General features: G+C 54.3%; 25 protein-coding genes and 3 non-coding genes across 37 annotated transcripts; 11 read left to right on the forward strand and 17 right to left on the reverse strand.

The window, feature by feature from the left end:
* The first annotated feature begins 475 nt into the window (after positions 1-475).
* On the forward strand, positions 476-9,064 carry ZBTB8A (zinc finger and BTB domain containing 8A). The gene is made up of 4 exons (XM_058819960.1): positions 476-620; positions 1,662-2,641; positions 3,218-3,387; positions 5,343-9,064. Exons 2-4 carry the CDS (start codon positions 1,690-1,692, stop codon positions 5,673-5,675), a joined length of 1,455 nt encoding a protein of 484 aa, XP_058675943.1. The 5' UTR covers positions 476-620; positions 1,662-1,689; the 3' UTR covers positions 5,676-9,064.
* A 1,477-nt stretch (positions 9,065-10,541) lies between these two features.
* LOC131568080 (zinc finger and BTB domain-containing protein 8A-like) lies at positions 10,542-18,052 on the forward strand. Of its 2 annotated transcripts, none has more exons than XM_058819963.1 (4): positions 10,542-10,736; positions 11,758-12,728; positions 15,389-15,558; positions 17,038-18,052. In XM_058819963.1, the coding sequence occupies exons 2-4, from the start codon at positions 11,786-11,788 to the stop codon at positions 17,368-17,370; spliced, it is 1,446 nt and encodes a 481-aa protein (XP_058675946.1). In that variant the 5' UTR covers positions 10,542-10,736; positions 11,758-11,785; the 3' UTR covers positions 17,371-18,052. The 2 variants fall into 2 exon arrangements, with proteins under 2 accessions (XP_058675946.1, XP_058675945.1); XM_058819962.1 differs by lacking the exon at positions 10,542-10,736 and adding an exon at positions 11,469-11,597.
* Positions 18,053-20,887: 2,835 nt separating this feature from the next.
* Positions 20,888-27,107, reverse strand: ZBTB8OS (zinc finger and BTB domain containing 8 opposite strand). 2 transcript variants are annotated; one of them, XM_058819997.1, is made up of 8 exons: positions 26,837-27,107; positions 25,670-25,839; positions 24,341-24,365; positions 22,920-23,041; positions 22,651-22,733; positions 22,389-22,441; positions 22,187-22,223; positions 20,888-21,569 (listed from the first exon to the last, which is right to left on the reverse strand). In XM_058819997.1, exons 2-8 carry the CDS (start codon positions 25,755-25,757, stop codon positions 21,483-21,485), a joined length of 495 nt encoding a protein of 164 aa, XP_058675980.1. In that variant the 5' UTR covers positions 25,758-25,839; positions 26,837-27,107; the 3' UTR covers positions 20,888-21,482. The 2 variants fall into 2 exon arrangements, with proteins under 2 accessions (XP_058675980.1, XP_058675981.1); XM_058819998.1 differs by having other exon boundaries at positions 26,955-27,080.
* Positions 27,108-27,252: 145 nt separating this feature from the next.
* RBBP4 (RB binding protein 4, chromatin remodeling factor) lies at positions 27,253-36,375 on the forward strand. 2 transcript variants are annotated; one of them, XM_058819967.1, is made up of 12 exons: positions 27,253-27,420; positions 28,550-28,697; positions 28,960-29,105; positions 30,107-30,280; positions 31,272-31,387; positions 32,064-32,224; positions 32,497-32,623; positions 32,718-32,795; positions 33,847-33,923; positions 34,042-34,099; positions 34,194-34,304; positions 35,383-36,375. In XM_058819967.1, the coding sequence occupies exons 1-12, from the start codon at positions 27,405-27,407 to the stop codon at positions 35,446-35,448; spliced, it is 1,278 nt and encodes a 425-aa protein (XP_058675950.1). In that variant the 5' UTR covers positions 27,253-27,404; the 3' UTR covers positions 35,449-36,375. The 2 variants fall into 2 exon arrangements, with proteins under 2 accessions (XP_058675950.1, XP_058675951.1); XM_058819968.1 differs by having other exon boundaries at positions 27,304-27,420; positions 28,553-28,697.
* A 450-nt stretch (positions 36,376-36,825) lies between these two features.
* On the reverse strand, positions 36,826-45,010 carry SYNC (syncoilin, intermediate filament protein). The gene is made up of 5 exons (XM_058819629.1): positions 44,931-45,010; positions 43,342-43,554; positions 40,377-41,859; positions 38,929-39,053; positions 36,826-37,354 (listed from the first exon to the last, which is right to left on the reverse strand). The coding sequence occupies exons 1-5, from the start codon at positions 45,008-45,010 to the stop codon at positions 37,291-37,293; spliced, it is 1,965 nt and encodes a 654-aa protein (XP_058675612.1). The 3' UTR covers positions 36,826-37,290.
* A 6,153-nt stretch (positions 45,011-51,163) lies between these two features.
* KIAA1522 (KIAA1522 ortholog) lies at positions 51,164-74,145 on the forward strand. The gene is made up of 7 exons (XM_058819630.1): positions 51,164-51,371; positions 68,044-68,199; positions 68,403-68,458; positions 69,586-69,703; positions 70,047-70,163; positions 70,251-73,109; positions 73,324-74,145. The coding sequence occupies exons 1-7, from the start codon at positions 51,164-51,166 to the stop codon at positions 73,344-73,346; spliced, it is 3,537 nt and encodes a 1,178-aa protein (XP_058675613.1). The 3' UTR covers positions 73,347-74,145.
* A 187-nt stretch (positions 74,146-74,332) lies between these two features.
* YARS1 (tyrosyl-tRNA synthetase 1) lies at positions 74,333-80,984 on the reverse strand. Its single transcript, XM_058819947.1, has 14 exons — positions 80,966-80,984; positions 80,802-80,866; positions 80,005-80,151; positions 79,751-79,926; positions 77,712-77,841; positions 77,382-77,462; positions 77,020-77,112; positions 76,695-76,830; positions 76,436-76,521; positions 75,941-76,076; positions 75,556-75,650; positions 75,255-75,448; positions 75,019-75,160; positions 74,333-74,914 (listed from the first exon to the last, which is right to left on the reverse strand). The coding sequence occupies exons 1-14, from the start codon at positions 80,979-80,981 to the stop codon at positions 74,804-74,806; spliced, it is 1,608 nt and encodes a 535-aa protein (XP_058675930.1). The 5' UTR covers positions 80,982-80,984; the 3' UTR covers positions 74,333-74,803.
* A 14,390-nt stretch (positions 80,985-95,374) lies between these two features.
* FNDC5 (fibronectin type III domain containing 5) lies at positions 95,375-110,995 on the reverse strand. Its single transcript, XM_058819991.1, has 6 exons — positions 110,867-110,995; positions 101,625-101,740; positions 101,138-101,336; positions 99,412-99,504; positions 96,859-96,992; positions 95,375-96,249 (listed from the first exon to the last, which is right to left on the reverse strand). Exons 1-6 carry the CDS (start codon positions 110,943-110,945, stop codon positions 96,208-96,210), a joined length of 663 nt encoding a protein of 220 aa, XP_058675974.1. The 5' UTR covers positions 110,946-110,995; the 3' UTR covers positions 95,375-96,207.
* Positions 110,996-121,750: 10,755 nt separating this feature from the next.
* On the forward strand, positions 121,751-123,437 carry HPCA (hippocalcin). Its single transcript, XM_058819743.1, has 3 exons — positions 121,751-122,128; positions 123,030-123,135; positions 123,340-123,437. The coding sequence occupies exons 1-3, from the start codon at positions 121,751-121,753 to the stop codon at positions 123,435-123,437; spliced, it is 582 nt and encodes a 193-aa protein (XP_058675726.1).
* A 182-nt stretch (positions 123,438-123,619) lies between these two features.
* On the reverse strand, positions 123,620-127,209 carry TMEM54 (transmembrane protein 54). The gene is made up of 6 exons (XM_058819901.1): positions 127,122-127,209; positions 126,266-126,459; positions 125,233-125,292; positions 124,922-125,110; positions 124,708-124,845; positions 123,620-124,218 (listed from the first exon to the last, which is right to left on the reverse strand). Exons 1-6 carry the CDS (start codon positions 127,132-127,134, stop codon positions 124,126-124,128), a joined length of 687 nt encoding a protein of 228 aa, XP_058675884.1. The 5' UTR covers positions 127,135-127,209; the 3' UTR covers positions 123,620-124,125.
* A 940-nt stretch (positions 127,210-128,149) lies between these two features.
* On the reverse strand, positions 128,150-154,729 carry RNF19B (ring finger protein 19B). The gene is made up of 10 exons (XM_058819777.1): positions 154,667-154,729; positions 141,080-141,753; positions 135,706-135,911; positions 133,287-133,431; positions 132,471-132,633; positions 131,959-132,073; positions 131,393-131,533; positions 131,042-131,249; positions 129,375-129,506; positions 128,150-128,794 (listed from the first exon to the last, which is right to left on the reverse strand). Exons 2-10 carry the CDS (start codon positions 141,640-141,642, stop codon positions 128,314-128,316), a joined length of 2,154 nt encoding a protein of 717 aa, XP_058675760.1. The 5' UTR covers positions 141,643-141,753; positions 154,667-154,729; the 3' UTR covers positions 128,150-128,313.
* Positions 154,730-156,849: 2,120 nt separating this feature from the next.
* On the reverse strand, positions 156,850-163,693 carry AK2 (adenylate kinase 2). Of its 3 annotated transcripts, none has more exons than XM_058819647.1 (7): positions 163,540-163,693; positions 163,027-163,152; positions 161,125-161,235; positions 160,928-161,022; positions 160,290-160,362; positions 159,600-159,795; positions 156,850-157,248 (listed from the first exon to the last, which is right to left on the reverse strand). In XM_058819647.1, exons 1-7 carry the CDS (start codon positions 163,651-163,653, stop codon positions 157,124-157,126), a joined length of 840 nt encoding a protein of 279 aa, XP_058675630.1. In that variant the 5' UTR covers positions 163,654-163,693; the 3' UTR covers positions 156,850-157,123. The 3 variants fall into 3 exon arrangements, with proteins under 3 accessions (XP_058675630.1, XP_058675629.1, XP_058675628.1); XM_058819646.1 differs by having other exon boundaries at positions 156,850-157,669; XM_058819645.1 differs by lacking the exon at positions 156,850-157,248 and having other exon boundaries at positions 159,574-159,795.
* Positions 163,694-165,313: 1,620 nt separating this feature from the next.
* On the forward strand, positions 165,314-173,399 carry AZIN2 (antizyme inhibitor 2). The gene is made up of 12 exons (XM_058819631.1): positions 165,314-165,374; positions 165,525-165,638; positions 165,802-165,905; positions 166,896-167,070; positions 167,142-167,318; positions 167,877-168,049; positions 169,100-169,231; positions 170,206-170,371; positions 170,492-170,654; positions 171,102-171,214; positions 172,009-172,229; positions 173,258-173,399. The coding sequence occupies exons 4-12, from the start codon at positions 166,972-166,974 to the stop codon at positions 173,397-173,399; spliced, it is 1,386 nt and encodes a 461-aa protein (XP_058675614.1). The 5' UTR covers positions 165,314-165,374; positions 165,525-165,638; positions 165,802-165,905; positions 166,896-166,971.
* Positions 173,400-176,644: 3,245 nt separating this feature from the next.
* Positions 176,645-177,792, forward strand: NDUFS5 (NADH:ubiquinone oxidoreductase subunit S5). Its single transcript, XM_058819858.1, has 2 exons — positions 176,645-176,958; positions 177,519-177,792. The coding sequence occupies exons 1-2, from the start codon at positions 176,743-176,745 to the stop codon at positions 177,621-177,623; spliced, it is 321 nt and encodes a 106-aa protein (XP_058675841.1). The 5' UTR covers positions 176,645-176,742; the 3' UTR covers positions 177,624-177,792.
* Positions 177,793-184,338: 6,546 nt separating this feature from the next.
* On the forward strand, positions 184,339-330,414 carry MACF1 (microtubule actin crosslinking factor 1). The gene is made up of 99 exons (XM_058819643.1): positions 184,339-184,558; positions 218,413-218,474; positions 219,610-219,699; positions 223,328-223,405; positions 224,710-224,802; positions 231,508-231,674; positions 232,376-232,488; positions 232,580-232,686; positions 233,042-233,161; positions 233,255-233,350; positions 233,558-233,685; positions 233,768-233,861; positions 235,125-235,279; positions 236,608-236,884; positions 237,403-237,531; positions 237,769-237,846; positions 237,933-238,094; positions 238,639-238,743; positions 239,228-239,323; positions 239,641-239,766; positions 242,004-242,156; positions 242,628-242,782; positions 243,079-243,205; positions 243,629-243,812; positions 244,834-245,003; positions 245,906-246,084; positions 246,238-246,376; positions 246,836-247,029; positions 247,155-247,317; positions 247,778-247,861; positions 247,956-248,063; positions 248,728-248,826; positions 248,979-249,131; positions 249,232-249,320; positions 249,708-249,843; positions 252,440-258,256; positions 258,747-258,896; positions 259,215-259,430; positions 259,511-259,660; positions 261,175-261,402; positions 262,685-262,828; positions 262,914-263,147; positions 263,650-263,865; positions 264,477-264,992; positions 265,271-265,447; positions 265,877-266,000; positions 266,302-266,510; positions 267,268-267,585; positions 268,787-268,953; positions 269,832-269,988; positions 270,585-270,702; positions 271,912-271,974; positions 272,686-272,927; positions 273,662-273,791; positions 274,549-274,748; positions 275,522-276,017; positions 276,588-278,059; positions 298,005-298,166; positions 298,300-298,470; positions 299,492-299,658; positions 300,623-300,782; positions 301,181-301,507; positions 302,202-302,286; positions 303,174-303,415; positions 303,496-303,702; positions 304,631-304,750; positions 305,782-305,889; positions 306,216-306,434; positions 307,050-307,253; positions 309,043-309,274; positions 310,051-310,277; positions 311,515-311,637; positions 311,727-311,828; positions 312,420-312,521; positions 312,623-312,796; positions 312,896-313,051; positions 313,197-313,394; positions 313,723-313,851; positions 314,179-314,352; positions 315,439-315,594; positions 315,715-315,921; positions 316,034-316,153; positions 316,299-316,468; positions 316,585-316,744; positions 317,105-317,299; positions 317,873-318,001; positions 318,084-318,227; positions 318,330-318,518; positions 318,828-318,945; positions 319,385-319,548; positions 320,596-320,758; positions 320,842-320,996; positions 321,230-321,304; positions 322,004-322,021; positions 323,885-324,002; positions 325,397-325,608; positions 326,092-326,202; positions 327,875-327,998; positions 329,833-330,414. The coding sequence occupies exons 1-99, from the start codon at positions 184,339-184,341 to the stop codon at positions 330,087-330,089; spliced, it is 22,947 nt and encodes a 7,648-aa protein (XP_058675626.1). The 3' UTR covers positions 330,090-330,414.
* Positions 291,137-295,377, forward strand: LOC131567882 (microtubule-actin cross-linking factor 1, isoforms 6/7-like). The gene has a single exon (XM_058819644.1). The coding sequence runs from the start codon at positions 292,142-292,144 to the stop codon at positions 295,265-295,267; it is 3,126 nt and encodes a 1,041-aa protein (XP_058675627.1). The 5' UTR covers positions 291,137-292,141; the 3' UTR covers positions 295,268-295,377.
* Positions 330,415-332,659: 2,245 nt separating the features above from the next.
* Positions 332,660-346,534, forward strand: LOC131567870 (bone morphogenetic protein 8B-like). The gene is made up of 7 exons (XM_058819632.1): positions 332,660-333,056; positions 339,855-340,050; positions 341,538-341,686; positions 342,210-342,404; positions 342,954-343,033; positions 343,338-343,448; positions 345,104-346,534. Exons 1-7 carry the CDS (start codon positions 332,660-332,662, stop codon positions 345,251-345,253), a joined length of 1,278 nt encoding a protein of 425 aa, XP_058675615.1. The 3' UTR covers positions 345,254-346,534.
* Positions 346,535-348,115: 1,581 nt separating this feature from the next.
* Positions 348,116-351,908, reverse strand: PPIE (peptidylprolyl isomerase E). The gene is made up of 10 exons (XM_058819730.1): positions 351,868-351,908; positions 351,692-351,790; positions 351,473-351,516; positions 350,902-350,928; positions 350,648-350,729; positions 350,436-350,536; positions 350,206-350,329; positions 349,900-350,085; positions 348,490-348,632; positions 348,116-348,395 (listed from the first exon to the last, which is right to left on the reverse strand). Exons 1-10 carry the CDS (start codon positions 351,896-351,898, stop codon positions 348,327-348,329), a joined length of 906 nt encoding a protein of 301 aa, XP_058675713.1. The 5' UTR covers positions 351,899-351,908; the 3' UTR covers positions 348,116-348,326.
* Positions 351,909-353,162: 1,254 nt separating this feature from the next.
* On the reverse strand, positions 353,163-367,166 carry PABPC4 (poly(A) binding protein cytoplasmic 4). Its single transcript, XM_058819677.1, has 16 exons — positions 367,068-367,166; positions 366,258-366,810; positions 360,884-361,077; positions 360,010-360,125; positions 359,411-359,550; positions 359,142-359,236; positions 358,416-358,553; positions 357,752-357,847; positions 357,022-357,294; positions 356,697-356,784; positions 355,849-355,965; positions 355,260-355,387; positions 354,605-354,698; positions 354,381-354,511; positions 354,204-354,303; positions 353,163-353,485 (listed from the first exon to the last, which is right to left on the reverse strand). The coding sequence occupies exons 2-15, from the start codon at positions 366,448-366,450 to the stop codon at positions 354,217-354,219; spliced, it is 1,890 nt and encodes a 629-aa protein (XP_058675660.1). The 5' UTR covers positions 366,451-366,810; positions 367,068-367,166; the 3' UTR covers positions 353,163-353,485; positions 354,204-354,216.
* LOC131568121 (small nucleolar RNA SNORA55) lies at positions 355,618-355,750 on the reverse strand. Its single transcript, XR_009275701.1, has one exon. It is a non-coding gene; the product is annotated as a small nucleolar RNA SNORA55 (small nucleolar RNA).
* Positions 357,380-357,507, reverse strand: LOC131568120 (small nucleolar RNA SNORA55). Its single transcript, XR_009275700.1, has one exon. It is a non-coding gene; the product is annotated as a small nucleolar RNA SNORA55 (small nucleolar RNA).
* LOC131568122 (small nucleolar RNA SNORA55) lies at positions 358,000-358,135 on the reverse strand. Its single transcript, XR_009275702.1, has one exon. It is a non-coding gene; the product is annotated as a small nucleolar RNA SNORA55 (small nucleolar RNA).
* Positions 367,167-370,759: 3,593 nt separating the features above from the next.
* Positions 370,760-379,108, reverse strand: HEYL (hes related family bHLH transcription factor with YRPW motif like). The gene is made up of 5 exons (XM_058819832.1): positions 378,916-379,108; positions 375,467-375,533; positions 375,047-375,130; positions 374,523-374,604; positions 370,760-373,210 (listed from the first exon to the last, which is right to left on the reverse strand). The coding sequence occupies exons 1-5, from the start codon at positions 378,993-378,995 to the stop codon at positions 372,540-372,542; spliced, it is 984 nt and encodes a 327-aa protein (XP_058675815.1). The 5' UTR covers positions 378,996-379,108; the 3' UTR covers positions 370,760-372,539.
* Positions 379,109-391,648: 12,540 nt separating this feature from the next.
* Positions 391,649-403,587, reverse strand: NT5C1A (5'-nucleotidase, cytosolic IA). Its single transcript, XM_058819770.1, has 6 exons — positions 403,434-403,587; positions 397,208-397,375; positions 396,164-396,293; positions 395,801-395,923; positions 395,207-395,391; positions 391,649-394,640 (listed from the first exon to the last, which is right to left on the reverse strand). Exons 1-6 carry the CDS (start codon positions 403,527-403,529, stop codon positions 394,272-394,274), a joined length of 1,071 nt encoding a protein of 356 aa, XP_058675753.1. The 5' UTR covers positions 403,530-403,587; the 3' UTR covers positions 391,649-394,271.
* A 1,825-nt stretch (positions 403,588-405,412) lies between these two features.
* On the reverse strand, positions 405,413-409,771 carry HPCAL4 (hippocalcin like 4). The gene is made up of 4 exons (XM_058819760.1): positions 409,706-409,771; positions 407,436-407,605; positions 407,124-407,339; positions 405,413-406,478 (listed from the first exon to the last, which is right to left on the reverse strand). The coding sequence occupies exons 2-4, from the start codon at positions 407,595-407,597 to the stop codon at positions 406,281-406,283; spliced, it is 576 nt and encodes a 191-aa protein (XP_058675743.1). The 5' UTR covers positions 407,598-407,605; positions 409,706-409,771; the 3' UTR covers positions 405,413-406,280.
* Positions 409,772-415,049: 5,278 nt separating this feature from the next.
* Positions 415,050-421,490, forward strand: LOC131567967 (CYFIP-related Rac1 interactor A-like). 2 transcript variants are annotated; one of them, XM_058819796.1, is made up of 11 exons: positions 415,050-415,109; positions 415,657-415,737; positions 417,627-417,748; positions 418,607-418,712; positions 419,030-419,166; positions 419,259-419,336; positions 419,444-419,560; positions 419,655-419,734; positions 419,830-419,956; positions 420,773-420,843; positions 420,930-421,490. In XM_058819796.1, the coding sequence occupies exons 2-11, from the start codon at positions 415,668-415,670 to the stop codon at positions 420,991-420,993; spliced, it is 972 nt and encodes a 323-aa protein (XP_058675779.1). In that variant the 5' UTR covers positions 415,050-415,109; positions 415,657-415,667; the 3' UTR covers positions 420,994-421,490. The 2 variants fall into 2 exon arrangements, with proteins under 2 accessions (XP_058675779.1, XP_058675780.1); XM_058819797.1 differs by lacking the exons at positions 415,050-415,109; positions 415,657-415,737 and adding an exon at positions 417,082-417,154.
* A 4,064-nt stretch (positions 421,491-425,554) lies between these two features.
* TRIT1 (tRNA isopentenyltransferase 1) lies at positions 425,555-440,132 on the reverse strand. Of its 4 annotated transcripts, XR_009275681.1 has the most exons (13): positions 439,966-440,132; positions 434,107-434,249; positions 433,646-433,742; positions 433,327-433,475; positions 432,391-432,533; positions 431,999-432,110; positions 431,811-431,923; positions 430,794-430,871; positions 429,229-429,338; positions 428,804-428,918; positions 428,576-428,688; positions 428,214-428,335; positions 425,555-426,133 (listed from the first exon to the last, which is right to left on the reverse strand). XR_009275681.1 is itself a non-coding variant. In XM_058819757.1 (11 exons), exons 1-11 carry the CDS (start codon positions 440,119-440,121, stop codon positions 426,003-426,005), a joined length of 1,347 nt encoding a protein of 448 aa, XP_058675740.1. In that variant the 5' UTR covers positions 440,122-440,132; the 3' UTR covers positions 425,555-426,002. The 4 variants fall into 4 exon arrangements, 2 of the variants coding, with proteins under 2 accessions (XP_058675740.1, XP_058675742.1); XR_009275682.1 differs by lacking the exon at positions 428,576-428,688 and having other exon boundaries at positions 426,012-426,133; XM_058819757.1 differs by lacking the exons at positions 428,214-428,335; positions 428,576-428,688.
* Positions 440,133-442,356: 2,224 nt separating this feature from the next.
* Positions 442,357-446,764, reverse strand: MYCL (MYCL proto-oncogene, bHLH transcription factor). Its single transcript, XM_058819715.1, has 2 exons — positions 446,260-446,764; positions 442,357-444,044 (listed from the first exon to the last, which is right to left on the reverse strand). Exons 1-2 carry the CDS (start codon positions 446,762-446,764, stop codon positions 443,479-443,481), a joined length of 1,071 nt encoding a protein of 356 aa, XP_058675698.1. The 3' UTR covers positions 442,357-443,478.
* Between the last annotated feature and the right edge of the window lie 5,214 nt (positions 446,765-451,978).

A 451,978-nucleotide genomic window follows, 5' to 3' on the forward strand; every position in this document is an offset into this window, starting at 1 on the left:
TCTGAAGTTAGAGAAGGGAAGGCCAAAAATGCCACAAAGGCCTGGGTTAAGGAAGAACGGTTTCCATGGGAAAATAAATATTTATGAAAAATAACTAGGGCGTCAAAATCACAGAAAAAACCCTGGTGGTAAGAAGAGGAAGGAGAAAGATACTAAACTTCGAGGGAGAGAAGGTGAGAGGTTCAGGTTTCGCTTTCAGCCATGCTTTCTTCAGAAGATAACAGATCCCAACAGAGAAAAGAAGATGTCACATCTCCTTTGGAGGATGCTGCAAGAGAAAGGAGAAGGATTTGGGTCATCGAGGCCCCTGCTATAGATAAAGGTGTGAAAAGGAGGCATCCAGGGCATCTCATCCCCGCTGCTGGGGCCGGGGCAGGCGCGGGGCTGCGGCTGCGATCGCTGCGTTGCCCCTTTAATTGTGTCCCCAGCCCTCGGGCGTCTCTGTCCAACGCCCACGTCAGCAAATACCTTTTGTTTCTGTGCCGCTCGGGCTCGCAGGGCTGCGGGAGCGGCGGCGCGGCGCCTGCAGGCACGGCGAGCCCCGAGGCGGGGCCGGGGATCCCGCAGCCACCGCCCGCCCGTTCCCCCGGCTCGGCGGCAGCGCCCGCAGCTCCCCGCCGGTGAGTGGCGGCTCCCGCACGCCGGTAGGCCGGGCAGGGCGCTGGGAGTGGGGCGGAACGGGCCGCCCGGAGCCAGCCGGGCTGTGAGGGGCGGTGAGGAGGGCGCGGGGCTCCGCAGCGGCCACGGGCGCTTTGGTGCCGCTCGGTGCCGCCCGGAGCCGCTCGGTGCCGCCCGGAGCCGCCCGGAGCCGCTCGGTGCCGGCGCTGCCGCGTCCCCGGCGGGCGCCATTTGCAGCCCCGGGCGCGGACACAAAGGGGCTGCGCGGGGCGGGCGGCGGCAGCGGGGGCGCTGCAGGCGGAGGGGGCTGCGGGCGGCGGGCCGGGAGCGGCACCGGGCGCTGGGCACCGGGCACCGGGCGGGGGGGACACACACGGGGGGCTCCGGCGGAGCCGCGGCTCCGTTCCCGCGGGCGGCGCGCCCGGCTCGGGGCGGTCCGTGAGGGCGGAAGGCAGCGCAGCCCGGCCGGGGCTGGCGGGCGCTGCGGTCCCCGAGGTGGGAGCGGGACCGGGCGGCTCCGGCAGCGTCGGGCGTCCCGGGGACCGGGTGGGTGAGTGACGGCGGCCGCGGCCAATGCCGGGGGGGCCGGGCGCTGCCCCCGGAGCTGTCGGCAGCGGGGCCCGGGCGGAGCGGGGCGAGGCGGAAGCGCCGGTTCGAGGCTCGGCCGCGGTCGCAGCCGCAGCTGCTCTTGGCTCCTGGTTCTCCCGGAGCTGCCGGAAGGCTGCGCAGCCCCAGCGGGCGGCACGGCTCCAGCCCCGCATCCAGCCCCGCAGCCTGGGCACGGGGATGCTCCCGGCTGGAGCTCACCCGTCTGTGCCAAACAACGCGGGCTTGGCTTTGTCATCCCTCTTGTCCTGTTGGAAAATGAATCCGTGGTTGAGCATATCGTAGTTTACAAATATATTTGTAGATTTAAAGGAATGCTATTATTTGGAATAAATAAAGAAATGGTATTATTATAGCTTTTAAATTGGGTCTGACATTTTTGGCTGAGTTACACGGCATTGAAGTCAAGAATGTAATAATTTTCTTCATTTTTTCAGAGCAACGTTTCATTTCACCTTTTCTGGGATGGAGATTTCTTCTCATCAGTTTCACCTCTTGCAGCAACTAAATGAGCAGCGCAGGCAGGACTTGTTCTGTGACTGCAACATCCTGGTGGAGGGCAAGGTCTTCAAAGCCCATCGCAATGTGCTGTTTGCCAGCAGTGGCTACTTCAAAATGCTCCTTTCGCAGAGCTCGAAGGAGACCAGTCAGTCCACCACAGCCACTTTCCAGGCCTTTTCTCCTGACACCTTCACAGTTATCCTGGATTTTGTGTATTCAGGCAAACTGTCCCTCACTGGTCAGAATGTGATCGAGGTCATGTCAGCCGCCAGCTATCTGCAGATGACCGATGTGATCAGCGTGTGTAAAACCTTCATCAAGTCCTCGCTGGACATCAGCGAGAAGGAGAAGGATCGCTACTTCAGCCTGTCAGACAAAGATGTGAGCTCCAACGGCGTGGAGAGATCCTGTGTGTACAGCGGAGGGTGGAGGGCAGAGAGCAGCCCCCCACATCCCCACTCCAGCCCAGACCCTGGGACTTGCATGATGGGCGGCAACGCTTGGAGCAATTTCAACTATTACCCCAGCTCTCAGAGAAATGCCCAGCAGCAGCAGCAGCAGCAGCTGTCCAAACACGAGCAGCGGCAGGATTCCATCAAGAAATCCCGGCACCTGGGGCTGCAGCAGCCTGCAGACATCCCCCACTATAAATCAAGCAAGCTGGAGGACAGGGCTGCCGAGCCCGCCGGCCACGCCGCGCCGCCCGAGGAGCAGGTTCACATTGACACCGAGGTGGAAGCTCCTCACGTGGGTTACCAGTTCAGCCAGGGGGCTGAGGTGATGCCCAGGGGCTTGGCTGTGTCCCAGCAGGAGCACGAATCACCTCGCTCCTCCAGTAAATCCAAGTCCTCCAAAGCTGAGGAGCAGTACGGGAGCATGCCCTCCATCCTGGGAGTCATGGGCAACTGGGCTGAAGGTGAGTGGGGTTGAGACACCTGAGAATCCTCTCTTCTGGCTCTGAGAAAATAGGTCTTGCTCAATAGGAAAGCACAGCTGCCAAAAAACCAGATGTATTGTCCAGAAATGTGTGTATGGAAAGTTGAACTCATGATCTTGAAATAATTTTGAGTTCTTGGAGTAGCTGGGGTATTAAATTTAAAAATAAATGTAAGTTGGGATATTCTTAAGCTCATTTTCATGAAATCACAGAGTGGTTTTGGTTGGAAAGGATCTTAAAGCTCATTTTGCTCCACTCCTTGCCATGGGCAGGGACACCTCCCACTGTCCCAGGTTGCTCCAAGCCCTGTCCATGCTGGCTTTACCAGGTCTGTGTTAATACAGCCAATGGTCCTCTCCTCCTCTGTTGCACTCCTGTGTGTTCTACAGGCACACACAAAACCTTTGTGCCCCAAACAACCCATGAATATTATTTTAATAAAAGCGATGTGCTGTTCTTCTCATAACACACTTTGTCCTACGGCATTACGTGACGTGATTTTGATAAAAATGATTTGATGATTTTTTTTTTTTTAATCCCATTATTTTCTGACAGATGACCTGGCCAGGATGAGGTTCAAGTGTCCATTCTGCAGCCACGTGGTGAAGAGAAAAGCTGACCTGAAGCGTCACCTCCGCTGCCACACGGGAGAGCGGCCGTACCCCTGCGAGGCCTGTGGCAAGAGATTCAGCAGGCTGGATCACCTCAGCAGCCATTTCCGAACTGTGAGTATTTTTAGCAGCTGCATGATTTATTTAACGTGTAAATCTAGCTAATTAAACACAGTGTGAGTGTATCTGGTTGATCTAATGACTCCCGTAAAGAAGAGGGGAATAGAAAATTCATTTGGTTTGGTTGCAGTGGAATTGAAGGATAATTTGCAGGAAAGGGGAGGAATTTGTTGGCTAATTGATGGCTTGCAGAGGTTCTGCTCTCTGCAGCCTGTGAGAGCTCCAGTGGGCAATTACTGTGCCTGGGCTGGTGCAGTTCAGTGTTTGATGTCTTTCAAATTGAGGCAATGCTGTGTGTGGTATTTTCTCAGTCCCCCCTAGTAGGGAGGAAATGGTGAATCTGACTCCATGTTCTTAGAAGGCTAATTTATTATTTTATGTTACTATATTATATTAAAGAATACTATACTAAGGAATAGAGAGAGGATACAGACAGAAGGCATAACAAGATAATAATGAAAAACTCATTACTCTCTCCTCAGAGTTTGACACAACTGGACAGTGATTGGTCATTAAGGCAAAACAATTCACATTAAACCAATCAAACCATGTCCAAACCACATTCCAAAGCAGCAAAACACAGGAGAAGCTGATCAGATAATTATTGTTTTCATTTTTCTCTGAGGCTTCTCAGCTTCCCAGGAGAAGAAATCCTGGTGAAGGGATTTTTCAGGAAATGTGACAGTGACAGTCTGTCCCTATAGAGTGCAACACAGTGTAAAGCACCAAAACTCCATCAGAAGGGCGCATAATAGAGATTTATTATAGCAACATGTTGGCTTTATAGTTTTTCAAGATATTTACATTTATTTAGCAGACACATTCACTGCCCATTGGTCATAAGAAAGAAACGAAGTTCTCAATAGGTGAACAAGGAGCCACGTCATATCTTTTAACTTTCTCTCTTCCATCACCTTGTCATGGGGATAGCTTTGGTGTCTTCCTTGAGAGAGATATGGGGCTTTCCTTATCTTCAGGAAGCCTTTGCTGGCTCACAAAAACAGCACAAAATGCCTTTCCTACAGCAGTCATCTCCCAAAAACCCCATATGTGGATGCTTAACAACTCCATCCTGCGAGATGGAGCTTCCCCCACAACAAGGGCTGCTCCTCAGGTTTCCCTCTGTGGAGAAGCTTTAAGGTGATGGTGAAGGAAAGGAGTCAGTTCTGATGGAGTTTTGATCCAGAGCTTCATTCTGGCCCACAAAACAAAGCAACAGCTCCAACAGAACTTCCCAAACCCTGTGGTTGCTTGGTTGCTGTTCCTTTGAACCCCAGTGTGACCGTGTTCACAGGGGTCTGAGGATGTGGGAAGAGATGAGGATCTGACTCCATGTTTCAGAAGGCTTGATTTATTGTTTTATGATATATATTATATTAAAACTATACTAAAAGAATAGAAGAAAGGATTTTATCAGAAGGCTAGTTAAGAATAGAAAAAGAAGGAATGATAACAGAGGCTTGTGGCTCGGACAGAGAGTCTGAGCCAGCTGACTGTGATTGGCCATTAATTAGAAACAACTCTGAGATCAATCCCAGATTTACCTGTTGCATTCCACAGCAGCAGATAACCATTGTTTACATTTTGTTCCTGAGGCCTCTCAGCTTCTCAGAAGAAAAAATCCTAAGGAAAGGCTTTTTCCATAAAAGATGTGTGCGACACCCCGGGAGAGGTGGGGAGGGAAGGGGTAGGAAGCCACCAACCAGGTACATGAGAGGAGGTCTCAAGGGACAAAGAACACCTGCATGGCAGGTGTTTCTTCTTCCAGGGGTAGAGGGCATCCTTTGAATCTGCCAATCACTCGAGCACCTTTTGGAATGCCAGGATTGACAGACAGTGCTCAGCAAGGGGCAAGGGAGGGGAAAGGAGAGGTGATTTATGGGAGGAAGCAGGTTTCTGAGGTAAATCTTGACCTCACAGCCCAACTCCATCCCTTGTGCCTTCCCCAGATCCACCAGGCGTGCAAGCCCATCTGCAGGAAGTGCAAGCGGCACGTGACGGAGCTGACGGGCCAGGTGGTGCAGGAGGGCACGCGGCGCTACAGACTGTGCAACGAGTGCCTGGCAGAGGCTGGCATCGACAGCATCCGCATTGACTTGGAGGCTGAGGCGCCCCTGGAGTTCCCCCAGGACGGGGACAAGGATTCCAGGTGGCACTACGGAGAGGACAACAGGTCTGACGTGGAAATCGTCGAGGACGGCTCCAACGACTTGGTCATCCAGCAGGTGGATGACAGCGAGGATGAAGCGGAGGAGAAGGAAGTGAAACCAAACATTAGGTAGTTGGAAGACAAGGATTGGGAATTTTGTGGAAGAGGGAGGATGTACTGTGAGCAAATGCCCTCTGCCAGCTGATCCTACAGAGACATGTGGTTGAACAGGTCCAGACTTGCATGTATTTATGGACACGTCATTGAGGCCATGCTGGTTTGTTAGCAGAACCCCCATGTGTTGTTTGGTTAGAAAATCCATCCTGAAATTATGGCTAAACAAGGAAACTGCAGAATTACATGGATAATTTTTATAGCAGAACCCCCATGTGTTGTTTGGTCAAAAAGATCCATCCTGAAATTATGGATAAACAAGGAAACTGTAGTATTACATGGATAATTTTTATAGCAGAACCCCATGTGTTGTTTGGTTAAAAAGATCCATCCTGAAATTATGGATAAATAAGGAAACTGCATTATTATCTGGATAACTTTTATAGCAAAATCCCCATGTGTTGTTTGGTCAAAAAGATCCATCCTGAAATTATGGATAAACAAGGAAACTGTAGTATTACATGGATAATTTTTATAGCAGAACCCCATGTGTTGTTTGGTTAAAAAGATCCATCCTGAAATTATGGAGAAATAAGGAAACTGCATTATTATCTGGGTAATTTTTATAGCAGGCAATGGGGCACATCTCAAAGCCTCTTGCAAGGAGGTTTAAATACTTTTTAAAAAGTCACAGATTATTGTAAATTGCCCGTTTTTTACACCTGTAGAGAGGTGGGGTTTATATAAACAAAGTATAAAACCCCCCAGACCAGACAACCTCTCTTGAGTGTTCAGAAGTGAATTATCCATCAAATTTCATTAAATCTTCATGTTATAATAAGGAAAACAGCAGCTAATTAAGACAGAGCATTTAAATGTTTTGGCACTTTTGTCTGGAAAAGGATTTCTGTAAAATTTATTAGTATGAGATGAATCTTTAGTAGATCATATGTTCAAGATTTATTTCTTTCAAAGAAAATAAGCACATAAATGCTTAACATATCAAACTGATTTAAATTTGGATCATTAATTGATGGCAGTAGAAGTCTTTGTCTCAAAATTAGGATCTCAGACTGGGTTGGTTTAATAAGGACTATTAAAATACTCTTTTTTTATATTTTGAAACCTCTCAAAAGTGCCCAGACATGGTGGGATTGTTGGGGTGCAGGGCCAGGAGCTGGATTTGGGTGATCCTTGTGGGTCCCCTCCAGCTCAGGACATTGAATTCTGTGCACCTTTTCCAATTTGTACCAGTAAAACCAAGATGTACTGGAAGTTCTAGACACCATATTTGTGTCATTTCACCCACAGTTAGGCTACAGAGATGGGTAATGATGAAGAAATTTTATTTCTCTAACAAAATAAGCTTGGTTTTGCTGCTTGGGAGGTTTTTCTTACCCAGCACTGTCAGAGGAGAGGAGCAGGAGATGCTCCTGGTGTCCCTTGCTCTGCATTCCTTGGACACACCTGAGTGTTATTGCAGCTCTTGGGATCATGGAACTCAATGGCTGTAGATTTAGAAAATTCTATCTATTTTTTTTTCTTTTTTACAGCTTTGTAAGCATGTTTGGCTGAACCCTGGGCTTTCTTACACAACAATCCCACATACATATATAAAAATATAAATATATATGTATATGTACTATATAACCCTTCCCAGGGTCAGCTAAAAAGTCACTATTTTATTTTTAGTTGTGTAAAAACTGTATAACTTTTCTTGTATCATCATGACCAGAGAGTGCAGAATTTTCATTCCAGGCTGCAGGTGACCAACAAATGACAACTTGAGAACTTCATGTTAAATTCAGTGTAAGGATTATGCACCCTCCTCTTCATGGGAAGCATCCCAAGGACACAAGAAATGGTGTTTTGCTGTTCCTACAAAAATTATAATTTATTGGCTTAGGTTTGGGGAGGGAGTAACTTAAAAATCTTTGTGATTACTCAGATGAAAAGATCTTAAACAAGACTTACACTTGATTTTATGGGACACTTGGCTAGCAGCCCAAAAATGGACTTGATGTGAAAACAGACATTTAATTTCTTGGAGCTTTTCAACTCCTAAAATGCCTGTTATTAAATGGCTTAGAAATATTCCTGAGCAACCTGGACTAAATCAAATACACAGAACAAGAAAGATTTCAAAGGATATGGAGTAACTTTGCTCAAATTTCATAGATGTTTCCCTTTGCCTTTCCATTAAACAGTTTGACAACAAATCCCAGGTATCAGTGCCTGCTGTCCCAGGGGAAAAACGTGGCTGGAATTGGGCTGGCTTTGTTTGGGGATGGATAAAGGGGAGGGGAAAATGAAAATAAAGTGTTCTCTCCAGACCTGACATCTTAACTGCCAACTGCAAAGGTCAGGCTATTAAGTGTTTCTTAATAGTGGGGGTGTTTTTAGAAGCAAAGGGATTTTTGGATCAATACTCAATTTAATTAGAGATCATAAATCTAACAATACTGAGGAGCAGATGCTTCAGAACGAGATCTGAAGTGGCTCTAAACGGGCAAATGGAGCAATCTATCCACAGGAAGACTTTTACTTTTTAAACACAGATTAATTGTTGATTTGCTGGGCAAATAAGGGCTTTTTTCTGGATTTATATGTTGTTATTCTCATTAGTAGAACTAGGTATCTGTAGTCATTTTTAAAGTATCATATTAAGCTTGGAGGTTTAGCTCAAGGCTGATTCCCACAGTCAATGATGTTTTTCTGGTTTTTAAAAGTTACCATTTTTACATTTGTTGTCTTAATTTTGGTCATTGTTTCCTTCCTTTTGTATTGCAATTCAAGATAAATGTTAAGTGCCTTCTGTTTTCCACGTCCTTCATTTTACACTCATGTATTTTCCGTGTTGTTTTTTTTCTCTAAATGAAAGTATTTTTCTTTTTGTCTCCTTCCATTGCCTCTGATTGTCTTCTTCATATTTCTGTGAGCATCACTTGCCCCTCATCAGCTCAAGGAACATTTCAAGGAGGAAAGTAAAGACCACACAGGGATGTTCCCATTTCATTTATTTATTTCCTTGTGTTTCTTTCATCTTTATGTCTCTTAGGGACAGGGTTTAGTGCTGGATTTGATCTTAGGGGTTCTTTTCCAAGAATTCTGTGATTATTTTTGCTTGGTTTGTGTTTATTTTGTAATCACAAAACCACAGTCAAGAGTGAAGACCAAGTTCATCATCCTCTGATCAATGTCTCTTAACTCTCCTTATTTTCTGACAATATCTTCCCATCCTTTCAAAGGCTGAAATGCTGAATTAAAAAATTCCCTCTCTTCCTTTTCAGGTGTTTCTTACAGAATTATTTCAGCCCCAAAAAATCTATGACTTGTGTGATGCTTGATTAGTTCTTCCACATAATTTCCCATCTTTTTTTTTTTTTTGATTGCCATTAAATTACTTAAAGATCTGTATGTGCTATCCAAAAAATGTCATTTGTCCTTCTCTTAAACAGTTGGGTAGCCTCACTTTACAAAAAAAAAAATTCCAAAGACTGAGTTAAGAATTAATCTCCCTTTCCAACTTTTTGTAATTTGGACTCTATTCCAGTTCTAAAGAACTGACATAAGGAAAAAAACCCAAAAAATATCGATTTAGGGCCCTTTGAAAATACTGAAAGCCCACAGATCTCACAGAGGGCTGACTCTGACTGCTGCAGGTATCCTTGCCTCACTCCTGGCTCTGCAGAATGTTTCATCCTCCAGGATTTTGGGATCCATCTCAAGTTTTCAGTGATGACTTCAGAAAAAAAAAACCCACAAAATTCTGTTGAATATAAAATAATGCAATATACATTTCTTCCCTGAAGCATCTGGTCACTGTCAGAGTCATGCCATGCCAATGTCTGCCTTTCTTCTATTTTAGTTACTTTTGGTCGGAGGCAACAAGTACAAAAATGAAATAGAAGAAAAAAAATCTCCAATTCTGCCCAAAAGATTGAGTTTTGAAGAAAAGAATGTTCTAATCCTCCAGCCCTTGCCTTGCAGAATTTTTCCATTAGGTGCAAATCGTGCCAACACTGTTGAGTGATGGGTTTAAGTTGATAAGCCACTAAGAAAAGCTTATAATATCATTTAGTTAAATATTTTCTATACTGTTTAACTTAAAACCTTTCTACTTTGGAGGCGTAACCCTTCATCCTATTTAACTCATGAAATGCAAAGAGGAGGCTTATTTGGTGCATCAAGAAATTTAAACAGAGCAAGAGCACAGAACAAGAGATTTTGTAAGGAAAATTGGGAGGAGTGGCTGGAAAGAGCCTTCCCTATCTTGGCTTAGCTGCTGGAATAAATTAAACACTATTGAAGATCTCACCCGACGCTCGCTGTGGGAATGGGAACTGTTCTTTGCCAGGTTCTTGCAGCCTGCTCTGAGGAGGGGACTGGACCGATGACTGCAGAGCTTCCTGCTCAAAATCATTCCATGATCTCCAGGAATAAGACTGAAAAGACTGAAAGAGTGAAAGAATCTCATCTAACAGGCACGAATTTGGAAGTGTCTTGTCTTCTAACAAGCATCCTGATTCCATTTTCCACCTAGAAGGGAAAACAGGACAATCTGTGCATTACACTCCTACAGCGCAGCGCTTTGCTTTGGGATTATCCTCATTGTTTGACTACAAAAATCCCGTTATAAAAATGCTGCGATATCGAGTTAATATCATTAATCCTACACCGCGGAGCTCCGGATTTCTGCCGTTTACCATTCAGGTGGCGCCTTCCCTTTGCGAACACACAAAGGTGGCAACAACAAAGCCCGGTGTGAGCGGGGCAGCGGCTCGGAGCAGCATGTGGGTGTGGGGAACGGGGAACGGGGCGCTGGGGCCGGGGCAGGCGCGGGGCTGCGGCTGCGATCGCTGCGTTGCCCCTTTAATTGTGTCCCCAGCCCTCGGGCGTCTCTGTCCAACGCCCACGTCAGCAAATACCTTTTGTTTCTGTGCCGCTCGGGCTCGCAGGGCTGCGGGAGCGGCGGCGCGGCGCCTGCAGGCACGGCGAGCCCCGAGGCGGGGCCGGGGATCCCGCAGCCACCGCCCGCCCGTTCCCCCGGCTCGGCGGCAGCGCCCGCAGCTCCCCGCCGGTGAGTGGCCGTTGTGCTTCGCGCTGATGGGAAGGACCGGGCGGGCGGCGGGGCGGACGGGTGGCGGCGAGGAGGGCGCGGGGCTCCGCGGTGTCCGGGGGTGCCCGGAGCCGCTCGGTGCCGCCCGGAGCCGCTCGGTGCCGGCGCTGCCGCGTCCCCGCCGGGCGCCATTTGCAGCCCCGGGCGCGGACACAAAGGGGCTGCGCGGGGAGGGCGGCGGCGAGAGGGGGCGGCGGAGCGGGAGCGCTGCCGGCGGAGGCGAGAGGGAGCGGCGGGAGGGAAGGGGACCGGCACCGGCCGGGGTAACCACGGGCGCCCGGCAGCGGGCGGGACAAGGGGGGCTCTGGCGGAGCGGGACCGGGCGGCTCCGTTCCCGCGGGCGGCTGCGGGAGGCACACCCGGCCCGGGGCGGTCCGTGCGGGCGGAGGGCAGCGCGCAGCCGGCCGGGGCTGGCGGGCGCTGCGATCCCCGAGGCGGGAGCGGGACTGGGACTGAGACCGGGAGGCGCCTCCGCGCTGGCGGAGCGGCTCCGGCGCCGTCGGGCGCCCCGGGCTGCCCGGGAGCGAGCGGCCAATTCGGCCGGGCGGGCGGGTGAGTGACGGCGGCCGCGACCAATGCCGGGGGCTCGGGACGGGAGGGCGGCGACCCCCGGGCGCTGCCGCCGCATTCGAGCGGTCCCGGTGCGCCGGGGCGGAGGCTGCGCCCGCCGTGCGCCCGCCCGCCTCAGCCGCGGCTCTGCCCGGGGCGGGTGGGCCAAGTTCTCTTGCGGAGTCTGAGAACCATCATGGCTTGGTCGATATCATTTTCCTTCTTTTGGGATACGGAGTAATCCCGCTGGGACATCTTTTCACCTCTTTTGGAGTTAAGTTTCTTCTCTCTTGTTATGCAGAGTAGCGGCCGCAGGGAGATTGGAGATACTTTAGGAATGTGATAGCGCTTTTTAAAAGAGAGCTCATCTCTTTGAATTAGGATTCAGCATCATTGATTTAGATGATCACGATGATGTTTTTTTCCTTTACAGCAAACCTTCCCGTTACTCCCCGCCTGGAATGGAGATTTCTTCCCACCAGTCTCACCTCCTGGAGCAGCTGAACGAGCAGCGGAAGCAGGACTTGTTCTGTGACTGCAACATCCTGGTGGAGGGCAAGGTCTTCAAAGCCCATCGCAATGTGCTGTTTGCCAGCAGCGGCTACTTCAAAATGCTCCTTTCGCAGAGCTCGAAGGAGACGAGTCAGCCAACAATAGCCACGTTTGAGGTCTTCTCTCCAGAGACGTTCATGGTCATCCTGGACTTTGTGTATTCAGGGATATTGTCTTTAACGGGTCAGAATGTGATCGAAGTCATGTCAGCCGCCAGCTATCTGCAGATGACGGATATCCTCAATGTCTGCAAGACCTTCATTAAGTCCTCATTGGATATTAATGAAAAGGAAAAGGATCATTACCTCAGCCTCTCGGCCAAAAGTGCGAGCACTGAGCCCACCCCTGCCCGCCCGGCTCTTTACCGCTCCAGAAGGAAAGCAAAGAGCAACCCCCGGCGCTCCTACTCCATCCCGGATGAAAAACCCAACGGGAACGAGAACTCCTGGAGCAGCTACAGCAGCTACCTGTCCTCGCAGGTGATCCTGCAGCGGGCAGAGACGCAGCTGTCCAAAAGAGGCAGGAAACAGAGCTCCACGAGGAAGCGCCGCAAGCACCGGGAGCTGGCAGGGGGCAAAGCGGACAGAGCCGAGCGAGCCGGAGCCTCGGATCCCGCCCACAGCTCCCGGGGCAGCGGGGAGGAGGAGGAGGAGGCCGAGTTTGATGCCGAGAACGAGGTGGATCAGGATGAGTTTGGATATCACCCCGCAGCAGAGGCCGCAGCCAAGAGGTGGTCGGTGGCTCAGCTAGAGCAAGAACTTTCCAGAACTCCTGAGTTCATGGAGTTAAAGGCAGAAGAACTGTACACCTCAATGCCCACGATTTTAGGGGTAATGAGTAGCTGGAATGAAGGTAAACAATAGAAACAGCTTGGAAAAGTTTGGGTTTGTTTAGGAGAATTCAGGTGGTGATTTGGTGTGGCTGCATGGAAACCAAAACCTGCCTGGAATTATAGGTGAAGGTAAACAATAGGAACAGCTTGGAAAAGTTTGGGTTTGTTTAGGAGAATTCAGGTGGTGATTTGGAAGGAATTGGTGTGGCTGCATGGAAACCAAAAACCTGCCTGGAATTATAGGTGAAGGTAAACAATAGGAACAGCTTGGAAAAGTTTGGGTTTATTTAGGAGAATTCAGGTGGTTATTTGGAAGGAATTGGTGTGGCTGCATGGAAACCAGAAACCTGCCTGGAATTATAGGGGATTTTATCTGATCCATTTTAGTGCTAACACTGAGATTTTGAAGCCAGAACAGGGCATGGGAGTTGGAATGGGACTGACCCAGGTATTCTGTACATTTCAACCCAAACATGCCTGATTCTTTGGGCCCAAGTGGAGTTTAATGAAGCCTTGAGGGCTGTAATTGGCTTGGGGACCCGAAGGACTGAGTCTCTCCAATATCTGGCAATCACAGAGAAGTTTAACCTCAGCCCAATCCAAGTCCTTCACGTGAGAGGCACTGGCATTGCTGGGATGTTGCATTTTGGGGTCCAACCAGCCCAAACTTCTGCCAACACCTGCCTGAGAGGGTGGAACCCAGCTCACAGGTTTATTCCCATGTGCATTCCTTTGGAAATGAACACATCTGTAGATCATAACTGCATATTCTAAAGACATCTTTATATATCACCCAGAGATTATAAATGTCAAAGCTATGAACCATTAGCTGGTGGAAGGGTCAGATATGATGGCTATGTATAAACAGCTGCATATTTATGATAACCTTATATCTAAAAAATGTTGTCAGGAGGAAAACACTATCAAGTGGTCAATTAACATGTTAAATAAGAATAAAAATGCAAGTTGGGGGATATACAAGATACAAGAGACATATTTAACAAATTTATATACCCCTTATTTATAAAACAATTTTCTAAAACTTAGTTTAGTTCAATTTCTCTCTCAACAATATCTTACTCCATAACATTTCTAAATCAACATTTCTTATCTCGAAGTTTACATTAAATACATACTATGTAAACCTTCTGTCAAACTTTGAAAATTTTCTATAAATCCATTTCCCACATCTTCCAAAGCCTGGATTTTATGTATCATTGTATACTATATATCATACATACTTATATATAAGCATCCAAATATCCCAAATATTGGAGATTTTTCCTATTCAAAGAAAATTTGAGCTCTCGTGTATTTTAAAGTGAGAACTGATGGAAGTACAGGATTAAGCTGTGCTGTGTGCCCTGTCCCTGGTAGGTGACCTGCCCTGGATGCATTTCAAGTGCCCATTCTGCACCCACATAATATAATTGTAATATATTAGCATCTAAATATTGGGGATTTTTCCTATTTAAAGAAAATTTGAGCTGTGATGATTTTTATGCTGAAAACTGATGAAAGTTCAGGACTAAAGCTGTGCTGTGTGCCCCGTCCCTGCCAAGTGACTTGCCCTGGATGTGGTTCAAGTGCCCGTTCTGCACCCATATAATATAATTATAATATATAAGCATCCAACTATCCCAAATATTGGGGATTTTTCCTATTTAAAGAAAGGACTGAAGCTGTGCTGTGTGCCCTGTCCCTGCAGGTGACCTGCCCCGCATGCGGTTCAAGTGCCCGTTCTGCACTCACATGATATGATTATAATATAATATAATATAATATAATATAATATAATATAATATAATATAATATAATATAATATAATATAATATAATATAATATATATATATATATTGGGAATTTTTCCTATTTAAAGAAAGCACTGAAGCTGTGCCGTGTGCCCTGTCCCTGCAGGTGACCTGCCCCGCATGCGGTTCAAGTGCCCGTTCTGCACGCATATGATATGATATGATATGATATGATATGATATGATATGATTATATTATATTATATTATATTATATTATATTATATTATATTATATATATTGAGGATTTTTCCTATTTAAAGAAAGCACTGAAGCTGTGCTGTGTGTCCTCTCCCTGCAGGTGACCTGCCCCGCATGCGGTTCAAGTGCCCGTTCTGCACTCACATGATATGATTATAATATAATATAATATAATATAATATAATATAATATAATATAATATAATATAATATAATATAATATAATATAATATATATATTGGGAATTTTTCCTATTTAAAGAAAGCACTGAAGCTGTGCCGTGTGCCTTGTCCCTGCAGGTGACCTGCCCCGCATGCGGTTCAAGTGCCCGTTCTGCACGCACATGATATGATATGATATGATATGATATGATATGATTATATTATATTATATTATATTATATTATATTATATTATATTATATTATATATATTGAGGATTTTTCCTATTTAAAGAAAGCACTGAAGCTGTGCTGTGTGTCCTCTCCCTGCAGGTGACCTGCCCCGCATGCGGTTCAAGTGCCCATTCTGCACTCACATGATATGATTATAATATAATATAATATAATATAATATAATATAATATAATATAATATAATATAATATAATATATTGAGGATTTTTTCTATTTAAAGAAAGCACTGAAGCTGTGCCGCGTGCCCTGTCCCTGCAGGTGACCTGCCCCGCATGCGGTTCAAGTGCCCGTTCTGCACGCACACGGTGAAGCGGCGGGCGGACCTGAAGCGCCACCTGCGGTGTCACACCGGGGAGCGGCCGTACCCCTGCGAGGCGTGCGGGAAGCGCTTCACCCGCCTGGAGCACCTCCGCAACCACTTCCAGACGGTAGGAAACCCCCCCAAAACCTTTTTTACAGCACAATTTCCCTCCGAGGTTAAGCGTTTAGGAGGATTGGTTTGTAGGTGTTCAGCAAAGACTCGGCTCGTTGTGAAAGTGTGAATTAATTCACTGGTAGGCATCTCAAACTCAACACCAGCAAAGCAGCACATCAGCTTGAATTATTCATTATTACTATTTAATTATTTCATTATTCATGATTTTATGTGGCAATTTGTATTTAAAATTTAATTTTTCAGCACGTTTTCTGTCAGCCCAACAAGCCACGACCATAATTGACATAGACTCCATGCATTTACAGAAGGCTCATAATAATCTTTATTATAAACCTATGGTTTTATACCCGAGTTTGCTGCAGGTGGACCTAATTGGTTCTCTAATTAAAACATCATCACTGTTGGCTAATCAAGAAATCACCCTTTGGTAAACAAATCTCCATAACACATTCCACAGGTGCAGCAAGTTAAGAATTGTTTCTCATTCTTTTCTCTGAGCTTCTCACAGCCTTGCCCAGAATGACACCTGGGAAAGTTGTGTTGCTCTCTGTGACAATTTTATGGTCTAAAATAAAAGGATGAAGGCTGAATGTGTCAGAACCAGGACATCCCTCTGGCTGTACTGAACAGCCAAGACCCCTGCCAGGGTCTCAGAGCCCAAAATGCCCCTTTGGGTTTGATTATGACCCATGGAGCAAATTACCAACCTTAGATGAAGATCAGCAAGCCACAACAGTCCAGGTAGAATAATAGTGAAGTAATCACAGGGTGGAAAAGTAGATTTTGGGGTTTTGGTATGGGGGTTCAGGAGGGATGGAGGAACTGGCAGTGTCCAGCCTTTCTCCTTCTTGGCCTCCGTCTTCTGTTGTGATGGTGGTACTTACAGATTGGTTTAGAACAGAAGCTCACTGTCTAACACAGGTGATAGGTGCATTGCTCTGTAAATCGTCCTTTCTTAGCAGAGTTTGGTTGGGTATTATAAAAGTGTTTATATCTCAGCTTCAAAGTCAGCCCTTGCTGATGCAACTAACTAATCTACAGCTCTCAAAGCTGAAGCTAGCTGTTCATTTTTAGGCAGAGCTACTTTTCATCTAAAAGTGATAGACTTATCAAAATTGGAATGCTTTGTGGGAAGATGTTTGAGCAAAAATTGAATGAGGAGGTATGAGGAGAATCTGCCAGCTTGATGGAGCAAGGGGCAATGGCAAGTTGAGAACTCGTATTGGGAAGTAATTGTAAATATTGTAGATGTAGGTTTTAGTATGAAAAGGGGGCAGGCAGAGTGCTTAGAACTGTCTTGGTGAGCAAATCTTGGCAAGGCAGGAGAACGAATTTTATAGATAAGATACAATAAACAAACTTGAGAGCGAGAAATGAAGAGTTGGCTCATTCTTCAAGCACTGGGCCGGGAAAAGAGACTTTTAACTTTTCTCTGACACTCTGACAAGCTAAAGAATGTGAAATCTTTCAGATCCACCAGGCTGGCAAGCTGATCTGCAGGAAGTGCAAGCGGCAGGTGACGGAGCTGACGGGCTGCGTGGTGCAGCAGGGCACGCGGCGCTACAGGCTGTGCCACAAGTGCCTGGCACAGGCCAATTTCGACAGCATCCCCGAGGATTTCAGTCCTGCTGGACACTCTCCTGCCTCCTCCACGGGAAATAAACGGCCCAAATGGGATTTGGAGGAGGAGCAGAAGTCAGGGGAAGAGACAGGGGAGGAGGAGCCCTATAATTTGGTTGTCCGGCACAATAGCGATGAAATTCCAGAGGAGGTGAAGGAAAAGGTGAAGCCAAACCTGAGGTAGAGCTTTGTGGATTTGTTCTTGTTGTTTTCAAGATGAAATGACAATGCTGGTATTTTACTTTTAATAAAATGAAGTGTTGTTAAAATTCTGTCCTGAGAAGCAGCATTTGGACTGAAAGAAGTTGTTTTGCAGATGTGGAAGAGTGTAATTGCTTCTAAATGTCATCCAGAAATGAGGATCACTAAATAACCTGAGTTGAAAGGAACATTGAAGTCCAGCTGCTCACTTATTATCTGGAAATTATTTAGAAGAATTGTTTTATATTTCATCAAAGACTTGCCCAGAGCTCTTGCTGTGAACCAATTTACAGTTCTACGAAGGTTCTCTATGATACAGATTTTTAAAAACCAAATATTGCTAATTTGCTTTGGAAAAACTCTTGATGAGGTGAGCAGCTGAGAAATATTAAACCACTTTTATTTGCTGTAATTAATTTGTACATAACACATCAGAAAGCTCCTAAGAAAGGAGTGAAGGAAACAAGGGGAGTTCTTCCTGTTGAAGAACCTTTTTATTTTTGTTTTCTCAGTGAACTTTACAGCTTCTTCTAGTTGAGAAAAGCATGATTTAGGAACTCCCACAGCAGAGTAGAGTAGGTGACCAGAGCAGCTGTAGTGCACTTGCATAGTATGAATTTGCCTTTTTTTTTGTACTGTGAATTTTATAGAAAGATACACCAACGTGGTTCCAAGGAAATAAAAGTGCAATCACTGCAAGTGCAGTTGTCAGGTTTTTTCCATTTTTTTCACTGATGCAAGATTTGCTTAAACCCATCTCTCTTACTCTAGGAATAAAAAGGCCAAGTCCCTTGAATTTCAGTGGGACATTTGTGACTTAAGATCATGGAGCTACTTTGGAAAGGTTCTCCTGCTTGTGTAATTTTAGGGTGCTTGACAGCATAAAAACATTTTTACAGCACAATTTCCCTCAGAGGTTAAGCAACTCTTGTAATTCTGGACTATCTTAAACTTTTGTAGTCATATTTATTTCCCCAGCCACTTGGATCAGAGAACCTGCATTTGGTAGAGAAACTAAAAATGCTCACTATTAAATTATTTAAAAAGAAAAGCTCAAGGAGTGCACAGAGGAAACCTTCTGCCTGAGAGCAGAGAATGGCATTCCCAGTGGGTACTCCTGCTAAAGAGCCACTGTTTGGTCTCATGTCTCATTTGATGCTGGGTTTCCTTTCCTGTTAGCAGCATCTGTAGCCTGAGGTTCCTGCCAAGAAAGCAGAAATTCCCCACAGAGAATTTGAGAGCAGCCACATTGATGCACATGCAGGTTCTGCCTTCAGCAGCTGCCATTAACCTTGGCAAAAGTGAGAATGGGGCAAGCTTCTGTAATAATTCCCTAAAGCTCTCCCAATCTGCAGCCTTTTTCAGTTCTCCTTGAGATTTGTAAATTTAGTAACCACCAATGCAGGTCTTTTCCAAGCAGTTCACCACTCTTATTCGTGAATTTCCTATATCTGCAGGATCCTCTGGCACCCCCAGAAGGGTTTGCAGTCTAAGGGTGTTTTTTAATGACCCACTTTCAGTAGAGCAGCACTGTGAGCTGAAACTTGCCCCTGCCACAGCTGTGCAAATGGAACAAGGTGAATTTAAGGCCTGTTTTATAGTAAGTACTTAATAAATATTGAAAAAAAATAGATGAATAACACTTACTTAGTTAATTCCAAATGTTTTCCTAGCAAGCTCCTGTCAGCATTTCAGTGAGTACTTCAGTGTGTTATTATAGCCTGAGACTGATCTTGGGCACCTCAGCGTTTGCTGCAAAGTTAAAATTGAACCACATAAATTTCTCATGTTTTAGAGCTGGGCTAAAAGAAGGTTGCCCTTAGCTCCTATATCCACCTTCCCTCAGTTCCTTGCCCAGCTCAGGTCCTTGTCCTCAGTCACTCACCTACTGACCCTCAGCCAGTGTCCATCTCCTCACACCACTCACCCTCAGTCTGTGTCCATCTTCCCACACCACTCACCGTCAGTCTGTGTCCATCTCTCCACAGCTGCTGACTCTCAGTCCGTGTCCATCTTGTCACACCACAGTCCCTCAGTCCGTGTCCATCTCCCCACAACCTCAGTCCCTCAATCTGTGTCCATCTCCCCACACCACTGACCCTCAGCCCCAGCTCAGCCTCTCAGTGTCCATCTCCCCACAACCTCAGTCCCTCGGTCCGTGTCCATCTCCCCACACCACCGACCCTCCGTCAGCGTCCATCTCCCCACACCACTGACCCTCAGTCCGTGTCCATCTCCCCACACCACCGGCCCTCAGTCTGTGTCCATCTCCCCACACCACCGACCCTCAGTCCGTGTCCATCTCCCCACACCACCGACCCTCAGTCCGTGTCCATCTCCCCACACCACCGGCCCTCAGTCTGTGTCCATCTCCCCACACCACTGACCCTCAGTCCGTGTCCATCTCCCCACACCACCGACCCTCAGTCCGTGTCCATCTCCCCACACCACCGGCCCTCAGTCTGTGTCCATCTCCCCACACCACTGACCCTCGGTCCGTGTCCGTCTCTCCTCACACCCACTGACCCTCGGTCTGTGTCCATTTCCCCACCCTCACTGACCCTCAGCCCCTCAGTGTCCATGTCCCCACACCACTGACCCTCAGCCCCTCAGTGTCCATGTCCCCACACCACTGACCCTCGGTCTGTGTCCATCTCCCCTCAGCCCCCTCATGGAGAACACAAGCTGCCTCAACTTGACGCCCGATTGGCCGAGCACAGTCACATGACCCACCCAGCCAATGATGTTCCAGCACAGCCCCTGAGGGGCCGCAATGGCGGCCGTGCCCTCACTGCCCTTGGGGCTTGGCGTGAGGAGAACGAAACACCAAGCTGTCAAAAATCACATTTATTTTGTACCATTACACTGGCATGTTGCCATTCTTACTGATAAAAAAGTCTGCTCACCTTAACAAGGAACAACGCACAAATATAATTAATTTGTGTCTGAATTGACCCATCAAGATCACTCACAAAGCCATTAATGTTTCAGTCCAAGTTTTATTTTGGCATTGAGGCTTGCTTAAAAAATGAGAGAGGTTTTATCCCTCAGTCTGTACAGCATGGAAATAAAACCAGAACTATTTAATAGGATTTTACAAAATGAGACACCACAAGGGAGGCACTTGAAGCATTTATGGTAACAGAGCAGGCCAGGCCCATGCTCCTCACATTTAAATTAAATTAAAACAGCAGGCAATGCACATTTGCCATCCTGTCATTTAAAATAAAAACAACACACTTTTGATAATTTTGATTAATTTTCATTCAGTCAAGTCCATAATCCTTTGACATTTAAGGATTGTCTGTATTATTCTTTTTAAAAGACAATTAGGCTGATCCAAACCATGCTTTTTAAAAAAGACTTGGTTATCAGAATTTGAGAGTGAACCCAAGGAGAACCTGGGACATCCTTTTCCATTCCCTTCCAGCATAGCAGCAAAGCTGCTAACTTTTTAGAGTTATCACAGGTGATAAAAGGATTTCAGGTACACAGTCACATGTTTTAAGAGTTCACATGGCAATTTATTTACAGCAATTCAGCACCACCTGCTGGCATGACTTCTTTTTAAAGTACCTTAAAAGATGTGGTGGTTTGTTTGTTTAATTGGCATCATTTTTTAAGTGTCTAATTTTAAACACTCAGATATTTTTCCCCCACATTACATCTGAGCCACTGCAGCTATTCTGGATTTATGTAATATGGAGGAGGGATGTTCAGCTCAGAATTAGAATATGAAATATGCAAATGAAATCAATCTAGATGAACATTATCTCCTGCCAGGCTGCAAAAAGGGAGTATTTTAGTTATCAGCTCCACCAATTTCTGTATTTCATACAGCCCTTAGCACATGTACCAGCTTGAAAAGCTGCCAGCATTCCTGGGACTCCTTCAACCTGTACAAACCTCTCCTTCTCCATCCCCCCAAACCTCAAATAATTCTTATTTTCTGTCTCAGTGAAAACACTCTGACATTCCCTGCCTTCAATTTCTGATTTAACTGGCCAATTCCTGAGTTTTTCCCACAGGGATTACAGTTTTAGGGAGCTTTTGCCAGCTGATGACCAATATCCACTCAACCAAACTTTTCTTCCTTTAAATATCAATGATGACAAAGACTTCTGGCTTTTCATCCTCACAGATCTGCATTGCTGAGTAAGTTATGGCTTTGACCTCTGTGCCCTAGAAAAGAGACACAAAACATAATTTAGAAATGAATTTTATCACTTTTACCAGTTCAGAACCCCCAGTTCTCATGGTATCAATTCATTTTTCCCCAAAAAAAGCTATAACTATATTTGTTCTGATGAATAAGGAAGTTGCCACACTAATGGCCAGGTCAAATAGTGAAAAGGGAACTCTTCCCTTATTTTATTGCCTCTTAATATCACAAATTACTTCTTTTACCTCTGACAGACCATCAACATTTGCTCTGCTAAAAATGACACCGAGCAAGACATCAGATTTTGCTTCTAACAATTATTTAGGAAAAAAAAGAGAGAAGAAAAAAGCAAAACCAGACTAAGCAGAAATCTGTACCAGTAAATTGTGAATATAAATTGATTTTCTGTGTAATCAACATCATATAAAGGAAGCCAATTGGGTTAATTTGCTGAGTTTTGAGGAAATGTCATGCTCAGTTTCAGGGACAGTTTCACCAAACCATGCAGGAAGTGAGATCTTGAGTTCAGTGGTATTTCAGCCACATTTATATTTTGATCTCTGCAGAATTCAGATCCTGATTTAAAGGACACCACACCTCCTCCCCCTAAAATAGAAAAAGAAGAATCACTTCCTACCTGTGGGTGTTTGTCTAAAGAGAACTCTTCTCCCCACCTGTAAAAGCAAAAATTACAAGAGAGATTTTGAAATTTAGGTAATATTTACCAAATGCTAGAATTAGTTTCAGTGATGAGCACAGAAGAGTGAGATTTTCATTTAAAGCCCCAAAGGAAGCAAGAAAAGCCCACAATCCATTTCCAGCCAAGGGTTTTAGCTCACCCAATTGATCTTATTTTGAAGTGCCTTCGGTCAATGTGAAGAACTTTCACTTCCTGCAGAGAGTGGGAGAATTGTGTCAGTCACATCTTCCACCTTCAGGCAGAAATTCCCACTAAATCCCACTTACAAAGGTAATTTCCCACTGTTTAATCACCTTCCACCAGCCCAGCTTGCCCCAAGCCCCATCCAGCCTGGCCTTGTATTTTTTATGTTCCTTTTTCTCTAAAATCCCACTGCAAAAAGCTGAATCCAGAACACTCACCCTGGGTATAAAAAACTCATCAGCACTGAATTTATACAGCCACTCATCCAGGAAGTGGAAGAGAAGAGACAACAGGTCATGCCCTGTGTGAAGCAGAGATTGTCTCAGCAAAAAAAAAACATTTTTAAAGCACCTGAGATGTTCAGGAGATTCTGATAATGATGTTCAATTATATTTTCATTAACTGCACTAAGGCTATGTGTAAAGATTGAGATTTTTGGTGCTTTTCTCCCTTTTTTAGCTGTCCACAGAAGAAGTGCAGACCTCACCTTCTGCCTCTACCTCCACTGTATCCACAGGTTCCACAGTGCCTGTGTCTGTCATGTAGCCAAACATGGCCATGGCACACTGCTCAAAGGCTTCTTCCAACGTGTCCCCCCAGGCATGGAGCCTAAAAACACATGGAACAATCACTAGAATCAAAAAACCCACATGGAACAATCACTGGAATCAAAAACCCACATTGAATAATCACTGGAATCAAAAAAGCCACATGGAACAATCACTGGAATCAAAAAACCCACATTGAATAATCACTGGAATCAAAAACCCACATTGAATAATCACTGGAATCAAAAAACCCACATGGAACAATCACTGGAATCAAAAAAACACACATGGAACAAACACTGGAATCAAAAAACCCACATGGAACAATCACTGGAATCAAAAAAACACACATGGAACAAACACTGGAATAAAAAAAAACACATGGAACAATCACTGGAATCAAAAAACACACATGGAACAATCACTGGAATCAAAAAGCCACATTGAACAATCACTGGAATCAAAAAACACACATGGAACAATCACTGGAATCAAAAAACACACATGGAACAATCACTGGAATCAAAAAACACACATGGAATAATCACTGGAATCAAAAAACCCACATTGAATAATCACTGGAATCAAAAAACCCACATGAAACAATCACTGGAATCAAAAAACACACATGGAGTAATCACTGGAATAAAAAAAAATATATGGAATAATCATTGAAATCAAAAAACACATGGAATAATCACTGGAATCAAAAAACACACATGGAGTAATCACTGGAATCAAAAAATTACATGGAATAATCACTGGAGCCTAAAAAACTCATGGAATAATCATTGAAATAAAAAAAACACATGGAATAATCACTGGAATCAAAAAATCACATGGAAAAATCACTGCAATCAAAAAAACACATGGAATAATCACTACAATAAAATTCTGGAGCACACCAAAAAGAAGCAGCCCCAAATTCACATGCAGGTGAAAAATCAGAATATGGAATAAACAAAAAACCACCTCATTTTTCTAGGAAGTTAGAACCTCTAGAAGAGTTTCTTGGGAGAATATGGAAAATAAATGCTTTATCAGCCAAGAAAGTTCTCTCCTAATGTGGCTAATTGGGGTCTACAAAAGTAAACCACACAGAAGAAATTTTGTTTAAAAGGAGATTTCAAAAGACATTTTCAAATAACACAGAAGCACAACTGAGATACTAAAAAAGAAACCAAACATAATTCTATGGTGTCCCAAAAACAGGAACAGAATTGACCATGTCAAAGCAGGCAGTGAGTGAAATTTCAGAGCTCCACATCTGCAAAATGTCCTTGGCTGTTCCTCCAGGCTTCAAGCACAGTGAGAAATAATCAATTTGTCACCCTGAGAAATCCCAGCTGCCCACACTTACTGCACGTCTGCTGTGTGATCCAAATCTGGGGGGAAGCAAAAAGAAAAAGAATGATGTCACCAGAAGTATTTATAACATGAGGATTAAAAAAGAAATAACATAAATATCTGATTTTCTGACAGAGCATTTTTACATTCATCTGTAGCTGTGATAAATCTATTTTATAGTATATTAAAAAAATTTAACAGAGGTGGAATTTTGGATTATTTCTGCCAAAAGAAAAACCCTGTTTAATGGGATTATGGCTTCCACAAGTTAACTGCAATAAAAAGAAACTTTCATCAGGAGTAAAGAGTTTATGCTAAAGTTATTGAATATGAATAACTAAAAGTTATTCATGCAGAGGGTGAGATTTGCAAATATTTCCAGCTCAGTGAGGAAATCTACCTGTCCACACCCAAAAGCAGCCATTATGCAAAGAGAAGAATTTAAAACAGAATGGAATATAAAATAGAAAGCAAACTTTACTCATGGAGCATGATTAACATCTCATGAACCTTAATTATATTTATTCAGAGGAACGACAGAAATGCAAACTTGCAGCAGAAGTGAGTTGGGATGGGAAATAAATGTTCATTTCAAAAGAGAAATGATTCTGGTGCTGTTTGAAGAGATCACACACTATTAAAGGATCTCAACAACAGTCTCTAAAGCAAACAAATTCCTCTGGATGCAAAAGAGGGAGAAAACCTCCTGCAGTTATGGAAACTGCATGGCTGTTGTGGTGTGTCACAATTCCTGCAGTTCTATCAAATAAAGGCAGCCTAAAAATATAAATTATATCAGAGATAACAGAGGCTGTGCCTCCAGACAGGCACAAAAACCAGCAGGGAATTGTCCCCTGCCTTGAGCTGCCACCCACATCCTCTTAGGAGCCATTCAGGGATGGGGAAAGGGAGATAAAAATCTTTAAGTAGAGTAAAAACAGCACACGCAAAACCAGCACAATTCTGAATGTCCCTTCCTACACGAGAGACAGAAAAATTGCTAAGAGGATGAAAAGTTTTCATGGTGACACTTAAATTATTTATTTAAATTGTGATTTTTTTTTAGTGCCCTAATAAGAAAAGCACAATGAAGAAAATTGGTTTTTCATTCCTAAATTTCCTGTTATCTTCCTTGTCCTCACAACAGCACTGCCACACCCACGGTGCACATTTAAAATTATTAATTTTAATTATTCAATTTATATTTTAAATTATTTTCAAATTTATTTTCAAATAAAATTATTTTAAATTACTTTTAATTATTTTTAACTTTTAGAAAAAAATATTTTAAAAAGAAAATGTTAAATTGAAAAATTAATTAAAAAAAAAATCAAATACTCACACTCATATTTCTTGCAGAGAGGGGGGTACTTGTCCTTCACAGCCTTCTGCTCCTGGGTCAGGTTGTAGTCCCTGTCCTCAGCTGCCATGGCTGAGGCTCCACAGGAACTGGATCCCTCCCTTCTGCTGAATTCTGAATTCTCCTTCCTGCTTTCCCCAGAGTGATTCAACCTGTGGAGAACAAGGAGGGATCCTCTCAGTGCTACATTTGTGTAATTTCAGGTGGTTTGGGGCAAACTGGGAAATGAGGAAGTTGGGAGTTCAATCTGATGTTTGTTCACTCAGCAGAGCCAAGGGAAATATTCCTTATGGGAGTTGTGGACTTTGACTTTTTCTGGGGGCAATTGTGTTTCTTCTTCCTTGTGTACACTGAGAATTCCATTCATTCATAAATAATGAAATACAGCTGATGGGAACAGCTGTAAAGTGAATTAAACTTCCATGCTTTAGGTAAATTTTAATTTTCTAATTAATTTTTTAAGGCGCTCAGCCCATTGTACATCACACACCTGAAGTGTCACTGCCCCAAAATCCTTCCAGAGGATTTTTCTTAGGGAAAAAAGTTATGGTGTCTTAGGTCAAAGATTGCATTTAAACCTCCAAACCTCAAAGCATAAATCCAGCTGTCACCCAAGTGTCAGGAGTTCCTGTGTTCCTTTTCTGGCTGATTTTTAAAATAAAATAAACAAAAAGAACTGAATCAACTCACCCATTGAAAAGTCAGATTCTCACAAATTGCTGTTTTCCTCTTTTATAAATCCAACAGACAAACTATAAAACTCAATTAACTTCAGGCTAATTAATTTTCCACTCCAGATTTCCAGACATCATAACCATTGTTTAATATTTTATACATTATAAGAATCATCCACAGCTAAACCCGAACAACACAAATAATTTACAGATACCCCTTAACTTTTACAGGAGTTCCTACTCCAAGGCTTAGAAACGAGACATAGCATTTCCAATTTTTAATTTCTGCTAAAATCTAAGTGTTTTGAAGAGAGAAGTCTGAAATTGAGAAGTCGGGCAGGAATTGAGAACTTCCTTGAGGAATAAACGCAGAAATTGATTTGATATTTGATTTTAAACCTGTTAAACCTCAGCTGGGGACAGTTACCCTCAGCAGCCGAGCAGAACCAGCAAATTTGACACCTCTAAAACTCACCGCGGCACTGAATTGTGGAAAAAGGGAAAATATTCGTGATTACAGAAAATTAATAACGCCGAGGATCCGCGATGGTGTCAGGGCGGCCCTGCAAGGAGGCCTCGGCCCACACACGCACCGCTCCGGTCCAGTGCTGCCTCAGTCCGCTCTGCCCACGTCTGTGGTGACCGGAGGAGCCGCAACCGCCGGTTCTTCCAAACCGGGGACCGGGAGCGAGAACGGAACCGAACCGGGACCCCACCGCCCTCAGCGCGGGGCGCGGCCCCTTTAAGAGCGCGCTGAGGGCGCTCCGGAAAATGGCGGCTCCCGCGGGGAGCCCGCCCACGTGACCGCCGCGCGCGCTCCCGTCCCCGCCCCCTTGCCCTCCTCCGATTGGCCGGCGCCTCCCGGCGGCGGGCGCCGATTGGGCGGCGTTGGCGCGCGAAGGGGTGCGCGGCGCCGGGAGCCGCACGCAGCGGGGGCAGGAAACAATAGACGGAGCCGCGGCCGGAGGGGTCGGAGCAGGGAGCGCCGGAACCGCCCGCCCGCCGAGCCCAGCCCGCCCCGCCGAGCGCCCCGCGGCCCCGCCATGGCGGACAAGGAAGGTAAAGGCTCCGTACGGGCGGCGCGGCCTTCGCCGTGAGGCGCGCGGTGCCCCCCCCCGCGGTCGGTGCGGCGTGAGGGGAGCGGGGCGGCGCCGCCAGGGGGCGCGCGGGGGCGGGGCCTGAGGGGCCCCCCTCGGTCATGGCCGCCGCTGCCTCCCCGCGCCCGCCGCACCGAGCGGGGAGAGCGGCCCGGACCGGGAGCTTCTGCCCAGCCCTGTGCCCCTAGGAGGGCTTTGTGAGGCCGGGAGAGCCGGGCCGTGCCCTGCGGGGGGAGCGGGCGGACAAAGAGGCGGCACCGGCCCTGAGGGTGCCCCGGTTCGGGCGGTGCGCCTCCGTTCCATGGGTGAGCTCCGCTCCGCTCCCCTCCCGTGGGGTAGCTCCGTTTCCATGGAGATATCCCCCCCGTTCCATGGGGGTGCCCCCTGTTCCTTAGGAGTGTCCCCGTTTCCATAGAGGTGTCCCCCCATTCCATAGAAGTGTCCCCCGTTTCCATGGGGGTGTCCCCATTTCCATAGGTGTCCCCGTTCTGCCTGTGAGCTCCCCCAGCTCTGCCCGTCGCCTTCTCTGCACCGGAGGCTGGTGACAGATGGGCTGAGAAAGTGTTGGAGAGCGACGAGGCAGCAGAAAGAGCCTTGGGAAACTGGATTTTGGGAATAAGTAGTTCAAGGCTGCACCCAGACCGGTCTGTTAACAGCAGTTGTTGGATCTGCTGTGTTTAAACACTGGGGTTTGTCTCTCTATGCTCTGAGTCTCAGAATTTTATTGTGCTGCTCCAACATCATCATCAAAATCATCCCAGAATGGGTTGGGTTGGAAGGAACCTTAAACTCATCCCAGCCCTGCCATGGCAGGAACACCTTCCACCATCCCAGGCTCTCCAAGCCCTGTCCAGCCTGTCCTGGGACACTTCCAGGCATGAAATTTAACATAATTAATATTAATTGCTCGCCATATATGCAGGAAAAGGATTAGCACGTGCAACAGGGGATTTTTAACCATTTAGTAACTACTCCAATAGAGCAAATAGCAAACCAGGGTGTGATTGATTTACTTGACTCTGCCCACAGTGGGATTCATAAATCCATTTATAAATAATTAATTGTATGTATTTATTAAAAAACCACTTCAGCAGCCTTTGATGACGCCGTGGAGGAGCGTGTGATCAACGAGGAGTACAAGATATGGAAGAAGAACACTCCTTTCCTCTATGACCTGGTGATGACCCACGCCCTGGAGTGGCCCAGCCTGACTGCTCAGTGGCTTCCTGATGTCACAAGGTAAAGGGACCCCCTGAAAGCAGAAGAAACAGCAAACCCAGCATTGGGCTGACTGTTAGGGTGAGATCACAGAACCCCAAACTGGTGTGGGTGGGAAGGGACTTTAAAACTCACCCAGGGACACTTTTCACTGTCCCAGGTTGCTCCAAGCTTTGTCTTGGACACTTCAGTGATGTGACAGCCACAACTTCTGTGCCAGCACCTCCCCATCCTCACAGGGAGGACATTTTGTGATCCCTGTTCTGTTTCTCTTCCCCTGCAGACCTGAAGGCAAAGATTTCAGCATCCACAGGCTGGTGCTGGGCACCCACACCTCAGATGAGCAGAACCACCTGGTGATTGCCAGTGTGCAGCTGCCCAACGACGATGCCCAGTTTGATGCTTCCCACTATGACAGTGAGAAAGGAGGTGAGAGCCCAAAAAAAGGGGATTTGAACCATCCTCCCCTTCTTTTCTCAGTAGAAAATTTGTCTTTTCCTAAAGTTCAGGCAGCAAAGTTCAGATTTTACTTCTAAAAAATTTTATTTCTAAGTGGTAGCTCCTTAGTAGACAAATTCTCTGTTTCTTGAATGTGTAATCTAATATTTCTAATGATGAAAACAGAGAGTTAATTGCAAAAATATTTCTGTGTGGAAAAACCTCTCCCTTCCCTGTTTCTCAGGAGCTGACCTTGAATCCCACACAGTGCTTTTAATTGGTATTTTTATTACCCCATTTGCATTATATAAAGTCATGTAAAACATTTTTACACAAACTCATGTAAAAGAACACTTTTATTTCAGAGGGGTGTAACATTGCAAACATTCTTAATTTGTCTGTGAATTTTGCTGCCTGATTGCTGTCCAGCCCTCCTGGGGTGAAATTATGTTTTAATTCTGTTTTATTCCATGTATCAGACTTGAATTTGATGCTTTGTAATCTTTGTGGCTGCCCCAAGTCAGACATTTCTCCTGTTTGCTTGGCTGAATCAGTGTTTCCACCTGGTGAAAGTCCTTCATGATCCAATGTTTGCTCTGCTTTTTACAGCAAGGTTGGATTGTGCAATGAGTATTTTGATCTTTGGGCTTCTTAAAGTTGTTTATGCACACAGAGTTGTCTAACAAATCTATGTTTATATTTTATATCAGTATTTCTCAAAAATATTTTAAATTAATTCTAAAATAATCAATATGTCCAGATAATCCAAATGTCCATTCTTTTTACCCAAATTTTGCAGGCTTATGAATTATTAAGTTATTTTATATATAAAGACAAGGGAGCTGTAACAAATTATATCACAGTCCTAAAATTGCAATTTGTTTTTACCACAGCTTTGTCTATTCTGAGAGCTTGGTAGCAAACCTTGAACCAACTCTTTGTGCCTTGTTCTGAATCTGACTTTTATTATTCCCAACTCTGTTTTTTCCTAGAGTTTGGAGGCTTTGGCTCAGTAAGTGGAAAAATTGAGATTGAGATCAAGATCAACCACGAGGGAGAGGTGAACAGAGCCCGTTACATGCCCCAGAACCCCTGCATCATTGCCACCAAGACTCCCTCCAGTGATGTCCTGGTCTTTGATTACACCAAACACCCCTCCAAGCCAGGTCTGTGCTCACAGAGCAGCAGCTCATCCCCCAAAGGGCAAAAAAAGAGTTAAAAATGGTGTGGGTTGCACTTTATTTGGGATTTTGGGGATGTGTGGGTGTTTATTCAAGTGGTTATTTTGTATGAGGTTTAAAGAGGATCCAAATGAATCCTTGGGAAAGGAAATTTTTCCTGCACTTCCACTGTTTTTATCACCTCACTGTGAGGTGTTTCAGGTGGTAGAAGATGAATTTTTGGAAACTATGATTGCTTTGGTGGGCAGCTGAGCTGTTCCCTTGATATCCTTTAAATATATTAACAGTCCTTTACCTATGACCTCATCAAGATTGATTAAAATAACTCCTTTTGCTGCTTGTGTGGAGAATCAGAAGTGCCTTCCTCACTTTAGAAGGATCAGAAGTGCCTCCCTCACTTTAGAAAGATGGGAGGAAGAAAAATATCCCACCTTGTATTTCTGATTTTTTTGAGCATTAACAGCTGAGCTGCAGCTGGAACTCAGACCAAATCATGGAGGGTTAAAGTAAATTTAACAAACTTAATGCCAGGTATTCCAGGATGATTCCAGGCCCTGAAATCCTCATCCTCCCTTGTTTCAAATCCTTCTGGGGACTGCAGCCCTGACCTGTGTCTGTGTGGGCACTCAAAAAAGAGTTAAAAATGGTGTGGATTGCCCCTTATTTGGGATTTTAGGGATGTGTGGGTGTTTATTCAAGAGGTTGTTTTGTATTAAGTTTAAGCAGGTAAATCCAAATGCATCCTTGGGAAAGGAAACCTTTTCCTGCACTTCCACTGTTTTTGTCACCTCTGGAGATGATGGGAGGAAGAAAAATACCTCACCTTGTATTTCTGAGTTTTTTGAGCAGTAACAGCTGAGCTGCAGCTGCAACTCAGACCAAATCATGGAGGGTTAAAGTAAATTTAACAAACTTAATGCCAGGTATTCCAGGATGATTCCAGGCCCTGGAATCCTCACCCTGCTTTGTTTTCCAGATCCTTCTGGGGAGTGCAACCCCGACCTGCGGCTGCGTGGGCACCAGAAGGAGGGGTACGGGCTGTCCTGGAACCCCAACCTCAGCGGGCACCTGCTCAGTGCTTCTGATGACCACGTGAGTGCCAGGGCAGAGCTGTGCCCTGGGAAGGGCAAAAACACCCTGGGTTTGAGGGGAAGAGGGTCTAAAGATGTAATTTTTAATATTTTTTTCATGTGGGATACATCCTGGGTTTGAGGGGAAGAGGGTCCAAAGATGTAATTCTTAATATTTTTGTTCATTTTCTTGTGAGATACATCCTGGGTTTGAGGGGAAGAGGGTCCAAAGATGTAATTCTTAATATTTTTGTTCATTTTCTTGTGGGATACATCCTGGGTTTGAGGAGGAGGAAGGAAAGAGAGTCTAAAGATGTAAATTTTCACATTTTTGTGGTTTTAAAGACCATTTGTTTGTGGGATACATCCTGGGTTTGAGGGGGAAGAGAGTCTAAAATTGTAAATTTTTACACTTGTGTTGTTTTAAAGACCATTTGTTTGTGGGATGCATCCTGGGTTTGAAGGGCAGGAGGGAAAGAGAATCTGAAGGTGTAAATTTTTTACATTGTTGTTGTTTTAAAGACCATTTGCTTGTGGGATGCTCCCTGGGTTTGAGGTAGAAGAGAGTCTAAAATTGTAAATTTTTACGTTTTTTTTGTTTTAAAGACCATTTGTTTGTGGGATGCATCCTGGGTTTGAAGGGCAGGAGGGAAAGAGAATCTGAAGATGTACATTTTTACGTTTTTGTTGTTTTAAAGACCATTTGCTTGTGGGATATCAGTGCTGTTCCCAAAGAAGGCAAAGTGGTGGATGCCAAGACCATCTTCACGGGACACACAGCGGTGGTGGAAGATGTGTCCTGGCACCTGCTCCATGAATCCCTCTTTGGATCTGTTGCTGATGACCAGAAGCTCATGATGTAAGTGGGGGAAGCCCTTCACAAGTTCTTTCTGCCCCTCACCTCTGTTTTTTGCTCTGTTGTGTGTTTCTTGAGCTGTGTTTTCACATCACGTTTCTTTCCTTTCTGTGAAATTTTTTGAAACCTGGGGGAGCCCTCAAGTCACAAAAAGTGTTTGTTTGTACCAAGGGTGACCCCAGTGCCCCCATAATCAATGAAATGAGGTACAGACGATTCCATAATCAGTGAAATGAGGCACAAACCTTTGTTAATTCCATGTTTTGCCCTCCCAGCTGGGACACCAGGTCAAACAACACCTCCAAGCCCAGCCATTCCGTGGATGCTCACACAGCTGAGGTGAACTGCCTCTCCTTCAACCCCTACAGTGAGTTTATCCTGGCCACAGGATCAGCTGATAAGGTATTTCTGCATCTTGCAGCATCCTTGCTCACTTTCTGGGGTGGAAATCCACGTTGGTGACTTCAACAAAATATTTTTATGTTTTTTTCCTTAGACTGTTGCTCTATGGGACTTGAGGAACCTAAAACTGAAGCTGCACTCCTTTGAATCACATAAAGATGAAATATTTCAGGTATAAAAAAAGCATTTATTTTTTATCCTCACAGACCCAGTTCTACTCAGCAGCCTGGAAAAGGAAAGTAGTTCTTCCACAATATTTTTACATTTAAAAACTAATATTTTATTTTTTTCTGGGTGTTGTTATTGTGGACCTGCAGAGCTCCCAGAGTCCAGAAAGGGATCAGGGAAATGCTGTGGAGCTTTCACCACAGCAGGAGGATGAAATGGGAGCAGTGCAGAGTCCATTCAATAATTCATGGCAGCAGGTTGAAGCAGGAGGCCCAGGGAAATGGCTGCAGTGTTTGCATCTCCTCAGCCTGGACCTGCAGGAAGCTCTAACACCCTCTGACAAAAGAGAATTGCTGCTGGAAATAGAGAATGTTCACTCCATGGGCAGCACCTGCTTAGCAGATTCAATATTTCCATCTCCAACTCGTGCCTTAATCACAGGAAAAATATGTAGAAGGTTTTTTGGTTTTTTTTTTTTTTTTTTGCTGGAGGGATTATCAGTTCAGACTGTGTTATGTCTAAATAAAATCACAGAATCCTGAAATGCCACATTAGTGGGCAGAATTCTGTGTTCCTGCCTAATCCTGTGATCCTATTAGGAGTGGTGTGTTCTGGAGAGCTTTATCTCCAGCAGAAGCAGTAAATGGGAGCTTTTGGGCAGTTAAGCTTAATTACAGTGATTTCTTTTCATGTGAGAGCTGTGCCTGCTGCTGGAGGAGTCTGTGGCTTCTATTTGTGCAATCCTGATTGAGATAAGGAGCAGCCAATACCCTTGGGAGCTGTTTGCACTGGGAACCACGTGGGTTTTGGTGGAGGACAAGTTCCAGGTGGCACTTTGTGGTGAAATGGCTTTTTTTGTGTGTGAATATTCCCAATTCTTCCTGTGATGAATGTTATTTACACTATTTGTGTTGCTATCAAATTGAGTTCCTGTAAAGCTTTCAGGGCACAAAATGAGGTGTTATGTTACAGCTTTATAAAACTTACTTTTAAATTTAATAAATATATTATTAAATGTAATAAATTAAAAAACTTAAATTTATCCCTGTCTGCAGGTTCAGTGGTCTCCCCATAATGAAACCATCCTGGCCTCCAGTGGCACAGACCGCAGGCTAAATGTTTGGGATTTGAGGTAAATCCCAAATTCCTCAAAATATTACTGATTAATTCCATCACACCTCAAAAAACAAATTTAAAAACCCCCAACCCTCACCTTTTCCTTTGTTTCCTCTCTTTTTTTTTTTTTGCAGTAAAATTGGAGAGGAGCAATCCCCTGAGGATGCTGAGGATGGTCCCCCAGAGCTCTTGGTGAGCCTTTTCACTCTCATTAATTAATTTCACTTATTACTCACCCTGCAGTGCAAATTTCAAACCATTCCCCTTTTCGTTTCCCCAATCCCAGTTTATCCATGGTGGTCACACTGCAAAGATCTCAGATTTCTCCTGGAATCCCAATGAGCCCTGGGTCATTTGTTCTGTATCAGAAGATAATATCATGCAAGTCTGGCAAATGGTGAGTTCTTTGGGTGGGTTGAAATTCCTGGATTTCAGCATTCCTGCTTTTCTTTACAGACCTCAGAATTCCCCAGTTTGTAGCAGTGGAATCCCCTTTAGATTTGGTCAGAGAAATGGTTTCCAAATACTCAGGAGATGTTTTGTGTTAAAAATAAGGAAGTGCTGGTGCAGAAGGAAATTTTTCCCTTCTCTGTGTGAGAACCAAGGATGAAATTGAGGTTTCTGTATTACTGTCTTAAGGAATATTTGAGATTTCATTCTCCAAAGATGAAAAGGGTGCTGGTGAACAGGAACAGTTTGCTGGCCTGTTGAAGGTTTTGGAAAACAATCTTGACCTTTGACAAGACCATTTTCCTATTTTTTTTTGTTTATCTCTAAATTTTATTCTTGGCAACTTTCTGTGTAATTCTTCTAGAAAGTGCTGCTGAGTAAAACAAATACTTGAAACTCATTTGTGAGTTTTGCATGGACTCTCCTTTAGCAGATCCCTTTTTACAGGGCATTTTTTCACACCTGGATTTATGGATAAAGTTTGTGTTGCTGTTTTAATGTAAATCAGGGATGAGTGATCCATATCTACAAATTGAAACTCATTTGTGAGTTTTGCATGGACTCTCCTTTAGCAGATCCCTTTTTACAGGATATTTTTTCACTCCCAGATTTATAGATAAGGTTGTTTGTAAATCAGGGATGGATGATCCATATCTGCAAATGGAAACTCAGTTGTGATTCTTGCATGGACTCTCCTTTAGCAGATCCCTTTTTACAGGATATTTTTTCACTCCTAGATTTATAGATAAGGTTGTTTGTAAATCAGGGATGAGTGATCCATACCTGTAAATTGAAACTCATTTGTGAGTTTTGCATGGACTCTCCTTTAGCAGATCCCTTTTTACAGGATATTTTTTTCACTCCTGGATTTATGGATAAAGTTCTTTGTGTTGCTGTTTTAATGTAAATCAGGGATGAGTGATCCATACCTGCAAATTTAAAAAATAACCAGAACTTTTTGGGGGTGGAATCCTTTGCAGAGGGTTGGGAATTGCTCCCTGAGTGTCTCCATCCCTGTCCTGCAGGCAGAGAACATCTACAACGATGAAGATCCTGAAGGAAGCGTGGATCCAGAAGGTCAAGGATCCTAAATGGCAACTTCCCCCTGGTTTTAGTCTTTCTCCTTCTCTTCCCTCTCAGCCCTCAGATTGACTTAACACTGGTTTTGAGACACACAGGTTGATTTTGTGTTCAGCCATGCTCCTGTAGATCCCCTCACAGCCTTTTCCACCCACACACTGAGAACCCACCACCCAAAAAAAAGAAAAATAAAAATGCTCAGCCCCCTCAGGCAGGTCACTGCTGTGGCTCCAAAATTCCTACAGCTGCCTCCTTTATTGGTCTGGCTGTCCCTTTTTAGCTGCCTTCATGCTTGGGATTAGTTTTTTTTCCTCTCTTTTGCTTGCTGCAGCCACAGGCTTTTGCCTAATTTAAACAAAAGTTAAATTGGCAGAGCTGCCCGAGTGGGCTTGAGCCAACAGAGATGATTCAAGTGTTAATCCCCTGACAGCTCAGAAATGGTGTGGAAGGTCTTGTCCTCCTCAGAACAACTCAGAAACCTTGGAATTCCTTTAGTTATCTGTTCTTTGTGGCTTTTTCTGCCTTTGCAGATACAAGACTTGCAAGTTCTGACTTGAACTGAAATTTTTCTTTTTTTTTTTTTTGTCTCTCCTGGCAGTTCTGGGTTTTTCATTCCTTCCTTTTTCCCTTTCCTCCCTCCTGCTGGGTGCCAGCAATTTGGTTTTAGCTATTCCTGCAGAGCCTCTCTCACCTGCCATGTTTTTTGCTCTGTTGTGTGTTTCTTGAGCTGTGTTTTTCACATAATGTTTCTTTCCTTTCTGTGAAATGGTTTCCTGAAACTTGGGGGAGCCCTCAAGTCGTAAAAGGTGTTTGTCTGTACCAAGGGTGACCCCAGTGCCCTCAGCAGCCTTGGCAGCTGGTGGAAAACAAGTGAAATGTGGAGAAACTCAGCTTTTTTTAGGAGTTTAGTCCTTGCCCACAAGGTCCTGCACGTCTTCCACCAGCAGCCTGTTCTCTCCATCTCCTTGTGACTAATTGAGTGTTCTTCAGTTGGAATAAAGTTTTTCTACATAAATGCTGCCGAGTTGGAGGAGTTTTGTGTTTTTTTCTGCATTTACTGCTTTGCTGAGGGTGTTTTCAGGGTGGTCTCTGCCTATGTGTGTCCATGAGGTTGGGTGATGGGAGGGATATATTTTAATTTTTAAGACATTAAATTGGATTTTTCTCCTCTAATTTTTGCTGCTTTGTGAAATAAATTAATGAGCACTCAAATTGTTCTTCCCCTCAAGCCCTGCTGCTTTCTCTGCCTTTAGCCCTTTCCACAAAGTGTTTTTTGTTATCCTGCAGCACAGCTTTAACACAAACACCTCAGTTTGATAAATTTGGGTTTTTGAGACACAAAAAGGCTCCTTAAACTCTGACCTTTTATTTTCAGTGTGAGACTCGATATAAAGTGGAAACCTCTTCCCCACCACCTCATTTCTGTGGAGCATGTCCCAGTACAGCAGAAACTTGAAATACAAAAGAAAATCCTCTTCAAAGGAGAAAGCTTCTCTTGCATGTAAACTTTAAAAGTCAAACCCCTCCTAACACCAGCTTCCAGAACTTGAACAAGACAACATTTTCCCAAACACAGCAAAACATCAATCAGTTATTCCTCATCCATATCCTTTGTTCAGTACAAAGATTTTTTTTGTTCTGCTCCTCTGGGGAAAAGCAAAGAGCAGCAGCAGCAGCACCTGGGGAAATACCCAGGGAAAAGATTGGAAATTCAACTTCAAATTGGAAATTCAAATATTGGAATTCCAACTCCAGGCAGCTGCTGCACATCAGGCAGGGTAAAGCAGCACGAGGAGAATCCCTTGCATCCTCTGTCCATTGGTTTTTGCTACAAAGAGGAAAATTCTGTGGTTCTAAGAGTCCTGCTCTGCTTTTTCCTCCGATTTGCAGAGGTGCCCGTAGATTTCTAAGCAGCTCCTGTGAGGGCAGAAAGGAAATTCAGGCTGTGGAATATTTACATCAATGCTTTGGCTGGAAACAAGAGGGGAGAAAAAAGTTATTTTCATAATATGGAAGAAAAAGGAATTGGGAAACACTTCAAGGGGCTCAGTCCATGGTCTGGAGTGTCCTTGGCAAGCAGGATTTAACAGAAGGAAATGTCATTTTTGGGGGAGCTCATGGAAAAGGCAGCTCAGAGCTGCACTTAACTCTGAGCTCCCCAGAGCAAATTGAAACCCCATTTAAAGGTGTCATCACTTCCAGGGGTGGCAATTTGTAAATTCCAGGAGTTTAAGAGACTCCACAAATACAGATTTGGGATTAAATGTTGGGCTGTGATTTAGAAAAGCCAGGCTGTAAGGACAGGGTGGTGTTGGGATCTGGGCTGAATCCTAAACGGAGTTTGCAGGCTGAGAGCTCATCCCTGTGCTTGGATAAAAAAACCTAAAAAACCCTTGGGGTTTTTGGGAATATCCTGGGTGGAGAAGGGGAAAAGGAATGCTGAAGGAGCAGTGAGGCTGCAGAAAATGGTTAAGAGTGTGTCCAGCTGAGGCTGGAATAACACAGCAGCTCCAAACTGGGTGAGCAAAACAATCCACAAACCCATGGACATCTTCTGGAGCTTCAGAAATTCACATTGCACATCACTCATTGAGTGAAACCAGGACAGAACATCTCCAGCATCCCCAGCCCAGCTTCCCAAAGCCAAACCTCAGCTCCTGTCCACACCTTCCTGAGGAAACCACCACTTAAACTGCCACACCTGCTCCTTGGGAAGCCACTCCACTCCTCTGTGGGAGTTCCCAGCAAATCCCTCTGTGCTGCCGTGCAAAGGAGCTGGAATTGCTGCTGGGGACCAGGAGCAGGAGCCCTGAGCTGTGTGACCCCACTGTGGGCTTCTCCTCACCATCCTTCTTATCCTCCCATCCCTGTGACCCCACTGTGGGCTCCTCTCCACCTTCCTTCTCCTGTTCCCATCCCTGTGACCCCCACTGTGGGCTCCTCCCCACCATCCCTTCCCTTCTCCCAGCCCTGTGACCCCACTGTAGGTTCCTCCCCAACATCCTTCTCCTGTTCCCATCACTGTGGCCCCATTGTGGGCTCCTCTCCACCTTCCCTTTCCTCCTCCCATCCCTGTAACTCCACTGTGAGCTCCTCTCCATCCCTGTGACCCCACTGTGGGCTCCTCCCCACCATCCCTTCCCTTCTCCCAGCCCTGTGACCCCACTGTGGGCTCCTCTCCACCATCTCTCTCCTCTTCCCAGCTGTGTGACCCCATTGTAGTTCCTCCCCACCATCCTTCTCCTGTTCCCATCCTTGTGACCCCCGCTGTGGGCTCCTCCCCACCATCCCTTCCCTCTTCCCAGCCCTGTGACCCCACTGTGAGCTCCTCTCCATCCCTGTGACCCCACTGTGGGCTCCTCCCCACCATCCCTTCCCTTCTCCCAGCCCTGTGACCCCACTGTGAGCTCCTCTCCAGCCCTGTGACCCCACTGTGGATCCCTCTCCTCCTCCCAGCCCCTCTGCCCCGCAGGGACGACCCCCAAGCTCACTTGTAGATGGAGAGCTCCCGATGGAGGCTGGTCCTGAGCTCCTCCAGCTCCTGGTTCTTGCGTTGCTGGAGCTGGACCCCGTTCTTGAGCTCCTTCAGCCTGTCCTCCAGCTCCTCCACCTGCTCCTGCAGGGACAAAACGAGTTCAGAGCTGATAATTCTCCTCAGGGATCTCCCTGTGCACAGCCAGGCTGCCCCTGCCCAACCACCCTGCAAAAAAAATCTTTGTTTTAGCTCAAAGGTGGGGATTTGGGCTGGGCTGGGCCGTGCTTTGTCCTCAGGCTTCTCCTGCCTGCTTGGTTTTGTCCCCTGAACCTCTTGGTGTGTGTTTTGAGACGCTGCCAGCGCTGTATAAACGCGTGAGTCAGAAGGAGATAAATGAGGAATTTGGGAAAAGGAAAATGTGGAGGCGCAAAAGGGATCCAAAAAACCCTGAAAACCCATAGTGGGGGTTCTGGTGGCTCTGATCCCCATCCCAGCAGGGAGGAGCTGTGAGGGAAGGGCAAGGGCAGCTTCCAGAAACTGCTGGGAGGAGGCAGCGACTGCGAGCCGAGAACTGAGAGTGTTGAAAGGGGGGAGATTAATTGTGGAGCCTCTTTGCCAAATGTGCTCTTGGAGATATTGAATTGCCTTGTCCCTCAGGCCAAGGGATGCCTGGCCCGGCCAAATGGCCCTCCCAGGAGGCAGCCTGGGGCCTGGGGCTCTGGGGACATGGGTGAGACCCTTCCTGGCAGCAGGACGGGCAGAACCTGCCCCAGCAGGAAGGGGATTTGTAAGAAAAGCCACCTGTATTTAAAACTGGCTTTTCTTGGCTCAGAGGAGCTGTGGGAAGTGTCTGGTGCCTGTGCTCAGCAGCATCGCTGAGCTTTGGGAAGGAAATCCCCCATCCCTTCCACCTCAAGCCTGGAGCCATTTCTGAGAGGCCAAACCAAGTGAATATATTCAGGAAAAACCCATTTTCCAAGCTGGTGAAGCCCCACCACATCTCTGGGTTTGCCTTATGCCTGTGTTTCACCTGGCCCATGCCAGGGCGTGCGATATCTTTGATTCCAACTAGCAGGACATATTCCACATCCTCCCCATCCTCATCCACCCCGTTTCCCTGGGCCCCACAAGCAAATCCCTGGATGCCAAGCACAGCTCCCACTCTCCAAACAAAATGTGGAGCCATGCTTGGCATCCAGGGATGTCCCCCCCTCCTTAATGATATGCCTCAGCTAAACCCCAGCCCCTGATTTTTTATCATGCTCACTTTATGACTCCCTTTCTCCCTAATCATCCAACCCAAACTTCTGTCGTTGGTATCAATAAATCCCCCCTCTAACAAACCACCACCATGAATTTAAGCTTCTTTGACCAGTTTTCAAGCCCATCCCTGCTAGGAACCCCACTAATCCTCATCTCAATAACATTCCCAGGATGGAGCTGTGCCCTTTGGGGCTCTCATACCCGGTACTGCCCGACCTCCTCATCCCTCTTCTGCTTGACCAGCACGATCTGCTCCTCCAGGCTGCGGTTCTGCATCCTCAGCCGGCTGACCTCGCCCTGCAGGGGCCTCAGGGCTTCCTTCATGCCCTGGATCTCCCCCTGCATCTCCTGCAGAGCCTTGGCCCCGGCCTCACGCCGCTCCAGCAGCCGCAGCAGCTGCGGCTCGTAGTGCTCCTCCAGCCCCCGCCGGCTCTGGGCCACAAAACTCTCAAACTCCAGCGACAGCCTGCGGCTCTCCTGCAGGTACAGGTTGTCCGGGCGGCACGGAGGAGCCTCCAGGCGCTGCCTCAGAACCTCCTTCTCCTTCTCGCAGCTCTCCCTGAGCTGGGACAGCTCCCCCGAGAGCTGCCCCGCCTGGCTCTGCAGCTCGCCCTGGTAGGCGGCGTGCTGGGAGAGGTCGTGCCTCCTGCTCTCCAGCTGGTACTGGCAGGCCACGCACTCCTTGGTCACCTTGAAGAGCTTCTGCTTGATCTGGCGGATCTCGTCGCGCAGGTTGTCCCTCTCCAGCTCCACCTTGGCCAGCAGCCTGCAGGCGGCCTGGATCTCCTCGTGGGCATGGCGGATCTCCTGCAGCGCCGGCTCGCGCAGCTGCGCCAGCTCCGAGATCAGCCCGTCCCGCTCGCGCTCCAGCTGCTCCACCACCTCGATGCACTCCTGGAAGTAATTCCCCAGCTCTTCCAGGCTCAGGCACCGCTGCTCTGGGGCGTCGGCGTCCAGAGGGCCGCCTGCTCCCTCTGTGTCCATGGCCAGTGGGATTCCTGCCCCATCTGCGTCGTCTGGGATCCCTGCTCTGTCCGTGTCCATGGCCAGTGGGATCCCTGTCCCACCTTCATCCATGGCCAGTGGGATCCCTGTCCCACCTTCATCCACATCCAGAATTCCTGATGTATCCTTGTCCACTGGGATCCCTGTCCCACCTTCATCCTCATCCAGTGGGATCCCTGTCCCGCCTTCATCCACGTCCAGCAGAATTCCTGATGTGTCCTCATCCAGTGGGATTCCTGTCCCACCTTCATCCACATCTAGCAGAATTCCTGATGTGTCCTCATCCAGTGGGATCCCTGTCCCACCTTCATCCACGTCCAGTGGAACCTCTACCCCGTCTCCATCCATGTCCAGTTGGATTCCTGTCCCATCTCCATCCATGTCCAGTGGGATTCCTGTCCCGTCTCCATCCATGTCCAGCGGGATCCCAGCCCCGTCTGCCCCCTCATCCAGCTGAGTTCCCGCTGTGTTTATCTCCAAGGAGGGATCTCTGCTGACAGGCCTGGAGTCTGGGCTGCCCCCGTGCAGGGGTTTAGATCCGTCCCCTGCTGGATCCAAGGGGCTGTGAGCACGTTCTGGGTGTGGAGCAGCTCCTTCAGCTGCTCCCTGCGGGGCTGGGGATGCTCTGGCTTCATCCAGCTGCAGCTCTGGAGGGGGCTTGGGCTGTGCCATCAGGTCCCTGCGAAGGAGAGGGGATGTTTAACCAGAACAATGAATTTGAGCAACCTCAGCCTTTCCTCCCCATCCTCTGAGACCCCAGAGCCAGTGGGTCCCACCATGGCCCTGCTGCTGTGACCATCCCTGTGTCACCCACACAACGCTCTGGTGACAATAGTGATAGTCTGTGATACGTTGTGTAATTGGTTTTAATCAACCGGTGGGATGTCACCGGGGCCAAGTATGAAAAACCACACCCGATAATCTTAACAAAATTACAAATACAGAAATTGGAATTGTTTCTGCTAGGCAAAATAACATTGTTGTTATCAATTTTTACAGCAGCACAGGCAGTTCTCAGGCACACACAACCTTTATCAGTATATACGAGCACAGTTTTCTGATCAGTGACTGGATGAATTTCAAAGTGGCAAATACTCTGTTCAGCGTCCAGACACACATCTTGGGCATTATTATTATTGCTTTCACAATGCAATAGGAAAGAAAACCCCGTTAAAACCCTATTGAAGTGTCTGAGTGCCACGGAGGACGAGTGAGGGATGCAAACTCAGACCCCAAAGCCAATAATTCCTCCTGTGCCAACCTGTCAGCACCAGCCCACCCAGCAGCACCGACCTGCCCCGTGCGAGCCCTCCCCGGAGGAAAACTGGCCGGGATTTTCTCGCTGTGCCATAACCTCACGGCACGGGAATGCGCTGCTGGGAGCCCTCAGGCTCCGGGATGGCTGAGACCGAGCAAACCCCGCACTCAGAGCCCGGCAGCGCCTGCAGCAGGAGCCGCTTTGCCGAGTCATCCGATCGCGGCATTGTCCCCACCACGGCACCTGCGGCTGTCACCACCGCCAAAGCCTCTCCCTGTGCCTTCTCCCGGCTGTTTTTTGGGGTAGGATGGACCCGACAGCGCTCGGGGACGAGCTGAGGTTTTCCTGCTCGGTGGGATGGGTGGGAGGATGCTCTCACCTCTCGGCCACGCTGCTGAGCTCATGTCTCGTCACTCCCTGAGGAATGAGCGCAGGCTGGCACTCACAGGCAGCCCTGCGCTCGGAGCAGCGGCTTTGAGCAAAGATCTGATTTTCCCCGATAGTTTCTCTCCTAATAAGGCAGTTTTCGGCACTGCTGACACATCGCAGCCTCGGGCTCGGCGGCCGGGCGGCTGGAGAAGGGGCAGCCCCTGCAAAGGTGGGGGAGAAGCTCCTCTGCCCCGATTTTCCCTGTTCTTGGAGTTCTTGGAGCCGCTTGGCACGGCCAGGACGGGAGGGGAGGGCGCCGTGTCCTGCCTGCCCAGCGGGCCTGGGGGGCTCTGTCCCTCATCCCAGAGCCCCCCAAAACCCCAGAGGGATTACCTGATCATTCCTGAGGATCCATGAACGCTGAACCCCCGATCCCCCCATCCCGTCCCTGCCCAATTCGCCGAGGATCCCGCACCTAAGGGACCCCCGCCAAGACCCCGGCCCCTTTCCTGCCCAGCCCGGGTGGGCTCTTACCTTCCTCCCCGGGAGCCCAGCGCCGCCGGCTCTGCGCTGCACATGGGCTTAGCATGGGGCGGAGAGGGGTTATTAATAAACAGCGCTGGAAATCGGAGCAGCCGCTTCCCCCCGGCCACCGCCTGCAGTGCCAGCTGCGGCCGCTGCCTTCCTCCCTCCGCCCCGGGGAGGAGGAGGAGGAGGAGGGCGGGGAAGGCCCGGCTGGCTGCATCCCTGGCAGAAGCAGCCGCAGGGACGGGCTGAGGCCAGCCCGCAGCCCCCAGCCCGCCCCGGCTGTTCACGGCCCTGATTTATGGGCGAGTTTGGGTTTATGGCCCCTTATTTCTGTGTCACTGGTGGATCCGCAGGTCCCCGTCCCGCCGGGATCCTGGGCAGGGTGGGGTGGGAATAATGGGATGGGGATCATGGGATGGGATGGGATGGGATGGGATGGGATGGGATGGGATGGGATGGGGATAATGGGATGGGAATAATGGGGTGGGGATCATGGGGTGGGATGGGATGGAGATAATGGGATGGGGATCATGGGATGGGATGGGATGGGGATAATGGGATGGGAATAATGGGGTGGGGATCATGGGGTGGGATGGGATGGAGATAATGGGATGGGGATCATGGTGTGGGATGGGGATAATGGGATGGGGATCATGGGATGGGGATCATGGAGTGGGATGGGATGGGGATAATGGGATGGGGATCATGGGATGGGATGGGGATAATGAGATGGGGATCATGGGATGGGTATAATGGGATTGAGATCATGGGATGGGGATAATGGGATTGGGATGGGATGGGATGGGGATAATGGGATGGGGATCATGGGATGGGGATAATGGGGTGGGATGGGGATAATGGGGTGGGGATAATGGGGTGGAGATCATAGGGTGCCTCACTGGGGTCCCCCGGAGCTGTGGGATTTGGCTGGAATGGAGATAATGGGATGGGAATAATGGAATGGGGATCATGGGGTCCCCCACGGCTGTGGGGTTTGGCTGCAGTGGGAAGGGAAGTGCCAGAGGATGCAGCTCAGGGCCCCCAAATGCCACAGGGGGATGGAATGGGATTTGTGAGGCTGCACTGCCCAGGAATTGATCATCCATGGATTCAATCCCGATATCTCGGGGTCCTTTCCACGCCCCACAAAGCCACAAACCCCAGCGATGGCAGAGCACAGCCTCTGCTTCCTCTTCCGCCCCACAGCCGATCCCTGCCCCCCTTTTCCCTCTGTTTTGGGGGTGCAGAAGGTGACATTTCCCTCTGCAAAGGCCCCGTGGTGGCCGTGGTCACACTCCTGGGTGTCCAACAGCAACTCTGCCCTCACTCCCTTGGTTTCCCACCTCTTCCCTCCCGTGGTGCCCATCCACATTCTCCCCACTCCGTGCACCCTAAACCCACATTTATCCACCATATCACCAACAAATATTTATCTAAACCCCAAAATTTAGATATATTTTGCCAGGTGGGCGTGGGTGCCTCACCCTGGGGTCACCATTTGTCCTGGTGGTGCCCCCCGAGCCTACCTCTGCCCGCTGCCTCTCCTGCCGTGCCCAGGAAGTCAGCACTGGGTTCTCAGGAAGTTTCAGCTTTACCGTGCCCCAAAAGCCGCCCAGCAGAGCGTGTGACATCGCCGGTGCCACCCCGCCACTGCTGGCACCGCCACCTTGCCCATGGCTCGCCGGCCACGGGGCTGACATCAGATTTAAATCTGCAGAAATCAGGTTTAAAATACCAGCGCTGGTCCATCCTTCGGGAACAGAGCTTTAAAAGGAAAAGGGAGATTTGAGTGGGGATTTTTTTTTTCTCTCTTTTTTTTGGATCCCGTTCCTTTTTCCAGCGCGACACACCTTCTTTTTCTCCCTCTTTTTTTTTTTTTTTTTTTTTTTTCCATGAAGCGCCTCTATTTTTGACTCAATCGGAGAGGAATGCTGTTAATTCGCACAAGTTGGGTGTATAAATATCTATCTAAAGCTGCGAGTGCCAGGGGGAGAAACCTGCAGATCGCACAGGGCTGGGTCCAACAGCCCTTGTAGGGCCTGGAGGGGACAATGACAGCGCCGACTGCTGAGCTGCCAAGGGCAGGGTGGGGAGTGAGGAGGCTCAGCTGTTCCCAGTAAGAGGATACCCCGGCCAAAACCCCGGCACGGGGATGTTTTGTGGATATAACCAGGCAACAGGCGGCTCCGGTGTCCCCGGTGTCCCCGGCAGGGCCGGGCAGTGCAGGGAGACAACGCGAACAACGCGGACTTTGCCCCGGTAAACAGAGCTGGAGGGGTGGAACCGGCGCTGCCAGAGGTGAGGGAAAGGCAGGAGAGACTGGAGAGAGTTGTGAGGCTGCACTGCCCAGGAATTGATCATCCATGGAGTCAATCCCGATATCTCGGGGTCCTTTCCACGCCCCACAAAGCCACAAACCCCAGCGATGGCAGAGCACGGCCTCTGCTTCCTCTTCTGCCCCACAGCCGATCCCTGCCCCCCTTTTCCCTCTGTTTTGGGGGTGCAGGAGGTGACATTTCCCTCTGCACAGGCCCGTGGTCACACTCCAACAGCAACACCGCCCTCACCCCTCTTGGTTTCCCACCTCTGCCCTCCCATGGTGCCCACCCACATTCTCCCCAATCTGTGCATCCTAAACCCACATTTATCCACCATATCGCCAACAAATATTTATCTAAAACCCCAAATTTAGATATAAAGAGCAGCTGCACCCTCTCTCTGCTGCCCTGGGGCTGTCTCTCCCTTCCTGGTGGATTTTTCCTTCTCGTCATGCTTGGCAGATCTGCCCTGAGGGCAGGGACACCAGGGTGGCACCAGGGTGGCACCAGCCTGGCACTGCCACGGCAGCTTCACAGTCACTGTGAAGAAAAAGAAAATCTGCTGGATTTCAGATCCTCCTGTTGGAATTGTGTAGGAGACGAGTGTTGAAAAAACACTGAAATGTTCCAAATCAAGAGTTTCACAAGACATGCAGACACCTGGGTTCAGGTGCTTGATAAAACGGAGGGATTGGAATCATTCTGTGCTTCTGAAATGCATCAATGCTCGTAAAAAGAACATTTTGTCCCGATCTTTGCATGATCTTTAGGGACGGGCTGGAAGGGCCAGCACGACTTTGGGGCTCTGGCAGCTCTGAGGGGTGTCCCACAATGGGATTCCAGATCCCGATGGGATTCCAGTAAAGGGGATTTAGGAACAGGGCTCTGGCAGTGCTGGCAGTGCTGTGAGGTGTCCCACAATGGGATTCCAGCTCCTGGTGGGATTCCAGTAGAGAGGATTTAGGAGCAGGGCTCTGGCAGAGCTGGCAGCTCTGTGGCGTATCACACAATGGGATTCCAGCTTCCAGTGCATGGAATTTAGGAACAGGGCTCTGGCAGTGCTGTGAGGTGTCCCACAATGGGATTCCAGATCCCGATGAGATTCCAGAGTGGAAGGGATTTAGGAGCAGGGCTCTGGCAGTGCTGTGGAGTGTCCCACAATGGGATTCCAGCTCCTGGTTGGATTCCAGTAGAGAGGATTTAGGATCAGGGCTCTGGCAGCACCGGCAGATCCACGGGGTGTCCCACAATGGGATTCTAGCTCTCAGTGGAATTCCAGTAGAGAGGATTTAGGAGCGGGGCTCTGGCAGGGCTGTGAGGTGTCCCACAGTGGGATTCCAGCTCCCTTCCAGCTCCCGGTGGGATTCCAGTAGAGGGGATTTAGGATCGGGGCTCTGGCAGTGCTGGCAGCTCTATGGACTGTCCCACAATGGGATTCCAGCTCCTGGTGGGATTTCAGACTGGAAGGGGTTTAGGATTGGGGCTCTGGCAGCTCTGGCAGCCCCGTGGGGTGTCCCATAATGGGATTCCAGCTCCCAGTGGAATTCCAGCGTGGATGGGATTTAGGAGCGGGGCTCTGGCAGCGCTGGCAATGCTGTGGAGTGTCACACAATGGGATTCCAGCCCCCGGTAGAGGGGATTTCGGATCGGGGCTCTGGCAGCGCCGTGCCCTGGCTCGCTCTGTTTGCCGAGGGCGCGGGGGGTGCCAGGTCCGGCCCCTCGGGTGCGGGAGCCGCAATCCGATCGCAGGGAATGAGTGATTCATCCTGGGGCCGGGAGCGCTGCCAGGGAAGGTTCGGCCCCGGGGGCGGTGGCACCGGGTGCCCCTCCTGCCCTGCCCTGTCCGGCCGGGTGAGGGGTCCCCTGTGACTCCCTGGGGGGATTCACCCAGCTTTGAGGGGCTGGATGCCGCTGTGCCCTCGGGAACAACCCGGTTGTTTCACCCCGTGCCTCAGTTTCCCCAGTAAGAGTTGGACCCTGGAGAGGGAGGGGAGGTTGCTCACAGGGATGGAGGAGGAGGAGGAGGAAGAGGAGGAGGAGTGAAACGTGGGCGTGTGCCCAGCTGGGGCAGGGACGAGAGGAGAGCCCGGAGGCGCCGTCTGCCCCGCAGGGACCTTGGTTGGGATCTGCACGGCAGCCCCGGTGCCAGCGGCGCCAGCGGCTCCCGCTTATCTGGGTCCTGCCGGGTCCCGCCGGGTCCTGCCGGGTCCTGCTGGGTTCTACTGGGTCCTGCCGGGTCCTGTCGGGTCCTGCCGGGTCCTGCCGGGTCCTGCTGGGTTCTGCTGGGTTCTGCCGGGTCCTGCCGGGTCCTGCTGGGTTCTACTGGGTTCTGCTGGGTTCTGCTGGGTTCTACTGGGTCCTCCCAGGTTCTGCCGGGTCCTGCCGGGTCCTGCCGGGTCCTGCTGGGTCCTGCCGGGTCCCGCTGGGTCCTGCCGGGTCCCGCTGGGTCCTGCCGGGTCCTGCCGGGTCCTGCTGGGTCCTGCCGGGTCCTGCTGGGTCCTCCCAGGTTCTGCTGGGTCCTGCCGGGTCCTCCCAGGTTCTGCTGGGTCCTGCCGGATTCTGCTGGGTTCTCTTGGGTCCTGCTGGGTCCTCCCAGGTTCTGCTGGGTCCTGCTGGGTCCTGCCGGGTCCTGCCGGGTCCTGCTGGGTCCTCTGATGCGTCCCACATGGCACCCAGGCTATGCTGACATTCCCCCGGGCTTTTCCCTTCCCAGAAAGGTTCAGGATGCTCCCACAGGAGCGGGAGGTGCCTCTTGTGGCCGCCTGTCCCTGTCACCACCATGGGTGATGCTCCTGTGCTGTGCCAGAGCTGTCCCTGTCACCACGACGGATCTGGGAAGGAAAAACCCTAATTGCTGTTTATTCACCCCATTCCGTTGCCCGACCCCTGAGCAAGGACACCAGTGCCTCCCTTTGCCTGTGACATTTTTAAAACCCATTTTTACAACCGAGCTGATCCACCAGCAGCCCCAACGATCGCGGCCCGGGCTCCGCGCTGGCTTTTTCCATGCCCTGGGGCAAGGAGGGCGGAGCAGGAGGGGTTTGGGGCCGGCAGCTCCTGCTCGGGGCTCCCAGGGATGCGGGAGGACCTTGTCCCGGCGTTAATGAGTAATGAGGGAACAGCCAGGGCTCCGTGTCCCCGCCAGGGCAGGGGTGGGATGAGCCCAGCCCGGCTGCAGGAGCTGCTCGAGGGTGATGCCATCACTGCCAGCTCATTTTTTGGCTGCTTTATTCTGGGTTTCACTGCCCAGGGGTCCCCAGTTCACCTGGGGATGTGGCAGAGTCTCTGCCTCCCCTGGGACTGGTGGGAGCTGCTGTCCCCAGGAAAATCCTGTGATCATCCTGGCCCTGCAACTGGAAATGAATTACCCAGCTGGGGACCCTGCTGGAGCTTTCTGAGGCTCTCCATGAAATCCTGGAATTCCTAGGGCTGGGACAACCTTCCTCTTCACCTTCCTCTTCACCTTCACCTTCCTCTTCACCTTCCTCCTGTTCTTCCCTTGCTCTGATGGGAGCTCCCCCTGCAGAGTAACCGATCCTCTCCCCCCCTCTCACTCTGATTATTTGGACAATGCCCCATTACTCTGTGCAGAAATATTTTTTCAATATTTCTGCTGCCACGCGAAGAGGGGAAAGATGAAAAATGGGATTTTTTGAGTTTTTTTTTTTTTTTTTGGAGGTTAATGACTCGGAAATCGGAGCCAGCAGCAGAAAGTCAACACAAACACCCTAATTGGGGATTAGGATCTCCTCAGTGCAGCTCAGCTCGACGTGGGTCAGCAAAGCCCAGGGAGCAGTGGCACTGTCAGACTTCATCCTGGAAAGGAATCAACCCCTGGCACCATGGAGGGGCACAGAAATTTGTGCCCAGCTCTTTCCAGTGCTCATTTCAACCTTGAGTTTGGGTTCGGATGGGTGAAGGGGAGGGAGGATGTGAGGCAGGGACACAAAACCCCAGCAAATCCCGACCTTTCCTCCCTGGATTTGGAGCCAAATCCCCATTCCTGGTCACTGCATCCTGGAAGCAGCAGGATGCTCAGGTTTGCACAGCCCACAAGATGCAAGAGCCTGAATCCCACAGGAGATGCTGATGTGCTGGGAAGGCTGAGGGACGGAGAAGCTTCTTGCTTCAGAAACCTTTCCAGGCATTTCCAGCAGCTGGCAAACTCCTCTGGGCGCGGGGCCAGGCCCTGGGAGCGTCCGGGAAGGATGTGGCTCCAACAGAGGCGGCAGGAAACACAGAGACCCAAACCCTGGGAGCCAGGAGTGTGGAAATGCAGCAGAAACCAGCTGGGTTCTTGTTGGGATCCTTCCCTTGGCTTTGGCACGTTCCTGTCACCGAGCTGCCGCTGCTCCAGCCCGGTCCCTGCTCGTCCCGTTGTCCCCTCTCAGCTGGATCGTGGAACATGGAATGGTTTGTGCTGAGAGGGAATTTAAAATTCATCTTGTTCCAACCCCTGCCGTGGGCAGGGACACCTCCCACTGTGCCAGGCGCTCCAAGCCCTGTCCAGCCTGGCCTCGGGCACTGCCAGGGATCCAGAGGCTTCTCTGGGCACCTGTGCCAGGGCCTGCCCACCCTCACAGGGAAGGATTCATGTCCTGAAATCCAATCTAGATCAGATTGGAGTGGCCATGCTCCTGAGCAACACCAGGGCAGTGAAATCCTTCCCCAGATTCCCTTTCCCAGGAGCTCTCCCGGCCTCAGGCAGAGCCTGGAGAGCCGAACCCCCCCTCACGCTGTGCCATTCCGTTTTCAGGAGCTGATTTATTATCAGCAGCACGCAGCAGATTGGCACAGGACGGAGCACGGTGTCCCCCTGGGCGCTGCCCATGGCGGTGACGGGGCGAGTGTCACCCCCGGGCCATCAGGTCAGGAACCGGTGGCGATTGCGGGATGGGAGGGCGAGGGCAGGACAAGGCTGGGAGGGCACGGGCAGGACAGGGCTGCCAGCTCCGGCTTCCCTCCGGTACCGGGATCCAGGGCCGGGATCCATCGCCAGCCCCCCGGGATGAGTGGACGCCGCCCCGGGATGACGATGCTGGAATTCCGCGCTCCTCTCGGTGTTTCTCCGTTTTCCTGCTCTCTCCTCCCGCTGGTGCTCAGCCCCGCGGGGGCACCACAGAGGGTCCCAAGGGCCGGCACCGACCCCCGCTGTCCCCGCACGCAGAGCGAGGGGACAAAGCCGGGACGCACCGGGGGGACGGGCAGAGCACCCCGGGGAGCCCCGGTGGCACCAAGGGGAGGCTCCGCGGTCCCCACGCCCCCGGGGCCACCTGCGGGTGACGGAGGGGCGGGCGCGGGTGCGGGCGGAGCTCCCTCAGCCCGGCCCCGCCTCGCACAGAAACTTTCCGTCGGCGCCGGGCGCTCGGCGGGAGCCCGGAGCGGGGCCGGGGCTGCAGCGGGAGCCGGGCCGAGCCGGGCCGAGCCGGAGCGAGCCGAGCCGGGCGGGCCCGGCCCTATGGGCAGCGGCTGCCGGCGGTGCGGGGCGGTGCGGGGCGCTGCCCGCGGCCATGTCCGCCGGGGCTGCACCTGCGGCGGGCGGAGAGCGGGACCCGGAGCGGGGCGGCGGCGGCGGCGGAGGCTCGGAGGGGGCTCCCGGGGATCCCCCCCGGCGGAAGAAGGCCCGGGCGAACTCGCTGCGCCGGGCGTTCAGCTGGCTCCGGGGCCGGCGGCGGCCGCACAAGGACGGCGGAGGCTCGGGAGGGACGGAGGGAGCAGGTGAGGAGCGGGCGGGGAGGTGGCCACGGTGGCACCTAAGGAGGGGGCACGGTGGTGGCCACGGTGGCACCTAAGGAGGGGGCACGGTGGTGGCCACGGTGCCACTTAGGAGGGGTCACAGTGGTACTTAGCAGGGGTCAGGGTGGTGGCCTCAGTGGCACTTAGGAGGGGTCAGGGTGGTGGCCTCAGTGGCACTTAGGAGGGGTCAGGGTGGTGGCCTCAGTGGCACTTAGGAGGGGTCAGGGTGGTGGCCTCAGTGGCACTTAGGAGGGGTCAGGGTGGTGGCCTCAGTGGCACTTAGGAGGGGTCAGGGTGGTGGCCACGGTGACACCTAAGGAGGGGGCACGGGGGTGGCCATGGTTGCACTTACAGAGGGGGCACGGAGGTGGCCATGGTGGCACTTAGGAGGGGTCATGGTGGTGGCCACAGTGGCACTTAGGAGGGGTCACGGTGGTGGCCATAGTGGCACTTACAGAGGGGGCACGGTGGTGGCCATGGTGGCACTTAGGAGGGGGCACGGTGGTGGCCACGCAGAGGTGGATGAGGAGGTTTCAGGGAGCTGCTCAAAGAGGTGTTGAGGTGGTGGTGGCTAAGGAGGGTCATGGTGGTGGCCACAGTGGGTTTGGAGTGATGGCAAAGTGTTGGGTGGTGGTCAAGGAGATGTTGGGGTGGTGTTCATAGTGGTGGCCAGGACAATGGGTGAGGAGGAATGAGGTTGGTGGCCGTGGAGGGCTCAGGGTGGTGGCTGAGGCCAAGGAGGAGTCACAGCTGTGGCCATGGAGGAGCTGGTGAAGGAGAGGTCAAGGTGGTGGCCATGGAGGCCGAGGAGGTGTCACAGTGGAACCCAAGGAGGGTCGGGCTGCTGACCATGGAGGTGGCCAAAGAGGGGTCACCATGGGGGCTGGAGAGGACTTGAGGTGGTGACCACGGACGTGGCTAAAGAGGGGGCACAGGAGGGGCACAGGGGGGGCACAGGTGGGGTGGAGTTGCTGGCTGTGGTGGCAGCAGCAGAGGAAGGAGGTGGCAGTGGTGGTGGCCGTGGTGGCCATGGTGGCCGTGGTGGCTGTGGTGGCCGTGGTGGCCATGGTGGCCGTGGTGGCAGCAGGATGGATCCAGCAGTCCCTGGCACGGTCTGGCCGCGGCCCCGAGGGCTGGTGCCAGTTCACTGGGTAGGTTCTCCTGCGCTGAGTCAGAAGGTCACTGGGGCTGAGGGAATTCTGGAGGGATGCCAGCCGCTGCCACCTCCTCCTCCTCCTCCTCCTCCTCCTGGGCAGGGTGTTTGCGTGCTCCAGGTGTGGCCCTTCCTGCCCCAGATATGGCCCTCACCCGGCTCCTGGGTGGCTGCTGCCTCCACGGCCGCTCACGTCCCTGCCACCACCTCGGCCAGGACAATCCTGCAGGGAAGCTGCGCTGGGTCCCCTCATGCTGGGGCTTTTGGGGATCCAAGGGCTCTGCCAGGCAGCTTTGGCAGAGCCATGGGTGCTGGCTTGTCTGGTCATGCTCCTCTCCTCAGCGCTCTTTTGGCATGTCCCAATGAGGGAGGTATCACCCCAAAATCCTGTCCCACCCCACAGTGTTGGGGACACCGTCTGTGCCACAGCCCTGCCCTCCCTGCAGGCACCTCTGGCAGGGATGTTTTGGCTCTTTTTGCCAAGGGAGAGGCCTCTCCTGTGGCACTCAAGCACGGCAGGGTGTCAGCTGGGACTTTCTTCCTCAATTTGCTCCAGGGAGTGAATTTCCTTGCATGCTGTGTGGAGAAGCACATGGAGATCTGTGCTAGGACAGGAATGCAAAGGGAAAAGAGGCTTGGGAAGAGCTGAGCTCTCTCCTGGGCTGATCGTGAGCTCTCTCCTGGGCTGATCCTGAGCTCTCTCCTGGGCTGATCCATCAGATGCTGCTGGTGGTTCCTTCCCAGTTCTCCGTGTGTGGATGCCGCTGCCACAGCCCAGCACTGAAACCTGAGCAGAAAAAACGAGATGTGCCGGAGCATGTGATGTTCCTCTTCACGGCAGAAACGCCCCCAGCAGCTCTGCCAGCCCTTTTTTTCCATTTTTTTTTTCCCTTCCCCTGAAGTTGTACCGCTCACCAGCTAATCCTCAAAATGCCAAGTCATGGCCTGTCAGGGTCACAGCTCGGGGACCTCACTGTGGCAGCCAGGGCTGTGTCACTGCACTGTCACCCTGCTGTCCCAGCAGATACACCCAGGAGAGCTGTGCTGAGTGCCCACAGCCCGTGCTGGTGATGGAGGGGTTGTTCAGTGCCCCAGCCTGGGGGACTTTTCCCCTCTGTCTGTGCTTTTGGGAGGGGAGGTGCCCCAAATTCCCTCACATCTTCCCTGGTGTGGCGGGAGATTCAGCACGGATGTGCAGTGGTTGTAGCTTGCCCGTGTGACTGAATCAGCCTCCCTGTGTGATTCCAGCATGGAGAGCATGCCAGGAACCCCTCCCTGCTCCAGCACCTCCAGCTCTGCTCCAGCACATGCCAGGGTTACCGGCATCCATCCATCCATCCTTCCCCGGCATCCATCCATCCATCCATCCATCCATCCATCCATCCATCCATCCATCATCCATTCATCATCCATCCATTATCCATCCATCCATCCATCCATCCATCCATCCATCCATCCATCATCCATCCATCCATCATCCATCCATCCATCCATCCATCCATCCATCCATCATCCATCATCCATCCAACTATCCATCCATCATCCATCCATCCATCATCCATCCATCCATCCATCCAACTATCCATCCATCCATCATCCATCCATCCATCCATCCATCCATCCATCCATCCATCCATCATCCATCCATCCATCCATCCATCCATCCATCCATCCATCCCCAGGATGGGGACAGCGTTTCCCCGTGGGATGGGGCTCAGGATGCCTCAGGAGGATCTCTGGAGGATCCTCAAGGTGCTGGGCAGGGCTGTGGGAAGGAAGGAGTGTTAGCCCTGGGTGTTTTCTGGGGAGCAGCGCTGATATCACCAGCCGAGCCTTCCTGCAGCAGGACCGGCTGGGGATTGTTCCAAACATCAGCTGGGAGCTGTGGGATGGCGAGAGGAGAGAGTTGTGGTGAGCTCTGAGTGCCCTCAGTGTTCTCTGTGTCTGTGTGGTGCTGGGGATGCTGGATTGGGCCCGTGATCCATCACCCTGCCCTTCCCCAGGTGGGTTTAGCCATGGATTTGGGACAGGGCATGTCTGACCATCCTGGGGAGGGGGACCAGGATGGCACCAAGGGATGGGAGAGAGAATTCAGAATTCATCCCAGGGCACGTGGTTCATCCTGGGCATCCCCCCGCTGTGCTGTGGGTGCTGGTGAGGCTGGCATTGCTCAGCACTGGCACCAGGCAGAGGGAGGATGATGAGAGCATTTCCACTTTGGATCAATCCCGTGGCTCCCTGGCTATCAGCAACCCCATCTCTGGCTGCCCAAACAGCTGTGCTGGGAGGAAAAGCTCCCTAATCCCCCTCCATCAGCCGCCTTTGGGGGACACCAGCAGCTCTGGGATGGGGGGATGGCTCCATCCCAGCTGGAATTGCATCCCCTGGATGCTGGATGGCTCCATCCCAGCTGGAATTGCATCCCCTGGATGCTGGATGGCTCCATCCCAGCTGGAATTGCAGCCTCTGGGTGCTGGATGGATCCATCACAGCTGGAATTGCATCCCCTGGATGCTGGATGGCTCCATCCCAGCTGGAATTGCAGCCTCTGGGTGCTGGATGGCTCCATCACAGCTGGAATTGCATCCCCTGGGTGCTGTGCCCTGTTTGTCTGGATGGCCCTGCTGGCTGCAGGTGCTGTCCCAGCCTTCCCAGCCCTGTTTATTTCCACAATAACCTTTGGAAGAAGAGCAGTGATTGAGCTCTGGGGTGGGAGCTGAGCAGCTGGGCAGTGCCAAGGGTCAAACGGAGCAGGGATTTGGGGTGCCCGGCTGCTGGCACTGCCTGGGCTGCATTTCGGGGTGCAGAGGTGAGAAAACAGCTCTGGGATGAAGGATGAGCTGCTGCTGGGGTCCAGAGCTTTTAGTCTGTTTTTTTTTTTTTTTTTGGCTGCTGCTTTATCCAGCTTTCACAACATTCCTCTTAATTCCTTGATGAAGTAAAGGAATCGATGTTCCAGAAATATTAAATTAGGGTTGGTTTTTTTTTTTTCCTTTTTTCTTTTTTTTTTTTTTTTTTCTCTTTCTGATGCCAGCTTAGTCCAGCAAGCAATGATTTCCTGCACTGGGGTGGGGGATAAAATGTGCTGTTAAAAATAAAAGCTTTCAAGGCTCACAGCTGCTTTGTAGCAGCAGCAAGTGCTTGTTGGGACTGGGGATTTGCCATGTGCAGGGTGAGCAGAGGGCGGAGGGGCTGGGCTGTGCTGGGGATCGTGCTCAGCTCCTCCATGGAAAAGGTTTTTAAGCACTGGGAGGCGTTCAAGGAGCAGCTGGACGTGGCACTCAGTGCTCTGGGCCGGCTGACAAGGTGGGGTTTGATCACAGGTTGGCTTTGATGGTCTTGGAGGGGTTTTCCAACCTTAATAACTCTGTGATTCTGTGCTGATGGCGTTTGATGCCACGGGGTGCACGTGAGCCCTCGGGGAAATGTGGGGCTGAGCTGTGGAATCTCCCTGGACCACGATTGCCTCCATCCTCTGCTGCCAAGCAGGGTTTGGTGCAAACACAGTTGAGCCCAGAGGAGAGAGGAGAGGGATTGCTGTGTGTGTGTGTGGGAATGGGTTTGTTAATCTGCCAGAGGCACAGAGTGACACTTGAGCAAATGTGAGCAGCAGGAATCCCCTGGCCGGCCTGGCCTGGCACTGGGGAACAAAGAGAGGTGTGTCTGCAAGCACAGCCATTCCACCTGGAGACAACCGGGAGGATTTCTCCCCAGAACAACGTTCCCTGAGATCCGATAAAGCGATTTCTGCGGGGTCAGGTTTCCCCCGTGCCAGGGAGCTCTGGTTTCATAAGACAATATCATCATTGACTGCAGCCCCGGCAGCGATGGGAACAGAACCCGCTGCAAGGTGAAGAGCTGGGCAAGGATGAAGTGAAAAACCATTTCCCTGCCAAGCAGGAGCCAGAGCCTCGGGCTGGGCGTGCTGAGCATGGATAAAATCCACCTGACCCTGCAGCTCTGGGGGCTGGTGCTGGTCCTGTCATCAGCAGAGCCAGCCTGGACTCCGGCTGGAGCAGGAAATCATTTGAAACCCTTCTGGTTATGTATTTCTGTTAATGATTGGGGATCTCAAGTGGGGTTTTGGTGTTACCTTTGCCTCGCTGAGCTTTACTTCCCCATGAAGGGAACAAGGGCTGAATTCCTTTCTCGTTCAGGCAGCTCAGTGTTTGCTGGGAGATGGGGGTCAGGTTTGGAAAACTCCAGAAGGAATGGGTGAAACAGCAGGAGGGATGGACAGAACACCAGGAGGGATGGACAGAACACCAGGAGGGATGGACAGAACACCAGCAGGGACAGATCTGCCCCCTGTGACAGCACACAGGGGTCCCCATGCCTGCGCTGGCCCCTCTGACCCAGGGAATGTGTGACTTTGCGGAGATCAGATGTGCTCGGGGCAGTCACGCTGTGCTGAGCAGATCTGTATCTCAGGAACAGCTTCTCTGCTGCTCCAAGCTCTTATCAGAGCTCTCTCAGGGAATCAAACCAGGGATTTCTGGCCCGGAGAAGGGATTCTGCCTGGAATCTCTGGCCCCCAGCTCCCCATGGGAGGCTGAGGGTGCTTCCCTTCCCCTCCCCTTTGAGGTTCTAACACAGAGCAGGGAATTGGGGTGCTCAGCTGTCCCCTGAGCCACATTCCTGCTCACAGCAACATCAGCTCTGGCATGCAGGATGAGGACAATCCTGCCCTCAGCTTTCAGAGGGGTTTGTGCCCTGAATCAGCCGTGGGGTCTGTGGGGATGCTGAACCCCCCCAATGCTGCTCCAAACCCCCCAAATCGGGCAGGGACTGAACCATGAGGCCCAGGAGGAGCTGCAGCTCCTCGTGGCTGTGTTAGCCCATCTCAGAGAAGCCATGGGGTATTTTTGGCACCCGTGGGGTGCCCGGAGCTGGCTCCCAATCTCAGCTGTGCCCGGGGGCGGCGACGCCTCGGTGGCCGCGTTGGTTCCCTGAGCGAGTGCTGAGAGGGAGGGAAGGAGGGAAGGAGGGAAGGAGGGAAGGTGTCTGTTTTGGGAGTGGAGGGGGAAGTGTCTCCCTGGATCTGGGGCAGCTCCAGCCTCCCTGCTTCTCCCAGGGACAGAAATGCAGGAGCTGCGTTGGGAGATTTGCTCTGGGTGGCTCCAGAGGAGCCCCCTGAGGAGGGGTCTGAGTGGCAATGGTGGGTCCAAGTTTTGGGATGGAAATCCCAGGGGATGCTGAGAGGCACTGGGCAGTGAGAGGAAGCCTCATCCCAGCCCAGAGATGTCCCTGGCTGAGCAGAGGTGAAATCCTGTCCCCCAGTCCCTGGGCACACATCAGCCACTCTGATCTCCTCGTGTGCCCATGGCTTTGTTTGATCCCCGCTGCCCCAAGGTGGAAGGGCTGTCCTGTGAACAGGAGTGCAAAACAGGGAACATTTCCCCACTGGATGCCCTCATCTCCCACAGCAACGGGGCAGCAAACCCACGGGGGCAGTCCCTGCCCAGCTGAGCGTGCCCTGGGCACCCAACCGAGCTGCTGAGGAGCTGAACCATCAATATTTCCATTGCTGAGGAGACTGAAGTCCAAAGATTAATTCGGTGCCGATCACCTCGGGAGGTCAGGACAAAGCTGCTGGTTGATCTTTAATTTTTTTCCTTTCTTCCTTTCTTCCACCACCTCCCCGGTTCTGTGCCTTTCCCACAAAACCCTCCTTCCTATTTATCCCAGCCTTTGATGAATCACCTAAGGAACATAAACATTGCCAGCAGGAATTGCCCACCGCTGCCTGCCTGGCTGACCCCTCCCTGCCCTCGCAGCATTTAATGTTCTCATTAAAAACCAGGAGGGGAAAGTGGCCTTGGGGAAGGGGCCGTGGAGGAGCTTGGCCGGGTGGTGTGGGCAGATTTTGGGGCAGCAATTCCCGGGGGTTTTGGAGCAGCGATTCCCGGGGTTTTTCTGCCAGCAATTCCTGGGGTTTTGGGGCAGCAATTCCCGGGGGTTTTGGAGCAGCGATTCCCGGGGTTTTTCTGCCAGCAATTCCCGGGGTTTTTCTGCCAGCAATTCCCGGGGCTTTTGGGGCAGCAGTTCCCGGGGTTTTTGGGGCAGCAGTTCCCGGGGTTTTTCTGCCAGTCATGGAGCAGGGAGAGGCTGAGGTGCACGGGGGAGGGCAGGAAGGTGCCGGCAGTGTGAGCAAGGTGCTCGTGACTCTCCCCAGAGCCAGGAGGGGCCGTGGGGAGGGTGCCGGGGGTTGCCACCCACGCCAGGCTGGCATGTGGGTGCTCGCCCCGGCTTTGGGCAGCGGCACGACCCAGCCCGTGGCCTCGGGCGCTTTGCTCCGATAGCCTTGATAGTAACCCTGTCCTAACCCTGGCCGGGCTGGGGGGGTCTCCCCATCCCCAAAACCCACCCGGGGAGTGCTGTAGCAGCTGGAGCCGGGGACAGCCGGAGCGGTGGCGAACTCCAGGGAGGCGAAACCCCCGCGCTGCTCGGGGCTGTTTGGCCACCGGGGCGTCTCCCCGAGCCCGCTCGGCCTCCCTGCACCACCCCGGCATCCCCGGCGCGGGGATGGGGCTGGGAGGGTGCTGCGATCCGCCGGCTGATCCCGGCAGGCCCCTCCTCTCTGCCCGCACCATTGGCTCCGGCTCGGCCGCCTGCGAGCGAGCGCTCGGCTCCGCCGGGGCCGCGATGGGAGCCGCGGCCGGCCCCGGCTGTCCCGGCACGGCTCGGCTCGGCCCGGCCATGTAGCACCGCGGTGCCCTCCACCCGGCCGCGGTGGAGGCGGCGGCGGCCTCATGGGCAACGCGCACCGCAAGAGGAGCCCGGCGGGCACCAAGCCTGGCACCTCCTGGCCCTTCGGCCGCGCCGGGAAACCCAGGGCAGGTAGGGGACACCTGGGGACGCCTGGGGTTCCTGCTCTCGGAGCTGGAAGGGATCGCGCTGGGAAAGTGGGAAAGTTCTCCTGTTGGGCTGGGATGGGCAGGAGCAGAGGGCGAGGGGAGGTTTCGCTGTGTCCTCCCGGTGTTGGGGGGCAGGACCGGCCCCCGAGCCCGGAGTGGGGCTGGGGGAGCGCCCGTGGCTGTGCCGGGAGCAGCCGCGCTACCGGGACGGGATCAGCTGGATTAGGGAGTGATTTGTTTTCCAAGTGGGATCCCGATTTCACTGATTTGTTTTCCAAGCGGGATCCCGATCAGTGACTGATTTGTTTTCCAAGTGGGATCCCGATTTCACTGATTTGTTTTCCAAGCAGGATCCCACCGCTGCCTTCCTCCCACTCCCACCCCGTGCCTCAGTTTCCCTCTCTGTGCCGCGGAAATCTGGGAGTGCTCGCAGGGGCTGCTGCCCCCTCTCTCTGTGCGTCTGTCTGTCTGTCTGTCTGTCTGTCCACACACATTGCCCCGCTGCTTTATGCTCGGTCTCCGCGGATGCTGGGAAGCCCCGCAGGAAGCCGGGGTTGGGATCTTTTGAGATCTTTCCTGCAGGAAAAGGGTCCCACGCCAGGCTGGACCCACTCGCGGATCAGTGAACCCCGTGGGTGCCTGGAGAGCTCCCTCCGTGGTTCCCCCATCAGGGCAGGGTGTGCCAGCAGGGAAGGTCTCACAGTGACATCGAGGGAAGCTCTCTCACACTAACATCGCCCCCATCCCGGGCTTGCTGACTCTCCCATGGTGTCATTAAACTGTCCCCGTGTCCCCAGCCCTGCCCGAGGCAAGGAGGAGCCCTGGGAGATGCGTGGGCAGGATCATGGGGCAGGACAGCAGCACCCAGGGGTAACTGGGGGGTTTTCCCCACCAGCCCTGTGGGATCCTTGGCCCTGCTGTCCCTCCTGCCCTGTGTCCCTTCACAGGCAGCAGCCAGGTGTGGGTAAACAGGGCCTGGAGTCAGCTCTGCACAGGCCAGGGGACAAAACCATGGGAGCAAAACCCTCCCGGAGGTGGGGCCTGGCGTGGGGAGACCCCGCAGGTGCACAGGGAGAGGGAGCAGGAATGTGCTGGCTGAGAAATCCGCTCAGTGCTGGGGGAAACTGAGGCAGGAGGTCGCATGGGACAGCATCCCCTTCACTGCAGGCTCTCCTCATCCTCCCCGGGGTGGCTGCAGGCTCCTCTGGCCGCGCTCTCCGTGCAGGAAGGGCTGGAGCTGCCGTCCCCGGCACATCCTCACCCTCTCCACGTGCCCGACCTCCATCTCCTCTCCATCCCTGCCAGCTTTGGCTGTCCCTCGTCCGTCCCCAAGCAGGACCGTGCCTCCCCTCCCCAGGAAAGCCCCGCTCCCCCTGGGATGCCCCGGAGCGGGCGGGATGTGGCACCGGCACGGCCGGGGCAGGCAAGGGCTGCCTCTGGGGCCGAGGGCCGTGGGGTGGAAGGTGCTGAGAAAACATGGGGCGAGTTGTGTTTGTTCTCTGCCCCGGCTCCATGGCAACGGCGCGGCGGCCACAAAGCCAAAGAATTTGCATTGTGTCGCTTCAGCGTTTCGGAGGGATCACCGGCTGGGGGCTGGGTGTGCCGGCCCTGCCGCTGCCCTCTCCCCCTGCACCGCCCTGGGTCCCTCTGGATTTTGGGCTAGGGGACAGTTGCATGCGGTGGGTGGCAGGACCGGTGTCCCCAGTTCCTGCCTCTTTGGTGACTGGGAATCAATTTGGCCCTGCCGTGCCCGGTGCTGATGGTTTTGTGTTGTGCCGTGTGTGCAGAGGGGTGGGTGCTGAGGGTGCCACCCAAGCCTTTGGGTGCTGAGGGGACAGAGCGGGGTCCCCAGGGGCAGGGTGGGCACTGGGGTGGTTCTGTCGCTGAGCTCACCCAAACTCTGCCCACCGGTGCCAAACCCGCGCACCCGTGCCCACCTCCCCATGCCAGAGCGGGGCCTGGCTCGCTCCGGGGGCATCCCCAGCCTCTCGCCCATGCCGGGGAAGGTCCTTGAGACCCAGGGAGAGCGAAGTCTCTTATCGCCTCCTTATCGGGACTCCCCGGCGGGCCCTGCTGAGTCAGGGCGCAGGAACGTGGCTGCGGGCCGGGCTGCGCCCCGCGGAGTCAGCGGCGATGCGCTCTGGGTGTGGGGTCACCCCGCACCCGCCTCCCCTGGTGGCTCACAGGGAAAAAAAACCTGGAATTGTTTGATTTGGAAGGGACCTTGAAGCTCATCGCGTTCCATTCTACGGGCAGGGACATCTTCCACTACCCCAGACTGCGCCAACACTTCCAGGGATGGGGTGTCCGGATTCCTCAGGGGTTCCTGTGGCTGTGAACGCGCCCAGCAGCAGCCGTGGAGCCCCTCGGCAGTGCCGGCTCCTGCGGGGCAGCTCCGGTGTGGGCTGAGGAGCTCTGAGCTCCGTCCGTGCCAGGGCCACGCTGGGCCGGCTCCGCAAACCCCCGGGGGGCGGATGAGAGCGGGGCCCGGTCCCGGCGGGGGCACAAACCCGAGATTTACACAGGAGCTTCCTCCGGGCAGCATCCTGCTGTGCCCGGGACACCGAGCCCTTCCCGGTGCTGCCCGGGACACCGAGCCCTTCCCGGTGGTGCCCGGGCAGGCATCTCGGCTCTGACATGCCGTGCCGTGCTGCCTTGGCACGGATGGGACCTGCCCTGCGCCTCTGGGTATCCCCCACCCCGTTCGGTGGCAGCTCCTCTCCGTGTCCGTCCCCACGGGAGGGAGGATCGGCACCTCCGCAGCTTTCCCTGGAAAAGCCCCGCGGGGTTGGGAGCTGCTGCTTGCAAGGACGGGGGATCCGTGCATGGAAAAAACCTGCAACGTCTTGTCCTTAATCCGTCTGCCGGGCTGGCTCCTGCGGGGAGCCAGGTGCCTGCTGCGACAGGCAGCGCCTCTGCCGTGGCAGGAGCACCCGGTGCCCTGCAAACAACGCGGGGACAGCCAGCCCGGGGCACCGGAAAGGCTGGAGACACCGAGGGAAGGACATCAGGAGTGATAAAGCTCTGGGGAATGGAAGGAGGAGGTGTTGGTGGCCCAGGCCTGGTCGCAGTGCCACCGGTGTCACCCTGTGTGTGTCTCCCTCTCCCTCCCTGCGCTCCCCAGCTGGGATGTTCCCGCCCGGATCCGGCTCCTGGCTGTTATTTACCTTCAAACCTGTTCGGTGGCTTCTGCAGGGTGTGGGGACGTGGTGGGATGGAGGCCGTGCAGGGATGAGGCACAGCCGGGCATTGGGGTGGTCCCGCCGTGTCCCCCTCTGCTCTGCTACCCACACCTGGGATAACTCAGGGAGCAGGGGGCACTCCGTGTCCCCTCAGGGCTGGCTGTGGGACAGCAGCGAGCTCAGGGCCCCTTGCACAACCCTGAGTGCTCCTGTCACGACAGGAGCCGTGGCTGGAGGCGACTGGAGCTGCACTCTGCTCCAAGTGGGATTTCACCCTGCTCCAGCTCCTTCTCCAGGGCCTGCTGGCTCACCGAGGTGAGAGCAGGCAGCTTTCTGCGCTGAGATTTAGAGGAAGAAAAAAACAATCCAAGTTTGTTTTCCCGGCTGAAATTAATTTTAGTTCAGGCTCTGCGTGGGATCGTGTTTGAGAGCAGAGCCGGCAGCGGGGATGGGGCGGTGTTTATTTGCTTGCTGGAGATGTTTTCCTGGCTGGAGCAGCCCCCAGGTGTGGCCCAGGGCAGGCTGGCAGCAGGGGCTGTGTGGCCAGAGCCACTGTCAATATTATTGTGCTCTTACCCTGCCTGCAGTGCTCTGGGTCCCCTGGGGTGTTCCAGGGCGTGGATGCTGCGCTGAGACACGGATTTAGGGAGTGGGTTCGTCGCCTTTAGGGGCTCCCAGACACCCTAAAGAATTCAAGGTTGCAAAGGGAGCAGAGGGACAGGATGCTGGAGCAGAGTGGCTGGATAAGATCCCTTCCAAATGAGAATATTCTGTGATACTGGAGCACAGCCCTGTCAGGGTCCTGACAGCTCCATGGGGCTCTCAGGAATGGGGTCCCTGGTGCACCCCATTGATGTTGTCAAGCAGAGCAGTGCCCAGGCCTGGATGGTGCTGGGAGGGACCCCCAGAGAGGTGGGAGAGCATCAACCCCGTGAACCAGGGGGGCTTCTGGCTGCTTTGGCTGCCGAGAGCGGGACACAGATCCCCTTGGGGACCTCGCAGCCCCTTCCCGCCCGCCTGGAGCTCCCCCCCTCCCCATTTTTGGGCGGTGAGTCAGTGGCGGTGGAGGGGCGGGCAGGAGCCGCCGCAGGACCCGCGGAGCAGGCAAGTCGGGGCAGTGCCGAGCAGGCAGCGATGGATGTTTGCAGCCAGCCCGGCCAAACCTGCTGCTCGCAGGAGGCGCAGGCTGCCGAGGAGGGGGACGCGAGATGGGATTTTCTCCCCTGGCTCTCTCCAGGTGAAGAGCAGCAGAGAGAGAGAGCTGGGCCAGCACTGAGATGCGTTTGCAGCATCGGGCTGGGCGGCCCCGGCTGAGCTCCTGTGGGGTCTCAGCCCTTGTGGAGCCCACTCTGGTACCCCCAGCCTGTCTCAGGCAGGGTGTTCGGTGTTCCCTGTCCCTTCCTGTGCCTTGCTCCGGTGATGCTCTGCCCCCTCAGCAGCAGGTACCAGCCCCAAGCCCATCCTTGAGGAGTGCCTGCCTCCTTATCTGGGAGAGCTCCGCTGCCACGTGTGGCCCAGGCACGTGTGTCAGCCCAGCCCGGAGGGCACGGGGAGATCCGGGATGCACCGCAAGGAATGCGCAGGGGCCGGGACACCGGCTGCAAACCGGGCGTGTTGCTACCGGCAGCGGCTGCAGCTGCGGCGGCTTCCCCAGCCCACCGGGACCCCTGTCCCTTCTGGATTCCCCAGCCCACCGGGACCCCCGTCCCTCCTGGATTCCCCAGCCCACCGGGACCCCCGTCCCTCCTGGATTCCCCAGCCCACCGGGACCCCCGTCCCTCCTGGATTCCCCAGCCCACCGGGACCCCTGTCCCTCCTGGATTCCCCAGCCCACCGGGACCCCTGTCCCTTCTGGATTCCCCAGCCCACCGGGACCCCTGTCCCTCCTGGATTCCCCAGCCCACCGGGACCCCTGTCCCTCCTGGATTCCCCCCGTTTCCAGCAGTTTCACCGTGTGTTGACAGAGCAGGGGTGAGGCCGGCCGGGTGAGGATGATGAGGTAGCGAAGGTCACAGGGAGTGGGAGAAGTGGAGCTGCCACGAGGCTCCTCCGTGCCCTGGCTCAGCCCTGGATTTTCTTTTGGGAGGTTGCAGCTCCTCCTCAGGGGTGTCACACTGGAGAGGGACACATCTCCATCAGTGAGGGATGTTCTCCAGGTCCTGTGTGGGCAATGGGCCACAGGCAGGGAAAGGCTGGCTGCCAGCACCTGGAATGTCCTCACAGCCCTGGAAGCAGCTTCCACCTGGGCTGAAGCTCAGCTCTGCCTGGGCCCTGCCCCAGCAGCTCAGGAGGGGCTGTTTCCCTTTACTGGGGGGCTCTTGGTGCCATGGAGGGGGGTCTGTGCAGTCCCTGGTGCCATGGATGGGGTCTGTGCAGTCCATGGTGCCATGGATGGGGTCTGTGCAGTCCCTGGTGCCATGGATGGGGTCTCTGCAGTCCACGGTGCCATGGATGGGGTCTGTGCAGTCCATGGTGCCATGGATGGGGTCTGTGCAGTCCCTGGTGCCATGGATGGGGTCTGTGCAGTCCATGGTGCCATGGATGGGGTCTGTGCAGTCCCTGGTGCCATGGATGGGGTCTCTGCAGTCCATGGTGCCATGGAGGGGGGTTTGTTGCAGTCCCATCCCTATGGGCAGAGCTGGAAGGCTGGACCCTGACCCATGGAGCCAGGAGCAGTGTCCCTGCCAGCTGCCACCACCCGTGGCCCTTCCTGGGCTCAGGCTGCCCAGAGCAGAGGGCAGGGCTCGGCTCAGCACGTGGCTGCTGCTTTGTGCATCCTCAGCCCTTTAATTATGTCCCTTTTCCACTTGTGCTGTGAAAAGGGCTGGGGAGCCTCTGCCCACCCCCACCAGCACCTTCTGGGGGGTGAGTGGGCAGCAGGGCCCATCCTGGAGCAGGTGCTGGCTCAGGCACAGCCAGGGAGCTGCTGCTGTTGGGATTCCAGGGAAGAAATTCTCTCTGAGCCCAGAGCTGCCTGGCTGGGGACACAGAGATGTCCTTCACAAGGTCAAACTGTCCCTTGGGCTGCACAGGCGCTGCTGGACCCTGCGCTGGGTGAGCCCACCCTGAATTGTGCTGGAACAAATCCGTGGGGGGCTGCAGGACAGGGGCAGAGGGTTTGGCACAAGGACATGACTGCCTGCTGGGTAAACACTGGGTGCTGTTCACTTTTTGGGGTAAAATGCCTGGAAATGGGGGGAATGGAGATCCCCACTGCCCTCCATGGTGGGGACAGTGACTGGCAGTGCCACTGTGTGACCGCCTGGCATTTCTGCCCCTGCTTTCACCTGCCTCTGCAGCAGCACTGGAGCTACTGGTTAGACTGGTCCCAGGGCTGGTTTTCCCCCAGCCCTTGTGACCGTGACGTGGCCCTGTCCCTAAGGACAAACAGCCCTGGCCCTGTCCTGTGTTCCCTGCCCGGAATGGGGCTCTCCTGGCAGGGTCCTGGGGGACACTGGGGACGGGCTGGCATGGGGAATGTCACCCTGCCGCCTGTGCTGTGTCATAGCCAATGTACAAACCCTCCCAGTTCCTCCCAGTTCCTCCCAGTTGGCCGCACTGTTGTGGAAGGGAACGACTGGTTTGCGGCGCCGCTGTGCCCAGCAGGGTCCCGGGGAGTCCCAGGGGTCCAGGAGGGAGGAGCAGGGGAAGTGCTGGCCCCGAGCCTGGAAGAACAGATCCCTGTGGTCTGTGCCGTGCGTGGGAGGAGGCGGGAGGGCCGGGGGCCAGAGGAGGGGCCCCTTCTTCCCTTCTCCGAGGGAGCGGTGGGCGCAGCTGGGGCTGTCCCCTCCTGCCGGGGACTGTCCCCTCCCGCCGGGGACTGTCCCCTCCCGCCACCGCGCAGCCGTCCCCGGCTCAGGCTGCTCCCTGCTCTCGAGCAGCTGCGCCGGAGCGTCTTCGCCTGGCCGAGCATCCTCCCGCCCGTGCGGATGAGGACGGAGGGAGGGAGCCGGGGGCCGCCGGCATCCGCCCCGCCGGCACGCACCGGGTGAGAGCGGCACAACAGGCTGAGCATCCTCGGGGGGCGGCGGAGCCCCCCGTTCCCTGGGGACCGGACCCTCTCCCCGGCCACCATGGTGGTTTTCATGGGCAGGAACCTCTCCTCGCTGCTGGCTTTCTTCAAGAAGAAGGGTGAGTGAGCAGCGGGCAGGGAGGGAGCAGAGCCCTGTCCTTACACAACCCCTGCCCGCCGGGAGCCCCCGGCCCACCCCGGGCTGCTCGCCCATCGCAGCGGGCAGGGGGGCTGTGCCACCCCCGGGGGAGGGCAGGGAAGGTCACCCGGCCCTGGAGTTACCGGGATGGATAAATCACTGCGCTCCTCTCCCCAGCACATCTGGGGGGTGTCAGGCTGCCGAAACTGGGGGAGAAAAGCGGGTTAGGGGCGTGATGCTGGGGGGGCTGAGGGTGTCTCGTGCGGCCCGCAGGGCTTTTACAGCGGCACGGGGGATCGGGGTGGCAGCACCCGCCGGGCCGTGCCCCGGTGCCCGCTCGCACCGCGCCCCGGTGCTGGCGGAGGCAGAGGCCGGCATGGCGGCAGGGCGGGAGGCTCCATTGTTCCAGGCCTGCTCCTTTGTGTGCGGGAGACTCAGCACGGCTGCCTCGCTGCCTGGCCCTTGGGGGTGCAGGGACACGGGGGGCTCGGGGGATGAGGGGTGGTGGGTGCTGCTGGCAGTGTGAGCAGCAGGTGCCCCCGGGGTGCCAGCCTCGATGGTTTCCTGCGCTCGCCCTTCCCTTCTTCAAGATTGTTTTTGTTTGCAGGGAGAGTTTGAGGCTTCGCTCAGGCGTGGAGCGGGCAGGGCTGTGCCCACAGTGCTGCAGTGCCAGGGCTGGGTGATGCCAGGGCTGGGTGATGCCAGGGTAGCCCCTGGGTGCTGTGGTGGCTGTGGGGAAGGGGCTGCCAGGCTGGGAGTGGAGGTTCCGTGCTGCCCCAGACGTGGCTGATGTGGTGTTGAGCAGCCAGCAGGGATTTGGGTCCTCTGGGATCTCTGCCGCTGGATGTGCCTCAGTTTCCCTCTTCTGCGCCGTTCCCAGCCTGCCGGGGCGTGGGGGGAGTCTCTGCTCTTGGGGTGATGAGCGAGGCCTGGGAATGACGCAATGCTCTGAAGGGAAATTCATCCTCATCCTCGTTCCCTCCACATTTAATCCCCTCCCGTGCTGCCCCTTCCCTGCTCAGCTGCCCCCAGCCCCACACAATTCAGGGCTGAATAACGAGGCCCTGTTACCTCGTTAGCTCCTGATGAAGGCGCTGGGGAAGGAGGGAGGTCCCACATCCAGGGAGAAAAGCAGCAGAGACATCCTGACTCCGGAATATCGACCGGGATGGGATGGGATGGGATTTCTCTCGGTGTTCCAGCGCCGGTTTGGAGCTGAGCAGGATAACATCACCCCTGGCGCTGTCCCCTGCGGGTTGGGTGGCAGCGTGGCCGTGTCCCCCGGCCCAGCTGACCCCGATGTCCCCGCAGGTGCTGCCAAGGGCGAGGGTGAGAAGCGGCTGAGCGTGCAGTACACGGCGGGCCAGGAATGTCCCGACAACGTCTTCTTCCCCAGCACGCGGCCCCCGCACCTGGAGGAGCTGCACAACCAGGCCCAGCAGGGGCTCAAGTCTCTGCAGCACCAGGGTAGGTGTCCCCAGCCCCAGGGTGGCCTTGGGGACACGGTGGAAGGGCTGTCCCCAGCTCCTGGCTGGCCGGGCGCTGTGGGCGGCGCACGGGGCTGAGCAGAGTCCAGTGCTGGTGCTGGGCAGTGCAGGGGGCACTGCCAGCTCAGCAGCTGCTTCCTCTGGATCTCCTGGAGGGTTTTACCTTCTGTCTTCCCTCCACAGAGAAGCAGAAACAGACCAAAAGTGCCTGGGACCACGGGGACACCAGCAGCCTCCAGGTGAGCCTTGCCAAGTGGTGTTTTTGGGGTGAGGGGACACAGGGGGGCTCTTCTGTCCTCTCTGGGTGATGTTGGGGACAGACAGACAACCAACCAAGGTGGCAGGACCATGTCCAGGGGGGTTGTGGGGCTGGAACTGGCTGTGTGTGCCTTGGTGTTGTCCCCTTTGCCCCATGACGAGTTGTTTTTCCCATCCTCAGCCTTGGCACGTCCTGCTCTGCCCTGTGGGGTCCCCCTGTGCCTGCATCCCCCTGTCCCTTCCCCACTGGTGTCCCCTGGGAGCCTTGACTGAGCAGGGGTGACCTGGTGGCATATGGGGACTGTTGGCCATACCCAGCCTGGTGCCTGTGTCCCTCCCTGGCTGCTGACGAGGGGAAACTCCCCCTCCTTTGGCTGAGCTTTGGCAATCCCTGGGCTCTGACCCCGCTGCCAGTGCCTCACCCTGTTTGTGTTTGCTCAAGCTGCTGCCTCTGGTTGGCTCTCAGCCCCTTTAACCCCTTGGAAGTGGGGGACTGGGAAAACCCCTTTAACCCCTTGGAAATGGGGGACTGGGAAAACCCCTTTAACCCCTTGGAAATGGGGGACTGGGAACCCCAGGATGGACAGAGCCATGGGGGCAGTGAAGTTAACTTCAAGTTAACTCTGAAGTGTCTCATCCCAACCTGTGCCTGTCCCAGTGGGACAGGGGAAGGGATGGGGACACTGAGCCATGTCCTGCATGGGGCTGTGTCCAGGGGATCCTGCCTGTCCCTGTCCCACACCCCTCTCCCAGCCATGGCAGCCCTCCAGCCCTGCAGTTTGGGGCACAGCCAGGCTGGGAGCACCCACGGAGTCATTTTGGGCTTGGCACGGGGGAAGCTCCTTCAGGTGCTCCTTGCACACCCCAGCCCCGTCTCTCCTGCCCTCGGGGGGGCTGCAGAGCCATGAGGGGTCCCAGGGGCTGCTCCCAGCCCTGCTCCTGGTGGGAGGACTCTGGATGCCGGCGTGGCTGACTCAGCCTTTGGCCCTCGGAAGAGCTTTTGTCTCACTGCACAGTCAGTTCGCGGCAGGGAAGGGGCCTGGCCGGGGCTGGGGCGGCTCTGTCCCCTCAGCCTGGGCTCTGCTGAGCCCTCTGTGTCCCCCCACAGTCCTGTGCATCCTCGGAGGATGACAGCCTGTCCTTCCGGAGCCGGGCAGCCTCCTGTGCCACGGACAGCACCTCAGAGGATGCGCTCTCCATCCGCTCCGAGATGATCCAGCGCAAAGGTACCGGGCTGGGCTGGGGAATGGGGCTGCCAGGGGGGCTGGGGAGCAGGGCAGGGAGCTGGGCTCTGCCCAAGAGCCAGCACAAGGATTTGGGGACCCTTGGGAGAGAGGAGAGCAGCTCTGGCTGAGTCAGAGCGTTGGGGCTGGGTGAGGGGGATGGACAGACAGACAGACAGACAGACAGTGTCTCCTCCCTGCTCAGACTGTTCGGTTGGTGCCTGTTCCACTGCCTGAGCCTGGCTTATCCCAGAGCACCTCTGGCAGTGGGAAGTGTTGGGGACACTGGGGACATCCAGACCAAGGCTCCCCACTCACCTGCTGGACCCTCTCACACCTCTTGCAGGTTCCACCTTCCGACCACACGACTCCTTTCCCAAATCCTCAGAGAGGGCTGGCAAGAAGAGGAAGGAGAGGAGGACGACAGTGCTGGGCATCCCCCAGCACGTCCATAAGGAGCTGGGTAAGCTTTGGGGGAGCAAGGGGGGATTTTTAGGATCTGTTTGCCTTCCCTTGGCATCACACTGAGCTCATCTCTCCCTGCTCCCAGGTCTCAGGAACAGCCGTGTAGTTAAGGGACATCCTGAGGTGGATGGAACAGGGCCAGCAGGCCGTGGGGACAGCCAGGCAGTGCAGCCCATGCTGAACGGGGGGCAGGTGTCGGGTGATGCCATCCGCATCCCCACCATCGATGGGAACCTGCAGCCCCTGCCCGCAGTCGGCGGTGCCCGAGTCTGCCTGGGAGTGCTGGAGGAGGCAGATGCAGCCCTGCAGAAGCACATCAACAAGGTTTACTACGATGACAGCTTGCTAGGGAGGAAGACAGCGGCCAAACTGTCACCCATGATGAGGCCGAAGTCGCTGGCCGTGCCGGGCATGACCACCTACGCCAACCCCCCGGAGATGCTGGTGGGCCCCGTCATGTCCATCTCGCCCCAGGGCACCTACATGTCCAAGATCATCCCCAACGCCATCCTGCCGCCCATGGTGGACGTGGTGGCCCTGACGAGCAGCAGCGTGCGGACGCTGAGCCGCTGCAGCCTCGTGTCGTCCAGCCCGGCCTCGGTGCGCTCCCTGTCCCGCTTCTCGGAGCGCGGCCCCCGCAGCCGCGAGCCCTCCTCCTCCAGCGACAACTGGAGCCACTCGCAGTCCACGGAGACCATCGTGTCCAACAGCTCCACCATCTCCTCCCAGGGTGGCTGTGACCACCGGCAGCCCGAGGTGGGGCCGCATAGCGAGGTGGACACGGCAGCTCGCTCTGACACCGACCAAATCAGCATCTACAGCTCCGCCAGCTTCGCCAGCTCCTGCTCCAAGCCCGCTGCCGGCCTCGCTCCTGCAGCCCCCGGGCTCCTGGGCGTGGGCAGCGGCCGTGCATCCCCTGCCTACAGCACGAGCAGCCAGGCGGAGGGCTCGGACACGGCCAGCCTGGCCAGCGAGCGCTCCTCCACCCGCAGCGTGTCCCTCAGGAAGATGAAGAAGCCCCCGGCCCCTCCCCGCAGGACCTACTCGCTGCACCAGAAAGCTGACGGGGAGCCCAAGGTGCTGGGGCTGCCCCCCAGGCCCGAGCGGCGGCCCCAGCGGGAGAGCAGCGCGCCCTGGTCCCCGCGGCCCGAGCCCTTCAGCCCCACGGGCGAGGATGAGGTGTTCTCCCCAGCGCTGAGCGAGACCAGCAGCCTCCGCTCCGAGAGCCTGGCGGGCGCCAGCTCCCCCGAGGCCCCTCGGGGCCGCCCCGGGGTGACGGTGGTGCTGAGGGAGCCCCAAGCTCAGGCCAAGTGGAGCTGCCCCGATGGCTCTGACCGCACCATGTCCCCCTCCAGCGGCTACTCCAGCCAGAGTGGGACGCCCACACTGCCCACCAAGGGCTTGGGACCCCCAGCTGTGTCGCCGGGCAAGTCTCAGCCCCAGAAGCCGGACCGGGTCTGCTCCCTGCAGTCGCCCGCGCTCTCCGTGTCCTCCTCCCTCACCTCCATCTCCTCCTCGGCCTCGGACCCGACCCCTCCTGAGGTGCTGACCGCTCGCTCAGAGCGGTTCATCATCCCGCCGCACCCCAAGGTTCCTGCTCCCTTCTCCCCGCCACCCACCAAGTCCCAGCAGCCCCCGGCCCCCGCCGGCTCTCTGCAGCCCTCACAAACCTGCCCAGCGCTCAGCACTGCCGGCCGGGAGCCCTCGGCCAAACCCAGCGGCAAATCCCCACCGCCATCGCCGCCGCCTGCCTACCACCCGCCTCCCCCGCCGGCCAAGAAGGTGGAGGGGAGCCCCCAGAGCAGCAGTGAACCTTCCACCGACACCGCCTGGCCCCCGCCACCACCGCCGGCCCCCGAGGAGCACGACCTGTCCATGGCAGACTTCCCCCCTCCGGATGAATCCTATCTCGGCAGCCTGCCCGATGCCACCTCGGCCCCGGCGGGCGGGCAGACGGCGACACCGAGCCCGGGGGCTGCATCCTCACCACCTCAACAGCCAGAGCCACCCACCGGGGCTCCACAGCCTCCACACCCCGCCGAGCCCCTTCCCACGGCCCCCGTGCCCCCGCCACCGCCGCCGCCTCTCCCGCCGCCCTCGGCTCCGGCTCTGCCGCCCCAAATCAGCCTTAAGAAGGCGGCCAACGGCCCCCGGGCGGAGGCCAAGAAGGAGCCGGTGTCGCGGAGCAAGAGCGGCCCGGCGGCCAAGGAGGACGCCAGCCTGCCCATCGTCACCCCGTCGCTGCTGCAGATGGTGCGGCTGCGCTCCGTCAGCGTGGAGCCCGCGGCCGGGGCTGGAGCCGGGGCTGGAGCCGGGGCTGGAGCAGGGCCCGAGGAGCGCCCGGCCCCTCAGAAGCCCGTCCGGCGCTCCCTGTCCAACCGGCAGCCGCCCCCCGCCCAAGACGCGGTGCCTTCCAAGCAGCTCCTCCACGCCGTGCACCTCAAGGCCGCCGCCTTGGCCTCCGCAGAGGCCGCGGAGAAGCCGCCGGGAAGCCGAGCGGGCCAGCCCGGCCCTGAGGGACCCGCCGGGGATGGGCAGCTGTCCCCCCGGAGCAAATCGCCGGCCTCCACCGCCAGCTTCATCTTCGCCAAGAGCTCCAGGAAGCTGGTGATCGAGACGGCCTCGTCCCCCGAGGCACAGGCTGATCTGAAGCGGAACTTGGTGGCCGAGCTGATGAATTTCTCGGGGCAGCGCTCGGCAGCCCCGGCCGCTGCCGCCCCGCAAACCCAGAGGAAACCCGGCAAGATCCCCCCTCCAGTAGCCAAGAAGCCTTCGCTGGGCTCGGGGCCGGCTCCTTCCCCGAAGGCACCGGGGGCAGAAGCGTTGGGCTCCCCGGTGCTGGACGGGGATGCCAAGGTGGAGGAGAGCAGGACTAAGAGCGAGCTGGAGGGGACGGAAGGCAGGAACGGCGCGGAGCCGCCGGCTCAGAGCCTCCCTGCACAAGGTACGTGGGGTGGGAGCCACGGGGTGATGCTGCTGGAGGTTCAGCCTCGCTGCTGAGCATCCTGAGCTGTGCATTCCCAAGGGATGAATTCCCAGCGCGGCTCTTGGGCTGTGTTCCAGCTGGGAGGCACTGGGACAGCAGGGACAGAGGCTGGTAGGGCTGTGGGAAGCTGGGATTTCAGGTGGCTGATGGGCTCTTTCCTCCTGCTTTGCAGACAGACGGGGAGAGACGGCCTGAAGGATGACACTGCAGGACTGGAGCCCCCATGGACAGGAATCCAAATCTCTCAGGGACCTGGGCAGGTCAACGGACGAGTGTGGAACTGGCAACTAACTTAATACAGGAAGCAAACAGCCTTAGCCTCCACGGCCTTGATGATATTTATGCAAAAATGGTGTTGGTTTCACTTTCCTAAGTACTACAGCTTTATTTTGCTTTTTTTTAACTGGACTCGAGGCCCGTGCCCAGAGCCAGCACCTCCTCCCTGCCAAGCTGATGCTCGGTGTGGGTGTGTGGAGCTGAGCAGCCAACACCCAGAGGAGTTTGGGGGCCAAAGACACCGGAGCTGGGGCCGAAGACGCCCGGAGCTGGAGCCACTGCTGCTGGCCAGGCAGGCCCACGAGGAATGGAAGCACTTTGGACAAAGAATGGGAAGGCTTTGGCCACGACAGCACCTGGGGAGATGAAAACAGCAACAGGAGGGGATGGAGGTGCTGGTGGGGAGGGATCAGGGCTTTGGCTCTTGATGGAAAGGCCAGAGGGGCTTGTGGTCAGCCCTGGTTCTGGCCACTCACCACTGCCCAGCAGGAGGAAGGGCCTGGCTGCCCCTCGAGCTGGCCCTGGGCTCTGGGGTAGAGCCTTGATTCTGTTTCTGTAAACTCGGGTCACATTTTGATTTCTTTGATTGTAAAAAAAAAAAAAACAAAACAAAACCAAACAAAACAACAGACCCAACCAAACCAAACTAAACCAAACCAAAAGCACCTGACCCTCTGCTGCCGAGTAGCTGCTCAGAGCTCTGTACCTGGCTGGTAAAAATGATGACAGAAGCTTGCTGCCTCCTGTTCTTCCTGGTTTATGGTTGCAGGTCCCTCCTGGTGCTGCTGAGCTCCAGGGACACCCTTGGGCTGGTTCCCAGCACCACTGCCCAATAAAACTCTGGAGCAGGGCTGGCTGCCAGCTCCCCTGGACAGATGGGCACAGCCACGTGCAGTCAGCTCGACATTTTATTGGGTTTTATGACAGACAGATGGTTCCCGAGTCAGTGTTTAAGGCCCACACCCCTCACAGGCTCAGGACAGCCCCATGGGTGCTGCCTGGGCTGGGGGTGGAGCAGGGGACGGGGCCTGCCGGGCTGTCCCCAGCTCTGGTAGCAGCAACACAAGGTTGGAGAAGCAGCTTTTCCCTTCTGCCCTCACCATAGCAGCCACACGTGGCACCCCAGCGGGCAGGGAGTCCAGTCTGTGGCACAGCTGGGTGGCCCCAAGGCCATGGGGATGAGTCACATGAGTCCCTTGCGTGTGGTGGCCCCTCCAGTCAGTCCCCAGGGGCCCAGGGGGATGGATGATGAAGGCAGCTCTGGGTGAGAGGCTGCAGGTTCAGTCCCAGAGCCCCCAGGGCCGAGCAGTGGTGGGGAGATGACTGGGAGGAGCCTGGCTGAGCTGCAGGAGGCCCCAAAGCAGCCCTGGCACTTGTTAGCTGATGCTGCCACCCCTCAGGCTTTTACAGGAGACAGTGCCCAGCTTGGTCAGGAAGTTTCTCTGCTTCCACTGCGCGACACAATCCTCAGAGATGCAGAAATCGGCCTGGGGAGCACAAGAGGGAGCAGGGTCAGCCCTGGGAGGGTTCATCTCCACAGTAACATCTGGGGTCACCCAGAGGTGGAGCTACAGCCACTCCCAGGCCTCACCTGCAGCTTCTCAAAGACCTTTTTCTTGGGTTTGAGCTCCTCGTCGGGCTCCCCACCCTCGTAGCCCTCCACGTAGACACGCTCCCCGGCACAGCACCCGGCTGGGGGGTCCAGGGGCTCCACTTGACGGGGCTCCCCCACACTAAGGAGAGGTGTGGAGACACCAGAGTCACCCCAGGGTGCTGCCCCTGAGGCAGGAGGGCTGGTCCAGCCCCGGTGTCCCCCGTGTCCCTCACCTGGAGGCACACAGCACCATGCCCTGCGACTCCACCCCCCTCATCTTCTGGGGTTTGAGGTTGCAGAGCAGCACCACGAGCCTGTCCTGCAGCTGCTCCTTGGGGACAAAGTGCACCAGGCCGCTGACCACGGTGCGGGGCTCGGCCTCGCCCACATCGATCTTCTCCACGTACAGGCTGTCGGCATCCGGGTGCTGCCAGGGGGAGCAGGGGCGGGAATGGGGTGGCAGAGAAGGTGCCAGCCCCACCAGGCACACCCCAAATGTCACCACGTGGCAGGGTTGCTCCCCTCTCCCCATACCTTCTCCACGCTGATCACTTTGCCCACACGGATGTCCAGCCTGGATGGGATCACGTCCTCTGGCTCTGAGTTCTTGGTTCCCTTCTCTCCAGGCTCTGAAGGGTGAAGGAATGGTCACAACACTCAGCACAAACCCAGGCAGGTGCTCAGCCCCAAATGCAGGCCCTGGGGCAATTCCCTGCAGGGAATTCCATCCTTGTCCCTATACCAGAGAGCAGAGTCCCTCCTGTGCTGGCTTTCCTCACCCTTCCCAATGTTCTCCATGGCTGCTTTTGAGTCTGGAGCTTCAAAACTTTTCTCTGTCCCACTCAGCCCTGCATGGCCAGAGCCCCATTTCCTTGAGCTCCCAGGACCCCACTTCCCCTGGCTCCCAGCCCTTCCTTACTGGCTTTGGATGGGGTGGGATATGCAGCACTGCTCAGCTTCTTCAGCTCTGGGCAGTTGAATTTCTCCCTGATGGGGTCAAGCAGTTTGTTCAGGGCCACTTCCACAGAGTTCTTCAGGTCTCCAGGGTGCACAACCTGTGTCAGGACAAAGATGTTCCTGTCTGAGGCCACAGAGACCAAACAGGATGGGAAGATGAATCCCAAATCCTCGACCCGATTCCCCTTGGACATGAGAAGTTTCTGGATGCTTCTGCCTCCAGCCTCTGTTGGAAACAGCTGGGAAGGGTTAAAGTGCTGCTCTGCTGCAGGATGTGGCTGATGTGGTGCTGTCCTGACCTCACACCCTTCACTCATCCTCTCTTCCCCAGGCTCTCCTGCCTGGGAGCATCCCACACTGGCAGGCCACACTCCACACCTCCTCCAGTGCAGATTTCCATCTCCCAGACTGCTCCCAGGAACCTCAGGCAGAAGGTTCAGCCCCTCCCAGCACTCACCTGCTCAGCAAAGTCCTTCTCCAGGGCCTCGTAGGCCGTGTAGGTTTTGTTTCCTCCCCATTTCTCCTCTCGCAGGACCACAAACTCTGGGACAAAACAGGTTTTAAAGCTCAGATTAACTCAAGGCTCAGCTAAACCACCCCACCCACCCTGCCCAAGAGCAGGGGCTGGGCAGGTGGCACTCAGGGACAGCCTTGTTTCAGGGGACACACTCCTGTCCCCTCCTCTTACCCACACCCCAGCATGGTGAGCCTCTAACCTGATTTGAGGGGGAAGAGGACGTGCTTGATGAAGGAGAGGACACCATTGTTCTCCACGTTCCCTGGCTCACAGAAAGCCTTCTTCAGCTTCTTCTTCACATCCTCCTTGCGGTCCAGAAGATCAATTTTGGAGTCCTGCAGCAAGAGATTTCCTCAGCCCTACACCCAAGCTTTTACAAACTCATGCTGGAGTTGCTGCACCTTCTTAGAACTCATGTGAATGGTGAGGAAGAGCTCACCTTCCCTGGGGTGGTCCCCTCTCAGCCCCCAGCCACCAAGCTGTCCCCCCAGAGCCCCCACAGCACAGCCAGACCCAGGACCAACCTCTTCTGACGAGCTCATTTTGCTGCCTGTCAGCCCAGGAACCATGGGGTTCATCAGATGGACACGCTTGGCATAGCCCAGGGAAGGGAGGTACTGGGAAAACACAAGGAGGCAAGTTAGATCCAAGCCTGATTCAGCTTTAATTCCCAATCCCTGTTTGCTCCTGGCTCCAGGTAGCTTTGGGATCTGGGGTAACAGCACCCGGGAAGGGCAGAGTCACAGCCAGGGATGTGTGGCTGTACACAGGAGCAGCACAGAGAGCTGTGACATCAACCAAAATCCCACACACTTCTCCCAATGGATTTGGGAGTGCCCAAGCCCTCCCTCAAACCCCAGTGTGGCAGAAATCCCCAATTTCTGACCTTCTCAGCAAAGGTAAAGATCTTCCTCTGATCCACCCCTCCAAACTGTGCGTCCACCTTGAGATATTCCTCATCCAGTGCCTGTGGAGAGACACAGAGCCTGAAGGCTGGACCAGAACACTCCTGCCCTGTCCCTCAGCCCCTCCTGGGCCACTCCCAGCCAGGGAAAGTCAGGAACATTCCAGACTGTTTGCTCTGTGCTCAGGCCAGCCTTTGTGCCACCGCCAGCTGTGACACTGGGGTGAACAACAACGACATTGGCACTCTGCCCCCAACACCCCTGTGGCCCTGGCTGTGCCAGCACCTCCCTGGCCACCACCCCCGCCTCACCTGCAGGCCTGGGTAGAGCAAACCACTCAGCAAGGGATGCTCCACCTGCTTGACCACCTCTGCCCCGGCCTTCTTGGCGTCGTGCTGCGTCACCACGGAGGAGAGGCGGTACACGTCCAGGGTGTACTCCCTGTGGGGACAGCACTGTCACCAGGGGCATGGGGACAGCCCTGAGAGATGCTCCTGGGCACACTGGGCATGGGGACAGCCCTGAGAGATGCTCCTGGGCACACTGGGCATGGGGACAGCCCTGAGAGCTGCTCCTGGGCACACCGGGCATGGGGACAGCTGTGCCAGCTGCTCCTGGGCACACCACTGTCAGAGTAGGGAGACAAAACAATTCCTGCTCGAGCTGGGGACCAATGACAAATGATCCAAATCTCAGGCCCAAGAGCAGAAACAACATGGGCTGAAGAAGGATTGGGCTTCATGGGCTAAAGCTGGAATTGGACCATTAACTGCAATATGGAAATGAAGCAGAACTCATAAAAGTGAGAGGTCTTGTGACCACGTGTCCATTTTGTGATCATTTTGGTTCATATTGGGTGTAGCCCTGGCTGGACTCTTGTGCTACCCAAGGTGGATATATTGAGGCCTTCTAATAAATCCCTGCTTTTAGGGATAATAACATATTATATATAACATTATTAGATACTTCTAGATTTATATATTACATATATCTATATCTATCTATATATATAACATATATACACATATATATCTTACATATACCTATATTTATAGATATAAAATATTAGATACTTCTAATAAATGCCTACTTTTAGGGAAAATATTATATTATATATAACTGTATTGGATACATATATACATATATAAAATATATAATTAATTATTAATTATTAATAATATAATGATATATATGTATATATACACACAGTATTAGATACTTCTAATAAATCCTTACTTTTAGGGATAATACTGTATTATATATAATATTAGATATATATATATACACACAATATTAGATACTTCTAATAAATCCTTACTTTTAAGGATAATACTGTATTATATATAATATTAGATATATAGATATATATATACACAATATTAGATACTTCTAGTAAATCCTTACTTTCAAGGATAATACTGTTCTATATATAATATTAAATATATATATACACACGATTAGATACTTCGAATAAATCCTTACTTTTAAGGATAACACTGTATTATATATAATAATATTAGATATATATATTATATATATAGAGAGAGATAGATAGAATATTAGATACTTCTAATAAATCCTTACTTTTAGGGATAATACTGTATTATATATAATATTAGATATATATATATATATATACACAATATTAGATACTTCTAATAAATCCTTACTTTTAAGGATAATACTGTATTATATATAATATTAGATATATAGATATATATATACACAATATTAGATACTTCTAGTAAATCCTTACTTTCAAGGATAATACTGTTCTATATATAATATTAAATATATATATACACACGATTAGATACTTCGAATAAATCCTTACTTTTAAGGATAACACTGTATTATATATAATAATATTAGATATATATATTATATATATAGAAAGAGATAGATAGAATATTAGATACTTCTAATAAATCCTTACTTTTAGGGATAATACTGTATTATATATAATATTAGATATATATATATATATACACAATATTAGATACTTCTAATAAATCCTTACTTTTAAGGATAATACTGTATTATATATAATATTAGATATATAGATATATATATACACAATATTAGATACTTCTAGTAAATCCTTACTTTCAAGGATAATACTGTTTTATATATAATATTAGATATATATATACACACGATTAGATACTTCGAATAAATCCTTACTTTTAAGGATAACACTGTATTACATATAATAATATTAGATATATATATAATATATATATAGATAGAATATTAGATACTTCTAATAAATCCCTACTTTATTCTTTAACTCCATCCACCCCTGTCCTAGCCCAGCCCCCCAGGGCCCCCCTGGCTGCCCAGGACTCACTTGCTGAGCTGATAATCAGTGCCCCGGACAAATCTGAGTTTCTCCAGGGGCACCCCGATGCTCTCCAGCATGGCTTTGATGACCTGCTCGTAGTACCGGGTCCGCAGCTCCAGCAGCTCCCACGGAGCCTTCATGTTGTCCAGGTAGGCATGGAGGTCAGCAAAGAGGATTGTCACCTAGGACAGGGGACAGCAGGGTCAGGGGAGCCGTCCTTGCCAGCTGCAGGTGGCACCCAGCAGGGTGGCAGCGCCCACCTCGCAGCCAGCCTTGAGGAAATCGGCGATCTTGGACATGGGCACGAAATAGGCCACGTGGGGCTTGCCCGTGGTGGCCGTGCCCCAGTAGATCTTCAGCTCCCGTTCCTTCAGGATGGACATGAGCTTCTCCTCGCCCAGCACCTCCTGCCAGGGGACAGAGCACAGGGAACTGCAGGGACAAATCCCCCAGGGACACATCCCAGGGGACACATCCCAGGGAACTGCAGGGACAAATCCCCCAGGGACACATCCCAGGGAACTGCAGGGACAAATCCCCCAGGGACACATCCCAGGGGACACATCCCAGGGAACTGCAGGGACAAATCCCCCAGGGACACATCCCAGGGGACACATCCCAGGGAACTGCAGGGACAAATCCCCCAGGGACACATCCCAGGGGACACATCCCGCTGGGACAAATCCCGCATGCCGGGTCCCTGGGCTTGCCCTGCCTCAGATCGCCCCTATCCCGGTGGGATCCCCCCATCCCGGCCTCCCCACGCCCCGATCCTGCCCCGTTCCCCCTCTCGGACCCCAATCCTGCCGTATTCCCTCCGGTACCTGGACCCCATCCTGCCCCAATCGCCCCCGCTCCAGCCCAAACCAAACCGCCCAGCCCCTATTCCTCCGCTCAACCTCGATCCAGCCCCTCTCATCCCTCAGATCCAGCCCCAATTCCTTCGCCCGACCCCGGCCCATCCCCGCTCGTCCCTCAGATCCAGCCCCGACGCCGCCACTCGTCCCCCCGGCCCAGCCCCGATGCCGCCGCCCCGGCCCCATCCGCCTCCCGGTACCTGCAGGTTCCGCGTGATGAGCTGATATTTCTCCTGCGGGCCGGGCGCGGGCTCCATGGCGGCGGCTGCAGGGCAGGACACGCGGTTACCGGAGCCCCGGTTCCCCCCGGTTCCCTCCTGTTCTCCCCGTTTCCCTCCCCGGTTCCCCGCCCGGTCCCACCGACCTGCCCCGGGTTGCATCAGCCCCGCTCGGCGCTCGACTGCCGCGCCTGAGGCCCGCCGAGCGCCGAGCTGTCGATGCGGGATGGGAGAGGGGCGCGCTCCTCCAATCAGAGAGCGCCTCGCGCGGCGATGAGCCCGCGCTCCACCAATCAGAGGGTGCCTCGCGCTCGTGTGGGCGTGGCCTTGGCGCCGTTAAGATGGCGGCGGGTGAGCGCCTTTCCCGCCAGGCCCGGCCGGGCCGCGGCCGCTGTTTTGCCTCAGCGCAATTTAATTCTCCCTCGTTTATTTTGGGCGGTTTTACCCCTTTTTTCCCGGGATTCGGGGAGCTCCCTGTGTTGGGGTGGGCGGGGAGGAGGAGCCGGGGGCGGGGCGGGCTGGGCCCCGCCTTGGGGCGGTGCCGTTGAGGCGCCGGTTGGGCGGTGCCGCTGAGGGACGGGCGGGTCCCTCACGGAGGCGGTGTTGGCTTCAAAGCCTCGGTGAGGGGAGAGCGGGGCTGTGCCGCCTCCTGAGGTTTTAATCGGCACAGGGAAAGGCTCCAGGGTGAGCCGAGTGAGGGTTTTGGTGTTTAAAGGGGCTCCAAGGTGGATGTGGGACAAGGGCCTGAGGGACAGGACACAGGAATGGCTCCGACTGCCAGGGGAGAGGGGATGTTGGGGAAAATTCCCTCTCTGTGAGGGCGGTGAGGTCCTGGCACAGATGATGCCTTGTAAAGGCCTAAAACAGAGGCTAGACAAAATTAAAGAATAAAGTAGCGATTTATCAAAAGGCCTCAATGGATCCACCTTGGGCAGCACAAGAGCCCAGCCAGGGCTACACCCAAATGAAGGGTTTTGTGTGAGTGTCTCAATGACTAATCCCCTGACAGGCTTCCTCTTCCTTTGCTCAGTTTTTCCCAAGCCAAAAAAAGACTTTTTTTAAAATAATGTGCTTATTTGTATCTCTGAAGGGCGGAGGTGGGGGTTGAGACACTTGGAGGTTTTATTTCATGCCTCAGGCGTGTTCTGCAGTTTAAAGCTGTGCTTTGGGATTCCTGGGGTCTGCTGTGAGGGACTGGCAGCACTTTGGAGGAGAGGGGGTTTCTAATCATTGGGGTTTCCTGCTTGAGGGAACACTCAGAATGAAGGATTGGTTGGGACCCAAAACCGTCCAGAGCAGAGATCAAATTGTGGTGGTTTTGCTAAATTCCAGCTGAGCTCCTTTCACTGAGGCCGTTGCTTTTGCTGGCAGGTTGGAGCTGACTCCTGCTGATCCCTCCTGTGGCAGGGCTGATCAAAGACCAGCAGCAGCAGCAGATGAGCCTGTGGAGCTGGAAGCAGAGCTGCAGGAAGGCACAGAGCCATGGCAGAGAGCTGCCCTCCCTCCCCTGGGCTCCACCAGGGCCTCAGGCAGGATCCAGCCCCCGGGGCCAAGAGGCTCTCGGATTCCACGGTGCAGGTGCAGGCCCTGCAGTCAGCCAAGAAAGCCTGCGTGCTGAGCCGTGACTGCAGCACCCCAAACCCTGCAGGGAGTGCTCTGCTCCCTTCCCCAGGCTCTGGCTGCTCCCTGCTCCTGGATGAGAGTGGGCAGGACGAGCCTGGGGCCGGTTTTGCCGTGGCCAAGTACGATGATGTGGCCATTTCCCTGGACATCAGCAGGTGCTTCGACGACAGCGAGCTGGATGATTCCCTGCTGGAGCTGTCAGGCAGCGAGAAAGGCAATTCTCCCTTTGATTACACCGAGGAGGAGATCCAGGAAATCTTGGCAGATGATTCCATGGAGGCTGAGCAGCAGCAGAACCTCCATGGTGAGAGCCACGTGAGCCAAAGTGAGAGCGGGAAGAGCGACCAGGGGGTGTCACTCAGTGAGGCCACCCGGGAGGCAGAGGAGCCTCAGGAGCATCCCTCAGGCAGCTCTGGGTGTGATCCTGGAGTTTTGAGTGGCATTTCTGCTCTGGATGGAGCTCAGAGGCTGCAGCAGGAGCTGGACCTTGACCTGCAGGAGCTGCTGAGCCTGAGCCCCTTTGCTGCTGCCTGTGCTGATGAGGCTCTGGAGGAAAACAACCTGGAAAGAGAAACTCTGGATGCCATGATAGATGATTGCTTGGGATATTCCACAGCTGCTGGGAGCTGCATTGCTGAGAAATCCTCAGAAAGGGTGATGCCTAAAGGCCAGGAAAGCCTGGGGAAATCCCTGCCCTCATCCAGCCTTCCCTGTGGCCAGGGCACAGGGGATCAGAGTCCAGCATCTGGACTTGCACCCAAAAAAGAACTTCCCAAAGGAACGCTGAGCTGTTTGTCAAGGAAATCAGGCTCTCCAGAGGATGCTGAAGGGGAATCCAGAGGAGCTGAGCAGCCACCAGGCAGCACCAAAGTAAACTCCCATCTTCATTCTTGCAACTTGAATGGTTTTCATCCCATCCCTTTGGATTTGTCCATGTGCACACAAGTGCTGTGTTGATACAGGGGGAGGTTTTCCAAGTGGATTTTTATATAACTCTAAAAGCAAAATGTACATGGAAAAGTTTTATTAGATGTTAATCCCCTTTTTCCTTCCCTTTCCAGTTAAGGGACACAGCTGTAGGCCAGAGTGGGCAGGAAGAGCCACCCAGTGGCAAGAAAAGTGGCAAAGTAATTCCTGTCCCACAGGAGGAGGAAGAAAGGTAATTTCTTAGGAAATCTGCACTTTAAAAAACCATCCCAGCTGTTTCCTCCACCACTGGGTTTATTTCTAAATTAAATCGCATTGAAATAATGGGGAAATAATAAATATTTCACCCTGGAAGAGGGGAAAGAACATCGGGAAGTGGGAAAGGAGGTGGGTGAGGCAGTTTTGGTTTGCAGGCAGGAGAGGGGATGTTTGTGCCTCCCTGGCTGCTCCTCCCGGGGCTGTTCCCTGCAGGTGGCAGCAGCAGAGCGCTCGGGATGCAGCTCCTGCTCTTCCCCGCTCCTGGAGGCGCCACATCGGGGCTTTTCCCCCTCATTCTGGGCGTTGCCGTTGTGTGAAAAAGAGATTTTGCTGCTTTTGAGAGCTCCCCGTTGTGGTCAGCAGGGCAGTGACCGCCTGGGTGGCTCAGCTGCTTTGCTCTCGGCGTGGTTGATCTTTGGCAGCTTTACACAAATAAATTCTTTCATTTTTTTTCCATCCTCAAAAACAGTGCTGCAAGAATGTCACATCTGCCATAGTTCTGCAGGGCTCTTTGCCCTCTCTGTGAACTGTAGCCTAATTTAACAAATAACCTAAAATAAAATTAACACAATTTATTATTTTCAAGGCCAAAACAACGGAGCTGCATTTCAGAAGCACAGCCTGAGCAAAGGAGACGTTTCTCTCCAGGCTGTGCCAATCCAAGTGAGGAAAAGTGTGGCTATTACCTCAGGTAACCCCCAGGTGGGAGGGGATGAGGCTGGTGGGGAGGGAAAATTCAGCTCCTGGCTGGACTTGAGTTCTTTATTTGGAGTGTGTTTGTTTTCAGAGGGGAATAAAAAAATGTCTGTGATAATTTGTGCACTGCCATGCACAAAATTCCTGCACAGGAATCAACCTGGCTGGCTCAGAGGAGTTTTACAGATATCTGGGAAATGTTGTGAAGGGGTTTGGTGTGAAAAAATCAGAAAATCAGGAAAATACCAAAGCAGGTTTGTATTCCATGGGAAAAGCAGAGCTTTGCCAAACTATCCTGGAATCAACATTGGCAACACCTCCAGAACATGGAGTTCCCACCTTATCACCAGCCCAGAGCACTGAGTGCCACCTCGAGGACTGCTCCACCTCCCTGAAACTCACACTGGGGCAATCCTGAGCTCAAGTGCTGGGATTTGGGCTCAGACTGGGGGAATTGAGCTCAAATTCTGGGATTTAGACTCAGACTGGAGGAATCTTGAGTTCAAATGCTGAAATTTGGATTCAGACTGGAAGAATCTTGAGTTCAAATGCTGAAATTTGGGTTCAGACTGGAGGAATTGACTTCAAATTCTGAATTTTGGACTCAGACTGGGGGAATTGAGCTCAAATTCTGAATTTTGGACTCACACTGGGGGAATTGAACGGAAATGCTGAGATTTGGACTCAGACTGGGAGAATTGAGCTCAAGTGCTGGGATTTGGATTCAGACTGGGGGAATCTTGAGCTCAGGTACTGGGATTTAGACTGTGGGAATCTTGAGCTCAGATTCTGAAATTTGGACTCACACTGGGGGAATCATGAGCTGAAATGCTGGGATTTAGATTGGGGGAATCTTGAGCTCAAGTGCTGAAATTTAGACTCAGACTGGGGGAATTGAGCTCAAGTGCTGAGATTTGGATTCAGACTGGGGGAATTGAGCTCAAGTGCTGAGATTTGGATTCAGACTGGGGGAATCTTGAGCTCAAGTGCTGGGAGTTAGACTCAGACTGTGGGAATCTTCAGCTGGGATTTAGACTGGGGGAATCTTGAGCTCAAATTCTGAAATTTGGACTCAGACTGAGGGAGTTGAGCTCAAGAGCTGGGATTCAGACTGTGGGAATCTTGAGCTCAAGTGCTGGATTTAGACTCAGACTGGGGGAATTGAGCTGAAATGCTGAAATTTGGACTCAGACTGGGGGAATCTTGAGCTCAAATGCTGAGATTTAGATTGGGGTTTATTTTTGACACCTTCTCTGTGTTGGCTCAGGGGTGTCATCCAAGAGCCACTGACTGTGGGGGTGTGGAAGGGAAGGTGTTGGGATTGCAGAGAGGTTTGGATTTCAGCTCCTGGGGGCTGGGGGTGGTGCCAGATCTTTTCTGGGATTCTAATTAAGTTTGGATTTCAAAAACAATGACTCCCCCCTGGTAAACTCTCCCCAGTTTCTCAGTGCTAATCCCAGGGGACAATTTTAGGGATATTATTACAACAACACTCACAGGAGAATGTACACCCCAGATTTTAATGGTTGTGAGTAGAAATTAAATAAAAACAGGGAGAGAGGGAAAAGAAGAAGAGGCGAAATTCAAATTCCTGACCCTTCAAAGTCGCAGCATCAGGAGTTAACCCTTGCACCACCCCTGCTGGTGTCTCACCAATGGTTCTTAGAGAGCTTTTCCCTTCCTACCAGCAGGGGAGATGGAGAGCACTGCACCCTGCCTGGACTTGGAGTACAAAACACCCCTCACACCTAATTTAGAGGCTAAATAGAATATCCCTGCAGCTCCCAGGGTTCTTGGGCTCTGACACCTTCTGGATTACAGGAGCTGGGGGTTCCTCTGGCTCTGCTCCAGGGGGATTTTCTGGTGTTTTCTGTCCCTCTTTATGCCTGGAGAAGGCTGACCCAGAACAGAGTTAAAGAATAAATTAGGGATTTATTAAAGGCCTCAATAAATCCCTAAATTAGGGATTTATTAAAGGCCTTGGGCAGCACAAGAGCCCAGCCAGGGCTACACCCAAAATGAACCAAAATGGTCACAAAATGGACAACTGGTCATGGAGTCTCTCACTTTTATATTTGCATATTGGAATTAAGTGTTCAATTACAGCTTTAGGTTATGCAGTCCCATCCTGATTGTTTTTCTCTCTTCAGTCCACATTGTTTGTGCTCTTGGCCCTGAAATTTGGATCATTTGTCCTTGGACCCCAGCTGGAGCAGGAATTGTTTTGTCTGCTCTGTGCACAGAGCTCACCATCCCTTAATATGAATCTCAGAACTACACACTAAAGCAGCGAATCTCAAAAATACAAATACTAAAACCTGCTGCATCAGCCTGGGATATTCTGAGAGCCAAAACATTCTGGTAGCTTCCAGCCACGGCTCCCTGTGGTTATTTAGAGTGTTCATGGGTGCAATAATTGCCATTTCTTGTGAGGCACAAGGAGCTGACAGTTGTGTGTGTGGAGCCTGCACTTAGGCAGGCAGCAGGAGCAGCTGCATCGCCACAGGGCTGCTTCCAGAGGATGAATCCAGCATAAGTAATGCAGAGGGGACAGGCAGGGAAAGCTAAAATGGCCTGTTTTCCTCTTGCTTTCAAATTAAAAATGCAAGACGTATGTTGTGAGTCACAAAAAATCAGGCAAGGAGCTCTAAAGGAGCCGGGCTGACAAGTGAAACTGAGCTCTCCTTTGCTGGGGAAGAACATTGTCTGTGATGCACACAATTTGATTTTCTTATTAGTGCAAACCTTTCTTATTGCAAATAGCTGGAGGCTTGGAACTCAGCCCAGCAGGCAGCGTGGGCTGTGCCAGGCTGTGCCAGGCTGTGCCAGGTGAAAAAAGCTCCTGGGTGGGCTGGCAGTGCCCTGTGAGCTGTGCCCTGTCTGTGCCATCTGCATGGGAAATGCTGAGTGATCCCAAGGAATGCTGAGTGAATCCCAAGGAATTCATGAAGGAAAGAAAGAAAAATCAGCAGGTTTAGAGCCAGCAAGGGAATTCCTTCTGGGAAGCTGTAACTAATACATTGCTGCTACAAATCTTCAGCTGTGCTTTGAGTTGCAAATCTCCTGGCATTTGTCTCAGGGTAATGTTTGCTTTGCTATCCCATCTTTTACGTAATCTGTCTGTTCTTCCTTGGATCCTGGCTCCTGCTGCTGTGCTGTCTGAGGGAATTCCAAGCTGGCTACAGGAGAGATTTTGTCTTTTCCCTTATCTGCACGCTGCAGGAAATAGAATTTTCATACATAATACAACTTCCATATATATCAAATCCATTTTTCATATATATCTCTTTTATATCTCATACATATGTTTATGTTGGGTGATTGAGTGCTAAAAGTCACACTGACAAGTTGGAAAAAAATCCTTTTATATTCAGAATAAACTTCTGACATTGAGCCATCTCCAGTGTGTTGGGAGAGAACCCCGTGGCTCAACTTGTGCTTCCTCTCATTCTGCTTTCTAGATGCTGTTAAATCCCAATATATTCATTTATTTGCAGCTTCTCCTAGGAATTTAAATGCTGCTGAGACTGTGCTGGAGCAGATGCAAAAATGAGCTGTGATTTGAGCATCTGCTTGGCAATGGGGGGCTGATAATTGACCACACAAGATTTCTGCCAGCTGACCATTTGTCAGTGTTTGCACTTTGTTATTGCCCTTTATCCAGCAGTAAATGGAATTATTTCCTTCCTGATGAGATCCTCCTTGGCAATTCTGGGGCTGCATCAGCTACACGAATAATGAGGCTCCTAAAACTCTGTTATTTGGAGCAGGATCACAGAATGGCTCAGCTTGGAAGGGACCTTAGAATGATCCTGTTCCATGAGCAGGGAACTTTCCACAGCTCCAGGCACCTCTGGGAAGCTGAGCTGCCTCCTGTCTGACCTCCATCCATTTTTTTTTCCCAGCCAGAACTCCATCAGGAGCTCTCCTTGAGGCTTGGTGTGCTTGCTAGAGGTTTTTGATGCTTTCAGAAATTTTATCAGACTTTCTCACAACCTGGCAGAAACCTGATAAATTATTTCCTTGGATCTCCCTGGAATCAAAGGGAATGGAGGAGGAAATACCTTATAAAGAGGCACAAACCATCTGGTTTTACTGTAATAACAAAGATCAGTATCTTCAAAAACCCAGACAGTGTGTTTGAGGTGATGGAAAGGGAGAGCAGTGTCAGGGAACAGATGGAGAAACAAATCTGTGAAACACAAATGAACTCTTTGCTAGCAGACTCTGCCTTGAAAGACTCTGGTCCCTTGATTGAGGGGAAGGAAAAACCCTGAATCTTGAAGCAGTTTTTACCTGCCCAAATTAATTTTGCTTGGATGGAGAGTGGGCAGGGAAGGTGCAGGGCTGGGGCTGTGCTGGCATAAAGGAAAGAATTCCATTTAGTGGCTGAGCTCAGGAGGGAGATTTCACTTCAAAGCAAATGAAATCCACCTCCAAGCCCTACATTTCAAGAGATGTGGGATGGAGTAAGAATTGATGAAGTGGATTTCTAAGTTTATGGTGAGGAGAGTAGGAACTCTCTAGGTTCAGAATGGGAAATTTCTGGTCCAGGGAATTTTCTAATGGCAAAGCTGAAATAATCAGAGCTCCTGGTTCCTAAATGAGTGGAACCTGCCTGAAAACCTCATCATAAATCTGTAGTTTGGTCTTGGCTGCTGTGGAAGGAATGAGGATGTGCCCAAGGAGAAAAAAGTCTTTTTTAAAAGGATTTTAAGCACTGTCCCATGGCAGCTGAGTTTCTCCAGCCCCCTTTCCTCAGGCCAAAAGGTCTCAGAGCCCTGGGCTGGATGCTGAGGCACTGGGATAAATTCCTCCAAATATTTGGTGGGATTAATCTGCCCCTGGGACTTCCCCTGTTGGAGAGGAGCTCAAATCTTTTCCTGGAGTGACTCAGGGTGAGAGTTTGTCCAAGTCCTTGTCTCTCCTCAGGGTGAAAAGTGCACCCCTGGCAGCAGGAAATGTTCCCTCTGTTTTTATGACCCATGTCACCTCTGACTCAGAAGGCCAAGGGAGGGAGCTGAGATGTAGGAAGGCTCAAAATCTGTGAAATAAAGTTATGATTTCTTCTACACTTCCTGCAGACAATGGGAGCTGCTGTGTGCAGTGAGAGTTTGCCTTGGAGAACCTCCCTTCCTCCCACACAACCCGTGGATTTCTCGAGTAAAAAACTTCTAAAAATCCTTTCTAGAAGTATCAGTTTTTGGCAAGGAGTTGTTCGTTTGGGAGAGCAGGAGCTGATCCTGCAGTTCATGAAGGAGGCTGGGATTGCTGGGGAGAGGAGCTGTGATTCATATCCCTCCCATGGCTGCAGCATGGAAAATCTTGGAGTTTGGACTCTGGGAAGGGCAGAATTCCAGGGAATTGGCCTTTCCCTGAGCTCTGATGGAATCCAGGCCAAGCTGCTTTCATTGGAGCCCTTCTGGTCACTTGCTGAGCAGTGAAAATATAAAATTGTGCTGTCACAGAGGTGACAACCCAGTGCCAGGCAGCTGCTCCTGCTCCAAACCAGATTCTGGACAGTGGTTTTACAGGAGTGACCCCCATGGTTGGATTTTGCTTGAAACCCAGATGGATTTGCAGTTCAGAAATGTGAATTCCTGAGTTAGGCTCATCCCTGTGCATAAACAACATCAAAATAAGGCAGCAAAGTTGGATTTTTTCCCAAACACAGATGGGGCAAAGCTTTGTAGCACTGTGAGGCCTGCAGATAACCGAGTCCCTTGAAGTAGTTTGGGTTTTAATCTTATTTTTCTGAGGCTGCCTCAACTTGGTGGGGTTTTGTCTTGCTATTTCAGGAAGTGCAAATGAGAGGATTGAAGGTGGGTGCAGCACTTGGTGAGGAAAATTTCCTTTTTTGTTTGAAGTTGAACCTTCAGCCTTTGTGGTGGGCCAGGGAGAAGGAGCTTTGCAAAGGAGGGGATGAAGCACCAGGCAGAATTCCTGCAAGGAACTTTGATGTTCTCCCTTCTCAAGGTGCCTTCTGAGGATGTGGTTTCACTTTGAAAAGCTCCTACCAAGGAAATCAGGTACCAGCTGCCAGCACCAAGGAAATGGAGATTTATTTTCAGAGTTCTTCTCATGTTTGTTTTAATTTTTTGACTGAATTTTTTTTGCAGAAATTCCCCAAATTCCAGCCAATCCCTGTGGGTGAGCAAGGACTTGGCCAAACCACAATTTCCAGAGAATTCCTGAACGCTTCCAGTGCAACCCCACTGCTGAGGGGCTGTGCTGGTTCTTGTTCTGCATTTAGAGGTGTTAATTGGTCTGGTTTTCAGTGGTTTGAAGTTTCATTTGTGACTCCTTCTGCAGAAGCATTTCATGAGATTTGCACTCGAGTTTATAAATATTTTGCAGCTTTTAGATGTCATTTTCTTCTTTCCTGTGCTACTGAGCAACTCCAAATGAGTTGGAGGTGGATGGGTTGATCTTCCCAATGTTCTTCTCAGGGGTGCCAGCAGGGCCTTGTGACTCCTTTAGGTATTTATAAGTGGAATTTTGGAGAGCAAATTAGGTTTATTCAGGCAGCAAATCATCTCATATTTTTATCATCGCAATCTGACTATTTTTGGAGATGCTTTTGGCCCATGTGATCTTAAAGAAATCAAAATTTCAGCTCAGCACTGAAGTTTTTTAACGTTGTGGTTCATAGATTTTAATCTGTGATACCCAGAGTGGGACAGAACTTTGGAAAACAAAGTTTCTCCCTGCCCTGAATGTGCAATGATTGAGACAGGGAAATGGAAGTCATTTATCCAGAGGATCAGCAGTGAAGCTTGGCTGCAAAAATCCCAGAAATCACAGAATTCAGGCAGGAAGGAACAGCACTTTTGGGGCATGGCTGCTGTCAGGGCTTTGTGATGTGAATTTTACCTCTGTAAATTTTATTTACAGAGAGATTTGCATTGAGGGAAAAGGAGAAATCCCTTGAAAGCACATGGGAGTTGTCAGCACATTGTGGTTCATGGATTTTAAACCAATGAACCCCACAAATTAAGTTTTTTTTGGAAAAGGAATCCTTTACCTGTGCTCTGGAGACAATTTCACTGATATCCATGGAATCCCAGCATGGTTTGAGTTCAGAGGGACACAAAAATCATTCAGATCATCTCAGTCAGGGCAGGGACACCTCCCACTACCCCAGTTTGCTCCAATCCCTGTCCAGCCCAGCCTTGGACACTTCCAGGGATGGAAATTGTCAGCAAGCAGCTCCTGATGATGCCAGGGAGGTGCTCATGGTGGCTCCATCCCCTCAGGTTTGTGTTTTTGGGAGTGTAAAACTCTGCCATGAAGCAGCTCTGCCCTTTGGGAAGGATTTAGAGCTGCAAATTTCCCTCTTTGATCCACATCTGAATGGTGGAGAGAGGAGGAAGGGACTGTGATTTAAACCTCATGGAAGGACAGACAGAGTGTTTTTCTGTCTGTTTGCTCTTAGAGAGTAACCAAGAGCCCTGCTGATGATTTTTGCTGTAGTAAAACCCAGTGATACCAATAAAAACTGGAATAAAGCTGGCTTTGAGTGAGCCCTGCGTGAGCTCTGGCAAAATGCATCACAATTAAAAATTTAACAGTGTTCATCAATGCATTGCAGCTGGAAAACAATGAGGCTGAAATGAAACCCCTGTGTGGGGTTTTTTAATGCCTTCCTCTCAAAAAACAACCAGATCTTTCCTGTAAGGAGGAAAAAATTACATCCTCAAATGGGAAATAGTGGAAGCTGATAAAATTTTGGTTTGGGAAGGTATTTAGGTGCAGAACGGGTCTGGATGGTATAAATAGGTTTTATTTGGGTTTTATTTAGTTGGTTTTATTTTATTTAGTTGGTGGCATTAAAGGTGAGGGTTTTGTGAGTTCAAAGTGTCAAATGGCATCGTGGGGCTCTGTCATTATTGCCACTCAATAACTCTGCATCCAGCATGCCCAAATTCCAAGGAAAATGAAGATTTTTCTGGCTGCCAGCTTTGCTGCCTCCATCTGGGAATCTGAAATTCAAGCTGTGCCTTCCCCGGCTCTGCCACTAATAATGAAGATTCTCCATTTGGAACTTACTTCACCAAAATTGAGGCTGAAGGAGAAACCAGCTCCTTTTTTCCTCCAGACGCGTGGGCTGCAGCCCCACCAAGGGGGAGCAGCATCATTTCAATGCCTGAGGTCACCAGACAAATTCAATAGACACCAGATTTGTGGAGCAAACAGAAAATATTTTAGCATAACAAGCGCCTTGATGGGGCAGCTTTTGAACAAAAGCTGGGAAAGCTGATTGAATTTGGTCAGCCCTGCTTCCAGACGAGGCTGTAATAGCTCATTACGCGTCGTTAGGAAGCTTTTTTTTATGCTGCAAATCTGGGGGAAATTACATTTGGTGGAACATATGGTGTCATCTTCAGCCCTCTCCTCGGGAAGCTCGGGCCGTGTTCTGCTGGGCAAAATGGGTGTGCAGCTGTGCCATTGGCTTTGCAGCGATGTCACCTCTCCCATCCTTGGCAAACGCTGCCACCAGCAGCCTGTTCCTCTCCCTTGGCATCTCCATCAGCAGCTGAGATTGTGCTAACACTTTTCCTCCAGTGTAGGTGTTTCCTCCTCGCTTTTTACTGAAGTGGCAGCGGCTCAGAAGCGCCTCGTGTTGCCGTTTTCCCGGGGAGCAGGAGCTGTGCCGGTGCCTGGTGGCCCGGGGGAGGGGGTGACAAGTGGCTGGGGCTGTGTTGTGAGTTGGAAGGACACGCTGTGCAGGATTGTTTGCTCCACACTTCCTCCCGCGGCTCCTCTTTTTGCTAAACTCGTGGGGGAGGAATCTATTGGTTAAATTGTACTTTGTAGGCATAATATTGCAGTGCTGGCAAGGAGGGAGGAGAGCGGCGCTTAACTCCAAATACGCCCCGAGTGTGCTGGCAAAGGGTTTTGTTTGCAGCTCCCTTGTTTGCAGCTATTGTGCCCCAAATCTCTGCTCTGGTGGTTCTTGGAAATCCACGGGATTCATCCCCAGCCAGCTGGGAGGGTTTTGCTTTCAGAGCTCGGCAGGGAATCGGCCTCGCTGGGATCCCTGGCACAGCAGCCCACTCCCACTTGCTGCTTTTTAGTGTTTCTTGAAACCTCCCTTTTTGCAGCTCCCGCTTCCAACAATGAGTCAAAATCAGCACTCGGGGCAAAAACACGTGGGGGGAGTGGGTGGTCTGGAGGGTGGGCTGAGCTGTGGCCCAGCATGACTTCCCTCAGTGTGGATTTGGTTTATTTTTGCTTTATTGACTGTAAAACACCTCAGGAGGAGCTTTTGGCAGCTGCTGATGGGAGTGAGGTCTCTGTTCTAAAGATGGGTTTAGTGGCTGACTCTCATGGGTTACACTGGAATTTTGTACCCAGACAGCAGTTAAAGCTTTGATGTTTATGACCCTCAGAACAGCAGCGTTTTAAGTAACTTTATTCTCCTCTAACCTTTTCCTAAAGTGTGGATTTACTCCATCACTTCAGTTCAGAGTGGCTGGAAAATTTCCTTGAAGGGAATCACTTGGACCGGGTGGTTTGGAGTCCCTGTCTGAGCTGGATTCTGCCAGCCCACATTTGTTTCTCCTCACAAATAACATTTCCTTACTCTCCGAGGCTGCACTTATGGGTTATCAAATGCAGGTTATCAAAATAACCCTGGCACCTCCTGCCACGTGTGAATGTTGAACTCTGCCCCTCACTGACACTTTAAATTTAATTCTGCTCTACCAAATGAGTGATCACATCTCTGTCAGGAAAGAAATTGCTTAAATCTGTCCCTAGGGAACAACAACTGTGGAAAAAAAGGGATATATCTGAATTCCCAGGGACAAGTGGCTCTAAAACGGCCACACAACCCCCAAAGCTGCCAAATTACCAGGCTGGATTTCCTCTGGAGCAGCTCTCTGCCCCAGGATTAGGAGAGAGCATCTCCCTTATCATTTTGCACATGCTGTACCATCTGTCCCAAAATCTCCCTTTGTAGGGCTGTGCATTCCAAATGCTGTTTCTTCCTTGGGAGATAACAGACGTGGCTGAAGAATTTTGTTAGGTAGGGCTGGGGTGCTATTTTTGGTGAAAGTTTTTTTAGTCCTGCAGCCAGAACCCTCCCTGGTTTTCTCCACCCAAACACTGAGAAAATATTTAATTTTGTAGATATGTTAAAGTTTTAGGTCTGGGAAATAAAAAGTTTTAGGGTGTGTGTGTGCTGCTCAAAAGAAGTGAATATAAAATAATGAAATGCAGGCATTACAAGGACACAAGAGATGCCTTTAATCTTTTATTGTACATTACAAAATGTTTATTGCTCTGTCTGTATCAGAGGTGGTGACCTCTCCTTCTTGGTGATGGAAGAGTAATGTTCAGGCAAAGGATCCTGGAGCCACCTTTGGGGTTGGCCTGCCTGGAAGCAGGAACATCTTCAGGAGAACTTCCCAGTGCCTTTTCCCTAACCCAGCTCTTTGGGAAAAGCTGGTGACAGGGGAGGAGGAGAGATGGCAGCTCCTCACTGCCAGGCTCTTCCTGCTCAGGAACTCCCAACCCAGGCTCCTCCAAAGCTTCCTCAGGCCAACCTCTGATGTTGGCATTTGATGGAACAATTCGGATCCTACCTCATCCCCTAAGTGCGTGTGGAGTGGTCTTGTGGAGGAGTTAAATAAACACAGATACCCCATGGCACACTACAAAGAATAAATCTTTTCCATGTCATGGTCCTGCATCTCCCAGCTTTCCAGAGCACCAGCAATCCCCAGGGATCCTGTCAGCTTACAAACATCCAGCATTTCCTAAGAAAGAGGAGAAGCTCAGCCCTTTTCCCCTCCATCCTCATCCCTTTTTGGGAAGGGCTGTGTCCAGCAGGCTCCTGCCATTCCAACAGGCAGGATGTGTAAGGAGAACCAGCCCTTCCCACACACAAACTTTATTAAAAGAAGCATTTGAAGAACTTAAGCCCTCAAAAAAAAAGGCCCCTCAGGCCAGAGCCTTCCACAATAAACAGCTCTTGCCCCTGGAGACCTTGCATAGCAACCCTCAGGTATTTTGTCTTTTTCTGTATTTTTTTTTTTTTTGCTGTCTGGCTACATTTTTATGGACCTTTTATCCCATTGGTGGTGGACTCAGGCCCAGCTGAAAATACCACGAAGAAAATGGTGGAAATTATCCTGGAAGCCACAGAGCAGCTTCTGGTGTCCCCTCACGTTGGTCTGTGCCTCAGCGTTCCCCGATTTTTCTGAGGTGAAGAGCACCAGTGTGAGAGAGGAGAGACAGCAGCAGTGCAGAATGTGCTGCAGCCCAGCTGGAGAACAGCCAGGGAAGTTCTCCTGGTGGAAATGGAAACTGGGGGATGTTTTATTGTTTGAGAAACCCACCTGCAGGACGTGGTACACGACACACATCGATGAACGAAGCGAGGCCCGAGCGCGCTGCAGCCAAAATTTGGCTTCTCGGTGGTGGAGTTTGCCATGAGCTTCCCTCCATTCCTGCTCACAGAGGGATGTGCCTGATGCCTGGGAGTCCTGCCAGGGATGGAGTGACAGTGAGAAAGACACAACAGAACCTTGTGCATTCCCAAAAACCAGGAAAACTGTCCCAGAAGATGGAGCGTGAGCGTGGGAGATGTTGCTCCAATCTGATTCACAGATCACTCCAGCATCGCTGATTCTTCTCCATCTTTGTTTGGGTGTCAGGTTTGGTTTTTTTTTTTTTTTTGTTTTGTTTTGTTTTATTTTTGCAGGATTTCCCTTCCTGGCCAGATGTTTTGCAGAAACACGGATGAAGAGGTGGATGCCAGCGAGTGACAATCACGAGGTCTTGTTTTGCAAATCGCTCCGCCAATGTTTCACCTCCCCAGTCAGCACGGCTCAGAGTGGGAGTGAGGCCTGGAGTCCATCTCTCAGGTGTCAGGCTGTCATGCTTCAATGATGTTCACTGAGGGCTTGTTTTTTGGAAACTAGGAGAGGAAACAAAGGAAAAAGAAACGGATGTGTACAAGGGAAAAATCACATCAGAGCTCAGCGCAGTCTGCAGGTTGTGTTTTGTGAAAATTCTCCTTCCCACACCTTCGTGGTGATGAAAAAGGGTCAGAGTTGAGGTTTTAGGCTTGTGGGGCTCATCACTGCTTCTGAACCATCAAAAATCAGTGAACTATTTAAAATACTGAATAAATACGGTGGGAATGTGAACAGAAACACGAGGAAGTTCCATTAATTGAAATAAGTTGGGATAAATTAAAGGCTTGACCTATCTACACTTCGACATTTTGTTACCATCTTTGCTCCTGATGATTAACTCTGCAGTTAATTACAGCAGCAGCGTCCTCTTTGCCACGTGCTGCTGTGGGAGGACCCGAGGAACTCATTTTTTTCCTCCAGAGACGCTCAGATCATCCAGAAACGTGGCTTGAAATCTGATTTCTGGCGGCCACGCAGGATGCTGGAGGTGGGAGCGCAGCGCTGCCGTCCGGATCAGCAGAGCCGTGGGTGTGGAGGGTGTTCCCTTCGAGGAGAGGATTTTGAGCAGAGCTTTTTTTGGGCCGATTTAGCACAAATCGGGCACTCACCTTGCTCCGCAGCAGGCCCCCGCCCTGGTGCTCGGGTGTGCTGTTCTCCGAGGCGCTCTTGGCTTTCTCCTTGCTGTTGTTGGGCTCGTTGTCTTTGATGATGTCGTATTGTCTGCAGAACAGGGCGATCACCCCTGCCGGAGAGAGCATCAGCATCACAGGCAGGCTCAGCAGCCCGCAGAGATCACAGATCCCTCTGGCCAGCCTCGGCAGCATTCCCAGTTCCTCCCAGACCACGGCCAGGCTGCCCTCTGGCTCTTCCCTTCCCTTAATTCCATGCTAAACTAGTTAGACAGGACGACAGAAGATTAATTAGATTCCAGCCTCTCTGTTATGAAGTGTTTTAAGCTCTGCACTTGGACCTCGACCAACGCCAACCCCGTGGTTCAGTGAGCACTGGAGGAGCTGCTGGAATTTCTGCCTGCTGAAAATATGTCCTCTGCTCCCTGTCCTCTGCTCCTTGTCCTCTGTTCCCTGTCCTCCTTGTCCTCTGCTCCTTGTCCTCCTTGTCCTCGGCTCCTTGTCCTCTGTTCCTTGTCCTCTGTTCCCTGTCCCCTCCTCCCTGTCCTCTGTTCCTTGTCCTCTGCTCCCTGTCCTTTGCTCCATGTCCTCTGTTTCTGCTGTTCAGTGAGCATTGGAGGAGCTCCTGGAATTTCTGCCTGGTGAAAGTGTGTTCTCTGCTCCTTGTCCTCTCCTCCCTGTCCTCTGTTCCCTGTCCTCTCTTGTCGTCTGTTCCCTGTCCTCTCCTCCTTTTGTCCTCCTTGTCCTCTTCTCCTTGTCCTCTCCTCCTTGTCTTCTCCTCCTTTTGTCCTCTTTGTCCTCTTCTCCTTGTCCTCTGCTCCCTGTCCTCTCCTCCCTGTCCCCTGTCCCTGGAGCTGGCAGAGGAGAGGTTCTGAACCTTCCAGCACCTGCAAATGGGCACCAGCACAAGCTGCGAGTGGAAATTTCCTCCCCCACAGCCCCAGGCACGTGGAGAGGGGAGCAGGGGCAGCCGTGGCACGGAAGATGACTGCAAATGTCTGTCTGAGAAGCTTTTATGTGATGTTTCCACCAAATAACCTCTCTGCCTGCACATTCCAGACACGTAGGTAAAGTGGATCCAGGCAGATGCTGCTTTTCCCTCCTTGAAAAAATCTTCCTTAATAGCAAAATATATTTAAATCTTCCAGCATCCTGCTCTATAAAACCAGCGTGGCAGTTGCCCCCAGGCTTTACTGATAAACACGGTGGCCCAAATTCTTTCTTTGGGAATGTGGGTAAGTGGCTGATTCCAGGAGAAAAGGCATTAACATCTGCCACAGTCACTCCTTGTGTGATTTCCTTGGGTAAAACTGACACACAAAGAAGGAAAATGCCATGAAAAATTCCAGAAACACAAGAGCTGAGGCTTGGCTCAGTCCAGAGCTCTGGTTTCATTTGGATTTTCTCAAATATTGTCACACAGGACAGGTGAAAAGCTGGAAGGAGGTTTTTGTGTATTGAGACTTTTTCAAGAACTCATTTGATGTAGAGAGATTCTCCCCACACCCCTTTTGCTTTTTAAATGTAAGTAATTTGTCTGGAAGGGAAATTGTGGGATTAGCAAATTCTTTGTTCCCAGCTGATCCGAGTCTCAGATTATTCTACAGCGGGAGATGAATCAGTTGTTCAGTCACCCCATGTAATTATTCATGATTATTTTCCCTGGCAGGGTATTGAAATTGGGATGTGAACAACTAAAACATGGCATAAATGCTGAAAAAATAATGGCCTAGAGCTTCTGGAAATCTTCTAAATTCATTTCCATTTTCATGTGATTGTTTGCTTTAGGAATAATTGCTGTCCAGTTTCTGGAGATGCACATAAGGGGGGAAAAAATTATTATACATGGATCTGATTCAGTGTCACCTGGATTCCTGCATCCCTTTCTGTGATGGGGAAATTTCTGTGGACAATTTATAAATATAAATATAAAATTCATAAATATAAATATATATTAAATAAATATATACATAAAATAGATATATATGATATAGATATAGATATAGATATAGATATAGATATAGATATAGATATAGATATAGATATATAGTGGGTGTGGAGAGCAAGACTCTTAAATCTCCATTTTGCCTGAGCATTGGAGTTTTATAATATCCAGAAAATTACTGCAACCTGTAATATCTGATGGACTCAAGGCATATCTTGTTGGAATTTGGATCCCTGGAAATGTTCCAGGAGCAACCTGCTCTGGTGGAAGGTTGGGTGGAACAAAATGATCTTTATGTCCCTTCCAACCCAAACCATTCCATGTTTCTGTGGCTGAGAGCATCATAATCAGGGCAGTCTGGAAAAAAACGAGATTACAGGATTATCCATAGGGAATTGCTTCCATCAAATCCATTTTCTGCTTCCTGGTGGACCCAACTCGAGCTGCAAAACCCAACTTGAGGTGCCCTTACAGCTGGGAATTCTGTTTTTTGTGTGTGAGGAAAGGTTTCTTCCATGGTTCCACGTGCAGCCAGGCATTCCTGAAGATATCCTGTGGATATTAAATTTGAGAAAGCTGGGACTGACCTGCCCACATGAACAACACCACAACAATGATGAGAACTTCCCCTGCTCGCAGCTGTTGGTTTTTCTTCGCCATCTCCTTCATTGTCACCTCATCTGCACAAGGGCAAAGAGACACGGTGAGACACAAAGCCTGGCTTAGGAGAGCTCCTGAGCCCAGGCAGTGTGGCAGGAGCAGAGTTCTGACACTCCTTGGATTGGGATTTAGGAAGGAATTTTCCCCTCTGAGAGGGGCTGGAATGGATTTCCCAGAGAAGCTGTGGCTGCTCCATCCCTGCAAGTGTCCAAGGCCAGCTTGGAGCACCCTGGGATGGTGGAACTGTCCCTGCTCATGGCAGGGGTGGCACAGGATGAGCTTTATGTCCCTTCCAACCCAAACCAGGCTGGGATTCCAGGATTTATGCTGTCACACCCTGAGGGGATGGAACCAGGGAGGAGCAGTGGGACAGGGCAGTGTTTTCTGTCCCCATGGCTGCTCTCTCTGCTGTCCCTGTCCCTGTTAGTGCCATCTGCACCTGTCCCAAAGCCTGGCATGCTCCAGGAGTGTGGAGAGCCTGGCAGGATATTTTTCAGCAGAGCTCTGGGATTCAGAAAGGAGCAGAGCCTTTTTTGCAGGGCGTAATTCGCCTCCTTGGCTTCAAAGCATTAAGGAGATTACAGTTCAGGCCCCCAGGAAAGGAGCAGTGCTCCTCTTAGTGCTTCCAGATAAACAGCAATTCAGGATTACAGCCTCCAAATCAGTTTAATAAAGAGAGTCAAGGACTCACATCCTCAGAAGCATGGCCAAAAGCCCTGGAACAGGCTGGGCCCTCAGCAGGCAGGGGGGACCTGGGTGTCCCCACAGCCCTGTGCTTCCAGGCCCTCTTTGGAGCAGGATTTTTGCTGATAGAAAACCCTCAAGAGCCTGATTTGGCTAAAAAGGAGCAAGTGAAGGAGTTGCCAGTGAGGAAGTGCATTATTTTCTCCCTGGAGATAATGAAAACCCAGCTGGATGTGATCCTGGACCTGCTCTGCTCGACCCTGCCTGGGGGAGGTCCCTTCCAAGCTCAGCTCTCTGTGATTTGGCAGAAATATTGAAAATATAAGAAAAGTGGGAGCCTCTGGGTATTTTTTCCCCTGAAACCCAAGCCCAGGAGGTGCTGTGAGTCCCACAAGTGCCCTGTGAGCACAGTGAGATTCCACATGAGTTCCCAGGAATTCCCCCTGGCATTCTCCACTTGTAGGGAGCAGGACACAGAGCTGCAAATCTCCTCCTCCTCCTCCTCCTCACCTTGTTAAATCCCATCTGAGGTTGGAGAAGGGGTATTTTTTTCCCTGAAACCCAAGCCCAGGAAGTGCTGTGAGTCCCCCAAGTGCCCTGTGAGCACAGTGGTGTGCCCAGTGCCATCCAGGGGGGCTGGATCCACATGAGTTCACAGGCTGGCCTGGAATTCTCCACTTGTAGGGAGCTGCACAGAGCTGCAAACCTCCTCCTCTTCCTCCTCCTCACTTTGTTAAATCTCATCTGAGACAGGAGAAGGAGCAGCCACCTCCAGCAGCACCTCCCTGGCACCTTGTGCCCCCTCAGCACATCCTGAGAGGACTCTCAGCCCCATGAGTGTTTATCTCACGGGATTTATCTATTTATCACCTATTTATTCTCCCAGCTCCTCTCAGCACACAGAATCCTTGTTCCTCTCTGCAGAGCCCTGTGTCCCCAGGGGCCACGTAGGAACTCACCCACACTTGCCTTTATTTTTAGAGGCTAGTTTCTCCGCTTCCCTGGGGGTCTTGAAGAGGACTGGCTCACTGGCAGGGCTCTGGCCTTGGATGCTGATGGCCTGGACATGCACAATGTACTCAGTGTCCTCCTCTAGGTCCCAGAGGGCACAGGAGCGGGTGGTGGTGTTCACCTCCTGGATGAAGCGCAGCATCCGCACGTCCTTCTTCTGGAAGCCAAGAGAGGAGAGCACAGAGTGGTGGAGAGGCTTCTCCACGTGCATTTGTTGTCACCTAAGGCCACTGATTGCTGCCCTGCCCACCACGTGGATGTGGAGGAACCGTCAGGATCCTTCCCTCTCTGCAGCCACTGCTGCAAAGGGGATGGGGGAGCCAAATCCCCGACAGGACCACGAGGGACAGGACGAGAGGAATGGGCTTAAACTGCAGCAAGAGGATTTGGGAACCACCTGGGGGGAGATGGACATGGCTGGAAGTGGGTGATTCTAGCACGGTACCTGCTGGGAAATTGCAAATCCAATGACAACTTCGTCTTCCAGGACATCCCAGGTGACCACGGCCGAGTTGGCTTTCAGGTGTTTGACTGTGACATTCACTGGAGCCGAAGGGCTGTCTGCAAGGAGGGAGAGCAGAGCCTTGACAGGGACAGGACGCACAGCAAGGGCAAGGAAAGGAGTGGGGAAGGACCTTCCTCAGGATCTCTTTTGGATTCGTGACCTGGAAATTGCAGGAACTCCAGATCTTAATTCCCAGGGTGGAGCTGGGAGATGTCAGCTGAGCATATGAGTTAAATTCAACGCAGGTTCCAGCTGATAGAGGGGAAATTTAAGTTAAATATAGGGAATAAATCCTTCCCTGAGAGGTTGTCCAGAGAAGCTGTGGCTGCCCCTGGATCCCTGGCAGTGTCCAAGGCCAGGTTGGAGCAACCTGGGACAGTGCAAAGCATCCCTGCCCATGGCAGGGGTGGGACTGGCTGATCCTCTGTCCCTTCCAACCCAAACCGTTCCACAACTCCATGTGTGAAATACCCAACCCTTGGGAAGAATTTATTGACCACCACAGCCAAGCCCTGAGCAGCTCATTCATGCCATCCTCCCCAGGCACATTTTCCCTGTCACAGCCTGACAGTGACAGCTGGGAGCAAATTCCAGCTCTGCCATGGACGTGTGCACTCTGAATACTCCTCAAAGCATTCAGAGGTTTGAAATGCAGGAGTGGAATAACTGTGAGAGTTTTATTTTGTTTTTCCCTGGCAGAAAATGTTCCTTACAATGTTTTGTGGCTGATGTCAGAGCACATCCAGCGAGCATCCACTTGGAGCTGGTGGATATTGTAATGTGGAAAGGGCAGGCCAGGAGAGCAGGAGCCTGAGGCTCTGTGTTTATTCCCAGTTCCAGAGCACAGCTGAATTTCCAGCAGGATCCTCCCAGCCTTGCCAAGGAGAGCTGCACAACCTCCCCAGGAGCCTCTTCCCAAGGGAGCTGCCCACTCCAAAGCCTTCCCTGGCATCTCAAGGGAAGGTTTTCCCTCCTAGGCTTGGCACAGCTCTCCCAGCTGGACTCCGTCCCCACTCTGGTGAAATTTAATTCACTGCTCTGAATGCTCTGGGTAGCCCCAGGAGGTCAGTAGGGTGAGGAAGAATCATTTTATTCCAGTTTTTATGAGAAATGAATACTTTTATTTCATGATAACCACCCTTTTGTGGCTGGCACAAGAGGGGTGCACTTGTGCCCATCTCCAGTGACACTTGTTGGATTTATGGCCATTCCCAGGCGCCTGGATGGAGCTGAAAATATTCAAGCTGTGGTGTCAGTGTCTGACATCACTCCTGGTGAATGTTCCCCCCCCCCGGGAACAGAGGAGCACAGAATTCCCCAGCTGAAGGTCACTTGGCACAGTGATCCCTGTTCCTTTCACAGCCAGCAGGAAGAGCCTCAGGAATGTGAAATGTCTGGAGAAACCATTCAAGCCAGACTGATTCTCAGTGAGGAAAAAAGTCACTGAATGGCTGAATTCACACAAATTTAGGACTGATTCTCAGTAAGGAAAAAGTCACTGAATGGCTGAATTCACACAAATTTAGGACTGATTCTCAGTAAGGAAAAAAGTCACTGAATGGCTGAATTCACACAAATTTAGGACTGATTCTCAGTAAGAAAAAAGTCACTGAATGGCTGAATTCACACAAATTCAGGACTCTTTCTCAGCAAGGAAAAAGTCACTGAATGGCTGAATTCACACAAATTCAGGACTCTTTCTCAGCAAGGAAAAAGTCACTGAATGGCTGAATTCACACAAATTCAGGACTCTTTCTCAGCAAGGAAAAAGTCACTGAATGGCTGAATTCACAAAATTTAGGACTGATTCTCAGTAAGAAAAAAAGTCACTGAATGCCTGAATTCAAACAAATTTAGGACTGATTCTCAGTGAGGAAAAAAGTCACTGAATGGCTGAATTCACACAAATTTAGGACTGATTCTCAGTAAGAAAAAAGTCACTGAATGGCTGAATTCACACAAATTTAGGACTGATTCTCAGTAAGAAAAAAGTCACTGAATGGCTGAATTCACACAAATTCAGGACTGATTCTCAGTAAGGAAAAAGTCACTGAATGACTGAATTCACACAAATTTAGGACTGATTCTCAGTAAATGTCCTGGGTTGACTATTTGATGGTTTTATCCCCAATCTTCTTATTCTGTTTGTGCTGAATAATAAGTTTTGTACCTTTAGGATGTATTCCAGAGATTGAAGGAGGGGAGAAAAAAAGTCACTGAATGGCTGAATTCACACAAATTTAGGACTGATTCTCAGTAAGAAAAAAAAGTCACTGGATGGCTGAATTCACACAAATTCAGGACTGATTCTCAGTAAGGAAAAAGTCACTGAATGGCTGAATTCATATAAAATCAGGACTGATTCTCAGTAAGGAAAAAGTCACTGAATGGCTGAGTTGACACAAATTCAGGACTGATTCTCAGTAAGGAAAAAAGTCACTGAATGGCTGAATTCATACAAATTGAGGGCTGATTCTCAGGAACAAAAAAGTCGCTGGATGGCCGAATTCAAACAAATTTAGGAGGAGCAGCAAGTCTGATTCCACAGAGGGATGTCATTCCTCTCTGATCTAACAATGGAGTCGGAGTTGACCCAAAGCATTCTCATCTCTGCCCTCATGGAATGAGGCAGAATTCCCCATCCTTCCTCTTGAGGATGTGATCCCTCACCATCCTCACCCTCCCTGCAGCAGCAGTGCCAGTGAGGAGCTGAGGAAGGAGACAAATCCTCCTCCCCATGCTGGAATCAAAGTCCCCTCCAGCGCCGGCTGTGACACGAGGAAGGGACGTGGGTCTGCAGCTCTTCACCTTCCCCCGTGACTGAAGCAACAAAAGTCGAGTCTAAATTTAGGAAGGGGCGGTCAGCAGACAGGAATGTGCACGGGGAAGGTCTGTGAGTCATGCCTGATGAATTTGCTGGAACATACGGAGGACATGACGGAGTTGAGGGACACGGGAGACAAAACATTCTCCAGCTGCAGCCAAGCACTCGGCCCTTCCCGGCTTGCAGAGCTCAATCCCTCCCTGGTTGTCTTCCCTGGGTATTTTTAGGAGCTAAATTTTAATATTTTTTTTTAAGAGCTACCACTGATTTAGCCAGCTTCAGGTTGGAGGAGGGCTTTGAAAAGAGATGAATTAACCCCACAGGAACAGAGAGCAGAGATCACGGGAAAAAAAGCCGGGAAAAGGGAACAGCACTCGGAGTGTTCAGGTCCCCTTTGAAATTTGTGACCTTGAGGGAGGCACAGCATAAAATGTGTCCGAGTTTCCTGATGGCATAAGATGTGGGGGAGTTGGGAGGACCTTGAAGAGCTGGAGGAGAGCAAAAAAAACTCTCCTGGGAAGTGGTGGGAGAGGGTGGAGAGCTGTGAGGCAGGAGGGAAGCACTCAGCAAAAGCTTGAAGCCTCCAAAAATGGAATCTGCATGGAGGTGAGGGAGAAATCCCCTGGAGTGGGTGGTCAGGAACATTCCAGAACCTTTCTTTGTAGGAATACCTGAGAGAGGAATGGGGTAGTGAAGTCAGCATCTCTAAAATCCAGAAATCTGGGACAGCAGATCCCAATGTGCCTTCCCTTGCTCTGCTACACCCAAATCAGTGGTGTCAAAGCAGCATAAAAACACTAAAAAGAGAATTAAACCGTGTTTGACAGAAATATAAACCCAGGAAAATGAATTTCCTCCTCCCAGAGCTGCAGGGATAATTTGGAACCGAAATTTTCATCCATGAGGTTGCTTTTCTCCCTGTTCCCAAGAGATGGAATGATGAGATCACAACTTCCTAAGACCTAAAACACTGTTCCAAGATATTCCTCAGGACTTTTGGCTCCCTGGCCCTGTTGCAGCTCTTTGTCAGTGCCAGCCTGCCTGAGATCAGGTGGCAAAGGTGCAATTCCTGTCATTTCCCAGCTGGCTGCAGGGAGTCAGCAGCTCCGGCAGGGCCTTGAGGAGCCAAATCCCAATTTTTGTTTCCTTCTAGAGTCATGTGCAACTCCTGGAAACTTTGCTTCTGTGCCTGTGGCAGCCAGGAAAGCTGCTGGTGTTCTGGGCACAGAGGGTGGGAATGCTGCAGGGATGGCAGGGAATGGCTTGTGGATCAAGCTTTTTATTTTTGTGCCTGTTTATTCCAGAGCTGCTGAGGGCAGCACATTCCTTGTCTGCTCCATTAGGGAATGGTGCAAGATTCCTGGTTTAGCACTTTAACTTCATTCCAGTGCAGGATGCTGGAGCAAATCCCACCCTCCAAACTGGCTGAGGATATTTACCCAAATTTAGATGGAAAAAAATATTCTCATTTTCACGTCAGCAGAAAATCACCCCACCCCTCATTAAGGGAAACCCTGATGACTTCAGCTGAAATTTTGACTTTTAAACATGAATAGGAGCTTAAAAACAGAGGATTTCTAAAACCCCATCTGGTTTCCTTCCCACAGAGTGAGGAATCTGCCATGCCCCAGGCCCGTGTGTCCCAGCCCTCCCCGATTCCGCCGCACCTGGGGCCCCTTTGGCCGGAGCAGGTCGGAGCCTCCGCTGTGCACCAAGAAATCCTGAGCCCTGGAGATGATCCTGCGTCCCTCCCCCGTGCTGAGAACCCCTCCCAGCCTTCCATTAAACGTTTTCCTCGTTATTGTTGGACTTTAATTGGAGAGAGAACCCCACACATGCTCTGCAGCTCATAATGGGCACAAGTGGTATGAGGAAGAGGAGCCCCCCTGCTTTTCTGTGAGTTGGATCCCTCGTGGGAGCTTTGGGATGGGAAAAAGAGCAGGGAAAAGTTTTGTTCCATCCCACTGCTGCTGTCACCTGGCAATGGGGAGGATGCTGAATTTTGGGGTGTCCAAACCTCTGGTGGGATCAGGGAGGTACCCAGGCCACAGCAGCATCACTGAAGGAAAGGAGGAACCTGTGGGAATGTCACACCCTTGGGGTCACCTCGGGCCAGCCAAGTCCAGAATTCCACAGGTCTGGAATTAAAGTGCATTTCTGGATTTATCTCTCCAGCCAAGGGGTCCCCCAAACCCCCTGAATTCACCTCTCCCATGGAGATACTTGGAATTGCATCCTTCCCAAGGCTGTGCTATATTCCCAGCATTTCCCAATTCACTCAGCTCCTCTCCCAGGCAGCTCCTTCCCTGCTGGGAAGGGTTTGGGCTGCCTCAGAGCCCCAGGGCCATGGTGTGGTGAGCTGAGGCTCTGGAGCAGCTCATTCCCTGCTTTCCTGCTGCCCCTTCCTGCAGCAAGCAGTGAATCCCATCCTTAATCCCCAGCATCTCTTGATTCCTGCACCACAACCTTCCCTGGAGATGCAGGAGATGAAAGGACACGATCCCTAAAATCCATGTGATGTTTTCTACCCTTTCCCTGGGTGTGGATTCACGCAGAGCTGCTGTTGCTGCTTTCTCTGTGCTCTCCCAGCGTGGATCCCATGCGTGGCTGTAATTGCTTGTGGGTTTTATGGGGTGTGTAGGAAGGGCTGGCACATGGCTCAGCATTCCCAAGGGTTTTAATGAAGGGAGCCCCAGGGGGATGTGTGGGAGCAGGGATCATTCCTGCTCCCAGCCCCACAGGAAGCAGAGCTGTTTGCTAAGATCCAGAGATTTCAAAGAGCACAGAGGCCAACTGGTGGTTCTTGAGCTGGGAAAGAGGCAATTATTCCCTGCTGGCCATTCAGTTCCCTATAAAAATGGGATATTAATAGGCCCCCAGCCCCCTCCTGCCCAGCCCTTGGCTCTGGGGCTGATTCCTCAGGGAGCAGCTGCCCAAACGTGCTGGAAATGCTGCCAGGAGCGTGGAGCCTTTTCAGGGAGCACAGAGACTGTGGCCAGCCAGCCATTGGGAATTCCTTGGGGCTGAAGGAAGGAATGTTTCTACCCTGGAGAGTCTCAGAGACAGGCAGGATTCTCTCAGGTCTCCTCAGTGCCACAGTTTGGGTTTAAATGCTGCCAGCTCAGAGCAGAGTCATTCCCATCGTGGCATTTTTGCATTTTTTATCCAGGATCTAAATATCCACAGAGACCTGGGTACCACAGGCTTTTCTAGCTCCTTTTATCCCACATCTCTGAAATATCAGAGCAATCAGGGGGGTGAGGAGGCCTGGGAATTGCCTGGATGCTGACACCCGACCTCTCCCAGGATTTTGCTGCCTGCTCCCAGCCCAGCCCTGCTCCTGTTTCCCACCTTTTACTGCACACATAAAGGTTTGCAGCTTCATTGCTCCACACATTCCTGCTTTTAACTGAATTATACTCGATCCAGGCCCTAATTCAGCTTTTGGGCACTTCATAAAACCAGCAAGAGTTTGTTTGGCAATGAACATCCAAAAGGAGAGGATGGATCCAGGAGCAGCACGTGCATGGCACTGCAAGCACATCTCTCTGGGAGGAATCTCCCTTTCCCACAAGCAGAATCCCAGCAGGAAACAGCATTTGGAAGAGGATGGCTCAACCTTGGCTGCCTCTCACAGCACCATCCCTGCTGAGAGCCTGACACCAGGGTGAGAAACCTCCCCATCCCAATTAAATCCCTCCCACGCCGAGCACAGCAATCAATAAAGCTCTTACGCCATCCCCAGCCAGGCAGGGATCTCCCCGGCCTCTGGGATGGAGGGAGAGGCTGCAGTGGGCTGGATTGTTGTTTCCAAACTGCTGAGAGACCTTGTGCTGCTCTCCTGAGCCTGCTGAGCTTGTGGCTCACCCTGATCCAGGGGTGATCCCAGCTCCTTGGGGAGCACATCCAGCTCAGACAGCACCTGGAGTCAGATTGGAGCCTTTGCTTTGCTCTCCTTTCCCCCACAGGGCTGGGGGCTGCCTAGAGAGGGGTGAGGCTGGTTTGAAGTGGCTTCATAATACAGCCAGGGGGGTTTGGCACCTTTTTGGGCAGCTGTGAAGGGGCTCCCCAAACTGGAGCTTGTCCTGGTTCCAAGGGCTGGCAGAACGAGGTTTTACCTGAGCTGTGTCACCTCTGCTCTCCATCTGACAAAAATAAACCTGACCTGAGCTGCTCCACGGGCTGGCACCTCGCAGTGAGGCTGTTTGCAAGTCACAGGGGCTGTGGCCTATTTTGGGGTCTCCCATCATCACCCCCCTGCTCTTTGAGCCCTCAGCAGTGCCCCGAGCCCAGCCCAGCTCCCCTCTCTTCGTTAGCTCAGCCTAATGAGGAGGGGACAAAATGAAATCTTATTCCTGACTTTCCAACCATCCTGAGTTTCCTCAGGGACCTTCTGGAGCAGTGGGAGTGATGGGAGGGCATCACCCACCCAGGTGGGATTTGGGGTTGCCCAGGAGCATTGGTGTGAAGATCATTTCTCAGCCACCTCATCCTCCTGCTCCTGCTTCCCCTCCTCACTCACCTTGGCATCACCTTGGCAAAAACTGATCCTGCCTGGCCAAAATCTCTGAATTCAGAGCAGGGCCTGTGCTCAGTGCCACCCACCAGCCCTTGGCCTGGCATTGCCAGGGGGGAATTTGCACCAGTCCCTCCTGGGAACGGCAGCTTTAATCTCTCATGACAGGAATTATTTTAAACCCACTCACACAAGGAGGACAAACCCTGGAGCCTCCATCCCTGTCTGGGAATGATTTCCTCCCCATGGGCTTTTCCAGTGACTCTGGGCTCGTGTGCCTTGGTGGCCTTGTGGGGGCTGGGGACACGGAGCTGGCACTGTGGTGACGCTGCCACTGCCTCTGTGTGACCTTGGGAAAATCACTCAGTGCCCTCATCCCTGGGAAACAGGGACAGCACAAACCCTGTGCCTCACCTGGGTGCAGGGAGAGCCCGTCAGGACCCCTGGCACGGGTGGCACAGGAGGAGGAGGAGGCAGTGAGGGGTGCGTGGCATCACCCCAAAGTGACACAGCTCACTGTCAGCTCCTGGGGACGTGGCACTGACAGGAGAATGAGGTGTTTTGGGCACAGACACAACTCCCTGTTTGCTCTGGGATGCCAAGTGAGGTGATCCAAGGATAAGGAAGAGCAGGGAAGTGGCCTCGTTTACAGAAACCCCGAGTGCTGTCACAGCTGCAGATGCCTCCATTGTGTTTTTCATGGTGTTTTCCTCATCCCTCCCTCCCTTTGGCAATTTTCATTAATCTCCCCAGGTCTGGCAGATGTGAAACAGCAACTTCAGGAGTCAATGCCTGGCCAAGGACGGGTGGCAGAGCTGAAGGCACCCAGGGCTTGCTGCAGCCCCGTGTGTAACCCCAAATGGAACCCCAGCAACTTCCAGGGATGGCTGGAGAGAAGGAATTTCCACTCCCTGGAGCTCTGCATCCCTAATAATCACCCCCAGCCTCCTGGAATGCGAGATATCCTGGCAATCAGCAGGCTGCAAATCAAAGCAGCTGTTCCACCAACATCTCACAACCAGCCAAGCAGCCAGCCCTCAGCTGCTTTGGGCTGGGCAGCTCCCCCAGCACTGCCCACTTCACACCCACACAGGGGCTCCTGGGGCCAGCCAAGGCAGGAATGGACTTGGGTCCATCCTGGTAGCTCCAAAATTAGCTCCAGCTCAAGGGAGCACTGCCTTCAGCAAAGATCTCCCACTCCAGGTGAGCTGCTCAGCTTGGAGGGGCCTGGGATGTGCAGTGCCCGTGGAGAGGTTGCTCCTCTGGGGTCACCAGGGTGCCTTTGGGATCACTGGGGTTCCTTTGGGACCACCAGGGTTCCTCTGGGACTACCAGGGTTCCTTTGAGGGCACCGTGGTTCCTCTGGGGCCACCATGGTTCCTTTGGGACCAGCAGGGTTCCTTTGGCACCACGGCGCTCCCCCATCGTTCTCAGAGCTCCCAGCAGAGCCCGCTTGGGCCCTGGACAGCCGGGAAGGGACATGGGCAGAGCAGACCCGGCTTTGCCCCCTCCGCTCCGGCTCAGCCCCGTGACACCAACCGGGGCCGCGGCTCAGGTGCCCCAAAGCTCCCCCTGCCCCTCTCCCTCCTGGTTTCCCTCCCGCCGTTCCCACCCCTCCGTCCCCGGGGATGCTGCGAGCTCCCGGCGCTGCCCGAGCCCGGTACCGGGGGCCGCGTGTCCCGAATCGCCGCCTCTCCCGCCCCCAATTCCCGCCAAAGTCCCCCCAAACTCCGGCCCCTCTGCGCAGCCCTGCCCGCTCCCTCCGCTGCCCCCGGGGTCTCTCCCGGCACCGAACCCGCCCCGCGCAGCCCCGGAGCCGCTCCCGGGCCCGGCCGCCCGTACCTGCCTCCACCGGGCGCAGACCGGCGTAGCTGAAGCAGAGCAGGAGCGCGGCGCCGGTGCAGCCGAGGAAAGGCTCCATCCCCCGCGGCCGCTCGGGGCCGGGCCGAGCCGCTCCGGGCCGGGCCGGGCCGGGCCCCGCCGGCGGCGCGTCCTGCGGGCGCGGCGGAGCCGTTCAGCACCGCGGAGAGCGCCGGGGCCGCCGGTACCGCCGGTGCCGCCCGGTGCCGCCCGGTGCCGCCCGGTGCGGCTCCGCTCCGCCCGGCTCGCCTCGGCTTGGCTCGGCTCGGCACGGCACGGCACGGCTCGGCTCGGCACGGTACGGTACGGTACGGTACGGTACGGCACGGCTGGGCTCGACCGGGAGGCGGCCCCGCCGAGCCCCGGCTCCGCCCGCTGCAGCGCCGGGCAGCCCCGCTCCGGTCCCTCCCCCGGCCCCGGGGGCGGCGGGACGGCGGCGTCTCGGGCCCCCCGCTCCGTGCCTCAGTTTCCCCGGCCCGACCCCGCCGGGATCCCGGCACTGCCGTCCCGGGGGTGCTCGGACACCGGGAGCAGCAGTGGGGACGTGTCACCATCGGGGTGTCACACAGTCCTGGGGGGTCATGTCACCCCCGGGTGTCACACAGCCCTGAGGGAACAGTGTCACCCCGGGGTGTCACACAGCCCTGCGGGACAGCGGGCTCTGGATTCCGAGGGAAGAGGATCCAATTAGCCGTTCCTCCAGGGTAATTAACGGCACCCTCTGATTGATGCTGGCTGGCGATGGGGACAGAATCCAAGTCCCAAATCCTGTGATACAAGAGGGGGACCCTGCTGTGACCCCCCAGCAGCAATGGGGTGTCCTGGCCCTGGGTGGCTCTGGGCACAGGTGGCACATTCCAGCACCCAGGGACAGCCCTGAGTGGGGCACCCACCCATGCTGAGAGTGGCAGTGCTGGCTGTGTGTCCCTCCCTGTCTGTCTGTCTGTCCCAGGCGTCCATCTGCCACCTGCCCGGGTGTGCTGGGAACTTCCAGGAGCATCACTGGGGTCCCACATTTATGGCAATCCTGCTCCCTAAGGTTTGGTTGATGGTCTGGTGGTTTTTCCCTGCTCTGGATGGAGAGGGGAGTGAATCAGGTGTGGGGGGCTCTGGCAGAACCTTGTCACCCTGCCTTTGCCACCCTCCCCTTGCCACCCTGCCTTTGCCACCCTCCCTCCAGCCATGCACGGGCACAGTGAGAGCCCCCCCAGCTGAGGAATCCCCAAAGATCCTTCCTGGACAAGTGACAGACACCCAAGGAGAGCCAAAATCCTCTGCCAGAGCCAGGGGACAGCCAGGGGACAGCCCTGTCCTGCCAAAGCCGTGCCACTCCAGCTCTTTGCCCAGCCTGGGTGATGACAATCCCAGCCCCACAGTCCCTGCTGCATCCAGGGAAATGCCTGTGGTGCCTCCCTTTCATCTCCTGCCTGGCAGCAGATTAAAATTCCATCAATTCAGCGCTGGAGAAGGTGCAGGGGAGGAGCAGGAGCACCAGGAATGGACAAGGGGGGGTTCAGCACCTCGCTGGAGCTGCCTGCACTGAGATTGGGGAACCCCAAATCCAGGCTGGGCTGGAAGGAGCAGGATTTGGGCACAGTGCAGGGATATTTGAGCTGGAAGGAGCAGGATTTGGGTACTGCCCTGCACAGATAACTGGGCTGGAAGGATCAGGATTTGGGCACAGTGCAGGGATATTTGAGCTGGAAGGAGCAGGATTTGGGTACTGCCCTGCACAGATAACTGGGCTGGAAGGATCAGGATTTGGGCACAGTGCAGGGATATTTGAGCTGGAAGGAGCAGGATTTGGGCACAGCCCTGCAGGGATAACTGGGCTGGAAGGAGCAGGATTTGGGCACTGTCCTGGGGCTGGAAGGAGCAGGATTTGGGCACAATGCAGGGATAACTGGGCTGGAAGGGGCAGGATTTGGGCACAGCTAGACTGGGCTGGAAGGAGCAGGATTTGGGCACAATGCAGGGATGGATGGGTTGAAGGAGCAGGATTTGGGCACAATGCAGGGATAACTGGAAGGAGCAGCATTTGGGCACAATGCAGGGATATTTGGGCTGGAAGGAGCAGGATTTTGGCCCAGCCATGTAGGGAGTGGCTCCAGGCCAGGCTGCTGCTTCCCCTGGGCCTTCCTTTGGCAGAACACGAGGCTGGGCAGGAGACATTGCTGGGCTCAGGCTCCTGTGGCGCCTCCCCCGTGGGCTGCACACCTGGAGCAGCACCACAAACCCCAGATTCTGGTACCAGAGATGCCACTCAGCTCCAGGAAGGCAAAGCTGAGGTCCCAGCAGGATGTGCCTCCGTGCCAGCAGCAGCTTTCCCATTCTGCAGAGGGAAATCCAAGTCCCCCAGCAGTGGGATGCAGGGATTGGCACACAAACCAAGGATTCCCTGCCTGCCTGGACCTCATCCTGAACCAAGGCTGAGCCCCACACATGGGACAGGCAGTGTTTTGCTCCAGAGGCTCCTGGCAGATGTGACAAGGCTGGTGCCTGTCATGCCACTGCCTCCCAGACTCCCCCAGGAGGGTTTTGGATGTGTCCTGGTATTTTTCCAGAGCCTGAACACAGTAACACCACAATCCCTTGGCTTTTTCCTCTCTCCCTTTCCAAATAAAGGAGGAACATCGCTCTATTCCATCCCCACGACATCTGCCACGCCCAGCAGGTGCCCTGGGATGTCACCACCACACTGATGTCCCCTCTGAGGGCTCAGGTCCCGGGTTTCATGGCACAACCCACGCTCTGCTTGCCCTTTCCCTGTCCCCTCTCCCTTCCCACCACCTGCCAGAGCTTTTTGGGGTGTCCTGGTCCCTCTGGGCTCCCTCTGAGCCTCCTGCTCCTCCCCAGCCCATCACTATTCAAGTCACACCGCGCCCGTCACGCGTCCCCCCGGCTGCCAATTAAGTCGCAGCTCTAATTACGCACTCGGGCTCCGCAGCCGCTCCAGACGGACACCTGGGAGCCGCCAGCTGTCCCACCCCTCACAGCCAGCCCTCCTCACTGCTCCGGGCCCTGCTGGGGCCGAGCACCGAGCCCGCAGCGCGGTGACACCGAAAACTGTCCCTAAATGGGTGTGGGAGCATTGGGAGGGGATTTCTGTGCAGCCCACAGGGAAACGGGGGTGGGTGTCCCCCAAAAGGGACAGTCCCAGCTCTGTGGGGGTGTGGGGTACAGAGGGGTGTGCTGGGAGGGGCAGGGGGTCCAGGAGGTACAGGGGGTACAGAGGGTACCGGGGGTACAGGGGGTTCTGGGGGTGCAAGGAGTGAAGGGTACACAGGGGGTTCTGGGGGTTCAGGGGTTTCAGGGGGTGCAGAAAGTGCGGGATGCAGAGGGTTCAGGGTGTACAGGGGGTACACAGGGTACAAGGGCTTCAGGAGGTGCAGGAGATGCAGGGAATGAGGGGTACAGGGGGTTCTGGGGGTTCAGGGGATGCAGCAAGTGCAGGATACAGGAGGTTCAAGAGATACGGGGGTTCTGGGGGTTCAGGAGGTGCAGAGGGTGCGGGGAGTGCGGGATACAGAGGTTTGTGGGGGTTCTGGGGATGCAGAAAGTGCGGGACACAGGGGATTCAGGAGGTACCGGGGGTTCAGGGGGTACAGGAGATTCAGGGGGTTCGGGAGATGCAGGACACAGAGGGTTCAGGGGGTTCAGGAGGTGCAGGGGGTACGGGGGCTACAGGAGATTCGGGGCTTTCCGGGGATTCAGGAGGTGCGGGCAATGCTGGGAGCCCCCTTATCCCAGCCCTACCGAACGCCGCTGCTGCCATCTGCCGACCCCGCCCCGGCTGCGGCCCCGCGGAGCGCAGGGAGGGGATGGGGGGCACAGCCGGGACCCCCCGACATCCCCCGGCACCCCCGGACAGGACCCGCACCCCCTCCGGGCCCGCTGCGCCCCGCGGGTTCTGCTGCAGGGGATGGGGACAGCCGGGCTGGCCGGGAGGGGACAGGAGGGGACAGGAGGGGACAGGAGGGGACAGGACAGGGGTGTCTCCGCTCGGAGCCCCCCCGGATCGGGGACCCCCGGCCGAGCCCCCCGGCCCCGCCGCGTCCCCGCGGGTCCCTCGGTCACCCCATAGAAAGGGCCGAGAAGCCACCAGAGGGAGCCCTGGGGACAGCGGTGGCGCTGGTGGCACCGATGGTGGCGCTGGTGGCGCTGCCGATGGCGTTTAACCCCTGCGTTCCTTTCAGCGGGGGAACAAGGGACAAATCCGTGTGCAGACCCCTCCCAGCGTCACCCATGCCTGCACGATGGGACCGTGCCCTTCCCGGGGTGGCAGTGCCACCTCCACAGCCCAGGGTGGGACACCCAGGGACGAGCTGCAGCCCCCAGGCAGCCCCGGGCATGGCCTGACCCCCCCAGCAGGGCCCAAACTGGGAGAACTGGGCAGAGCTCGGGGACAGGACTGAGCCCAGACTGTCCCAAAGCACCGGGCACAGGGGTGGCACCGCTGAGGGCACCTGGCCAGGTGCCACATGGTGTCCCCAGGAGCACCGACCTTGGCTGGCAGGGAGAAGGGAGCGGGATGTGCTGCAGGGTGGCACCATGGGGATATGGGGACACGGGGATACAAGGACACAGGGACATGGGGACAGAGGGACATGGGGGACACAAGGACACGGGGACAAGGGGACACAAGGACACAGGGACACGGGACATGGGGATACGAGGACATGGGGATATGGGGGACACTTGGCGCATGGGGACACAGGGATACGGGGACATGGGACATGGGGACATGGAGGTGTGGGGGTCACGGGGATGTGGGGACATGGGGACAGAAGGACAGGGGGACATGGAGATACAGGGATATGGGGGCATGGAGACATGTGGATATGGGGGACACAGGGACACAGGGACATGGGGGATATGGGGACACAGGGGACATGGGGTCACTGGGACCTGGGGACAGGGGACATGGGGACATGGGGACACAAGAATACAGGGGACACGGGGACAGGGGGATATGGGGCACACAGGGACATGTGGATATGGGGGACACAGGAACATGGAGATATGGGGATACAGGGATATGGGGGACACGGGGTCACAGGGATACAGGGACACGGGGATACAGGGGACACGGGGAAATGGGGACACAGGGACATGGGGGACACAAGGACACAGGATGGAGCTGCCCCGTTATGAAATGTTATGAAACGTCAAGGTTTAGCGAGAGAGTGGCTCCTGATCCCGATGAGATGGGGCATCACAAAGGGCTTTGTATTCCAGGAAGCCTATTAGAGATTTAAATTATACAAATGGGCTTTTTCCCAAAGATCCTCATTATCTCCGTATTTGCCTTTAATCCCCGGCTCTTCCCGCAGCCCCTGCCCCATCCTGGCCCGCTTACCTTGGCCCTGTGTCACAGGGACAGGGACAGGGACACGCTCTGGGGACAGCATGGGCCCACGGGGAGGGGTCTGTGGGGTATTTGGGACCCCCTGGTTGTGCTCACTGGTACAACGAGGGGCTGAGCCCCTCCTGCTTTGCCCTGTCCCAGTTTGGCCCAGTATCCCAGAAGGTTTTAGGGACGGTGCCTGTTGTGTGCTGAGCACCAAACCCCCCTGGACACACCCACGGCCATCCTGGGTACACCTGCAATCCTTCAGTGCCACCTTGGCTCTGTGGGCACCCACGAGGACACTCCCGTGGGCACTGGGGGCTGACGAGGGCGGTGAGGCTGATGCTGGACCCCAAATCTTGGAGCTCTGAGCACCCTGAGCATCACTGAGCCCCATCAGCTTGGGGACAACAGCCAGGGCCAGGCTGAGGCCACCACACACTGCTGGGGGCACACAGAGGGGTGTGGGTGCCCTGAACCCCGTCCTGGGGCACAGGGACACCACAATGTCCCCTCCTGGCTGTCCCCTTCATGGGGTGTCCCTTCCCGAGGTGTCCATAACCCCACAACATTTTGGGGTGGAGGGGGTGGGAGCCGGGCAGGATGAGCTGCCCCCCATGCCAGGGACCCCATAAATCGCTGAGGGGGTTTGGTGTCCCTGCTGTGCCCCCCTCGTGGGCATTATCCTGCCCGTCCCTCCTGCAATCCCTTCCAGCTCGGGGATTATTTGGGTTTAGGGTCGGGCTGCAGTCGGAAATGGGATGCTTTCAGATCAGCCTGCGTCACTTGTGCCTCTGCCACTCGTGCCCAGGGGGATTAAAATAGATATGGAGATTATCAGAGGGGGGCTGGCACCCCCACACTGGGGCCACCACTGTCCCCCACCCTGCTGCCTGTGGGGGGCTCAGTTCCAGCCCCCCAGAATAGCAAAAACATCTCCCTTTTCCTCACCTTTCTGCCTATACCCCATCCCAACCCATCCCCAAATCTCCTACAACAGGAGAGGTGAAACCACCACTGCAGCACCTCCCCTGCCCAGCTCCCGTGTTCCCAGCACAATCCCATTCCCAAAATGCTGCACTGGGCTGGATCCCAGCACCCAAATCCCCTACCTGGAGCTCAGGGCTGGATCCCAGTGCCCAAACCCCAAATCTGGAGCTCAGGGCTGGATCCCAGTGCCCAAATCCCATACCTGGTTCTCAGAGAGAGTTCCCAGTGCCCAAACCTGGAGCTCAGGGAGGGTTCCCAGTGCCCAAATCCCTGCTTGGAGCTCAGGGCTGGATCCCAGTGCCCAAACCCCAAACCTGGAGCTCAGGGCTGGATCCCAGTGCCCAAATCTGGAGCTCAGGGCTGGATCCCAGTGCCCAAACCCCAAACCTGGAGCTCTGGGCTGGATCCCAGCACCCAAACCTGGAGCTCAGGGCTGGATCCCAGTGCCCAAATCTGGAGCTCAGGGCTGGATCCCAGTGCCCAAACCCCAAACCTGGAGCTCAGGGAGGGTTCCCAGTGCCCAAATCCCTGCTTGGAGCTCAGGGCTGGATCCCAGTGCCCAAATCCCAAACCTGGAGCTCAGGGAGGGTTCCCACGTTCATGAGTGGGAATTTTTCATTCCTGTGCTGTATCAGGGCTTGGGCTGCTCCTGTTCTCCACTGCTGTTTGGTCCAGAGCTGCCCACTGGTGTTCCAAGGCACCCTCACGGGTGCTGTGCCAGGACTGCTCCCCATCTCCTGCTCTGGCTTTGAAGGTTTGAATGGTGTAATAACAAAATAATCACAGGGTGAAAATGTAGATTTTAGGATTTTTGGTATGGGGGTTATGGGGACAAGATGGAGGAATCTGGGCATGTCCAGCCTTTCTCCTTCTTCTCCTTGTGCTTCTTCTTCTCCTTCTTGTTCTCCATTTTCTGCAGTGATGTTGGCACTTTGGGATTGGTTTAGAGTAGAAGTGCCCTGTCTAACACAGGTGATAGGTATTGGGAATTAAGTGTAAATATGTTATATAATATATATATAAATAGCATAAATATATAAATATATACTTAATAAATATATATTTAGCAAATATATATTTAGGTATTTATTTATTTAATAATGATATTGTAGTTCATATATTATTTATTTTAATAAATATCTATTTATATATATTTTACATATTATAATTATATAAATATATATTTAAATATATATTTAATAAATATATATATTTAGTAAATTTAAATTTATATATTCATTTATTTTAATAATTATATTGTAGTTTATATATTATTTATTTAAATAAAGATATAAATATTTATATATAAAAATAAAGATATAAATATTTATATATAAAATGTGTATTTATAATATTTATATAAAAATACATAAATATATATTTATAATATGTAAATATATAAAATATATATTTATATATTTATTTATTTTAATAATGATATTTCAGTTTATATATTATTTATTTTTATAAATATATAAATATGTATTTATATGTATTTTTACATATATATTTCTATATATTTTACATATTATAATTATATAAATATACATTATTATATATATTATAAATAGTATAAAAGGACAACACCGCCTCAGGGGCGGTCAGAGTGCCTGTGGCTGCCCTGCTGAGCAGACCTTGGCCGGGCAGAAAGAAAATTTTATAGAGAAGAATTAATAAAAATAAAATTTTACAGATAAGAATTAATAAACAACCTCAAGACCGAAAAGTGAAGAGTCCAGCCTCTCCTCTCTCGAAGCAGAGACACCGTGCACATCTGGGGGCAGCAATTAACAACCAAAACCCGAGGGCTGGGAGGGTCAGCCACAGTTTTTGAATGCCCAGGAGATTTTGGGGTGAATTAACCCCACGTTGGCTCCTTCCCCCAGCTGCCCACGGCGCAGCAGCCACCCCAGCACGTCCCTGCTCCCCCGTGGGGCCCTGCCTTTAATCCCCTGATGCATTTTTGTTTGTGCAATTCCAAGGAGAGTGGCTCCTGCTCCCATCTGCCCCTGCCATCTGCTGCCCAGGGCTCTGCAGAGGAGGGAGCTGCTCCTGGAGCCCAGCTGGGCACGGCAGCTCCTCGTGGGCAGCATCTGTGCCCGCTGCAGCCCTTTCCCTGGCTCCCAGAGCCACTTTGCTCCTTGCTGGGCTCACTGGGGATGCTCTGCTGCCCTCACCCGAGGCCTGGGGACAGCCAGCCCAGAATGTCCCTTTCTAGTCCCAAAATGTCCCTTTCTGGTCCCAAAATGTCCCTTTCTAGTCTCAAAAAAACTGGCCTGGCACATTCTGGGGCCAGTGGAGACTGCGTGTCCCAGTGCTCCAAGTGCTTCAAGTGTTCCTAAAGCTCCCAGTGCCCAAAGACTTTCCAGTGCTCCCAGTGTTCTCAGTCCCCCAAGATTTCTCAATGTTCCCAATGCCCAAAGACCTCCCAGTGCTTCCAGTGCTCCTTCCCAGTGTTCCCAGTGCTCTGAGCCTTCCCAATCCCCAAAACTTTCCAGTTCTCACAGTGTTCCCAGTGCCCAAAAACCTCCCAGTATTCCCAGTTCTCCCAGTGTTCCCAGTGCTCCCAGTGTCTGAAAACCACCCAGTGTTCCCAGTGCTTTGAGCCTTCCCAATCCCCAAAATTTTCCAGTTCTCACAGTGTTCCCAGTGCCCAAAAACCTCCCAATATTCCCAGTGTTCCCAGTGCTCCCAGTGCCTGAAAACCGCCCAGTGTTCCCAGTGCTCTGAGCCTTCCCATTCCCCAAGACCTTCCAGTTCTCACAGTGCTCCCAGTGCCCCAAAACCTCCCAGTGTTCCCGTTATTCCCAGTGTTCCCAGTGCTCCCAGTGCCCCAAAACCTCCCAGTGTTCCCAGTGTTTACAGTGCCCAAAACCCGCCCAGTGTTCCCAATGTTCCCGCTATTCCCAGTGCTCCCAGTGCCTGAAAACCACCCAGTATTCCCAGTGCTCCCAGTGCCCAAAATCCTTCCAGTGTCCCCAGTGTTCCCAGTGCCTGAAAACCATCCAGTATTCTCAGTATTCCCAGTATTCCCAGTATTCCCAATGTTCCCAGTGATGCTGCCGGTGGTGCCCCCGGTACCGGTGGTGCCCCCCCGTCCCCCGGCGCTGCGGCGGGCGCTCCCGGGCTGCGGTGGCGGCGGCGACGGCGGCCGTGTCCGGGCAGGTAGGAGGAGGTGGCGGGGACGAGGGGACCGGGGTTGGACACGCACACACAGGAACGGGGGGCACGGAGGAACCGCAGAGCCCCGGGCACCGGCACCGACCCAGCCCCGGGCACCGGCACCGACCAACCCCGGGCACCGGCACCGACCCAGCCCCGGGCACCGGCACCGACCCAGCCCCGGGCACCGGCACCGACCGACCCCGGGCACCGGCACCGACCCAGCCCGGGCACCGGCACCGACCCAGCCCCGGGCACCGGCACTGACCAACCCCGGGCACCGGCACCGACCAACCCCGGGCACCGGCACCGACCAGCCCCGGGCACCGGCACCGACCCAGCCCCCGCCCCGCCGCCCTCCGGGGATGTCTGATTTGGGGGGGTTCCTTGCAAAGCCCTCTCGGGGTGCAGAGCCCCCCACGGGTTCCCTCCCGGGCTTTGGGGAGGGGTCACAGACCCCCCCGGGTGTTGCGGGTGGGGGTCGTGGGGACAAAACCGGGGATCCCTGAGTGGGGTGGGGCAGGCAGATCCTTCCCCGGGGTGCTGGAGCGGGGCTGGGGTCGTGAGGGGGGTGATGGAGAGACCCTATGGGATCCCTGTGATGGAGAGACCCTGAGGGGTCCCCCCCAAAACTGGGGGGTCCTGGCTGCTCATCCTGGGGGTCGCATTTTCCCTGAGATCTGAAGGAATTTGGGGGGTTTGAGGGTGCTGGGGTCTCTCCCTGCTCTGGATAAGGCAGCTCCAGGCAGTGAAGCCCCCATTGCACCCCAGGATGGTGGCAGTGAAGCCCCCATTGCACCCCAGGATGGTGGCAGCGGGTCAAGGTCACCGCAGAGTCCCCATGGTGGGTGTTGGACACCTCCCTGTGAGCTGAACCCGCTGGGGACACCCCGGGGCAGGGACAGAGCCCCGAGCAGGTCCCTGCCGCCCCCAGCCCTTCCCGGGGCTCCGGAGGCATCAAATATGAACGGGGAGAGCGGAGGAGCTGAAAATAACCCAGCTCCAGGGGATCTGACCCAGATCCGGCCATCCCAAAGCTGGGCCGGACCCAGAACCGCCGGCACGGCTCTGTCCCCTCCTCGGGGCCGCCTGATCCCACCTAAATATCACCTATCTATTATGCAAATGAGCTCAGAGGGATAATTACGCAAACAGGAGGGGGCTGGCGCTGCCTGGTGCTCCCCGAGCGCTCAGAGCGGCCGGCGGGGATGGAGGGAGCAGCATCGGCCCCTGGCTGGGTGTGCGGGGGCTGCCAGCGAGCTCTGCCCCGTCCCTGTCCCCTCCTGTAGCGCACAGGGACCCCCCGAGCCCGGCCAGACCCTTTGTCCCCCCAATTCTCGCGTCCCCAACCCCGTCCCAGCGCGATGGGGAAGCAGAACAGCAAACTCCGCCCGGAGATGCTCCAGGACCTGCGGGAAAACACAGAATTCTCCGACCTGGAGCTGCAGGGCTGGTACAAAGGGTTCCTGAAGGACTGTCCCTCGGGCATGCTGGATGTGGAGGAGTTCAAGAAGATCTACGCCAACTTCTTCCCCTACGGCGACGCCTCCAAGTTCGCCGAGCACGTTTTCCGCACCTTCGACACCAACGGCGACGGCACCATCGACTTCAGGGAGTTCATCATCGCCCTGAGCGTCACCTCCCGCGGCAAGCTCGAGCAGAAGCTCATGTGGGCCTTCAGCATGTACGACCTGGATGGCAACGGCTACATCAGCCGGGAGGAGATGCTGGAGATCGTGCAGGTACCGACCGGGCTGCCCCGTGCAGGTACCGGGCTGTCCCGTCCCACCCGCCGTGTGCTCCGGGCGTCGCCTCCTGGGATGAGGTTGGGTTGGGGATGAGGTTGGGTTGGGGATTTCACCCCCTGGAACCCCCCAGAACAGGGTTTTGCTGGAGCAAGGATGAAGCTGTTGATGCTTGGCAGCTGTGGGTGCAGGGGTTGTTTTATCCTGGAGCATCCTGAGCCCTTCCCTGCATGGGGATGTCCCTTTGTCATCCCAGGACTCTCCCGTGCTTCCAGGTCAGGCTGCTGTTCCCCAGCACACCTGGTGGTGTTGAAAAATGGGCAGGAGATGCTCTCCTTGCCCTAATCCCAACCTGGTCATTCTCAGGGGCATCCCAGTGGCCAAATCCTCCCTGCAGGAGCAGCTCCTGGGAGCTGAAGCCCTCACAGCCCAATGCCATGGGAAGGGTGACAAACACCCGCCCCATTGCCAGGAAAACAAAGCCCAGGGGTCATTTTATGCTGGAGCATCCCCGAGTCATTCCCTGCATGGGGATGTCCCTTTGTCATCTCGTCCAGGGGCTCTCCCGTGCCCCTACGGTGGGCAGTTGTCCCCTCATCCTCCGTGATTGTGATTCCAGGGTGGGTTGTTGTCTCCCAGCACACCTGGTGGGGTTGGCAAATGGGCAGGAGATGCTCTCCTTGCCCAGATCCCAACCTGGTGGTCCTCAGGGGCGTCCCAGTGGCCAAATCCTCCCTGCAGGAGCAGCTCCTGGGAGCTGAAGCCCCGATCCCATGGCAAGGGTGACAAACACCAGCCCCATTGCCAGGAGAACAAAGGCCAGAGCTGTGTCCTTGTCCCAGGTGGGCAATACCAGGAGCCCACCCTGACCCACCCTGACCCCCTGTCCTTCCCCCAGGCCATCTACAAAATGGTCTCCTCTGTCATGAACATGCCTGAAGACGAATCCACGCCGGAGAAAAGGACGGACAAAATCTTCCGACAGATGGACACTAATAACGACGGTAAATGAGAGGAGCTGCAGGGGATTAGGGAGAGGTCTCATGGCTAAATCCAGGGTATCAGGAGGAGCTGATTAAATGGCTCATGTCCGAGGGGCTGGGGGTGCTGGGTGCTCCCCCCCCGGGGTGGGGAGGGGTCCGTGGGCTGCTCTGGGTGGTCTCTGGTGGTCGCTGGGAGGTGCCTGAGCTGTGTCCCCTTCCCCATAGGGAAGCTGTCGCTGGAGGAGTTCATCAGAGGGGCCAAGAGTGACCCGTCCATCGTGCGCCTGCTGCAGTGTGACCCCAGCGGGGCCATGCAGTTCTGAGCCCCCCGGAGCCCCCCCTGGCACCCCCCACCCTGCTGATGGTCACTGTCCCTCGCCCAGCCCCTGCTGTCCCCGCTGTGCCCCCACAGCCCCTGTGGGATGGGAGATGGAGCCTGGATGGTATTGGGGTGAGGGGGGCTGTCCCCATCCCTGGGGGTCCTGCACTGGTTTTACTGGTGGCAGGTGAAGGCAGGGAGTGCCCTGAGTGAGGACAGACCCCCTGAGGACAGACCCCCCGAGTGAGGACAGAGCCCCCAGAACCGGGGCTTGGAGCAGGGACAGCCCAGCCTGGTGGGACAATGTGGGGACACAGCCCAGGGGACAAAGCCCCGTGGTTGGGGGGTCCCCAGCACCCAGCCCCGCATGGAGACACCCCCATGGGCAAGGCTGGGTCAGCCCCTTCCCCACAGGGTGGGCTGCAGGGGATGGGGCTGTGCTTCTGGGCTTCAATTCCTGCAGAATAAAGTTTGTGTCAGCGCAGTCCGTGCTGGGAAAGGGGACACGGGGCCCCTGGGGACAGTTCCTCCCTGCAGGGTGTGGGTCCAGCCCAGTTCCATCCCTCAGTGCAGCCCCAGGATGGGCTCCTGTTCCGGGGGATCTGTCCACACATCCTGGAGGCAGCTGGGGCTGTGCTGGTGCTGGTACGGGGCAGGAACAGCCAGGACACATCCACAGGGTCATTTGCCCCTCAGAGCCGGGCAGTTTCTCCACTGTCCAGTCTCAGCAAGGCCAGGCACTGCCCAGGGCTGGGGCTTTCCACAGGAGCTTCCTGCAGAGAGACCTGGAAGCCAGAGAGAAGGATGAGAGTGGGAGCAGAGGGGTGGAAACCTCGGACCCACAGATCACCCCTGGACTGCCCCAGACCTGCAGGAGAGGGTTAGAGCTGAACCCATGGATCAGAAATCACCTCCAGCCCTACAGAGAAGGGGTTAGAGCTGAGCCCAGGAATCAGAAATCACCTCCAGCCCTACAGAGAAGGGGTTAGAGCTGAGCCCAGAATGCAGAAATCACCTTCAGCCCTTCAGGGGAGGGTTAGAGCTGAGCCCAAAAATTAGAAATCACCTTTAGCCCTGCAGGGGAGGGGTTGGGGCTGAGCTCAGGACCCAAAAATCACCTCCAGCCCTGCAGGGAAGGGGTTGAAGCTGAGCCCAGGAATCAGAAATCACCTCCAGCCCTACAGAGGAGGGGTTAGAGCTGAGCCCATGGATCAGAAATCACCTCCAGCCCTACAGAGGAGGGGTTAGAGCTGAGCCCATGGATCAGAAATCACCTCCATCCGGAGCATCCCGCGGCAGCAGCAGCAGCCCAGGCTCAGGAGCTCCAGGGTGAGCAGGAGGCAGCGGGTGCTGAAGAAGATCCCCGTGGCCTCCAGCAGGAGGGAGATGACCCAGAGGGACAGCGTGGAGCTCTGGGAGACAGGATGAGCATCACCCCCTGCACATCCTCCCCAGCCCGGCACATCCCCAGCCCCGGGGGGCACTCACGTAGACGCGGGTGGGGTCGAAGGGGCACTCGCGGCTCCCCGGGGCCAGGGTGGAGCTGCCGGCCGAGCAGGGGCCCAGCAGCAGCCGGCCCTGCGTGCCCAGGGTGAGCCCGACGGCCACGAGCAGCGCCAGCAGGCAGCACAGGCAGCACAGGCTGCTGCAGGAGCTCAGGGCCAGCAGGGCCCATTTCTGCAGGGGGACAGGAGAGGAGAGGCAGAGCGGGGATGTCCCTGCTCAGGATGGACCCGCAGAGGGGCTCTGGGGGCTGTGCAGCCTCCCTGGGTGATGGGAGAGGGGCTGGGGGTGCTTACCAGGGCAGCAGGGCCGAGGCACCGGGAGAGCAGCAGGGCACAGACCCCACAGGAGATGGGCTGTGGGGAAAAACAGGGGGGTCAGCCAGGAGCAGCCCCTGGGACACCGGGATCCTTTCCCAGCTGGGAATGGAGCAGAGATTCACCTCACACAGCAATGAGCCCCAGAGAGTTGAATTCCACAGGAAAAGTTTGTTTGATTCTCCAGGAAAGGAGGGTTGAATCCCCAGGAAAAGAGCGTTGAATTTCTCAGGAAAGGAGGGTTGAATCCCCCAGAAAAGAGCGTTGAATTTCCCAAAATAGGAGTGCTGAATTCCCCAGGAAAGGAGCATTGGATTCCCCAGGAAAGGAGCATTGGATTCCCCAGGAAAGAAGGGTTGGATTCCCCAGGAAAGAAGGGTTGAACCCTCCAGGAAAGAAGGGTTGAATTCCTCATGAAATGAGGGTTGAATCCCCCATGAAAGGAGTGTTGGATTCCCCAAGAAATGAGTGTTGGATTCTCCAGGAAAAGAGTGTTGAATCCCCCAGGAAAGGAGGGTTGAATTTCTCAAAAAAAGGAGTGCTGAATTCCCCAGGAAAGGAGGGTTGGATTCCCCAGGAAATGAGTGTAGAATTCCCCAGGAAAGGTTTGTTGAATCCCCCAGCAAAGGAGCATTGGATTCCCCAGGAAAGGAGCATTGAATTTCTCAGGAAAGGAGCATTGAACCCCCCAGCAAAGGAGGGTTGAATCCCTCATGAAATGAATGTAGAATTCCCCAGGAAAGGAGGGTTGGATTCCCCATGAAATGAATGTAGAATTCCCCAGGAAAGGAGGGTTGGATTCCCCATGAAATGAATGTAGAATTCCCCAGGAAAGGAGCATTGAACTCCCCAAGAAAGAAGTGTTGAGCCCCCCAGGAAAGGTTTATTTCAGGTGGGGAAGGGGAGACAGAGCAGCGTCCACCCTGCATCCCCTCTCCCCACCCTGCATCCCTCCCTCATCCCGACCCCTGCCCACGTCCCCCCGTGTCCCCAGCCCCGTTTTGGGCGGTACCAGCAGCGCAGCGATGACAGCGGCGCTGTTGGTGACACCGTAGTGCAGGGCGGCGGCGTCGCGGGCGCCGAGCACGAAGCGCAGCCCGGAGCCGTGCACCAGCGCCCCGCTGATGAAGATGAGGTGCCCGACGATGAGGAGGATGAGCCCCGTCTTCATCAGCACCGTTCGGTGCCTGCTGGGGTCCAGGTGGCCTGAGACAAAAGGGAGAGGAGGCTGTGGGGTGGCCAGCACCGAGCTGTCCCTACACAGGAATTTGGGGACAGCCCCAGAGGGGGATGAGGTGATGTGGAAGCCACCACTGGTCCAGCCAGCTCTGCTGGGGCTGGAGCAAAGGTGTGGGGCCAGTGGCCATGGGGACAGTGTCCCTGTGGGGCTGGGAAGGGCTGGGGCTGCTCAGGGTGATGAGGAAGCTCTGGGAGAGCAGCTGGCCCCAAATGGCAGCTCCAGGGCTGGGTCTGGCAGGCAGCGCTTGGAGGAGTGAGCGTGGGGCTGTTCCCTGTCTGGAACCCACCCTCACCCAGCCATCACCATCCTCACCCAGCCATCACCATCCTCACCCAGCCATCACCATCCTCACCCAGCCATCACCACCAGGGCTCAGCCCAGCTCCTCTCCTGACCGATCTGAGCCTCTCAGCTCTTCTCCCTCCCTCCCTGCCTCAGTTTCCCCCGCAGAGGGCAGGGATGGGGCTGTTCCCCCTCTGGAACCCCCCTCACCCAGCCATCACCACCAGGGCTCAGCCCAGCTCCTCCCCTGACTGATCCGAGCCCCTCAGCTCCTCTCCCTCCCTCCGTGCCTCAGTTTCCCCTGCAGAGGGCAGGGATGGAGCCCTCCCGTTGTGATCCGGACTCACCCACTCGGCACATCCTCACCGGGCCGGGATCAGCCCCTCAGAGCCCCTCGGATCCATCGGGTCTGGCACGGGGCAGGACCGGGACACCGGGGCCACCCGGAGCCACCCTGCTGCCGCTCCAGTTCCTGTCCGACCAGCTCCCCGGGACAAAGGGATAACTCCACCTTTTCCTGCGTGTCCCACCCTGCCCTCCCCTTGCTGCCGAGCCAGCAGCCGTGCCGTGACATGCCGTGCCGTGCCGTGCCATGCCGTGCCATTTCACCATTCCACCCTTCCTCACCTCCTCCCCATCCATCCCCATGCCCCCAGCAGCCCCCAAAGCCATGGATCCGGCCAGGACCCACGGGCTGAGGGTCTGGGAAGGGGCAGCCCTGGGGTGGGACAGTGCCAGGGACAGGGCAGCAGTGCCAGGACTGCCCTGCAGGGCCAGGGCAAAGCAGAGGGGTCGGGGCAGACGTGACTTGGCCAAAGGTGACTTAGGAGATGCTTTGGTGGCCCACAGGGAGCTTCCAGGGAAATTCCAGGCACTGGGATGGGGACGGGGCCTTGCTGGGGTGGCTGTGGGAGGGCCCACAGGGTCCAACAATTTAATTCCAGGGATAACTCTGGTTCCTGGGACTGCTCTGGGGAAAGACATTGTCCCCAGGGTCCCACCTGAGCCATTGCTCTCAGCATCCTCAGCTCCACAAGTGCTGTAAATTTGCATTTTTTTTCCCGTTCTTCCCCTCCTTTCACCTGTACCCAGCCCTGCTGCACAGGGAGAGGGGGAAGAGAGACCTCTCCTCTTCCCAAGCCTTTGGGAACAGCATTCACGTGGGCAAAGGCAGCTGGAAGATTTCCCTTTGGAAAGGACGAGCTGGACTCAGGCCCAATGACAACCAGAGTCTTTATTCCAACAGTCCCTTAGGATGGTTGCAGACATACAGACACACGTACATATTTACACTCTTACACACCTCACAGAGTTTGAACCAATAAATTAAAACAAAAAGAGGGCGAAGGGGGATTTCTTTTTTTTTTTCCTTTCCTTTTTTTTTTTTTTTTTTTTTTTTTTTTTGTTGGGTTTTTTTTCTGTAAGAAACAACTCCCCAAGGCGAGGCAGGGGGAGCCAGCTGGAGGATGGCAAACAGAAGCCAACAGGGACACAACCCCGGCCCAGAAGCTGCAGAGTGCCAGTGGGAACGTGCTCAGCTCACACTCTGGCCTCGATGCATTCCAGCTGGACCATCTCATCCAGCCTGCAGCCCTCGGCTTGGGCACAGTGGCTCAGGTGGGCACTTGGGCTCTGGGCACCTCTTGCTCGGGGGGTCTGGGGGCAGCCTGCTGCAGTCTGGCACTGGGGGGACTCGCACTCGTCCGAGGTGAGGTCGGGCACGTCGTCGGACTGGCTGTCCGAGCTCTCCAGGTCGCTGCGGATGCTCTCGGGCTGGGCCAGGGTGATGTCCCATGTCTGGCTGCCAATGCAGTCCTGCTGCTCACAGCTTTGGTGTTGGCACGTCTGCTCCTGCTTGTCCTCCTCCTCTTCCTCCTCCTCGTCCTCCTCGTCCTCCTCCTCGTTCTCTGCCATCTGGGTGTGGACGTGCAGGGAGTCCTCTGTGCTGCTGCTGCTGGTCAGCTGGTAGTGACTGGGTTTGGCTTCAATGTCCACCTGGATCTCCATGTTATTGCACTCCCTGCAGGAACAACCACCACCCTCACATTGCTGGGCTCTACTGGGAGCATCAAACCCCCCAAACATGAGCAAGATGCTGCTCATCACCCCACAACTCACTGCTCTCCTTGAATCCTCTCAACAAAGCCAAGATCATCCCAAAGCTCCAGAATCCTCTCAAAGTGCCAGAACAGCCCCTGAGGGTGCTGGGCTCTGCAGATCCCCTCCCCACACATGGAATCTGCCCCCAAGCTGTCCCCAGCCCTTCCTGTGCTAGAAGGATGGAGGATCACACCCCCAAACATGAGCAAGATGCTGCTCATCACCCCACTGCTCTCCTTGAATCCTCCCAACAAAGCCAAGATCATCCCAAAGCTGAGCCAAGGAAAGCTCCCGAGTCCCCTCAAAGTGCCAGAACAGCCCCTGAGGGTGCTGGGCTCTGCAGATCCCCTCCCCACACATGGAATCTGCCCCCAGACTGTCCCCAGCCCTTCCTGTGCTAGAAGGATGGATCCCTGTGCAAACACGGCCATCCCACAGAGCCTGCATTTTTCCAGGACAGCCTCCACCAACGCTCTCCTCAGCACTCCAGGTCCTCCTACCTGTCCTGGGGGTTGTAGGAGCTGATGATGGAACCAGCCATGGCTCGGGTGCTGGCGTTGTCGCTGATGGCCCCCAGACTGACCGAGTCTTTGGGGAAAATCTCCTTCTGCACATCTGCCTGCACTTCCAGCCTGTGGGGAAGAAGAGGGTTCCTCAGAAATGCTTTGGGAGCACCAACACATCCCTGCTCCTTATGGGAAACCACAAAACCCATCCCTGCTCCTCATGTGAAAGCAAGAATCCCATCCCTGCTCCTCAAGGGAAAGCAAGAACCCCCATGAGCTGGCCCAGCTCAGTGTGACAGCAGTTTAACCCCAGTGGCTGCTCTCATTCAGTCTCATTTTTGGCTGCATTCAGGCAGATCCATTCTGTTTTCCATGACGAAGGTGAAGCCGTGTTTACATCCATGACTCACACGATTCCTGCGAAGAGCTGATTTCCATGGATCTCACACGGCGACTGCATCCTGGCTGCCACATCAACACGTGGCTCTAATTACCCAGCAAACTGACTCACAGGCAAGTTAGGAGGAAAAACTGTGGTGTAACCTCCTGACTTTTGGAGAGCCATGGCCCTGCCTGAAGAACAGGAAGCACCAAAGCCTCCAGGCTGGGCTAACAGGGCTGGGATGGCTTTAAGCAGGGCAGGCAGGAGCTCTGTGCTGCTCCAAATTGAGCTGAAGCATCAGCTCTGTGGTCTCAAGGAGCTCAGGAGGGATCTGTCCTCCTTGCAAGAACTAGACTGGCACTGACTCCAGAAGCAGAATCATGGAATGGTTTGGGTTTGGAAAGGACCTTAAAGATCATCCAGCTCCAACCCTCACATGCAGGGACACCTTCTCCTAGACCTGAGAGCCCCATCCAACCTGGTCTTGGAATATCTGCAAGGATGGGGACCTCACAACCTCTCTGGGCAGTCTGTGCCAATGTCTCCCCACCCTGGGTGCTCTGGGTTCCAGATCATCCCAGGTGATCTCCTAGACCTGGTTATTCTACAACAGACCAACACAAAACACCACAACACAGCCCCTAGATCAAAGCAGCTTCACTCACACTCCTGGGCAGCTCCCGAGAACAAACCCACTATCCACTATCAAACACACTTTCCACTATCAAACCCACTATCCACAATCAAACACACTTTCCACCATCCCAGGCTGCTCCAAGCCCCATCCAACCTGTCCTTGGACACTTCCAGGGATCCAGGGGCAGCCACAGCTTCTCTGGGCACCCTGTGCCAGGGCCTTGCCACCCTCACAGGGGAGAATTTCTTCCTCACATATGATCTAAATTTTTTCTCTTTCACTTTAAAGCCATTTTCCCCCTTGTCCTATAGCTATCTTCCTTTGCAATTAGTTGTTCTCCAACTTTTTACTAAGACTCTTTAAGCACTGGAAGGCCACATTGAGGCCTGCCCTTATGGACATGGCTGCTTTCAAAGCTCCAGGAACTCTGCTGGGGGGAATTACTCCAGAAAGAAACGTGTCTAACCCTCGCATTGAATGGAAATAAATAAAGAGGAAAAAAAAAAAAAAGACAACTTTTCATATGCAATGAACAATTTATCTATGATTTTTAAGCTACCTGCTTCCACAGCATCACTTCAGTGAGCCTACAGAGCTGAGGGAGCCTTGGGGTCCCCTCAGCTTTTCCCAGAGCCCCCTTACCTGCTGTACTTGCCCTTGCTCCCTGAGAGGACGCCCCCGCTCAGGGTGCCCCCGGACAGGGCAGCAAAGCTGGCAGTCTCACTGTAGTTGCCCTGGATGACACTGAGCCCGTCTGTGGGGCTGCCACTGGTGCTCAGCACGCTGGTGAGCCCCTCAATGCTGCTCTCTCCAATGCTGGGGTTCTTCAGGGCCCTCCAGGCATCGGCCACTGCGGGGAAGGAGAGCACAGGCGTTGGAATTGGCAGAGGGGACGCTTGGTTTTGATGTCTCAGATTTGGGAGGCACCAGGACCTCAAAGCACTTAATTACAAGAGCATTTTGCTTCACCCCCTTCCCATCACCAGTCATTACCTGTGATGGGTCCATCATCTTCATCAAACTCGATTTTCACCCCCTTTCCATTGGCTGTGCTGACCCCGCAGCCACCGCCCCGGCACAGCGAGATGGGCACGACCCCATAGACGTAGGCCAGCATGATGGGGACCCCAATTCCTGCAGAGGAGGATGAGCTGCGTTAGGAGGAGCTTAAAGATTTTTTAGGGACTCTCTCAGTTGTGTTTTTGTTGCTTTTAAAGGCTCCAATTCACGATTATGCAGACAGACAGTGGAGGAGCACTGTGGGCTGAGTGGGGGAACCCCAAAAGCATTGAACCCCCAAGGCATCACCAAAGCATGACAGGAGACAGCTCTGTGTGACAAAGGGACTCCAGGATGGGCTGTGGTGCTGCAGACAAGCCCTGTGCTGGCTGTGGGCCAGCCTGAGCACACCAGGATGTGAGACAGCATTGTGCCCAAAGCCACAGGCAGCTGCACCCTGCAAATTGTGCCCAAAGCCACCCCCGTGGCACAGGGCTGGGCCACCCCCTGGTCTCAGTGGCTCCTGGGCCAGCAGAAGGGACAGGGCTGAGCCCACTTACCCACACTGACAGCAGCAATGACTGGGGAGGCAATGACAGACAGGGTGACCCCACCAGTGATGGCCAAGTTCCTCTTGTGCTTGGAGGTTTTCTTCCCCTCATACCTGCTGTGGATCTGATGGAAGAAAAAGCATCAGGTGAGAACAGCAGAGTCCAAGGGGACATTAAGAAGTGATTTTACAGCTTTGCCAGCTGCATGAGCCCTTGAAGAACCTCATTTTGAACACAGATCTCCTCACAGGGTCTGTGTTGAAGGAAAAGAAGCAACCACAAGTTGCTCAAAAAGAACCCCTGGGTGCTCCTGGGTCAGGGCAGAGGCACAAAAGAAATGTAAAATGCACCAGGATTATCAGCCACCACCTTCCCCTTCCCACACAAAGCCCAGGAGATAAGAGAAGCTTTAGAAGAGAAAACTGAATTTGGGTTCTGTGAGGAGATCCACCCTTCCTATCAGCTCTAAATTTCTGCTCAGCACAGAGAACACCCCAAACCCTTCTGCCCCCCACACTCACCTTCCTCCCCACATACACGGGGATGCCAATGACCATGGCAGGAATGGCAATGCCAGCAATGAGGGAAATGCCCACAGGAGCTCCAATCAACGTGCCCAGCTGCCAGAGAATCTTCTTTTTACGGCTCCATGGCTTTTTGCCCCAGAATGTACAGCCAGAGGGGCTGCATGGAAGGGGAAAAAAATGACATCAGCACTCCAGCAATTCCTATGAGCTCCTGAGAACCCCAAGTTCAATGTGCACATGAATAAAACCCAAAATTTAGGGAGCAGATAGACAACACAAATAAGTTTTCGGTCTTTTCTACCCCAAAAATTTAGGGAGCAGGTAGATAACACAAATAAGTTTTCTGTCTTTTCTACCCCAAAAATTTAGGGAGCAGGTAGATAACACAAATAAGTTTTCTGTCTTTTCTACCCCCAAAACTTAGGAAGTAGACAACACAAATAAGTTTTCTGTCTTTTCTATCCCCAAAACTTAGGAAGGAAGTAGACAACACAAATAAGTTTTCTGTCTTTTCTACCCCCAAAACTTAGGAAGGAAGTAGACAACACAAATGAGTTTTCTGTCTTTTTTACCCCCAAAAGGTGATTATCACACTGTTGGGTCTATGTTTAATACTCAGTACACCAAGAGCTCTCAAAGGCAATTGTATCAGGAGCTTTGTTTGATGTGGGAAGAGCACCTGAACGCTGTAAAGTGGGATCAGAGTTCACCTCTTTGGGTCAGAAACAATAAAAAAAGGGTGAAAGTCCAGCTGGGGCAGTGAACTCGTGCCCTGAGCCTGAGAGAGGCACGTGCTGGTGCCCTGCTCACCTGAGGTAATGCAGGTCTGAGATCTCCTTCATGCAGAGCCAGCAGAACTCGCAGCCACACACGGCACACGTCATGTGGTTGCAGCTGCCATCGTTCATCTTGATGATGTAAGCACTGCAGCGTGGGCAAGGCTTGATGTCATCAGCTGAGGGGAGAAAATACGGAATTCAGATGGCATGAAACAGGGAATTCAGATGGCATCTCTGCCCTCAGAGCCAACAATCAGCCAGGGGATCCTCGTTAAGGACTGAAATCTTTATTTGCTCCGCAGCAGAACACCTTTGCTGCTCGCAGGGGGTGGTGTGTCTTTAATTTATCTAATTTTGATGTGACAGACCCCACCAACAGCAGGGGCTGGGGAACAACAGCCACTTTTAAAAGCTTTGTTCTAATCTTGAATGGGATGTATTCCAGAATTCAGGCTTAAACACAGGGAACAAGTCATACCTGCCCAGCACAAGGAGCCATTATTGAATTGCTCCACGGAGGTGATTCACGGGCCAAGAACAACACAACAACTGGGAGAACAGGCACTGGAGAAACCCCAAACCTGGCCTAAATTCAGGGGACCAGGGGCTGCAGCCACACACAACTCTGCTGCTGGCAGAGCAGGATAAGGGGTTTTCATCCCTTCCTTAATTCAGGCATCATCTGATCGTGGTTATGCAATGGCTGTGCCGTGGTTCAGGGCTCAGCAAGATGAAATCCAGCTGTGAGCCCAGCTCACACCTTATTAATCACCAGGCTGGATCCAGCACGGCGGGCTGGGGAGAAACCACTGTCTCAAAAACCTCCCTTCCCATGGCTAAGTGCCCTTCCTGGCAGGGATCTCTTTAACAGCATAGAAAATCTGGGTTTTTCTGCTGGCTGGGGTATTTCTATGCTGTCCATTCTAAGACTTCTCTAAATCTGGGCATGTTGGACCTCAGCACACTGCTAAGCCACCTCAGAACCACCCACGACAGCTCCACACTGAGTGAATTAATATTTAAACTCCTCACACAGGAGGAAAAACAGGGTATTTTGTTTGGGGGTAGGGCAGGGCTTTAACAAACGGCCTCACTGCCCACTTCCAGAGTCAATACAGTTATTTTTAAGGAACACAAACTCAGCAGACACAGCAGCTCCTACCCGGCAGTGGAGGAGTTCTGTGGGTTGGCATTTTTTTGGTACCTGCCATCAGCAAGACCTAAGAGTGCACAGAGCAGAGCTCCCCACACTCAGCTGGCCATGAATGCTGCTCCTCACCACCAGGCAGCTTTGAGGCTGCAACAGTAAAAAAGTGACTGCTTGTTCAGGGTTTAGATCAGCAAAAAAAAACCAAGAACATCCAAGATCAAAAGAGCCACAAGCAGAGCTGGGGCGGATGAGGGGAGTTGCTGTGACACAAAAGGACCCAAAGCACATCATCACCTACTGATCTATTTGCTGCTGCTGGAAGAGATCAGATGTGTTCTAACACACAGGAGGAGGGGAAATGACTCTGAGTTTCACAGCTGCGGGAGGACTTTGAGGGGAGGAGGTTTGCACGGTGGTGCTGCTTCCTCATCACACACACACAGAGAGCCAAGCAGCCAAAAAATCAGGGTGTGACTCTTGCAGGGCAAGGAGCTGGAGCCTGGTGGGTCTCTCTGAGCTTGGGATATTGTAAGAGCCTAAATGAGGGATGTGGGCTCTTCAAAATGCAGTTTATTGTATCCAAGATGTTACAGCAGCCCAGGGTGGTGGGTGACAGCTCCAGCTGCAGGCAGCCCTGGAGACCCTTTGGTTTTGGTTAAAAATGCATTATTTACTTTTCTTTTGGTTACAATACATTATATACTTTTCTTTGGTTACAAATGCATTATATACTTTTCTTTTGCTTACAATGCATTTTATACTTTTCTTGTTGTTACATTGCATTATTTACTTTTCTTTGCTGAGCATCTTAATACAGCAGAACCAATCTATACCTTAACTTTTATCCATAGCCTGTCATAACTCCTGTAATTACCATATTCATGTTCCTGTTCTCCAATCACTAAAAGTCAGTACATTACAGTTTAAGCTAGAAGTTGTTTTTCAGTTTTCTTGCAGTGAAAAATTCAGAGACCTTTTTTCTACTTGCAACATGGGCAGGCTTGTTTTCCTGTGCTATCTTTTTGCTTAGCAAAAATATATTTTTGTTTTGAGGTGGGTTTATCCTTTGCTCTAAGCCATAAAAACCCCCTTCTAACTAACACATCCTTTGCCTCCTTGGTTATCCAGTAATGGCTCAGCAATTCTTTTCTTCTAGATCAAAACTTGCTTCCATCTCTATTCCTTCATCAAACTCTACACTTAAAAATCTTTCTGCGAAGCACACGCATCTGTGAGACTTTCTGGTCAAACTTTCATCCTTCCCAGGAGGATATTTGATGAGAAAAGGGTGGATCCATACCTGGCCCAGACTCCTGGCCGTAGCTGAGGCCCGAGGTGTGCTTGGTGCGGACGCGCAGGGTCTGTGCCCGCTGCTGCCGGGCCATGTCACACGTTTGGTTGGGGTGCCAGATCTGCTTGCAGTGGTAGCAGAACTCTGTCTGGCAGCCCTCCCTCTCACAGGTCAGCTTGGGGCAGCTGGCACAGCCGTAGGCGATCACTGCGTACCTGCGGGCAGGAATCCAAACACAAAGTCACCAAGGGAAAGTCGCTTTTATAAAGTCACCGAGTAAGAGTTGCTTTTTTAAAGTTACCAAGTGAAAGTTGCTTTTATAAAGTTACCAAGTGAGAGTTGCTTTTATAAAGTTCCCAAGTGAGAGTTGTTTTTATAGTTACCAGGGGAGAGTTGCTTTTATGAAGTTACCAAAATTGAGAATTGCTTTTATCAAGTTCCCAAGTGAGAGTTCCTTCATTCACACACCCAGAGCCACCAGCCCATCTCATTCCTGGTCATCAACCTCCACACCAGACACATTCCTGCGCTCTGCAGGGTCTGGAATTAAGCAGTGCTAATTGGGTTACTCAGGGCAGGGACCTTTCATGCAGGCAGCTTGAGATGCTGAGTTGTTCCCTGCTCAGTAACTGCTGGCAGCTCTCACTGGCAACTCACACAGGGCAGATCTGTCTGGCCCAGTGTGCCCAGCTAACTCCTTGCTGTTTCCTTAGGACAGATCTATGGATGGTCCAAAAGAGTCCAGGAAAGCTGAGCTTGTCCTGGGCACTTCTATCAACTGAATGATCCTAAAAAAGTGGAATAACAGCCCCAGAATAACAGTTCCATACATAGCTAAGTCAACAAGCGAGCTCCTCAGAGCTTCCTTTTCCAAAGAGTGGTGAAGAACAATGCCCTCCTTTTGGAACAAGCCAAAACTGGAGTGAAATAACCAACTGTGCAAGAGAGAGAGAGGCCAAGCTCAACCAGCTCAGCGTGGCACGCGCAGAAGGAAGTGTCCTGTGTACACAGAAGCCTAAGCAGCATCACCAAGCAGTGCTGCAGAAATCTGACTGACAGGCACTGAGGATGAGGCTGTTTCCATTGGCAGGGGCTGACATGAGCAACCCCAGAAGCGCCTTCCCAGTCCTGCAACACCCATACGGCAAAAAGGGTATTTTTGTTAGTGGTCAGAGGAGAACAACTCCTATTTAAGGTGTCATATTCAGAGCTTGTGTGGCTCCAGTTGTATTTTGCCTCTTCTTCTCCGAGGCAGCAGCGTGAGAACCACTGAATGTGTCATACCACAGTGATTCATATCCCGTGGGAGTTTGAGCAACTTCATCCTGCCAGGCTACGACAGCATCGCCAGAGAAACAACAGCTGAGGGCTGCCAGGCACGACTGCAGCTCTACCTGGGCATCCACACACCTGCCCTGAGCCCAGCAGGAGCAGAGATGGGAAAACTCCATCCCTGGAAGTGTCCCAGCCCATGACTGGATGAATTTTAAGGTCCATTCCAAGCCAAACCCGTTCCTTTATAATTCTGTTCCTATATAATTTTGTGATGGAAATGATCCAGAGGGTTGGGAGGGATGAATTTGATTCCTGTGCATCTTGTCTAAGGAATATCCCACTAAATTTCCTCACCCTGCCACTACTCCCTGGCCTGCCCTTGGCAATTCATGACTGCATGAATTTTAAGGTCCATTCCATCCCAAACAACTCTGTTCCTATATAATTCTGTGATGGAAATGACCCAGAGGGTTGGGAGGGATAAATTTGATTCCCATGCACCTTGTCTAAGGAATATCCCACTAAATTTCCTCACCCTGGCCTGCCCTTGGCAAAGCAGAAAGGAAAAGCTTCATGTGCCCAGCTGTGTTGTGACACTGCTATTTCAAACCATAAGAGCAGCCTAGGAGAGCTCAGTGTAATATATTAAGCACACTCTAAATTAACTCCTCACTCAAAATGTTGGGGTTTTTTTAAACACTCAAGAAATTCAAATCATCAGCATTTATATTTTATTGCTGGAGCTGAAATATCATGCACAAGGCCACAGCTGTGGGGAAAGAAGCTCCAGGAGTGTCTAGTGGGGATGGAAATAACACATCTCCATGTCAAGGTCAACTTGAAAGTGGGTTTGGAAGTGAAATGCTGAGGAATAGACATGGCAGGACCTGGATGGACAGTGGTTCTCCTCTTCCACTGGCTTAAATGGCCATTTTTAGGCTCAATCCTTTTAGATAAGAAGAGAAATTTGAGTTCTCCTCCCTGAGTTTTCCCCACAAAGCAACGTGAGTGTCTTCCTGAGACCCCAGGAATGGCACAGCTCCATTTCCAGCCCCCTCCTTGGATGGCCACGAGTTTCCTCTGCCCATTCACGGATCTCAGCCCACACACCTCCGTTTTCTTTAAAGGTTCTGTTTTTCTCCCAAGCTTTTGGGGAAGGCTGCAGTGTGACAAACACTAGACAGCGATGCCACCTGATTGTAGCAAGGGGGAAAAAAACAACAAAAAACCAGAGCTGCAAACACAGAAAATGATTTGTTTTGCCATTGATGGCGCATCAATTGACCAGGGTTTCCATGGCAACACGCACCGGTGTTGTGTTCTCCTCCTCCTCCTCCCGGGCAGCACAGCCAGGCTCTTTCATTTAGGAAATTATGCAGGAGGAAGGCACAGGATGCTTTTAGGGTCCTGTCACAGCCCTGCTGCCCCTTGATGCCACCACCTCAAGGGCGGTGACCAGAGAATGTCACCCCACCCCTTCCTCTATGGCATTGGAAATGATTTTGGCAAAATCATTTCAGCAAAAACTTCTAGCATTTTTGTTGTAACTTCACTCACGGGTTTTGTTGGCCTTTGCCCAGGGGGAGGGGAATTGAAGTTTCTCTTCAAAAGGCCGGGGGAGCTGAACATCAACAGATTGGGAGGAGGCAGGAGGAACAGAGGAAATAAAGGGACATCAACAAACATCACCCCCTGGGAGGCTGGAGACACCTGGTCTGGGGAAAGATAAGAGAACCAAAGAATGAGGGCTGAATTGGCATCGAAGGGATCAATAGCCAATAGGGGATGGAATAATATGGAATTTGAGACCAACTAACATGAATTTCTTTGAGGGCTTTAATGGGAAATGTCTGGTAAAGAACCAGGTGGGATGGAGGTATTTTCACTGCACAAGCCAGGCATGTGTGGATGAAATGATTTCTGCTGCACATCTTGGCCGGAATAAAGGAATGCCTCGATTCTCTGACACTGAAATGACGCTGCTGGCGAGTTTCAGTTGGGGTGACAGCAGCGGGTGACACCCATACCAAACATCACCCTGCCGTGCCCCCAGCCCTACACTCCGTACTACTCCCGGCACTACTACAGCGGGGAAAGCCCGCTGTAAATAATTCATACCCTGATTTTACATAAGCACAGCCACACAAGCTCTGCTGGGAAGAATGAATAGGGTGATTAATTCCTCTCCCTGCCGGAGGGCTGATTCCAACAGCCTTTGTTCGAGCTGCTACAGACACACCAGCAGCGCTGGTCCACCAGAGCCGTCTCCAACATCTCCAGCAGCCTCGGGGTCGCTTCTTGCTCTTCTGGGCAGCTGGAGGAGGATGCCAACATGTCATCCTGCTCTGTGAGGAACCAGGGAGGAGGGTTTAGCTCAGAGAAAGGGCCGAGTGTGGCACCAGCCTGCCCAAAATCCCCCAGAGGAAGGGATGGAAGTGATGGAAGGGATCAGGCTGCCTTGCTGTCACAGAGGCAACGCCCTGGAGCTGGTTCCTTCCAAGCAGCCAGCCCGGGTGACGCCGCTGTTTGTACACCTTATCCCGGGCACAGATAACATCACAACACTCAAGGAGCTGAGATTCGGTGAGCAGGAACCGGATTTTCTCCAGCCGGTCACCAGCAGAGGCATTCCCTCCGTGGCTGCTCTATGTCCCTGATCTTATCCCCAGCGCTGCTGAAATATCGAGATCTTGCACTTGATTTGGCTTCAGAAAGGAGCAAAGGTGTTTGCTGTTAACTTCACCCTCGGAAGGAACAAGCCCTCATACAGGATGCTCGAGAGGCCGTGAAATGGGTAATCTGAGCCAGGTTCACTGATTTGCATAGGATGCCTATTACAAGGCTCTGATTAAATCTTCACAACCCTCCCACCAACTTTTCCATTCCGACTACTAGGTCAGACTTTCCTTTCATGTTCTTGCTACCCAAAATTGCCCTCCAAGCTGAGTAGTAGCTCAACTTCACAGCACTTCTCTTAAGTTCCCCGACCAAGCCCTTTTCCAGGCAGCTTTGGCTCGCGCCCCAAACAGAAACCGAACAGAGCTCGTTTAAAAGAAAAGGGAAGAGAAAATGAAAGCAACACGTTCATAACTACACAGTCATCAGGCTTGGCTGGGCTGACTTCTGGACAGACAGACGTTTCCTCACTTGGGCAGCAGACAGTGAGTCAACATCACTCCTCTGTGCTGTGTATTCCTGTCCTCACTGGGAAAAAGTGACTGGTTACTGTTCCTTCTTCCCCACCGCTGGAGGCTGCAGCGTTGTCCCCATGCACTGTCCCCAGGACTGGCAGAGAAATGCACAGCTGGGAAAGTCCACACTTACCATTTGTGCAGGAAAAAAGGTTTCTGTTCTATTAGGGAAGCGATGGCTCTGCTAAAACCCCCTTCAAGTCATATCACTCCTACCCAATCTGTGTTTTCACAATCCCCAAGGTCAAATCCTGGAGCTCTTGCGAGATAATGGGGATAAGATGGAATTTTGGTACCCAAGGCCTCCCAGCTGTCCTGAACAGACTGCAGATAAGCAAAGAACCTCTGTGATGAGGGCTCTTCATGGGACACAGCAGGACCAGATGTGTTTTATCAGCAGCACCCTACTGAGGGTGAGCCACCCCTCTCTGTGCCATCCTGGGACACACGTGGGGCAGGACAGTGATCCCAGTGCCATCCCAGCCGGGATGCCATCCGCAGGACGTGCTGGGGATAGGCAGCAATATAGCGGATTCTACTTCACCCAGCTATCCCAGCATGTGTTGGGGACAGGCAGCATCCCTCCAGGGCAGGGTCTACCTCCCCAACACACCCCAGGGCAGACAGATGGGGCAGCACCCTAAGGAGACAGCAGGTTTCCCTGCCAAGCTGTCCCACCGTGGAAGCGACACGCTGTCCCAGGACAGAGAGGACAGAACCCTATGGGGACAGCAGTTCCCCACTCCCCAAGGTGTCCCAGGATGGAAGGGACACGCTGTCCCAGGACGGAGAGAACAGGAGGACAGCAGTTCCCCACTCCCCAGGCTGTCCCAGCATAGAGAGACAAGCAGGTCCCCCTTTGCCCGGGCTGTCCCAGCACGGAGCAGCATCACCCCAGCGCCACCCGCATCACTCACCCGCAGTCGGGGGCCGGACACCAGCGGCAGTCGGGGTCGGCGGCGAGGCAGCGGCGCAGCATGAACTCCTCGTACTTGGCGACGAGGTGCGGGGAGTCGCGGAGCAGGCGGCGGATGTCGGCGGGGTTGAGGCGCTCGCTGCACTCGGGGCAGCAGATGTTGACGCGGGACTCGGTGATCTCGATGCGCAGGTACTGCCGCAGGCAGGCCCCGCACGACCGGTGCGGGCACGACAGCAGCCGCGGCGCGTTCTCCGCCGGCTGCCGCACCAGGCACAGCGGGCACTCCAGCTCCTCCTCGCCCTCCGGGACCACCGGAGCCTCCTCGGGGGGCGGCGGCGGCGGCGGCGGCGGAGGGGCCGGCGGGGCGGCGGGGGGCGGCGGCGGGGCGGCCGGGGGCGGCTCGGCCTTGGCGCGGCGGCGGCCGCCCGCGGCGGAGGCGGCGGCGGCGGAGAAGACGCTCTGGAAGGAGAGGCGGCGGCGGCGGCCGGGCTTGGGGCACTTGGCGGCGGCCGAGTGGATGGATGAGGAGCGCGGCGACTCGGAGTCCCGCTCGGAGCCCATGGCGGCGATGTTAGCCCGGCGGTGTCACCGGCGGCGGGGTCCCAGGTGGAGGCAGCGGATCAGTGCGGGGGCTCCGGGCGCCGCGTCCCGCCGGGCGCTGCCTCGGCCGCGCTGTAACGAGAGCGGCGCCGGGGCCGGGTGAGCGCGGCCCCGCCTCGTCCCGCCCCGCACCGGGCGCGGCCGCCGCCGCCGCCGCCATTTCGGTTGTGGGCACCGCCCCCGGGCAGTCCCGGAGTCTACGGTGCCCGTCCCCGTCCCGCGGCTGCGTTGCCTGGAAGTGGCTTTAAAGCGTCTCAGTGAGGTAGAGCTGAGCCACTGCTCTGGTTCTGGGCTTCCCTCAGCGCCTCCATCTCCCCTCAGCGCCTGGTTCCCCTCAGCGCCATTGCTCCCCTCAGCGCCATTGCTCCCCTCAGCGCCATTGCTCCCCTCAGTGCCCAACCCTCCTCAGCTTCCCGGTTCCATCAGCACCCCCTGCTCCCCTCAGTGCCCCCATGTCTCCTAAACGCCCCTGTCTCCCTTCTATCTCCCCTCAATGCCCTTGGTTCCTCTCAATACCCAGCTCACCTCAGCCCCGGGTCCCCTCAGCATCCCCATTTTCCCGTCAGAGCCCTGATTCCCTCAGTGTTTGGGTAACACATGGTGGCATTCATAGAGTGTCCTGCATAAGGCCAGGAGTTGAATTCGATATTCCTGATGGGTCCCTTCCATCTCAGTTTGTTCTATGACTCTCCCTTCGTATTTACATCTTCTCCTCAACATCCCTCACTCAGCGCTGCCATGGCTGCCTCACCCAGGGCCTGGAATGAGGGGAATCTTGTGGCTGGATTGTGCAGAAAAAAAAAGGTTTCTATTTAAAAAAAAACCTGGGACACTTAGCTTTTTAACATCTCTCGTTGTTGAGGGGTGTCTATAACCTCAGGAATCCCCTCTAAATCCATCCATCCCTTGTCCCTCTCAGTGTGTCCCTCATTGGTAACGTTTCTGAAGATCACATAAAGATTTACTCAGCTGGGAACTCCTCCCCGAGTGCCAGGTTTAGAGGCACTGAAACTCCAACCCACATTCTCACTGCACTCATGCAGAAAGTTAAAAGCCTTCGTTTCCTTCCAGGGTTCCCCTGTGCCCAGAGGGGTCTGCCAGCCTCACATCCCATCCAAAGGCAGATAAACTAACAGGAAGGATGCTGCTTCTTATTATGCAGGGGAGCTGAAGCAGAAAGATCTGCTGTGTCTACAAAGAGCCTCTTAAATCAGCACAGAAGGAGCTGCCTTGCCTTAGACTGTCAGCTCTGACTGGACAGACTGTGGTTATTCATGTGACAAGTGTGGCTCCATCACTGTCTCCGAGCTATCACTGTTCCTGGAATCATCTCCCTCAGCAAAGCCTGTTTGCATGATTATTATTACCAGGATCCTTCCAAGAGCTGGGATGGGAACAAGGAACCAGGATTTTGGTGCTGGTGCTGCTGGATTGCTGTAGGCAAAGACCTCAGATCTGTCGGCACAGGGAGGATAATGATGACACTTCCCTGTCTGATGGGTGAATGAAGGCACAGAAGGAGTAAATCACCTGCACAAATGAAGCTTCCTCCTCTCCTAAACACCCTGCAGCAATCCTGCTTTTCCCTGTGCTCCTTCTCCATTAATTCTGTGCCTGCATACACCCTCCCTCACTGCTTATCCCAAGATGTCTGCTACACCCAAGTCCTTCCCCAGAGACTGCATTCCCCAGACATTTGTCAGCTCTTCACATTCCGGGGCTTTGGACCAGCTGGAAGTTTTGGACCACACTTAGGTTTGGCCTCAGAGTGGTAAATTCCTGCCTGGGATCAAAAAAACCCCGGTTAATTAGCAAGTTAATTTGGCAAGGGCCAAACAGCTCTGCTCCAAGAGAAGCAGGGATGCTTCCAGGGTGTCTGTGGAGCACATTTTCAATGAGCTGTGCTCCTTGGGCAGACATGAAGATCTCCCTGATACTTTGTGGTGTGGAATTCCCAGAGGAAAAGAACCATTTTCCTTGGGAAAGGAGGGAGAGATGTTATATTGGTGTAAAACGAGATTATATTGAAATTAACTACTATTTTCTTGAGACAAGCCAGGTATGAGGCATTCTCAAATGGCTGTCGCTGCCCATCTGTGGCAGAGACTGTCTTGCTTTGATGATTTCACTAGAAAAATCACACTCTTGACTGAAATAGAGAAACCTGAACAGGACTTGTGTGGGATGGATCTCCCAGACAGCGCTGTGCCAGCTCAGCCCTACGTCCTCTGCAGCGCAGAAGCAGACTCCAACTAATTGTGGGAAGGTTTCAGCTCAAAAGCTAATGTGAGACGGGCCTGAATTACCAGTAGTGCAGACATAAGAGAGCAAAACCATCTGGAGCTCCTGGGAAAGGATGGGCTGGTGGGGCAGAAATGACTCTTCACTGCCTTATATGAGGAATCACGATAGCAGCAAGGCTGGGGGAGGCCAGGGTAAATCCGAGTGACTTCAGAGCCATCTTCCCTCCTCCCAAGCTGTGCAGAGGTTATATATTTGAGGGAACTCAATGCTTTTATGGAGCTCTGAGATACAGATTTCCCTACTGTGGTTCAGAGACATCCCAGCTACTTAAAATCAAATTCTCCATGGCAAAGGTGTTTCTCCATGGCGAGTTTCCACAGCCCTTGCCAGGAGCAAAGGCTCCTGCTCAGCGTGTTCCTGACGAGCAGTTTGAACCCGGTAGTTTGTTTTGATTCAAAAAAAAAAAAAAAAAAACCCAAACCAACAAAACCACCCCAAGACAAACAGCCAGGAACTGGAAGCAGAGGGCAGGAAAGCAAGCTGCCAGGGAGGGAAAGAGGCTGATTGGGAAGTCACCGGATTGGGAGTGAGATCACATCAGCCCCTCCCCGGAGCTGCGGGGAAGCTGCCACCAGCCTGACCGTTAAACTGGGGGATATTTGAAAAGATAAACCCAAACCAAACAAACAAAAAAAAGATATACAGAAGGCGGGGGCGTGGCGGGGGGGATTCAAACGCTGCAGCGAATCGTTCTGCAAATCCCAGCTCCAATAGCAAATTGGCTTTTGCTTACGCTGGCAGAAAGCTGGAAGATTGCTGACTTCCGACCCCGCTGGATTTGGCACAGGCGGCTTTTAAAGCTGCCTGAAAGCGCTGTATCCCCCAGGAAGGCTTTGTCCAGACACCGGTTGGAGCCACCCCACACTGCCCAGTGCCGTTCCCAGCCTGGATAGAGCCACCTGGGGAGGCTGAGCTGGGCTGGACCTGCTTTTGGGAGGTATTTCTCTTTCCAGAGAAATATCCTCGTCACCCACACCCCAAAAACCCCCTGAAAGGCAGAGTGACAGCTCTGTCACTGTCGAGGAGGAAGAGCCTCTGGTGATGTAATGAAAATTCCCCTTGGTAATTCAGAGAGTGAAAGCAGAGGCTGAGCTGCTGGGAAGGGATTGTGAAAGTCACACTGCATGGAGGAACTGGGGTGTGCCTGGCCGGGAACATTGCTGTGGCAAGAGGCACATCTGTTTATGTTTGCAGCCGATAAAACTGAAATTCCAGCTCCTACCACATCCCCTTTGCCCACCTTTCCCCCCTTCCAGGTGACCCAAATATCACAGGTATGGGAAATACCTGCCTGGTGCTCTCCTCCCTGGCCTGCAGGACACAGGGGGTGTTGAAACAATTATTTCAGGACACACAAAGATCCAAGCTGCCTCAAACCTCTGGAATGCAGGCACTGAGGTGTGAACCCCTCCCTGGCACTGCCTCTTTTCTCTGGAAGTCCCTGGGTCTCCTCAGGGTTTCTCCCACTTTTCCCAGGAAGGGGTGAGTGGGTTATTCAAGGGCTGCATTGCACAGTTCAGAGAAAACCCAGCTCGTGTTGCTGCTTGCTGATGAAATGCAGGAAGGAGGGGAGCAGTTTTACACCAGGAATTCTTCCTCGTTTTTGTACAGGGAGGCCCAAGAATGACTCAGCTCTGGTTTTACTGGGCAGGCTGAGACCTTTGGCCCTATTAAGGTGGGACGGCCAGGGTTGTTCAAGTGATCCAGGTGCATCAGGATGCCAAAATGCAGATGGCAGTTTCAGGGGTCTCTCTGCTGAGGACCCACCATGAGCCCTACCTGAGATGTGCTGCACTCGCAGCATGTGGAGGAGGATGAGAGGGACAGACAGATTTAAGTAGCACAGAGAGAATTTTAAACCTTTCAGAAGTTCACTGAGAGGTGTCCCCCCAGCTCCCTGCCCTGCAGAGTTGTGCCAGGGCCATGTGGGCTTCCCTACTCCTCTTCTAGAAGTCCCAGCTCCAGGGCAGGGATGTCAATCTCGGCTTGCCCGAGGCATTCGGCGAGGTTTAACCCCAAGAGCCCGGAGCTGTGCGGGATGAACACTGAACGTTCACGGGGAGCAGCTGTGATTGCAAGAACTGAAGCTCATTGGGGTCATTTTCGCCAGGGCCCCGGGGAAGCGCTGGCTCCTCATGACAGGCACTGTGATCGTTTGTCAGATGGAGATGTCATTAAAGGCCCCTTGTGTCTCTCCAGGGAGGACACCTGAGGCTGGGGAAGGCTCTCCCCAGTGTGCACATCTCTGCCTCTATCCACTTAGTTCGTGTTCTGTTTGCCTCTCCTGGTCCCCCGAGATGTGTTCAGGGAAGGAAGGAGATGATTGTGCTTGACTTCTCTTTTCTCTGCTGGACTTAACAAGGATTGACATACTTTTAAATGAAGAGGAAGAGGCAGGAGATGAGAGCCTTGGGATCAGAAATGCAAGGCTCTTCCAAGAGGATTTGTTCTGGTTTAGTCTGTGGTTACACCTCCTCTCCCCTCCATCTCCCCATCCCACTCTGCTCCCTCCTAACACCCACACACGCACGGCAATCTTCCACTCCCTGCTGTGACTTTCTGGGGAAGAGGCTGTCATGTGAAATCCTGGGAGATAGAGAGAGAGGGAGAGTTACCACATGGAGCTCTCTGACAGCATCACAACAGGCCCTGCAGAACAGGCCGGCAGCCGGGGGAATGCTGAGCTCCCCCTCCCCGAAATCCTGGGCGCTCCTCTCACGGGTGGCAGCTGGGGGGAGCGGGGAATCGTCTTGGAAGCTTGGGAGCCGCCTACACACATGGCAAGGCTTGTCAGCAGCTGATAAAAGAGGTGGGAGGTGGGGAGATTTCGAGGGGGAACAATGTGGAGGCTCTCATGCCCACATAGCTCCCCCATCCTGTCTCCTGCAGGGCTCCCACAGCTGGGATGGCCACAGCCTGGCCCCGTTGGTGACACACGTGCAGTGAGGAGAGACCCCAAAAAGGGACTCGGATATTCCTCAGCAATGACGCAGAGGTAGGGACCATTAAGCAATTACTTATAATAGTAATCTGACATGCTTTTCCCCTCTACAAAAAGCAGCATTTCCTTTTGTAATAAAAGCACAGGCTGTTCTGCGTTCTTTATTCACCTCCACGCTCGCTGAACAGCTTTGGGGATAAAAGTGACAATGATCCCCGCTCCCAAGTCACTCTCACCACTGACCTGCTACCCTTAATGATGGGGGATTTATAGCTGAGAAGGTTTAGCACTGTAGGATGCTGCCATCAGGATAGGGCTGGCCAGATCCATGTGGCAAGAAGGAGGCAGACTCCCTCCTCACCTGAGTCATTCAATAGACAATTAAATGTTTGGTGTTGATGTAAACACAGGCAAATTAGTCACTGGAGAAAACATCAGTGCCTGTGATGGCTGGCTGTGGTTAGAAGGGTGGTGACAAACACCTGTGACAGCACAAAGCCAAGAGATATGGAGATGGCATGGCATGGCATGCTCCTGGCTCTGGAGTATCTCCCTGATGCCAGCTTCTTTTTGGGATGCTCAGCGTCTTGCTGAGCAAACCTTGCAGCGTCAGGACATGAGCAAACCTGGCCACAGCAGAAGCAGCAAGATCAAAGTGAAATCTTGAGGAGGAGCACCCATGGAGAGCTAAGGAAGAGTTTGTCCTGCCCTTCAGAGAGCAGATGAACCAGGCAGAGCTCTGGCACGGGCTTGGATTTCTGCAAGGAGAACAGAGTGAGGCACTGGCCTGGTTTCCAGGAAAGGAGAACAGTGTGTCACAGAGGAGGCATTGAAAAGACCTGAGGCTTCTGCCTCAGCTTTCAGTCTTACTCCTGCAGACACGTGGGTGCTGGGGAGTTCAAAAGGCTGAACTGGAGCTGTCCTGCAGCTGGCACAGGACAGGAAGCTGTGGGCCCCTCCTGCAGAGCTGCTGGAGCAGACACCATAGAGGGATGTCCCTGTGTTTGCTGGAGATCCCTGCTCAGCTCACATCAATCCCTGTGATTGTGGGACTGTGGAATCCAAGGTGGGCAGGGAGGCTTTGGTACAAGGCAGCATCTCCAGTGCTCAGAGCCCCCCAAAGACACTGGCAGCCCATCAGCAACATCTCAAAACCTCACAGGATCTCTGACATCCTCTCCAGCTGGTGCATCCCACAGCACAGGTAGGGCTGGGCACACCACACATTTCCTCCAGCTGACCCACCCATTTCCTATTTTCTGCAGACGTGACAACTAGTGAGTTAATCCTGCAGGCCATAAACTAAGCTGTATTAGCAGACACCATCTGTCCTTTTTCATTTGCTGATGCACGACCTATTTTGCTGTGTAGTGGAGCAGGCACTGCAGTTTTGGGGCTTGCATGTTGCAGTGTCCCTGTTGCCAGGGCATCATCCACTGCTCACAGGGACCTGCTGGTGGGAGAAAGCTCCAGTGAACTGAGCACCACTGGGACCTGCTGCCATGGGCAGGTGGTGGACGAAGCCTGTCCCTGTGGCTGCCTGGCCTCCAAGGAGGTTTGGGCTTCAATCCCACAAAGCACCTAGAAAGGGAAAGGTCTCGGTAGAACCTCCAAGGACAAGAGCACAAACTGCTCTCAGCAGGGTTTTCTGAAGCCCCTTCAGCAATGGCCACATCCACATTCCCTCACTTGTCAGGAGGTCATGGAGAGATCTGAATTCTCATCCCAAAGTGAGGTTTATGGAACAGGCTCAGCATTCCAGCCACTCTGCTCTGGCCTGGAGTAATTCCTGTGCTTTACAGAGCTGAGCGATGGCAATCACACCAGGATAGGGAAAGGCAGGAAGAGAACTCTTCCTTTATCCCTCTGCTCATGCCTTGGAGCAGTGTGGTGACCCTTGTCTGGGTACAGAAGTGCAGACATTGTGAAAGCTCATAAAACCATCAGGATTTTCCAAGCCAGTTATTATTTGACTTTACCAGCTCTCGAGGCAATTCCAAAGGTTAGTCCCTTGTCAAAAGAAGCCTCCTGAATTTACCAACTTTCAGTTTAACTCAGCGCCGGTGGCAGGAATTTTCCCTGAGTTCTGAAACAAAAAGCCAGGAAATTCTGTGGATGTGTGCTAAGGAGTCAGGAGGGAGCTGGGTGCTAACACACTCATCTGTTCCTCAGAGCCATCATGATCAGTGGTCACTGACCTCTGGACTCCCAAAACCAGCCAGAGAATTTTCAGCTTCCTGCCTCACTGCACCAAAGAGGAAAGCAGAGTGGAAGGAATTATTCAGACTGGCCTTAGCCAGACCACTCTTCTCTGACTTAGCTCACTTGCATTATTTGGGTTTTCCAAAGGACTCCCAATTTCCTGGCTAGGATGTGGCCCAAACCTACCTCCTTCTGTGCCATCAGTGTCCTCTGAGCATCCAGCACTGCCAGAAAGCTCAGAAAGCTGGCCTGGAGTCATTCCCCTTTCCTGCTAGTCCAGCTCTTTTCTCTTACAAACTGGCTTAAGCTCTGAACCCTGGGCTTTCCCACCCTGAAATCTGTTTTAGCTCCTGCACAGTCTCACTGCCTGCAGAGCTGTTTGACCCTCAGCTTCCAGCAGCACCAAGCCCTGCTGTCTCCTTCCTGCCTTCCCTAAGCTTTTCTCAGTGTTTCTTTGTGCTGTTGACACTGCACCAGGTGTGATATAACGTTCCACAAAATGCCCTGGTGTTCCTGCAAGCTCTGCCTCCCCATCCTGCACTGGGAAAAGGGGAGCTGGTGCCAGGACCTCTGTGCTAGGACAGACTGACAGTTTGGGGTGTAAATTAAATCCCAACTGTGTGAGAATGATCCCAACTTTTCTTCTGTCTCTCTCTGAGCTTTGGGAGGAGGAGGACTGGCTCAAGAATTGTATTGATCTCAGTCCAGGAACAAACATTCCCTTTCCACAGGCCACAGCCTCTCTCTCCTGTGTGTCATGTGAGGAAGAGGAGCAGGGAAGGGCAGTGCTTTGCCAAGACTAGAGCGTACCCAAAACTGTGACTGCTGTCAGGAGGTGGGAAGGGGAAGAAAGAGCCCATGTGATCAGCCCTGGAAAGGGCAGTTCCTGCTGAGAACTGCCTGGGGAACAGTCCCATTTTCATAACCAGCAACAGCTGTGAAAAGGGGAAAGAACAGCGATTCTGGGCCCTGCCAGCAGCACCTCTTGCCTGCAGCCAGGCTGGGGGAGCAGGGAGAGCTCCCAGCACAGCTCTCTGGCCCCACAGCAAGGAAAACGTTTGTCATTTTCCAGAGGGCTGAGCCAGCATTAACCAGGTGTGGGGAATGTGTGAGCCTCTCACTCTGAACATGTGCTTGCTCAGGGTTCCCTTGTCTCAGCTGAGATCTGACCCTTGGCTGCCAGGCCCCTGTCCCCAGCTCAGTCCAGGGCTGTTCCCCTGTGCTCTGTTTCTGCAGCACAAGGTGGCCAAAGGGAGAGGGGAGCTGCCCTTCGTTCCCGGGCTGCCATGGAAAGGCAAATGGGGTTTGTTCTGCTGGGTTTTGCTGCTGACCCACGCCTTCCTTCCCCCAACCTCATGCAGTGACCACAAGCCCATTCTCTCTAACTACAAGCACAACCCACCTTCACCACAACCAGGAAATTCCTCTTCTCCCTCCCTCCTCTCCCTCAGCCCTTCACCACCATGAGAAACACTCATCCCTCACTGGGGCTTGTCATCTGTGGGCTGTCTTAACCAGTGTTGGAGCAAACTGCCCCCTGTGCTGCCTCAGGCTGGCCTGTGCACTGCAGAAAATTGAGGAGGATGTTTCTGGGGTGATCAGTGTGCACTGAGACCTCAAATGCTTCTCTGAAATCAGGCCCTGCTGTTGCTCCAGAGCATCCTTCTAACAGGGAGGCAGCAGACTCTCATCTGCCCAGCCCTGCCATCCCTTTTCCCCTGAGCACCAGGAAAAGTCCAGTGCCTGACACTGAAACAGCAGTAGCTGCCAAGAGCCTCTCAGCTGCCTCTGAGCTACAGAATCCCTCCCTGCAGGCTCTCAGGAGGAGCTGTCAGCAAAAACAGCCCTATTTAACCAAAGCAGAGACAGCCTGGCTTTACATGGCCTCCCTCTGCCTTTCCCTGCTCCCCTGGAATTGGGGAAAAGCCTCTCAGGGCAGCACCAGCTCCTGTGCTTCTCCCTGGATGTGAAGCTCAGCTCAGCAGCACCCAGGGGTTCACACAGCTCTGGATGCTGCTCCAGCTATTCCCTCTCCCTTCCACGGATCTCCTGCAGGATGCACAGCCCAGCACCCAGGGGTGCTCCCCATCCCCAGGACGGTGCCCTCAGCATGGGATGAGCAGCGAAATCGCAGCTGGAAAATCTGGCAGAGGATGTGGAGCAGAGCCCTGTCCCCGGGCTGAGCACCAAGAATGCCTCTTTCCCATCCAACACGCCAAGGCTCTGAGCCCTGCCAAACCCCAGTGTTTGTTCCTGCCTTTGGCAAGCAAGGGATGGCAACAAAAGCATGTGCGAGGCAGAAGGAGTTCAGTGAAGGAGGGAAGTGGGTTTCTCTTGGGTCTCTGTGACCTTTTCTGGTTTGGAAAGAACAGAGATGTGCAGAGATGCTCACAATGCACAGCAAGGCTGTTTCCACTGGCCCAGCAGCAGAACAAACCTCGTGGCCTCCTTCAGTCACAAGAAATTGGAGCCCAGAGCCACAGCCCAGCCTTTGGCTGCCGGGGTGGAAGCAGGAATCCAGCTCCTGGGAGTTGGTGCCTTTGCCTGTTTGCAAGGAAAATTTATGTGCAGCCACGGAACCTCACTGTGTGCCTTGTCTTCCAGCCCTGCTTCTCTGGGATACAGCTCCTGCTGTGGGATGGGAACAATTTTTCTTCAGCTAAGTTGTTTTGGAGTCCATGGCCTGGGAGTTGTGTCAGCAGTGCCCTTGGCCATGAGGATCCCATTGACTCTCACCTCTCTCCTTGGAGCAGCAAGCACAGAGAAGGAGCTCTTGGGGCAAGGCCAAGAGAAGGGCTGAGACTGAATGACTCCAGTGATTTTTCCGTGTGCTTCCAGCCCTTACAGCTCAACCTCAGAGAGAAAAAGTGGTGCTGGCAGGAGGGAAGAAGAGGACTGGGGTTCTGTGCAGGTAAATCAGGAATGCACCTCCATCCTTCAACAGCTGAGAGTCAGGAGCAGGTTTATAGCAAAGATAGAAAAGCTGATTTGGCCAGAGGGATAATATTTCTGTTGGGAACCAGAGAACTATTGATTACTCAAGTAACCTCAACTATTTAACAAACAGCTACCTCAGCAGAAAGAAATTTCAGCCTGGGTTTAGGGAGAGGATTGAGGGTCTCCAGGGTAGCCAGGGTGGCAGGAATGTGAATTCCCACTCTCCTTGACTCTCCTTGCTGCACTGCTGCCCTGCCTGCTCCCAGTGGCACCAGATAAGGAGTGAAAACAAACACCAGGTAGGTGCCTGTGAGTGCCCCAACAAAGGAAGGGGAAAATGTTCACTGCAGTGGAGTGGTGGCCAAGATAGCCTGTGAAATAGGCAGGATTAAAATGTCTCACAGGACCTGGCTCAGCTCCCAGGGCCTTCTCTGGACACTGGCACAAAGGCAGCTCCTCCTGATGCTCCAGGTCTCTGCAGAGGCTCACAGATCCATAGCACTTTTCCCAAAGGGAGCACGAGTTCCCAGTTAATTATTTCTGTATTATTGAGTGCCTGGCAGTGACAGCCTGTGGTGGGGGCTGAGCACACAGGTGACAGAGCATGGCTGTGGGGACAGGGTCACACCAAGGCACCGGGAGCATGGCAGAGCTTCAGCTGCTGCAGCTGATGTGCAGATGCCAGGCTTTGTAATATTCACATGATCATCCCTTTTGCAGTGTAGGCAAGAATGGGGGAAAGCAGGGAGAGCCAGCTGAGCCACAGAGAAGGTCAAGGACTAGGAGGGGGTGACTTGGCCTTTCTGTTTGTGAGAGGTCCTGGTGCCATTCCTGCACTGAATTTTGAATAACCTTGAAAAAAAATCAAGTTGGAACATGACTTTGAGGCAGTCCTGCTGCTGGTCATGCAGAACCACAACCTGGGGAATGAAACTGCGGAAGAACAGCAGTGTTAACTCCTCCCTGCACCCTTCCCAAGCTGGCCCTGGGAGCCCAGCTCAGGCTGTGCCCAGTGAGGTCCCCCTTGGGGCACAGGGGCCCATCCCCAGCTGGCTCCCTCCCAGCACAGCTGCCCTGGGCAGAGCTGAGGGCTGGCACAGAGCAGCTGATGGGGCCTCCCCTCCCTGCCCGCCCATGCCAGAGGCTTGGGATGCAGCTGGCCCTGCAGCCAGCTGGGTGACAGCACTGCCTGTCACCCTCCCAGCGTGGGGCTGCCACCCCTTGCCCCCAGAGAAGCCCCACAGAGCAGCACAAGCTCTTGCTGTTGGCACTTTCCATCCCATAAGCAGCACTGTGGCCACATGGGCTGCTCCCAGGTGGTCCCAGTAGACCCAGCATGGGTGCCTTGGTGGGGAGGGATTGTGCCTCACACAGTAATTTCTTCCCTAATTAAAGCATATTTATGCTTCTTGTTGCAATTACACCTCAAGCATTCCTCTGTGGTCCCACTGGGTCACAGCCCCCAGCCCTTTGAATGCCTTGGGAAATGTGTTGGTTCAACAAAATGGTCGTGACAGGAGCATTGGCCTCTCCCTGTTCTTGGATTTCAAGCAAGGTTTCTACTTTGTGCCTCTTCCATCTCCACCCTCATACTGGTTTCTGACACCCACAGGGGTCACCAACACTGTGCTTTTGACCCCAGCTGTGTTTTCCTCAACTGAGAATCCTGACAGGCCACAATCAGGTCAGCACACATGAGGGGGTGCCCACAAACTCATTTTCTACTTTGCTAAGGCTGTGTAGCCTGAGTGTAGGTGTGGAGTCCCTACACCCCACTGCTGTGGGATCCCACGAGCAGCAGGGAACCAGCCCAACTCTTGGATTAAGAAAAAGATGAAATTCCCCCAGGAGCACGGGCCAGCACAGCACGCAGGTACTGCTGGGCAGAGGTGACTGTCACCCTCACTCCCTCTGCTAACAAAACAAGATCCCGTTATGCAACCCTTGTGCTAAAAGGCAACACGACACCCAGAGAGGCTTCAAGGACTTGGTTGTTTTGCCTTCCAGGTCTGCAATCCCCAGGATCCACATGCAGAGAGCTGCTGGCAGTGCCCATGCACCTGGCTGCCTTCCCCAGAGCTATGGCACAGGCAGGGAAGTGCTGAGGCTGCTGGGGATGTGCAGTTTAGGATTCCCACCACAAACGCGCTGCTGGGCTCGGTCCCAGTGTGCCGGCTCTGCTCTAAGGTAAATGCAACTCAGGGGATGGAGTCTCAAACTTCTGATTAATTTCATCAATGAGAAATTGATGAAATTCATCCCCAGGGAGAACTCTGCTCTCCTTCTCCAGCCAGGGACCAGGGCTGCTCTCCAGCCCATTTATCCTGTTCTGGAAGTGCAGGTGCTCCTGGCTGTTCCCAGTACAGCACCAGTGCCATACACGCTGCTCTCCTGGGGGGAAGCATCTGCACCAGTTCCTGCACCAGCCAGCTGGGCTCTGACCTGCCCTCACTGTCCCACAGCCAAGCCCTGCTGTGCCAGGCTGTTCAGGCATTGTATAATATTCCCATTGCCCAGCAGCCATCCCCCCGAGAGATGCCGAGGCAGGCGCTGATCCCACAGCATCTCACAGAGCCCCCCTGCCCCGCTGCCATCCCTTACCTGTCCCCGGAGCCCAGTCCGGTGCCGGCTCTCCCCTCCGCAGTCTCCCCGCTCTCCCTTTCCCACTCCCGCTCCCCCTGCGCCACCTCCCCGCGTGATGTCAGCGCAGCCCGGCCCCCGCAGCCTCCCCAGCGCTCCCTCCACGCCACGCAGCCGCCCATCGCACCCCGCTGCTGCTGCTGCTGCTGCTTCCCTGCCCAGCGTTGCCACAGCGACAGCAGGGGAATCCCATCCTCTGCTCCTCCACCTCCCAGGGCCTCGCTTGGTATCACCCACTGCAGCGGGAAGGACAGGGCGACAGCAGGGGACAGCAGGCAGTGGTGGCTTTGTGGTTCAACAAATCTGGAAGGGAACGGAGAGGGAGCAGAGGCAGCCAGGGGAAGCAGGCTCAGAGCAAACAGGCTCTCATCTTACCTGCAGCAGTTCCACCCCTGTCCCCTGAGCTCTGCCCACCTTCCCACTCCCTCCATCAGTTCTTTGTTCTCAGCCCCACGTGTTCCTCAGCTCCTTCATGGCTGTAGCACCGTGATGGCACCAAGTCCCCACAGACATCTCTGCAGCGGCTTCTCCTCGCCCCCACATCAAGGTCAGGGATCAGGTTATTGATCAGAAACTCAAGCCCAGCTCCAAACCAGACCATCAGGAGTCGGTGGGTTCATTACCACCAACCACAAACCCACAGTGAAAGGTTTTCCTGCAATCCCTGTCTCCAGTGGTTTCATTGGGAAGAGAGAAGGGCAGATACATTTTTAGGACTGCAGCACATTTTTAATGGAAAGAGATGGCCCAGGGCTTTCATCCCTCCCCCCATTCAAGATGCTGTTTCTTTTCAGCAGAAATATTGCTGCATTAGAGAACAGGTCACTTCCTCTATCAGTGAGAATTCAGTGTCCTATTTGATGCTGGTCCTTGTGCTATAAATAGGAATTTTCCCCTTTTATGGTTGCTGAATAATTGTGTGTATGCAATATGAACACAGTTTTCAAAAGAGTGCCTGATAAGCAGCTTGCTGGAACGAAATGGTTGAGCAGAAGGAATTTACAGCACCTGCAGAGCATCGTGTGCTGTGGAAAACATTCAAGGTCAGCCTGAGAGAGACAGGTCACAGCACAGATCCAGCTCCAGAGGAGCCAGGCTTGAGCTCACAGACTCCCCACTGCAGCCTCCCCACAGCTCCCCAGCAATCCATTTCATGCTCCACACTCAGGTAAGGATCAAACAGAGGCAGCCCAGCTCAGAGGAGCCAGGATTCCTCTATCCCACAGACCAGAATGCCAGGAGGAGCAGGCAGAACAGGTTTTTAAAACAACAGCAGGCAAGGAGCAGAGGACACAATCCCAGACAAGGAGGAAGAGCACAGTTTAACAGCCACCATCAAAAGGAACAAGGGAAGAACGCCACAAAGGCCAGAGAGGCACAAGAATGGTAATGGAGGTGCAGAGAGGTAATGAAAATACCTGAGCACAGAGAAAGAATGGAGGAGCAGGAGAGCCCAATTATGCTGGAAAACCAATAATTTCTGCAGGAAATGGGTACATGCAGCCCAACCCTTTCTGAACACATGCAGGGCTGCAAGAATCATGGATAAACAACAAACCTCCATCAGTCCATCGGGAACAGCCTCCTCTGGGGTACCACAGAGGGTCAGAGTCCCTGTGGAGGCAGGAGGAAGGGAAGCCAGGAAATGCTCTCATTCCCTGCATTAGGACAGAATTTTCCCAGTGAATTTAGAGAGAGGGAGGGATGCAGCAAAGTATGAAAGGCAGAACAGAAGACACAATAATGTGGCTTCCAGTTGCTGCAGGAGGAGAGAAGGAAATAACATCAGCTCCTCCACACACTGGAGATTCAAAGGGAGGAGGAAAAAAAGGGATTACATCAGTTCAAATGCTGCAAAGCTCTGGACAGAGAGGATACACAGGGACTTGGTGCTTTCAGCCTCACACAGGAAGAAACAGGAGAGAGAACCAGCAAAAAACCACCATTGCTATGGTGATCTAAAGCATTGGACACACTCAGCAAGAAGAGATAAAAGGAATTATAAGCCACATTTCCAGCTGCACAGAACATCGTTGAGATAGGATCAGGCCCCAGGATCCACCCAGCTCAATTGTTAGTTGATGCTGTCATCTGCCTCCTCATCCTCCACGCTGTCTGCAGGTCAAAGAGGACACAGCACCAGATACAAATGTAAAGGGGTTACTTTATTATTGATTCAGAGGTTAGACAAGGCACCATTTGATCTAAAAAGAAATGCAAAAAAACTCCCCCAATTAAGTGTTATTTTTGCAGGCAATTAAGAAAAGTCTCTTTTGCATTTCTTCAGCATTGTGTGAATTCCAGCTTGGTCATGATCACAGAAAAGCCACCCCATTCCCAAGTAAGGCAGGTTTGGACTAGAGCCACAGCCCCTCTGTTGAGCAGCAGAGAATCCTTGAGAAGTCTTTATGCCAGGGTTTAGGAATGCAGCAGAACAAGAAAAACAGAACTTCCAGGAAAAGACCAGGCATCTCTTTTTCCTTTCCATTTCACACATGATGATGAATCATTTGTTCCTTTTGGTCCTCGCTGATAGGAAGCAACTTTAGAAAAAAATCACAGCAAACCTTTCAGTGGCCTCAGAGTACCAAGAGCCCATGAGACAAGCCCTGAAAGTCCTGGAGAAGCCTGGAGTAACATCTAGCCCTGCCCTCCAACAGGTCAAGGACCTGCAGCTGATCACTGAGAGATGTTTCCCTCTCCACAATTGTTTTGCCTCCACAAACATGATTTCTAAGGAGAAGGCCGCCTCCTCTTCACAATGATTCTGCCAAATAAGAAATCCAACCAAAACCCAACCAAATCAGCCCCCCAACCCCTTGTTTGCCACCTCCTTCCCCCCCTCCCATCAATCATACCCCCCTCCCAGCTGCCCTCCCTGCACCCAGGGAAGGGCTGCAATGGGTGATGTAGCAGAGTGTGCAGCGTTTGGTGGTGTCTCATCTGCTTGATGGAGTCACTCAGCTGGAATAAATGGGAACAGAGAGAAAAAAAATATTTAGGGAAAAACAAACAAACAAAATTAAACATGGTTTATGGTAAAAAAAAAACAACAAAAACCAAACAAAGGCTGGTGAGTTGGATGTGAAGAGAGCACAAGGGAGGAAAGGAAAGAAGAGTGGGGGAACATCTTGCTCTTGCTGTAGAGTAAAACCTTGACCAAATCCAGGAATGCCAACTGGCTGGGAACCCTTCCCAGAGTGTAGGGAGCTGCATTTCTCCCTTTGGCTCTCAAAATAAAAGCTGCTTCCACACGACTTCTTTAGTCACCAAGATGCCAGGGCAGCTGTAACCCACACACTTTCCCACTCTCTGGGGCACGGCAGTCCTATCCTAAACACTGTCCCAACACACCAGTTCCAGGTTATCCTTCCACAGGAAACCCAGAGACAGAGCAAGGGCTGTCTGGGAGTCCCAGGGGACAACAGGCTGCTGGCAAACCCAGCCCTGTTTACTGTCAGAGCCTTTCTCCTCAGTCACGTGCTTGCTAGAGCAACAAGTCCACTGCTTTTGGTTTCCAGTTTGCTGGAAGGGAAGAGGTTCTGTCCCTGGAAAGGATGTGTGAGGACAGAGAGGGGATTGTCAGGCAAAAGAGAAGTTATCAAGGAAAAGAGCAAGGGATTCCTGAGGATTAAACATCTGCTCTGGCCACAGAGCTCACAGCAGCTCAGTGCACAGGATGGAGTGGGCCATCCCCAGAGAGAGAGAGAGGAGGATACTCAGTAACAATCAGTAAACACACATGGAATGCCAAAGGACAAAGTTTCATCTGAGCCAATCCATATTTACAGCACGGTCCTCTAGGAAGGGCTGGAATCCCTCGTGGCCAAAGGTCAGTGCCAGCCCTGCAGTGTCACCACACAGCAGCACAATGCCCTGGAAAGGCTCTGAGCACACACAGTGTCCTCAAACACAGCCTGCTGGAGCTGCTGGGTTTGCTCAAGAAACAGGAACATTTCCATGAGCTCAGTGAAGGTCGTTAGCTCAAGGGCACACGGAGCCAGTGCTTAATAACGCTGTCTCTCGAGCCTTGAGAAACCATTTGTTTTGCAATAAGGCTTTATTATATTTAGACTTTGGGATCAGGAGAAGCTCAATTCATCTTCCTCTCCTTGGTCAAAACCAAGGCAAGAGTGAAGAGTTAAAACCCAACTCCTTTTCTCATCCTCAGGACATCCCAACCTGCCACACAGTAACCGTCACTCTGACCACAGATTTCACATTAAAAAGAAGCATCTCACTAATTTGCTATAAATCCCACAGATAAATAAAGGTTGAAACCCCCCATCAAGTGCCATCAGAACAGGAACCTGCTACCCCACAGGGAATAAAACACATACAAGGAGAATCCATCATCATCCAGCCCCAAGGCTGTCCCTCAGGCTGCTCCCACATAAACAGAGCAATCCCGGGTTTCAATCCTGCAGCTTCACATCTCCTGGGAAATCCTTCCCCCACATCCCCAACCTTCTCCAAGGCCCCTGTGGGGTAGCTGGGAGGAGCTGCGAGTACAGTTCCTTTCAGAGAGGAGCATTTCTAGGATGAAACAAAGGCTTTTTCACCCAAAGGAGTGCAGAGCCCATTTTGGCAGCTGGAGCCTGGGCTCGCTGCGGCCTCTAGAGGCCAAAAATCCCAACATCTACACACAGACTGACGTTCACATATAGCCACATCGAGACCTTTAACAGCTCGTTTAATTAAATTAGAGAATTAGCACAGCCCTGCCTTGGGCTGCATCACCTCATCCCTTCCCCTTCTACTCTGCTCAGCTCTTCACCCTCCTTGGCCCCAGAGAGACAGAACAGAGAAAGACAGAGGAAAAAAAAAAAAAAAAAAAAAAAGGGAGAACCCCATCCTGGGATGGAGCTTTAAATGAACATAACCAGGTCTTTACATGTTGCTTTGGTGAAGGCTGCCAGGATGCTGGCAAACACCACGTCGGGGGACTGGGAGGCATCCACGGCCGTATGGATCCCTCTCTTGCTGTAGTAGGACACCAGGGGGGAGGTCTGGGTGTGGTAGGACTTGAGCCGCGTTTTCAGGGCCGTTTCGTTATCGTCCGAGCGCCGGATCAGGGGCTCTCCAGTGACCTGGGAGAAGCAAGGGGACATTCTCCAGCCAGCTGCAGCCTGGCATGCTCCCCCCTTCTCTCCCTGCTCCCCTCCTCCTCCAGGGTGGTGCTGCAGAGGAGATGGAGCGAACCCAGAGCAGCCAGAACAAGTCTCAGAGCAGTCACTGAAGAGAGAAGGGCTCAGCACTGTGGTTGTTTTCCCTACACACCACTCTGCTTGCTAAAAGGAGCCTCGAGAGCAGGCACCAGTTACAGCTGCTCCCCAGGATGGAAACCAGTCACAATTTGAGCTCTGCAGACTGGCCATGCCCTTCATCCAATCCATCCATCCCTCCAGGCCTCGCTCCCCGCAGTGCCGTTGGCTCAGGCTGCCCAAGCTGCTCCCCACGCTCCCCAGAAAGGCAGGACAGGAAGGTACAAGAGAAGGAAAGAAATGAGTTTTTCCAGGGAGAGACTGCAAAACATCAGCTACACCCAAAGCAAGGTAAGCTGCAGCCTTGGGAGCTCACATACATCGTCCTTCATGTGCTCTTTCGGGGGTCTGAACTCCTCGTGATACGAGCGGCCGCTCGCTGGGTGAATCAGCCTGAGACAGAAAAGAAGTGTCAGCAAAGCAGCTGGTCAGGACAAGATCTCCTGAACCCGCCACTCATCAGCACAGAAACATCTGCCACAGCACCACCATTAGCCTTTCACTTGTAAGTAAATTCTCTCCAGTTATTTCTGTACCAAGGGCCTCTTCAGTTTGGAAGAGCAGCTGTGCTGGGAGATGGAGAAGGGGAGGTTTACATCCTGCTCTGCTGGGAAAGAGGTCTGGAAAACAGGGCAAGAGAACACACTCCTGACCCTGGAGGAAGTTTACTGGTACCCAAATGTACTCAGTGTCCTGTGTAAGGGAGCAATTACAGCTTTGGAGAGGAGGAACTTGGAGTGAGCTGAGATTTTCTATAGAAATCCCTGATTTATGGGCAAGGAAGGGGCTCTGCTCAAGGCTGGCCCAGGCATAGGGCAGAAATAGAGACCAGGGAGGCATAACCAGCCTTAAGCTGGAAGGAAAGGACAACTTGGGGACAACCTAGGATCTGAAATGAGGATGCTCTTCCACAGACTAGGAAATCCCAAGCCCTGAGCACTGGGACAGGAGGATTTACCGTCCCGTGATCCTCCGGATCAGCAGCGAGTCGGGGATGCTGAACTCGATGACGGAGTCGAGCTTCTCTTTCCTCTTCTCCAGGAGTTCATCCAGCTGCAAGAGCAAACACCCACCTGAGAGGGGCTGAGGGAGCAGGGACCCCTGGGTTTGAGGGAAGGGGGTGCTGGAGCAGCCCCTGAGCAGGGGCTCCCCTACCATCTCTGCCTGTTTCACTGTGCGTGGGAAGCCGTCCAGGAGGAAGCCGTTCTTGCAGGGAGGGGAGTCCAGGTTGTTCTCAATCAGCTCCACCACCATCTCATCGCTCACCTGCAGACATGAGACAGGTATGTTGTCAGGAGGGACACCCTGAATTTACACACAGCTGTGCCCATGTGGACAGGGTGGGATTTTTTGGAGTTGTCCTGTGCAGGGCCAAGGGTTGGGCTCAATAATTCTTGTGTGTCCCTTCCAATTCTTGTGTGTCAGGATATTCTGTGATTATTCCACAATTCATGTCAATGCTCAGGCTGCCTGTTCAGACCTGCCCACATCAGGGCAGCACTCCCTGCAACACCAGGACATGGGCAATGCCACATTTCACTCCAGGGACACTCCAGCCTACGCAGGGACTTGGATCAGCACTGTAACCACACTGTTACAAAGGTTACTGTATTGCAAGGAACGCTGTCAGCTCAAACTCCTTAGATTATAAATTTTTTTAACCAATTCACAATACAAAGTATCAACACAACCTTGATTTCCTGTTACTTTGTACCTTCACCTACACATCCACCTCGGGAGGCAGGCCTGGGCAGGAAGGGCAGAGTTGCTCATTGACTCCCATAAACCTCATCCCAAGGTAAAAACCCAAGAGTTGCTGACAAGCTCTGGCCTCACTGCATAGTTTTTTCCCCATCTAACAATCTCAGCATACCACTGGGATTAGTGCCTTTTCCACACTGCAGCACTCACAGATGCTGCAGCCCCAACAATAGCTGTTTATTTGGGAGCAGTTCTGTTTCCTCCAGCACACACAGCTGGGACCCAGCAGGACTGGGGACCAGGATGTCACAACACACAAACAAACAGCTCTGCAGGCAGGAGAAGTAAGCAACAAGTCACTTCTGTGCCTTCCTGATTACACCCTTTGGAGAAAAAAAGATCCTGAGCATAAAGCCCATCCTGAAATGCTGGGGTGCTCCCAGCTGAGTTATCAGAGCTGCTGGATGTGCCCCTGGAGCAGCCTGGAGCTGCCTGCCACACACAAACACACGTGGCAGATACCACCAGCCTGGCCAGATAACGGCCCTATCTTTCATAACCAGCTGGGTATTGCAGGCTCGGTGTTGCAATGAGCTCTGAGCAGAAGTCAGATAAGGCTGCTCTCCCCATCTGGGGCCTGCAGATTCTCCCTGGGGTGTTAGGAGCCTGTGCAGCCACAGGGATGCTTTAGATCTGCCCCACACTGGGGCAAGTCACTGCAATTTGTGGCTCCTTGAGTTTCCCTGAGATATTTCAGTCGTTAGGATGAGATAATGAGATCCTCAGAAAATGAATATCAGAGATTCTAACTTGTGTCCCTTGAGAATCCAAAGTGTCTCTCTCATACAGCATAAAGCCCATCCTACCACAGCAACACCTTTAGGTCCATTTTCACCTTATAGTTACAGGTGAATTGAGCTTATGCAAGAGCTGGGATACAGATGAACCCTCTGAAGTGATACCTGGAGCTCAGGTATCAAGTGAAGAGACACAGGAGCATCAAAGCCTGGCTGTAACATCCTGCAGCTCCAAGGATACACTGTGACCTCAGTGTTCAGGAGCCAGAAAATTACCAGCCAGACTGCACCCCCTACAAGATAAAAACAACCCAGGGCCACAAGCTGCTGGTAAGCAAATATTAATTTTGAAGAGGAAGGATGTTTGTATAGGATGCTTCTCCTGCAGGGTGATAGAAGCCCCCACCCCATCCTTACCCTCACCCTGCAATCTGCCTTCACCCTGCAATCTGCATTCCAACACTAATGAAAGAATCCTAATTAGGAGATGGATATTGCCTGCTCTCATTCCAGATGCCGCCAGCCTGTATCCCCTCCCAGCGCATTCCCCAGGACCCACCAGCTTCCCCGAATCCATCGTCTCCTTGAGCCGCTTGCCCAGCTCGGAGCCCGAGGCCACCATGGCCCGCAGCATGTCGCCGGTAGCCAGGTGACACACGCAGTAGGTCTCGGCCAGCTTCGGGGCCTGTGGAAGAGGACAGAGGTGAGATCGAACCTCGGAGGCTGAGGATCCCCGGCCGGAGGGGCCTCGTCCCCCTGTCGGGACAGTCGTTGACCGGCCCGCACGTGGCCAGGCCCGGCACGGAGCCCCGGAGCTCAGCGACACCCGGTCCGATCCGGGACAAAGGGATCGGGGACAAAGAGCCGCGGCGAGCGGGGCCCTGGAGGCGGGATAGAACCGAGCCCTTCCAGAAGGGAGAGCCGGGCCCACACGGACACACCGCACACCGCCATCCCTCAGCGGGCAGCCCAAGGCCGGACACCCGCGTCCCTCCCTCCACGCGGGGGTCACACGCTGAGTGCCGGCAGCGGGGACGGTCCCGCCGGCCGCTCCCGCCCGCATCGCCCTCACCTGCGTGCCCTTGCCGGCGCCGGGCGGCCCCAGCAGCACGGCGCGGATGCCGTGGCGGATCCCCGCGGCCGGGGCCTGCCCGCGGCCCGGGCCCGCCTGAGCGCTCGGAGCCATGGCCGCCGCCGACTGCGCGCCCGGCCCGCGCCTCGTGGGCGGGGACAGCGCCGCTGGGCGGGGCCACGCAAATGAGACGTGTAATATGCAAATAACAGCGCGTTTTTACATGATGGGCGGAGTTATGAATGAAGTAGGCGGGGTTATAGGGAGGTGGGCGGGGTTATGTATGAGGTGGGCGTGGTCGTGCGGAAGTGGGCGTGGCTTTGCTCGCCACTTGCATCGCTCGGGGTCCCCGAGTTCGCCCCGAGTTGTCCCCAATTCCTGGGCTCTGTTGTCCCCAATTCCTGGGCTCCGTGTCCAGCTCTGGGTCACTCAGCTCAAGGAGGGCATTGGGCTGCTGGAATGTGTCCAGAAGAGGGAAACGGGGCTGGAGTACAAATCTGATGAGGAGCGGTTGAGGGAGCTGAGCCAGGAGAAAGGGAGGTTCAGGGCTGACCTTATCTCTCTTAAAGGAGTTTGGAGCCGGGTAGCAATAGGGTTTGCCTTCCAGGTAGCTGGTGACAGGGCAAGAGGACACAGTCTTAAGCTACACAAGGGCACAAGATTGGACATTAGGAAGAATTTCTTCATAGGAAGATTAGACATTGGAACAAGTTTCCCTGGGAAATGATGGAGTCACCACCTTTGGAAGTATTTAAGGAAAGACTTGGGGCTGTGGGCCAGTTAACACAGTGGTGTCTGGTCAGAATTGGACTTTATGATCTCAGAGATCTTTTCCAACCTAATTGATCCTGTGATCCTGAGCTGTGTTGTGTGGGATGGGCTCAGTGCCCTGCTCTGCGTGGGCTGTGCATCACAACACTGCCCAGCACATCCAGGGGGGGCTGGCACTGCAGGGCTCTGTGCTCTCTGCTCTCCCAACCTCTCTGCATGGTCCCCACACCCCACAGAGCACAGTCCAGCACTGGGGATGGGCCAGAGCACAGGCAAAACCAGCCAGGATCTCACAGCAGACAAAACCTTCCTTGGCCCTGGTTGCCAGGAGAGTCTGTGGCAAAGCCAAGACCACAGTGTTGAATACAGAAACCCAGGATAATTTGGTCCTTTTCACTCCCCCCTCAGTGGGGACAGCCACCTCTCCACAGACAGAACATTGGCTCCTCAACAGCACCAGAGAGAGATCTAAGGAGAGTTAAAAACAATTGTGGGATGGAGCAGTGGCACCGTGTCCAAGATCCAGCTCTCACAGATCACACAGAGCATCTGCACTGGTGGCAGAGCTGGATCTGCCCCTGGGGCACCCAGGACCAGCCCCTGACATCTTCCCAACTCCCTCCCCCTCTGCGGATTCCCAGCCAAACACCGCTCAGCCTTTCATCTGCAGGAAGCCTGCTTTCCCTGGCAGCGCCATTCCCGAGGTATTTCGGCCTCTCTTCCCCCCTCAGGGTCCCCGCGGGAGGCAGGGCAGGGCTGCCGGGCTGGGGATGAGCTGCGGGGACGCGGTGAGAGCCCGGCGTGGCTGCAGGGGGAGAGGAGGGGGAGCCTCCTCCAAAAGGGATGAAGGATGCTCGGAGGCGGCTCAGCCAATGGCGTGGCTGGATTTGGTTGTCATGGCTACGGTTGGGAGGCGGAGCAGGGAGGGAAGGGGTGCAGAGCCCCCCCATCCTCTGCAGGGGCTCGGGACAGACAGGGAGCTGGGGCAGGACACACAGCCGGCCCTGGGGCTGGTCCATTCTCCTGGGATACCCATGGCAGAAGCTGTTTAAATGCTTTCCGAGGTAAGGGGGCATTTGGGGGGCATTTGGGGGGGCTGCTTTGCCTGGCACAGTGAGAAGGGAGCTGTGGAGTGCCTAATTTAAGAATGGATGAAGGGCATTGTGCTGTCAGTGCCCCTCTCCCTCTCTAAGCCCTGCACTGCTCCTCCCCAGGAACCCCAGACCCAAAGGCACAGCTACAGCTCAGGCTGCTGCAGGAGCTCGGTGTTTATTGGGGAACCCCCCTGACAGCACACCAGGACACCTGGGAAGGACAACCTGACCCTGGTAAGGTTGGGGCATGAGTCCTGACAGGAGTGACCCATTTAATCCTTTCTGTGCCCAGCCAGGGTGGGCTGGTGCTGTTTGGTGATGGGGGCTGAAGGGTAAAGCTGAAGGAGTTGCTCTCCTTTCCCTCTCCCTCTCTAAACCCTGCACTGTTTCTCCCCAGAAACTCCAGACCCAAAGGCACAGCAACACCTCAGGAGCTCAGTGTTCCTTGGGGAGCCCCCCTGACAGCACACCAGGACACCTGGGAGGGACATCAGGACCGTGGTAAGGAGGGGATGTCCCAGGGGAAATGACCCATTTCATCCTTTCTGTGCCAACCAGAGTGGGCTGGTGCCATTTGGTGATGGAGACTGAAGGGTAAAGCTGAAGGAGTTGCTCTCCTTTCCTTCTTAGAGTCCTCCTTTCATTCTAAGAGTTCAAAACGTGTTTTTTCACCCCGTTCCTGTCTCTGGAATGGGCTGGTGGTGCTTGCTCAATGCATTACAACATCCTGCTGCTCTGGGGTCAGCGTGGTCTCTCTCCCAGTGCTCCTGGAATGCTGTCAGGAGGTCTCTGTGCAGCTCTGAGAGATGAAACCTCTGCCTCCCGCTCACTTCCAATCAGACCGACCATGCTCCTGGAAGAGCCCTGGAGCTACACCTGGATTATTAGGGTGGAAATGTTCCCTGCTAGCTCACCAGCTCCCTGGGTTGTGGGCCAGGCTGGATGCAGGGCAGGAGACTGTTAAAGCTCAGGGTGTGAGCTCAAAGCTAAAGGTCTGCTAGGATGAACCAGAAAACTCTGTGCTGTTTGATTGTCCCCTTGTTCCACACCCTGTGACATGGGACAGCCATGGAACTGCATCCACAGCAGGGATCCAGGCTGTGCAGAGGCTGGCTGGTGCCAGTGAGTGCCCTGTGCTGGGGCTTCCCCCTGGGAAGGTGGGTCCAGGAGGCCTCAGCTGTTTGGGATCCATCTGGGATGTTCAGGGCCCTGTCCTGGCCCAGAGAGGCATCTCTGCTCTTTGTGGTGCACTCTTGGCTTTGTTGTTGATTGTTCTGGTGCCTGCTGATGCTGCTGTGTGCCAAAACAGCTCTGAACTGCAGAGAAATGTGTCTCCTCCCCCAGGGACGATGCTGTAACCCACAGCAGGGCTCTGCTGAGCTGCTGGTTTGGAGCAGAGCAGCACAGAGCTCTACCTTGCCTGTGGGATGGGTGGTCCATGCTGATGGAGCTTCTGGACCCTTCCTCTAAATATTCCTTTCCTTTTTACAGTGTGTCTCATCCTTAGAACCCATCCCCAACTCCAGGAGGCTTTAAAGGATCATCCCCACCCCCAGAACATCCCACCATGAACGGGTTCTTGAACGAATCCGATTTCCTGGTGGTGGAGGAGGGCTTCACCACCAGAGACCTCCTGGAGAACCTGCTGGGGGAGCTGTGCCAGGAGGTGAGGGCTGATGCTCCTGCTGCTGCCAAAGGGCACTCCTGGAGCTGCTGCTCACTCTGGCTGTCCCCTAGGGCCAGCAGCAGCAAGCATTCTTCGTGGCAGACCTGGGGGACATCGTGAAGAAGCACCTGTGTTTCCTGAAGGCCCTGCCCAGGGTGAAGCCCTATTTCCCAGTGAAATGCAACGGCAGTGAGGGGGTGCTCAGGCTGCTGGCAGAGCTGGGGGCAGGATTTGCCTGTGCCAACAAGGTAGGGCTGTGGGAGGGCAGCTCCAGGGGAAACGTTTGTGGAGGAGTGGCAGAGCTCATCCTCCTTTCCTAAGTCTGTGCTCTAGGTGACATTGACAGGGGCAGGAGTGTCCCTGTGCTGTCACAGCCCAAAAATCCCTGTCCCATCTGTGTTGTCCCCATTCCTGTCCCTGGAGCACATCCCTGGGGTGTCACTGCCACATCTGTCCAGCTCTTGGTGTCCTCAGGGCTGAGCCTAAAGCTTTTTGCTCCCTCCTGCTTGTCATTTTTAACAGCCAGACTTCCAGGGAGGAGGCAAAATTAAATCACTTTTATGTAATTAAATAGGACGAGAAAGGGCAAGAGTTGTCACAGCCCCAGCCCTGCTAACCCCACTTGTTTCCTCTCCCATTCTCTGGTGTTTTCAAACCTCTCCATGCCAGCACAAGGTCCACTGTGATCCCTTGGAGCTCTGGTAGCTTTTCCCTGCAAAAGCCCAGGCTGTGACACTGCTCAGCCCTGGTGGCTGGTGCCCACCCAGCTCCTGGGACCTGCTGCACATGTCCCCTTGTCCCTGCAGGCAGAGATCAGCCGCGTCCAAGGCATTGGGGTGCCACCAGACAGGATCTTCTACAGCAGCCCCTGCAAGCAGGTGGCCCACCTCCGGTATGCAGCCAGCCACGGGGTCAGGCTGATGGCCTTTGACAACGAGGTGGAGCTGGGCAAGGTGGCCAGGAGCCACCCCCGTGCCAGGTGGGTGCCTGGCAGTGCCACGGGGGCGGGGAATGGGCAGGGGGCTCTGGGGGGCAACAGGAGGTTGGACAAGGTGGGTGTCAGTCGCTCCTCCCAAGTGATGGGACAAGAGGAACGGCCTCGAGCTGTGCCAAGTTTAGATGGGATATGGGGAAAAATTGAATCACTGAATGTGTGACCAGGCAGTGGAACAGGCTGTCCAGGGAAGGGGTGGAATCACCATGGCAGCACCAGGGGAAATATCCCATAATGGTATTGGGGTGGGAAATGTCCCATAATGGTATTGGGGTGGGAAATGTCCCATAATGGTATTGGGGTGGGAAATGTCCTATAATGATATTGGGGTGGGAAATGTCCCATAATGGTATTGGGGTGGGGAAAATCCCATAATGGTATTGGGGTGGGAAATGTCCCATAATGGTATTGGGGTGGGAAATGTCCTATAATGGTATTGGGGTGGGGAAAATCCCATCATGGTATTGGGGTGGGAAATGTCCTATAATGGTATTGGGGTGGGAAATGTCCTATAATGATATTGGGGTGGGAAATGTCCCATAATGATATTGGGGTGGGAAAAATCCCATCATGGTATTGGGTGGGAAATATCCCATAATGGTATTGGGGTGGGAAATGTCCTATAATGATATTGGGGTGGGAAATGTCCTATAATGATATTGGGGTGGGGAAAATCCCATGGCGGCAGCAGGGGAAATGTCCCATAGTCACATTGAGGTGGGAAAAATTCCACAGCACCAGGGGAAATATCCCATCATGGTATTGGGGTATGAAATATTCCATTATGGTATTGGGGTGGGAAATGTCCCATCATGGTATAGGGGTGGGAAAAATGCCATTGCAGCACCAGGGGAAACGTTAAAAAAGCTTGTAGATGTGGTGCTCAGGGACATGGTTCAGTGCTGGGCTTAATACCTGGGGTTAATATTTGGTCTCAGTGATCACTGAGGGCTTTTCCAGCCCTCAAAGGCTTTTCCTCTATGATCCTGTTATTCCAAGGCCCTTTAACCCAGCTTTAGTGGCTTTGCTGTGCAGGATGCTGCTGGGGATCACTGCTGACTCCATCCCTGCTGCCCACCCCAGCCTGAGCTTTGGCAGCACGCTGCAATCCTGTGGGCACCTGCTGCAGGCAGCCAAGGACCAGGCTGTGGAGGTTGTTGGCATCAGGTACAGCCCTGGGCTCCCTCCCTGGGGGTGCTCAGCCCCTCTGGATGGGGATCTGGAGAGCTCTGCCCTGCTGGAGCAGCAGTGCTGCAGCTGCTGTGCTTGGGAGGGAGGTGAAGGAGGGGGATTTGATCTTGGTGGGGCCAATTTGGGGCAGGTTTGACCCTAGGAAAGGCTCCGTGGGGCTCTGTGGGTCTGGCTTGGGTCATTGGGAGGGCTGTGAAGGCAGGGATTTGATTTTACTGGGACAAATTTGGGGCAGGTTTGACTCCAGGAAAGGCTCTGTGGGTCTGGCTTGGGTCAGTGCTCCAGCTGCCCTTGGGAGTGAGGTGGAGGAGGGGATTTGATTTTGTTGGGACCAATTTTGGGCAATTTTGACCCCAGGAAAGGCTCCATGGGGCTCTGTGGGTCTGGCTTGGGTCATTGGGAGTGAGTTTAAGGCAGGGATTTGACCCTGTTGGGACTAATTTGGGGCAGGTTTGACCCCAGGAAAGGCTCTGTGGGTCTGGCTTGGGTCAGTGCTCCAGCTGCCCTTGGGAGTGAGGTGAAGGCAGGAATTTGATCTTGGTGGGACTGCTTTGGGACTGACTTTGACTCTAGGAAAGGCTTAATGGGGCTCTGTGGGTCTGGCTTAGGTCATTGGGAGTGCTGTGAAGGCAGGGATTTGATCTTGTTGGGGCCAATTTGGGGCAGGTTTGACCTTAAGACAGGCTCTGTGGGGCTCTGTGGGTCTGGCTTGGGTCAGTGCTCCAGCTGCTCTTGAGAGAGAGGTTAAGGCAGGGATTTGATTTTGTTGGCACCAATTTGGGGCAGGTAGGGATTTGACCTTGTCGGGGCCAATTTGGGGCCCCAGGAAAGGCTCTGTGGGTCTGACTTGGGATGGTGTGTGGGAAACTCTGTGAGTGCCAACCCCGGGGCCGTGTCCCCTCTGCTCTGGGGGTGACCAGACCCTGCTGAGATGGGGTCTGTCCCCTCAGCTTCCACCTGGGGAGCCGTGGGCTGGAGCCCCAGGCCTGGGCGCAGGCTGTGGCCACAGCACAGCTGGTGTTTGACATGGGGACAGAGCTGGGACACCACATGCACCTCCTGGACATCGGGGGAGGCTTCCCTGCCACTGAGGACACCAGAGCCCCGCTGGAAGAGGTATAAACCTGCAACACCCACTGTCAGCAGGCAGGGAATGAGCTGGGAGCTCTCCCTGGGTTTGCTTCCATGCAGAATTCCCAGCTAACCAAAGGGAAGGTTCTTTTCCTTCCCTCACAGATTGCTGCTGGGATAAACTCTGCCTTGGATTTGTACTTCCCTGAGGGCAGCGGGGTGGAAATTATTGCCAGGCCTGGGCGTTACTTCGTCACCTCTGCCTTCACCTTGGCTGTCAGCATCACTGCCTTGGAGGAGATCCCTGTGGAGCAGCCTGGCTCTGATGGTAGGTGTGACAGCAGGGATGTCCCCTGTGTCCCTGAGTCCCCCTGAACCCTCCTCCTGCTCCCTGATGTGTCCCCTGTGTCCCTGAACCCCTCTGAACCCTTTCCCTATTTCCTGAGGTGTCCCCTCTGTCCCTGAGCCTCCCTGAACTCTCCCCTCTTCCTGATGTGTCCCCTGTGTCCCTAAGCCCCTCTGAGCCCTCTCCCTGTTCCCCAATGTGTCCCCTGTGTCCCTGAGCCCTCTCCCCACTCCTCAATGTGTCCCCTGTGACCCTGAGACCCCTTGAACCCTTTCCCTGTTCCCTGAGGTGTCCCCTGCATCCCTGAGCCCCTCCGAGCCCTCTCCTCACTCCTTGATGTGTCCCCTGTGTCCCTGAACCCTCTTCCCACTTCCTGAGGTGTCCCCTGTGTCCTTGGGCTACCTGAACTCTCTCCCCCCTCCTTTCCAGAGGAAGAGTGTGGCAGCAAGAAGAGCCTGGTCTATCACCTCAGTGACGGCATCTATGGTGCCTTCAGCTGCCTCCTGTTCGACAGCCCCTGCCCCAGGCCCCGGCTGCACAGGGTGAGTGGCTCAGTGTGGCACTGGGACACGGGGAGGGGCTCAGTGTGCCATGAGGACACGGGGAGGGGCTCAGTGTGGCACTGGGACATGGTGAGGGGCTCAGTGTGGCACTGGGACACGGGGAGGGGCTCAGTGTGGCACTGGGACACAGTGAGGGGCTCAGTGTGCCATGGGGACACGGTGAGGGGCTCAGTGTGGCACTGGGACACGGGGAGGGGCTCAGTGTGCCATGGGGACAGCTCAGGGTGTCCCTCATGTGAAGTCAGCCTCCCCCTGCCACAGGGGGCTGAATTTGGGGCTCAGTGTGTCACTGGGACATGCTCATCCCACAGAGACCCTTGGGGACAGCTCAGGATGTCCCTCAGCCGCCTTCCTGCCACAGGGAAGCTGCACCCAGTCTGTGGGGCTGAACTTGGGGGTCAGTGTGCCATGGGGACATGGTGAGGGCCTCACCTCCTTGGGGTCACGGTGAGGGACTCAGTGTGGCACTGGGACATGGTAAAGGGGCTCAGTGTGCCATGAGGACATGGTGAGGGGCTCAGTGTGCCATGAGGACACGGGGAGGGGCTCAGTGTGCCATGAGGACATGGTAAAGGGGCTCAGTGTGGCACTGGGACATGGTGAGGGGCTCAGTGTGCCATGGGGACATGGTAAAGGGGCTCAGTGTGCCATGGGGACATGGTAAAGGGGCTCAGTGTGGCACTGGGACACGGGCAGGGGCTCAGTGTGCCATGGGGACATGCTGAAGGGCTCAGGGTGCCCCTGGCACACGCTCAGCCCCGTTTCCCCTGCAGAGGCCGTGCCCAGAGCAGCCCTGGCACAGCTGCAGCCTGCGGGGCCCGCGGGGGCACGCTGAGGAGCCCAGCATCGCCGAGGGGCTGCGGCTGCCCCAGCTGCACGTGGGGGACTGGCTGATCTTCGGGGACATGGGAGCCTACAGCGTGCCAACGTCACCCCTGGGCACAGCTGGCGGCGCCCGGGCTCGGGTCACCTACGCCATGTCCCGCATGGCCTGGTAAGGGATGGGCAGGGAGGGTTCTGTGCCAGGGCATGGATTCAGTTCCTGCAGGGCACAAGGGAGAGGGGAAATCTGAGTGCCACGACTGGAAATTCAGGGTGAAATCATGGCTTCAGAGGAAAAAATCCTATTTTAAAAAATATTATTATTATATTAAATTTTAAATTAAATTAATTTTATATTAAATTATATTAATAATATAATAATAATTCTATTATTTTTATTATTATATTAAACTTGAGCCTTCTTTTCCACCTGGGAAATCTGAGTGTCAGAACCTGGAAATTCAAGGTGAAATCATGGCCCCAGAGGCAAAAATCCTGTTTTTAAAATAGGATTCTTCTTCTTCTTCTTCTTCTTCTTCTTCTTCTTCTTCTTCTTCTTCTTCTTCTTCTTCTTACTATTATTACTACTATTACTATTATTACTATTAATACTATTATTATAATAATAATATTAACATTTAAATTAAATTAATTTCATATTGAATAATATATTACATACATTATTATACTATATGATAATATAATACATATATATTATAACATATTATTATATAATAATATCTTATATAATATTCTTATTATTATATTAAACTTGAGCCTTCTCTTCTACCTGGGCCCAAGGGAGAGGGGGAAATCTGAGTCCCAGAACCTGGAAATTCAGGGTGAAATCATGGCCTCAGATGCAAAAATCCTATTTTAAAATAATAATAACAATTATTATTATTATTATTATTATTATTATTATTATTATTATTATTAATATGATGTTTGCCTTCTCTTCCACCTGGGTTCTTGGTTGAAGGGAGAGAGGGAAATCTGAGTGCCAGAACCTGGAAATCCAGGGTGAAATCCTGGCCTCAGAGGAAAAAATCCTATTTTTTTCAAATTTTATCATACTTGAGGCAGTTTTTTGGTGGAGAGAAAAGATCCAGCTCACCTCTGAGGGACAGGAGAGCCCTGGAGTGTCCCCATCCCATTCTCAAGGGGCTTCTCCTCCCCCTTGGGTGTCTCCCCTTGCAGGAAAACCATCCAGCTGTTGCAGGGAAAGCCACCCCAGACAGAAGAAGAGCGTGAGAGCCTCTGCACGCCCCTGTCCTGTGGCTGGGAGATGGCAGAGACCCTTTGTGTGCCCCCTGTCTTCGCTCCAGCTGGCATCATCTGAGCAGCTCCGGGGCAGGAGCCACGCTGGGAAAGGGCCTGTGGTGGTGCTGGCAGGAGAAATGTCCCAAAATGGTGTTGGGGTGGGAAATATCCTATAGTGCTATTGGGGAAAAATCCCATTGCAGCACCAGGGGGAAATGTCCCATCAGGGTGTTGGGGTGGGAAAAAATCCCATCATGGTATTGGGGAAAAATCCCATTGCAGCACCAGGGGGAAATGTCCCATCAGGTTGTTGGGGTGAGGAAAATCCCATCATGGTATTGGGGAAAAATCCCATTGCAGCACCAGGGGAAATGGCCCATCAGGGTGTTGGGGTGGGAAAAAATCCCATAATGGTATTGGGGTGGGAAATGTCCCATCAGGGTGTTGGGGTGGGAAATATCCTATAATGGTATTGGGGGAAAATCCCATTGCAGCACCAGGGGAAATGTCCCATCAGGGTGTTGGGGTGGGAAATATCCTATAATGGTATTGGGGGAAAATCCCATTGCAGCACCAGGGGAAATGTCCCATCAGGGTGTTGGGGTGGGAAAAAATCCCATCATGGTATTGGGGAAAAATCCCATTGCAGCACCAGGGGAAATGTCCCATAATGGTATTGGGGTGGGAAAAAATCCCATCATGGTATTGGGGAAAAATCCCATTGCAGCACCAGGGGAAATGTCCCATCAGGGTGTTGGGGTGGGGAAAATCCCATAATAGTATTGGGGAAAAATCCCATTGCAGCACCAGGGAAAATGTCCCATAATCATAATGGTATTGGGGTGGGGAAAATCCCATGGCAGCACCAGGGGAAATGTCCCATAATGATATCAGGGTGGGAAAAATCCCATAATGGTGTTGGGATGGGAAAAATCCCATAATGGTGTTGGGGTGGGAAATGTCCCATCAGGGTGTTGGGGTGGGGAAAATCCCATCATGGTATTGGGGAAAAATCCCATTGCAGCACCAGGGGAAATGTCCTATAATGACATCAGGATGGGAAAAATCCCATAATGATATTGGGATGGGAAAAATTCCATAATGGTATTGGGGTGGGAAAACTCCCATGGCAGCACCAGGGGAAATGTCCTATAATGGTATTGGGGTGGGAAATGTGCCACAATGGTGTTGGGGAGGGAAATGTCCCATGGCAGCAGCAGGGGAAATGTCCCAAAATTTGATTAGGGTGGGAAATGTCCCAGAATGGTATTGGGATGGTAAAAAACCCATAAGGGTGTTGGAGTGGGAAAAATCCCATTGCAGAACCAGGGGAAATATCCCATAATGGTACTGGGGTGAGAAATGTCCTATAATGGTATTGGGGTGGGGAAATGTCCCATAATGGAGCTGGGGTGGGAAAAATCCCATAATGGTATTGGGGAAAAATCCCATGGCAGCACCAGGGGAAATATTCTGTAATGGTATTGGGGTGGGAAAAATCCCGGAATGGTGTCGGGGTGGGAAATGTCCCATAATGGTATTAGGGACATTAGGGTGGGAAATATCCCATTGCAGCACCAGGGGAAATGTCCTAAAATAATATTGGGGCGGGGAAAATCCCGTAATGATATTGGGGTGGGGAAAATCCCATGGCAGCACCAGGGGAAAAGGTCCCACAGTGGTGCTGGAGGGATAAAAATCCTGCAGTGGGAAAAGTGGGATTTTTACATCCTCTGGCATTGCCCACTGTGCTCTCATGTGTTGCGGTGCGTTTTTACACTTTATAATATTTTGAAATAGTTTTTGTTTGTGTCCCCATAAAATATGGGGAGCAGATCCCACTGTCCCTTATTGCTTTTCACAATTCTTTAATCTCATGAGGTGGGATGGCCTCCCATGTCGTGGGACCACCGGCTTGCTGCCTGAACAGCACAGGCACGGCAAAAGGATTTAGACTTTCTTCTTTGCAAATCTGGTGTCCGACTTCATGCCAGTCTCTTAGTTGAAAATTATCAAAAGATTTTTGTGAGTTTTCTAATTTGGGATTAATGCTGGCCAATTTTCAGGGTCTAGTGTCTCTTTTTGGGTCGAGAAATCTGTCCCAAACACTAGGGGGACTCTGGAGCTATTTGGGAACAGTTCTTTTTTGAAATTCTTTTGTGTTGGGATCAAAGGGTTGGCATTTGCAGGGGTGAAATAATTCTCAGTCTGTCCTGTATTTATTAAAGCAGCTGTCATATTCCACCCTCCCCGTGAAAAACACCAATCTCCTGTTTTTAAAATTTTAAAAATTTAATAGTAATAAAATGGTTATAAAAATAGTACTACAATTAGATTAATAATAATTTGGACAATTTGAAGGCCAATATGAGACAACAAATACAAAGAGTTATAGACAGTCCAGGTATCTTTTTCTGGGCAGCATGAGCCCGAAAAAGGACACAGTTAACAAAGGATTAACCCTTAAAAACAATAACCTGTTGCATATTCATACACCTCAAACACGATGCATAAATTCCATTCAAACACAGGATTCTGTCTGTGTTGTCCTCTCCCATAAATCCTACTCCTCCAGCTCCTGTGGTGTCCCCGTGCCTTCCAAAGGGGTTTGGCAGGTTTGGGTTCTGGTTTTAGGGGTGGTGGTGATCAGTGAGAGCCCAGGGTGGCTTGAGGGGTTGGGTGAGGAAGGCCCTGGCTCTTCCTCCTGTGCCAGGAACTGGGAGAGCTGGGGAGCACTGGGAGAACTGGGAGGCACTGGGAGAACTGGCGGCACTGGGAGGAGGACAGAGGGAGGACTCTGGGGCACTGGGAGGACACTGGGAGGACACTGGGAACACTGGGAGGGCACTGGGAGGGCCCTTGGAGGGCACTGAGAAGACACTGGGAGCACTGGGAGGGCACTGGGAGCACTGGGAGGAGGACAGAGGGAGGACTCTGGAGCACTGGGAGGGCCCTGGGAGGGCACTGAGAGGACCCTGGGAGGGCACTGGGAGCACTGAGAGGACACTGGGAGCACTGGGAGGGCACTGGGAGGGCACTGGGAGGGCACTGGGAGGGCACTGGGAGAGCACTGGGAGGGCACTGGGAGGGCACTGGGAGCACTGGGGGAGCACTGGGAGAGCCCTGGGCGCACTGGGAACACTGGGAGCACTGGGAGCGCCTTGCGCACCGTGGCCGCCAGAGGGCGCCGGGGCGCGGCGCGCAGCGAGTTCTCCCCTCCGCCAGAGGGCGCTGCAGCGCAGGGCCGGGGCGCTCCTGCCGCTCCTCTCTCTGACCCCGCCCAGCCGTAGAGCGCGCCGCGGTGCCGCGCCTCGGCCGCGCTTGACGGCGGGGGCGCCGCGAAAGGCCCGTGAAGGACGGCGGCGGGCCCGTGAGGGGGGGGGGCGGCGCGACAGCGGCCGTGTCGCGACAGCAGCGCAGCCATGCCGTTCTGGGGCCTGCAGAAGCAGCTGGGCATCGATGTGGACAGCTTCCTGCTGCGGCAGAGCATGCCGCAGCCGCACGGCCAGGCCGCGGTCTGCCACGCCTTCGAGCGCGAGTGGGTGGAGTGCGGGCACGGCCTGGGCCAGACCCGCGCCCGGCGCGAGTGTCAGCTCGAGTACGAGGATTTCATGGAGTGCATGAAGCGCACCAAGCTGGTGGGTGAGCGGGGGGACCCCGCGGGGACACGGGGGGCCTGGGGGTCCCGATAAAGGGGGCAACAGGTGCGGGCTGTGGGGACTCGAGGTGTTGGGAAGGGTGCAGAGGGTCCTGGCAATGCTCTGGGGAAGGTTTGGGGGTTCCAACCCAGGGTGGGAGCGCTGCCCACCTTGAGGGGGGGGCCTGGCCCTGCAACAGCCCCTTCCCCCGGGCTGTGGGGGCTGCCCCGCTCCTGGAAGAGTTCCAGCCCAGTTTGGAGCTCCTGCCCATTGGATGGGATTTTAGTTCCCTCCCAGCCAAACCATTCCATGTTTTGGCTCCGTGTGGAGCCGACCTTTGTCCCCGTCCCCAGCGCTCCTCCAGCACCATCCACACCCAGGACAAAATCCTGGTCAGAAAACGCGGCTGGAAACCCAAATCTCATCAGTCCTGAAAGCCGCAAAATCTTTGAGAAGAGCCTCAAACCGGAGTGAGGAGCCCCAGAGCGGGGTTAGCGGGGGCTGCACATCTGGGGGGCTGCCCTGGGGACCCCCTGAGACCCCCCCTGTGTCCCTGGCAGACTCAGCGGCTCCGGACCATCCTGGAGCAGCGGGACAGGATGATCAAGCAGGGGAAGTACACACCCCCCGAGCACCACATGGGCAAGGAAGAGCCCAGGCCCTGATTGCCTCTGGAATCCCTCCTGGAAGAAAAAAAGAAAAATTCCTCTTGGAAGAAAAATTCCTCTTGGAAGAAAAAACCCCCAGAGCACGGGGCAGGGGCCCTGCTGTGGCTGGAGGGGAGCAGCCTCAGGCTGGGCATTGCTGGGGCAGTAAATATCCCTTTGGAATGTCTCCTTGCCTCTGTCTCCTCTTTTTCTGGGGGGGGGAAACACCTCGTTTACACATGGATTCAGAGCAGAAATGGATGTATTTGGGATCCCTCTGGGGTTTTCATTGTGTGGGAGGCAGATTTCCTCACTGGGGGCCGTGAAATCCCAGATTCCAGCAGGATCCATGGAGGCCCTGGCACAGCCCAAGGAGAGTTTTTCCTTCCATTCCCTCAGTTTTGGAGCAGCCCTGAAGCAGGAGAGTCCCTGGAAGTGGAGAGTGGCCAGCTCTTTGCTTTTATCCACATATTTAACACTGGTGCATCATTGCTGGGAGATCCCTGATCCCAAATTCCCCTGATGGGATGGCAAAGGCTGAGCCCAGGGTGACATCTGGGGGCAGAGAAGTGAGGCAAGGGACATTCCAGGAGGGACATTCCAGACCCCTGCTTCATGGTGGGCGCACGGATCTCTGACTCCTGGCATTGCTGAGCCCTTGGATCACAGCTGGGTGCTGTTTCAGGGGGCTCTGAGCCACCCCAGGATGTCCAGAGCAGGGAACAGCCTCTGTTATTTCCCCCTGGAACAAGGTGCACTGCAAAAATCCCTTCCCTGGATGTCACAGGAGCCATCCCAGCAGGGTTTGAGCTTTCCCTGGCGTTTCTGCTGCTCCTGTCCCTCAGCTCCCCCCAAACCAGCCCTGCCCAAGGTTTGTCCCTTCCCCCAGGCCCAGATGGATTCCCTGCTCCAGCCCAGATGGATTCCTGTGCTCTGCCTGAGTCACAGTCACCATTCTCCCTGGCAGGGCAGGCTCTGGAGAGCTCCAGATTCCCACTCTGGGCTCAAATCCTCACATCCCTGTCCCAGGCCTGGCTCTTCTTGGTTTGGCACTGCTGATCACACTCTGCCATTTGTGTTCCCTCTCATTTACAGAACTCTGGAAATAATGTCCTTTTGAAATTTTTTTTTTTATGAGTTTTTATATTTTTCTCCTGTGAATGACCCAAGACCCCATCCTGGTTGGATCCTGGCTAATTCCTGGCTGTCCTTGCAGTTACTGATGGAGAATGATAATCCTCAGGGATTCTGATTGCTGCTTTAAATGTGAAAATTCTGCTGGTGGCGAGTTTGAGAGGAAAACCAACATTAGGACATCAGTGCTCCATGGATCTCAGCTGTAAAAATGAGCAAGGAGGAGCTTTGAGGAGGGAAACCCGGGGAAAATATGGAAAAGGGAATGGCTTCAAGTGGAAATATGGAAAAAATATGGGAACCACGTGAGGAAAAGGGAATGGCTTCAGGTGGAGATAAGGAAAAAATATGGGAACCACGTGAGGAAAAGGGAATGGCTTCAGGTGGAAAAGGACTGGGGAGGCTCCAGAGCTGCCAGAACAAATAAGGGATGGATAAAGAGGGAAAATGGTGCTGGGGATGGAAATTGAGCAGTGCCATGGAGCCATTTGGAGTTATTTATCCTCATGGATTGTCCATTGGAGTTATTTATCTTCATGAATTGTCCCAGGGGGATTTGGGGAAGGGGAATGAGGGAGGGGATGGGACTGTGGCTGGGGGATTTGGGGACCCACATGGATCACCCAAAAGCTCTGAGCTATTCCAGGGGCTGATTTCTCTCCAAACCACCCTGCAACTCCCCGGGGCAATCCCTGGGTTTCAGCCATGCATGGAAATTTGGGAAGCAAAGCCAGCCAGGAGATCAAACCTTCATGAGCCTCCACACTTGCAATCGCTCATTATGGATGATGATTAATTATTATTATCAATTATCTTTCCCACTGGTGGAGGAGTGCAGAGTAGACTTTGAGGTGGAGAATTTGCCAGTGGCATCACAACTTCCTCCCAAGCTGGATGTGAGGGCTGGTGGCACCCAGAGCAGCACAGGCCAATGCTCCCAGGAATTTTGGGGAAAAAAACTCCTGTTTTGATTAGAAGTGTTGCTTTTCCAGGGAGAGGAAGGAGAAAAACCAGGCTCAGCAAAAAGCCTGGCAGTGTGGAGAGTGACTCATCCCATGCAGATGTCAGAGGAAATATTGGGATGGATCTGAACACTCCTGGCTCCCCAGGGGCTCTTTAGATCCCTTCAAAATCAAATTGCTCTGGTGATCACAGCCAGGAGGATCCATTTGCCTGAGTTAAAAGCTCTGTCAGGAATTTCACCCATAAGGGGAATAATCAAAGACCTGATGAAAACAATCAAATTTATGGAGAGATTAAAAGAAAAACACCTCCCTGCTCTGCTGGGAGGAGACTGAGGCGAGGCTCTGGCTGAGCAGCAGGGATCGAAAATGGATCCGACGCTCCTGACAGAATTCCCCTGGGCAAAGGGATTTGGAGCATCCTCAGCTCCACGCTGTGGTTCACCACCAAGCCTGAACAGGATCCACATCCAGTCTGTAGTAGTTCCAGATTTATATTTTGCTCTTTGCCTTTTTTGTCGCTGTTTTGGCAGAGGGTGATGCCACGTCCCAGCTGGGTGGGAGGCACCGGGGCTGGGATGGGGTGGGTGATCTCTCCATGGGGAGCTGCTTCTGCCTTGGCTGGGCCCCAGCCCCTCATTCCCATTTTCCTACAACTTTTTACCCCCAGGATTTGGAATTGGGGATGGGTCCCCTCCTCCTGCATCTCCCACAGCCCTGGATGTGCTGTGCATCATCTGCAGCTCCTCTCTGCCTCGAGAGGGGGAACAAACAACTCTCAGGAGATGAATAATTTATCAAAAGTCAAGGGAAAAGGCAGATTTCAGCCCTGGGCTTGGGCAGAAGGTTTTAATGAGGGAGAGGGGAGCGTTCTTGGGGCAGAGCTGGGTTCTGGCTGATTTGCACCAGGAGACGTCTTCCTGCATCCCTGTGGATGTGCACTCGGGGTCCCAGGGGTCCCCTCAATCCTGCTGAGCAGCACAGGAGCAGGGAAATGCAATGATTTAGGGAGAACCTGCCTCCCCCTTCCTCCTGAAATAACGATTCCCTGTCTCCACGCTGGCAAAACAAGGCAGGATCCTAACCCAGATTCGCAGCAGCACAAATAATCATCCGGCAGCTCCCGGCGCTGCGAGGGATCTCGGGAAGCGCACCCTGGGTGTGAGATCCACACGGGCTGGAACCGGCGCCGCCGTCTCCCATCCACCCGCCTCCTCTGGGGTTCAGCACGGCTGCAATCGGCTGCGTTTGCTCCCGGAGCACCGGTGACACACGGGGTGACAAAGGCAGGTGTCACCCCACAGCCAGCCCCGGCCCTCCGCACTGAACCCTGCGTGCTGTGCCCAGGGCGGGCGGTGCCCGGTCGCCAAGGCGGGCACCGAGGGTGACCCAGGGTGTCACGGCATCCCCCCAGCGTGTGCCCGGGGCCGGGCCGGCCGTGGCCGCGCTCTCAGCGCTGCAGACACGCGGCAGAGCCGCCCAACCCGTCCGGGAGCTTTGGGAACGGCGCTGCGGCAGCGTCTGCATCTCCAGGCACTTCCCTCCTCCCAGCGCCTCTGGGGCTGCCGGCTCTGCTGGCATTGAGCTTCCCCTGCTCCTCTCTCACGGCTTTTGGGGTCCCCCATAACGATGGGAACCACAGCCCCCCTTGAGTGTGTTTATCCATCAGTGTCCAGTACCACTGACCACACTGCACAGAAAGCAGCGTCAGGGTGGCACCAGGGTGATGGCCCTGTCACTGTCAACATCATTGGGGTGGTGGGACTGGTGCCAGCGCACAAGCACACCCATTTCCAATACATCCTTTACTCTGCCCCGAGTTCCCCAGCACCAGTCTGGCCTGGCTGCAGCCCATGAGGTTTCCCAGGTCCCAGAACTCATTCCCAGGTCCCAGAACTCATTCCCAGATCCCAGAACTCATTCCCAGCTGGATTTTGTGTCTTTAAGGCCTTGCCCCTGCCTCTGTGGGGTCACCCCGCTGGTGTATCCACACCCGGGCGGGTTTTGGCCAAGTGTTTCCTCCCCATCGCTGCGTCCCAGCGGGCAGGGCCGCAGGGCAACACGTGCTCCTCTCCAGCCACGTCCCCAGCCGCGTCCAGGTGTCACCACACCCCACGCCTTGTGTCCTGCACCTCGTCCCACCCCGTCGCTGCAAGCGCTCAGCAAAACACACACCGGGCAAGCGGCAGTGTTGGGATGAGATCTGAAAACCGGCGGGGGAGAGATGCCCACGGGGCGCTCGGGTGCGCCGAGACCCCGGGGGGACTGGGGCGCCGGGCTTGGCCGGGCCGGCTGCGGCGCCGCGGGAGCAGCCGCGCTGGCCCGGGGCCGTGGCACGGAGCTGCCTCCGCCGCCGCCGCTGCCGCTCGTTGGATGCCGCCGTCGGTGCGGGGCGGCTGGATGTGCCGTCAGCCGGAGCGGTTTAGCCTGCTTCACTCCTGCCGGGCTGCTGGGGCTGTCCTGCAGCTCCGCCACCCCTTCGGGCTGATCCTGGTGTCCCTGCCCGCGCCGCGCCTGGCGCTGGGACACGTCCGGCTGCGCCTGGGATGCGCGGCTGGCCCGCAGGTGAGGCCCTGGGCAGCTCACGGCTCTGCCAGCGCGGCCCTCCGGACCTTCCCGAGCCTGTCCCGCACCCTGCTGGTGTCCCCTGCACCTTGCTGGTGTCCCCGCACCCTGCTCTGTCCCCTCACCCTGCTGGTGTCCCCGCACCCTGCTGGTGTCCCCGCACCCTGCTCTGTCCCCTCACCCTGCTCTGTCCCCTCACCCTGCTCGTGTCCCCGCACCCTGCTGGTGTCCCCGCACCCTGCTCGTGTCCCTGCACCCTGCTGGTGTCCCCTGCACCCTGCTCGTGTCCCCGCACCCTGCTCGTGTCCCCGCACCCTGCTCGTGTCCCCCGCGCCGCGCTGCGCCTGCTGGCCCCGATCCCCGATCGATGGCTGCTCTAATTACCCTGGGCCTGGGGGGATGCGGAGGATGAGGATGGATCGGGGATGCTGGGAGGATGCCGGGGGGGCTCTGCGGGGTGCGGGGAGCTGATGGGTGGTTTGGGGGCACCCCCTGTGCAATGGAGCGCAGGGTGGGGAGGCAGCAGGCGTTGGGGGGCCCTGAGGAGCACGGGCAGGTTGGAGGGCGCAGCCCCGAGGGGGTTGCCCGGGGGTGCCCGGGCTGGCGGTGCCGGTTGTGCCGGCGCAGGGGCGGGAGGCGGCCGGGACCCCCCCGCCTCTCCCCGCCGCCCGGTGGGCAGGGCCGGGCCGGGCCGGGGGAGGCGCCGCGGCGGCGGGAGCGCACGGCGGGGCCGGGAGCGGCCGGACCGGGAGCGCACGGCGGGGCCGGGCCGGCACCGGAGCGCCGCGTCCTGCCCGGGGCCGAGTCGGTACCGGAGCGCCGGAGGGGGGTGAGCGGGGCCGGGGGGGCTGAGCACCGGGGAGGGAGCGGGGAAGGGCGGCCGATGGAGCGGGGATGGAAGCGCAGGGTCAGAGCGGGAGATGAGCGGGGGATGAAGCGGGAAGGGCAGGACACGGGGATGCAGCGGGGATGGAGCGCGGAAAGGCGGCGGGTGGCGATGGGGAAGCACCGGGAAAACCGGGCGGCAGCGGCCGCGGGGCTGGGCTGGAGCTGCGGGCACCGGAGAATGCCCGGGAGGAGGGGTAGGACCAGGTGGGAGCGGGAGCCGGGGGGGCCACACCGGCCCCGTGTGCCCCCGCAGAGCCGTGCCCGCTCCCCGCTGCCTCCTGCACCTGCCGCCCCCCGGCCGTGCCGCCCCCCGGCTCCAGCCCCCGCAGCCCCCGGCCCTGCCGCTCCCCGGGCACCGCACCCCGCCCGGCCCCGCGGCCCCCCCAGCCCCGCACCCGAGGGTCCCCCAAAACCGGGGCGCGGGCCGAGCCCCTCGGGGCTGCCGGGGGAGCCGCGGTTTGGGGCCGCGATTCATTTTTTCGCAGCTTTTCAATGGGGGGTGAATGACTCATGGAATCCTTTCTCCGTTTCTTTCAATGTTTTTTTGGGTCTCTTTGTTCCTGTTTTGCTGATTAAATGATGGGAATAAGGAAAGGCTCGGCGTGATGGAGGCGGCTCCTGCGCCGCGGCACATCGGTTGTAGGAGTCTCAGGCATTTTTCCTGGCCGTGCTAGAGGACACAATGAGATTTATTTTAAATATGTCTCATGCAAGGTGCTTGTTTGCCCAGCGTGTGTACGCGGCACAGCTCACTCCCGGCGTGCTCCAGAAAGCCCTACCATCTTCCTCTGCCATGATTAATAAGATTTTTAAATCCATGCCCGTTCTCAGAGGGGAAAAACCCGCAGGTACAAAGGGCAGAGCCGAGCTGATTCTCCTTCTTGCGCTGAGCACAAAGAAATGGAGCCCAAAAGGTTGGACTTGGCTTTGTGGCAGTGAGCTCAGGGATGCCAGTGTGAGCTTTGCTGGTAGAGGAGCAGCCTTGCCAGCATCCCCATTCCTGAGAACCCCAGCAAAGGGGGAAACTGAGGCAGCATCAGGAGGGCTGAGACACCCATGGTGGACAACCCCTTCTCCACCACCCCCAGCACCGGTGGCCCGGTGTCACACGCTGTTTGCTCCTTCTGCAGGGTGCTTCTGCCCGCGGGGACGCCGTGCCCGCCCTGCTGGCCCTGCCCTGGGCCATGTCGTCCTCCGACGAGGAGACCCTCAGCGAGCGCTCCTGCCGGAGCGAGCGATCGTGCCGGAGCGAGCGCTCCTACCGCAGCGAGCGCTCGGGCAGCCTCTCCCCCTGCCCCCCCGGGGACACCCTGCCCTGGAATTTACCCCTCCATGAGCAGAGGAAGAGGAAGAGTCAGGATTCCGTGCTGGACCCGGCCGAGAGGGCTGTCGTCAGGGTCGCAGGTAAGGCAGCGCCTTGTTGGCTCCCCCCGGGGGTTCCTGCGGTGACTGAGATGATTTTGGGGTCACCTCTGTGCCCTGCTGCTCCTCGGGGAGCCTGGGGGTGGATGGGGAGAGGAGGGGAGGGATGGATGTGGCGCTGGTGGCCGAGGAGCAGGGTGGTGGTTTGTGTCTGCCATGGCTTTGTCCTCTCCAGGCTGGCCCCGGGCGATTCATCCCATCAGCGCTGGGGTTAAGGGATCACTGGGCACCTCCAAGTGCGGGTTGGGTGACATTAAAATGCTTCATTAGGGGCTGAATGGCTCCTTGGTGGAACAATGCCCTCGGCTGAACTCCGGGGAGGAATTTGCCCAGGGAGGTTTGGGATTCCCGCCCGGCTGATGGAGCCGGGGCTGCTCCTTTGTGGTGCTCCATCTCTGCGGTCATTGGGACACGCTGGTGTCCCCGTGTGGAGGGGACAGTGGCCCGTGTGTCCCTGTGCCGGCTAAACCGGTCACAGCTCCGGGGAAGGAGCGGGGCTGGGAGGCAGAGACAAAGGCAGGGCTGGAGCCGCCTCGGCCGAGGGCTCCTGGGGGCGGTGGGACCCCGCTCCATGGGGGAATCTGCTCGGGGCGGTGGCTCCAGGCACCAGAGCTGCGGTTTGATTCGTCACCGGGGCCAAACGGCCATCGAGGGCTTTGATCTGTGTGTGCCGGCTCTGTCCACATCTCCAGGCGCCTTTGATCTGCCCCTGCCGGAGCAAACGGGGATTTGGGAATCAGGGCCGTGCTCAGGGACCCTGCTGAGCCCTGGCCAGGCTGCTCCTGGCTGTTGCTCCAAGAGAAACCCGGGGTTGGGTTTGAATCTCTCTGGTGGGAGTGGGCACAAGGGTGCCAAAGCCCTGAGGTGCCCGCTCTGCCCAGCCCATCCTGTGGGGACACAGACTGGGAGCACTGGGAGCAGGGACACACCTGGCACAGGGACAGGTGCCACCAGCTCAGGGGTGGCTGTGGGGTGCTGCTCCCTCCCTGTGTCTCTCCCTGCCTGCCCCATGGCACGGAGAGCGTGGGGATCTGGCTGTGCCTCCATGCCAGCCCGGGAATCCTGGGGCTGGAAGAACCAGTTGATTCAAATGATGGCTCTTGAGAATGCACTGTCTGGGGCTGGGACAGGCAAATGTGCAGGGTGTGGCTGGGCCTGCCCCAAATCCCAAATCCCAAATCCCTGGGGCTGGGAGATGGAGGGGTACCAGGATCCTGCTGTGTTCATTGCTTCTCATGGACCTGCTCTGCCCCAAAATCCCCATCCTCCCACAGCCCAGGGATGGATTCTGCCCAGGCCCAGCCGTTCCCCAGCTCAATTTCTGCCCGGGATGCCGAGTGTTTGTCATCACCCAGCTGGATCCAGCTTGTGATGAAAGGCAGGGGGATGTCACAAAATTCGGTCTCATGCAGATTGCCCATTAAAAATAACTCGGGAGGTGCAGCGAGACAGTGCTGAGCTGGGGAAAAAAAAGAAGAGTTCGGAGACAGTTTTGTGTCACCAAGTTTGAAAATGAGCTGAAATATTGATTCAGATCCTTGCATTATTCAGTGGGAATGTCTGCGGGGCGCTGGCTGCCCCAGTGACTCTTCTGATCCTACTGGGATCAGGTTGGGACCAGGGATGGTGCCCTGGCACATTCAGGGGAGGCCAATGGGGTCTTGGCTTTTTTGGGATCTCCAGGAAGCGGAGCAAGGCCTGGGGATGGAGCCTGGGCATCGTTTGGGGCTGGGGTGGCATTCTTGTGCCACCATGGAGCTTGCAGAGATGCCACAGAAGGAGTGACGCCTTTGTGGGTTTGGGGGACACAGAGATCTTGGGTTTGGGGTGACACAGAGATCTGGGGGGCTCTTCCTCCTTGCTATATGTGGGGTGCAGCAGTCTCTGCATCCCCTCTGGCCATGAGAGCCAAGGAAAGGAGGGCACAGCCCAGGGAGGGCTGGCCCAGGTCTCCAGGCAGCTCTGGAGCCGTTCCCTGCTTTTTTGGCACCTCCTGGGAAGGCAGCGGTGGGAGGCGAGGGGGAGCAGGACGTGGAGGGTCCGAGGGTGACCCTTGGCCCTGCCTTGCTCTGTCTCCCTCCAGGCACTTGGCAGAGGCTGAGAGAGGGCGGAGGCGGCTGCTTTTGGGGGAAAAAAGGGCTCTTTTATCCCAAATCTGCTGCTGCCAGGGCCGTGCTGGGGCGCTGCTGGGCCAGGAGGGGCCGGGACGCTCCGGGATGCCAGGGCTGAGCGGGCAGGGCTGATGGACGAGGCGTCGCTGGGGCTTTCCAAGGGCTCTTTGAAAAGGTTCCTGCGAGTCCTTTGTCACCCGGGCGCGTCACCCGCGCCGCTGGCAGAGCCGGCGCTGGCTGCGGGAGGGAGCCGGGCTCCATCCCCGGGGACACGGCAACAAACCCCCTTGTTCTCGCTGCCTTGGGAGCTGGGCGCCGGTTCCGAGCAGCGCTGCCGCTGCCCGAGGAGGAATCGCTGAGTGCCAGCTGGCCGGCACAGATTTCCCTGTGCCTGGGAACGCGTTTTTGGGTCAGAGGGATGTGGCACCTCTGCAGGGCTCCGTGCCGGGGGCGGCTCCGCCGGCAGAGCTGCGGCCCTGGGGCCGTTCCCGGGGGGATTCTCGGGCCCTTCCCGGGGGATTCTCTGGCCGTTCCCGGGGGATTCTCCGGCCGTTCCCGGGGCATTCTCAGGCCCTTCCCGGGGGGATGCTCCGGCCGTTCCCGGGGCATTCTCGGGCCGTTCCCGGGGGGATTCTCCGGCCGTTCCCGAGGGATTCTCGGGCCGTTCCCGGGGGATTCTCTGGCCGTTCCCGGGGGATTCTCCGGCCGTTCCCGGGGCATTCTCAGGCCCTTCCCGGGGGGATGCTCCGGCCGTTCCCGGGGCATTCTCGGGCCGTTCCCGGGGGGATTCTCCGGCCGTTCCCGGCGGGATGCTCCGCCGAGGATCCGTGCCTGGCACCGCCGGGCACAAAGGCCCTGCCACGAGGTCGCTGCCATCGAAACCCTCCTTCCTCCCCACGGAGGCAGCCAGGCACCGGTGCTCTGTGCCACGTTAATTACTTTTCCTAATTAAGGCGCCAAGCTGAAAGGGAGGTGCCTCCAAAATCAGGATAAGGGGGGTGATTTGTGTAACCCCACCCCAGGCCGGGGGCTGCGGGAGGAGGAGGAGGAAGATGGAGGTGCTGCCCCTGGTTCCTCTTCATTCCCTGGAGGGATTTGGGGCGCGGTCCCCCCACCCTGAGGGGGCTCGGGGGTCCCTGCGTGACGGTGGGGACGCACAGGGTGTCTGTCTGAGCGGGATGGGGCTTTTCTCGTTGCCATGGTTACCCAGCCGGGCCCTCCAGTTGCCATGGGAACGGCGCATCGGGGTGAAAAAGCAACCTCTCGAGATGGCCAAAAAAGGGCCGGGATTTGCCCCAGTGAGGGGGGCTGGGCCTGGTGGGGGTCATGGCGAGGGGGTGTCCTGTGGGTTCAGTGGGGCTGGGGGGGGACTGGGGTGTCCCCTGGCCTGGGGACAGCCGCCCTCGTGCCCTCCTGTTTCCACTGGAGGTTTTGCTCCATCAGCTCAGCTGGGATTTGAGGGGCTGAGTGGGGTTTCTGTGGGTATGGGAGTGCCAGGCAGGTTTGGGCCTGAGCCCCCATTTCCCAGTGGGGTTTGGCTCTGTCCCACTGCTCCCCTTGGTGGGGCCTTTCCATCCCCTCCAAAGTCCCCCAGCTGATTCTCAGGGCCCCCTTTTTCCTGCCCATCCCTCGCCAGGTGATGCTGAGGGGTCCCCAGGCAGTGCAAGTTGTCACCCCTGGTGTCAGCCCCGCTGCCATCCCTCTGTGTCACCCTCTGGTGCCACTGTCTGTGCCAGCCACCCTCCTGTGTTGTCCCCAGTGTCACTCCCTGGTGTCGTTCCTGGTATCACGGCCATTGTCACCCCCAGTGTCACCCCCACTATAATCCCCAGTGTCACTCTGATGTCACCTTCATGTCACCCCAGTATAATCCCCGGTGTCACCCCGATGTCACCCCAGTATAATCCCCAGTGTCACCCCCATGTTACCCCTATTATAATCCCCGGTGTCACCCCGATGTCACCCCCGGTGTCACCCTCGTTGTCCCCTCCCGGTCCTACCCCGAGTGGCCGCCAGGGGTCGCGGCGGGCCCGGGGCGGGCTCCAGGGGGCGGGGTCTATTCGGGGGTGTGGCTTCAATAGGGGTGGAGCAAATAGAATCAGATGGGCGGAGACTTTAGACGGGCGTGGTTATAATAATTTATGTCTCGGGGGCGTGCCCAGGGGCGCGTCCCCACCCGTGGCAGTGTCCCCAACCATGGCACTGTCCCCATTCACCCATCCCGGTTACCGGGCCGGTGTGGGGGGGTCCTGGGAGCCACGAGCGGGACCCACGAGGGCGTGTCCCTGTTGGTGGGCACCACCCAAGGGCGTGTCCCCCAGGTGGGCGAGTCGCGGGGTGGGGGGGTCCCGGGGCGTGTCCCGTGCCAGCGGGGGGGTCCCGGTGGCGAGGGGCGAATCCCCGGGGCTGGTCCCAGTAGCGAGGGGCGGCTCCCGGGGCGGGTCCCGGTGGCGCTGGGCGTGTCCAGGGGAGTGTCCCGGTGCCCATGGGCGGGTCCCGGTGGCGCTGGGCGTGTCCAGAGGCGTGTCCCGGTGCCCAGGGGCGGGTCCCGGTGGCGCTGGGCGTGTCCAGGGGAGTGTCCCGGTGCCCAGGGGCGGGTCCCGGTGGCTCTGGGCGTGTCCAGAGGCGTGTCCCGGTGCCCAGGGGCGGGTCCCGGTGGCGCTGGGCGTGTCCAGGGGCGTGTCCCGGTGCCCAGGGGCGGGTCCCGGTGCCGGGCGCGGCGCGGCGGAAGCGGCCCCGGCACAGACGGGCCCTGGCCGCGCCGCCGGCAGCTGCGCCCAGCGCGGGCACAAAGGCCGCCATGGCCGGCTACGTGCCGGGGCTGCTCCCGGCCAACCGCAGCCAGGAGAAGGAGTTCGTGCAGGCCTACGAGGACGTGCTGGAGCGATACAAAGGTACCGAGCCCGCCGGGCCGCGCCGCCGGGCCTGGAGCGCGCCGGGGCCGCCCCGCGGGGCTCAACCGGCGCCGTCCCGGAGCCTTCCCGGAACCTTCCCGGTGTTTTCCCTGTGTTTTCTTGTTGTTTCCCCGGTGTTTTCTCGGTTTTCCTGGCCGGATGCTCAGGGGCAGCATCCTCGGGTCGCGCTTGGGGTGTCCCCAGCTTGGGGACAGCGTCTGAGCGCCCCAGGTGTCGCCAGCGTGGGGTGTCTCGGTTCCCGTGGGTTCTGTGCCGGAGCTCCATCCCCGCGTGGGATGTCCCTCGTTCCCCCGTGGGTTCTTTGCGGGAGCTCCATCCCCGCGTGGGTCTCCCGGGTGCCGCCGCTCCTGCGTGGGCTGCCCGCGGGCTCAGCATCCCTGCGTGGGGTGCCTGAAGGATGAGCGACGCTGCCGTCGCCAGCGTGGGGCGTCCGTGGGCTCTGCGTGATCCCCCCACCTCCCTTGGGTGCATTTCGCTGAGTTTTGGGGTCCCCGTGTCCCTTCCAGCATCCCAGCCGGGCGCCCCGAGCAGCACGGCATCCTTCATCCCTGATGCCACCAGCAATGTGGGGACCCCTCGGTGTCCCTCACCCGCGGTGCCACCAGGGATTTGGGGACCCCTCGGTGTCCCCAGGGTCCCTCCCGGAGGGGGATGCGGGCCCAGGTGCTGCCGGTGCCGGTACCGGCAGTGATTGTGCAGTTTTGGTGGCAGCGCCTCGTCCCCGACAGCTGTGTGTGCGTTCCCATTCTTCTGCTTGTTATTATTATTTTCTTTTCCCTCCTCCTCCTCCTCCCCGCTGCAGCGCTCGGCTTGTCCTGGAGCCCAGATTCCAGCCCCACAGGGCTCCCAGTGCTCCGGTTTATGAGTTTAGCAGCCAAGCCTCTTTAAAATGCTGAGAGGAGCCAGTGCCTGTTTCCTTTTCCTCTTTTTTTTTTCCTGCGGAAAAAGGGGAATCATGGATTCCCTGGCTCCCTGATTCGGGGGGTGCCACTCCAGCACCCCAGAGGTGGGAGAGAGGCGCAGCCTCCGCAGGGAGCAGGGGGTGGAACCTCCTCGGGTGCCTTGGAAAGGCACTGGAAATGTGACTTGGGCTCGTCCAAGAACTTGACAAACTTTTTTTTATTAATCAAAAGATGCTTTGATGTAGTTGGGTTCAGCGTGGAGACGGCGGCGTGGAAGGAGCTGCTGTTTGCGTCGGGTTTGCTTTGTTCCAGGAAAAAAATGGAAATTCCAGGGCCTGTAATGCACTTGGTTCAGCTGGAGCACCCTTGGCACCTGGGCTCCCCTTGCCCGCTCCCTGCTCTGGCTGTTGGGTCCTTCTGGGAAGGAGTTTTTCTAGGGAATTGCTGATTTTTGCACTGGGATATGGTAGAAACCTGCATAACTTGGAAATGCCCTGCTGGGTGTTGTCAGAGCTTGTTTGTGGTGTAGGGGAAATGAGTTTGTTTATACTCCATAAAAGCTTTTCTTTGCTTTTGACCCATTTCCCAGCTCCCCACCCCTCCTGGGGCATCCCATCAGCACTGCAAGGGCCGAGTGGGAACCTCAGTTTGGGTTTGAATTGGTGGATATGTTGTCTCTTCCCTGTTATTCCCCACTGCAGCTCCTGTTTGGTTTTTCCTGTCCAGAACAAGTTTTCCACTGGCTCATCCCCTCCCCCTCTTAATCCTGCAAAAAAAAGGAGTTTTCACTGAAATGTGACTGCTGAGCGAGGAGACCTGTGGTGTTGTTGTGGTGCCACATCCAGGACCTGGCACTGGCGGCAAGGAGGGCAAGGAGGACACTTGGCACTGCCAGAGCCAGGATTGCAAATGCATTTCTCTCAGCCAGCACCACTAAACACCCTAAAAAACCCCAATTTGAGCAGCGAGGCCTCTGCTGTCGAGCGAGCTGGGACAGGTCTGGAGGGAAGCAGAGCAGCAGCACGTGAAGGATCCCAGAGCAGGCTGTGAGTCCTGAATTTCCCTGGTGAGCAGGAGTGAAGCAGCTGGCAGATCTGGCAGATCCCCGTGATTCCTTTCTTTCTAAGAACACCCACCCTCGGCAGCGGGGCGCGGGAGCTGCCGCAGCGCTGCAGCACCGGGGCTCTGCTCCCATCCCCTGGGGGAGGACATTGCCATCAGCACTGCAGGGACACCCACCCGCTGTGCCCTGCCTCTGAGGGGGTGGCTGCAAGCAGAGGATGGGGCTAAAAGTGGCCATTTTGGGGGTGGTGGTTGGTGATGTCTCAGCGTTTCGTTGCTGTCGCGTCTCCAGCGTCCCGTCTGGAGAAACCCCCGCACCTGCAGTTTGGAGGTCCCCAGTGCCACCACCTTCACCTGTGTGGCACAGCTGGAAGCCGGCAGGCCTGTTCCCTGTGGGGATCCAGCCTCTCTTGCCTCATCCCTGGATCAGAGAGCCGTGGCACATGCTGGGACCTGCTGTGGATCCCGGCGGGAATGATGGAATCGGCGCAGGGGTGACGCTGATGGTGGATCTTTGGACACCTCTCTGTCACCCTGAGCAAAGCCCAGCAGCTGAGGGCTCCTCTCCATTCCCCTGGCAGCCTCCTGTCGTATTTTGGGGGTGTTTTCCTCACTTGGAAAATCAGATGTGGAAATCACAGCCCCGTGCTGAGCAGCCCCCGGCAGCTCAAGGGTGCCGGCGGCTCTGCCAAGCTCAGAGCACAGGTCATGCTTCCCCTGCTGTAAACATTAACTAATCAATCCTGCTGAAATCCTTTCTTTCTCGTAATTCACTGGGGGTGTTTTTGGGATTGGGGGTAGAAAGCCTGGAGCTGTGGCACCTCCAAAGCTTTTCCCTGCTCCTGGTGCTGTCTCTGTCCTGCTCTGTGGTGCCCAGCACGTGGCCTGGCTTGTTTGGACTGGGACAGCACAGGGTGGCTTGTCACCTTGCTTGAGTGCACTGCCTTCAGTTAGGGAGGGAACAACCTCCCAAGGGCTGGAGGAGACCCTGGGGTGGTGGGAGAGGTGGGGAATCCTTGTATAAATCAACCAGGATTGATTCCAGGTGGGACTGGAGCCTTGCTGCTGGTGGGTGGCATTCCTGGCCTTCATGTCTGAAGAACCTCCTTTTTTCCCCACTTGTGGCTGGTGTTGTGCCACAACAAATGCACCTGGAGGTGTCTGAGGCCTTGTTCCTTGAGCCAAGCAGCTCTCCCAGCATGCAGGCACCTCCTGATGCAGGAAATTGCTGGGAGATCCATCCCACCACGACAAACCTCACTCCTGGCTGGTGCTGAGTGGGCTGCACGAGGCCTCTGTGGCCTCTGAGATCACTGCTGGGGCTGCTGGCGTGGTGGTGACTCCTCACTGGGGGAGAGGAAGCCCTTCTTCCTCTTCATCCCTGGGGAGCAGGGCTGGCCAAGTTCCACTTTTGGACTGGAGAGTCCCCAGCTGGAGCAGCGTGGGGGGAAGCTGGGCTGGGGTTTTCCATCACTGGGTGAATAACCCTGATTTTGGGAGGGTTTATTGGGAGTCATTTGACTCTCTGGCATGAGGAGAGGCAAAAAGGGGGGTCAGGAAGGTGGGGCAGCCGTGGGTGTGTGAGGTGGAGCCCCAGCACTGGGGAGCTGTGCTTGGTTTGTTTTGGCCAGCAGGGAAACGGGGCTGGTGGTGTTGCAGGTGACAGGATCCACCCCTGCTGCAGGTGACAGGCTCCACCTGGCCTGGCTGGCTCTCTGCATGGATCCACCCCCATGCCAAGGCCCAGAGGTGCCCCCCAGGCTGGCATTGCCAGGCCGTGTGTGCTGCCAGCATCCCCGGGATCAGTGAATCCGCGGCTGGCGCTGTCCTGGTGCCCTGCTGGTGACCCAGAACGGTGGCTGAGCCCTGCTCTCGCAGCTCCTGCAGCTCTTGGCTGCTTCTCCTCCTTCCCACGTGTGGGAGAAGATCCCAGGGCGGGCAGGGGGTGGCTGAGCCTCGCTGGCCTCACCCGGGATGGCACCAGGATGTGCTGCAAGGCTTTGATCTGCTCTCAGCGGCTTTGGAAGGGGCTGGGGCTGCTCCCTGCCTGCTCTGCTCAGCTCTGCATTCCCGTGGAGCCTTTTCCTTCCTGGCTCATGCTCCGGGGCGAGACTGGAGTCTTTGACCTCCGTCTGCTGGGTCTGAGCCAACCTCCTTTGCAGGCCTGTGTCAGCTAAGTTTAGACTGCTCTGGACATACCGTGGCTGATGCCAGTGGCAAGGAACCTCCCGGAGGGAAGTAAAACAAGAGGTTTTATTTAAATTTCAAGTGTCTTAACACCATTGTTTGAATACCCGGTTGATAAGTGCCTTTTTCGTGGGTCTGAAATGGATAAATCCAGGCTGAGGGTGCTGCAGGTTGCAGTTCCTCCTGTCTTTCTGCTGTGCTGGAGCTCGGGGTGGGCAAAAAGGAGCTGGTCCGTGCTGGGATCACTGCATCCAGCTCCATCCCAGAGGGAAGTAAAACAGGAGGTTTTATTTAAATTTCTTATTTATATCTTTCTTTATTTCTTATTTATACTTTTCTTTTTCTTTATTTAAATGTCTTAACGCCATTGTTTGAATACCTGGTTGATAAGTGCCTTTTTTAGGGGTCTTATATGGATAAATCCAGGCTGTGGGAGCAGCAGGGTGCTGCAGGTTCCAGTTCCTCCTGTCTTTCTGCTGTGCTGGAGCTCGGGGTGGGCAAAAAGGAGCTGGTCCGTGCTGGATTTTTTGGATGCAGCTCCATCCTGCTGCCCAGAGGGGCTGTGAGCCCTGCCTGGAGCATGTGCCTGGTTCCTGCACGGGGCAGTGTTTCTCTGCCGGCTGCAGCAGGAGGATGCTCAGAGCAGCTGGGAAGCAGCACAGAGAAGCCCTGGAAGGGACCCCACAATAATCCAGCCCTTCCTAGCATGGCTGTGGCCGGATCTTAGCAACGCCAGGTGAGTGTTGCAGGCAGGTGAGGCAATCGCTGCCCTGGGGAGAGGCACACCTGGGGACACAGCCCTGATAGCTGGGGCTGGTCAGCCCTGCCGTGCCCCCCGGCAGTGGGTGAGCCCTCGCAGGGCTATGGGCAGGAGCAGCAAACCCTGATTGCTCACACACCTTTCCCATCCCATCCCATCCCATCCCATCCCATCCCGTGGGGTGGGAACCAGCAGAGCCGGTGCTGGGAGGTGCAGGCAGGGAGCTGATCTGCCCAGCACACCCCTGATCCTGCTGGATGCTGTCCTGGAGAGCTGCCTTTCCTTCCAGACACACTTTTTTTTTTCCTCCCAGGAAATTCCAGATTTAATCTCTCAGCACTGTCCTGACTGGGAGGTTTGGGGGGGTTTTAAACGCCCTCCAGCTTGGAGAGGGAAACTGCCAAGGAAATTCCCTGCTGGTGTTAATGAGCTGGGAAGTTTCGCTTCCAAGCTCTTGTCCTGGGGTTTTGTGTGTGTGGATGGATCTCACCTGAGGGGTTTTGTGTGTCTGGATGGATCTCACCTGGCTGGGAGAGGGATCCTCCATCCTCAGCTTCCCACAGGGATGTGTGATGGGAGGCTGATTGATCAGATTTGGTGTGTGAAATTAGTGCTGGGATGTGATCTGTGTGTCCTGCTCCTGGGGCAGATAAGCCCAGGGATGCTGTCCTGGAGATGCTCTTTGTCCCAGGAGATTCCAGATTTAATCTCTCAGCTCTGTCCTGGCTGCGGGGTCTGGGGGGGTTCAAACAGCTTCCAGCTTGGAGAAGGAAACTGCCAAGGAAATTCCATGAATGGAGGATGCTGGTCTTAATGAGCTGGGAAGTTTCACTTCCAAGCTCTTGTCGTGGGGTTTTGTGTATCTGGATGGATCTCACCCGTGGGGTTTTGTGTGTCTGGATGGATCTCACCCAGCTGGGGGGCTGGGATGGGGAATCCTCCAGCCACAGGGATGTGTGATGGGGCGGGAGGCTGAGTGATCAGATTTGGTGTTTGTTTGGCCCTGGACAGGATAAAATGAGTGCTGGGATGAGATCTGTGTGTCCTGCTCCTGGGGCAGATAAGCCCAGGGATTCCTGGAACAGGGGGAAGTGGGAAGGGGGGTGTTGGGTGAGATGGTTTGGGAGATTCGGGGTGAGGAGCAGGATGCTGGTCCCAGCAGGACGGGCTGCAGCCCCTGTGGCTCTCAGAGCCCAGCCTGGTTCTGTGGCTGCCAGCAGAGGTGGGACAGGTCTGTCTGCAGGGCCTGTGCTGGTCCCTGCAGTGTCCCTTTGTCACCCAGTGTTTATCAGCGCTCTGAGCCAGCGAGCTCCGGGCACTGGGAGGCCACAATTGTGTTTATTTTGTTGTTTTCCTGTGCGTGACAAGGCTGCATTTCCATTTTTCATTTCCTGTCGAGCCCTGTTTCCCTCTGCTGAGTCCCAGCGTGCCCTGCCTGCCCTCCCCTGCTCAGATGAACATTTTTCTTTAATGATGCTGGGGAAGCTTTTCCAGCCTCCCACAGGTGATGAGTGCTGTGTTTTGCACATCTGCAGCATCTGCGTGGGCTGTGTTCTCTCCCAGCTTCTGTTTTGCCCACCTTGAGCTCTGCTGGGAGCCTTTTCCCCCTCCTCAAACCCTGCTGGGACCCCTGCCCAGGTTGGGGGTGTAATGCTGGCATGGCTGGGATTGCAAACATCTCCTCCAAATCTCTTGCTTTGCCCTTGCACCTCAATCCTGCACAGCCATGAAGCTGTGCCTTGCTCCCAGTGGGATTTTTGTGTCCTATCAGGCCTCACCAAACTCATCTTGCTTTTTATTAATCCTTATTCAGGTCCATTGTGGCCCTACAGAAATGCTTTGGCCAGCAGCTTATTTTTCCCTGCAGGAAACTGTATACAAGGCTGGGAGATTCCAGCTGACCTTGGGGCACTTTTGCTCCTGGTAAATCCTGTGGGAGCGACTCCTTTCCGTGCGGGGTGGGGTCTGGAGGGCTTCCCACCCTGGTGGTCCCCGCTAATGAGTGTTAATTAGTGCCCTCCCTGTGCTTCAGGCGTGTTCAGTGATGCTGGGGACAGCTGCTGTGGCCCTGTGACCTCACTGGGGGCTCGCCAGGGCTGTCCCTAAATAAATCCACCCCAGACATGTCCAGGATCCATTCCCTGGCTCTGGCAGCACCCTTGGCATGGCTGGAACAGCCTCATCCCCTTTCCTGGGGTGTCCCAGCATCCCCCCAGCTCTGGGGGGGGACATCCAGGGGTGGCACAGAGTGCAGGTTTCAGTGCAGGCGCCTCCAGACTCTGCTGCCTGTGGGATATTGGGTATATTCCATCCTGCTGCCTGTGGGATATTGGGGATATTTCATCCCCAGGGATATTTGGGATATTCCATCCTGGCTGGCTGTTTAGGATGTCCCATCATCCCCCCAGCTCTGGGGTGACAGTGCTGGGGACATCCAGGGGTGGCACAGAGTGCAGGTTTTAGTGCAGGTGTCTCCAGATGCTGCTGCCCGTGGGATATTGGGGATATTCCATCCTGCTGCCTGTGGGATATTGGGGATATTCCATCCTGCTGCCCGTGGGATATTGGGGATATTCCATCCTGCTGCCCGTGGGATATTTGGGATATTCCATCCCCGGGGATATTTGGGATATTCCATCCTGGCTGGCTGGCTGGCTGTTTTCTGGGATGTCCCAGCGTCCCCCCAGCTCTGGGGTGGCAGTGCTGAGGACATCCAGGGGTGGCACAGGGGGTTTCAGTGCAGGCGCCTCCAGACGCTGCTGCCTGTGGGATATTGGGGATATTCCATCCCTGGGGGATATTTGGGGTATTCCATCCTGCTGCCTGTGGGATATTGGGTGTATTCCATCCTGCTGCCCGTGGGATATTTGGGATATTCCATGCCCGGGGGATATTTGGGATATTCCATCCCGGCCCTGGCTGTTTTTCGGGATGCCTCTCGTTCCTGCAGTTGCTGTGCTGGGAGATCTGGGATTTCTGGATGTTTCGGGAGCTGGGGGGGCTCCCATGACTCTCCCCCCCTCTGGAGCCAGCTGGAGGATCCTCCCTCCTCATCCTCCCTCCTGCAGGAATTCCTGGCGTTCCTGGCTTCCCATTAACCCCTTCGGGGCTGGAGGAGGGGAGTGTCCTTCTCCCCATCAGGGCAAGGTTTGGGGGAGCTCAGTGGGTTTTGGGGTGAGTTCCCCCCATCTCCCTCCTGCTGTTGGCATTTTGGAGCAGCTGCCTGCCATCCTGGAGGAGTTTGCTCTCTCCCCTTTGCCAGGAAGGGAAAGATGGAGGTAAATAAAGTGGGATCTCACTTTCCCCATGATGGGCTCAGCTCTCCATGCCTGTTTGGGGCTGTTGGAGAGGAAGAACCTGATGTCCCCTCCTGTCCCTTCCCACCCTTCCTTCTCACAGCCCCTTTGTCAGCAAGGATCAGGATTTTTTTTTTTCCCTTTTTTTTTTTTTCTTTTCTTCCTTTAGAGGAAAATTCCATTGTGCTATTTTTAGTGGTGACAACTTGGCTTCTCCCAACAACTTTTATTCTGCTGCTGACAGGCACAGGAGGAGATGGCTGGGAATGGTCCTGAGATGCCAGGGATGCAGAGGGCACCAGGCACCTCCAGCTCCTAAATCCAGGCTCTTCATGAGGCCTGGATGAGCTCCTGGATCAGCTCCTTGCTGGGATGAATGGATGTCACCTCCATCCCCAGGGTGTTGGGGTAACCAGAGTGTGGAGGAGGCCTCTCACCAGTGCCCCCCTTCCCATCTGGGAGCTCCCAGAGGGATTTTTGGCTCCCTGGTTCCCAGCTGTCAGTGGCACAAGCAGCAACTGGCCTGCTGGGTTTGCTCTGCTCCCCATGCAAAGTGATATCCCCGGCGTGTGTCTGTCCCTGGAGAAGTCGCTGTCTGTCCTGGAGCTGTGGAGGAGGTGGATACAGGGTTGCTTCCACGAGTGTTTTGGTTTTATTTATATTTTTATGGATAATTTACTGTGGGTTGCTTGGGGGATGCATCTCAACACAGTGAAGGAGCCAGGGATTTATGTTCCTGTGGATGAGGGGAATCTTCTCACTACCCTGAGTTTCAGGGAGCTTCCCCCCTGTTTTTGGGGGGAGATTTGGCTCCTGCAGCACATCCTTGCTCCGTTTCTCTCCCCTTCCTCTGGCAAAGCTGAAATGCTGTGTGGCAGCCCAGGCAGGATGATCCTGCACCGTGTGGTGGGTCTTGCTCAATCTGCTGGGATCTGTCCAGAGAGGGAATGGGGAGAGCAGGATCTACCTCCATGACAGCACGTTTCAACACTACTGAGGATGATTATATTACTATAATTATCGTTGTCATTATTGTCTCTATTATTTGATTTAACAGAAGTCCTGGTCTGTGCCTGGTGGACACCAGTCCTGCTGAAGGGCAGCAATGAGCAGGTCCAGGCACTTGGATCCATCCCCCTTGGATGGCTCTGCTGCCAAAAATTCCTTTAAAACCAGTAAATCTCCATTTCAGCTTGGTAAGCCCCTTGCAGCCAGGGTGAGGTGAGCATGTGGCAGTGTCGGGGGGCAGAGACAGGAGGGATCTGCTCCCCATCTGCTCCTGCCTCTCACCTGGGAAATGTTGGCATTTTCCCAACATTTTATGCCACTTTTCTGATGGTTAGGTGGCTTTTCCCACCAGGATGGGAACCCATCTCCCCCTGCCTTAAATCCCATTGTTTTTTTTTTTTTTTTATTTTTCCTTCCCCTCCCAATTCCCTCGAGCACTCTCCCTGCTGGAAATATCCCCAGGACACACAATCTCGGCGACGGGTGGGAAGGGGATGCCGGGGGGGGGCCCTGCTGGTGCGGGGCAGTTGTTTGGCTCATTTGCACAAAAGGGGGGTGGCCTCAGCCCTGGGAGGCTTTCATCAAATAAGGAAACATTGCCAGTGGTCAAAGGGCAGAGGAGTCCAGCAGGAATGCTGGGCTGGGGACAGTGCCTGGAGCTGCTGCGTGCCCCCATGCCACCCAGCTGAGCAGCAGAAGATGAACTTGGAGAAGTACAAGAAGTTCCTGGATGGGCTGGGCACCCTCAGAGGTATTTGTGAGCCACGGGCAGGGGGAGGCTGAGCAGATGGGTGCCACCATCTGCCATCGATCCCTGATTGAGGCAGACCCAGGGGGAGCTGCTCCCAGGGCTCCTGCACTTCTCTCTTTTGTCCCTTTTGCCTTTGGAGCTCTGGGGCAGCTCAGGGAGCCCGGGGAAGCTGCTTGGCAAATAACTGGGGAATTTTGAGCTGAAATTGCTGCTCCAGGCTGCTGTTGCCACAGGCTGGGGGCTGATCCTGCTCCGCTGAGCGTGTTTTCACTGTTTGGCTGCAGGTAGACGGTGGCGTTTGGGTGCGGATTGCTGATTTCCCACTTCAGTTCTTTCTAAAGCTCTTTCCCAGTGCTGTGCCCTCTCAGGCTGTCCCTGGAGAGGCAGCTGGGACACCCGATCGTGCAGGGCTGGCCCCTGGCAGGTGGCTGGAGGCACGCAGCCCTTGTCCCACGGTCACCAGCCGCGAGCCCGGGCTGTGGGAGAGCAGCTCAGCTTACCTGCAGCTCTGAGAATGCTTTCTCTCCCCTTTCTTTCTCTATTTTTTTTTATCCTCCCTGCTGTCAGAGGAGCTTTTTTTTCCCTCTGGAATTCCCAGCCAGCCTCAGGAGTTCTGCTAGAGGGACAGGAGAGCAGCAGGCACCTGGAATGCCATTCCTGTCACCCAACAATGCTGTCATTGACTTGCCCCTTTTCACAGCAAGGCCTCGGCTGGGCTTTACCAGCTGATCCCATTGTATAACAAAGGTGAATCAATTCCATGTTTAATTTAGCAGGGAGCCAAGGGAGTTGTCACCAGCGGGCTGGCACTGTCCCCACCCTCCCGTGCTGCTGCTGTGAAGGGTTAATCCCTCAGCTCTGTGCTGACAGCTGCCCTGAGTTATCGAGTCTGGGAGGAATATAATTCACTTTCTTATGCTGCCCTGGTGTCCATCATGCATTTTTCCTGAGCCTCGCTGCAGCTGGCACTGGGAATCAATGTAAGAGGAGCCCCGAGTGGCCATGTGCTGCCTGGATGTGGTGGCAGCTCTGTCCCCTCCATCTCCAGCCCCTTGGCAGCCAGAGCAGGGATGGCTGCTGGGTTTGTGTACCATTGAGCCCCACTGTGTGTTTTGGGGGTGCTGCTGAAGCTCTCCCAGCCCCGTTTCCAGCTGCAGCTCGGTGAGCTCCCGTCGTGCCCGCCACAGCGAGGTGCAGGCGGCCAAGATGACATTATTAATCGTGTTTACAAGGTGACTGCTTGCTGGAGCTGAGCTGGCAGCCTTCCCCTCTCCAGGTGCTGCCCAGAGCCCTGCTGGGAGCCTTGGCTCCTGTGCTGGCTCCACATCCCAGAGCTCGTGGCACTTTCCGTCCCTTCAGCCCGGAACAAGGACATGGGTGGCACGTCCCCAGTAAGCCCAGTCTGTGGGTTTTCCTCTGTTTTGCTGCCTCTAGAGCCAGTGATGACGACTTTGTCTGTCACCAGCTGTGTTTACCACAGCCCTTTGTGGTTTCAGTTCGGTGGGGTGGAGGCTGGAAGTGTCCAACCTGGTCTGATGGAAGGTGTTCCTGCCCGTAGGGCTGAAATGGCCTTTAAGGTCCCTTCCGGCCAAACCAGGCTGGGATTCTCTGCTTGGAGGAGGCCAAATGCTGCTTGAACCAGCACAGTTTGAGCCCTTTCACGCTGCTGGGGGCTTCCCAGTGCATCCAAGCACAAAAGGGGTGCCCACAGGGAATGTTTGGCTCTGTGGCGCTCGCTGGCGAGGGGATGCTGTGCCGTGCATCCTGCTGTCACTGCTTGGCATTGCCATGGATCTAAGTGTGCTCCCAGCACTGAGAACAGCCAGCCCGGCCTGCCCATGAGCTACAGAGCTGGAGGAAAACAAGGTTTTATTGCTGGAGAGGTTTCTTTTCCCTTCTCCCCCCTCATCTCTATTCATCTCCCCGGGGAGGTGGAGGCAGCAGCGGATATTGGAGCTGGGAGTGTTTCATATGTAAATGCTCGTGTGTGTAAGTCCAGGCCCCTGACCCCCGGCTCCGTGCCAGCATCCATCCCTGTCAGCCCTCCAAGGGGCTTGGAGAGTGTCCCAGTGCCCCCAGCTGGGATGGGGCAGGGGGGCCCTGCCAGATCCCTGTCCCCATGCCGGGGACAAAGGACCCTGCCCCGGTGGGTGTGGGGTCACCCAGACTTTCCACACAGTTTCCATCTTGAGTTTCGCAGGGCAGCGTTGGTCACGGCCCTGAAGTGACCAGATCCTTTGGGCTTGGCTGAGGAAAGCCATTAGATTACAAATTTATTGCTGGGTTAATTTTACCAGCGAGCTCGGGGCTGGCTGGTTTCGCTTTCTGAGGAGTTTTGTTGTTTACTTGGTGGCCGGCTCAAACCTGGCATCTCCTGGGCCCTGGCCGTGCATTGCCAGCTAATCTGGCTCCATCTGACCTTGGAGCTGCCACGTGCTTTCCCCAGGGGAACCAAGCTCAGATTTTCCCCTGTGACCAAGGAGTGGGTCCATGTCACCTCACCGTGCCACATGTGCCCGCAGTGAGGAATTTTGCAGCTCCGCTGAGTTTCTGCTGCTAAAAAGGAGAGATTTGGGTGTTAGGTGCTGCCTGAAGGATTGTGGGTGTCAGAGCACGAGGCAGGAGCAGCATCCTGCCCTGCTGTGTGCCACAGTGGTGCCACAGCTGTCCCCTTGTCACTGTTTGCTTTCGTCCCATCGCGTGGTGGCTTCCCCGAGGAGCAGACGGGGCCGCCCAAGGTGGCCGGGTGTGATAAGAGATCCAGGGCCAACATCTTCCCTGGGTGGAGGCCCTGGTGAGTTTTGGCTCTGCCAGCCCTGTGCATGAGGAGGATGGGGCTGGTGTCTCCTGGGAAAGGGTCAGGGACACTTTTCCAGCACGGCCACCCATTGAAGTGTCCCCTGCCAGGCAGGGACACTCCCAGGCTGTGCCCTCACTGAGGATCTCTGCTGATTTACAGCTTTCCCACCACTTCTGTGTGGTGCCAGGGATGGTTTTAGCCTCAGAGAGCTCCGGCTCAGCCCTGCTGAGGGAATCTGCTGGGCCTGGGCCAGGCTGGAGGGGTCCGGCGGATCTGGGGCTTGAACGGAGCGGCCAGAGCAGTGTTAGCAACTGGATTATTTCATTTGCTTTTTAACAGGGATTAAGTTTCTCTGCAGGAGAGCAGGTCTCTAGGGAACAGAAGTTTTGGGCTCCTGCCTCCCCCTTTTTTTTTAATCCTGCATTTCTCTTGTGCTGCTGCACGCCAAGGCCAACTGGCCGTGAGCTGGCGGGAGCAGCTGGGATGAAGCATCACTTCAGGGCACAGCACAGCCATGACCTGGGGTGTGATCGAGTTTGGAAGGACCAGGACCAGGCCCTGGGTGCTGTGGGGAGGCAGCTGTGGGTTCTTTGCTCCTCAGATCCCCCTCTCCAGAGCAGGGTGCTGGGGCTGGCTGGCACAACAAGCCGCCGCCGCTTCTCCCGCCTCCCGCCCGGCGCTAATCAGGTTTCACACTGCTTAGTTTGGGACATCTAATGAGATCAGGGCTCAAGGTTGCTGCCTGCCCTCCATCTGCAGAGGAAGAGGAGGGAATCGGCTGCTTCCTTCTCTTTGACCTCCATTTCTCAGAGCAGGCTTTGCACATCTTTGGCTCCACCACCGCCGTGTTCACGGCCTGGCGAGGCTGGGGAGACCCTGAGCTGCTTTTTGGGGCTCACCTGGGGACCCACAACTTTCTCACAGCACCTTGGGCAGAAGGTGCTGTTTTGAGCTGCTTTTTTGGGGCTCACCTGGCGAGCTGCAGGCAGAAAAAAGGGGGGACCCACAACTTTTTAACAGCACCTTTATTTGTGGGGAGCAGGATGAGGCCACCATCAGAAGCCAGGGGACAGCCCAGCCCTGACCCCCCTGGCCCCATCACCCCCATTGTGTGGGGCCTGTGCAAACACAGCAGCCCCCAAACAAAGCCCAGCCAGTTCCCACTAGCCCAACATTTGCCTGTTTCCCCCGCTGCCAGGCAGCCTCTGCTTGGCGTTGGAATAACGAGAGCCTCTCTGCGGAGACACCGGCTCTTTTGTTAGCTGGCAGAAAAGGAGTTTTGATGCCGGCCATCCCTCCGCCCCCCGGCTTTCCTGCTCCCTAAGCCGCTGCTGTGGGAAGTGCAAAGCTTGGGCTTGAGCTGCTGGGGATGATCCCAGTGCTTCCACTCTGATGTGAACCCCCGAGCAGCTCCTCACCCCAAGCGGCCACAGCACAGTGGGGTCTGCCTCCTCCAAGAGAGGGGCTGGGGTCTGAGACTTCATTTGGGGGATTTTTCCAGCATTTGAGGGATATTTCCAGCATTCAGGGCATTCCTGCCGTGGGAAGTGCAAAGCTTGGACTCGAGCAGCCAGGGATGATCCTAGTGCTTCCACTCTGATCCAGCTCCCGGCTGCTTCCCTGAGCAGCTCCTCACCCTGAGCGGCCTCAGCACAACAGGGTCTGCCTCCTCCAAGAGGGGCTGGGGTCTAATTTGGGGGATTTTTCCACCATTTGTGGGATTTTCCAGCATTCAGAGCATTCCTGCTGCTTGCCTCCTTTGCAGACAGTGGCAGCGGGTGCAGGATTTGGGATTTGCTTTGCTCTCCTGTGCTTCTCCCCTCTGCTGGGCTTTCCATCTCTGGTGAGGAGGTTTTTTTGCTGATTTGTTTTCTCATGGCTTTCTCCCCTCACTGCCGGGGTGTGCTGGGAATTCCTGAGCTGCTGTTTACCCAGCCGTGGAGAGGAGACGGCGGCGGCTCTGTGGAGGTGTCCCCGTGGCCGGAGGGGCAGGGAGGGACCCGGAGATGGCATCGCCTTCCTCCTCCTCCCCCGGCCTGGGAAAGGAGCCACCTCTCGTGTCAGCACAGGCCCCTGGCAAGGCGTGCAGACCTGTGTGTCCTCTTGCACGTGGGTGTGCGAGCAAGCCTTCCTCTGCCCAGGGCTGGTGCTGCTCCCTCCCGAAAACACCACGCTGTTTTCTGCTGGAACAACTTTTGCTGTTCCTTGTGCATCCCCATCCTCTTCCCTCCCAGCATTTCCACGTGCATCCAGGATGGCTCCAATCTCTCTGTGCAGCTTTTATCTGTCCCTGTTCCCTCCTGCCCTCCCCATGCAGGACGATGCCACCGAGTCCGTGCCAGCTCCAGTGCTTTCCGTGAATTTCATGGCATCACCAGCGAGCAGGAGCTGCCAGCGTCCTCGGAGGGGTGACAAGGCAGGGGAGGCTTCCCAGAAGTGGGAAGCGATGAAATAATGCCTGAGCTGCTGCGTCAGCAGGATCCCAGCAGCCTTGGGATGGGAGGTTTGTCATGCTGGGAAAGCAGCGGTGAGATCACCCCCCTCCAGCATGACGCTCATCCCGGGCTGCAGGGAGGGTTCCAAAGGGCAGGCAGGGCTGGGAAGAGTTGGATTGAGATGTGTCCAGGCTGGATTTGTGTGCTCGTGGCTCGTGGGCAAGGGATCTGTGTTAGGGATCTGCTGGGATCTGTGTTAGGGGCACAGGGAGAGTTGGGAATGAGATCTATCCAGGCTGGATTTGTGTGCATGTGGCTCGTGGGCAAGGGTCTGTGTTAGGGGCACAGGGAGAGTTCCAAAGGCCAGGAAATGCTGGGGAGAGTTGAATTGAGATGTGTCCAGGTTGGATTTGTGTGCACGTGGCTTGTGGGCAAGTATCTGCTGGGATCTATGTCCCAGCACAGGGAGTTGGATCACTCTGGGGAATGCATGGAGTGCTGCTGGCTCTGGATGTCCCAGGAGAGCTGCTCAATCTGGGGCATCAGAATGTGAGCCCCACTGAGGAAAGGAAGGTGATGCCTTGGAAATGCCAACTGCTCTTCCTGCAGGAAACGTGGGAGCCTTTTCCTGGTCCTGCTGTGTGGGGAATGGTCTCCTCCTGAGTTATTTTTGGGGTTCTCGAGGCCCTGGGTTCTCCTGTTGGCTCTGTCCATCTCACAGAGTTGGTCTCTTTGGATGGCTCCTGTTGGGATGTCACATTCCTGTAGACCCCATAACTGCTGCTGTGCTGGAGGATTTGCCCTCCAGCCTGGCAGCAGGAGTTCATGCTGCTGGGGAATGATTAAGTCACGAGCAGGTGGCCTCCAGCTCAGCTGTTTGCCTTTGCAGGATGAAAGCCACAGGAATGATGTTTGCTTCCAGCCCTGCCTCGAACCTTCTTATCCTGCCCTCCATTTCTGTATCCCACAGCAATGGGGTCCTGGGGTGCTTTCCCATGTCCTCCCCAATTCAGCACTGCCAGCCCTGCTGTGGGAAGGGAAGTCTTGTCTTTTTTGAAAGATATTATTCTAATTTTGGTGCCCAGACGTCTGCTGGAAAAGGGAACATCTCTGTTCTTATCAGCGGAGCTTCCTTTCCCTCAGTTCTGATTTTACCACTGATGGTGCCTGGGGGGGTTCCAGGGTTTCCTCCCATTCCCTTCTCTCTCCCCTTGTTTTGCTGACCTTTAGAAGCTCCTCTGTGAGACATTTGCAGGCAAATATTGATTTGTGCTGCTCTCACGGTGCAGAGTGGGGGGAGTGGTGCAGCACAGCCCCCAGCCCTGGCTGGGATGGAGCTGCTCTGCTTAATCCAGATGAATCCTACTTCGAGCTCCACCATTACTGTGTAAATGGGGAGCAGTGGAGGGATCCTCGGAGCCAAAATCCCTGTTTGCACAAACCCCCTGTGTTTGGGACGTTGGTTTTCCAGGGCCACAAGAGCTTTGGTGCCTGTCTTTCCATAGTCGTGATTTTTGCCACACTGGGGTCGGATGGTGATGATCCAGATGAATCCCACCTCGAGCTCCCACTATTCCTGTGTAAATGGGGAGCAATGGAGGGATCCTCAGAGCCAAATTCCCTGTTTGCACAAACCCCTGTGTTTGGGACGTTGGTTTTCCAGGGCCACAAGAGCTTTGCTGTCTGTCTTTCCATATTTTTGCCGCACTGGAATTGGGTGGTGATGATCCAGATGAACCCCACGTCGAACTCCCACTATTCCTGTGTAAATAGGAATAGGTGAGGGGATGTGGAAATCCCAGTGGAGGGATTTTCAGAGCCAAAATCCCTGTTTACACAAACCCCTGAGTTTGGGACATTGGTTTTGCAGGGCCACAAGAGCTTTGCTGTGTCTTTCCATATTTTTGCCGCACTGGAATTGGGTGGTGATGCCCAGTGCTGGAGTTGGGTGTTGATGCCCAGGGGCCAGCACGGGACCCCTCAGGCTTTTCCCTGTCCCTCCCATCAGGAATGTGGCTGCGGGGGGGATGATGAAAGCCAGAAGGAAATGCTGAAGGTGGGGAATGTGCCCGCTGTGCCAGGAGCCGGCTGGCGAGGGCTCCCCGGCCGTGCCCGCACACGCTCCGGGTGATTCACCAGGAGGGCAGGGATGGGGAGCAGGAGCCCGGGAGAGCTGGGCAGCGTCGGGAGCTGTGACCTGCCCTCGTTCCACCTTGTTTTTAATAGCCCGGATCAGAAGAAACGTCATCTTTGTTCTGGCTTTCCTTTCCCAAGGCTGCTGGCGCCGCGGGCAGGGTGGAGCGGGGCGCTGCCCGTGCTTGCCAGGCACAGCGGGCACGTGCGGCAGCCAGGGATGGGCCTTGCTGAGCTGGCTGTCTGTCTGTCTGTCCGCAGCTGCCTTTGCTGTGGTTTGCCAGGAGGGTGTGATGCTGCGGAGGGGGGGAAGAATGATCTCAGATCTGGGCTATGGAGGGAGGGATGTGCTGCATCCCCTGCATGTGCTCCATCCTCTGGGTGTGCTGCATCCCCTGCATGTGCTCCATCCTCTGGGTGTGCTGCATCCCCTGCATGTGCTGCATCCCCTGCATGTGCCTCATCCCCTGCATGTGCTCCATCCCCTGGGTGTGCTCCATCCTCTGGGTGTGCTCCATCCTCTGGGTGTGCTCCATCCCCTGCATGTGCTCCATCCCCTGCATGAGCTCCATCCCCTGCATGTGCTCCATCCTCTGGGTGTGCTCCATCCCCTGGGTGTGCTCCATCCTCTGGGTGTGCTGCATCCCCTGGTTAAAGGTTAGGAGCTGTGTTTGTTCCAGCCCTGTGCCCCCAGACAGCCCCTCTGGAAGTCCAGACAGACTCCTGCCCCTGGGTGATGCTATCTCAACCCACCTGCCCCTGGGTGATGCTGTCTTTGATTTACCAGGGCACCCCTGATCCAAATCCTGGACTCTCCTTCCCCTCCTGCTGGTCGATTTTCAGCCGCTGTAATAACTGAATGAGATTTGCTCCTGAAGCTCCCAGAAAGGAGGAAAAAAAACAGCAGAAAGGGGAAAAGCTTTGCTGAGGAAGCACGGCAGGAAACCTGTCTCCTGTCCTGCAGTCACGAGTTTGTGCGTGCTCAGCACTGCTGCTGGACAGGCCCTTTACCTGCTGTGGGATCTGGGGTGCTGCTGGGCAGGGTGGGGTGACCCTTTGGGGCAGAGAAGCCCTGCAGGGCACTCCCAGCTGCTCCCATGTCCCGTTTTTCCTGCTGCAGGCAATAGAGGGGCTTTGCTGGGCTAAGCTGGGGGGCATTGGCAGCACCCCCACACACCTGGGCACAGGCAGAGCCCCAGAGCAATGCTTCACCCCAGCTCAGTGCTGCAGGGTGCCAGCTCTGTCTCTGTCACGGCCATGCCCACTCCAGCGTTTCCACAGTGCCACCTGGCTGCCACCTCCCCGGGCTGGGACACGGAGCTTCTGCTGCTTTCTGCGAGGCCACAGCAGGCAGGGCATGAAGGAGCAGCCCAGAGGCTTTGCCCACAGCCGTGCCAGGGTGCCTCCATGCCCTGAGCGGTGCCAGGGCACGGGGCTGTGCCCGGTTCCTGCCCGGCAGCTTCCCTGGTCATATAAGGAGATGCCGGAGCCGGGAGCCGAGGCGGGAGCTGATCTCTGTCGCCTGAGCATTACTCACTGGGGAGGCACATGGAGGGGGGAGGAACGGCCCGGGACACCCAGAGCTTGCCGTGACTCAGCTCCAGGCAAGGGCAGTGAGGGGATCCAAAATCTGAATCCCCTCAGCTGCCCCATGGGGGACCCTAAAGCCAGGTGGGGGCAATACCCTAAACCCAGTGCTGGGGTCCCACCATTCTGAGTGGTACAAAATGCTGCCCAGGGCACCCTGTGGAGCAAGGGGGTGCCCTGCAAGGTGCAGACCCCGCTGTGGGAGGGCAGGGCCTCTCCCCTCCCCAAATTCCTGCGTGGGCAGGAGATGTGTCCTCTCCCCACCCCTTTCCTTTTCGGGCAAGCCGCCTTGCAAGGAACTAAAAATGAGCTGTTTGTGTTTTGGGTGCTCGCGGTGGTTTCCATGGCAGGGAAGGGGGGCTGTGGGAGCTGGTGGCTGCATCTGGGGCTGGGTGGTCCCCAGAGCTTGGCAGAGTCATCCCAAAACTCAGCGTTGGTTCCTGACACCCCCTTCCTGCACTATCAGGCACCTCCTTCCTGCCCTGTCAGCTTCCTGCAGTGCAAAAAGGAAAGTGGGGTGATGGTGTTAAACTGGGGGGATTTGGGGGTCACAGGAACCTCCAGGGTGTCCTGATGCAGCAGAGGGATGTATTGATATAAATACAAATAAATATATAAATTATAAATATATAATATAAATATATTTATAGAAATATAAATAAATATATAAAAATATCAATACATTGATATTTATATATATCATACATATTGATATAAACATAAATTTATATAAATATATTCAAAAATTCAGCTTGATGATCCTTGTGGGTCTTTTCCAAGTCAGGGCCATTCTGCGATTCCATCAAATTCTATTTATATGCACAAAAAACATATATTTACATACAATTATATATATTTTAAGAATTTCTTTCACCCAAAGCCTTCTCCAGCTGCAGCAGCTGGCAGCGCTCAGTGCATTTTATCGTCCCCTCTGTGCAGGAAACACCCGGGATGCCCAAGAGCAGCTGAGCCCCCATGGTTGCAGCTGGGGTGAGGGGATGTTGGAAACCAGCTCCGGCTTCCTGCACCCTTTTCCTGTGGCACATCCCAGCTCCACCACGTCACCAGCTCCCATCTGCCTTGCAGGAGGCTCTCTGCCCCTCTCAGGCTGGGCCAGGGGCCCATTTATGGTGGCCTCGTGGTGGGTCATTCCTCCTGCAGCTTTAACAGAAAGCAGACCTCTTTGTGGGGGAAAACTATGCCAGGATATTTTTCATCCAGGCAGGGATGGAGATCTGGAGAATATATTGCAACAGCGCCGAGCACCGGGGCAATTCTGTATTTTTTATCACCCATCTCCTTGTCCCAAAAATGTGGGGGCTGCAGGAACCCCAGTGAACGATGCAATTATAGGATTATGGGATGGTTGGATGGAAGTGACCTTAAAGATCATCTCATTCCATCCCCTCTGCCATCCAGGGTACTCTTCCACCATCCCAGGTTGCTCCAAGCCCTGTCCAACCTGGCCTTGGACATTTCCAGGGATCCAGGGGCAGCCACAGCTTCTCTGGGTACCCTGTGCCAGGTTTTGGAATGTTTTAAGGCAATGTTTGGGTCCAAACCCCGTCCAGCCTGTCCTTGGACACTTCCAGGGGTCCAGGGGCAGCCACAGCTGCTCTGGGCAAACTGTGCCAAGTTTTGGAATGTTTCAGGCAGTGTTTGGGTCTATCAGGTTTTGCTTGATATGGTTTTCTTTGTGTGCCTGACTGGGTTTGGGGAACTGTAACTTACAGCTCGGGGTTGTAAATATCCTATAAATTTCTGTTTGCACCTGGATGGAACCTTGGGTCTCATGGCCTTTTCCCCAGTGTGGAGCAGAAGTTGTGGGACGGCATCTGCTGCATCTCCTAGTCAGTAACTCCTGAGCTGGGATTCCTGGCTCGCCCACCAGTAAATCCTGAGCCAGGCTGATGCTCTGCAGCTCTGCTCTGTGCCACCCTCACCTGAACAACAACCCCCTCTTGTCTGAGCCCTGGGGAGACAGAAACAGCGAAAAACGCGCCTTTAATTCCTCACAGCCTCCATCCAAGAGCCACTTTCTCCCCGTGGAGCTGCCTGCGAGGGGCTGTGAGATCAATCCAGCCTTTGTGGGAGCCTCCCCAGCCCGTTTGCCTGTGGTTACAGGGGCGGAGGGGCCGGGCAGGCACCGGCTGCTCTCGGTTTGCCCGCGCCGTCCCTGGCACCGCCGGCAGCGGAAGCGTTTCCGAACAGAACCGAAACCCTGAGTAACGCCCAACACCGCGGTGCAAACCGTTAGTAAACGGGGCTGGGCTGCACAGTGTGCCGTGCTGAGGGCAGGCAGAACACCCAGCCACGGGAAGGGTGGGGGAATGCACAGACCTCTGCTCTTAGAGCATCTTTTGGGCTGTTTTCTCACGGTGGGGTGTTCTTCCATTATTCAGAGCATCCAGGGAGGGTGATGGGGATGTGCTTGTGCTCCTCAACCCCCAGAAAGCCAAATTTTGTCACTCTCCCACCCGGCCACGGGAAGGGTGGGGGAGTGCACAAACCTTTGGTGTTAGAGCATCTTTTGGGCTGTTTTCTCACGGTGGGGTGTTCTTCCGTTATTCAGAGCATCCAGAGAGGGTGATGGGGATGTGCTTGTGCTCCTCAACCCCCAGAAAGTCAAATTTTGTCACACCGTTGCTGGGCTGAGTTTCCTGCAGACAAGCAGGGCTGGATCCAGCCCGGGATCCCCTGGAATTGCTGTCTCCATGTCCCGGCTGTGTTTGGCACCTCCGGCTGCTGCTGGCAGGGGACGCTGCTGACTGTCACCCATCCGGGGGTGTCACTGAGGATTTGTGGCTGTCCCAAACCCCCTTTGGTGAACTCAGGGGCGTTGTGGCGATGCCTCCACGGCAGCTGCTGCCGCCGATATCCCCTCGGCCGCGGCTCCTTCTCAGCGGGGCTGGGAATGGATATTGAGGAGATGACGTTCAAGCGGGGAAGGGAAGGAGGGGGGGAAACGACGGCGAAGTTTGGCCGCGAGAACTCCGAGGAAAGATGTTTGAGGCGGCCTGACGCTCGCTTTTCTCCCTTTACCCGCCCCCTCTTGGAGCTCCCAAATCTCCCAGTCCCAGCGGCGCTGGCTGTCCCAAAGCCCTGCCAAGCTCCGGGGACAGGACACGGCCAGAGGCGCACGCAGAAGTTTTGGAAGTTTCTGCTCAGCCCCCATCCATCCATCCATCCATCCATCCCCTCACCCTCCCGGCGATGCTGGGCTCCAGCAGGAGAAGGAAACTCGGAGCCAGGATTGGGTTAAGGGGCCGGGAATAGGAAGCGATGCCTCTCTCGGAGAGCTCCTATCTGCCACCCGCTGCCTTTGTCCTCAGCCACGTCCTGGGCATCGCCGGCGTCCTGTACTGGAGGAGCCGGAGCAGGGAAGGTAGGGCAGGGAAAGGGGGGTGTTTGGGGGGGCGCAGAGTGCTAAAATGGCCGGCATGACCTGGCACGGGTTGTTGTCCCTCCCCAGGAGCCGTGGCAGCGACAGGGACAGGCGTGGCTGTGGGGAGGAGGGAGGAGGACACGGCCGTGGGGAACGCTCAGTGGGCTCTGAACCCAAATGGGGCTCTGAACCCAAATGGGGAGGGCGGACAGAGTTTGGGAGCCTAAATTTGGCCTCACCACCCATTCCCGGCCTGTGTGAGGCTGAGGATGACCAGGATGAGGGGGGACGAAGCTGCTTTTTGTCTGGCACAATCCCACCACCCCGCTGGGGTTCTGCCTTCCCTGTCCGTGACAGCGGCGTCTCCGTCACCCCCCAGCACCAGCAAGAAACAACCCTGGGAGCTTCTCCCGGACCTGGCACGGCCTCTCCGAGCAGCTGGGGCTGACCCTGCCTCAGTTTCCCAAAATAGGGCCCGCACATGACTGCTCAAGGAGGGCAAGGATTCGTTTCAGGGGTGTGCGATAGCTCCAGGCTCCAGACGGGGATTTGGTGACGCCTTCTCTCCGTCCCGACCTCTTCTTCCCCCTGGGATTTGTTTGTTTTGATTCCTCGCTCTTTCTCTCCGGCCGTGCTTGTTCTCGCCGTGCCTCCGCATGGGGCCCTTTCCCCGCGTCCATGACCGATTCCCTCTTTATTCCCTCTTTTCTTTCCCTTTTTTTTTTTTCCATGCAAAGGGGCGGGACTGCGCAGCCGGGCAGCGCCTGCAGGATTTTCCCTGGATGCTGCTTTTTGAGATTCACTTTTCCTTCCTCCCTCTGAGCTACTGGGGGAGAGGGAGGTTGAGAGGGGATTGCACAAATGTCATGCAGAATGCGCCCTGTCACCCACTAAACCCAGCCTTGCTGCAATTCCTCCCGCTTAAATAATCTCCATGGCTGGGCACTGTTGTCCAGGGATGTTTTTGGGGACCTCTTAGGGGTGTTTTGGGGTTTATCTCTTCCCCATGCTGACCTGCTGCTTCATCCTACTTTGAGGGATGTTCCACCCCAAATCCACCCCTTTTTGAAGAAATCTTGGAGTCAGTGTTGCAAGCAGCAAGTATATTCAAAACCTGGTTTTTTTTCACTGCTTTTTCCCAGAAAAGTGAAGGAAAAGCCCAATCCTGGAATACCAAGATAATTTTGCAGCAGGTTTTTTGCTCTGTGACGCTCTGCCGAGCATCTGCCCTGCTCTCCTTTGCATCACCACGTCTCAGGTGTCTCCCTCATTAAATATCTGGGTGTTGGATACTTTTCCACCGCAGGTATCTCCTGTGCATTCTTCCCGGCTGAGTCAGGCTCCGTTTCCTCTCCCTGGGTGGAAGGCTCTGTAAATCCTGCCCTGTTGGCTCTGTTGTCATGATGGATTATGTCAGGTCTCGAGTTGGCAGCCAGCGTGTTTTAAATACCTTGTGCTCCTCAGCCAGCCAGATTTTTTTTTTTGCATATCCCCCCCTCTCAGAAGTGCCAGGTTCAAAAAGCCCCCTGCACATTCTCATTCTTTGCTTGTTTTGAAGGGAAACCTCTGGGTTAAAATGCTTAAAAATTTGGAAAATTTTTAGGCTTTTTAAGGTAACCAACCCCTCCTTTAGGCCATGGTTGGCTCATATTTAATCCCACTTTCACACTGGGCGTGGGCTTGGAGATATCCTTGAGATCTCAGTGATATCAGTGCCCTGTCTGATGTCTTCTGTGTTCCTTTGGATTTAATAGCAGGAGGAGGTTTGGGAATCACTTCCCAGCTTTATTCCAGGAGCTGGTGGGCAGCACAAACCCCCCGGTTCCCTCCCAAGGATGGCAAAGGGAGCACCATGGGCTGGTGGGATGGAGGATGCCACACCAGGGTTGGGATTAGGGATGGTGCCTGGTCAGAAACCTTTTATCCTGCTGGTTCCTGGGGCTGGGGCTGGGCTCTGGCAGCAGCCTGAGGCAGGAGGAGACACACAGGGATGGAATGGGACAGTGGCACAGCGTGGTGATGATGGAGGAGACATCTGGGGCCGGACGTGTTGGGAGCTGCTGGGGACAGGCAGGCTGCCAGCACAGAGGCTGCTGCAGGCAAATGGGGTGGGAATTGTCTGTGCAGGGCCTTGTGGTGGTGCTGGGGGGGTTCTCTGGCACCCAGCAGCTGTGGGAGCCATGGAAGGTGCCTGGGGATGCTGAGCTCCAGCGGGATGGAGAGTGGGAGTTTTTCTGTCTGTGGGGCAGGATGGTTTTCCCTGTTTCCTTTCACTTGGTGAAAGGAAAACCTCCCCAGGCCTCGCCTTGCCCTTGAGCAGCCACCAATGCCCCTCAAGCCTCTGTGGGGGATTTGTGCCTCAGTGCCCCTGCTCCTTTGGGTTCCTTTGGGATCCCATTTTTGGGGATGCAGTGAGCTGAGCTCTGATGAGCAGTGTTGGGAGAGGAGGTGGGGAGGGAATTAAACCACGTGTGATCCTGTTCATGGCCTCTGCTTGCTGCTGATGCTCCCTGTGAGGGACCTGAGGCTCTGCAGTCCCTTCTCCTGCCACTACCTTGTCTTTGGAGTGGGACAGATTTTCCTTTCCTTTTCCCCAAAATCTTCCCTCTCTCCCTGCCCTGCCTACCTGCCATGCCTCTGCTGACTGTCCCTGGATGGTGACAGGATGGGTTTTTGGTTTGCTGAAACCTCTGCTAGACCAGGGAGAGAACGAGCATGGAGGGGGGGATTGCAACAAGTTATTTGTCAGGGTGACTCTGGAAAAGATTAGCTGGGCAGAGATAAGCTTGCAATGCCTTAATATTGTTAGTAAGCAGTAACCAGCATTATTATTAGCTCAGCTGATAGCACGGGCCCCGGGGCTGGGGAGGTTTAATCTGGTGAGAGCCCGGGAATTAACCGGAGGAGGTGAATCAGGGCAAAAAAAGAGAGGAAAACCCCCAATTTCTGCAGGACATGGGAACGGGGCTTTCATGGAGCCGCCTTTGGGCCGTGGGCACTGCTGGGATGCAGCGTTGGAGTGACAGTGGGACCCGGTGACACCCATGGTGACACCCACGGTGACACCCACGGTGACACCCACGGTGACACCCACGGTGACATCCACCCCTCCTCTGTCCCGTGCGATGCTCGGGGGCAGCAGCGCGGCTCCTCTCGCCCTCCAGGCCGGCAGAAGGGCTGCAGGGCGATTATATTTAGAAGAAGAGGAAGAGAGGCGCTGATAAGGCGGCCCCCGTTATCTCCCCGCGTGCCGAGCTCCGGGACCGGGACATGATTTGGGCACAAGCCTCGGGCTGGCGGACGAGAACAGCCGGGCATTGTCCCTCCCGTCCCTGGTGCAATTAACTGGAAAACAAGAGGAGGAAAAACAAGCCAGGAGCCGGCCTAGCAGGCAGGGCAGTGCCCGGCTCTGCAGGACCAGCCCGCTCCCGCATCCCCGTCCCGCATCCCGCTCCCGCATCCCGGCCCCGCATCCTGATCCCGCATCCCGATCCCGCATCCCGGCCCCGCGTCCCGCTCCCGCATCCCGCTCCCGCATCCTGATCCCGCATCCTGATCCCGCATCCCCGTCCCGCATCCCGCATCCCGCTCCCGCATCCCGCTCCCGCATCCCAATCCCGCATCCCCATCCCGCATCCCAATCCCGCATCCCCATCCCGCATCCCGATCCCGCATCCCGCTCCCGCATCCCCGTCCCGCATCCTGATCCCGCATCCCCGTCCCGCATCCTGATCCCGCATCCCCGTCCCGCATCCCGATCCCGCATCCCGGTTCCGGCTGCGGGAGCCGCTCCGCGCTCGGCATCGCTTCATCCCCACGAACCGGAGGGAGCAGCAGCTCTGCCCTTCGCTGCCGGGAGCGCTCCGAGCTGCCCTGCCGGGGTTCGGGAGGGTTCTGCGGAGCCGGGAGCGGAGCGAGGTCGGTCGGCGGCGATGGCGCGGAGGAGGAACGGGCGCTGCCCGCTCTGCCGGGGGCACCGGGGGTAGGAAGTGGCTCGGTGGGAGGAGCTGTGGCCCTGAACTCATCCGTCCGCACCCGCCGGGGTCGGGCTCGGCGAGCGGGAGGTGCCGGCTGAGGACCCTTCCCCCGGGTGCTGCGGTTTGAATCGCCATCCCGGGCCGGGACCATGGAGAGGCGGCTCCTGGCCGGGGAGAAGCGGCGGCTCAGCGCCTGCCTGGTGTGCCGGATGTGCTGCATTGGTCAGTACCCCCTCCCTGCGTGCCCGGGGACACGGGCTGCATCCGTCCCCACGGGCTCCATCCATCCCCACGGGCTGCATCCGTCCCCACGGGCTGCATCCGTCCCCACGGGCTCCATCCATCCCCACGGGCTGCATCCGTCCCCGGTGGGCACCAGAGTGGGGAAGGGATGAGATACTGTGGATCTGGAGGGGTCTGGTGCAGGAAAATCCCTAAAAATAGAAGTGGGAGTGACACAGCTTCCCCTGCCCTCCATCCATCCCCAGTGGGCACTAGAGTGGGGAAGGGATGTGATACCGCTGCTTTGGAGGGGTCTGGTGCAGGAAAATCCCTAAAAACAAAAGTGGGAGTGACGCAGCTTCCCCTGCCTGAGGACACGGGCTCCATCCATCCCCACGGGCTCCGTCCATCCATCCCCAGTGGGCACTGGAATGGGGAAGGGATGAGATACTGTGGATCTGGAGGGGTCTGGTGAAGGAAAATTCCTAGAAACAAAAGTGGGAGTGACACAGCTTCCCCTGCCTGAGGTTATGGGCTTCATCCATGCCCACCAGGCACTGGAGTTGGGAAGGGATGAGATACTGTGGATCTGGAGGGGTCTGGTGCAGGAAAATCCCTAAAAACAAAAATGGGGTGACACAGCTTCTCTGGAGTTGGGGAAGGGACGTGACACCATGGGTCTGGAGGGGTCTGGTGCAGGAAAATCCCTAAAAACAGGAGTGGGGTGGCCCAGCTTCCCCGGAGTTGGGAAGGGACGCGACACCATGGATCTGGAGGGGTCTGGTGCAGGAAATTCCTTAAAAATAAAAGTGGGGTGACACAGCTTCCCCGGAGTTGGGAAGGGATGTGGTATTGCTGCTCTGGAGGGATCTGGTGCAGGAAAATCCCTAAAAACAAAAGTGGAAGTGGCACAGCTTCCTAGGCTGGCGCCGGCAGCCCCGATGCTCCTGCAGCCGTGCCAAGGCTGGAGCCTGGTGGGATGGCAAGGGAGGGTGGATGTGGCTCTGCCCACGGGTGGATTTTGGCTCCTGGTTCCGTGCCGTGGCCTGGGGACGGAGGGGGACGCAGGGAGGGGACGTTTGTGTCACCCTGTGCCACGTGTGTGGGGGAAGCCGCGGGGTGGGTGAGGAAGAGGAAGAGGAAGCACCGTTGGGTGGTGCTTTGCAGTCGGCGTGGATGGAGACACGGGGAGGTTTTCCCAGGGTCTCTGGGGCTGTGCAGGGACCCCCAGTGATCCCCCCAATCCCAGGAGGGGGTTCTGGAGCTGTCCTGGGGAGCTTGGCTTGGGAAATGCTGTTTTTTTTCTCCTTTTTCTCGATTTTTGACATAAAAACAAAGCAAGGGGTGCTGCTGCCTGGTAGATCCTGATGTCAAAGATGTGTTTGGGGTGAGCGGGGCTCATCCTTTCCCAAAAATCCATGGGCTGGAGATGCAGTGCTCAGGGCTGTGTGCTGTGGGTTGGTGCTGGGGATCTCTGTGTGCTCCATGATTATTGTGCTCCATGGTTATTGTTAAATCCTGCTGGGCACAGGGCTGCCCTGAGCCCCCCTTGCTGCCTGGGGAGCTGAGTGGGACCCTCTGCCCTGTGGGACCGTCTCCTTTAGCCTGTTTGTCTGTGTTTTTCCTCTGTTATTAGTTTTTAATGGAGCAAAAAGCCTCTCTAGAGCTCCCCCATCGCTGTTGGCATCACCACAAATGTCCCATCTTGTCCCCACTGGGGGTGGCACCCACATTGTCACCCTGTCCTGGCAGCACTCAGAGCTCCCAGTGCCCGGCCAGGGCTGAGCTGTGGGACAGAAATAAACATTAAATCCTGGCAATCCAATGAACCAAAAATACAGGGGCAGAATAAGCTGCTAATTGCATGCCGGGCCAGGACCTGTGATGGGACATCTGGGGGTTTATGTAACACCCTAAAACCTTCCACGAGTGGGCAGGGGAAGGGGGGGACACCCTCCTAAAATCGGGCAGACCCCCCTGTGCTGCCTCTGGAGGAGGTGAGGAGTCACAGAGAGGGTGAATTCTGGTTGTGCCCATCCCAGTCATCCACGCTGCTTTCCTTGAGCATCCTTATTCTCAGCAGAGAAAAATAAAAGGTGTATTTGGTTCTGGCTGTCATTTCCCTGCCCTGGGGGCATTCTGGAGCCTCCCATCCCACAGCATTCCCTGAATAAGCTGCCTCTGTTCCCCGTGCCCTGCGCTGGCACCGCCGGCGATGCCTCTGTCTCTTCCCCTCATTTCAAAACCTCATGAGTTTCTGCATGAGAACCACTGACCAAGAGCTGCCTTTGTCTCCTTTTGACAGATGAACGGGACAGAGTCCAAAAGAAAACCTTCACTAAATGGGTCAATAAACACTTGATGAAGGTAAGAGTCACGGATTTTGTTGTAAAGCCACCGAAACGACCGTCCCTCTGCCTGCTGCAGCTCAGGACTGGCAGATAAATGACTTTTTAAGGGTTTTTAAGTTTTTGTTTTTTTTTTAATGCCAGCACTGTTTGTTTTGAGTGTTCATGTGAGTCAGAGCAGAGCAGGATGTGCTGGAAATGTGCTGGAGCCTTTGGAGGGCACTGTAGCATCACCACAGATCCCTTTTATTGCCTGGGCACCTGATCCTTGATTAACATGAGGTTTGTGCATCCTGGGGGAAAGGAGGGGATCCTGAATCCCCCTTTCATCCCCTAGCAGGAAAAATGGTCATTTTTTGCCTTTTGAAGCCAGGATGGAGACAAGATCCAAAGTTTGTTAAGCAGGATTAACGTGGCACCACAAGGTGCCTCCTGCTTTCTTGGTTAATGCTGGGTGGGTTTTAATTAATTCTCAATTTAGCAAAGAAAAAGGAGGAAAAAATATGGTTTGAGCACTAGGTGTCCCAGCTGTGTTTTCCTGCCAGCTTTGCAAAGCTCTGTGCCAAGCTTTGGGCTGCTTCCTAAACCTTGCAGAGGAGGGGAAAACAGAGAGAAATGGGAAAACACAGAAAAATCTCGAGGCTGCTTGGGGGAAATATCCAGGGATTCCCAAGTGGGTGAAACCCCAGGAGAAGCTCTGGGTGTTGGGGGAAGAGAGGCTGCACGTGGTGCCCTTGGGGAGCTGCTCTGCTGCCAGGTGGGAGCTGGGTTTGGGGAGGAATGTGAGGAATGTGAGAAGTTAAATTCAGAAGTTAAAATCATGGGGTTACCCGGGGTGCAGATGGTGCCACAGTTGGATTTTGTGTGTGGAATTGGCAGCAGCTTCTGCCAGGCCATTTGGGAAGGGGGAGGCTGCTTTTCCTGGTCATGATTTTGCTTTTCCTGGTGATGATTTTGCATTTCCTGGTCATGATTTTGCTTTTCCTGGTCATGATTTTGCTTTTCCTGGTCATGATTTTGCTTTTTCTGGTGATGATTTTGCTTTCCCTGGTGATGATTTTGCTTTCCCTGCTGATAATTTTGCTTTCCCTGGTCATAATTTTGCTTTTCCTGGCCATGATTTTGGCATCACTGATGGCTTTTCCCCTCCCCAGGTGCGCAAGCACATCAATGACCTCTATGAAGACCTGAGGGATGGTCACAACCTCATCTCCCTCCTGGAAGTGCTGTCAGGAGTGAAGCTGGTGAGTCCCCAGGGCTGGGCAGGGATTCTGGAGTGCCCCTAAACCCCTCTCCATCCTCTCCCTGCTCCCCTTCAGCCTTCAGCTGTCTTTTCTCACCCCATGGTCTCATTTCAAATGTCTGTCATTGTTTATTTTATTATAATGAATTTTATTATTTAATATTATATTTATCACTGTATATTGTATTTTATATTTTATTTTATTTTATTTTATTTTTATATTTTATTTTATATTATTTTATTTTATTTTTATATTTTATTTTTTATTTTATATTATTTTATTTTATTTTGTATTATTTTATTTTATTTTATATTTTATATTTTATATTTTATATTTTATATTTTATATTTTATATTTTATATTTTATATTTTATATTTTATATTTTATTTTGTTTTATTTTATTTTATTTTTTATATTTTATTTTATTTTATTTTATTTTATTTTATTTTATTTTATTTTATTTTATTTTATTTTATTTTATTTATTTCTACTCAAACACCTGTTCCCCAGGCTGGTCTCTCACCTGATTATGGTGCCTTGGGCAAAGCCCTCTTCTTGCCAAGTTTTACACACCTTCCCCTTCCAGATGTGGCTCCATATTTAAAATCATGGAAAACAGCAGAATTTGACCAAAAACCGCTTCTGTGGCAGCGTGCCCAGCAGTTTATCTCAGATGTGACACTCGTGCTCAGCTCCTGGGTTTGTAGCATCACTGGTGCCTGGAGCATCGTGGAGTTCCCCCTCCTTCCTCCTCCTCCTCCTCCTCTTCCCTCTGTGGCTGACACTCTCCCTCAGCTCTGGGAAGATCCCCATTGCCGTAGCACAGCAGGAATTATTTTAGTTTCCCCCAAAAATAGGATCTGGGCAAAGATCTCCCACATCCCTCCGGAGACGCCGAATGCGATTTTGCGGGGGCTGCAAACTTGGATCGCTCCACTTGTGATCCAGACAGCTTTCCAAAAAATCAGGAGGAAATTCCACTCTTGGAACCCAGGGCGTGCTGGAGACCGAGCCACCTTCACCCCGTGCTGCTGCTGCTGTGTTTTATTTTTTATTTCTGGGTGTTTCTCCTGTTGGAGACTGAGCCACCTTCACCCCGTGCTGCTGCTGTGTTTTATTTTTTATTTCTGGGTGTTTCTCCTGTTGCTGTCTTTTTTTTTTTTTTTTTTTTTTTGGTTTCTCCTCGTGCCTGGGTGTCACATTTTGGTTTCCATTCTGTGTCCCTGCCCTGTGTGCCACCCTCCCCGCCCTCCTCCTCCTTAGCCCGTAGAGCCAGCAGCTCAGTGGAGCCTTCGCCTGGTGGCAGCACCAGCCTGGTGCCGTGCGAGCAGCGAGGAGGAGGAAGATGATGATGATGAAGAAGTAGGTGGAGCCTGCCCCTGGCCGCAGCAGCAGTGCCACCAGATCATCCAGTGCCACCCCAGCGGGGTTTGGGGTAAAACCCAGCTCTGGGTGCTCTGCTGGAGCAGGGATGTGCTCCTGGTCTGGATGGTCTGTGTGTGCACTGCGGGGTCAGCCTGCAGGCAGGACACGCCACCCACCTGCTGTGACAGCACGTGTGTCCCCTCCACGGGGCGGGGGGGGACAGGGACAGCTCCTGCACGCTGCTGGCACTGCATGGACAGGCTCTGGGCACGGCGGGCACCTTGTGGGATCCTGCATGGGGCCGGGGTGGGAGCGAGCACAGCACGGCCCCAGCTGAGGGACAGAGCCCAGGATGCACCCAGATGGGTTTGTCAGCCCTTGTGCTCGGGGTGACAATGCCCTTGTGCAGTGTCACCTCCCTGGAGCACCTTCCTGATGGTCCCCTGCAGCCCTGGAGGTGTCCCCCTGGCAGGGACAGCTTTTCCCTTGGCAGGGGCAGATTTTCCCCTTGCAAGGACAGCTTTTCCATTGGCAGGGACAGATTTTCCCCTTGCTAGGACAGTTTTCCCCTTGGTAGGGACAGATTTTCCCCTTGCAAGGACAGCTTTTCCCTTGACAGGGGCAGATTTTCCCCTTGCAAGGACAGCTTTTCCATTGGCAGGGACAGATTTTCCCCTTGCTAGGACAGTTTTCCCCTTGGTAGGGACAGATTTTCCCCTTGCAAGGACAGCTTTTCCCTTGACAGGGGCAGATTTTCCCCTTGCAAGGACAGCTTTTCCCTTGACAGGGGCAGATTTTCCCCTTGCAAGGACAGCTTTTCCCCTTGGCAGGGGCAGATTTTCCCCTTGCAAGGACAGTTTTCCCCTTGGCAGGGGCAGATTTTCCCCTTGCTAGGACAGTTTTCCCCTTGCAGAAACACGTTTTCCCCTTGCAGGGATAGCTTTACCCCATGCAGGGACAGTTTTCCCCCTTGCAAGGACAGTTTTCCCTTTGCAGGGACAGATTTTGCCCTTGCAGGGGCAAAATTTCCCCTGGCAAGGACAGTTTTCCCTTTGCAAAGACAGTTTTCTCCTTGGCAGGGGCAGCTTTACCTCTTGGTAGGGACAGATTTTCCCCTTGCAGGAACACCTTTCCCCTTGCAAGGACAGTTTTCCCCTTGCAGGGGCAGCTTTACCCCTTGGCAAGGACAGATTTCCCCTTGCATAGGCAGATTTTCCCCTTGCAGAAACACCTTTGCCCCTTGGCAGGGGTGGATTTTCTCCTTGCAGGGACAGATTTTCCCTTTACAGGGGCAGATTTTCCCCTTGCAAATCCAACTTTTCCTTGCTGGGACAGCTCTTCCCTTCAGGCTGGAGCAGGAAGGTGACTCAGAGCACTTGGGGTGTCCCAGCAGTTCAGAACATGGCTGTGGGCTGTGTCCCCCCACCATGGCTGGAATCAGATGGTCTTTAAGGTCCTCTCCAACCCAAACCTCCTGTGATCCCATGAAAATTCCTCATCTTGAGGCTGGGATTTGCTTTTGGGTGCTGCTCCTCCCGCACCTGCTGATTCAAAGCCTCCCATCCCCTTTCCCTGCCTGTGGCTCAGCTGATGGAAACCTCTGGAAATCCCTTAGCTTCAGCAGAGATGGGCAAGGCCCAGGGTGTCTCTTGTGCCCTTTCCTAAGGGTTTCAGAGGTGCCTGGAGCAGGAGTCCCTTCCCAAGGGGTTCAGAGGAACTGGAGCATCAGCCTCTGCCGTGTGTGGGAAGAGCTGCAGGGGCTGGTGCTGAGCTCAGGGTTCCTCTGCCCTCATGGGGACCTGCAGTCCTGAGTCCTCCTGTCCTGAGTCCCCCTGAGTCCGTCTGTCCTGCCTCTGCTTCCACCTGGACATACTGGACTCTGTTCCTGTTTGAGTTCATCTCTTTGCTGAATCCTCTTCCCAGCCTGTCTGGCTGTCCCTGAGCTGGGCAAAATCCTGCCCTGGGATCTCAGAGGTCCAACCAGGCCTGCACACAGCCCTCAGGACCTCAGCAGAGATCTGGATCTCAACATCTTCCCACCTCCATCTCCCACCAGGGCATTTTAACCTTCTTCCAGCAGGACTGTGCATAGCAATGACTTCATTTACTCCAGACCAAGGCACAGCAGGATGTGTGGGGGGCACAGGGGGTCACAGCAGCACGCTGAACAGCTCCCAGGGGGGGATCACTGTGCATGTGGGGTGCTGCCAGCCCAGCCCCAGCAGCAGCCTGACCTAAAAGTGCTGCCTTGTGTCTTTGCAGCCGCGTGAGAAGGGGCGGATGCGCTTCCACCGCCTGCAGAACGTGCAGATTGCCCTGGATTTCCTGAAGCAGCGACAGGTGAGGGCTGATAAAAGCTCATCCAGCAGAGCTGGGTGGTTTTGTGTATTCTTTGTCTTGTCTGAGGCTTTTGGGAGGAGTGCAGGAGCAGCCTGTGCTGGGGTGTGCCCGTCTCTGTGGCGCTGACGGAGGGTGGATTGCAGGGGGATTTTACTCTGTGGATTTTCTCCTGTGGGTGTTGTGCCTCTGGAAACCAGCCCTGCACACAAAAACCACTGTGAAAAAGGGACCTGACCCCAGCTCTGAGAAAGGGTTGGCAAATGTCATTTCTGCACCCCAAAAAGGCTGCCCTGGGGCTCCCTGGCAGATCCCTGCTGTGGGCATGGGTGGCTGTGGCACGTCTGTGCCTTCCCACCAATTTCTGGGGACATGTGGCAGCTGGCTCTGCCCAGCCCACACAGCCTTGACCTCGGGGCTCATGGACTTATTATCCCCCAGTTTTTGGAGGGCAGGCTCTCTCCAGCAGGTTTTTGGGAGCTGCACAGCCCTGGGCAGATCCTGCCTGGAGCAGTGGGATGCATCCTGAGACTTGTTGCCTGCACAGCCCCAGGGGTTGGGTGTCCTGTTCTGCCTGTTGGGTCAGGTCCTCCCCACCGTGATGCTCCCAGATATGCCACGGTGATGATGATGATGATGATGATGATGATAAATGGTACCAGTTCATGCTGGAGCAGAGACTCCTCTCCCTCGCTGCTGGCCCGAGGGCATGGAATAAATTTGAGCACATTCCCTACTCCAGGGAGGGTGAGCTGCTTCCAGCCCCCCTCCTCCTCCTCCTCCTCAGCTCCTTGATAGAGACATTTTGCCAACGGCTCTGGGGAACTTGTTTCTCCACTTGGATGAAACAGCTTTTCCCTTTGAAGTGTGGTGGCCTTGCTGGGATCTTACCCCAGAATGATCCATGGGGTGCTGGGGAGAGGAGACTCCCCCTGGGAGGAGTGAGGGTGTTCCTGCCTTTATTAGAGCTTGATTTTGAGTTAAAGCTGCAGTTACAGCTTGGTCATCCCCGTTTTGCCCCCTCTCTGTGCTCTGTAGCTGTTCAATTATGCAGCAGTGCTCAGGGCTTTGGGGACGCTGCTCTGTGAGCTGAACTAAAGCCATTAAGTGCTGGGAAAGCACTTCAGGATGGAGAGTGCTGGAAACATGGAAAAATCCATCTCTGCCTCTTTGGGAAGCCCTGGGATCTTCCTGTGTGCCTGCTCCTCACTGGGGTGGCCCTGGGGACAGCGTGGTGGGGACATGTCCTTGTGCTCTCCATGTGAGGCTGACGGGAAGCTTTAACCCTGTTTGCCTTTTTTTCCAAGGTGAAACTGGTGAATATCCGCAATGATGACATCACAGATGGCAACCCCAAGCTCACCCTGGGGCTCATCTGGACCATCATCCTCCACTTCCAGGTAGGACACGGGATTTTCTTGCCGTCAGGAGCTGTGGAATCCTTGTTTTTCTGCATTTTCCGTGGAGATGTCAGCACATGGATGGGCCTGGAGGTTCATGGCAGTGTCATGGAGACCACGCTGGGAGAGCAGCAGCAGCTTGCCCTCATCATTTGCATAATGAAATCATTAATGATGGGTTGTGTGGTTTGTTGGCCGTGCCTGGTTGCTCAGCTGGAGTGTCTGGAGAAGAGTAAATTTGGAAGGGGCCAGGGGTTTTATCCCAGGGCACTGCTGACCCTTTGGGTGAAGAACTTTTCACTGGCATGGAATGTGTCAGCCGGGTGACAGCACAGGCATGGCAGAAGTGCCCTGACCTGGGACTGTCTCTGTGTGCTAGAGATGCTGTTGGAAAAGCGAATTTTGGGTCTTATATGGCTTCAAATTATCCAATTGTAGCTCTGATGGCTTCAGGGGGTGACGTGACCATCAGTGAGTTGGCATTTGGGGTTTGATGGTCTCAGGGGGTATGTGCCCATCAGTGAGTTGGCATTTGGGGTTTGATGGCTTCAAGGGGTGATGTGTGCCCATCAGTGAGTTGGCATTTGGGGATGATGGCTTCAAGGGGGTGACCTGTGCCCATCAGTGACTTGGCACTTGGGGTTTCATGGCTTCAGGGGGTTGATGTGTGGCCATCAGTGAGTTGGCATTTGGGGTTTGATGGTCTCAGGGGGTGGCATGTGCCCATCAGTGAGTTGGCATTTGGGGTTTGATGGCTTCAAGGGGGTGACCTGTGCCCATCAGTGACTTGGCACTTGGGGTTTCATGGCTTCAGGGGGTTGATGTGTGGCCATCAGTGAGTTGGCATTTGGGGTTTCATGGCTTCAAGGGGTGATGTGTGCCCATCAGTGAGTTGGCATTTGGGGTTTCATGGCTTCAAGGGGTGATGTGTGCCCATCAGTGAGTTGGCATTTGGGGATGATGGCTTCAAGGGGGTGACCTGTGCCCATCAGTGACTTGGCACTTGGGGTTTCATGGCTTCAGGGGGTTGATGTGTGGCCATCAGTGAGTTGGCATTTGGGGTTTGATGGTCTCAGGGGGTGGCATGTGCCCATCAGTGAGTTGGCATTTGGGGGTTGATGGCTTCAAGGGGGTGACCTGTGCCCATCAGTGAGTTGGCACTTGGGGTTTCATGGCTTCAGGGGGTTGATGTGTGGCCATCAGTGAGTTGGCATTTGGGGTTTGGTGCTGTATGGCCTCATCTCTGTGGGATCTGCTGTATCCCAGCTCCCTGCCTTATCCCTGCTGGCATCTTCCAGGCAGGACTAGTGTGGCTGTGAGACTCGTAAGGAAGATTCCACTGGAAGATTGTATTTTTGGAGACTGGGCAGTGCCTCAGGGAGAGGCTTTTGGGGTCAGCCTGAGGCTGAGCTGGGTATGAGGCTGCTGACAGGGCTCTTCCCAGGCTTTGGCCCTGGGAGCAGCCGGGGTCAGGCTCTGCATGCTGATGAGTCACTGTCATTCTGTGGGGCCCTGGCTGTGGCATCTCGTCCCTGCTGTCCTTGTGGTCATCCTGGTGCATCCTCTCTTGCAGGAGAGGGGCATCAGGAGGTCCTGGGTGCCCTCCATGGCCGGGAGGGGACACTGCCACCCTGGTGTGGGTGACACGGGAGCAGGGCTGGTGCTGGTGAGCCTGTGCATCCTGCTCCCACTGCTGCACTAACGGGATTTTTTCTGGGGTTGTAGCTCCATTGTGAACCTCTTAATCTCCCTTAGTGTCCCAGTGCTGCTGCCTGGGGGCAGGCGGCTGGGAGAGCCCCAGAGGGGTTGGGGATGGGATGGTGCTGCTGTGGAGCTCAGGCTGTGCCAGCTCTGTCGTGGTGAAGATGAGGAGGGTGCCTTGGTGCCCTGGGGGCTTTTCCTCATGTCCTGAGAGCTCTTGTGGTCACTGTTTTCCCTTAGTCATCCTCTGGATTGCTCCCTATTGAGCGTTTCCCGTTGAGCATTTCCTCATTGAATGTTTCCCTGCTTCCTGGGGCTGAGCTCAGTCCCCCCATCTTTGTGTCCCCAGTTTTTGCCTCACCCCCCTTTTGGTGCGTGTTACCCTGCCCTGGTCCCTCTAAGCTGGCAGGCAGAGTTGGGGTGCTCATTCCCCTCAAACCCCTGCCCTGGGAGGCGTTTGGGGCAGGAACCACAGGGGAGAGGCAGAACTGGGCTGGGCAGCATCATCATCCTCCCGTTCCCGTTCCTGCCGGGACCCTCTGGCTGCAGCTCCCTGGAGCGATGCTGGGTCCCCAGGGCACTTCTGTGCCCCAAACTGGGTGAGCCTGGCAGCACATCAGTTGGGCTTTTGGGGCTCCCGGAATGAAGAATGAAGAATTAAGGAGCAAACCTTGCGAACTGGAGAGAAGCAGCCCTGCGGAGCATGCAGAGTCACTCTGACTCCTCCCTGCTTTTTTTTTTCTTTTTTTTTTTTCCCTTCCCATTTCTCTCCCACCCCTTCCTTTATTCTACCTTTGCCAACCTTCCTTTAGGTTTTGTGTTTTATCCCCGTCTTCCCCAGCCTCTCCCACTCCCCTCCTCGATTGCTGCTCCCCCCTGTTTGTGTTGGCAAGGGCCGTGCTCCAATTACCTCATATTTGGAGAGAAGGACGCCGCAGCCAATCCCCGCTCCCTCTGCTTTTAGGTCAAGTGATTTCTGAACTGCAGTGAGATGCTTTGAATTTGTCTTCTCGCAGCGCCCAGGCTGTAAGATGGCTGTCTGGAGCGGCGGCGGTGGCGGCAGGGCTGGCGGGAGGGGACGGCGACAAGGGGCGCTCGGTGGAACGCGGTGTCGGATCCGATGAAGCCCCGCTTGGGATTTATTCGGGAGCCGGCGACTCGCCCAGCTGCCTTCCTGCCGAGCAGCGGGAGATGGGGAATTCGCTGGGCTGCGTTAAAGAGCAGAAGGAAAAAGCTGCGGGGAAGAAGGCACCGCTGTCTCCCAAAAAAAGGGTGCGCTTCAAGCGGAGGCGGAGAGGGAAGAGGAGAGCGATGCCCGAGGCGGCCCCGCAGGAGGAGCCGCCGGCGCTGGAGGTGGCCGAGGATGAGGATGAGGCGCTCAAAGCAGCGAAGGCATCCCCAGGGCAGGAGGGAGGAGAGGAGGAGCCCTCCGGCAGCCGGGACGCCGATCTGGGTGCGCTGCATCCCGGCATCATCGTGCAGGTGAAGGAGCGCTTCCAGGGCGAGCTGCAGAAAGCGCGCCTGGTGCTGGAGCCGCAGCGGCCGGGTGTGGCGGGAGCTGCCCGGGAGGAAGGCACCACCGTCATCGCCCGCCTGCTGGACAACCCGGCCGACAAGGACTGCGAGAAGGCGGTGAGCCGCCTGGTCGAGCTGCAGAGGAGCGGCAGCTGCCGGGCTGTGCTGCTGCCGCTGCGCGCAGGGACCGATGGCCGTGCTGGGACACTGCTGTCCCCGGCCAGCGCCGTGCCCGGCCGGGAACCGGCACCCAGGGATGCCTGGGGGAAAGGAGGCAGCGATGAATTCACCTCCAGCGCCGTGCCCGGCCGGGAACCGGCACCCAGGGATGCTTGGAAAGGAGGCAGCGATGATCCCGTGCCCGGCCATGAACCGGCACCCAGGGATGCTTGGAAAAGAGGCAGCGATGATCCCACCTCCAGCACCGCCTGGACCTGCTCCTCCTCCTCCGCAGCAGAGCCGGGCACCGTGTCCGAGCTGTCCACGCCGTCCCCCATGGTGGATCAGCTGGAGAACCCCAGCGTGGGGAGAGGCTCGGGGTTGCCGTCGGAGGGAGATGGGGCCGGGCCGGCGGCGTCCCGCAGCCCCTCGTCCCTGAGCGGCAGCGCGGCCCGCAGCTCCTCGGGGTACGGCAGCGAGCGGCCGGCCAAGGGCACCGGAGCTGCTGGGAGCACGGTGTCACCCGCTGATGGTGGCCTCAGGCTCGCTCTGGAGGGCCGGGCTTGCAGGGGGAGCTCGGGGACAGCCGGAGCAATGGTCAGTGTGTGAGTGTGCCCCCTTTCTGGAGTGGGGTGGGAGGATCTGGCTATGGGGACCCCAAATCCTGCTGGCTCCTGGGCATGGTGATTTCAGCTCAGGGACCCCTAATCCTTCTGGCTTCTGTGCATGGTCATTTCAGCTCAGGGGATCCCGAATCCTGGTGGCTCCCGGGCATGGTGATTTCGGCTCAGGGCACCCCAAATCTTGGTGGCTCCTGGGCATGGTTGTTTCGGCAAGGACCAATCTCGTGCTGTGGCAGGATGGCAGGGGCAGAAAGCTCCTGAGGCTTTTCCCCTGCGGCATCTCCTCTGGGAAAGTATCCCTTGGGGAGTGAGCCGTCCTGGCAGGGTGGCAGGATGCTGGGGCAGAAAGCTCCTGAGGCTTTTCCCCTCCACTGGGAAAGCATCCCTTGGGGACTGAGCTGTCCTGTCCCTGCTCCTGGCACAGGCAGGCTGACAGTGACAGCTCCTGGATGCAGTGGGTGCGGCTGGTGGCTGCTGTCACCACTGCCACTTGTGCCCTCAGGGTGTGAATTTGGGGTGTCCCCTTCCTGCTGCCTGTGCAGGATGGATGGCAGCAGGATGAACATGGAGATGTGGGGGCTCTGCCTGCCCTGAGGGGTCTCCAGGAGGAACAGGAGGGGATGGTGCTGTGTTTCAGAGCCTGTTGCTGCTTGCTGGTCACTGTTTTGGGGGTGACAGCATGGGCAAAGATGTCCTTGGGTCTGGTCAAGCTGTGAATGCCCCAGGACAAGTGTGTGGTTCAAGGGGCCGTGGCCCTGATGCCTTTGCCAGGTTGGGACCACTGTCACAGCCACCATGTGGCCTTCAGCATCCTGCCACCAGCTGCTTGATGAACAGAGCTGATGCTGGAAGGGTTTGGCCCCAATTCCTGCGAGTTTCCACTCTCTTTTCTTGCTGGTGCCTCCCTAAATCTTTGTCCTGTCACAGACATGTGAAGAAAGGAGGGTGGAGCTGGTGCCGCACCCTGCACCTCCATAAGCACATCTCTGGGAGAGTTTCCACCAAGGATGCTCTCAGGGAGCAGGCCCAGTGCTTGGAGACCCCCAGTGCTGTGTCAGGGATTAAAAATAAAGGATTTCTCAGATCTGGGTGCTGTGAGTGCTCCTGGATGGGCAGCACTGCTGGAGTGGGGCACAGCTGGTGGGTGGGTTCACAGAAGGGTTAATTCTGCTCTTAATTAAGAGCCATCAGGTAATTAATAAAGAGGTGCTAAGCCAGAGGGAGCTTTGTGGGTCCTCCCTGGAGGTGCGGAGGGTCCCATCCTGCTGCTCACCCAGGACATCATCCCGTCCATCCCAGCTCTGCCACCAGGTGCCTGCTCCTGACATCCCTGGGGAGAGGGGAAAGAAAGCCCCGGGGCTGGAGGAGTTAAAGGCAGCTCCGGCAGCGTGGCAGCAGCTGACAAAGAGCAGTTCTATGTGTGATGAGCGTGTCAGGCTGGAGAGGGAGGTGAGCTGCAGCATACCAATGACACCGGCGGGGCGGGACAGACGCTGCTAATCCCCCAGGTCCCTGTCTCCTGCCTGCTCGGGGATGTCTGACAGCCCTGAGCGCTGCCAGCGCCCAGCTGAGCGTGTTTTTGGGAGGGGTTTGGGTGTTTTCAGGGCTGGGTGCTGGCGCACCTGCTCCCTGCAGTGCCGGGAGGAGGAATTTGGGGAGCAAACAGCCTGCGTTGCTTTTCTGTGGGCACCCTGGAAAATCTGCGTGGCTCCCACCCTCCCCTTTGTCCTGCCCTTAATTAAGGGGAGGTAATTGTGCCGAGTGGGGAGCTGGGGAGGGGAGGGTGAGGAGGAAGCCGTGCCAGTCAGGAATTTGCTGGCATGCGGGGACACATGCGTGGCGTCACGTGCCAGTCTGGGACTCGCAGCCAGCCCTGTCTGAGGGGTCCGTGACTGGCGCTGCCTTTGGTTGGGAACTGGGTCACAGCACCCCCTGGCACCAGCACCCCCTGGCACCAGCCAGGCACAGGGGGGATGTCACATCCTTCTCCCCATCCTTCCCTTTTCCCCCAGTGTGGAGCTGCTTTCCATGGCTGGAGGTCAGAGAGCTCCTCTCCAAGTGTTTTCCCACTTCTTAAGTTGGTGTTTTTTACAACAGCTCCAGGTGGAGCTCCCCTGCCACACCTGCAGCTCCAACAAGAGATTTTGGTGGTGGTCCCTTGTCCTTGCCCACCTTTGGTGCTGCTGGGTGGCAGTGATGACCATTCCAGGAGCCCCAGGTGTCTGAGGGTGCTGGGGTGGGAGCAGTGAGGGTGCAGGAGGGTGCACGGTGTGTTTGGAGCAGGGAGAGGCAGGAAAGGACCTGCCTGGGGCCTCCTCTCTCCAGGACGTTGTGTTCCCAGTGAGGTGTGTCCCTGGCTGTGGGGACAGGGGTGGTGCACAGGGAGTGGCTCTGGTGATGGTTGGCAGCTGGGGTTTGGAGCTGTCAGCTCGTGTCCCAGCTGGGCTGGGCTGTGTGGCCAAGCAGCCCCTGGTGGCCCTGTGAAATGGGGTTGGAAAATGTCTGGCTCTGCCTGTTTGGATCTCCAGCCTGCCCAAACAGATCCTGTGACCCCTTCCCAAATTCCTTGGCCTTCCACAGTGTCCCCTCTCCCCATGGTGACCACGAGTTGCCTCCTGCCCTTTCTGGTAGCCAGGTCTGGGGCAAGGAAATCCTGGTGGATTTCCCTGCTCCTGCATCCTCCCATGGCTGTGCTGCTTCCTTGCAGATCTCTGACATCTACATCAGCGGGGAGCTGGGGGATATGTCAGCCAAGGAGAAGCTCCTGCTGTGGACACAGAAGGTGACAGCAGGTTACATCGGGCTGAAGTGCACCAACTTCTCCTCCTGCTGGAGCGATGGCAAGATGTTCAACGCCCTCATCCACAGATACAGGTGGGCAGGGAGCAGCAATGGGAGTGTCAGGAGGGTGGGAGGAGGGATGAGGGTCTCCCAGGGGTCTCTGCCCACCACTGTGGTCAGTGATGGGCTGGAGTGCTTGGAGATGTGGCAGGGGGCAATGTCTTTTATACCTGGAATTCTCTCTTCTGCCAGTGTTTTTTCCTGCTTCTTGTTATTTTTTACAACAGGGTGCTCCAGGTGCAGCACCCCTGCCACACCTGCAGCCCCAGCAAGAGATTTTGGTGGCGGTGGTGGTAGCTGTGGTGGAGGGGATGCTTGGAATGAGCAAAAGACACATCAGGTTGCAGGAAAAAAAAATCCTAATGAGGTTGGGTAGAGAGGCAGAAATGAAAAGCTTTAAAACTCTTGAGTGCTGCAGTGCTGCCCTTTTGCTCTCCATGAACAGCAGCACTTCCATCCATGCTTTTATCCAAGCATCTTGGAGGTCTCCCAAGCAGCAGTTAATCCTCTCTTGATTCCTTCTCCCCCAGCTAGCAACAAGAGGTTTTTCTTTGCAGCCTGAACCCCCTTTCCAAAGGGGATGAGCCAGGGAAGTCCTGCAGCCCCTTGCAGAGCCCCCACGTGGGGCAGGAGCTCAGACCAACCCTGGGAGCCACCCATGGCAGTGATGCCCACCTGGGATGCTCTGCCCTGCCCACCTGGTGCTGGCTGTGACTCTGGGATGTGTCTTGCAGGCCAGATCTGGTGGACATGGAGAGGGTGCAGATCCAGAGCAACAGGGAGAACCTGGAGCAGGCCTTCGAGATCGCCGAGCGCCTGGGGGTCACTCGGCTGCTGGATGCTGAAGGTGGGTGCCCAGGGTGTGACACCACTGCAGGGACATGCCAGCCTCTCTTCCCTCTCCTTTCCTCACTGCCTTTCTGCTTCCCTCCTTCCAGATGTGGATGTTCCCTCTCCAGATGAGAAATCTGTGATAACTTACGTGTCTTCAATCTACGATGCCTTTCCCAAAGTCCCCGAGGGAGGAGAAGGGATCAGCGCCATCGTAAGCACTGCTGAGGGCTGGGAGGCTGGGACAGCCTTTTGTGGGGCAGCTGGGGGTGCTGGGCAGGGTTTGGGGAAGGGGCTGTTCCCTGTGGGAAAGGGCTGAGGAGAAGGAGGAGAACCCCATTATGGTGTCTGCCCTGTGACCTGCTGGGGTGTCTGTAAAGCCACAGCAGGAAAAAAGCTGAGCTTGGAGAGAGCAACCAGCAAGGAGAATCCTCCTCCTCTTCCTCCTCCCTGTACCTGGGGTGGCATCACAGCAGGAATGCCCTGGCACATGAATCCACCCTGCAGCACCTCAGTTCCTCTGTGATTTGCCCACCAGCAGTGCTTGCAAAGACGCTCTCGCCCCACAGGAGGTGGATTCGAGGTGGCTGGAGTACCAGACCCGTGTGGAGTCCCTCATCTCGTGGATCAAGCAGCACACGATACTCATGTCAGACAAATCCTTCCCCCAGAACCCTGTAGAGCTAAAGGTAGGTGCTGGACAAGGTCTCTCCTCAGTGTCTCCAGTGCTGAGGGATGTGGCACTCCCCAGGGTGGTTCCTGATGAGCCTTTCTCGTCCCAGGCACTTTATAACCAGTACATACACTTCAAAGAAACGGAAATCCCAGCAAAGGAGCAGGAGAAAGGACAGATAGAGGAGCTCTACAAACTGCTAGAGGTAAGGATCATCCTGGCTGCCCAGAGGCTGGTAGGTGGGAGTGCTGTGCTTTTTCAGCAGTGCTGAACTGTGCTCAGTTCAGGTTTATTTTGGAGTGGAGAAGTGGGAACACCCCTCAGGATAAATGAGCGGAGGCAGAGCGCCTCTTCCCTCGCTGGAATCTCAAAGCAGAGGTGGGAAATGCCATCCTGCTGATGTTTCCCCCAGGTTTGGATCGAGTTTGGGCGCATCAAGCTGCCCCAGGGCTACCACCCCAACGACGTGGAGGAGGAGTGGGGCAAGCTCATCATCGAGATGCTGGAGCGCGAGAAGCTCCTGCGGCCGGCGGTGGAGAGGTGGGTGCTGTGCCCCTGGCAGGGACATCCCCTGCTCCTTCCTCACCCAAAACCCCTCCCTCACCTCCCTCTGTCCTTCCAGGCTGGAACTGCTGCTACAAATCGCTAACAAAATCCAGAATGGTGCTCTGAGCTGTGAGGAAAAGCTCACCCTGGCCAAGAACACGCTGCAGGCTGTGAGTGGGGAGTGGGGTTTGCCCCTCCTGGTTTTATTGATTTGTTTGTTTTCCTGCTCTTGTTTTGTACCCGTCTCCTCTCCTCTCTTCTGCCTGGAATGTTTTCCTTTTTTTCTGCCCTTGAGCCTGTCCTAGAGGTGCTGTAGGGGTGGTGGCAGATATTTGGTGATCCATGGATCACCTTGAGGACAGAGGGATGGGGAATGGTTTTGTTTCTGAGAATACAGCAAGTGGGGCTGGACATCTGCAGAGAGGAGAACAGCACTTTTAGGAAAGCTTGTTGAGTATTTTTTTGTTGTATAATGAGGCTTAAAACCCCCAAAAATCTGTTTTATTTGCCTGGTGGAAAGGACTCAGTGGCAGACCCTGGGTGGGGAGCAGGTTTCTGAAGAGATTTTCTTTGTTATAGGAGAAAAGACATAGCAGGAGCCCCAGCATCCTCGGGCACCTGGGGCTCCTGGAATGGTCATCACTGCCACCCAGCAGCTCCCAGGGTGGGCAAGGAGAAGGGACCACTCTGGTGGTGTTCAGGATGAGGGAAGAAAAGAGAATCTTGACTCCATGTTTCAGAGGGCTGATTTATTATTTTATGATATGTATTATATTAAAAGAAAACGATTTGTTAAAACTACACTAAAGAATGGAAGAAAGGATTTCATCAGAAGGCTTGAAAGGAAAGGAATGGGATGATAATAACATTTTGTGATTGATTAGAGAGTCTGAGACAGCTAGACTGTGATTGGCCATTAATTAAAAACATTCACATGAGACCAATCAAAGATGCCCCTGTTGCATTCCACAGCAGCAGAAAATTATTGTTTCTAAGGCCTGTCAGCTTGTCAAGAGAAAAAATCCTAACAAAAAAGATTTTTCAGAAAATATGTGTGTAACAGACCACCACTAATATCTCTTGTTGGGGCTGCAGGTGTGGCAAGGGAAGCTCCACCACCAAAATCTCTTGTTGGGGCTGCAGGTGTGGCAAGGGAAGCTCCACCACCAAAATCTCTTGTTGGGGCTGCAGGTGTGGCAGGGGACCTCCACCTGGAGCATAAAAAACACCAATTTAAGAAGCAGGAAAACACTTGGAGAGGAGGTCTCTGCCCTCCAGCCATGGAGCAGCTCCACGTTGGGGGAAAAGAGAAGGATGGGGAGAAGGCTGTGCCATGGGGCAGTGGCAGGAGATGCTGTGACCCAGCACCCCGTGACTCTCGGCCCCACTCAGGGCTGAGGGGGGCTCGTCCTGAGTGTCCCCTGTCCCCTCAGGACGCTGCTCACCTGGAGGCAGGCCAGCCCGTGCAGCACGAGGCCGACGTGGTGGCGTTCCTGCAGGAGAGCGAGGGGCTCATCCGCCAGCTCCAGGTGGACGTGCAGATCCTCCGCGACGAGAACTACTACCAGCTGGAGGAGCTGGTGTTCAGGTGGGCTTGAGGGGCTTCCTCAGGGGCTGCACAGCCCCTCTGCGTGGGGCACATCCCCTCAGGGGCTGCACAGCCCCTCTGTGTGGTCACCGATTGTTGTGGTGTTTTGAGGGTCCCCAGGGTGAGGTGAGAGATGAGAATTGACTCCCAGGTTGTCAGAAGGCTGATATATTATATTATATTATATTATATTATATTATATTATATTATATTATATTATATTATATTATATTATATTATATTATATTATATTATATTATATTATATTATATTATATTATAGTATTTATAGTATATATAGTATATATATACTATAATATATATATATAGTATAGTATAATATATATAATTATATATACTATACTATATTATACTATACTATACTATATTATACTATACTATATTATACTATACTATATTATATTATATATAGTATATATATACTATACTATATATATAGTATAGTATAATATATATAATTATATATATTATATTATATTATATTATATTATATTATATTATATTATATTATATTAAAATGATAAACTAAAACTATACTAAAGGAAGAGAAAGGAGACATCAAAAGCTTAGACAAGAATGAATAATAAAAACTCCTGACTGACCAGAGAGTCTGACACAGCTGGACTAGGTTTGGTTATTAAGTTAAAACAATTCACATTAAACCAATCAAACTTGCTGGTAAGCAACCTCCAAACCACATTCCAAGCAATCGGATAATTATTGTTTACATTTTTTTTTTTTCTGAGGCTCCTCAGCTTCTCAGGAGGAAAAATCCTGGCAAAGGGATTTTTCAGAAAAAATGGTGATTCACATGTCCATCTCCTTACCTGATATATGGTCTCCTCGAGCCAGGTCTCATAAGCTCTTGGAGATTTATATTGCACCTAAGATAGCTCAGCTACCTTAGAACGTATAAAATCAGCAGGATGGCTTCTGTGGTAGTATTGGAAACAGAAAAGTTTTAATAAAAGGCAAAATAACCAAACTCTTTACAGAGAAAAACCGAGCCAGGTGCAAGGGGTTCTTGCTCTTGGTAAAACACCTCACAAAAGCCATTAGTTTCTTTGTTCTCTAAAAGCAATTAGTTTATTTGTTCTCTTTTTCTAGTAAATTGCTTAGGTGGAACCTTTTGGCTCCTGTCCAATTGTCCATCCTTAAGTCTGAGGTGAAGTCCCCCAGGTCCTATGAGGTGTCTTTACCTAATCAAGGAGAGAAACCTCTGGGTTTTTTCTTTCTTTTGGGGACCAAGGATAGTTTTGTCACTCTGTGACATTCCCATCCTTACCCACTCCTTGCTTGCTCCCCCAGGACCATGAGGCTGAAGGACGAGCTGGTGACGCTGAGGTTGGAGTGCACCAACCTGTACAGGAAGGGCCACTTCTCCACCCTGGAGCTGGTGCCCACGTCCACGCTGAGCACCACCCACCTCAAGGGCGAGTCCCTGACCAAGGGGCTCCACACCTCCTCGGCCTCCTGGTTCAGGAAGCCCATGACCAGGACGGAGCTGGTGGCCATCTCCTCCTCTGAAGATGAAGGCAGCCTTCGCTTCGTCTACGAGCTGCTGGCCTGGGTGGAGGAGATGCAGGTGAGGAGATGCTGGGCCAAACCTCCTGCCTGTGCTCAGGCTGATGGGGGAAGCTGCCCCCAGGCCTTCTCCTGCCTTTATCTGTGAATATTTGCTTTGGTGGTTTGGAATTTTTTGGAGATCTGAGGCATCTGTCTGGATCTGGGTTTTCTCTCTTGTGGTCCTGCTGGCCAGTGGGGACCAGAGGAGCCTTTCAAAGCTGGACCTGGGTTTTCTCTCTTGGGGTCCTGCTGGTCTCTGGTCACCTTTCAAAGCTGGAGGCAGATCTGTGCTGATGCACTCACTTGGTCTTACGTGGGTGGGAAGCTTGTGTAAGCTGTCCCAGAAACATTCAGAGTTGGAGCACTGGCTTAGGATCTTTTACCAGCACTGGGAGGTGTTTGTTCCCTCTGGGGTGACCTGGGAGGATTCCTGGTGATCTTCCACCAAGACTGGGAAGTGTTTCTTCCCTCTGGGATGATCCTGGTGTCCCTTTGAGAGCACAATGAGCAGTGCTGACCTGACCCCCTTGGTTTCAGATGAGGCTGGAGCGGGCAGAGTGGGGCACTGACCTGCCCAGTGTGGAATCCCAGCTGGAGACCCAGAGGCACATCCATGCCAGCGTGGAGGACCTGGGATCCAGCGTGAAGGAGGCCAGGGTGTATGAGGTATGGTGGGGGACACCAGACATGGGAAATGAGGGCATTGGGATCAGCTCTTGTGGCTCACATTCCTGGCACAGAGAGGATTTTGAAGGATGCAGCGTCTGGGTTGATGCAGTATTGTACTGAGCCATCCTCTCCACCCTCCCCTTCCCCATGCAGAGCTGTGGAGAAAGATTTGGGGATGGGATTTTGAGTGACGCTGTCCTGTGAAGGATAATAAGAACATTTCTCATCCTTCAGGGCAAAATGTCTCCGAATTTCCGCGCCAGCTACACAGAGACACTGGGCAAGCTGGAGACTCAGTACTGCAAACTGATGGTGAGCCTGGGGGCCCTCCCTGCTCCAAGACTGGGGAGAGGGGAAAAAAACATCAGGAGGAATAATAAACCATTCTTGGTGTCCAGGAAACCTCGAGCTTCAGGCTGAGGCACCTGCAGAGCCTGCACGGATTCGTGTCCAGGGCCACAGCTGAGCTGATCTGGCTGAATGAGAAGGAGGAGGAGGAACTGGCCTATGACTGGAGTGACAACAACCCCAACATTGCAGCCAAGAAGAATTATTTCTCGGTGAGTGCTGGGAGGGCAGGTGCTGCTTTTGGTCTTCTGTGGAGCCCTCAGCTCCCAACAGACCCAAAATCCTGAGGCTGGATGCTCCCTCCCAGCTCCCTGAGCTTGTTGTGCCTGAACAGAGCTGATGGAAGCTCTCTCCAGAGCAGAAAGTGAAATGAATGTGTGTGCTCAATTGAATTGCAATCAAAAAGGCATCAAAAGATGTATTTTTAGCATTATTTTAGAGCTCAAGGCGTCTTGAACTAGCGGGGGCGAGGGGAGTGAGTCTGAGCCAAAGAGGAAAATTGATTCCTCTTTACAGCAGTGTAAACAAATTCCCATCTTTCCACAATCACTGTGTGAAGCTGAAGAGGTCCCTGGGCAGGTTTCCAGTGCCTGTTTGGCACACAGGAGGCAGATTCCTGTTGGGAATGGGGCTGTGGTGCCATGCTGGATTCCCTGGCATCCACTGGTACCTCCTTTAGAACTTCCACGCTGTGTTAGTTAGACACATGGTCTGACTGATATCCCAGAGCTGAGATTTGGGCTTTCCCTCCTGCAGGAGCTGACAGCAGAGCTGGAAGAGAAGCAGGACATCTTCCGTTCCCTCCAGGACACGGCTGAGCTGCTCTCCCTGGAGAACCACCCTGCCAAGCAAACCGTGGAGGTGAGCAGGAGCTGTGGGGCTCCCAAGGGTCAGATCACCTCAGATGGAATTAAAAGACTCACTGCCTCACCCCACAGTGCCTGATGAGGTGTTTTGTGGTGGCAGGACATCAGTGCAGTGGTGGAGGTTTTTAATTTTGGGAAGTGGCCGTTCCCGAATAATCGCCACCTCAAATCAAGAGAATGAGCCTTTCCCACAGAGAGGTGATGCATGGAATGGCCTTGGCTTCCAAGGACATCGTGGTGGTGAAGCAAAGGGCTGTGGGAACCTTTTCCATGGGGTAAAAGCAAAACTGTTCCTGCCTCTGGCATTGTGGGTGACATGGGGACACTGAGACAGGGTCTGCCATCTCCTGTGTCCAAACCCTCCTGTCTGCAGCCTGATTTTGGTCATTTCTGTCCCTCCCTCAGGCTCCTGTGTCCTTGCTGTGCCCCTCCTGGCTGTGAATTCCCTATTCCAGTTCTTTTTTCTGTGTTTTCCACAGGCCTACAGTGCTGCTGTGCACACCCAGTGGCAGTGGATCAAGCAGCTGTGCCTGTGCGTGGAGCAGCACGTCAAGGAGAACGCTGCCTATTTCCAGGTATTTGGGGCCAAATTCCCTCAATCCCATCTGCTGAATCCCACTCCATGAGCTCCTCACTCTGCTGTTGTCCTTGATGGAGAGGGAAGAAGGGATTTTTTCCCTCTGGAATATCTGTTAGCTGCTCCCTGGGCATTTCTAGGGGAAAAAGGGATCAACAATTCCCTGTAGTTCTGCTCATCCAGCTGGGATGATCCTGCCCTTGCAGCCCTAAAGCCAGAGAAGTGTCAGGAGCTGCTGGCTGAGCCTTTGGGATGCTCCTTGCCTGTCTCCAGGGGATTTATCCAGGTTCCCTGTGACCCTTTTTGCCTTGGCAGTTCTTCAGCGACGCCCGGGAGTCGGAGACGTACCTGCGCAACCTGCAGGACTCCATCAAAAGGAAATATTCCTGCGACCACAACACGAGCCTGACACGGCTGGAGGACCTGCTGCAGGACTCCATGGTGGGTCCTCTGGCACCCCAGCACCCTGCTCTGCTCCACAGGGACACCTCTTTGCTCCCCAAGGAGAGCTCTTTATCCCCACAGTTTGGTGGGATGTGGTTTGTGTTCTGTGATGGGGTTCTTGGGTGAGGAAAGAGATGAGGATCTGACTCCATGTTTCAGAAGGCTTGATTTATTGTTTTGTTATATATATTACATTAAAACTGTACCAAAAGAATAGAAGAAAAGGTTCTCATCAGAAGGCTGGCTAAGAATAGGATAGGAAAGAATGATAACAAAGGTTTGTGGCTCAGGCTCTGTGTCCGAGCCAGCTGGGCTGTGATTGGCCATTAATTACAAACATCTAACATGGACTAATCCCAGATGCACCTGTTGCATTCCACAGCAGCAGATAACCATTGTTTACATTTTGTTCCTGAGGCCTCTCAGCTTCTCAGGAGGAAAAGTCTTAAGGAAAGGATTTTTCATCAAAGTTGTTTGCGACAGTGTTCCTTTGGTTTGTGTTCCACCTCAAGCAGTGATTTGCTTGCCCTTGGAGCTGCTGAATGAGCTGCAGCTGTGTGGTGTAGCTGGAGTTGGTCGCTGTCATTCAGAGGCACCATCTGCCCTCTCTGTGTCCTCAGGGTGAGGAGCAGGCTGTGCAAGATCACAGCCTGAGCTGCTCCTGCCCCAGCCATACCCATCCTGCTTGAGTCGTGCTGACAAAGGCAGGGCCTTTAGGATGCTCCTGCTTCTGCTTTGGAGCTGGTGGAGAAACGCCTGCTCTTTATCCAGCCCAAATCCTGTGCTAATCCACGCTGCTGGATGGGGGGAGAGCCAGGGCAGCCTGGCTGTGCCAGGGGCTGATCTCTGAACACGTGGCCTGGCTTAGCTGAGCAGAGCAGAGCCCAGGCCGTGGCACTGTCACCTTTTTTGCCTGATTTGGCCTGAAAAAAAAACCAACGTAAAAACAACCCCCAAGGAGCAAAGCATCAGCAGGGCCAGGGGAGGATTTGGGCTGTGGCTGAAGTGCTGAGCCGTGGTGGCAGGGCCAGGAGGTGACACTGAGGTGTGGAGGCAGGTGGTCACCAAGAAGGGCACAGCAAGGTGTCCCCAGTGGCTCTGGGGTGCCCTAACGGGGGGTGATGGATGCATCAGCACTGGGGGCTCCCCCGTCCTCTCTCAGGGTTCTCCTGGCCTGTCTCTGGTGCTGCCAGGACCTGGAGCAGCCAGGGGCTGTGTTTGGGAGCCCTGGCACATCTGGGGTGGGAGAGGCTGTTCTGGGCAGCCAGAGAGTGGCCACAAACCCAGGGCTGGGGCAGCTGCCCTGAGCTCAGCTATATTACTCTTTCTTACCTAATAAGTTAAAGTTGTATTTCTTCCAATCATGCTCCCTGGGACAGGCACAGGTAGTTTATTTAATCATTTATTCTTTTATTTAAATTTTATTTGATTTCATTTTTTTTTAACCATTAAGTTCTCCTCCACTGTCTTAGCACACTAACCAACCCCAGAGTACCAAGCATGAGGGAGAACCTTTTCTGGGATCCTTTTTTTTTGAAACCTTTGCCACAGCCAGCAGGGGCTGAGCTGTCACTACTCACACCAGCTGCCAGTGTTGTGATCTGCACATGTCCCCAGAGGCTGTTCCAGGGGAGCTTTGCCACCATTCCCCTCCTGGTTGGTGCCATCACCACACCCAGCAGGGATTTGTAGGAGTAGAATTTCCTCCATCTGGCAGATTTCTCCCCAAAGCCAGAGGCCTGTGCGATCGCTGCACCTCGAGCCCTTTCTCCTGAGATGTTTGATCCCCATAATTCATCATCTCCCATTCCAGCCATTGGTTTAAACACCTTTTCATCCTTTGCTTTAGAGAGGGAGCATGCTTCCCTGGGCTCTCCTGCAGGCAGCCAAACATCCCCAGCTTTGGGCTGGGCATTGTCCTGCTCTCAGCCCCTCTCAGCTCCTGCGACTTTGTTTTGGTGGATGTTGTGTTCTCTTATTTTCACCCTTTTGAAAGAAAACATTTCTTTGTCCTACCAGCCAGAGAGGCAGAGGCGTGCATGTGGCTTTGCAGGGCAGTGGGAGTAGCAGTGATGCCCCATCCCATCTCCTGAGCCCTCTTCCCACCCTGCCAGGGCAGCAGGATCCTCTGAGGTGTTTGCTCAGCCCTTGCAGGCCAGCACTGGGGTGGGGGGCGAGCTGAGCAGCCTGGCACAGACCCTCCTTGAGCAGCCCATGCTCCTTGTCCCTGCCAGGATGAGAAGGAGCAGCTGATCCAGTCCAAGAGCTCCGTGGCCAGCCTGGTGGGACGCTCCAAGAGCATCGTCCAGCTGCGGCCCAGGAACCCAGAGCACGCCGTGAAGAGCACCATCCCCATCAAGGCTGTCTGTGACTACAGGCAGATCGAGGTGAGGGCTGCCAGGGTGCTGCTGGCACTTGGGAAGGGAAGGCAGGGACAAGGCAGTGACACTGGGGTGGTTTGGGATGAGAGCTGTAGGATCTGTCAGTGGAAAGCAGGAGTGGGAAGGCAGGGGGAGGGAAACGGCAGGGATGTTTTCCCTGGAGCACATTTCCACGTCTCAGATTTATTCTGGGCAGGAGCTGGAGTCCTTTCCCCTTCCAAGGAGGATGGGCTTCATCGTGCTGAGCCAAACAAGCCCTTGGGTGGCAGCCAGCTCCTCCCTGTGACTCCCCTGTCCCTTCCCGTCCTGGCACGCGCGTGCCGCACTGCCTGGCACCACCCCAGGCTGCTGCTCCATTAAAACACATCCATCTGTGCATTTCTGGGGGCTGGCTCGGCCCCAGGACAGGGGCTGGCAGCAGGGACAGGCGTGCACAGCCCTGCTGCTGGTTTCTGATGGGCGCTGGCGCTGTTGCAGATCACCATCTGCAGGAACGACGAGTGTGTCCTGGAGGACAATTCCCAGAGGACCAAGTGGAAGGTGATCAGCCCCACAGGGAACGAGGCCATGGTGCCTTCTGTCTGCTTCCTGATCCCCCCACCCAACAAAGAGGCCATCGAGATGGCCAACAGGTAACTTGGGGACAGTCACAGAGAGATGGGATGGTGGGGATGGAGGTGTGAAGGTGGTTTGTGGTGAGGAAAGGAATCCTTCTGCAAACTCCACTGCAGAGGCTGCTGCTGTAGCTTGCAAAATGTAAAAATGACAGTTTGGGAGGAGGGATCCCCTCAGGGATCCCTGGCACTGAACAGCAGGAGCATCACTCCCTGACTGGGGTCACTGGGCTGTCTGCCAGAGATGGCTGGAGGATTCACAGGGTCAGGGCTGGGTTTGCTGGGCTGATGGAGCTGCTCCTTTCCCCTTGCAGGGTGGAGCAGCTGTACCAGAAGGTAATGGCTCTCTGGCACCAGCTGCACATGAACACCAAGAGCCTCATCTCCTGGAACTACCTGAGGAAGGACATAGCCCTGGTGCAGAGCTTCAGCATGGAAAAGGTACAGAGGAACTTCCCTGCCTGCTTTTTGGGGTTTGTGCTGCTCTCTTGTGTGGCCAGAGAGAGGGGGAAAACCAGGGAATGGAGAAATCAAGGGTCTTTACACCTGGAACAGTGCACACCATGAAAAGGGTGGCAGTTTACAGCAATGGGGAAAAGAGGAACAATTCACACCTTGAAAACCAAAGTTTGGGGATGCTGTGCAAAAGGACTGCAGCTTTTCCCGATAAAAGGAGCATCAGGAGTTTGCTGCTGCTGAGAGATGGTGGATTGAGCATTTCATGAGGGAGTGAGCACAGCTTGAGGGGAGGCACAAGGATTTCTCTCCCCCTCTGAAAATACCCCTTGGGCAGATGAAGGCGGCTCAGTTGGTGCTCAGGATGTTGTTCCTGATGTTTGGACGTGCCTCTTTTTCCACTCACAGCTGAGATCCTTGGCTCAGGGGGAGTGTCAGCAAGCCCTGAAGAGCCTGCAGGGCCACTACGAGGATTTCCTGCAGGACAGCCGCGACTCAGAGCTGTTCTCCGTGTCGGACCGGCTGCGCCTGCAGGAGGAAGTGGAGTCCTCCAAGGAACACATCCGGCAGCTGCTGGAGTCCATGGAGAACGGTGAGCTCCAAAGGGCCTGCTGCTTCTTGCTTCCACCAGGAGCTGTGGGAGCTCATAAACAAAGGATTAATGGCATGGCTTCGTGTTCTCCTTTTTCCTGAGCTAGCTGGTTGGTGGTGTGAGCAGCTGCTCTCATTATTCCTGCATCTATCCATGCGAGTGTTCGGCCTCTGTCCAGCGCTGCTCCTGCAGAGAGGCCTTGGCTTTGCAGCTTCAGCTGAGCTGCTGAGTTGTGACGGTGCTTGCAGGGGTCTGAGGGTGAGGGAAGAGACGAGGATCTGACTGCACGTTTCAGAAGGCTTGATTTATTATTTTATGATATGTATTATGTTAAAACTATACTAAAAGAATAGAAGAAAGGATTTCACCAGAAGGCTGGCTAAGAATAGAAAAAGAAGAAATGATAACAAAGGCTTGTGTCTCGGACAGAGAGTCTGAGACAGCTGGCTGTGATTGGCCATTAATTAGAAACAACCACATGAGACCAATCCCAGATGCACCTGTTGCATTCCACAGCAGCAGATAACCATTGTTTGCATTTTGTTCCTGAGGCCTCCCAGCTTCTCAGGAGGAAAAATCCTAAGGAAAGGATTTTCCATAAAAGATGTCTGTGACACTGAGTCCTCTTCCCCTTGCAGTGTTGGCAGAGGGGATGCATTCCAAGCAAGGAGCCCTTCCTGCAGTTAGTCTTTGGGAGAATACACGTGGTGGTGGCACTTGTGACACCATGAGTCCCATCAGGAGCGAGGACTCCGGTCCTGTGGCTGGACTCATTTCCAGAAGGGGATGATTTAGTGATGTAATTAAAGTGTCGATTTAATGATTCCACTGAGGTGTTTCCCTCAATGGAAAACATTCCAAACACCTTCCTTTCTGAGCTCAGAGACGGAGGTGTCTCGTTGAGGTGTTTTCCATCTGAGCAGAGATGCTCAGAGGCTCCAGGCATTCCAGCAGGTCCCGTTTGGGACAGCTCCTGACCAGTGGTGCTTGAGCTGCTGTTCTGTGTGTCTCTGCCTTGCAGAGGACAAGGATGAGACCGTGGCCAGGACGTACCTGTCCGAGCTGAAGAACATCCGCCTGCGGCTGGAGGAGTGCGAGCAGCGGCTCGTCAGCCGCATCCAGGCCCCGAGCAGCGCCCGGGCAGACGGTGACACCATCCAGGAGAACACCCTGCGCATTGCAGAGCAGGAGGTCAGGCCCAAAAACAGCTGTGGCTCCTCTCTGTGGGCGAGGGGATCTCGGGGTTTGAGGGGATCTCGGGGTTTGAGGGAATTTTGGGGTTTGAGGGAATCTCTGGGTCTGAGGGAGTCTCGGGGTTTGAGGGGATCTCGCCGTGCAGAAGGCATCAGGGAAGCTCAGCAGGTGGACAGCCTGCTTCATTTCCTACCAGCTGCTTTGCCAAGGGCAATCCTGCCTTTTTCCCCTGCCTTTTTTTTTTCCCTGCCTTTTTTTTTCCCCTGCCTGTTTCCCTGCCTGTTTCCCCACGGTTTTTTTCTGCTGCCTTTTCCCCCTGCCTTTTTCCCTTTTTCCCAGCCTGTTTCCCTGCCTTTTTTCCTTTTTCCCTCCCTTTTCCCTCCCTTTTCCCCATCTTTTTCCCTTCCTTTTTCCCTTCCTTTTTCCCTTCCTTTTTCCCTCCCTTTTCCCTGCCTTTTCCCCTGTCTTTTCCCCTTCCTTTCCTCTGTCTTTTCCTCTGTCTTTTCCTCTGTCTTTTCCTCTGTCTTTTCCTCTGTCTTTTCCCCTTCCTTTCCCCTTCCTTTCCCCTTCCTTTCCCCTTCCTTTCCCCTTCCTTTCCCCTTCCTTTCCCCTCCCTTTCCCCTCCCTTTCCCCTCCCTTTCCCCTCCCTTTCCCCTCCCTTTCCCCTCCCTTTCCCCTCCCTTTCCCCTCCCTTTCCCCTCCCTTTTCCCTCCCTTTTCCCTCCCTTTTCCCTCCCTTTTCCCTCCCTTTTCCCTCCCTTTTCCCTCCCTTTTCCCTCCCTTTTCCCTCCCTTTTCCCTCCCTTTTCCCTCCCTTTTTCCCTGCCTGTTTCCCTTTTCCCCTGCCTTTTCCCTGTCTGTTTGACCTCTCCTTTCACATTGTCTCTCCCTCCCCCTGCAGCGCACGCAGGAGGATCTGCAGCAGCTGCAGTCAGAGCTCAGGGTTGTGTCTGAGAGGTGCTACAGCTTCCTGGACAAAGCTCCTGCAGGGCCCAGCACGCCCCACCTGCGCTCAGAGCTGGACCTGGTGGTGAACAAGATGGAGCAGACACATGGGCTGTCTTCCATCTACCTGGAAAAGTGAGTTGGGATGTGCCTCTGCTCCTAAACACCATTTTGGGTGTTCCCTGTTCACTAAAGGTCTTATACCTTGTGGTGGGTGTAACCGAATCCATCCCCCTCCAGATCTGTGCCACGCCTGGGATCTCACTGTGTTCTCTTTGATTTCCCCAGGTTGAAGACGGTTGACATCATTATCCGCAGCAGCCAAGGAGCAGAATTCCTGGTCAAGGGCTACGAGGTGAAGCTGAGCCAGGAGGAGGCTGTTCCTGCTGACCTGGCAGCCATTCACACCCACAGGACAGCCCTGCAGGTTGGTGATGAAGAAGGTTTTGACTGTTTGTAATTGTGTTGGGGGTGTTCTTGAGGTTGTTGGATACAAGTGGAAATAGCATGGGGGTGGAGAAGGTTGTTAGGGTTAAGAATATGAATGTGTTTAGGACTAGGAGCAGTGTCTCTCCTTTATTTCTGCTAAATTTGGACCGTTTTTCTTGCCTTGGTACATTTTTAGAGGGTTTTGTGCTGCTGATGTGAGAGCCTTGATTGCTTTGTGAGTGTAGAGGAGCTGCTGTGGCTTGTGCTTTGTCTGCAGTCTGACCTGGGAGCATGTTCCCCTTCATTCTACACCTCCCCGTTCTTTGCAGCTTAAGGAGAAGGGGGAAATAAACCCATTAACCCCTTCCCAGCTGTGTCACCTCTGTCTGGGAGGACATCCCTGCCTTGGTCCCTTCTGCTTTCGGTGACACTGACCCGGTGCTGTCTCCTTGTGCAGCAATGGCTCGGCGAGGTGAAGGACAAGGGCTCCGTGTTCTCCAGGCTGGAGGAGGAGATGGCGAGGGCAAAGGAGGTGGGGGAGCAGCTGTTCAGGCTGAGGCAGGAGCGCAGCATCGACCTGGAGCGCTTCCAGGAGAAGGGCAGCCAGCTGTGGGACCGCTGGCAGCGAGTCTGTGCCCAAATTGAGACCCGGTGAGACTCCTCCTTCCTCTTCTCCCACCTCTACGCTCACCCTTGGGTCAGCCTTGGTGGAGGGGAAATTTTTCTGGCTGGGATTTCACCTCCCTCTCCTCTTACCTGTGGTGGTTTTCTCTCAGCCACACGGATCTGGAGAGCATCCAGGAGGTGCTGAGCGATTACCGGCAGTGCCACAGCGCCCTGATCCAGTGGATTGAGGAGATCACAGCCCAGCAGGAGCTGATGAAGCCCGGCCAGGCCGAGGACAGCCGGGTGCTGTCAGAGCAGCTCAGCCAGCAAACGGTGAGGCAGGAGCTCGTGATGTCTCCTTGCTGCCCTGGCCGTGTCACTTCTTGTCATTCTCTGAGCTTGGGAATATGAGAAGCAGCAGGGAAGAGGCTGCAGGCTTGAGTTGGGTGTCTGGGGAGTGGAGGAGCTCTGCTTGGCTCGAGGTGCAGATCAGGTCTTGTGTGAAAAATTGGAGAGTGTAAGGATTTTACCCAAAAGTGCAGGGATGTGAACCAGAATTCTGCTCACGTCCCCAAGGCTGCTGTCATAGAATCCCAGAAAGGCTGGGTTGGAAGGGATCTCCAAGATTGTCTTGTTTCCATCCTCCTGTTGTGAGCAGGGACACCTTCCACTATCCCAGATTGCTCCAACCTGACCCTGAACACTTCCAGGGCTGGGGCATCCACAGCTTCTCTGGGCAACAACTCAGCCAATCTATTCTGACAACCATTTTTTGCTTTGAATTCCCTTGAAGGCTTTGGCTGCAGAAATTGAGAAGAACCAAGCCAAGCTGGACCAGTGTCAGAAATTCTCCCAGCAATACTCGGCTGCTGTCAAGGTACAGCTCCTGGCTGGGATGGGCTGGGCTGGGCAGGGGCAGCCCTGGCAGAGTTTGCAGATCTCACAGGCTCCACATCTCCCCACCTTTTCAGGACTATGAGCTGCAGCTGATGACCTACAGGGCCTTCGTGGAGTCGCAGCAGAAGTCGCCCATGAAGCGCCGGCGGATGCTCTCCTCCTCAGATGCCATCACCCAGGAGGTAGGAACCCACCTCAGCTCATCAGGGGGACATTTTGGGGGCTTCTTCCACGCCCAGCAAAACCACCCAGCAGCCTCTGTGAAAATGAGCTCCCTCCTGCTGAACTCTCTTTTGTATAAATAAAGTTTCCACCCTCGCTGTTTTTTCCAATAGCCAGAGAGGATGGCTTAGTGCCCTAAGCACCAGGTATGCCATACCTTGACTCCTGGGAACCCCTGGGTCAAATCCAGCAGGGTCGGCTCAGCCCTCCAGCCTTGCTCGAGGTAAATAAACCAGAGCACCATGCAGTGTTGCTGTGTGTGCATCTTTGGGATGAGAACCTTGTAGGGAGCCGAGCTCCTGTCTGCTCTGTGTGGATACATCAGAGATCGCAGCAGCCCTCTCTGTGAGGGTCCAGCACCCGCCCCAGTGTCCATGGCAGGAGTGTCCCCTCGCTCCAGTGTCGTGCAGCATGCCTTGTGTGGCCACCACCACCACCCTCCCCAGCAGACTGGCTGCATTCCATTGGTGCCATCCCAGCTCTGCCAGAGGTGCCCTGGGGGGTTCCCGAGCCAGAGGTGCCTCATCCATGTCGTGTACTGTGAAGGGTGGCATTGGATCTGCCAGCAGGACTGATGCACCCCCTTTTCCCTCTGTTTTTCCCTCTGTGTTTTCCCATTGGCAGTTCATGGATCTGAGGACTCGTTACACAGCCCTGGTCACTCTGACCACCCAACACGTGAAGTACATCAGCGACGCTCTGCGGCGCCTGGAGGAGGAGGAGGTGAGGCCATGGGGCACACCTGGACCTGTCCCCCACATCCCCCACATCCCCAAGGGTGCTGCTCCGTGCTGCGGGAGCAGCATCTCCCCTTCCTCCCCCTCTGGAGCTCCCTTTTGACGTGGTTGTCTTCCTCCTCCCTGCTCTGTTTGCAGAAAGTGGTGGAGGAGGAGAAGCAGGAGCACGTGGACAAGGTGAAGGAGCTCCTGGGCTGGGCCCTGGGCTTGAAGCAGAGTGTGCAGGGCAGGGCAGCTGCTGCTGGCAGCAGAGAGCTGGGAGACATTGAGAAATCCATCTCAGAGCAGCAGGTAAAGCAGGGCTGACGCCAGGCCCTGAGGTTTAACTTCTGCTCTTTTTTGCACAGCTGCATTAAGCTGCTTTATTTCACTTTTCCATTTTTTTTTCCAGGCCCTGAATGAGGAGCTGACTGCGAAGAAGGAGCAGGTCTCTGAGGCCATCAAAACTTCCCAAATCTTCCTGGCAAAACACAGCCACAAGTGAGTGTGACCAGGGAGAGAAAAGGGGCTGGAATGAGATTCCTTAGAGCTGTGGATCCATGGGATCCAGTGCCTAACTCCCGTTAAAAACAATGAGCTGCACACCACAGTTGTCTTCTTTATTGTCTGCAATGAGATCTGTGAAATGTGCACTCATTTATGCTGTGGGGCAATATTAATCCTCTTTAGCTGAGATGCAGACCCATATATTTGTGATTTGATTGTTACAATGCAGGTTGTTTATCCTGGCAGGTTTTTAGCTGAGCTGGGCAGGGAGAGGAAGGGACTCATGGTGAATTTGGCCTTTTCCTGTTCTTGGAATGATGTGGCAATTCTGTGGAGCTGTTTTAGGCAGCACCCTGAGATATTTCCCCTTCCCCTTTGCAGGCTTTCCCAACCAGAAAAGGACCAGATTTCTGCTCAGATTGGTGCTCTGAAGGAAACCTACCAGGCTCTCTGCAGCAACTCCACGGAGCAGCTCCAGCAGCTCCAGAGCCAGCTGGCTCAGGAGACAGAGCACAAGGTACTGCCTGAGCTCCATGCTCAGCCCTGTCCACTCCTCAGGCTGTGGAAAAGGTTTCATTTTGTTGTGTCTCTGGCCACTCACAGCCCCTTGCACGTGGTTCTCTCCTGTTCGTGGTCACCCAAAGCATCTGGTGGTGCCTGGAGGCCGAGCAGGAGCTGTTGTGAGAGCTGTGCTTTGGTTGCCATCAGGGCTCTGCCCCCTGCACGAGGCTCACTCGTGCTTGCTGAGCAGGGTGGCAGATGGGATTCTGCCCTGGAAATGTCCCCACGAGGAAATCTGTGTCCTGTGAGCTCAGGGGGCTCAGCCCCACTGCAGGAAGGTGGGACTGACGTGGCCTCAGGGTCTGGCCAAGGGTTTTTCTCTTCCCTGTGGAAGGCAATTACATTATCCAGCCCCTCATCTGACCCGGGGGACCTTCAGGACCTGTTCCCTGTTCACACCCACCAGCCCCGTCCTTGCAGGGAGGGCTGGGAGCGCATCCTTATTGCCTCTGTTCCAGCTGTCATTCACAGATTTACGTGTGCCTGTTCTCTAAGTGTATATTCATGTGTCAATGGATATTTTTGTGTGTTTGCTTGCTGGCTCCCTGTGCCCTGAAGCAACAGCCCGCTCACATCTGGCTGTGAGATGCAGGTTTTGGCTCTCAGGTCTGTGAGTGAAGCCCTGTTCAAGCCACTCATGGGGAGAAGGTGGCAGAGCTGCTTTTTTGAGATCTTCCTGTCCAGCTTTCACCTAAAAATGTAGTGTTTTGCTCCAAACTGGACTTTACAGCACATTCCAGGTGTTTCAGAGCAGGAAATGATTTCTTTTATTCTTTAGCCCTTGTGCTGGCAGCAGAAAGGTGAACAAATCACTTTGTTAAGCCATCAGGGATTTGGTGCAGCCTCCCTGTGGAATGGGTGTTTTTTTTTTCCTTTCCCTTTTCCTCCCTTTTGATCAGGAAAATTATTTTAGAGCAAAAGCCTTCTCCAGGGCTTGTCAAGCCGTTTTGGTACAGCATGAAGGTGCTTTGGGGCTGGAACAGTTTTCACTCACAGACTCAATGAAGGCCAGGCAGCAAAACAAGAGATGGCAGCGGGGCTTCACCTCAAATCCCCGTCTGCAAAACCATCCCTGCAGCTCTGCTGCGGAGCTGTTGCTTCACTGTAGAGGGAGCATGAAGAACTCTTTAACATTTGCTTGCTGGAAACATCCAACTGTCAGAAAGAAGTTACAAAAGACCAAAAAAAAAAAAAAAATTGCAAAGCAGAGCGCGCTAAATTGAGCATGATGTGTCCCTGTATGGTTTGTGTTTCATGTCAACTGTTTTTAAGATTAACTGACATCCTTGCTTACAAGTTTAACTAACCCCCCCTGGGATTTAAACAAACAAAAACAAAACACACAGAAGGGAAAGAGGACGGACCTGTGTGTGGGGTTCTTTTTGCAAAACAAAACAGTCGCATGCTGGACGCTAACCCCAAGCTTTACACTGTGTGTGATACGGCTGAACTGCTCCATAAGGCTCTGTCTTTAACTGCTCAAGGCACACCCTGCAAGTCGGTAAGTAAAAGCCTTTTACTCCCCTCCCTCCCATCCATCTCCTTTTTTGATCTTTCTCTTTTGTTTTTCCCCCCTTTTCCCTCTTTCTCTGTCTTTCCACGTCTCTGAGTTTGCACGTCAGGGCCTGGCCATGGTGGTGGAGAGCTGAGGTTGTCCCAGAAGGTTCCTCCCGTCCCCACAGCAGGGTGTTGGGATGCAAAAGGAGTTCATTCCATAGTCCTGATTCCCTCCTTGTTATCCCCACAAAAATCTTGGAGTGCTTGGGCCAGCCTTATACCCAACCAGTGGCACTGGGAGAAACCCAAACGTCCAAAGAGCCTTTGAACAAAGACACTTTATCACTTAAATTATCACCCTCCCTGTGGGGATAGCAGCAAGAAAAGGCCCTCCAGTAGCTGGTGTGGTCCCAGTTTGTCCCTGTTCATGCTGAAACCTCCAACTTGTTCCATTTGTCCCCTGGCCCTGTCTGAGGAGCAGCTTGGAGGTGCTGCAGTGGGGAGCTGTGCTGCTCCTGCCCTGATGCATGGCTGGGAGCTGCTCCATGCCACGGGGCTCTGTGGTGTTCCCCACCCATCCTGGCACTTGGGATTTGCTTAGGAAGTGCAGGATTCTCAGCATGGCAGGGATCAGCATGGAGGCTGTGCTGGGGAAGGTTCCTCTTTGCCCCACAGTGGGTGGTTCTGGGGGGTTTTCTTCCCCAAGAGTGGGATTTGTGTTGTCTTTGCTTTTTAAAGGTGGAGTTGTTGAAGGGCTTTGTTGTGCTTGTTGGTTTCCTGGCCTCTTTTCTGTGGAGCATTAGGAATGAGTCTGAGTTTTGGTGCTTGCTGCTTTGCTGCATTGCTGCTGGTGGATATTGGAAGCATCTTGGTGCTGCCCTGGTGATGGACTAGATTGCAAACACTTTAGGACTTTCTAGCCTGTTTGGGGATTTTAATTTTCTTTTTTTTTTGTTTTGTTTTGTTTTTTAAGTGAGGCCTCCCTGAAACTCATGCAATGAATGCTGGAAATGCTGAATTTTGATCTAATTCTTTTCCTTCTCTTTCTGTTCCAGGGCAGCGAAGCCGTGGCAGGAGTGATCGATCTTGGCACGGTAGAAATATTCCCTGTGTTTGGTGCCATGCAGAGAGGTCTGATAGATCAGGACACAGGCCTGGTCCTCCTGGAGACCCAGGTGATCTCCTCTGACTTAGTTGTCCCAGAGACCAGTGAGAAACTCTCCTTGGAGGAAGCCCTGGCAAGAAACATCATTGATCCCAGGGCATTCCAGGTGCTGCAGGAACTGAAGGATGCTCTCCAGCAGGTGGAAGAGATCAGATGTGAAGGGAGGCAGCTCCTCCCCGTCGCTGCTGCCATAGAAGAGGGCAGGATCAGTGAGAGCACTGGGCTGAAGATTCTTGAGGCTGAGCTCCTCACTGGGGGCTTTAAATTCCAGCAGGGCAGAATCAGCATGGAGACAGCAGTGCAAGAGGGGCTCCTTCCCCCCCAGCTCCACTCCAGGCTCCTGTCTCACCTGGAATGTGGCAAGGACCTGATTGACCCCAACACTGCTGAGAAGATCAGCCTGCCTGAGCTCCTGGACAGGTGCATCACCCACCACGAGACCGGGCTGAGGCTGCTCCCAGTCAAGCAGCTGGCGGGTGGCATGGTGAGCCTGAGGTCAGGCAGGGAGGTCAGCATCTTCCGTGCTCTCCAGGAGGGGCTCATAGACAGGCAGGTGACCACCAGGCTGCTGGAAGCCCAGCTCTTTGCTGGTGGCGTTGTGGACCCCAGGACAGGGCACAGGCTGACCGTGGATGAGGCTGTCAGGCACCATTTGATTGAGCAGGATTTGGCCTGCACGCTCCTCGTCCGGCAGCTCCAGACTGGTGGGATCGTGGACACCACCACGGGAGAGAGGCTGAGCATGGATGAAGCCCTGAGGAGGGGTTTGGTGGCTCCAAGGACTGCACTGCTGGTGCTGGAATCCCTGTGGTCCTTCATGGGGCTGCTGTGGCCAGAGACAGGGGAGGTCATCCCCGTTGTAGATGCTTTGGAGCAGGGGATGCTCTCCACGGAGTTGATGGAGGAGGCTCTGAGCAAGAGGCAGCTCCTGCAGGCTGTTTTCGTCCCAGAAACCACAGAGGTGGTGTCCTGGCAGAGGGCAGTGGAGCAGGGCGTCCTGGACAGAGAGGTGGTGAAGGAGCTGAAAGCAACAGCCATCCCTGATGTCCTGGCCAGCGTGCAGCTCTCTGGAGCTCCAAGCAGGAGCCAGAGCTCCCCTGGAAGGAGCCCCACAGGTCAGGAGGAACCTCTGCTGAGGAGTGATGATGAAAAGCTGATGTTCCACCTGATGACCCACAGCTACATCAACATCCACGATGGCCAGAAGGTGCTCCTGGTGGATGCAGAGTTGAGCAACCTCACTAAAGCTCTCATCCAAAGCCAGGAAAATGGATCCTGTGCACAGGTGTTGGAAGGCTTTGAGGAGAGGGAGGCAGCTCTTGAAAGCAAACCTTGCAATGGTTTGGCTTTGCAGCAGCTTGAGCTTCAATCTGCTCCTTCAAAAGGTGAAAGTGAGAAGATCCTACCACCCAGAAGTGCTCTGGAGAATGGGGAGGTGGTGGTGGGACCTGAAGGTCTCCTCTTGGAGGATGCAGAGGAGTTCCTGCGTGTGGAAGAGCAGGAGCAGATTTCCACTGAGCTGGAGAGCATCAGGAGTGAAACTGATGCTGAATTTGGAAAAGAACAGGTGATTTTTACAACCAGGGATAAACATCAGGTAAAATTACTGATACCAGAACCTCCTAGTGACCTTGGTAGTGGATTAACCAGAGAAACAGAGGAAATGATGATTGAGGCAGAAGAAGAGTCCAAGCCTCCTGCAGCAGATGGAGTGGAAGGTCCCGAATATCAGAAGAGGGCATTGGAAAGTGGGGCAGTGGTTGTGAAAAGTGAAATCTGCATTACAATGGGCGTTCCAGAAAGCAGAGACAGACTGAAAATGGTGGCAGAGGGGTCTCAGGGTGTGAGGGAGCCTGAAGGAGAGGCAGGAGATGTGAGAGATGTGAGAGAGGTTTATGTGCTGAAGGAGGGGACAGTTGAAAATGGTGTGCTGGGAGGGGAGGAGGATGTGCTCCCTGCACGTGGGGAGGCAGCACCAGCAGAGAGGCAAAGCAAGGACATGGAAACCGTGCTGAAAGTGGAGGAAGGAGAGTGGGAAGAAGTGTTGGGTGATGAGGGACCATCCCTGCCACCCCATGAGGAGCAGGAAGCAGAGGACACAGGAGAGCAGGAAGAAGTGCTGGGTGATGAGGGCGTTGAGGAACCACCCTTGCCAGCCCCTGAGGAGCAGGAAGCAGAGGACACTTTGGAAAAGCTCCTGATGCAGCTCCAAAGTGGTGGCATCACCCACGAGCAGACGGGCAGGACTCTGCTGCTGGATGAGGCCGTGGCCTCTGGGGTGGTGTCTGGCCACACAGCTGTGAAACTCATGGAGAAGATGAAGATGTTCAGTGGCTTCTTTGACCCTCAGGCCTGTGAATCCTTGACCACTGAGGACGTGATTGAGGAAGGTCTGATGGATGAGGAGCTGCTCCAGAAGGTGCTCACGTCTGACAAAGCCATAAGTGGTGTCCTTGACCCGGGCAACAACTTTGTCTACTCCATCAAGGACGCTGCTGCTGTTGGCCTTCTGGACAAGGAGACAGCCATGAGGATCCTGGAGGGGCAGGTGGTCACTGGGGGCATTGTTGACTTGAAACGTGGCAAGAAGGTGTCAGTGACTTTGGCTTCAAATCTGGGCCTCATAGAGCCAACGAGCCAGGCAGAGCTGGTGAAGCTGGAGAAGGCTTCCAAGGGGAAAGGCACTGATGAGGTGACCAGGCAGAAGCTCATTAATTTGCAGGCTGAGACCAGTGGGATTGTGGATCCTGCAAGCAAGCAGCCTTTGACTGTGGCAGAGTCTGTTGAAAAAGGGCTCCTGGAGAAGGAAAAAGCTTTTCAGCTCTTGACCAAGCAGGTTGGTGATGGAGGGATCATCCACCACGTGTCTGGGATGAGGCTGTCGGTGGACAACGCCATGAAGCACGGTTTGATCAGTCCAGACCTGTGCAAGGAGCTCAGGAAAGCTGAAAGCGTGGTCCTGCAGGGCTTTGTGCACCCAGCTACCAAGGAGAAGCTGCCCTTGCCCCAGGCAGTGTCCCTGGGGCTCCTCAGCCCAGAATTCCAGAGGAAAGTGCAGGAAATCCAGGCTGAGAGTGGGAGCATCCTCGATCCAGCTTCTGGCCAGCGGCTGGCTCTGAGTGAGGCGGTGCAGGAGGGCTTGGTGCCCCAGCAGGTGGTGGAGAAAGCCCTGTCATCTTCAGCAATGAGAGAAGGCATTGTAGACCCCGAGACCTGCCACATCACCCCCTACCCAGAGCTCCTGAAGAAGTGCAAAATCGACGTCGAATCCGGCCAGCGGTACCTGGAGGTGCATCCCTTGCAGGCCATCAGGGACGCGGCGACAGGCACCAAGCTGCCGTGTGCCCGGGCAGTGAGGCTGGGCCGGGTGGACCCCCTGCCCGCCCTGAGGCTGCTGCAGGCACAGGCAGACGCTGGAGGCGTGGTGGAGGGCTCTGTGAGCAAGAGGCTGTCCCTGAGGGCGGCTGTGGAGCACGGCGTGCTGGATGAGGCCATGGCCAAAGTCATTGCCAGCAACCAGCTCAGGGCTGGGGGAATCGTGGGTGCCCCTGGTGGGAAAAGGTTGACTGTGAGGGAAGCTGTTGGGAAAGGGCTGATTAGCCAAAAACTAGCTGCTGGTCTTCGGGATGTGCAGGTGTCCGAGGAGAAAGTTGGCTCTGAGGTGTTCAAAGCGGAAAAATTGCAAGTCTCGCAGGAAAAAATAGAAAAATTATCTCCAAAAGAGGGAGGTGTCATCCTCCCTGCCAGATCTGATGGTGCTGAGCCCAAAGCTCACCCTGAAGCTGTGAGCTATGACACAGCTCAGGCTGTTGGGAAAGGGCTGATTAGCCAAAAATTAGCTGCTGGTCTTCAAGACATGCAAATATCTGAGGAGAAAGTTGGCTCTGAGGTGTTCAAAGCGGAAAAATTGCAAGTCTCGCAGGAAAAAATAGAAAAATTATCTCCAAAAGAGGGAGGTGTCATCCTCCCTGCCAGATCTGATGGTGCTGAGCCCAAAGCTCACCCTGAAGCTGTGAGCTATGACACAGCTCAGGCTGTTGGGAAAGGGCTGATTAGCCAAAAATTAGCTGCTGGTCTTCAAGACATGCAAATATCTGAGGAGAAGGTTGGCTCTGAGGTGTTCAAAGTGGAAAAAATGCAGGAAAAAATAGAAAAACTGTCTCCAAAAGAGGAAGGTGTCATCCTCCCTGCCAGGTCTGATGGTGCTGAGCCCAAAGCTCACCCTGAAGCTGTGAGCTATGACACAGCTGAGAGTGCAGCTGCTGCCACTGAGAAATCCCCCAAAGCATGGCCAGAAAGGAAATTAAAGCCCCAGGAAGCTTCAGAGGGTGGTGTCCATCCCCAAGATGAACATCATCATCATCTTCATCACCCCCAGGCAAAGGCTGTGGTGACTCCAGAGCTCCCCTCAGTGTTGGGGACAGTGTCCCTCCCTGAAGAGGCAATGGTGACAGGGGCTGTGGAAAAAGGGATCCCAAAAGGCATCTCCCAAGTGAGAGCAGCCCAGGGCAAGGAATTGAGGGAAGAAATTACAGAGAAAGTTGAGAGACAGGGCTTGGAGAAGGAGCAGTTGGGCACAGAGGTGCTTCACCAGGAGGATGATGATGAGGAGAGGAAGAGGAGGAAAGAGTTTGTAAGTGCAGAGGGAGTTGTGGCAGGTGGAGAAGGTGCAGTGGTGACTTCTGGGCATGGAGAGAGAGTGACCGGCGTGGTCCAGGAGACACCAGCAGCCCCGAGGGATTCTGTCAGTGTGGGCACAGGGAAGGGAGGGATGGGTCCTGCAGAACCCCCTGAGCTTGGTGTTCCTGTGGGAGATGAGCTTGCAGGGGAAAGAGCTGCCAAACACACAGGAGGAGAAACCCCTCGCATGGAAAGTGCAGTTGAACAGGAGAAAACCAGTGTAACTGAGCTAAAACCTACCCAGAAAAAGAAAAGCAAGAAGAAGAAAGCGAAGCAGGGCAGCATTCCAGGAGACAGCGCTCAGCCAGAGAAACCTGCAGAGAAGCAGCTCCTTCCTCCCCTGGCTCCCCAAGAAATTCCAAGGAGAAAGGGCGAGGAGCAGCACTTTGTCCCCAGGGTGCCAGAGCCAGAACATGAATCCAGCACCGAGGCTGCTGCTGGGCTGGCACGAGACACAGCCAAGCACAAGGGTGGAAAAGGGAGGAAAACAATTCCTGTGAAAGACACAGAAATGCCCAGAGAGGATCAGGTGCTCCCTGAGCACGGGGAAGCTCGAGAGGTGGTGGAAGGTGGCACCAAGGATGGGCAGGATTCCTTGGTGGCCCTGAAACGTGAGGAAAGGAGCCTGAGTCTGGAGGAAAGGATGGCTCAGGATGACACCAGGGTGGAATCCTTGGTGGTCCTGAGTCTGGAGAAAAGGATGGCACAGGAAGACACCAGGATGGAAACCACCCAGGATGTGCCCAGCACAGCCACCGTGGCACAGGAACTGCCCCATGACTTAATTATCAGAGAGGAACCCACAGAAATTCAGGAAACCTCTGCAATCCTGGAGCTTGGAGAGGAGAAGCAGCACGAGCAAAGAGCTGAGCTCAGAGGAGACCAAGGAGGAGCCTCTGCTCCCCCAAAACCCAAAGAAGAGACCCCCCAGGAGAGGAGCAAGCAGCCAGGCCCAGGTTTGCTCTTACCTGTGATCGTGGAGGGGGAGCTGCTGGAAACCTCGAGGGAGTCCACGAGGCCGGCCCAGGTCAGTGAATATTTTTGCTATTTAGGCAATTTTTCCTGAGCTATTTGTGGATGTTTGGTGCTAAATCTGTCTGAGATCCTCAGCACAGAGGGCAGCTGAAGCAGGAGGAGTGGATGTTGCAGTGGATTTGGTAAAGGAGCTGGTCATGTACAACTGGAAACACTCAGGGCTGAGTTGTGGCTCCTTTTGCTGGAGCATTACTGCTAAATGACTAACAAGTAAAACTCCTTTTTTTTTGGCACTTTTGCTGCAACACCAAGAGATCTCTTGCCATTTATAAGCTTATGTTAGAAAAAGAACCATGTGGTTTATTTCTCCTGTAGTAAATCTTGTAGATAAGGCTGGTAAGTGGCGAGTCCATGAGTGGGAATGTTATTAACAAATTTCTCCTTTGGGGAAAAAAAAAACCAAAAAAAAAAGAATTTTATATAACACTTTGTCTTCTTTTCTGCCTAAGTTTGAAGCTTTGATTTCCTGTCTGATTCTGCAGATCAAGTTCAGCAAGAAGATGTGTCTGGAGCACGACCAGAGGCTGATATCTTATCTCTCCATGCTCCGAGACATCGAGATGAGAATCAAGCGTGTGCAGCCAGCAGAGCAGAATTTGGCAGCCCTGCACGACCTGAGGCAGCAAGCAGAGGTGAGAGAGGCTGGGCCAGGCTTGGCTGGTGTCAGACAGAGCTTTTCCCCCCTCTCCCCAGCTTCCTGGGGAAAGAAACCTTTGTCTCAGGTTTAACAGGCTTTGATATCAAACCTCATCCCTCCTGCAACAGCCTGAGCTTGGCTGACAGGAATTTTACAGCCTGGAGAGAGGCAGGAGAGTGCTGGCAGCCTAGCAGGGCAGGAGGGGGGGGAATGAATTTTTCCAGGCTGAGTGTTTGGAGCTGCCTCTCCAAAAGCCCTGCTGGGTTTTGGCAGCAGGGAGGCGAAGTCACCCTGTGGTGCTGTTTTGTCTCAGGCTCTGGGCTCCGAGCTGCAGGAGCTGAGCTTCCCAGTGGGTCAGGAGCTGGATGCCGTGCAGAGGATTGTGGCCAACCCGCCTGAAGAGGTCCCTGAGCAGTTACTGAAGGCTTTGGAGAAGGATGCCAAGAACCTCCAGAAGTCTCTGAGCTCTGCAAGCGAGGTCCTGCAGTCCCGGCTGCAAAACCTTCGTGGGGCAGCAGAAGCTGAAAAGGTAGAGCTGACAGCTGCCCCGCTGCTGCCCCAAAAACTCCCTGAAATTCCTCCTTTAAACCACGAATTTCTGCTTTTCAGGCTAAAATCCTGGCCCAGCACGAGGCTCTGGAGGGCAGGCTGCAGGAGCTGCTGGGCTGGGTCTGTGGCACCACGGAGTCACTGGATGGCAGAGATTTCCAGCAGGCCACCGATGGCAGCAGCTTGAGCCACTGCCTGCAGCACTACAAGGTAACCATGGCAATGCCCCTAATCCTGCCGCCTGCTGAACCTGCTGCCCTCTGCACAGAGGAGAAGCTTTTAATCCTGCTTCCCTCCCAGGCTTTGCCCTTAGCTTGTGCTGCAGCAGGAGGTGCTGTGCTGGGTGTCCTCTCTAAAGTCATTTATTTCCATAGTACACATTATGATATATACACTTATATAAGTGTATAATTACACTTATATAATTATACACTAATATATAATATATAATATATAATATATAATATATAATATATAATATATAATATATAATATATAATATATAATATATAATATATAATATATAATATATAATATGTAAGTGTATAATTATATAAGTGTATATAACTTGTATAATTATACACTTATATATTATATTATACACTTATAAGTGTACATAACTTGTGTAATTATACACTTATATATTATATAAGTGTATAATTAAAATACATTAAAAGAGAAGCTTTTAATCCTGCTTCTCTCCCAGGGTTTGCCCTTAGCTTGTGCTGCAGCAGGAGCTGCTGTGCTGGGTGTCCTCTCTAAAGTCATTTATTTCCCTAATACACAGCCTGGTTTGGTTGTTTGAAATGCTCCTGTGCAGGGCTGTGGTGGTGGCTGAGTGACCTGGGGAGATTCCTGTCAGGCTGCATCCTCTGGGAAGCTGCTCCATCACACCTGCCCTGGTCTCCGTCACCTGTGTGTGCAGCCCAGTCTTCTTATCCATCTTCTAGCAATAAAGATTGTTTCCAAGTTTGGTGGTGGCATCTTAGGCGTGGAAATCAGGACATTGAAGGCTTTGAGAGCTGGGTGGTGGCACATGGAGTCGCTGTGGTCATGTGTGGGTCATCTTCAGACCCAAGGGCAACCCTACACAGCCAAAAAACCTCTTGGTGAGGTGCCAACAGCACCTGGTGCAGAGGGAAGTTGGAAAATCCCAGTGGTGAGATGCTCTCACCTGTGACGGTGTTCACAGGGGTCTGAGGGTGAGGGAAGAGATGGGGATCTGACTCCATGTTTCAGAAGGCTGATTTATTATTTTATCATATATATTATATTACAACTATACTAAAAGAATAGAAGAAAGGATTTCATCAGGAGGCTGGCTAAGAATAGAAAAAGAAGGAATGATAACAAAGGTTTGTGTCTCAGACAGAGAGTCCAAGCCAGCTGACTGTGATTGGCCATTAATTAGAAACAACCCCATGAGACCAATCACAGATCCACTTGTTGCATTCCACAGTAGCAGATAACCATTGTTTGCATTTTGTTCCTGAGGCCTCCCAGCTTCTCAGGAGGAAAAATCCCAAGGAAAGGATTTTCCATAAAACACATCTGTGACACTCACCTCCATGCTGAGTTCAGTTTTGGGAGAGTTTGGTGTTTTTGGAATGTATTTCATGTGACACCTGCAGATGGGAAGCAGCGCAGCACAACCCTGATCATTTTTAGGGTCATTTTAGGGTCATTTTAAGGTCATTTTGGGTGTTTTTTTCTCTCCCATTCAGGAGCTGAAGGAGCCCCTTGCTGACACCAAGGCTGAGCTGGACGCCACTGCCTTTGACATCCAGCTCCTCATCTCGGAGCACGCGCAGGATTTGACCCCCCAGCAGAGCAGGCAGCTGCTGAGGCTGCTCAATGAGCTGCAGAGAGCCTTCAGGGAGCTGTCAGAGCGCGTGGCAGCGCGGCTGGAGGTGCTGCAGCTCTGTCTCCAGCAAGCGGGGCAGACGGAGCAGGTGAAGGTTGTGAGACATCTCCTCCTCTGCTTGCTGAAGCGCTTCCCAGCCACAGGAACAGCACCTCCAATTTGGGATCTCCCCTGCATGCCACTCTCAGTTCAGGAGTTCTCACCGCACATCATGACCTTCCTCTAAAAGGCTTTCTTCTTCCTACCAGGCAGAAAGTTGCTTTGCTCCCAAAATGTGGAGCCCTGCCGAGGTCTGGGCAGCAGTTCTCTGCTAGATATGGAATTGTTTGGGGCTGGGTGGAATAAACCCTGTTATCACCCCCAAAATCCCTGTGTAGGGAGCACCCAATGTCCTATTTGCACTGCGCACATCAGGCATTGCTGTCCCAGGGAAACAGCTGGCAAGGGCAAAAACAAGCCCTCAGATCTCTGAGCAGCACCCAGCACTGCATGGATCCCCTCATCCAAGACAGGATTAATGTGTTTTTATTATTAACAATTGCTCTCTGTAACTCTTGCCTGTCCTCTCTGGAGTGTGTGTGTGTGTGTGTATTAACCAGTTTGCTTTGCCTTTTCAGATTGAGCCCATCCTAACCCAGGAAGAACTCGCTTTGCAGCTGAAGAGCTCTTAAGAAGGCTCTTTCAATTTGCTTCTGTTGTTTTATCTTATGACTGGGAGAAACAGGCACAGTGTTTGGCACAAGTTTGTACATCACCTTGCTGAAATGCCCAGTGAAAAGCTCAGAAACCTTTTATCCCCCCTGGCAGAGGGGGACAGGGGTGTCACAGGGACTCTCAGGTCACATCATGCTCAATTGCTCAAACAGGCGCTTCTGTGTTGTGCTCTGGCAGCAAAAAGAGGAGCTGGATCAGCCACAGAAACACTTTCCCTCTCCAGGGCTCCCTTTCCAACCCCAAATCATTTTAAAAAATCCCTTATTTGGGGTTGTCTGGGGCTCCACAGTGGCGCTGCCTGCCCCAGGCCGTTGTTGCCTCTCACTCAGTGAGTTTCTGCTGCAGTTTTAATGTTTGTAAAGTAGAATGGAAAAGGCACAGAAACTCATGGCTGAGTTTTGCTGGGAGAGCAGTGCAGCTCCATCTTGCAGCTCAACAGAGAGAAACCTCCAATGACAAAAGTGACAAAAGTGCCACCAGCTCGGCAGGGATGTGACACCTGCTGCCGGACAGGGAGCACCTGGAGATCCGCAAAGTTTTCTGTGCTGCATCCTCCCCTCCAGGAGCTGTAACCTGACCTTGCCTTTCAGCAGCAAGTGAGAGGAGGTGCAGGGCTGGCCCTGACTGTGCCCCTGTCCCCTTTGCTGTGCCCACAGACGCTGCAGGAGCAGCAGGCAGCCCGGGCACAGAGCCTGGCCGAGCTGAGCCGCTGGCTGGGCCAGGCTGAGGACACCCTGGCAGAGCAGCAGACAGCAGAGGGGGACCTGCCCGCCCTCCAGCAGAGGCAGAGCGATGTTAAGGTCGGTGATATTTAAATTTGGGGGGGCAGAGGTGGGGAGGTTTCACTTTAGGAGTGCCCAGAGCCTCATAAATTCACCCATCCAGGAGCTGCAGAGGAGCATGCACAGCAGAGCCGCCTCCTTCGCCAGTGTCCTGAAGAGCACAGAGCAGTTCTTGGAGGAGAACAAGGCCAAGCTGGAGCCTGGGGAGCTGGCAGCACTGCAGCAGGACCTGCAGCGTGCCAAGGAGCAGTACCAGTCCCTGCAGGAGAGGGCAGAGGTGGCCCAGAAGGAGCTGGAGAGTGCTGTGAGTGCTGCAGTGCAGCAGGAGACTGAGAAGGTAACGTGCCAGGGGCTGCAGAGCCTCCAGGCTTTGCTTGTGGGGGACTGTGAGGTCCTGGGAGCCCATCTGGGTGATGCAGCACAGAGCAACTTGTGGTTCCTTCCTGGGTGAGGTTTCCCCCAGATATTTCTGTCATTAAATGCCTTGGGAGCTGCAGCTGGTTGTGCACGGAATGGGGGAGGAAAGGTCCCTTACTCTGCCTTTGGGGTGACCCCTGATGGATGAGGATTGCCAATCACATCCCAGCCCTTTTGGGGTGTATGAGGATGAGAAATTCAATGTAGCAGTGAGGCTGAGATGTCTCACAGCTTTTCTGCACCTTCCAGAGAGCCACAAAGGGTCTGGAGGTGTCTCAGGCATTTGCTGAGGCTGGGAAACTCCTCGGGTTTGTTTTTTTTTTTTTCCTCTTTCTGCTGATTTTTGTCTCCCTCCCCCGTGCAGCAGTCTGCTGAACATGCAAGAACTGGGTCATTCTTATCTGGAGCCCTTGTGCTTTCAGGTGAAAGCTGCCAAGGAGCTGGAGGAGAACAGCAATAAGATCGATTCCCTCCTGAGCTGGGTGGCGTCGCTGGAGCAGAGGGGAGAGCTCCCAGAGTACAGACCCCACCCTGCCAGCCCAGGCACAGCAAAAAGCACTGGGGATGTCCCTGATGGCCACACTGTGGGAGCAGGCAGTGCTGCTGAGAGCCTGGATGAGCACTACGAGAGGCTGAAGGTCAGCACTGACACCTTGTCCCATCCAAAGCCTCCTGCCCCATGCCTGTCCCTGCTGTTATATGGGTATGAAATATGGGATTCTCCATGGGGGAAGCTCAGAAAGGTCCTGCAGGAGATGCAGAATGTGTAGTGGGTGTGTGCCCACCCACAAGGTGTAACCAGGGTCCAGCAGGTGCCCATGATGCCCACAGAAGGGCTCACTCTGTACTCCTGTAGCCCAACCTGGGACGTTCCCGGTTTTCCCCACCCTGCTGATGCTTTGTCGCAGAATCATGAAAATAATTGGCTTGGAAAGGACCTTAAAGATCATCCTGATCCACTCCCATCTTCCATTAGACCAGGCTGCTCCACTGCGCCCTTTAATCCTTCCAGGGCTGGCCCAGCCACAACTCCTGGGTGACGCAGAGGCAAGCAGAGCTTTGTCACAGAATCATGAAAATAATTGGCTTGGAAATGACCTTAAAAATCATCCTGTTACACTCCCACCTTCCACTAGACCAGGCTGCTCCACTCTTTGCTTTAACCCTTTCAGTGCTGGCCCAGCCACAGCTGCAGAGGCGAGCAGAGCCCCCTCAGCACCGAGCTCACCTTTCTCCCTGCACCTTCCAGGCGCAGCACCAGGAGCTGCTGTCCCAGCAGCAGGACATCATCCTGGCCACGCAGGCAGCACAGGCTTTCCTGGACAAGCAGGGGCCCAGCCTGGCTGGGCAGGAGCAGGAGAGGCTGCGGGCACAGCTGGCACAGCTGCGGGAGCGGTACCCGGCGTCGCTGGCGCGCGCCGAGGCGCAGCTGAAACGGGTGCAGCTCCTCAGGGAGGAGCTCCACAAGTTCCTGCAGGACCACGGGGAGTTCCAGGCCTGGCTGGAGCAGGCAGAGCAGGAGCTGCAGGGCATGTACAAGGGGGACAGCGACCCTGCCTCCCTGAGGCAGCTGCTGCGGCGCCAGGGCAGCTTCGCCGAGGATGTGATCTCCCACAAGGGTGACCTGCGCTTCGTCACCATGTCGGGGGAGAAGTTTCTGGATGGGGATGCTGGGGGTGATGAATCCCAGCTGGTGATGTCCAGGAGTGTGGTCAGGAGCAAGCTGGAGGACGCCACGCGGAGATACACCACGCTGCACTCCAAGGTATGGGAAGGGCTGGGAGCTGGGGGCTCTTTTCCTCCCATGTCCCAGCCATCATGGCATTTATGGATTGTAGGACAAGGATTGTCTTCTTCAGGGCTTGGGCAACACCCTTGTCTTGCTGTTGCAACATCCGTGTCACCCCTAGTAATTCAATTAGCCTGTGGCAAGATTGATTTTTTTTTTAATTGCTTTTTCTTTCTTGCTGATTCCTGTGCCTTTTCCCGTGGGCTGCTCAGCATTTACGTGCATCCGTGTCACCTCTCCTTGCTCCCTTGCAGTGCTCCAGGCTGGGCTCCCACCTGAACACCTTGCTGGATCACTACCAGCAGTTCCAGGAGGTGGCAGAGTCTCTGAGGACGTGGCTGCAGGAGAGTGAGGCTGCCCTGGGGAAGCTGCTCTCAGAAACGGTCTCCTCAGATCTGGCCGTGCTGCAGAAGCAACTCGCCAGCACCAAGGTACATTTGAAGCATTTCCTGGGAAGTGCTGGAGCCTGGATGGGAATTTGGCTGCTCTGAGCAGTCAGCAGCAGGGAGATTTGACCCACTGGGGGTTTTTTGTGCTGGTTGAGGGCAAAGATCCACCTGCAGGTGTAGCAGGTTCTGTGCTGCAGGTCAGGTGGAGCCAAACTTCTGGGAAAGGTGTTTAGGGGCTGCAGACACCCCAGAGGGGCATAGAGAGGGACATTCCTCCCCCATGAGGGTGCCAGAGCACTGGGACAGCCCAAACCCTCTGATCCAGCTCTGTGTGGGGGTAGATTTTTCCATCATTTCTTAACAATCCGGATGAAGTGCAGAGGATCCCTCAGAGGGTGTAAAAGCTCCATGAGTGTGGCAATCCTGCCTGGGACCCATCTCTGATTTTTGGCTTATCTTGTGTGGAAACAGCAACTGCAGGGAGACCTGGCTGAGCACCAGGTGCCAGTGGAGAAGCTGCAGAAAGCAGCTCGGACCCTGCTGGACATCCAAGGGGAGCCAGCCCCAGACCACGGCCACATCCAGGAGACAACAGGTACAGAGCAAAGCAGCTGCCTGTTAGCAGGGAGGGCTGGGGAGAGTGGGAACAAGCCAGAGGGAGCAAAAATAAATCACTTTTTTGAAGGAATTTGGGGGTAATCACATGGCAGTGCATCTTCAGGGTTTGCATGTGAAGAGGGATGTACCACTTGTGTTTTGTCCCCTGTCTCACTGCTGAAATTGGGGACAGGGATTTGTCATCACTGAAAATTTTGGGGAGCCAAAGGTGACCCTGGCTGCTCGCTGAGCACTTGGAGCTCTATGCCACTGAGTGTGCTCTGTGCTGAACCCTGCAGATGCCATCGTGAGCCGCTTCCAGAGCCTGTCCCAGCAGATGTCCGAGCGCTCAGACCTGCTGCAGAAATCCATTGCCCAGTCCCAGAGCGTCCAGGAGAGCCTGGAGAGCCTCCTCCAGTCCGTGGCTGAGATTGAGAAGAGCCTGGAGAAGGATCAGCCAGCTGTGCTCACCTCTGCCTCCATCCAGGACTCGCTTGCCACCAGTGTGGTAAGGCTGGGCTGGCTCCCTCACCCCAAACACCCCAGAGCAGCACCTGCACCATGCAGGGGTAACTGCTGAGTGCTGAAAGCACCAAAAAAAAAAAACCTAAAAATGAATATGAGCAGAACTATTTTATTTTATTTTATTTTATTTTATTTTAATTTTTATTTGAATTTTTATCTTAATTTTATTTTATTCTATTTTTATTTTTTAAATTTTTTAAATTTTATTTTATTTTACTTTAATTTTTATTTGAATTTTTATCTTTACTTTTATTTTATTTTTATTTTTTAAAATTTTATTTTTATTTTATTTTATTTTATTTTATTTTATTTTATTTTATTTTATTTTATTTTATTTATATAGAATCACTGAATGGTTTGGGTGGGAAGGAACCTTAAGCACCATCCTAATTCCAATGCCCTGCCATGGGCAGAGACACCTTCCCCTGGACCAGCTTGCTCAGGGCCCTGTATAATCTGGCCTTGGACATTTCCAAGGATGAGGCAGCTCCAGCATCTCTGTGCAAAGTCACAGACTTGTTGAAATTCTCCTTTTTTCTTTGCTAACAAGATTTCAGACACAGGGAAAAGCAGATCATGTTGGGCAGGTCAGAAAGGAAAGAAAAGCTGGGATACAAAACTATTTTTTCCCAACTCTCGTTGTGTCAAACCACCTGCTGCTGCTCCAGAGGAGAGCCCGGTTAGTTCTGCTGAAGAACCCTCCTTAAAAACCCCTCTCTGTCCTCGTGTGCTCCCCACAGAAGCTGAAGCAGGACATTGCCAGGCAGAGGAGCTGCCTGGAGGCCACCAGGGAGATGGTGGCGCGCTTCACCGAGGCCGCCGACAGCCCCGCGGCCTCCACGCTGCAGGACAAGCTGGCGCGGGTGACAGAGCACTTTGGGAGGCTGTGCCAGCAGCAGCAGCAGCGGGAGGACGCCCTCAAGGGCCTGCTGCCCAAGGTGGAGCAGTACGAGCAGCTGTGGGAGAAGCTGCAGCAGTTCACGGAGAGCAGGACGCGGCTGCTGGCGTCCGGGAACCAGCCGGACCACGACATCGCTCACTTCTCCCAGCACATCCAGGTGAGGCCCTGGGGAGGAGTTCTGCCTGCTCCAGGGGTCTGAGGAGGGTTCAGGCTGGTCCTGCTCTCTTCACGGAGAGCAGGATGTGAGTTTTGGCATCTGGGAATCAACCAGACCACGACATCGCTCACTTCTCCCAGCACATCCAGGTGAGGCCCTGGGGAGGAGTTCTGCCTGCTCCAGGGGTCTGAAGAAGGTCCAGGCTGGCAGGATCCAGCCGTTCCCAGCTGTGGGAAAAGTGGGGTGGTGTTCCCCCGGAGCCAGGCTGGTTTTCAGATGGGGTCTTTTAGGATCCAGTCCAAACGCAGCAGGATTTTACCAGTTAAAGACTCCATGGGGTTAATACAGCAAAATATCCCTGTGAGGGCAGTGTAAGAGTGACAGAGACCCTGGAAGTTTCAGAGCCAGAGTTCTTGGAGGTCTTGGAGCCAGAGACCCTGGAGGTTTCGGAGCCAGAGACCCTGGAGGTCTTGGAGCCAGAAACCTTGGAAGTCTTAGAGCCAGAGATCTTGGAGATTTTAGAGCCAGAGACCTTGGAGGTTTCAGAGCCAGAGATCTTGGATGTTCAGAGCCAGAAATCTTGGAGGTTTAGAGCCAGAGACCCTGGAGGTCATAGAGCCAGAGATCTTGGAAGTCTTGGAGCCATCACTCTCTGGTAGAGCTTGGGAGCTCATGGAAGTGGCTCCTGCTCTCTCCTGGTGATGTTCTTCAGCCCCCTGAGGGCTGGAGTGTTTAGTCCTAGAATGGTTTGGCTTGGAAAAGACCTTAAAGATCATCTCATTCCATGGCCCCTCTTAGGGATAGGGATATTTTCCACTAGACCAGGTTGCTCAGGGTTGCTTTGGAGACTTTCAGGGGTGCTGTGGAGCTGTGCAGGATTCCCACAAGTGTCCTGGCACAGGGGGTGCTTTGTCCACTGAGAAATGCTGGAAGATGACACAAAACCAGACACCTGTGCGGTGGCAGGGGTTGATTTGGCTTGGTCTAGGGCCCCCTGTCCCAGTCACCAGCATTGAGAAAAGTGGGGATTTGCCCCTGCAGCTGCTCCAAGTATTTGCTGAGCTGGAGGAGCAGGTGGCAGTGAGCTGTGCCCAACACTTGGCACTGGTGCCACACAGAGCTCCGCAGGCTGTGGCACTGCCCAGTCCATCCCCTCTGCTGCTGGGGAACGTGGTCAACATCCCCCCTTTGCTCTTGGCAGGAGCTGAACTCGGAGATGAGGCAGCACCAGGAGGACCTGGCCACCCTGGAGCACCTGGCTGAGGAGCTCAGCTCCTGTGGCTTCACCCCCAGCTCCTCCCAGCAGCAGGAGAAGCTGCAGAGCCTGAAGAAAGATTTCCTGCAGCTCCAAAAGGTGGCAAAAGACAGGTGAGTCCCAAGGAGGGGAGCTTGGGGGTGGCCTCATGGTCCAAGCAAGGCCCTCCCTGTGGAGATCTCCTTTCCAAGGAGGGGGGACATGAGCCAGCTCTTCCTGCCGCCCTCCTCCCACGCCAGGATCCTGAGGCAGCTCTGCTCCAGCTGACGCTTTAAAAAAAGCCTTGGCTGGGGGCGTTGTGAAAAATTCCTGGTGCTGCAGCAGGAGCAGGAGCTCTGCATTTCCCCAGCTCCAGCCCTGAGCGTCCTGCTGGCTGCTGGGAGGATGGGGAGCAGCCTGGAGTGCCCTGAAATGGGGATAAAAGGGAGCTGGAGCAGGGTCAGAGCAGCAGCATCCACACCTCTCTGGCTGTGTGTCCAGAATCACTGTGGGATGCAGGGAAGGTGGTGGGGAAAAGGAGATGAAACTCCCAATAATCCCCAGAAATTCAGGGCTGCTGTGGCCAGCAAGGATGAGCCAAAGGGGCCTGAGAGTGCCTTGTTCCCCCAGGATGGGCTGGATGGATGGAGCTGTGGCCAAGGAGGAGAGGCAGCACAGCCTGGGCTCCCCAGGGATGCAGGGGCCTGAATGAGCCCTGTCTTCCCAAAATTGTCACTTTTCCCAGGATGAAGAGCCTGGGCAGCCTGGCAATGATGGTCTCATGGCTGTTGGCACCACTGGAGTGCCCAAAAGTGCCACCAGCCAGGACTTGATGGGATCAGCAGCACTGGATGCACCCCATTTTGTGCTGTTCCCTGGCAACATCTGATAATAATAATAATAATAATAATTTTAAAAAGGGCTCCTAGGGACACAGCCGTGCCACATTCAGGAGGGGGTTATTACAAGGCAGAGCACGAGCTCTGACTCTCCAAAACCTTTTCACTCCCAGAGAAAAGGACGCCTCATCCTGCCAGGAGCAACTGGACGAGTTTCGGAACCTGGTCGGCGCCGTCAGGAAGTGGCTGAGGGAGGCTGAAGGCAAAATTCCACCTGCTGAGACCTCCCTGGGCACCCAGGAGCTGCAGCAGCACAGGCAGCAGATCCAGGTGGGAGCCTTGAAATCCTTGGGAAAGCCTTGAAATGCTGGGATGTGAAATAAATCCCATGAAGGAGAGGCCTTGCTGATGGTCTCAGCGTGCATCCCGTGCAGAGCAGGGAGCAGTGTGAGAGATTCCTTGGGTTTGCTGTCACTCCCTGTGCCTGCTCTGGTTGGGATTTAGGAGTGGGAGACCTGAACACGCTGTTTTTTTCTGTGTTTCCCATGGTGGATGTGGAAGGTGGCCTCCTGTCACCCGAGCCCCCGCTGTGCTCCAGCAGAGAGAGGGATGTGATAAATCAGGATGTGCTGGGCTTTGACTCAGCTCTGCTGAATCACCCACAGCCCTCACACCCCACAGCACCCAGGGCAGCGAGGGGGAGGAGGGATGTCCCCAGAATGGTGGGAGGGAGAAGGTTTCATTCAGCAGACCCATTAGCTGGGAAGAGCTTTTTTTGCTGTTTGATTTCCCCCCCCTGGCAAAAATAGATTTATCACAGCCACTTCCCCCAGTGCAGCCATGAGCTGCTGATGTCCCCACAGAGGGGACAGGGGGCTGTGGCCAGGCAAGTGTGGCCTCCAACCCCAAACTTGGCTTTTGAGCAGGATCTCCTGGAGGAATGGAAGGGGAAGGGCCCCCAGGTGGAGGAGATTGGCCGCAGAGGGACGCTCCTGGAGAACCTGATCGTGGAGATCACGGCCCCCAACACCCCTCCCAAGGCAGGTGAGTGGTGGCCAGCACTCCTGAGGACATCTCTGCTGTCAGCACTGCATCTTCTCCGAGCCTGCCTCCAGAGAAAAATGAGATTATTTCCTCCTTTTAACCAAATCCAGAGGGCCTGTGGTGATCTGAGTATGGTGAGGCTCGGTGGTTGAGTCACTGCCACTCGTTGCTTCAATGCATCATCCTAACTTGGCTTAATTAACTGTAGCCTAATGAATTGCCCTGTGCTTGCTGTGGGCACACACATCACACTCTGGTAGAGCTGAGGAGCTCATGGAAGTGGCTCCTGCTCTCTCCTGGTGGTGTTCTTCAGCCTCCTGAGGGCTGGAGTGTTTTAATCGACCTCCAGCAGTTTGGGTTTCGTATCTGGATGACATTTGGGGGCTGTGATAGTCAGATGTGATTTACTGGTCTCCCTTTTGGCTTCAAGTCTGTGAAGCAATGCGATTATGTCTGGTTCGTTTGGGAACCAGCTCGAAGATGTCTTCCAGCTTGTGAGAACAAGTCCCTGGACTCTCATCACTGATGGGAATTTATGGCAATTTATGGTCTGAATTTGTTTGTTAGGATTAAGTTCATGAGCAGTTCTCAGGGAAACCATCAGGAGAAGTGGGGAGAGGCTTGAGGGTGACCAAAGGTGCAGCCCCTTATGTCCATGAAAGTTTTAAAATATGGGGTTAGAAAAGAGAGACCTGCCTGAAAATGTGAATCTCCCTTTGGTTGTGACATCTGGTGTCCGAAGAAGGGACATTGGTGCATCTCTGGGCAAATGACAGCTTTGAATAGTTTCATCGCATAAAAAAGGAGGATGTGGGGGAATGAATCCCTTCAGGGAAGGCATTCAGCAGTTTTATTGGGTGTAAGTCACAAAATCATGCTCAGGGTGGCAGCTTCCCAGGACTGGCAAGATGCCTGTGGTCCCCCAGCCCATGCAGGAGCCACATTATCCCTGCTGTCTGGGTGATGGGAGAGCTGCCCAGCTCCAGAAACTCCAAAAAGGCAGGAACAGCTCCAGGAAAACGAGGGGAGCACAAGGTGGAGAGATAAAGGGGCTCCAAACCAAATTATTGCCCCGTGCTGGGCAGGCGGATGGTGGAGGCACCACGTCAGTGCTTGGTGGTCCCTGTCACGCAGCAGCCATTCCTCACTTGCTGTCTGCACCCCTAACACTTCTCTCTTGTCCCTCTTGTCCCTGTCCCCTCTGCCCAGGTGCCACTCTGCCCACTGCAGGAGGCTCAGGAGGCAGCGTGAACGGATACCACACCTGCAAAGGTGAGCTCACTGTCAACACCACCCTGTCCCATCTTCATGCTTGCATTTCCATTCCCTGGCAATGCCAACCTCAGTGTGGCACCACCAGCACCCCAGCAGAAGGGAAATGAGCTTGGCAAGGGGTTGGGAATTCTCAGCTGCTGTAATTGGAGGGTGGAGGTCGGGCTGAAGGACGGAGAGGAGCAGCCCTGGGGAGTGACAGCACCCTGACACCTGGTCAGGTGGTGTTAGGAACTGATAAATGGGAGATCATTTTAAGGCCTGCAATTAAATTTATTGGTTCTGTGGGATTATAGCAGCATCCAACCCTCCAGTTTGAAGAGCAATTTTAATTATTGCCCGTTATCTGCTGTTAGTTCTGCGGTTCAGCGAGATAATAGGTGCATAAAAATGGCTTCATATCTTGCTGCCAAATTATTTAACCTTGTATTAGCACTGCCTTTATGAAAAGGGGGCTCAGCTTGCATCAAGCTCACCGACAGAGAGCTTTGTTTGTAAACTGTCAAAGGGCACAGAGGGGGGACAAGTGGACAATCCCCCGTGGCAGGAGAGGTGAGGATGATGCGACGTCGCTCCGTAGGCAGAACGTGGCCTCTTTACTCCTCATCTCAGCTCTCTGTGGCTGCCTGGGGCTGGCTTAGAACCTGATAGTGTGAGGGGGAGGATGGTGGGCAGTGCTGCTGACCCCGGGCTGGTTTTTTTTGGGTGCAGACCTGACGGAGATCCAGTGCGACGTGTCGGACGTGAGCCGGCGGTACCAGGCGCTGGGTGCAGCCCTGCAGGAGCGCCTGCAGCAGCTCTCAGCCATGCTGGACAGCATGCAGCAGGTGCAGGAGGAGGCCAGCTCCATGCTCAAGTGGCTGGAGTCCAAGGAAAGGATGCTGTCCGAGCTGGACGCCTCCTCCTCGCCCACCAAGACGGAGACGATGAGAGCGCAGGCTGAGCACAACAAGGTGATGGCTCTTCACGACTTCCTGGGGTCATAAAATCACAAAATAGCCCTTAAAGATCATCCACTTCCACCCCTCTGCTGTGCATCTCCCAGAGGATCCCAGAGATTGGGCTTTATTGCACAGAATTGGCCACAAGCCACAAATTAGCACAATTTGCCCTGAGTTGAAGAAGGGGCATTCCCAGACACAGCCTCAAGCTGCACCAAGGGAAATTTAGGTTGGATATCAGCAAAAAGTTTCTACAGAAGTGGGGATAAAGTTCTGGAATGGCTGCCCAGGGAGGTGGTGGAGTCACCATCGCCATCCCTGGATGTGTTTTAAAAATACTGGATGTGGCATTTGGTGCCATGGTTTAGTTGAGATGTCAGGACTGGGTTGGACTCAATGATCTTGAAGGTCATTTCCAACCTGGTCATTCTGTGAATTCCAGGCAGATTCATGGAGCAGCATCACAAAATTCCCCTTTGCTTTTAGACCTGTTGATGTCAGGCTGAGGGGAAAAAGAGATGATTTGGAGCCCTTGCTGCTGAGTCACTGCAATTTCTCCTGGAAAGCAATTCCCAGCTTTTTCCCTGCCCTTGCAGCCAAGTTAGGTCACAATAGTGCTAAAAAATTGATTTAACTGAGGAGCAAAGAGCAGAAATCATCCAGCTCTAGCTTGTAGGTGCTGCTTCGTTCCTGCTCATTGATTCTCCTGCCCTGTGCCTGAGGAAGTTCAAATCATTCTTTTCCAGGCATTTCTGGCTGAGTTGGAACAGAATTCTGGGAAGATCCAGAAGGTGAAGGAAGCACTTTCTGGCCTGCTGGAGAAATATCCAGATTCCCCAGAAGCAGTGAACTGGAAGAAGATGCAGGAAGACCTGAGTAAGTGCCTGGAGCATTAATGAGGCTTCTGTCACCAAACATCACGTTAGAGGAGGTTCAGGAGTGAGGGGCAGCCCCAAAGTCACGCTAGAGCAGAGTCACTTCTAATTAAAATTCAGTAAACAGCAAACCTATCTCTGAGCTGTCTGGTGTGGAAGGTGTTCCTGAGATGAGCCCTGTCGTGATTAATGGGATCTCTGTGACGGATGTGGATTTTAAAGGATTGCCTCCTTAAAAAAAAAAAAAAGGTGAGGGGGGGAAATGTGTTGGCAGCACAGGTTGATTGTTTTGATTAAAAGCTTCACTGCTTGATATAAAATTCCAGTCATTAGTGAGGCTACCCTTGGTAATTAAGTGTTGACTAAACAAGGCTGTGTGTTCAAAAAGAAGCCCAGAGATTCCTTCTTTTGAAGTAGCAGGAATGTGTTGGCTCCATCCAGGAGTTCTGAGTGAGGATGAGTACACATGAGAGTATATTCATTTATCAGGGATGTGAGATGGCTCACCCAAGGTCATGGCAGCAGTGATTAGAGCACAGAAATCCTGCTTGCAAGGTTTTCTCCTAAGAGCTTGCAGGAGCTCCTAGCAGAAAGCCACTGGATTTGGGTGATGGCTTCTTAGATGTAGAGTGGATAGAGTTTTATTGGAAAATAGAGATTTCCCATGGAGAAAACCACAGGGAGGGGAAAACAACCTTGGTGATGGAGGGATGGGCTGGCCAGGAGCTTGGCCATGGCCAACAGAGGTGCTGCTTCAGATTGCAGGTGGGAGAGGGCCAGCCAGGCCACGGCTGCACGGCAGCAGAAGCTGGAGGAGTCAGCGACCCAGCTGGCCACGTTCCAGGCCACTGAGGCCCAGCTGAGGCCCTGGCTGATGGAGAAGGAGCTGATGATGAGCGTGCTGGGCCCCCTCTCCATCGACCCCAACATGCTGAACGCTCAGAAGCAGCAGGTGCAGGTGAGAAGGGGTTTGTGACTTGGTGGTGGGCTCAGGATGGAGGAGAACATCTCACCCAAGAGTGAAGGTTGTGCTGGTTTTGTGAGCACTCTGAGTGCTCAGAGACCTCGTGGCTCATCTTCCAAGTCCTCCAAACCCCACTGAGCCCAAAGGCTGTGTTGGTCTTGTGGATACTTTGAGGTGCAGTGAGTGCTCAGAGATCTCATGGCTTCTTTTCCAAGTCCTCCAAACCCCTCTGAGCCCAAACTGCTGTGAGTAACTTGGAAAGGGAGCAGTGCTGAGCTCCCTTCCTGCGCTGGATTGACTCAGCAGTGAATCACTTGGCCCCTCCTGGAGAGTGAAATTGCTTTAAACAAGGCCTGTGCTGACGCTCTGCAGGACTTGCTGATGCTGCCCCTCTGCCTGCCAGCCTGGCCCTTCCATTCCTCCTGCTCCCAAATCCTAACACGGCTCTAACCAGCCACGTCATGGAGCAAAAAAACAATCCCCAGTGGAGACAATTAGATTTTCATCTCATCTAAGTGGTTTGTGCTACATTATAAGACAAATAACAGAGAGAGCAAAGTCCTGGAGTCATAGACCCCTCCCAGCTTTTAAACTCCCAGGGTCACAGTAAATCCTGGGCTACCCAGGCCAACTGCTGTCCCACCCCAGGGCCTGTTCCTGCTCATTCCATGGGGTGCATAAAGCCCCTGGAGGTCTGGTTTGTTTTGACTGTGTGTACTCGGAGCCGTCAGTTTTATGCAAACATTTTTATGTTATTTCTGTTGCAGTTTATGCTGAAGGAATTCGAAGCTCGCCGGCAGCAGCACGAGCAGCTCAACCAGGCAGCCCAGAGCATCCTGACTGGGCCTGGAGATGTCTCCCCATCCACCAGCCAGGTGCAGGAGGAGCTCCAAGGGGTCAACCAGAAATGGTCCGAGCTCACCGAGCGCCTCAACTCCCGCTCCAGCCAGATTGACCAAGCCATAGTGAAGAGCACCCAGTACCAGGAGCTTCTGCAGGGCCTCTCAGAGAAGGTGAAGGCTGTTGGGCAGCGCCTGAGCAGCCAGTCTGCCATCAGCACCCAGCCTGATGCTGTCAAACAGCAGCTGGAGGAGACCAGCGAGATCCGCTCGGACCTGGAGCAGCTGGAGGAGGAGATCTCAGAGGCTCAGACCCTCTGTGATGACCTCTCCGTGCTGATTGGGGAGCAGTACCTCAAGGATGAGTTGAGGAAACGTCTGGAGACGGTGGCACTTCCCCTGAAAGGCCTGGAAGATCTGGCAGGTGAGATAGAGGAGTTGCTTGAGATGTTAGGATGTCAAACACAACCCCTGCTCTTGCCAAAGGGCTCTCCCACCACTGGGTTTATGAAAATAATAGGGGAAGCACCATTTATCACTTTTTAGGGTTCTTCTTGGGTGTTTTATGTGGCACTAAGCATGGGAGAGTTCCAACTCCAGCAATACCTGAGCTGGAGAGGGAGCAGAGGTGTTTAGCCCCACTTCACCAAGCAAGGTGGCACATGCTTAGAACAAAAACCAGGTTCCTAAATTCAGACTGGGGCATGAAGAAAGCCCAGTGGCCACCCTCTGATCTTGGGATGCATCTTCTGGTTTCTCAGAGTTTACATTTAGAGACTGGTCAGGAGAGCTGAGACTTGTGCATTACCACTGCCTCTTACTACTTAAGAAATTTATGAATCAGTTAGGGGAAAAAAAGGGCTGGTGATGCAATGGAAAGCTCCTTCCTGTTAATCAAAACACAGTTGGTGCATCTGAGATGATTTTAAATAATTGAACCTCGCTTATTTGATTTGAGCTTAATTGTCGCCTCCTAATCTCGTTGCCGCTGCAGCCGACCGGATGAACCGGCTGCAGACAGCGCTCGCCAGCTCCCAGCAGTTCCAGCACATGTTTGATGAACTCAGGACCTGGCTGGATGACAAAAGGTGCCAGCAAGCCCAGAGCCAACCCATCTCTGCTAAGCTGGAGAGGCTGCAGAGCCAAATCCAGGAGCAAGAAGAGTTCCAGAAGAGCCTCAACCAACACAGCGGCTCCTACGAGATGATTGTGGCCGAGGGAGAGGCTTTGCTGCTGTCTGTCCAGCCTGGGGAGGAGAAGACCACTCTGCAGAACCAGCTGGTGGGCCTGAAAACACACTGGGAGGAGCTCAGCAAGCAGGCTGCTGACAGGCACTCCAAGCTCAAGGACTGCTTGCAGAAAGCTCAGAAGTACCAGCGGCACGCCGACGACCTCCTGCCCTGGGTGGAGGACTGCAAGGCGAAGATGGCAGAGCTGGAGGTAACCCTGGACCCAGTGCAGCTGGAGGCCACTCTCCTGAGGTCCAAGGCCATGCTGAGTGATGTGGAGAAGCGCAGGTCCCTGCTGGAGATGCTCAACAGTGCTGCTGACATCCTGACTGACGCTTCCCAGACGGACGAGGATGACATCCGCGATGAGAAGGCCGCCATCAACCACAAGATGGATGCCATCACAGAAGAGCTGCAGACCAAGACTGGCTCCATTGAAGAGATGTCCCAGAGGCTCAAGGAGTTCCAGGAGAGCTTCAAGAACATCGAGAAGAAGCTGGAAGGGGCGAAGCACCATCTGGAGATCTACGACGCCCTGGGGCCACAAGCCTGCAGCAACAAGAATTTGGAGAAGCTCAGGGCACAGCAGGAGGTGCTGCAGGCCCTGGAGCCGCAGGTGGATTATCTGAAAAACCTCACTCAGGGCCTGGTAGAAGATGCTCCAGATGGATCTGACTGCTCCCAGCTCCTCAGCCAAGCTGAGGTGGCTCAGCAGGACTTCAAGGCCGTCAAACAGAAAATCAACGATTGCAGCGCTCTGATGGAGAACAAGCTGGAAGGGATCGGCCAGTTCAACAGCAGGGTCAGGGAGATGTTCTCGCAGCTGGCAGACCTGGATGATGAGCTGGACAGCATGGGCCCCATCGGGAGAGACTCTGACAGCCTCCAGTCCCAGGCCGAGGACGTCCGCGCCTTCCTGGGCAAGCTGCACCGGCTGAAAGGCGACATCGAGTCCTCCGAGAGCGAGTGCAAGAAAATGCTGGAGGACGAGGGCAGCCCCGACCTGCTGGGGCTGAAGAGGGAGCTGGAGACGCTGAGCAAGCAGTGCAGCAAGCTGACGGAGAGGGGCAGGAACCGGCAGGAGCAGGTGGAGACCACGCTGTCCCGCGTGGAGGACTTCTACAGCCGCCTGAAGGAGCTGAGCCTCATGACCGCGGCGGCCGAGGAGAACGAGGCCCTGCAGTGGGTGGTGGGCACAGAGGTGGAGACCATCAACCAGCAGCTGGCAGACTTCAAGGTAAGTTTGATTCCATGATGATTTGGGTTTTGTTTGGTGTTTTTTTTTTTTTTTAAAGTGTTTTTTGGCGTTGCGGGTTTTTTCTGGTGGGTTTCAAGCCGTGGCGTCTCCGTGGTTTTTGTTGCTGTGGTTTGTGAGTGGGTTTGCACTCCTTGCTTTTTGGGGGTTTTTTTGGTTTTTTTTTTAAAGTGTTTTTTTGGCATTGTGGGGTTTTTTTGGTGGGTTTCAAGCCGTGGTGTCTCCGTGGTTTTTGTTGCTGTGGTTTGTGAGTGGGTTTGCACTCCTTGCTTTTTGGGGGGTTTTTTGGGGTTTTTTTTAAAGTGTTTTTTGGCATTGTGGGGTTTTTTCTGGTGGGTTTCAAGCCGTGGCGTCTCCGTGGTTTTTGTTGCTGTGGTTTGTGAGTGGGTTTGCACTCCTTGTTTTTGGGGGGTTTTTTTTGTTTTTTTTTTTTTAAAGTGTTTTTTGGCATTGTGGGTTTTTTTTGGTGGGTTTCGAGCCGTGGCGTCTCCGTAGTTTTTGTTGCCGTGGTTTGTGAGTGGGTTTGCACTCCTTGCTTTTTTTGGGGTTTTTTGGGGGTTTTTTTTGTTTTTTTTTTAAAGTGTTTTTTGGCATTGTGGGGTTTTTTTGGTGGGTTTCGAGCCGTGGCGTCTCCGTGGTTTTTGTTGCCGTGGTTTGTGAGTGGGTTTGCACTGAAACGTCCTTGTTCTGGAGGGTGTGAAATCCTGCTGGTGGACTCGATAGTCTGTGGTGGAAAGGTGTGGAAAAATTGAGAGATTGGCAGGAAAATCCCCGTTCTCCTGGCGATGTGTGATGTTGGCGTGCCAGCAGCTCGTGGGCTGGTAGGGGTGGGTGGCATTTAGATTTTGGGGGAGGAAGGGAGGGGTTTGAGTCCACTTGAGCTGTGAATTTGCGCCTTTTGAGAGTCTAGCCCACATCAGATCATCCTGTAGGTCTGGCTCTGCCTGGCCCTCTGTTCTGTTTGTTGTTCACTCCATCTGGGTCACACATTGCATCCATTTTGGGTGCAAAAAGAGCTGCAGATATAAACTGTGAGACAAGGAAATAAAACCAAGGTGAAGTTTTATGTGGCTGTTCACATTTCCAGCAAGGAGACCATCAAGGCTTGCATGAAGCACTGAGAGAGGGAAGAGTTGGAGTGTGTTTGATATATTTCTATACAGTATCATGAAGTTGGGTCATGCTGTTACACTCCATTAATTATATTAACACGGCTTAGAAATCCTCTTGCTGTGAAACTTTTATTCCTTATGTGCTCAGGAGTTGATGATTGGGCTGATTTACATCTGGCTGCTTGTTTCCTGGTGTTAATGGGGGGGTGGGAGGGAGAGGCACTTTTACAGCCATTCACTTTTCATCTCATGGCTAATTGATCCCGTTCCACCACTCGAGCAGCTCTGTGGAACCTTCCCCAGGACAAGGTGTTTCTGGTTTGGGGTTTGCCTATCTGAAAAAAAAATAGCTGAAGTGTATTTATGGGACAAATTCAACATCATCTGATGGCATTGCTTGTGTTGGGCAGTTTGCTTTGAGCTGGTATCAGTGGTGAGGATTTAAATTCACCATTAAAAACACCACAGAGTCACTTGGAACAAATACGTCCAAAAAGGAGGTTTTAGCCCTTAAAATCAATGAACCTTTCCTGCAGAACATGGGATTATTCCCAGCTCTCATTAGGAATGATGACAAAACCCAGGCTGGGCAGGAGCAGCTTAACCCACCGTGGGCTTTGCACGTGGTCCACAGCTCGGTGACCTTGGGGATGACCCCTTAAGGCATGGGTGACCTGAGCCAGGGGGGTTTGGGGGTCTGAGGTATCCTTACCAAGAGTCATTTTCTGGATATTGAGGCCATGTGGAGCATTTGAGGCCTCTGTGGGTGGGAAAGTGAAAGTGGCAGCAGTGGTGGGAAGGATTTGCTGTGTAATGGCGGGGAGTGAAAATGGGGGAGAAGCAGGAGGGGAGGATGGAGCAATCATGGTTACAGCAGCATTCCTTCATTCCTTCATTCCTTCCTTCATTCCTCCTTTCCCTCCGTGCAAGGCTCATCCCCGGGGATTTCTGCACAAATCCCAAAGGTTGCAGAGCTGATCTTGGCAAAGCTTCACCTCCTGCTCCTACCTAAGGGGGACACAGTCCCAGATCCTGGTCTGCACATGGAAGGGCATCAGCAGGGGCTGGAGGGAGAGCTGTGCAAAAAAACCCTGGCTGGTGCTTTATGGGGAGCTCGGGGGGGGCTCCTCGTGCTTTTATTTCCCAACAAATTCTAAGACAACATCACAACTCTTGCCCTGCTTGGATTGCAAACCAGGGGCGTGCCCGGAGTATCCTGGTGGAGCAGAGGAGCTGCTCATGCTGGCAGGGCTCTGTGGGGAGGGATGGGGTGAGGGATGGGGTGACCGCGAGCGGTCGCGCTCTGTCTGTCCAGAAGGGCTCGAATGCAGGCAGATATTATGTCTTAAGGCATTAATTTTAATGAACATCTGTGTAAATGAGATGCAAATCAGGCATGGCCCCGGGGGCTCCAGGCAAGTTGCCAACAGAGCCCTGACAAAGGTGGGCACTTCTGGACTCATTGTGTCCACATTTTAATAAAGAAGAAACGTTGAAGGCTCTGGTGGAGGCTGGGAACGGACGGCTTTGGAAGCAGCTCACATTTGAAGCTTCCCATGTATTTTTCTTTTCCCTTTTTCTTTCCCCAAAAGGCCACAACCCCCTTAACTTTTGGAAAACTGCCATTTGTGCATTTCCTCTGTATCCTCCCTCCCAGCCCCTTTCCCAGGTCACAGAGGGACTAATCCTGGCTTTGGGATGGATGAGCCCTCTCCTGCTGTAAGTTTTCCTCCTGGCTGGGTTCCTCCGAGGCAGGAGGCTGGGAAGCAGCTGTCAGATCATGCTCAGGGGGAAGCTTTGTTTGCAGGAGGGGTTTTTTTGCTTCAGCAAAATGTGATTTTGGGGACAGATCCTCAGCAGCTCCCACGGCCATCAGGAGCCAGGACAAGGGTCCAGGGTGTGACCAGGAAAACCAGGCAGGGAGTGGTTGGTTGTGGCAGGATTGTTAAGAAAGCCCATCTGGAGGAGACTTTAAGGGGTCATCAGATGGAGCCCTGAGTTTTCTGGTGAGATCAAGTGCAGCTGAAAGGCATTTCTGTGGTTTGGAGCCTGTGCTTATATGGACATCCCCACGGATCGCTTTGGATCCAGCTGTGCCACAGAAGAAACAACGTGGGTTTAGCTCATGGAGAGCTGTCAGAGCGAAGGAACCTCATCTTTAACTCCTCATCTCCAGCAGGAGTTTAACCCAGGTGTCTCTGGTTCCATTGCTGCCTCTCTGAGGAGCTTCTGTGTTGTGTAAAAAGGTGCTGAAAGTCAGGAGGAGCTTTGTGCTGAGCTTCACACGGCCAAGCTGGGCTCTTCAGCACGAGGGACAAGTGCCAGGCAGCACCAGGAGCTGCTCGTAGGAGTTTCCAGGCTGGGGCACTTCTGCCCCCTCCACTGTCTCTGCTGTCAGCTCAGGTTTCTCAAAGCTTACGCTGATATTAAATTTTAATGACTGGAATCGAGTGAGCTACAGTTGAGATGTTTCTAAACATAACAGCTCTGTGGATTCAGTTTGGCAAACTGCAGAATCCCCCAGGGAAATGATTCCCCAGGTACAGATGAGACAGGGGGGTCACTCACGTGAAGGCAGAGGGAGTTTCTGCATTGCTTTGTCTCCATCAGCAGCAGCCCCAGATCAGCTGGGAGACCCTAAGTGAGAACTTTTCACCCCAAAAATGGTGACACTGATGGGACGAAGCTTGTGCTGCTCAGTGCAAGTGGCTCAGACTCCTTTACGCGCTGAAGAAGTGAGGTTTTCTGGTTGGGAGCAGAGGTGCCAGAATGCCCCAGGCATGGGCTTGTCCTGTCTGGCCAAGGAGAACCCATCAGCCACTGATGGAGCTGGTGGAATCAAATTCTTGGGTGTTTTGAGGGGGAGACATCTGTGCTGGGGTAGCTTGGCCTCCTGGCTAAGCAAGCTTAAGCCTGGCTTTTGTTTATCTTTTACACAGTGGATTTTGAACTTGGGTTTCAAAGCTTGGCGTTGGCAGCTCTGAGCTGGGACCCTCTTTGATTCTCGGTGTTGTTCTTGGACAAACCCTTAACGCTGTCACATTTCACCTATGAAATTCACGGCATTGGAGCTCAGCCCTGGGTCAGCTGGGAGGGATTTTTGGGCTCTCTGCCTCACAGTGCTCAGGAGTGGAGGATCCTGGTGCCTCCCCAGTCACGGAATCGTGGAATGGTTTGGGTGGGAAGGGGCAGGGACACCTTTCCACTCTGCCAGCTTGCTCCAAACCCTGTCCTTGAACTCTTCCAGGGATAAGTGGGCATTTCCTGCAGGAAGAATCTCAGCTGTGTCATGGCCGGGGGACACTTTGTCCCCGTGAGGAAGATGAGAGCAGGATCCAACCCTGCATTCCTTCCGAGCCGTGCTCAACCGTGAAACAAGAATTTGGAGCGCTTCCCCCAAAATGAAACCCAAGGGGAAAAAAACGACATCAAACATGACCCCAACCAAAGGCTGCCATCACTTTGGGGTGGCTGCAGGTGCAGGGACACCTGGTGAGGTGTCTGTGTCACCACAGGCTGCTGCTGTCACCACAGCTGAGCTGGGTGGCGCTGGGGCAGGGCGCAGGAATGTGGCGAGCCAGGACCTGCTGCAGCTGGCACAGCCGGGCTGTTTATCCCAAATCTGCCTCCCAGGGTTAATTAAACCCCACCCCGGAGAGGAGGGAGGAGCAGGAGGGGGTCTCCAGCATCCAGCTTTCAGTGGGTGATGGCTTAGGCAAGGCAGTGGAGGGAGGAGATGGGATTTTGGGATCCTGCCGCTTCTCCTGGCACTTTTGGGGAGGTTTTTGGAAACTGAAGTTGCTCATGGAGGTGCAGGACAGGGTCCCCAGTACCCAGCCTTCAGTGGGTGATGGTTTAGGCAAGGCAGAGGAAGGAGGAGATGGGATTTTGGGATCCTGCCGCTTCTCCTGGCACTTTTGGGGAGGTTTTTGGAAATTGGAGGAGCAGGAGGGGGTCTCCAGTATTCAGCCTTCAGTGCTTAGAAAAGGCAGCAGAGGAGAAGATGAGATTTTGGGGTCCTGCCTCTTCTCCTGATGTTTTTGGGAAGGTTTTTGGAAACTGGAGTTCTCAGGGAGGAGCAGGAAAAGGTCTCCCACATCCAGCCTTCAGTGCTTAGCCAAGGCAGCAGAGGGAGGAGATGAGATTTTGGGATCCTGCCTCTTCTCCTGACGTTTTTGGGGAGGTTTTTGGAAGCTGGAGTTGCTCATGGAGGAGCAGGACAGGGTCTCCTACATCCAGCCTTCAGTGGGTGATGGCTTTGCCTAGGCAGAAGAAGGAGGAGATGAGATTTTGGGATCCTGCCGCTTCTCCTGGTGTTTTTGGGAGGTTTTTGGGAACTGGAATTGCTCAGGGAGGAGCAGGAGGGGGTCTCCAGCATCCAGCTTTCAGTGAGTAATGGCTTATCCAAGGCAGCAGAGGGAAGAGATGGGATTTTGGGATCCTGGTGTTTTTAGGGAGGTTTTTGGGAACTGGATTTCCTCAATGCAGTGAACTCTGGCAGTGCTGTGTCACACCAATAAAGGTTTAATGCTGGATGATGGAGAGGGGGAGGGAGAATCCCTAGACAGCAGTAACTGAAGCCTCAGTGCTTTATTTCAGAGTAGGTCAGGTCAGCCAGGGCCCACACAGCCGTTGTGCCTCCAGCACCCTCTTTGTCTGCTTCAATACAAAAATAAAAATCAGGAAAGAAATCCTGGGAGTGGTGATGCACTGAGCGAGGCCCAGACCAGAATTACTCATCTGGCCCTTCCAGTGGTGCTGTCTGAGAGAAAGCAGAAGCTGGCCAGGGCTGGGGAACCCACACAGGTTCCTGTGCCCCCCTTCCTGCCTGCCTGGGGGTGTCAGCTTCTCTCAGCTCTTCATTTATGACTCGTAATTCCAACCTTTCCACCTGGGAGCTGAGTCAGTGGTGATGTCAGAAATGTCCCTGGGTTTGTCCCAGGTGTCACTGCCTGAGGTTTTGGGGAGGGGGCTGCCACTGATGTGAGCTCATGAGCCATTGATGTCAGAGGCAGGGATGGGATGGGATGGGATGGGATGGGATGGGATGGGATGGGATGGGATGGGATGGGATGGGATGGGATGGGATGGGATGGGGACTGCCCAGCATCCTACATCCATCATCCTGCAGTGTGTCACTGAGGATATTTTGCAGGAGGATCAGAGTTTGGGTTTCTCCCCAGAAATTTTAGCCCATTTATTTTTGATGATTGTGGCGTTTTGTGACCTTCCTTTGTTGGGTGATCTTGAGGATCTTTTCCAAGCTCAGTGATTTTTGTGGTTCTCCCTGGGACTGTTAGCTCTGCTCCTGCCAGGGCTTCTCTTGGAGATCAGAGAATGCTTTGGGTTGGAAGGGACCTTAAAGATCACCTCATTCCAGCCCTCCTGAGGAGAGCAGAGAGGAAAAGCAGCATCCCATTTTGGATGGGACTGGAGAGCAGGGGCGACTCCATGTGCTGATGGCACGAGGTATTGACACTCAAAATCCTTGATTTCTGGAGGCAGCAGGACAAGAGTGGTCCTGAGGCAGGACAGGAGTGGTCCTCAGCCAGGACAAGTGGTGGCATCATACAGGTGATGCCCCAGCACCCAACCTAGGAGCTTCCAGACCACGTAGCCACTAGAGTTGGGTGATGGCTTCTTAGATGGAGCATGGATAAAGCCACTCTAGTTTTATTGGAAAACAGAGATTTCCCACTGGGAGAACCACAGGGAGGAGAAAACAACCTTGCTGATGGATGGGCTGGCCAGGAGCTTTTTTGAGCCCTCCCCACCCCACCAAACAGCCAAACCCCGGCAGGTGGGCGAGGGGAGGTGGCTTCCTGAGCACGGGATGTGGCAGGGAAGGGGCTCTCTGCCACTTGCTGTGCCCCGGGGTATTTTTAACCCTTGTGTGCCCCCGGAGGAATGCGTGTGGCTCCCGCCAGGCGTGGGGCTGGGAGCAGCTGGGTGGGCCTGGGCTGGCAGTGGGGACGGGCTGCGTGACGGTGTCTCCTGGCTGAACGCTTTCCAGGCCTACTTAAAGTATCTCTGGCTCGTATTTTCAGCATCAGCAGCACGGGCAGAAATGCCTCCTCCCTGACAGCTGTTAAGCTGCCTTAAAGGCACCATCTCCCCTCGTTGGGGAAGGGGGTGATAAATGGGGGTGGTAAGCGCAAGGCTGTGCTGGGTGACAGGGCTGTCACCGAGGGAGGGTGGCCCGAGCTGCAGAGCCCTGGTGGGGCTCATTTCTAGCCTGGCCCTCATTTCTAACCTGGCCCCCATTTCTAACCTGGCTCCCCTTTCTAACCTGGCCCCCATTTCTAACCTGGCCCTCATTTCTAACCTGGCCCCCATTTCTAGCCTGGCCCCCATTTCTAGCCTGGCTCCCCTTTCTAACCTGGCCCCCATTTCTAACCTGGCCCCCATTTCTAGCCTGGCTCCCCTTTCTAACCTGGCCCCCATTTCTAACCTGGCCCCCATTTCTAGCCTGGCCCCCATTTCTAGCCTGGCCCCCATTTCTAGCCTGGCCCCCATTTCTAACCTGGCCCCCATTTCTAGCCTGGCCCCCATTTCTAGCCTGGCCCCCATTTCTAACCTGGCCACCTTGTGCTGCCAGTGGCCTTGGCAGCCTCTTCTCTCCTTGGGAATAAATGTTAGCAGTGAGGGGAGAGCAAAGGTAGCCCAGGAGCTCCTCCTTGCTAAAGAGAACGCTGCTGTGTGCTGGTTCATCAGCAAACCACGGGTGGGCTTTGACCTTGACGTGTCAGCAGAGGCTTCCCCGATCCCAAGAACAAGAGTGAATTAAGCCAAGAGTTGCTGAGATCGACCAAATCGTTGCTTTTTTTTCCCCTCCTCCTTTCCTTTTCTTTCCTTGCCCGTGAAACAATCCGGGCTGTGATCAAATGGTGCCTTTCAGCAGCTCCCAAAGCCACCCACTTGCAGATGCTGTGGTGGCCCTGGCGGGTCTGAGCCGAGGGGCATGGCCAGTGGATGTCCTCTCCCCAGAGCTCTCGTTAGCTGCTGGTGATGACACTTCACAGCGCTTCCAGGAGAGACTAAAAATACCAGCTTTGCATAAGACCAGGAGAGCTGAGGATCCGAGGGAGGAGGAGGAGGAGATGGGAAGGGTTTTGTCTGAGCAGGCTCCTCTCCTGGTCCTGGCAGGATGCAGCCATGGAAGGGGGATCTTTGGGGTCATTTCCATCACCCACAGCATCCAAACCAGGCTTGGGAAGGGAGAAAATGTGGCCACTGAGTCTGGAGCAAGCAGGGAAGGACTCAGGCTTGGATTAGTCACTGCAGCCTTTTCAAGAACAATTGCCAGTTCTCCTGCTGAAGGAGTGGTTTAGATGTCTCCCATCCAGAGGATTCTCAGGATGATAACACACTTAGCTCACTTCCTAAAGAGCCTCAGAGCAGTTTGTTACTCACCCCATCTCCCTGTTGTGCCCCTTTGCTCTGGGGAGCAGATTCTGCATTTTGTGGGCAGTGGGATGCCCAGGGTGCTTCAGTTTGCAGGGAAATGCAGCAGCTGAGGACAAAAATGGGCATTTCAGCAGTTTCACCTCCTGGCACAAGGGCCCTGGGACTCTCCCAGTCCCATCTCAGGTTGCTGCCAGGGAGTTTTGGGGCGTTCTGGGGGTTCCATGGGAACGCTGAGTGCTGTGGGGCTGTGCCTGAGCTCTGCTGTAACACGTGGGCTCCAGGCTTCGTTCTGGAGAATTATTTATACCAACATCTATATTAGCTGCCTTGCAGGGAGAGCGCTGCAGCGCAGCTCCTGCAAAATAAATTTAATTTTTTTTAACTTTTTTTTTTTTTTTTTTTTTTTTTTTTGCATAGCACTCGCTGCAGCTGTGCATCCAAAGTGCAGGAGGTTTCTCTGGGAGTTTGGATTTTAACCTCTTCCTAAAACTTTCCCCGTGTGGAGGGAGGTGCAGACCCCCACAGAGGATGCTGAGGTTTCCTCCCACAGCCCTGTGCAGGAGAGCCCTGAATGAGCAGGTTCCAAATGGCTGATTTAAAGATGTGCTGGCTCCCTGCATCCCGAGCAGCTGGAGCCTTTGGAGAGGGATTGAGTGATGGCAGAGCCCTGGTGTGAGGTTGGTTTGTGAGCCAAAGGGATCAGGGAGCACCCAGGGCAGCACAGCCGGGTGGGAATGGCCCCAATGCTCCTGCCTGGGTCAGGAGCTGGAATGGCAATCACAGAGATTTGGGGAGAGGAATGAATTAGGAGAGCAAGAGGGAGAGAAAGAAATCTCTCTGACCTTGTGACAAACGCAGCAAAAGCTTTAAAAAACATGAGTCCTCTGCTAAAATATCCCAGTGCAACCTAAAGCGCCGTTTCTAAGGGAGATTTTGTGTGCGCTCGATTTGGCTTTGTGCTTCTATTGCAGCGTCTGAGGGAGGGTGGAACGCGCCCTCGGTCCTTCTGCTGGGCTGGAGGCACTGGGGGTTATCCACCCTGCCTTGCTTGGACGTGGCACAGTGTCCCAGCCCAGGGGTGGCACTTTGGGGTCACATCTGGGGACACAGTGATGACCCACACGATGGCAGACACAGGGAAGAGGTTACCCAGAAAAGCTGTGGCTGCCCCAGCCCTCAAGGCCAGGCTGGTCTAGTGGAAAGTGTCCCTGCCCAGAGCAGGGAGTGGGACAACACAACTATTCTATTTTATGACAGCTTCCAACACAAACTATTCCATTTTATGGCATGGTCAGCAAGGCCTGTAAGGACAAAGATAGGAGCTCTCCTCCATCCATCCTGCACTCCCAGGGCAGAAGGGCACCAAGGTGGACTTTAGAGAAGCTTTGAGGGTGAAGAAGACCTTAGGTTTCACTCTGATCTCATAAATGACCAATCCGTCAGAGATCTTGAGCTGCCTCTGATCTCTCTTGCTCCTCACATCTCACCTCACTTCCAGCTGCTGAGATGCTTTAAAAGAAAGCTAAAAATACATTGGTTTCCAAAGAGTGCTGTGCCCTGTAAACAGTGGTGGCAGAGGTGGCAGGGTGCAGCACAGCCATAAACAGGGTGGCATCAGCCTGTGACAGGGACAGCACGCGTCCCCACATGCCAGGGCTGGTCGCCATGTGAGGAAAGCTTGAAACCAGCAGGTTCAGGAGACAAATGGGGATGTTCCTGCTTGGAGAAGGTCTTGGAAAGCCTCTGGGTGGGTTTTAGCTGAGGGTGTTTTATCTGCAGGACCTGACCTGAGGTGGGTCCAGGTCTGGGTTAGGTGACCGGACTGGTTTGGGGACTGGTTTGGAGACTGAGCAAAAGCCAAACCAGGGGTCTTGAAGAAACTTGGAAATACCAGAAAGGACAAAAATCAGGCAGGACCTTCATGTCCTTCACATCCATCCCTTGCACCGACACAAAGCTCAGGCAAAGCCCTGACCTTGCAATTCCCAGCCCTGTTTGGCTCCTGTCCCCATCGCTGGGGTGACACTTGGAGCCTCAAAGCCGCGATTTGAGGAACCTGCAGGAGCTGTGGCCGCGATCTTTGCCTTTCCAACTGGCTTTCATCCCTGCCCAGTCTTCCCCTAACGCTTCCAGAAATTATTGGTGGGGAGGGGGGCGAATGCGTCTGAGGAAGACTCGACTCGCTCCTGGCACGGGACTCGGTGAGGAAATGGGAAAAGAATTTCTGGCTGTGAAACGGGGCAGCTCCAGAGAGAGGAGAGAGAGAGAGAGAGAGGAGAGAGAGAGAGAGCTCGTTCCTCCTTCTCAGTGGAACAAAAAAGCCTCCTCGCCCCAGCCCGGATGCCTGGGATTCCTGGCGGAGGGGCCCCGGGAGCGGTAACGGAGCAGCTCCCGGCCAAGGTGCTTGAGGAGCAGCCGATGCTGGCACGGCTCCGTTTTGTCCTCTTGTTGTTTCAGCTGCTCTGCATTAATAGCAGCCACCAGGAGCTGCGGTGTCGCCCGCCAAAGGGGGAAAAATCCCGGCGTTGGGGCGCTCTGGGCAGTGTTGGCAGCTGGGGATGGATGGATGGATGGATGGATGGATGGATGGATGGATGGATGGATGGATGGATGGATGGATGGATGGAGGCTGCAAGATGAATGTCCAGGGGGATGTGGAGGGGACATGGCCTGGATGGACAGAACAGCTCCCTGGGGGATGTTTGGGATCCCCTCCATGGCCTGGATGGACAGAACAGCTCCCTGGGGGATGTTTGGGATCTCCTATCAGATCCTCACTCCCTCCCTGCCTCCCGCTTTTTTTCCTTGGTTGTATTTGATGGTGGAAAAAAGGGGTTCCAAAGGTTTCCCACTGTGCAAAAATCTCCATCCGAGGATCACCTCGGGCCATTTAATGGGCAATTTCCCCCGACCCCTCCCCTTCCACAAAACATCCGTTCCCATCTCTCCAAAGCCAAACAAAGCTTTGGGAACGCCGTGGTTGGTGGTGGGACATGGGGATGCAGGGGCTGAGAGCTTGGGGATGTGGGAGCTGGGCTCCCACCACACCACACCATGACTTTTTTGGCAAAGCCTCGGCGTTTTCAGGATGGCAGTGCATCCAAAAATATTCAGGATTTCATCTTCCTTAGCTGTGGCTCTCCATGGCCAGGTGGGAAGGATTTTGGTGAAGCTGTGGCACAGAAGGCACAGCCCGAGCTCTGATTCTCGCAGTGTTGGTGCTTTTGGAGTGCAATGCTGCACGTTTTTCTGTATTAAACACCTTGTATTTTTATCCCGATGCCATAATTCATCCCAAAGTAGCAGGCCGGGTGGCTGGTGGGGCGGGTTGTTGCCTGGAGATGCGTGGAGGCTGTTCCCAACCCTCCTGTTTTCTCTCCCAAGTCTGTGACTTCCCTCAGCATCACTTCGCAGCGGTGATTCACGCACCCGGGCTGCCTCCCTCCCCACTTCCAACGTTCCCCATCTCCTAAACCCAAGGGTTTTGGGGGAGGAAAAGAGGGTGACAGGACTCAGGATGATGGGAGGAGCAGGATGCTACCCAAGAGCCGGGGCTATAAAAATCATGATTTTTACCAAAAGAGCCTGCAGTGGTTCAGGGGAACGGTGGCGAATCGCGGGCGGCTTTTTGGCAGAGCGATGGGGGGAGGCAAAATTGCTACTTTGGGGGTGTTCCGGGCGCGCTTCTGCGCTGAATTCGGAACTCGGCTCTTTGTGCCAGGAGCAGGGGGACACCCGATGTGTCGCCATCTCCCCGCCAGCTCCGGCTCGGGGAACGGCGGACAAAGGGCCGGAGGGGGAGCGGGCCCGGCGGCAGCGGGAGCCGGAGCCGGAGCCGCCGCCGAGCCAGGGCGTTGCTGCTCTTTGTCGGGGGCTGCCGCCGCCTCCCCCCGGAGGAGGGGCCATCCCCGGCGGGGCGGGCGGGCGCCACCCCCGCGCTGCCTCCTCCGAGCATCCCCCCCCGCTCCCCGGGGCCGGGCCGCGCTCCGGTTCCCCCATCCCGGGCCCGCCGGGCGGGGGTCGGTGCGGGGGGCGCGGGAGGCCCCGCGGGGCTCGGCGAGGGGGCGGCCCCGGCGCTGCCGCCCCGCCCCGCGGCGCCGCCCCCCGCCCGCCCCCGCGTCCCCCCGCCCTCCGCCGGGGCTGGAGCTCCGCGGGAGCCGGTGCTGGCGGCGGCGGCGGCGGGGCCGGGGCGTGCGGCGGCCTGCGCGGCTCGGCCTTTTGTTCCGCCGGCGGGAAGCAGAGCGGGAGGCGGCTGCCGGCAGCGGGAGGACGAGCAGGAACGGCAGCAGCAAGAGGAGGAGGAGGAGGAGGAGGAAGGCAGCGGCCATGCATCCCGCCGCGCCGGCCGGGGGCTGCCCGCGGGGGCGGCGCGGAGCCCCCCGCCCCCGGCCCGGCCGCTGAGCCGCGCACAAAAGGGGAGAGAGCGGCGGGGAAAGGGGAACGGGAGGGCGGCCCCGGGGTGTGGGGGTGTGTGCGTGTGTGTGTGTGCCCGCCCCGGCCCCGGCCCCGGCCCCATCCCCATCCTCCCCGGTCCGCCCCGCATCGCCGCCGGTACCGGCCCCGCCGCCCCGCCATGGCCGGGCCGCCCGGTGGCGCGGAGCCGCCGCAGCCCGACACCGGCCGCCGGGAAAGTTAGTGCGAGCGGGGCCGGAGCAGGAGGAGGAAGAGGAGGAAGAAGAAGAAGCGGCAGCAGCGGCGGCAACAGCCGCCTCCAGCCGCCGCTGCTCCCCGTCCCCCCCGTCGGCTCCCGGAGGCAACTCAGGGGATTCCATCCCGCTCCGTCCCTTTGCCATTTTTGGATGCGGTTTATAGCCAATTTTTTTTTTTTTTTCCCCTGGGGAGAAAGCAAAAAAAAAAAAAAAGCGAAGACCCAGCAGCCTTCCTCCACCTCCCGATTCCGCCGTGCCGCCACCGCCGCGCTCCCACCCGCTGGATTTTGGGGGTTCCGCCACTGCCGGTGGCACCGGGCGAGGTGACGGCAGCGACAATGCCATCATGTTTTTGAGACAGGAAACCTCCGAGTTTGCCCCGAATGAAGAACTTCCTGTGTTTAAAGTTGTACGAATATCCGCTGACAAGCCCGGTTCAAATGAAAACACGAGAGTCGGGGGGAGAGGCTAATTCGGACCAGCTGGACTCGCACGGCGCTCGGAGCTGGGCAGAAAACGCGCGGAGCCGCTCGCCCCTGCCAGCCGGCAGCGGCCGGGACAAGCAGTGCCTTTGTTAGTCAAGAAGGACGGACGGGATAATTTGAGAGCGCTTCAAACTCTTCCGCCGTTTCTGTCGCTTGGAATATTTTTACCGGAGCTGTTGGATTTTGGATGAGCCGCTGATGGATGGGGTTTTTTAGGGGTGCCGGGAGGGGGGTGAGATGAGTTGTTTCACTGCTCGGGACTGCCGCTCGGGACTTCCCATCCCCGTAGCATCACTTTGGGATTAGAGGCTGCCCCGGCGGCGGGTTTGGGACCTGCTGGCCGTGTGATGCTTCCTGCCGTGGCGGGCGAAAGGTTGCCGGGGTGTTTCCTTCATCCATAAGGACGAGAGTATGGGCAAACCACTGAGCCGGCCAGACTGTTTACGGCAGAACCGCACTTGCCTGGGCAAGGGCGAGGATGAGGATGGCTATATAGAGGATTGCTACGTGCCCCAGAGGTCGATATACGACACCATGAGAATCAACGAGCAGATCGATCAGGGATCGAAGCTCAACCAGCTCTCCAAGAGCACCCTGGGCAAGGGGGACGGCAGCACCATATCCAGCAACGGCACTCTGGGGGCTGCCAACGTCTTCGAGTCCAGGCCACCAGAACCCAAGAAGCTGGACGAGCGCGTCATCTTCGACCAGCTGAAGCTCAGCAGCGACGTCTCCAAGCCGGCGCCGGCTCCGCCAAAGCGGCGGCCGAACCCCGAGAAGAAGGAGAACGTCAACCGGCGCTCGTGGAAGTCCTTCATGCCTCCCAACTTCACCGAGTTCGCCGAAAGGATGGGGGCTTCTCTCAGCGAGGTGTCGGAGGCGGGCGCCTCCAACCCTTCCCTGCGGGACAAGCGGGATTCCAGCGCCATGCTGGCCGAGCAGCCGGGCCAGCCCGAGCACGGCGAGCCCATGTCCGAGTCCCTCACCTTGGAGCACGTCTCCAAGGCATCTGGCACGGCAGAGGCTCTGGGGGCCAAGCAGTTCAGCGTGGATGGCTATGGGGGTCCCCGGGAAGAGCGCCAGGCCCTGCTGAGCGCCGGTGACAGCCGTGCCAGGGAGCTGGCCAGGGCCCGCCGGCTGCCCAGTGCCACCTGGCCACGGGCCAGGAAGAATTTCATCAGGGGGAACTTCAACGATGGGCACCAGGAGACCCTGGAGGCCTCCGAGTCGGACTCTACGGTGGAGAACGTCAACCTCTCTCCGTGCCTTAGCGAGGAGCTGCTGGATACGGGGCTGGATATTCTCATCACCTCCAATCTCAGGGAGAAAACGGAGTCTGAGCTGAGATTTGAGGAGGACGAGCGCTGGGTGATGATGGAGGAGTGGGAGGAGGCGACGCTGTCAGAGAGAGGAAAGGCTGTTCTGGTGGCAGAGGAGAAGAGGAGCTGTTGCTTGGCAGATATTTCTGAAGAAAGGGAACAATCCACTGCTCCTGAGGACGGCTCTGCCCCCAGCCCGGGGACCTCCCTGTCCTGCACGTCCCCTGGGGATGGTGGCACCCCATGCTGCACGGAGGACGTGGCTGTGCAATGTGGGGTTGAGGACTTTGCTCCGGTTTTGGAGCGCCCAGCCAGCCCCACGGGCCCCGAGCTGTCTGACACAGACTCGGTGCAGATGTTCCTGGAGCTGGAGGAGCAGTGCCTGCATGAGGACGGGGGTGATGGAGCTGTCCCCAGCTGCCTGGACATTCAAATGTCCCCAATGGACTCAGAGGGGCTGGACCCAGATTCGGCCAAACTGGCTGGCTTGGTGGTTGAAGTGGGTCAGCACAGGGTCGCCTTGGATATCAGCGCCTCAGACTCTGCCGTTGTGTCAGATCTGGAGGACTTTGATGTCACCTGCAGCTCCCAGGTGCTGAGCACGCTGGAGCCCTTGACAGAGCCCTTCTCAGAGAGGGACACCCTGGCTGTCACCCCCACGGACTCGGACGGAGGGGCCTCCCCCAGCCCCGTGGCCATGGCAGGGCTGGGGTCCCTCCTGGAGAGCCCCCCAGTGCTGGGGGAGGCTGATCCTGATGCACTCATGGACACGGAGCTTGTGGCTGCTGGGGTGACACCCCACCCAGGGCCACATGCAGCTGCTGGGCTGGGGGGAGAGGGGTACCCCAGTGCTCCAGAGGGGTGGGGTGAAGAGAACCAAGACTTGCTTCCCGAGGGGCCCTGTCCTGGCCCAGTGTCCCCCTGCCAGCCCCCAGCCATGGAGGAGCTGGGGTCCCCCCCAGGGCACAGCCAGGCTGGCACTGAGGGCATGGATCCCTTCAGGACCCATCACCTCCTGCCTGGAAGGACTGAGGTGGCCAGCTGGGATGTCCCAGAACTGGTTTCTGAGGATGAAGCCACAGATTTGGGATCAGGGAGTGGAGCTGAGGGCTGGACTCGTCCAGCAGGGAGTGGGGATGTTTGCTGTGGTTCTCTGCTGCCTTTCCACGCTGGCTCTGCATCAGAGCCAGGCTCCCAGGCTCCGACAACATTCCCAGTGCCTGCTGAGGAGCTCCCATGGGAAATGGTTTCCCTGGGCCGTGCCCTGTCTCTGGAAGGGTCTGCCCATGCAGAGGGCATGGTCGCACATGGGGGGACACCAGCAGCCGTCCTGCAAGCAGATGTGGACTTGTTGTTTGCCCCCAGCTGGGAGGTCCCATGTCCTGCCAGCCCGGCCGCCCCTGAAGAGCTTGCTGGCACGTTGTCCATTGCAGGGCCTGCCATCCCATGGGATTTTGGGGAGCTTTCTGCTCCAGCCCACCCGCTTTCAGCAGGAGATGTGGCTGTCCTGGAGCCCCAGGGGATGCCACCAGCCACAGGGGATCCTACCATGGATGCTGAGGAACCTCCAGGAGCCACCACCACTGCCATGCCCTTGATGGTGGAGGAGCTTCTGGAAGCCCCACCACCCTTTGCTGACGTGCCTGTCGCCACCGTGCCACCACCAGCAGCTGAGCCACTCTCCTCGGGTGCCAGGGACCTCGGTGGTGCCCCCGTGCCGTTGGTGGTGTCCTTGGGGGACGCAGATGACTTTGCCATCACGCTTGTGCCGCCCATGCTGGAGCACCTGCCCGCCGCAGCGGCGGCTTTGGAGGACGACCCTGTTTCCAGCTTACCTGCAGCAGGGGTGGCAGCTTGGCAGGGTCCCCCTGGTGCCTTGTCACCCCTCCCAGAAGGTCCCAGCAGGGCGCTGGGGACGCCCTTGTCCACAGCAGCCAGGGCACAAACCCTCCCCAGGGCTGTGTTGAGGGGCTCCCCCCATCCCCGCAGCTATGGGGGTACCCCTTCCCTGTGCCCCAGTGAGGAGCAGGGGACACCGGGCACAGAGGGAGCCCTCGGTGCTGCTGCCATGGCAGAAGGGCCCCCAGCTCTCCCAGATGGATTCGTTCCAGATAACGAGGTATTTGTTGCTCAGGCTCCCACAGCCGGGGCTCCAGGCACAGAATTCGCTTTATTTTGCACTCCAGGGATGGGTGGGAGGTGGGAGCCCACTCAGTAACGCACGATCTGGGCTCCCAAACAGCCTTCTCCCTCCTGAGATCGGCTTGGATTTGGCAGGCAAAAAAATTGGGTTTTTTTTTTGGGATGGGGGGGGATTGTGTGATTGTGTAAGTAAGGGAGGCAAAAGATTCTCGCTGCTCGATGACCTGAAATGTTGACTTGCACTTTTTTGGCTTATTAAAGTACATTGTGGTCACTCAGATGGAAATCACGGACTTTAGAAAAAAAAACCTCCTCGCTGGCTCCTGGCAGGGAGTTCCCATCTTTGAAGCAGAAAATACATCAGCAAAGAGAAACCTGTAAAATGAATTAAGTGCAGGGAATTCCTGCCCCGTGCAGTCATCGCTGTCTGTAGTTTTTTTTTTCTGTGAGCATTGAGGTGCTGAGGCTCAGAAGGTGCTTGGGAAGGGGCTCAGATTCCCTCTGGTGTTTGGGGATTTTTGTTTCTCATGGCTCTTGCCTGGAGAGACTTCAATGCTGGAGTTCCCACAGCCCAGCGCTGATTTCCTGCCATCTGGAACAGGAGGAATATCACTAAGGAGACATCAGAAGTTAGTCAGCACCAAAAATCCCGATTTGGTGGCAATTACTCATCCTTTGGGCTGCACCACCCCTTTGAGATACGCACGTGGAGGGGCTTGGAGAGGTGGTTTCACATGGGGGTCCACGTGAGCATGGGCTGGGACACCCAGAGGGGACCTGGGTGAGGGAAAAACCATTGGGTCCTTGCCATGGTTGTTTCTGTTTTTTGAAATTCAGTGAGGGGGATCCTTATTTTAGGTTCAGCTCCTCTGATTGTTGACCCCACAAACCTTCCCCTTGCTCCCAGCATTGCTGGAGAGGCTCCCTGGAATTCCACAATCCAGCAGCAGAGGGGTTAAGGGAGATGAGGGAAGCAGAAAGCAAAGGGGATGCTCTGGGAAGCCTTTCTGGGAGTGAGGAGGAGGAGGAGGAGGAGGAGGAGGTGTGGTGGAGCAGATGTCCTTCTGCTGTCCCAAAATGTCTGTCCAAGGCAGGCCACCTTGCTCCACAGCAAAGGGGAGTCATTAAATATTTGTTTCCAAGCTGAGTCACAGTGAGGTTAATGAGCTAAATCACTGGAATCTTTTATGAGCAAAGGAAAACAAGTGTGTTGGACACGCTCACCCTCAGGCTGTTGCTGGGATTATTTTTGTCAGGCTCCTCAGGCTGTTCTGGGCTCTCAGGCTGGCTGATACCTGTGCTGCAGGTACCCCTGGTTGGATCACCCAGGCTTTTCCACAGGGCTCCCTCCCTGCCTGGCTCCTTTGGAGTTTGTTTTGCAGAACATGGAGAGCTCGGACCAGCCTGGCATGCCAGCCTTATCAGCCTGATCCTTTTGTGGGTTTGGCTCTTGTACCCAGCAGCTCCATATATAAACAGTAACAGGAGAACAGCCCGGGAATTGGTGATTCCAAGTCCCCATTTATTTCTTATAACCGTGGCAGAATTCTCCACGAGCAAACAGCTCTGGACAGTGTCTGCCAGCTCACCCTTCGCTCGTGTCCTGGAGGGACCTCCCTGCCCTCCGGTTCCTGAGCTCTGCTGGGAAAAAGAAGCTTTTTTTCCCTTTGGAAACGAGGCAGGGAAAGTCAAAGCAGTGCCTCTCGCTCCGGCTGGGAGCTGTGCCTGTGTGTTTTGGGGGGATTTTGGTGTTTTTAGGGGGTTTTGCTTCGTGCTCCTCCGGTTGCCGGGCGCAGAGAGCCGTGTCCTCCGCGAGCTGCTGCTCTGCTGGGGGAGATCTTGCATCCAAGTGGGAATTTTTCAGTGCAGGCAGTGCCCCAGCGTTCTTGGGCACGGGGAGCAGGTGGCTTCTTGCCATCCCCTCTGCTTCCCAACGGGAAAACGCCGTGACAGGGCCAAGGGCTGCGGGGTGACCCGTGCTCTGCATGGGCTCCTGGGCCAGGGGAGCAGAGCCAGCCAGCAGTCTGCTCCCTATTTTTGGGGTGTTTGCTGTGGGGGACAGGGCAGGCTCGTCTGAAGGACTGCACGGGCAGCGCGTGGTTCCAGCAGATCCCCAGCTCTGATAAAGAGCATTTATCTCCTCCGGAGGAACAGGATTCTCCCTGCTGCCTCTCCTGACAATGGGGAGCTTCATTTGCTCTCCTCCCCCTTCCCTATCGAATCTTTTTTGGTTTAGAAAGCTTTTCCCCACAGGATTCCCAGGCAGGACCGTGCCAAATCTGTGGTAAACGACTCGCACATTAATTGCCTATTGCCTTTGTCTTTCGAAATGCAGCGAGCTCCTCTGCTTGCCTGTAATTTCGTGGTTAACAAAACTCATATGATGTCAGGTCTCTGTTCTCAATAGCTTCACTGTGAGAATTGCTTGGGGTTTTTCCCCAGGAGCATTATTTCCCAATCTGATGGCGAGTTGGAGCCGATGCTCTCATTTCTTCCTCAGTTTTCTCTTTTTACCTCACTCCAGTGCTTTTCCCAGGAAAAATGGGATTTTCTAATTTAAAACCAGAGGTGGGTGTGGATAGACCCTGAGCTGTGCTCCAAACCAGCAGATTCCTGTGACATCTGTGTCACTAGGTCAAGGCAAGGGAGGAGTTCAGACAAACTTGCACAATTCCAATAAAATCAGTGCAAGTGGCTACTGCATCTTCCCTAGAGAGGAAAGCCTGTTGTATCCATGGAAAGACTGAGTGGCTGGAAGAACAGCTCAGACCTTATAAATTCACCTTTTCTCTCCCACCTTTTCCGCCCCACAGCAATTCCAGAAGGAGCAAGTGGATCCCCTCCAGCTAAAGCTGCAACAAGTCAATGGAGTTGGTCAGGGACTCATCCAAAGTGCCGGGAAAAACTGTGATGTCCAAGGGCTGGAGCATGACATGGAAGAAATCAACACCCGCTGGAACACCCTCAACAAGAAGGTGGGAGCGTGGGGAGGGGCTGTCCCTGGTTTTTTTGGGGTCTGGGGGAAGGATGGGATCACAGGCAGGGAGCTGAGGCTCCGGTGCCAGTGCCTGACACTGCAGTGGGGTTGTTTTTGTTTTTGGGGTGCAGGTGGCCCAGCGAGTGGCCCAGCTGCAGGAGGCCCTGTTGCACTGCGGGAAGTTCCAGGATGCCCTGGAGCCACTGCTGAGCTGGCTGGCAGACACCGAGGAGCTCATCTCCAACCAGAAACCTCCCTCTGCCGAGTACAAGGTGGTGAAAGCCCAGATCCAAGAGCAGAAGGTAAGTGAGCACTGGGAGGGGAGCTCAGGACAACCAGACAATATTTTGGGGGTTCTCTCCATTCTTCTCTCCTGGTGGATCTCAGTTCCTCACATCCCAATGTAAAGAACAGTTTGCCCACACTCAAGAATCTCCATCGCCTAAATCACCGCGTCCCTCCGTTGTCCCACTGCCTCTCGAAGTTGGTTTTGCTGGTTGGCCGTGTTTTTCCAGCCCTGAGTTTTGCTTTGTGCTGATAATTCTGCTGTGTCAGGAGCGAGCTGGTGGTGGAGCAGGGCCTGGTTGGGGTGTTTGGACAAAGGGAACGTTACAAAGTGTGAGAGCAGCCCCAAGGTGTGCCGGTGTTTGCTGAGATAACAGCCCGGGGTCGGCGCCTGCCCTCGGAGCGGGAGGAGGGGAGGTCAAGTGTGGTCATGGGGAAATATTTCAGAAATGAATTCTCAGCCAGGCTTAGTCTGACGTGTGGAGGTTGCAAGAGGAAATGGGCTTCAAGTGGAGGTTAAAAACTTGATAAGTTGGAGGGGGTTGGTGGGAAAGACTCGGAAAACTCTTCTGGCCCAGAAGTGGTTTGGGTCTTGAGTAGTGTAAGGGAGGGAAGGGGAAATAGAATGGAAAGGAGAATGGAAAGGAGAATGGAATGGAATGGAATGGAATGGAATGGAATGGAATAGAATAGAATAGAATAGAATAGAATAGAATAGAATAGAATAGAATAGAATATATGCAATGAAAGTTCACTTGAATGGGACCTACAGTGATCACCCTATCCAGCTGCCTGACCACTTCAGGGCTGCCCAAATCAAAGCATGTGATTGTTATAATGTAATATAACAATATAATATAACTCTATAATTTTTTGAGCTGGTTTTGAAGGCGGAGCCGTGCCCCTGGGCTGGGCCTGCTCTCAGCCCAGAACTGGCAGCGGTTCTGAGCCACAATTGGAGATGTGACCCCTCCAAGGGCTGGATCTGGTTCTGCTGCCCCAATCTGGTAATTTCCCCCTTCCTTTGCCTCCCCCAAGCTGCTGCAGCGCCTCCTGGACGATCGCAAGGCCACGGTGGAGATGATCCAGGCGGAGGGCGACCGCATCGCGCAGTCGGCCGAGCCCGCGGACCGCGACAAGATCGTGGGGCAGCTGGAGAGCCTGGCACGGCGCTGGGCAGGGCTGCTGGGCAGGGCAGCTGCCAGGTGAGGGGCACTGGGAGCAGCTCATCCCACGGGTCACCGCGCCCTGGAGCGTGGGGACAGCGCTCGGGAAGCTGGCGGAGATTTCGGTGCAGATACATCCTGGAAACAGCTGGAAAGCACGAGGAATCAAAGGCTGGCTGGGAGCTGGGGCTGATAGCAGTGGTTTACAATGGCAGGGAAGAGATGAGATTAAATAATTTCCCTGCAGGGGAGGGATGTTATTTTTATTCCTGTAAGCTTTAACGTTTAGCAACATCCTGTTGACACCTTTATGCTGCCAGAATCTTGTTTATGAGTTACTTATTTCTACCTAAGCTGATGTTTGAGGTTATGAAGTCACTTCTGAGGCCAGATTGGACCTTTCTCCATGTTTTTAATCATTGCCAGCAAGCTGGGCTGTCCATCCAGGACTGTCCATCCAGGACTGTCCATCCAGGATTGTCTTTAACCAGAATCTCCGAAAGACCAAGAGCCTGGTGACAAGCTGAGGGATCTCCAAGACAGTGATAGGGATAGAACAAATGGAACTAAATGATCTTCAAGGTCCTTTCCATCTCAAACTGTTTCATGAAAAACTGCACAATGGGGAAGCCCTTCTGCTGCTTTCTCAGGGCATTAAACTAAAGGCACAGCTGCAGGAAAAGCTTATTTTGCAGTTCCTCCACATTGATTTTTATCTTTGCCATTGTAGCTTGCCTGACAATGGTGTCTCACCTTGCTCTGAACAGAGCTGCTTCCTCCAAATACCTGATGCTGCTTCCCATGCCTGGCTCCAAACTGGGAGCTGCTCCTTAGTGTTTTCACTGACTCAGAGAATCACAGACTGGTTTTGGTTGGAGGGGACCTGAAAAACCATTTTGTTCCTGCGCCCTGCTGCAAGCAGGGACACCTTCCCCCAGACCGGGTCGCTCCAACCTGGCCTTGGACAATTATTCCCTTCTAATTTTGTGATTACTTTTTATAGGCAGAAGCAGCTGGAGGATATCTTGGTGCTGGCAAAGCAGTTCCACGAAACCACAGAGCCTGTGTCCGACTGGCTGTCGGTGACAGAGAAGAAATTGGCCAACTCTGAGCCCATTGGCACCCAGACTGCCAAAATCCAGCAGCAGATCAGCCGCCACAAGGTAGGACCTGTGCAGGAGCAGGATGGAGGTGGTTGGAGTCAGGTCCCGCTCCAGTGGTGTTGTTTCCACCACAACCAGAGAGGTTTTTGGCACAAACAAGGACTGCAGGAGTTACCCAGAGAAAGCTGCAAGCCCTGACCCACCAGGGTAAACATTAAACCGGTGTCCTTGCACCTCCCAGCAGATTTGGATAGAAAAAAAACCATCCCCATTCATGTGTTTCTTTTTAATTTCTCCTCAGTTTACCCATTCAGGGGTGGCTTTTACATCTCCTCCACTTTTCAGTTGCGTTCATTGTTGCGTTCCCCCTTTTAAGTTGCGTTTATTTCATTTTCCACTCATTTTTCTCCCCCCCCCCCCCCCCCTTTCTGTTGCCCATTCTCCCCACCACCATCCAGGCTCTCGAGGAGGACATAGAGAGCCACTCCACCGACGTGTCCCGGGCGCTGGGGGTCGGGCAGTCCCTGTCCTCGCTGAGCTGTGCTGCTGAGCAGAGGCTGCTGGCAGAGAGATTAGAGGCTCTGCAGAGCCGCTACGGCGAGGTCCGCGAGCGGTGCGGCCGCAAGGCAGCCCTGCTGGACCAGGCTCTGGCCAACGCCAGGATTTTTGGGGAGGAGGAGGTGGAAGTGCTCAACTGGCTGGCTGAGGTGGAGGACAAGCTGGGCTCAGTGTCCGTAAAGGATTTCAAACGGGACGTCCTGCAGAAGCAGCATGCCGACCAGCTGGTATTTCCCCTTTATTTTTGTTTAATTTTTTTTGTTTGTTTGTTTGTTTCTTCCATGTTTCTGTTGTTTGTTTTGTTGCATTTTAGCTGGTTTTGTTTATGATTCTGGGGGCCTGATTTTAATTTTGCCAAGCTGCTGGGTCTGTCTGAGGTTTGGAGAGGAGTGTAAAGAGATTTCATGTGTTATGAACAACAATTGTGGGCCCCCCCTCCACCAAAAAAAAAAAAAGTGTTTCTCAAGGCGGGGGAACTTCAAATGGTTCATTTAATTTGTGAGCAGTGTCTGAGGCAGCTTGGCCACCCTGTGCCTTCAGAAAGCTGGATGCTGTTTCCAAAACTGAGAGCTGGGAAAGTCTGCTGGGTTTTTGGAGCTGGGCTGGCCACTGAGGAAGCCTCTGCATCCGCTCCCTGGGGCTGTGCAGGCTCTTTGCAAGAGTGAGGTTCTGCTTAATGCAAGGGCAAGTCCTTTGGTAACACAGATCCAATGGGTTGGGTTGGGTTTGCTCTGAGATTTGGGCCTTTGAGTCCCAAAAATCTTAATAATTCCCATAGCAGGATAGCAGGACAGTTTTCAGATGGGTTGTCCAGCCTGCCTGTGCTCAGTAGGGAAGTTCATGTTCCCCACAGCAACTCTGGCTGGCAGGACACAGGGAGCTGTCTGCAGCAGGGTAACCCAAATTTGCCTTTTCCTTCAGGCTCTGAATGAGGAAATTGTGAACAGGAAGAAGAACGTGGACCAAGCCATTAGAAATGGACAAGCTCTCCTGAAGCAAACCACAGGTAACAGGGAGGAGATCTGGGAAATGTGGGGGGTCTGGGAATCCATCCTCCACGTGCCTTTCCTTGGGAAGTCCATGCTCTGTTGGGTGGAGGCTTTTCTCCCTCAGGTCTTCATTTCCTTTTGGAAACTCCCAGAGTGGCTGGTTTGCATCCAGATGCTGAGCCGCAAACACTCCAGCTTAGGATTTGCTTGGTCCCAAAATCCCGAACTCCCATCTTGGGGAGCGGGTGATTCCCAGTGCTGCTGTGGGGATGCTCAGTGCTGAGGGAGGCTTTTCTCACTGCAGCCAGCTGCTAAATCACATGGAAAAGAGGTTAAAAATACCCCCAGCCCTCTGCTAATGCTGCTTTCCCAGACTGAGCAGTTGTGGCTGTTGCCACGTGGGTGTGAGTTTATGTTTATGAGTGGGAAGAGAGGTCGGGGCGCTGCGTTTCCTTCAGATGTGGTCTGCTCAGAGCAGATGTACAGCCCCGTGTCCTTGTGGGAGCTGTGGAGCAGGAAGAGTGATTACAAAGGATTTGGCAGGCAGCTCTGTGTCCCCTCGGAAGCAGCAGCGAGGGGTGAAGTGACCCTTTTTTCTTGGAGCTGTGACACGTTGATGAGAACTGAGTTGGGGTGGCTTTGGTTTGGGGTGGATTGTGACAAAACCAGGCTTTGCAGCTGGTTTTATCACAAGCTCCCATCCCATCCCATCCCATCCCATCCCATCCCATCCCATCCATGTGGAAGATGTCAGAGCTTAATAAAACCCGGCTGAAGTCACGTCAATACAAAGAAAAGTTATGCTGAAATTAAAAGGGAGAGGGACAGAGAAAGTGGCTCCTGAAGCTTTCTGGGGTGGCTCCTGAGGCCCCCTGAGCCCAGCACCATTTTCCCCCTGCTGCAGGGGAGGAGGTGCTGCTGATCCAGGAGAAGCTGGACGGAATCAAGACGCGCTACTCCGACATCACCGCCGCCAGCTCCAAGGCCCTGCGCACGCTGGAGCAGGCACGGCAGCTGGCCACCAAATTCCAGTCCACCCACGAGGAGCTCACTGGGTGGATGAGCAAGGTGGAGGAGGAGCTGGCCTCCAGCGGGGCGCAATCCCCTGCTGGAGAGCAGATCCCCCAGTTCCAGCAGCGGCAAAAGGTGGGAAAACAGCAGGGATGGTTTGTTTTGTGCTTGGGGAGGAGCTGGGAAGGGCACACATGCATGGGTGGCTTCCACAGGAGCTGAAGAAGGAGGTGATGGAGCACAGGCTGGTCCTGGACACAGTGAATGAGGTGAGCAGGGCTCTGCTGGAGCTGGTTCCCTGGAGAGCCCGGGAGGGGCTGGACAAGCTGGTGTCGGACACCAACGAGCGCTACAAGCTGGTCAGTGACACCATCAGGCAGAGGGTGGAGGAGATCGATGCTGCTATCCAGAGGTCTCAGCAGGTGAGTGGAGAACCCCTGCAGGGTTTGCTTGGGACAGCAGGAGCCAGCAGCCAGGCACTGCTTGTCACACGAGGCAGTGGGAGGGATGGCAAGCATAGGCAAAGGGTAAATCCCATCAGGAATGCCAAGGGATGGACCCTAGCAGCAGCTGTGGCAGCAGAGATGGTGGCTGACCTGTTTTAGTGTGTGTTTTTGGGATGGCTGACCCCTCCTGGTGTGTGTTTTTGGGATGGCTGACCCCTCCTGGTGTGTGTTTTTGGGATAGCTGACCCCTGTTGGTGTGTTGTTTTGGAATGGCTGACCCCTCCTGGTGTGTGTTTTTGGGATGGCTGACCTGTCCTGGCGTGTGTTTTTGGGATGGCTGACCCCTCCTGGTGTGTGTTTTTGGGATGGCTGACCTGTCCTGGTGTGTGTTTTTGGGATGGGATCATTCTGGAGCAGCACTGTGTTGTCCTGCCTGAGAGCTGCTGCCTGCAGGGGTGATGTGGATGGTGTGAAACTGGTGATGGGTGACTGTCAGAGCTGGGAAAACATCATCCCCCACTGGGAGAGCACAGGGATTTGTTCCAGGCCAGCAGTCCTCCCCAAAAATGCTTGTCCTGCACAAACTGGAGGCTGTGGAGTGCTGGGAATACCTGACCTCACTCCATGGAGTCAGTTCTCCAGGGAGGAGCAAAGGAAATTCTCCTAGGTATGGGGATGTCCCTTTCCCTGCAGACAGGGAGGGTGTGGGGAGAGGTGGCTGCTCCAGCTTGCCCCAAAACCAACTGCAGGAGCCCCAGAACCCGATCCCCATCCTTCTCCTCGCACTGGGGTGAGGAGTTTGTCCCTGCTGGGTCCCTCTGTCATTCCCACCGTCCCCAGCTCCCCGAGTGCTCCATCCCTGCTGCCCAGCACTGACCACTGCCCCTCCTCTCCCCTGTGCCAGTACGAGCAGGCAGCTGATGCAGAGCTGGCCTGGGTGGCTGAGACCAAGAGGAAGCTGATGGCCCTGGGTCCCATCCGCCTGGAGCAGGACCAGACAACGGCCCAGCTGCAGGTGCAGAAGGTCTGTGTGCACTCCCTGGTGGCTTCTGGGGGTGGGCACCAAGGAGGGATGGTCCAGTTTGGGTCGTGGGATGCATTTTGGGGCAGCAGCTTTACCCTGTGCTGAGCTCAGAGCAGCAGGAGAGACGCAGCACTTCTCCTTGGGATGTGAAAGGAAAAACAAAAAAACAAAGGAAAATATTGAAATAAATCATCCAAGTGTTTGGCTTCCCAAGGAAAAAGCTTCCTGCCTGTTCACAGGAGCCACTTAGGGCTTGGTGGGTGCTTTGCTTTGGTCTCCCTTGGGAGATCTGCTCCCATTTCAGCTTTTCCTTGTGGGCACCAGAGCAAGCTCTGCCAGGGTCTCACCGGAGCTGGCAGCAGGAAGGGTTAGAGAAATGTGTGTATTGATTAATGAGGGTGGTTTCCATTTGCTGTTTGCTCATTGTTCCCTGCAGTGAGGGACTCCACAGTTCCCTCCCAGCAGCCAGACGTGGAACAAAGAGGTGCTGGAGGGGTTGGGGTTTGGTTTTTTTTTCCATGTATCTTTGAGATGAGCTCATGCCTGAAAGAACATGCACTTTAAATAAACCCTTTTCTTCCCTCTGCCTGGGCAATCAGAGCAGCACACAGGCTTATTGGATTTAAAATTAAAGGGAAAAAAAAGGAAAATAAGACAGTGTTATAAGAGAGGGGGGATTGAACCATCGAGCATTAAGTTAAATTGAGCTCAGCTTCCCGCTGTTAATCTCGTAGACCTTGGGAATGGCAAAGTTATTGGTGGATGCAGCTCTGGAGAGCATCATTTTGTGGGATAACATTCACTAACAAATGGATGATGGAGCTTTTCCTCCACTGAGGACCTTGGGTGTGGATTATACCTCATTTTTAGAGCTGTTTTCGGGTCTTTGAAAGAGAGAGGTTGGTGTAGATGAGGAAAACAGGCAGGAATCTGCATTCCCAGCCACAGGATGCTTGCACTGAGTTTTGCAGGGTCTCTTTGGCAGGAGGGTGCTGTGGATGGGCTCTGAGCTCTCCCCTCTCTCTTTCCAGGCGTTTTCCATCGACATCATCCGGCACAAGGACTCCATGGACGAGCTCTTCAGCCAGCGCCACGAGATCTTTGGCACCTGTGGAGAGGAGCAAAAAGCTGTGCTCCAGGTGAGCCCCCTCTGCTATTGACTGCAACAGAGAGGGCAGAGAGGCCAATCCCCAGCCCCTTGCACGTGCTGAAGGAGTTTAAAATCACTCCATCTTCAGTAATTCCCACCAGCGCTAGCAGAAATCTCTTTACATTTATGACTCTCCTTTATGGCCGGTTTTTATTGCAAGGTTTGGGGATGGGGAGGGGGAGATTCCCGAGGCTGCTTTAACTGGAATTACAACGTGGAAGGCCACCAAAGGCACCTCCTTCTCTTCCAGCTCTCAGCATGGAGCTGGCCCTTTTCCTGGGCCCTTTTAACTCTCCTCCCTGATTTTTTTTTTAGGAGAAAACTGAGTCCCTGGTGCAGCAGTACGAGGCTGTGAGCCAGCTCAACTCGGAGCGTTACGCCCGCTTGGAGCGTGCCCAGGTGCTGGTGAACCAGTTCTGGGAGACCTACGAGGAGCTGAACCCATGGATTGAGGAGACCCAGGCCCTCATCTCCCAGCTGCCACCCCCAGCCATCGACCATGAGCAGCTCAAGCAGCAGCAGGATGACATGAGGGTAAGGGGATGAAGAGTTTGGGGGTAAGAGGATGCAGAGCATGAGGGTAAGAGGATGCAGAGTATGAGGGTAAAAGGATGCAGAGTTTCCACCTCCTGTCCATCAACACAGGGCAACAACACCTTTTTCTTCTGAATTTTCCTCCATTTTTCCCCCTTTTCTGTCCTTTTTGGGGTGTTTGCTTGTGTTATGCAAGAGCGCCACATGAAAATCCCTCGTTGTGTTGGAGCGCTCCTTACCAAAATTCAGCTTGCTTCCAAGGAAACCTGGCTGCTTTTGGATCTCCTTCCTGCTCGTGGCAGGAGGAAAAAATCACTTTGTGCTTTTAGGGTAGAGACTGCAAAGCAAAAAATTCCCAGTGGGGTCCCCCGTGGAGCTGTGGGGAGGGTCAGAGGCTGGGGAAGGACCCGTGCCAGGCACTGTGCCATAGCCATGTTGGGAAGAGCCGAGTGCCATGTGCTTGGCAGATGCTGGGGCATGAAATCCAGGCTGTGAGTTCCTCCCAGATACCATCCCTGCTCTTGGAGTGCTGTTTGGAATAAATAGGCAGTGGCTCGCAGCAGATTTCTAAACAAATGTGTTTTATTTTTTTTCCCCCCTCCATCTATTCCCTAGCAACTGCGAGAGTCCATCGCTGAACACAAACCTCACATCGACAAGCTGCTGAAAATCGGGCCCCAGCTCAAGGACCTCAACCCCGAGGAAGGGGAGATGGTGCAGGAAAAATACTCCAGGGCTGAAGCCTTGTATGCCAAAATCAAGGAGGAGGTTTGCCTGCGGGCCCTGGCGCTGGACGAGGCGTTCTCACAGTCCACCCAGGTATGCCAGGGAGGTGAATCTGCCTCTCACAGCCCCCTGGGACAGCCACGTGCTCTGGAATGTGGTTTTATTTCCCCCTCTAAAAGCCCTTTATAAGGAATAAAGTGGTCAGGCACCTCCAGGGTAGTTTCCTGTGGCTGTGGGAGCAGAGGAGGAGAAGGCGTTTGAGGCTCCACACAGTAATGGGGTCGTAAATTTTTACGGCCTCAATAATGATGCTGGTTCAAAGGGGCTGCTCTGGCATCCACCCAAGGTTGGAAGGGCCTCTTGAAAGAGCTTGAAGAGATAATTTTCAGTTGTGATAAGCTGTGAGTGCAGTGAGCAGCCACGGGATGCTTTGTATGGGAGAGGTAATGGATGTCTCTGGGGTCTGGGCATCTCCTGAGGAGGTGGGTGAGTGCAGGAGGAGAAACAGGAAAGGAAGGGCAGAGACTGGAGGTGCTGAAGTCCAGACAGGGGGTGAAGTGCTCCTCCTGCTGCTGAGGGTTGCTGACCCCCAGCTATGTTTCATTTCACCCCCGTGTTCCCATAGCACAGTTGGTTTTTGTCACGTCCTGGGTGTTTATTTTCTTAATTCCTGTATTGTGTAGTCACTTCTCTTGGTTTGCACTTGTATTAACTCCGAGTTTTTCCCCCCCCTCCACATTCCCCTCCCCTCTCATCTCTCACTCCCATTGTGGAATGTGTTGTCTGTGTGTGTTGCTGCCTGTGCCCGTCCTCCCCACATGGTCCCATTTCATTCTTGTGTTGACTGCGCCCCACCATTGCAGATTTCGGAGGTAAGCGAGTCCCCCCTCCACAGATGTTCATTTACCCTCCCTGGCCTGATTCTATTTGACACCCAGACCTTCATTTCTGGTCCGTGCACAGCTCAGCAGAACTTGCTTCAAATTTAAAGCCGGGGTTGGGGCTGGAATCACGTTTTTTGGGATGGCTTTGGTCGCGTTGCTGCCTGGTCTCAGCTTCTGCTGGGAATGCTTCCTGCAGGGCAGAGGTTTTGCTTCTGGAAGGGTTCACACTGCTCCAGCTGGATGTGCTGGCTTGCTCCTGCTTGTTGGCTGAGCCAGCCTGTCCTGATCAACTTTGCACCGAGAGCCCCAGCCCTTCTCTGCTGGGATTTACTGGGCACCTGCATTGGTGTGTTCCCAGCAGGAACTGGGAGAGGGACAGGAGCAGCCCCAGAGCTGAGCTGTCCTGCCCACCAGCAGAGACAGTTTGGGATCTTTAAGGCCAAAGTTGACTCCTTTCTTATAAAAAACAGCAATAAACCCTGCTAGACCCCCCTCCCTCCCTCGCTCCTGGCTTTCTGGTTCTGCTTTGAGGCCGCAGCTCCTCCCCACCCGCATGCAGCTCCTGCTGATCCTAAAGAACTGGGATGGGTTTCCACTGGAGATTCCCATCAGCACCAAACACGGGCCCTTTTCCAGCAGCATTTTTTGCCTGGCTATCCCCTCAACCAGCACTGAGGTTTTGTGCCCAGCCACCAAAATAGACAGCGGCAAAAAAAGCGAATTTTCGGGGCGCTGCCGTGTTTGGGTCACAGGTGCTCTGTGAGTGTCGCTCTGTGGGCTCTGCTGGAGCAGGGCAGGTGTGATCAGGAGGCTGCAGGGGTGGCATTGCTGCTGCAGGGGTGGCATTGCTGCTGCAGGGGTGGCATTGCTGCTGTCGCAGGCGTTTGTCCGTCCCCCCTCCGAGGCGGCACGGCGCTTGGAGCTGTCGCTCATGCTGGTGGCTCTGCAGTGTCACTTTGTCCCCTCCCTCCTGCCCTAATGGCCTCGCTCCCCTCCAGTTCCACGACAAGATCGAGCCCATGCTGGAGAGCCTGGAGAGCCTCTCGTCCCGCCTGCGGCTGCCGCCCCTGATCCCCGCCGAGGTCGACAAGATCCGCGAGTGCATCAGCGAGAACAAGAACTCCACCGTGGAGCTGGAGAAGCTGCAGCCCTCCTTTGAGGCCCTCAAACGCCGTGGGGAAGAGCTCATCGCCCGCTCCCAGGGAGCAGACAAGGACCTGGCAGCCAAAGGTAGCTCTGGGTGGATTTACACATCCAATTTCTCCCCAAAGCGTGGCTCCATCGCTGCTGGCGAGGCTTTGATGTCCCAGAAGTGTGTTTGGGGGGTTCTCCTGGCTTTAGGAGGAAGGATGAGTCTTCTGGATGGATTTGGGAGGTTCTCCTAGACTTAGGACCAAGGTTGAGTCCTTTGTATGGATTTGGGAGGTTCTCCTGGCTTTAGGACCAAGGATGAGCCGGATGGATGGATGGATGGATGGATGGATGGATGGATGGATGGATGGATGGATCTGCTTCGATCTGGAGCAGACAGGCTGGCATCAATCAGAAGAGAAAAGTAGCATTTGTGGCTTCTCAGCCCAGCTGGCCTCTTGTTGGTGGCCCCTGGGACAGGACTTGTTGATGTCCCTTCGGCATCTAATGGAGGGGAGGGACATCCCCCAGCACAAAAAGCCCCATCAGCACGATTGGCACTAATTGGCACCTTCCTTGGCAGATCAACAGGCAGCTCATGCACTGAGTGAGCAGGCACTTCATGCTAGAGGTGGCCAGAACAGAGGTTTGTTGGAGGGAGAGTGTGTGGGCAAATTTGCCCCGAGCTTGCACATAAATAAAGGCTTTTCTGCAAGCTGGAGTTTCTCACGTCCCTCTGAGTTAATGCTCTGATAGCCCTGGCCATCTTTATTCCCTTCTGGATATCCTGTTGGCTGTTTCTGAGTATTTTGAAAATGCTCTTGCATTGCCAAAAGGTTTCCTTCTTCACTGAACACTTCAATTTCCTTCCCCAGTCATCCAGGACAAGCTGGATCAGATGGTTTTCTTCTGGGAAGACATCAAGGCTCGGACCGAGGAGCGCGAGATGAAGTTCCTCGATGTCCTGGAGCTTGCAGAGAAGTTCTGGTACGACATGGCAGCGCTCCTGACGACCATCAGGGACACCCAGGACATTGTCCACGACCTGGAGAGCCCAGGCATTGACCCCTCCATCATCAAGCAGCAGGTGGAAGCAGCAGAGGTGAGGCCCCATGGGGCTGCTCCTCGCTCTGGAGCTTGTCTGCTAAATTGGGAAGATCTTAGATCGTGGCTGTGGCCAGAGGTGAATCAGTTTTGTAGGCAGTCAGTCAGATTATGAGGAGTCATTTCCATTGCAGTTTGGAGCTGCGAGGAAAAAGCCAGAAGTGGATTTCACATATCCTTCACCTTAAATCACATTATCTGCTGCTGTTTTGGGAAGCACACGGAGCTCTGTGTGCCCAGAGCTCTGTGCCCACTTGCTTGGAGTGATGTGGAGGCTTGCAGGGCTCTGCTCCCAGCCCAAGCCAGAGGCTGGCTGGCTTGGGCAGAGTATATTTAGATTTTGGTCAGAGCAGAGATAAGTGCTTGGATTTGTCTGTTGCTGGTTGCTTCAAGTGGCAAAATCCACTTCAGGTGGGTTTGAGTTGACTCAGGCCTTGAGCAGCAGGGCTGTTTCTTTATACTTTGCTAAGTTTAGCCTTGCTGCTCCCTTTTCATAACCATTCAAACTCTGGTTTGTGCCTTTTGAACCTCAAAACCCTCACTCCTGTATTGACAAAACGCTTCTGCAAACACCCATCTCCTGTAAACAACATCTCCAGCCAGAACGGCTGAGGCTCACAGCTAAATACAGATGTTGTTATTTTAGTCCCAGAGGTGGGAGCAGAGCAGGGTGGTGGTGGTGGTGACAAAAGTGGCCACCTGCTCTCTGTTGTGGAAGGGCTGACAGCTGCTCTGTGAGCCAGCAAGAGTTAGCTGAAGGAGAAGCTGATAAGGTTCACATTTACCCCTGAAAGGAATTCTACCAAGGTTGTTGACATGGAAACTGAGAAGAAAAAGATAAATGAAAACCTGCAGTTGGGTGTTAGCTGAAAACAGTGGTGGAGACTGCTTTGTACCAGTGAACCCTGTGTTGATCTGTTGTGACCAATGAGTAAAGCACATACTTTGTGGGAAGCTATAAAAGACAGCATGCTGTTACAATCAAGGTTTGGGAATCTTGAAACAAAGAGAGGCAAGAGAAGCCTCCTGAAATTGCATAAATTTCAGAATTTATTATTTCCAGAATTGTTCTGTGTGACCATCTCAACACTCTGTGTCACCTGCTCTCGGGGTTTGGATTGGGCTCCTGGCCAAGGTGCAGGGCACTGGAGCAGCAAGGACCCTCCTGCTCATGGAGCAGTCTTGGAAGAGGGTTTGATCACAAAGGTTTTCCTTGTGTGGCTGTGCCTCTGCAGACTATCAAGGAGGAGACAGACGGGCTGCACGAGGAGCTGGAGTTCATCCGCCTCCTGGGGACTGATCTCATCTTTGCCTGCGGTGAGACTGAGAAGCCAGAAGTGAAGAAGAGCATTGACGAGGTAGGGAGAGCTTTCCACTCCAGGTAAAACCAGGTTGGGAGCAAGTGGGAGCTCTGGTTGTGGAGCCTGACGAGTTCTGTGTTGCTCAGATGAACAATGCGTGGGAAAACCTGAACAGGACCTGGAAGGAGAGGCTGGAGAAGCTGGAGGAAGCCATGCAGTCAGCTGTGCAGTACCAGGACACACTCCAGGTGAGGGGCAGGGCTGCTGGTGTGGAGTGGGTGGGCCTTGGGAGCAGCACTGTGAGCCCTCTCCATGGAGCTGTGCTGGGATTTGCATTTCTTAAAGCAGGAAACATCACCTGGGTGAGGGCTCTGAGGGAGCCTGAGCTCAACCAGCAGCTCTGAGGAGGAGCAGATATTTGATTGCATTGGTTTTCCCAAAGCTTGATTCAGGATGAGGGAAAGAGCTGGACAGGGCTCCCCTGACAGAGGAGTTTGATGGCTGTGGGGTGGTGGAGGGACCATCTTCACCCCCTGACCAACTGCAGAGGGCACATTGCTGTTCCCTCACATTGTCCTTGCTCCTTCCAGGCCATGTTTGACTGGCTGTACAATGCTGTGATCAAACTGTGCAACATCAAACTGTGCTTGATGCCTGCTCAGAGCAGCAGGATGAGGGGAGGCAGGAGAGGGAGCTGGACAGAGCTGCCCTGACAGAGCAGTTTCATGTCCATGGGGTGGTGGAGGGACCACCTTCATCCCCTGACCACCTTCATCCCCTGACCATCTTCGTCCCCTGACCACTTTGCCATTCCCTCACATTGTCCTTGCTCCTTCCAGGCCATGTTTGACTGGCTGGACAACGCTGTGATCAAACTGTGCAACATGTCCCCCGTGGGCACGGACTTGAGCACGGTCAAGGAGCAGATGAACGAGATGAAGGTACCTGGCAGTGGAGGGAGAGGTTCCTGTGGCGCTGCTTTGCCTCACAGAGCTCCAGTGATTCACTCTGCCTCTGGTTTTTGTCCTGCTTGTCTTGGCAGGAGTTTAAAATGGAGGTTTACCAGCAGCAGATTGAGATGGAAAAGCTTAATCACCAAGGTGAACTGATGCTAAAAAAGGCTACGGATGAGACAGACAGAGACATCATCAAGGAGCCACTGACAGAGCTCAAACATCTCTGGGAGAACTTGGGCGAGAAAATTGCTCACAGACAGGTAGAGTGAGCACCTGGGGCTGTCACAGGATGAAACTGGCTCTGGTGCTCCCCAACCAACCCTTTAAAACTCCCCTTTTCCATCCCTGTCCTTGCCCAGCACAAGCTGGAAGCCGCCCTGCTGGCCCTGGGCCAGTTCCAGCACGCCCTGGCAGAGCTGATGGCCTGGCTCACCCACACTGAGGAGCTGCTGGATGCCCAGAAACCCATCAATGGGGACCCTAAAGTCATCGAGGTGGAACTTGCAAAGCACCACGTGAGTGTTTCCCCACCCCAGATACATTTTTAGCCCATTCCCATGGCAGCACTCAATTTCTCATGAAGGATTTGAGTTGTTTTGCTCCCTGAGAGCAAGCAGGGTGTTTAGGAGAGGTTTTCCAACTTTTGCCCGCCGTGTGCAGGTGCTGAAGAATGATGTCCTGGCCCACCAAGCAACCGTGGAGACAGTGAACAAAGCAGGGAATGAGCTGCTGGAGTCGAGTGCAGGGGACGATGCCAGCAGCCTGCGGAACCGCCTGGAGAAGCTGAATTCCTGCTGGGAATCAGTGCTGCAGAAAACAGAGGAGAGGGAGCAGCAGCTGCAGTCCACCCTCCAGCAGGTCAGCAGGAGGCAGTGGGAATCACCCCTGTGCTGTGGGTGCCACTTTTCCTTTGTTTTAGGGGGAAAGGGTTGGGGCGACACTGGGATTTTCTAATGGAAGTTTTTCTGTACCTGCTGTGGTTCAGTGCCTGCCCTGAAGTGCACTGGGGACCAAGCACACCTGTGGGTTGTGGGCACACCAGTCTCACCCTCCTGAGCACGCTGGCACGTCCAGCTCTGCCTCTTTATCTGCCTTCAAAGCAAAGCCAGCTTTGCTTTACCCCTGGCACTGGATCAATGGTGGCTGATGTCATCTGATCCGGGGCCGATTCTCTGTTCCCCAACAGGCTCAGGGTTTCCATGGTGAGATTGAAGACTTCCTCCTGTGGCTAACAAGGATGGAGAGCCAATTGTCGGCCTCAAAACCCACGGGAGGTCTGCCAGAAACTGCCCGGGAACAGCTCAATGCCCACATGGTAATTTCTCAGGAGAGATCTCTTTTTTGTTATTTTTTTCTTTAAAATCCTTTTAATTCAGCAAGTTCCTGTCAAATACCACCATCAAAACTTCTCCTTTCTGTGTGTGATGGGGAGAACAGGCTGCTCTGGTCTCCTCTTAGAGATCATTTTGCATTTGATGCCTGGAACAGCCATCAGGATGCTTTAACCACCTTCCCTCAGCTCAAAGTGTCGCTCTGCTGTCACTCCCCAGCCTCCTGTTCCCATCACCTGCAGCCTTGCAGCACGGCATGTTCCCTCCCTGGGCTTTTCCCTGCCTAACCCTTGGCTGGTGGCTCTTTGCAGGAGCTCTACAGCCAGCTCAAAGCCAAGGAGGATGTCTACAGCCAGCTGCTGGCCAAGGGGAGGCTGATGCTGCTCAACCGCGATGATTCTGGCTCCAGCTCCAAGACAGAGCAGAGCGTGGCCCTGCTGGAGCAGAAATGGAGTCTGGTCAGCACCAAGATGGAGGAGAGAAAGGTAAAATTGAGGGGAAAATGCATCCACCCTTGCCCCATGGTCTGACTGTGACGGTGTTCACAGGGGTCTGAGGATGAGGGAAGAGATGAGGGTCTGACTCCGTGTTTCAGAGGGCTTGATTTATTATTTTATGATATATATTATATTATAACTATACTAAAAGAATAGAAGATAGCCTTCTGATGGAATCCTATCTAAGAATAGAATAGGAAAGAATGATAACAAAGGCTCTGTCTCTCTCTGTCTGAGCCAGCTGACTGTGATTGGCCATTAATTAGAAACAACCCCATGAGACCAATCCCAGATGCACCTGTTGCATTCCACAGCATCAGATAATCATTGTTTACATTTTGTTCCTGAGTCCTCTCAGCTTCTCAGGAGGAACAATCCTAAGGAAAGGATTTTTCGTACAAGATGTCTGTGATGGTCTGGCAGCAGCTGCTCCCTGTTTTCTCACACAAAGTTGGGATTTGGGGTTTTTTATCTGTTTTCCTTGGTTGTAAAGGTTGATTCTGTTTCTCAGGTGGTGCTGAGTGTCAGGCTGTTGGCATGTTTTTTTTTTTTTTTTTTTTTGTAGAATTGGTTAAATCACACAGAAAATGAGGGTGAACTGGCGTTTTGGGTTAATTCAGGGAGGTGGGAAGAAGCCTCCTGCAGCTCTCAAAGGCAGCCTTTGTTGGTCCAGCCAAACCCTCCTCCGAGCTGACTCCATCCTCAGCTTTTGGCCGGGGATGAGATAAAACAAGGGCCCAGAATAAATCTGCAGCTGCTGCCATCAGAACCCCATCCCCATGCAGCCAGCCCTGTCCCCACAGAGATCCCTTCCCCAGGAAGCCGAGGGTGACGCAGCTGCTCGTGTGCTGAGGAAGGGCTCCTCTTTCAGGCACCACTCTTGTTTGCAGAGAAAGCCTTGCCTTTCAGTGCAGCCCCCTCCCCTTGGCACAGCACTGGTGTTTCTGGGCTGGGGGGCTGACGAGGTTCCTGCTGCAGGGACACAAAGGCTGCCTCTGTGTGCAGATCACAGCTCTCACCCCGTCCGTGTTGTGTTTTTTCCTCTCCCTTTCTCTCCCTTCCCCGCTGCCACAGGCGAAGCTGGAGGAGGCGTTGGCCCTGGCCACGGACTTCCAGAACTCCCTGCAGGATTTCATCAACTGGCTGACCCTGGCTGAGCAGAGCCTGAACATTGCACCACCGCCCAGCCTCATCCTGGCCGCGGTGCTGGCCCAGATCGACGAGCACAAGGTACCCCAAAGGCTCCATCCCTGGGGTAGAGGGAGCCAGGGTGGCTCCTCGCCTCTCCCGTGGCTCCTGGGGGTCACACCCATCCCCTCTGACACGTGGGACACCCTTTGCTCTTGGCAGGTGTTCGCCAACGAGGTGAACGCGCACCGCGACCGCATCATCGAGCTGGACCAGACTGGCAACCAGCTGAAGTTCCTCAGCCAGAAGCAGGACGTGGTGCTGATCAAGAACCTGCTGGTCAGCGTCCAGTCCCGCTGGGAGAAGGTGGTGCAGCGCTCAGTGGAGAGGGGACGGGCTCTTGATGATGCCAGGAAGAGAGCCAAGCAGGTGAGGGGCGTGGGAAAGGTGTGGCAGACCCCAAGGAAGGGCCAGCAGGACCACAAAGGAACTGGGAACACCACCAGTGTGAAGTTTCAGGCTTGCTTGTGTTGTCTTGCAGTTCCACGAAGCCTGGAAGAAGCTGATTGATTGGCTGGAGGATGCAGAGAATCACCTGGACTCAGAGCTGGAGATCTCCAATGATCCTGACAAAATCAAGCTGCAGCTCTCCAAACACAAGGTGAGGCTCTGCCAAAGCCAGGCTGGTGCTGGATGGGGTGGAATGCTTTTCTCCTGTCCATGCCTCCCATTGCCATGGAAGTCTGGGAATCCTCACAGCATTTCTAGGCTTTCTGAAGCAATTTTGTTTTCTCTCCATTTCCCAGGAGTTCCAGAAGACCCTGGGTGGGAAGCAGCCTGTGTATGACACCACCATCAGGACAGGCAGAGCCCTCAAAGAAAAAGCCTTGCTTCCAGATGACACTCAAAAACTGGACAATTTGCTGGGAGAAGTCAGGGATAAATGGGACACAGTGTGTGGAAAATCCGTGGAAAGGTGAGCCCAGCTCCAAGCTGCACCAGCAGTGCCATAGGCAGGGTGTGGAGTCACTGGGGTGTGAGAAAAGGAGGTGAGTTTGCTCATGGATGTTCACTGGGGTGTTTGTTTTCCAGGCAGCACAAGCTGGAGGAGGCCCTTCTGTTCTCTGGGCAGTTCATGGATGCTCTGCAGGCTCTGGTGGATTGGCTCTACAAGGTGGAGCCCCAGTTAGCTGAGGACCAGCCTGTCCACGGGGACCTGGATCTGGTCATGAACCTGATGGATGCTCACAAGGTGAGAGCAGCTTTCCCTGGCTCTTCTCCCGAGTTCTGAGTGGGGCAAAAAGATGCTCCAGAAAATGCCCAAAATGAAACAAACTTGGATGTTGGAAGTGGATGACTCCTGAGAGCTCTGGCTTTAATTTAGGCAGTGATTATAGAAATGTCTTCAACAAAAAACTGAAAAATAATGAGAATTGATTCATCCTCACCAAAAGCCAGAGAGCAGACACAGAGTTGGTGCTTTGCTGCTTGTCCTGGAGCAAATAAAGAGGGGGAAAAACCAGAAAAAAAATGGGGAGAACTTCCACATTACTGAAAAGGTGATAACAGTGGAGCTTCCTGGCCTTGCTCAGCTTCTGCTGTGTCCCTGCAGGTGTTCCAGAAGGAGCTGGGGAAGCGCACGGGGACGGTGCAGGTGCTGAAGCGCTCGGGCCGCGAGCTCATCGACAGCAGCCGGGACGACACCACCTGGGTGAAGGTGCAGCTGCAGGAGCTCAGCAACCGCTGGGACACGGTGTGCAAGCTGTCTGTGTCCAAACAGACCCGCCTGGAGCAGGCCCTCAAGCAGGTGAGGAGAAAATCCCTGGCTGGAAACTCTTGGGATGCTTCGCTGGGCTCCAGGGGAAGCGGTTTTTCCTCCTCCAGGTAGGACACAGTGGTGCCTGTGAAGCAGTGGAGTGGTATCAGGCTGTTTCTGGTTGTTTTTCCCAAAAAAATGAGCAGATAAAGGCTGGTTTGCAAAAGGGAGGATGGAAAGATCTCGCTGATGTGCACAGCAGTGATCAGACAGGCCAGGCCAGTGTTTGCCGGTGTCCAGAGAGACTCGATTGGAGCTAAAAAAAAAAGAATAAAAAAAAAACAACCAAAAAGGTCAAAGGCTCTTAAGCAGCTTTTACTTCAAGTAGGCAATTTACAGAATAAACTACCCAGGTGCCAAATTGCTCAGGATACAGCACTTTTTAAAAGTGCTGTTTTTAAAAACATTTCCTTCTTCAGAGCAGCTGATGCTGAGGGGAGGGAGGCGCCAGAGTACCCGGCAGCCCCAAAAGGGGCTTTTTCCCCTTTTTGAGTATTTTTAAAGCCCTTTTCAGCCCTCCAGCTGCCAGGGGGCTGAGCAAAGCCTGTGCTGTTGTTGCTGCAGGCTGAGGAGTTCAGGACAGCCGTGCACATGCTGCTGGAGTGGCTCTCGGAGGCAGAGCAGTCCCTGCGCTTTCGGGGAGCGCTGCCCGACGACGCCGAGGCCCTGCAAGCCCTCATTGATGCCCACAAGGTAATGGGGAGCTCCAAAACACCACCCAGGGCAAGCTTAGAGGGGGGGGTATATCAGTGAATAATTCCTTTGTGGCTTGCAGGAGTTCATGAAGAAAGTGGAGGAGAAGAGGGTGGACGTGAACGCGGCGGTGGGGATGGGCGAGGTCATCCTGGGCGCCTGCCACCCCGACTGCATCACCACCATCAAGCACTGGATCACCATCATCCGGGCCAGGTTTGAGGAGGTGAGTCCTGCAGGGGTAGTTCCAGGCTGATGGTGGTCCCAGGGAGTGGTGGGTCCTGCTCCAGGTGTCCCACACTGAGTGGTCACCCCGTGTTTCCAACAGGTTCTCACATGGGCAAAGCAGCACCAGCAGAGGCTGGAGTCAGCACTTTCCGAGCTGGTGGCCAATGCAGAGCTTCTGGAGGAGCTCCTGGCTTGGATCCAGTGGGCTGAGACCACCCTGATCCAGCGGGACCAGGACCCCATCCCCCAGAATATTGATCAGGTCAAGGCGCTCATCTCTGAGCACCAGGTGAGCCCTGAGCTGAGCTTGGGACAGGGGCAAGAGTGAGAGGCTTCTCCTGGCTCCCTGGGTGGAGGAGGCACTGCCTTCTCCTGGAATTGCCTATTAAATCAGCATGGGACCCAGCTGGAGCAAAACCAGCCCAGGGATGATCTCCAGCCCTGGCAAACCCAAGCAGCAGCTCAGCCACAATCCCCAGTCGCTGGTGTTTTGTGCTCACCTCCCTCTACAGGCCTGGCATGTCCCAGTGAGGGCTGGAAAGCAAAAAAGGCTGAAATTACAAAGGGTTTTTTTTTCATCCTTTCTGTGTTTTGACAGTCCTTTATGGAGGAGATGACACGGAAACAGCCAGACGTGGACCGGGTGACAAAAACCTACAAAAGAAAAGCGACTGAGCCTCCCCACGGGCCCTTCATCGACAAATCCCGCAGCAACAGTGAGTCTGCTCTGGGTGCTAGGATGGCAGGAAATGAAATTCCTAGGAAGATAATTAGCTCTGATTATCAATTAACGAGGCATCCTGCGCTAACAGCCACCAGGAAGGCGCTGAGCCTCGTCAGGAGGGGAGAATCCAGGTGACATTTCCCAAATCTGGGTGTGCTGTTCCTGGGGGTGCTCCAGCGCTGCTCCCCTCTCTGGGACGAAGTTTTGGGGTCTTTTATTGTGGCTTCTTGAAGCCAGAGTCCAGTGTGAGTTCCTGAGTGCTGGGGGTGTGGGTGTAGAGCTGTCTGTCACCCTGTCCTCCTACCTGGGGACAGCAGCCAGCAAGGCTGTGGGAGGTTTTCCCCCTCCAAAAAAACCAAAACACATTTCACTGCTGCTCTTCAGCCTCCGAGAACAGCACCTCAAACAACTCCTCTCCCGTTTTTTGCCAGGAAAATGCCTGGGGCAGGCTGCTCCCCCCAGCATGCCCATCATCTCCCAGTCAGAAACGAAGAATCCCAGGATAAACCAGCTCTCAGCACGCTGGCAGCAGGTCTGGCTGCTGGCCCTGGAGAGGCAGAGGAAGCTCAACGATGCCCTGGACAGGCTGGAGGAGGTAACAGCCCCTGGCTGCTCCGGGCAGGGTGGGAGCTGGGATTTCATCCCCAGAGAGGTGCAGGAAGCATTTTAAATCTGTGCTGCCCCAGCTCCTACAGGCAGTTCTGCTGCCTTTTCAGAAATCAAATATTCCTAAAATATTAAGGCTAAAAAACCCTTTGGTGATTAAGTAATTAACTGCACATTAACCAGCTTTATGCCCCTGTATTTGGTATCTGTAGAGTTAATGACAGCCAGGCCCTGCTTTCCTCCTAATAATTAGCTTAACAATTACTGTCTCTACTTTATCCAACCATCTAATGCCATTTTTGTTTTTATTTATGCTTAACAAAGCAGCTATGCCCAGAAGTGAGTGTTTTTTTTTGTTTTCTGTTGCTTTTGCTGTAGGTCAGTTCAGTTCCTTCGTATCCATGTTTTTTCTTTGTTGCTTTTCACCCCAAGAATGTTCAGAGAGAGGGGAAAAAAAAACCAAAAAAAACTCTAAAATTGTTGTGTTACCTTGGTGTGAGCTGCTTGAGCCGGTGGGATCATGGGTCATGGGTGTCCTTTTTGGGGTGGGGAGATAAGAGTGTTTAAATTGGAGGGTGTTAGGCTGGGACTTGAGCAAGAAATCCCTTCTTGGCTGCTCAGAGGGAAAGGGAGAGAGGAGATCTGTGCCCAGATTGATGCTGCCAGTGGGAATTTCTCCCTGGCAAGTGCCTGGGGTGAGGAAGAGGTGTGTGTGTGTGTGTCTGTGTGTGCCTGTAGCTGACCCTCCCTGCCTGTGTGTCCCCACAGCAGCGTGGGCAGCGCTGCATCCCCAGCCCCTGGGATGCACAAAATCCACCTGCTGGCTGTTGGCTCCGCTGTGTGTCCTGTGCTGGGAATTCACTTTGGGCAAAGCCCTCGCTGGGAATTGTCTGGAAAAATCCAGACAAACCTTCCCAGGAGGGCGGGCAGGGAGCGGTGGCACTGTGAGCTCACCAAAGAGCGTTTTGGGGTGGGTCTGTGAGCGCTGCTCCTTTGGGATTTCCACCACTGACTCTCCCCTGGGTTTTCCTTCCAGCTGAAGGAGTTTGCAAACTTCGACTTTGACGTGTGGAGGAAGAAGTACATGCGCTGGATGAACCACAAGAAGTCGCGGGTGATGGATTTCTTCCGGCGCATCGACAAGGACCAGGACGGGAAAATCACGCGGCAGGAGTTCATCGACGGCATCCTGGCTTCCAGTGAGTCCCTGGGAACCAGCCCTGCAGCTCCTGCATGCCTCTCTCTGATTGAGGAGCCTCATCCTGTCCCTGTTCCCTTCCAGAATTCCCCACCACCAAGCTGGAGATGACGGCGGTGGCCGATATCTTTGACCGCGATGGTGACGGCTACATCGACTACTACGAGTTTGTGGCTGCCCTCCATCCCAACAAGGACGCCTACAGACCCACCACTGATGCTGACAAGATCGAGGATGAGGTGAGGCAGCAAAAAAAGGGGGTGCTCAGAAGGGTTTGGGGCGGTTCAGGCTGCGGGGAAGAGAAAAATTCGATTAAAAGAAGATTTTGGTGGTGCTGAGCTGAATTAATTGGTTGGAACTGAGCGTGTTGTAGAAGGAAAGGCTGCTTGGGGTTGTTTTATCAGAGCAGTGATTTGCACTGGGGGAGACTCCCAAAATGCTGGTTTCTCATCTCTCGTGTTGCTGGTGGCAGGTCACCAGGCAAGTGGCCCAGTGCAAGTGTGCCAAGAGATTCCAAGTGGAGCAGATCGGCGAGAACAAATACCGGGTAAGGCAGAGAGGGGGATGCAAACCCCCCCAGATCCTCCTCCCCCTTCCCACCGAGGGAGGGGGCATCAGCCAGGGGTGCCCAGCTTGGCACAGGGTGGGAACCTGGGGTGAGGCAGAGACCTCGTCCCCTGGCACTGGTGGAGCGGCTGGGATGTGTTTTCCCAGCTCCATCCTTGGCCCCAGGGCGTTCCCTGAGCTGGGAGAACATAAAAGTGTCCCTGTTCTGGGGCAGGCAGCCCAGGGGCCCCGTGAAACGCTGCATTCACTGGGCTGGAGCCGCCCTTGGAGTTTCCCTCCTGGATGAGTGTACCTTGTGCCTGTGTTTTTCTTAGCTCGCTCCCCAAGAAGGGAGAAGGATTTCCTGACAGAATCTCTTTGCAACCAGCTGCTGGTTGTGTTTCAAACCCTTCACCCAGGTGAAGTGGCAGCACAATTCCCACTTCCCTGCCCCAGATGGGTTTGGGGTTGATGTTCCAGCTGGGAGGAGCTGATCCCCCTCCAGCAGCACCGGCCCCAAGCTCCCAGAGCTTCTCCTTCCCCCCAAATAGCCCAAATTTCCCCCAAATTTCTAACTCCTGCAGTTAACAGATTTCATGATTGTTGCACTGTTAATCCCATAAATGTTTTTCTTGTTTTTCTTTCCCCTCCTCTTCCTCTGGACTTTCCTCCCCTGTCCCCCTCCCCTCTCCCTCCATAGTTCTTCCTCGGCAATCAGGTACAGTTTACCTCGTGGTGCTGTCTCTCACCTCTGGAATTATTTTTAACCCTCTGTGTGTGTTGTGGTGCTGCTCTCTGTCCCGTGGTGCTGTGGGAGGATGTGATCTGGGCTCTGCTCAGCAGAGCCTGGTACAGAGGAGTGCCACCCCCCAAAAAAAAAAAAAAAAAAAAAAAAAAAAAAATTGGGCAGAAAAAAAGAGAAAAAAATTGATGGAAAAAGCAGGATTTGGTAAAAGTGCAGAGATTTTTCTCTCTGGATTTATTTGGGATGTTCATGGTGGTGAATTATGGTCACTGGATGTGTTCTCCTGAGGGGCACAGCCTGCACCAGGCTCGGGGTGGGTTTGGGCTGCAATCACCATGGAATGAGAGCGCTGAGTAATCCTGTAGGACAACTAAACCCTCATCCTGCTACTCCCACTGAGTAACTCCTCACTGGGGCAAGGCTCCCCTCCCAGCACCTGCATGTATCCTGAGAGTGTCGTGACCTGAGGTGAGCCCAGCCTCCTTTAGAACAGGGCTGGGGCACCCTGTGTCCCTCTGATGTCCCCACTGCCCCTGCCCAGATAAAAATAAACTTCTTTTTCACATGCAGTGGTGGTGCCCACCCAAAAATGTGCCCCAAAAGATGCCCAGAATGAAACAAACTTGGATGTTGGAAGTGGATGACTCCTGAGAGCTCTGGCTTTCGTTTAGGCAGTGATTATAGAAATATCTTCAACAAAAACTGAAAAATAATGAGAATTGATTCATTCCTGGGGTTGGCTCTTGAAGGACACCTCATGTAGAGGTTTCCCTGCTCCCTTCCCTGCCTGTGAGCAGCTCTTTAACTGGGACAAGGACACCTTGGTAGGACCCTCAAACAGGGAGATCCACCAATGGTCCAGTCCCATATCCCTGTGGGTCAGAGATTCATCTGCTGCCCTGACCCATCCCAGACACTCTGTTCTCATTGACTCTCTAATTTTGCATCTCCACCCACAGAAACTGTTCCTGTTTGGGTTCTTTTCCCCTTTTTTTAATAATTCTGGAGAGGGTCTTGCCTCCAAAACCTGGTTCTCCTGTCTTCTCATCCCAGCAGGTGCTCTGCAGACCTGGATGCAGAGCTGCCACATCCCAGCCAGGCTCTCCATGTCCCTCCCAGGTCTGGCAGACACCCAGGAGCCTGGGCTTGGGTGCACAAGAGATTCAGGGGGAGCTTTACAAGCTTTTACATGCTTTTTTTTACATGCTTTTTTGATCTGGGGTGCACTTTTGTGATACCACAGGCATTTCAAACCACTAATGAACATGGCAATCACTAATCAACATTGCTGGGGACTCCTGCCTGGATTCCCATCACTCTGCACTCATCCAAACATCCTCACTGGGCAATTGCTAGGGCTTTGTGGCTGGTGGGGTCAAGTCTGAGGCTCAGGGGAGTCCCTGGGTTTCAGACTTGGTTGGTGGTGATCAGAGGTGTCTGGCTGGGCTTGTCCTGCTGAATCAGCCGGCTCCTTCCCACGTGGGCTGCACCAGGAGGGTCAGGGCATTGACAGCCTCTATTTCCTTCACAAAAGAGAAAAAAAAAGAGGAAAAAACTAGAATTCTGGCTGTGAAAACCCATCCAACCCCAAATTCTAAAATCTCCTTAAACAGCTTTAAAATTAAAGCATTTGGGTTGGTTGCATCATCTTCAAACCAGGCAGGAAAACTCCCCATCAGTTGGGGATTTACCTCTCACTTATTCCAGAAGAACCTGTCTGGAGAAGCCTTTAAAGTGTGGAATAGGTGGCTGAGAGCCTCTGGTGCAGCCTGGGGAGGGAAGGAGCCGTGTTCCCATGGTTGTTCCCCTTTCCCTGACCCTTTCCTTGCCCCACAGTTCGGAGACTCCCAGCAGCTGCGGCTGGTCCGGATCCTGAGGAGCACGGTCATGGTCCGTGTGGGAGGAGGATGGATGGCCCTGGACGAGTTTCTAGTGAAGAATGACCCGTGCAGAGGTAAGGCTTGGTGCAATCTGAGTCTGCCCACCCACGGAGGGGAGTTTGGATGCCGTGGCTGGGTCATTGTCCAGATGGGCAGGAGCTGGAGAAAACAGATCCAAAGCAAACCAAGAAATTGGAATCACCAGATTTGGTGATGCTGCAGCTAACCTGGCAGTGTTTATCCAGGGAAAGAGGGAAGGGTTGTGTTGTCCTTGGTTTTGAGGCCTCAGCAAGTGGAGCTGGGGTCACCTCCTCCCCAAAACCTTGAGGTGTGGCAGTGATCAGAACCCCTGGGCTGGACCAGAGCCGTGCCCAGGGGGCAGAGCGTGATTAGCCAGGGGCTGGCCAGGACTGGAGCGTGTTTTGGAGAGTGCTCCACGTTTCTCTGGGGTGCTAATTGCTTCGGCTGTGTCTTGTTCAAGCTGCTGCATTCCGCGCCCCGGCTGCCCGACGGCTGTTGCTGAAAGCAGCATGATTGATTTGCAGTGAGCCAAGCTCCCCCTCGGGCTTTTCCTGCTCCTCCTCCGCCCTTCACGCTTTGTAGCAGATGTTTTGCAGCGCTGGCATCGAGGTTGTTGCTATCCCTTGCTTATCTCAGCGTGGTGCTTCCCTCCTGATGTTGCTTTCTTGGCTTTCTGGCCCCGGAATTCCTCCGTAAGGCTCGGTGCATGCCCTCGCTCTCTGTTTGAACACCCCCGAGCATGAAGCACCCAGACCTGCTTCCAACACGTCAGCTGAAGCCCACAGACCTTCTCCCTGCTTGGTTGCCCCTTGCTTGTCAAAAGGAGACCCTCCAGCTCTTTGAGGCGTTTGGATGAAAGTTTCTTTGAAAAGTCGGTTTTCAATGGCTGGTTGGAAAAGCTGGGAAGGTGGTTTTCTCTCCTCTGCCCCCAAAAAATGAGTGGAGAGCTGTGAGAGAGCTGAATCTCTCTCAGATTCTCAAGAATCCAGTGGCTGGTTGGAAAAGTTGGGAAGGTGGTTTTTTTTCTCCTCTCTCCCCAAAAAATTCATGGAGAGCTGTTGGAGAGCAGAATCTCTCTCAGATTCTCAAGAATCTCAACCCTTCAAAGCTGCTTTTGCTATTTTTAAGCCACCTTAAAGATTACACTTTAAAGATCACACTGGACACTGTTGTGACACGGTGAGTTTAAAGGCCGTCAGGATGCTTTTCCACAAGAGAGGAACTGAGCATCCAGTGTGAATTCCTGGCCCTGGGGCAGCTTCTAATCAGCCAGTTTCTCAAAGAGCTGATCCATGGTTTTAAGGCAGAGCAGGAGAACCTCGCTGCTCTCAGAGCTGGGCTTGGGGAGATGCCCAAAGAAGCTGCTCCCAGCCCTGGAGCCTCCTGAGCCCTGATGAGGACGTTGGATCCCTCCAAAGCTGAGTTCTCCTTCCTCTCTCCCTTGCAGCACGAGGAAGGACCAACCTGGAGCTGCGGGAGAAGTTCATCCTGCCCGAGGGGGCCTCGCAGGGGATGACCCCGTTCCGCTCGCGGGGCCGCCGCTCCAAACCCTCCTCCAGAGCGGCCTCCCCGACCAGGTCCAGCTCCAGTGCCAGCCAGAGCAACCACAGCTGCGCCTCCATGCCCTCCTCTCCTGCCACCCCAGCCAGCGGAGCCAAGGTGGGGACGGGGGGGGAAGATTTCCCTTCCCTTCAGGGACTCCAAAACCCAGATGAGGAGCTGCAGGAGGAAGGTTGGGGTTTGGGGGTTTGAGGAGGGGTCTAGAAGGTGCTCCTTGGTGTCCAGGTGGGATGGGGTGGGATGCTGCAGGACAGGTTTCCAGGTTTCCAGCCCTCCACAGGAGGGTCCCCAGCGCTCGCCGTGCAGCTGAAGGCTCCCGGTGCCCGAGGCAGGGCTGTGGTGTCAGGAGGAAACCATCACTCCTCATTTCTCCTTCCCCACCATGTCATTATTTCATCGCCTTTTGGGTTTTTCCCTTTATTTTAATCTACGCAATTCCCGTTTGCTTCTCGCTCCATTTTAGTACCGTTTCCCCCCCCATTTTCCAGATTACTCTCCCATTTATCTTTTTTTTTTTTTTTTTTTTTTTTTACCACTCATCCCGCCTCTCCCCCCCCTTTCCTTGGCTTTTCCATTTCACAGACTCCACACCACTTCTCCCGATGCTATGACAAACCCTGGTTGATAAACAGTAAAGCGAGCACCCCCCTGAGGGGAATCGATTATTCCGACTTCCAGCTCCCCAGCACTGAGGTAGAGTATGGTCTGCCAGCCCCCAGGAGCTGCTGGCAGCCTGGAGTGCCCCTGGCACGGAGCCACCCCACTGCCCTGCCTGCTCCTAACGCTTTCCTCCTGGTAGAGCAGCGCTTGTAGCACCGCTAACGCTCCTCCGACTGTTGGTTTTTCATGAGTCTCCAACTCGGATTAAAATTTAAATATCGGCTTCAAAGTGAGGCACGATGCTTTCGGTTCACCCTCACCTGCTTCCAAGCAGTGTTAATCCTCTCGTGCTTTGAGAAGTGTATTCATTTTCCAAGCTTTATTGGAAAGGGGCCGCGTTTGGCTTCCCAAAAAATTGAAACCCGGCGGCCGAGTTGAGACTTGAAAATCAGCTACAGCGCATGCACCGTAAGCACAGCGCCTCAGTTTTATGGAGAGCTTGTGTTTATCACCGTGTTCAAGCACGTCTGGTGTGTCCAGCCACCGCCTTGGTGCTCCCAGGAGGATGAATTTGGGCTGAGGCTTTGGTTTTCCTCAAGTTTTCAGCCTCCTCATGGACTTTTCCTGTCCTTGTGAGTGGGTGATGAGAAGCACCGGGTAGATCCCGGTGGTTCCCTGTGTCTTGCTGCTCAGTGGTGCTTCCATGTGCAAAATGGATTAATTTGATTCACCAGGAGGTCAGGAGCACTTCCCCAATTGCCCCAAACTGATGCTTGCTGCCTATTTTAACATAGGATCAAGGATGAGAATCCAAATCTCTGATGATGACAATGGTGCCTCAAAAATCGCGTCTTAATGGATTTTGATTCCCTCAGCTGCCCCTCTCTCCCTGCAGCTCCAGTTTCATCACATCCCAACATTTCTGAGGTTCCCAAAAATGACAAAATTGCAGGGGATGGAGGAAATGCCCTCTGGGATCTGTGTATCTCTCCAGGGATGCAGCACCCCTGAAACCCCCAGGGCTGGGGACACCACAGGCAGGCGCTTTCCTGCAGCTCTGCCCCAAACCCAGAGCTTTGGATGGTGAACTGGAACTGGAGCTGCCTTTTCCAGCTGGATCCAGGTGCCCTCGCCCTGCTGGCACCTTCCCCTTGGCTTCTTGCAGCAGCAGTGGGAGCAGAGTTGCCTGTTGTGCTGCTTCACCCCACACCAGCTGCACTTCCAACATCTTAAAGGTCGGGAAAAGGCGCCGTGAAAAGAGCTGAGCTGCTGTGGTTTGTCTCCCTGTCCATCACTTTTACAATTTGGCTGCTTCTGGGCACTGGGAGTGGTGTGGACATCAGCACCAGGGTGTCCCTGCACCTCTGCCCACAATGGGTTGTGCTGTTGAAGATCCCGAGTTGGACTTGATATTCCAAAATGCTCCTGAGCTGCTTGGATGCTAAAATCCCTATTTTTCCCATATTCCACATTCCCTTTGTGGAAGTTTCCGGCCCAGCTGATGCTGCCTCTTAACAGCTTTGCTCAGAATTTTCTTTTTCAGCCTGCAGCTCACAAGCTGCCATTCCCCTCCAAATTTTCAGCATTTGGGCCTTCCCCTTCTTTTATAAACCACTGAAACAGCAGCTTGTGCCTTCCCTGACCATTGAGATGGGGGCTCCTCAAATGCCCAGATTTTTGCTGAGGATGTGATCTGGGCTGTCACCTGGGCCTGTCAGGGTGCAGGTGGCAGCTGAGGGATGTCCTGTGTGTGCTTCCTCCCAAGGTGACCCCCTCGGCGGGCAGCAAGCTGAAGCGCCCCACGTTCCACTCCAGCAGGACCTCCCTGGCTGGGGACACCAGTAACAGCTCCTCCCCAGTCTCAACAGGTGCCAAAACCACTCGGGCAGGTGAGTGAGGGGAAAAGGTGGGGAAACTCCCCCCCGGTGCAGTGGAGAAAGTACAGAATATTTGAGGGGTGGGTGGTGAGGGAGGAGAGGCTGTCACAGCTCTGCAACTTAGGGCATCAGGAGGAACAAACTCAGGGCATTGAGAGGATCAAAACTTAAGGAATCAGGAGGAACAAAGGGCATTGGGAGGAGGAGCAAGGGGCATCAGGGGGAGCAAACCTTAGGGCACCAGGAGAAACAAAACTTGAGGCATCAGGAGGAATAAAGGGCATCAGGAGAAAAACTTAGGGCATTGAGAGGAACAACACTTAAGGCATCACAAGGAGCAAACCTTAGGGTATCAGGAGGAGCAAAACTCAGGGAGGGCATTGGGAGGAACAAAACTTAGGGCATCAGGAGGAACAAAGGGCATCAGGAGGAACAAACTTAGGGCATGAGAGGATCAAAACTTAAGGCATCAGGAGGAATAAAGGGCATAGGGAGGAGCAAACCTTAGAGCATCAAGAAGAACAAAGGGCATCAGGCGGAGCAAACCTTGGGGCATCGTTAGAAACAAGGGGCATCAGGAGGAATAAACCTTTGGGTATTGGGAGGAACTAAAGGGCATCAGGAGGAGAAAAACTTAGGGCATCAGAGGGAAGAAAACTTAAGGCATCAGGAGGAGCAAAGGGCATTGTGAGGAACAAAACTTAAGGCATCAGGAGGAACAAAACTTAGGGCATCAGGAGGAGCAAGCCTTAGGGAATTGGGAGGAGCAAAGGGCATTGGGAGGAACAAAACTTAAGGCATTGGAAGGAACAAAATTTAGGGCATCGGGAGGAATCAAAGGGCATCAGTAGGAACAAAGGGCATCAGGAGAAACAAACCTTAGGGCATGAGGAGGAGCAAACCTTAGGGCATCAGGAGGGACAAAACTTAAAGCATCAGGAGGAGCAAATGGCATCAGGAGAAACAAAACTTTGGGCATCAAGAGTAAAAATTTAGGGCATCAAGAGGAGCAAAGCTTAGGGAATTGAGAGGAGTGAAGGGCATCGGGAGGAACAAAACTCAGGGAGGGCATCAGGAGGAACAGAACTTAAGGCATCAGGAAGAGCAAAGGTCATTGGGAGGAACAAAATTTAGGTCATCAGGGAGAACAAACCTTTGAGAATTGGGAGGAGCGAAGGGCATTGGGAGGAACAAAACTTGGGGCATCAAGAGGAGCAAAACTTATGGCATTGGGGGGAAGGTAGGGCATCAGGAGAAAGAAAACTTAAGGCATCAGGAGGAACAAACTAAAGGGCATTAGGAGGAGCAAAACTTAAAGCATTGGGGGAACAAACCTTAGGGCATCAGGAGGAGGAAAGGCCATCGAGAGGAGGAAAACTTAAGGCCTCAGGAGGAACAAAACTTAGGGCATTGGGAGGAAGAAAAATTTAGAGCATCAGGAGAAACAAAACTTAGAGCATCATTAGCAGCAAGAGGCAGTGGGAGAAACAAAACTTAGGGCATTGGGAGAACAAAACTTAGGGCGCCAGGGGGAAGAAGACTTAAGGCATCAGGAGGAACAAAGGGCATCGAAAGGAGCAAAACTTAAGGCATCGGGAGTAACAAAACTTAGAGCATCAGGAGTAACAAAACTTAGAGCATTGGGGGAACAAAAGGCATGAGGAGGAGCAAAACTTAGGGCAATCGGAGGAACGAAACTTAGGGCATCAGGAGGAACAAAACTTGGGGCATCGGGAGGAATAAAGGGCATCGGGGGAACGCACTTTAGGGCCTTGGGAGGAGCGAAACTTAGGGCATCAGAGGGAGCAGGCCTCCCTGCTGACGGCCCTGGGGGCTCTCCCCGCAGACCCCAAGAAGGCCGCCAGCCGCCCCACGAGCCGCGCCGGGAGCCGCACGGGCAGCAGGGCCAGCAGCCGGCGGGGCAGCGACGCCTCCGACTTCGACCTGCTGGAGACGCAGTCGGCGTGCTCGGACACCTCGGAGAGCAGCGCGGCCGGCGGGCAGGGCTCCCGCCGCGGCGCCGCCGCCAAGCCCTCCAAAATCCCCACCATGTCCAAGAAAACGCCCGCCGCCACCCCGAAAACGCCCGGCCCCAAGAGATAATACTGTACGCGCCGCCCTCCCTGGGGAGAGGAAGGAAAAGCAGACGTGCAAACAGAAAAACACACGCAGAAAAACGACAAAAAAAAAAAAAAGCGCCCAACCCGCGTCCACTTTTTAACCCTACATTGGATGTATATTTATTCTAAATGGGAGAAACTATATTGTTAAAAGTGTAAAAGAAAAGTTGTGTTATGAAGCTGCCTTATTTGGATTATTTCTTTTTTGGTTTATGGTTTTGTTTTTTGGTTTCTTTTTTGGTTTTTTTCTTTTCTCTTTTTTGTAAGTTACTATTTTCATGTGAATATTTATGTAGATATTAAAAAAAAAAAAATTGCCTCTCGGTGACCCCCCTGTTTAGAGAGGGGCCTGGAAAACTGAAATGTGGGAGAGAAAGAAAAAAAAAAATCAAGAAAAAGATTAAAAAAAAAAAAGGAAGCAAAAAAAAAAAAAGGTCAAGATGTGAAAGTGTAAAGAAAACTAAAATATAAATAGGATTTCTGCGCGGTGCAGGGTGTGAACCTGCTTTATCTTTTAGGATTGTTTCCTAAATGCATCTTTATAAACTTAACTTGCTGTCTCAGCAAGGTAAATTATATTTAAAAGCAAAGACCTGAATCCTGCAGTGTTCAAGGAACTCTCTTTTTGTAAATCACAGATACCTCAACCAGAGAAACATGAGGTGAGGGGACTTGGGGCTTATGTTTCCATTTTTTTTAAAGCTATGTGGTTTTATCTGAAGAAAGCGGAGTTTGACTTTAATAAAATTTGCACACACTACAGCAAAGGCCGTGACAATTTTGCTGTCTTGAAAATACTGTCCTGACAACTTTGTTTTTAAAGAACAAACCGAGGGTGAAGGGTTTGGGGAAGGGTTTGAGGAGGGGCTTCACATGCAGGGTAGGATTGCAGGTCTGGATCACTGGGATGCATCCCTTAGAGGTGGTGGGCCCTCCAAAATCAAGGAATCTTCTGGATTGATGGCTTAACCAGCCCGCCCCGAGGCGTTCCTTACACAATCACTGTTTTATCTGCATCTCTCTTTTGTTTTCCTATTTATTATTTAACTGGTCATTCCACTTCCAGCCAGGCTGAGATTGATGTGAACTCTGCTCCTAGGAGAAATCTGGACTTACACGCACAGTTGCTTGTCCTTGAAATGAGTCTCACCAGCACACTCGCTGCAAGTCCTGTCTCGCTTTTGTACGCTCCTTTTTCTTTGTAATAAAATCCAACTTGACCAAGTGACCAGGAGACGAGGGCTCTGCACAGCTCCTGTATTTATTAAATATTGTTCCTCTCCGGCTCTGACCGTGTTGCTGTGTGATTCTCTCAATTGGTTTCAAATTGAGGCAAAACCGAAGCTCTACCAATGAATTGTTTAAAAGAACCAGACACATTTTTGTATTAAAATTGCTTGCGGTAATAAACAATCTTGCCTCCTGCTTTATTCCCCAGTGTTAGCTTTGTAAAGAAGCTTATCCCATGTGGGGGGAAGGCAGTGGCTGTGGGATTCAGGGGGTGTTTGCACCCAGGTTTTCTTGTGGGGTGGAGCAGGGAACCGCCCAGCCCCAAAATTAAAGTGGTCCAGGTGGGTGGGTGAGGCTCAGTGGGGTGGGGAAGGGATGAAAGGGGGTGTCCAAGGGTTTGGGTGGCCTTGGGAGGATTTCTCAGGTGGGTGAGTGTCCCCAGGTGTGAGTATTTCTGGATTTGGGTGCCAGTGAAGGTGGGCACCCCTGGGTTTGGTTTCCGTCAAGGGTGAGTGTCCCCAGGTGTGTTTGTTCAGGGATTTTTGGGTGCCAATGAGGGTGGATCCACCTGGGTCTGGTTTCCCTCAAGGGTGTGTCCCCAGGTGTGGATGTTCATGGATTTGGGTGCCAGTGAGGGTGGATACCCCTGGGTTTGGTTGCCTACAAGGGGGAGCCTCCTTAGGGGTGGGTGCCCATGGGGTGAGCATCCCTAGGAATGGATCTCCATGCATTTGTGCACCCACGAGCAGGAGCATCCCTAGGGATGGCTTTGGGTGTGAGTGAGGGTGGGAACCCAGGGCTTTGGCTGCCCACGAGGATAACCATCCCCAGGGGTGGGTTCCCATGAATTTGTGTCTCCACATCTTTGGGTGTCCACCAGGATAAGCATCCCCAGGGATGGATTCCCATGAATTTGGGTCTCCACAGCTTTGGGTGCCCAGGAGGACAAGCATCCCCAGGGATGGGTTTCTATGAATTTATGTCTCCAGAGCTTTGGGTGCCCACGAGGACAAGCATCCCTAGGGATGAGTTCCTATGAATTTGGGTCTCCATGGCTTTGGCTATCCAGGAGGACAAGCATCCCCAGGGATGGATTCCCATGCATTTGGGTCTCCACAGCTTTGTGTTCCGGCCGCTTCTCATGCCCAGCGATGCTCCCCGTGCCCCGCAGCCGCCGGGCGGGGAGGGCCGGGGCGGTGCCGCTGCCGGGACCGTCCCTTTCCCTCTCCCCGCCGGGGCGGGCCGGGGCCGGGGCCGCAGCCGGGGCCGTGCCGGTGCCCGGGGCCGCTCCGCACCGGGCGGGCGGGGGGTCCCGGCGGTGCCATGGGCCGCCGCGGGGCCGTGGCGCTGCTCTGGCTGGCGGCCGTGCTGTGCCAGCTGGGCACGGGCAGCGCCCTCCGCCGCCGGCCGCACGCCGCCGGGGTCCCGCAGCGGCGGCTGAGCGGCGGCGAGCGGCGGGACGTGCAGCGGGAGATCCTGGCCGTGCTGGGGCTGCCCGGCCGGCCCCGGCCCCGCGTCCCCGCCCGCGCCCCCGCCGCCGCGCCGCTCTTCATGCTCGATCTGTACCACGCCGTGGCCGGCGAGGAGGAGGAGGAGGAGGAGGAGGAGGGTGAGGAAGCGGCCGTGTCGCGGCCGGTGCTCACCGGGCTCAGCACGCAGAGCCCCCCGCCCGGCAGCGTCGTGAGCCGCGCTGACACCGTGGTCAGCCTCGTTAATATGGGTGAGAAACGGCGCGGGGCACCGGGGGTACCGGGGGTACCGGGATGCGTGGGCAGGATCCCGGAGGTTTTGGCAGGACCGGGGGTACCGGGACGATCGGAGCGCACGGGGATGATCCGGGTGGTTTAGGCAGGACCGGGGTACCGGGATGCGCGGGGCACCGGGAGGACCGGACCGCACCGAGGGTACCGAGGGTAACGGGATGTGCGGGCGGGATCCCGGCGGGTTTGGCAGAACCGGGGGCACCGGGACGATGGGAGCACACAGGGATGATCCAGTTGGTTTAGGCAGGACCGGGGAGGACCAGAGCGCACGGAGGAACCGGGTGGACCAAAGCAGGACCGGCGAGGAGAGCCGGGAAGCACCGGGGGGACACCGGGGACAGCCCCGGCGGGACGGGCACGGGGCTGAGCCGATGCCAACCCCAGCTCCTGGTCCGTGATCGTGGTACCGACGGCTCCGAGCATCCCTCCGGGTGGTTTCTCAGCCCTTGTTCAAATAAGGAACTTTTCTTCCCAAAGTTGAGCTCAGTAATAACGGGGAGAGGGTCACGGTGGTGGTGAGGGACACGGTGGCGGGGTGAAAGTGCCCGGGATGAGTCCCAATTCCGCTTAAAAAGGAGGAAATGGAGAAGGGCAATGTCCTGCAGCGAGAAGGAGCCGAGGGAGGCTCCTCCATCCCCGCTGTCCCCGTTTCGGCGGGCACAAGGTGGGCAGAGAACGGGGCTCGGGGCAGGCGGGACAGCGGCTCTGATGCCCCTCGGTGGGACACTGAATCCCGGCTCCAAATAAATCCTCCAGGCTGCTGATTATTGCTGGAATCCCGTCCGGCTGCTTACCAGGCTCCAGCACCCCTCGTATTTCCAGGCAGCATCAGCGGGGCCACAAACACTCGGGATGGGATAAATCCTCTCCCAGGGCTGAACCCAGCGGGATTTGCAGACCAGGAGTTGGGATATGGAGATTTTCCCTGCCCCTGCTCGTTGCTTTAAGGGATGTTTGGGTCCCCCGAGAAGAAAACTCCCCACAACCTGTGAGGAAGGGGAGAATCCCCACTCGGAGATTGGAGGCAGGGAGAGGGATCTGCACCCTTGGGAGGAGGTTTAGGTGAGGCAGGGGCTGTAGAGGTGTCTCTTACTCATTCCTACATCCCCTCTACCACTTGTGAGTGTGAGGAATCCCCCTGGAACAGACGCACCCAGAGCCCTGAGGGAACTGGTGCAGTTCAGCATCCTGGGAAAGCTGAGAGTGATGGAGACAAAAACTGAATCACCAAATCCCCTCAGCGCTTGGGGCAACACCCAAGCACCAAAATGAGCTTTAAAATGGTCAGGTCTGATGGCAACCACGGTGGGATGCTCAGGGGAGCATTTAGGAGATGCACTGCTGACACAGGGACATTGCTGCCCTTCCCAGAGCTCCTGGAGTAGCCAGGAGAGTTGTGGAGCACAGCTCCAGCCTTCCATTTGAATGGCTTTGATTTCTGCGGCTTCCTCAGCCCCTTCATGTTAATTAAATAAGGAGTTTTTTTGTGGGAGAAGGCCAGCTCTCATTTGCATGCATAATTAGCTGCACAATTATCCTGATGGGGACATGCAAATGGGGTGAAGTCTGTGCCCCGTTGGGCACTTGGACCTCTTTGGACCTGTGTGAGCCGCTCCCGACGGGCACTCCTTGTTCCTGGGAAGGGAGAGTGACAAAAATCCCAGAACATGGCCGGGTTTGGGGACAGGGGCAGCCCCAGCTGCGTTTGGGTATGGTGGATCATCCCATCCCATCCCATCCCATCCCATCCCATCCCATCCCATCCCATCCCATCCCAATTTCTGCTCCTCCTGCTCTGTGCTGTTTCTGCGCCCTCCCTGCAGCAGCCCGGTGGGATTTGGGGTTTTTAAGCCCTGGGTGAGGATGGGATTTGGGATTTCTCCTCAGCTGTGAGTCGTGGATACGGGCAGGGGTAATTGTGGAGCAGGGAGATGTGGAATGGGAAGGGGGTGAGGGCTCACAGCTTCCCAGGGTACCACAGCACACACATCCCCCTTTTCCATGCTGGCTCCAGATTTATTGGAAGGTGTCCCATGGCAAGGGGTTGGAATTAAATGATCTTTAAGGTTTCCCTGTGGCTGTTTCAGATGAGCCCACAGCCAAAACATCTTCCTGGAAAATCCAGGGAGCACTGGAGAGGAACCCAAAAACAGCCACAGCACCTCAGGCACCTCAGGGCACCCTGAGTGTGGGGTGGAAGCATCCTGTGCCAAGGTGTCAGTGCTCTCTCTGGACCCTCTGTGTGGGATTTAATGGGAAAAACTTCCCAAATAAATCCTTGGAATCCTGTGCCAAGGTGTCAGTGCTCTCTCTGGACCCTCTGTGTGGGATTTAATGGGAAAAGCCTCCCAAATAAATCCTGGGATGCACCTGGGACAGGGTGCTCCTGGTTGAGCTGTGTCCTGCAGCTCCCAGCGCTCATCCCAGCAGGATGGAGGAAGCAAACTGGGAGTCTGGAAGTGTTGGGATAGCTCCTAAAATCCCTCCCCACTTCAGAAATCCTCCAGAGCTTATTTTTTTTCCCCCTGCTTGCTAGCAAAGGACAGCATCTTCCCTGCATCTCCTTTAAACCTATTTCGGGATGCAGAGCACTTGATGTGGTTGAATATCCTGGCATCTCCTTTTAATTTGGCGTCTGAAATGATCGTGGGGACCCACGGGGAGCAGCCAGGCCCGGTAATTACGAGTGGAGCACGGTTTGTAGGAGTTTATAGAAGGAAAAACGTGCAGCTAAGAATAACCTGGGCAGCAGGAGGAAGGGAAGGGTGGGAGCTGGGAATGCTCAGGGAATGGGAGACACCAGGAGGCTCAGCTGAGGTGGAGCTGGGCATCCCCTGACAGAGGAACGGCCCCAAGGCTGTTTATATTGGTTTATAATCATTTTTAGATTATTTTGGGGGGTGATGGGAGCACACAGGGGCACTCAGCTTTGGGGGAAGGTGCAGCAGCTCCTGGGGATGATGCCAAAGGAGAGCAAAGCTCTTGGGTTGGGCTTTTTTGGTGCCTCTGCTCCGCAATCCAGATCATCCACCCACAGATAATTGAGGGTTTATATTGGTTTATAATCATTTTTAGATTATTTTTTGGAGTAATGGGAGCACAGGGGGGCACTCAGCTTTGGGGGAAGGTGCAGCAACTCCTGGGGATGATACCAAAGGAGGAGGAAAGGAGAGCAAAGCTCTTGGGTTGGGCTTTTTTGGTGCCTCTGCTCTGCAATCCCGGTCATCTGCCCACAGATAATTGAGGGGTTATATTGGTTTATAATAATTTTTATATTATTTTTGGGGGGTGATAGGAGGACAGAGGGGCACTGATCTTTGGGGGAAGCTCCTGGGGATGATGCCAAAGGAAGGGGAAAGGAGAACAAAGCGCTTGGGTTGGGCTTTTTTGGTGCCTCTGCTCCGCAATCCGGATCATCCACCCACAGATAATTGAGGGTTTATATTGGTTTATAATGATTTTTTATATAATTTTTTGGGGGTAATGGGAGGACAGGGGGGGACACAGCTCTGGGGGAAGGGGCAGCAGTTCCTGGGGATGAGCCAAGCTCTTGGGCTGGGCTTTTTTGGTGCCTCTGCTCCGCAATCCGGATCATCCACCCACAGATAATTGAGGGTTGCTGGTGTGGCTGCGTCAAGCCGGAGCAGGGGCAGGTTCCCAGGCACCCTGGGCTCCCCAAACCGCCCTTTTGGGGCACCTCCAGCACACCCCCAGCGGCATCCGAGCAGCCACAGCTCTGCCGGGAGCTCGGGGGGGATTGCAGGGCTCCCGTTTCACAGCAATTTTGGTTTTAGCAGCCAGCACGGGGATGTTGAGCCCTCTCCAAAAACTCCAGACTCCCGTTTGTGGCACTCCAAGCTGCTGCTTGTGCCCCAGTGGTGGCACAGAAGGGGGAGCTTCTCCCTCAGTCCTCCCCTTACAAAGGGGTTCCCTTTTTTCCTCCCTGAAGCAGCAGAGAATCTGTTTTAGTTTTAGTGCAGTACAACAAGAATCCAGGGATTCCTCCCAGCATTTCATCCCAGACAGATCCAGCTTATTTGGTTCATCAAGGAGCTCAGCTAATTGCAGCTCAGCTAATTTTTGCATTTCTCCTGCTGCCAGGGTGTCCCTGGGCTCCCCTCCCACCAAATCTGCCTTCAACCCTGGACCCCTCCATCACCTCCACACCAACAGGAAATTTTCATTTTAAAAAAAATTTTTAGAGGCTGTCACTCTTGGGGACAAAAATCACCTTTTTGGCTTTTTTTATCTGGTGTGGGGTCTCTGTGGCCCTGACAAAAAAAAATCCTTCTGCACATCCCTGCATGAGGGTGCAGCTACAGCCAAAGATTTTGGAGCAAAATGACCAAAAACACACAAGGGGACACCTGGAGTGTCCCCTGCACTGATGTGGGACACTCACAGGGGGATTATCAGTGCTGAAAAATCAGAGGTGATTATTCTGCTCCCATTCTGGGGGGAATTGAAGGATTTTTGTGAGCACCACGAGGCCTCAAGAGTCCAGAAGAATAAAACCACGCCAGGATGGGATGGTGGAAGAAACGGAGAAGAGGGAAGGGTCTGAGGGACTGCAGAGGGTTTGGGGGGCTCCGTGTGCCCCCCGATGGGGCAGGGGTTGGGGCAGGTGCCCACAGCATCCTCCTGCCCAGCTGGCAGCCACCACCAGGGCAGGAAACGCTCTCCGCATCCGCCCGGCTCTTTTTATAACACGGCTTGTGGTGAGGCCGGGAGCTGCAGCGAATGTGGGATTTGAAAAACAAAACCAAAAAAAAAAAAAAAAAAAAAAAGGGGCAAAAAAAAAAAAAAGAGGAAAAAATAAGAAGGGAAAAAAAAAAACCAACTTGTGGGTATGTGAGTAAAATCTTGAGGTTGGGTTTGGAGGGATGCACTGCTCCCTCCAATATATGTGTATATGTATATATATTTTTAAAATATATTTTATATATTAATATATTAATATATATTGTATATTAATATATCTATATATTTATAAAAATATATTTATATATTTATATATTTATTTTAATATATTTATATATTATATTTATATGATTTATATATTTATATAAACTTATTTTGTATCATTCTATATATTTATAATTTATATTATATAGAAATATATATTAAATAATATATAAAAATATATATTATTTATATATCATATATTAAAATATATAATATATAATTATATTATTTATATATCAATATATATAATTATATTAGTTATATTTATTTATATATAATGTTACATATTTATAATTTATATTTTCTATAAGTACATATTTTATAAATATCATATAAGTATATTTTATATATTTATATATATTTATCTTTTTATATATAATATATATTTTTATATATTAGGAATGGCAAGCTTATGGTGGATTAAATTTGGAATATATCTCCCCTGGAACTGGTTAAAAAATGCATTTAAAATGTTTACTTTTTGATTTAGTTTTAGTTTTTAAAGTAAGCACCAGGTTCACCTTTATGCCTGAAGCAGGAGAAGCTTTAGTCACATTATATAAATATATAAAGTTTATGATTGAATCATATTTAAATATATATATGGGAATGGCAAACTTATAGTGGATTAAATTTAGAATATTTCCCCCCTGGAATTGGTTAAAAATGCATTTTTTTTTTTAATTTAATTATTTGGTTTAGTTTTAAAAGTAAGCACCAGGTTATGTTGCTTTTGTGCCTGAAGCAGGAGGAGCTTTAGTCACATTGAATCATATTTAATAATAAACCATATACATATATATTAATATATATATATTATATATATATATGGGAATGGCAAGCTTATGGTGTATTAAATTTGGAATATATCACCCCTGGAATTCGTTAAAAAATGCGTTATAAATGGTTTTTTGGTTTTTTTTAGTTAATTATTTAGTTTACTTTTAAAACTAAGCAGCAGGTTACATTGCTTTTTTGCCTGAAGCAGGAGAAGCTTTAGTCACATTGAATCATATTTAATCATAAACTTTAATTACACTCAGACCAGGAAGATTGGGATATTTTTAAAGAACAATTTGAAGCAAATAATTGCACATTAGCAAAACTGCGGGGGCTGCATTACCATAGAGAAAGGAAGGTTTATTCTTTACGGACGAACAAAATAAAATCAGATTTTTCCCGTCCCAGTGTGATGGAGAAATAAGGTGTTTTCAGGAAAAAAGGGAGGAGTTTCTTTACCAAGCAGTGACCTGATAATCCCTCCCAACTCCCCAAAAACACACAGGATAAAAATTTTTATTTGTGACTAAATTTTACTTATGGCCAAGTCTTTACTTGTGATATCCAGTGATGGCCCTGATGAGACCTGGGCTTGTCTGCTGCAAGAAAAGTTCGGAAAACCCCAATTTTTGCCCCAAAACCTCATTTTTTTTGGTGTGTTTTTCACCTTTTGATGAAGTACAGGAGGCTGCTAAAGCCTGGCACATTCTCTGTGCTCCTCCCACAGCCAGCGTTCGCGCTTTTAATTTGAATTTATTTTAATTGTAATTACTAATAAAGGAAGAGGGCTGGGAGGGGAAGCTGGTGGGCTTACAGCGAAATAAATTGCAGAAATAGGGGGGGGCTGATCCAGATCCAAACCCTCAGGAGATGGGAAGAAATGGGAACTTCCAACCAAGGGCGAGCACCTCAAAACCGGCGGGTTTATCCCCAAAATCCACTCGCTGGCGTTCAGCGGGGATGTTCTAGGCTTGTCCCAGCCATTCTTGAGCCCTTTTTTTCCTCCTCAGTGGAGCAGGACAGGGACCTTTTGTCACCCAAGCCCTACTGGAAGGAGTTCAGGTTCGACCTGACGCAGGTGCCGGCGGGGGAGGCCGTGACGGCCGCCGAGTTCCGAATTTACAAATCCCGGGGTACCGTCCCCAGGCACGGCAACAGCAGCCTGCACGTCAGCATCTACGAGGTGGCTGCACAGCATTCCAACAGGTCAGGGGCTGGGAAAGGCGGGGGGCGGGCAGGAAAAGGGGTGGGAATGAGGATGAGGAGGGTGGGAGTGGGGATGGAGGTGAGGGGAGTGGGGGTGGTGTGGAGAAAATGGTGCGGGGTGATGGGGATGGGAATGGGGGTGAGGATGGAGGTGATGGGGTGGGAATGAAGAAGAGGGGAAGGGAATGGGAATGGGGGTGAGAATGATGGCAATGGAGGTGAGGATGAAGGTGATGGGTGTGGAAAAGGGTGTGGGAGTGAAGGAGATGTGAAGGGAACGGGGATAGGAATGAAGATGGTGGGAATGGGAGTGAGGATGAAAGGTGATGGAGGTGGAAAAGGGTGTGGGAATGAAGGAGAGAGGAAGAAAATGGGGATAGGAGCAAAGATGATGGGAATGGGGGTGAGGATGAAAGTGGGAGGGAAGGAGATGGGAAGGGAACAGGGATAGGAATGAAGATGATGGGAATGGGATGAAGATGAAGGTGATGGGAGTGGGAATGAAGGAGAGGGGAAAGAATTAAGATGATGGGAATGAGGGTGAGGATGAAGGTGGTGGGAGTGAAGGAGAGGGGAAGGGAATGGGAATAGGAGTGAAGATGATGGGAATGGGGGTGAGGATGAAGGTGGTGGGAGTGAAGGAGATGGGAAGGGAACAGGGATAGGAATGAAGATGATGGGAATGGGGGTGAGGATGAAGGTGGGAATGAAGGAGATGGGAAGGGAACAGGGATAGGAATGAAGATGATGGGAATGGGATGAAGATGAAGGTGATGGGGGTGAGAAGGAAGGAGATGGGAAGAAAATGGGAATAGGAGTGAAGATGATGGGAATGGGATGAAGATGAAGGTGATGGGCATGGGAATGGGAGTGGGAATGAAAATGTGAATGGGTAAGGGAATGAAGAAGATGGGAATGGGAATGGAAACAAGGTTAATGGGGATAGAGACTTAAAATGGGAATGGGAAGGGGGAAAAGGTTAATGGAGATAGGGACTGAAAATGGGAATGGAAACAAGGATAATGGGGACGGGGATAGGTAGAAAAATGGGAATGAAGAAGATGGGAATGAGTGTGGGTACAGGAATGAAGATAGGAGTGGGAATGGAACTGAAGGGAGAGGGAATGGTGCTGAAGAAGAGGGGAATGGGGTTGGGAATGGGGTGATGGTGATGGAAATGAAGGGGATGGGAACTGGGATGAAGATGGGGACAGGAACGGGGACCAGCCCCAGGCTTTCCCTCCCGCCCCACCCGCAGCGGCACCGCCGTGTCCGGCTGCTCCCACACCTTCCCAGGGCAGTGCCACGCCCTGCATCTCCACCTGGGCACGGAGGGAGCTTTTCCCAGGACACCCCCGTGGTGTCCAGCACCCCAGAGCCGGGATCTGCCTGGGCACAGCTCCCAGGAGTCATCCCCATCCATTATCCCTCCTGCTGCAGCCCTTTGGGTGCTGTTACTCACCTGCTCCTTCCCCCTGTTCCCGCAGGGAATCCGACCTGTTCCTGCTGGATGTGCAGGACCTGCGCGCTGGGACAGAGGGCTGGCTGGTGTTTGATGTCACAGCTGCCAGCAGCCACTGGGCAGTGGAGCAGAAATACACCCTGGGGCTGCGGCTCTACGTGGAGACGGATGATGGTGAGCCTGCCCGACCTGCCCGCGGAGTTTGGGGACAAATTCCCCGGAATTGGGGTCCTCTCGGTGCTGTGGATGTGCTTGGGGGGGTTGATCTCAGTGCAGTTTTGAACTTCCAGCTCTGATGGGCGCCAGCAATCTGGGTTTGCAGGTTCTGATGGCGTGGACTGTAATTAAGCTCATTAATAGTTAATGAGCTCCTTACCTGGAGGGATCCTCTGTGTGTGTGGCTGAGGATTAACCCTCTTTTCCCCATGGGATTAAATCTGCTCCAGCAGTGTCTTTTCCAGGTGGGAAGGCACATAGAGAGCAGCTCCTCTTCCATGGGAGGAGGAACCACAGCCCCATCCATTCCTTGGGGTGAAGGACAAAATCACTTTTAATTCTGAATAGCCCCATGTCACCATTTCACGCTGGCATGCCAAAACCACATCTCCCGCTGCAAATTTCCTGTATTTTTCACCTCTGCTTTAACCAAACCAGTTCTATTTGAGGGCAAACCCCCAGGATGGTCCTGTCCCTGCAGGGCACAGCGTGGATCCGGGCTCTGCCGGGCTCCTGGGGCGAAGGGGACCCCGCTCCAAGCAGCCCTTCATGGTGACATTTTTCCGGGCCAGCCCCAGCCCCTCCCGTGTCACACGAGCAGCCAAACCCGCCAGGAGGAGACAGCACAAGAAATCCAACGACCTCCCGCACCCAAACAAGCTCCCAGGAATTTTTGGTAAGGTGTTTCCTGCAGGAGGAGGGATGTCCCTATGGAAAACTCGAGGCTCTGCTTGTCAGCACCGTGAAATCCCAAAATTTTTTGGCCCAAGGGAAGCAGAGCAAAAAGTTCTGAGGTTTTAGGGTTGGAGGTTTTTGTAGTTTGTAGTTTGGGAGGTGCTGAGAGGGTTTGGGTTGGATGCCCTCAAGGAAATGGTGTTTTGTGAGCGTGTCAGGATTACTGAATATTGGAATTTTTTGCCTCATTGCCCTTGGCTTTGGAGCCCTGGGAAGGTGTCACAGCTCCAGAAAGCTCAGGCAGGAGGGGAGCAGGAAGGCCTGAGTTTGGGAAACCCTCAAAGTGAGCAAAGCTGGGCTTTAGCCCTTCCAAAGCTGAACTCCTTCATCCCAATATTGGAATACCAATTTATAGGCCAGTCTGCACCTGCTTTTCCCTTTGTGCGGCAACAAAGGCTCCTCTCCTTTGGCTCTCCTGGGTTAATCCCAATCCCAGGGGGTGAATCCCACCCAATTCCACGGCTGAAATCCCTGTTCTCTTGTCCCACAGATGATGTGCACCCCACGGATGGGCGGCAGGTCTGCCGGCGCCACGAGCTCTACGTCAGCTTCCAGGACCTTGGCTGGCTGGTACTTGTCTGCTGGGAGAAGTAAATGACAAAAAAAACACCCAAAAAAAACCCCCCTATCATTGCATTCCCCCACCCTGGGCTCCCTCCCAGGAGAATCCTGCCCACGGAACCATCCCAGGAGCTGGGAAGGCAAACAGGAACAGCCACAACCCCAATCCCCACCGGTGACCCCGAACCACTCATGGCTGACCCAGAAAAACCAAAATAAACCCTTGCTGAGCTGTTTGTGCAGGTGGGAATGGATGAGGGGGCACAGAAGGGTTAAACCCTTGATGTAATCCCGATTTTTGTTATTTTTGCAGGACTGGGTGATTGCTCCACAGGGATACTCAGCCTACTACTGCGAGGGGGAGTGCGCATTCCCGCTGGACTCGTGCATGAACGCCACCAACCACGCCATCCTGCAGTCCCTGGTCAGTGCAGGGCAGCCCTGGGGGGACATCCAGGGCCCTGGGGAGCACCCAGAGCCCGAGGATGAGCTGGGATTTTGGGATGAGCAAGGCTGGGTTTGGGGTGTTCAGGTGGGAGGGCGCAGTTGGGATCCCGATTGGAATAAAGAATGATGCGTGCACATCTGGGTGGGTGAAGGCACATCTGGGTGGGTGAATGCACATCTGGGTGGGTTCATGCCCATCTAGGTGGGTGCTCACACATCTGGGTGGGTTTTTGCCCATCTGGGTGGGTTCATGGCCATCTAGGTGGATGCTTGCACATCTGGATGGGCTGCTCACACATCTGGGTGGCTGCTCACAGGCTGGCCCCCACCACAAGCTGACAGGAGGTCCCAATATGGAATTTCAAGGCATTTGTGGACATACCCAGAGTGAGAGCACAAAGCTCTGTCCCTCATCCTCAACCAGAGCAGAATTTTGTCATCCCAGAGCTCCCTCACCTCTTGATGTTCTGACTGCTCCATTTTTAACAGCAGCTGGGGCAAAACTAATTATTTCTGGCAGATTAATGATCCCTCTGCCCTGGCAGTGAAATGAGGAGCAGAGACAAGCCCAGGGCACACCAGAGCCCCCCCAAAAACCTCTCAGTGTCATCCCTGCATCCTCCTCTCCAGCTGCCCCTCAGGCTTTACCCACAGCCCCAGCACCCAAATGTTGGGCTCAGCACATTGCCAGCCAGAAAAGCTTCAATGCCTTGGGTTTGTTTTTTTCCCAAACCCACCCCACATCCCAGCCAGGGCTTTAATTTCTGGAATTTCCTGCCCTGTGAGTGTTTGGTTTCCCAATGGCAGAGCCCGCCCGGCTCCGGTGCTCGCGGTTAATTACAGGGAGCGCCGAGCCCTCGGCCCGGCCTTTGAAGGTGTTTTAATTTTGACACTAACAAAACTCCCAGGGGCTGGGAACCATCCAGGGAGGGGCTTTTTTCCCCCCCTCCTTACACCCACCCATCGCCCCCAAAGCCAGCGCTGTTCCCAAAACGGAGCTGCTGGGGCAGGATGTGAATCACCTGGAGCCGGCCCTGCTGGGAAGAGCCAGGGCAAAGGCGGCTGTGGAGCCGTGCCAGCCCCAGCCTGAGCTGCAAATAGCAGGGTTGGACAGCAAAAACACCGGACTTCCGAGCTGGGAGAGCTCGGCTGCCCCTGCTGTAAATGAGTCGCACATGTCGGGGCTCCTGTGTGCTGCCAGCCTCCTCCAGCCCCTGCAGGAAAACACTGGATAACGCCTGTCCCCAGCAGGGAAAAGCCATCCCAGAGTGGAGCCCTGCTCACAGAGGTGTTGTGGGTTTTAGGGTTTAAGTTTGGGGTGGAGAATCTCTGTTGGAACACACCGGAGCCTGACCCGTGCTGTGCTGATTTGTTTTTTTTTTATTTTAGTCATTTGTCTGTCTTTGTGAGAAAAAGGGCCCTGAAATCCCAAATTAATGAAGGGGCTGCCTGGCCCACGCAGTGCCACGAGCCCTGATCCAATGTAAACCGCAGCAGGGACTGCCTGGAGTTTAGAATAAATATTTTTGCAAAAAGATGGAAATAATCCCCCCATTCACCCGGGGTTTTTTTGGTTGGTTTGCTGCCTGGAGCCACGTTTGCTGGCACTGACGGGCTCCATCCATCCCCCAGGTCCACCTGATGAAGCCTGAGGCCGTGCCCAAGGCGTGCTGTGCCCCCACCAAGCTCAGTGCCACCTCTGTCCTCTACTACGACAGCAACAACAACGTCATCCTCAAAAAGCACAGGAACATGGTGGTGAAATCCTGCGGCTGCCACTGATGGACAGGGCCCATTCCTGTCCCTGGATGTCCCATTCCCACTCCTGAGTGTCCCATTCCCACCCCTGAGTGTCCCATTCCCACCCCTGAGTGTCTCATTCCCATTCCTGGATATTCCATTCCCACTCCTGAATGTCCCATCCCCACTCCTGAGTGTCCCATTCCCACCCCTGAGTGTCCCATTCCCATTCTTGAGTGTCTCAATCCCATTCCTGAGTGTCCCATCCCCACCCTGGATGTCCCATTCCCATCCCTGGATGTCCCATTCCCATTCTTGAGTGTCTCAATCCCATTCCTGAGTGTCCCATCCCCACCCTGGATATTCCATTCCCACTCCTGGATGTCCCATTTTCCATCCCTGAGTGTCCCTTTCCCATCTCTGAGTGTCCCATTCCCATCCCTGGATGTCCCATTGCCACCCCTGAGTGTCCCATTCCCACCCCTGAGTGTCTCATTCCCATTCCTGGATATTCCATTCCCACTCCTGGATGTCCCATTTCCATCCCTGAGTGTCCCATTGCCACTCCTGAGTGTCCCATTCCCATCTCTGGATATCCCATTCCCATCCAAGTGTCCAACTCCCATGCCTGGATGTCCCATTCCCATTCTTGAGTGTCTCAATCCCATTCCTGAGTGTCCCATCCCCACCCTGGATGTCCCATTCCCATCCCTGGATGTCCCATCCCCACCTCTGAGTGTCCCATCCCCATCCCTGGATGTCCCATTCCCATCCCTGGATGTCCCATCCCCACCTCTGAGTGTCCCATTCCCATCTCTGGATGTCCCATTCCCATCCCTGGATGTCCCATCCCCATTCCTGAGTGTCCCCTCCCATTCCCACCAGAGCAATGTGACCCCAGGTTATGCATGGAACAGGAGCATTGTGGGCTGCATCAGAGCAAAATCCATCAATAATAACAATAATTAATAATAAAATCCAAAAATAAACCCCTCCCACCCCTTTCTAGAAGTGGATGTAAATAATATAAAACTTCCTTTTTCTTGTCCTGCTTGATGACACGCAGATATATACAAACATATATATATATATATATATAGGAAAGAGAGGATTTTTGGCTGATTCTGTTTTGTCTGTGACTGATGAGTTTTCCCTGTGCTGGAGGCAGTTTTGGGGGGCAGGCAGCATCCAGGTTTCTCTGGGACTGAGCTGTTCCTAGCTGTGTATTTCTCCACTGACCCATCTCTACCCAAGTGCTTTTAATTCCCTTAATGAAAATATCATCAGCCAATTAAGCAGCTGGCTGACTAAACCCCCTCCTGTTTACCCAAAGTTCACCAAACTCAGCCAGCAGGAAAAAATAAAATATCCATATTGAGCTACAGCACTGTTATAAAATAAACGCAAAGTTTGGAAAGTAAACACGGAGTTTCTCTTGCTCTTTGTTTTTTAATGTCACAGCACAACAGGGCTCTGTTCACAGGGCCTTTTGCAATGAAAAAAAGACTCAGAATTGGCTAAAATTGTACCTATTTGCTTGAAAATGAGCCCTGATGTGAGTTTTAGGTCAGGCTGTGCCCATCCCGTGGGCTCCCAGCTGGGCTGTGACCAGTCCCAGGCAGCTTCCCCAGGTTATTTGCACAATTAAATTATTTATTTGCTCTGATTTTAAAAGGAAAAGGCCTGTCCTGGTTCTCAGCTCGGATACCTGGGGAACCTTACATCAATAAACAAGGAAAGAACCTGGAACAGCTGAGGAAAAATCCCAATAAAACCCCACCAAAATAAGGAAGATTTGCTCCCTGTGAGCACCCTGCTTCCCAAGGAAAGGTTTTGCTTGACTGGGTATTTAACTAATTAATTAATTAATAAAGAATTAGTGGGTTCATGTCCATAATATTAATTCCACACAAAATCCAGCTCAGGATGCAATCCTGGCCCTGTGGGATTTGGCGCTTCCTGCAGAGAGAACACCCAGGCCTTGCATTGACTCTGAATTCTCCCTCTCAGGTCTTGCTGAAGACTTTAAAATGTGGGATTTAAATTAAAAAAACAGGGAGCAAGGAAGGGGAAAGCTGGGCTGGTTTGTTTGTCAGGAATCACACCCCTGAATCTCACTTTGTCTGAGTTTTAGGACAATGCACAACCCCCAGCCACCCCAGGAAACCAGGCAGTGGAAAGTTGGTGTTTCTTAATGGAAAAACAACACCATGACTTGTGAGGGGCTGGGCTGGGTAAACCCAAAATCCCCAATGGCAAAGCACTTCCAAAGATCCCTAAAATCTGAACATCAGCTCTTCCTCTCCACCTCATCCCACCTGCACAAGCTCAGAACCAAACACCCCTTCCATAATTTCACAGGAAACCCAAAATCCATCAATCCTGGCCACCTCTAAGTGCAAAGCCAGCGCTGCCCACCACAGGAACTATAAATCCCTGTGGTTTATCCCACTCTGCAGGCTGGAAATCCCTTCCTACAGCCTCATCACTCTGTTTTTTTTTTTTATTTTTCACCACTCAAAGGGCTCCCTCGTTTCCTGGTGTTCTCCCAGTGAACACCCTCCTTGGGGATGGAGATGGAGCTGGACCAGCAGGACAGACACCAGCCAGGGACCTGCCTCCCTCTGCTGCTGGAAAAGGACACTACAGAGCCAAAAACACCTCCAGGAGATGCAACCAACACCAGAGGTTCAGCTCTGCTCTGCTCTCCCTGGTACAGTTACTTTCCCCTGGAGCCAGGATTTAGGCACAGGATTAATGAAGTTGAGGGCAAATACAAAAAAATAAAAATTTTAAAAAAAAAAATCTTTGCTCAAAGACCGGCCTCCCACAGAGGGAATTCAGCAGCCAGGCCCTCAGTATTTTCAAAACTAGGTTTTATTTTTACCATAAATTTTTTTCCAGAACACGGCAGCAGGACCAGCCCAGCCCAGCTCGGGCAGCGCAGGCTGGGAAGGGATTTGGGACTTATGCCAGGAAGGATAAATCCAACCCCAATAGTAGGGGAATTCCTATGGAAACTGCAGCTTGGGCAGTGCTGGGGGGTCCCTGGGGTGCCCCATCCCTGCTGGCTCCCTGTTTCTCCTCCAGGCCAGGCTCCCTCCAAGCACGGAGCTCAGGCGCACTCGCCGCAGTCGGAGATGATCACCTTCTGCTTTGGCTTCCCATCCTTGGTGCCCTGAGCCTGGGGGGAAAACAGCAGCAGCAGTTCCAGGGGTGACTCCTCATGGCAGGAAAGGGGTGGGCTCTGCCCCCAGCTGCCCCCTGCCCTCACCTACCTCGATCTCCCTGACCACATCCATGCCCTCCGTCACCTCCCCGAACACCACGTGCTTCCCGTCCAGCCAGTCTGTCTTGTCACAGGTGATGAAGAACTGGGAGCCGTTGGTGTTTGGGCCCGAGTTTGCCATGGACACCATCCCTGGGGCCAGAAAATGCAGAGTTAGGGCTGAGCCAGGAGCTGCTCCCTGAGCCCTAACCCCACATCCCACAGAACGCTGCTGGGTATCGAAATCCACAGAAACTGGAAATTAATTATGCTCAGAAACACTTGCAAGTGTGAAGGATGCTCAGCTATTTTTAGCTGCAAAGCTGTTTGTATGGAGATAAACCTATTTGCTTGCTCCTGCCTTTCACAGTCATGCTGTGACATTCCTCGTTTAAAATCAAGCAGGAAAAGCAGCTTTGAAATTGTTTTTCCTTTATGTAATACTGCAGATAAAGTGGATGGAGAGGGAATGATGCATTTGGTGAGACACAAGGGTCTGAAAAATCTGCCCAATGTAGATGACAATAATTATAACTATAATTCAAGGCTGCTTCTATCTGTGGTGGTGTTCACAGGGGTCCCAGGATGAGGGAAGAGGTGAGAATCTTGACTCCATGTTTCAGAAGGCTGATTTATTATGACATATATTATATTAAAAGAAAATGATATATTAAAATTATACTAAAAGAATAGAAGAAAAGATTTCATCAGAAAGCTAGCAAGGAAAAGGAATGGAATGATAATAAAATCTTGGGACTGCTCACAGCCTCAACACAGGTGGCTGTCATTGGTCATCAAGTAAAAACTGGGTAAACAATTCTCCAAATCACATTCCAAAACAGCAAAACATGGAGAAGGTGAAGCTTCTCAGCTTTTGGGGGGAAAAGATCCTGGCAAAAGGATTTTTCATACAATATGTCCGTGACACAAGGGTCTGAATATGGCAGAAAAATCTGGCCAATGTAGATGATAATAATTATAACATATAATCATATTATATATTCATATTATATTTACATATATTTGTATAATATATAAATATATATGCATATAATCATATACTATATTTATATAATATATAATTATATTATATAGAAATATATTATATATTATATATAATGTATATAATATTTCTATATATAATATAATATAATATAATTATATAATTATATAAAATATGCATATATAATATATAATATATAATATATTATATATTATATATTATACATTATACATTATAGATTCTATATATTGTATATTGTATATTGTATATTATATATTATATATTATATATTATATATTATATATTATATATTATATATTATATATTATATATTATAATTCAGGACTGCTGCTATCAACATGGCTAACACACCCCTATGTGATGCTGAGCCATTTTCTCTCCTGGAGATGGCTTTACCTGGCCCTGTGTGCTTGAGGATGAAGTTTTCATCATCAAACTTCTTCCCGTAGATGGATTTGCCGCCGGTGCCGTTGTGGTTGGTGAAGTCCCCGGCCTGGCACATGAACTGGGGGATGATGCGGTGGAAGCTGCTGCCCTTGAAGCCAAATCCCTTCTCATGGGTGCAGAGGCAGCGGAAATTCTCTGTGTGTGGGGGGAAAAAGGGGAGGGAGGTGAGAGCTGAGCGCCCTGGGGGTGCCCAGGAGGGAAGGCTGAGCCTCCTCCTCCTCCTCACATCACGGGTGAGGTGTGTGAATATCCCACCTGCGGTCATGGGCACCACGTCGGAGCGCAGCAGGATGCGCAGCCGCCCCGCCGGCTTGTTCCCGATCTTGATGTCCATGTAAACCTGCGGGTTCACCCGCGATTTCTTGGCAGGAGGCTCCTCCTGGGCAGGAAAAGAAAGAAAAGCAGGTTGAGGTGACGTTTCTCTGCTCTGCATTCTCATCCTTTGGGGTAATGGGGATACAGATGGCTCTGGTTGTTTTTCCTACCTCCTGTGCCTCTGCTTTAGGGGCCTCTGCTCCTCCCTCCTCCTTGTTCTCCTCCAAAGTCTTCCCTGAAAACTTCTTCAGCCACTCATCATCTGACCAGACTGTGGCCACAAAAGGAAAGGTCAGAGCACAGGAATTGACCCAAAAGGCCACAGCTCAGCTTGTGCACAGAGCTCCAAGCACGCCCAGGGATGTTCTGTTCCCCAGCTCACCAGGCCTGGATGATCCCTCCTTAATCCTCATGGGTTTGGCCAGGTTCACTCGGATTGTCCTGCCAAAGAGCTCAGACTCGTTCTGCAGAGGGGAAAAAAGCACAGCAAAGCCCCACCAAAAGGTAAAAAACCACCGTGCCCCCCAAAGCCCTGCAGAGCTCAGAGGACAGAGCTTCTGCTCTCTCTGTAGCCCACAGCACCCAGGGCAGCAAAGCCACACAAAATCCCCAAGGAACAGGGAGCAGGGTCCATACCATGTTGTCAATAGCTGCTGCTGCATCCTGCCAAAAAATAATCAAAATAAAATAATTATTAACATTTATTCTCAAGGTCCAGCATAACATCTTATTATAAAGACAACTGCCAGGTTTTCCTAAACCACATTTATCCCAGGGATGCATGAACTGATGGGTTTTGTAAAAGCCATATCCAAACCCCATGTGGGGTTTCCAAACCCCATGTGGGTCTCATCTTTGAAAAACCCACTAACCCCTTGTATTTAAGATGTTTTATTGCTGCCATGAGCATCTGGGAGAGGAGAGATTTGTGTATGAAACCCAGAACAGACAATCAGAGGACGAATATGTGACGGCCAAGAAACCCAACCAGGGACGGTGGCAGGGGAGAAGTTTGGGTTGGAAACAGGAAAAGTGGGAATTCAGCCCAAGAGAAAATACGAAAAGTGGGGACTTGGAAGAGCAGAACATCTGAATATTACAGTGGGTAACCCACACGTGATTTCACAGATTCCTCCAGCAGGAAGAGGATCCATCCCAAAACCCCAAGGGGACCAAAAACCCCAAATGGCTCAAGCTGGTTCCTCACCTCTGCCAGCTCAAACTCCACGAAGGCGAATCCTCGGTGCTTTTCTGGAGGGAAGAAAGGAAGGAAACGATGGGTCAGGGCCAGCACGGACACAGCAGTCCCACGGCGGGGCAGGAGTCCCACCCCAAACCCGCATCCAGGGATGCTCCGGCCGGTCCCTTGGGGGATGTCGCACCCCAAAGCCGCACCCAGAGATGCTCGGGCCCCCCAGGCACACACCGGTCTCGTAGTCCAGCGGGATCTGGATGTCGGTGATGTCTCCGAAGGGGATGAAGGCAGCGTGCAGCACCTTCTCGTCCACCTCCTCGGCCAGCCCGCCTGCGGGGCGCCCAAGCGGTCACCGGGCACCGCCGGCGGCCCCGGCCCCTCGGGGGTCCCCCAGCCCGGCCACTCACCCACGTACAGCACCCGCTTGGTGGCCGCCATCGTGCCCCGGTGCCCCGGAACGGCTCGGCACGGCTCGGCCCGCCCCGGAACGGCTCGGCACGGCTCCGCCCTCCGCCGGCACCGAGCGCTTCAGGGAGCAGAGAACCCGGCCCCGGGCATCCCTCTGTGAAAAAATGCGTGTTTTATTTTATTAATATTGTAAAACGTTAAAATTAATATTAGCTGTGTCGTGTTAAAAGTGATGCTGTGTTAATTCTCTTAAGTGGTGTGGTAAATATAGTTTTGGGTTGTAACAAAACGTTGAGATAGGAACTATGCTGTGTAGGATGTAATTTTTCTAAAGAAAGGACTCGCGCTGAGATAGCGGCCACAGGACACCTGAATCTTTCAGAGAAAGAGAATTTTTGTCCCATTATCAGGAGAAATGAACTTCTCCCTGCCTTGCTCAGCCAGGATGATGCTGTTAGGATTATAAGGAAGAAGTTGATAAACAGACAGAATCCTGTGTTTGAATGGAATTTACGCATCATGTATGAGCATGCAACACGCTGTTGCTTTTAAGGGTTAATCCTCTGTTAACTGTGTCCTTTTTCAAGGACCCAGACGTCCATAACTCTGTTTTTGTTGCCTCATATTGTCCTCATTCAAAGTGTCCAAAATTTTTATTATTATAATTATATTGCTATTTAATGACCATTTTATTAAACTTTTAACATTTTAAAAAGAAATGATTGGTGTTTTTCCACACCTGCATGTTCTTTCCACCCCATCCCAGGCTTTCCCAAAGCCTCCGAGCCCTTCAGCTCCAGCCTGAGTGAGGTGTTGGAGCTTTGATTGGGGATTTCTCCCAGCTTAGTGCATGCTCTGTGTTTGTCTGAGTAATGCTTTTTATCCCAAAGGATCACCCAAACTGAATTTGCTAAGGATTTTTACCCCAGTGGTAAAACTCAGCCACCTTTGGAGTGTAAAATAGCAGCAGGACCACTAAAAGTCCAGCTGAAAATGTAGAAATTATCAAAAACAGGCCAAACCCTTGTACCCTTCACTTGAAAATACCTCCCCAGCCCTTCTTAGATCACTGTTTACAGCCATCATCCCTTGAGACACAACCCCAGGCATAATTTTAAATACTCATTATCCAAAATTAGCAAGCAGAGTAAGTCAAATCCCTGTTTAACATATTCACCCCCCAATAACATCCCATCAGTTTAATTTCACAAAGCCACAGCACATTTATTCACCCAACAGACAAACAGAAATGATGACAAACACAGTGCAAGTTTATTCCTTTATTGATAAATGTTTCCCAAACTTTCCAAACTGGATTGTTCAATTAAACACAAACTCACAAAAATACTTCCAGCCTAAAATCCTCAACGTCCTCTTTAGAAGACACAAGGGGCAGCTCTGTTCTGGCAAAGGAAAAGCTTGCAAACCCCCCAGATTCTGGTTTTGGAAACCTCAAGCTTTAGAGTTGGCTTTTTAAATAAGATCTTTAAGATTAATTTACAAAATGCAATATAACTATGTGATACAATGCACGGCCTTGAGATCTGCAGGACAGTGAAGGATCTTCAAACATCTTGAGCTGATGTCTAGGAAGGGGCTATTTGGCTTCTTTGGATCCTGGAGGGGAAAAAGGGAGAGAAGTTATTCACTCCTGCTCCAGGCTAGAGAATATTCCACCATTCCAAGGAAAAAGGATTGGGAAAGTACGGAGAAGCTGCTTGTGGTGGTCAGATGATCAGAAATTGTTATTATCCACAAGAAACTCAAATTCTTTGCTAGACCACCCAGTGAAAATAAGAATTCTTTGCCAGCTTGAGTTGTGACATTTGATCATAAACAGCAGCAGAAAATGTCCTGGAGATGGCAATTCCAGACAGCCCACAGAAAATGGGTCATGGAAAACAGGAAGAGGCATTCCAAGAATCAAAATCCTCATTCATAAACTAAACAAGAGCCAACCCCAAACACAGGTGGCACCACTTGTGTGGACAGACCTGTCCAGTGAAACATTTCCAACATTTATGGTTTCCAGGATAAGGAATGGGCACTAAGAGCCTGTTTAGTCTCAAAATGTGGCTATTTCCCACATTAGCAGCTCCACAACACCTCAGGGACTTCAACATCTTTAGATCCCTTAAATAAGCATCAGAATGAATATTTCTCATAACTTCTACACAAATATTCTGCTGGGAGAAACTGCATGAGTTTTTTGTTGTTGAAGAGTGAACCACTATCAGGTAAGTGCTGCTCACAGACCCAGATGAATTGTTCACTAAACTGTTTTATTTACTGGTTCTGGAAGCTTTCCACTGAAGCTGAAGGCTGAGACACTCACCAGCCATCCTGGTTCAAGAGGTAGCAGCAACCACACCCACTTTCTGGGCAGCTTCTTTCTTGGCTTGGTGAGCCTGCAGCACTGCCACAGCCTCCTCCACCTGGGGACACAAACCCAGTGAGATTTTCTCCCTGCTCAGAGTCCCTTTCTGGACAAAAAAGGGAGCCAGCAGCTCACCTTGGAGCGGAGGGACTCTGGGGATTCCAGCATGTGCAGCAGCTCTGAGTTGTCAATCTCTAGCAGCATTCCTGTGATCTTCCCAGCCAGGCTGGGGTGCATAGCTTGGATCAGAGGGAACAAACGTTCTCCTGAGGGAGGAAAAGGAGGTCAGCTGGGTGAGTTTGGGTCTTTGAAACCTCAAGGGATGGAAAATGACGGGTGAGCAGTGGGGTTTGACTCACCCAGCATCTGTTTCTGCTCCTGGGGAGGGGCAGCAGCCAGCATGGAAGCTGTCAGGGGCTCCTGGCCCTGCACATGCACTGCAGGCTGAGGGGCCTGAAAAGGACAAACAAAGGCTCTGAAATAAGGATGAGGCTGATTGCTTCATATTTAGACAATTCTATTATGCTCCCTCCCAAAACACAACCTCTGTCAAGCCTACAGAACACCTCAGCTTCAGAAAAGGGCAGGTAAGGTGCCCTTGGTTCACAAACACTCCCTGCAAGTCTTGAGCTCAAAACTCAGGAATGCCACACAGAACACCATAAATATCTCACAAAAACTGGATCAAACATCATGAGATGTTGAGAAAGCCAGGTGTAGATGGTGCTCTTTCTTTTAATGATACCCCAGTGAGAACTTGGCAAAGAGGAGGGAGATTTAAGTGGCTGCAAAACAGGAAGAACCAAGAAAAAAAAATATCTTTACAGCCAGTCTGGCTACAAAAGGGCTTGTGAGTATAAACCAACCAGGGTGCCCCTGGCAAAGGCACAACTGCAATGCTTTTAAATTCCAAATTAACACTGTCTGGGTCATAAAAGGAGCTTGAAGTTTCTATAAAGGTACTCCAGTTGCATGTGAAACTGCAGGGACCTCCCAGCCCAGCCCTGGTGGTACCTGCAGAGGTTGGACACCTGGGTGTGGGCTGCGGACACTTGAGGCATATTTGTAAGGAGGGACAGCCCTGGGAGCAGGGGCTGCTACAGGAGGACGGGGAGCCAAATTCTGTGCTGCCGTGCCAACACCTGCAAAGGAAGGAGAACACGGTGACAAACACCTGCAGCAACATGCTAACAAGCTGGGATGTCTGGTTTTAATTCAAACTTTGCATGGCGCTACTTCTTTAGAAACCAAAGTGTAGCTGGCTACTTCAAGAAGGGGATGTTCTCCCTAGATTCCACACCTTTTGTTTACCAGCTGGGAAAAAACAAATTTGGATGCTCTCCTAAAGCAAAACCCATAAGCTACAGAGACTTTGTGTTGCAGGGGTGTAGAGACAAGTCCCAAACCAGTGGAGCAGAACCCATCTGGATTTCCACTGCTGTGCTGTAGCACCGGGTGCCCCCAGACCTGCACCGCAGAGCGAGGAACAGGAAAGCAGCAGGTGCTGGCTCTAACAACCACCTTAGGGAGAAGAAGCCAATCTCCACAGCATCCCCCTCCCTCCCAGAGAAGGGGAGAAGCCCAGGAAGAGCCCCCATCTCACCAACTCTCTGGGCAGCAGCGGGGAGGCCGCGGGAGGCCGGGGCGTTGGCAGGGGCCAGGTGGCGCAGGGCGGGCCGGGGCCCCGACTGGCGCATGGCATTGGGCATTCCCTGGAAACCTAGAGGGTGGAAAGAGGGGAAATCCTCAAAAAAGAATCAGCTGGCAAGGCAGGACTGTCAGCTACAGGGGTGGTGCACTGTAGCCATGGTATTTCCTGAAAAATCCTTTCTTACAGTCAGCTACAGGTGGTGCACTGTAGCCATGGTATCTCCTGAAAAATCCTTTTGCTAGGATCTTTTTCTCCTGAGAAGCTGGGAGGCCTCAGGAACAAAATGTAAACAATAATTATCTGCTGCTGTGGAATGCAAGAAGTGCATCTTTGATTAGTGTCAAGTGGTTGTTTTTAATTAATGGCCAATCACAGTCCAGCTGTCTGTCTGGTCAGTCACAAGGTTCTATTATCATTCCATTCCTTTCCTTGCTAGCCTGATGAAATCCTTTTCTTCTATTCTTTAGTGTAGTTTTAATATATAATTTTATTTTAATATAATATATATTATAAAATAATAAAATTATAAATAATATTAAAATGTATAAATAATTATAAAATCTGAAACACGGAGTCAGATCCTCATCTCTTCCCTCATCCTGGGACCCCTGTGGAACACCACCACAGTGCACAGGGAGAATCAGAGAATCAATGCTGAGTTGGAAGGGACACACAAGGATCAGAGTCCAGCTCCTGGCCCTGCACAGGACCACTCCCACAAAGGAAAGCATGAATTGTTCCTGTTGGGAAGTGCAGCTCCCAAAGGGTTCTACAACCAAAACAGCCTCTGGCACTCTCACCTTGAGGTCTCCCTCCTTGCTGCCATCGTGGGTTGGGTCTCATCTGTGTCATTTGGTTGGGTGCATAGTAAGTGGGTCTGCTCTGAGCCTGGAGGAAGATGAGACAAGCTCAGAGGCAACATCCAAGTGCACTACAAACATTTGTTTACAACGTGTTTTGGCAGCCGTTGCCAGGACTCAACACTCGGGTCGGATTAAGAGAACAGGCAGCTGGCAAGTCCCAGAATTAACTCCACTGCTGCACCCCTCATTAGGACTTGCTGCTCACAGGCATGAGAAAGGCTCAGTGAGATGAACACAGGTTAAAAACCCCACGGGAGCTCACCTGGGGCACAGCAGGCATGAAATAGCCGCCAGCAGCGGGCTGGAACTGGTTGATGATGGTGTTGGCAGGCAAGGCCCTCATGCCAGCGATGCGCTGCATGTACTGGTTGGTGAGATGGGCCTTCCTCTCCTCCTTCCTCTGGGCCAGAGCCACATAGAGGGGCTTGGAGCCCACGATGCGCCCGTTCATCTCTGTCACAGCCTTGGTGGCCTCCTCTGGAGAGGAAAAGCAGACAAAGCCAAAGCCTTTGCTCCGTCCATCTTCCAGCATCACCTGCAGCAAAGATCAATTGCTAATGGGGCACCAGTACAACTGAGCTGAACAATCTGTGGTTTTTTAGATTTTTAGGCAGCACATAACTTGTTGCAGAGGTGTAGAGACAGGTTCTCATGAAGAGCCACCTGTCTGGATTTGCTCTGCGTTGCTGTCAGCACCATGTGTCCCCAGGCCCACACTGCACAGTAAGGAATGGGAAAGATTTGGTGCAGTCCTAAATGCACAGAGGAAAGTGCCATTTCATGCTCACCACCTCAAGCAAGCATGTTTGCCACTTCCTGTCTCCCCTTTTAGTAAGGGAATGAAGTTTTTTACTAAAATCCTACTATTTACTAGCCAAGATGTTTTCAGAATCACAATAGCTACAGGTTAAGAACAGCCCTTTAATCCCATGTCAGACAACAATTCCTTCTTCAGGCTTTAAAATCCAAGTAACCCCCAAATCCCACAGTACCTTGGCACTCGTTATTGACCCAAAAGGTGAGAACTCCTTCCTCAGTTTTTCATCATCTATAGTGTCATCTAGGTTTTTAATGTACAGGTTAACACCCTGGAAAGGGAAAGAACAGCATGACATTCACAACATTAAAAAAAAATTTCTTCAGCACATCAACTGTTATCCATCTGCCAGAGCTGTAATTTATCTGAAAACTCTTAATTTAGCATCATGTTCCTGCCACACCACCCAAAGCTGAGGGTGATAAATGTTGCAAAGGCGTAGAGACAAGTCCCACTGTGGTGAAAGGGAGCTTGTCTGGATTTCCTCTGCCTTCCTGTGGCATCATCACATGTCCCCAGCCCAGCAGTGCACCTCAGGGAGTGGGGGAGTTGCAGATGCCACCTCTGACACAACCCAGTCCTGCCACAAATTACAGAGAGCAGCGCAGAGTTGGGCTGGCTCTTCCCATCCCTCCAGGGATCCCCATCTGAAAGTCAAGGAGACTTTCCTAAACACTTTCAGTACCAAAACTAAGCCCTGATGCCCCCTCTGCCACCAAATACCACAGAGACATCTCTGTGTTTTAACCCAGGATGTCTCACAGGACAATAACTGCTCTGGCAATTCCTACAACAGACCAGAAATAGTGCTTAAATTGAGAAAAATAAACATTATTCACCTGGTACCTGCTGAGTCTCTCCTGTTTCAGCTGCTCAAACCTTCTCTTCAGCTCTGCCTGGCGCTCAGCCTTCTTCTGTGCTCTGCCCACAAAGAGCATTTTCCCATTGATGTCCTTCCCATTCATTTCTTCCACTGCCTGCACAGAGGGTTCAAGAGGAAACTCTGAGCTGCTGCAGCAGGACAGTCCTGATCCTGTCAGAGCAGGACTGCCCAGGGCTGATGTTGTGTCCCTGCCTGTCAGCCAATAAATCAGAGTTTGCACATTACCTTTGCACTTTTCCTGTTAACAAGGATCATTAAAGACAAGCTGAAGTTACCACACAGATCAAGCTGACACACCACAGAGTGCTGAACTAACTTGGAAATTCATCCTCATTCTTTCTTGTAATTAAAGCTACATTTTAACAAGCATTCTGCTTAGAAAAGACCATTTTTGAGCAATGTTCTCACTCTAGGTGCCCTCCTCCTCCTTCAGCCATGCACTGTAGTATTTCTCCAGCAATTAACATTCTTGATTATGCCACTGTGTGGATCTAGGAAACTGGAGGGATGCCAGGTTACCCTTGAATGTCAAGCTATTAAGGTGCAAAAGGTTTCCAAGTTCCCACATCTAGAAGAGGTCATGCCCAAGGCAGAATTTTCTTCCATTTCAGAAACAGGCTCCCAATATAAACCAAGTTTTTCTTCTCTGAAGTTATCCAAGCAACATAAAAGTTGGTCCTACCTTGTTGGCCTCTTCATGCTTTTCAAAGCTTACAAAGCCAAAGCCTTTGGATTTTCCAGTGGGATCTGTCATCACTTTAACACTCAGAGTTTTACCTGTTACCAAGGGACAGGGTTAGTAAAATATCAAAAGTATGTAAAGATTATTAAATTCCATGTAATATCTCAGTTCTCAGCTTTAAAGTGACCCAGGTAGGGACTACACAGCAGCACTCAAACTACCACATTTCATTAAATTCACAGCCTCAATACAAGTATTTCTGTATTTACCATATTTGCCAAAGAGTTCTTTTAGTCTTTCATCATCCATGTCATCCCCAAAGTTTTTAATATAGACATTGGTGAATTCCTTTGCCTTGGCTCCCAGCTCAGCCTCCCTCTCTTTACGAGACTTGAATCTCCCAACAAATCTGAAAGACAAAAAAAAATGAAAATCTCAATAAACAGATCGGTTTCAAAAGCCAAAAAATAATGTGTGACTTGTGGCAAGGCAAAAAAAATGAGTGTGCAGTAGGAGCTGGGAATGGGGACAAGAAAGGGTGACAGCAGAGGACAACAAACAGGCCACAGAGCAACCAGAAAAATCACCTGTGCTGTGGCTGGCCAAGGAGTCCCAGTGGCCCTAGACAGAACCCACCCCAGCCCGCTCGCAGAGAGGTGGCAAATCAAGGCTGGGTCAGGGAAACCCACCAGTCCTGGAATGGAGGGGTAGCAGGCCATGGCTTGGGCAGGGTCACTCACCAGCCCTGGAGTGGAGAGGTAGCAGGCCAAGGCTTGGGCCAGGAGAACCAGTGCCTTGTGTGTCCCTGTTAATACCGAGATGCATCCCGGAGCATGTGAGCGCTGCTGCTGCCGCCTGTGACACTCACACTTTGCGGTCGTTGAGCAGCATGCCGTTCATCTTCTCGATGGCCCTATCTGCAGCATCCTGGGTCTCAAAGTGCACAAAGGCGTAGCCCTTAGAGCCATTCTCATCACACACCACCTGCAGGACAGGGAGAAAAGGCAGCTGTCAGTGTCCCTCCTCTGCCACGGGCCAGCGGGGGAAAATGCGTCACCGCCAAGGATCAGCACTGGCAGCTCCTGACTGTCACAGACACATTTTATGAAAAATCCTTTCCTTAGGATCTTTTTTCTCTCAGGAACAAAATGCAAACAATGACTATCTGCTGCTGTGGAATGCAGCAGGTGCATCTGTGATTGGTCTCATGTGGCTGTTTCTAATTAATGGCCAATTATAGTCCAGCTGGTTCGGACTTGCTGTCCGAGCCACAAGCCTTTGTTATCATTCCATTTTATTTCTATTCTTAGCCAGCCTTTTGATGAAATCCTTTCTTCTATTCTTTTAGTAGTTTTAATATAATATATATCATAAAACAATAAATCAAGCCTTCTGAAACATGGAGTTAGATCCTCATCTCCTCCCTCATCCTAAGACCCCTGTGAACACCATCACACCTGACAAGGGTCAGCTCCTGTGCCTCAGATTCCTTTATGACCACATCTGATGTAATTTCAGCTTTTGGTTAACTCTACCTTTCAGAGATTCTGTTATAACACCAAAGTTTGATCTCCGTAGGCACCGTTCATTTAAGGACTTGATGAGCTTTGTGTATCCCAACTCAGAATATTCTGTGATTCTGCTCCTTATACTTGAGAAAAAGTGTCCCTTCCACCACCTACACTCAAACCTCCGATCATGTCCCCACCCTAAAAGAACTGGACAATGTAACCACATCTCACCTTGCAGGACAAAATGTTTCCAAACGCTGAGAATGTGTCGTAAAGTGCCTTGTTATCTATGGATTTGTCCAGGTTCTTGATGAAGACATTGCCAACCCCTGATTTCCTCAGGGAAGGGTCCCTCTGAGACCACATGATGCGAATGGGTTTCCCTTTGATCACATCAAAGTTCATGGTATCGAGAGCTCGCTCAGCTGCAAGAGAAGCCAAGAACAGATTTTCTGTGGTTGGTTAGAAAATAAAGGTTTCCAGTGGGTGGGTGAGTCTTTTCTCTGAATTTTATTCAGCTCATCTGGGTTATTATCAGAGGTGATCAATGGCTTTTAATTCAATGTTTCAAGGGAAGTTTTTGCAGCACAGTCACTAAAGGTTTCACAGACTTTAAATTTACATTATAGCAATATATTCACCATCACAGTAAAACTGCTATTAAACTGCCTGGTTTATTAGCCATATTCTGAATTATTATAAAGATAAATTACTCCACTCAAAGAAGGAAAAGAACAGGAAACTCTGATAAAAAAAAATGAAGTAAAAGGAGTGACTCTGTGGCTGTTTTGCTTTTCATGAAGCTCACATCTCCCCATCCTCATTTCTATTCAGAGAGAAGGATCATCTCCCTGTCAGGTCAGGGAAAATGTGAACACATGGCTGGCTGTGAGGACATGAGTCAGCCTCTACATAACTTATGTGGCCAAGAAATTATTCCCAAGTTGCTCAAGCTAAAGATGACAAGGGAGTTGAGAAAATTCTGGGGGGAAAAAGGTCTGTACACCCCATCTGATTAAGAGGGAAGTGTTTATCTGAGCTCTCAAACACCAGCACTGTCATTCTAACCTGCACTGAAACCCCCCTCCACGAGGCTATTTCTGCTGCCTACTGGTGTATTAAAAGGATCATTACGTACACACATCAGGATCTTGTTCATAAAATTGAGATGCTTGCACTGTTCTGTGCCAGAAAACACTCCCAGCATGGAGCGAGCAGAGAAGAAAGAAAGAGTCTTAATTCCCAGCATGGAGCAGGCAAAGAGATGGAAAGACATGCATTAAAATCAAGGAAAATTAACAGGGCAGAACCCAAGTTTTCCACGTTTGTTTGGCTGAGCTGTCCCAGGCCACCTTCACCCTGTGGTATTTGCTGATTAGATTTCAGGAGCAGAAAATGCAAGGAAAAAAAACCAATCTGAACACCTTGCACGTGACTTGGCTCGTGCAGCCTGATTAACAACTCAGCGTGTCCCAAAAGTACCTCCAGGAATTCCAGTGGAACACTGCCCACCAAAGCCTGCACTCCCTGCCCCCAATCCAGCCTCCACCACTGCATGGAAGTTTCTCAGAATTTTCCATGTGCTTTGAAATGTGTTTTTTGCTGTTGCTGCTTTTTAAATTGAAGTGGGACCATCACTGTTCTCCCCCCACACACAAACCCAGTTGGAAACAAGCTTTGCTTGAAAAAAATATATAATTTAAGGTCTCCAACAGCTCTGCTTAGACCAAGGTGCTAAATGCAATTAACTGCCAGGCTAAAACGATTCCTCAGCTGCTGCTCCAAGTCCATGCAAGCATTAAAATCTGCAAGCCAGGTTCTCCCTGCAGTCCTTTCCTGGTGTAGGCAGCTCAGCAGGAGAGCCGGTGCAGCTCGTCAAATTTGGCAGTGTTTATTTATAGCAGGCAGAGGTCCTGCAGAAGCATGTGCTGGCAAGGGCACAAACTGGGCGGATAACACCATCTGCAGCAGGAACAGGCTGCTGCTGGAAGGTGACAGCAGATCAAGCAGCGGCTGCGATGGTTCCACAGGCAGCACCCAGCTCCAGAGCCGTCAGGAAGCTCCTCCTGGCTCTCCCCGAGCAGATACTATTGCACTGCTCTTCCAACAGGTTGCTACTGTTCCACTCTATTATTACACCCAGACACTCGCGGTGAGCTGCGAAAGCCCCACAAGGATTCCCCGAGGGATCTGTGCCGCACCCACAGGTGGAGATGCAACACCAGGACCTCAGAAAACCTGAGAAGGATCTGCAAGAGCTCTGTGAATGACTCACACCAGGCACATCTGATTCACTTCCTTCATCTGAGCAAACACCTTCTCATTTTCTTCTATTTAAGCCACAAAGCTTCAGCCATTTCAGTTCCTGTATCTGTTTCTCTCCCACCGGTTCCTGTCATCCTTCCAGCAGACTCAACTGCGGCTCATGCAGAACATAAAACACTCACAGCCCCTTTCAGGCTTGCTTTTCATTCCTTTTCTGATAAGGAGAGCACCTGAATACTCACTGCAGTTTGCCTCAGGCCTAAGAGCAATCCACCTCCCTTGCAGATGCAGAGTTAACACAATGCAGGAATTCGTGGCTGTAGTTGAGCAGCATGAAGATCAATAACCAACCTCACATCCCAAGATTCAACCAAAACTCCACACAAGGAGTTTTATTCTCCCCAAACCTCCAGGCTCTCACTTAGGTCACGCAGCAAAAAAGTCCTGACAAGGAAAGCACACAGAGCAAATTTAGACACTTAATTTTTTAAAAAAAGAGATGGTGCATATTCAAAAGAATTAAATTCCTGAATCACTGAGGTAACAACAAAATGAGAAGCCTGTGGCAGTACCAACTCTTCCCTTTCAACTTCACAATTTGCCTTTCACAGCTCCTCCTTTACACTGTCTTCAAGGAGGAGAACAAACAAGTTTATTTATACTTTCTACAGAAACACAGATCTATTTCCAGCCCTGGGATCCTCCTCAGCTTGGGAAACATTCTGTTTTTCCTGCACTTTCAGGACACCTTATCTCTGCAGCCAAACTGAAGTTTCTCTGCTTCACTGCCCCGAGCTGTCTTTTTGTGACTGTCAATGTTTGGAATTCAATTCCATGCAACACATGAAAAGAGAATTTCAGCTTGTTTGTTGAGTTTGTTTTCTTTTCCTTCTGAACAGTCAGAAAGAATAAATATTAACAACTGCTGAGCCTGAAGTAGCCAGAACTTTGAAGCGTTTCCTCACCCTGCCTATCACAGGATGACAGGCTCAGGATTCAGCATTCCCTGGTTACTACAGTAAGGAACTGCAATCAAAACCAGCAGAGCTCATTTTCCCTAAAAATAACCTCTCTGCAGCAGATTACTGCCAGTTAGACAATGCCTGTCCAGCATCACTCCAGCACCTAAAAACTGTAAAGAAAAAACATAAGTTTTGGCCCAGTTTGGACACTGGAATCTGGAATTGCAGAGCATGTTCAAGATGTGAGCTCCTTGTGACCCTGAAATGGGGATGAGTTCTGGTTGCTTGATTTACTCTGTGGACACACGGGCAGAGTCTTGCTTTAGAACACACCAAAATAAAGTTAAAACATCACTTTCTTCAGATTTACAAAGCCCTCACCCTTCCACAAAAGGTGCCAGGGAAATGCAAATTATCATTTATCAACCTTTTTAACACCTACTAGACTTCAAACCTACCACGTGTCCACAAGAAGTCTGCAGAGCACGAAAGCTCCTGATTACTGTAAGCACCTACTCTCAACCCTAAATCCCATCAGATCCTACAGTGCTCCCCACTCAGCTTTACTCAGATTTAGTGGGATGAAGCCAAGTGCATTTCTGATTATGCATTCCTGGAAGAAAACACAGAATCCCTCCTCCTCTCAGGAAGCCTCATGCAGGCAAGTGGCACCTTGAAAACAGTCCAAATTTCTGCATTTTACAACGAAAATTATGTTCTTCATAGTCAAGTTTGCTTTGCAGAGACCACAGCCCTTTTCCAAACTATCTGTCCATGTCCTGCTGCATTATATGGAGTGCAGCAGCTGGGTTTTTTTATTTATGCTGCAGTTTGACAGGAGAAATTTAAAAATTCACATTTCTTCATGAGGGCAGGAGGAGTTTGACTATTTCCCTGTCCCAATATTCACTCAATGATTAGGTTTAAACCACTTGACCTTCTAAGACCTACCAGTAACAAGACACCAGCTACCAGCTCCAAGTATCACTTCAAGCCCAGGAGCTTCCTAAAATGTCTGCTGCCTCCCCAGCAGCCCAGAATGGTGCAGCCTCCCCCTAAATTCCTGCCTATTTATTACCATAAAAGATTACCTTGGAATATATTGGGAAAGCCTCAGTTGTACAAGGTGCAGAGTGATTCTGCTAAAGCACACGGGAGCAGCCACTGATCCCTTCTGAGATCACTCTTCTCTGCTTTGAGAGAACTTTATCTACATTTCTGCAGCCCATCTCCCCAAAATTTATCTAATTCAAGCTGGAGTTCCTTCCTGGCTTTGTTTCTGCTTGCTGCTTTTATTTCTCTGACCCTGCAAAATGAGTTCAGAGCCTAAGACACTGCCCCCTCAAAAAGAAAAAAAAGCTTTTTGGTGCCATGAATGAGAAATTATGCAGTGGGGTGCAAGTCAGCTTTTAATCAGCATGACAAGGGAAAGAATTCAAAGTGCTCAGTCAGATCAGCCCAAGGAAACGGCATCACAAGGAACAGCCCTGGGAGAGGATGGAAGCTCTGCAAAAATGTAAAGCAAAGTTTACTTGTTGCTGAAATCTGTGCTGATGTAAACTGATTGTGAATTCAAGGGAAAAGATCGCTCTTATCTCTACTTGGATGCCCCTATCACACAGGGATGCTGTTAAATCCCAGCACGGAGCAATAAACTTGCAGCAGTCAGCAGGCAGAGCTCTGAAAACTGGGGCAGAAAACGCTGACCCATTTTCCTTCCAGAAAAGACGTGTTCCAAAATGACCTCTCCTGTCCCATCTTTCATGTGCTGCTTCACTCTGCAACACCTGGCTTTGAGCAGGAAACAAAGTGTGGAAAAAAGAGTCTGGCAAGAGCAAAGCAAGTGTTGCTTCTGTACATGAGACAATCTGGTTCTCAACACATTGAACAAAGTGTTTTATTTCACTTTAAAGCAAGAACTCCGCTTTCCCAACTTGAAGTATATCCAGCTGCTTGAACACAGGAGATATTAAATTTATTAAACTGGGAGTGTGTGGAGCAGCCACAGATCAGTCACTCAACTGAGCACTCAGCTACTCTGAACTTTCTCTGCTAGGACTGGCTGCACAAATCCCCACAGAAACAGCCCCAAACTACCCCAGAATGAATACCACGGGGATTATTTTCTCATGAGAGGAAAAACCACAAATCTCTGAAATTTACTATCAGTGCAAGAAACAGGCCTGTCTAAAATTAGAGATGTTAGTGAGAAGTGCATTTTGTAGACACCAAGCAGTAAAAAGTATCCCAGTTGTAATCACCAGAAAGAGACAACTCACCGTGTAACGCTGTAATGGGCAGCTAGATGAATTAGTGAGGAAAAACGAGTTAAAATAAGGGGGAAAAAAGCCAAGGATGCGGCTGCAATTGTCACTCACCATCTGCGGGCTGCTGGAAGTTGACGTAGGCGTAGCCCAGGGAGCGGCGGGTGATCATATCCCTGCAGACCCGAATGGACAGCACGGGGCCAGCGGGGCTGAACTTCTCGTAGAGCATGGCCTCGGTGATATCGGGGTGCAGGTCCCCCACGTACAGCGAGGCCATGGGGTAACTGCTGGCGGCCGTGTTCATCTTCCCCTCGGCGCTCTCAACCGCTGGGGTTTTGCACTTGGGGGGCTCAAGGCAAGCTTCTTATAAATATTAATTCTGCGGGAACACTCAGAACTCTTAATTAAAGGCTAAGCTGCGGCCGGCAGAAGCTTGGGACAAGGGGGGCTGGCACCAGGACACGGAGCAGCTGAGAGGGTTGTGCAAGCTTGAAAAAATCAGCAAAAACACCACAAAGTTAAATCTTCTGGAGAGGATAAGACGCCAAAATTCATCCGCCGGCTGCCGAGCGCTCCGAGGCAAAAATCTCCTAAAACCCCAACGTCTCTTTATCTTTCGCTTCGATTTAGCCCAGATTCTGCGGAGCGGCGGCCCGTTGATTTCCTGAGGAAATAAAAAATAAATCTATAAATAAATAAACAAAGCTCTAACACGCACTAATACAGCTATTTCTCTTAAATCTGGCTCGGATAGATAGCCTGAAGGCATTATAAATAAACCAGCGCGGCACGCGGCGGCCTGAGGGCGGGCAGGGCGCGGCCGCCGCGCTCTCCAAACGCGCCGCGCTCCCCCGAGCGCTCCCTACCCCGCGGCACCGACCCGGGGCGGGCTCGGCGGCGCCGGTCCCGACCCCGACTCACGCGGTGCGGCCGCGACGGGCGGAGAGGCGGCGGTTTCGGGCGGCGGGCGGCCCTTTATAGGCGCCGCGGCGGCGCGAGTGGGCCGCGGTGCCGCCGAGAGGAGGCGGCCGGGCCCGGGCCGGAGCGCCCCGCGCCGCACGCAGCGCCCCCAAGCGGGCGGGAGGACTCTCCTGGCTCCCTCCCGGCTTCCACCATTTCGGGGGCGCCCCAAGAGAACGGGCCGCGTTGGGAATGATTAAAGTTAATCGTTGTTGGAAATTGCGTCTCTTGCGTTGTTAGTTTTAGGGAAATAAAGGCAAGGAGATGAGGGGCGTCCGGCAGAGGTCGCAAAGATGGTTTGGGGTCTGGAACATCGCTCTCGTGAGGGGAGGCTGTGGGAGCTGGGCCTGCAGGAGGGAAGGCTGAGAGGGGATCCCATAAATCTATAAAATATCCCCAAAGGGTGTCAGAGGAATGTGCCAGACTGTTCAGTGTTCCCAACACGGAGCAACAGCCATAAGCTAAAACACAAGTTCCACTTCAACAAGATTTAGGGATGCACAATCCTCTGTGGGCAGCTGGCAGGGAGATGGATCCACAGCAGCAAACCCCAGAAGAGTTTGTGGGGTTGTTTCCCCTCCCACTCCATCCTACATGTGCAGATGTCTCACAGGGCAGCTCAGTCCCACCATAAAACACAAAAAAAATCCAGAGAAGCCTTCTGGGGAGAGCAGGGCCATGGGGCAGAGGAAGAGCGAACAATTCCTCTGGGATTTTTCTTCTCTGAGCTCTGGTTTTGGAGGTGTTGCTAGCAGCGGGATGAGGAGCTGTTCCCACAACCTCCTCCTCCTCTTCAGAGCATCATTTTTCCCCAAATTAGCGCGAATTCCTGCAGCAGCCCTGGTGCTGTGCCAGCTCCCACCATGGGCTGCCCTATCCCAATGTCTCCCCATGGAATCGAGCTGTCAGTCGCTCTTCCCAGGGTGAGGCTCAAACAGCTCCCAACAGAAAGCTGCTGGAAAGGGAGAGGGATTCTCCCCCCTCTGCTGCCGTCCCGTGGCTTCACGCTCACGAGATCAGCTCCGGGGAGATCCGTAATTATCTATTTCCAGCATCTTCAGCGGAGGGTGAGGACACAGCAGTGCAGGATTCGGTGATTCATCAGTGACCTTCAGGCTCCATGGCTGTCCTGTTAAGGGCGACTAAGATAGTCTGTAGACACTGGTTAGCTGGGCATTGTGGCTTTTCAATTGTTAAATTGCCTTTAATTTGCTTTAAAAGCAGGATAAAACATTATCATAAAAACGGGATATGGTGTCTTCCCCTTCAGTGGAATAATCTTCCACTACAGTAGAATAATGAAGAGTAGCAGAAAAAAGGTAAAAATAGCGAAGCAAATTGTAGTGATTTGCAATATTTTCTGTCCTGAAAAACACGAATGACACAAATCCTCCTCCTCCTGCTCTCATCATTCTCCCAACAGCTGAGGGTGCTGCGAGGCCGCACTGGTGGGATCACACCTGCCACTGTTTTGTGCTGGGTCCTTCACAGCTGGCACCTCCTCCGCTGGGAAACCAGGGACATGACACAGGCATGTCGCTGTGGAAGCGTTCAGCTCCTGCTTTGACAGCTAAAGTCAAAACACAGCCCAGCTCAAAGAGCGTGTTTCCACATAAAACGCCCTTTGGCTGCAGCAGCCGCTGTGGCCCTGATTTGAAACATATTCAGTGACATTTGTGCTCCCTCCCAGGGGACTCGGTGCAGACAGCCACAGTCCTGTGTCCTGCTTGATCCTTCTTACTCCCCACATGGACTGACAGGCTGGGGGTACAAAATTGCCCCAGGGACCCCCTGCTCTTGGTGCCCTCAGCACACGAGCGCAGCTGCTCCTGGTGACCTGAGATACCTGAGATCCTCCCAGCTGGCCCTCTCAGGACCTTCAGCAGCGCCTGGAGCAGCGGGGACATCTGTTAATGGCTTTATCTGGCCAATCCATGCCCATCGATGGTGCTGGTGGGTGACCCATCCATCATCCAGAGGCCTCCCAAGCTGCTGTGCCACCGTGTGTCTGAGCTGTGCCTCGGTCCTTGATGGTCACCCTGAAAGATCAGCCAATTCTCAGCACAGATGGCAGGTTTTCCACCAAATGCTGCCCCCGGTTTAGGGTTTCTCCTCCTCGGCTTTAGGATTTCACCAGCAGATGGCAGGGAGGGATTGCTCCAGGAGCAGGGAGGAGGGAGAACATCTCACCCAGGGCTGAGATAAGCAATGTTTGTCATGCAGGGGAATTTGGGAGAGCAGGGCTGGCTCCTGCAGCACCTGCTGCTCAGCAGCTCTCCCACAGCCTGGGAGTGTCCCTGTCCCCTCCAAGCTCGTTCATCAGGACCCTGTTTTGTTCCACGTTGGGTGGGAGCCTTGTTTAACACCGCTGTGCCACCGAGCTGCCCACGCCTTCCCACAGCCTTCTCCATCAGGATTTTTATTTTGCCTGAAGAACAAGGATGAAGGGAGTGCACCCAGAGTTCGGGGATTTCCCCTGCAGGGTAGATCAAAAGCTGCCAGGATGTATTAGGGTTTAGGCTAAAGAAAACCCTGGGAAAAAAACAAAATAAAATGAAGCTGCAGTCCCGAGCTACTGCTCTGTAATCACCGTGTTGCTGTGGGAAGAAAACCCCACGGGCCTGAACCGATGCCCTTCCACCCACCCTGGCTCCCGTTTGATCCGCAGAGATCAGGAAGTGGCTTTGGTTTTTATTTTCTTTTTTTTTTTCTCCACTGTCTCTGTTTTGTTTTAGCCCTGTAGCCCGCGGGGCCGGTTTGTGTGGCTGCCTCCCACGGAGGGGAATTTGGTTTTGGTTCCTCTCTCTGGCTGAGGCCAGAGCAGAGCACTGAGCTCCCACCATCACCTCCAGCCGGGTCAGGGCAGCCCGGGCACCAAGAGACCAGCCTTCATCAATGGCCCCATTATTGCTCCTGAAGTTTCTCCCCGCTCCCAGACAGATGCTGCATCACAGCTGCAGTTGCTCCCTTCCAGCAATTCCCCACACAGCACTTAAGGAAGGGATTTATGGGCGGTTTTGAAAGGCATTTTGCAGCGAGAAGGAGTTATGGGAAAGGAAGTTGAATTCCCACCATTCCCCAGTAAAATTCTCCCAAGCATCTTTCACGAAGAGGGATCATTTACTGGTCTTTTCCTCAAAGTAGAGACAGGCTCTCAGCTGTGGCTCTTTGTTTAGTCCAAAGCATTTCCCCACAGTGAGATGCCATAGGGGTTATTCTGGTCCTGGCTGCAAAGGGTCAGCAGAGCAGGGCGAGCCCTCAGTCTGGCTGCAAGGCTCTGCCAGACCCCATCTCATCCCTGACACTTTTGTAAACATTAAATGAAATTATTTCGTCTTCTCAGGGCAAGCCTTGCTGAATGCCCATCTGATTCTGACTTGTTTTCCCAAGTAAAAAGCGTTAGGGCCAGAATGACCAAGAGCTATAAAACAATCAGAGGGGATGTCACATTAAAAGCTGCATCTTACCTTTCTTTTGAAGCTTTTCAGGAATCAAAACCTGCCACAAAATTACTCACCAATGACCTTCCCAGGTCCCTTCCGTGATCCGAGCAGATTGGATTCACTTCAACACTACATTGCACAACGAGGACAGGGGTTTGAAAGACTTTATTTGACACCTTAGCTGATGTCACAGCTTGTGAATCTAAGAGCACTGCACAGTGTAAAGTGAGGCCGTGAGCTCTAGTGCACAAACCAGCTGCAGGAACAGCCAGGGCCCACCAGGATTTCCCTCCTGTGACTTTATTAAAAGGGAATATGTTGTTCCTGGCTGATTCCAGCTCTCGAGGACAAGGGTGAGAAGCAGCAGAGGCATTTCTGTGTGTTAATGGGATGACTTCCACCAAAACAGCTGGGAGGGACTCACTTCCCAAACAATGCAGGTACATACATTGACATGTACACGGCAGATACCATCTGCAGGAAGGAAAACAACAGCTCATCCACACAGCCCAACCGGCTGCACCTCTGACCTGAGGCATGGGAAGAGTTTCTCCCATTCAAAAGAGATCTTCTCCCTCTTTTTCACCTTTCTTTGCACTGACCTCTTCTCTCTTTCCACCTCGTGGGCAAGGCTTGGGCATGCAGCTGGGTCCAGAATATTCTGCACCTGTATCCCAGCAAGTCAAGGCACAAATGCTTGTTCAGGTGAGGGGGAGCACTGGGACACCCTGCCCTGCCACCATGGGACGTGGCACAGGGTGGCTTAAAAGCTTCAAGCTTCTGTTCTTTCTGCCCAAAGAGGAGAGGAGGGGAGGCCAGCTGCAGGAGCAGAGGTGTGACCTGCTGTGACAGTCATCATGGGGCACACAGGGTGAGCTCTCAGGACTCAGGACAAGTGCAGTGACACCTCAGTCGGTTTTGGTCCCGGCCCAGGGAGGGGGATGAGAGGTGTGAGACCCAAACATAGTGCTGGAGAGAGAAAACAGAGACATCGTGGGAGGGGAGGGTGAGGGATGCTGAGCTCAGGGAGAACAAGGGAGGCACTTCAAATTCAGGCTGCTCCAGCCCATTTTCCCCCTTTGCAGTCACGGCCGTTCAGCAGGGGGTGGAGGAGAGACAGCTCCAGCAGGGAGGCTGGCAGGAGGAAAGGCATTTTCTTCTCACTTTGGCAGTCAGAGCCTTCCCTTTGGTGACAGGCGTCCCTTTGAAATCCTCTGTCTCACCTCTTCACACCTCGGTGCGGGGCAGGGGCTGTGCCCAGGCAGCCTGGCTGGCTGCTCCAGCAGGAGAAACCCAGCACAGGCCCTGCAGCCACGGCGGGATCTCAGCCGGGCTGTGGGAACGAGCTCTGCTAAGCCGCTGCCTCACTCCACCTTAAGGGCACATAAGTGGGAAAAGCTGGTAATGCAGAGAGGAAAGCACGGGGATTAGCAGGCAGCCAGTTCTCTTCGGGAGCTGGGGGGGCTGGAGCCTGCCTTGAGGGTGCCAGCAGTGCTGGACATGGGCTGTGAGCTGTGTCCATCCCAGCACACCAAAATTAGGTGCTGCAGCTGGGGGATGCGTCGCAGGGGATCGGCACGAGCAAGTCTGGCTGGCAGCTCCGTGTCCCGGGGGAAATAAAGGCAGTATTTCAAGGCTGGCTGTTTTCCAGAGGACAGCAAGGCTGGGTTCTGCACAGGGGTTTGCTGGAGGAGGAACGGGGCTGGGATACGCCTGTGCCCCCTCCCTCGTATATCCAGAAGGGTCTGGAGTGTGGCCTCGTGCAGACAAGTGCGTGGAACTGGATGTGATTTACGTTTGCAGGCATCACGAGGGAGAGGACGCGTGGTGGTGAGGCGAGGAGGGCGGCGCGAGGAGGGAGGCGAGAGCAGAGAGAATTTTCTCTATGGATCCTTGGCTTCTGCAAAGCAGGAAAGACGGCTTTTCAACCGAGTTTGTCCTCAGGGTGATGAACACTGAAGAACTCCTGTCTCCAGAAGAGGAGGGAGGGTCAGAAAGCCCCGATTTCCGTCGCCCAGGAGCGGCAGATCCTGGATGTCCCAACCCTGATCCCTGGTCCCTGCGTGGCAGCGCCCAAGACGGGAGGTGCCACGTAAGCTGGCGGCACAGGGATGCCTGCAGAGGCCGGGGAGAAGAGGAATGTGGCGATCTGGCTGCTCTTGGATGACCCCTCTCTCAGCGCTCCCGCTGGCGATGCCATCCTGGGCACGGCTGGCACGGCTGTGGCCGAGCTGGCACCGCGGGCTCTCCGGCTGGAGGAGCCCATCCTGCTGGCCAGGAAGCTCCGGCGGGAGGGCAGCATCTCACCGGGGACACGGCGGAGAGGGGCCGGCCTCACTGCAGGGCTGGGGTAGGGCAGGGAAGATGCAGTCAGAACGAGTGGAGCGGCAGGAGCAGCCTCCCTCCTGGGCATCTGCACTGGTCCCGCGGCGCCGTGCAGGAAGGACCAGGGCCAGCTCTGGATGGGCAGCAGGGAGGTGGCCACGGGTGAGGGCTCCATTTCTGCCACGTAGTTATTCAGGTGGGAGAGGAGTCGCAGCCGGATGGGGTCGGCAGCGTTTTGGCCCTCGAGGATGCCCAGGTACCTGACAACCTCGGTGAGGCACTCGCGGAAGCCGATGCTCCTGTAATCCACGGCCAGAGCCCGGGCATCCAGCAAGCCTGGAGAGAAAGGACGTGGGTGGCAGTAAAACCGTGCAGAGCTCAGGAATGCGCTTGGATTTCAGTACCCTCTCTAATGCACTGTGTATCTCACTTGAGGCACTTTGCTGCCGTGTGATGTTCCTGAAGCGGGCAGCCAAGTGGGTGTCCCAAGGGACTGGGCGTTTGTGAGATGAGAGAGGCATCTGTGGTTATCTCAGAGGGATAAACCTGCCAGGGTCAGGCAGGGTTTATCCCTCTGCCTGGGTCAGGAAGGGTTTTTTCCTATTGGATTCTATCAGTGACGCTGGAGATGTGGCTGTGGGATAGATTGGGCTGCCTTTGCCAGTGGGATATTCCACTCAGGACAGCGTCTCCTCAACGCACAGCTGAGCACCACTTCCCTCTGCCTGGCTCCCTAAATCTACACTCCCTTTAAAGCAGTGTCAGAACCAAAGCAGCTCAAAGCCACAGAAATCACCAGCCAACCACTGATTTTCAGGCTTCTGCTCCCAACTTGCAGCTTTATGAGACCATAAGCAATAAAGCAGAGAATGTCACAGCACAGTGAAGTGCTGGACCACTGTGCTTGATGGGGTCTCTCGTGACAATGCAGCCCTTTGTTGCAGTGCAGTCAAACTGAATATCTAAACAAATGTTCCAGACCAAGTTACAGCCCTGAACCAAAGCCTGGACGCCAGCAATGTCCCCAGCAAGCCAAAACTGGGTAGTAAGCAAGCCAGAGGCTTCTTTACTGGAGCTGTGATCTCCATCCTGTTAACTGGAACAGGACAGAGGGTCTGTACTGAGGTCTCAGTACAAATAAGACCTTTGTTGGATTTTGCACAGGGCTCCCTCTCTCTTCTTATAACAACCAAGAGACACACAGACAAAAAAAAAAAAAAAAAAAAGAACAGAAAGGGAAAAAAAGCCTTGTTTATTTGCAGAGTCCTCATGCAGAATTCAGCCTCCGCAGGAAATGTATCCCAGGGAGGAGGTAAAGAGTTTAATATGGTTTTTCTGGAAGCAGGCTCCATTTCTGAGCAGGAATAAATGAGTCTCTGGCAAAACAGCTTTTAGCAGGGGGTGTGACACCAACAGTGCTGTCCCTGTGGGGCTGGGGGTTCAGCATCCCACATACCCCAGACTCCCAAATGGATGCATGGGGTGCTGACCCATCTGTAGGAAAATGCCATCTGCCCTCCCTCAAAAGGCATTTCCCTTGGGAAGCAGGCAGAGCTGGCTGGAGGCAGCTCCCCAAATTCCAGTGGGGAATTTTCCTTCCAGGTTTGCACCTTCACCTCACCCATGTGCTCACAAGAGCAGCTCTTACCTGCTCCTCCTGTGGCGTGAAGCATTTTTAAGTGATCCACTGTCATTTGGAGAATTTCTGCCTTCTCCAGCTTGGAAGACCCCTGTGTTGGGAGCAGAAAGGAAAAGTCATTTGTCATTTTATGGCCCAGGGCTTTGTGCCTCTCAGGAGCCAGGGTCTGACCAATGATTTCCTCCCTGAAACCCAGGAGTGCTCAGAACAACACAAGGCATCCACTAGGACTCTGCTTTTCACATCAAGTGAGCAGAAAAAAGAAGGTCCTTCATGATGCAGATTGAAAAACCCCCATTTCTGTGCTTCCTCATACCTGAAAAACACTTCCTAGATTGATTTGATCCTCCCCAGGGCTCCTGAATATTTGCTAGCATCATTTCACCACCCCATTTCCACCACCTACTTACTCCCGCGAGGGAGGAGGATAAGAAAGGCAAAGCCTTGCTCCAGACTGCCTCATTCTGGGGGCTGTACCCCAAACCCTGCACGTCCCAGGGGGCACCAGGGGCTCCCCAAACCCAAACACACACCTGCTTCTCAAAGGCCGTGGGCACCAGGCGCCGCAGCTCCGAGAGGCTGCTGTTGATGCGGTCGCGGCGTCGCTTCTCGATGATCTGTGGGAGATTCCCAAGCAGACAGAAGGAACCACAGTTACTGACAGCCACAGCTCACAGGTCTGAAACCCTCCAGGTGCTTTGGAAGGGCTGTGTGTGTCAATGTTTTGGGGTGCAGGAGTTGGGTGGAGAAACGTGGGCTGGTGTGGTAAGCCCAGGTGAAATTGCTCTCCCATTTTCTGCCAATTGGCTTTTTGGGAGAGTTCTGCAGGAGGTGGAGCAGGAGCAGTGTAAAGGTGATTTTAACAGTAAGGAATGGCCAACAGCTCCCCAGTGCATACAGGACTAGCCTGACCAGGGGACACAGCTGCCCTGATCATCATAAAGAACACTCACCCCTCTCCTCTTCTTCCTGGCTTGTATCTGAGATGTCGTGGTGGGAGACACAGACCTGGAAACGTGGCTGCAAAGGAAGGAGAGGGGATCATTTCTGGCTGGAGAGCAACCTCTGTTGCACATATGTTCTACACACGTTTGCCATCTGCAGTTTCCTCCCCCCATCCCAAAAAATGTCTCCTGTGGTTCCCATCTCATTTTTACCCACAACACAGAGCTCAGGAATTGGGGATGGGGAGCAGAGCAGACACTTGAATCCCACTCTCTCCCCTCTGAGAATCTCCCATCAGCCTGGGACAGATTTCTGCACCAAACTGTCCATCCTCTCCCAGGAACAATTCCTCCATCCCAGCCTGTGATGGCATCTCCACAGGGCTGGAAAAGCAGCGATCTGAGCTCTGGAGTCACGGCCTTTTCTCCTCCACGTGTGAACCTCCCGTCTCTCTCTCGTGTCTGAGCCTGCCCTGTCTGCAGGGCTTTGCATCTCAGAGCTGTGATAGCAGGAGGGATGTGAGCCCTGGGATCCCAGCTCCCACCCAGGGAGGGCTGGCTGCTCCTCAGGGTGAGGCCAGTGGTGGCACTGATGTGGTTTCTGAGGGCTTCCCAGAGCAGTCGCTTCCCCAGCCACGATTTTCAGGGTGGGCTGGGATGTTCTGAACTCACAGACACCCCTGAACCGTTCACAGAGGACACCTGGTGACAGAGCAGGGACCCTCCTGCTGGCTCACAGGGGATGAGGGACATCATGGGGACAATCTAAGGAGCAGGGCCCCACAAACCACCCAGCTAAAAGCACCAAAGGTCAGCACAAGACACGCAGAAAGAAGCAAAGTTCAACCCATGGAGGTGAAGTCTCCATAACCACAGATAACCAGGCGTGGGAAACACCCTGCAGCAAGAACCCTGAGGCTGAGGAGGGGGATGAGGCTGGCTGGGCCCCCTCCCACCTCCCCCAAGCAGGGTTTGTCCCTCTGCAAAGGGCAGCTGGCTCGGGGCTGTCCCTGTGCCTTACCAAACTCAGAGTAGGGATGTGAACTCAGCCCTGGCCAGCCCAGCACGCCCCAAGGAGCAGAGCTGGTGCCACACACCCAAATCTGGAAAAGGGGCACTTGGGTCCACCCCAACACAAATGTTTTTCAGCTTGACGAAGCATTTTAATAAGAGTCTATTAAAGATTTCCCTGCACAGACAGTGCTGTCTGCAGCCAGCCGACCCAGGGCAGCCTATTAAAAATAGGCCCAAGCGAGCTGCTTTCAGAAGTGGTTTTACACAATAACACGTTCTTCTACTGCCTGCTCTGCTCATCTCCATGCAGGTCCCCTATTTGAATGTCTGCTGGGTGGGCTCTCTCTGGGCAGAGGTGCTGGCTGGCTCCACAAGTACTAACACGCATTGCCAGCTACACAGATACACAGAAAATGAGCAATTTCGGTGTGAAAACAGGCTCTGTATGGACACCAGGGCGTTTCAGGTGCAGGGGGCAGGTGCTGAATCCACCTGGAAATGCAAAATAGGCATCCAAAGAGGAATAGTGATTTTTGAAACTCTTTGTAGAGCTGTCTGGATGCTTTGCTCTCAGTGAGCTCTTGGTGATGTGGACATCAACACCCATCTCACTGCAAAATGTATTTTAAGAATACATCTGGTGGATTTGAACCACATAAAAAGTAGCGTGAGCGTATTCTCCAATGATTAAAATTGCTGCATTGCTCTTTGCTTGGTTTTATCATCCACAGCACAACTCTGGCTGTGACCTGAGCAGATCTTGCACTTCTGCAGTGACCCCGCAGCCTAAACTTGCTCCACACACCGATCCAAGCCTCACACCCGGCGTGACTCATCCCCTCACTGCAGTGAAACTGGTTTGCCCAAAGCACCCAACCGATGGGTAATGGGCTGGGAACCCCAGCCAGGCAGGCAGCCTCTCTCTGCTCTAATCACTCCTCCTCCTCCTCACTCCCCACCTGGAAATGTTTGATTTTTCTGGGTGCACCAGCATCCCGTGCAGGCTGGCATTACTCAGGGTGTGCCCCCAGCAGGGCAGGAACTGCTCTTTTGGCCGTAGATTTGCGTGGCATGAGGAACAACATCCACCTATACAAATATCACCAGATCACAGCCAGCCTGGTTCCACCACTGGAAACACATTAGCAGCACCACAGAGAGATTAAAAGTTCATCATTACTGGTCATGAAAATAAAATATTGTGACAATTCCAGTGTTCTATCCCTGTGGGCTCTGTGCTGCACTGATGTGAAGAGGTGGGGTACATTTCAGCTGCAGCAGGAAAGCGGCTTAAATATTGATGCACTTGGAAATGCATAAGGGCTCAGGGAATTTCTGCAGGACATTTTGTGTAAGACGTGCCTGACTCTGCTGCGACTGTATCAGAGGCAGATTCATGAATTGAGTCCCATGAGAAGCTGAGCTTGGCACCAGCCAGGCAGTTCCTCCACTCAGGATAGCAAAGAGCAAGAGGGAACGAATTAATCCAAGGCCTCGCTGGACGCTGAGGGAGGGGAAACGCTTGGCTACTGAAACAAGAGTTCAAAAGCAGCTGATTTTTGGATGGGAACAAATAACAGAGCCTTTCCTTCATCCCCTGTGCTCTCTGCACCCTCGGGAGGGCTGACCCAGCCTGGGGTGCCCGGTGCCAGGGGAGCCTGAGGGCATCGCCAGGGGAACCACACACGGCTCCTGTCCTCGCCATTCCCTCACAAACAGCAAAGCCAAAATTGCAGCTCGGCAGCGATGGGACAGAGCCTGCATTGCCGAGGGGCATCGGGACAGCCCTTCCCTAGCACATCACAGCCCCAGCTGCTGCCTTACCGATGCACCAGCACGGCAGAAGCGTTTTTCTCATGCAAAACCCCCCTTTTCTTCCACATTCCCTGTGAGCCCTCGGGCTGCCTGAGTGCAGGGCTGTGGGTGCCTCTGCTCTGGGGGGGCTGCCCCATCTCGGGGTGCAGAGGACAGAACGGGTCCCACTGCCCTTCTGCCACCTGGCAGGAGAAGCCACCTTTGATGGGATTCTCCTGACTTTAATACTTGCATGGCCACTTGGGTTTCCTTGCTGGGTCAGCCCCATGGCCAGCACCAGCCCTGGGTGGCACTCTGGGGTCATCCTGCAGGACCCCGAGGGGTTAACCGAGGTGCGAGGGACTGTCGGTGCGGCGGTGCCAGCCCCGGTGCCCTCCCTTGCTGTGCCCGGTGCAGCGTGGCAGACCCGGAGCCCTCCCTTGCCATGCCCGGTGTAGCTGTGCCAGCCCCGGTGCCCTCCCTGGTGCCCTCCTGTGCCGTGCCCGGTGCAGCCGTGCCAGCCCCGGTGCCCTCCCTTGCCGTGCCCGGCAGGCACCGAGCGCTGCCGCCCCTCTCAGCCCGCGGGGAGCGGTCCTGGAGTTTTGGGGTTTTTTACCCCAAATCCCGCGTGGGACGGAGCCTGCCCTCACCTGTACTCCTCCTCCCGGCCCACGTCGATGGTGCCGTCAGACTCGGTGTCGGACGAGCTCTCCTCGCAGAGCCGCTTCATGCTGGCACGGCGAGAGGCCGCTGGGCTGGCCGAGGTTTCCCCACGCGTGGCCCCGGTGCCGTCCGTGCCCGCCGTGCCCGGGGCAGCGCTCCGGTGCCGTCCGTGCCCGCCGTGCTCGGGGCAGCGCTCTGCCCCTGCCCGCGCTCCGCCGCTCCGGCCCCGCACGGCTCCTCCCCTGCCCGCTGCGCCTCTCCCGCCCCCGGCTCGCCTTGCCCGGCTCCCTCCCGGCACGTCCCCACCTCCCGGCTAATGGGTTAATGAGCCACCATCTCCCGGGAGTGACGGATTACGCGGCCGCGCCGGCGCTCCCCGGTTCCCAGGGCCCCCCCTGCGAGCCCCGCCGCCTCCTCCCGCTCGCTGGTCGAAATCCCAAGTCTTCCTGTAAAAGGAACAGTCTGTGTGAACCGTCTCATGTCCCCCCCGCTCCTGCCCGCGGCCCCCCTTCCTCCCGCCGCACATTGGCCTCAGCCCCAGTTTAAAGGGACCAGTGACCTCACTGGCAACAGAAAACCGTGGGAAAGAGATGGGACTGATAAAGCCTCGAGTTGTTTCAGGGAAAAATCAACATCCAGCCCCACACGCACACGCATGTCTGCCCGGCTCTGCGGGCTCGGGGCTCGCTCGGTTCGGCTCAAGGGGCTGCCATCGATCGGCGGCCACCGGCGAGGGCCGGGTGGCAGCGGTGGCACCGAGCTCGGGCCGGCTCTGGTGCCACCGGGAGCTCGGGCCGGCTCTGGTGCCACCGGGAGCTCGGCTCCCTGCCACGCTCCCACAGCCTCGGAGCCTCCTCAAGTGCCAGCTCCCGGCGCTGCCAGGGCGTTTGACACCGACCCTGCGAGGCAAAACGGCCGAAGCCCAACTTAAGGCTTTGTAACGCTATTTCTGGTCTCTTTTCACAATGCTGGAAACTTTAACCCACAGCCCAGCACCGAGCGAGCATCTCCCTTTCCCCGCTCCTGCAGGAATCTGTTTTTCAGAGCCCTGCTGCTGCTGCTGCTGCTAAAATCCCCCAAGGCAGCAAAAACGTGTGCGTGTGGGAGAGAGACAGGGAGAGAGGAGGAGGGAGAGCGCCGAAGTGGAGGTTCCCAGTACGAAAATAATGCCTTTTATTTTGAAGAAAATAATCAGCGCTGAGATCTGGCAACACGTGGGTTTCCCAAAGCCCTTGTGCAGAGACCGCGGCGGCGATAAGAGCCCGGGCCAGCCAAGCCGCCCGTCTCCCGCGGCCTCCCGGGCTGCGCTCCCTATCTCCCTCAGCCATCTCTGCCAGCTCACCCACCGAGGTGTCTGCGATTCCCCAGCAGCTCCGGAAAAGCCAAATCCCGGCTCCTGCCTGCCCTTCGCCCACGCTGAGCACAACACAGACCCACCCCGGAGAAGATTTTGGGACTGAACCTCACCGTCCTCCCTTCTGAAGTGGAGCAGCAGGGACCTGGGCTGGAGGGGAGCGCTGAGATCTTGGCAGTGTTTGTAAACTGAAAAAAAAGGGAGTAAAACCTTTGCTTTAGGTCGCAGCGCTTTGTTGCTCTAATTCTGGTGTTTTGTTTTCACTGTGAGAAGTGGTCAAGAAGCCGAGCTGTTATTAGCTTACATTTCCGAATGAAAAGTTACTTTGAACCAGAAGAATTAGAAAAGTGTTATTTTAGCAGTTTTGAGACCCGCTCCTCCTCCCTTTCCAAAGTGATTTCAGTTAGAAACACATACATCTCCAAACCAAACTTCCCATAAACATGTGTTTTTGAGAGATTAATACTCTTTCCACCGATAAAACCATTTAAATGGGATCCTGAGATTGGTTGTTTCAGGCTCTTGCTCATATCACAGCGAGCCTGAATCAAGCCGAGCCCAGACCTGCCACAGAGGGACACTTTTCTTCTCCATCAGAAAGGAATTCACTGTCCAGACTCCATCTTTTCTGGTCCCTGTCTAAGCATCATTATCTGGGTTCAATTGAAGTGTAATTGGCAACATGTTTTTCTAGGATTACACTTCATTATGAGCAGAGCAGGGGCCCCCAAACCCACTTCTCCTGTAATCGGATCCCTTCTCCAGCCTGTGCTCCTGGAGAGTCGTTTCCAACCGACCCCAGGGATCCCGGGGGGGATTGTGAGGGACATCTGAGCCACCCCAGATGGAGCAGGGACCCCTCAAGGGGTGGTTCAGTGGAGACAACAGGGAAGGATTAAATGGGCTTAGCTGCGTAAGGGGAGCTGATTTTGGGAGTGTCACCCACGTCCCACGGGAGGGAGCAGCCAGATGTCACCCACTGCAGGCAAGGGGTGCAGAAATGGGGGTTCTGCCCTTCCTGGCCTCTCCCTGGGCATCTTTGCAGCCAATTCCCACGGCACAGTGACCCCGAGAGCAGAGCCACGAGCAGTGGGTGCCCAACCTCTGCCCAGAGCTGCTTTGCTCTTCCCTGGAGAGCTCCAGGCTTCTCCACAGCCAAGCCAGGGAATTATCAGAGGAAATCTCTCCCCAAGCCCTGAATTAACAGCACTGTCCCAGTGCTCGGGGCTGTTTCCCCTCTGCAATCACAGCTGGCGTTGCTGCAGTGCCTGTGGGACCCCTGTGAGACCCTCAGGGACTCAGGAGCTGCTGAGAGCTGTCCCCTGCTCCGGCTGGCTGTGCCTCTCCGTGGTGGGAACCGCTTCCAGAGGATGGGTGTCACGAGGACGGGGCTAAGCCATCCATCACACCCAGCACTAATTGGCTCCCCTGCTTCAGAGGCCAAGGAATAAGTGAGCTGCAAAGATTGATGTCCCTTCCCTGCAGCAGGAAAAACTCTCCGGGCCAGGGCTGAGGGTGGATCCCTGCCAGGGGTTGCCTAGGTTTGCCTGTGCCAGGCCTGTCCTGGGGGTGAGAGGCTCCAGACTGAGTGTCCCTGGAGGGGCAATGGTCAGCCCAGCCACCAACCCCCCTCCCAGGCCGGGACCACGCTGCTCCCTCCCCTCCCTGCCTTCCCAGCTCTGGGAAATGTCCCAGGAGAGCGGCCAGCTGTGAAAAGCTGCAGCAGCTGGAATGTGGGAGGGAGGGCAAGGCTTCTGGAAAGGCAGAGCAGCCGGGGAGCAGGACTTATCTGTTACCTCCCCGTGAACTGACACCTCTGGTTTAACCCCGTGCGTGCCTGGAATGCCCTGTCCTCACATCTTCAGTCAGCATCACCTCCCAGCCTCAGGTCCCACAGCTGTAATTTCCAAGGCAGAGGCCTCGCAGGGATGCTGGACAGGATTCCTGGCTGCGGACAGGCTGCCTCCCTCCGTGGCTAAGCAGATCCATCAGAGTCAGGAGAGCCAGGGCTTTCAGGAGGTGATTTGGGATGAAAGCGTGGAGGGATGAATTCGCTATCACCTCGGCGCTCTGTCAGATCTGGAGCAGGGCCAGCAGAGGATTGTTTGCCGTGGCTCTGCTCCAAGCCAGAGGCACCACAATTGCAAAGTCCCCCCCACTTCCCCGGCCCACGCAATGCCGAGCCCGCCCAGCCCGCTGCTACGGGCAGGCCAGGGGAGGGAAAAACAGCATTTTCCCACAAAGCCGTGGCCTCACCCTTCCCCAGGCAGGCACAGCGAGCTGGAATCCGGCGCTGCCCTCACCATCCTGGCAGGGCTGGCTGTGTCCTCACACCTATTGCCCCACGGCGGGTCTGGGAATGTGGCTCAGCCCTGCAATCCCATGGAATCCAGAGGCTGCACCTGCCGGGCTCACAGCTGGGACACCCTGCAGCTGCTGGTGTCCCCTTGGGTCTGTGCCACTCTGTGTCACCGGGGCAGTGGGGCAGGATCACCATCCTGATGGTTTAGCATCACACACCACCAGTGGGTTGTGCCTCAGTTTCCCCACCCACAATGGTGCTGCTGCACCGGGCACTCGCTTTACAGAGAAGCCACAACGAGTGATGATTGATATTGCACCAAACCTGCCCACAGATGGGGTCACTGCATGTCCAGGAACCCCCTGAGGTCAGGGCCATCCAGAGAGGGACTGAGGACTTGTGGCCACTGGACACTGGGCTGCTCCTCTCTGGTGTTTTGTACTCATAGAGGGCGGTGGGTACAAGGTGAGGGTGATGGGACACAGGTGAGGGTGATGGGGACAAGGTGAGGGTGGTGGGATAATATGAGGGTGGTGAAGACAAGATGAGAGTGATGAGGACAAGGTGAAGGTGATGGAGACAAGGTGAGGGTGATGGAGACAAGGTGAGGGTGATGGGACAAGGTGAGGATGGTGGGGACAAGGTGAAGGTGATGGGGACAAGGTGAGGGTGGTGGTGAAGGTGATGGGGACAAGGTGAGGGTGATTGGGACAAGGTGAGGGTGGTGGGGACAAGATGAAGGTGATGGAGACAAGGTGAGGGTGGTGGGATAATATGAGGGTGGTGAAGACAAGATGAGAGTGATGAGGACAAGGTGAAGGTGATGGGGTCAAGGTGAGGGTGGTGGGGCACAGGTGAGCTGCTGTGGCACCCCATGACCATCCTGCAGCCCTGGGTTCTGTGGCTCTCACTCTCAGGGATAGATGAGCCAGCCCTGGAGATGCCAGCCCTGCTCCACTCTGGAAAGCCTTGGATGGCCTCAGGGCTGCACTCCTGCTAGGAAACAAGAGGAGCTGGGATGGGAAAACCCATGGCTGGTGAGGCAAGGTCCTGGCCTTCCCCCGGGGCCAATCCCCAGGGCTCCGGGGAACACAATGCCTTTGTTTGGGACTTGGCCCGGGCAAGGAGCCCTTCCCTCCCTGCTCAGCCCCAAAACACCAACCCTTCAAAAGGCCGGTCCTCCCTCCCCTTCCCCCAGCAATGCTAATGTGCCAGGCCTCTTCTCATGAACCCTGGGAGAGATCGGGCTGGTAGACAGCTTCACCACTTGTTAAATGTGTGTTTAGCGATCTTGTGAGTAGACAAGAACAAATACAAACAAGCCGGGCTGGAGAGCCCCTGCCCCTCCGCCCTGCCTGGAACGCAGCAGCCCCAGAGCCTTTCTTCTCTAACCACTTCAAACTTTCATTTCTTCTGAAGCCACAACAAGGCACACTTTGTAAAGCAAATGAGTAAACAGCAACTTTCAGCTTAAAAGGAAAACAAGGGGGAGGGACTGTTTTTAATTACGGGATTTTAAAAAGGGCTTTATTCTGTTAATTGCTTTCTGTTGTAAAATGTTCTCCTGCGCGCAGCCCTGGTTCTAGCTGCGTCGCTGCTGGCCAGATGGCACTGCAGAGGCAGTGACAGCATGTGCCTGTGCTGCTTGGCTTCACAAGTGCCTTTAACATTCACAGACATCACCCCCGAGCCCTCCCAGCCCCCCGGAAGCGACACGAAACACGGAGCCTCGCCCAGACGTGGCCGCAGCCTTGGCACATCCAGCCCCCATCTCTCCCAAAGCACGGAAAAGCCTCTGCAGCTTGCAGGGCGAGCTCCCAAAAGGGGATAATTGGTGCTGATTGCCTCGGCTGCTGCAGTGTCACCGATGTTCGTGCGAGGTGCTGAGCTCAGCCCCGACCCACCCTCGGCGTGATGGAGCTGCGGGTCTGGCGTGCGTGGAGGCATCTGGGGCTCTCCGTGTGTGTGTGTGTGTGCAGATCCTGTCCTGGTGATCACAGCCAGCCTGGCAGACACCCCCAGAGCCCGGGGGAACAGAGGGATTGGGAACAGAGAGCTCAGGGGTGTGATGGTGTTCACAGGGGTCCCAGGATGAAGGAAGAGATGAGGAACTGGCTCCATGTTTCAGACGGCTTGATTTATTGTTTTATGATCTATATTATATTAAAACTATACTAAAAGAATAGAAGAAAGGAGAATAGAAGAAAGGAGAATAGAAGAAAGGGTTTCATCAGAAGGCTGGCTAAGAATAGAAAAAGAAGGAATGATAACAAAGGCTTGTGGCTCAGACAGAGTCTGGACAGCTGGACAGTGATTGGCCATTAATTAGAAACAACCACACGAGACCAATCCCAGATGCCCCTGTTGCATTCCACAGCAGCAGATAATCAAGGTTTGCATTTTGTTCCTGAGGCCTCTCAGCTTCTCAGGAGGAAAAATCCTAAGGAAAGGATTTTTCATAAAATGTGTCTGTGACACAGGGGTGCATGGGAGGATCTGGAGCAGCAACGCCACCAGTGAGGTTGTCACCGTGCTGGGGACAGATGGCACGGGGAAGGGGCAGGGAGAGGTGGCTGCAGGAAACTCTTTTCCAATTGGATCAGCGCCAGGATGGGGAGAGTGAGGGAAGGAAACAGAGCAGGGATGGCCTTGGGCTCCTGGCACGTGGAGACCCTAAAATCTCACTGCACCCTGGGTGCTGCAGGGGTTTCCGCAAGGCCATGGATGCCTCAAAAGGGACCCAGGCAGTGAGGGGAGGAGGTAGAGAGGTTTGCTCCCCATGTGGAGCTCACACTCCTCCCTCCCTTGCTGGCTTCCAGGAGGGAGCACACACATGTCTGGGGAAACAGGGACAAGGAGCTCCCAGCCAGCAGGGGAAGGGATCATTCCCTGGCAATTCCAGCACAAAGGAGGGGAAATGCACATCCAGACGGCTCCCAAAGCCACCAGCCCTCTGCCACAGAGGCCCCAGGGTCAGGGATCACGCAGAGTTCAGGGCAGGGGTGAAGCTGCAGGCCTGGGGGGAGCTGCTCCCTGCGGCACTTCCAGCTCCTGGCTTTGCTCCTGGCATGGCCTCTCCCCACTCGGAGCGTCCCCCACCACCTCACGCTGCTGTTTTCCACGCTGGCGCTTCCCACAGAGTCATTAAAGCTGCGAGAGACCCTTAAAATCGAGTTTAACCATTAACCCAGCACCGCCATGCTCTTTATTAAACCCTGTCCCCAAGTGCCACATCCATGTGGTTTTGAACTCTTCCAGGGATGGCGATTCCTCCATGCCCTGGGCAGCTCATTCCAGCGCCTGACCACCCTTTCAGTGAAGATATTTTTTTTTCTGTTATCCAATCTAAACTTCCCCTGATGCTGTCTCCTCTCATCTTGTTGAGAGCAGAGCCTGACCCCCCTCCTGTCTGTCCCCTCCTGTCAGGGAGTTGTGCAGAGCCAGGGGGTCCCCCCTGAGCCCCTTTTTCACCCAGCTACTCCTCATCCCAATTCTGCTCCACGGAGCTGCTTTGATCAGGAAATCTCCTCCTAAAAAACAAACTCAGAGGAGACAGCAGTGGCAGCCAGAGGTGCTCAGAGCCCGCTGTGCCCATGGCACCAGGCAGCTTTTCCTGCCTTTTCCTGCGCCCACCACGGCGTGGTTCTGCTCCTGCCAGCAGCCAGCAGCTGCTGCTGAATGCTCACTCTCTCTAATTGAATAGCAGGAAGCTCAGCCTCGTTCCTTCGCCTCTCGGGCTGTCAGCTGGAACAATCGCCCACCTGTGGCACCGCCCCGGGGACATAAATAAGGAACAAAACACAATCGGCTGCCCGAGGAGTGGTTCCCAGCGGATCAGCCCATAGTGGGTGCCCGCGCTGGGGAGAGGTGTCTGTGCACAGGGAGAGGGGACTGGCACACCTGGGAAAGGAACCGGGATAGCTGAAACAGGGTATTACATCACACTGCAACACAGCGCTCCCATCCCGCGCTGGGATTGTCCAGCAGCCGCCCCGTGTCTCCAGGACAGAGCCCAGACTGTGCTGGCGGCTCCCTCGCTGCTTTTTCCCCGTTTTCCCGAGCGCTGCTGCGAAGCCAAGAGGCAGCGAGAGCTCCTTGCTGGAGCTGCGCCTCCCTCGCCGCCACCCAAGGCGCTTCCCCGGCACTCACAGCATCATTTCACAGCATCAGCTCACAGCATCATTTCACAGCATCAGCTCACAGCTCACAGCCGGGCCCTGCTCCCGCCGGGATGCTCCCGAGGCCGCGGCCGGCACAGCTGGGCTGGATCTGACAGCCCTGCACAGCTGGAGGGAGCCCAGCTGGGGATGGGGATGGGGATGGAGGGAGGTGCACGGAGCCTCCGGGAGGGCAGTGGGAGCCACCAGCGCGCACACGCTCGGGCCAGCGCTGCTGCCACAAGAGGAAATTATTAATTTGCTGGGAATAAAGTCGGCAGCGAGTCAAAAACCATCCTTCTCCCCATGTGGTGGGGGAAAGGCTCTCCCAGGCTCCCCTGGCAGCAGCCCTGGTGGGGTGTGGATGGGCTGGGAACCGTCCCCAGGGTGGTGGGATGTGGATGGGGTGGGCACCGTGTCCCCATCCCGGGATGGAACGCAGCCAGGATTCACCCAGACGTGGCAGCTCTGCTCCCAGCACGGCACCTGTGCCACCCTCACCCCTGGCGCCATGCAGGGGACGCGTCCCCCTCCCTGATTTGTCCCCACCTCACAGCCCTTCCCTGTTTGTTTTCCCGCTGCTGCCTCCCTCCAGCTCCCCGAGTGGAGCCGGGGTATTCAGGGCTCACAGCCTGAATGAAGCCAGATCCCTGGACACATTCCTGTGGTTGTTGCTTTTTTTTTTTTTTCCTCTTTTTCTCTTTCTTCCCCCCTCCTCCTGCTCTCCCTCGCTTGGCACAAGCTAAAGGATTCAAAAGGAAGCCAGGCTTGGCAGACACGGGGGGAGGAGGGAGTGGGGAGATGAAAGAAGGCCTCTCTGCAGCTTTCCCTTCCAGTTCCCACACTCAGCCGGCGCAGAGAGCTCCTAATGATTCCCAGCCGCACCTGGAGGAGGAGGAGGAGGAGGAGGAGGAGGAGGAGGAGGAGGAGGAGGAGGGCTGTTTGTGCAGCCAGCAGGACAAGCCCCCATCACCCCACCCCTGCCCCACAGCCGGGTCATCCTGGGTGACAAAGTGCCTGATAAGGGTGTGTGTCCCATGCCAGAATTGGCACTGAGGAAAAAAATCTCTGCGTGCCCAGCTTGGTGGGCTTCAAGCACATTCCGGGGGCTCAGATGCCCCTTCACAGCCCCCAAACACGCACCTGAAGGGAAGGAGCGCCAGGTGGCACCGGGGAAGGCGGGGATGCCATCAGGGCACCAAGGAGGGGACGTCGGGCACCAGGTCACCTCTGGTGGCACTCGCAGCCCTCCGCGCCCTCTCGTGGCACCTGCTCAGCGCCACAACTGTCCCTGTCCCCGTCCCTGTCCCCGTCCCTGGGGCAAAGCCATCCCCATCAGGATGGACCCGAATCGCGGCAATGTCCACTCGTGCTCCAATTCCCACCAAGAATCAGCACAGCTTCCCTCATCGTGCATTAGGAGCAGATTTTCCCTCATTTATCCTCCCTGGCATCCTCAGCTTCTCTGTGCAACCAATGCCAGGGCCTGACCACCCTCGGAGGGAAGGATTTATTCCCAATATCCCATTTTAAATCGACATTTCTTCAGTTTAAACCCATTCTCCCTCACCCTATCACTCCATGCCCTTGCCCAAACCCCTCTCCAGCTCTCCTGCAGCCCCAGAGGGTCCTGAGACCCCCCTGCTCTGCTCTGCTGGGCTCCCAGGGGTGGTCATGGCACAGCCCCATCCGGCAGAGAGCTGCCAGCAGAGCTTTGAACGCAGCCCCGGTAACGGAGCCGTCCCTGCAGGAATGGGAGAGCGCAAGGACGGACAGATCTCCGCGGGCAGAGCTGGGAAAATGAAGCAGTTTTTCCTAAAAGGGGATGTCCAGGCAGGGGAGCGGGGTGGGGTTGCTCTGTGGCTCCAGCCCTGTCGGGTTTTGGTTGTTAATTGCTGCCCCCAGATGTGCAGGGTGTCTCTGCTTCGAGAGAGGAGAGGCTGGACTCTTCACTTTTCGGTCTTGAGGTTGTTTATTAATTCTTATCTGTAAAATTTTCTTTCTGCTCATCAGGGCAGCCACGGGCACTCCCTGTGTTGTCCTTTTATACTACAAACTACGTATAACATATAAACATACGTATAACGGCAGAAAATGGAGAACATTTCTCTACCTCCATCTTCTGCTGTGATGTTGGCACTTTAGGATTGGTTTGGAGTAGAAGTTCACTGTCTAACACAGGTGATAGGTATTGGAAAGTAATTGTAAATATTGTACAGGTAGTTTGTAGTATAAAGAGACAAAAGGATAAAGAGGGTGGTCACAGTGCCTCTGGCTGTCCTGCTGAGCAGACTTCGGCTGGACAGGGGAAAAATTTTTACAGATAAGATAAACAACAGTAATATATAAATAATAATATATAATTAAATACTAAATTATTAATAGTAATAATAAATATTAAGAGTAATTATTAATTAAGAAAATAAATATTAATAACAAATATTGAATAATAAATAATAAATACAAATAATAAAATAATAAATTTTATTTGTATAAATACATAATTATATAGTTTATTATTATATAATATGTAATATATAATATCGAATATATAATACTATATAAAATATAGTATACATATATATTAATATATAATATATATAATATATAATATATAATATATAATATATAATATATAATATATAATATATAATATATAATATATAATATATAATATATAATATGTAATATGTAATATATAATAGATAATATCTATATTGTTTGCATTTATATAAATATATAATTTATTTTTGGATAAACAACTCTGAGACCGAAAACTGAAGAACTCCAATTCATTCTTCGAAACAGAGACTTTTCACCTATCTCAGGGCTGAATTAACAGCAGAACTCACCAGAGAGCATCTCCGGAGGAGCTGGCCCAGCCCGGAGCTGCCTCTTGGCAGGGAGGCTCCATTGGGTCACAGCTCCCTCGGTGGCCCTGGCTGTGCTCAGAGGGGACCATTTTAGGCGCTGGTGACAGAGGTGTCAGCAAGCACGGCCAAAAATAGCAGTGTTGAAGGGACGAGATGGTCGGGCTGCTCAAACCCTGGCACGGCCCCAGCGGCGCTGATAGCGAGTGCCCTTTGCTTGTTCTCCTGCCTCCAGGTCCCCTTATCTGTCCCTCCAGCTCTGGGTGTTTCTGTCACCCTGTCACCAGCTGCCCTGCACTGACATTTTATCCTGCAGGCTCCTGCTCGGGGTTGTTGGTGCCTATTCTGCTTTCCAGGGAGGGTGTAACACTGCAGAGGAATTCCCAGCTGGGCCACAGGACAGGCCTGCATTTGTGTGACCAGGATCTGCAGGGGCTCCACTGCACTCCAGAGCACTCCTGGGTTTCTGCTTTCCCTCCCTAAGGAGCTGCAATCATCCTCTGATCATTCATCAAATTTGGATTCACCATCCTAGGAAGCGTTCAAGGCCAGGTTGGACTGGGCTTGCAGCACCCTGGGACAGTGGGAGGTGTCCCTGCCCATGGCAGGGAGTGGCACTGGGTGATCTTCAAGTTCCCTTCCCAAACCAGTCTGGGATTCCACGATCCTGCCATGCTGATGGGGGAAACTGAGGCAGGGACGTGGCACAACTCCCCCGGTGCCCACAAAGGACCAGGAGAGCAGAGCCCAGGCTCTGCCCAACCTCCCTGCCACGCTCACCAGGGCCGTCCCACTCTCTCAACACACCCCACGAGTTTCTGGGGGTTAAATCCCGAATTTGTCACGAGCAGCAGCTCAGCTATTCAGGGTGGTGATTACCTCGGGAACATCTGTGCTGACAATTGCTGAGTGGCAGCATAATTCCCACCAGCTCTGCCTCCTCCTCCTCCTCCTCCATGGGCTTCATTTCAAAGCACTGCAAAGCCCTGCTATGCCTGATCAAGGGAAAAGCTTGGAAGACAGGCAGCAGAATCAAAACCTCAGGCTTGCAGCAAATCCCAAATCCACCTGCACAAAGCTGACCCTGTCCCTCACAATCAAGAGCTTGGGGTTGTTCTTGCAGCAAATCTCAAATCCACCTGCACAAAGCTCCCCCTGTCCCTCAGCGTCTCACAACCAAGGGCTTGGGGTTGTCCTTGCAGTTTTTGGTTTTGCTGTGGGCATCCCAACCTTCCAGGGCTGCATGGACACACCTGGCTTTCCCTGGTGCATCATCTGTGCTGGAATTTGATTTATTTCTCTTTTTTTAAAATTTATTTTTCTTTTTTTTTTCCCTCCAAGCATCTGGTGGAAGAGCACAGCAGGGGTGGGGATGGGTTTGGGGGAGGCAGGAACACGCTGAGGGCCATCCATCCATCCATCCATCCATCCATCCATCCATCCATCCATCCATCCATCCATCCATCCATCCCTTAAATGAACACCCAGAGCAGGGATGCTGCCCCAGGGCCCACGGACATTCCTTGGCTATATTTGGTGATGGATGGAGAATTTGCTGCTTCCCCTCAGTCCATCTGTTCCCCTGACTGGCAGGGAGGAGCTGCAGTGGATGGAGCTGGGGCTTCAGCAGCCATAAATCTCACAAATCTCCTCTGCTGAGCCTGTGCTGCCTCCCACCTGTTGGCTGGGAGAAGATCAAGCTGACAAAAGCCTCCTGCCAAGCTGTATTTTTATCCATCACGAGCCCAGGTGCCCCACAAAGGCTGCTCACGAAGCACAGGGAGGTGTTTGGATCACAGCACATCCCACCCCTGGAATCCCACAGCCCTCCAGCCCCAAAGCAGCAGCTTGAACCACATTTTCTGAATTCCCTTAAACCCCTTTTTCCTTCTGCCCCATCACCATAAAAAACCTGGGAGGTCCCAAGCAGGGAGCCAAACACTCATTGTGGGAGCAGGGCTGGGACCAACACGGTTTATTATGGAAAAACACCCCGAGGGATCCCATTTACATGGCAAAAAACCACCGGAGGGGTGGGACAATGAAGTGAAATCCACAGCAACAACACACAGCAGGAAAAGTCCAGTTGTCAGCCAGGACAGCAGGAGAGGCAGAACCCTGTGGGAGAAGGGGGTGACCCCAGGGACACTCCCCAGCCCCAGGGAAGTGCACAAACAGCAAGTCCTTGTCTTCCAGTTGTAGTGATGGAGAAGGAAAAAATAAAAAACAAAACCAGAGGAAGCCACGTGGATAAAAGCAAAAGGGGCAGCCGTGGTGGGAATGGAAAATCCTCCCTGCTTGGGGGGATGTGGGGAGGTCTGGCTCACCTGGGATCCATTTCTGAGCCCCACATCTCCCAAAGAGCCCCCAAACTGCCCTGGCAGCACAAGAACCCAAAGCAGGGTCACTAAAACCTGTACCCAGCTTCTTGTGCACCTCAAGGAGGATTTGGGGAGGGTCTGGCTCACCTGGGGAGCATTTCCTGAGCCCCACATCTCCCAAGGAGCTCCCAAACTGCCCTGGCAGCACAAAAACCCAAAGCAGGGTCACTAAAACCTGTACCCAGCTTCTTGTGCACCTCAAGGAGGATTTGGGGAGGGTCTGGCTCACCTGGGGAGCATTTCCTGAGCCCCACATCTCCCAAAGAGCTCCCAAACTGCCCTGGCAGCAGCAGGACCCAAAGCAGGGTCACTAAAAGCCTGTCCCCAAGAATCTGCTAAAATCCAGGGTTCTACCCCAAAACCACAACCCAATGCTTCCCTGGGCATCCATCTCCTCCTGCCAGCAGCAGCATCACCTCTGGACCATCCCACAGACACATCCCCCTGTCCCCAGCCCCTCTGGCACCCTGCCCTGCTCCCCAGGGCTGGCTGGCAATCCCATTCCCCCTGCAACATCCTCTGCCCTGCACGAGCTGGGCTTGGCTGGGCTTCCACCATCTTCAGGAAACACCTTGGAAATGTTTACTGGCTGGGCTCCCCCCCCCAGCTGCCAGAAAGGGCTCCAGGATCCAGCTCAGATCCCAAAATCACATTAAAAAGGACAAGACCTCTCCATAAACCTGAGTGCTGGCGGATGTGACACTCAGAAACTCCTTTCTCCCAAGATTTTTCGTTTGTTTGTTTGGATTTCAGACCTTCCTCCGAGGTGTTTGTCACCCTGTCACCCAGATGTGACAGCTAACAGCCTGCCAAAGGATTTTTTTTGTGGGGAGGGGGGGGGGGGGGGGAAAGTGCAATTTGCTTTTCACTGCTAGAGCAGGATTTAGTGCAATGAGAAAAATCTCCCGAGCCACTGAAGGCGTCACCAGCTTGGTTATTTACATATTCCTCAAAAGGGTGATAACTCCAGCTCCAGCCTCACTGTCTGAGCTGAAACTTCCCTGGAAAGAGACAGACACACAGCTTGGAAAATTTTAGCCCGTGATATTTGTAGAAAACTGGCTGATAATATTCAGCACCCTTCCTGCTCAGCCATGGGATGTCACGCAAAAAAACCCCCCAAAAAATAGAGGAAAAGAAAAACCCACGAGGGGAAAAAAAAAATCTTTAGATTTTCCTTCCTTTCCTCCTTTGGGACAACAGGGCTTTGAGCAGAAATGTCAGTGTGATTTTCACACCACTTTCTTTCCCATTGATTTCCCATCCTGTTTTTTAATCAGAGATTTGGTTCTCTCACAGCATCGCTAACAGAGGTGTCTATTTTAGGAAACACCAGAGGTTTTAAGAAGCTGAGGAGAAAAAGATTATCAACTCATACGGGCTCAGCCTGGAAAGGGAGGGAAAAAATCCTTTAATTGAAATCCCCAGGCTGAAATTCTGTGCAGATTTACCTAAATGGACTTCAAATGATGTCCCTAATATATCAAGGCCTGCTTTTAACTTAATTCAAGCCCTGGGCGTGTGTCTGCAGCCCTTGCACAAGCTGGGCTTTGGATGCTCACTGAGATTATTAGTTTTAAGTGCTAAATCATGCAAGTGTGAAACCCAAATATAAAAACCTGGGCCAGCAATACACCAGCCCAAAGCTCCAAGCAGGAAACAGGATTTTTTTTTTTTTTTTTTTTAGTATGTTAAGTATTTGTTTCTATTTTTCCAAATTTAAGCTGGCAAAATCTTGGTGAAAGGACAGACACCGAGTATTTTCTGGTTGGGGAGCAGCAGCTGGGGCTGTGAAGGAACAATACCATGGTTTAATTCCAGTTCAAAGGGATAAAATTTTGTTTCAAAGCTGCTTGGAAGGCTTCTGAGTGCTCCCAATTTTCCAGCTCAGCCTAAACATTCGCTTGGGAAAGCCAGAAGGCTTTGGGAGTCACTAGGGGTTTTAAATAAATAGGTTAAAATAAATAGGTTAAACCTGCCTGGCACAAAGATTCCACACAAGGCAGACCCATCCTCGAGGGGTTTTTGCCCGAAGCAAGTGCAGAGTGCACAGATAAAGTGGGAAAACACCTCCTGGCACAGAGGAGCCCCCAGCCCCACGAGGAGGAGCAGCAGCAGCAAACAGAGGCACCAAGAACATTTCCCTCCTCTCTCCTGCCCCTAACCCGGGGAAAATGAGCCCCCATTCCCATAACAAACACTCCCTGCACGAGCAGGGAGCCTGGCTCAAGGGATGAGGTCCTTGCTGGGCTTTGGGGGATCCCCCCAGCCCAACCCCACTATTTGCTGTTTGGGGTCTGCTGCTTGTCCTGCGCCGGCCGCTTGTGTTTCTGCGCCACGCCGTAGGGGACGTGGGCGGCCACGGCGCCCATCTCCTGCGCCCCCTCCACGTGGAACATCTGGTCGTCGAAGAAGATGTGGGGCCTGATCTTCCTGAGCAGAGGGCCCTTGGGAGCCCCCGCCAGGAACAGAGCCTCGTCCGTCTCCAGGCCCCAGCTGCGCAGAGTCTTTAGGGCGCGGGCGCCCGAGCTGGCCGCGCTGCGCGCCGTCACCAGGTACGTGCGGATGGGGCACTCCAGCCTCAGCCCCTTGGAGTAGAACTTCTTCTGCAGCTTGCCCAGCGCCTCCAGGAAGCCCTTAAGGGGGCCCTGAAGGAGCAAGGAATCTTTGGTCAGCTTTTTAATCAGCAGGTTCCCGTCTGTGAGCCGACCCCAAACCATCCCCTGCGCCACCACCCAGTGTCGCAGACATCTCTTATGAAAAATCCTTTCCTTAGGATTTTTCCTCCTGAGAAGCTGAGAGGCTCCAGGAACAAAATGTAAACAATGGTTATCTGCTGCTGTGGAATGCAACAGGAAAATCTGGGATTGGTCTCATGGGGTTGTTTCTAATTAATGGCCAATCTCAGTCAGCTGGTTTGGACAGAGAGTCCAAGCCACAAACCTTTGTTATCATTCTTTCCTATTCTATTCTTAGCCAGCTTTCTGATGAAATCCTTTCTTCTATTCTTTCAGTATAGTTTTAACATAATATATATCATAAAATAATAAATCAAGCCTTCTGAAACATGGAGTCAGATCCTCATCTTATCCTCAGACCCCTGTGAACACAGTCACGACCTCACACCCCACTGTGGCTTGATCCCAGAGTCTGGAGCATCCCATGAGGGCTGCCTCTCTCCCAGAGCCTTTTCCAGCCCTCAGCCCAGCTGTACCTGTGCCAGGGGTTTGTTCTCGTGGGCCTTTTCGTGCTCAAAGAACATGTCCAGGCCGTGAGCCTTCACGATCTGCTCCGACTCATCCGAGAAGAGCACGGCGTCCCCGTCGAACGCCACCCTCAGCTGCTTCTCCGACACCTCCAGGTCCCTGCTGGGGCTGAAGATGGTGGCTGCAGCAATCCCTGAGGGTGAGGCAGGAGGTGGCAGTTATCCAAGGATCCGTCCTCGTGGCTCAGCCACCAGGAGCAGAGCAAAACACGACGGGCTGGGAGCAAAGCGCCGCGAGGAGACGTGAGCGGGAGCACCTGCAGCTTGGCCCCGAGAGCTTCCACAGCAAGAACAAACCCCCAGATGACAAATCACCCTTTGCATACAAGAATTAAGGAGGAAAAACACCGCCTTTGCCTCGGGAGAGCTGAAGGAAAGGCTCATTTCTATGGAAACTGGAGGCTCTTTGGAGCGTCAGCGATGTGGGGCGAGGTTAATGTTGGATTAGGGACATGGAAATTGGAGTTATCCTTCCTGGGATCAACCCCCGAGGGCTCCGGGCTCCCCCCACTGCCCTTCCCCTGAGCTGGACCCCAGACTCACCCTCTTCAATGGCCCCACTCACTTTCTCTGCATCAGAGGAGAGGTAGAGGTTGGTGTGATAGGCCTTGAGGTAACAGATGGGGCTGTTCCCTCCCGTCATGCAGAACCTCTCGATGAACAGATCTGGGGGCAAGAGGGACCCCGGGGTGAGCCTGGCTGCCCCCCAAACCCAGCCTTGGTGCTGGAAGTTAATTTTGGTTCTGCTGCCCAACAGCAGAGCCAGCACCCAGAGCTCCGCCCCACCTGCCAACACCCAGAAAATCCAGGAAAAATATAAAAACTAGGAGAAAACATCTCCTTTTCTTGGTGCCCAGCAATGCCACCACCCAAAAGCCACCAAGGCCAGCTGCGTCCCCATCTCACCGTAGTGGTTGATGCTGTTGATCAAGCGAACCCCAACCTGGGCGTGGTTGTTGGTCATGAGGACGATGTCGAAGAGCTCCTCGCTGTCGGGGTAGAGCTCACGGAGCTGAGCATTCACTGCCTCCAGAGCCTGCAGCACCACGGGGAGAGGGGCTGGGTGTCAGCCAGGCCCCCCAGGCATGGCCCTGACCCCCTTCCCACCCAGCAAAACACTCCTGGTCACCAAATCCACACATCTGGCCAGCCCCAGGTGTGGTGCTCACCCCTTTCCATCAACAGAACACTCCTGGTCACCAAATCCACACATCTGGCCAGCCCCAGGTGTGGTGCTCACCCCTTTCCATCAACAGAACACTCCTGGTCACGAAATCCACAAATCTGGCCAGCCCCAGGTGTGGTGCTCACCCCTTTCCATCAACAGAACACTCCTGGTCACCAAAATCCCCACCTCAACTACACCCCGAGCCAAGCTGACATCAGCTGGGAAAAAATAGATTCATTTTAACGGGGGGGGGGGAAAATTCCACCTAGCCACTCCTCTGTTTTTAAACACAAAAGGTTTGCAGTTATTAAACGAAGATGAATTAGCTCCAAGTTACAGACAAGTGTTTTTCAAGCAATCAGAAACAAGTCTTGTCCCACTGAGCTGATTAATCTATTTATTGGGAACAGGCTCCAGCACCCAAAACTGCAGTGCTACAGGAGTTAGAAAATAATTTTCAAGTTTGAAACGCCTCATTTCAACACGTCAAAATTAGAAATTGGCCGACTCTGGAGCAAGGCTAAACTCAGCCAATTTACAAGAATAAATAAATTGCAATAATATAATCATAATTGCCAAAAAAAAAAAAAAAGACAATTCCCTAAAGGGAAACTTTAAATGTGATCCAAGGAGATGATTTGTTCAATTCTTGGGCTCAGGATGGAAAATTCAGCCCTGGAAACAGCACACAGGTTTGTCTGCCCTGTGTTTGCTAGTGTCCATCCTGGCCTACATGAGCTCTGCCCCTTCCCCAGAATTTCTGGGGAGCTGTGGCTGCTCACCTTGACGAAGGGGAAGGCAGCCCCAGGGAGGAAGGGCTCGTTCTCGTGGTCCAGCTGGTATTTCACATAGGCCTCCACGCCCTGCTCCGTGTAGATCTTCTGCTCCTCCTCCATGCGGAACAGCGCCCGCGAGGACACGGCGATGGTGATGGCGTTCTCAGGTTTGGGCTGTGGGCACAGGGACAAATCAGGGAGAGACAAATCAGGGAGGGACAAATCAGGGAGGCAGCCCCCAGGTGGATCTCCCAGCACGAAAGGCCACGAGGTGGGTGACACCTCTGAAATGATTTGGAGAAAGACAGAGCAGCTGCATCCCAGCGCTTCAACAGATGAAGCCCTGTCACAGACGTCTTTTATGAAAAATCCTTTCCTATGGATTTTTCCTCCTGAGAAGCTGAGAGGCTCCAGGAACAAAATGTAAACAATGGTTATCTGCTGCTGTGGAATGCAACAGGAAAATCTGTGATTGGTCTCATGTGGTTGTTTCTAATTAATGGCCAATCACAGTCAGCTGGCTCGGACAGAGAGTCCAAGCCACAAACTTTTGTTATCAGTCTTTCCTATTCTATTCTTAGCCAGGCTTCTGATGAAATCCTTTCTTCTATTATTTTAGTATGGTTTTAATATAATATATATAATGAAATAATAAATCAGCCTTCTGAAACACGGAGTCAGACCCTCATCTCTTCCCTCATCCTCAGACCCCTCTGAGCACGGTCACAAAGCCCTGATGCTGCATCCCCACACATCTGGGACGCCTCAGATCCCCCTGCCAAGCCCTCCCGCTGCAAGCAGGCTCCCAGCCCCAGTGCAGAGCCCAGGAGGAGCTGCTGAGGGCCGTGCAGATGGAATTTGTGTGGCTTTTGCCACCCCCCAGGCAGGAGCGGGGCGCGCTCTGCGGCCGAGCCAGATCCGCATCCCGTGACGCCGTCCAGATGTGACAAACAGCCCGCGCCAGCTCAGCTCCTCCAAACACTTGATACAGCTATTGTGGGTGGGAACATGACAAACAGGTGGTGCAGGCAAGGATTTATGAGTCATTATTATTGATGTTTGAGGGCTCCATCCAAAAGTCAAATCCAAAACCTCCTCCAGCTGAAGCCAAGGAGGCGCCTCCAGAGGGACGCAGCGGGGACAGAGGGGACAGAGGGAAAGTCAAGCTCATCTTGACCCTCACCCATCCTCCCTCTGTCCCCTGTTAATCCCCATCACTCACTTGCAAGCACAAAAATAAGTTAATTACTAATTACAGTGAGAAATCCTGGCTGCCAGGACAGCAAATCCTACAGAAGGACAGTGGCACAGAGAGTCCTGTCCCCTATAGGGATGTCCAGCGAGCAGGACAGGGCTTGGGGGGGCTCTCTGAGAAATCCTGGCAGTGAACACTGCAGGAACACCTCACCCCTGCTCCTGGGTGCCTTCCAGGATCCTCTGTGCCGTGAGTAATCCTCCGGCAATGCCGTTTGCTTAGGGTGGAGGGTGCCTCCTCCAGGTGCTCCAAAGTTCAAGCTCCCACCCTGCCCGGGGCTGAACTTTGCCAGGGCCAGGGTGCCCCATCCACACTGGGCTGGCTCTGCCCCCAGCCCCACCCAGGAATGAGTCAGTGGGAGCCTCCAGGAGATTCCCAGCACCAGATCCATCCCAGGCACCTCTCCAGAGGCTGCATCCACTCCCAAAATCCCCCAAATCCCCAGCAAAGCGATTAAACAGCGGGCATTAGGATGAGACCCAGATTAGCTGGGGCTGAGAAGATCAGTGTGGGCGCAGGGATCCCTCTCCCACAGCATTTTCAGGCAATCAGATCCCTTTTGGAAGTGGCTCTTTTAGGAAAGCAGGGGAACAACCCCCCAGGACAGACAGGACCTGACCCATGACACCAGCACTGAACCACAGCCAGGTCCCCAAGGAGTGTCAGCTATTAACTGGTCACAGGCCAAGCCTTGGCACTTCAGCTCATTAATTAATAACCCTGGCGTCATGGGCCATTTATTAGCTGAAAATATTAATAACTCTGAAAGGTCTTGGGACATCCGGCCATTAGCTGGAGTCCTGCTGCTCCAGAGTCCCTGCAGTGCTGGGTGGGCAGCAAATCTTCCAGGTGTGTTTGCTCCCTGATCCTGGACAGGGGTCAGCCTGATTCAGATTCCCAGGACAGAAAACAGGTCAGCAGCCCAGATATAGCAGCACTGAGGTGTGTTCTGAGGGGTGAGAAGGATAATTTGGGGCCACAATCCAAGCTTGGGGTGCCCAGAGGGAATTTCCATCTCCCTCTCTCCTCAACACACACCTTGCACAACAGCCCTGGCTGCTCAAGGTCCCTTCCCCACCCCTGAAAGGCACCAGCCCTCGGGGAGGTTCATTGAAGAGGCAATAAACACAGCAATAAAAATAACCCCGAGCTCCAGGCGTGGGCAGCTGGAGCCCCAGAGGGCAGGCAGCTCTGGGAATGGGATCCTGCCAAGGAAGATTTGCACCTTGTGGAGCACCCGGGGCAGGAAAAGTCTCACCCGGGTGTGCTAAGGCAGCTCCCAGCCCTGCTGCTCCCTGGGAAATGCTGACATTTGGGAAAACGAGGCGATTCTGCACTGCGAGGAGGGAATCTGCATTTTGGCATTTCTTTGAAGTGGATTTCGTTTGGAAGCATTCCCTCCTCGAGGTTGCTTGGATGCCTCTCCGTCCCCATTAGTGCTGCAGATGGTCACTGCAACGCTCCAAAATGAGCTTTAAAAAGCCTCAGGAACCACAGCACCTCAAATCCTCCCTCTGAGTGCTGCTAACAGCCCACCCAACCCCGCTTTTCCCCAGAAATTGAGATGTTTCAAGGCAAATATTCTTTTGCAAGAGGAAATGTGTGCATGGGAGGGGGTGGGCTTGGTCCCACAGCCCCCATCCCACCACAGCCTCCTCCTCTGCCCTGCAGGCTTTGGGCTGAATCACAAACTCTGTTTTCCCCTCAAAGCATCATCCAAGGCCAGCCAAGGTCACTGAAAGCTCATCCAGCACCAGTCCAGGCTCTGCTCAGACGAATCCAACTGAATCTGGGGATTCGTGGTGAGCTCCTCTTCCTCCCCATGGGAAGGTCAGATCCAGCCCCTCCTGAACCTTGAGCAATAAATTAATGATGGGTTTAAGTGTGAACAGGGTGTGAGGAAGGTCCCATCCCAACCCTGGGTCCATCCTTAGGGTCAGCCAAACAGGAGGGACAACCAGGGATGTGTCAGAGGAACATCAGCCACTGGCACAGCTCCAGGAGCTCCACAAGGCCCAAACCCCACCTGAGAAGTGCAAAAATACCTTTCCAGCAGGCTCCAGCTCCACTGAGTGCAAAGCCCAGCCTGAACCCCCCAGTTTTGGGGTGAAGGTGTATTTCAGGAGCGACTGGGAACAGCCCAATTTTCTGCCTGCAGATCCAACAGCTGGCAGCCTTTAAATCACTGCTCTAATCACTAAATCCCCAGCAGCGCCCCAAGGATTAGAGGCACACATTTGGAAATCCCAGAGGCTCCCAGGATGTGCAGAGGGGCTGTGCTATCCCACCCATGAGAGCCAGAGGTGCCCACAGTGCCACCCAAACCCAGCAGCTCCACTGCCACATCTGGAGGAGCCGCACCGGGGACCCCATTCTGCACCCCTGGATCCTTTTGGCTGCACCCAACTCCATCCTAAAATCCTGCAGGAATTCTGGGCGCTTCCCTGAATGCCGCAGAACACCAAATCCTTGTGATTAATTCAATATTCACAGGATTTTTGGTCATGGAAAGGGAAGAGGAAGGGTCTGCTCCACGGTCAAGCATTATCCCCACTCCAGCATCCCAAAAACCACACATGGGCGAGAGGGACGGGTCCCAAAGGGTGCCCAGACGAAGGGAGCCAGCAGAACACCAGCTCCCACTGTCACCAGAGAGGCTGGGGACATTTCCAGCATTGCTGAAGGGTGACAGGTCTCATTGCTGACCTCCCTGGCAGGAGCCAGCCTGTGGCAAGAGCTGCGACCACTGCAGAGCAGGAACGCCCCGTGCACCCATTGCCCAGCCAGGAATGGCTCCCCAAAATCACCTTTTTCTCCTGCCACCTCACTGCTCTCTGCTGCTCCTGTGGGGCCAGGGGGACGGACAGACAGACAGACAGACAAGCGACACCAAACCCCATTTCCTGATGGGCACCGCCAGCCCCCTGCTCGGGGATCAGATTAAAGTTCAGGCTGGTTTGGAGATTTCCAAGAACATTATTTATACTGCAGGGAAGCGCCCTGCAGCCATCCATCAGGGGCTGGCGGCTGTGGGAGGGCAGCTGAGCTGTGCCCATCGCCCAGAGGAGAGGGGCACAGAGCCTGGCATCGCCCCCAGGGCATGGTGGCACAGCTGAGCTGGGTGCCCACAGCCACAGGGCACCCAGGAGAGGCTGGCACAGCTCCTGGCATCACCGCCAGCTCCACAGGGCACAGCTGAGCTGGGTGCCCACAGCCACAGGGCACCCAGGAAAGGCTGGCACAGAGCCTGGCATCACCCCCAGCCCCACAGGGCACAGCTGAGCTGGGTGCCCACAGCCACAGGGCACCCAGGAAAGGCTGGCACAGAGCCTGGCATCACTCCCAGCCCATAGGGCACAGCCCAGCTCCAGGATGTGAGCACCCAGATCTCGGTTTGCAAAGCACATGGCTGCCCCCCCGTGCCTCAGTTTCCCCTGGTCAGCAAGCTGGCTGCGAGGAGAGGAAGAGGAGGAGCCTGGGCTGGCATCCATGGGCAAAGCGTGGCATGAAAGACAAGGAGCTGCATCCTGCCACCATGCCACCCTGTGCCTCTGCTCCGGGAGGGCACAGGCGGCAGCAAGGTGAGCTGGCACAGGGGTGAGGGAAGGGGAAGGCACAAGGGGTGCCCCAAGTGAGGGTTTGGAGGCGTCCCCTCGTGGAGAGCTCACACCCAGAGCTTTGTCACGGAAGGTGCCAGCAAGGAGGGTGCCACAGAAGATGCCAGCATAGAAGGTGCCAGCTGTCACCAAGGCCAGCACCTCTGCCACACCTCAGTTTTGGGGGTGCCAGGGCCCTGAGGGTGGCCGTGGCTGTGTCTGGGGGGGGCTCACAGGCTGCAGGGACAGGCGGGCACAGCCCCAGCCCCATTATCCCGCTGCCATTCCGGGACACAGCCGCACTTCCAGGCACTCCCGTGGTTAAAACAGGCTCAGCCCTCGTTAGACAACACAGGCTGTCCCTCTGATCTCCGGGGGCAGCGAGGGGCACGACACCCCTGTGCCACCCCCGTGCCACCCCCTGGCTGTCCCCGGCTCTGTCAGTGCCACCCTCCTGTCCCTGGCAGCGCCTCCCGCCTTGGCACAGGGCACAGGCGGCTCATGGGGCACCGGGCCACCCTGCAAGGACAGCCTGGCCCAGGAGGGAGCCAGGAGAGCCACAGAGAGACCCCAGAAAGCGAGGGATGCCATGGAGGAGTGGGAGCACCTGGAGAGAGGAGAGCAGGGGCATCCCCAAGGAGCTGGATGGACACAGGGGGTCAGAGAAACACCAGAGACACCGTGGGGACCCCACAGAGCCCGGGGGAGATGGGGAATGTGGAGACACTCAGGGGGACCCCAAAACTCATGGGGGAAATGAGGAACCGGGAGGAATCCTGGAGGAGATGGGGAACATGGAGACACTCAGGGGGACCCCAGAACAGGTGGAGGAAATGGGGCACTGGGAGGGATCCTGGAGGAGATTGGGCACCAGGAAGGACCCCAGAGATCCTGGAGGAAATGGGGAACACGGAGAGACTCAAGGGGACCCCAAAACTCGTGGGGGAAACGGGGCACCGGGAGGGACCCCTGAAATCCTGGAGGAGATGGGGCACCGGGAGGGATCCTGGAGGAGATGGGGAATATGGAGAGACCCAAGGGGACCCCAAAACTCGTAGGGGAAATGGAGCACCGGGAGGGACCCCAGAGATCCTGGAGGAGATGGGGCACCGGGAGGGATCCTGGAGGAGATGGGGAATATGGAGAGACCCAAGGGGACCCCAAAACTCGTAGGGGAAACGGAGCACCAGGAGGGACCCCAGAGATCCTGGAGGAGATGGGGCACCGGGAGGGATCCTGGAGGAGATGGGGCACCCACAGCTACCCGTGGGGGTTCCACGGGGGGATCCAGGGAAGATGAGAGCCCGCAGGAGCTGGGACACCCGGAGGAGACACCGGCAGGGGATGGGGCAGGCAGGGAGCGCTGTGCGGGGGCTCTCACCGATTTGGGTTTCTTCTTGGGGGCCAGGTTGTCGTAGAAAGCCTTGGCTTCATCCCAGGGCCGGCCCGGCGTCCCGGCGGGGCCCGGGGGCTCCATGGCACCGGCGGCACCGGCGGCTCCGCTCCGTGCGCGGCCCCGCTCCGCGCGTCCCGGCAGCTCCCGGAGCCGGGGCCGGCGCGGCGGAACGCGCTTTATATGGCATCCCATGAAGCTCCGGGCTCTCCGTGCACCGGGACACGCGTTAACCTCTTCGGCACCGAGCGCTGCTCGCTCCGCCCGGTGATACCGGGGAAGCGGGGGGAGCCCCGCTCCGGGGCACAGAACGGCCGGGAGCGAGGGGAAGGGGACGGGGACAAAGGTGGCACCAGCAGGACGGTGGGGCAGCACTGGGGACGCCGCTCGGTGCCCGGTTCGCCGCTGGTCCTGCGGTCCCCAAGGGCGGGTGTGGGGTTGGGACATCCTTGGGAGCACAGGGAGGACACTCAGGGAGGATGGAGCAGCCAGGAGGGGACAGAGGAGCGGTGGGACCCCGCTCCGTGCCACGGTGACCTGTGGTGGTGGGACCCTGCTCCATGACCTGTGGTGGTGGGACCCTGCTCCGTGCCAGGGTGAGCTGTGCCATTCTCTGGTTCATGCAATCAGTGCCGGTGCTAATTAAGGCTCTCCTCTCTCAGGGCTGCTGGTGGGAGCAGCCACGGAGCTGCACAATTCTAAAAATCCCACCACAACCAGCAGAATGCCAGAAGCCCTTGGGGAGCAGGGGGTGCAACCCAGAGACCAAAACCCAAATGCCAGGAAGGGGCAAGGGATGGAGAAGTCACCTGGGGAGAGGTCACAGGACAGGGATTTACCCAAATCCCTGTGCTCCAGCTAAAGAAAAACCCTCCCTACAGAGAACAACCCCATGTGGTCCATGAGACCAACGCAACACCGAGGTCCAGGTGAGGAGAGCAGAGCCAGCTGTGTGTGGTGAGCAGGGCTGGCTCCAGCAATCCCAAACCCTTTGGGGATTCACCATTTCAGCCTCACAGACTTCCTTTCCCCAGGGATTTTTTGCAGCTCTCTGCTGGGGAACACCTGAGCTCTCCTCGGGGTGGAATGAGGAGCTTGGAGGGTCCCGGGATCACCAGGTTATTCCTGGAGTTCTCTCTGGAGCTTTTGAGTTGCTGCCCTTTGAGGCAGCAGCCCTGGCACGTCCCCAGCTCCTGCAGGGTGGGAGAAGCTGCCCTGTTCCCTCTTCCCCAGCACTGCTGAGCTGCAGACTCACACGTGCTCCTGGAAAGCACAAGTGCAGAGCTCCGCCATCAGCAGCTCTCCTAAAAATAAATCCCTGCCGTGCTTTTGGCACCCTCCCATCCCTGTGCTGGACACAGCAAGGGCTGGGGAGTTGCAGGGTGCAGGTGAGATGGGAGCTAGCCCTGCCAGATTGATTGCAGAGAAGGATTGAAATTTGGTGAGAGCTCCTTAGCAACAGTCACTGTCTGTGCAGGCTGCTGAGGGAGAGGCCAGAGGAAAATCTGTGCTGGGAAGATGGGGGTGGAGGAAAGAAGGACAAAGATGCACAGAGAAAGCAGGTCCCAGCTGCTGAGAGATGGAGACAAAGCCAGCAGCCCTGAGGGAAGGGCACGGCCACATTCCCAAATGAGAGCCATTTCCAGAGAGGTTCGGGGTCTGGGGCTCCCCACCCCAAAAGTGACATTCTCTTCCCCCAGAGCTGCCTGCACAACTGAAGGGTTTCAACCTTCAAGGAACCTGTGCTGTCCCCAAGGGTTTCTCCAGCCCTTGGGGTGTCACAGGCTCAGGTGAGACCCCTACAACATTCTCAGCAGTGCAGTGTTGTCACCTCACTGTCCCCCAATAAACCACCCAAAGGGGACACCACACCACAGGGGACAGTTTATTTGTCCATTAGAAAAATAAGTAAGGACTTCACCACCTCCTAACAGACACCACAGCCACCAACACCACAATGTGCAGACTAAACACCAACCTGGGGCAGGAGGGCTGGGTGCAGCAGGCTGGGAAAGGGGGGAGGAAGGAGACAGATTTGTTTCTTGTGGCCTCAGAGCCTTTCCAGGAGGGTCAGCAGGAGCAGGACCCACCCACACCTGCCCACAGCCCCCAGTGAGCAGGGCCACAGACCCAGGAGCAGCACCAGGACCTGCCTTCCACAGCCACACTCCTGAGCCTGCCTCACCTCCGTCCCCAGGAGGGTCAGAAATGCCACAGAGCACCCAGGGCAGCTGGGGACATCACCCACCTGATGGCATGGAGGGTGGCTGCTGGCGTGGGACATCCAGGGCTGGCTTTGGACACTTCTGTTCTCTGCTGGAGTGTCCTGACCAAGCCTGGCTGTTCCCAGTGTAAAAACAGAGGTGGAAGAGCTAAAGCTGGTGCCAGACCCTCTCCAGGGAATTCCCAGTGAAGGAAGGACCAGGAGCAGGATTTGGGGCTTTTCAGCCTCCCTGGAGGCATCACAAGCCAAGAAATGGGGAGAAAACAGCAGAAATGGGACAGAGCCGGGCTCAGTTAGGAACAGGGAATGGGGCAGTGGGGGAAAGCAGGGAGAAAGCAGCAGGGATGTGGGAACAGCTGGCCCTGCTCAGCCAGGACACACCAGGGGCTGCAGGGCACCCATGCCCAGGCTGGCACAGGGCTGGCAATGCTCAGAGCAGGCTCTGACCTCGGGGGTGTGGAACTGCCCAGGATGCAGCCGGAGCAGGGGCAGCAGCAGGGATGGAATGTGCCTCATGCCTGGGGCCGTATGGGGGGAAAAACAGGGATTGAAACCATCACAGGGGCAGAGTTTGGCTGCAGCCGGTCCAGCCCTGAGCGCCAGGGCTCTCTCTATTTCTGCATGTCACACTGCAGGAGCAGGACGATGGAGGGGTCGCTCTTGGCGGCCTCCTTGAACTCCTCCAGGGAGATCTGGTCATCCTTGTCCTTGTCCATCTTTGTGAAGATCTTGTCCACTCGCTGCTGGGGTGTCAGCCCGTCCTGGTTCATCCTCATCATGATCACAGTCCCCACCATCTTGTAAATGGCCTGGAGGAGGAGGAGAGTGGGAATCAGAGGGAGTGTTGGAAGAACACAGGACCCCAGGACAAGGCAGGGGATGGGCACAGGATTGCTGCTCTGTTGGGACCCTGTTCTACCAGATCCACATCAAGCACCTTTCAGGCAAGGCTACGTGTCACAGACATCTTTTATGGAAAATCCTTTCCTTAGGGTTTTTCCTCCTGAGAAGCTGGGAGGCCTCAGGAACAAAATGCAAACAATGGTTATCTGCTGCTGTGGAATGCAACAGGTGCATCTGGGATTGGTCTCATGGGGTTGTTTCTAATTAATGGCCAATCACAGTCAGCTGGCTCGGACACTGTCTGAGACACAAGCCTTTGTTATTAATTCCATTCTTTTTCTATTCTTTTTCTATTTCTGTTCTAGCCTTCTGATGAAATCCTTGCCTCTATTTTTTTAGTATAGTTTTAATATAATATATATCATAAAATAATAAATCAGCCTTCTGAAACATGGAGTCAGATCCTCATCTCTTCCCTCATCCTAAGACCTTTGTGAACACAGTCACAATTCTGGGTAGGAAAACTCATTCTTTGGCGCTAAAAGGGACCCCAATATGTGAGAAAATCCTGGGAAAAGCAACCAACCCCTGCTGGTTTGAAGCACTGGTACCTCAATGATCTCCAGCATCTCCAGGCGTGTGATCTTCCCGTCCCCGTCCAGGTCGTACATCTCGAAGGCCCAGTTGAGTTTCTGCTCGAAGGTGCCCCTGGAGGTGACAGACAGGGCACAGATGAACTCCCTGAAGTCGATGGTGCCATCCCCGTTCTTGTCGAAGGTGCGGAACGCGTGCTGGGCAAACTTGGAGGCGTCTCCATAGGGGAAAAACTGCGGGAAGGGGAGAAGAGGAGTGGGAATGAGGAGGGGGAACTCTCATTTGGAGGCCCCCAGGCAGCGCTCAGACCCCCCCAAGCTGGAGCCCACCTTGATGTAGAGCTGCTGGAACTCCTCCAGGTTGAGGATGCCGGTGGGGCAGTCCTTGAGGAAGCCCTTGTACCACTGCTTCAGCTCCTGCTCGCTGAACTCCGTGCTCCTCACCAGGTCATCCAGCATCTCCGGGGCCAGCTTGCTGCTGTGCTTGCCCATGGCTGCCCCTGGGAAGGAAAATCCACGCCAGGCTGGAGAGGGATGCTCCTCCCAGGCCCTCATCCACCCTGCATGATCCTGCATCCCCCTTCTCCCTGCTGGAGCTGATCCACCTGGCTGGACATGGAGGACAGCGGCTGTGGCAATGGAAATGTGGCTTTGGCCTTTGGGACAGCCATCAGCATCACCCCAACCCCTGGGCTCATTTTGGGCTGAAGGAAAACACTCAAAAAGCAACTGGAAATTCAGAACTCTTCCCATTGCCTTTGCCAGAGCATGGTCACAGAATGCTGGGATGGTTTGGGTTGGAAAGGACCTCATTTAGCTCCAGCCACGCTGCCATGGCAAGGAACACCTGGGACCTTTTCTAAGGGTGGGACAACAAAGAATCTGCCATTAGGGCACATAAAAGCCTCTCTGGCACCACAGGCCATGCAGCATCCAGCTGGGCACAGAGATGCCAAGGGGAAGATCTTGTCCATCTTGGGGAAGATGGGGTCTGTAAGGCTCCATTTACTGCCTAGGGTTAGGGTTACACTTAGGGTTAGGGTTTTGAAAACCACAAAGCCAGAGCTGCCAAAGGCATCCCAAGTAGAACCCAAAACTGCCACAACATGCCTTCCACCACAGCTTTTTCCTTGGATCCAGCCTTAGCCCAAGGCTGCATTTACTGCCTAGGGTTAGGGCTAGGATTTTGAAACCACAAAGCCCAGAGCTCCAGGCACACTGCAGCTAAAAAAAGGCATCCCAAAGAGGACACAAAACTGCCAAAATATGGCTTCCACCACGGCTTTTTGCTTGGATCCAGCCTTAGTCCAAGGCTGCATTTACTGCCTAGGGTTAGGGTTACACCTAGGGTTAGGGTTTTGAAAACCAGAAATCCCAGAGCTCCATGCACACTCCAGCTGCAAAAGGGGAACCCAAAATGGTCACAACATGGCTTCCACCACGGCTTTTTCCTTGGAACCAGCCTTAGCCTAAGGCACTGTTTACTGCCTAGGGTTAGGGTTAGGAAACCAGAAAGCCCAGAGCTCCAGGCACACTGAAGTGGCCGAAGAGGAACCCAAAACCGCCCCAACACGGCTTCCACCATGGCTTTTTCCTCGGAATCAGCCTGGCCCGTGGTTGCAGCAGCAGCAGGGAGCCCTGGCAGGCCCTGGCTGTGTGGGCAGCCGCTCCGAAACGCGCCGTGCCCGCTCCCACGCAGCCCCGGCTGCCAGCGCCGCTCAGCCCGAGCGGCAGATGGTTCTCCGGGAGCTCCTGGAGCTGCTCTCGCCGTGAAGTTGAGGAGAAGTTCACCTGGAGCCCAACCAAGCACGGTGTCCTCCCTGGGACTGGCTGTGTTGGCTCGGGGCACACGGGGGGACCCTGGGACGGGGGACGTGGGGTTCCTCGTGCTGCCAGCCCTGCTCCCAGCAAACCCCACAGGCAGCAGCTCCTTCCTGCCCCATCATCCCACCAGCATCTGTCACCGTCTGCCATAGCAGCGCGGAGCCCACCAGCCCTGGCAGCCCAGGGAGTGTCCAGACACCCACAGAGCCCGAGGCTTCCCCAGCGACCCCAGCTCGGCTCCACAGACCCCCCTGGCACTGTGGCCTGGCTCCTATTAGCTACCATTTATCATAAACCACGCCGGGCACTCTGCATGGGCAGACCTGCCGTGATCCAAGTCCTCCCACGGATGCAGGATGCAGTGGCCGGGACTCCAGAGCAGCATCCTGAGATCCACAGCCCTCAAACCCCTTTTCCAAGCAGCACCCAGCCATGCCAGGGCAGGGAACAGCGCCCAGCAGGGAACCACACTCACCCCAAAGCGCCAATTGTTGAACAATTGTCCGGTCCCAAAACCAGACAGAGGGGTGGCACTATGGGTGGCACTACAGGTGTCCCCCCCAGCCCGCAGCAGCACCCCCGGATGGCACCCAGGGATCCAGGACGGGGCCCGGGGCTGGGTGGGGGCTCGGGGATGCTCTCCCCACCCGCACCACGGGATAGCTCCGGACCACCGGAGCTGGAAGCGGCTCCGGGAGCATCTCCCGGCACCTGCCCCGACGGCTGAGCCGCGTCCGGGCCCCGCGGGTGCGGCTCCAGCCCCGGCATCCCCTTACCTGTGCTGCGGCGCGGGCAGGTGCGCTCGGCGGGGCGCGGAGCCGGTGCCGGTACCGGAGGGGCCGCGGTCCAGCCGCCGGCTCTGCCCGCGCCGCTCCCGCCCCTCTTGTAGCCGCGAGCCCCCCGCCCCCCCGGCGGCAGAGCTCGGCCATTGGCTGCGAGCGCTGTCAATCAGGCGGGAGGGGCCGCGGGCGGGGGTCGGGGTGGGATACTGGGGGGTACTGGGATGCTGGGAGGGGAATTGGGGCCGGGATGCTGGGACAGGGAGATGTGGGCAGTGGGATCCTGCTGGCCCCTCAACCCCTGCTCTGGGGGCACCGCGACACGCCGGGGGCTCAGCGCTTGGCACGGGCACACAGGAGAGAGGGACAAGAAAACCACTTTGATCTCCAGAACCAAACGTGGAATGTTTCCATGGAGATCGCCGAGCGCTTTTCCCGGTGACCTTGGCATCCTGCTGCGATCCCGGGGACACTGGGCCCGTCCAGAGCTGCCCCTCTGCATCTGCTGAGCCTGGATGAAGTGTTTGGCCAGCCAGGGCTGCTCCCATCCCATCCCACCCCATCCCATTCCATCCCATCCCATCCCATCCCATCCCACCCCATCCCATCCCATCCCATCCCATCCCATCCCATCCCATGGATCCCATCCCACCCCATCCCATCCCATCCCATCCCATCCCATCCCATCCCATCCCATCCCATCCCATCCCATCCCATCCCATCCCATCCCATCCCACCCCATCCCATCCCATCCCATCCCATCCCATCCCATCCCATCCCATCCCATCCCATCCCATCCCATCCCATGGATCCCATCCCACCCCATCCCATCCCATCCCATCCCATCCCATCCCACCCCATCCCATCCCATCCCATCCCATCCCATCCCATCCCATCCCCAGGGGACTCTGGGGTGCCATGGGGTGCTCAGCCCTTCCCCAAGGCACCTGCCCTCAGGTGCACCCACCTTTTCTGCAGGGGGGGGCTGCAGGAAGCAGCAGAAGCTGCCCCAGCTGCAGGTGGGACAGGGCTGGGCTACAGAAACCACAAATATTTGTGGGGTTTTTGCAGCAGTGGGGCTGAAGGGCTTCACCCACCCCCCCCCCCCCAGCCTGGGGGCATGAGGGCTGGGACCCCCCCAGGGCTGGATGTGACATTCTTGTGCCATGTCCCTGTCCAGGAATGAGGTGATTCTGGGATTTTGGGTCACCCCCACAGCCTCTGCTGGGCTCGGTGTGGCCCCAAAGCCTCTCCGTGAGCGTCCCTGAGAGCTGGGGATGGGATTTGAGCCCCGCCGGCCCCTCTGGCCGTTCTGGGATGTGGAATGGAGAAGACACCAATTACCAGCTCTGCAAAGCGCCCGTGCCCGGGGTGCTCGGGGGGACTGAAAAATGAATGAGGGTTTAATTGAAGCAGCGCAGGCTGCCAGGGCTGAGAGCTTGAGAACGGGGAGCTGGGAGAGGCAGGGGAGCCCCAGGGATGCCCTTGGGATGAGGATCAGGGTGATTGTGCGGTCCTGGGGTGTCCCTTTTGGGGTCCTGACACCCCAAGCCGTGGCGTGGGGGTCACGGAGGGCTGACCACACTGACAGAGCACCCAGCTGAGCCCAGCACCCAAATTTGGGCACCCCAAAACCTGCGTGAGCCCAGGTTTGAACGGGATATTGGCCCTGGGTTTGCAGAGGGGACAGCAGAGTGTTTGTGGGGGACACAGCTGTGCGGCTCAGCCTCAGCTTTTCCGTCCCCATTCCTGCAGCCGCATCCCCCAACACCCACCTGGGGGCTCTGAGCTGCCAGGGCGCTGCCGGGTCCTGAAAACCTCCAAAACCTCCCAAACCGCCGGATCCAGCGGCTCCGGGGGATGCAAAGGGCTGCAGCTTCCCCCAGCGGCTGCGGGCGGCAGCAGCACGGCCCGGGGGCCGGGCCCGATGGGGGAGACACCGCAGCCCCCTCCGCCTCGGGCTGTTTGTGGGGTCAGCCCCCCACAAACTGCGGAGGGGGGCTTGGGGAGCAGGAATCGCGGGTGTTCATCTCGGAATCCCGACAGTTCCTGTCCCCAGTGTCACCCGATGGTGACACGGCCACTGATCGGGGCGCTGCCAGCCCCGCTGAGACCCCTCCCAGCACAAAATCCTCTGTGAAGGAATGAGGAGCTGTTGTCACCCACCCCACGGCCCTGAGGGGCAGCTCTGGTGCCACCGGGCAAGCTGGACCCGGGGTGACCCCAACACTGGGGGTGCCTCTTGATGTCCGCACTGCCATGCCCAGCGAAAAGGGGGGAGTTGGGGTGGAAAAGCAGAAATAGCCAAATCTGGGGGCTCCTTTCCTCCTGAGGGAAACCAGCTCTGTGCTGGTTCCTGCCCCCCAACCCTTTCTGCCCCGTCCTGGGGGAGCTATGATGCACAGAAGGTGCTGCCTGCTCCAAACAGGGGCCCTGGCACGAGGGTCGGGTTTGTCCTCGCTGTGGTGGCACCAGGCGGGGTCGGTGCTTGTCCCCCTCCCCAGAGACGGAACCGGGGCACGCAGTGCCACCCATCGGCTGGGGCAGAGCAAAGGAATATTTGGAATATTTGGAATATTTGGAATATTTGGAATATTTGAATATTTTCTCTCCCTCTGCTGCGAGCTGGGGCTGGCTCCGATGTGGGGCGACCCTCTCGATGTCCCCCAAACCCAAACGGGAGCGGCACCCCGACCCCTCTCCCCGCCAGGCCGCAGCGCTCTGCCGGCCGGCACGCAGCGGGTTAAACCTCCCCGTCTCGCTCACACTTGAGACGTCACCGTCACCAGTGGCGTGGGGGGGCCGGGGGGCTATGGTGGTCTTTGTGGTGCATTCGGCGGCAGCTGGCGCAGGGCGGCTCACGCACACACGGGCGGGCGCCTCGTCCCGCACCCCGCGCTCCGCAGCATCCCCGCGCTCCCGACCGCCGCCTGCCCGCGCCGCGGGCTGCCACGGGCACGGTGAGCGCGGGGACAGGGCTGCAGCAGGCCCGGGGACGGCGCAGGGCGGGGGGATGTCCCCGGGGACCCCGCTGGCAGCGGCGCCTCTCCGCGCTGGGCGCCCCCGGCAGCGGGGATGGAGGGGTGGGCGATGCCGGGCTGGGGATGCCGGGCCGGGGTGAGGATGCCGGGCTGGGGTGGGGATGCCGGGCTGGGGTGGCGATGCCGGGGTGCGTTCGCCCCAGCCGGGGTTGCTGCAGCCCCGCGGGGTCCCCGGTGGGTGCTGCGGCTCGGTCCCGGCCGGCAGCCCTGCGGTGATTGCGCGGCTCAGCCGCAGCCGCAGCCAGCGCGGCGGAGCCCCCGCAGCCCCCGGCCCCACTCGAGGGGGGCTCGGCCCCACACATCCCTCCGGACACCGCTCCCGAAGCGGGGAGACCCCAACTCCGCCCTGCCCCGGCTGATCCTGGGGTGGGATCCGGCCCCGCACCCCGATTCCCAGGATAAGCTGTGCCCCCCCATGGAAAATCCTTCGGGCACCGCTCGCCCGAGCCTGCGGCGGTGCCGGCAGCGGCCGGGGGGCTCGGGGGGCTCGGGAGCTCGGGGGGCTGCGGGGAGCAGGGCAGAGCGAGGGGAAGGGGCAGGCAGCCCCCGGCCGGAGCTGCGGCGCTGCACCAGGCTGCGGTGCCCAGGGCGATGCTGCAAAGGGACACAGCCCCAAAGCGGTGACACGGGCTGGCCGGAGCGCGGGGACATCGCTGCCCCTCCGGCACTGCCCGCTCGGGGCAGGGATGCTCCTGCGTGCGGGATTCGGTCCTGCCTGGAGCAGGAGTGCCGGTTCACCCCATCGGCTGGGGTGTCCCCATGGAGGTGACACCGCCGTGGGTCCCCGTGGGGCGGGATGCCCGTGGGGAGCAGGGGAGGCGGCGCTGCGGGAATTGGAGCGGGGCTGGGGTGCAACGAGGCCACCGCAGGGAGGGACAGCAGCCGGGGCCGCCTCGGGTGTGGCTGGGGACAGGGAGCCGCTGTTGCCAGCCCTCCTGTGGCAGCGCGTTCCTCTCTGAGCGCTGCCGCTTTGGGGGTGACTCTCGCAGCGGATTTGGGGCGCACGGTTCCCCCAGATCAGCAGTGGGCAGCCTGCACTGGGGGGAGCCCTCGCCCTCCCCACAGCCCCCCCGGCAGGGATGTGCCGTGGCCCCCCGGGGGTTTAAGCACCTGGGACCGAGGAAAAGGGGTAAAACAGGGGCTGAACCCCGAGTGGAGCCCCCTTTACTCCAGCCCAAGGGGCTGCAGCAATCCCCAAACCAGCCCCTGGCACCAAACCCCAGCACCACAGCTCTGGGGTCACCCTGATGTGTCCCCACACCGGGTACCATCCATGCCTCTTCCCCGGGCACAGGCAGAGCTCAGCAGCGACAAATCCCAGCCCCAGGCTGCCCGTCAAGGACAAGGGTGGCATGGGCATGAGGATGCCTGCACGCTGGTCACAGCCTGTGTGCCAGTGCCAGGTGCCAATCTCCCACCCCAGGGACGCCCCTGGCACTCCAGGGACCCTCTTGGCACTCCAGGGAACCCCCAGCACCCTTTAAAAACACCCCAGTGCTCAGCAGGATGAACCTCGGGGTCACTGCACCACAACAGCCCTGGGTGTGTTTGGTGCACCCCAGTCACCCCAAAATCCAGCTGCATTCAGGCTTGTGCACCCCAGTGCAAAGCCACCGGTCAGTGGGCCTGGGAGGAGGAGGAGGAGGAGGAAGGCAGAGCCATCACTGTTGATGCCAAGGCTCTGTGCTGGGCTGGGGGGGCACAACCCCATTCCGGGCACGAGGCCACCCCATCCCTCCCCTGCTGCTCCAGCATTCCCTCTTCCCTTCCCCAGTCTCATTAATTAAACCCCAGCGCTTAATTACAGCCTGCTGAGTGCTGTGGCTGCTTCCTGGTGCCTGCTGACACCGTGGGGCCAATCCTGACCCCCCATCCCTGTAGGAAAGGTGGGGTGCGGGGAATTGTCTGCAGGATTTGGGTTGTGGCCCATCGGCGGCATAAAGGGATCTTCACACAGAGCTCAGGAAAGAGCAAAGCCAAGCACTGGAGCTGGCAAAGTCATCCCTGGGGATCTCCGAGGAGGGTTGGGGACAGATGGCTCCACTCTGGGGTTGTCCCCGAGCTGCTGGCAGGTCCCACAAGGGGTGAAGAGGGACAGGGATGCTCAGCCTGATGCCTGCTGAGCTCCTGGTAAAAAATATCCAAGGTAAATGAGGTGAAGGCCGGTGGCAGCATGAGATAGAGGGGAGATGCAGTGTCCCTCCTGGTCACACACCCACCCACAGGTCCCCAGGGCCCTGTGGGGTGCCCTGACCCTCCTGCCCTCTGCCCACAGCTCCTTGCTGGCCCATGAAGTGACCCGGGCAGGTGGCACAGCCCCTGCTCCTGCCGTAGCCACCGCTGCCACACCAGGCACTGAGGTAAGGAACCTCAGTGGGGTGGGTGGGATGCTCTGGTGCTGGCACCAGACCCCCAAACCGGGTCTGGGGGGCACAATTCCCATTGGGGTCTTCCCCTGTCCATGGGGGATGCCCAGCCCCATAACCCAGCGCAATGGCATGACACCATGGGGGTCACCTGGGGCTGCCCCCCATCCCTTGGGGGTGCCAGGGCTGGGGAACTGGGGTGTCAAAGGGGTGGCAGAATGGCCAGGGGTACCCCACAAGGCCTTCACCCCTCTCCCCTTCTCACCTCAAGAAGTGCTGGGAGAGCTGTCACATTGCAGGGAATGCTCCCAGCAGCGTGCCCAGCCAGGAGGGATCGGGGTGGGCACAGGGAGGTGCTGTGGTGGTGGCCTTTGGGGGCTCAGGGATGCCATGGTTGTGGCCCTGGGGAGCTCAGGGGTGCTGGGGTGGCCTTTGGGGGCTCAGGGGTGTCATGGTGGTGTCCCCGGGGGGCTCAGGGGTTCTGGGGTGTCCGGCTGGTGGCACCGGTGCTGTTCCACTCTGCTCTGTTTCTCTCGCTCAGGTCTGCTGGCCATGGGCAACCTGATAAAGGTACTGGGCAAAGATTTAGAAAACTGTCCTCATTTTTTCCTGGATTTTGAAAGTAAGTCCCATGGGCAGGGTGGGCATGGGGAGGGCGCCAGGGGCTGCCACCGCAGCTGCTGTGCAGAGGATGGGGACAGGCACGGTGTCCCCGAGCAGCCCTGGGTCCCCAGGTGCTTTGGGGCCCTGAAAAAGTCTCCAAAATGGGAACAGGGGACTGGGACTCCATCCCTCAGAGTGGGGCAGATGTCCTGGCACAGTGGTGGGATGCAGGATGCAGCAGGAGCTGGCCCGGGAGCGCCTCAGGCACACACCCAGTGCTGTGAGCTGATGGCACTGATGTCCCATCAGTGACAGTGCCAGGACAGGGACACCCTGCGGGCTGGGGAAGGAGGAGGGAGTGATCCAGGAGGAGAGGGTGATCCAGGAGGAGGGAATGATCCAGGAGGAGGGAGTGATCCAGGAGGAGGGAGAGATCCAGGAGGAGGGAGTGATCCAGGACGAGGGAGTGATCCAGGAGGAGAGGGTGATCCAGGAGGAGGGAGTGATCCAGGATGAGGGAGTGATCCAGGAGGAGGGAGTGATCCAGGAGGAGGGAGAGATCCAGGAGGAGGGAGTGGTGATCCGTGCCACCTGCACTGCTGGGAAGGTCAGAGCGGTGGCTGCAGCCTGCACCGAGGGATGGGGAGCAGGGCCCTGCCTCAGCCTCCCTGGATCCGGGCTAAGGGCCAGGAAAGGACAGGCTGGGCACAAGGGGGTACACAGTGGATGCCAGGCCGGGCACAGCCCCAGGGCTCCCCTGGCTCCTTCAATTCCTCCGGGACACAGCTCAGAGGAGGAGTGGGAGGGTGAAAAGATTACAGCAGCATCTGCCCTCCCCAGCCCTGTCCCCAGCTCCATCCCCAGCGGATGCACAGCTCCCCACACCTCCTCTGACTCCAGCACCCCCCAAAACACCAAGGCTGGGGTCACACAGCCCCCCACGCCCACGGCGAGGATCCTTCCTGCTCCTCCTGGCTCCTTTGAGGCAGCACAACCTTCTCCTGCCTGCAGCCCCCTCCAGAGCCCCCCGGCACAGTTCTGGGGGCTCCCCAGGACCGCTCTGCACTAGAGTAGGGGTTTGGCTGTAGCCAAACTCCGGGGACTTCAGAGTTTTCCCGGCGGCTTCTCCTCCCTTCGCTCCTCCCTCTCCATCACCCATCCACAGCGCTCATCACCATCGGGGGGGGAAGAGGCTGCACCGGGGCCGTGGGGTCACCCCCGGAGCCCCCCAAGCCCCCCGGGAGCACTGGGGGGAGGACGGGGCTCCGGCCACCGCCGCTGCCCGCAGCCCAGCACCTCTTCCCCGGGCTCCACCTCACCACCATGCTTTTGTTCCTCTTGTTTCTTCTCTTGCAGGTTTCACATGGGGAACCTTCTAAAAGTGTTGACTTATAACGAACTTGACCAAGGCCCTAATTTTTTCCTTGACTTTGAAAGTGAGATGGGATTTTTATTTTCCGGTTTTTCGTTCCGTACTTAATCCTGAGTTCCACATCCGCACCATTTTGAGTTCTTTGTCCCCATCGCATCGCGCCCATCCCAGACGTCCTCCCCAACCTTTGCCATCCGGGGGTGTCCCCGGGGAGGGGGGCCAGGCCTGTGGCAGCGGGCTGTCGCTCCTCACCTCTTTCCTGGGGCTCTTTGCAGCCTCTTGGGGCTGAGGGGACCCTTTGTGGTGAGCAGCTCCGTGGGCACAGGGCAGCCAGGACTCACCCTCACCCTATCCCCGCTCACGGCTTGGCTCGAGCCGGGGCAAGGAGAACGGAGCAGGGGCGAATCCGGCCAGGAAGGGCTGCAGGCTGGCAGGGGAGCCGCGGCCGGGGGTGCTGGCACCCCGCTCTGGCTCTGTCCTGGCCGGGCCCCGCTCAGAGCCCTCCGGGTTTCTCTCCCCGGGGCGCTGCCCTGCAGATGCGCAGCCCACGGAGGCCGAGACGGCGGTGTGGAACCAGGTGAACGCCGTGCTGGAGGAGGCGCAGACCATCCTGGCCGAGCTGCAGAGCTACACGGGCGCCGGGCAGGAGATCCGAGAGGTGGGTGCTGCTGTTTTGCAGAGATAATCAAAACTCCACAATTTCTGTGAAAGTTGTAAAGTTATTTGTGTCGCAGACATCTTTTATGAAAAGTCCTTTCCTTAGGATTTTTCCTCCTGAGAAGCTGAGAGGACTCAGGAACAAAATGCAAACAATGGTTATCTGCTGCTGTGGAATGCAACAGGTGCATCTGGGATTGGCCCATGTTTGTTGTTTGTAATTAATGGCCAATCACAGTCAGCTGGCTCGGACAGAGAGTCCCAGCCACAAACCTTTGTTATCATTCCTATTCTATTCTTAGCCAGCCTTCTGATGAAATCCTTTCTTCTATTCTTCTAGCATAGCTTTAATGTAATATATATCATAAAATAATAAATCAAGCCTTCTAAAACATAGTCAGATCCTCATCTCTTCCCTCAACCTAAGACCCCTGTGAACACCATCACAGATATGTTTATTACAGTGCTGGACGCATGTGGGAATCGTTCCCTTAAAATGACATGCGTACTTCTGGGAACTTCAGGTCCCTTTTAATGCCCCTCTCAAATACATATGCATACAATTTCACAATAGGTTCATACATATTCGTTTTTATTAATTTCATGTGACATTTGCTGCTAATTCTTCTTTATCAGAAAGAATTCTTAGGTCGGGGTTGACCTGCTCTCACAGCAGTCAGAAGGGGATTACCTTCATCTGGCCACACCACTGTTTTCCAGTTATTCAGTAACTCTGGGATCTCAAAGCTTGCTTTCATTCCAATCTCGCTTACAATTTCTATATTCTCAAAATCTTTTGGCCAGACAATCATATTTATCAGGCTTTCCTGTTTCACCTTCCCCAACGCTCCCCTCGCAGGCCATCCAGAACCCCGGGGACCTGCGGCTGCAGGAGCGCGCCTGGAGCGCCGTGTGCCCCCTGGTCGCCAAGCTGAAACGCTTCTACGAGTTCTCCCTGCGCCTGGGTGAGTGCCTGAGCCCCCCTGCATCACCCCGTGCATCCCCAGGCCTGGCCATGGAGGGTGTGCTCAGCCGGGGATGCTGCGCCGTGCCTCAGTTTCCCCTCGGCCTGTGGGGGCCTTCACCAAGACCTCCAAGATCAGCATGAGTGGTTTTGGGTCACAGCTGTGGGGTCACAGCTCTGTGGTCACAGCAGCTGTGATACCTGGCTGGAGGATGGGGATCCCAGGGATCCCAGGGTGGTGGTGCTCACTGGGGGCCTCAGGACGAGGGGAGGGACAAGGTGGAGGTGCGGAGGGGGACAGGGGTGCTCTGTCCCCAGAGAACGCCCTGCGGAGCCTGCTGGAGGCCCTCACCAGCCCGCCCTACGCCCCGACCCAGCACCTGGAGCGGGAGCAGGCCCTGGCCAAGCAGTTCGCCGAGATCCTGCACTTCACCCTCAGCTTCGACGAGCTCAAGGTGCCTCCCCGTGCGGGGTGACAGCGAGGGGGACCCCACAACGGGACCCTGCGAGTTCCTTGGGTCCCCTAACCGTGGTGTCCCCCCCTCAGATGACCAACCCCGCCATCCAGAACGACTTCAGCTACTACAGACGGACCATCAGCCGGAACCGCATCAACAACCTGCAGGTGGGAGGACTCTGCTGCTCCCCCGGCCTCCCCCAGGGGTTCACAGGGCTGGGGATGGCTTTGGGGGGGCTCAGCCACCCCAGTGACCCCCAGCACACCCCCCCCAGCTGGATGCAGAGAGCGAGGTGAACAACGAGATGGCCAACAGGATGTCCCTGTTCTACGCCGAGGCCACCCCCATGCTGAAAACCCTCAGCAACGCCACCACCAAGTTCGTGTCAGAGGTGAGGGGGGCTGGGGGGACCCTCAGGGGGGGCAGAAACCCCCTACAGCCCCCACACACGGGGCAAGCAGCAGCTGGGACCTGTTGGCTTTCAGAACAAGACGCTCCCCATCGAGGACACGACCGACTGCCTGAGCACCATGGCCTGCGTGTGCAGGGTGATGCTGGAGACGCCGTGAGTGCCCCACTTTGGGGTTTGGGGGGGACACCTCGCTCCTGGGGTCCCCGTACCACCCCTGCCAGGCTCAGGCAGCCTCTCTGCTCACCCAGGGAGTACCGGAGCCGCTTCACCAACACCGAGACGCTGCTCTTCTGCATGAGGGTGATGGTCGGCGTCATCATCCTCTACGACCACGTGCACCCCGTGGGGGCCTTCGCCAAGACCTCCAAGATTGATGTGAGTGGTTTTGGGGTCGCAGCTGGGGGGTAACAGCCACGCCACAGCAGCTGTGATCCCTGGTTTGAGGATGGGGGATCCCAGGGGTCTCAGGGTGGTGGTGTTCACTGGGGCCTCAGGACAAGGGAAGAGATGAGGATCTGACTCCATGTTTCAGGAGGGCTGATTTATTATTTTATGATATATATTATATTAGTATACATATTATATATTATATATTATATATATTATAACATAATATGAGAAATTATTATATAATAATTTATTATGATTATATATATTATTATAGTATATCGTATATCGTACATAGTATATAGTATATACTATATACTATATTATATATAATATATTATATATTATATATTATATAATATATATTATATAATATATAATATATAATATATAATATATAATATATAATATATAATATATAATATATAATATATAATATATAATATATAATATATAATATATAATATATATTAAAACTATACTAAAAGAATAGAAGAAAGGATTTCATCAGAAGGCTAGCAAGCAACAGAAAAGAATGGAATGATAATAAAATCTTGTGGCTGATCAGAGAGCCTGGACAGCTGGACAGTGATTGGCCATTAATTAGAAACAACCACATGAGACCAATCACAGATGCACCTGTTGCATTCCACAGCAGCACATAATCAATGTTTGCATTTTGTTCCTGAGGCCTCTCAGCTTCTCAGGAGAAAAAATTCTAAGGAAAGGAAAGGATTTTTCATAAAATATGTCTGTGGCATCACAGTCCCTCTCTGATGGAGCCTTGCTCTGTGCCCCCTTTAGATGAAAGGCTGCATTAAAGTCCTGAAGGACCAACCCTCAACCAGCACCGAGGGGCTCCTGAACGCTCTGAGGTGAGACGGGGGCTCGGGGACAGAGCCTGGGGAGTGGGGACAGCAGAGAGGGACCCTGCTGTGACCTGTGTCCCCTCCCCACCCAGGTACACCACTCGGCACCTCAACGACGACACCACGTCCAAACAGATCCGGGCCCTGCTGCAGTGAGGGCGGCGTGGCCACCGGGGCCGCAGTCACCGTGTCACCCATGACCATACAGCTCATTTTGTACAGAGGGAAAAGGGACAGCGAGGAACGCACAGAAACGCTGAAAACAAATCAAAACGGGCCCGGGCTCCTGCCCCCCTCCCCAACCCCTTCCCAGCCCCAAATCAGCACCTGCTCCTGGACACGAGGTGTGGGTGACACCATGGGTGGCACCGTGGGGACACGGGACAGGGGCCAGGCAGGAGAGACCCGGGCAAGGGAATGCTGGTGGGGCTGGCAGCAGGGTGCCCGTGGCACGGGGGCACCTTGGGCAGGGGGCAGCTGGTGCCCCTGTCCCCATGCTGGTCCCCAAGAGGAGGAGGAGGGAGAGGATGAAGAGGAAGAAGTATCCCTGTGGATCTCCACTGACTCTGGAGGAAACGGCTCAGTCTCACCTGGTAGATTTTTAATATGAGCAATTAAATCCACACTCACCTCTTCTTTTCTACATTTTTTTTTTTTTTGGGGTGTGAAATAAAATTACATTTAATCTGTTCGTGGCTGCAGCCGTGTCCCCTCTCCGTGACACCGTGCGGGACAAATGCCACCTCTGACAGTGACCAGGAGGGACAAGAGCCCCAGCCCCATCCTTGCCCAGTGCAGCTGCAGACTGGGAGGACTGGAGATGCTGCTGGAGGCCGGCTCTGGCTGCCAGGGCCGGTGCCTTTGCCGGCAGATGGCCCTGTGACACCGCGACACGCAGCCCGGCTGGCCCCAGCCGTGCCAAACCAGCCCTGGGGCACCTACCCGTGCCAAACCAGCCCTGGGGGCACCCACCTGTGCCAAACCAGCCCTGGGGGCACCCACCTGTGCCAAACCAGCCCTAGGGCACCTACCCGTGCCAAACCAGCCCTGGGGCACCTACCCGTGCCAAGCCAGCCCTGGGGGCACCCAACCGTGCAAAGCCAACCCCGGTGGTCTCACCCGTGCCAAGCCAGCCCCGCTGGCCCCAGCCGTGCCAAACCAGCCCTGGGGGCACCCACTGAGCCTCGCACCCGCATTACCCCGAGCTGGGGGAGACCCCGGCAGGACAGGACCCGGTGGCAGCCCCTGCCTGGGGCTGTGTCACCCCTCAGAGCGTCCTCAGGGTGGCTCGGATCGGGTGCCCCGGGGTTTGGCGCCCTGCCAGCCCGCTCCTTCCCGCCGCCTTTCCCGCCTGGCACAGGGCAGGAACGGGCACCGTGCCCCTCCCTGTCCCTGGGGATGACAATGGGCACCCCACGGGTGACACCACAGCCCCAGAGCCTCCTGCGAGGCGGCTCTGCCTCGGTTTCCCCGCTGCCCCCTGTGTGTGCTGGGCAGCATCCCTGAGATGGAATTGCTCCACCATGGGGACCCCGAACCTCCATGGACCCTTCCCCAGCCCCAGAGCTGCCCAGAGGGGACAGAGAGGAGGGGGCACAGCCCCCGTCCCTTTGGGCAGCGGCATTTCCCGGGCTCGGTGCCAGGACCCTGCCGTGCCCGGCCGGGTTTGCCGCCGAAGGCACCGAGCTCCCGCGCAGGGCGGGACGGGGACGCGGCTCTTGCACAACCACGGCCAACAGCTCCTTTTATTTTTAGCCTCTTGCAACATTTGGCTTTGCCACAGCCACCTGAAATGCTGCCAAGGCATGGATGGGCCACGGGCTCCCCAGCAGGGCCCTGCTCCCAGCTGTGCCTCAGTTTCCCTGTGAGTTCCTGTGACCCACTGTCCCTGTGGTGGCAGCAGTGCCAGCCGAGCCCTGCTGAGCCCAAAGGGACCCTGAGAGTCCCATTAAATCCCCCACAGGACAAGGATCCCACCTGGGAGCTGAGGACACGGCTCTGTGGTGCGTGTCTGCAGGAGCTGCTGTCCCCAAGTGACACCATCCCCCAGACAGTCCCAGGAGTGTCCCTGCAGTGTGGGAACGGGGCAGGACAGCGTCACCACGCAGGACTCTCCACCAGGATCCTTTAAAGCCACCAGAGGGTGAGGGCACAGACACCAGCTGGTCAGCGGCGCTGGGAGAGGTGGCAGCTGTGTCCCAGTGTCCCTGTGCCGGTCAGCTCCTGGCACAGAGCCCATAGCGTCCCCCCTTGCTTGTGAGGGGAGGGATGAGGCCAAATTCGTGCCACATCCCAGCCCTGCCTGTCGCCAAGGTGGCACTTTCAGGGCAGAGCAGGTGGCACGTGCCACCCTGGCAAAGGGCAGCGCTGCACGGGTGAGAATTTCCCTGTGGGAGCATTTCAGAGCCAAAACCGGGTGAGAAAAGGGAACCAAAAGGGATGTACAACACCTTGATCATCAGAGCTCAGAGCTCTGGGGACAGTGGCACCCGTGTGGGCAGCAATCGGGGCTGGAGCCCTGGCAGGGGCTGCTGGAGGCAGCACACAGTGGGATACACATTCAGGAGTGGAAACGAGGATTTGAGCCCTCCTGGACCCCTGGATCTGCCTCTGCTCTCCCAGCACCGTGTCCAAATGCCAGTGTCCACCGAGGGACAGGCAGCGCCACCGGGATGGTGCCCGGCCAGCAAGGACACAGAGCTGCCCCTGCTCAGGCTCTCAGCTCCGTGCTCAGCCAGACCAGGGTGCGAGGGCTTTAACTGATGGCGAGCCAAGCCACGCCGGGGCTGTTTTCTAATCCCAGTGTAATTAATGACCTTATCTTTGGCCAAAGCCATTTAGATTAAGTGGCTGGTGTGATGGGCTCGGCGGCTCCGGCTGCACAGATGGAAGAGCCGCGTTTGTCTGGGGATTAGCGCGGGGCAGATGGAGCCAAGAGCCATTCCCCATCCCCAAACCTCCCGGCACTGACAGCAGCCTGAAACCTGAGACCACAACAACTTTCTCAGCGAGCCCTGCCTGGGACTGGAGAGCGATTCCTGCATTGTTCGTCCCTTCTGCAGGGCCCAGAGCAGCAGGAACTGGTGTGACCCTGCCAGGAGCTCCATCCAGCCCCTGCCTGGAGACCTTCAAACAGCAGAGGCACAAAGCACCGAGACTGACCTCCCTGCCCTGGCTCTGCTCAAATTAACTGCTCTCCATGGCAGCCCCCAGCTCTCCAAGGAAGAAATCCCACCTGCATTGTGGTGCTGACAGGGTCAGGGCACGAGTCCTCTCTCCACTGCATGGACAAGGAAGTGTGGCACACCCTGCTCACCTGGAACACCTGGGAAACAAGGCCTGGCAGCCCCTGCCCAGCACAGCCCATCCCAAACAGGCTCCTGAAGAGAACAGGCTACTGGGGAAGAGGAATAACATGAACCTGTGGGGATAACAAAGTTCATATTAAACCGATTAAGGATATTTAATCCACCTCTAACAGCACGGACATCTGACTGCACTCGGGAGCCAGAGCAGATAATCCCAGCCCTCCTTCCCAGTGCTGCCCCAGTGATCCCAGGCTGGCCTGGGGAGATGACTCAACATCTCAGAGCTGTCTGTCACAAACCAGCTCAGCACACATGGGGCTTTATTCCCAGCTCACACTTCAGCCTGGGAGAACACAATTCCATGGGAGAACACAATTCCATAGGAGAACACAATTCCATGGGAGAACACAATTCCATAGAACACAATTCCATGGGAGGACACAATTCCATAGAACACAATTCCATGGGAGGACACAATTCCATGGGAGGACACAATTTCATGCCACGACCTCCTCGTGGCCTTGTGTTCCAGCACTGGGCTGAGCCCACATCCATGGGTTGAGTCAGCATGAATGGCAAACAAGTCTGGGCTGGAGAAGAGGCTCAGCTGGCACTGCACAGACCCAGCAGCACCGCAGTGCCCAGCATGCCAAAGCTGGTGCCCAGCTCTGCCCAGTGCCAAATTCCCAGCTTTTCCCTACCACAGCCCGAGGCAGGCACCCCATGGGGCACTACAAGAATAATTCCATGCTGAAGAACACAAACTGGAGGTTTTAATCTAATCCCCACCAAAGCAGGAATCTCCAGAGCCCGCACCAGCGAATCCACCCACGCAGCCCTTCCCTGGCAGGATGAGCCCTGGCTCTTGCCAATGGCACAGCACAAGGAAAAACTTGTGCTCTACCAACCCTCAAACCCTTCTGGCTTTCAATTTGCCAGGAGAATCCCAAAGGCTGTCCTGGTTTCACCAGAGCAGCATTCCAGGCACAAATGGCACTCACATCCTCCAGGAACAACAATGGGAGACCAACTGCCTGGCGGACACAGCACCAGGAATTTGCTGCTCAGTAGCTTTGGATTCAAATTCAGGGCTGGTTCCCAGTGCCAAACCACAGAGTAACCCCCCGGGAATTCTGCCTTAACTAGGACAGGCTCATCTGTTGCAAACTCGATGAGATCATTTCCAAGTTCCTGTTTAACAGGTGCCAGCTCCTCCTGCACCTGCTGTGTGCACAGGGCTCCCTGCCCCCACCAGGCTGGGAACATCTGCTCAGCTCCCCCAGGAGCTGTGGAAAAGGTGACTGGGAGAAGGAACCAGATCTCCTGCCCTGTGCCCAGAGCAGGGAACAGGAGCCAGGTAGAATCAGAGAGCAAGGAAACCGCGCTTGTTAACAGGGAGGGGAACCCACAATAATCCTGCAGCTTTATTTGCATGTAAAAGAACAAAAAAAAAAAATATCCTCTCCACAATAAAGGCAGGCAGAGCTGGCTCGGCTCCGGAGCTGCACCCCCGGCCAAGCTGGAGGAGTCGGGGTATTTCTGTCTCTGAGATCCACACAACCACAGAGCAGCAGCTCAGCCATTCCAAGGATGCAGCCCTGGCAGGAATTCACACTTTGCATGGGAGGAGGCTCCCAGCAGCCTTGCCCCGGGGCCCAGCCCGTTCCAGGCAGGGCTGGGGGAGCATGGGAACACAGCGGGATGAGCCCACATGAAGAGGATCCCATGCAGCCTTTGCTGTCACACACCTGCCTCACCCCCAAAAAAAAATGACTCAGCTCCTTGGTTCAAGGCTGCCCAGCACTAAGGAGCTTCCTCTCCGTGCGGGTGGATGCACAGCTGCTCCCTTTTCCAGCCCTAAGGCACGGGCAGGCTGCCATCCTCGTCCGAGGTCTCTGTGTCCCCACTGTCCCCCACGGTCCCTCCGGATGCCTCCAGCTTCCTCCTCTTCTTCAGGTGGTGCAGGTGGGATTTGGAACGCGTGTGAGCTGGAGGAAGAGGCAAACAGAGCCTTTAATCTGTGGAATTTGGAGGAGGAAGCAGCCAAACCCCCCCCACGCAGGGCAGAGCACCCTCCCTTGCCAGCACAATTCACTCCCAGAGAAAAGCAAATTCCCAAACCCTGCCCTGGACACTTCCAGGCCAAGCTATCAGGGCTCAGAAGAGGACAAAGGAAGAACTGAGAGAGGGGAAAATGCTGGTTCTGTGCAAGCAGAAGATTCCAGGCTGTCAGTGCCAGCCTCTCCAGGGAAGAGGGAATGTGCTTCCCAAGAGGTGCCACTCTGCAGGCTGCAGGTGAGGTTGTGCAACTCCCTGCTCCCCATGGAGAGCTGCCAGGATGGTTTGTAGGACTGGATCCCTGCACCACAGCACTGGCAAGATGCTGTGCATCCTACAGGACAGCCAGGGAAAAGCCTGGAGCAGAATTAAACTGAATAACTCCAGGGCAGTGCCCCAGCCATGAGAGCAGTGCAGCAGGAATCAGATGGGAACAGAGGGGTAATCCCAGGGATTCAGCTTGGAGCAGCAGGAGCTGCATTTCTCCATGAAATCACATCCTTAAGGACAGCCAAACCTCCTTATCAGCGGTTTTATCTCAGGGGAGGCTTTGTCTGACCATCTTGGCGGGGTGGTTTTGCCTTTTCCAAGAGATCAGAGCAGCAATTAAAGCACAAACTTTTCCAGCAGGGCCTTAATTAAATGAGGGTATGTGCTCTGCTGAATCAAGGCCCTCAGGTGTTTTCCAGCCATTCTTTTTCTGCCAAAGGATGAAATCACATGCAAAGCTGCTGCTTTATCACAATGCTGGAGGGTCACCCTCACCCTGAGATAAAGTCTCACCTCCTGCAATTTGTCACAAGCAACACCAAAGCTACAGTGGCTGAGGAAGTGCCAATTGCTGCTGCTGTCTGGGAGTTGTGCTCTTCAAGTCCATATAAATTGTAAAATTACAATTTTAAAATCCCCCAGAGCCAGCAGGGTGCTGGGAAAGCAGTTCCCAAAACTCGCTGTCACCTGACCTAAGCAAACAGAGCAGAGTGCAGATCCACCCAGTTCCCACCACTGTTTTCAACTTCCTTTTTTTCCATTTTGCAGGCTTTGGAGCGTTTTTCTCCCACCATCTGTGGATCTGAGCCCAGTTCAGCTGGATACAGAGAATAACAGCTGGTCTGGGCTGAGGGAGGCACTGTCACCATTTATTGGTGTCTGGGGTGACATCCCTAAGGACATGAAGGGATTTAGGGGGACCCCACTCAGTCACAGAACTTTCTAGACCTAAAGGATGCCAGAGACCCCGAGAGTTTTCAGTTCTGGACAAACAGAGCTCCTTCAAAGCACCTCCTGAGGCAGCTGAGATAAAACAACAACTGCACTTAACTGATCTCACTGCAAGGAGCCTCCCCCAAAGAGCAGCTCCAGCCTTTGCTTTCAGCACTTCCCTGCCACATCCAGGAATAAGCAACTCCTTCAAACCCAACAACCTGGGAAATTTATCTTTGGTTGTGTCTCAGCTGCTTGTTTTGGCTGGGGCAGAGTTGGTTTCCCTCCCAGCAGCCGCTCTGGGGCTGTGTTTGGATCCGTGCTGAGCGCAGGGTTGATAACTCGGGGATGTTTGGTTGTTGCTGGGAGCTGTGGAACTGAGTCAAGGCCTTTTCTGCTCCTCACAGCAACACAGAGGGGGCTGGGGGTGCACAGGGGGGTGGAGGGGACACAGCTGACCCCAGCTTACCCCAGGCCATGCAGCTCACGCATCCTGGGGGAAGGAAAGGGGGGCACATGGGGATGACGGCATTTGTCATCCCAAAGTCATGTCAGATGTGATGGAGCCCAGTTTTCCTGGGGAAGGCTGAGCATCCGCCCAACCATGGCAGGCAGTGAATTAATTCCTAGTTTTGCTTTGCTTTCTCTATTAAACTTTAACTCAACCCACCAATTTTCTCACTTTCACCCTTTTGCAATCCTCTCTCCCAGAGACAGAGAGTGGGGGAGTGGCTGTGGGGGGCTCAGATGCTGGGGTTAAACCATGACCCTGCACATCCTGTACTTGGGCAACACATGGAGATTTACCAGTTTCATTTCTGCAGCCAGTTTCTCCATGACTTTTTGTTTCTGGTTCTCAGCATGAGCCTCCCAGCACAGATAAATTCACTGACTTAATCTGATTCCAGCTGAGCTCTTTTAAAGTAGGTCTATGGAAAACAGAAAATCCCTTTCTATTACAGCTAGGAATAGTTTAAAAAGAAAAAAAAAACAACACACACACAAAAGTAGGAAATATTAGAGCTGAACTATTAGAAACATGAAATTTTCATTTACACAACAGAATTTTAGAGGAGAGAGATTTGCTCTGTGCTTTTTCAAGAAGCATCCAGAGTGTTGTGAAGGACCAGGAGCCCTGATAAACACAGCAGCTCTCAGATGCCACATACAGATCTCTGGCGTGATGCTCTCTGTGTTTTCTGGGTGCTGGGAAGGGAGGGAAGCCCAGGGCAGGAGGGAATCCTGACAGATGGTTCCTGTGGCACAGCTCCTGCAAACAACCCTTGAGAGGCCAGGATCATGAGCTGGGGGTCACCTGGCCACAGGGCAGCTGCTCCAGCAGCCCAGAGAAGCTCAGCCCTCCCAGGTGCCCCCCCTGTGCCCTGTGAGGGCCCTACCTGCCCACTCCCTGTCGCCGATGATGAGCCTGGCACAGAGCTCGCACACGCGATGGCTCCGCTTGTTCTCCTCGTCCTGCTCCATCCTCAGGGGCTCTGCCGGGGGCTCACGGCCCTGCACATCAAATAATGCCTCAGGTTGGGCTCTGACACCAAAACTTGCCTGTGTTCACTCTCATAGAGGTTGGGATGGGAGCTTGGCAGGCTCTGACACAGGTTGGCAAGGCAGAGAGCAGAGTTTTGCCATGTGCAGCACCGGGCATTAGGGAAAATGCTCAGCTGAGACAACAAATGTACCACTGCAAGGAAATGCCAAGGTTGGGCATGGGGACAGCCAGCCCTGCTCCAGAGACAGGCTGTGTGCCAAGTGAGGGGGCCTGGAGACCACAGAGAGGTCAGCCAGTCAAAGCCCAGCTCCCCAGTACCTGGATGAAGCTCTCCACGATCTCCAGGGCAGGTTTCAGCACATCCTCCTCCCAGCGCTGCACATCAGACACCTCCAAGCCATAAACTGGGGGCACGTTGGGCCCAGGACCTACAGAAACACCACAGGGCAGCTCAGCACCAGAAACCCTCAGCACCCCCTCCCAGAACCCAGGGGGAGCAGAGGGATCTGCTTTTTCCTATCAGCACTCAGAACCAACAGCACCAGGCTGTCCAGAGCCAAAATTCCCTCCTGCAAGCAGCAGGAACACCTCAGGACTCAGGGAAGCATCTTCACAGCTGGCTGCCCTTGTGAGAATGTTCTGGAACGTGAGCATGCCAGCAGCCCATCACAACAAGCAGCAGCTCAGCCCAGCCCTGGTGCACAGGAGGCTGGGAGGATGAAAGAGCTGGATCCAGGCACAAAGGCTGACAAGGAGATGCAGGCAGGGAGCCTGGACGAGGGATCTGAGCGTGCAGATCCCCGCTCAGAGCTGGAACTGACTGTGCAGGGGCTGATGCTCCTAATGACAAGGGACAGCTTCACAGCCACCCTTCTGGCCTGCCCTGGCCCAATGCCAGGACACAGGGCACTGGCTGCAGCCAGGAGAGGGTGAAACAGCTGCCAGCAGAGAGCACCTGCTCCCTGGGTGACCTGGCTGCTCTCCATGGCTCACCTGCCCTCCACGGGCACCTGGCTGTCCCTGCCTGGACAAAGCCATCAAAGGCTCCACGTGCCAGTCCCCAGCAGGTGCTGCTTTTATTGCTGTGCCCCTGCCAGGCCCATCTGAAGCACACCTGCCACCAGAAAGGTGAGCTGAGCCCACTCTGCCAAAACCCCTGCGCCTCCTTCAAAGTCCTTCTTTTCTTGACTCGAGTTTCTCCCTGCCTTCTCTTTATTTTTTTTTTTACCATTATTTATTTTATTGTTGTTTTGCCCCTACTGAGCACCTTTCAACAAGTGCCCGGCTCCCAGCTGCTGCTGCTGGCCCTGCTCCAAGGCTGGGGCTGGGCTGGGGAAGTCCTGCTGGCTCCGTGCCACCGCACAGAGCACGGCCTGGGCTGGGAGCAGCCACGGGGCTGCTGCTCCTAATCTGGAGGGCAGCTGTCAAATGGGCTTTGCTCCCTGCCAGGAGCATGTGTGGGTGCGTGGGGACCCCCTCCCTGAGCCCCTCAGGAGCATGTGGCAGGATAAGCTGCAGGGATGTTGCGACCATCATCATCGTCATCATCATCTAACAGTGCCTGACATGGGGCTGAGAATCTGCTTGGGATTTATCCCTCCTGATGGCTGGGAGGGGATGGGGTGCAGGGGTACAGGGGACAGAGTGGTTCTTGAGTGTCTGGGATGAGAGGCTGTGAGCAGGACACATCAGGAGGGGCAGGAGATCCACTCTGCAACCCAAACTAGCGGGAAGGAATTGGGGTTGGCAGAGCCCCGTCGGTGGATGGGGACACTGAGTGGCTCCTGGAGGGTCTGGTCGGGAGCAGACCCCCAAACACAGGCTGTCCCAAAGCCCCAGAGTCCCCTGTGGGGCATGAGCAGAGCTGGGAGCAGAGGACTCACGTTTCAGGAAGCGGTTCCGGACCCATTTGTTCTGCCTCCGGGCGTATCTCTTGGTCACCTGCTTCAGGGCCTGGATCCCTTTGGAACAGGGGATTAAACAGAAGAAATAAACCCCAAAGGTCAGTGACAAGAGGCTGTCAGCTCCAGGGTAAGGAAATCACACAAGAAAGAAATTTGTGCTGGGTGGCACCATGAGAATTATTTTTACTGTCTGTGCCTGCACTGAGAAGAGGCTGGACAAGGTATCCCAAATATCCCTGAATAAACAGAGGGTGCAAAGAGCCCTCCACCCTGAAGCTTTAGCAGGTAGGACATCCTGTTCAAGTGCTGCACTGCTCTCATAATGCCCAATTCCCTGCACAAATGGAGCCCAGGACTGCTCATCCCACCCAGCAGAGGATTTTACCACTCTACAACTGCTCAGTATTTAGTACCAGGCTTATCAAATCCCTCCTAATCATCTCCTGAGCAGACACAACAAGTTCCTCCTGCATCAGACTTGTTTTCAAACCTTTTATCATTTCTGTGGTTTCTTCAGTCTCTTCTTCCACACTGAACCCTCCCTGGCACGGATGGACTTTGCCTGGGCCCTCCCTGTGTGGAGAGCAGCTCCCCTCCAACATGAGCCCAGCCATTCCAGAATAACACAGCACCAAAGGGATGATCCCTGCTGACTGATCCCCACACTCCTCACCGCCACAGAGCTGCTGACATGCTGAGTTCTGCTTCATTCCTCTTCTCCAGCCCTGCTCTCCACAGCTGGGATTCCATCACCCAGGTGGACCTGCTCCAGCTCCCAAGTCACCTGTACCCTGTGCACCCTGCAAGGAGCCCTGAGGGGAGGGAAGGGCTGCTCTGGGTGTGCTCAGAGATGCTCTCCAATCACTGGAAAACGAGTCCCTGCCCCTCTGGGCTGCCAGAAGTGGGAAATGCAGAGAGAAAGGTGCACCTGGGGCTGTGACCTGGGTTTAGAGCACCTTGTGGTGTCACCTGGTGCACACAGGGTGTTCCCCTCACCTTTCTCCAGCAGCAGGGCACTGGTCTCGGGTGAGCAACTCCCTTCACTGACGAGGAACTCGTGGAATTCCTTGAAGCCAATGGACTGGAAGATGCCGTGCTGGTAATCCTGCCTGGAGAACCAAAGGCAGGGTCACGGTGGGAGACCTCCAGAGGGAGGAGCAGAGGGGATCTGGCTGCTCACCCACCGGTTCTCTGCCACCTTCTGCTGGTTGTAGCGGCGGTGGAAGTCGCGCAGCTCCTCCAGCAGCCCTGCAGCCAGCATGTCATCCACCCTCTTCTCCAGCCGTGCATCCAGAGCTGCAGGAGGAGAGCAGGACACGCTGAGCCATGGGGAGCCATGCCCTGGAGGGCTGCACAGCCTTGCCAGGACAGGAGGCAGCACTGCCAGGACAAGAGCCAGCAGTGCCAGGACAAGAGCCAGCAGTGCCAGGCTGCTGCTCCACCTGAGGAAGGCAGAGCCTGGCAGTTCTGTGTCACACCCACTGCTGCCAGAGGAATTGCTGCCTTCTCCAGGGAGGAGGCTGGGGCAGGAGCAGGGAGTGAGCCCTTCCCCAGCCAGCCAGGAGCCCGCTCTCACCTGCCTGGTCTGCGTGGAGCCACAGGATGCAGGAATGTGGGTATTTCAGGGGCCCACCTAAGGGCCCCCCACCTTCCTCCTGCTGCTGCTGGTGCAGGATTTCGCTGTGGGGGATCCCTGTCTCTTCAAACACTTGCAGGCTCCTGGAAGCAGAGGCACACAGAGCTCAGAGGCTGGGTGAGAACGAGCGCTCCCATTCCCCCAGCAGCCCCGGGGGCTCCAGCAGAGGGAACCGCAGACACTGCCGAGATCCAACCCTCCCATGTGGGGCGAGGGCAGGGCCCAGCCCCATCCCGTGCCCGGCATCCACGCACACCCAGCTCCTGGGGCTGCAGCGCTGGCACCCGAGGAGCCCAGAGCACAGCCGCCCACTCCTGCCTGGCACAGGGACAAGTCCTGCAGGGGACAGGGATCTGGCTCCAGCCCTGCCCTTTCCAGCCAGGCAGGGCTGCAGGGAAGGGAGACCAGCGCTGAGATGCTGCTGTGGAGCTGTGCCCAGCCCGGGCAGGGAGGGAGCTGTGCTGCTGCCTCACCCTCCATCCCCCTGCACCGTGCGAATGGGGTGGGCGGTGTTCTGCTCCCCGGGGCCAGGGCTCGGCTGGGACGGAGCAGCAAGCCTGGTCTTGCTGCCGTGCTGTTCCCACAGAGCTCAGCTATGTTACTCAGCCAGCAGGGCAGCTTGCTCTTTAAATAGCTCCAGACAAACCCTCTGCTGCTGGGGCACGGAGCAGGAGCAGCCCCAGAGCACAGCCCAGCACCCCAAAGGCAGCTCAGGCTGGGGCTGTGTGGCCAAAGGGCTCAGATCCCAGGGAGTGCCCAGCACCAAGAACCCAGGAGCACCCACTGGGGTGGGAATGCTCATCCTGCCGTGCTCCCAGGCACACAATTCCCTCAGGAAGGGGTGAGGGGTGCTGGGCCCTGGCACCCCAAGCTCACCTGGCCACCTTGCGCTTGTCGTGGGGGTGCAGCTTGGCCGCCATCTCTGGGTCCACCTGGCTCAGGCGCCGATGGAGTTCAGCACTGTCCAGCTGCTCCAGCTCCACTTTCCTGTCACTCTCCAGCCTGGGGGCACTGCTGGGCTTCTCCTGCGGGGCACAGGACAGCCCTGAACCAAGCAACACGATCCCCCATAGCCATGGGGTTCTCCTTGCCCCTTTAGGTTCTCCTTGCCCCTCTCCAGTTGCCAAATTGCAGAAGTCTGCCCTAAACATAGATTTAATCCTTTCCCAAAGGGATTCACAGCCCCCCACAGTACCTTGGTGTTGATAAGGACCTTCCAGAGCAGGGACTCGATGTAGTAGTTAGTTCCTCCCACAACTATGGGGATCTTGTCCCGGGCAAAGATATCTTCAATGTGCCAGAGTCAAGGAGCAGAAGCAGAGATCAGAGCAGGAGGAAGGCTGTGGGAGCAGCAGTCTGGGGCTCAGATCCCACTCTCCCAGCTCCAGGGAAGCAGTGAGGCTGCAGGACAGGGTTAGAGGTGTCCCTCATCTCTCATTACTCTCTGTCACCTCCAGAACTCAGGGACACCCCAGGACTGCCAGGGAGGACAACACTCAGCACAGGGCAAAAGAAGCCCCAAGCCCCTCTCACCAGCAGAATCCTCTGGAAAAAGAGAGTCAGCTGGGATGTGGAGAGCCCAAACATGGATCCCTCTGGCCATGGAGGGGGGAAGCCCATCCCTGCTCAGCCAGGCAGGCTGCAGCATGACAGGATATCAGAGGCACGGCTTTGTCCCTGAAATCCACCACGGTGTAGTTGGAGACAAGGGGATCCACAAAGCTGATCATGTGGTGTCTGCAGAGACACTGCTCCTGAGGGGAAACCTTGTTGGTGATGATGTCCAAGCCCTTGTACACCTGGGGAAGAGAAGAGCGTGTCCTTCACCTCTGTGTCCTGTGAGAGCTGCACTGACCCCTTCCCCATGTCCCAGCCACCCCTCCCAGCCCTGCTGGGGCAGCACAGGCAGGGCACAGCAAGGACACGTGCCACGTTCAGGCAGGGCAGCAGGAATGCTGCCAACACCTGCCAGCTCCTGCCAGGGCTGAGCTGCCTCTCTCTGCTGTTTGTTCCTGCCCACGGGAGATGAACCGTGGAGTCCAACCGCTCGTGAAGCTTTCCTGCTTTGACACAAGCCTGTAATGAGGGGTGGGAGGGCTGATTGAGCTCTTGGACAGTGCAGCCAGAGCCTTGGCAGTGTCACCAGCCTGGCACAGAGCCCCAAAATTAGGGCCTCTGAGCTGCCACCCCCTCATCTGCTGCTGCAGGTAAAAGCTCAGGTGTGCTGCTCTCCAGGCACAGCACAGATCCTCGTGGGGACAAGGATCACTGCTTCCTGCCACACAGAGCACATTCCAGGCAGGAGAAGTGAGCACAGCTCCTCACCCTGCTCCCCATGCAAACACAACCCTCCTCAGCACAGCCAGCTCACAGTGGGGCACATAAAGCCTCTGTGTCCAGCCCAGCTCTGTGCTGTGTCCAGGACTCAGCAGGAGGTGGCAAAGGAGGTGCTTTGGAAGGATGTGTTTAGTTCTCAGAGCCTTCCTGCTTAACAGAAGTCTCCCAGCATGGGATAAACCGGGATGATGGGGAAAAGGACTGGAAATGGCTGTACTCATTTCCTCCTCCATCCCACCCCAGCCAGACTACAAGAAATAAATTTCCCCTTAATCCCCTCTGAGAAGCTGCCAAGCCTCCTGCTGCAGCGTGGCCTCCACCCACTGCTCCCCTGGTCCCAGACAGGAGGACAAGGTGACACGGAGGTGACCCACGGGCAGCAGGCACAGAGGGATGAGGTTAGTGGAGCAGGGAAGCCCGAGCCCTGCCTGGAGCAGTCATGCCAGGAGCTGCTGGAGCTGCTGAACCAGCTCTGCTCCCACCTTGCTCAACTGCAGCCCTGGGAGAGCCAGGCCTGGCTCCTGCTCCCATCCCACCCCATCCCAAAAGGCTGCCCCAGGGGGCAGGAAGCGAGGGGGAGAGGGAGGGCAAGCAAAGCCTGCAGAAAGGCAGCAGCCCCAGGGCACGGTGAGCAGGCAGGACGGGCCCACAGGCAGCTCTGCCAACGTGCCCCGTGGCTGTGGGCAGCTTATTGATCCCTGGGCTGGCAGCTCCATTCAACACCGGCTCCAGCACGCACAGAAAGGCTTTGAATTCAGCGAGCTTTGGCTGCCTGCCTGCTCTCCCCATTCCCAACCCTCCAGCTCCTCCAATTCCCCCTGCCTGCCTGCAATCCCAGCAAACACAGAGGGCTGACAGGCTGCTCAGAGTCAGCCAGCAGCTCCCAGTGCCCTGCACGGGCACATCCAGGACACAGAACCCAGGACACAGAACCCAGGCTGCCATCCCTGAACACATCCAGGACACAGAACCCAGGCTGCCATCCCTGAACACATCCAGGACACAGAACCCAGGCTGCCATCCCTGGGCACATCCAGGACACAGAACCCAGGCTGCCATCCCCAAGCACATCCAGGACACAGAACCCAGGCTGCCATCCCTGGGCACATCCAGGACACAGAACCCAGGCTGTGATCCCCAAGCACATCCAGGACACAGAACCCAGGCTGCCATCCCTGGGCACATCCAGGACACAGAACCCAGGCTGCCATCCCCAGCTTCTCCTGCAGATTAAACACCCAGAGCCTCCTGGAATATCTGGCAACAAGGGGAGGAATGGAGTGTCAGTGTGTGGGCTGGCAGGAAACAAAGGCAGCCTTTTACACACAGGCAGTAAGCCCCGAGAAGGTTTCCACCAGCTGGCTGTCGGCAGGGCCTCGCACCGAGACGTCCTCCTGACACTCATTTCTATTTTCAGCCAGCGGCTCAGATAAGCCTTTGTTGCTTTCTAAGGCCCCAAAACAGATTAGCAGCAGCCTGGAGCAGCCGGGCTCCGAGACACACGGAGCACAAGGCAGCACTAAAGATGCTTAGCCTTGAGGGCATCCTCCCGCCTCTGCCTGAGCCCCTGTGCAGGGCTGTTAGGGTAGAGCTGCCCCTGTGGAAAAGGTGGGGAAACTGAGGCAGGACATAAAAACCATCATGATTTTCAGGATCTGCAGGCCTGGGAAGGGCAGGCTCTCCCAAATCTTCGTTCTGCCACTCATTCCGAACTCTGTCACCACCATCCTCACCCTGAGTGCAGCGAGTGTAAGAGGTGACATGACAGACTCAAACACATCCAGGCCATCTATGGCCAGGAAAACATCAGGATTTCACAGGGGCCATGCTGGAGAGGGGCATGGAGGACCCAAACTAAGGAGAGCACGATTGACTCCCTACCCTGATCCCCGCAAAGTCTCTGAAGATATCCAGACTCCACACATTGACTGGCAAGTGTGTGCTACAGCAACTGCATCACCATCCCAAGGGAGAAATCCAGAAGGGACAGTGGGATCTAGAAGGGACAGTGGGATCCAGAAGGGACAGTGGGATCCAGAAGGAACAGTGGGATACAGAAGGGACACTGGGATCCAGAAGGGACACTGGGATCCAGAAGGCACAGTGGGATCATGACTGGATGGGGCCCTCCTCAAGCTGGCACAGGGATCCCTGCATGTTCACTGCCAGGAATGAAGAAACACGACTGCCTTCACCCTGCCTGGCTCCCCAAGGAATTATTTACTCCTCAACCAAACTCACTGGGATGACAAACAGCAACAGAAAGGACAAAAAGAAAGATTAAGAGGCCAGCAGATTAACCAGAGCTCCTGAGCTGCAAGCAGGCAGCAGTTAAGTCTGTAATTTGAGCGCAGCGACTCAGAGCCATGACGAAAACACCCTGGAGATGGATAGAGGGGTGCCTGTGTGTGGGAACAGGTGGGCTCAGGGCTCCCCAGCCCCTTCCCCAGCCTGGCTCCCGCTCCAGCAGCTGCCCCAAAACACTGCCAGCATTTGTCAGCGCTGCTCAGAGCCCAGCAATGAATGCACAGAGGGGGCTCAGGGCGACACGGTCGCTGGCAGCTGTCAATCCCCGAGCAGCAATGGGATTTCCAAACCCCGGCAAGTCTCCTGCGAGGACAGCAGAGGCAGCCCTGCGTGGCAGGGGGACGGGGCGCGGGGAACAAAGGCAGGGAGAAAGGAGCCCCGGCTGGGGGGCACCGGGGGCCGCCCCTCCTCGGCAGCACGCTGCATTACGGGATAAAGCAGCCGAGCTGCCGGGCCCTGGCTCCACAGTCACGCTAGAATGAGATTAAAAGGAAAGCAGGACAAGAGCCACTGGAGCCTGGATGCCTTCGGGCGCCTGCAGCAGGGTCCTCCCTGCACTGCCTGCATTCCCATGGTGGGGCCTGAAAGGAGCAGGGCACAGAACACACGCTCCGAAACATCCACCAGCACATTCAGCTCCGAAACATCCACCAGTGGGGATTCAGCTCCTAAATATCCACCAGTGGGGATTCAGCTCCTGAATATCCACCAGCAGAGATACAGCTCCTAAATATCCACAAGCAAAGATTCAGCTCCTAAATATCCACCAGCAGATTCAGCTCTAAACATCCACCAGTGGGGATTCAGCTCTAAACATCCACCAGCAGAGATACAGCTCCTAAATATCCACTAGTGGAGATTCAGCTCTACACATCCACCAGTGGGAATTCAGCTCCTAAACATCCACCTGTGGGGATTCAGCTCTAAACATCCATCAGCAGAGATACAGCTCCTTAACATCTACCAGTAGAGATTCAGCTCTAAACATCCACTAGTGGGGATTCAGCTCTAAATATCCACCAGTGGGGATTCATCTCCTAAACATCCACCACTGGAAATTTAGCTCCGAAACATCCACGAGCAGATTCAGCTCCTAAACATCCACCAGCAGAGATTCAGGTCCTGAACATCCACCAGAATCTCAGCAGCAGAGATTCAGCTCCTAAACACCCACCAGCAGACATTCAGGAGGTTCCAAGCACACCTGCAGAGCTCAGGATGCAGCAGCAGCCTCGTGGCTGGCATGGGCCAAGCCAGCAGCCACTTCTGCAATATTAAAGATGGGCAAAGCTCCTGCTCTTCACGTCTTGCCCTCTCAGGATTTCAGTTCGGCTCAAACATCACTCTTTCCCCAAGAGATTAAGGGAAATATTGCATGAAATTACTTTCATGATTGCTTGCCCCAAATTCAGGAGAGTGAGGTTTTAAATTTAGCTCAGCGGCACACAAAGAGTGACCAGGAAACAGGGAGGTAAGCACAGGACAGCAGGAATTGATCTCTGAGCAGCACAAAGGGTGTTGCTGGCAGAAAACACCTTTTTATAGAATAATAAACACATTTAACATTAAACTTGATGGAAAGTTCACGCCCTATAGGAAGTGAACAGTGAAAGTGTGAATCAGTAAGGAAAATATTTTGCTAAACAACAGCAAAATTGTTTTTCTTGTGGTGGCTGAAATGTCCATCCTGTAACAAAGCTCTTGTAGCTGAACAAAATTAAGACCAAAAAAATGAATTTTGGCTCCTTGCTGTTGACTTATCCCAATGACACAACTGATATATTCCACACTGCTGCTTGCAGTGAGATAAGACCACAGACACAGTCACTGGCAAGTAAAAAATATAATTTTTAATGCTCTTCCTCAAATCTCTTTGTGTCCCTTTGCTGATGCCAGAGGACACCACCCTGTGTGTTCCTCACTACCAAGTTACTCCAGCTGCTGCCTCCCCTTACTCAACCCTTTACACCTCTCTGCAGCTTCTGGAGGGTTAAAATTCCAAAAGGTGAATTTATTGGGGATGGGGAGGTTTAAACAAACACTTTGAACAAACTCTGCAGTTTTGGTTGTGTTCAGAGCCCACAGGGCAGGGAGGGGATAGAGAGGCATTGTCACAGGAACCAAACAACTGCCCAGTAGGATGGGAACTGGGACTGGGAAACCGGGGACAGGACAGGGACACAGGGACAGGGACACTGGGACAGGGACACTGGGACAGGGACACTGGAGCTGAGAATGGGGCACCAGGATGGGTTTCAGGACAAGGACACAGGGAACAGGCCAAGGATATGGCGACAGGACAGGGATACAGGGACAGGGGCACTGGGAACAGGACAGGGATCCTGGAGCTGGCACAGGGGCAGCAAGATGGGTTCCAGGGCTGTGATGGGAGCACAGGGAAGAGGACAGGGACACTGGGGACAGGACAGGGACACTGGGAGCACATTGAACGGGCAGCCTCCATCCCGTGGGCCCTCCCTTATACGCTCCCTTATACGAGCCCGGAGGAACCGGAGGGAACCTGCCCGGAGCCTCCAGGGCTGAGCTTCTCCAGGCCCCGACCGGGCCCTGCTGCTCCTCCAGGCCCAGATCGGACTTCCTCCGGTGCAGGCCTGGAGGCCCCCGGTGCAGGCCAGACCTCCCTCGGTACAGCTCGGAGCCCTCCCGGTGCAGCTCGGAGCCCTCCCGGTGCAGCTCGGAGCCCTCCCGGTACAGCTCGGAGCCCTCCCGGTGCAGCCCAGGCCGCCCCCGGTAGAGGCCGAGCCGCCTCCCAGCACCCCGGCCCAGGCGCAGGCCCCGCCGGGCTCCGCTCGCGGCTCCTCCCGGCGCAGGCCCCGCCGCGGCCTCCCCGGTGCCCGGCGCCGGCCGTACCTGCATGGAGTCGGCGCTGACGATCTCCCCGCCGAGGCGCAGCCCGAGCTGCAGCGCCAGCGCCGATTTCCCGGTGCCGGTGGCGCCCAGGATCACCACGAGCGGCCGCGGCGGCCGCGGGGCCCGGCCCAGGCACAGCGCGGCCGCCGCCGCCATGGCCCGGCCGGGATCGGGGACGGGCGGGACGGGGGCGGGCCGGGGCCGGGGCCGCCCGCGGGGAGGACGGGGCCGGGCCCCGAGCTCCGTGCGCCGCTGCCCGCCCGGGATCCTCTCCCCAGCTTCCTCCGTGTGCCCCCGCTCCGTGCCCCGGGTCCCCACAGCCAGCCCGGTCCCCTCCCGGTGTCCCGGGTGCCCAAACCCATCCCCACTCCCGGGCCGTTTTCGGGCCCCCCGTCACCCCCCAGAGCCCCTCACGGCCTTGCCCACGCGTGGGGCTCTGCCCCGTGGTCCCTTTTTGAGGACCGGGTGGGAATGATGCTGTTGCCCTAGCAACGGGGCAAAGCATGGGGAGCGGGGCTGTTGCCATAGCAACGGGGCAGAGTAGGATGCTGCGCGGGGGCTGCTGCCATGGCAACGGAGAGGAGCGTGTTGCCGTGGCGACCGCGGCTTCCAGTGAGGCTCGTCCTTCCCATCGCCACGGCAACAGGAGGGGATGGGGAGCGGGCACTGTCCCCGTGGCAACAGCGGGGAGGAAGAAGGGGAGCCCGTTGCCATGGCACCTCCGCGGTGCTGCTCTCCCTGGCAACACGCATCCCTCGCCATGGCAACAGCGAGAGGGAGGCTGCGGGCCGGGGGGGTGCGGGCAGCCGGCCCCCCTCGGCAGGGAAGGGATTATCGCCGCCTCGGGAAACTGTCCTAAAAATTTGCCAGCCCAGGCGTGAAGGCGGCATCGTGCCCACAACAGCCCCGGGCCAGCGCAGGGATGGGAGGGAAATGTGGTGGGCAAGCAGGAGTGGTTTGGGGGGTACAGCAAAGAGCAGGGTGTTAGCAGGGCAGTGTGCATTAAAAAAAATAACAAATTCAGGCCCTGGCAGTGCAGACTTGTGATGATTGCAGCTGACACTCACGAATTGCAGTGCTGAACAAGCGAGAAGGAAAGCCCTGTGTGCTTATTTTCTTCACTTCACAGCACTGTCAGTCTCCTTCCCTCATCCTGACCGTGACAATATGAGAGGAGACACGTGCTCCAGTAACCAGGGAAGTTTCAGGTAGATGCACACGAGTGCAGGCTTTAGGCAGGGGAACTCAAAGGTGTTTACAAACTGCAGCTCAGTCCTTCAGTTTGCTTTGGGCTTTGGGGACATGTCCTGCTCAGGCTCAGGCTGTGGATGTGCTCATCTGCACTTCCAAGAAAGATAATTAATGATTTAAACTTCCTAGGTACCTTCAGCACAAAAAGAAAAAACCCAATTTGTTAAAAACCTTCTCATGAGGGTCACCTTGAGCTGAGAAAGGAGGAGAGACTGCGAGTGTGAGTGTCACAAAACCACAACAAAAATAAACCGTTTGTGGGGCTGCTGCATCTGGGCTGTGCCTCCTGCGCATGGGCGAGGTGTCAGATTTAGGTCACCCCGCTCCCTGGTTAAGCTGTGGGTCATGGGAGCACCTTTTAATGCAGCTCTGAAAGGCTGTGACACCGTGTGATGCGACACAGAGCGTGAAACGCTGCTGGAAACCAAGGGATGGGTGTTTTAAGGGCTGCTGTGTGGCACCATTGCTGTTTAAGGCTGGTTTTCCCCCGGTGATCGAGGCTCCAGCAGCAGCTCCTGGCTCCTGAGTCCTCAGCAGTAACATAATCCCACATCCCTCCTGCATTTAGAGTCAGACTTTTGCTGCCAGGACAAAGGAAACCCAAACGTGTCAGGTTTGGGGGCAGCAGGGGGAACACACGTATATATAATTTCACCCACTTGGCAGGTCTGGGATGTGGAGCTCTCTGGAAGTGAGGGGATTGCATTCCCCTCTCCCTATAGGGTTACTGCCAGACACAGCCCCAGCCCTGACCTGTGGGGCAGTGATCACCCCACACCCCCTGCCCCAAACCCCATTAGGGGGGGGTTTCAGTTACATCAAAGCCTTCTCCCAGCCCAGCCTGGGCTCTCTGCCCTTCCTTGCCACTAAAACCACTTAAAAGGAGGAAAAATAATCCAGGGGATTCATTTCCCTGGCCCCACCACCACGACCACTTCTTCTTCAAGGGCAGGGAGAAAACCAGGACAAAGAGCTCAGTCTTGGTGCAGCTGAGCCTTGGGGACAAAATAGATTAATTAATTTTTATTAATGTCCAGGACACCCCAAAAACCAGGGGCCAGAGCAGCCTCCCCCCCCAGGAGCACCAAGGTGATGCATGGAAACCCACAGCATGGAAAAAGCCAACCCAGGCTGTTGCAAACTTATTTATTTATGAAGTATGAGGTAATGAAGAAAGTGCTAAATCCAACCAGTGTTAACTCTAACAGTTCTCAGCAGGTCAGCGGGGACCCCAGGGTGCCATCCTGTGGGACCACCCCTGCCAGCACCCCTGGGAGGGGACAGGGGACTGTGCCACCCCCATACCCCCCCCAGACTGGGCAGCAGGAGGGCACAGGGAAGGCAGAGCAGCCCCCAAGGCTTTGCTGGGGATTTTAAGTGGCTGCTGGCGAAAGAGAACTCACAAAGGTGGGAAAAGGGGTCACAAGGATGCTCACAAGGGTGGGAAAGGGATAAAAATTCCCTGTTATTGCAAATGGGTGGTTTGGAGAGCTGCAAGGGGGGTGAATGGCCTCTGCGAGGACTCAGCCCCTTCCTGATCTCCCTAAAGTGCAGCAGGACTGAGCCCTCCCCCACAGCAGGAAATCCCCCTTTAAAAAAAAAAAAAAAGTTTTTATATATTTATATATATATAAAAAAGCAAACTCTTTACCAAATACTTCTCAAAAAAGTGGTACAAAAATACAGTATAAAAACACAGCCTCCAGTATAAGACTCGCAGTTACAGCAGCAGAGTTTCTAGAACGTAAAAATCCAGGACCAGCTACTGCGTGAAGTGACACAGGGAAGTGAGGTACGGTCCAGCCGAGCCAGGGGGTGCTCTGAGAGGCACATCCTGCCATCAGCATCCAGGGGATCTCTCCAGAGGTGAGCCCCGTGCTGGGCTCTGGGTCTGCCTGATTCCAGGAGCCAAGGCAGATGTGGTTGCTTGGGGTTTTTTAGGGCTGGTGGATGCCCAGGGTCAGCTCCCAGCGATGCTGTTGGTGGCAGATGGCAGAGAGGGGGAATAAATTTGAGCTCTCGAACTGGAGCAGTCACTGAGGAAGCTTCACAGCAGGGACAAGGGAAACCTTGGAACACCCAATGCCAGGAACCAACCCCAGGTAGGTGACGCTGTTGGGGTCGCTGCTGTGGACCCATTCCCACATGCTCCAGCCCCCGGGGCCAACAGTTCCACAAGCAACCAAAAAATTAAAAAAAAAATGTGCAAATTGAGAAGGAGCTGGGGGTTTGTGGGGACCAGGATGGGGGGCACACGGCGTGCTAGTGCCCCTTAAGGTGAGCAATCCGTTTGAGCAGCTGGGTCTGGCGCAGCTGCAGCTGCCGCTTCTCGGCCGCCATCCTCCTCTCGGCGCTGATGAGGGACTGCAGGTACTCGGAGGATTTGCTCAGGATCACCACTTTGGGGGTCTTGGGGCAGCTGGCCAGCCCGGGCACCTGGTCCCTGAGGGCCAGGAAGCGCGAGCGCAGGTCGTTGCGCCGCTTGCGCTCCAGGTAATTGTGGTTTTTCCTCTTGGCCACGTCCTCGCTGTCCGAGCCGGGGCTGCTGCTGGGTTTGGGCAAGCCGGGCTCGGGCAGGGGCACGGCAGGGGTCGGCTCCACGCTGCTGGGGGGTTCATCCTGCTCCTGGTGCTGCTGGGGGCACTCGGGAGGCGGGCAGGGCTCCGGGGGCGAGCGGGCGGCGTAGTTGTGCTGCTGCTGGTGCACGGAGATGTGGAAACGCTTCATGCACGGGTCCAGGGGGTCGGCACGGAGCGTGATGGTGACTGGCTTCCTCAGGCTGAGAGATTGCCTCTTGTCCACCGTCACCACGTCGATCTCTTCACCTTCTGCTCCCGTGGAAAAGAAAGAACAAATCCCTGTCAGTCACCTTTTGTCACCTTCCTACAGCTCCCTGGAAAATGTCCCCGCTAAAGTTTGGTCATGCACTGCAAACTCTGCGACCTCCAGAAGCCTTCTCCCAGCCCAGCCTGGGCTCTCTGCCCTTCCTTGCCACTTAAAAGGAGGAAAAATAGAAATCCAGCAGGGATTGAGTGATTAAAGCGCCCCTTCAATACCATCACGTAGGAAGGAGCGGAATTCCCTCCCTGTTTCATGCGCCTGGTCCCCCAAAAAGGGACTGGGGGGCTTTACTTCCACCTCACTTCAGCACCAGGAGCAACATGTGTTCATCATAAAGGATCATCAGGAAAGAAACACCCGAGGTGGGGGGAACTGGAGGAGCAGGATGCTGGGACAGCCTGGTTCCAAAGTTCATCCTGGTCGGGCGCTTTCATGGCCCATTGGAATTGTAAATGAGGGATATAAGGGCAGAAGTAGCCTTTGTTCCCCTCGGCCGCAGCTTCCCACCTCGCTGACTTGCTACTTTTCACAAGCGATAAAGCCCATTCAGCCCCGGCGTCCCGGGGACAGAGGGGACAATCCCCCACTGTGCTGGGAGGGAGCGAGAGGTGAAGAGGTCCCTACAGCAGCCTCTGAACCTCAAAGGCATCTCAAGCCCAGGAACAGGAAGACCTAAATAAGGCATAATTGGTCCCATTCTGCCTGTTGGCACTGCTGCTGTCCCATCCCAGTGGCTTTGGGGACAGCGAGGTGAGCAGGCTCCAGACACATCCGCTGGGATTGCTCTCACTTTAGGGGATGGGCCTCCAGCTTTTTTTCCTAAGTTTTGGGGGAAAACACAGCCACTTACTAAAGGTTGAGATGCTCAAACCCTCACCAGCATCGTGGGCAGAGGCCTGGCCCTACTCCCCTGTGAGAGTGCCAGTTTTGGGCTTCCTGATAGTGATCCCAGCCGATCCCCAAACCCTCCAGGCTTTGGGGTTCATCCAGGAAGCCCAAACCCCCCGATATTGGAGCTCCAGGGCTTGGGGACACTCATCAGTGTCACAACCCCCGTACACACACACGCTCATTAATAAAACTAATCCCGCCTAGCCCCGCCTCTCGCAGCCTCCCATTGGCTGTCCCAAAGGGCCGGCCGGCTGTTCTGCCATCCCATTGGTCCGCGCTCCCGTCCATCAGCGCTGTCCCTCTCATTGTTTGCAATCTGTTGCTTTTTGTTCGGCGCCCACGTGGCGCGGCCGGACCCCTCCGGGACCCCCTCGGTACCGGGACCCCCGCGGCATCCCCGCGGCCCCTGGAGGCCCCCGCATATTTGGGTTAAGCCTCTTAACGCCCGCGACCTGGCTTACAGTGTCCGGGCTACTAATGGCATTAAGCCCCGCGCCGTGACTCACCGGCGCAGGTGGCGGCCACCGAAAGATTTATTAACGGGGTCACGGCACCGCGGCCGCGCTCCCACGGCAGCTCCGGGAGCCACGGAAACAACGCGCGGGCCCCGGCGGGGCTGCGGGGCTGTGCAGAGCCGCAGGGCGTTTGTAAATAACACCGAAAATTGGGGGGAAAATAGAGAGATGCGGGGCAGCGGCACCGCACTGCCCTTGTGGCGAGTTCGGGGGTGAACCCCGTGTGAACACCGGCACGCACCCCACGCGGGACAGACAGACAGACGTGCCCCGGGGCTGGGCTGGGACACGCCACAACCGGGGCGGCTGTTCCTGCCCGTCCTACCGAGCCGCCGCCCCGGGGGACGCGCCGCTGCTCCCAGACCTGCTGTCCCCAGGGCATAGTTTGCCTTTTGTCCCGAGGGAAGCGCGTCCCGGGTGGGCCGTGGGAGGAAGAAGAGGGAGCGGCCGAATTCCCGGGCCGGGCAGAGCGCGGTGCGGCGCTCAGAGCCCCAAAGTTCGCGCGGCGAGATGCAAACTTGCCCTTCAACCTCCCCACGAGGCTCCCGTGGGGCCGGGAGCAGGGAAAGGGAGCTCCAGACCCCCACGCAAGAACCGGAGGGAGCCCCGAGAGGGACGGGGAGTTGCGGAGCAGAAACCCCGCGGGGAAGGGGAACGGCCGAGCCCGCTTTGTTCGTGGGGCCGGGACCGGGGCTCGCTCGGAGGCTCAACAAAGGCGCAGCCGGGCTGGGAGGCTCCCTGCACACACACACGTGTGCGGACACGCGTGTTCCCCACGCCGGGCTCCAGCTCTTACCGGAGTCGCTCTGGCCCTCGGAGCCCGAGGATGCGGGGATCTTGCTCTCGGCCAGCGGGCAGAGGAACACGGCGGCGGGATCCACGCACTCGCTGACGGAGCTGCCCAAGCCGAAATCCTGCGCGAAGGACGGCTTGTGCGGCGTGGCTCTCTGCGTGCCCGTGGAAAGTTTCTCTGTCATCGCCTTCTCCAGCCTCTCCCGCGCTGAGAAACCGCTCCACATGCAATCCTTGAGGATGAACGCGCTCAGGTTGCCGAAGATCTGCCCCGTGCCTATGAGATACTCCGGCTCTTCCCCGGCCAGGCAGTACCGGGAGAGCCATCCCGGCCGCTCCTCCGGCCCCGAGCATCCCCCCTTGTCCCCGGGAGTACCCAGCGGGGACAGCGGGGGCGTGGGCACCAGCTCGAACTTCTTCCAGATGTCCTCGCTGGGCGCCGTGGAGCGGTGGAAATCCTCCAGGGCGTCGTGATCGTAGAAGTAGTGCTGGTACGAGTCAAACTCCATCTCGGCTCGCTGGAAAAGGGGGCGGCCGTCGGGAGAACGGGCGCTCAGGAGAGGGGCAGCCCCAGGGATGAGGGGGGACCCCCACCCCGGCGCCAGCCCCCGAGCCGGGACCGCGGGCGCATTGTTCCCCCGCTCTTATAGCCCGGCCGCGCAGCACGGCCCCGCCCCCGCCAATCGCCGCGCGATTATTTGCATAAAGGGCGTGGTCATGCTCAGAGCCCCGCCCCCTATGGGATACCGTGAGGGGGTCGCGCTGTCCCCCCGGTGTCGCTACCGGGGATGCTCGTGGGGTTGTGGATCAGCAGCCCCCCCCGTGCGCTGGGCTGGGGGCTCCTCGCTGCTCCCGGGGGCTCCCAGCGCCGTCCTTGGCCCCCCAGGAGGGGCAGGGTTTGGGGGATCCCCCTCTGCAAGCGCTGGGGAGGGACACGCAGCTGTGCCACCCGCCCGAGGATAAGGGCAAAGCCAGCTGGGGAAGAGGCGACAAGTGACAAGGAGGCATCATCTGCTGGCCGGGACGGTTTTTGAGGGCTCTTTCTCATCTGCTTGGCTGCCACCCCCCCGCAGCTCACAGCACAGGCAGGAGAATGGCTCAGCATGGGCAGCACTGGGGTCGCTCAGTGCTCGTGTCCAGCTCAGGGTGCCACCCTGGATGCCACCTGGAGACATTCCCACTCCTCCCCAAAGCCCTTACAGGCCCAGCTGGGAGCATTTCCCCCCCTGAATGGCACCAACTGCAGCAAAAAGCTGGCTGGAACAAGGACACCAGAAAAACAGAGCTGGGGGACACAGTGCTCATGAGGAACGAGGTCTGTGCACAGAGAAAGGGCCGTGGAGGGGTTGGGAGCCCCTGGGGATGTCAGGAGCCACGGGCTGGAGGGAAGTTGGGGTGTCTGGGACACGCACAGCTCCCACCAGCAGCATTTTGGCTGTGCAGCACAGGATGCTGCATCTCTCCAATGCCAAGTTCCTCCTAGAAAGGGCAATAAATGTTGTGAAAACACAGCGGGGCTTTCCCTCCTGCACTTAATTGCTACCCACACGCACGGAGGTACAAAGTCCAGTGTGAACCAAGAGATTCCCCTCATAGAGTGTGTGAACCCACTTCAGCCCCAGCATCCTCCTTTCTCCGCCCAGATTGTGGATGAGGCCACCCGATTTACCCCAGCCGGCAGCCTTGGGGGGACTGGGAGGACTGGCAACTGGTACCCGGGGTGCAGCACCAGGCCTGGAGACAGAAAACTGTCCCAGTACAGCCCAGTATAGCCCAGGTCAGCCCAGCACTGCAATGCTCTTCATGGACCAGCACAGCCCAGGAAAGTCCGGAGCAGTCAGTTCAGTGCAGCCCGGCACAGACAAGCCAAATCCAGCCCAGTAGGGTCCGCCACAGCTCCCCTCGGTTCCCCCCGGTTCCCCCCGGTCCCGGTCCCGTCCGCCGCCACCGGCGTGCACCGGGCGCCACCTGCTGGGCCCCGGGAGCAGCGCCCGTGGGGCGGCGGGGACGGGGACGCGCGGGTGACACCGCAGCGGGCACCCCCCGCCCTGGGACAGCGCTGCCCATCACTGCGTGCCTCAGTTTCCCCATTGCCAGCGGGCACTGGGCGGGCAGAGGAGCAGGGCTGGCGGCTGTCCCGGTGTGTCCCGGTGTGTCCCGGTGTGTCCCGGTGTGTCCCGGGGCAGCTCCAGCCCTTCCCTTGCTGGCTGCGGGCTCGACGGACCCTGTAAAGCTTTGGGAAAGTGCTGGCCCAGGGCTGGGGTTTCTCAGTTCTGGGGTCCCCGCGATGGCCACAGCGCCCTAAATGCTCTCCTGGTCCTTCCAGAGCAGACCTGAGCATCCCAGGGCTGCCTCGGGATGGGGCAGGAGCTGCGGCATCGGGAATCCGCGGGATCGGGAATCCCGGTGGGATGGGGCAGGAGCTGCGGGATCGGGAATCCGCGGGATCGGGAATCCTGGTGGGATCGGGAATCCTGGTGGGATCGGGAATCCGCGGGATCGGGAATCCTGGTGGGATCGGGAATCCGCGGGATCGGGAATCCGCTGGATCGGGAATCCCGGTGGGATGGGGCAGGAGCTGCGGGATCGGGAATCCCGGTGCTCTCCGGGCTGATGTTCCCTCTGCTCTCCAATCTCAGCTCTGCCCCCAGTCCCCACGCTGGAAGCCCCGGGCATGTCCCCAAGGTGTCGCCAGCCGCAGCCCTGCCACCTCCGGGCTGCTCCTGCCCTTCTCCCTCCCTGGGAAGCGCGGGTGAAGTTTTCTCTTCTCCCTTAGGATACAAATCGCGCTGCACCGAGGGCAGGGACTGAGCTGCCGCACGGGTTTGTGCTGTGCCAGCACCTGCAGTGACAAGTGGCCATGGCTGGGGACGCAGCTGGCACTGTCCCCTGTTCCAACAGGAACACAGCCTCCTGCAGCCTATAGCGCCCGGCCACGTCTCCTTCCTCCCTCCTTTCCTTCCTCCCGTGGCCTCCGGCACGGCCCCGGCTTTTCCCAGGAGCTGGTCCGGGCTCCGAGGGGCTCTGGATGCTTTGAAGGTGCAGAAGCAGCCCTGGGAAGAGCCGGAGCCCTTTGATCCCAACCTCTCCAGCGCTGGGCAAACAGCCCCGAGAGCCGCCGGCTGTGCAAACAGGGGGTGTGTGACAGCCCCGGGGGCTGCGGGGACAGCGACAGAGGGACAGGATAACCCTGGCTGTGCCCCAGGGTGCTGGCACAGTCCCCAGCCAGCGCTGAGTGCGCGTCCCCGGTGCTGGCACAGCCCTGGAGCTGCCCTGGCCCTGCTGGCGGCTGGCACAGCTGCGCACATGATGCAAGGGCAGCTCCTGGTGGCCCTGTGCCCTTTGGATCCCCACTTCCAGCAGGGCTGGGGTTTGAAGCTGCAGACCCCAGAGGGCTCCCCCAGAGTAGGCAGCCGCCCCCAGAGCCTGGCAGGTGTTTTTGGGGTCTCCTGGGCTCTGTCTCTGAATGTCCCTGTGACCGTGTTCATAGCAGTTTTACGATGAGGGAAGAGATGAGGATCTGACTCTGTGTTTCAGAAGGCTTGATTTATTGTTTTATTATATATATTATATTAAAACTATACTAAAAGAATAGAAGAAAGGATTTCATCAGAAGGCTGGCTAAGAATAGAAAAAGAATGGAATGATAACAAAAGCTTGTGGCTCAGACTCTCTGTCCAAGCCAGCTGACTGTGATTGGCCATTAATTAGAAACAACCACATGAGACCAATCACAGATGCACCTGTTGCATTCCACAGCAGCAGATAACCATTGTTTGCATTTTGTTCCTGAGGCCTCTTAGCTTCTCAGGAGGAAAAATCCTAAAGAAAAGATTTTTCATAAAACATGTCTGTGACATGTCCCCATCCCACTGCAGCCTTCGAGCCACTCTGCCATGCCCATGGGAGCCTTGGATGCCCAGGGAGGCAGCAGAGGTTGTGCCAACACATCTTGGCCTCGTCTTGTCCCCTTGTCACACATAGCCCCGCAATGAGTCCCCTTTGTCCCCAAGAAGCTGTTGGGCAGCAGGCACAGAGTCTGGCTGGAGGTTTGCAGAACGCCATCCCAAACCCCTGTGGGCTGCAGGAACAGCACTAAAAACTGCCCAGCCTGGCAGGGAGGGGACAGTGGCCAGGGTCACACCATCCCCAGCTCCCTGGGAGTGCAGGGAAAAGGAGGAGAGAGGAAAATGCACCATTGGTTCCAGCCCTGCTGCCTCCTCATTTTGTCACTGTCACTCCCTGCCCGACAGCAGGAGGTGCCCTGAGCCCTGGGGAAGCTCTGTGCTGTCAGCAGTGCTATCCCCACTCTCAGACCCCCAAAAGCTCTGGGATCACCCTGTGCTGTCTGCCCCCAAGCCCACGCTCCCTGGCAGGGCTGGCCCAGCCTGGCAGGGCTGTCTGGTTTCGGGTGCTCTCACACTTGCTCAGATCCTGCTCCAGGCTCTGCCGGATGTGTGACAGTGTGGGTGGCAGCAGGGATGGCATCCTGCACTGGAGCCCCCACCCTTCCATGTCCCCAGGGCAATAATTTGGGTCCTATCCCCCAGGAGGCCCCAGTGGTGTCCCCAGCCAGGCTGGTGTGGTGTCACTGAAGTGGTTCTGGTGACCCTGAGTGGCCCAACCCCATCCACCTGTGGGTCCCCAGAGTCCCCAGGCATGGCAGGAGCTGCTGCAGGGACATCCCCGTTGGGGTATGCCCTTGGTGGGCCATTTATCACCATGAGGAACCCCCAGAGCATCTGCCCCGAAGGAAGGGCTCAAATCCCCCACAGGAAATTGTGCAATAGCAGATGTGGGGGAGAAAATCCTCCTAATCCAGGGAAATCCTGCTCTGTCTACTCCTCCTGTTCATATGCAAGGCTGGGCTCCCCTATCTGTGTTCTTTCTGCACAATCTCTGTCCCAAAGGCCTCTCTTTGTTCCCCCAAAGCCCTGTTTGCCCAGGAGGCAGCTCTGCTCATGGACAGGAATGCCAAAAGCATTCCCAGGAGCTGAGGAGCCCCTGGGACAGAGGAAACAGAGTAATGGGGCTGGGGTCACACATGGTGGGGAGTTTGGTCCCTAGAGCGGGGCCAGGTGCCACCACAGGAGTCCCCTCTGCTCCTGGGCAAGAGATTTTCCCTGAGGAAAAGAGAAACTTTATCCACTCCTCTGCTGTTTTCAGGGTATTTCATGTCACTGATTTGGGATGGAGGTCCATGTGGCCATCCAGCCAGGGGGACACTGAGCGTCCCCTGCATCCTTTGTAGCAGGGCCTGTCGTGACAGGACACGGGGTTTAAACTGAAAGGGTTTTAACTGATGGTTTAAACTGGAAGGGGGGAGATTTTGGTGAGATATAAAGACAGTTTTTAACGATAAGGGTGGTGGGGCACTGGCACAGGCTGCCCAGAGAGGCGGTGGATTCTCCATTCCTGGAAGTGCTCAAGGCCAGGGAGGATGGAGCTCGGAGAACCTGGCTGGGAGGTGACAGGAGATGGGCTGTAAGGCCCCTTCCAACCCAAACTGTTCTGCCTTTCTGAGGGATGAAGGGCAGGGATGGAGGGATGGGATGGAGTAGGATGGAGGGATGAATAATGAGGGGATGGAGGGCAGGGATGGAATGGGGGCCTGAGAGATGAAGAATGGGGGAATGGAGGGTTGGGGTGGAATGGGGGGCTGAGGGATGAAGGGCAGGGATGGAGTGGGGTGCTGAGGGATGAAGGGCAGGGATGGAGTGGGG

The sequence above is a fragment of the Ammospiza caudacuta genome, chromosome 25 (genome assembly GCF_027887145.1).
Source record: "Ammospiza caudacuta isolate bAmmCau1 chromosome 25, bAmmCau1.pri, whole genome shotgun sequence".
Lineage (NCBI taxonomy): Eukaryota > Metazoa > Chordata > Aves > Passeriformes > Passerellidae > Ammospiza > Ammospiza caudacuta.

Coding starts and splice junctions, on each gene's coding strand:
- MACF1 (XM_058819643.1), top strand. CDS start 184,339: ATGTCGTCCTCCGACGAGGAGACCCTCAGCGAGCGCTCCTGCCGGAGC. Junction 237,847..237,932: donor CTCAGTACTGCAAACTGATG/GTGAGCCTGGGG, acceptor CTTGGTGTCCAG/GAAACCTCGAGCTTCAGGCT. Junction 311,829..312,419: donor AGTACCAGGACACACTCCAG/GTGAGGGGCAGG, acceptor TGCTCCTTCCAG/GCCATGTTTGACTGGCTGGA.
- LOC131567870 (XM_058819632.1), top strand. CDS start 332,660: ATGGGCCGCCGCGGGGCCGTGGCGCTGCTCTGGCTGGCGGCCGTGCTG. Junction 333,057..339,854: donor GGTCAGCCTCGTTAATATGG/GTGAGAAACGGC, acceptor TTTCCTCCTCAG/TGGAGCAGGACAGGGACCTT. Junction 342,405..342,953: donor CAAGCTCCCAGGAATTTTTG/GTAAGGTGTTTC, acceptor CTTGTCCCACAG/ATGATGTGCACCCCACGGAT.
- MYCL (XM_058819715.1), bottom strand. CDS start 446,764: ATGGAGTTTGACTCGTACCAGCACTACTTCTACGATCACGACGCCCTG. Junction 444,045..446,259: donor CGAGGGCCAGAGCGACTCCG/GTAAGAGCTGGA, acceptor CCACGGGAGCAG/AAGGTGAAGAGATCGACGTG.
- TMEM54 (XM_058819901.1), bottom strand. Junction 125,111..125,232: donor GCCTCGGCCCTGCTGCCCTG/GTAAGCACCCCC, acceptor GTCCCCCTGCAG/AAATGGGCCCTGCTGGCCCT. Junction 124,846..124,921: donor TCGACCCCACCCGCGTCTAC/GTGAGTGCCCCC, acceptor CCTGTCTCCCAG/AGCTCCACGCTGTCCCTCTG.
- AZIN2 (XM_058819631.1), top strand. CDS start 166,972: ATGAACGGGTTCTTGAACGAATCCGATTTCCTGGTGGTGGAGGAGGGC. Junction 170,372..170,491: donor CCAGAGCCCCGCTGGAAGAG/GTATAAACCTGC, acceptor CTTCCCTCACAG/ATTGCTGCTGGGATAAACTC. Junction 170,655..171,101: donor GGAGCAGCCTGGCTCTGATG/GTAGGTGTGACA, acceptor CCTCCTTTCCAG/AGGAAGAGTGTGGCAGCAAG.
- PABPC4 (XM_058819677.1), bottom strand. CDS start 366,450: ATGAACACGGCCGCCAGCAGTTACCCCATGGCCTCGCTGTACGTGGGG. Junction 356,785..357,021: donor TCATGCCTGCTGTGCCCCAG/GTGAGCTCCCGT, acceptor ATCTTCCTCCAG/GCTCAGAGCAGACCCACTTA. Junction 354,699..355,259: donor CAGGTGTCCAACCTCTGCAG/GTACCACCAGGG, acceptor TGTCCTTTTCAG/GCCCCTCAGCCTGCAGTGCA.
- ZBTB8OS (XM_058819997.1), bottom strand. CDS start 25,757: ATGGCAGCTGAGGACAGGGACTACAACCTGACCCAGGAGCAGAAGGCT. Junction 24,366..25,669: donor TCTCTGCAAGAAATATGAGT/GTGAGTATTTGA, acceptor GCTTCCCCCCAG/ATTTGGATCACACAGCAGAC. Junction 23,042..24,340: donor GATCACACAGCAGACGTGCA/GTAAGTGTGGGC, acceptor ATGTGTTTTTAG/GCTCCATGCCTGGGGGGACA.
- PPIE (XM_058819730.1), bottom strand. CDS start 351,898: ATGGCGGCCACCAAGCGGGTGCTGTACGTGG. Junction 350,537..350,647: donor GGAGGGATCATCCAGGCCTG/GTGAGCTGGGGA, acceptor TTGTGGCCACAG/TCTGGTCAGATGATGAGTGG. Junction 350,086..350,205: donor CGTGGTGCCCATGACCGCAG/GTGGGATATTCA, acceptor CCCCACACACAG/AGAATTTCCGCTGCCTCTGC.
- HPCA (XM_058819743.1), top strand. CDS start 121,751: ATGGGGAAGCAGAACAGCAAACTCCGCCCGGAGATGCTCCAGGACCTG. Junction 122,129..123,029: donor AGATGCTGGAGATCGTGCAG/GTACCGACCGGG, acceptor TCCTTCCCCCAG/GCCATCTACAAAATGGTCTC. Junction 123,136..123,339: donor GATGGACACTAATAACGACG/GTAAATGAGAGG, acceptor CCTTCCCCATAG/GGAAGCTGTCGCTGGAGGAG.
- HPCAL4 (XM_058819760.1), bottom strand. CDS start 407,597: ATGGGCAAGCACAGCAGCAAGCTGGCCCCGGAGATGCTGGATGACCTG. Junction 407,340..407,435: donor TCCAGCAGCTCTACATCAAG/GTGGGCTCCAGC, acceptor CCCTTCCCGCAG/TTTTTCCCCTATGGAGACGC. Junction 406,479..407,123: donor AGATGCTGGAGATCATTGAG/GTACCAGTGCTT, acceptor CTCCTCCTCCAG/GCCATTTACAAGATGGTGGG.
- FNDC5 (XM_058819991.1), bottom strand. CDS start 110,945: ATGGAGCCTTTCCTCGGCTGCACCGGCGCCGCGCTCCTGCTCTGCTTC. Junction 99,505..101,137: donor ACTAGCCTCTAAAAATAAAG/GCAAGTGTGGGT, acceptor GCCCTTGTGCAG/ATGAGGTGACAATGAAGGAG. Junction 96,250..96,858: donor GGGGCCTGCTGCGGAGCAAG/GTGAGTGCCCGA, acceptor TTCCTCTCCTAG/TTTCCAAAAAACAAGCCCTC.
- TRIT1 (XM_058819757.1), bottom strand. CDS start 440,121: ATGGCGGCGGCGGCCGCGCTGTGCCTGGGCCGGGCCCCGCGGCCGCCG. Junction 433,476..433,645: donor AGGTCCTTATCAACACCAAG/GTACTGTGGGGG, acceptor TGTGCCCCGCAG/GAGAAGCCCAGCAGTGCCCC. Junction 430,872..431,810: donor TGCCCTGCTGCTGGAGAAAG/GTGAGGGGAACA, acceptor CCTGTTCCAAAG/GGATCCAGGCCCTGAAGCAG.
- YARS1 (XM_058819947.1), bottom strand. Junction 77,463..77,711: donor TGCTCTACCCAGGCCTGCAG/GTGAGGCGGGGG, acceptor GTCTCTCCACAG/GCACTGGATGAGGAATATCT. Junction 77,113..77,381: donor TCTTTACCTTTGCTGAGAAG/GTCAGAAATTGG, acceptor GTGTTTTCCCAG/TACCTCCCTTCCCTGGGCTA.
- LOC131567967 (XM_058819797.1), top strand. CDS start 417,082: ATGGGGAACCTTCTAAAAGTGTTGACTTATAACGAACTTGACCAAGGC. Junction 419,957..420,772: donor CCAAGACCTCCAAGATTGAT/GTGAGTGGTTTT, acceptor TGCCCCCTTTAG/ATGAAAGGCTGCATTAAAGT. Junction 420,844..420,929: donor GGGCTCCTGAACGCTCTGAG/GTGAGACGGGGG, acceptor CTCCCCACCCAG/GTACACCACTCGGCACCTCA.
- NDUFS5 (XM_058819858.1), top strand. CDS start 176,743: ATGCCGTTCTGGGGCCTGCAGAAGCAGCTGGGCATCGATGTGGACAGC. Junction 176,959..177,518: donor GCATGAAGCGCACCAAGCTG/GTGGGTGAGCGG, acceptor TGTCCCTGGCAG/ACTCAGCGGCTCCGGACCAT.
- LOC131568080 (XM_058819963.1), top strand. CDS start 11,786: ATGGAGATTTCTTCCCACCAGTCTCACCTCCTGGAGCAGCTGAACGAG. Junction 12,729..15,388: donor AATGAGTAGCTGGAATGAAG/GTAAACAATAGA, acceptor CTGTCCCTGCAG/GTGACCTGCCCCGCATGCGG. Junction 15,559..17,037: donor TCCGCAACCACTTCCAGACG/GTAGGAAACCCC, acceptor GAAATCTTTCAG/ATCCACCAGGCTGGCAAGCT.
- AK2 (XM_058819647.1), bottom strand. CDS start 163,653: ATGGCTCCGAGCGCTCAGGCGGGCCCGGGCCGCGGGCAGGCCCCGGCC. Junction 163,153..163,539: donor GCGCCGGCAAGGGCACGCAG/GTGAGGGCGATG, acceptor CCTCTTCCACAG/GCCCCGAAGCTGGCCGAGAC. Junction 157,249..159,599: donor AGCCTTCACCAAAGCAACAT/GTAAAGACCTGG, acceptor TTTTTTCTAAAG/TTGCTTCCTATCAGCGAGGA.
- HEYL (XM_058819832.1), bottom strand. CDS start 378,995: ATGAAGCGGCTCTGCGAGGAGAGCTCGTCCGACACCGAGTCTGACGGC. Junction 375,534..378,915: donor GGCCGGGAGGAGGAGTACAG/GTGAGGGCAGGC, acceptor CTTCCTTTGCAG/CCACGTTTCCAGGTCTGTGT. Junction 373,211..374,522: donor TCACGCCACAGGAGGAGCAG/GTAAGAGCTGCT, acceptor CTTTCTCTCCAG/GCTTGCTGGATGCCCGGGCT.
- RNF19B (XM_058819777.1), bottom strand. CDS start 141,642: ATGGGCTCCGAGCGGGACTCCGAGTCGCCGCGCTCCTCATCCATCCAC. Junction 129,507..131,041: donor AGCAAGGGCAAGTACAGCAG/GTAAGGGGGCTC, acceptor TCTTCCCCACAG/GCTGGAAGTGCAGGCAGATG. Junction 128,795..129,374: donor TCCTACAACCCCCAGGACAG/GTAGGAGGACCT, acceptor TTGTTCCTGCAG/GGAGTGCAATAACATGGAGA.
- NT5C1A (XM_058819770.1), bottom strand. CDS start 403,529: ATGGAGCCCCCGGGCCCCGCCGGGACGCCGGGCCGGCCCTGGGATGAA. Junction 396,294..397,207: donor CTGCCTTCCCCTTCGTCAAG/GTGAGCAGCCAC, acceptor GTGGTGCTGCAG/GCTCTGGAGGCAGTGAATGC. Junction 395,924..396,163: donor CAACAGCATCAACCACTACG/GTGAGATGGGGA, acceptor TCTTGCCCCCAG/ATCTGTTCATCGAGAGGTTC.
- ZBTB8A (XM_058819960.1), top strand. CDS start 1,690: ATGGAGATTTCTTCTCATCAGTTTCACCTCTTGCAGCAACTAAATGAG. Junction 2,642..3,217: donor CATGGGCAACTGGGCTGAAG/GTGAGTGGGGTT, acceptor ATTTTCTGACAG/ATGACCTGGCCAGGATGAGG. Junction 3,388..5,342: donor TCAGCAGCCATTTCCGAACT/GTGAGTATTTTT, acceptor TGCCTTCCCCAG/ATCCACCAGGCGTGCAAGCC.
- LOC131567882 (XM_058819644.1), top strand. CDS start 292,142: ATGGGCAAACCACTGAGCCGGCCAGACTGTTTACGGCAGAACCGCACT.
- SYNC (XM_058819629.1), bottom strand. CDS start 45,010: ATGGGCAAGGTGGCGGTGCCAGCAGTGGCGGGGTGGCACCGGCGATGT. Junction 43,555..44,930: donor TGGGCGGCTTTTGGGGCACG/GTAAAGCTGAAA, acceptor TGCTTCTGCCAG/GGATGCAGCCAGCCGGGCCT. Junction 41,860..43,341: donor CTGGGCTCCCGGGGAGGAAG/GTAAGAGCCCAC, acceptor TCTCCTTCGCAG/GGACCTGATGGCACAGCCCA.
- RBBP4 (XM_058819967.1), top strand. Junction 29,106..30,106: donor CTATGACAGTGAGAAAGGAG/GTGAGAGCCCAA, acceptor GTTTTTTCCTAG/AGTTTGGAGGCTTTGGCTCA. Junction 32,624..32,717: donor CCACAGGATCAGCTGATAAG/GTATTTCTGCAT, acceptor TTTTTTCCTTAG/ACTGTTGCTCTATGGGACTT.
- KIAA1522 (XM_058819630.1), top strand. CDS start 51,164: ATGTCCGCCGGGGCTGCACCTGCGGCGGGCGGAGAGCGGGACCCGGAG. Junction 51,372..68,043: donor GGGAGGGACGGAGGGAGCAG/GTGAGGAGCGGG, acceptor ATGTCCCCGCAG/GTGCTGCCAAGGGCGAGGGT. Junction 70,164..70,250: donor GCACGTCCATAAGGAGCTGG/GTAAGCTTTGGG, acceptor CCCTGCTCCCAG/GTCTCAGGAACAGCCGTGTA.